Source organism: Triturus cristatus, chromosome 3_1, assembly GCF_964204655.1.
Source record: "Triturus cristatus chromosome 3_1, aTriCri1.1, whole genome shotgun sequence".
Taxonomy (NCBI): domain Eukaryota; kingdom Metazoa; phylum Chordata; class Amphibia; order Caudata; family Salamandridae; genus Triturus; species Triturus cristatus.
Genome location: NC_140583.1, coordinates 4,639,833 through 5,127,419, shown reverse-complemented (window position 1 = coordinate 5,127,419; position 487,587 = coordinate 4,639,833). Strand labels below are relative to the sequence as shown.

Below are 487,587 nucleotides of genomic sequence, written 5' to 3'. Positions count from 1 at the left end.
GGAAACTGTGGCTTTTCATTGGTCAATAGGCTTAGTAGACCCTCATTAGTACCACCTTGTCTCCTTTTGTAACCTCCCATGAGGACACCCCCTTTTACATGTGTTGTTGGTCGGTAGGCTTTAATTTCAGCGTCCAAGCACCATTTTGTTTAATGGTTTTCACGTGCCTGCTGTTGCAGACAGGACACGCTCTCTCGCAACACTTTATTATTATTCTTTTGGACATAGCAAGGCACACCACGCTGATAGTGGAGCCAAGCCTATGCTGTATTTGCTTTGCCAAACTCAGGTGCATGTTTTTGGTGCATGTTTTTTTTTTTTTTTTTTACTATTTATTAAATTCGTTATGTTTAAATTGCCCCATCCCACACTAACACTTTAATGGTGGCCGCACCCCTTTCCCTAAATGAGCCGAGTCTAAGGAAAGGGAAGCGGCCGCCATTAAGGTGAAAGCACAGCATGGGGCACTTTACAAAAAAAGCATTTGTTCGTCAACTTGACAAACAAATGCTTTTTTTTGTAAACGCGCCCCATATCGCGCTTTTACTTTCATGGTGGCCGCGCCCCTTTCTTTAGACTCCGCTCGTCTTAGGAAAGGAGCGCGGTCACCGTTACAGTGCCACATGGCCGTCTTTATAAATAAGCATTTGTAATGCACTAAGTGATTATGAAACTCTCGGAAATGTGAGACCTATTGCATTGCAAATGCTTGTTCTTCCAGAGTTCATTATTCATAATACTCATATTGTATAGAAATACTGGAGAGCATTTTGAGAATCAGCCACTGTCATATATTCCGATTGAATATATAAAACCCAAATACTGTGGACATTGGCAACGTGAATTATTGAAAAACATGCTCTGGAACAAACAATACCTTCATGAAGGAAGAGCAATGGACCAACTGTAATGCAGAGCTGTGACCGTGTGAACTGGGATCTGGGTACATGCTAGTGAATGGAACCTGTTTTGCTGTAGAACGCCTTGGGAGATGCAGAGGGGGTTGATGTTCACATTTAGGACTAGACGTGTCCCACGCCCACTGAGGTGAGGTCACCCAGCAGCTCAATGGCCTCCAAGACCTGTAATGAGCAGCAGTCAACTCGGATTGGGTTTTCCTGACAAAGCATAAAGGCAGTCCCTTCTAAGCTCGCTGTGTATTCACCATCGATAACGGACGCTTACACCAAACTTATGAAAGGTTTTAATTTTTCAAATTTCAAAGTGGAGTTTGTTTTAGAAAAATGTAAAACTAATAGCACTCACACCATGGGGATTTTCACCCATGGTGTCGGGTAATTTGTTTATTTTTACTGTCTCTCGCCACCAGGTTTTCCCTGGCGGTGACGGACAGCAAAATAATTACAAATCCATCCGACTCCCCAGTCTAAATTGGGCAGGAGGTCGGATGGCTTTCCTCTCACAGCCAAACTGTGTTAGGCTGTCAGAGGAGAATGTCGTTGCCTAAGCTGGAGTGGGCTCGATCATCGACAAACTGTCGATCTGCCCAGCCATAAATTGGCAGAGCGGGTACTCCATCACCGCTGCGACGGAGTACCCTCTCTGCCAAACCCTAAATCAGGCCCTAAATATGTAAAGACAATTCTAGTGAGTTAAATGAAACATGTTTAAAAATATAAAGCATAACTATTGTAAACAGATGGGTACAAATTAAACAAGTGTGCCTTGGTCCTTTGTCCCACAATGCCACAGGAGATCTTCCTCGGGTATGCCGGCCATCAGCTCAGGCACGTTTCATGAACTGGAATAAGCTCAGCCTTCAAGTGATGCTATCGCTCATTTCCCTCCACTAACTGCATCGTATAGATTGTATACATTAGGCCGAGATGCATCTTTCATCTCATAGAAAATGTCGACATGTTTTCTGATGCGTATTAAGATTATGCTTTAGACTAAAGCTTTTCCAGCAACCAGTACACTGATATGGCCGCTCGCCCGTATGTATTCGCTGGTGGGCAATGAGCGTTCTCTTTCGAATGAAACTTTTCCCACAGTCGGTGCACTGATAAGGCCTTTGCCCTGTGTGTGTTCGCTGATGCTCAATAAAGTTTTCCTTGTGCTTGAAGGTTTTCTCACATTCAGTACATTGATATGGTCTTTCCACCACAAGCGTTGTCTTGTGTTCAAAAAGGGACGCCTTCCTCGTGAAGCATTTTTCACAGTCAGCACCACTAGACTTCGCAGTATGTGAGCACCGATGTCCAAGAGGGCGCTTCATAGGGAATGTCCTCTCTACCCCATAATGGTTTTGTGAACTCCAGTATTTCTGTGTCTTTGATTGGTATCCAAGAATATTTTCAGTATTCACGTCACTCTTTTGTGCACTATGAGAATTGGAAGCCATTGGAAGCCCCTTGTATACTTGATGACTGGAGCCACTTTCATGCTGGGCGTTTTTCTCCACTTCGAAATCCAGATTTATTTCTGGCCAAATGTAACTTTTAGACTGTGGTCCCATCATGCCTTCTTGTCCGCCTAATGCTTTGAATTCTCCAGGTTTTTCAGCAGATACCACCAAGCATCTCACTTTCATTTCTGTGGTTATGCTTCCATCACCTGTAGGATTTAAACATTCCAAATCAATATGTATCCAGATATTTAAATGTGTACAAAATAGAACTATTAGCATCTATGACATGTTTAAATTGTGCATACGTTGCCCAATACTAACAAAATTGCTCTGGGGCTAAACTATGTTTTAATAGGGCTGTCTGGAAACAATGTAAGGTCTGAGCAAGAATCGCTGCTGTGGCCTCAATATTATGGCTTGAATTTCAGGAGCAGGGGCCAAGCTGTGAATAACCCAGTGAGCCAGAGAACAGTGGCATCTGTGAGAAAAGTAAATAGTCAGCTTCAGATATCCTGCCCATGGAGCGTCACCGCTGTGGCTGCCGTACAAGCCATTCTTTTCACTCCACCTTTTCTTACAGCATTGGGACAGTAGGACCCAGCACAGGTACCGGAGAAACACATGTATGGCAGTTTTTCAGGACAACTATTTAAAAGCTGTTCATTGTACAGCAAATTTGTCTTTTGTCAAGATCCTGAAAATCTGGCCTGGATCAAGCCTTTCTGGAACTACGGTGGACACAGGTGGAAGTGGGTCTCAAACCACCAGCTATGGACACCGGAGGCAGTAGCAGACATAGTGACCAGATTTTAAAAACAGGGACAGACCTCAGACAAGGAAGTAAGACTATAGAGATAACAGGTGACATGTATTAGACATGCATTTTGTGCCAATAACAGAGGCAAAATAAAATTGCATGTTTGCGATCCACTTATCAATCATGTTTCAACACAGAGTCAGGGTTGGGGAAGCGCGCCTGTGTGAGTCCATCTGACCTGCTCTTCCACTGCTATTTTTTCTACCAATATCAAAATAGGTCTACAAGTAAAAACACAATTGATTTTGAAATGTTAAATGAAAAGAAGTGGTATCGTATGACACAGCTTGCCAAACCTTTGCTGCCTCATACGATACCACTTCTTACCAATAAGGGTGAGAGGATGCACCACCTGTGCAGGAGACAGCAGCCCGTTTTTTCATCAGCACGCTCATGGCACGCTCATAGGGTCAAACGGAAGCCTGATTACTTGCAGGGCTCATCCTAAACTGACCCTCCCTTTCACAAATGGAACACATTCACTTAATCTGGAAAAAACTGTCCTCACAAATCCTGGCTATCAATATCACATCCATTTCACACAGGAAGACAATGTAGGGTTGCCAGTGAGAGGGCTTGTGGGGGTGAGGGCTGGTAGCAAGAGGAGCCGGGTTTACTTACAAGATAGCTACAAACGGGCTTGATCAGTTTCCAGAAAGACATCCATTAGTGGGGTGTCAGCAGGGAGTAGGGAACCTTAACATGGTCAATATTTGAGAAACAGCTGCCATCCGAGTTAGATTTTTTGAACTGAAGAGACCGGAGGGTACCCGGGGGGAGCGGGACTGTCCAAGGATGATCAGCAGGTCTAGTTCCTAGGATGCTTTTTTATACAACACACCTTGTGCACGAAGCAAAGGCATCTGAATGTTGATTAGGACTTCCTAGAAAAGTCACTGAAGCTGCCATAAACTGAGCTATGTCTTTGCACTTCCTGGCTCTTGCTAATTTGCTTGGTGTAGCTGGTGTTTCTTGGCAGAACATCCAGGTATGTGACAAGTGTGCAGAGTCTGTTAGAGCCTCAAAAGGGCTGGATGCCCGACTGACACTGAATAGTGATGAACTTATTCTTAATATCTGAGAAGGGTTTTATGGCTTCTGCTTACTGCATCATGAAGAGGCTGAAGGAGAGTAGGATCTGCTTCACATGGGTACCCCCACTTTTGCTGGTGTATCACTGTCTTTCGGCCTTAGTCTGCCTGTGGCCCTGCTAATCAGGACGACAGCCTAGCTGCTTCCTCTCTAAAATGGTTTGCATGTACATATCTAATTGGATTCTGGAGTACCTTATAAGCCCCTAGTATATGGTATACTATGTACCTAGGGCATAGGTACCTCAGAGGCCTAAAGCATGTATTATGCCACCCCTGGGAAGCACTCCAAAATGGCACCACATATCTGCTACTGCAGCCTGCGTAAGGGTGTGCTTGCACCCCTTACAGTGGTATAGGCTACATATATACACCTATATATACAGACATGTATAAACCTATAAGTCAGTCCTATGGCAGGCCTTGACAATCCTGAAGGCAGAGTGCTTGGTTTTGTGTGAGAGGGTGCCGAAGCATGAGCTGAGCCCCTCTGCAGCTTTCGGAAATGCTTCCTTATAGCTGTTCTGTGATACAGCCATACCATATACTCTTAGGTGCATTATAACCTCGCGGTAAATGCTAACTTTGGAATGGCTGCATCAAAACATGTCGTGTTTGGTGTCAAACGCTTTGGAATACCAACCCCCCCCCCGCCAATTCTGGCGGCGGGGGTAGCATTCCACCCTTCTAGAGGGAGAGACATGTACACACAGGCTAAACCCAGTAGGATTTTCCTGAGCCCTGGCATCACAAGCCTCCTGCTGCTGACTGAAACTCCGGCAGGGGAGGCCTGGACAATAGGTTTCCTGTCGAAGGGAGGTGTAACCACCTCCCCAGACAGGCAGATGTGTATTGGGGCTGGGCGGGAGCACTCTCTGGTGCTTTGAAGTCCTGCACTGGGGGCACACTTGGTGTCCCTGTGCATAGTCCAGTTCAAACCAGTTGCAGGGGTTACCTGCCCCTGCTCTGGCGTGAAACTGGACAAAGGAAATGGGTGTAACCACCCCTCTTTCCAAGCCCACCCATAGGTGGGGCCTTAGAGTTAGTCCATTCCCTAAACTTACTATAAGTATAGGAATCCAGTCCCTAGGACTTTAGATTACACTGGACGAAACTCTGCAACATATATCCTGACCTTCGACTTTCTATCCTGACTAGAAGACTAAAGAAATCTCCCTTGGGGTCAAGGAGTGACTCCCCTGCTTGGCAGGCACCAAAGAAGCAACTGACTGGTCTGCATCGCTGAAGCACCCGCCGGACGCGGAAGTCTTTGCATCACCAGAGGTGGATTTTCAGACTTCCCTGAGGCTACCCTGAGTCCACAGCAAAGCTGAGGCCTGTGGCTATCGTGGGTGACGTGGAACCGTAACCCATGGACACCGTGAACTTTTGCAGCAACACTATCTTCCTGGTCCTCCTCGAAGTTGTGCTTTGGGCTCCGAGTAGCCCCAGCCTTGAGCTCCTCCTGCACCGAAGATTGTTGGCCTCCACTCCACGAGTGACCCGTGGGCCAGCTCCAAATGAGACCACTCGAGGCTCCTTCACGATCACTCGCCCGTTGGCTAGGAGGTCCCCACGAAGGCAACTCCTTTTGTGCTTGGGCTTTCCTGGTTGCTCCAGACGTGCCATGACTTGCCCTCGCTGGGTGAGTCCCACAGACCTTGCTGGTCTGCACCGCAGTCCTTGCTCTGAATTCCAGTGACTTGCCGTTGCCAAGACTTCTTGGGTCCATTCTGGTCGCCGACACCGCAGCACTTGACAGACTTCGTGGGACAGCTCGAATCCGGCTCGTGGACTTAGCCGACGCCTCCTGGACCTCGTGGCTGAAGAGTCAAGACACCCGTCAACTCACCTTAAGCACCCGACATCTGTGGGCATTGGTCCATCCTGCCCTCGGTCACTGGCTAGTGACCCAGACTCTGTCCCCTCTGCTTTCAGGTTCCTTCCATCCTAGATCCAGGCTTGGATCTCTTCGGACACTTCTCTTCACAGCAGCAGCAGTTGTTTGCAGGCTCCCATTGAAATCGACGACACGACCCGACACCAAAAGACACCTATGCACCCGGCTTCCCTGGGTGAGGTAACTCGAGTACTCCGGTGCTCCCGTGGGTGCTAGCCCTAGAACTTCTTAAGTCCAAAAGGGTTTGGTCCTGACTCGATTAGAAGTGTCCCTAATCTTTAAATTTCCAACCGCGACATTGCCCATAGAAGATAACGGGAACCCGCGGTTGTGTTTACACACTGCATACAGTCCCCATGGGTCCCCTGTGTCACTACCTTGGGTGGTTCCTTGGGGTCCCAGCGATTCTACAGGCTCTAGGCCTTGTGTCTAGTTCAGTCGTGGTTCTTATACCACTTATTTAGTATATGGTTTGGCACGCCCCTAGAGCCCAAACGTGTATTTGTGCTATTACTGATGATTGCTATCTTGTAACTTAAGTACTTCGAACTCCAGTCTCATAAAGAGACTAGAGGGGTGTGTTCTATCTTAAATACATATATTTTAAATATATACGTGGTGTGGTTAGCTTTTCATTTGATCAATCAAGAAATTATAGACTGGTAAAACAAGCTGCTTTACATTCCTTCATAGACTTAGCCTGAAGGCTGCTCTCCATAGCTACCACTAGGATAGCTTTCAATAAAGGTTGTCTTTAACCTATCACCATAAGGGGTTGTTTGGGCTGATACAAGGTGCCCACTAGAACTAGTGGACAGCATATATCAGGCCACCTTCTCACACAGGCCACAGCAAAGTCTCTGTTCTGACCATATTGCTAGGTAGGATGAAGTGTATCAAAGGCTGATGAAAGGTCAAGTAGAAGGAGAACTGCTATTCAAAAGAAGTCAAGAGCAGTTTTAATGTCATCCCCTGGGGCCATCATAGAAGCTACAATGTCTCAGCAAGAACGGAATCAAGTTTCCATTCTCTAGCAGCACCGGTCGCTGACTCTGGGACAGAAGGTGCGAGTCATCAGAATCCATTTGCATTACTGTTATGCATCTGCTCAAGCAAACTAAGGATAAATCTAGACAAACTAAAGATGTTCGATGGCATTCACCCAGAAGTGGAGATGTCAACATCTAGGATGACTACAGTCGAAGGTCCAGGGGTGGCGCCCACCCAGGGTGGATGCTCCACGACCAGCAATAAGCGCAGACACCCACAGTATTAGGTATGTGAGGGCCACCCAGAAGTAGCATCGTCACGACCCACCATAGGAGGTGCTATTCTCAGACAGTGGCTTTAGGTTTCAATGAGTCGTCTTTTGGGAGAAATTCAGATCGTTTGCAGAAGATAAAGGGGGAGGGCTCTGAAGGCGAAGGAGCGGGGACACCAGCCTGGCTCTAGGCCCTTCCCATGCCATAAGAGGCTCAAATACGGAAGACACCTCCATAATCTTCCCTCTCTCTACCTGGACTCCCCATGAGGAGGCTTTAAGTAGGTGGTGAAGTTGGGCACGTTGAAGTACCAAAGAGAAGCCTAAGAGGTGGTGCAGAGATTCAAAGACAAAGCACTCTCAGTCTCTGCAATCGAGGAGGAGGAAGGGGAGGAGGAGCAGGAGGAAGAGGAGGAGTAAGAGGAGGAAAGGGAGGAGGAGCAGGAGGAAGAGGAGGAAGGGGAGGAGGAGCAGGAGGAAGAGGAGGAGTAAGAGGAGGAAAGGGAGGAGGAGCAGGAGGAAGAGGAGGAGTAAGAGGAGGAAAGGGAGGAGGAGCAGGAGGAAGAGGAGGAAGGGGAGGAGGAGCAGGAGGAAGAGGAGGAGTAAGAGGAGGAAAGGGAGGAGGAGCAGGAGGAAGAGGAGGAAGGGGAGGAGGAGCAGGAGGAAGAGGAGGAGTAAGAGGAGGAAAGGGAGGAGGAGCAGTAGGAAGAGGAGGAGTAAGAGGAGGAAAGGGAGGAGGAGCAGGAGGAAGAGGAGGAAGGGGAGGAGGAGCAGGAGGAAGAGGAGGAGTAAGAGGAGGAAAGGGAGGAGGAGCAGGAGGAAGAGGAGGAGTAAGAGGAGGAAAGGGAGGAGGAGCAGGAGGAAGAGGAGGAGGAAGAGGAGGAAAGGGAGGAGGAGCAGGAGGAAGAGGAGGAAGGGGAGGAGGAGCAGGAGGAAGAGGAGGAAAGGGAGGAGGAGCAGGAGGAGGAAGAGGAGGAGCAGGAGGAAGAGGAGGAAAGGGAGGAGGAGCAGGAGGAAGAGGAGGAGGAAAGGGAGGAGGAGCAGGAGGAAGAGCAGGAGGAAGAGGAGGAGGAAGAGGAGGAAAGGGAGGAGGAGCAGGAGGAAGAGGAGGAGGAAGAGGAGGAAAGGGAGGAGGAGCGGGCATAATGCATCATTCTGTGTCCGTTACTGACACTTTTCCAAGCGATTCCAGGTGCATGGAACAAAAGATGTGAACAGACTGCTGTATCCGAGAATATCGTTATCTAGTGGTAGGATGAAGTGAAGCGCCTCATCTGAGCTGTCGGATGCAGCACTTCGAGGAGAGAGAGAGATGTGCACTATCATTTACTCACGTGGATGTCTGACGTGGTCATTTGCTTTCTTCGAGAGCTGGGGGCCCATGCTATTGGCATCACCCTCTTGTTTAACCAGGAATGATGTCACTAGAACAAAAACACAGGGCGTCTCATAAGTAAATATAAAGTGTTCCACTCCTGCACAAATCTACACAACTTGAGGCATTTGATCACCCCCAGTCCTATTCCCTCATCCTGTCCTCTAGGAGCTGAGCCCACACACTACTACTGCCCTATACACACTCTTGTTTTAGTCCTGTTAGTCTCTCCTCTTTCCTGGTGAAGCTATAATAAAATAAAACACGGAATACATACATCTAAGGCTATTTCATTTATGACACAATCAGATTATTAGGAATACGCTCCGTAAATATGAGTTAAACATATCAGGTAGCCAATTCTGTAAAATATTATCTTATATCCCAAAGAAGGGAGCGGTTGAAGGCATTGAGGTCAGTGTAGTGCAGAGGTCTTCGAAGCGTGGGTGCGACTCCCCTAGTGGCTTTGAGCCTTGACGGGGGTTACAAGATCAGCAGAAAATAAAGACAATCGGTGTGGGCCGCTAGCAGCAGCTCCTGGAGCCTCCTCTTATTCAAGAGGTTCACAAGGGCCAGGGTGGTCCTGAGGAGAGAGGTCACAACTTGCTACTAGACTTAGCGTCCAAACAAGAGAAACTGTGGCCCTCGACCTCACTGCTTCCAAACTGGCAAAGAGATGACATTGATACAAAAGCCGACCACTCACTAAAGGAACTTACAAGAGAATCACAACGTCAGAAGCACAAGAGAAACAGATATTTTACTTTTATTTGTTCCAACAACAGGGACCTATTAGCTAAAAGTCTAAAAGCGTCCAACATAAAATAATGATCGCAGCCTACAGACAAGTACTGAGGCAGAAGATACAACCATGTGTCTTTAGGAGTTTCCTAGACTTCAACAGAGAGGATTCCTCTGGCAGTTGTAGTGGCCTTCTGTTGCACAGTTGGGCTTTATTGGTTTTCGCAAAGCCATAACAACACGAATGCCTACATCCACTGGCCGGCACCAGTTAAATGCGTAAGAGGGGGACACAGCTATGCGCCTACAACCCGGAGGCCGACCGCGAATTTCAACAGAACAGTGCCTGGTGTTCCATAATGCGTACCAGAGGAAAGCAGTCTGCCCTGTTCATGCAATGACTCCTGAAACAGAAAGGAGCATTAGAAAGCAAAGAGCCCGAACAAGAAGAAGGGAAAAAAAAAAGGAAACAAAAAGAAGAGTAACTTAACACCCATCTTTCCCCCACCCTTCTCCCCACCCACATCTCCTCCGCCCCCAATGATGGTCCTGAATCGCACCTGGAGTGTTTAATACAGTCATACTCCAACCTTTCTTTATGTGCTCGTGTCTTGAGTAGTGGAAGGAAGGTATAGAATTTGCAAGAACCTGGGACAAGTCACCTCCCTAAATTCCTCAACTAATAAGGCGCTAAATGGTGCCCAGAGTTCCATGCATGCATCAGCTTTATTATCCACCGTCGTAGACATGTGTTCCATCGCTAATGCAGTCTACAGCCTTCTCAACCATGCCGAGTGATCTGGGACCATCGGAGAACCCCAATGAGCTAGTAGTTCTAATCTTGCGGCGTCAAGAGCTAAAGCTATCTGTCTTCCTCTAAGTGAGCAAGGGGGAGGTCAGGGGATTGGGGAGACCTAGCAAAATATAGGCTGGGAAGCGCGGGATATCAATGTTAAAGGCTATACTCATGTCATTTAAAATCAGTTTCCAGTATCGGACCAGTTTGGGACAATGCCAAAGTAAGTGTACCATTGAACCCGTCTGTCTGCACCCCCTCCAGCAAGTGGCTGAACGATCTTAATTCCAGCAATGTACTCTGGCCGGTGTTGGGTACCAATAAGATGCATCCTTTTATGCTGCCTTTGTGCCCGGGATATCGTGCGCTGTGTGAGAAGTTCTAGAATACATGTCTTGCCATTCCTTATCTAGGAGTGTTCTGCCTATTTCCTCCTCCCACCTCAGCTGACCCTTGGATTTTGTGGATGTGGCGGCTGCTGAAAGCACAGCATAAATCTCGGATATGATGCGCACGTTTTTTTTAGTGACAAGCAACTTTTCGAATTGAGTCAAATGACGGGATGTCCCATTCTCATGTTACCCAGTGAAGAGCCTGGTTGTATATGAAGAAATCAGATGCCGGCATTGAGTAATCTTGCTGAAGCTGATCGAAGGGAATAATCCCATTCTGATCAAATAGTGAACCTACCCTCTTGCAACCGTTCTCACGCCGCCGCTGAAATGATTCTGGCTGACGTCTAGGGGGAAAGTCAGGATCGTCTACTAAAGGGGTCATGAGGGAGGGAAAAGTGGTAAGCCTATGTCGGATCGCTGCTGCGTCCCATACTTTTAAGGTAGTTGCAGTTATCGGGCGGAGTAAAGCCCCCATGCCCTGTGCTTGCGAGGGAGCCAAATCTCTCTTCATATATTTACTCCTGCAATCGCTTGATCCATGAACGACCAGGACTTCTCTGACAGGGGGTGGTTCCATTCTACTATTATTATTATTGATCTTATAAGGCGCATAGCTACCAAAAAGGTTTCCCAGCGCCGCTGTGCAGGAGAAAGTACAAGTAGTCAAGCCGTCACGAACCTATTGATTGAATAACCATGCCTTTAAGTGCCCACAAAAGTTGCTGAAAACAGTTTCTTTCCTAAGAAATAAGGGAAGGGAGTTCCAGAGAAGAGGACCTAAATAAGCAAAGGGTCGACCACCCAGACAGGATCGTTTGATCCTAGGTACTAAAAACTTAGCCTGGGTAGCAGAACGGAGCGACCGCGAAGGAAGATAAGAATGAACAATGGCCCTTAGATATTGAGGGGCACTGCCAGGCTTCGCCTTGAACATATAGCTCGGGGTCTTGAACTTTACACGACTCTCGACCCTGAGCCAATGAAGTTCACAAAGAGAACTATAAAGTGTAATTGTGACGTTTAAAAATATCTCTGAACCACCGGGACCCCCATTCCCCCTCCTGCTGTAGGCTTAGTAATCTGATGAAAGCGGAGTCGTGGTTGCTTCCCACCCCGTATGAAGCATTTGATGGCTCGTTGTAAGTTACGTATGGTAACTGAGGGTGGGGTCAGGGGGATAGTCTGAAATAAAATAATATACGTGGCATGATCGTTATCTTGACTGCAGCAATACGTCCGGCCCAAGAGAGGCCCGCCCGGTTCCACGTGGCCAGAGTTTTATTAGTTTGTTCTGTAAGTGAACCGTAGTTAGCCGCTAGCGTTTTCTCAGGAGTACGTGCCAGCAAAATACCTAAATATGGTATATGATCACCGGCCCAGATGAACGGGAATTGAGAAGTCAATGCGGCCACTGTGTCAGGAGTAGTTGAAAGATTTAGTATTTGTGATTTTGAAATGTTTACCTTAAAACCAGACACCCCGCTAAAGCAACTGAACTCATCTCCCGTAGCAGAGTGAAGATGCGGGATCCTTCAAGGAAAAGACCACATCGGCAGCATATAAGCTTATGATGTGTGTGTCCGCCCCCAGGCGGATCCCCCGAATTATTGGGTTACCTCTATTTCTTTGTGCCATCGGCTACATATAGACGGCGAATAGCAGATGTGTCTGTAGTAGCAAACAGACATCCCCTCCCGAATGCTCTAGAAAAGACAGAATCGCTTTGCGCTTTGCTGGGCTCACTATACGGATGGTATGCATCATATATCTTCGGGGCACCCAGCTACAGCTAGATTGATTGCTAGGATTCTGTCTTCCCAAAGGGGAAGCGAGGGGGAGCATTGGCCGACGACCCTCAATGTCTTTGCTATCCACATAATATCTCAGTTGGTGCGGAGGAGAGAGAAAGATTCCCACAACAAAAATAAAGGATACAACAAGGGTAACAATAAGTGACCAGAGTCCATCAAGTCCAGTGTCTCGGGGTGAGATGTGGCCATCCATTGGACAGCTATTCCAACATGGAAACTCCTGTGGAAGCATGCATACGTCCAGCAGGCAAACGGCGGGCGAGGCATACTTGGATTCCCCCCGGTCCCACCATTACCCACCCAGGGCACTGCCGCCGCTAGATCAGGTGCCGCCGATAGGGTGGACTCCGCCAAAAGGACCCGAAGAACTGCCTGCCTTTCCTTGTCGATGGTGGCCGGGTCAGGTTTTCACCGGCGGTAATTGCTCGTCACCCTCTGCCATGTTGATCGCTGTCTTTTGGGAGAGGTAGGCTCTTCCTCAGTGAACTCCTGGGCGTCGATGTGTACAAAGGCACAGACCTCTTTGCTTTGAAGGATCTGATTTGGTGGAGCGCTCCCTCGTGTCAAAAAATGATGCGAAAGGGATGACCCCATGCATAAGATATGTTAGCTTTCCTCAAGTGCGCTGCGACAGGGCTGAAGTCTTTAGGTTTCTGCAAAATGATCCATGAGAGATCCTGGTAGAAGGTCGGGGAGTGACCTTTAAACTGAGGTGAGAGTCTCAAGCTTTTCTAATTATGTCCTCTTTAATTTGGAAGTCATGCACCCATACCAGTATGTCTGCCGGGGACCCTTCCAGGATCTTTCAGGTCCCACCCTGTGGACCCGATCCATCTGAATGGTGGAGTCCTCTGCGAGGCCCAGTACATGGCGGAGGAGGGCCATGACATATTCACGCAAGTTGGAACCTTCTGCTTTGGATGGCACACCTCTGATTCGTATGTTATTTCTCAGGGATCGGTCTTCTAAATCCTCATTGTGCGTCTGCAGGTCTAACTGTTGTTCTTTGAGCCTGAGGACCTCTTGTTGTAGCCAAGTGACCTCCTCTTCCCGGACGGATTCGCTTTCTTCCTTCTTGGCCACTCTCTCACCCATCTAGTCCACGTCACGGCGCATCTCCCAAATTTCTGTCGCGATTTCTGTCTTCATCGCCTGCAAATCCACACACATGGAGGTGAATAATGTTTCCAGTATCGACTTGGATACCGGACCCTCCCCATCATCAGTGTCTGATCTGGCGTCTCCCCCTACATTTACGTTTTTATCATCCGCACTGGTGCTTCCTGCCTCGCCGAATAATTCTTTAAGGGAGTGCTCTTTCTTTGTTCCATTCCCCGCCATACTGTCATGTCTAAGCGTTGCAAAAGCCACAGGATAGCCCGCTTACTTATACCCTGCGTCCCAGACAGGCCCTTTGTATCTTGACGGCTAATGGTGACCAACGCACTGTTCCAACGGTCCTGGTCTGAAGAATTTCAGGGGTGGGCCCCCGTTGCAGAGACCCTCCCCACTCCGGTATTAGTAGATCCTGGAAACAAGAGCTTTCTTTATAGCCAAAGGGCTCCAGGCATCCCACTGGGGAGCTTTAGTTCGACCACCATCAAAGCAAGGCCTATTGATTTTTAGTTCTCCTAACTCTGCGCATCCAAATCCTGTTCCCTTCTTTGGCTATGAGAAGGGAATGCGGGGGGATGTAGCTGAAACAGTGGGACCAACACAGAAGGACCCGGGCAGGAGGATACTACTCTATGGGGGCCAGGCGATGGTGCCGTCAGCTCCCTGGGTCCTATCGAGGTTCTGCCCTCCTTAGTCTTCTTTTAGGTGTGTCCCAGGAATTGGTACAAAACCAAGGCAACCTCCACTACTTTCTTTGCTGTACCAAGGCAGCCCGGCCGACAGTCTCTTTTATGCCCAGGAGCCCTGCTCTCAGTGAGCCCTGCTCACCCCCCCTCTCCAGCGCCAGTCATGCGATGCAAGCCCCCTCCTCGTGTGAGGGCAGAGGGAAGTGGGAGCCCCACCAACTCCGATGACCGCCGCTCACCTCCGTATTCAGATAGTGGTAGTTGAGGCCTACCTTCGTCCTGCACTCTTCAGCGGCCACAGCCGCACCCTCTTGCACCCCCCATCTGCGTCCCAGAGTCTGCTCAAGTGTCCATGCTGAGGCTGTATCGTCTACCACCCAGGGAGCGCCGCTGTCCGTAGGCCGTAATCACCGCCGTGGCCAGCCACGCCTCTTGTACGAACCAGGGCCCCGAACTCAGGGGTCCACTTGATCTCTACGGGCCTCCAACAGTGTCTCCCGCTCTCCACAGCTCGTACTCACTCCCAGGGGTCTCAGAAAGGAGCCAGCGGGCTCATTTTAATGCTTTTTGTGGAAGCCGCCTAACATCTTGGCCACACCCCTCAGTTAGGCTTTAGATCTAACCCCCAAAACCACTAAACCGAACCTGGCAATGGTCAAACGATTGGTCTTTTCAAATCTACGCCTACATCTATGTTTATGAATGAAAATCTGTTAAAGGATTAGGGAGTGGCTCATGAAGCGCTTTATACATCAGGCAGAACGCTCTATACAACAAGCAGAACGCTCAGGCAGAAGAGCTTTATACAACAGCGAGAGCTTTTTATACACCAGGAAGAAGCGCTTAATACACCAGGTAGAAGAGCTCTATACACCATATAGAATTGCTCTATACACCAGGCAGAAGTGCTTTACACCCCAGGCAGAAGTGCTTTACACCCCGGCAGAAGTGCTTTACGCACCAGGCAGAACGCTTTATGCACCTGACAGAACGCTTTATACATCAAGCAAAACGCTTTATACACCAGGCAGAACGCTTTATACACCAGGCAGAACGCTTTATACACCAGGCAGAACGCTTTATACACCAGGTAGAACGCTTTATACACCAGGTAGAACGCTTTATACACCAGGCAGAACGCTTTATACACCAGGCAGAAGTGCTTTATACAACAGGCAGAACGCTCAGGCAGAATGCTTTATGCACCAGGCAGAAGTGATTTATGCACCAGGCAGAAGTGATTTATGCACCAGGCAGAAGTGCTTCATACACCAGGCAGAACGCTTTATATACCAGGAAGAAGCGCTTTATACACCAGGCAGAAGAGCTCTATACACCATATACAATTGCTCTATACACCAGGCAGAAGTGCTTTACACCCCAGGCACAAGTGCTTTATACACAAGGCAGAAGTGCTTTATACATCAGGCAGAAAGCTTTATACACCAGGCAGAACACTTTATGCACCAGGCAGAACGGTTTATACATCAAGCAGAACACTTTATGCACCAGGCAGAACGCTTTATGCACCAGGCAGAACGCTTTATGCACCAGGCAGAACGCTTTATGCACCAGGCAGAACGCTTTATGCACCAGGCAGAACGCTTTATGCACCAGGCAGAACGCTTTATGCACCAGGCAGAATGCTTTATGCACCAGGCAGAATGCTTTATGCACCAGGCATAAGTGCTTTATACACCAGGCAGAAGAGCTTTATACACCAGGCAGAACGCTTTATGCACCAGGCAGAACGCTTTATGCACCAGGCAGAACGCTTTATACACCAGGCAGACCGCTTTATACACCAGGCAGAACGCTTTTTGCACCAGGCAGAGCGCTTTATACATCAGGCAGAACGCTTTATGCACCAGGCAGAACGCTTTATGCACCAAGCAGAAGTACTTTATACAACAGGAAGAACGCGTTATACATCAGGCAGAATGCTTTATGCACCAGGCAGAAGAGCTCTATACACCATATAGAATTGCTCTATACACCAGGCAGAAGTGCCTTAAACCCCGGGCAGAAGTGCTTTATACACAAGGCAGAAGTGCTTTATACATCAGGAAGAAAGCTTTATACACCAGGCAGAACACTTTATGCACCAGGCAGAACACTTTATGCACCAGGCAGAACGCTTTATGCAACAAGCAGAAGTGCTTTATGCACCAGACAAAAGTGCTTTATGCACCAGACAAAAGTGCTTTATACACCAGGCAAAACGCTTTATACATCAGGCTGAAGCGCTTTATGCACTATTCAGAAGAGCTTTATACAACAGCCAGAAGCACTTCATACGCCAGGCAGAGCGCTTTATACACCAGGTAGAACGCTTTATACACCAGGCAGAACGCTTTATACACCAGGCAGAATGCTTTATACACCAGGCAGAACACTTTATGCACCAGGCAGAACACTTTGGCAGAACGCTTTATACATCAGGCAGAACGCTTTATGCATCAGGCAGAAGCACTTTATACATCAGGCAGAAGCACTTTATGCACCAGGCAGAACACTTTATGCACCAGGCAGAACACTTTATGCACCAGGCAGAACACTTTATGCACCAGGCAGAACACTTTATGCACCAGGCAGAAGCTCTTTATACATCAGGCAGAAGCTCTTTATACATCAGGCAGAAGCACTTTATGCACCAGGCAGAACGCTTTATGCACCAGGCAGAACGCTTTATGCACCAGGCAGAACGCTTTATGCACCAGGCAGAACACTTTATGCACCAGGCAGAACGCTTTATGCACCAGGCAGAACGCTTTATGCACCAGGCAGAACGCTTTATGCACCAGGCAGAACGCTTTATGCACCAGGCAGAAGTGCTTTATACACTAGTCAGAAGAGCTTTATATACCAGGCAGAAGAGCTTTATATACCAGGCAGAAGCACTTCATACACCAGGCAGAACGCTTTATAAACCAGGCAGAATGCTTTTTACACCAGGCAGAACGCTTTTTACACAAGGCAGAACGCTTTTTACACCAGGCAGAACACTTTATACACCAGGCAGAACACTTTATACACCAGGCAGAGCACTTTATACACAAGGGAGAAGAGCTTTATACATCATGGTAGAAGAGCTTTATACACCAAGGCACAAGCGTTTTATACACGAGGCAGAGCGAATTATACACCAGGCAGAAGAGCTTTATACAACAGCCAGAAGCACTTCATACACCAGGCAGACGCACTTAATATACCAGGCAGAGTGTTTTATATACCAGGCAGAAGAGCTTTATGCACTATTCAGAAGAGCTTTATACAACAGCCAGAAGAACAAGTTACTAACCTTCGGTAACGATGTATCTGTAAGAAACATTAGTTAGTTAGATTCCTCACCTTAGAATATCCCCAGGCGTCAGACTGGATCCGGAAGATTTTTCGTCAGCAATACCCCTTGCGCGTCGCTAGGCGTCGTCTGCGGCTCCGCGTCCGTCGTCGGCGTCGTGCGCCGGGATGACGTCGGAGTACTTAGACGCCGCCCTCGCGCGCTGACGTCAGTTCTTGTACATAGCCTTCCGCGCCAGGAACGCAGAGCCATGCAAAGACCGACACTGGTGCCAAAAATAAAATCTAGGGGCCTGAAAGGACAACCTTAACCCTAGATGTCAGTTCGCAGAACGGGGAGGATGGGAGGGTCGGTGAGGAATCTAACTAACTAATGTTTCTTACAGATACATCGTTACCGAAGGTTAGTAACTTGTTCATCTGAAAGAAACACGTTAGTTAGATTCCTCACCTTAGAATAGATACCCAAGCAATACCATCCCCGGTGGTGGGTCTGCGAACCAAGATCACACCAGAAAGTCCTGGAGGACAGAACGGCCAAAGAAGCCATCCCTCCGGACTTGGCTGTCAAGGCAATAATGCCTGGCAAACGTGTGTAGCGAAGCCCACGTCGCCGCCTGACAGATGTCCTGCAAAGGGACTCCCCGTCCCAAGGCAGTAGTAGCCGCTGTGGCCCGAGTAGAATGGGCGCGCAGCCCAACAGGAGGGTCCTTTTTAGCCAAGGAATAGCAGATTTTGATACACAAAACGACCCACCGAGAGATGGTTCGTTTGTGCACAGCTTTCCCCTTCTTAGCGCCCACGTACCCAACAAAAAGCTGGTCGTCCACCCGGAACTGTTTTGTGCGGTCCAGATAGAAGGAGAGCGCACGTTTTGGGTCCAGACGGTGGAGCCTCTCTTCCTCTTTGGAAGGATGCGGAGGCGGAAAGAAGGTGGGCAAGGTGACAGACTGCCCAAGGTGAAATGGAGTCACCACTTTAGGAAGAAAGGAGGGACGAGGCCGAAGGACAACCTTGTCCGGATGAACAGATAGAAAAGGAGGCTTTGAAGATAAAGCCTGGAGCTCACTCACCCGTCTAGCCGAGGTGATGGCTACCAGAAAAGCAGTCTTTAGAGTTAGAAGACGAAGAGGGCAATTGTGAAGAGGCTCAAAGGGAGCGCACATCAGGAATGTCAAAACCAGATTCAAGTCCCACTGAGGCATTACAAAAGGGACAGGAGGAAACGTGTGTGTAATGCCTTTGAGAAAGCGTGTAACCACAGGGGACTTGAAAAGAGAAGGCTGATCAGGAAGCCGCAAGAAGGCGGAGATGGCAGCAAGATAACCTTTCAGGGTGCCCAGGGCAGAGCCCTGCCGGGCCAGAGAAAGAAGGAAGAGGAGAACCTCAGAAAGAGGGGCGGAAAGGGGATCCACAGCCTTTGCTGTGCACCATGCCACAAATTTGTTCCACCGGCAGGCGTATACCGACTTTGTGGAGGGACGCCTGGCTGCCAGAATGATATCACAGACTTCAGGAGGCAAGTCAAATGGCATCAACTGCCGCCGCTCAATCTCCACGCATGGAGGTGGAGGCTGGACAGGTTCGGGTGGAGGACCGTCCCCTGCTGCTGCGACAGAAGATCCTCCCGAAGGGGCAGACGTATCGGGGGATCGGTCAACAGACTGAGTAGCTCGGGATACCAGTATCTTCGTGCCCAATCCGGAGCCACCAAGATGACTTGGGCCCGGTCGTGCCTGATTTTCTTCAGCACTCTGGGCAGAAGTGGTATAGGCGGAAAGGCGTACAACAGACCGCAACTCCACTCGTGACGAAAAGCGTCGCCGAGCGAGTGCCGCCTTGGAAATTCCAACGCGCAGAACTGCTGACATTGCGCGTTCTCTTCGGTGGCGAATAGATCTAACCAAGGCTCTCCCCACTGCTGAAAGAGGCCTTGCACCACTTCGGAGTTCAGACGCCATTCGTGATCCATCATGCACCGGCGGCTGAGTTCGTCTGCTCTGGCGTTCAGAGAGCCCGCCAGATGTTGAACCACCAGGGTGACGCCCTGGTGTTCCAGCCATGTCCAGAGGCGCAGAGCCTCCTGACAAAGGGTCCACGACCCCACCCCGCCCTGTTTGTTGCAGTACCACATGGCGGTGGTGTTGTCCGTGAACACCTGCACGACACTTCCCCTGACAGAGGGAAGGAAGGCTTTCAGTGCAAGCCGGATCGCTCTCAACTCCAACAGGTTGATGTGGAGACGAGACTCCGCCGGAGACCAGAGGCCTCTGATCTCCGCCTCTCCCATATGGCCACCCCATCCCAAGAGGGACGCATCCGTCACTACGACATGCTCCGGTTGGGGAAGGGAGAGGCTCTTGCCCTTGACCCACTCGCGGTCCGTGAGCCACCACTGCAACTGCTGTGCAGTACCCTCCGAGATCAAGACATGGTCGGACAGGTTGCCGTGATGCTGGGCCCACTGAAACTTCAGGTCCCACTGCAGAGCCCGCATGCGCCGCCTGGCGTGATGCACTAGTAGGATGCAGGAGGCCATCAGCCCCAGAAGCCGCAACACTAGCCTGACCGAAACCCGGGATAGAGGCCGAAAGATGGGAATCAGGGCCTGTATATCCCGGACCCGCTGTTCCGGTGGATGGACCCGGAACTGCGCCGAATCGAGAACCGCTCCGATGAAGAGGAGCTTCTGAGAGGGACTCAAGTGTGACTTCGGCACGTTGATGGAAAACCCCAGCAAATGCAGGAGATCCGCCGTAGTCTGGAGGTGGGAGACGACTGCCTGGGGCGAGCCCGCCTTCAACAACCAGTCGTCGAGATAAGGGAAGACTGGGACCCCTGATCTGCGCAGATGAGCTGCGACCACCGCCATCACTTTCGTGAACACCCGAGGGGCACTGGTGAGGCCGAAGGGGAGCACGGTAAACTGAAAGTGCTCTTGGCCCACCGTGAACCGCAGGTAACGCCGGTGGGCCGGCAGGACGGGGATATGGAAATATGCGTCCTGCAAGTCCAACGCTACCATCCAGTCTCCAGGGTCTAGGGCAGCTAAAACCTGAGCCAACGTTAGCATCTTGAACCTTTCCTTTCGGAGGAAGGCATTGACGTTCCGGAGGTCCAAGATAGGGCGCAGGCCCCCCTTGCCCTTCTTGGGAACCAGAAAGTAGTGGGAATAACAACCACGACCTACTTCTGGACTCGGAACGCGCTCGACGGCCCCCTTGGCCAAGAGAGCCGAAACTTCCTCGCGGAGAAGATCCAAATGATCCCCCGAGATACGGTGGTGCTGCGGTGGCATGGCTGGAGGGGTCGTCTCGAAGGGGAGGGAGTAGCCCCTTCGGACGATTTGCAGCACCCACCTGTCCGATGTTATGGACCGCCAGTGGAGCAGGTGATGGCGAACTCTGCCGCCCACTGGCGTGGTATGGGCCTGAAAGCTCGGACTAGGAAGGCTTTGAGGCGGATGCTGCCGGGGTGGATGTGGGCTGACCACGTCGGCCTCCATTTCCGCCACGGCGGAAGCCACGTCCACGACCGCGCGCAGGTTGGTTCTGCGGCTGGTGGCTTTGCGAACGGGAGGAGGCGCCCCTTCCTTGGCCACGAAAGGGGCGAAAAGCGGAGGTGTGCGCCCGCGGAGCCGAGAGGCCCAAGGACTTGGCCGTAGCCCGGGAGTCCTTAAAGCGGTTCAGCGCACTGTCCGCCTTCTCACCAAACAGGCGAGTGCCATCAAAGGGCATGTCCATGAGGGTGTTCTGGACATCCCCGGAAAATGACGTGGACCGCATCCAGGCGTGGCGGCGGAGCGCCACCGTGGTGGAAATCGCCCGACCTAGCGAGTCCGTGGTGTCAAGCCCACATCTTATGGCGTGCCGTGCTGCATCCCTCCCATCGGCCAGAGCCTGGGTAAGACGCGTCCGGACCTCCTCCGGACACAGGGGCAGCACGTCCTCCACCGTACCCCACAGGGAATGGGAATAACGGTCCAAGAGACAGGCGGTATTTAAGGACCGCAGGCCCAAACTAAGGGACGAGAACAGTTTCTTGCCAAACTGCTCGAGTCTCTTGGAATCCCGGTCCGGCGGAGCGGTCGGGAAGGAGGATTGGGAAGTAGAGGCCTGGATAACCAGACTCTCGGGGGTGGGGTGTTGGGACAGGAAACTGGGGTCGCCCGGAGCAGGGCGGTGGCGCCTGGCAACGTTCCTATCCACAGGAGGAACTGTGGAGGGCTTGGACCAGGTGCCCTGCAGAACGTCAGTGAGGGCCTCGTTAAACGGCAGCAGAGGCTCAGTGGAGCTTGCTGAGGTTTGAAGCACCTCAGTGAGGATGTTGGTCCTCACAGCCACGGCAGGCAACTCGAGCCCAAGGGCCTCAGCCGCCTTGCGCAGCACCACAGAAAATGCTGCACCCTCCTCCGAAGCCACGGTCGGAGGAGAAGTGAATCCAGCGTCTGGCGAGGTGTCCAGCCCGCTGGCCTCCCCCAGTTCATCTGCCCAGTCCTGAGAAAGCTGTGACTGAACAGCCAGAGGGTCCTCGAACCCCTCCCAGTCGCCCCCTTCTTCCGATTCCTGATAAACAGGAGGAATGATCGGAACCGGACTGTAGAGATGGTAGGTCTCTAGCGGCGTCGGATGCGGCGTCGGCGGACGCCGTGCCGGCGTCGGGTCCGGATGAGGGCTAAACTGGGGCGTCGGCGTCACAGGCGTCGGCGTCGGCGGCGACGGCGTCGGTGGTTCAGGCGTCGGCGCCGGTGGAGGAGTGACAAGGTCAACCGGCGTCGACTGGGGCCCAGGCATGGGCCCCGCGGGGACCTGCGGCGTCGAGACCGGAGTCGTCGACGGCGCCGGGGCCGGAGCCGCCGGCACGCGAGGTCGCCCAGGCGAGCCCGCGGGGCCCGAAGGCGCGCCAGCGGGCGTCGACGGCGGGGCCAGGCTCCTCATGGCCGAAAGGAAGGCACTGATCTCCGCCGGCGCCGCGTCAGCCCCAGGGACCGGAAGGTATGGGGGCGGACGCGGCACCTGCGGCTCCGCCGGAGCCGCGGGGGTGGAACCACTTGGACCCTCGGCCGAGTCGCGCGACCGGCGAGGGGAGTCCGAAGAGCGATGTCGCCTCTTGGACTTCTTTGAGTGTTTGGACTTACCCGACGACTTGGAGCCCGACGATCGATGGTGGCGTCGGCTCGGGCTCCGCGAGCGATCCTTGGACCTCCTCCTGGACCGGGATCGCGCACGACGCGGAGCCGAGTGGCGAAGCTCGAGAAGCTTGCGGGACCGCTCCCGCCTAGCCTTCGAAGTCAAGGCCTGACAGTCGTTGCACGACTCCGCGTCGTGGTCGAGGCCTAAGCAGTAGAGGCACCGGCGGTGGTGATCGGTCACCGACATCAGTCGATGACAATCTTCACAAGCCTTGAACCCAGGCATCCTACCGGCACCAGATGTCGACAGACAAGGATCAAAAATGATCAAAAAGATTTAGTCAAAAAAGACTAAAAGGGGTAGCTCTCCCGGATCTGCGCTTACTGGCGCGGAAAAAAGAAGAACTGACGTCAGCGCGCGAGGGCGGCGTCTAAGTACTCCGACGACGTCATCCCGGCGCACGACGCCGACGACGGACGCGGAGCCGCAGACGACGCCTAGCGACGCGCAAGGGGTATTGCTGACGAAAAATCTTCCGGATCCAGTCTGACGCCTGGGGATATTCTAAGGTGAGGAATCTAACTAACGTGTTTCTTTCAGATGCATTTCATACACAAGGCAGAGTGTTTTATACACCAGGCAGAACGCTTTATACATCAGGCAGAACGCTTTATGCACCAGGCAGAAGTGCTTTATACAACAGGCAGAACATTTTATACAACAGGCAGAACACTCAGGCAGAACGATTTATACATCAGGCAGAACGCTTTATACAACAGGCAGAACGCTCAGGCAGAACGCTTTATACAACAGGCAGAAGCGCTTTATACAACAGGCAGAACGCTTTATACAACAGCCAGAGCATTTTCTACACCAGGCAGAAGAGCTCTATACACCATATAGAATTGCTCTATCCACCAGGCAGAAGTGCTTTATACATCAGGCAGAAATCTTTATGCACCAGGCAGAACACTTTTCACCAGGCAGAACACTTTATACATCAGGCAGAACACTTTATACCTCAGGCAGAACGCTTTATGCACCAGGCAGAAGTGCTTTATACAACAGGCAGAACGCTTTATACAACAGGCAGAACGCTCAGGCAGAACGCTTTATACATCAGGCAGAACGCTTTATACATCAGGCAGAACGCTCAGGCAGAACGCTTTATACAACAGGCAGAAGCGCTTTATACAACAGCCAGAGCATTTTCTACACCAGGCAGAAGAGCTCTATACACCATATAGAATTGCTCTATCCACCAGGCAGAAGTGCTTTATACATCAGGCAGAAATCTTTATGCACCAGGCAGAACACTTTTCACCAGGCAGAACACTTTATACATCAGGCAGAACACTTTATACATCAGGCAGAACGCTTTATGCACCAGGCAGAAGTGCTTTATACAACAGGCAGAACGCTTTATACAACAGGCAGAACGCTCAGGCAGAACGCTTTATACATCAGGCAGAACGCTTTATACATCAGGCAGAACGCTCAGGCAGAACGCTTTATACAACAGGCAGAAGCGCTTTATACAACAGCCAGAGCATTTTCTACACCAGGCAGAAGAGCTCTATACACCATATAGAATTGCTCTATCCACCAGGCAGAAGTGCTTTATACATCAGGCAGAAATCTTTATGCACCAGGCAGAACACTTTATACACCAAGCAGAACACTTTATACATCAGGCAGAACGCTTTATGCACCAGACAGAAGTGCTTTATACAACAGGCAGAACGCTTTATACAACAGGCAGAACGCTCAGGCAGAACGCTTTATATATCAGGCAGAACGCTTTATACATCAGGCAGAACGCTTTATACAACAGGCAGAACGCTTTATGCACCAGGGAGAAGTGCTTTATACACCAGGCAGAAGAGCTCTATACACCATCTAGAATTGCTCTATACACCAGGCAGAAGTGCCTTAAACCCCAGGCAGAAGTGCTTTATACACAAGGCAGAAGTGCTTTATACATCAGGAAGAAAGCTTTATACACCAGGCAGAACGCTTTATGCACCAGGCAGAATGCTTTATACATCAAGCAGAACACTTTATGCACCAGGCAGAACGCTTTATACATCAGGCAGAACGCTTTATGCACCAGGCAGAAGTGCTTTATACACCAGGCAGAACGCTTTTTACACCAGGCAGAACGCTCAGGCAGAACGCTTTATACAACAGGCAGAACGCTTTATACCACAGGCAGAACGCTCAGGCAGAACGCTTTATACATCAGGCAGAACGCTTTATGCACCATGCAGAAGTGTTTTATACACCAGGCAAAACGCTTTATACATCAGGCAGAAGCGCTTTATGCACTATTTAGAAGAGCTTTATACAACAGCCAGAAGCACTTCATACACCAGGCAGAGTGTTTTATACACAAGGCAGAACTCTTCATACACCAGGCAGAACGCGTTATGCACTAGGCAGAATCGCTTTATACATCAGGCAGAAGCACTTTATACATCAGGCAGAAGCACTTTATACATCAGGCAGAAGCACTTTATACATCAGGCAGAACGCTTTATACACCAGGCAGAACGCTTTATGCACCAGGCAGAACGCTTTATGCACCAGGCAGAACGCTTTATGCACCAGGCAGAACGCTTTATGCACCAGGCAGAATCGCTTTATACACCAGGCAGAGCACTTTATACACCAGGTAGAATGCTTTATACATCAGGCAGAACGCTTTATGCACCAGGCAGAACGCTTTATGCACCAGGCAGAACGCTTTATGCACCAGGCAGAACACTTTATACATCAGGCAGAACGCTCAGGCAGAACGCTTTATACATCAGGCAGAAGCACTTTATACATCAGGCAGAACACTTTATGCACCAAGCAGAACACTTTATGCACCAGGCAGAAGCACTTTATACACCAGGCAGAAGCACTTTATACACCAGGCAGAATCGCTTTATACACCAGGCAGAGCACTTTATACACCAGGTAGAACGCTTTATACACCAGGCAGACCGCTTTATACAGCAGGCAGAACGCTTTATGCACCAGGCAGAACACTTTATGCATCAGTCAGAACGCTCAGGCAGAACGCTTTATACATCAGGCAAAAGCGCTTTATGCACCAGGCAGAACCTCTTTATACATCAGGCAGAAGCACTTTATACATCAGGCAGAAGCACTTTATACATCAGGCAGAAGCACTTTATACATCAGGCAGAAGCGCTTCATGCACCAGGCAGAAGCACTTTATACATCAGGCAGAAGCACTTTATACATCAGGCAGAAGCACTTTATACATCAGGCAGAAGCGCTATATGCACCAGGCAGAACGCTTTATGCACCAGGCAGAACGCTTTATGCACCAGGCAGAAGCGCTTTATATACTAGTCAGAAGAGCTTTATATACCAGGCAGAAGCACTTCATACACCAGGCAGAACGCTTTATAAACCAGGCAGAACACTTTTTACACCAGGCAGAACGCTTTTTACACCAGACAGAACGCTTTTTACACCAGACAGAACACTTTATACACCAAGCAGAACGCTTTATACACCAGGCAGAACGCTTTATAAACCAGGCAGAACGCTTTATAAACCAGGCAGAACGCTTTATAAACCAGGCAGAACTCTTTTTACACCAGGCAGAACACTTTATGCACCAGGCAGAACACTTTATGCACCAGGCAGAACACTTTATACATCAGGCAGAACGCTCAGCCAGAACGCTTTATACATCAGGCAGAAGCACTTTATACATCAGGCAGAAGCACTTTATGCACCAGGCAGAACACTTTATGCACCAGGCAGAACACTTTATGCACCAGGCAGAACACTTTATGCACCAGGCAGAACACTTTATGCACCAGGCAGAACACTTTATGCACCAGGCAGAATGCTTTATGCATCAGGCAGAAGCTCTTTATACATCAGGCAGAAGCACTTTATACATCAGGCAGAAGCGCTTTATGCACCAGGCAGAACGCTTTATGCACCAGGCAGAAGCGCTTTATACACTAGTCAGAAGAGCTTTATATACCAGGCAGAAGCACTTCATACACCAGGCAGAACGCTTTTTACACCAGGCAGAACGCTTTTTACACCAGGCAGAACGCTTTTTACACCAGGCAGAACGCTTTTTACACCAGGCAGAACACTTTATACACCAGGCAGAGCACTTTATACACCAGGGAGAAGAGCTTTATACATCATGGTAGAAGAGCTTTATACACCAAGGCACAAGTGTTTTATACACGAGGCAGAGCGTATTATACACCAGGCAGAAGAGCTTTATACAACAGCCAGAAGCACTTCATACACCATCCAGACACACTTAATATACCAGGCAGAGTGTTTTATATACCAGGCAGAAGAGCTTTATGCACTATTCAGAAGAGCTTTCTACAACAGCCAGAAGCATTTCATACACAAGGCAGAGTGTTTTATACACCAGGCAGAACGCTTTATACATCAGGCAGAACGCTTTATGCACCAGGCAGAAAGCTCAGGCAGAACGCTTTATACATCAGGCAGAAGCGCTTTATACAACAGGCAGAACGTTTTATACAACAGGCAGAACGCTCAGGCAGAACGCTTTATACATCAGGCAGAACGCTTTATACAACAGGCAGAACGCTCAGGCAGAACGCTTTATACATCAGGCAGAAGCGCTTTATTCAACAGGCAGAACGCTTTATGCACTATTCAGAAGAGCTTTATACAACAGCCAGAGCATTTTCTACACCAGGCAGAAGAGCTCTATACACCATATAGAATTGCTCTATCCACCAGGCAGAAGTGCTTTATACATCACGCAGAACGCTTTATGCACCAGGCAGAAGTGCTATATACAACAGGCAGAACGCTTTATACAACAGACAGAACGCTCAGGCAGAACGCTTTATACATCAGGCAGAACGCTTTATACATCAGGCAGAACGCTTTATACAACAGGCAGAACACTTTATACAACAGGCAGACGCTTTATGCACCAGGGAGAAGTGCTTTATACACCAGGCAGAAGAGCTCTATACACCATATAGAATTGCTCTATACAATCAATCAATCAATCAGTGACACTTGTAAAGCGCGCTACATACCCGTAGGGTCTCAAGGCGCTGGGGGGGGGGGGGGGGTGCCGCTACTGCTCGAACAGCCAGGTCTTCAGCTTCTTCCTGAAGGAGAGGTGGTCCTGGGTCAGGCGCAGGTCGGGAGGGAGGGAGTTCCAGGTCTTGGCGGCCAGGTAGGAGAAGGACCTTCCTCCTGTAGTCGCTCTTCGGATGCGGGGGACGGTGGCGAGGGCGTGGTTGGCTGATCGGAGGTGGCGTTTGGGAGCGTAGAAGTTGACTCGGCTGTTGAGGTAGCTCGGGCCTTGGTCGTGTAGGGCTTTGTGTGCGTGGGTGAGGAGGCGGAAGGTGATTCTTTTGTTGACGGGGAGCCAGTGAAGGTCTCTCAGATGTCCGGAGATGTGGCTGGTTCGTGGGATGTCGAGGATGAGTCTGGCTGAGGCGTTCTGGATCCGCTGGAGTCTCTTCTGGAGCTTGGCGGTGGTACCGGCGTAGAGGGCGTTGCCGTAGTCCAGTCGGCTGGTGACGAGGGCCTGGGTGACGGTCTTCCTGGTCTCGGTGGGGATCCACCAGAAGATCTTCCGTAGCATGCGTAGGATGTTGAAGCACGCCGAGGAGACGTTGTTGACTTGCCTGGTCATGGAGAGGGAGGAGTCCAGGATGAAGCCCAGGTTTCGTGCATGGTCTGTCGGTTTGGGTGCGGTGCCCAGGGCGGGAGGCCACCAGGAGTCGTCCCAGGCGGAGGGTGAGGAGCCCAGGATGAGGACCTCCGTCTTGTCAGAGTTCAGTTTCAGGCGGCTGGTCGTCATCCACTCGGCTACCTCTTTCATCCCTTCGTGCAGGTTGGCTCTGGCGGCGGCGGGGTCGTTGGTCAGGGAGAGGATCAGCTGGGTGTCGTCGGCGTAGGAGATTATGCTGAGGTTGTGTTTGCGTACGATGGCCGCGAGGGGGCTCATGTAGACGTTGAAGAGGGTGGGGCTCAGAGATGATCCTTGGGGGACGCCGCAGATGACTTCGGAGGCCTCTGACTTGTACGGTGGTAGGCGGACTCTCTGTGTTCTTCCGTCGAGGAAGGAGATGATCCATTCCAGCGCCTTGTCCTGGATTCCGATGTTGCTGAGGCGCCGTACTAGGGTGCGGTGGCAGACCGTGTCGAATGCCGCGGAGAGGTCTAGGAGGATGAGGGCAGCTGTTTCTCCATTGTCCATCAGGGCTCGGATGTCATCGGTGGCGGCGATGAGGGCGGTCTCGGTGCTGTGGTTGGCTCGGAAGCCGGACTGTGAGGGGTCGAGGGATCCGTTCGTCTCGAGGAAGGCGGCCATCTGCTTGTTGACGGTCTTCTCGATGACTTTGGCTGGAAACGGGAGGAGCGAGATGGGGCGGTAGTTCTTGAGTTCGGTGGGGTCCGCTGTGGGTTTCTTGAGTAGAGCGCTGAGTTCGGCGTGCTTCCAGCTCTCAGGGACGGTGGCGGTGTCGAAGGATGTGTTGATGATGTCTCGCAGGTGGGGTGCGATGACGGCGTCGGCCTTGTTGAAGACGTGGTGGGGGCAGGGGTCGGTCGGTGATCCGGAGTGGATGGAGTTCATCGTGCGGATGGTGTCTTCGGTGCTGATCGGGGTCCAGGCGTGGAGGGTGGTGGTGGGGGGTGGTTGTTCGGTCATGGTGTGCGTTGGTTGGTTGTTGAAGCTGTTGTGTATGTCCGCGATCTTGTTGTGGAAGTATGAAGCGAGGGAGTTGCAGAGGTCTTGCGATGGGGTGATGTCGTTGTTTCCTGCGCTGGGGTTGGAAAGCTCTTTCACGATGTTGAAGAGTTCCTTGCAGTTGTGTGCGTTGTTGTCCAACCGGTCCTTGAATGCGGTTTTCTTGGCGGCGCGGATCAGCTGGTGGTGTTTCCGGGTGGCAAGTTTGAAGGAGGTCCTGTTGTCCGGTGTCGGTTCCCTTCTCCAGACTTTCTCGAGGGCTCGGCAGTTCTTCTTGGAGCTCTTGAGTTCATCGGTGAACCATGGGGCCTTCTTGCTGCCGGGTCTGCTAGGCGGGGTCCTCAGTGGGGCGAGTTCGTCCGCGCAGTTGCTGATCCACTTCGTGAGGTTGACGGCGGCCTGGCTGGGGTTCGCTGAGCTGGCAGGAGGGTGCTGGCTCAGGGAGGTGGCGAGCTGGTCTGCTGTGATCTTGTTCCAGCTTCTGCGGGCGGCCTGTTGCTGGTGGTGGTGGGTCGTCGTTCTCTTGAAGGTGAAGTGGACGCAGCTGTGGTCCGTCCATTGGAGCTCAGTGGCGTGGCTGAAGTCGATGTCTGTGCTGGAAGAGAAGACTGCGTCGAGTGTGTGTCCGGCGAGGTGGGTGGGGGTGGACACCAGTTGCTTGAGTCCCAGGTTGGCGAGGTTGTCGAGCAGGGTGCTGGTGTTGCGGTCGTTGTTGTTCTCCAGATGGAAGTTGAGGTCTCCCAGGAGGATGTAGTCAGCGGAGGGGAGGGCATGCGGGCTGACGAAGTCGGCGATGTCCTCGCTGAATTGTGTGCGTGGTCCAGGGGGTCGGTAGATCAGGGTGCCTCCGAGGGTGGTGTTCGGGTTGGTGTGGATCTGGAAATGCAGGTGTTCGGCGCTGGTCAGGGTGTTGTCGGTGCTGGTCGTGAGACTGATGGTGCTCCTGTGGACGATGGCGATGCCTCCTCCCATCTGGTTGGCGTTTCGGTCCCTCCGGACGATCTTGTAGCCCTCTGGGATAGCGATGGCGATGTCGGGAGCTGAAGAGGTGTTCATCCAGGTCTCCGTGAGGAAGGCAACGTCAGGGGCTGTGGCGTCTAGGAGGTTCCAGAGTTCGATGGCGTGTCTGTGGACGGAGCGGGTGTTGAGCAGGATGCACTTGAGGTGGGTGCTGCTGGTGTTCGACTTGGCGGGTGCTGGTGCGAGGCTGGTCCGGATGCAGGTGAACTTGCAGGCGTGGCAGCTGAAGGGTCCGTGGGTAAGTCGTGGAGTGGCTTGATGGCATTCTGGGAGTCGGCCGGTGTTGAGAGCGGTGAGGGTGGCGGCGGAGTACGTCAGGCGGGTCGGTCGGGGTCTTCGAGGTCCAGGGGTCCTGGCACTGGTCGCGATCCGGTCGCGGACGGGCGCAGACGGGCTTACCTTTGGCGCACCTTCGGCGCACAATCGGCGCGCCCGCTGCGTGTGACCGCTGCGCGTTCGCACGGTCGCCATTTAAGGCGAAGTGCGCGGGTGGGCGGAGCAGCTGGGAGGCGGGAGCGGGGAGGGTTACAGAAGAGAAAAAAGGGGCGGGGACAAGCGGCGGTGGCGGGAAGGGAGGGCGGAGGGCGGCGGGGTAGGCGGACACGGGGAAGGAGAGCTAAAACACGGGCAAAAAGAAATTAAGCTAAACGGGCACAAATATTCGACAAAACAAGGGAAAAATGAAGTTAAACAAAAACAGGCACAAATAATAGACAAAAACAGGCAAAAACAATCCCCGCAGCGGAGGCAGCCGGCAACCGGCTAACGAGGCAGCAGCGAGGCAGGGGCAGGCAAGGGGCACACGCAGCAGCTGGTGGCCGTGCGGCGCGGGGGTGTCCCACAAGTGGGTCACCAGGCAGAGGTGCCTTAAACCCCAGGCAGAAGTGCTTTATACACAAGGCAGAAGTGCTTTATACATCAGGAAGAAAGCTTTATACATCAGGCAGAACGCTTTATGCACCAGGCAGAATGCTTTATACGTCAAGCAGAAAACTTTATGCACCAGGCAGAACGCTTTATACATCAGGCAGAACGCTATATGCACCAGGCAGAAGTGCTTTATACACCAGGCAGAACTCATTATGCACCAGGCAGAACTCATTATGCACCAGGCAGAACGCATTATGCAGCAGGCAGAAGTGCTTTATACAACAGGCAGAACGCTTTATACAACAGGCAGAACGCTTTATACAACAGGCAGAACGCTCAGGCAGAACGCTTTATACATCAGGCAGAACGCTTTATGCACCAGGCAGAAGTGCTTTATACACCAGGCAGAAGCACTTTATACACCAGGCAGAAGCACTTTATACACCAGGTAGAACGCTTTATACACCAGGCAGAACTCTTTATACACCAGGCAGAACGCTTTATACACCAGGCAGAACGCTTTATACACCAGGCAGAACGCTTTATGCACCAGGCAGAACGCTTTATGCACCAGGCAGAACGCTTTATACATCAGTCAGAACGCTCAGGCAGAATGCTTTATACATCAGGCAGAACGCTTTATGCATCAGCAGAAGCACTTTATACATCAGGCAGAAGCGCTTTATGCACCAGGCAGAACACTTTATGCACCAGGCAGAACACTTTATGCACCAGGCAGAACACTTTATGCACCAGGCAGAACACTTTATGCACCAGGCAGAAGCACTTTATACATCAGGCAGAAGCACTTTATACATCAGGCAAAAACACTTTATACATCAGGCAGAAGCACTTTATACACGAGGCAGAATCGCTTTATACACCAGGCAGAATGCTTTTTACACCAGGCAGAACGCTTTTTACACCAGGCAGAACGCTTTTTACACCAGGCAGAACACTTTATACACCAGGCAGAACACTTTATACACCAGGCAGAACACTTTATACACCAGGCAGAGCACTTTATACACCAGGGAGAAGAGCTTTATACATCATGGTAGAAGAGCTTTATACACCAAGGAACAAGCGTTTTATACACGAGGCAGAGCGAATTATACACCAGGCAGAAGAGCTTTATACAACAGCCAGAAGCACTTCATACACCAGGCAGACGCACTTAATATACCAGGCAGAGTGTTTTATATACCAGGCAGAAGAGCTTTATGCACTATTCAGAAGAGCTTTATACAACAGCCAGAAGCATTTCATACACAAGGCAGAGTGTTTTATACACCAGGCAGAACGCTTTATACATCAGGCAGAACGCTTTATGCACCAGGCAGAAGTGCTTTATACAACAGGCAGAACATTTTATACAACAGGCAGAACGCAAAGGCAGAACGCTTTATACATCAGGCAGAACGCTTTATACAAAAGGCAGAACGCTCAGGCAGAACGCTTTATACAACAGGCAGAAGCGCTTTATACAACAGGCAGAACGCTTTATACAACAGCCAGAGCATTTTCTACACCAGGCAGAAGAGCTCTATACACCATATAGAATTGCTCTATCCACCAGGCAGAAGTGCTTTATACATCAGGCAGAAATTTTTATGCACCAGGCAGAACACTTTATACACCAGGCAGAACACTTTATACATCAGGCAGAACACTTTATACATCAGGCAGAACACTTTATACATCACGCAGAACGCTTTATGCACCAGCCAAAAGTGCTTTATACAACAGGCAGAACGCTCAGGCAGAACGCTTTATACATCAGGCAGAACGCTTTATACAACAGGCAGAACGCTTTATGCACCAGGGAGAAGTGCTTTATACACCAGGCAGAAGAGCTCTATACACCATATAGAATTGCTCTATACACAGGCAGAAGTGCCTTAAACCCCAGGCAGAAGTGCTTTATACACAAGGCAGAAGTGCTTTATACATCAGGAAGAAAGCTTTATACACCAGGCAGAACGCTTTATGCACCAGGCAGAATGCTTTATACATCAAGCAGAACACTTTATGCACCAGGCAGAACGCTTTATACATCAGGCAGAACGCTTTATGCACCAGGCAGAAGTGCTTTTTACACCAGGCAGAACGCATTATGCACCAGGCAGAAGTGCTTTATACAACAGGCAGAACGCTTTATACAACAGGCAGAACGCTTTATACAACAGGCAGAACGCTTTATACATCAGGCAGAACGCTTTATGCACCAGGCAGAAGTGTTTTATACACCAGGCAAAACGCTTTATACATCAGGCAGAAGCGCTTTATACATCAGGCAGAACGCTTTATACACCAGGCAGAATGCTTTATACATCAGGCAGAAGCGCTTTATGCACTATTTAGAAGAGCTTTATACAACAGCCAGAAGCACTTTATACACCAGGCAGAGTGTTTTATACACAAGGCAGAACTCTTCATACACCAGGCAGAACGCATTATGCACTAGGCAGAATCGCTTTATACATCAGGCAGAAGCACTTTATACATCAGGCAGAAGCACTTTATACATCAGGCAGAACGCTTTATACACCAGGCAGAACACTTTATGCATCAGGCAGAACGCTTTATGCACCAGGCAGAACGCTTTATGCACCAGGCAGAACGCTTTATGCACCAGGCAGAAGCACTTTACACATCAGGCAGAAGCACTTTATACACCAGGCAGAATCGCTTTATACACCAGGCAGAGCACTTTATACACCAGGCAGAGCACTTTATACACCAGGCAGAGCACTTTATACACCAGGTAGAACGCTTTATGCACCAGGCAGAACGCTTTATGCACCAGGCAGAACGCTCAGGCAGAACGCTTTATACATCAGGCAGAACGCTTTATGCATCAGCAGAAGCGCTTTATGCACCAGGCAGAAGCTCTTTATGCACCAGGCAGAAGCACTTTATACATCAGGCAGAAGCACTTTATACATCAGGCAGAAGCGCTTCATGCACCAGGCAGAAGCACTTTATACATCAGGCAGAAGCACTTTATACATCAGGCAGAAGCACTTTATACATCAGGCAGAAGCGCTATATGCACCAGGCAGAACGCTTTATACACTAGTCAGAAGAGCTTTATATACCAGGCAGAAGCACTTCATACACCAAGCAGAAGGCTTTATAAACTAGGCAGAACACTTTTTACACCAGGCAGAACGCTTTTTACACCAGGCAGAACGCTTTTTACACCAGGCAGAACGCTTTTTACACCAGGCAGAACGCTTTTTACACCAGGCAGAACGCTTTTTACACCAGGCAGAACGCTTTTTACACCAGGCAGAACGCTTTTTACACCAGGCAGAACACTTTATACACCAGGCAGAACACTTTATACACCAGGCAGAACGCTTTATAAACCAGGCAGAACGCTTTATAAACCAGGCAGAACGCTTTATAAACCAGGCAGAACTCTTTTTACACCAGGCAGAATGCTTTATACACCAGGCAGAACGCTTTATACACCAGGCAGAACGCTTTATACACCAGGCAGAACACTTTATGCATCAGGAAAAACGCTCAGCCAGAACGCTTTCTACATCAGGCAGAAGCACTTTATACATCAGGCAGAAGCACTTTATGCACCAGGCAGAACACTTTATGCACCAGGCAGAACACTTTATGCACCAGGCAGAACACTTTATGCACCAGGCAGAATGCTTTATGCATCAGGCAGAAGCTCTTTATACATCAGGCAGAAGCACTTTATACATCAGGCAGAAGCGCTTTATGCACCAGGCAGAACGCTTTATGCACCAGGCAGAAGCGCTTTATACACTAGTCAGAAGAGCTTTATATACCAGGCAGAAGCACTTCATACACCAGGCAGAACGCTTTTTACACCAGGCAGAACGCTTTTTACACCAGGCAGAACGCTTTTTACACCAGGCAGAACGCTTTTTACACCAGGCAGAACACTTTATACACCAGGTAGAACGCTTTATACACCAGGCAGAACGCTTTATACAGCAGGCAGAACACTTTATACACCAGGCAGAATGCTTTATACATGAGTCAGAACGCTCAAGCAGAACGCTTTATACATCAGGCAGAACGCTTTATGCATCGGCAGAAGCACTTTATACATCAGGCAGAAGCGCTTCATGCACCAGGCAGAAGCACTTTATACATCAGGCAGAAGCGCTATATGCATCAGGCAGAACGCTTTATGCACCAGGCAGAAGCGCTTTATGCACCAGGCAGAAGCGCTTTATATACCAGGCAGAAGCACTTCATACACCAGGCAGAACGCTTTATAAACCAGGCAGAACACTTTTTACACCAGGCAGAACGCTTTTTACACCAGGCAGAACGCTTTTTACACCAGGCAGAACACTTTATACACCAGGCAGTACGCTTTATAAACCAGGCAGAATGCTTTATAAACCAGGCAGAACTCTTTTTACACCAGGCAGAACGCTTTATACACCAGGCAGAACGCTTTACACACCAGGCAGAACACTTTACGCACCAGGCAGAACACTTTATGCACCAGGCAGAACACTTTATACATCAGGCAGAACGCTCAGCCAGAACGCACTTTATACATCACCAAGGACCCCATCACAGTCAAAGCCAACCTCCACGAAGGAATGAAGGCCGTCGCCGACTGGATGAGGGCCAGCCGCCTGAAGCTGAACTCAGACAAGTCGGAGATCCTCATCCTCGGCTCCAACCCCTCAGCCTGGGACGACTCCTGGTGGACGACGGCACTGGGGACAGCCCCGACACCCACAGACCACGCACGCAACCTGGGAATCATCCTAGACTCAACGCTCTCAATGACCAAGCAAGTCAATGCAGTCTCCTCCTCCTGCTTCAACACCCTCCGCAAGCTCCGCAAGATCTACAAATGGATCCCAACAGATACAAGAAAGACAGCCACCCAGGCCCTCGTCAGCAGCAGACTCGACTACGGAAACGCCCTCTACGCGGGAGCCCTGACCAAGCTCATCAAACGACTGCAACGCATCCAAAACGCCTCGGCACGACTGATCCTCGACGTACCACGCCATGGCCACATCACCCTACACCTGAGGAACCTGCACTGGCTTCCCGTCAACAAGAGGATATCCTTCAAGCTCCTCATCCATGCACACAAGGCACTCCACAAGACCGGCCCAGCATACCTCAACAGACGACTTTCCTTCTACATCCCCAACCGCCAGCTACGCTCCACCGACCTCTCACTCTCCACTGCATCCGAAGAACAACCACCGGTGGGAGATCCTTCTTCCACCTCGCTGTCAAGACCTGGAACACCCTCCCACTGAGCCTACGACAGACCCAAGACCTACTGACCTTCAGGAGAACACTCAATACCTGGCTGTTCGATCAGTAGCAGCCCCCCCATACCCCTCAGCGCCTTGAGACCCTCGCAGGTATGTAGTGCGCTTTACAAATATCTGATTGATTGATTGATGTACCTAGGGCATAGGTACCTCAGAGGACTACCAGGGGCTAATGCATGTATTATGCCACCCCTGGGAAGCACTACAAAATGCCACCACAGGTCTGCTACTGCAGCCTGCGTAAGGGTGTGCTTGCACCCCTTACAGTGGTATAGGCTACCTATATCCACATATATATACAGACACATATATACCTATAAGTCACTGCTATGGCAGGCCTTGACAATCCTGAAGGCAGAGTGCTTGGTTTTGTCTGAGAGGGTGCCCCGAGCATGAGCTGAGCCCCTCTGCAGCTTTTGGAAATCCTTCCTTATGGCTGTTCTGTGATACAGCCATACCATATACTCTTAAGTGCATTATAACCTCGCGGTAAATGCTAACTTTGGAATGGCTGCATCAAAACATGTCGTGTTTGGTGTCAAACGCTTTGGAATACTACCCCCACCCCCACCCCCCCACCCCCCGCCAGCTCTGGCACCGGGGGTAGCATTCCACCCTTCTAGAGGGGGGAGACAGGTTCACACTGGCTAAACCCGGTAGGACTTTCCTGAGCCCTGGCATCAGAAAATGGATGCTTCTGCCACAGACACGGGTCTGGCCTCCTGCTGCTGACCGTAACTCCGGCAGGGGAGGCCTGGACAATAGGTTTCCTGTCCCAGGGAGGTGTAACCACCTCCCCAGACAGGCAGATGTGTATTGGGGCTGAGCGGGAAGTCCTGCACTGGGGGCACACTTGGTGTCCCTGTGCATAGTCCAGTTCAAACCGGTTGCAGGGGCTACCTGCCCCTGCTCTGGCGCGAAACTGGACAAAGGAAATGGGTGTAACCACCCCTCTTTCCATGCCCACCCATAGGTGGGGCCTTAGAGTTAGTCCATCCCCTAAACGAACTCACCGCTGTTTAGCGGGTCCGGGCTCACGGGGCTGCTTCGTTTCTATGAGCGCCATCTTGGAGCGGGAAGGGACGCTCTTGCCACCATTCCCGAGCGCTCTAGTGCTCGATTGTGGGCTTAGCCTATATTAGACGCCTGTACTCGCCGGGTCAGCCTGGAAAAGGTGACCACTGGACGAGCACCATGGCGCTTGCAGCGTGCTTCAGCAGTAGCCTGAAGCCTTACTCTTGGAATTTTAAAACATCCGCGTGTTGCATTTTGTTTGTTTTATTTAATTTCCCCTGGTTTTAACTGTTCCTATTCTCCTCCCGGCCCATACTTGCACTGTAAAAGTTAACAAACTCACCACTGTTTAGCGGGTCCGGGCTCACGGGGCTGCTTCGTTTCTATGAGCGCCATCTTGGAGCGGGAAGGGACGCTCTTGCCACCATTCCCGAGCGCTCAAGTGCTCGATTGTGGGTTTAGCCTATATTAGACGCTCATTCCTAGCGCAGCGGTGATGCGCAGCGGAAGCGCCCTCTCTGCGCCTGAGTCGCGCCAGAGTCCTGCCCGTCTACTCTCGTCAGCGCTAAGGCAGGGCTAGGGCAGGACTCTCGGGAGGTTGGCTATGCTTGCGGCTAATTACCTACTTATTTATTTATTTATTTTTTTTTGAATTTTATTTACAAAATTTGTGCATACAACATCCAAAAGTAAGGCTACGACAATGCAAAGCACGACATATCGTACATAGTGCGTAAGGACGGTTGGGAGCAGAAAATCAAAGGAGACCAAGTGGAAACATTATTAGCAACGCAGACAGGTGAATCAACCCAATGAAGTGACACAGGTAATTGTACAGCTGTGGAGGGCATTCCAGGGGTTGCATGCTATACGAAACCCCCCACCCGTCAGCCATCCATCCCCATCAACGGTACTCCCATACATACGGAAAACGCAGTGCGCGGGGGGGGGGGAAGGAGAGGGGGGGGGACCCGGTAAGCCCCCGCACTCAGTGGCCCCAGCCGGCCTAACCTCCAGTACATGGGGGGGGGGGCCCGTACCCTACACTACTCTGGCACTGCAGTGCATTCAGCAGGTACTACAGCTGCGAGGTAGCGCCACAACGGAGCCCATATGTCCGCAGGACGGGACGTTGTCGGCAATAGCTCAGAGTATGTGCCAATCTGCTCCTGACAATAAGTGAGATCGTGAATCCATTCCTTAAACTTGGGGGCCCTGCCTCTACCCCATCGACAGGCAACCCGTCTTTTAGCAAGCAGGAAGGCAAGCGCAATAAATTTGCGGTGCACCGCACGGATGGGCTCTACGTACCCCAGCAGGGCCATAAGGGGGGTGGGCTCTACCATGGAATTGATCATTTTAGAGAGTGCCTCGCACACTTGACACCAAAAGCGGTGTATTGCGTCGCAATCCCACGCCAGGTGCAAGAAATCTGCTCCCGGAGCTCTGCATCTCTCACAGCGGTCGTCATCTCTAAGCTGGAACCGGTTCAACCTCACTGGGGTGTAATACAATCTATGGACGTATTTATAATGGATTATCCTAAATCTACTGCTAGCAGATATGCGTTCCGTCTGAAGCAAACAGAATTCCCATTGCTTATCCGTTAGCGGGGCCGGCAGATCTTGGTCCCATTTAGTTCGAGCAGCCAAAGATGGCGCAACCACGGAGGAGTGCACCGAACGGTATATTGTAGAAACGAGTTTGTACGGGCTATCGTCCCGTAGGACGCGTTGTAACGGTTCCAGAATCGGGGGCTCATGTGGAAAGTCTGGGAGGAGCGCTCGCAGCCCCTGTCGGAGCCGGAGATACAGGAAAACGTCAAGGGGAGAGGGCTGTATGCCCGCATACAAATGATCCATGGACCGGAAGAGGCCGTTATGGAACAAATCTCCCCACGTCGAAACTTGGATGGTAGGTAATAGTTTCCGAAAACCCGCCTCTTGCAATAGGGGCATGCTAGGGTGATAAGCCAAGGGCAGGAGAGGCGCGTACAGCATGCCCAGGCCCATTTTAGCAGTCAACCGATTCCACGCAGTAACCGTGCCAAGCAATGCCGACGGCGGCTTATCTCTACCCGTCACCGGGATGAACAATGCACCTTCAATAGGGATCGGGTGTGCGAGCCAGTGCTCAGCAGCAAGCTGGGGCATATACCGAGGCTGTCTCATCCAAAAAAAAGCGTAATGCGCCTGGGCTGCATGGTAATATAATTCAAAGTCGGGGATGCCAAATCCGCCCTGACTGAACGGCTTAATGAGGATCTCCCACTTGAGGCGAGGCGCCTTACCGCCCCAAACAAGCCGTATAAGCTCTGTACGCAACTGCCGGAACAAAAAAAAACCCCGGGGTGAAAGGGAATATTCAGGAAGAGATACAGCAATTGCGGCAATATCACCATTTTGATCAGTGACGATCTGCCTGCCATGGAGAGAGGCAGGGTATTCCAGCGCGTCACGCGCTCCGTAATGCGCATAATCGCTGTGCCATAATTAGCCCGCATGAGCTCCTCCCTATTTTTCTCCACCTGGATGCCTAGGTATTTAAAGTCGCCTTCACACCAGGCAAGAGGGAAGTCCAGGTCGAAACGTCCGGTAGAGGACGTTAAGGGGAGTAGCCGAGACTTGCTCCAATTTATCTGGACCCCAGAAAGCTGCCCAAATCGGATAAATTCCCTGAGGATCGGATTGAGATTAACCTCTGGATTCCGCACGTAAAGAGTGATATCGTCCGCATACATAGATACCAAGATCTGTCTCTGAAAACATCGCAACGCTTTGTCGTTATGATGTTGACGCAATTTCGCCGCCAGGGGCTCCATGGCAAGAGCAAATAGCAGCGGCGATAGAGGGCACCCCTGTCTGGTGCCCCTAGATATTGAAAATGGAGCGGACAGCCGGCCATTCACCAACACTTTGGCAGACGGGTCAATGTATAAAAGCTTAATCCATGAAATGAATATGCTGGGGAAACCCATACGCTCAAGGATTTGGAACACATAATCCCATTCAAGGGAATCGAAGGCCTTCGTGGCATCGAGGAAAACCGCGGCCATTGGCAGGTCATCATGCACCGAATTTAAGATGGAAAAGAACGTGCGCAAATTGTGGGATGTTGCTCGCCCGGGCACAAACCCAGCCTGGTCAGGCAAGATCAAGTTGGGAAGTAGGAGGTTGATGCGAGTTGCCATCAGCTTAGCGAGAATTTTCACGTCGCAATTGAGTAGAGAGAGCGGCCGGTAAGAATCGCAGAGATTAGCCTCTTTGCCCGGTTTAAGTAGGGACGTGATAAGGGCCATACGCATGGATGCAGGCAGAATGCCTACCTCCAGGGCATCCTCATACACCTCCCTCAAGACAGGCGCCATGAAATCAATATATGTCTTATAAAATTCAACGGGTATCCCGTCCAACCCAGCAGCCCTGCCAGAGCGCATGTGCATAATGGCTTCCCGCACCTCGTCCAGTTGGAAAGGGGTGCTAAGAAACTCCCTTTGCGCAGCACTAAGCCAACCAAGCGAGACATCCTTAAGATATTCATGCAAGTTCAGCGCTCCAACCCTGGTCGATGAATAGAGACTGTGATAATGCCCAACAAACCTATTAAGGATCTGTGCGGTGTCTCTATACAGTGTGCCATCTTCCCCTAAGAGCTCCACCACAGTACCAGATGGACGCATCAGCCGTACCGTTGCAGCCAGAGCTTTGCCAGGCCTTTCGCCTTCGCCATAGCGGCGAGCGATCCAGTGTTTGCTTCTAAAGTTTGACTCTCTAGCGGCTTCCGCTGTGTATTCAGTAATTTTCTCGCGAATGCTCGCCAGTATAGCATCGTCAGGCCTGGCCGCCAGTGAAGCTTCAAGTGTCCTCAGGTCCACCTCCAACAGGCGCAGCCGCGCCAGTATGCTTTTCAGCACCCCCGACCCCTTAGAAATGCATATGCCCCGCAACGTTACCTTAAACGCATCCCATATAGTCGCAACATCTTTTACTGAGTCTTTGTTGCGGCGAAAGAAGTCCAGACACTCGTCGCGTAGCTCTTCCTGAAACAGCTCATCGATCAGCATCTTGGGCTGAAGACGCCAGGCCGATCGAGGAGGGCTAAGGTCAGGAGCTCGCAGGGTAACCTTAACCGGCGAGTGGTCAGAGAAGGTACGGGGGAGAGGGCTCGCCTGAGTAAGCGCCGCAAGAAAGCAAGGGGCTAAGAAAACGTAGTCGAGTCGAGCCCATGACTTCGCCTGCGCCGTGCTGTGCGTACCCTCCCGCGAAGTAGCGTGGAGGTGTCTCCATGTGTCAATCAAGTGGTGCTCTTCGAGTATTTCTAAGAGCGCTCTTCGGGACCTAGTAAAGTGATGGGGAGCAGGGTGGGACCTATCTATCTGCGGATCCAGCGTGGTATTGAAATCACCCCCCCATATTAGATGTTGTGGGCCAGCCCCTATTATGGATGCTTCAAGGTCTGTGAAAAACTGCGGGACATCTATGTTGGGGGCGTAGCAGCAGACTAGGGTAACTGCCACATGGCCAAGCCTGCCCCACATCAGGCAATATCTGCCCTGGGTATCACTCCTACAGCCAGCCAGAACAAAGGGGGTATCTTTCTTAACCAATATCGCCACACCCCTCGAATATGAAGAGTAAGAGGAAAAAACAGTGCACTTCGCCCATCTACCCGCAAAGGCCGGAACCGCCTGCGCCCCAAAGTGAGTCTCCTGTAAGAAGGCTATGTGTATGGCGTGGCGGTCTAAATAAGAAAGGATCTGTCTCCGTTTCCGTGGGTCTCCCAACCCTCTAACGTTCCAAGACAATATGTTCAGATCAGTGTCTCCCATACTCAGTTTGTTAAGAGGAGAGAAACAAGGCAATTCGGTCGAGGACCCATAGTTTGGAACCCCACCCATGGGCCTCCCAACAGCTGTCCTCCGCCCTGCACGTAGCAAGAAAAGTGATGCATCTCATGTCGTACTAACGGTTCTTTATGTATTGCACGAAGGTAATAGCCCAACGGCTCAGAGGCTAACAACCTCATAGCATTATTTGCGCACAACAATACAACAATCAAACCAACGAAAACAGTGCCCGCCCCCCTCTCCACCCACGCCCCAGCCACGTATTTCGATTCTTGTGCAATAGTGGTCTGAACCAGCAACATGTGAATACATAGCATGTGGAAGAACAATAAAGCAGTGGCAATGAAAGGAGCGGGGCCGCCATGTAACGACGTGGGCATATATCCCACGTTCCCTCCCCCCCCCCACTGAAGCACCCCCAACTTGCCAGAAAATACATCCCACCCTCCACCCAGAGTTACCACTAAACAGCTCAACAGGAGCAAAGAAGTCACATCGTCCATTGGGGAACACCCATAGAGGGACATCTTAAGGGCGCACCTACCCACCCTCTGCACCAACCCCCAGCTCAGCTAGAGGGATAGGGGGAGGGTGTTGCCTGGAATATCTTACCAACCGCCCGCCCGCAACTGACCAGTACCACTCCATACAGCCAGGGCGTCAACACTAGGGTATACTCGTTGGAAGGGTCCTCAGACGATCCATCTGGCCTCCACCCTTAAACCTCGCAACACACATCAGTAAGCAGTTGAGTGAAGGTTATTGTTCGTCGTCTTGGTCCAGCTCCTCCCCAGCTTTACGCCCAGCGCGTGCAGTTTTCAGGGATTTCAAAAAGTCATCCACTTGTAGCGGGCTGGTGAAGAAATGTTGTTTCGCCTGATGAGTAACTCTCAGCTTTGCAGGATACAGCAGAGCATAGTCAATTTGGAGGGCTCTCAGTTTCTTTTTAACATCCATGAATTTACGACGCTGTTCCTGTACAACAGGCGTGAAATCCGGGTAAATGGTGAAACTTATGCCATCATAGGTGAGTTGTTGGTTTTGGCGGGCGGCTCTTAGCGCCGCGTCTCGGTCTCTATAGTTTAGAAGCCTCGCAATAATGGGCCGAGGCGTAGCCCCAGGCTTGGGTCGTGGCCCGAGCGACCGGTGTGCCCTCTCGACTATGAACTGCCGGGAGAACGCATCAGCACCCACAGCGGCAAGGAGCAGTTTCTCCACATACTCCTCCATGCGGCCCGTGTTGGTGGACTCCGGGACCCCCACCACGCGGATGTTATTGCGCCGGCTGCGGGCCTCCAACTCCTCGTTCTTCGCAGCGATAACTCTCAGCACGTTATCCATTCTCGAGAGTTGCGAAGTATGGGAAGCAGTGAGATCGTCGCTGTCAGAGATCCGCCTTTCAGCCTCTGTTATGCGGCCTTCATGAACATCTAGCTTTTGTGCGAAAGCATCCATGCGTGAGGAGATGCGATCAACTTTATCAACAACAGTAGCGAAGCCCTGTCTCATCTCCTGCATCAGCTGCAGCATATCTGGCGGCGCCGAGCTCGGCCCAGCGACCGCCGCAGGGGGGCCGACAGGGCCGTCCGAGTCCGGCGCGCTCCGCGATCCCTTCTTGGACATAGGGGCCTCGAATGAGAGCTTCGGCTGACGACTATCCTGCTTCCCCATGACGTGACCCCCGAGTGAGCCGACAAATTGCAAAGATGGGGTGGGGGGGTCACAAATTCCACAGGCAGGCCCCGATCCGACCGCACCAATGGTCAGGCGTAGCCGAGATCCGTACTTCAAAGGGCCAAGCCAGTCCTCAAATAGATGTCCGGTGGGGAGACGGCCACCCAAGACCACCACAATATAAAGCGAACGTCCCCCAGTCCAGCAATAGCAAGGAAGAGAACACCACTGTGGGACGCCTCACTGGGTGCAACACCACCGCACGTGCAAATAGCAGCGGAGGGGGCACGCAGGCATGGAAGCAGGCACCCGTCTCACAGGTCTCCACAATGCTGCGCCGTCCGGGGCCCACACATCTGCGCTACACCGCGTTCCACAGTAACGAGCAGGGCCCCCGGGTCGAACCTGCCAGGTAAATCAGCGCTCTCCCTCACTCACCAGGGGCATCTCTTCGTCGCCTGCGGCCGATATTCCTCTCATCTGTTCGGGTTCCACGCTCGATACAGCCTCAAGGAGGCACGGAGGGGTGCCCTCAAGACAGCCGGCGTTACTCCAGCCGGACACCTTCCAAGTCGGCAGGTCAGGATCCGCAGGGGGGGGGGGGGGGGGGGGGCACCCCACCACCTCCCGGCACCGGAACAATCACAGGCGAAAGTCGCCTCCAAGCGCTGGCAGCTCCGATCTCCTCTGGTCCCAGCTAGTCACGAATGTGCACACCTCCGGGGGGGGGGGGGGGGGAGGGGGCCCGCACACCCCCACCGGCGCCGCTGCAGTCTCACGTCACCCTCGGCGATCAGGCCTACGGCAGAAGAGAGCCAGACACCGCAAAGCTCGCTTCGGGGCCTTCCGTCCTCGTGGCAGGCAGCGGTATTGCGTAGAACAGTCGTCCAGCCGGAGCCGCTCGTGATCACCTCTCAGGTCTCCGTCATTCTGCCTCCGCCTCTATCTCCGTGACGCCAGGCGTTGCAGTCACCAAACTCGGACCGAAGGTGCCGAGGACCAGCAGGACCCTAGCCCTACAGTCTCGTTCGGGCAGGCGGTCCGGAACATAGGATAAATGAAGGATCTGTGATCCAGGCTGCAGGAGCCTCACGGGAGTGCGGCCATTCTGCGTGCGCGCCCTCTAGCGCCCCCGGCTAATTACCTACTTAGCTTCCGGAACAGGGAGAGTGGATGTGCGCATGGGGCCCTTGATCCTCTCTCCGGCCCTGTTCAGTGCTCTCGGTGTAGGTTTGAGCTCCCACTGTCTCTGCCGATTAGGGCCTTACAGCCCCTACCAAGTGTTTTTAATATAGCAGACCGTTCTGCGGTCTCTCACCGGCAAATTACTTTTAAAATATTTAATCTGAATGTGAGATCGTTGGTCTGCCATTATTTAGATGTCTTTACTCTACTTACAGATGATAGACCAGATATATTTTTCTTAACGGAAACTTGGCTACATGACAACGCCACGGCGGCGATAAATCTTGCCTTACCTACGGATTATACTATGTACACCTTACATCGTAATTCGAGAGGTGGCGGGATTGCGGCCGTGGTTAAGACATGTTATCCTTGCTCATGGAATGCCATAGGTATAGCGGGTTGCGAAAGCGCCCACTTCGCAATCTCGATGACCCCTCAATTTACCTTCTCTGGTCTGGTTATCTACAGACCCCCCGGTCCTGATGATGCCTTTCGAACTGCTCTTCCAGAGGTGGTCTCTCTAGCCCTTAGATCAGCAAACTTTAGTATACTAGGTGATCTTAATCTCCACATAGATGTTCCTCAATCCTCTGTGGTGAGTAGTTTTCTTGCAGATCTTGAGGCGTTACGCTTATATCAGCAAATTAATTGTCAGACCCACGTAGGGGGTCACATTCTGGACCCCTTTCTGACGAATCTGGATAATGTGAAAGTACTGCCGCCTAAACCTATGGTTTGGACAGACCACTACCTGGTCGAAATTCGGATCACTCCGAATGTCTCCCCTTTTAAAAGTACTACACCCGCCATTTTTAAACGTCGTTGGAGGAATATGAATCTGGAAGATTTCCACCAGCTTCTGTTACAACATCCTCCAGAACACCCTACAGATGTCGCCTCTGGGTATGACCACTTTTGCGAGTGGTTGACCCAAGCATTAGACACCTTAATACCAGCGGGTTGGAGTAAGATCCGGCCGGGCCATTCAAGCCCATGGTATGACGACTCCCTTAGGCTCCTTAAGGTCGCCTGTAAAAGGGCAGAAAGAGCTTGGCGCAAGGCATACGATCCCATCCTTAAACAGGAATATCAGGCCAGCATTAAGCTGATCTGTAAAGCACGAGCCTCATTTTATTCCCTAGAATTTAAGAACAGTGCTAACCCAACTAAACTAATCTTTAAGGTTTTTAAAGATTTGACCAATATGAAAACCGCAGTGATGGGGAATGGCTCTCTTGCCCACTGTGAAGAGTTAGCATCTTTTTTTGTGGAGAAAGTGGATGCGATCTACAGATCTTTTCCCTCTCCTATCACATCTAATAACAATGTAGGATCTATGCATGTCATTCCCAGTCCATTGTTAGTGCTTCCTGGGCCATCTCAGGAAGAGTTTGAATCCTTAGTTGTGAAAGTTAAATCGGGTACTCCGGCGGACCCTTTGAGACCTGCACAATTTAGGGAATCTGCCGAGATCTGTTTGCCGCTTCTTCATAATCTCATCAGGTTATCTTTTACATCTGGGACGGTACCCATAAAATGGAAGCAAGCCATGGTTATGCCGATATTAAAAAAGTCTACTCTAGATCCAACAAAACCAGAACATTATCGGCCCATTTCTCTGCTTCCATGGATTTCTAAGATTGCGGAGGCTCATGCCAATAATATTTTATCTGGTCATCTTCTAAATACAGGCATTCTTCATCCCTCCCAGAATAGCTTTCGAGCAGGCCATAGCACAGAGACAGCTCTGTTGGCTATGGTTGAGCACCTGCGGAGGATGCTAGACTCTGGACAGATATATTGTTGCCCTATGTTGAATATAATCAGAGGAGTTTGTCTTCAACTCATGGAACTCGAAGACCCGAGATCGCTATGAGCCTTAGATGCCTTGTAGTCCCCTTTCTATATCCTTGTCTTCGTTGGCAGCGGGAGGGACCCATGTATAGCGCGAGTATTTAGTTCCGGGTTGGACGCGTCTGGCTCCGTTACTTCGGAACCCGCGTGTGTTTGGATTGGCGTGCCTTTGAGAATTCGAGTTAAAAAACTGCCCGTGTTTGACCTAGTAAGTGCCTCCCCCTCTCCCCGGACAGACCGCCTTAGAGAGGCTTGGTAAAAACGGAGCACACGTAATAGTTGTCTCCATTCTTATTTTAGAATCTGTTGGTGAAACGGTGCTTTGATCATTGTCGAAGGCAAAGTGGCGAAGCGCGATTCAGTCGGTGAAACGGTGTCCCGATCACTGCCGTAGGCAAAATCTTGAAGCGCAATTAAGTCTCTACTAGGTAGGTGCATTTTGATGTTTGTGACGATAGTATGCCCTGTGGACATTATACCTCCTCCCTAGCAGCCCTGCTGACACGTTGTTGCTCCTTTTTGACCTCTATTACAGAACGCTCCCATCGATTGCGAGTGAGCTTATTTTTGGATCTAAATTTGGAAGATACATGTGAGTGTATCTATGTTTTGTATGAGTAGGGATATAAGGTTTCTAATTGGGCACATATATACAGCACGCCAGGATGGTGGCTATATAAGAGATTTTATTGGAAGTTTTGTCTGCACTTTATTAATGCCTGTTCACACTAGGGTTAGGGTTGTTATTAGATATTCCCAGGCACCTTGCGTTGCATGACTAATATTTATCCCTTTCTTCTCTTTATAAATCATGTTGGCACACAGGGTGTCATCTGTTCTTTTGTTGGCTACTGGGCTTGTGCGCACGACTTGGGAACCACCCTTAGTTCCATATCTTTGTAAATATTTTAATGGTAAACCCCCCTCATATATATATATATATATTTACATTTTTTTAGTTGCCATTTAACCCCTGTCCTGAAGAGGCCTGAAGTTCACTGTGGCTGAAACGTGGTCACGTCGACAGATATTGAATGGAGGAGTCACTTGAGTTTCAGTGATTTACAGACTGCCGCTGGGACACATCTAACAAAGTTCGGGTTATATTTGCCCACATTGCTTGTGTTCCCCATTATTCAGTTTGACTACCTCCGAGTGGTCCGCCTGATACCTCTTAAGGGGACACTCTCATAAAAATGTTTTTGTTTGGGTTAATTGTTTGTTGTTATATATTGTATTGATGGTATGTGATATATGTGTCTGTATCTTTCTTTGTATAAACGCCTGTTTCCTTGTGATATACTGTAAATGATGCCAGATGTATGCTATTATTATTTAATAATTTTGAAAGGGTAATTAAATGTGCTCTCTCTATGAATAATTGTACGTATTTTTTCCGTGATACTCCCTTTTCTATATATATATATTGTCCCTTATACCCAGGTATCATAGGGTGATTTGGGTATAGCCCTGTTGTTTTTGACCAGACTCTGGACAGACGGCGGCACTGATCCTTTTGGATCTCAGTGCCGCCTTCGATACTGTCTCCCACCCGATTTTGCTTCAACGGTTAAGAGAAGCCGGAGTGGAGGGTACAGCTCTAGACTGGTTTTGCTAATTTTTGGCTGAGCGCACTTTTAAAGTGTTCACACCTCCCTATGAGTCTACTCCCCGCCACATCTCCCAAGGAGTTCCGCAGGGTTCGGCACTTAGCCCGACCCTGTTTAACTTGTATGTGCAACCACTGACGGTGGTCGCCAATAAATGGGGCCTAACTATGGTGTCCTACGCTGATGACACCCAGTTAGCGGTTGCACTAAACTGGAATACTGCGTTGGATGCCTCCAATTTTCAGAGGGCCCTTAAGGAGGTGGCAAGCTGGATGACGGACAACCGTCTCCAACTTAATGCTACTAAAACTGAAGTTTTAGTCTTGGGCAAAGAGGCTCATCTCTGGGGAGACGGATGGTGGCCATCAGAGCTTGGCCAAGCCCCAATCCCGGTGACACAGGTAAAGAACCTCGGGGTCTGGCTTGATGCCAATCTATCATTTACCCCTCATACAAAAAAGGTCGCTGGTACTTGTTTTGGTGCCCTTCAAAGTCTTAGGCCCATCTTCAAATTTTTCGATGCCCCCACTAGGCGACTCATAGTCCAGGCTATGATTCTTTCCAGATTGGATTACGCCAGTGCACTTCTAGTGGGCACCAACCAAGCAGAGCTTAAACGCCTTCAGCGTGTGCAAAATGCGGCTGCCAGAATGTTGGTCGGTTTGCCCAAGTTCTGTTCAGTTAGGCGTTCCATTTTGGACCTTCATTGGCTGCCCGTTGGGCAGAGGATAAAGTTTAAAGCATTGTGCCTGGTTTTTAAAATTTTGAAGTTTGCCTCTCCTCCTATTTTAGCTCAGACCATCTCTTATTACACCCCTGCAAGAGCATTACGATCAACGGGTCAATTTCTGGCTAATGTCCCTCGTTTCAAAAAAGCTAGAGTGGGCGGCCGCTCATTTGGTGTTTTGGCAGCAAGCCTCTGGAACACACTGCCTGTTAGTATTCTATTCCTGATTTGTTGCCTTTCAGAAAGGCTGTGAAAACATTTTTGTTTCCTTCGTCTTAATGGTTGCAGCTGGTTACCTCGTGTCTGGTGTTATGTTACCCGATCCTCTATAGCGCCGGGACGCCACTTGGCTGTGGCATCTGTGCGCTTTATAAATACAAATAACATAACATAACATAACATAAACTTACTATAAGTATAGGAATCCAGTCCCTAGGACTCTAGATTACCCTGGACGAAACTCTGCTACATATATCCTGGACCTTCGACGTTCTATCCTGACTAGAAGACTGAAGAAATCTCCCTTGGGGTCAAGGAGTGACTCCCCTGCTTGGCAGGCACCAAAGAAGCAACTGACCGGTCTGCATTGCTGAAGCTCCCGCCGGACGCCGAAGTCTTTGCATCACCAGAGGTGGATTACCAGACTTTCCTGACGCTACCCTGAGTCCACAGCAAAGCTGAGGCCCGTGGCTATCGTGGGTGACGTGGAACCGTGACCCCTGGACACCGTGAATTTTTGCAGCAACACTATCTTCCTGGTCCTCCTCGAAGTTGTGCTTTGGGCTCCGAGTAGACCCAGCCTTGAGCACCTCCTGCACCGAAGATTGTTGGCCTCCACTCCACGAGTGACCCGCGGGCCAGCTCCAAGTGCGACCGCTCGAGCCTCCTTCGTGATCACTAGCCCGTTGGCTAGTAGGTCCCCACGAAGGCAACTCCTTTTCTGCTTGGGCTTTCCTGGTTGCTCCAGATGTGCCCTGACTTACCCTCGCTGGGTGAGTCCCTCAGACCTTGCTGGTCTGCACCGCAGTCCTTTCTCTGAATTCCAGTGACTTGCCGTTGCCAAGGCTTGTTGGGTCCATTCTGGTCGCCGACACCGCAGCACTCGTCAGACTTCGTGGGACAGCTCGAATCCGGCACGTGGACTTCGTCGACGCCTCCTGGACCTCGAGGCTGAAGAGTCAAGACACCCGTCAACTCACCTGAAGCACCCGACATCTGTGGGCATTGGACTATTGGCCCCTGGTCACTGGCAAGTGACCCAGACTCTGTCCCCTCTGCTTTCAGGTTCCTTCCATCCTCGATCCGGGCTTGGAGCTCTCCGGACACTTCTCCTCTTCACGGCAGCAGCACTTCTTTGCAGGCTCCCATTGAAATCGACGCAACCCGAAACCAAAAGACACCTATGCACCCGGCTTCCCTGGGTGAGGTAACTCGAGTACTCCGGTGCTCCCGTGGGTGCTAGCCCTAGAACTTCTTAAGTCCAAAAGGGTTTGGTCCTGACTCGATTAGAAGTGTCCCTAATCTTTAAAATTCCAACCGTGACATTGCCCATAGAAGATAACAGGAACCCGCGGTTGTGTTTACACACTGCATACAGTCCCCATGGGTCCCCTGTGTTCCTACCTTGGGTGGTTCCTTGGGGTCCCAGTGATTCTACAGGCTCTAGGTCTTGTGTCTATTCCAGTCGTGGTTCTTATACCACTTTTTTGGTATATGGTTTGGTACGCCCCTAGGGCTCAAACGTGTATTTGTGCTATTACTGATTCTTGCTAACTTGTAAACAAAGTACTTCGAACTCTAATCTCATAAAGAGAGTAGAGGGGTGTGTTTTAACCTAAATACATATATTTTAAATATATACCTGGTGTGGTTGTCCTTACATTTGATAATTCAAGCGATTATAGACTGGTAAAACAAGCTGCTTTACATTCCTTCAAGACTTAGCCTGAAGGCTGCTCTCCATAGCTACCACTAGGATAGCTTTCAATAAAGGTTGTCTTTAACCTATCACCATAAGGGGTTGTTTGGACTGATACAAGGTGCCCACTAGAACTAGTGGACAGCAGATATCAGGCCACCTTCTCACACCTATTACAAAAAAAGGCTGGAGACCCCTGGTTCAAGATTACTGCAAGGGCGCAGTCATGTCCTGGGGAGAAAGTTCTACAGCTGGCCATACAGTGTGTGATACTAAGGTGGGGTGAAAGCATGTCCTGGGGAGGGTGTTCTACAGCTGGCCATACGGTGGGGTGAGATTATATCCTGGGGAGGGGGTTCTACAGCTGGCCTTACAGTGTGTGAGATTTAGGTGGGGTGAGACCATGTCCTGGGGACGGTGTTCTACAGCTGGTCTTACGGTGGGGTGAGACCATGTCCTGAGGAGGGGGTTCTACAGCTGGCCTTACAGTGTGTGAGATTTAGGTGGGGTGAGACCATGTCCTGGGGAGGGTGTTCTACAGCTGGCCTTACGGTGGGGTGAGACCATGTCCTGGGGAGGGGGTTCTACAGCTGGCCTTACGGTGGGGTGAGACCATGTCCTGGGGAGGGGGTTCTACAGCTGGCCTTACAGTGTGTGAGATTTAGGTGGGGTGAGACCATGTCCTGGGGAGGGTGTTCTACAGCTGGCCTTACGGTGGGGTGAGACCATGTCCTGGGGAGGGGGTTCTACAGCTGGCCTTACAGTGTGTGAGTTTAGGTGGGGTGAGACTATGTCCTGGGTAGGCCCCTGTACATTGCCATTATTGTCCGAGATCATTGCTGGGTGAGACCATGTCCTTGGGAGGGTGGCCTACAGTTTACCTTACAGTGTGCGATTACTGTGGGGTGAGACCATATCCTGGGTTGGTGAGTCCTGCATCTTGCTTCAAGGTGTGATAGCTACGAGGAGACATAATCTCACCTTGCAATGCCATCTATATCTGGGCCTAGATGTTCTCACTCCCTAATAATCGCACCTCATGGTGTCTCTTTGGGGTTTCCCACATCTAACAGACAGGGTGAGCGGCGTGCCCAGTGCTGGGCTCACAGTGTGGGATTACCGAGGTACTGGGGCTGCTAGCTTGTGGCCCTAGAGCTAAGCTCACAGCAAGAGACCGTTGCAGAGTGAGATCGTGAGTCCTACTACACAGTCACAGTGCTAGCAAAACACGCTGTCGCAGGTGTGTGCTTGAAATGCTGTTTATTGTGAGTAACAACAGTCGTGAAAGGGAGAGGGAGCAGCCACGGTCCTTGAAGCACTGTGTCGTTCCTCCTGTATCTGGCCTTGTGAGAGGACTGGGGATAAACCTGCCAACTTCACCCCCAGCATCTCATCTGGATCTTTGCAGAAATGTACGAGAGATACATTCCTTCCTCCACCCTTCATCAGCCCAGATGTCTGAGAGAACCCCACTGCTCCCCTTCTGCTTCAAGGGTTGGGGAGCGGCGTCTCATGATCCTTCTTGGCCATAGAGGGGTCTGCAATCCCATCCTCTTGTCCCCCTTCTTTCCTCCCTGGAGCAAATAAGGAAGTTTTCTGGGAGGTGCAATTTATCAGAGATAAGTGCCAAGCAGCGTCTCTTCGGAGTCATGTGTAAGTTGTCAGAGCTGTTAAGAGGCACACACTCACAATTTACATAAACTCACTCACTGTCAGTCACTTGGACTTTATCTGAGCGACAAAGGGATCTACTGCAGTCATGACCGGCTGCGGACTGTCTGCTCCGGGCCACGTGTAATTTACTGGAGCTGCGAAGGAAGCAAACTGTCTGCACTGGGTCACGTGTAATTTACTGGAGCTGCGAAGGAGCTGTGAAGGACGTGTACTGTCTGCTCTGGGTCACGTGTAATTTATTGGAGCTGCGAAGGAAGCAAACTGTCTGCTCTGGGTCACGTGTAATTTACTGGAGCTGTGAAGGACGTGCACTGTCTGCTCTGGGTTACATGTAATTTACTGGAGCTGTGATGGACATGCACTGTCTGCTCTGGGTCACGTGTAATTTACTGGAGCTGTGAAGGAAGCAAACTGTCTGCTCTGGGTCGCGTGTAATTTACTGGAGCTGCGAAGGAAGCACACTGTCTGCTCTGGGTCACGTGTAATTTACTGGAGCTGTGAAGGAAGCAAACTGTCTGCTCTGGGTCACGTGTAATTTACTGGAGCTGTGAAGGACGTGCACTGTCTGCTCTGGGTTACGTGTAATTTACTGGAGCTGTGAAGGACATGCACTGTCTGCTCTGGGTCACGTGTAATTTACTGGAGCTGTGAAGGAAGCAAACTGTCTGCTCTGGGTCACGTGTAATTTACTGGAGCTGTGAAGGAAGCAAACTGTCTGCTCTGGGTCGCGTGTAATTTACTGGAGCTGCGAAGGAAGCAAACTGTCTGCTCTGGGTCACGTGTAATTTACTGGAGCTGTGAAGGACGTGCACTGTCTGCTCTGGGTTACGTGTAATTTACTGGAGCTGTGAAGGACGTGCACTGTCTGCTCTGGGTCACGTGTAATTTACTGGAGCTGTGAAGGAAGCAAACTGTCTGCTCTGGGTCGCGTGTAATTTACTGGAGCTGTGAAGGACGTGCACTGTCTGCTCTGGGTCGCGTGTAATTTACTGGAGCTGTGAAGGACGTGTACTGTCTGCTCTGGGTCACATGTAATGCTCTGGGCCACGTGTAATTTACTGGAGCTGTGAGGACGTGCATTGTCTGCTCTGGGTCACGCGTAATGCTCTGGGCCACATGTAATTTACTGGAGCTTTGAAGGACGTGCACTGTCTGCTCTGGGTCACGTGTAATGCTCTGGGCCACGTGTAATTTACTGGAGCTGTGAAGGACATGCACTGTCTGCTCTGGGTCACGTGTAATGCTCTGGGCCACGTGTAATTTCCTGGAGCTGTGAAGGACGTGCATGGTCTGCTCTGGGTCACGTGTAATGCTCTGGGCCACGTGTAATTTCCTGGAGCTATGAAGGACATGCATGGTCTGCTCTGGGTCACGTGTAATTTCCTGGAGCTGTGAAGGACGTGCACTGTTTGCTCTGGGTCATATGTAATTTACTGGAGCTCTGTGTGCACTGTGTGCTCTGGGTCGTGTGTATTTTACTGGAGCTGTAAAGGACATGCACTGTTTGCTCTGGGTCACGTGTGATTTACTGGAGCTGTGAAGGACGTGCACTGTCTGATCTGGGTCATGTGTAATTTACTGGAGCTGTAAAGGACATGCAATGTCTGCTCTGGGTCACGTGTAATTTACTGGAAATGTGAAGGATGTGCACTGTGTGCTCTGGGTCACATGTAATTTACTGGAGCTGTGAAGGACGCGCACTGGCTGCTCTGGGTCACGTGTAATTTACTGGAGCTGTAAAGGACGTGCACTGTGTGCTCTGGGTCATATGTAATTTACTGGAGCTCTGTGTGCTCTGGGTTGTGTGTAATTTACTGAAGCTGTGAAGGACAGGCAGTGTCTACTCTGGGTCGTGTGTAATTTACTAGAGCAGTGAGGGACGCGCACTGTCTGCTCAGGGTCATCTGTAATTTACTGGGGCTGTGAAGGAAATGCAGTGTCTGCTCTGGGTCATGTGTAACTGTGAAGGACGTGCACTGTCAGCCCTGGGTCACGTGTAATTTACTGGAGCTGTAAAGGACATGCACTGTTTGCTCTGGGTCATCTGTAATTTACTGGAGCTCTGTGTGCACGGTTTGCTCTGGGTCACGTGTAATTGACTGGAGCTGTGAAGGACATGCACTGTGTGATCTGGGTTACGTGTAATTTACTTCAGCTCTGAAGAACGTGCAAGGTCTGCTCTGGGTCACGTGTAATTGACTGGAGCTGCGAAGTTGAAACAGCCACAGCTTCTTTGTTGACAGGTCATGGGTGCTTTACCTGAGCTGGCGCCAGTGTTTCTTTTATCTGATTCTGCACCGACGTAATCCAGCGAAACGGTCCTTTGCTCTCCTTCCTTCCTTGAAGAGTCACCAGGAGGAAAAGATGGGAGTTCTGTCAAAGGAGTCAACATGATTACACAACTAATACAAGAAAATCAGATGGTTTACAGGTTTAATTTCAAATGTGAACCAACACCAATCTTCACGAGCAGAAATATGTTGATCTCTGTGATGCAGATAAAAACGAGCACTTCATACCCTCCTTCTCAGCTGCTCGGATGGATCATTTCCTCTGCAGAGGACAAGGCTTTAACCAGCTCAGGATCAGGTAAAAACAATACATTTGTAGCTCTAACCACTGGGCAAACAATGAAAACACAATATACACACGCATCCTAATGAGGCAGGAGGTTTGCAACTCCATCTGAACACCTGCAAGCGCAACGGCCGAGGCCTGGAGGGACAGACCTCCGTCCCTGCATCCTCCTACCCCGAATGGCAACATTGTTAGGTCTGGTCTACCAGTGCACGTGTTTTCAGATTTCTTCCTCGTGTGCTTCTCTCCCTCCTTCCATTCCGTGTTGCCCCTTGTCGGACAGGAATGTCCGCTGCATGATATTAAGTGTGCTCTCCCCTGCACTGCGTGCACTAACTGCATATCTGTGGTCTTGTTTTTTTAGATGTTTGGTCCTGCCACACATGAATCCCGTGTTCATGCACTGATGCAGTCCCAGTGAGCAGGCAGGGGTGTTTCAAGCATCTCCCTCATAGAGGCAGGAGACTATGGTCCGGTCATGGGTTCCACGCATGGAAATGATGGTGGTAACAGACCGTGTTGGTGAATTCCAGTGACAAGTTTTTACCTGTGAGACATTAATGCATGCTTACAGCCCATTCACGATGAAGCCAGAATACTAAATGCAACATCCTGTGCGTTGTACACGTGCGTGTGGTAGACATGATAGTGTGCCATGCACAAGTGACACAGGCCTGTGGGTTCCATAATTACCCTGCTGCAAACACAGCACCATACACCGATGAGATATCTGGGAGGCTGAGCTAGGAAGGGTATTGCATGACAAGGAGTGGTCCAGGGCTCCTGAACACCCACACATCATTCCGCACAACACCAGATTTAAACGAACCCAGTTGTTTACTCTGCACCAGCCCTACCAATGCCCTGGCGAAATAAACAGCCTCATCTCTGAAGCCAGCGCTTCTTGTCCATATTATGCTCCATCAGCTGCAGATGTTGAACATATGTATGGAGTTGCCCATCTCTCTTTCCCTATGGGACTTGCATCTGCTGGACCCTGGCCGCCTGCAACGGTATACCCTCGTTATCCATCGCCCGATACAATGTGTGATGTTGCATCCCGCATCTTGGATCTGGGCCTCCTTGTACCAACGAGGGCGATTACTAGTAGATGGAAGTCATTGTTGGCTCCTCCTGTGGGTACCTGGCGATCGGAGGTCCAGCACTGGCCTTGGCGGAAAGGAAGGCTTTACGCAGAGAGGAAAACAGAGACCTTCAGACATGTCCACCAGCCAAGGTGTGGAATGGATCAATGAGTGCCCTGGGGAGGAGTTTGGAGACGATAGGCTCCCCACTGAGCCGATAACGACGCAACTGCGATGATCACTCGCGACTCCAGCAAGGATAGTTTGAAATGTGGGGACCCACCCTCCTTAGTAGCAACGCCCCCACCCCCTGCAACTTCCTGACGCATTCTTCCTGCTTATCAAGGAAAATAAAATATTGATAAAATGATTGAACAAAAAAGAAAGGAGGAAGAGAGTTGCTTTCTCCGTGTACTGCCAACATCTCCTAAAAGGGAGGCGGGAGCACCAGACCCGATGGGGAGAAAAAAGGAGACGGGCTTTCCTTAGAAGTGCCAGAGCCCTTCCTGAAACGATGGACTGTAAAGGACTCTGATGGCAGCTGGTCTTAGTGTATGTTGAGGGGTACAGGGCGAGGCCACCAGTATCTGTTGTTAGGGTCCTTAGTCCTTTGAAGGGGCACCGATTCCTGCCTCTCTTCCTGAGCTCTGTGAAGGTGTCGTTAATCGTGCTCGCAGCTGCTCTCACCTCTTTGTACCTCTGTGGACACTCCATCTGGAGACTTGTCCTGCTGGTCAGAGCAGCCTCGCAGACAAAGGCCATGCCTGGAAGGTGGCCTGGCCCAAACACAGAACAAGCATTGAAAATGCAATAGGTCTCGCCTTTGATCAAGTCCAAGCCATTTACTTTGCAGTTGTATCGCAAAGCAAATGGCTTTGACTTAATTAAAGGCGAGACCTATTGCATTTTTTAACATTTACATGTAAGGTCTTTTTGCCTGGAATCACACGGCTTTCCACCTCTGGGATTTAGCTGTTTCACACCAACAAATAGCAGGGTTGGTACTATGTGAAGGTGATACTAGGCAGTAGGCAGGCGCCTTAGGGTACCGACATAAGGGGGTGCCAGAGTCCAAATAAAGACCTCAAACTTTTTGTTAGAGAAAATGGCAAAATAATATTTTGTTTTCTGCTCTACATGAGACAAGTAGACATGTGCAGAGGCACTGGCACTCAGTACAAAGAATGAAGGGCTGTGGAAAGATCCATTTTCCATCAGGCTGCCCTGATGGGGCTCCGTCTCCCTCCCAAGCCGACAAACCACCATCATTTGTCCAATACTTGTATCATGCCATTTCGGAATCATCAATAACGAGGATGTGACATATGTGAGTGAACTTCGGATACCTACACCATGTATCAGAGAAGTGCTGTGGGGTCCACCCAATACAACGCCACAAAAGGTAGGTGTATTGAAGCATCATTTATTACGCCACTGAGGGGAGGTTATTGACTTGCAACGTATCCCAACTGCTCACGAAGGACAAGCAGCATCTGTAAACAAAGTTTCTGCGGATTCCTTTTTACCCTTGAATATTAAATAAATGCATTTTCAAAGAAGGAAAATGCTACTTACCAGTATGTCGAGCTGCAGATCCACACACTGTGCAATAGATCGCCATCTGGTGTTGGGCCCGGATGTTTGCAGTTGTTTTTGTCTTGGAAAAGTCTTTGGAAGTCACAAGATAGGTGACTCGTCCTTTGGATCATACTGCGCATGGGCATCGGCTCCATCGTCAGATTGTTTTTTCGCCAGGGGGGAAATGATGGAGTTTTTGTGACAAACAGAAAAGATGCCCTTGTATGCTGTTTCTAAATAAAATTATACTGGAACAGATAAATTCAGCCGGGGAGGTGGGTGGGCGTGTGTGGATCTGCAGCTCTCCATGCCAAGAACAGATGCATACTGGTAAGTAGCATTATCTGTTCGAGGCATATGAGCTGCAGATCACACACTGAGCATAGATTGCATAGCAGTTCTCTTCCTTAGCGGCGACCACCAGTATCTGTTGCAGTAGTTTGAAATAGTGTTTTGAGTACAGCCTGGTCCACACTAGCTTGTTGTTTTGTTTGCACATCTACACAATAATGTTTTGTGAATGTGTGCGGTGTAGCCCATGTAGCTGCTTTGCAGATGTCATCTAAGGGAATGTTCCCTAAAAATGCCATTGAAGCCGCTATCTTTCGGGTACAGTGGGCTTTAGGGGGAATAGATAATGTACGTTTTGCTTTGTGATAGCACGTTTGTATGCATTCGACAATCCACCTTGCAATTCCAGATTTTGATATAGGGTTGCCTTTATGTGGTGGTGAGAAGGACACGAAAAGTTGTTTTGTCTTGCGAAAAGGTTTGGTTCTCTCTATGTAATAAAGCAGCGCTCTTTTTACATCTAGAGTATGAAGAGCACTTTCTATGACTGTTTGTGGTTGCGAGAAGAATACTGGCAACTCCGCGGACTGGTTGATGTGGAAGGGAGAAATAACCTTAAGGAGGAATTTTGGATTGATTCTGAGAACCACTTTGTTATGATGGAGTTGTAAAAATGGTTCTTGAATAGTCAGTGCCCTTAGCTCACTGACTCTCCTAAGGGAAGTAATGGCCAACAGGAAAGCGACTTAACTTGTTAGAAATTGTAACTCGCATTTGTGCAGAGGTTCGAATGGAGGGCCCATTAGTCTAGTGAGAACAATGTTTAAATTCCACACAGGTGACAGTGGTACCCGGGGAGGAATTATTCTTTTGAGGCCTTCCATAAATGCTTTGATGGCCGGTACCCTGAATAGCGACAAGTGTTGTCTATTTTGTAAGTAGGCTGCTATGGTTGCGAGGTGTAACCTAATAGATGTGTATGTTAAGTTACACCTATGGAGATGTAGTAGATAACCTATGATGTGTTGAATAGACACATCTAAAGGGTTGATGATATTGTTGTAACAATATATCACAAATCGTTTCCACTTGGCTGCATAGCAGGCTCTAGTGCTGGGGCGTCTAGCTTCTCTGATAACAGTCATACAGTCAGGGGGAAGGTTAAGGTATCCAAATTCTAGGACCTCAGAAGCCAGATCGCTAGGTTGAACTGTGCTGGGTCTGGGTGTCTGATATCTCCACGGTTCTGGGTTAAAAGACGTGGGGAGATGTGTCGTTTTTGGTGCAGGACTACAGATAGTTCCAGTAATGTGGTGTACCACGGTTGTCTGGCCCAAGTTGGAGCAACTAGGATGAGAGTCGGTGAGTGTTGCTGCAGTTTGCGCACCACCAGTGGAATGAGTGAGAGAGGCGGAAAAGCGTACGCAAATCTGCCTGACCAATTCATCCATATCGCATTGCCTTTGGACAATGGGTGTGGATATCTGGCGGCGAAGCTTGGGCATTAGTCGTTTTCGTGTGTGGCGAAGAGATCTATCTCTGGTTGCCCCCACATTTGGAAAAATGGCTGAAGAACTTGTGGGTGAAGTTCCCACTCGTGAATGTGTTGCGTCAAACGACTTAACAGATCTGCCATGTTGTTCTGGACTCCCGGAACGTGTTGGGCTAGGAGAAAAATGTTCTGGGGAATAGCCCTTCTCCATATGCTTTGTGCTAGTTGAGAGAGCTGTAGGGAGTGTGTCCTGCCTTGTTTCTGTATGTAGTACATTGCTGTCATGTTGTCTGTACGGACTATGACAGCTTTGCCTGATATTTGTTTCTGGAATGAATTTAATGCCAGAAATATTACTAGTAACTCCAGGTGATTGATTTGGAGTAATTTTTGTTGAGGCGTCCACCTGCCCTGCATGGTGTGATGTAATAGATGAGCTTCCCAGCCAGAGAGCCATGCGTCCGCTGTTAGCACAATCTGTGGAACCGGCTCGATGAACGGTCACCCCTTGGAAAGGTTTTGGGTGTTCCACCACTGCAGAGAGCGATGCGTGCGGCCGTCCACCAACACCAGATCTGTCAGCTGACCTTGAGCCTGGTTCCACTGATGTGCTAAACATTCCTGTAGGGGACGCATCTGGCGTCTTTCGTGAGGTACTATAAAGATGCAAGAGGCCATCATCCCTATCAACTGCATGAACACTTGAGCTGGAAGAGAGTGTTTTGGCTGAAATTTTGTTATGAGGCTTTGTATGCTTGCTATCCTGGGTGGACTGGGATATGCAAGTGCTTTTGAGGTGTTTATTGTGGCACCGAGCTACTGTTGTATGTGGGACGGTTGTAGGTGACACTTTGCGCGGTTTATGGTAAACCCTAAGTCGTGGAGTAGTTGGATTGTGGCGTGAGTGTGGTGAACACACCGGTTGTGTGACTTGGCTTTTATGAGCCAGTCGTCTAGGTATGGGAAGACGTGAATTTGCTGTCTTCTTAGGTGAGCCGCAACCACCACTAGACATTTTGTGAAGACTACGGGAGCTGTGGTGACTCCGAATGGGAGTACCTTGAATTGATAATGCTGACCGTCCACTACAAACCGGAGATATTTCCTGTAAGAGGTGTGAATGGGAATATGGAAGTAGGCATCCTTGAGATCTAGAGTGGCAAGGAAATCGCCTTGTGCGAGAAGAGGAAGGACCTGTTGAAGTGTGACCATGTGAAAATGGTCTTATTGTATGTACAGGTTTAGGGGTCTGAGGTCCAATATGGGTCTGAGAGAGACGTCCTTTTTCGGAATGAGGAAGTACAGGGAGTAAACCCCTGTGTTTTGCTGATGCAGGGGAACTGGTTCTATTGCATGTTTTTGTAGAAGGGAAAGTACCTCTTGTTTTAGCAGCGATAAATGTTCTGGTGACATTGGGCGCTGTCTGGGTGGTATGTTTGGGGGGGTAGAGGTGAGTTCTAGACAATAACCTGATTGAACGATTTGTGTCACCCACCTGTCTGTCGTGATGTTGTTTAAGACAGGTAGGAATTGTAGCAATCTTCCCCCGACCGGTGTGGAATGGTCCGGAGGGAGTGGAGGGAAGTCATTGGGTAGGGGTGGAGGCGGAGCGAGTATTGTTGGTTTTGCTTCTACCCTTGTTATTATTGCCTCTGTAGCCCCCTCTTTGATAACCTCTGGTGAATGAGGTCTGGGTGGGATTTTTATAGGACGAGGAGGGGTTGTCAGAGAAATAGCCTCTGGAGGTGCCCTTGCAAGAGGAGCAACGAAAAGAACGTCTGGGAGCTTGCAATTGCAAGGCTCCCATTGATTTAGCCGTGTCGGTGTCTTTTTAGGTCTCGCTGAGTCAGCGCACATGCGCTGCTTGGAGAGACTTTAGTAGGTGAGCTTTCAAAGTGCTACCCACGTGGTTTTGCTGGCTACAAACTTGAGTGCACGATGGCGTGCGCATGCACAGCAGCTCCACTCATTCCCCCCTCCCTTCTCGCCCAGTCCTTTGATGCTCTGCTCGCATCTCCCTTTCTCCCTTTTTGTCAGTTTCATTGTGGCTCCTCTGCTCCTCGCATTCACCCCTCCCTTTTCGCCCAGCCCTTTGATGCTCCGCTCGCATCTCCCTCCTCCCTTTTCGTCACTTTCATTCTGGCTCCTTTTTGTCAGTTTCATTCTGGCTCCTCTGCTCCTCGCATACCCCTCTGAACCTCGCATTCCCCCCTCCCTTCTCGGCCAGCCCTTTGATGCTTATAACATTGTGTTTCATTTAGGGCATTAAACATAAAGGAGCATTGGCAAAGTTGATAAAATGGATTTCATTTTGAGTAGTGACTAAAACTTTAACCACACACACACACACACACACACACACACAACCACACACACACACAACCACAGCCACACACACAACCACAGACACACAACCACACACACAACCACAAGCACACACCCACAATCACACACAAACCACAACCACACACAACCAGAACCACACACACACCACCCCACACACACAGCCACACACACACTCCCACACACACACACACAACCACACACACCCACAACCACACACCTATACCGACACCCACACAACCACACATACACAACCACACACACACCCACAACCACACCACCACACAATGACGCACAACTACACACACAACCACAACTACACACACACAACCACAAGCACCCACACACACAAGCCCACACATAACTACAATCACACACAACCACACACAACCAGAACCACACACACAACCACACCCTCCACACACACACACACACACCCACAACCACACACCTACACCGACACCCACACAACCACACATACACACCCACACACACCCACAACCACACACACACACACGACCACAACCACACACACACCCACAAGCACACACAACCACAAGCACACAATCACACAATCACACACACACAACCACAATCACACACACAACCACACACATAACTACAATCACACACAACCAGAACCACACACAACCAAAAACCCCCACACACACCCCCACAACCACACACACACACTCCCACACACACCACACACACACACACAACCACACACCTACACCGACACCCACACAACCACACACACATACCCACAACCACACACACAACCACAAGCACACACACAACCACAAGCACACACACAACCACACAGACAGTCACACACACCTCACACAATCACAAACACACACAAAACCACAACCACAGCCACACACACAACCACACCCACAACCACACCCACAACCACCCACACAACTGCACACACAACACACCCCACACACCCCCACACACAAACAACCACAACCACACACAACCACAACTACATACACACAACCACACACACACACAAAACCACAAACACAACCACAACCACTCACACCCACAACCACACACAACCACACACACACACACCACACAACTGCAACTACACACACAACCACAACACACACAACCACACACACACAACCACACACACATACAGAACCACACACACAACCACACACACACACAACCACACACACCAACAACCACAAGCACACACAACCACAACTACACACACAACCACAAACACCCACAACCACACACACAACCACAACCACAAGCACACACAACCACACAATAACACACACTCAACCACACAATAACACACACACAACCACACACACAACCACAACCAACCCCCCACACGCACAACCACAACCACACACACACCCACAACCACCCACAACCACACACCCACCCACAACCACAACCACACCCAATCACACACAACCACACAATCTGGAGTGGATTTATGTGCTTTTGACTTGGAAGCGTGAGATTTTTTATAACCTTGGGCGTAGTAGCGCTACACATAGCTACGTGAAGTGCACTTCGCACTACGCGAGATACGCGTAGCGCTACGCGAACTGCGTAGTGCGCTGTTTGGGGTGATTGCACAGTGCCGGATGCTTGTCCGCACTGTGCAATCATTGAAAACGGCTCTCGCACAGTGCGAGCTGTTTTCTGCCGCTAGAGTAGATTTTTACTCGAGCGGCAGCTTTCTCAGCGCGGACTGGTAGTTTCTCATCGCGAGCATACGCGACCACTCGCAATGAGAAACCTGACCTCCCCGCGTTGAGAATCTCGCCGGGAGGTTCATTTTGAACGCTCGCGATCGCCAACTTGATGTTGCTGAACGGCAACGAGGAAAAAGGCTCGCCAGGATGTCTTTCTGCTCGCTCACGGTCGCCAAGTTGACGTTGAGGACCGCGAGCGAGCAAAAAATGCCACCTACGCCACGCGTTTTTGCACTGTGCTACGTGCAATTCGCGTAGCGCGAAGTAGCACAAACTACGCGAGCGTAGCGTAGTTGGCCGCCCAGGGTTTATTTTTTAGTCTCTGAAGGAGCCTGCAGAGCCGGTTGTTTTTTCGGTTCCGAGGGTTTTTACGGCTCCGAAGGTTGAGCATCCGTACTCTATGGAAGTGGCTTTTTACTCGGTTTTGATGACTTTTTCGGAGTCGAGGAGTCGGTACCAGTAGGTTTGGGTGCCGAGTGCGCTGATGTGGAACCAGTGGTCGGCACGGAGGAGGAGGACGGTCTCTTTTTGGCTGCCGGGGTTTGGGTTTCGGCACCGATGGCAGGCTGACTGAAGGCTTGACGACTTCTTTACCGGGCCCGAAGGCGGGGCGTGAGAAGTATTGTCGCGGTGTGCACCTAGGCCCGAAGGTGAAGGTGTTACCGAAGTCTTTTTCGGGGTTGGGAGGAGGTGTGAGAAGGTGGCCTGATATATGCTGTCCACTACTTCTAGTGTGCACCTTGTATCAGTCCAAACAACCCCTTATGGTGATAGGTTAAAGACAACCTTTATTGAAAGCTATCCTAATGGTAGCTATGCAGAGCAGCCTTCAGGCTAAGTCTTGAAGGACTGTAAAGCAGCTTGTTTTACCAGTCTATAACCTCTTGAATGATCAAATGAAAAGACAACCACACCAGGTATATATTTAAAATATATGTCTTTAAGATAAAAACACTCCCCTCTAGTTTCTTTATGAGACTGGAGTTCGAAGTACTTAAGTTACAAGTGAGCAATCATCAGTAATAGCACAAATACACGTTTGGGCCCTATGGGTGTACCAAACCATATACCAAAAAAGTGGTACAAGAACCACGACTGAACTAGACACAAGGCCTAGAGTCTGTAGAATCGCTGGGACCCCAAGGAACCACCCAAGGTAGTGACACAGGGGACCCACGGGGACTGTAAGCAGTGTGAGAACACAACCGCGGGTTCCCGTTATCTTCTATGGGCAATGTCGCGGTTGGAAATTTAAAGATTAGGAACACTTCTAATCGAGTCAGGACCAAACCCTTTTGGACTTAAGAAGTTCTAGGGATAGCACCCACAGGAGCACTGGAATACTCGAGTTACCTCACCCAGGGAAGCCGGGTGCATAGGTGTCTTTTGGTGTCGGGTAGCGTCGATTACAATGGAAGCCGGCGAAGAACTGCTGCTGCCGTGAAGAGAAGTGTCCGAAGAGATCCAAGTCTGGACCTAGGATGGAAGGAACCTGAAAGCCGAGGGGACAGCGTCTGGGTCACTAGCCAGTGACCGAGGGCAGGATGGACCAACGCCCACAGATGTCGGGTGCTTCAGGTGAGTTGACGGGTGTCTTGACTCTTCAGCCACGAGGTCCAGGAGGCGTCGACGAAGTCCACGAGCCAGATTCGAGCTGTCCCACAAACTCTGTCGAGTGCTGCGGTGTCGGCGACCAGAATAGACCCAACAAGCCTTGGCAACAGCAAGTCACTGGAATTCAGAGAAAGGACTGCAGTGCAGATCAGCAAGGTCTAAGGGACTCACCCAGCGAGGATAAGTCAGGGCACGTCTGGAGCAACCAGGAAAGCTCAAGCAGAAAAGGAGTTGCCTTCGTGGGGACCTGCTAGCCAACGGGCTAGTGATCGCGAAGGACCCTCGAGCGGTCACACGGGTCACTTGTGGAGTGGAGGCCAGCAATCTTCGGTGCAGGAGGTGCTCAAGGCTGGGGCTACTCGGAGCCCAAAGCACAAATTGGAGGAAGCCCAGGAAGATGCTGTTGCTGCAAAAGATCACGGTGTCCAGGGGTCACGGTTCCACATCACCCACGATAGCCACGGGCCTCAGCTTTGCTGTGGACTCAGGGTAGCCTCGGGGAAGTCTGGAAATTCACCTCTGGTGATGCAAAGACTTCGGCGTCCGGAGGGAGCTTCAGCGATGCAGACCAGTCAGTTGCTTCTTTGGTGCCGGCCAAGCAGGGGAGTCACTCCTTGACCCCAAGGGAGATTTCTTCCGTCTTCTAGTCGTGATAGAAAGTTGAAGGTTCCAGGATATATGATACAGAGTTTCGTCCAGGGTAATCTAAAGTCACAAGGACTGGGTTCCCATACTTATACTAAGCTTGGGGGTTGGACATATTCTAGGGACCCACCTATGGGAGGGTTTGGAAAGAGGGGGGGTTGCACCCATTTCCTTTGTCCAGTTTTGCGCCAGAGGGGCAGGTAGCCCCTGCAACCGGTTTGAACTGGACTATGCACAGGGACACCAAGTGTGCCCCCAGTGCAGGACTTCAAAGCACCAGAGAGTGCTCCCGCCCAGCTCCAATACACATCTGCCTGTCTGGGGACAGGCAGATGTGGATTGATGTGTATTTCCCCTCGACAGGAAACCTATTGTTCAGGCCTCCCCTGCCGGAGTTTCGGTCAGCAGCAGGAGGCCAGACCTGTGTCTGTGGCAGAGGCATCCATTTTGTAATGACAGGGCTCAGGAAAGTCCTACCGGGTTAGACCAGTGTGAACATGTCTCTCCCTTTAGAAGGGTGGAATTCTATCCCCGCTGCCAGAACTGGCGAGGGGGGGGGGGGGGGGTAGTATTCCAAAGCATTTGACACCAAACACGGCATGTTTTGATGCAGCCATCCCAAAGTAAGCATTTACCGCGAGCTTATAATGCACTTAAGAGTATATGGTATGGCTGTATCACAGAACAGCTATAAGGAAGTATTTCCGAAAGCTGCAGAGTGGCTCAGCTCATGCTTGGGCACGCTCTCACACAAAACCAAGCACTCTGCCTTCAGGATTGTCAAGGCCTGCCATAGGAGTGACTTATAGGTTTATATGTGTCTGTATATATATATATATATATATATATATGTGGATATAGGTAGCCTATACCACGATAAGGGGTGCAAGCACACCCTTACTCAGGATGCAGTAGCAGATCTGTGGTGCCATTTTGGAGTGTTTCTCAGGGGTGGCATAATACATGATTCAGCCCCTGGTAGGCCTTTGAGGTACCTATGCCCTAGGTACATAGTATACCATATACTAGGGGCGTATAGGCCCTCCGGAATCCAATTAGATATGTACCTAATGTACATGCAAACCATTTTAGAGAGGAAGCAGCTAGGCTGTGGTCCTGATTAGCAGGGCCACAGCCAGGCTAAGGTTGAAAAACAGTAAAACACCAGCAAAAAGTGGGGGTACCCATGTGAAGCAGATCCTACTCTCCTACAGGAGGGGGTCAGGGTTGACGTCACTACTTACGACCCACTGCCCAGGAGTGATGTTTTCGACGTCGGAGTCATCTTTGGAGGCGCTGACGAGGCCTTCTTCGACTTGCTCCTGCTCTGGTACATCGACGCCCTCCTGGAAGATGTCGTCGGGAATGGATGTCGATGAACGAGCCATTCTTCTTCGAGCTCGACGATCCCAAATGGTTTTCTCGGAGCGGAAAGAGGCACAAGCTGGACAGTCTCTGGCCTCGTGCTCCTGTGAAAGGCAGAGGTTACACACCTCATGAAGATCTGTGTGTGGAAACTTTGATCCACATTGAGGACACTTCCATGAGCTACATGTAATGGCCTAGGGAGGCCCAAAGGCCTTCGTCGACGACCAGAATCGAGGACCTCGACTTGAAGAGATGTGCGACGACTAGGGATCGCGAACGGAGAAAGGGTGAATGACTGAGCGTCAAAAGTTGGATCGGTAACGGCACCGAACTGGAGCGCGATAAACACATCTGGGCCCGATGGTGGAAAAAAACAATCTGACGATGGAGCCGATGCCCATGCGCACTATGGTCCAAAGGAGGAGTCACCTATCTCATGACTTCCAAAGACTTTTCCAATACAAAAACAAGTGCAAACATCCGGGCCCAACACCAGATGGCGATCTATTGCACAGTGTGTGATCTGCAGTTCATATGACTCGAACATTGTATTTCTCAAGAATATTCTGCTCGGCGGAAAATATATTCAGTAGAACGGCAGCCTTTCTAATGGGCCAAAACAAAATACATAGGAATCAGTTAAATTTATTAACATAAAGTGCAAAATCCCGTAACACTCTCTTGCACACGCCCATTAAAATGCCATTTACTGAATCCCTTTCTAAGTAGAGCACAGCGAGGAAGGAGATAGAATGCACCCCCGGCAGGCTCTGCATATCCGGCAGGCTCTGCACCCCCGGCAGGCTCTGCACCCCCGGCAGGCTCTGAATATCAGGAAGCATGCGCAATAATACATTTGACACCAGTTATTATAATAAATTAATGACCGGTGAATGGCTGGCTCAGTGATCCGTCACGTCTTTAACACTAAGAGTAAGGCAAAGAAATACTTTCGCCTCCTGTCTGAAATATGACGGTAGTATAAAAATATACTGGAAATTGTGTGTGTGGCATTCACGCACATTTGTGTGTGAGCGCGTGCATGGCTGTGAACGTATTGCTGTGTAAACACAAGTTGTGTATTGTTGGCCCTTACTTCAGTGTTCATGGGTTTTGTGCTGTGAACTTGCAAAAGATTTAACATATATCATTTGAAACCAAACTGAATGTTGACCCAAATGACAAAATATCACAATCTTCAAGCGAACAATTCAACATTTTGGGGACCCTGCATTGGTATGCCTGTTTTCATACATCCTGTTCGTGCTCTTTAGTACCATCTTACACATACTCACGTTGAACCTTGAGATGTGAACCGGAAAGACTCACCCGGAAGTCATACACGTCTCCCGTAGTGCGGTTGTGGCCGGGCGGAGTGCAGCGCAGCATTCTTTAACGCGTATTCATTTCAAGCGCAGCTTTCCACTGACTCCAGTCACACAACACTACACTCCGGTGCTTTTCCCGCCATGCGATAGGCTTACGAGATCAAGATTATGAGCAACGGTGCCTGCCAAATCCAATTACCAATAAAATTGGTTTACTCACCGATGGTTCCTGAAGATTATTCAGGGCCCTCCTCGTCACGGAGGCGCCAACTGTACTGCATGCCAACAGGCTGTCATCTTGCCTGCCTTGCATCTCTGCTGGCTGATTTAATTTCTAAGTCCTCAGCACACGTAAGTAGTAAAAAATTATTTTCAGTCTATATTCTGTAAGGAAACATCAATACAATGAGAACAGAACACGAATTCTATATAGAATCTTCTTCTTGTCTTCTTTATTTATGAAGTGTTCAAGTGAAACATCATAGTCACAGCCAACACGTGTTTCGTCGTATTGGGAAAGTAGTCCCACAACTTTATCAAGGCTGTATGGATGAAAAATTGTAGATCACCTAATGACATGAACTGTGAATGATAGGGGTTGTACATCAACAATAAGCAGCAGATACTTTTTGAAAGAAAGAGAACAAACCACAAAGTCAGGTGTTCCGAAGTTGAAATGTTATAAGTCTATGTAGAATGTGAAGGGGAACTAAAAGGGAAGTGTTAAATTAGAATCTTGTAATAAAGGACCCAAAAGAATGGAGAGAGAAGAAGACATAACCGTGAATCTTGTGTGTGATGTCTACGCGATTATCGAAGTCAAATGAAATAAAACCTATGGTCAAAGTCATTGTGAAAGAGCGAACTTTAAAACAGCATGCCAACCGGTGCAGATTCACAACACAAATCTAGGCACCATGGCCTGATATTTACCTATCTTCTCATTAGAAATATTCTGTCATGTGGAAAAGGAGAAGAAATAACACAATCGCGTATTAGACCTTGGACTGTAAATTATCTATGCTACCGTCACAAATCCAGGCGAGAAAACCTACTTGAAATGTGGTTGCACCGGTTGGCATGCGGTTTTAAAGTTCACTCTTTCACAATGACTTTGACCATAGGTTTTATTTCATTTGACTTCGATAATCGCGTAGACATCACACACAAGATTATGTCTTCTTCTCTCTCCATTCTTTTGGGTCCTTTATTACAAGATTCTAATTTAACACTTCCCTTTTAGTTCCCCTTCACATTCTACATAGACTTATAACATTTCAACTTCGGAACACCTGACTTTGTGGTTTGTTCTCTTTCTTTCAAAAAGTATCTGCTGCTTATTGTTGATGTACAACCCCTATCATTCACAGTTCATGTCATTAGGTGATATACAATTTTTCATCCATACAGCCTTGAGAAAGTCGTGGGGCTACTTTCCCAATACGACGAAACACGTGTTGGCTGTGACTATGATGTTTCACTTGAACACTTCATAAATAAAGAAGACAAGAAGAAGATTCTATATAGAATTCGTGTTCTTTTCTCATTGTATTGATGTTTCCTTACAGAATATAGACTGAAAATAATTTTTTACTACTTACGTGTGCTGAGGACTTAGAAATTAATGTTGCCAAGCTTTTGCTTACCATTGTAGAGTGTGTGCTTTCTCTACACCTAACAGCACCGTCATATAAGTGAAATATGAGAATTTATGTGTACTTTCTCTGAGGCGCCATTACACCTATAACCCATACCACAGATCTGTTCAAGAATTCTCTGCTGGCTGAACCCGAGTGTTAAATATTTTACAAGTATTCTTGTGTAAACAGTGAATGGATGTCACTTAACTTTCCACTCTCAGGGGTGGTAGGTGCTGCCAGGTACAGTCCATTTGAAAGGTCTTGGGCTGCGCCTCATTTGCGTAGCGTTCTTCGACACTGGAAAGGGCAAGAGAGGCGGGAACGTGAGGGATCCAGTTCCAGAGTTCACAAAGAAACTCACCAGGCTCTTTAGAGCAGCTGTGGAAGCTAACACACGTGTGTGTATAAAGGCCCCCTCGTACTGTTCAATGGATTAACCTATGCTTGCGGCTGGCTCTATAGTGCCGAGGGTACATTTACATCAGCGTTGACTCTTTCTATTACATCCAGAAGCAGGCGCACAACGCCCATTGGGCTCAAAGGGCTTCAGAACTCGCTCTTCCCACCCCCGCCAGCTGTGTGTGGCAGCCCAGGCTGAGACAGCTTCCCGGGCACACACACAGCCGCACCAAAGTATTTCACAGGTCTTTAAAAGACCATACACGTGTTAATAAGGCTTTGTTTCTTTTCACCCCTTTTTAGAGCCTCTGCATCTCCACTCTGCATATCACTGGAAATTTTTCGTAGCCCCCCCTACATTTTTCGTAGCCCCTCCTGAAATTAAGCTCTAGTTGCGCCTCTGTCCAGAAGGGCTTTGTGTTTCTGTGATTGCATATACAGAGTTCATAGAGTGCCCACCCGTCTGCCGCTTCTCCTGCAAAGCTTGTGGGAGGGAACAGTACTACATCTATGCATGCTTGCCTTTGACCTGGAGGCCCCTTGTCACGGGTGTCTCTCTGTTCTGCTCATGATGGTGCCGGCCTCAAATTGTTCTGCTTGTGAGGTACACCGGGAGGGCTCCCCATGGCTAAGACTGAGCCTGGTGTGTCCGTGAATTACTTCCCTTTGTAGGTAACCATTTCTGCTGTGCTGCGAGGGCGATCATGGGATAGATTAATATGTGACGCAGGCAGAACTGCCAACTTTCCCAGTCCAGGATTTTCCTTTTAATTCTGGAACTTGTAGTCTTGTTTATTCTATTCTACAACAGACTACAAGTCCCAAAATTCAAAGCGAAAACCTGCACCGGAGCAGCACACCACGGATGGACTTAGGAAACTTGCCAGCTGTCCTCATTTGGGGTTGCGTGCTCAATGAGCAGTTTCCGGCTTGACTGAGAAGGCTTGCAAATCCTCTTACAGCACGGGGTGGGAGTTATAAGGAAATCCTCACCGAGATGACGAGTGGATTTCTACCAGTCACTGTTCGGCTCACAGCTGAATGAGGTTTCCCTTTGCGCGTGGATTCGCATCACTACAATGGAACTACACATGGAATCTCTGCGAGGGTGGCTTGGCCAAGTCAGAGGATTAAGAAGCATCGATCTCTTATCTTTATGGGGCCATGTGTTTCTAATTAGCGTGGAGGCGGGCACTGCCCCCGACCTCTCAAAAGAAAAAAATCTTGACGAAACCAAGATTTTTTTCCTTTGACAGTGCGCTCCTCCACACTAATTATAAACACATGGCCCAATAAAGATAAGAAAGTGCTTTGCAACAGCCGCACAGCAGACAAGCCAGTCCGGATCGAAAGGCGAAAGGGCGTCACCAAACACCCCTCATTTCCAATGGCAGGCCACCATTTAGCATAAACAGTGATGCCAGCCAATTAAAATGAGGGGCGGGGCTTCAAGTCTCCTTCTCAAATCTACTTTCCTACAAAATCTCTCGCCCAGCGAGCAGCGCTTTGCACTGCAACGCCAGGCGAGACCTAAAAAGGGAACCGACCCAAACCGGTTCCAGGGAGGCAGACCTGGGATATACATTCTCTATCGGCAAAATCAGTGTAAAAGATGGGAGCTCACAACCAATGTTCCCTCTAATTATTTTCCTCTGTGTGCGGCAGTGTAGGGTCTCTGTGCGCTGCAGTCATGGCTATGTGCGCCAGAAACCACACCGCACGTGTGTGAAGCGCAAAATATCACTACAAACGTTTGCTTAAAACCCTAGCAGCCCAGCTCTGTTAAGAAGAGACATTTTATTCCTCTGTCTGATGTGACATTTCCTATACATGGATTTACACACTATGATTCAGTGTCTCTGTGTAATGTGTATTCGATGTAAAGTGCTTAACACCTTACACTGGTATGAGTGGCGCTATTAAACAAAATAAATATGAAAGAGAGAGGGGTTATGGAGACCTGAGGGTCACTGTTAAAGGTTGGTAATGAGAGTATCCGTGGCTGGGGTGGTCATTGGGGCGCCAACAAACATTGTCACAGCAGGCGCCACCAGCACTAAAGCCGGCCCTGTTCAAATGGCACTAATAATGACAGTGAAATTATGAAAACGTCCCACATTGCAATTTAAAACCTTGGCAGCATTTCCTTTCTTAATACGGTTGGGCTGCGGGGGGATTGTGTGCATTTGTTAAGGTTTTCGTGTTAATTGCAGCTCATGATGGGTGCTGCGATTAACATGAAAACTTTACCAATTGCACAGGGACATCTTAAGGATTTTGAGTGCCCAGGGCCAAACTTATTTCCGGGGCCCCTGATTAGAACAGCTTTGGATTTTTGATTCAATTTCAGCTTTTTCATGTCCTTTTTGGCCAGGTCACCCACACTGCAGAGGCACACTGGTCCAAATTCTAAATGTGCTTCCATGTAATATTCAGGGATAGTGGTATGTGTTTTCAAAATTGTAACATAGCCTGAAGGAAAAGGAGAGGAGAATAGTGAGAAATAGGATTTAGTGGCGGAGAAAGGGGGAGAGGAACAAAGTAAAAAAAAAAGTCAGGGCGCAAAGGCGAGAAATGGGGAAGTGGTAATGGAGAAATTGGTAAGAGAGGGACAGAAAGAGAAAGGCAGCCAGAGGCTTTGGAGAACTGGGAGGGAGAAAGGAGAATGGAAAACCGGTAAGAGAGAAAGCAAAGAACAGGCAGTGAGAGGGAAGAGGAGACAAGAATGGGATGGGGAGAAGGGGAAAGTGGATAAACGTGGAGCGGGACTGATATGAGCAAGAAGGAAGAGAAGGAGACGGCGAGAGCAGCTGGGGAGTGGAAGAAAAAAGGACAAAAGATATATTAGAGAAGACAGCGAGTGTGGTATGGCAATGCTTCAGAAGTAGCGTCTCTGCATATCGGCGTCAGAGAAGACAGCGAGTGTGGTATGGCAAGGCTTAGGAAGTAGCGTCTCTGCATAACGACGTCAGAGAAGACAGCGAGTGTGGTATGGCAATGCTTCAGAAGTAGCGTCTCTGCATAACGACGTCAGAGAAGACAGCGAGTGTGGTATGGCAATGCTTCAGAAGTAGCGTCTCTGCATATCGACGCCAGAGACGACAGCGAGTGTGGTATGGCAATGCTTCAGAAGTAGCGTCTCTGCATATCGACGCCAGAGAAGACAGCGAGTGTGGTATGGCAATGCTTCAGAAGTAGCGTCTCTGCATATCGACGCCAGAGAAGACAGCGAGTGTGGTATGGCAATGCTTCAGAAACAGCGTCTCTGCATATCGACGCCAGAGAAGACAGCGAGTGTGGTATGGCAATGCTTCAGAAGCAGCGTCTCTGCATATCGACGCCAGAGAAGACAGCGAGTGTGGTATGGCAAGGCTTCAGAAATAGCGTCTCTGCATATCGACGTCAGAGAAGACAGCGAGTGTGGTATGACAATGCTTCAGAAGCAGCGTCTCTGCATATCGACGCCAGAGAAGACAGCGAGTGTGGTATGGCAATGCTTCAGAAGCAGCGTCTCTGCATATCGATGTCAGAGAGTACAGCGAGTGTGGTATGGCAATGCTTCAGAAGCAGCGTCTCTGCATATCGATGTCAGAGAGTACAGCGAGTGTGGTATGGCAAGGCTTCAGAAGCAGCGTCTCTGCATATCGATGTCAGAGAAGACAGCGAGTGTGGTATGGCAAGGCTTCAGAAGTAGCGTCTCTGCATATCGACGCCAGAGAAGACAGCGAGTGTGATATGGCAATGCTTCAGAAGCAGCGTCTCTGCATATCGACGCCAGAGAAGACAGCGAGTGTGGTATGGCAAGGCTTCAGAAGTAGCGTCTCTGCATATCGACGTCAGAGAAGACAGCGAGTGTGGTATGGCAAGGCTTCGGAAGTAGCGTCTCTGCATATCGACGTCAGAGAAGACAGCGAGTGTGGTATGGCAAGGCTTCGGAAGTAGCGTCTCTGCATATCGACGTCAGAGAAGACAGCGAGTGTGGTATGGCAAGGCTTCAGAAATAGCGTCTCTGCATATCGACGTCAGAGAAGACAGCGAGTGTGATATGGCAAGGCTTCAGAAGTAGCGTCTCTGCATATCGGCGTCAGAGAAGACAGCGAGTGTGGTATGGCAAGGCTTCAGAAGTAGCGTCTCTGCATATCGGCGTCAGAGAAGACAGCGAGTGTGGTATGGCAATGCTTCGGAAGTAGCGTCTCTGCATATCGACGTCAGAGAAGACAGCGAGTGTGGTATGGCAAGGCTTCAGAAATAGCGTCTCTGCATATCGGCGTCAGAGAAGACAGCGAGTGTGGTATGGCAATGCTTCGGAAGTAGCGTCTCTGCATATCGACATTGAGGGGTTCTATAAGGAGCCTTTTTCACCATCTTGTCATTTCTAAACGCTTGCTCTATTTAACCGTGCTCACCTGAACGAACTAAGAAGGGTGGAAGGTTGGTTAGGCCTTGCCAAGATTTTTAATCTTAACAAGATGCAGGTCTGAGCAGATGGCAGCTGCAAGTCTGTTAATGACAGATCCATTTGTCGGGAGTATTCTCTTCACTAACACTTGCTTCCCTTCTCTTTTTGAAACTCAGGGGCAGCAACATTGTCGTGGTGTCATCAGGTCTTTAAGTGGAAGCTTTTTCAATATTATATGAAAGCCATAGTTGCTGCTTAATTATCTCATTCAACTGACAAAGCCAATAGTCCGACTTGTTGTAGGTATGATGTTGCTTGTTGTAGCATATATCTGGAGGCAATGACAGAAACAGGAAAATACAAGTTGGGGGGCACACTATGCCAAGCACAGAAACGTTTAAAAAGTCACACAATCACCCCGCAGCCCAGCACTATTAAGAAGAGAAATACAGCAAGTCTACAAACACGGTGTGTGCTTTACACGCCAGGTTTGTAGAGTTGCTGCATTCCTTTTCTTAATAGAGCGCAGATGCAGGGTGATTGTGTGCCTTTGTTAAAGTTTTCAGGTTAATCGCAGCGCCCGTCTGCAGCTGCAACGAACAGGAAAACTTTCAGATGAAGTGAAACGGGATGACTAGGAGGGGGCAGTGCGCTTAGAGGCTTTAATAGGTGAGAAAATTGATCACTGAACTGCTATGCAACTTTCAAATCCTTGAAAAAATACAAACTTAGACCAACATTACAACGCTGACAAGAGATATGTGGAAACCAGCACCATCACTGCACTGGTACATCACCTAGTCCAGTGGAACGCTCAGGTCACAGCTCATCATGCATAAAAAACACACTCTCTCTACATGTTAGTTTCTCAAGACAATAATTGAACAATAAATAAGACCCTAAAAAGACTCTGCTCCTCCACTGCTCGAGACCACTGTTACCATCATCAGCGTCTCACTGGGTCACGGTTCGTCTCGTCTATTCTTCAGACTTGCCATAACGAGCACCTACATTAAACAAATAGAGAAATACCACAAACATTTCCCCTTTCTTCCTTCATCTGACCCCATTAAACCTGGAAAGAATAATCACCCTACAATTTGAACAATATTTAGAAGCAAGCCAACCGTTGAATTCCCATCAGTCACTTTTCTGTCCCAACCACAGTACGGAAGCTGCGCTAGTAGATGTATGGCAAGCTCCTATCACAAGACAGTCTGCCTAACCTGATGAACTTCAGAGCTGAGTTTTGTACAGAAGATCACCCCCTTTCACCCTAATATATGCAAGTACAAAAAATCGAATCTCATGAACAGTCAAACTGCTTCTTGTTAAAATGTCACATGTCTATCCACTTTGTTTCATGGGTTTCCACAATCGAACCCCTGCCATGGGTGGGCTCTATGGAGTTTTTATCAATGAGCTTCTGACATCACGGTCTCTATGCAGTGCGCGCTCCATGGCGCCTGGGTGGGCTCTCTGGATCACTTGACATGAGCTGCTGGGTGAACTCTACAGAGCGTTTACCAGTGCTGGCATGGGTGGCTGTCCTGCTGCTTCCTGGTCGACCCTATGAAGCATTGGCCGTAGAGAAAAATACTTACATCCCTCTGGTACTGCTATTTTTAGGGATGACTATCTGAATATGACTTGCAGGACAGAGGTATTAGGCCACAGCCTCTTCTATGTGCTATTTGCTGCATTCATTCTCTCTTTCCTTTGCAGACTGTCTAGCTTTCCTTTGCTGCCTGCATGCCTGTTTGTGACCTTACGTTCTCACTGCCTCCAGCCACAACATATATGTGGGCTGCTCCAAGGTCACTCCTAGGTTGACCCTGTAGAGCATTTCCCATGGCTGCCTGTAAACAGTGCATTCCTAGAGGTGGCCCCTACACTGCCGTTTGATGAACTCCCTACAGCATTCTCTTTGGTAGCCTGTAATCTGTGCATGCCTGTGGGTTTCTCCTATGCCGTGCAACCCATCCAAGACGCGGACCTCCTCACTGCCAAGAACGGCAGGTATGACCCAATCACAATTATATGTCAATCTAATTCCTTCCACTCCAGGCATAAACACAAGTACACGGTCCCCTACTCATTGTGCAGGACGCCAGAACACTTCCCACAGAGGCCAGTCTCGTACACCACTCCTTTCCAACCAGAATACATATCTGTAAAGCACATGCCTTCTGTCCCTCACTGTTATTCACAGCGCTACTTGGTAGGGTGCAGCCATTGATGTTAGGATCAGAGCCTCAGTTTGCTCAGTCATAGATGACACCAAAATCCTTCCCATGTAAGTCACGCTACAGCTCAACACTCTTCCAATCCGCTCCATAAGGTGGAGGCTGCCACCCATCCATTAATGCGCTTCGGAGCCTCATCAGCTTTATGAAGCACTATATAAATGCAGGTAACTTCCGATACTATCACTATGTCAAGTGCGCCATCATTAGCTCCTATACAGCATCACTACATTAAATACACCATCATTAGATCCAGCGCACCATTGGTTGCTCCAGTCAATCTTCACTATCTTAAGTGCACCATGATTAGCTCCAGTGCCTTATCCCTGCTTTAAGTGCACCTTCATTACTTTCAGTGCACCCTCAGCCATGATGTTGCTTGTTGTATCATACAGCTGGATGCAATGACAGAAACAGGAAGATACAAGTAGGGTGGCACACTATGCCAAGCACAGAAAAGTGTAAATCACCCCACAGCTGCGCTCTATTAAGAGAGATTCAGCAAGTCTACCAGCTCGACGCGCGCTTTTCACGCCGTGTTTGTAGAGTTGCTGCATTTCTTTTCGTAACAGACCATCGGCTGCGGGTGATCGTGGGCCTTTGTTAAATATTTCAGGTTAATCACAGCGCCCGTCTGGAGCTGCAATGAACCTGAAAACTTTAACAAAGTCACACAATCACCCCGCAGCCCAGCTCTGTTAAGAAGAGAAATTCAGCAAGTCTACAAACATGACGTGTGCTTTTCAGACCGTGTTTGTAGACTTGCTGAGTTTCTTTTCATAATAGAGCGCAGCTGGAGGGTGATGGGCAGATTGTGTGCTTTTGTTAAAGTTTTAATGTTAATTGCACCTCGTGACGGCGCTGCAATTAACATAAATACTTAAACAAAAGCACACTGTATGCACCGCAGCCGGGCTCTACATGGAAGAAACACCCGGTTTTCGCGCCGCTCGCTTTTTAACAGCAGAGGCGCAAATGTTCTTCTTTGATGTGCTGTGTGTGCTCCACACACAGCACTGCTCGCTTTTGTAACGGAGGTGCGCGCGCGCCCAGGCGCGCACGTTATTGGGAACAGTGCTCACAACCCATCCTTGGTCGTTGTTGTGGTCTCTTCTACTGAAGAGGTGGTTCTCCGCAAAGTCCTCAGGGACTACTATACAGCCAAGGGTTGGTGTTGCATTGACAACTAACTCCCCAGAGGTGAGGGAACACTGCCTGGAGTCCGATTTGAAGGAGGAATTACTGGACTGCCCTGGGTGCCAAGATGTCCTGCCTGTGAACAAGAAAAGCAAGTGCGAACCCTGAAGAAGAAGCGGATACTGGAAGGGACAGCTGCCATTGATCTTCACTCAGGGACCCTATAACCGAGACAAGCTAAGCCAGTGCCCCGAAAGACTTGTGGTCCTGTTGGTTTGTGCAGTATGACCAAGGCCATTTATCCACGTCGTAGTTGCCAAACACTTGGGGCGGTGTGCCCGTGTTGTAGGCTTAACTGTAGCCGACTGGTAGCCCGTTTGTCCCACAAGTGGGCTCTGTGACTGTGATACTGCCAAGTATGTTATAGGGTCGGAACCAGCCCTGAATATTGAGTGACTGAGAGGTCCTATCAGGGTGCCTCTAGTAAAATCAAGGCGGACCCCTCAAGGCACTGTGTGCCGAAGAATCTTCACCTGCAGGTGTAGGACTATCACTTGCAAGACGAAGCACCAAAACGTATCGGAGTATTAAAGTGAGCTAAACCATTAATAAAATACTCACCGAAGAGCAGGAGTGAGCTGCAGCTTGTATCCAGAGACGGCCAGACCAGAAGCCTCTGCTCCTGCCACGAGCCACTACACGACACACTGCAGCGGCACAACCCCAACGCAGACTATCACATGCCACCTAGAGGCCTCCGTATACCGATGATATCTGCGACCATTGGAGGCCGAGCCTGGCCCAGTGCTGCTGCTACTAACATGGTGTGAGACTGAATAGGCCCTGGCCCTTGAGGCAGAGTGTTGGGGGGATGTTATTGATCCTTAAGTAAACCTCTCTGAGACTGCTTGCCACCCTGTCACTGAGTCTAGTGCATAAAGGGTTGATATTGGCCCCGTTTGTAGAGCCATAGTGAGGCATCCCCAGGCCAAAAGTGGCAAAAGACCACAACCTCCAAAGTTGTGGTTCAGCAGCCCCTGCCTACCCATTCGTCTCCTGAACAGGGTCTACAACCCTCTCCCTCCCATGTGCCTCTTTGCACCCAGTTGTTCTCTTTTGCTCGTGTGCGTCTTTCCCCCAGCTACAAACTGCTCTCTCATGCCCAGGGTCTTCTTCCTCAGCCCTCTTTATTGTTTTCCCCATTATGCATGTTGCTTCTCCACCCGTGCTCTCTGTGCTGCTTCTCCCACCCATGCGCTCTGTTGCTTCTCTCATCCTTGCTCTGTGTTGTTTGCTTCCCGCACCCGTACTCTGTGTTGCTTGCTTCCTCAACCGTTATCTGTGTTGCTTCCCTCACCCGTGCTCTGTATTGCTTGATTCTCCCACCTGTGCTCTCTGTATTGCTTGCTTCCCTCACCCGTGCTCTGTGTTGCTTGCTTCTCCCACATCTTTGCTCTCTGTATTGCTTGCTTCCCTCACCCGTGCTCCGTGCTCTGTGCGGCTTGCTTCCCTCACCTGTGCTGCTTGCTTCCCTCACCTGTGCTCTGTGTTGCTTGCTTCCCTCACCTGTGCTCTGTGCTGCTTGCTTCCCTCACCTGTGCTGCTTGCTTCCCTCACCTGTGCTCTGTGTTGCTTGCTTCCCTCACCTGTGCTCTCTGTATTGCTTGCTTCCCTCACCCGTGCTCCGTGCTGCTTGCTTCCCTCACCTGTGCTGCTTGCTTCCCTCACCTGTGCTCTGTGCTGCTTGCTTCCCTCACCTGTGCTGCTTGCTTCCCTCCCCTGTGCTCTGTGTTGCTTGCTTCCCTCACCTGTGCTCTCTGTATTGCTTGCTTCCCTCACCCATGCTCCGTGCTCTGTGCTGCTTGCTTCCCTCACCTGTGCTGCTTGCTTTCTTCACCTGTGCTCTGTGCTGCTTGCTTCCCTCACCTGTGCTGCTTGCTTCCCTCCCCTGTGCTCTGTGTTGCTTGCTTCCCTCACCTGTGCTCTCTGTATTGCTTGCTTCCCTCACCCGTGCTCCGTGCTCTGTGCTGCTTGCTTCCCTCACCTGTGTTGCTTGCTTCCCTCACCTGTGCTCTCTATATTTTTTGCTTTTCCCACCCGTGCTGTGTTGCTTCTCCCAAATATGCTCAGTGTTGCTTGCTTCCCTCACCCGTGCTCAGTATTGCTTCCTTCCCTCACCTGTGCTCTGTGTTGCTTCCTTCCCTCACCTGTGCTCTGTGTTGTTTGCTTCCCTCACCCGTGCTCAGTGTTGCTTCCTTCCCTCACCTGTGCTCTGTGTTGCTTGCTTCCCTCACCCGTGCTCTCTGTATTGCTTGCTTCCCGCACCCATGCTCAGTGTTGCTTGCTTCCCTCACCCGTGCTCTCTGTATTGCTTGCTTCCCTCACCCATGCTCTGTATTGCTTGCTTCCCTCACCCGTGCTCAGTGTTGCTTCCTTCCCTCACCCGTGCTCTGTATTGCTTGCTTCCCTCACCCATGCTCAGTGTTGCTTGCTTCCCTCACCCGTGCTCTCTGTATTGCTTGCTTCCCTCACCCATGCTCCGTGTTGCTTGCTTCCCTCACCCGTGCTCTGTATTGCTTGCTTCCCTCACCCATGCTCAGTGTTGCTTCCTTCCCTCACCTGTGCTCAGTGTTGCTTGCTTCCCTCACCCGTGCTCAGTGTTGCTTCCTTCCCTCACCCGTGCTCTCTGTATTGCTTGCTTCCCTCACCCATGCTCCGTGTTGCTTGCTTCCCTCACCCATGCTCAGTGTTGCTTGCTTCCCTCACCCGTGCTCTCTGTATTGCATGCTTCCCTCACCCATACTCAGTGTTGCTTGCTTCCCTCACCCGTGCTCTCTGTATTGCATGCTTCCCTCACCCATACTCAGTGTTGCTTGCTTCCCTCACCCATGCTCAGTGTTGCTTGCTTCCCTCACCCGTGCTCTCTGTATTGCTTGCTTCCCTCACCCGTGCTCAGTGTTGCTTGCTTCCCTCACCCGTGCTCTCTGTATTGCTTGCTTCCCTCACCCATACTCAGTGTTGCTTGCTTCCCTCACCCGTGCTCTCTGTATTGCTTGCTTCCCTCACCCGCATCTTCCGTGCAGCTTCCTCCATCCACATTTGAAAAAAAAATAGAAACGTTTTTGCGTCTTTATTTATTTTTTTAACAACTCCCTCTCTGATCAGTAAATATAAAGAAAAACACTTGTCTGCATCATTTTGTAGATGTGCGCTTGAGTGGGTACGCATGTGCACGAATACAACACGACATGGCCGCGTTGCATCACAGATCCTCTGTTAGCCATGCTGCTCAGCAATGAGAACACAGCATCACCAAAAACCTACTGGTAAAACCAATAATACCCAAAGGCGAGACCTATTGGCCTTACCAGTCCTTGTTTAAAGCAGTCCCTTAAAGTGACAGGGTCAACTTTCAAAACAAAATGTTAACATTCAATGAATGATACTGGGGAGCCTGCGGCGGTCCAGGGGCTAGTGGCCGACATCCAGATAGTGTAGGGGGACTCGCATGGAGAGACAACAGCCGCCTTTGACAAGTCAGTGTTTCATCAATGATTTGGAACTGCGGTTACAAACCTGTGACACGTCATTGCGAATTATGTAGGAGGGGGTGCACCTTTAATACCCCCTGCTTCTACCCAATTACAACGGGTCGCAAGGTACACTTTGCATATCGCAACTCATTGTTTTGCAGGTGCAAAGTCTGAGATTTTAATAATCACATGTATGGCAACCACAAAATAGTTTAGTATTTAAGACCCATAGTTTTTACAGATGGGAAAACCACAACAAAAGAGGAAAAATTGAGGACCAGGAGGGAGTGGGAAAATAATATAATTTTCAAAACGGGTGAAGAAGGGGTTTGGAGGCGTCGTTTTCCTAAAACAAAGCAAAGGAGAAGGAAGGATCAAGAGGGGGAAGCTACAAGTAACGAGGGCAGCGGGAAGATGGCAGCTGGGCTGGTGGACTAATGCCCTGGATACCAAATTAAAGTTTGAACAGGAAAGGGATGGACAGTGAAAGGATGCATCCACACCTTGTCGGAAACCAACAGAAAGGAACAATTGAAAGATCCCGTGCATTTCCACAAGAAGGCAACTGAAAACCTCATTCTATGAACTGGTTTCCATGACTTGGTAAATGACATTCCTCACGGAAATGCCTATGAACAGTTTAGCCGAGTGGTTTGAATGAGTCTTCATGAAATAAGACACTAGCGGTGTGAGGCAGGTACAATATTTGCAATTTACCTGAGTTTACGTTAGTTCTGCGCTTGCCTCCTCCATCGGTGTGACTCATAACCCGCACTTCAGGTTTAGACAGGCGGAAAGGTAATCCTGGTGAAGAATCACAATGGGTCACAGTTAAATAAAACCGTGTTTACAGGACAAGAAGATCGGGCTTTACTCCTTTCCTTGGAATACGCCACTTACACGTTTCTTCTTTAGCACAGAAATTCACACAAAGGGCCTGATTTAGACTTTGACAGGTGCCCCTCCTTTCATCAGTGACAGAGGTATCCCCTCTGCTACCCTGGCTAGGCACCTTAACTACCACCCACCATATGAAGAGACCTCCATGGGCCCTGTGCGTATAGAGCAGCCATGGTCACGGTGGCGCTTCTGAAGGCGCTAAAAGCTTGTGCAACAGCCACCTTGTTTCTGGTGGTCGCTTATCAAACTCTTTTGTTTTTCAGAATCAAACTTCAAAAAATTTGACGCAGATACCATAGAAGTTTTCTCCTAGAATGTGGGGATCATTTAGCTGATGGTCCCCAACTCTGTTGGGCCATTGGCATAGGCATGCTGATGGCATAGCCAACAGGGGCACTTCTGTTGGAGACATACACGGCGCCAGACTCACAACAGAGCGGACGGACCCTCAGTCTGGCGCACAGGGTGGGTGCTCTCTGCCTCGTTTGTGGCAGAGTTTTATGTCCGCAAACTCTAAATCCAGTCCTAAGACTCCTTTTTCAGCAGCTCAGTCCATTAAAGACACACACAAAGACTTCCATCGAGATGTTCCTGTAGAATTGAGGAGCAAACATCGGATCATGTTTACCGGCGAATTCAAGGAGTGCTCTGGGGAAACTGAACAGTCTCAACGTATCGGATGTAGTTCTGGAATTCTTCTGTGATTTCCACAATACTGATATGTACAAACATGCGTACATGTACAATGCGTACCTTTATGTGTTTCTTAATGTTTTTCTCTGATGAGACATTCCTGCGGCAACGCCCATCCCCACACAGCCTCGCCAGGGTCTGGCTGTGTCCTTCCAGACTGTGCACATGCACCGTATCCATGCTGGGAATGGACCTGGTAGGTGAACACCACAATCCTGCATGTTTGCCACCTCAGGCCCACAGCCATGTCCTACAAGTTCTTCAACACAACAATGGATGCAAACCTGCTCGTCATAATAGGACAACAAGTCCATGAACAGATGGGTATTCACAGTTATGTTAAGACAAAGTGGATTTACACTTATAAACTTGAGTGTCTGCACAGCGGAGTCCAAACCATACGCAAATCGGACCCAAAGAGCCTTAGGTAGATGCGACTGATAGCAGAAGATCAGTGATTGGTGAAGGAAGAGGCAATCACACTCCTTGGAGGGCTATCCGCTGGCGAAGAAGGCTCTGGTGGAACGAACATGCCATGTTACCCGTCTGGCAGGTTAACTTCTGCATGATGATGCGATGCCAATGGATACCCGTGCCGCAGAGGAGTCAGCAGCTTCACACGAACTGGAGGATTTCCATTAGTGCCCAACTCTGATGCCAGCCCCACAACCCCTGGAGCCAGGCCAGAGACCAGACGGAAGGAAGTGAGGATGATTACCAGGAGAAGGCAGAAGAACAGCTGGCAACACGGACAAGAGGTCACATCATTCCGGAAGTAATTTGCCTTCTTACCTGTGAAACAGCCGGAGCTCTGAGTGTCCAGACAGCTCGTGCGGTGGGCCTCGGCTTCATCTTTAATGCTGGCTGGTGATGTCACTACTCCGGTGTTCTTGTGTCCTGCATGAAACAGAAACGTCACTGTGTGATCCCATCTATAATGGGATTACCCTGTGTTCCTAAGAACCAGGGCCCAAAATGTCGTCTCATATAAAGTGCTTTTTTTGGATTCACTTAATATGTATGAAAAGAACAGTTTGAAAACCCACATTACAAAACACACACGAGTTGGAACCGCATCGATAGTAGTTTATGAACACTTTGCACCAATCAATTCTACAATGGTTTCTGCTGAGGGGCTCCGTGATAAGTGCAGGAAGTCCTTCTGCAGGGCAAAGGTTTGCGTAAAAAGATTCAAACAAAAACGGGCATAAAAACAACATTCATGTTCATTCAATATGTGAGTCAGTTCCAAACACATAATTTATGAAGTCTCTAAAGAAAGGATCTGCGGCAAAGAGGCCCTTGGGGGTGCCCGTCGGGCATTGCTGCACCAGCCCGGCGAGGAGCATGCGCAAATGATGAAGCAGGACACCTTTTGGGGTGTGTGAGGGCACGTGCTCCTATTGGAACCTACTGCCTTTTAAATTGTCCACAAGAAGACCCGCTATGATGTTCAACTAACAACTTCTCAGGGGGTTGAAACGTCAACGAGTCCACGCCTCTTGCCTGTATCTATAGGACTTGAGTTGGGCCAATGTTAAAACTATTTTTTCTAAAGCAATACCGTCTAAGGCCGAGATAGCGAGTGGAGGCTGGCAGTATTAATCTCTGTGTCTGCACCCCTGACCCTGAAGAAATCCTATACAAATTCACAGCACTTCCAGGTCTTAGTTTTTACTGTCAAAGGAAAGCAGAATATTGTACTTAATAAGTTCTACAACAATATTGTTGACAAGACAAGAGATAACTATAAACTGGAGGTAAAGTTGGACACATTTCTGAATGAATTGGGGGGTGAAAATATATTAATCTGGGCAGGGGATTTTAATAGTGAATTATGTGAATATATTATAAGGGACCAGTGTGGCTATGAAGACGCATCTGGAGATCATATTCCCCATTTCCCTCACAATCTCTATGGTGAAACAATCAATTATGCTATGCATAAACGTAACTTAGAATTCACGGAGGTTCTTATGAGGGGGCTCATGTTAAACATACATAGGAGGGGGCTAGGTCATCTTCATGTAATGACCACTTTTTAATATATAGGAACTGTAGGTTCCTGGTTGATAAATGTTTTATACAACCTAGTCTGCTTAGTGACCATCACCCCCTTTTATTAATATTAAACTCCCTTTTGTTAATATTAAACTCCAAAGACAACTGCCCCTGCAACTAACATCAAAACACAAGGTGAAAATGGAATATCGATAAAGTGGACGGGTGTCGACCCGACAGTTTCTGTGGAAAATGCAACACAAAAAAATCACCATCGCATAAAAACATGCACGGACAAATCATCTAGTAACATTGACATTTTTTTCGGCCTTCCAAAATATCTCTGATGACATTTCTAAGGATTTGAAAGTTAAAAATAAGAAAAACAGCGATGATGGTCCACGTTGGTTTAACTATCACTGCTCTAGATTAAATAGAGACTTGAAGGAAGAACTAAAAAGCAAACCTAGGAATAGAGAAAAAATCTGTAGTCTTCGGAAGAGCTATAAGCACGCTCTAAAGCTGAGAAAAACTGAAATTAGGGACAATGCTTGGGATAACCTGATCCAAGCAGCAGAGACTAAGAACTCTATCCTCTTCTGGCAAACTATAGACCAACCTTTGTTTAAAGAGGTCTCATCTGCAAAGGTCGATACGTTAGTTATGCCAGAAGAATGGCTAACCCATTTTGAGATTATCTTTAATCCCTCACAACAGTCTGCAAAAATAGATGAAAATCGCTCTATCACCATCATATATACTCCAAAGATATAAACCATTACCATAGAAGAGGTAAAAACAGCTTTAAAAAATAGCGCAAGTGGAAAGGCTGCAGGAGTGGAGGGGGTCCCCATTGATGTTTTTAAGCATAATGTAGATTTCTGGTCTCCTATTCTAGTTAACCTGTTTAATGCTATTAATAATGGGGTGTTACCAGTAACTTGGGTTGAAAGTGTGATTGTCCCTATTTTCGAAAAAGGCGACAGAGGTAGCGCATAATGCTACCGACCAATATCCCTTCTTGATTCCTCCTCTAAACTAATGGGCAGAGTTTTACTAGCCAGGTTGGAATGTTGGGCAAAAGACAAAAACACCTTAACCGATGCCCAGTACGGCTTTAGAAGGGGTATTGGAACAGTTGAGCAAGAAGGTTAACTCCATCTCTGTTTTGTAGACCACTCCAGTGCGTTCGACCTGGTAAACCACTCTAAGTTATGGCAAACATTAGCAGAGATGGGCGCCATCTGCGATATTATAAATTTCCTATCTCAGATATATGCCCATTTAACCTCGAAAATACGCTATGAACAGAAGGGGGATTGCACAATGCACTTTAGAGTAACTAGAGGAATTAGACAAAGCTGCATCCTTGCCCCCCTTTTATTTTCTCTTTATATTAATGGTATTGACTTTTTATTACAGAGTTTGAAAGCTGATGCCCCTGTTGTTGGTAAACGTGTCACCCCGGTTGAGCAAAACACTTGTCATGACCTGTGGGAAAATGAAAACTAAGAGTCGAACCCATCGAAAGAACATCTACTTTTTCCTATTTGGGGTTACTTTTTTAAAAGCAAAGGACCATGGTCCGTACATGTAAATTCTTGTAAAGTAAAGTTTGTGAGATCAAGCGAGGCTATCTTTAGATTCTCTCAGAAAATAGGCAATAAGCCGATACGGGAGATCTTAAAGTTATATGGGAGCAGGTACATCACAGGGGTTTGCTATTGGGCGTGGCAGATATCTCCCCGTTACAAACCCTTGACAATACATTTTTAAGACGGGTATTATCGGTCCCAAACTCAACCGCTATTTATATAGCCCATAAGGAGTTAGATGCACCATATATGAGCAATTTGATCAGCGTGGCTGCCCTCACACTGTGGCATCGAATATGGACATAAGACGAAGCACACTTTACCAAAGAGATAATCCTGGATTGCCTTAAAGTAGATTATCATAGGAATATACCATGGTTACATTATTTCGGTAGATTATTAACTGAGTGTAAGATGGAAACTAACTTTAAAGATCCCGAGAGCATCCAGATCTATAGCAAAGCGGAGCAGAAGAGGAGATTCCTGAAATCTAGAGAACACATGAGGGCAGCTAAAGTCAGCACAAAACTAGGTGTCAGATCTTACTGTGAAGGACCGATCCCCTCTGGGCACACAACCGTATCTTATTTTTACAAGAAATGTACAACATAGAATCTTTTTACCAAGAAATGAAATACCAGTGTTTGTAAAGCGCACAGCTACCTCCGAAGTGGTGTCCCGGCGCTGGGGGCCGTCGGGAAGATTAAGCGAGCTATTGCCCAGAGTCACATGGTGCTGGGCTAACCTGCCGCCGGCACCGGGGATCGAACCGTGCACCCTGTAGTCCGGAGTCATTCACCCTGGCCGCTGTGCCACACCTCTTCCACAGATTACGGTTGAGTACGTTCCACTTCCAAGGTGCTTTCCCAGAGATGGGTAAGTGGAGCCCTAACTTACTCAAAGGTCCGTGCGATGGTGAAACCCCGCAGAGCACTCTGCACTTTTCTGCACATTTTACAGGGACAACAGAAAACAAATTCTACGACCACTTTTTATTGTCAATAAGTTGTATTCTTATAAATCTGCCTTCTATCATTCTTATAATCTGGAAAATGCATCGATATGTAATGCGGTTATCCTTTTCATTCAGATGCCTATTAAACGGAGAGAGAATCTTGCATATATGGCAATGCTGAATTATGAAATCGAATAGATTGCATTTTATCATATACATTTAAATATTATACATCCTGCCACAAAGTTTTTAACGATGACAAGCTGCTATTTGAGGTTTTTATTATTTTGTATGAATCAATGTATGACTTTCCTGTCGATCTTTAGACCATACTGGAAAGACTTGCAAACATAGGACGATATCCTTTACTTATGCTTGTGAGGAAATGTGCTTTTGTGAAAATTTACAATATGAAAATGTATTTTTAAAATTTAGGATGAAACGTTTTTATTGTAGAATGCTTTTATGGCTATATTTCTATACACCGAATAAAGCTTGTTTGAACCTTGAGTGAACATGAATGTTGGTTTTATGCCCGTTTTTTGTTTGTATTTCTTTGCACCAACCTTTGCCCTACACATGGAGTTTCCGCACACATCATCGAGCAGCTCAGCAGAAACCCCTGTATCATTGATTGATGTAATGTGTTCATACACTAATATTGAAGCGGTCAGAACTCGTGTGTGTTTTGCAATATGTGTTTTCAAAACCATGACATGACAGTCATGCAGGACAGTCGGAGATGCAGATTCTGTGCTCTGCACATACTTTCTCACCTGCTACCCCTCCAGAAAACCAAACTTTTAATGGGAGAGTATGGTGAGTCCAGGGAGCGACTGTGTGCAGCCACTCTCTGCATGTTATATGTCTTTATAGCGCGCACTATCACCCGCAGGGGTATCCTGGCCTATCGGATGCACCCAGACATACAATATTAGGTTAATCATTCACAACCACCACTGGGCACTGGGAGGAAATGGCTACGTGCAATCCCAAAGTACAAAGGTGGCACACCTGATCACTCAGGCCATGGCATGACAATTACTAAGATGAGACAACCAATCTCTCAAGACTCGGTGACACCGGTTCAGAGATGAGGCGCTCCTCAATGAGGGGGTGACGGGAGCTTCGCGCCCACTCTTCTAGGAAAATCAAGATGGCAATTGGACCCTGGGTCACGAACTTGGCACAACCCTCGACATGACAAATCAATGTTACAACGTGTTAAATAACAAACAGAAGAAGTGCCTAGGAATAAAACAGCGCAAATCGGATAGGAGGACAATTGCTCCTTTGATAGGGGATATGTTGCACTAAAGCAAACAACAAGCAATTCTACCAAAACAACAAAACCAAGTGAAGTGAGATGTCGGTGCACAGACTGATCAACACCTGGCACATAGAAGGCACTGAGCACCAGGTACAGTAGTAGATTCTGGCTTCTGAAGAGCCGTCCGAGCTTCGAAGGCTGCCGAAGAGCAAGGGAAACACGATCTCGAGGGGATGCCAGATATCACTCCAGGAGGCTGGGCAGGTAGACCTTGGCTGAATGTGGAATGAACTCCCCGTCTCTACAGAGTTCTGAAAGTAGATAAAGACCCCGCAAGCACCTGGATACCCTCACTGGGGGTCAGCTGCGCCCTGCAAATCAACGGATTGATTGAAGAGTGATAGTGACGGCCACGCGGCACAGGGACAGTCATGGGGACTGGCATGGCCCCCAGTGCAGTGGTAGAGCCCAGCTTTACCATGTCTCTGTCTCATACTTCATCAGAGAGTTTTTGAATGCATTTGTTCTATTTAACAGTTTTATATCGCACTCTTGCACTAACAACAGTTTGTGTATTTTGTGTCAAAACAACAAATACAATTCTCTTGTTAAAATAGAGTAGTTGAAAAGGGCAAAGGTCACACGCAGAGTTACCTCAGTTTAGGATAGAGGGGCAGGACACATGGAGCTTCAGAAATGTTTAATAAAGATTTGGCAGAAGGAAGTGCGTGGGTTTAGTTGGGAGGAAGCTGCAGTGAGTGAACGAAGCCCCGCCTTTCTCAGTCAATCAATGAATCCGTAATCTTATAAAGCGCGAACTACTCACCCGTGAGGGCCTCAGGAGCATTAAGAGCATCTGAACCCCCAAGCTTTTCACTTTACCTCTGGGACCGAGGATAGGACGGGGAAGGGAAAAGTGAAAGCAGATTACCAGTAAGCAATGCACACTCTACCCCTTGGTTACCCCAGTCCTTACTCAAGCGGGCGGCCTTAGTTGCCATCCATCACAAAAGAAGAATATGGAACAAGTCCCATCATATGTAATGCAAGGGGTGCCGTTCACTATCGCGTGCCACTAACTGGTGCAATATCACGTGCCACTTATTGTTGCACTATCACGTGCCACTTACTGGTGCGCTATCATGTGCCACTTATTGGTGCACTATCACGTGCCACTTATTGGTGCACTATCGCGTGCCACTTATTGGTGAGCTATCGCGTGCCACTTACTGGTGCGCTATCGCGTGCCACTTACTGGTGCGCTATCGCGTGCCACTTACTGGTGCGCTATCGCGTGCCACTAACTGGTGCGCTATCACGTGCCACTAACTGGTGCGCTATCACGTGCCACTAACTGGTGCACTATCACGTGCCACTAACTGGTGCACTATCACGTGCCACTTACTGGTGCACTATCACGTGCCACTTACTGGTGCACTATCGCGTGCCACTTACTGGTGCGCTATCGCGTGCCACTTACTGGTGGACTATCGCGTGCCACTTACTGGTGCGCTATCGCGTGCCACTTACTGGTGGACTATCGCGTGCCACTTACTGGTGCGCTATCGCGTGCCACTTACTGGTGCGCTATCGCGTGCCACTTACTGGTGCGCTATCACGTGCCACTTACTGGTGCGCTATCGCGTGCCACTTACTGGTGCACTATCGCGTGCCACTTACTGGTGCACTATGCCGTGCCGTTCACTCATGCCTATCACGTGCCACTTACTGGTGCGCTATCACGGCCCGTTCACTCATGCCTATCATGTGCCACTTACTGGTGCATTATTGCGTGCCACTTACTGGTGCACTATCACGTGCCACTTACTGGTGCCCTATCACGTGCCACTTACTGGTGCGCTATCGAGTGCCACTTACTAGTGCACTAACAAGAAGACAAACACAAAAAACCAAAGCAAATTCGACGAACCCACCCACAAGGACACTGCTACTGAACACAGGTTCAGAGTCCAGTGCACACAGGTGCGGACTCCGGTGCGGCGCGCACAGGCTCAGAGTCCAGCGCGCACAGGCTCAGAGTCCTGCGCTCACAGGTTCAGAGTCCAGCGCTCACAGGTTCAGAGTCCAGCGCTCACAGGTTCAGAGTCCTGCGCGCACAGGTTCAGAGTCCTGCGCGCACAGGTTCAGAGTCCTGCGCGCACAGGTTCAGAGTCCTGCGCGCACAGGTTCAGAGTCCTGCGCGCACAGGTTCAGAGTCCTGCGCGCACAGGTTCAGAGTCCGGCGCGCACAGGTTCAGAGTCCGGCGCGCACAGGTTCAGAGTCCGGCGCGCACAGGTTCAGAGTCCGTCGCGCACAGGTTCAGAGTCCTGCGCGCACAGGTTCAGAGTCCTGCGCGCACAGGTTCAGAGTCCAGCGCGCACAGGTTCAGAGTCCAGCGCGCACAGGTTCAGAGTCCAGCGCGCACAGGTTCAGAGTCCAGCGCGCACAGGTTCAGAGTCCTGCGCGCACAGGTTCAGAGTCCGTCACGCACAGGTTCAGAGTCCGTCACGCACAGGTTCAGAGTCCTGCGCGCACAGGTTCAGAGTCCGGCGCGCACAGGTTCAGAGTCCGGCGCGCACAGGTTCAGAGTCCGGCGCGCACAGGTTCAGAGTCCGTCGCGCACAGGTTCAGAGTCCGTCGCGCACAGGTTAAGAGTCCGTCGCGCACAGGTTAAGAGTCCGTCGCGCACAGGTTAAGAGTCCGTCGCGCACAGGTTAAGAGTCCGTCGCGCTCAGGTTCAGAGTCCAGCGCGCACAGGTTCAGAGTCCGTCGCGCACAGGTTCAGAGTCCGTCGCGCACAGGTTCAGAGTCCGTCGCGCACAGGTTAAGAGTCCGGCGCGCACAGGTTAAGAGTCCGTCGCGCACAGGTTAAGAGTCCGTCGCGCACAGGTTAAGAGTCCGTCGCGCACAGGTTAAGAGTCCGTCGCGCACAGGTTCAGAGTCCAGCGCGCACAGGTTAAGAGTCCGTCGCGCACAGGTTCAGAGTCCAGCGCGCACAGGTTCAGAGTCCGTCGCGCACAGGTTCAGAGTCCGTCGCGCACAGGTTAAGAGTCCGGCGCGCACAGGTTCAGAGTCCGTCGCGCACAGGTTCAGAGTCCGTCGCGCACAGGTTCAGAGTCCGTCGCGCACAGGTTCAGAGTCCTGCGCGCACAGGTTCAGAGTCCTGCGCGCACAGGTTCAGAGTCCAGCGCGCACAGGTTCAGAGTCCTGCGCGCACAGGTTCAGAGTCCTGCGCGCACAGGTTCAGAGTCCTGCGCGCACAGGTTCAGAGTCCGTCACGCACAGGTTCAGAGTCCGTCACGCACAGGTTCAGAGTCCGTCACGCACAGGTTCAGAGTCCTGCGTGCACAGGTTCAGAGTCCGTCGCGCACAGGTTCAGAGTACGGCACGCACAGGTTCAGAGTCCTGCGTGCACAGGTTCAGAGTCCGTCGCGCACAGGTTCAGAGTACGGCGCGCACAGGTTCAGAGTCCGGCGCGCACAGGTTCAGAGTCCGTCACGCACAGGTTCAGAGTCCGTCACGCACAGGTTCAGAGTCCGTCGCGCACAGGTTCAGAGTCCGTCGCGCACAGGTTCAGAGTCCGTCGCGCACAGGTTAAGAGTCCGTCGCGCTCAGGTTCAGAGTCCAGCGCGCACAGGTTCAGAGTCCGTCGCGCTCAGGTTCAGAGTCCGTCGCGCTCAGGTTCAGAGTCCGTCGCGCACAGGTTAAGAGTCCAGCGCGCACAGGTTCAGAGTCCAGCGCGCACAGGTTCAGAGTCCAGCGCGCACAGGTTCAGAGTCCGTCGCGCACAGGTTCAGAGTCCGTCGCGCACAGGTTCAGAGTCCGTCGCGCTCAGGTTCAGAGTCCGTCGCGCTCAGGTTCAGAGTCCGGCGCGCACAGGTTCAGAGTCCGGCGCGCACAGGTTCAGAGTCCTGCGCGCACAGGTTCAGAGTCCTGCGCGCACAGGTTCAGAGTCCTGCGCGCACAGGTTCAGAGTCCTGCGCGCACAGGTTCAGAGTCCTGCGCGCACAGGTTCAGAGTCCTGCGCGCACAGGTTCAGAGTCATACGCGCACAGGTTCAGAGTCATACGCGCACAGGTTCAGAGTCCTGCGTGCACAGGTTCAGAGTCCGTCGCGCACAGGTTCAGAGTCCGTCGCGCACAGGTTCAGAGTCCGTCGCGCACAGGTTCAGAGTCCGGCGCGCACAGGTTCAGAGTCCGGCGCGCACAGGTTCAGAGTCCGGCGCGCACAGGTTCAGAGTCCGGCGCGCACAGGTTCAGAGTCCGTCACGCACAGGTTCAGAGTCCGTCGCGCACAGGTTCAGAGTCCGTCGCGCACAGGTTCAGAGTCCGTCGCGCACAGGTTCAGAGTCCGTCGCGCACAGGTTAAGAGTCCAGCGCGCTCAGGTTCAGAGTCCAGCGCGCACAGGTTCAGAGTCCTGCGCGCACAGGTTCAGAGTCCGTCGTGCACAGGTTAAGAGTCCGTCGCGCTCAGGTTCAGAGTCCGTCGCGCTCAGGTTCAGAGTCCGTCGCGCACAGGTTAAGAGTCCAGCGCGCACAGGTTCAGAGTGCAGCGCGCACAGGTTCAGAGTCCGTCGCGCACAGGTTAAGAGTCAGTCGCGCACAGGTTAAGAGTCCTGCGCGCACAGGTTCAGAGTCCTGCGCGCACAGGTTCAGAGTCCTGCGCGCACAGGTTCAGAGTCCAGCGCGCACAGGTTCAGAGTCATACGCGCACAGGTTCAGAGTCCTGCGCGCACAGGTTAAGAGTCCTGCGCGCACAGGTTCAGAGTCCGGCGCGCACAGGTTCAGAGTCCGGCGCGCACAGGTTCAGAGTCCGGCGCGCACAGGTTCAGAGTCCTGCGCGCACAGGTTCAGAGTCCGTCGCGCACAGGTTCAGAGTCCGTCACGCACAGGTTCAGAGTCCGTCGCGCACAGGTTCAGAGTCCGTCGCGCACAGGTTCAGAGTCCGTCGCGCACAGGTTCAGAGTCCGTCGCGCACAGGTTCAGAGTCCGTCGCGCACAGGTTCAGAGTCCGTCGCGCACAGGTTAAGAGTCCGTCGCGCACAGGTTAAGAGTCCGTCGCGCACAGGTTCAGAGTCCTGCGCGCACAGGTTCAGAGTCCTGCGCGCACAGGTTCAGAGTCCTGCGCGCACAGGTTCAGAGTTCTGCGCGCACAGGTTCAGAGTCCGGTACGGTCCAACATGTAGCCTGCAGTGAGGAACAAAGATAAGAGGTGCAGCCCAAGTGGCCACAGTGCAAATGCCTTAAATTCAGCCTTCCAACCTCTGAGCAGGATTCCGCCTTGCACCTTGTTGAACAATCCTGAGCCTATCAGACGGGCAGCGGTGGTTGGCCAAATGAAAGGAAAATCGCTGACCACCCATAGTAACCCAGATTAGCTGCGGAGGACCAAAAACCAAGCTGTACCACACCAAATTTAACAAGAATTGTCACACTTCCTACAGTCAGCCAACACACGGAGCACACTTCAGACAGCCCTTTGCAGATTGAGAAAATGCAGCCAAGCTTTCCCATCAGATAAAGGGTGTGGCTAACCAGAGGCAAGAGCACCAAGGACACTGCCACTAGGATTTCTGACCTTCAAGAGTCGGAAATAAGGCACTGAAGGGAACCAACTCACCAACCTGCAAACAGATGCAACTGTCACAAGAAGACCACATTTAACTATTACTGAGTGTTCCAAGACTTCCTCCAAAGGCTCAAATAAAGGGATCCAAAGACCTGAATGACATGGACAAGATACCTCAGTGGATGGGAGACCACCATATAGTTCTCAAAAAGCCCAGATGGTGGGCCCTTCCTAGTTCTAGAAAAGCTCCGATAGTGGACCCTTCCTGGTTCTAGAAAAGCTCCGATAGTGGACCCTTCCTGGTTCTAGAAAAGCTCCGAAAGTGGACCCTTCCTAGTTCTAGAAAAGCTCAGATGGTGGACCCTTCCTGGTTCTAGAAAAGCTCTGGTGGTGGATGCTTCCTGGTTGTAAAAAAGCTCTGGTGGTGGACCCTTCCTGGTTCTAGAAAAGCTCAGATGGTGGACCCTTTCTGGTTCTAGAAAAGCTCAGATGGTGGACCCTTCCTGGTTCTAAAAAAGCTCAGATGGTGGACTCTTCCTGGTTCTAGAAAAGCTCCAATGGTGGACCCTTCATGGTTCTAGAAAAGGTCTGATGGTGAACAGAGAGGCCTAAATCAAATCCTTCCTGTAGTTCCAGGGCACATTATAGAAGAAACAGGCCTCTGATGAGACACTAAAGATGAAAAGAGCCCAGAGGAGATCAGGTGGATGATGTGTCAATGGCCTACGAGATGCCGGACTAGAAAAGGACACTGGCAGGGAAAGACACTGATGGCTCAGCCTTTCATCCTCCACACCAACTGCTTCAGACGTAAAAAGGAGGCAGAGACCAGATGTGGATGGCACATCGGATACAGGGTCACTGGAAGAACCTATTCTGGGTCCATCAACATCAGATGAAGAAGGAAAACCTAGGGCCTATTGGACCAAAAGAAAGGCCCATAATCATGACAGTCACCTCCTGCTGCACCCTCACCAGGAATCAGAGAATAAATGAGAGGGGCAGGAAAGGATACACCAGTCCTGGTGGCCATGGGTTTGGTACAGCATATATTCCCAAGGTCACTGCATAGAGAAACATCAAAAACTGTGATAAGAAGGCATTGTGCTGGTCTGCAAACAAATCTACCCCTGGTGCGCTGAACCATCCGCAGATCGTCTGTAAGATAGACCGGGCCAGAGTACACTCCTGTTGGTCGGCAAACAAATCCACCACTGGTGCGCTGAACCATCCGCAGATCTCCTGCAAGATAGACCGGGCCAGAGTACACTCCTGCCGGTCTGCAAACAAATCCATCACTGGTGCGCTGAACCATCCGCAGATCTTCGGCAAGATACCATGGTCCAGAGTACACCTCTGTCGTTCTGCAAACAAATCTACCACTGGTGCTCTGAACCATCTGCAGATATCCTGCAAAATAGACCAGGCCAGAGTACACTCCTGCCAGTCTGCAAACAAATCCACCACTGGTGCGCTGAACCATCTTCAGATCTCCTGCAAGATAGACCAGGCCTGAGTACACTCCGGGAAAAAGAGAAACACTGACTCAAGGCGTCCACCTTGGCATTGTCCACTCCTTGTATGTCAACTGTCTCAACGGAAACCACCACTTGCTCTGGCTATGAATGGGGTCAAGAACCTAACCGGTTCAGTTTTTCCACTGCCAAGTACAATGGGTCTCTCCTTCAACTCATGGGCAAAACTGAGAAGAGCTCTCTGCATGACCAATCATTCCCTTCGGAAATCACTGGATGTTCTCTGGCCCGAGCCGAAGGGAGAGGGGGATGCCCACAAATCAGACTAAAGGGTAACAACCACCACAGACGATGTCAGCAGAAGTGCTTTAATGAAAGGAGGGAGCTTTGAAGTCCTCCAATCCAGACCTCAAACGCAGCAGAATACTCTTGCCCATTGCATGTTCTGGTGCAGACGTGGGTCCTGTCTTTCGCAGCTCACAGTGCACCACTAAGGCGCTGCTTGTCTTCTGTGTGATGGGTGTTCCAGAAACATGATCTGCTGTCAGATTATGATTTTTGTCCCTTCTTGCGTTCTGGTTTAATATATCTGACACATTTTAGATATAGTCCATTTTTAATTGCTATTTTTGCACACTCGTGCATAAGATATAACATCACAAACTGAACTGCATGCATAACTATGTCTCTTGGAAGGGGCTATTCACTTCAGACCTACTTTCCTATTTTTTCAATTTTTGTTACTTATGTTAGAGTGTCAACGAACTACTATATATTGTAAATCCATTCATTATATTCCTTTCAAAACTTGGGTGATTTCGATCCTGCATCGTCCTGAGAAGGCCAAACGGAGGCCGAAAAGTGTCAACCCTTACCATCTAGGACCCACACCATCCAGCATTAAGAAAAAAAAACATTGGGGCTGGACCACAAAATCAACGTTGCAGCCAAACGTTTGTCAAAGTACTAGATGGTCTACTTGGAATCCATTGTTGGTGCCCATAGATGGTTCACCTCCGGCTGCCCGCAGAAGGGCTCATTATCCTCATTTACGGACACCTATTGTGTTCTATGTGTTGTATCATATTTTTTGTTATCATTTTGTGCATAATATTAATGTATGGATTGTGATTTACTACCTTTGGCTTTATGAAGTAAAAACTCTGAAGAATGTCATCTTGAAGTTTGAGACCCTCTTGATACAGCACAATAATTCCTTAACAAATGGCATTAAGTTAATGTCATATGTCTTTTTAAAAAATAATTTAAATAATTACAGCAGGCGAGTTAGTCTGCCAGAGACCACAAATAAAACGTGGGCCTCTAGTTTTGTTCTTTATCTTTCCCGCTAGCGCTATTTTTCTATTTTATATAATACTCTGGCCCAGGCAGCCATGTGCACACAGGCAGTCTGCAGATGTCAAACAGACAAGCTGGTCAGGACAGAAAATACATACAAAGAAGGAACAACAATTCCTCGAGTACTAAGCTGCCGGCACCTGGAGGTACTCAATGGCGGTCACCCAGTCCTTCATCAAGGGGTGCAACGCTTGCAACCCCGCTCTATGCAAGGGCTGGAGACAAAAAGGCCATCTCCAATCTGGTCTAAAACCAAACACTGAGGTACAGCTCAGCTGAAGGTGACATTTAAGATGGTTGAGGAGAAAGCGATGAAACTGAACTCTGCCAGAGATCCTGAAAAGCTCAGTCCTGGGAAGAGCGTCCAAATACGGGTGGACAATCGCTCTCTCTTTGTTGAAAACTACCACGATGGGGCCAGAGTTTGGCGAACATATGGAGGTAGACAGCAGTTTGAAGAACGAGATTGAGAACTGCCAGTCCTCAGGGCTGTCACCGCGATGTTCACTGCATCAGAAAAGTCACGAGTCATATCATCAAAGATATCATTCAATAGGTCATGAGTGATGTCAAATGTAAAGTCATCATTACTGCTAAATGGGGACACGACTTATGGTGCTAGAAAAGAAGTTGTGATGTGGTCTGATGCTGCTGTACAGTGAAAAGACTGTGAAGCAACTTGAGCCACTTTCACCAGAGAGTAAGGCCTTTGCTACCTCGTGCCATATGCCTGAAATCGGCCTGGGTGTGGCTGCACCAACCTGTACCGATCGGTCATTGTGGGGTGGCATCGAGCACCTGCTTATCCAGCCCGTGTGTGATCCAGAGTGTCCCTGGGCATCTGTCCCCATCTGCCAGGAGCTGCCCACTCACCAGAAGATACGTAGTAGGTACCAATGGTAACTGTCAAACTGCGTGCTCCCAGAAGTGGGAATGTGGGCGCATGAAGGAGGAGCAGATTGGCGGCTCTAGTACCTCCAACTCTAATGGATTCACAGACCTCGGCTTGAGAGATAAAGTGAACTGCAAGAAAGACCATGCATACAGAGAGTAAAAGGGGTCAGCTGCACCTGAGCCTCATCACGCTGACATCGCCCCTAGGAGGGGCGCACCTGGGCCATAGTGGGAGAACTGGCACAAGCAACCTTAATTACCCAGGACACAAGCTGCACCTTGATCATGCCCTGTACCATTTAGCTGTAGAGAACATTAAAGTACTTTTCTTGAAAGTCCAGCTCTGGGGTGCTGTGAGAAGTTGGCCTGGCATATGCTGGTCACTAGTTATAGTGGACACCTGCACCAGTCCAATTCGACTCTTATGGTAGTAGGTTTAAGACAACCTTTTAAAGAAAGCTATCCTAGTGGTAGCTGTGGAGAGCAGCCTTCAGGCTAAGTCTCTGAGTAATGTAAAGCAGCTTATTTTACCTTATAATCTCTTGAATTACCAAATGAAAGGACACCACACAGGTATATATATATATAAAATATATATGTATTTGTTTCTAGACACACTCTACTAATCTCTTTATGAGATTAGAAGTCAGGAACATATGCACAAATCAGTGTTTCACAACAAATTGAGCCCTTATATGGCTGGAGCCCAAGGGGCGTACCAGACCATATACTAAAAAAAGAGGTATAAGGATATCGACTTGAGAAGGGAGAAGGCCTAAGGTCTTCAGAAGCGCTGGGGCCTCACTAATCCACCCAAGGCAGGTAAGTAAAGGACCCACGGGAGACGCATTCAGTGTGAGAACACAGCCGCGGATCCCAATAGACTTCAATGGAGCAAGTCGCGGTTGGAATTTTAAAGTTCGAGGGTACTTTGGGAGAGTCTACAAGCAAGTCACTTACAGGGTAAGTAGTTCTAGAGCCAACACCCACAGGAGCACCGTAGTGCACGAGTAACCTCACCCAGGGAAGCCGGGTGCATAGGTGTCTTTTGGTGTCGGGTCGTGGCGTCATTTTCAATGGGAGCCAAAGAAGACCTGCTGCTTGTGAAGACAGGAGAAGTGTCCGGTGGAATCCAAGGATGGATTCAGGAGAAAGAAGACCTGAAAGCAGAGGAGACAGTGTTCAAAGTCACTTGCCAGTGACCCGGGCCCAGGAATATGGATGCCCACAGTAGTCGGGTGATTTCAGGTGATCACGGGTGTCTTGACTTCAGCCACGAGGTCCAGGAGGCGTCGACAACAACCAGGAGCTGGATTCGGAGTGTCCCATGATGTCTGCAGCTTACTGAGTTGTCAGCAACCGGATTGGAGCCAACAAGGGACGAGGTAGGCCTCTGATCTTCGGTGGCAATCCTGCTGGAGGCTTGGACCACACGTGGTCCAATGCACAAGTTCGCAGAACGTCGTGAAGGGATTGCACTCGAAAATAGTGCACGGTACCCGGGTATTGCTGTTCCTCGTCACTCGTGGGGTCCACTCGCCTCAGCTCTGCTGGGGATTCACGATGGCCGTCGAGAAGTCAGGAAATCCACTTCCGGGGCTGCAGGGACTTCGGACTCCGGCGGGAAAGTTTGCGACCGTTGACACAAAGTTTTGGTGCCTGCCAAGCAGGAGAGTCACTCCTGGACACCAAGGGAGATTCTTCAGCCTTCCAAAGGTAGTGGAACGTCGAAGGTGCAGGATTCTTCTTGTAGAGCGTCGTCTAGGGATATCTGACTTGCAAGGGTTCCCTAACTTATACTAAAGGAAAGGGAGGGACTAGCTCTATGACCACTCCTATGGGAGGGTCAGGGGAGTGGGTGGTTACACCCACTTCCCTTTGTCCAGTTTCGTGCCAGAGCAGTGGCAGGTAGCCCCTGAACCGGTTTGAGCTGGCATATGCACAGAGGAGCCTACTGCTCCCCCAGTGCAGGACTTCAAAGCACTCTAGGAGTGCACCCACCCAGCCCCAATACACTAAATCCTGTCTGGAAGGTGGCGACACCTCCCTGTGACAGGATGCCTATTGTTGGGCCTCCTCCACTGTGAGTTTCGGTCAGCAGCAGGAGGGCAGCCAGTGTCTGTGCTGGTGGCATCCATTTTGTGATGCCAGGCCTCTTTCAGGAATCTACAGTGTTTCCACAGTAGGTACATGTGAGAAGTTGGCCTGGTATATGATGTTCACTAGTTAAAGTGACCACCTTGTACCATGCCAAGCAACCCTTATGGTGTGGTTGTAAGTCAACCTTTTCGGACCAGCTGCCCTAGTGGTAGCGTAGGCTAAGCAGTCTTTCAGGCTAAACTCGTTTAGGCATGTGAAGCAAGCTGTTTTACCATATGTAACCCCCCTTTATACCAATGAAAGGACACCACACAGATATATATTCAAAATATATATGTATTTATTACTCAAAGTATCCCCTAGACTCTTTATGAGCACAGGAGCACAAATCGTTAAACAAGAAAGTATTACAATATACAGAAGTTGCACTTTATATGGATAGGCCCTGGTGGCCGATCAAACCATATACTAAAATAGTGGTATAAGTACCACGAATAGGAAAGGGAAAATGCCTAGAGCCTCTAGAATCGCTGGGCCTACAAGGAGCTAACTTCAGTTAGTGACCAGGAGGTCCACGGGTCGCGTGTGCAGTGAGGAAAGTTACACGCGGGCTCCCATAGGTTTTCAATGGGTGCGTAAAAGTTCAAATGTTACTGCTAGAAGGGTCTTCTGGATGGACTACGAACTCAAGACTTAAAACCTAGACATTAGAGATGTTACTCTACACTTGTGCACCGGAGTGCCAGCTTTACCTCACCCACAGGAAGCGGGTGCATAGGTCTCGAAGTGCGTCGGGTTTCGTCTATCTGTTCAATGGAGCCTGATGACAAAGATGCTGCAGTCAGTTGGTCCAGAAGAGATGCGGTGGATCCAAGGGTGGATCGGAGTTGTAGAAGACCTGAAAGCAGAGGGGACAGTATTCACAGTCACTAGCCAGTGACCGGCGTGGCACCAGGTAGGTACCAGGCGATGTCGGGTGCAAACAGATGAAGAGGTGTAGCTTGTCTCTGCAGCCACGTGGTCCCTGAAGGTCGACGACGTCCAGGAGTCGGTTCACGAGCTGTCCCACGCAGGCTCTCGCTGTCGGCGACTCAAAGGAAGCAAACAAGCCTTGGCAAAAGCAGGAGTCGCAGGAATTGAAGAAAGCTGATAGCTCTGACCAGCAAGGTCAGAGGGGCTGCTCCTTTGGAGGGAAGCAGGGGCCAGTCTGGAGCAACCAGACCAGCGTCGTAGTTTTCAAAGATGGTCGCCAAGATGGCCACTAGCCAACGGGCCAGGGTCCGGTTAGGCTCGTCGAGTTGCAAAGTGCAGAGGGGCCCCACGCAGATCGTGGAGATGCTGGAGGGCTCACCTTTGGTGCAGATGCTGCTCGGGTGTTGGGCTTCTCAGGTCCCAAAGCACAACTTGGAGGGAGCCTCTGTTGTCGCGCTTGCAGCTTGTCGAGTGTCTTCCAAGATGGCTGGCTCCACGGGTCTCGGTGCCTCCACGGGTTCCTTCTTTGCAGGGACTGTGGATCGGGCGGTGAGAGGGCTGGAGGTCCAGTTCTTGTCAGTCTCTGGGCTCGGGCTCCGGCAAAGCAGACGTCGATTTGCTGGATGGTGCTTGCGTTAGCAAGATGGTCACTCCCTGACCATAGGGGAGATTTCCTTCTGTCTTCTGTGCAGCAAAACGTCGAAGTTCCCGTCTTCTTCTTAGTTTCAAGTTGATTCCAGGATGTCTGAAGTCTTAGGACACAGCTCCTACCTTTAAGCGGATTCTAGGGGCCGGACTACCTGCTAGGTCCCTCCCTAAGGGTGGGACCAGGAAGGGGGGTGGTTACACCCCCAATCCTTTGTCCAGCTCGCCCCAGGTCTGGGGCTGGTGTGCCCCAAGACCGGTTTGAACTGGCATATGCACCGAGGCTCCTTGTGCGCCTCAGGTATGTCTGATTCTATTCAAGCCCTACCTGACCAATACACAAAATCCTGTCTGGGGTGGTGCACGCACCTCCCCTGGCAGGAAACCCTTTGTCCACGTCTCCCAAGCTGGAAGGACTCCCAGCAGCAGGAGGGCAGACTTGTGTCGGTGGTGGCAGCGTCCATTTTGTGGAGCTGAGGCTATGTCTGATTTTACCCGGGTTTCAGGTGCTGTACATGTCGTGTCCCTCTAGAAGGGTGGAATGCTAACCCCGTCGCCAGAATTGGCGAGGGGTTAGTATTCCAATTCGTATGACACCTTACTCGACATGTTTTGATAAAGCCAAACCAAAGCTAGCATTTAACCGCGAGGTTCATAATGCACTTAAGAGTATATGGCGATATCTGGAAACGGTAGAAAGAAGTTGTTCCGACCACTGCAGACAGGCTCAGCTCATGCCAGAGCACCATCTCACATGGAACCAAGCACTCTGCCTTCAGGATTGTCAAGGCCTGCCATAGGAGTGACTTATAGGTTAACATGTGTCCCATTTAAAGTTAGGTATAGGTATACTACACCTAAGTAAGAGGTGGTTACACCAACTTACCCCAGCTGAGTGATCAGCCAGTTGTGTCAAATTGTTAGGCCAGGCCAGGGGTGGCACAATACATGCTTCAGCCCCTGGTAGGCCTTAGATACACCAATGCCCTGGGTACCTAGTGTACACTGGTACAGGGGCTCACAGGGTGATCCAATTCCAATTGGTTATGTACCTAGGGTACATGGAGTCCATTTTAAGGAGAGAGCAGATAGGCTGAGATCCTGAATGGCAGGATCTCAGGCCAACTAAGTCGAAAAACCAGCTAGACACTAGGCAAAAAGTTGGGGGTAGCCATAGTCAGATATCCACGTTCCTACAGTACATGTCTATCTCTCTAGAAGAGTGGGATCACACTCCCACACCAGTTACTGGTGTGGGGGTATGATTCCAAAGCGTTTGACACCAAACACAACATCTTTTGATGCAGCCATCCCAGAGTTAGCATTTAACGCAAGGTTATAATGCACTTAAGAGTATATGGTTTAACCGCATCCACAAACAGCCACAGAGAATAGACTGAGGGTTGCAGAGGGGCCCTGCTCATGCAGAGGCCCCCCCTCACATGTAAACCAAGCACCCTGCCCTCAGGATTGATAGGGCCTGCCTTAGGGGTGACTGATAGGCTTATATGTGTGTGTAAGGTGAGATATAGGGAACCTATATCTCAGTGAGGAGTGCTAACACTACCTCACCCAGGCTGCAGTAGCAGGCCTGTGGTGTCAGATTTAGTCTGCTTCCCAGGGGTGGCATAATACATGCTTCAACCCCTGGTAGGCATGTGAAGTACCTATGCCCTTGGTACCTAATGTACCATATACTGGGGGCTCATAAGGTAACACAGTATCCAATCACTAGTGCATCTAATATGCACTCCATGTCATTTAAGGGAGTAAGCAGATAGGCTGGGGTCCAGGATAGCAGGAGCCCAGTAGCCCTGCTTGCCCCGTGAGTCCTCAAAAGGAAGTACTCAACTGTAGCATTTACAGTCAGAATGTCATCAGGAACGTCAGCCTGTCAGATTCATCTAGCCCTTCAGGTACTCCAATAAGGCACGCATTATCTCACCGACATCTGTGCTCCAGATCTAGTCGCTTTCCTTGAACATTTTACAGCTCTTGCCCACAGTCAGGGTCTCTGGTAATAAGATCCAGTTGTTGTTCTCGAGCCTGAAGTCTTAGGTCTGGTCTGCTAGTATCAACTGGAACAAGCCTATATTTCACCCCTATCAATTTCACCTCAGCAGTCCCTTCTACAGACACTGTCCCTTTCTGATCAAATAGCTGCTTCTATGAAGGTGATTTTGATAACTGATTAGGTCTCTTCTGGGACCCTGCTACAGCTTCCAAAGTCTTGCTAAGAATCGGGGTGTGCCCTGTTAATCCTACCGCATCCGGGCACAGAAACCATTGTAAATGCAAACAGCAATGCGAAGGAATAAATAAACTATTTTCTGAAGGAAAAAACAAATTGATCCCTCACGTTGAGCGTAAATTCTGTACACTTATTTGATTTGACTCGAATACCAACACTCGAAAGTGTAGTCAAAATGTATATTTATCTTTTAAATAACACCCAAATTATGTACACAAATACTTAAATATATATTCACTGAAAAAAACATAGGTTTCAGGGACGTTATAGTTAGTTGGAGATTTCACTCATACAAAACCAAAGAAATTCGGCCGTTATAGATAGTAGACCTAACTATAACTCGCACCCCCGCAATGCACTGCTGATGACATCACATATTACATCACTCATGACATGCTCAGTGACATCACTGATGACATCTCAAATGACATCATCCACGTGATCATATGATGCACCTCCTCATACCCTAATAAAACCTTTCATACACCCACTCTAAAATACAGACCACCAATATCGAAATCATAGACAGACCAATAGCAGTTAGTACATACCTGCTCAGTGATTCATGTCTACACACACATCCACCCCCTAACCCATACAGTCACTCATACACACAGTCATTCATCTATACAGCCACTGATATATCCACTCATACACCCATAGAGACACTCACACACTGCCACTCATCCAAAGAGTTACTCATACACCTGGTCAGTCATGCAAAGAAACTATCACACATCAATTTCCTTGCTTAAACAGTCATATACGCTCAGCCACCAATACAGCTGTTTCTATATGCATTCTTGAACCCATACAGCCAGTGAAACTACCACTCACATATCTATGCACAGAGTCACACCCCCCACCCACCCACAAACACACTCAGGCACCCATACAGATACTCAGACAACCAATAAATAACCCATATAGACACTCATGTAGCTACTCACCAAGCCATGCAGCCGCTTACACACCAACTAACAGACTAATAAAGACATTCACACAGTTTAGACACTAACCCATGCATTCAGTAAGACAATTTAATCACTCACTTATACAGTCAGTCACACACCTACTAAATCATCCATTCAGACACTCGTACACCCACTCATACTTCAATACACCTTGGCATATATATTAATAAAACATATGTTCATACTTTACAGAAACACACATTCACTGAATGATGTCATGAGTGATGTCATTTGAGATGCCATCAGTGTCACTGAGCATGTCACGAGTGATGTAATATGTGACATCACCATAGGTTTCAGGGACGTTATAGTTAGTTGGACATTTCACTCGTACAAAACCATAGAAATCCCCCCGTTATAGTTAGTTCAGCTAACTATAACTCGCGCCTCCGCAATGCACTGCTGATGACGTCACATATTACATCATTCATGACATGGTCAGTGAAATCACTGATGACATCTCAAAGGACATCACTGATGACATCATCCAGTGACTGTGTGTTTCTGTAAACGTTAAATATGTTTTATATATATATATGCCAAGGTGTATTGAAGAATAAGTGGGTGTATAAGTGTCTAGATGAAGGGTTTAGTAGGTGCGTGACTGACTGACTATAAGTGAGTGATTAAATGTGACTTACTGAATGCATGGGTTAGTGTCTGAATGTCTGTATCAGTATGTCTGTTGTTGTGTAAGCTGTTGCATGTGTTGATCACGAGCTACAGGAGTGTCTATATGGGTTATTGATTGATTGCATGAGTATTTGTATGGGAGACTGTGTGTGTGGGTGGGTGGGTGGGAGGTGTGTGACTGTGCATAGATATGTGAGTGGTTGATTCACTGGGTGCATGGGTTCAAGAGTACATGTGAAAACAGCTGTATGGGCCGGTAAGTGTGTGTATTGGTGTGTTGGTGAGAGATTGGATGCCTCAGTGGCACATGTCCAAGTAACTACATATGTAAAAGGCAGTGTATGTGAGAGTTGGAGTATATAAATGACTATAAGTGAAAGTCAGTGATTGTGAGAGTGGCTGTATGGATGAGTGTGTACTTGCATCAGTGATTGTATAAGAGAGTAAGTATGTGTTAGTATATGATTGAATAAGTGAGGTGGTGTGTGTGTATAACTGTATAGGTGAGGAAATGGGAGTGTGATTGATTCTTTGCATGACTGACTAGGTGTGTAACTCCATGGATGAATGATAGTGTGCGAGTGTCTGTATAGATGTATGAGTGCATAGGATACCGTGGAGAAGTGTGGCTCAATGATTAAAGCGGCAGACCCTGATGCGGAGGTCTAGCCCGGGACCAGGGTTCAATTCCCCGCCTTGGCGGGTCTTGGGCTCAAAAATTCCACGGACATGATAATTCTCGCCTCGGTGCCTATCCCAATCATGGAGTCCCACTCTGCAACTCTGGGCAATAGCTTGCTTAATCTCCACAACGGCCCCCACAACGCTAATGATGCCTGGCCTCCACCTTGGGGGTGCCCAGGAGTGGACGCCTCACAGGGAAAGCCAGGATGGGTTCCACAGCGGTATTCGTACAAGCGCCTTGAGACCCTTGCGGGTGAGTAGTGCGCTATACAAGTATCAATTTTAATGTTGTATTGATGAGTGACTATGTATGAGTGATTGTATGGGTGAATGAGTAGATGTGTGTGTAGACCTAGGAATCAGTGAGTGCGTATGTAGTAACTGGTATTGGTGTGTCGATGGTTTCGAAAATGGTAGTCTGTATTTTACAGTGGGTGTATCAAAGGTTATATTAGACTGTGAAGAGGTGCATCAGATTTTCACGTGGATGATGTCATCATTGATGTCATCAGTGATGTCACTGACCATGTCATGAATGATGTAATATGTGACATCATCAGAGGTGCATTGCGGGGGTGCCAGTTATAGTTAGCTGAACTAACTATAATGGGGGAATTTCTATGGTTTTGTACGAGTGAAATGTCCAACTAACTAGAACGTCCCTGAAACCTATGTTTTTTTCCGTGAATTTCTAAGGTTTTTTAACTGCTAATTTCCAACTATAACGTGCCTGAAACCTATGTTTTTTTCAGTGAATTTCAATGTTTTTTTAAATGCTAATTTCTAACTATAACGTGTCTGAAACCTATGGTTTTTTCAGTGAATTTCAATGGTTTTTTTAAATGCTAATTTCTAACTATGCCTACAAAGTTGGGACATGTGAAGAGAGAGGAAGAAAAAGCTCAGGAAGAAGCAAGACAAATGCAGAAAGAGGCAACAGAAGTCCAGAAAGACGAAGAAAATTGCTGTGTAGTAGCTTGCCACTGGAGGAGTGTCGTCGACTGATCTCCCATTAAGGGCCCTGAGATTAAGATGTTCTAATTCTTCCAAGAGGAATCTGTTTGCCCTGTTAGGCCTCCCATGTGTGAAGATACCTTGTGTTGGTATGTCCCCTGATAGTATAAGGTTTGGAATTTCGGCGCTGCCTACGTAAGTAGTTATTTTATCTGTTAACTTCGCCAAGTCGCTTACTATCCGTTTTGGATGAATATATACGTTGAAAAATGTTACTTCATTTTGAACCCATGCCAGGTAAACAGTAAGTTTGGCCGCTAGAGCTACATCTGTTTCCGGGCCGGCTTCCACAGCTGTTGGTATGGAGGTTGTTGAGATGTAGGTTGCCAGCCGCCCTGAGGAATTACCTGTTTTACTACCTCTAGCGGCTAGGCGATCAAAGCAAAGAAACCTGTGTATGTTTTGTGGTTCCATCAGCCATGTTTACTGTAACAATCATATCAAACTTGTTAAGATATTGCAGGAATTCTGGATCAGAAATTTTTTAGGCTAGGCCATTAATATATATATATTTCACTTAAAAAAACCATAGGTTTCACACAGGTTATAGTTAGTTTTGAAAATGTCGCGAGGATTCGTAAACCGGCGCCAAAGTTATTCAAAATAGAATATATATATATATATATATATATAAATAATCTACTGGCGGTCGCCAGTAGATAGTTATAGTTAGGACCCAGTTTCCATAGGAAATCTGAAAATTCTATTTTGAATAACTTTGGCGCCGGTTGACGAATCCTCGCGAAATTTTCAAAACTAATGGGGCGCTCCGTTCAGCTCCTACCCTGAAAGTCTGGGGGTGATTCGTCAAGCGGGGGCCGAGAAAAAAGGGGGGTCCCAAAACGCGTTTTCCCCATGCATTTTTCCATAGGACCTTTAGTCGAAGGTACAGCCCGAACGGCTGAACAGAATTGCTTGAAATTTAGCAGAGAGGTAGTCCTAAGGTCAGGGAAGTGCCTTTTGCAGGTCTGGTGTCAATCTGTTCAGTATTTCCTGAGAAGATATAATTTAAAAGCATATACATATCTATAAGCGCGCACCGTGCGAGCACCCTAACGTGCGCGAGCGTAATTCTGATTGGTGGTTACATGTTAGTCAACGTTCGAATCGGTCGACCTCCACTCTATCACAAGGATGATGTCATCAGTGATGTCATGAGTGATGCCACTGACCATGTCATGAGTGATGTAATATGGGACGTCATGAGCAGTGTATTGCGGGCGCGTGAGTTATAGTTATCTGAACTAACTATAACGGGGGAACTTCATTGGTTTTTTACGAGTGAAATATCCACCTAACTATAACGTGTGTGAAACCTATGGTTTTTTAAGTGAATTTGCAAGGTTTTTTAAATGCTAATTCCTAACTATAACGTGTGTGAAACCTATGGTTTTTTCAGTGAATATATATATATACATACATATACACATACACACAATTACCTCCTACCCGTTCTCGTGTTGCGGATGCTAAACAAACAAACAATACAATTCAAATAGCAATCCGAAAGGATGGAAAATAGTCCAATACACACTCAAGGGGATACTTCAACCCTCTACTTAAAAAAAGAGTGTGTAGCAATTTCTTATGCATATCATTTGTAATCTGTCGGACTCCACCAAATTGTGGGGTCGATGCGTTTCAGCCCATTCATTTGGGCCTCATCACTCATCAGGACAAGGGCAAAAGGAATGCAACACCTATAACTAAACACGTGGCTGCCCGTCTTAAATGGAAATGTGGGTGCCTTGAAAAAGTCGTTTGGAGTATGAGCAATTGAAATTCAAAAGTACAAGTAAACGCAGAGGGGTTATGATTCATCCTCCATCGCAATTTAGAAAGGCTTCACAGAGTGGTAAAAGAACTAGTCTTCACGGTGTACGGAAATCAAGTTCTTGTTTTTCTACTGTAAATCAAGTATACACTCGGACACCCTCCGGTGCAGCGTCTTCAGTCCAGGCTTGCTGCGAGACGGCAGCGCTCTCTGTGTCAGAAAGGATCTCGTGACCAAAGTCAGCAATTGTCTATGGGACTTATGCCAAGTAAACCTCAAGCTTCAGGAAAGCAGTCCCGATGGTTGTAGAACCACCAGAGTCAATTACAAAATAGTAATACCTTTAATATAGCACAATAAGTGACAGTTATCAAATTAAAAGGACTTTAGGCCAAAAACAATGGCAGGCAGTTCACACAACACAAGACTAAAGCGTTATCAGAACTGAATCTTAGCCAAGTCTTTGTGGGGAGGGAGATGGAATGCATAGAAGGTCCATTACCCACCACTTGGTACAGTGAAGAGTTGCAGGGGCCCCAAGACCACAGCCCCATCTTCTGGTATTTGATCTCCTACCTCAAAGGTAGCTGCGCTCTGGGGATGTGTTAGTAGCTGGTCACTCTTGGGTAATATTCACTGATTTTGGAGTAAAGTGGTAAAAAGCGAAAAGACAATAACAACCACATTGCCTGTGCAACTGTGAGGATGTCTTCATATCCTCAACAAATAGTATATTAACCTACCAAAGACTCAAAGGACGCCCATCTTGACAAGGCACCCATATCCTTCATAATAAGAAAGGTTTAATCCACCACTTTGTCCCTAAGACTTCAATAGAATCGTCCATCCTGCTGCACCCCCCATCAAGCCTTCAATCGACAGATGCATTCTTTTCTCTAACCAGAGACGTCGCATGGCAGCCTTTCTCCAGTTACCCTTGTGACACCATCCCTTGCCCTCGCTGCACTCGCTTTCAGAGGGTGGGCCCTGAACCTTTCTTGTTCTCGGCCTTACATTTGAGCAGTTTCCATGTAACAATGTGCTCAGCCCCACTTCTGTGAAGGCAGTATATTCCTTTGCTTGAACCTTCTGATCTCGTGTATCTAGTTGATCTTAGAAGTCAGTTCACCTCCTCTGGTTGCCACCTTTTTTGGGAAATAACCAGGGTGTGAGGGTGGCTCGCTTCTTTATGAACACATACACCTTGGGAAGCTGCCGCCTCCATTCAATATCTGCTGCACAGAGAGCATCTGAGGTCGCCAGTGAATGGAATGAGAGCATGCAGGTACCAGCCAGGGAGCACGCAGGTACCAGCCAGGGAGCACGCAGGTACCAGCCAGGGAGCACGCAGGTACAGCAGGGCGCAGGAACTCAGCTCGAAGTGAGGGGCTATCACAGAGAAAGAGGCAAAGTAGTGGCATGGCCAGGATGTAGGGCCTCAGAGCTATGATGATGTCAGGCTGATGTGACGAATGTTTGTGTCAGGGCTTGCGCCTGTAGGCACAGTATTTGGGAGTGAAGGTAAATTAATGTGTCTGAGAGGAGAACACGTCTTTCCTGGTGAGATCACTGGTGCAGACGCTGCGCCTTTCACTGACCTGGGGAATCCATCTCACTGCATCTTCTCTCGGAGTCTGGATTGTTCACTGGGTACAGCGCTTCCTTTTCTGTGGCTCTTAATGAAAAGACCGAGGTGGCAATCGCAGGACCTGTATAAAAGGAAGCAAGAAAGATGCAAGTAACCTGCAGCTCCAATGTGTAGGCGAAGTATGCCCAGCACAGCAGCATGGCACTAAAGGAGGCATTCCAAAAATAAGGCCACGCCAGCACTTTCTGTGCAGTGATAGCTACCACCAAGAGCTCCCCTGGAGAGTCAGAATATGAGATGTGACAAGACTTCTACGAAGGGTTTATTAAGACAATCTGAAACCCAGAGGCAGTCGGACCTGAGCCCACTGCACCCACTGCATCAAGAGGAGGAAGACACTGGCTACACACGATGGAAGTGCTGGCACGTGGAACACTGCACTGGCAGGACAAAGACGCTGAATGTCTACTAAAGGACACACTATGGAAGTGCTGGCACGTGGAACACTGCACTTGCAGGACAAAGACGCTGAATGTCTACTGTGGGACACACTATGGAAGTGCTGGCACGTGGAACACTGCACTGGCAGGACAAAGACGCTGAATGTCTACTGTGGGACACACTATGGAAGTGCCGGCACGTGGAACACTGCAGTGGCAGGACGGAGAGAGCCATTGAATGTCTACTGAGGGACACACTATGGAAGTGCTGGCACTTGGAACGCTGCACTGGCAGGACAAAGAGACGCTGACTATCTACTGTGGGACACACTATGGAAGTGCTGGCACGTGGAACACTGCACTGGCATGACGGAGAGAGACACTGAATGTCTACTGAGGGACACACTGAAAGTGCTGGCACGTGGAACACTGCGCTGGCAGGACAAAGACGCTGAATGTCTACTGTGGGACACACTATGGAAGTGCCGGCACGTGGAACACTGCAGTGGCAGGACAGAGACGCTGAATGTCTACTAAAGGACACACTATGGAAGGGCTGGTACGTGGAGCACTGCACTGGCAGCACAAAGACGCTGAATCTCTACTGTGGGACACACTATGGAAGTGCTGGTACATGGAACACTGCACTGGCAGGACAAAGACGCTGAATGTCTACTGTGGGACACACTATGGAAGTGCTGGCACGTGAAACACTGCACTGGCAGGACAAAAACGCTGAATGTCTACTAAAGGACACACTATGGAAGTGCCGGCACGTGAAACACTGCACTGGTAGGACGGAGAGAGCCACTGAATGTCTACTAAAGGACACACTATGGAAGTGGTAGCACTTGGAACACTGCACTGGCAGGACAAAGACGCTGAATGTCTACTGTGGGACACACTATGGAAGTGCTGGTACATGGAACACTGCACTGGCAGGACAAAGACGCTGAATGTCCACTGTGGGACACACTATGGAAGTGCTGGCACGTGAAACACTGCACTGGCAGGACAAAGAGAGCTGTTGCATGTCTATCAAGGGATGTTCACTGCCAAACATTTTAATAAGCTACAATCCCCACACAAAAATAGTAGCACCACCTAGCACTATGACGTAGCTGACATGTTTTAGTTCTATACAAAACAACAAAAATGTATAAATGAATAACTAAAGCAAATTGCAATAATCAATTTGAGAACTCACCAAGAACACTGCAGCTGCACCACAGTCTTTTCCTGAGAAAGTAGGTGCAAAGTTTTACAAGATTCGGAGTTACTGGAAACAACAGGTTGCTAATAACTTGTGGGTCTTGGCAAGTAAGGTGGGGCAGAGAAGACCCTGCAGCCACCAACCTGGCCACTTCTGTACCAACATATTTAAACTGTTTACTGTGCTTGTGTTTACGTCCACAAAGTACTTCCTGTTTCGATGGCAGGAGCTGCTCCAATAAATAAAAACAGACTAGCAACAGGTCTGCCACAACACTGCAGCATACAGGAATTGTCACAGCTTTTTTAGGTCTCGCGTGACCCAGCGCATGCGCTGGTTTGGTGAGACTTTTTGTGAGGGCTCCAAAAAAAATGCTACCATGGCCAGCCTAGAGCTACAGTGCATGTGCGCGGGCGCGCGTCGCGCTTGATCGCGATTGCGATCACTTTCACTGCCGCACGGCCGCTTTGATGTTTGCTGGCGATCACTTTCACTGCCGCACGGCCGCTTTGATGTTTGCTGGCGATCACTTTCACGGACGCACGGCCGTTTTGATGTTTGCTGGCGATCACTTTCACTTTCTCTGCCGCACGGCCGCTTTGATGTTTGCTGGCGATCACTTTCACTGCCGCACGGCCGCTTTGATGTTTGCTGGCGATCACTTTCACTTTCGCGGACGCACGTCCGCTTTGATGTTTGCTGGCGATCACTTTCACTGCCGCTTTGATGTTTGCTGGCGATCACTTTCACTTTCTCTGCCGCACGGCCGCTTTGATGTTTGCTGGCGATCACTTTCACTTTCGCTTTGATGTTTGCTGGCGATCACTTTCACTGCCGCACGGCCGCTTTGATGTTTGCTGGCGATCACTTTCACTGCCGCACGGCCGCTTTGATGTTTGCTGGCGATCACTTTCACTTTCGCGGCCGCACGGCCGCTCTGATGTTCTCCGTGAGCCAATGCTTGTTATCCTTGATTCATGGCTAGCTTACCGGTTTAATGCTGAAAACGCATTTTTCTTGTACAGCAATTGAGGCAAAATTGCTGATGCGCTTTTTTTAATCACGCCTGTTCAGCAGAGGACCGATGCACCATTCCCAGCCGACCATTATTAGAAGTGTTTCTCAAACCATAAAATGACTCTTAACCCTTACACCCTTGGCAGAGAGACTGGATGTGTATTTTGCAGTACTAGGCATGACTTTTTTTTATAGGATAATTACGATATTACGATCTATGCTGGTCCCCTCTGCTGAAAATGGTATCTAGAGTGTCACCTGTAGTGGTCTGCCGACTAGAAAATGCGTGTGAAATTTCCCTTTAGAATTTCTTGCTAGACGAGTTGCAAAGCATGGACTTACTCCTTTTCTGGAAGCATGCCAGTCTGGAGGGGGCAGAGGGTCACTGTTCAGAAAGTCATGCTTTGTTCGCATCCTTTATGAACTGTTGTGATAGTGCTCGCCACGAACCACTGAAGTCTCCACCAGAAGCTGAAGCATTCTGTGCTTTATTGCTGGGACTTTTAATTTACCCAATTTACCAATAGTGCTCCTGGTAGTACCTGCTTTGCTTGATGTCCCTGCGGTTACAGGGTGCGCTCTCCTCCAAAACGTGGCTGGAAGAGTTGGGATCCAAGGGGCTATCCTGGGCCAGAGAACATGTGGTACTTTAATAGAATAAACGCGGCTTCAAGCATGAATTGCAGGTTTCGAAATAAACATGTGCAAATACCAGCCGAATATGTGCGTGTGGCTTTCATATTGTCACATACGCACTAGGGTGCAAGTCCAGAGTTAAAATATGCGGCTACAGTGAAAACCTGTTCAGCAAGCACAGCAACGAAGCCTCAAGAAAAAGATGGAGGGCATCGTCGAGGGAAGGGCGAGAGGGGCAAGGTGCGATGCTTCCAGTCATATATCCTTATACTATCCCCACTCCGTCCGCACAGTGCACGTTTAAACCCAAGGGAACCGAAACTGAAAGAGCCTGTGGAAGTCTGCGCAGCAGTCTGTAGCAGGCCTCTCTGAACTGGGAATGCAATGCATTTACATCTTGCCTGAGACAGGGCATGTGCTGTCTCTTGCGAGACATACCGCTTCCTAACCGTGGGCTTAGATGACCCTCTTTATTGTTGGTTGCCTTCAAGGTCACTCGGTTACTTGCTTGTAATTCTCAGCTGTCTTAAGCTTCCTTTCTTCATGCGTTTGTCCCTCCCCTGAACATGGGTGCATGGTTTGTGCTCTTTTGGCTGCTCAGTTTTTTTAGGGTGCTACTTTTTCTGTACATTTAAGCCCTCGCGTAGTAGTGCTTTTCACCCACTCTCTGCATTGTCCATTTTTCCCCTCCACATGCCCCCTCTTCCAGTCAGCAATTTGGAAAAAAAACTGCTATGACGTGGCCAGCCTTGGCAGTTATGTCCCTTTAAATAAAACAACAAAAATCTTTCAGCCATGCTGCACAGCAGCCACAATGCTGCACAGCAGCCACAATGCTGCACAGCAGCCACAGTGCTGCACAGCAGCCACAATGCTGCACAGCAGCCACAATGCTGTACAACCTGACTGAATACATCATAAAAACCAATACCACGTTCAGGCAAAGCCTATTGCCTTTGGCAATGCTACTTAATAACAAGCATTGGCATAGCCACTTGGTCTTGCCTTTGGGACCTTATAAGCCATGCAACATTTGATGTTGTTGCACCAAGGATATTGTGCTGGATAACTAAACACTTATAAGGTCCCAAAGGCGAGACCTATTGGCTATGCCGATGCTGGTTTCTGTTTACGGTATGATTGAACCGCCAAAGTGGGGGTCTGCCTTCGGGAAAAAATTCCCCTTCTGCACTGGGAGGTTTCTTCCAAGGTGTGTGCACACATTTTTTGCTGTCTAGTACCACAATGGTGCCGGACAGGAAAAGTGCTGCAGATATGGCGTGCCTTCTAACACCAGGTTCACCAACCTTTGCTCCTCGGCGAATAAAAATCATACATCACCCCTAAATGAAGTGGGAGATGCCCTTGTTTAGAGAAACTTAGTCTGCATCCCCAAAGATAGATCTCAATAAAATCCATCCTTAGATCTTAATGTGAAAGGGAAACCACACAGGCATCAAATCTTAAATGCACAGTAAAGGTAGAATCTGTCTGGCCTTCCAAGTAAGCGCATCACCCTTCATGTCAAGAGTCACATGCCTCGCGTCTACTGCCCTTCCAAGTAAGCGCATCACCTATCAAGACAAGAGTCACATGCCTCGTGCTTGCGGCCCTTCCAGGTATAAATATCACCCTTCATGTCAAGAGTCACATGCCTCGCGTCTCCTGCCCTTCCAGGTATAAACATCACCCTTCATGTCAAGAGTCACATGCCTCGCGTCTACTGCCCTTCCAGGTATAAATATCACCCTTCATGTCAAGAGTCACATGCCTCGCGTCTCCTGCCCTTCCAGGTATAAATATCACCCTTCATGTCAAGAGTCACATGCCTCGCGTCTCCTGCCCTTCCAGGTATAAATATCACCCTTCATGTCAAGAGTCACATGCCTCGCGTCTCCTGCCCTTCCAGGTATAAATATCACCCTTCATGTCAAGAGTCACATGCCTCGTGTCTCCTGCCCTTCCAGGTATAAATATCACCCTTCATGTCAAGAGTCACATGCCTCGCGTCTCCTGCCCTTCCAGGTATAAATATCACCCTTCATGTCAAGAGTCACATGCCTCGCGTCTCCTGCCCTTCCAGGTATAAATATCACCCTTCATGTCAAGAGTCACATGCCTCGTGTCTGCTGCCCTTCCAGGTATGCACATCACCCATCATATCAAGAGTCACATGCCACGCGTCTGCTGCCTTTCAAGGTATGCACATCACCCTTCATATCAAGTCACATGCCTCGTGTCTGCTGCCCTTCCAGGTATGCACATCGCCCATCATGTCAAGAGTCCCATGGCTTGCGTCTGCTGCCCTTCCAGGTAAGCACATCACCTATCAAGACAAGAGTCACATGCCACGTGTCTGCTGCCGTTCCATGTAAGCGCACCACCCTTCATGTCAAGAGTCACATGACTCGCGTCTGCTGCCCTTCCAGGTATAAACATCACCCTTCATGTCAAGAGTCACATGACTCGCGTCTGCTGCCCTTCCAGGTATAACAAGCATTTAGAATGCAATAGGTCTCGCAGTGACATTGTTTAAAGCTTTTAGCATTGTAGACGATATTGTTTTTATATATTTATTTTTCTAAAAAGTATACAGTATATATTATCAATTATGCACCATTAGACTGGAGATGTGTCAATTATGCCCTTTTTGCTATTTTTATGTTTAAAGCAGGCTTCAAGTATTCCGTATCGGGCTCTATTTTCGTCCTCAGTCTGAGAATAGAAAAAATCTTAACTCTGCAGCAGTTCACTATTTTTGATGTAACATTTTTTTTGCAGTTCTGTACTGCTAAACTGAACGACGACATCTTCATTTGATTTTTGGTAGCCACGGAGGCTTAAGTGATTTGCCCAGAAACTTCATTTTATTTTTGGTAGGCACGGACGAGTTATACTCTTATTTGAGCGTTTTTAGACATGTTGGGCATATTCCTGAAGTACAGCCAGTCATTAAGCAGGGCCGCTAAAGTTGAAATCATTATTCATGGCAACGTTATTACCCGAGCTGATGCACATATAGCGCCCCGTGCAGCCCAGAGAGCTACGCTATTGTGCGCTCTCATCAAGTCTGTGTGACATCACATTATTAATGCCCCATATGTAGCCATATATGTAGCCAGGTCTGGTAGTTCATTGGCTGAATGCAGCCACTTCCGGAAAATGTGTTAGACCTCGCCGTCTCAGGTTCGAATCCCGGCAGGTTCAATCAGCCGTTCATCCATCTCAGGGTGATAAAATGCGCACCACTGCGTTGGGTAACAATAAATACCTTCTAGCCTATCGATAGCGCCAAGAGGCCTGCTTCCACAAATATGCACGTTATTACCCAATCTGAAGCACATCTAGCGCCTCGTGCAGCCCATAGAGCTATTATCACCTAATTAGGCATCCTTAATTGGGGCCACTAGCCAGTGATTTACAACAGCCTTGTCAGCAGCTAAACAGAAAACTCAAGGAGCTATTAACAAGTAGTAATTTGTATGCTCGAATCACTGCTATGTAGAGAAGTAAAATGGCACCTCAGCCGGCGCGCAACCCAATGAGCTATCTTATCAGCAATATATGCATTCCAGTGTTTACGGACTGCCTATATCAGTGACGGAACGTTATAGTATATTCAGCTGGCAGGTGCCCTACTCATTACACCATCACCCAGTATGCATCTTTATTCTCAAGGCCACCGCTGTGTAGAAAGGAGTAACATTACTCCATTCATGCTTTTAGTGTATTGATCGATTGTGTAAAGTGGAGGGGTCCTGCGAGCATTGTGGGAGCGAAGAGAGCTGTGCTACTCCCGGCTTACCTCCTCCCATATAAAGGAGCCAACGGTGTCTCTGCTCCTTGTCCCGGGATTTTAAACACGCTGTTGCCGGTGCGCCCCACACAGCACTTGAGGAAGGGGGAGGAACAGCAGAGAGAGTGGGGTGGGGTTGGAGGAGGGAGGGGAGGGAAAGGGAAGACATGCGTGACGGCCTGGAAAGCAGATGCCTTGGTGAACTCTGCCTGAACCTTAATTTAGCACGCCAAAGGAGTGTACAAAAAAGCCACAGGGTGGTAACCAAAAACCCTGCAGAGCAATGAGAACACAGGGTTTTAAATAAATATTGACATTGCCCAATAGAAAGCATGGGCGGGATTACAAGTCACTCTCCTAAAATACTTTTACCCCAATATGTCTCGCTACGCGAGTGTTACGCGAGCTGCGCATGCGCGCTGCAACGCTAGGCGAGACCTAAAAATCACCCTTCATGACAAGAGTCACATGCCTCGCGTCTGCTGCCCTTCCAGGTAAGCGCATCACACTTCATGTCAAAAGTCACATGCCTCGCGTCTGCTGCCCTTCCAGGTATGCACATCGCCCTTCATGTCAACAGTCAAATGCCTCGCGTCTGCTGCCCTTCCAGGTATGCACATCACCCATCAAGACAAGTGTCACATGGCTGAGGATGAAGCTCTACGGCTGAGGATGAATCGCTACAGATGAAGCGCTGAGGATGAATCGGTACGGCTGAGGATGAAGCACAACAGCTGAGGATGAATCGCTACGGCTGAGGATGAATCGCTACGGCTGAGGATGAATCGCTACGGCTGAGGATGAATCGCTACGGCTGAGGATGAATCGGTACGGCTGAGGATGAATCGGTACGGTTGAGGATGAATCGGTACGGCTGAGGATGAAGCACTACGGCTGAGGATGAAGGACTACGGCTGAGGATGAAGGACTACGGCTGAGGATGAAGGACTACGGCTGAGGATGAAGGGCTACGGCTGAGGATGAAGCGCTACGGCTGAAGAGGAAGCGCTACGGCCGAAGAGGAAGCGCTACGGCCGAAGAGGAAGCGCTACGGCCGAAGAGGAAGCGCTACGGCCGAAGAGGAAGCGCTACGGCCGAAGAGGAAGCGCTACGGCCGAAGAGGAAGCGCTACGGCCGAAGAGGAAGCGCTACGGCTGAACAGGAAGCGCTACGGCTGAAGAGGAAGCGCTACGGCTGAAGAGGAAGGCTAAGGATGAAGCACTAGAGCGGAGGATGAAGCGCTAAGGCTGAGGATGAAGCACTCCGGCTCTGCTAACGGATGAAGCACTCTGACTGGAGACTGATGCCCTCTGATTGGAGACTGGTGTACTCTGCTTGAGGATGAAGTGCTCTCCTGGAGGACAAAGCATTATGCTCCTGGAAGACAAAGTGCTCGGATTGGAGACTGATGCACTCTGCTCATGGATAAAGCACTCTAATTGGAGACAGATGCACTCTGCTCGTGGATGAAGCACTCTCATTGAAGACTGATGAGTTCTGCTCGCGGATGAAGCACTCCGACTGGAGGCTGATGCACTCTGATTGGAGACCGATGCACTCTGATTGGAGACCGATGCACTCTGATTGGAGACCGATGCACTCTGCTCATGGATGAAGCACTCCGAATGGAGACTGATGCGCTCTGATTTGAGACTGATGCACTCTGCTCATGGATAAAGCACTCTGATTGGAGGCTGATGCGCTCTGCTCATGGATGAAGCACTCTGATTGGAGACTGATGCGCTCTGCTCATGGATGAAGCACTCTGATTGGAGACTGATGCGCTCTGCTCATGGATGAAGTACTCCGTCTGGAGACTGATGCACTCTGCTCATGGATAAAGCACTCTTATTGGAGATTGGTGTAACCAGGTTTTGGACTCCAATCTAGCATTGCAAGATTGATGAGGGTCACTTCACCTGTCCCCTTGTCCTGAGGAAGATCCGCATGGCTGAGGTATTAAAGTCCCCCGGTTGCCGATAAGCCGGATCGAAACGTCGACGCTATCCCCCACCGCACCTGGACCAATGTCCCCTTCACCATTACCCCTGTTTACAGCCTTAAGGAAACTCTCCTAACAACTTTAGAAAATATAATTCAAATTAATAATTTGCATGTGGCCAGGTTGCATCTAACTGTTTATTGGATATCAGTTCTGTACAGTCTTGTAAATATATGCCCTTTACTTTTTTACACACTTTGAACTCTATTGACTCCTTTATATACACTTGAGCACTCTTTCTTACACGTTCCCTAGAACATTCTCCTACCTTCTTGACCCCCTAGTGATTGTTCCTTTAAATGACTAAATAAATATATTGTAATAATACCTAGTGGTTTTGCTGCACATTTGTTTTAATTATTTTCACGATTTACAGACGTTAGTGAGCTGATTAATGTATGCTCAAATAAGTTGATAATTCTGCTAAACTAACTCTTCCTTGAATAACTGGTCCAGGACCATTGTTTCTTTATAATAACTGCTTGTGGATGAAGCACTCTGATTGGAGACCGGTGCATTCGGATTGGAGACCGGTGCACTCTGATTGGAGACCGGTGCACTCTGATTGGAGACCGGTGCACTCTGATTGGAGACCGGTGCACTCTGATTGGAGACCGGTGCACTCTGATTGGAGACCGGTGCACTCTGATTGGAGACCGGTGCACTCTGATTGGAGACCGGTGCACTCTGATTGGAGACCGGTGCACTCTGATTGGAGACCGGTGCACTCTGATTGGAGACCGGTGCACTCTGATTGGAGACCGGTGCACTCTGATTGGAGACCGGTGCACTCTGATTGGAGACCGGTGCACTCTGCTCATGGATGAAGCACCCTGATTGGAGACTGACGCGCTCTGCTCGTGGATGAAGCTCTCTGATTGGAGACTGACGCGCTCTGCTCGTGGATGAAGCTCTCTGATTGGAGACTGACGCGCTCTGCTCGTGGATGAAGCTCTCTGATTGGAGACTGACGCGCTCTGCTTGTTGATGAACCACCCTGACTGGAGACTGACGCGCTCTGCTCGTGGATGAAGCTCTCTGATAGGAGACTGACGCGCTCTGCTTGTGGATGAAGCGCACTGCTTGTGGATGAAGCAGTCCGATTGGAGACTGGCGCACTCTGATTGGACACCGACGCACTCCGATTGGAGACTGGTGCACTCCGATTGGAGACTGGTGCACTCCGATTGGAGACTGGTGCACTCTGCTCATGGATGAAGCATTGATTGGAGACTGATGCACTCTGCTCGTGGTGAAGCACTCTGATTGGAGACTGGTGCACTCTGCTCATGGATGAAGCTCTGATTGGAGACCGATGCACTCTGATTGGAGACCGATGCACTCTGATTGGAGACTGGTGCGCTCCGGTTGGAGACCGATGCGCTCCGGTTGGAGACCGATGCGCTGCGATTGGAGACCGGTGCACTCTGATTGGAGACCGGTGCACTCTGATTGGAGACCGGTGCACTCTGATTGGAGACCGGTGCACTCTGATTGGAGACCGGTGCACTCTGATTGGAGACCGGTGCACTCTGATTGGAGACCGGTGCACTCTGATTGGAGACCGGTGCACTCTGATTGGAGACCGGTGCACTCTGCTCATGGATGAAGCACCCTGATTGGAGACTGACGCGCTCTGCTCGTGGATGAAGCTCTCTGATTGGAGACTGACGCGCTCTGCTCGTGGATGAAGCTCTCTGATTGGAGACTGACGCGCTCTGCTCGTGGATGAAGCTCTCTGATTGGAGACTGACGCGCTCTGCTTGTTGATGAACCACCCTGACTGGAGACTGACGCGCTCTGCTCGTGGATGAAGCTCTCTGATAGGAGACTGACGCGCTCTGCTTGTGGATGAAGCGCACTGCTTGTGGATGAAGCAGTCCGATTGGAGACTGGCGCACTCTGATTGGACACCGACGCACTCCGATTGGAGACTGGTGCACTCCGATTGGAGACTGGTGCACTCCGATTGGAGACTGGTGCACTCTGCTCATGGATGAAGCATTGATTGGAGACTGATGCACTCTGCTCGTGGTGAAGCACTCTGATTGGAGACTGGTGCACTCTGCTCATGGATGAAGCTCTGATTGGAGACCGATGCACTCTGATTGGAGACCGATGCACTCTGATTGGAGACTGGTGCGCTCCGGTTGGAGACCGATGCGCTCCGGTTGGAGACCGATGCGCTGCGGTTGGAGACCGATGCGCTCCGGTTGGAGACCGATGCGCTCCGGTTGGAGACCGATTGTTAGAAATCGGGGGTCTCTGGTTGGCGCAGGTATGCACTTGCGACAGGCAGGGACCCTCTCCTCTAAGTCAGGGCAAAGGATTGCTCTCAGCAAATAACCCCTGCTCACCCTCTAGGTAGTGTGGCGCGAGCAGTCAGGCTAATCTCTAGAGCACATATGGGTAAGCACCTGTAATGTCCCACAATAAATCACCAACCCCCCCACACAGAGGCACCAGACTGTATTTGTAAAAATAAAGCTCTTTATATAGATTCTTTAAGCAGGCTTCAGTTACAGTCTTTAGGCTTTAAACACGGTTCCAGTTACTTGTTATAATGTTCCAATTTGGTCTTAGGAGGCCACAGTTCTTCAAAATTCAAGGCTGGGTGATGTCTGCACCTCTTTGGGGTCTGTGCGCGTCGTAGTGCTCTTGGTACGCGTCGTACCGCTCTAGGTACACGTCGTACCGCTCTAGGTACGCGTCGTACCGCTCTTGGTATGCGTCGTACCGCTCTTCGGGACGATCCCCACGATAGCTCACGCTTCCCGCGTGAGCAAGCGTACGGGGCCCGACGATCTTAAGGCAGTACGGGCCGTGCGGTTGGCCTACGATGACGCGTACAGTTCTCTGTGATGCAGCCATACGCTGCAGGTACGCTGATGTTTTCGAAAGCGCACAGTACCTTGTTTCTTCTTGGGGGGGGTCGAGGCGACGCAGCAGTCGTAGAGGGGGCATCCCACGTCGCGGTGCGGTCCTGCTTCACAGAGGGCAGCGATGCGTTGTGGGGCGCCTCTTGACTTTGACGTCCGTCGCGATGCTGAAGAAGGCGGGGGCGGCGGCTTGAGGTGAATCCAGCGGCGAGGCGCTGCCAACAGGGTGTCGTCCAGGATAGGCGAACTCAGGTGCAGGCGGTCTTTACGGTAGGCTCTACGACTCGGGGGCCACAGATGCTCGCTGCATGGACCGGACGGTCCTTTCTTGCGGTGCGAGCTCCGGCTCGAGGGGGCAGCAGTTCGCGATGCTCAGGCCAGGCGGGGCAGGCCGTTATGGTGCTCACTGCGACACAGTCGGGCAGAGGTCACTTTGCTCGGCGGGATGGGGCACACAGGCTCTCAGAGTGCGGGACAGATTACCAGTCGCACTCAGGTCTCCGGAGTCAGCGCTGAAGGGGGGAATTCACCAGCAGAACCTTCCTTCTGCAACGGAGGGGTAGCGCCCACTCTTCCTGGGGCGCAGTTCAAGTTCACAAGCAAGCCCTTGGAGATGGTCTAAGATGCACAAGTGAATTGAAAGTCTTTCAGTCTTTTCTTCTTCTCTCCTTCTTGCAGCAAGGCACCCACCACAGGCCAGTCTCTCAGGCTAGAGACAGTAGTCCTCCATGGAGCTTTCCCAGGTCCTTCTCTTCAGGCAGAGTTTCTTCTTGGCGTCGACAGGATCTAATCCCTTAGGAGCAGGGCTCCTTCTTTTATACACAGTTTCTTTTGTTCTTGGTGGCCAGGGGGCCTGCGCCTGGCTCAGTCCGGTTTTGGAGCACTTTGTTGTGGTGACTCTGCTCTTTCCTTTCAGTGCACAGGGCAGAGGGCAGAGACATCAGCCGCTCCACAGGGGGCGGAGCCAGCATTGTGGTGGCAGAGCACAGCCCTATTCAGAGTCAAGGTGTACTCCTCCCACCCATCCTGGGGTAATCTCTCTATTTGCCTCCTGGCAGCCAGCCTGTCTCCTGGAATTCCCCAGCCCTGGCCCTCACTGACACTAGGCAGCACACACACAAAGCAGAGGCGGAGTGAAATGGCTAAGCAAGTAAATACGAACTTTCTAAAAGTAGTATTTACAAACACAGGATATTAAAATAAACTTTACTAAAAGAAGTATTTTATTATTCTGAGTTCAGGCATACTAAACTTGACTTTCTACCATGCTCTCCGAGTCCGCTGGGATTATAGAGTGTAATAATTCCAGCAGCCCATTCTGACCTATGGAGAGTAGGTAGCCTTTCAATAGTGAAAAACGAAAATGGCTGTAATTCACTATTAGGACATGCCACACACATCAGGGCATGTCCTACCTTATGCTTACAATGCACCCTGCCCTACCAGAGGGGTGACTAATATGTAGTTAAGGGAAGGTTTAGGGACTGGCAAGTGGGTGCACTTGCGCAGTCAGCATGACAGCACCAGACTGCACGCAGGTTCTACAGTGGCAGACCCTAGACACATTTTACACGGCCGCTTCTGTGGGTGGCACAACCAGTGCTGCAAGCCCACCAGCAGCATTTGTATTTACAAGCCCTGGCACTCCTGGTGCACTTTAATAGGGGCTTGTTAGAAATGGGATTTCTGGTTGGCTAGGGCTTGCGCCAAAGCCAGACAGAAACCACCACTCTAGTCAGGGCTGGGGAGTTACACGCCAAAGATAACCCCTGCTCACCCCCTTGGTAGCTTGGCACGAGCAGTCAGGCTTATCCCTGAGGCGATGTGTAAGGCGTTTGCGCGCGCACCCAGCAACAACACCCAAGGCCCACCACAAAGGAAACTCCACACAAGGTATTCTATAAAAATAGCCTTTGTATTATACACAACACATTAGATAAAAACACACACTCTACAATGTGCCAACAGGCACGGGCAGAATTTACAAGGGATTATATATACAGGGGACAGGGCCACATGGACCACTGTCAGGAATTAGCACTTTGTAGGAATAGCAATTAGAACGTAGGAATAATATTTTAGAACATAGCACATACAATCACTGTAGCACTAAAAATAGAACATATAGCACACAACCAGTACCTACTGGCGCAATAATGACCTCAGCGTCATCACACTAGCATCAGGTAAGTACCACCTACGCAACCCTAACCACCTTTAGAAAAACATTGCGCAGGGAATCAGGACCTCACTAGCACCACCTGTGTTAGGGAGAAAACAACCACCTAAGTATCACAATACCTGTAGGGGTCTAAGCACATAAACACATGATGCATAACATTCAGAGGTGTAAAGCAAAGCACATGACGCATAACCACATTCAGAGGTGCAGGAAAGGTACAATGGCGCAAAAACTCACATTAGCCACTATCTGTGGCAGTCCCTGGGCCAGCTGGCCTAGTAGGGGCAAGGACGCCCTGCGTCCAGAAAAGTCAGGGCACGCCGGCGCAGGCTGCGCAAGCCAGAACACCGAGGCCACAACCTAAACGTTGCAGTTGCCCACTAAGTGCTGGGCAACTGGGGAAATGCTGGGGCCAACGTTGGAGCCTCCCAGGGCTCTGAAACGAATGAAATGCCCCCTAGAGCCTTTGTGGCTCTAAACAAATATGCCCCCAATGATGGAGTCTCGTGGGCTCGAGACAAGAAATGCCCCAACGTTGGAGCGACTCGCGCTCAAGAAATAATGCCCCCGCATGTGGTGGAGCCTCGTGGGCTCTCAAAGGATGCCTTTGCAACGTTGGAGCGACTCGCGCTCAAGGAATAATGCCCCCGCATGTGGTGGAGCCTCGTGGGCTCTCAAAGGATGCCTTTGCAACGTTGGAGCCCTCACGGCTCTTTATCCACGAAGAACAATGCCCCCAAACGTTTAGAGCCTCCAAGCGCTCTACAGTAGAGACTGCCGACACCACGGAGCCCCCAGGGCCCTCCCCTACTCACCGGGCTGCTCGCAGGGGGACTCCGTTCTTCTCGCTGCCGGTCTGCTTCGTGTAGGGAGCCTCCGGCGCTCCCGTCACACCGGACTCTTTCACCGGGGCAGTGCGAGACGGCACCAGAGAGCTCCCGCTCCTCGGGGCTCTCTCGCTCTCTCTCGGGTTCTTCCTGCTTTGCCCGGGACAGCGCGGGGTAGGCTCCCGGCTGCTTCCGGGTCAAGTCCCGCCCACGTCGCAGCGAAGGCTGCCTGACTTCCGGGATTTCGGCCCGGGCTGCAGCGGTGATTACCTCTACGGCGATAATGAGGGGTGGGCTCCCTCAATAAAAACGGCCATAAGCGGGGTGGGCACCCGCGCCAGAAATACTTGATTATGCGGGGTGGGCACCCGCCGATGTCCACGGCAATGTCCCTGGCAGGGTGGGCACCTGCCAGGAGACCCTAGAATCGGCAGAAACGGGGCAAACGCCGGGTGGGCACCGGCTTTTTAGAAATAAAAGCGCTCCTGAGCGCTAAAGGAAAAGGAAAGCGCTTCCAGGCGCTAGAGGTGAAAAATAAAGCGCTCCCAGCGCTTCAGGGCACACAATCAGCAAAAAGTCCAGGCAAGTTCTCCCCTGCATGCAGCAGGGCAGGGGTGGGGGCAAGGCTGGACCCAGAGCCAGCTCACTGGGCCTCCAGGCAGGGAGGTGGTCCCGGTGGCGGTCCTCTGGTCCAGCAGCAACAGCAGCAGCCCCCCTCAGGCAGGATCCTGGCAAAGAACCGTTTCTGTGGGGACACAGCCCCATTTTTATACAGGCAAACCCTTTGTTCTGGGTTCAGGGTGAGGGGGAAAACCAGTCGCAGCTGGTTGGGGAGCACCCTTGATGTGCTCAGCCCCTCATCCTATTCACTGGAAGGGCTAGGGTCGTCAGTCGCACCACAGGGGGCGGGGCCAGCATTGTGTTTGGAAAACCCTGTCCTATTCAGGACCCAGGTGGACTCCTCCCACCCATCTAGCTGCTGATCTCCCCATTCACCACTGGGTGACTCATCCTGACACTGGGGAATCCCTAGCCCGTCACATGACACGACCAGCCAATCACGCGACAGACACACTGCACACAGAAGTGCCCACTTCTAGAAGTGGCACTTCCACACTAGGTACATGCACGCCGCACACATCATCGCGCAGCATTCACTCCCACGAGTCCGCACATACCAAACTCGGGCCTGCACACCCCACGCATCAGGAACTACTAGGGACACATACATTCCCCATGCATTCCTATGGGAGGGCAGGCCTATCTCACCACATGCACTCAGAGCACGCACGCACTTTACCCTGGGACACAGGGAAAGTGCGCAGAGACCAAACAATCACCATACCAAGTCACCAATAAAAAGCCAAAAAGTCCAGGGGTGAACCTGCCAGAAGGGCCAAGTCCAACACAACCCCCTTCCAGCCAAAACGCAGGGCAGACCAATCACCACCGTGATGGACTTCCCTGCTTGGGGCGATAGAACACGGACGCGGGCCCGCAACTGCATGGACACCCTCCGGTTCTACGCCACGGTGAACCCATGGAATTCTTTTTAACACCACTGTCTGGACCAACTGGGCTACCCCACTGGTACTCCCAAGCTGTCCGCGGCCAAGACCAGGCCCTAGGCCACCCAGGTGCCACCGGTCTTTGCCTAATCACAGAGTGGGGGGTAGTAACCCCTGGCACATAGCGGCCATTCTCCACTCTTCCTCTCTGAAAGACAGGACTAGACTGCCACTGGTTCTCCAGCCTAGGGTCTACACCCTCAGGCGGACCAGGAGTCTCAGGGAAGGCTCTCCTCCCCCTACCTCTTCTCCTAGGGTTCCTCCTCCTCTGGCGAGGGGTACACCTAGAACGCCATCCCAACCCAGGTTTTAACCCCTCAGGTTGTACCGGGGGCAGAGGTGGGCTCTCCCACCCTCTGCACCCCCTTCCAGAACCCTGCTCCCTACCAACTGGGGCGGTACCTCTGGAAGAAGAACTGGTCGGGACGCTGGTTACAGACGTCCCACCCCTCAGGTCAGGCTGATCCTGAACCTGGCCTCCCAACCTCCGGCCTAGAGCCTTTGGTGGAATAATTGCCTGGCACTCCAGGACTTCTGGGGATTTCCACTCCATCCCCCTGAGGCTATCAAAGGACACATACGTCAAGCGACTGTCTGTCTGGCGCTGATCTCCCGTCCCCTGTCCACCTGACAGTGCGCGGAGATCCCCCAGAACAGAAGTGGTGCCACCCTGGTCACTACACGGGATCCTAGCCCAACTGGGTAGTCCCTGACCCACAGGCTCTTCCACTGGGAAACTCATCCCCCAATCACTCCTCACACTGGACTCCTGTACCCTCCCTACCGGAGCGGTACTGCCAGACTCTAGAACCACAGGAGCCCTGGTTACAGGTGCTCCAGGTCCTCTACTCACCAGGAGATCTCCCTCAAATGGGCTAACAGGACAGCCTAGGTCCCCAACTTGGTGTTCCCTCATGGAACCATCCAAGTCCTGAGGCAGGGTTTCGTACGTCCGGGGACCCTCGGTCACCCTCTCACTCCTGCTCCACTGAGCCAGGCAGTGAGCCCCTACACCCTCCTCGCTATCCTGGGACCTAGCTGGGCTACACTGAGCCTCTTCCACCACGCTGGGCTGGAAGATACCTGACCCACTACTTTTGGAGTCACTCCCTAACGACTCTAGAGAACCTCTAGCCCTTTCCCAGCGCTCTGCTTCCTCCGCAAGCTCAAGTGGCTCAGACAATCCACACCCCAACAGGTGTTGGCGCAGCCCCGGCACACAACAACTGAGCAGGTGTTCTTTGAGAACCAGATTACACAGAATATCAAAATCACTTGCTGTGGAAATCCAATCAAACATTGCATCCTCACATCCATCCACAAACTCCTCCCAAGTCTGGTGAGACAGTTTCCTACTGCCCCTGAATTTCAACCTTAACTCCTCCTCCTGGGGAACAGGTACCAGACTGGGGGAACTGGGACTGGGATTTCCTACACTGGAATCTACATCGCTACTACCACTGGACTCAACCCTCCCTGGGGAGCCCAGAAAATTAAAACTGCGCGCAGGGGGTAGTCTACCCTCCAGAGCTACTTTGCCTCTGGTGGAGGCCCTCTCAGCCTCCTCTACCCTCTCCCGCGCCAAGACCCACTCAGTCTCTCGCTGTTGCTTCCTGGCCTCCAGCTGCGCCATAGCCTGAGCATGCTCTAACCTGAGCTTCTCTAACGCCAGCTGGTGCTCCCTTTCTTTCCTCCTATCTTCCCACTCCTCTGGGGACAGGGAAAGGGATGAGGCGCTGCCTCCTACGCTGGACCCAGCAAGGGACGCCCTACCTATGGGGTCCTCACTCTCTACTGGCGTCCAGGTATTGTCATCCTCTACCTCCTCTTCTGACTCTTCCTCTGTACAGTACCTTTCTAACTCCTGCCTCTGGCGCCAAGCTAGCTCATAGGGATCACAAGCAGGCTCCATTCTGGCGGACGTTATGGTAACAATTATACAGGGAACCTAGGGGTCTGAGTTTCACACAGGAGCACACAATTCACAAAAACATTCAGCAAGCTCTCTAACCCAGAGAACTCACACTCACTTGCCTAGTGCCACACACCCTTCATCCACACACAACCCTCCCCTCGGACTGGTAAGGCAGTTTCTACCACCCCTGATTCCTCAACCTGACCACCACGTGACACAGGTACCAACTCTGGGCGCAGGGCGGGGGACAAATGTACTGGACACTATTACGCTGCCACCACTGGATCCCACCCTCTGGTGAATCCAGAAACACAATGCACTAAGGGCGATGATCTACCCTCCCGAGCTAGGGACACCTAACTCACAGTGCACAAAAACACATTTCCAAAGAAATGACAATTAAAAACAATTTTAAAACAATAATCCCTATACCATGTGATTTATCTAAATGCAGAGTTTTGTAGTGCGGCCAGTTGCTGCTGCGGTACAGCGCAAACGCAAGTCCAAATCCCACCGCTGATCACCAATGTTAGAAATGGGATTTCTGGTTGGCTAGGGCTTGCGCCAAAGCCAGACAGAAACCACCACTCTAGTCAGGGCTGGGGAGTTACACGCCAAAGATAACCCCTGCTCACCCCCTTGGTAGCTTGGCACGAGCAGTCAGGCTTATCCCTGAGGCGATGTGTAAGGCGTTTGCGCGCGCACCCAGCAACAACACCCAAGGCCCACCACAAAGGAAACTCCACACAAGGTATTCTATAAAAATAGCCTTTGTATTATACACAACACATTAGATAAAAACACACACTCTACAATGTGCCAACAGGCACGGGCAGAATTTACAAGGGATTATATATACAGGGGACAGGGCCACATGGACCACTGTCAGGAATTAGCACTTTGTAGGAATAGCAATTAGAACGTAGGAATAATATTTTAGAACATAGCACATACAATCACTGTAGCACTAAAAATAGAACATATAGCACACAACCAGTACCTACTGGCGCAATAATGACCTCAGCGTCATCACACTAGCATCAGGTAAGTACCACCTACGCAACCCTAACCACCTTTAGAAAAACATTGCGCAGGGAATCAGGACCTCACTAGCACCACCTGTGTTAGGGAGAAAACAACCACCTAAGTATCACAATACCTGTAGGGGTCTAAGCACATAAACACATGATGCATAACATTCAGAGGTGTAAAGCAAAGCACATGACGCATAACCACATTCAGAGGTGCAGGAAAGGTACAATGGCGCAAAAACTCACATTAGCCACTATCTGTGGCAGTCCCTGGGCCAGCTGGCCTAGTAGGGGCAAGGACGCCCTGCGTCCAGAAAAGTCAGGGCACGCCGGCGCAGGCTGCGCAAGCCAGAACACCGAGGCCACAACCTAAACGTTGCAGTTGCCCACTAAGTGCTGGGCAACTGGGGAAATGCTGGGGCCAACGTTGGAGCCTCCCAGGGCTCTGAAACGAATGAAATGCCCCCTAGAGCCTTTGTGGCTCTAAACAAATATGCCCCCAATGATGGAGTCTCGTGGGCTCGAGACAAGAAATGCCCCAACGTTGGAGCGACTCGCGCTCAAGAAATAATGCCCCCGCATGTGGTGGAGCCTCGTGGGCTCTCAAAGGATGCCTTTGCAACGTTGGAGCGACTCGCGCTCAAGGAATAATGCCCCCGCATGTGGTGGAGCCTCGTGGGCTCTCAAAGGATGCCTTTGCAACGTTGGAGCCCTCACGGCTCTTTATCCACGAAGAACAATGCCCCCAAACGTTTAGAGCCTCCAAGCGCTCTACAGTAGAGACTGCCGACACCACGGAGCCCCCAGGGCCCTCCCCTACTCACCGGGCTGCTCGCAGGGGGACTCCGTTCTTCTCGCTGCCGGTCTGCTTCGTGTAGGGAGCCTCCGGCGCTCCCGTCACACCGGACTCTTTCACCGGGGCAGTGCGAGACGGCACCAGAGAGCTCCCGCTCCTCGGGGCTCTCTCGCTCTCTCTCGGGTTCTTCCTGCTTTGCCCGGGACAGCGCGGGGTAGGCTCCCGGCTGCTTCCGGGTCAAGTCCCGCCCACGTCGCAGCGAAGGCTGCCTGACTTCCGGGATTTCGGCCCGGGCTGCAGCGGTGATTACCTCTACGGCGATAATGAGGGGTGGGCTCCCTCAATAAAAACGGCCATAAGCGGGGTGGGCACCCGCGCCAGAAATACTTGATTATGCGGGGTGGGCACCCGCCGATGTCCACGGCAATGTCCCTGGCAGGGTGGGCACCTGCCAGGAGACCCTAGAATCGGCAGAAACGGGGCAAACGCCGGGTGGGCACCGGCTTTTTAGAAATAAAAGCGCTCCTGAGCGCTAAAGGAAAAGGAAAGCGCTTCCAGGCGCTAGAGGTGAAAAATAAAGCGCTCCCAGCGCTTCAGGGCACACAATCAGCAAAAAGTCCAGGCAAGTTCTCCCCTGCATGCAGCAGGGCAGGGGTGGGGGCAAGGCTGGACCCAGAGCCAGCTCACTGGGCCTCCAGGCAGGGAGGTGGTCCCGGTGGCGGTCCTCTGGTCCAGCAGCAACAGCAGCAGCCCCCCTCAGGCAGGATCCTGGCAAAGAACCGTTTCTGTGGGGACACAGCCCCATTTTTATACAGGCAAACCCTTTGTTCTGGGTTCAGGGTGAGGGGGAAAACCAGTCGCAGCTGGTTGGGGAGCACCCTTGATGTGCTCAGCCCCTCATCCTATTCACTGGAAGGGCTAGGGTCGTCAGTCGCACCACAGGGGGCGGGGCCAGCATTGTGTTTGGAAAACCCTGTCCTATTCAGGACCCAGGTGGACTCCTCCCACCCATCTAGCTGCTGATCTCCCCATTCACCACTGGGTGACTCATCCTGACACTGGGGAATCCCTAGCCCGTCACATGACACGACCAGCCAATCACGCGACAGACACACTGCACACAGAAGTGCCCACTTCTAGAAGTGGCACTTCCACACTAGGTACATGCACGCCGCACACATCATCGCGCAGCATTCACTCCCACGAGTCCGCACATACCAAACTCGGGCCTGCACACCCCACGCATCAGGAACTACTAGGGACACATACATTCCCCATGCATTCCTATGGGAGGGCAGGCCTATCTCACCACATGCACTCAGAGCACGCACGCACTTTACCCTGGGACACAGGGAAAGTGCGCAGAGACCAAACAATCACCATACCAAGTCACCAATAAAAAGCCAAAAAGTCCAGGGGTGAACCTGCCAGAAGGGCCAAGTCCAACAGGGCTGATAGAAAACCAAATAAGCCACACATGGAAACCAATCAATGTATACACTTTTCCTAGGGAGAACTTGCACTGTGGCACTGATTGGCAGTGGCACAGTGCCCTGAGCAGCTAACACCAACAAAACACATGAGGCACATCAGCAAAAAGTGGAAGGGAGACTCACGCCAAGGTGCCAGGTCTAACACGTGTCCCCTCCAGCTGAAATAGGGGGGGAGGGGGGGGAAACTACCCTACCCCAGGGAGTTCCTCTTCACTAAGGCGGAAAAACCTGGACAGACCGTCAGCATTGGCGTGATCTGTGCCAGGGCGATGTTCCACCGTAAAGTCCATACCCTGTAGGGAGATGGACCACCTCAACAGTTTTGGGTTCTCACCCCTCATTTGCATCAACCATCTGAGGGGCCTGTGGTCTGTCTGAACCCAGAAGTGAGACCCAAACAAGTAGCGTCTTAGCTTCTTCAGCGCCCAGACCACAGCAAATGCTTCTCGCTCGATTGCACTCCACCTTTGTACCCGTGGAAGTAACCTCCTACTAATGAAGGCTACCGGTTGGTCCCAGCCCTCCGCAGTCATCTGTGAGAGAACAGCCCCTACACCATGCTCTGATGCGTCTGTCTGCACTAGGAATTCTTTGGAGAAGTCAGGAGCCAAGAGCACGGGCGCCGTGCACATGGCAGTCTTCAGGGTGCCAAAAGCTTTCTGACAGGTGTCAGTCCAGATCAATTTCCTGGGCTGCTTCTTAGAAGTCAGCTCTGTCAAGGGAGCAACAATGCTGCCATACCCCTTGACAAACCTCCTGTAGTACCCTGTGAGTCCTAAAAAGGCCCTCACCTCTGTCTGGGTCTTTGGGGGCTCCCAAGCCAGAATGGTTTCAATCTTGGGTTGGAGAGGCGCCACCTGGCCGCTCCCCACTTGGTGTCCCATGTACACCACGGAACCCTGCCCGATCTGACACTTGCTTGCCTTGATCGTGAGGCCTGCCTTACGCAGTGCCATCAACACTTCCCAGAGGTGGTGCAGGTGTTCTTCCCATGTGCCACTGAACACTGCGATGTCATCCAGGTAGGCGGCACTGAACTCGGTCAGCCCAGCCAACACCTGGTTGACCAACCTCTGGAAGGTGGCAGGGGCATTCTTCATCCCAAATGGCATAACCCGGAACTGGAAATGCCCATCTGGTGTGGAGAATGCTGACCTCTCTTTGGCCCCATCAGTCAAGGCGATCTGCCAGTACCCAGACGTCAAATCAAACGTGCTGAGGTACTGTGCAGCCCCTAACCGATCGATGAGCTCATCAGCTCCGGGGATGGAGTGCGCGTCAGTCTTGGTGACTGAATTGAGTCCTCTGTAGTCCACACAGAACCGGAGTTCGGGTGTGGCACCCGGCGCTGCAGCCTTTGGGACCAAGACCACTGGGCTGGCCCAAGAACTGCTGGAGGACTCAACCACCCCGAGAGCAAGCATCTTTGAGACCTACTCTTTGATGCAGGCTCTGACCCGGTCAGTCACTCTGTAAGCTTTGTGCTGCACAGGCAGGCTGTCTCCTGTGTTCACATCATGGACGCACCAATCTGTGACACCAGGAAGAACAGGTCAAGAAACTGCCCCAGCAGCTGGCGGCAGTCATCCTGTTGCTCAGGGGTCAGGGTGGGTGAGAGGTTAATTCCAGCCACTGACCCATCTCGCTCTGAGGCTACCAGGAGGTCAGGAAGAGGCTCGGACTCCTCTTCCGCCCCATCATCTGTGGCCAAGAGCATGCCCACTTCGGACCTCTCCAAGTGGGGCTTTAGTCGATTGACATGTAGGACCCTCAAGGGGTTCCTGGGAGACTGCAAGTTCACCAAATAGGTGACAGGACTCTTGCGCTCCACAATCTCAAAGGGTCCGGTCCACTTGTTTCGGAGTGCACAAGGCTCCACAGGGGCCAGGGGACACACCTTTTGTCCAGGTTGAAGCTCAACCAGAGTGGCATTCTGGTCGTACCACCGCTTCATTTCCTCCTGGCTGGCTTCCAGATTTGCCTCAGCAAGTTGCCTGAAACGCCTAGTCTGGTTCCTGAAGGCCAGCATGTAACTGTATACATTCTGGGGAGGTTTCCTGGGAGATTGTTCCCAGCCTTCCTTGACCAGACTGAGAGGTCCTCGTACTGGCTGGCCATACAGAAGCTCAAAGGGACTGAACCCTAGAGACTTCTGTGGCACCTCACGGTACGCAAAGAGAAGGCATGGTAAGAGGACGTCCCACTTACGCCTCATGGGTTCCTCAAGACCCATAATCATGCCCTTTAGGGTTCGGTTGAATCTCTCAACCAACCCGTTTCCTTGGGGGTGGTAAGGGGTGGTGAACTTGTAGGTTACACCACACTCTTGCCAAAGGGATTTATATATTTTGATATGAAATTGGTGCCCCTGTCAGACACCACCTCTCGAGGGAATCCCACTCGGGAGAAAATTCCCATCAGTGCCCGTCCCACCACGGGGGCCGTCACTGTCCTCAGAGGGATGGCTTCAGGGTACCGGGTGGCATGATCCACCAAGACCAGGATGAACCTGTTGCCCATGGCTGGCTTGGGGTCCAGTGGCCCCACAATGTCAATTCCCACTCGCTGGAATGGGGTACTGACCACAGGGAAAGGTTAGAGTGGAGCCTTTTGCTTCCTTCCACTCTTACCACTTGCCTGGCAAGTCTGGCAGGTCCTACAATGAGCATCTGAGCTTCTGTGCATTTGAGGCCAATAAAAGTGGGAGACAAGCCTCTCATAGGTCTTGTCCTGCCCCAAATGCCCTGCTAATGGCACATCGTGAGCCAGCCCCAGTAGGAAGGCTCTGAACTTCTGGGCTACCACCAGCGCACGGACTGGCCCAGGTTCAGCAACCTTAGGCTCCGAATACAGGAGGTCATTCTCCCAGTAAATGAAATGTGTACCGGACTGATCACCATTGGCCTGGGCTGCAGCCTGCTGCCGCATACCCATGAGAGAGGGGCATTCTCTCTGCTCCCTGCAGAATTCCTCCCTGGAGGGGCCTCCTTCTTGCTGCCAATGGGTCAGCTCAGGCAGGTCCCCCAGTTCGGCTATCTGTTCCCCGGTAGGCTCCAGGGCATCCCCCTCAAGGTCTGCTTCCTCCTGGGCCGTGGGAACTTTAGGGGCCGCCTCCTGCGCCCTCTCCCTAAGGCCGGTTCCTGGGCCTCTCCCTCAGGCTCCAGGATCTCTTGAACACCCCTACTGGCTGCCATTGACCGGGTGGTCACACACGCCCAGTCGGGTAAACCCACCATCCGCAGTTGAGCTGTCTCCTCCACCTTTTCCCAACGGGAGCTCTCCAAATCATTCCCTAGGAGACAGTCTACAGGCATGGCAGTTCTCACAGCGACTTGCAGAGTACCAAAGACCCCCCCACTCAAAGGGAACTTGAGCCATTGGACGACTCCTCTCTGTGTTGTCAGCAATGACAACCCGACAATAGGCATGGGGTACAACCTGCTCTTGAGATACCAGGTGCTGCCGGACTGCAGTCACACTGGCGCCTGTGTCTCGAAGAGCCTCTACCTTCCTCCCATTGACGGTCACCACTTGCCCATATTTCTTAGTGTTAGAGGGCAGGTAGGTTTCAGGGACCATTTCACTGTCTCCTAGTGAGACTAGGGTCATCTGAACGGGGTCCCACCCACCTTGGACTTCTACCTCCTCCCTAAAGGCTACTGTAGCCATCTGCTTGGGTAGAGCACCAGTGGGTGCTGGTTTTACATACTGGCGACACTTGGGATCACTGGCAAAGTGAGCCATCTCACCACATTTATAACATTGTGGGGGCCCCTTGGGAACAGGTTTAACTGTCGGGCCCCTGCCTGCTTCGGGGGTGGGGGAGGCTGAGAACCTTTCTGCTGGTTCCCTTGGGTATTACTTTGGGGGTCAATTGGGAACCCTTTCTGTTTTCCCCTGTCCCCCCCACTCTTCTGCTGGGGACCCTGCCCACCCTTGGCGGAGTCTCCACCGTGACCCTTGTGGACCCTGGTGCTGACCCAGCGGTCCGCCTCCTCAGCAAGCTTCCTAGGGTTAGTCAGCTTGCTATCAATTAGGTGTTGGCGTAGCTCAGGAAAACAATTAAGGGACAAGTGCTCCCATGCAATTAAATCAAAGAGACCTTGGAAATCATTCACTTTGCTACCCTTCACCCAGACATCCAGTGCTCTGCAGAAAAAGGTTACATACTCCACATAGGTACTCCCAACAATCTTGGTACACCCCCTGAACCTCTGTCTATATAATTCAGGAGTTAGCCCATATCTGGTCATTAAAGCTTCCTACATGTGGGGGTAAGAGTTCTAGGCGTCAGAGGGCAAATCTAAGAGTGTGTCCCGCCCCTCACTGAGGTATCGCCCCCACAACCCCGCTCCCCAATCTTTCTCAGGGACCCGGTGGGAGGACATGGCTACCTCATAGGCCTTGAACCACTGCCCTATGTCATCATTCTTAAAATACTCTTTTACTACATCTTTTGGCATGTACACCCTTCACTCTACCTGCACCGGCGTTGCGCTGCCACCAGAGGGAGGGTTTTCCAAACTTTTGGCTTTTAGCTCCAGCTCCCTCATTTTCATTTCATGCTCCATCTGAATTTTCCTTTCTTCCAGAGCCATCTTCTTGCTTTCCAGCTCCAATTGGCCATTTAATTTCAGCTCTGCCAATTTCATTTCATGATCCCTGGTGGCCTGTCTGTCTGCCAGCTCCTCTGGCGACAAGCCTCTGCAAAAACTATGAACGCTCTCTGCTGGTTCCACTGGTACAACTTCCTCAGGTGCATTCCTTGATTCAATCCAGGCTTTCAGCGCCTTATAGAGATCTGGTTTGACCTTGCATCCTACATGTGGAACCTTGAACTTCCTGCAGAAGTACTTGAGTTCGGATTTCTTGTAGCTGTTCAGTTTAGACTCATCCCATTCTACCTCTCCTACTTCAGAGGCAACAGATGTTGTTTTCTCTATGCTGTTTGAGCCAGGCATGACTTCAAACACAAGAGATCTTCTTTCTTGACAAGCAAAAATTAAAGGTCTGTGGCTCAAGCTACTGGACTGTACTCACTGTGCAATGGTTAATAATCACTGCGCAGCCACCACAAATGCAAATCCGTAATCCTCACCGCTGCCACCAATGTTAGAATCGGGGGTCTCTGGTTGGCGCAGGTATGCACTTGCGACAGGCAGGGGCCCTGTCCTCTAAGTCAGGGCAAAGGATTGCTCTCAGCAAATAACCCCTGCTCACCCTCTAGGTAGTGTGGCGCGAGCAGTGCACTCTGATTGGGGACCGATGCACTCTGCTCGTGGATGGAGTACTCTGATTGGATCTCTATGTGCTCTGCTTGTGGATGAAACACTCTGGAGACTGATGTGCTGTACGCAAGGATAATGTGCTGTGATTGGATGTGACTGAATGTTTGCATTGTCCAGAATTCCGTCCATCAATTGTTTCTTTTGCATCTGTCGCCCTGAGTGGGAAGGGTATGCCCAGACGTGGGTCCCGTGCTCACTACACCACTGGAATCAAGCTTGTCTGGCTGATGAAGGGCGATGCCCTGAAACCAGACCCAGGATGCTGGTTTCCGGTCCAGAGAGGATCTGGCTTGGCAGCGTGGGCTGGGCTATTCCGAAAAGGAACAGGGTCAAGACTGATTTGCATATGGCCGGGTCCAAACTGAGCAAAAGAATGATGGATTAAACCCAGATCCTTGTGACTCGGGGTGAATGTTTGCATTGTCCAGCATTCCGTCCATCAATTGTTTCTTTATCAAGTGATTGGAGGGTAAGCACTCTGCTTTAAGAAGAAACTCTCTGCATTTGAGGAGGACGCACTCTGCTCCATGGTGAAGCCAGTTCTTGCAGGTGACATGCTCTGCTTTCACTCGCACTCTCTTTGGTGATCAAGTATTTCATTGTAAGATGAAGGGTTGTACTCACTGAGGAGGACTCTCCTATGAGGAAATATACAAGAGCCTCTTGCTGTAACGCCCTGAACGTCTCAGGATCGTTTAACAGACACGATAATGAGGACGCAACCACTTGTGAAGGGTTAGTTATTTTAATGAAGGCAAAAACAATACAACGAATAAACAAAAGTTATAGTCACTGGAATCCTCCAGGCTAAGTACGTTACCAGCCCACAGCACGGATGGTCCTAACCGTCCTCTGCATATACGCCGATCCCGGCGTATGCCAACAGAGGGCAGAAATGAAATGGCCGACAATGCCAATCGGTAGGCTGTGAGGGGCACGAAGAGTGTTGGGGAGAATCGAGGAGTCAGGGAAACACCCAGCCGGGGTCTCTACCTGAAGGGAGCAGCCGCTCAACCTCTTCCTCAGACTGCACCGGGACGCGGAGTCACCTCCTGGTGATGCGTCACCGATACCCCAATCAAAAGCAAGAAGACTGAACCGAGAGCAGCCGCTCGATCGATCCTGTGGACTTCCGAGTCTGTAACGCGGCAAACACCTCCTGGTGTGCGTTACAGCTGGCAGTCCCTGTATCTCTGGTCGGGCTGGGAGTTACGACTCCAACCAGCAAAAGCGCCACTGCGCTTTGACTCCGCCGAGTCAAAAAGCGAAGCTCAATGGTTGACCGATAGAGCTTCCGGGTCCTTCATAGGTGACGATGGGGCAAGACACGGCCCAGGGAGTAACGACTCGACCTACCTCCGTTCTTGCCTTACTGGAGCACCACTCCGGAACACTGCTCTTCACGAAGCAGGTATGTCGGTGTAAACACAATATCCGACAGCGTTGTACCTCCCGGTTCCTCCCTTTATAGGGCGGGTTTTCCTTGAGTTATGTAACAGCTCTCCTGTTTACATAAGGGCGTGTTTTCCTTGAGTTATGTAACAGCTCTCCTGTTTACATAACCTCTCAACCGCTAAGCATCCTGGGAGATGTAGTCCGTTTACGCTGGTTACCGTTTTCCTCCCCTCGCATGACAGGAATTCTTGACAGTACATCCTCCCTCTCAGCGGCTCCCCACGGGTCCAGCGCTGGCAGGAAAACGCCGATGGAACAAGGAGACCAAGCGCGGAGCATGAACCCCTTCAGCCGGTTCCCATGATTGCTCCTCCGGGCCATAGCCTTTCCACGCAACCAGGTACCACAGCTTCCCCCTGCGCCATTTGGACGCCCGTATGCCGGACACTTCATACTCCACCTCCGACTCCACGCATACCGGCCTAGGTGTCCCAGACGGCTTGGAGGGTGCTGGTTTGAGCAATGATACATGAAAGACAGGGTGTATCCGCAATGACTGGGGCAAGCACACCTTCACGTTCACGGGACCCATACACTTGGTAATTCGATAGGGGCCCATGTACTTGGGATGGAACACACTGTTCTTTCGAAACCTCATGTTTCTTGTGGATATCCAGACGTAGTCTCCAGTGCGGTACAGTGGCCCGGGCCTTCTCTTCCTGTCGGCCGCAGCCTTGTATCTTCTCTTGGCCTCTATTAGGACAGCCCTTGAGCGCATCAACGTGTCTTTTATGTGTGCCACCCTGTCCGCTGTGGCGGGAATCCTGTCCTCTCTGAACGGATGTAGAAATGGCAAGAACCTGGGATGTTGGCCATAGTTGCTATAGAACGGAGATGACTGTGTGGAGCTGTGAGTGGCGTTGTTATAGGCTATCTCTGCAACCCATAGCAAGTCGACCCATTCTTCACTGCCCTGGTCCACAAAACATCGCAGATACTGTTTGAGCGTTTGGTTCAGGCGCTCGGTTTGGCCGTCCGTTTGAGGGTGGTAGCTGGTGGACAGAGCGGTCTTAACATGCAGCGCAGTGCACCAAGTCTTCCAGAATTGCGCAGTAAACTGCGACCCCCGGTCCGACACGATCACCCCAGGTAATCCATGCAGTCGTACCACATTCTTTAGGAGTAGTGACGCCAATTCCCCGGCCGTAGGGACTCTTGCAGGGGATGAAGTGCCCCATTTTCGTCAAGTAATCCACCACCACCAGTATTGCCGTCATCCCCTGGTCTACCGGTAGGCCCACCACGAAGTCCAGTGATATGCTATCCCATGGTCTATCCGGGGTCGGAAGTGGATGTAAGAGCCCTTGGGTTCGGCCATGGTCGGCCTTCATGGTAGCACACGTAGGACACTCCTGTCCCCACCTCCTGACATCCACTCTCATGGTTGGCCACCAGAAATGCCGTCCCATGCTAGCCACCGTTTTTTCAAAGCCCAAATGACCTGCGCATGGAGAGTCATGGCACCAGATGAATGCTTGTTTCCTTAGCCTAGGCGTGGGTATCAATAGGCACCTGCCCTTCAGGGGTATCCCGTCCTTCAGCTGCCATTCTCTGTGACTGAGGAGCCACCTCCGCCATGCGAATGACCTGATCCCTCTCTTTATTCCCCTCAGGAAAGTATCCGGTTGGATAACCCCCAATACCATCCTCGGGGAAATGATGGAACGCTCGGTCGCAGGCAATGGTTCCTTAACTGCAGATTGACGGGACAGGGCGTCCGCCTTCCGGTTTTCCGTCCCCGGCCGATATGTGATGCGGAAGTTGAACCCCGCAAAGAAGATCATCCACCGCAGCTGCCTGGGAGAAAGGTGTCTTGTGGCCGTCATAACCTGTAGGTTCCGATGGTCCGTGTACACCGATACCACATGTCTTGCCCCCATCAACCAATGCCTCCATTCGGTGAAGGCGTCCTTGATTGCGAGAAGCTCCTTCTCCGCAATATGGTAGTTGCGTTCGGCGTCGTTGAGTTTGCGGGACATGTACGCAACGGGATGAAGCACCCCTGTGTCGTGGTTGCGTTGGGACAAGATAGCCCCCAGCGCCACATCCGATGCGTCCGCTTCCACCACGTAGGGGAGATCCGGATCGGGGTGAGCCAACACCGGCGCCTTACCAAAGGCGCTTTTCAGGGCCTCAAAGGCGTTGTTCGCTTCAGGGGACCAGACAAACTCCTTGGACTTCCTCAGTAGCTGTGTGATTGGGGCCACCAATCCTGAAAATCCATCTATAAACCGCCTGTAAAAGTTGGCGAAGCCAATGAAACTTTGGACGTCCTTCACGCTTTGGGGCACCGGCCATTCTTTCACCGCCTTGATCTTTCGTTCTGCCATCTCCTGTCCCTCTGGACTCAGCATCACTCCGAGGAATTCCACGGATGTGACGTGGAAGTCACACTTGCTGAGTTTACAAAACAGCATGTTTTCCCTCAGCTTTTGGAGCACAGCTTTGACGTGGTGTACGTGCTCCTCCACACTGGACGAATAGATGAGGATGTCGTCGATATATACGACCACGTAGATATCCAACTCCTCTCTGAATACCTCATTCAAAAAGTACTGAAAGGCTGCCGGGGCGTTGCACAGACCGAACGGCATGACGAGGTACTCAAAAAGGCCGAACCTGGTCTTAAAGGCGGTCTTCCACTCGTCTCCGTCCCTCATGCGCACCAGATGGTATGCCCCTTTCAAATCCAACTTGGTGTAGATACGAGCTTTCTTGACCTGTTCCAGAAGTACACTGATGAGAGGCAAGGGGTACCGATTTTTTATGGTTATCGCATTCAATGCCCTAAAGTCCACACAGGCTCTCAGCTCCCCATTAGCCTTCGGGATGAAGAAGAGTGGCGAGGCGGCCGGAGACTTGGACGGGCGGATGAATCCTAGCTTGAGGAGTTTATCCAGGTACCCCCGGAGATGCACGTTTTCAGGCTCCGTCAGGGCATACAGCCTGCCGCTGGGAACGCTGGCCCCAGGTCGATCTGGCAGTCAAACTGTCTATGTGGTGGTAGCACTTCCGCCTTCACCTCATCAAATACATCCTCAAAACTGTGATAAGCCTGGGGGAGAGCCACATCTTTTTCTGCCGCTGTAGCCACCGTCTGACTCCCGCTCTCATCTGCGTCAAGGGATTCCGTTCTTATTCCACAATGCAGGATGCAATACGGTGACGTCATTTCGATGCGATGTGTTGGCCAATCCACAGAGGGGTTGTGTTTCTGTAGCCACGGCAATCCCAATATGACGCCATATTGGGGCGCTCGGATGATGTTAAAATCGATTTGTTCCAAATGGTCCCTCCCATATCTCATCGGAAGGACCCCCGTGTGCTGTCCGATGGGCCCCGTCACCAATCGCCTTCCGTCTACAGCATAGACGTCTTCGGGTACAGCTTTGGGAAGAAGCACTAGCCCTAGCCTGCATGCCTCGTTGTGGTCCATAAACATGCCAGTGGCCCCTGAATCCACCATGGCCACAACGGGTATCCACTGGTCATGCACTCCCACGTGCACCGTGATAAACAGGTGTCGTTGTCCCTTAGTGACCGAGTTGGAAAGTGAAGGGATGGATGAGTGACTCCGAGATGCCCCTTCTTTGGTCTGGGAGTCCTCTAGTTTTCCGCCGGTATGTCCACCACGGCTGTTACCGACCGGTTGGCCCGATAACGTGACGTCTTCGGTTTGGCAGGGCATTCACGTACGTAGTGGCCTTTTTTGCCACAATATAGGCACAATCCTTGTTTACGGCGTGACACTTTCTCCGTGGCTGTGAGGCTCGCTCGTATTGCGCCGATGTCCATGGGTTCTCCCTTGGATGTGGTGGAAGTTTCAGGACTTCCCACCGTCACATAGGATGGAAGGGATTTTCCTTTTCTCCCATGATCCCCCTTTCTTTCACTTAGCCTATGTTCCAGCCGTAATACCAGGTTGATAAGGCCCTCACATGTCTTGGGTTGAGGGTCAATATGAGCCACGGCGTCCTTGAGCTCATCGCACAGCCCGTGATGGAAGAGCGCCGTCTGTTTAGCAACAGGCCACTTGGTTTCCGCAACCAGCCTTCGGAACGCGTTGAGATACTGCACCAGGTCGTTGGATCCCTGTCTCAACTCAAGCATTTCACGGTCCGCCGTGTACGAGTCAGCCCTTCTGTCGAATACCTTCAGGAATTCCTCGCGAAAAGCACCCCAATCACATAAGATGGGGTCGTCTCTGCTCACCAGAGGTACGGCCCATTGTGCCGCGTTTCCAGCCAAATAGGAAATAAGGAAAGCCACACGAGCCTGACTCGTGGGGGAACGCCTTTGGTTTGCACGATAAATGTAGCGCCACTTGTGTGAGGAATACCTGCACTGTGTTAGGATCCCCACTGTACCTCTCTGGTGTTGCCAAGGGGATGGCTACCGGCATTTCCACTACTACCGCAGGGGTCTGGTTCGTGAGGGAGGTGCTGGGCGTGAGCGGGTCCAATTGGATAGTGTTAGACGGACCGGGAGGGTCGGCCGAGGACAAGGGGAGAGGTCTCCGGGGAGAGCCGTCTCCAGCGATCGTACAGACAAGTAACTTCCCCCCCACAGATGTACACCACACAAGGATAGGATTTAACGTTCTTTATAAGCGATTTCTTAAGGTACGAAGGAATGGTACAAGGAGGTCTGGACTCAGGGGTCCCCTCGATTCTAGTCTCTTGGTTTGGGAAAGGGGGTAGCGGGACAGTCTGGTTACCAATCTGGTAGATGCGATGATGGATAACTCACAATCCTCGAGCTCGGTGTTCTAGCTGGGATGGGCCGCGGCAGCGCCAGCAGGTCCCGATAAAGGTGGTCGGTACACGGTCCGCGATAGCGCCAGCAGGTCCCGATGAAGGTGGTCGGTACACGGTCCGCGGCAGCAGGTCCCGATGAAGGTGGTAGTTACAACGGGCCGCGGCAGCGCCAGCAGGTCCCAACGAGGATGGAGGATGTAGAAGGCCGCGGCAGCGCCAGCAGGCAGGACGACAGTTCACAAGGCAGGGCTACGGCAGCGCCGGTAGTCCGTCAAGGATGAGTTCTTCTCGGTGTCTCTCGACTCCAGGATACAACTGCCTTCCTGCTCTGGAGCTGCCCTAGTTATAGGTCTGGCGCCCTTTGATGTCCGGACCCTCGCACTTGGGGGTCGGGAGGTCCGGGATGAGGGAGTCCAGACACCCAGCAGGGGGGTGGAGCCAGCGCCCGGGGGAGCTGGAGGGCGATCGGCACCTGGCGGGGGAGAGCCATCGACACTTCTTTCTCCCATCGACCTGCCAAGTGGTCCGTTCACCTCCTGGGTGGATGGTGGTGCCGGGATGTCGGGGCCTGGCCAGGCCCAGGGTTAGGGTCGAGCTGAGGCCATGCGGCCTCGTGGTGCAGTGTCCAAGATGGCGGCTGGTCCGGCCGGGGGAGCCGGTAGTGGTTCGGCCCCATGATACATAGAGGCCCGGGGGCAGGAGTTCCGTCGGGAGACGGGGTGCGGGTGATTTCTGTGGGTAACGCCTGGAGGGCCGGGGCTCGGGCCCTGTCATGCGGGGAGGGAGCAAGCCCTTCATGTGGCCTGTCCAACATGCGTCCCCCCCAGCTGAAGGCGGGGAGAGTCACCCATCCTCTTGGGGACTCTCCTCGTCGAGGCGGAAAAAGCGTGACAGGCCATCTGCGTTGGCGTGGTCTTGGCCCGGTCGATGTTCCACAGTGAAGTCCATCCCCTGCAGGGAGATGGACCAGCGCAATAGTTTGGGGTTTTCCCCCCGCATCTGCATTAGCCACTGCAGGGGTCGATGATCTGTTTGCACCCGGAAGTGGGTACCGAAGAGATAGGGCCGGAGCTTTTTGAGTGCCCACACCACGGCGAAGGCCTCCCTCTCGATTGTGCTCCAGCGCTGTTCTCGGGCCAGGAGGCGTCTGCTGATGAAGGCCACCGGTTGGTCAAGGCCCTCGGAGTTCAGCTGGGAGAGGACCGCCCCGATGCCATGGTCGGAGGCATCTGTTTGCAGAATGAATTCTCGACTGTAATCGGGGGCCTGGAGCACAGGGGCCGTGCACAGGGCGGCCTTCAGCTTCTCGAAGGCCGCTTGACAGTCTGGTGTCCAGTTAATCTTTTTCGGGTGGTTTTTGGATGTGAGTCCCGTGAGGGGCCCCACAATGCTGCCATAGTCCCTCACGAACCGCCGGTAGTAGCCGGTGAGCCCCAAGAAGGCTCGGACCTCGGTCTGCGTGACTGGGGGCTGCCAGGACTGGATGGCAGCGATTTTGAGTTACAGAGGGGCCACCAGGCCGCTTCCCACCTGGCGTCCGAGGTAGGTCACCGAACCCTGACCAATTTGGCATTTGCCGGCCTTGATTGTGAGGCCGGCCCGCTGGAGGGCCTGCAGGACCTCTCGGAGGTGGTGGAGGTGGTCGGACCAGTGGCGGCTGTATACAGCAATATCGTCCAGGTAGGCGGCGCTGAACTCCTCGAGCCCCGCCAAGACCTGGTTCACTAGTCGCTGAAAAGTAGCGGGGGCGTTCTTCATGCCGAAGGGCATGACCTTGAAGTGGTAGTGGCCATCGGGGGTAGAGAAGGCGGACCGTTCTTGGGCTCGGGGTGTGAGACCGATCTGCCAGTAGCCCGCTGTCAGGTCGAAGATGCTGAGGTAGCGGGCAGCCCCCATGCGGTCGATCAGTTCATCCGCTCGGGGGATGGGGTGAGCGTCGGTCCTAGTGACAGCATTCAAACCCCGATAGTCAACGCAGAATCGGAGTTCAGGAGTGGTGCCGGGGGCAGCAGCCTTGGGGACCAGCACGACCGGGCTGGCCCAGGGGCTATCCGAAGGCTCGATGACCCCGAGCGTGAGCATCTTGGATACTTCTTCTTGGATACAGGCCCGCACCCGATCTGGTACGCGGTATGCCCGGTGTCTGATAGGGGGACTGTCCCCAGTGTCCACGTCGTGCAAGCACCAGGGGGTGACCCCTGGGGTGAGGGAGAACAAGGTAGCAAACTGCAGCAGGAGGTCCCGGCAGCCTTGGCGCTGCTCTGGGGTGAGGGCATCGGAGAGCCGGACCCCGTCCACGGAACCATCTTTCTCCTGAGTCCTTAGGAGATCAGGGAGAGGCTCGGAGTCTTCTTCCGCCCCACTGTCCGTAGCCATCAGGAGGCTGAGCTCCGAGCGCACAAAGTGGGGCTTGAGTCTGTTAGCGTGGAGGACCCGGAGGGGGTTCCGGGGAGATTCCATATCGATGAGATAGGTGACGGGGCTCTTGCGTTCGACCACTTTGAAGGGCCCCGTCCACTTGTCCTGCAAGGCACATGGTTCGGTGGGGGACATCACCCACACTTGTTGACCAGGTTCGAATTCGACGGAGGAGGCATTTTGATCGTACCATTTTTTCATGTCCTCCTGACTGGCCTCAAGATTCGCTTTTGCCATTTCCCTGAACCGCCGGGTCTGGCTGCGTAGTGTCAGGAGGTACTTGAAGACGTCTGGAGGGGTTTTGAGGGGGGCCATCTCCCAACCTTCTTTGACTAGGCTGAGGGGTCCTCGCACAGGGTGCCCGTACAAGAGTTCGAAAGGGCTAAAGCCTAGGGACTTCTGGGGAACTTCTCGATAGGCGAAGAGGAGACACGGAAGTAGTACATCCCACTGGCGACGGAGGGGCTCTTCCAATCCCCCAATCATTCCCTTGAGCGTGCGGTTGAATCGTTCAACTAGTCCGTTTCCTTGAGGGTGATAGGGGGTCGTGAATCGGTAGGTGACCCCGCACTGTTGCCAGAGGGACTTCATATATTTCGAAATAAAGTTTGTGCCTCTATCGCTGACGACTTCTCGGGGGAAGCCCACCCGGGAGAAGATCCCCATTAAGGCCCGGCCGACCACCGGGGCTGTTACAGTTCGCAGGGGTACAGCCTCGGGGTAGCGGGTGGCGTGGTCCACCAGTACCAGGATGAACCGATGTCCTTGTGCTGTACGGGGGTCAGGGGCCCCACAAGGTCTATTCCCACCCTCTCGAACGGGATGGTGACAACTGGGAAGGGTTGCAGAGGTGCTTTGAGTTTGCGGCCGCTCTTCCCGCTGGCCTGGCACGTGGGGCAGGACCGGCAGTGGTGGAGGACGTCGTTCCTCATCTTCGGCCAGAAAAAGTGGGTCACCAGGCGACTGTAGGTTTTGTCCTGGCCCAGGTGTCCAGCCAGAGGGACATCGTGGGCCAAATTTAGCAGGAAGTCTCTAAAACGGAGGGGCACCACCAGCACTCGACTGGCCCCTAACTCCGCGATTCTCTGTTCACTGTATAACAGGTCGTTGTCCCAATAGATCCAGTGAGCACCGGTGGTGTCCCCTGCGCTCTGGGCGAGGGCTTGCTGGCGGAGTCCCTCGAGGGAGGGACAGGTCTTCTGCTCTTGGCGAAACTGTTCCTGGGTGGGCCCCCCTTCTTGACGCCACTGAGCCAGGTCGGGAAGGACCGGGGGCTGGGCTACCCCTTCGGGGGGCTTGCTCTGGGGGGTCGGTATAGTCGGCGTCCTCTACGGGAGCGATCGGGGGAGGAGGTGCAGGCCATTCGGGTTCTTCGGGTCGGGGGATGGCACGGGCGGCCATGGACCGGGTGGTTACACACGCCCAGTCTGGGAGGCCCAACATCCCCAGGTGTTCTCTTCTCTCAACGGCGGCCCACGGGGAACTCTCAAGATCATTCCCCAGGAGACAGTCCACGGGGGCATCATCCCGGACCGTCACCTTCAACATGCCGGAGACTCCTCCCCATTCGAAGGGGACGCAGGCCATCCGACATAGACTCTCCGAGTTGTCGGCTGAACGGACGGGGCAGAGAATGTTCGGCAGGATCTGCTCTGGTTTTACCAGGTGACAGCGGACGGCCGTCACACTGGCCCCCGTGTCCCGTAGTGCTTTGGCCTGGCGTCCATTAATGTTCACCCACTGACTGTATTTTCTGGTGTTGGCGGGTAGGGGGGCCCGCGGGACCATGTCTCTTCCCCCTAGGCACGCTAGTACCATGGCGGCCGGTTCCCACTCTTGTTGTGCCTGCTCGTATTCTTCTTGTTCTTCAGAGATTTGTTCTCCCCCCAGGGCGGCGGCAGCTACCTGGCGGGGTTTTGGAGTTTGGTTCTGTGGACAGTTCGGGTCATTGGCGTAGTGGCCGACTCGCTGGCATCGGTGACACGTGACGTTGGCTCGGAACCCCGGGCGCATCGGGGGGTTGCCCCGGCTGGCCGGGAGCGGGGTGCTGGCAGCGGGAGCGGCCGGGACGGTGTCTCTTCCTCGTCCCTGGCCTCCTCCTCGGGGACGGTGCTGACCTTGGTTGTTCCGGTTCTGTTCGTGCGGCCCTCTCCGGCCCACTCGGGTGCTTTCCCACCGGTCAGTTTCGGCGGCGAGTTGCCGTGGGTCAGTCAATTTACTGTCGAGGAGGTGCTGCCTGAGCTCGACGAAGCAGTTGTTAGAGAGGTGCTCCCACACCATGAGATTAAAAAGTTGCTCGTAGGTCGTTACGTGGCTTCCCTTGATCCAACCCTCGAAGGCTCGGCTGAAATAGTTGACATATTCCACCCAAGTTGTACCCGGGATCCGGGTGCAGTCTCGGAACCTCTGGCGGTACATTTCGGGTGTGAGCCCATACCGGGTGAGTAGGGCAGCCTTCATGTGGTCATAGGATGACATCTGATGGTCTGGGAGCTGTAGCAGGGCATCGCGGCCTTCGTTGACGAACCTCCCCCACAGGCCGGCTCCCCAGTCACTTCGATCGATCCGGTGGGAGGTCATGGCGATCTCGTAGGCCTTGAACCACTGTTGTATGTCGTCCTCTCGGACATATTCTCGAACGACATCCTTGGGGATGTGGACTTTCTTTTCTGTTGCTCCCGGGGTGCGCGGTCGCTCGGGCACCTCTGGTTCTTTGTTCTGCTTCCGTAGGTCTATTTCTGCCAGTTTGCGCTCGTGTTCGTATGCTAACCTCTTTTCTTCGAGCTCTCTCTGTCTCTGTTTCTCTTCCCGTTCCTCTCGGAGCCGCAGATGTTCTAGGTTCAGTTTTTGCTCGGCTAATTTTAGTTCACCGTCCATTTTGAGCCGTGCCATTTCTAACTCATGTAGTCTGTTTTTTTCTCTTTCTTGGATCTCTTCCTGCGAGAGGCTCGTTCCTCGCTCCTCGGGAGCCGTGGCGTTCCTCTCTGATGCGGCCATGTTTCGGTCTGGGGATCTGGCGACCCCGGTTTCTGCCCACGACTCAATGGCGTGCTTAAAATCGTCCTTGGTACTCAGGCCGGTGGTAGCAATGCCTAGTTCCATGCAGAATGGTTTCAGTTCACGATGGCTGTACTCTTCCAATTTCTCCATCTGGAATTTCTCGGTGGATCCGCTCTCTTTGGTTGACATTGTGGTTTTGTCGTGGGGTGAGCTACTCTCTATACGATTACGCGTTGATTCGGATCGCGCCGCTGGCCACCAATGTTATACGGACCGGGAGGGTCGGCCGAGGACAAGGGGAGAGGTCTCCGGGGAGAGCCGTCTCCAGCGATCGTACAGACAAGTAACTTCCCCCCCACAGATGTACACCACACAAGGATAGGATTTAACGTTCTTTATAAGCGATTTCTTAAGGTACGAAGGAATGGTACAAGGAGGTCTGGACTCAGGGGTCCCCTCGATTCTAGTCTCTTGGTTTGGGAAAGGGGGTAGCGGGACAGTCTGGTTACCAATCTGGTAGATGCGATGATGGATAGCTCACAATCCTCGAGCTCGGTGTTCTAGCTGGGATGGGCCGTGGCAGCGCCAGCAGGTCCCGGTGAAGGTGGTCGGTACACGGTCCGCGGCAGCGCCAGCAGGTCCCGATAAAGGTGGTCGGTACACGGTCCGCGGCAGCGCCAGCAGGTCCCGATAAAGGTGGTTGGTACACGGTCCGCGGCAGCGCCAGCAGGTCCCGATGAAGGTGGTAGTTACAACGGGCCGCATGATACATAGAGGCCCGGGGGCAGGAGTTCCGTCGGGAGACGGGGTGCGGGTGATTTCTGTGGGTAACGCCTGGAGGGCCGGGGCTCGGGCCCTGTCATGCGGGGAGGGAGCAAGCCCTTCATGTGGCCTGTCCAACAGATAGCATCCAGTCTGGCTTTTACATCGGCTGTTTCTTGCCTAGAGGCAGCCACTTCAACTTGCACGGTCGCTAAAGCAGCCAGCACATCATCAAGTGTTGCCATGTCTGTTATCGACCGGGAGACAGTTAGTGTTATTACGGTCGGATATTTTGTAACGCCCTGAACGTCTCAGGATCGTTTAACAGACACGATAATGAGGACGCAACCACTTGTGAAGGGTTAGTTATTTTAATGAAGGCAAAAACAATACAACGAATAAACAAAAGTTATAGTCACTGGAATCCTCCAGGCTAAGTACGTTACCAGCCCACAGCACGGATGGTCCTAACCGTCCTCTGCATATACGCCGATCCCGGCGTATGCCAACAGAGGGCAGAAATGAAATGGCCGACAATGCCAATCGGTAGGCTGTGAGGGGCACGAAGAGTGTTGGGGAGAATCGAGGAGTCAGGGAAACACCCAGCCGGGGTCTCTACCTGAAGGGAGCAGCCGCTCAACCTCTTCCTCAGACTGCACCGGGACGCGGAGTCACCTCCTGGTGATGCGTCACCGATACCCCAATCAAAAGCAAGAAGACTGAACCGAGAGCAGCCGCTCGATCGATCGATCCTGTGGACTTCTGAGTCTGTAACGCGGCAAACACCTCCTGGTGTGCGTTACAGCTGGCAGTCCCTGTATCTCTGGTCGGGCTGGGAGTTACGACTCCAACCAGCAAAAGCGCCACTGCGCTTTGACTCCGCCGAGTCAAAAAGCGAAGCTCAATGGTTGACCGGTAGAGCTTCCGGGTCCTTCATAGGTGACGATGGGGCAAGACACGGTCCAGGGAGTAACGACTCGACCTACCTCCGTTCTTGCCTTACTGGAGCACCACTCCGGAACACTGCTCTTCACGAAGCAGGTACGTCGGTGTAAACACAATATCCGACAGCGTTGTACCTCCCGGTTCCTCCCTTTATAGGGCGTGTTTTCCTTGAGTTATGTAACAGCTCTCCTGTTTACATAAGGGCGTGTTTTCCTTGAGTTATGTAACAGCTCTCCTGTTTACATAAGGGCGTGTTTTCCTTAAGTTATGTAACAGCTCTCCTGTTTACATAACCTCTCAACCGCTAAGCATCCTGGGAGATGTAGTCCGTTTACGCTGGTTACCGTTTTCCTCCCCTCGCATGACAGGAATTCTTGACACTTGCACACGCCTGCAGTGGAAAATCAAAATTGTAACAAGATGGTCATAAAAAAGAATCCGCTGTTTGATGTTTCACTTGGATTTAATGCTTTTCTGCTTTTCTTTTAATGCTTAGTCGCTATTGTGTTCCAATGGGACTGTTCATAGCCTTAGCAAACACGTGTTTCATTGCAAATCTCAGGACAGTGCTCCGAGACTTCAAGGCTAAGAAAATATACAAATGTACACTTAGTCAACAGCGGGTATGACACAGTTACACTAATTGACAACATCCCACTGTGACATGGTGTCAAAAAAGTAGCCATTCCTACATTCGTGTTAAAACGGTGGAAACCCATGCTTAGGAGAGTACAGCATCGTCATGGTCTGATGTGCTCTGCTCGAGGGTGAAGCGATCTGATTGGAGACTGATGCGCTCTGCTCGAGGGTGAAGCGCTCTGATTGGAGACGGATGCGCTCTGCTCGAGGGTGAAGCGCTCTGATTGGAGACTGATGCGCTCTGCTCGAGGGTGAAGCACTCTAAATAAGGATGAAATAATCTAATGAAGGGCGATGCACTCTGCTCTCGTCACAGATGAAGCTCTTGCTAAAAGAAGAGCTCTGATGCTCGACTGAAGTACCGGGTTTTTAGAACCCAGCGGTGCAGGGGAACACACCCTAAGACTTCGGATTCTTCCAGTTTCAGACCCACAGAAACACAGAGTCTTCTAGGTGAATTCAAAGAACGTCTTTATTGGCTGCAGACCAATCACAGGTATCCGAGAAGTACAACACGATGTATGTTCTCAGGAGACTGCTCCCGTTACAAAACCAGTCTTCTCCTTATATACAAAATATCATGCTTCAGGCACACATTCCTCGTTTTACGATATGGTCATTCATATGTATTCATTACAAACGAAAAGGCAGAGTCATGATGACCATCCCACATTTCAGTTCAGCCAGACCACAATTGTTTACCCAGCAAGGCTCAGATCCCTCATCAGATATCGGCAGACCCCAATAAACACGGGCACCTCCTGCTCGTAAAACAAGCCATAAAGTAGGAAACAGAGTCAGGTGTGGAAAACAGCTTAGTCAGGGATCGTGTGCGAACAGGGGCTTTATGATGGGTCGAGCCCTGATGCAAATCACATTAGGCCGCGAGAAAGGAACCGGCCGGACAGGATTGACCTCGGGCAGCGGAGTCGGCTTGCACAGGTCAGAGAGAAGTCACCGAAGGTGTACGTGTCCTTTAAGCCTAGGCATGGCCTTAGTGCGCAGCCTATGTGAGGGCAACCACAAAAATGGCTACTACTGTAAAATGGAACCCATGGATAGTATCGTATACACGGTGAATGCATCAGTGGAACATGATGAAAACACTCATACATACCGCGTTGCTCATTTGCGGTTCGCTGATACCAAACTTGGCATGGTGGGACCATGCCACCTACATGGTTCCGATTTTTACAGTACCACACGATGAAGATGTACTCTGATTAAACGTGGCTGAGGAGCGTGCTCTTCCTCCTTGGTGACCCGCAGTTAAGATATTTATGGGCTATCCCACCATCGACTCAAAGCGTGGAGCCCTGGATTTGGGTTTCTCAGTGATTGGGATGATGCTTACGAGGACTACAGCCCAGTGCAGAAGGTCACCTTCAGCAAAGGGGCCGCGTCAGATCAGAGTCAGTGCAGCTGGACCAAGATCTCAGAGATGATCATTCATGACTGGAAGTTTACAAAGGGTTACAAAGAGTAAGGTCTACTACAGATATATCTGCAAAGGCAGGTGCTAGCAGGATCAAACACACTGTGCTGGCAATAGGGCATCCACCTTGAGGAAAGAGGGATAACCTCAAGCAGAAATGTATAGATGGATGTTGCCCCAAATTCTCAGGGGGGGCCACGTCAAAGCTCATGATGAACAAAGTTAGTTTTAAGGTTTCTATTTCAAAGGAGAAATGCAGAAAGAATATGACTTCCTTCAAGGGATGTCTCACGACATCTATATGCGGGAACCCAAAGGTTCAAGAGACTGCCTGCTCAGAGCCTTGAAGATGCTCCACCACTCCCAGGGACCGGGGGTGCGGGACAGTCTGGTATGTGGTGGCAAAATCACCAGCTCGGTAATCTAGACCTCGCATGTGGTCCACAAGCTCACCAGGGCAGCAGAACCCCTTAACATACCCCCTGTGCTTTTCACAGTGTTCCACCCGTGTGGAGATAAGGGGGGGAACACTTAGGACTAATGACCATACCAGGGTTGCCTGGTATATCAGTTTGGTGAGTGCATGGAATAAGGGATTAGCACATTTTACCTTCCATCAATAGGAAATAACAGTGGCCATCTACATGTAACTTCCCTGTTTTGGCAAAATACAAACCAATGCAACACAGGAGTATCACTGATGGAGGGGTGGGGAGAGCTATGTGTGTTTGTGTGCGCACATAGGTATCTGTCTAGTTTGACAGGGAGAGGAAGGAGCCCCGTGGCCTCTCATTGCATTGATGTACAAGAGAAGTTTCGTCTGCGCTACAACCATGGAGCGCATCTAATACTGATCATCCTGAATCATCGATCCTATACTCCAATATCCACAACCATCTTCCTATCCATATTATATCCTTAATATCAACAATGTTTTATCACTTGCAAACATTGGGTAGCAGTTTACTATATATATATATATATTCACTGAAAAAAACATAGGTTTCAGGCATGTTATAGTTAGGAATTGGCATTTAAAAAACCTTAGAAATTCACTGAAAAAACCATAGGTTTCAGGGGCGTTCTAGTTAGCTGGACATTTCCCATGTACAAAACCCTAGAAATTCCCCTGTTATAGTTAGTTCAGCTAACTATAACTCGAGCCCCCGCAATGCACTGCTGATGACGTCACATATTACATCACTCATGACATGGTCAGTGACATCACTGATGACATCACTGATGACATCTCAAATGACATCACTGATGACATCACTGATGACATCATCCATTGAGTATGTGTTTCTGAACAGTTTTAATATGTTTAATATATATAGGGAAAGGCCTGTTGAAAAATAAGTGGGTGTACAAGTGTGTAAATGGATGATTTTCTGTGGTGCGTAACTGACTCTATAAGTGAGTCATTAAATGTATCTTACTGCAGACACTAGACTAAACTGTGTGAATGTCTGTATGTGTCTGTGTGTTGGTGTATAAGTGGCTGCATGGTTCTGTGAATAGCTATATGAGTGTCTATATGGGTTATTGATTGGTTGTCTGAGTATCTGTATGGGTGCCTGAGTGTTTGTGTGGGTAGGGTGTGTGTGACTGTGACTAGATGTGTGAGTGGGCGATTCAGTGGGTGCATGGTTTTAAGAGTGCATCTGTGATGCACTGTATGGTTGGGTGAGTGTATGCATGGGGGTGTTAGTGATTGAATGTATATCTCAGTTGTACATGTGTCAGTAACTACATATGTCAAACGCAGTGTATATGTGTGTAAGAGTATATAACTATCTATATGTGAGAGTGTGTGATTTTGGGAGTGGCTGTATGCGCCATAGTGCAAGGATATCTGTGTCATGTGCTGTTTGTTTTTTCTGCAGGAAGACACAGAATTTGTTAGTATTTTTATGAGTAAGTGAACTTGAGTGTTTGTAACTGTGTAGGTGAGTAAATTTTACTGTGATTAATTATTTGCATGACTGACTAGATGGGTCAGTACCTCAATGGATGATTGGCGGTGTGTGTGTGTCTATATAGGTGTATAAAGGCACAGAGTGACTGTAAGTATGAGTGACTGTAGAGGTGAGTGAGTGGACATGTATGTAGACCTAAAAGTCAATGAGTGGGTGAGTAGTTATTGGCATTGGAGTATCTATGGTTGTCAAAATGGCCGTCTGAAATTTTGAGTCGGTATATCAAAGGTTATATTAGGGTGTGAGAAGATGCACTAATTTATCACATGGATGACGTCATCAGTGATGTCATCAGTGATGTCATCAGTGATGTCATCAGTGATGTCATCAGTGATGTCACTGACCATGTCATGAGTGATGTAATATGTGACGTCATCAGCAGTGCATTGCGGGGGCGCGAGTTATAGTTAGCTAAACTAACTATAACAGGGGAATTTCTAGGGTTTTGTACGAGGAAAATGTCCAGCTAACTATAACGCCCCTGAAACCTATGGTTTTTTCAGTGAATTTCTAAGGTTTTTTAAATGCCAATTCCTAACTATAACGTGCCTGAAACCTATGGTTTTTTCAGTGAATTTCAAAGGTTTTTTAAATGCTAATTCCTATCTTTAACTTATCTCTGAAGATGTCATGTTTAATGATTTTGATTGGATTTGTATATTTTTCAAATTCAGTGTGTCAAATTCATTCATTTTGTTTTTTTTATAGACTTTATCACCATTTTTTAAACTTATTTTTTCTATTAATTCTTTTAAAAATTATTATTTGAAGTTAATTGCTTTTTCAAACATATTTTTTTATATTTTTCAAAATATTATTTGAACTATATGTGCAAAACTTTATTTTGTATATATTTTTTAAAATGTTTTTGGATCCGCGCACCCTGAGCGCACCGTTCACGATTCCTACGCGACAGCGTCCGCGCATGGTATGCGTCGGGTACGTGGTTAGTGCGCGATCGCTATGCGACCGGTACGTGACTCCCAGCCTATACGCGACACGTTCGATGTACGTAACGCGACGTTTACGCGCTTCCGCGATGCGTCATCTGCGTCTATGACGCGGTAGGTGCGCGGATCCCGCGAAGTATTTAACATTTAAAAAAACATATATATGTATTTCATGTGAATATTAATTGAAGACAAACTCTAAACTAATCTTAAAACTAATATATTTTTACATCTAATCCTATAATTTTTTTTAATTCAATTTCGCGGATGTGCGCTGGCTGCGTGCTGCGTAAGCGCGCGGTGCGCGGATCCCATGTGACCTCCAAAAAAAGAGATTTGATTGGTTCATTACACTTCCTCTTCTAACTACTGAAAGACCCCACCCATTTCAATCATTCTTCTTTGAGCTTCTTTAGAGGAACATCTCATCTAGAAGAAACTTTTGGGGGAAGATTTCCACAGCTGCAATTTTTCTCAAAACAATGGCTTCTGCACAACAACCAACATCTGAATCAGACCTTTCGTCCGATGAGGAATTTGTTGTGGAACCTCCACGCCAAGAAAGATACACCTCTGTTTCTGATTTTCTCCGAGACTACAGAATGGGGTCCATTTACAATAACAATCTGCGCTTTCATATGCAAGAGATGTATAGGAGAGATGGAGTACACTTTACTGATGAAGGAAACAGAGTCTTCCTCAACAACTTTAGACTCTGTATAGGTACTTACTTATAAGTACCAAAAACTCTGAATGAACACAACGGCTCTTTTTAGAGCCACTCAAGAACAAAACACTTAAGGTTAATCTTTATCTCCCAACAATTTCATTTTTTTTCCCTTGGATCCGCGAACCCACCGCGAGAGGATCCGTGCATCCAACGCGATAGGATGCGCGCACCGTGCGCGCATTTCGCCGTATTTTCTTTTTTTTTTTAAAAGGGGCCCCAGGGAGTCCTTCTGGGACCCCCTAAGCACCTCTAGAGGGTTAGAGTATTTCCACTCTGCCCCCTTTGTATGTTTTACACACTTTTTCCCCTTGCTTCTTCAGCCTCGCTTCTACCGAGGCAGAAAATGGCCGCCAACAGTTCCTGATTTCGAATGTAGAGAGACACTCGACAGCCAATTAGCATTCAGCGCGCAATCGGGAGGGTGCGCGCTTGGTTCGGGGAGGGTGCGCTTACGGTGCGGGTAGGGTGCGCGGATCCTCTGAGGCCATAGATATATATGTACTTTTAACTCTAATTTTCTCAGGAACTACTGAACGGATTCACACCATATATGCAAAAGGCACGAGTCCGAACTGGGGACTACCTCTTTGTCAAATTTGGTGTCATTCCGTTCAGCGGTTCGGGCTGTAGCTGCGACAACAGATCCTATGGGAAATTGCATGGGGAAAACGCGTTTTGGGACCCCCCCTTTTTTCTCGGCCCCCGCTTGACGGATCACCGCAAAACTTTCAGGGTAGGAGCGGAGCAGACCAAAAGTTTGGAAAATTTCGCGAGGATTCGTCAACCGGCGCCTGACTTATTGGGAATAGAATGTTGCGGATTTCCTATGGAAAATATGTCCTAACTATAACTACCTACTGGCGACTGCCAGTGGTAATATATATATATATATATATATATATATATATCCAGAACATGGAACTATTCCTTTGAAGGCGCTATGCATACAGGGTTGCACATAGAAAGCAAGTCTAAGTTCTGCCAAAATCTGCATTGAATAACCGAGTGGGTGAAAAGCAGCAGAAAAAGTGCATTATGGACATTGTAGGAGGAGTGACTACATAAAGTAATGAAAAACGAATTTTGCAGAGATGAATAACAGTGATTACTAAAATACTTGATTTGAGGCATTTAACCTGAATCTAAACAACGGAAAAGGTGTACTTTTCATCCCTGAGTAAATGAAAGTTGTCGAATTTAAACACTAACTGCTGCTTTAATCCAACTTGAGTCCGTTTTCAATGTCTTAAGTTACGTATTTTAAAAGCTGGCGATTCCACCGTTTGAATGCCTGCATATGATTAAAACTCGTTGGAGTTGAAACGCGTCATGCCTGCCTTGCCTCGAATAAATGAATGAAACAAGCACATTTGGTGTGGCCTGTCTCACGTTGCGGAGAGATACGGGTGTCCTGCGGAATATATATATATATATATATATATATAAAATGAGGGAGGCACTTGGAGCGCATACAGTTCCAGCATACATGCTCCGATTAGCTAATACCCCCCCTACCGGGGTATGCAGTTCCTAGTAAGTACAGATTTGTCTGCTCAGGTCAGTTACGTTCCACAGAGTCTGCAGGGAGCATTACGCTGTAGGAACAAATGCCCTCACATACTTGGATAGGTGTCATGCTTCATCATTGGGCTTTTTCAAAACGTCGGACCAGCGCTGCAATGCCCGACAGGCACCCTCAATGGGGCTCTTTACCGGAGATCGCTTTATAAACCGTACGGTGAAGTGTGGGTAAAGTAGTAGATTGGCGCATTTTAAGTAAATATGTAAAAGAGTGGGATAAAAATAGGAGAGAGCTCTTCAGAAATATTTTAATGATGGGAGTCCTACTGCCTATGTTAAAATATGTGGTGCCACCTGCTAGAAGTGATTAGCTAAGGTCGCTGAATGTCGACATGCTTCAAGCCTAACTCATGCGGCTTTTCTTCAGGACCATAAAAACCTAATCTATACAGTGACTGGGGTTTCAATAGATGAGCTCATTTGTGTTACTCCCAGCCACGTATATTTCTCTACGGATTAATGCAAGTAAATCAATTTTTGAGAAGACCCACTGAGGGTATAAATCAGGGCTCTGAGTATTTTGCCTGGCGACACGCTCATTAGCGTGGAACTCCTGTACATCAACACACTGGCAGCCCTGCTCACACCGGCACCCTTGGCATTTCACTCTGCCAGTGGTACCCAACCCGGACCATGGGAAGCCAGGTAGAATGTTTGGTCGCCAAGTATCCTTTATGCGTTTGCCAGAGGCTGGCTCCAGACCGTCCTCTCCGGAGGAACGCACTGGTCCATGCTTTAAAACAATGAGGCACTTCTAAGGTTCCTGGGCAGGATCATGATAAAGCTAACAATGGAGACAAACCCCACTAGGTTAGAGGTTTTCCTCCAGTTGGTAATAAATGATGTGTTTTATGCTGTATGCACATCTCGCCTAAACACATTAATTGTGGTTCGGCCAATAAGTTGTACTGAAGATGTCGGACTGTATCAGTAAAAGGAAATTCAGATTGGGTGCAGGTAGTAATGCAAGAGTAAGATAGACAATTAAAGGCTGACAGCAGGCTGGCTCAACAAGGGTCTAACAGATGGCCTGAGGGCTGAAAAAAGACCTTCCCTCCTTTTGGATGAGACAATCATCTCCTCTATTCCAGAAGAAGACCTAGCTACAGCGCCATTGGGTCTCCTGGAGATTGCATGGCTATATTGTACGAGGCAATCTGATTAATACCATGAGTAAGGTTTCCAAAATGAATAGCAAAAATACTTTTATGTAGCAGACAGAGACGAACAGACCTCAAGACAAGAATTATTCTATTAATTGTGATGAACATTGGTCGCCCAACTCAGTGACACAAGTTACTCAGTTGCAATGGGTAGCGTCCTTCTTGAAATGTCTAAATTTTTCATTTTATATCAAAAGTAACATCACAAACCTGATCTGAGGGGCCTGCCGTCTCCTGGTCTATCAGCTGGCATGAATGTCTCACCGTACCCGCTTCCATGCCTTACCCACAGCCATGCTGCCATGCCTTACCCACTGCCTTGTCTTACCCATTACCGTGCCTTACCCGCTCCCATGCCTTACCCACAGCCATGCCTACCCACTGCCTTGCCTTACCTTGCTTTACCCACTACCATGCATTACCCACAGCCATGCCTCATCCTCTCCCTTGCCTTACCCACTGCTGTGCTTTACCCACTGCTGTGCTCTACCCACTGCCGTGCTCTACCCACTGCCGTGCTCTACCCACTGCCGTGCTCTACCCACTGCCGTGCTCTACCCACTGCCGTGCTCTACCCACTGCCGTGCTCTATCCATTGCTGTGCTTTATCCATTGCTGTGCTTTATCCATTGCTGTGCTTTATCCATTGCTGTGCTTTATCCATTGCTGTGCCTTACCCATTACCGTGCCTTACCCACTGCTGTGCTTTACCCACTACCATGCCCTACCCACTGCCGGACCTTACAAACTCCCTTGCCTTACCCAGTGCTGTGCTTTACCCACAAACGTGCCTTACCCACTGCCATGCCCCACCCACTGCCGTGCCTTACGTACTTGCATTATCACCTTCATCTGCTCCTATTTATTGGATTTAGGGCCCAAGAACCTACTTTTATTGTTCTATTGCGCTAAGGCAGATGCAGTTGCATACATGCATTGACAAATATATATAAAAACATTATTCCATTTTCATTTTTAGATTAGATCAAGGCAAAGTTCCACATTTTGAATGAATCCTAAAATGAAACTGCAGATCAGAAGAAAAACATGCAGAATCATCACATGATTGGAAAGGAAAGTTTAAAGGATAAACGTGAAGTGGCTGGTTTACTTTATCAATGCAACTTTACCTAATGAGTCCAGGACTTGGTAAATCTCTCTCATCACAGCCTCATACAGACTCTTCTGCCACTTGTGCAGGAGTTCCCATTCCTCCTCGGAGAAGCCGGCTGCAACATCGTGGAACGAAACGCGCACCTGTAGGAATTGAGGCATACTTACGTCAAATTAAGAGACATTATATACTGCATGTACGGTATACAGGTTGTCATGTGAAGGAGCACATTCTCTGCTCTTGGGCCCCACAAGTTTTACAGAGCAATCCAACAATTCAGTGAAGCCAGAGAAGGCACAACTTTTTACCCATCGCAGGTGAAGCACTGCGTGATTTCTCTGCACGATTTAGGTCTGGTCAGGAGACAACCTCATGAGCCAAAATGGAGTGGGCACAATACTCCTAGCTGACGAGGGTCCAAAACTTAGCAATCTATTTTAGTTTGTGTGTTGTTCATTTTAATAGTTAGGTCAACAGTAAATTACCCAACAGTGAACTACAGCTTTGTAAAACAGCATTACGTAATTTCAGAATGAGGTGCCTATCAATTATTTTTATAAAGAAGGGCAATCTCCAATCTCCAACTTGGTGCTGGATAAAGACCTTTCCTCCTTTTGGATGAGGCAATCGTCTCCTCTAGTCCTGAAGAAGACCCAGCAACAGCACCATCCACCGAAACACTTGGGTCTCCTGAAGCCGACATGACTTGGTGTCAGACTCTGTCTTCCAACCAGGAACACGTAGGGGGAAGGGAACGTTCAAGTGAAGGGAGGTGGGGTACTCAACAGAAGAGACCTTAACGTACGCAGCATGACAGCACACTTTCGATAGCTAAGAAAGACTAAAAGAGCTCCTGTACAAGAACATGAGATAACCATGACAACTTTCTGCGGATGGGAGTAGAATCCCTCCATTCATGGATCCACGTCCGCCGGACAAGGAACATTGGGGAAGGATTGTTGCTGAGAACTCTTCTAATCATTCACTGATGTGAATCTGTTCCTGACGAAGCGCCTTGTGGGGACTTAACGGGTGGGATGGGCTGACAAGATGTGTTTTTAGTCAAGAAGACTCAAGAATAAACACAGATTTAATGTTAATAACCAATTGTGCTGAAGTCTGTTGAATGGATACAATATTGTTTTCATGATAATACAACACCACAGACACTTAGGAACATAATACTATGTTCGAGGCATATGAGCTGCAGATTATACACTGTGCATAGATCGCCATCTGGTGTTGGGCCCGGATGTTTGCAGTTTGTTTTTCCTCCTGGAAAGTCTTTGGAAGTCACGAGGTCGGTGACTCCTCCTTTGGTTCGTATTGCGCATGGGCTTCAGCTCCATCCTCAGATTGTTTTTTTCCGCTATCGGGCTCGGATGTAATACTTCGCGCTCCGGTTCCGAACTTTTCCATTTCAACGATCGACGCAAAATCCTCGCTCATCGAGATCCTTCAGATAATAAATCATCTTAATCACCTTCTCTTCGGCACTTCTTCGATTCCGGTTGTCGACGGCGGCCTTCGGGCCTATTCCGGCTCCGGTCTCGGCTGATGGAAAGAACTCCCTTCAAGAAGTGCCTTTGATGTGGGTCCAAGTTTCCCCACACCGATCTTCATGAGGTGTGCAACCTCTGCCTCTCCCCTGAGCACGAGGCCCGAGACTGTCCCGCCTGCAAGTCTTTTCGCTCTAAAAAGACTATTCGAGATAGACGGGCTAGACGCAACATGGCGCACTCCTCGACCTCCAATCCAGTCGACATCTTCGGGGACGACGTCGAAGCTCCGGGACAGCAGAACGTCGAAGAAGAGGACGACGACCTCGTCAGTGCTTCCGAGGCAGACGACTCAGATGTGGAGGACATCACCCCGGCGCAGAGGGTTGTGAGTACAATACCACCTCCCACACCCACGCCGATACCCAAAAAGGCTTCGGTCACACCTTCGCGCCTAGGCAAGACCAAGGATACTGCTTCTCACACCCCACCTTCGGACCTGGTAAAGAAGCCTGTTAAGCCTTCCGGCAGCTCGGGCTCGAGCCAGCCGACCAGCGGTACCGAAAAACACCCTTCGGCACCGAAGAAAAGATCGGCCTCCACCTCCACACAGAACCCAGCACCAAAGCCTTTGGTGTCGAAACCTGCCCTTCTGGTGCCGATCAAACATCACAAGGCCCTCGGCACCGACACTCCCGTGCCGAAGCCTTCTTCGGCAACGACCACAAAAAAAATCGGAGGTCCCAAAGAAGCACGGCTTAGACAAACCTAAAAAGCCGTCGGCCCCGAAAACTTCGGCACCGACCGAACAACCAGTGTCGCAAGAACTTTTTACACCGGATCCTCTGCAAAAGACACTCACCAAGGATCCAAAAACTGGACATTTGACATTGTCTTAAAAAAAGAGACACTAGGACAAACCAGCTCCACCTCCACCTCCAAAGAGGAAAGACACTGCTACCTCCCCTTTCAGAGTGCCTTCCCCACCTCCTCCACCCTCTCCACCCCTGCCTCATCGTTCCCCAACCTTGTCTCCTGTCCCAGATGACTTAGGAGACCCTTATTATGATCCAGCAAATGTGCCACAAGACCCCACCCCTACTGGATCTCCAGACCCATGGGACGACTATAACAATCCGGACATCCCAGATGTCTCACAGGATGACCTTTACCCATCTAGGCCATCCCCACCTGAAGATTCGTTAGGCTTTCACCACCTACTACAAAGGGCGGCACACTACCACGGGGTGGAGTTACATACTGACCCAGTGGAGGAAGATTTTCTCCTAGACACCTTCGATGATGCACATAGGTCTACTGCCATTCTACCTATGTTAAAGGGAGTAATTAAACATGCACCGGAGGTTTTTAAAGACCCAGTCAGGGCCAGGGTCCTAAACCCCCGTATAGAGAAAAAATACAAAGCCGCCCCCACAGACCCTTCATACATTAAAGGCCCTGCACCACTGGATTCCCTAGTGGTATCTACAGCTAGGAAGTGCTCAAATTCTCAGGCGTCAGGCGAAGCACCACCACCTGACAAAGAGTCCAAGCTCCTAGACGCGTCAGGGAAGCGCACTGTGTCACAAGCCGCCAATATAAGGCGCATCGCCAACACGCAAGCGCTATTGGCCAGATACGACAGGGCGCATTATGATGAGTTAGAGACCATCATGCACCATCTCCCTGAGAAATACAGGAATAGGGCTAATGAATTGATCCAAGAGGGAAAAACAATAATTAATACCTCTATACGCTGTGCCCTAGATGCAGCAGATACAGCCTCCAGGGCCATAAACACCAGTGTCCTTCTCCGTCGCCATGCCTGGCTCAGAGTTTCAGGTTTTAAACCTGAGGTACAAGCCTCTATACTGAACCACCCATTCGACCAAGATCATCTATTTGGCTCAAAAGTTGATGAAGCCCTCGAAAAGATGAAAAAAGATACTGATACGGCAAAATCCATGGGAGCCCTACAGTCACACACTCCTAGGCGCTCTTTTAGCCGCTCTTCCTTTCGGGGCAGAGGCAGGGGCTACTCCTCGGATAGTGCATCCACGTCATACAAATCCCCTCCCCAATCTACCTTCACAAAGGGTTATCAAAGAGGCGGATACAGAGGCAATAATAACAAGGGCATGGGCAAGACAAATACCGCCCGCTCTGTCACACCTAATACCCAATGACTTTCCCCCGCTCCCTCCAGACCATTCCACTCCGGTCGGGGGCAGAATACAACATTTCCTTCACGTCTGGGAGACAATCACCTCAGACAAATGGGTGACCCAAATTATTCATTCAGGGTATTGCCTAGAATTAACATCTACCCCCCCCAAACATTCCACCCAGGCAACACCCAATGTCTCAAGAACATGCCACATTACTAAAACAGGAGGTAATCTCAAGCCATAGAGCAGGTCCCCATCAATCAACAAAATTTAGGGGTCTACTCCCTGTACTTTCTGATTCCAAAGAGAGACGAGACTCTACGACCGATCCTAGATCTCAGACCTCTAAATACTTACATACATTCAGACCATTTTCACATGATAACCCTTCAACAGGTTCTTCCACTCCTCTCCCAGAACGACTTTCTCACCACTTTGGACTTGAAAGACGCATACTTTCACATCCCAGTACACCATGGTCACAGTAAGTACCTCAGATTTGTAGTGGACGGGCAACACTACCAGTTCAAGGTGCTCCCGTTCGGGGTAGCAACAGCACCAAGGGTATTCACCAAGTGCCTAGCAGTAGTTGCGGCACACCTCAGAAGACAGCACATTCACGTCTCCCTACGAAAAATGTGTGCAACACACCGCCGCTACAATCCAACTACTTCACCAGCTAGGTTTCACGGTGAACCACCAAAAGTCCCACCTGGTACCATCACACACAAAACAATACCTCGGTGCCACCATAGACACCTCCAAAGCCATAGCCTATCCCAATCCTGCCAGGATTGCAAATATACAGACTCTGAGTCAAAAATTCATATTTCAACACTCTCTCCCAGCAAGGGTGTTTATGTAACTGATAGGGATGATGGCCTCTTGCATTTTCATAGTGCCCCATGCAAGACTCCAGATGCGTCCACTCCAAGGGTGTTTAGCGCGCCAGTGGAACCAGACCCAGGGACAACTGACAGATTTGGTGTTGGTGGACGGTCGCACCCATCGCTCTCTGCAGTGGTGGAACACACAAAACCTTTCCAGAGAGCGGCCGTTCCTAGAGCCGGTTCCACAAATAATCCTAACAACAGACGCATCGCTCTCTGGCTGGGGAGCTCATCTGTTATATCTCACAGTGCAGGGCACATGGACGCCGCAACAGAAGTTACTCCACATCAACCATCTGGAGTTACTGGCAATCTTCCTCGCCCTAAAATCCTTCCAGACGCAGATTTCAGGCAAGGCAGTCCTCATTCGCACAGACAACATAACTGCCATGTACTACATTCAAAAACAGGGGGGCACACACTCTCCACAGCTCCCTCAATTAGCACAGAGCATATGCAGATGGGCAATTCCACAGAAAATCTTTCTCCTGACCAAACACGTCCCAGGAGTCCAAAACACCATGGCAGATCTGCTCAGCAGACAAACGCAACAGATTCACGATTGGGAACTTCACCCACAGGTTCTTCACCCGTTCTTTCAGAAGTGGGGGCATCCACACATTGACCTATTCGCCACCCACGAAAACACAAAATGCCCAAGCTTCGCCGCCAGATACCCACACCCATTGTCCAAAGGCAATGCGATATGGATGAACTGGTCAAACAAATTTGCATACGCTTTTCCACCTCTCCCACTAATTCCATTAGTGGAGCGAAAGCTAAAACAGCATTCCCTAACACTGATCCTAGTAGCTCCAACATGGGCCAGACAATCGTGGTACACCACACAGCTGGAACTCTCGGTAGTACCACACCAAAAGCTACACCTCTCACCATGCCTCCTAACCCAGAACCATGGAGAGATCAGGCACCCGGACCCAGCTCAGCTCAACCTTGCCATCTGGCTCCTGAGGTCCTAGAATTCGGATACCTTAACCTTCCCCCTGATTGCATGAATATTATCAGGGAAGCTAGACGCCCTACTACTAGGGCATGCTATGCTGCAAAGTGGAAAAGATTTGTTATTTACTGCCACAACAACACAATCAACCCTCTAAATGTGTCCATACAGCACATCATATGTTACTTGCTCCATCTACAAAGGTGTAACCTAGCATATACATCCATTCGGTTACACCTCGCAGCAATTGCTGCTTACTTACAAAACAGGCAGCACCTATCACTTTTCAGGGTGCCTGCCATCAAGGCCTTTATGGAAGGCCTCAAAAGAGTAATTCCACCCAGAGTACCACCCTCACCTGTCTGGAATTTGAATATAGTTCTCACAAGGCTAATGGGACTCCCTTTCGAACCATTACATAAAGGTGAGCTGCAATTTCTCACATGGAAAACAGCATTTCTAGTGGCAATCACTTCCCTTAGAAGGGTTAGTGAAATACAAGCACTCACTATACAGGAACCTTTTCTCCAAATGCATCAGAAGAAGGTTGTACTCCGCACCAACCCAAAATTTCTACCCAAAATCATTTCTCCCTTCCATCTAAACCAGTCGGTAGAATTACCAGTCTTTTTCTCACAACCTCAAACCGTTGCGGAAAGGGCTTTACACACACTGGATGTTAAAAGGGCCTTACTTTACTACATCCAAAGAACACAACCTTTCAGAAAAACCAAACAGCTATTTGTCTCTTTCTCTCCACCACATAAAGGCAACCCTATTTCTAAATCAGGGATAGCTAGGTGGATTGTAAAATGCATACAGATTTGCTACCACAAAGCAAAACGAACGCTATCTGTTCCCCCTAAAGCCCACTCTACAAGGAAGATAGGGGCTTCTATGGCTTTTCTAGGAAACATACCACTAGATGACATCTGCAAAGCAGCAACATGGTCAACACCGCACACTTTCACAAAACATTACTGTGTAGATGTGCAAACCAAGCAACAAGCTAGTGTGGGCCAGGCTGTACTAAAAACACTGTTCCAAACAACTGCAATGGATACCGGTGGTCGCCGCTAGGGTTGGGTACTGCTATATAGTCTATATCTGCAGCTCATATGCCTCGAACGGAATATGCTACTTACCAGTATGCATCTGTTCTTGGCATGTAGAGCTGCAGATCTATACACGCCCACCCGCCTCCCCGGCTACCTGTATCCGTTCCAGTCTATCTTATTTAGATACAACACACATGGGTTTCTTTACTGTTATTACTACGCTCCATTTTTCCCTGCTGGCGAAAAACAATCTGAGGATGGAGCCGAAGCCCATGCGCAATACGAACCAAAGGAGGAGACACCGACCTCGTGACTTCCAAAGACTTTCCAAGAGGAAAAACAAACTGCAAACATCCGGGTCCAACACCAGATGGCGATCTATGCACAGTGTATAGATTTGCAGCTCTACATGCCAAGAACAGATGCATACTGGTAAGTAGCATATTCTTTCCAAATGACAACAACACATTTGTACTGTATTAACGTTTGAAGTGCCTTCCCTTTGTGTATATTTACATCCCACGCACACACAGTAACAGATCACAAGGAGAGCAGTTCTCTTACATCGCTCCTAAAGCTGGGAACGACCTCCCACTCCACATCCGAGCCTCCTGCCCTCTTCCTGAATGCCGCAAGAAGCTGAAGACCTGTTTTTTCAATTAGCCAACCTACCCTCGGCAGGGCCAAGCACACACACCTGCTCAGCCCCAGGAAACCCTTGCGGGTTACACTGCTTTACAAACACACATACCATCACATGACAAGTCATCATAGACAATCTAGTTTCCTCCGGGGTTTACATTATTCAGAACAGACAAGGATAATGCCTCAGGAGGAAGATTCACAGTAATTCACTGGAATTCTCTCTCATGTAAAAGAAAAAAACAAGCTTATACAATTTTTTTGTATCAATAAAACTGGTGTGGATGTCCCCCCATAGCGAGATTTACGGGTCCTTCACATGATCTACAAGTAACCAACAAAGGATAAACAGTTTCTTATTGGATTCTCAGAAAACTAACAAGATCTATTGGACAAAAAACTGCCTGGGTGACTTGAAGGGTGACAGAGAACTCCAAATATGCACACTTCCATTCACTCCGCAGCTTCTTTTTCCAAACCTTGAGCTTTCTGAACTTACTGCCAATAAAAAAGGCAAGATATCTGACCTAGAATTTACACACAACATAAGTGGAAGAGGGTGCAAACCAAAAGAAGTGTATTAGTCTGAACATGCTATTATACCAATGACATCACACGTACAATCCAACCAAAACCTTACACCTCTCTTCAGAAGCCTTCCCAACAGGATTCCTCAGACTTGTGTCTAGGCGCCCTTGTACTTGGTTATATTCACAGCTACAGCAAACATCCAAAGAAGGAATCTAACAAAGTCCTTTTTCCCTTTATTGATAAAGTCATCACTCAAACATTTGACAAAATAGCACTTTAAAATAACAAGAAAACCTCTTCCAACTCTGGCAACCCCTAGTTTTCAGAGTTACTTCTAAAAAGAAAAACACTGAGGAAAATTAGAAAGAAAATGGAGACCTGGCAAAACTCCACAATCTCTCTTTCCTTAAGGCTACCAGGACAAAAATGCTAACAAGACATTGTAAACTTCACAGCCTTGTATCTCCAAAACAAAATTCACAAGTCACTTCACGAATCTAAAGAAATCTTCCAAATAGTTACAAACAACCAGCATTCTCAAACAAAATCTTATCCATTTCAAACCAACTTGAAATGTGAAAAAATCCAACAATTCCTTCTTCAAGGAAGTAGAACCCTTCAGTTACTCAAGTCAGACTACTTTGATCACAATGATTTTAAAAATACTATAAAATGATCAATATATATAGAACAAACATACACTCAGTTTAAATCAAATAGTGGGGAGAGAGCATGATCTTATGGCCCACATCCTACTCAGGTACTTCGCTACCGCTATTGCAATGCAAGGAAGAGTGTCATTACGCAATATTCTCAACGCAATACTGCATATTCTAGTGCCCAGCAATCTGCAGATTGGAGCTAGCCACGCTTTGCGCGGTGCAGTGTATGCTGGGCACACAAAATGAACGTGGGCATAGGGCTCTTCACACGTCTCACAAAAAGGGCGTTTACTATCGCCCTGGCTTGCCCATTTAGCCGCAAAAGATCTCAAGGGCAGTGCCCGACTCTAAATTGGAAGTACAGCTTCCGATCGTGGGGTTTGAATATAATGTCCCAGTACTTCTCCAAGTTAGGGTTCACTGCCAAGTAAGTCCCTATTAGGGATGAGCCATCACATTTGTTGTGACTATTGTGATACACCATATCCCAGTATCTTCCTTTTACACTCTCCTTTGATGGGAATGGGATGTTCGTTGGGTTTTCCCATAAATTTAGCAGACCCATGTTTGTCAATACTGCTCTTATTTCACATAGCCATCTGATCTTGTGGAAAGAACCTGCTTCAATTATATCCCTAAGGCCTTCAGCGTATGGTAACAATTCTGGTGTACTCCAGATTCTGCGACAATGCAGAATAGGACCCAACCTGGCAAAATCAACCAGAGCTTTACGGCCAAGGTCAAGCAGCAATGGCAAAATCGGGGTGCTTTGTGGGAGAGGGGCGATGTTACGTAGAAAGCGATTTTTAACAGTAGTAAGCTGGGGCAGATTCTCAAGACCCCAGAGTTCTGCTCCATATACCACTGAGCCCACCACTTTCATTTCGTATATTTGTAAAACAGGGTTAATTGGCTTAGTCAGGGAAGCATTGAACTCTTTTTGGAGGATACCCGTCAGCTGTTGATGCTTCAGGGTGGCAGCGTCTATTTGGCAACCCCATTGCATATCTTTTTGCACAGTCACACCCAACTATGGAAAGGTGTGGACTTATTCCAATGGTCGGTTGTCTAATAGTATACCTCCTTTAAAGGTTCTATGTGGATTGAACGCCATGAACGTAGTTTTCCAAGCCCCGAATGATGCAGAACTTTTCAAAAAGGTGTAATGCTCGCTGTAAACCACTCATGTTTTGGAAATTATTAACGTATCATCGGCGAACATCAAAATGGGAATTTTAATACCTGCAAGGACCGGGGCATCAGTGGGGATGGATGTTAGATGCTTAGCGATGCCATTTATAGAAAGCTAAAATAATGTAGGGGCCAGGACACAGCCTTGGCGTACACCCTTCGCAACAAGGAAGGGCGTGATAACATTTCCCTGCATTCCCCAGCGTATTTGTCGTAAGTTGTCCACATGAAGTCGAGCTATGAGGGATAGCAGTTCAGGCGGCATCCCTAACTCCTGGAGCACGGCCCAGAGTTTGCTCCGAGAGACCAGATCAAATGCTGACTTGAGGTCAACAAAGGCAGCATACATGCTGCCCTTGCCTAGGACCACAGTCCCCAGCGTATTAGTCTAAACCTAAATACCTGGTCCATCGTGCGAAAATGCTCTCGAAAGCCCGCCTGTAAGGGAGTGAGAATGTCCTGGTCCTTGATCCATTCCTGAACCTTTCCTAACACCAGTCGTGCAATAATTTTTTGTATCAAGTCAATTAAACGTATAGACTACTTCCAGAACAACCATGGGAATAAACTCTCCCTCAAATCATGCAGCCAATTGTCTGAATTTGAAAGAAACTCAAAGAAAACACAAAAAATAAACACTACCTCATACGATGATGACCCCATCCCAACCTCCATCAAAAAGAACCTTCTTCTCTGACAAACACATTCTTAAATGAGGGCATCTTCCCTCACATACTAAAAACTGACCAAATAGCCCTGCTAATGAAAAAAACCTGAGTTACACCCAAACAATCTCTCAATCTACCGACCAGTCTCTAACCTTCCACTAACGGGCAAACCCACAGAGAAATACATGACAGCACCACTACCTTCACACATCGCAAAAGAAGAGCTCTTTTACCCGCACTAGTCTGACTTCCATAATGGGTGCAGCACGGAACCCTCTGCCCTAACAACTGTGATATTATACACAGTATTTTAGATAAAAGTGGTGCCGGACTCCTCAATTTATCTGTGCCTTTGCACCCTCAACCATCACTGACTCCTGAAGGTTCCAGTGGCATGCATGGAACTTGGTGCCAAAGTACTCAAACGCCTCTCCTCCTCCCTCGCTAACTGTGAACAGCGAGTCAGAATGGGTCCCGCCACCTCCAACCCAACTGCGACCACTTGCAGTGTTACTCAGGGCTCTACAGTGGCATCTGTGCTGCTCAGCCGTTACGTAAACTGCTGAAGACGTTCATGCAGAGCTCGGCGTAAAGATACGCCAATAATAAAAAAGGAACAAGATCTATCTGGAAACAAACTCGACCAAGATATTCAAACCCTAAAAGCATGGCTCATGAGACTGAGTTTTAGGAAATTTGTGCCATCCACTCTCGATCCCGAGAAAACCAAATTCATTCTTCTTCAAAGAAACCAAGAGAACAAATTCAACAAACAATTGCTTAATGAACTTCAACTGGGCAGCATCAACCCTAAAGCTAAAAAGTGAAGTATAATCCCTTGGAATATGAATAGAGCCCTCATCTGAAAAGTGAAGCATAATCCCTTGCAATCTGGATAGAGCCCTCAGCTGAAAAGTGAAGCATAATCCTTTGCAATCTGGATAGAGCCCTCAGCTGATGAGTGAAGTATAATCCCTAAGAATCTGGATAGAACCGTCAGATGATAAATTAAGTATAATCCCTTGGAATCTGGATAGAGCCGTCAGATGAAAAGTGAAGTATAATCCCTAAGAATCTGGATAAAACCCTCAGCTGAAAAGTGAAGTATAATCCCTTGGAATCTGGGTAGAACCAGCATCTGAAAAGTGAAGTATAATCCCTTGGAATATGGATAGAGACCTCGGCTGGAAAGTGAAGTATAATTGCTTGGAATCTGGGTAGAACCATCAGCTGAAAAGTGAAGTATATTCCCTTGGAATCTGAATAAAACCTGTGGCTGAAAAGTGAAGTATAATCCTTTGGAATCTAGATAAAACAAGCGGCTGAAAAGTGAATTATAATCCCTTGGAATCTGGATAGAGCCCTCAACTGATGAGTGAAGTATAATCCCTACGAATCTGGATAGAACCGTCAGCTGAAAATTGAAGTATAATCCCTTGGAATATGGATAGAGCCCTCAGCTAAAAAGTGAAGTATAATCCCTTGGAATATGGATAGAGCCCTCAGTTAAAAAGTGAAGTATAATCCCTTGGAATATGGATACAGCCCTCAGCTAAAAAGTGAAGTATAATCCCTTGGAATCTAGATAGAATTGTCAGTTTAAAGGTGAAGTATAATCCCTTGGAATCCGGATAGAGCCCTCAGATGAAAAGTGAAGTATAATCCCTTGCAACCTGGATAGAGCCCCCAGTTGATGAGTGAAGTATAATCCCTAAAAATCTGGATGGAACCATCAGCTGAAAAGAGAAGTATAATCCCTTGGAATTTGGATAGAGCCGTCCGCTAAAAAGTGAAGTATGATCCCTTGGAATCTGGATAGAACCCTCGGCTGAAAAGTGAAGTATAATCCCTTGGAATCTGGATAGAGCCCTCAGCTGAAAAGTGAAGTATAATCCATTGGAGTTTTGATAGAGCCGTCAACTGAAAAGTGAAGCATAATCCCTTGCAATCTGGATAGAGCCCTCAGCTGATGAGTGAAGTATAATCCCTAAGAATCTGGATAGAACCGTCATCTGATAAATTAAGTATAATCCCTTGGAATCTGAATAGAGCCCTCGTCTGAAAATTGAAGTATTATCCCTAGGAATCTGGATAGAGCCGTCAGTTGAAAAGTGAAGTATAATCCCTTGGAACCTGGATAGAACCATCAGGTGAAAAAAAGAAGTATAATCCATTGGAATTTGGATAGAGCCCTCAGATGAAAAGTGAAGTATAATCCCTTGGAACCTGGATAAAACCCTCGGCTGAAAATTGAAGTATAATCCCTTGGAACCTGGATAAAACCCTCGGCTGAAAATTGAAGTATAATCCCTTGGAATCTGGATAGAGCCGTCAGCTGAAAAGTGAAGTATAATCCCTTGCAATCTGGATAAAACCCTCGGCTGAAAATTGAAGTATAATCCCTTGGAATCTGGATAGAGCCGTCAGCTGAAAAGTGAAGTATAATTCCTTGCAATCTGGATAGAGCCCTCAGATGATGAGGGAAGTATAATCTCTAAGAATCTAGATAAAACCCTCGGCTGAAAAGTGAAGTATAATCCCTTGGAATCTGCAAAAAGCCCTTGGCTGAAAAGTGAAGAATAATCCCGTGCAATCTGGAAAGACCCTCAGCTGATGAGCGAAGTATAATCCCTAACAATCTGGATAGAACCGTCAGCTGAAAAGTGAAGTATAATCCCTTGGAATCTGGCTAGAACCGTCAGTTGATAAGTGAAGAATAATCTCTAAGAATCTGGATAGAACTGTCGGCTGAAAAGTGAAGTATATTCCCTTGGAATCTGGATAGAGCCCTCAGATATAAAGTGAAGTATAATCCCTTGGAATCTGGATAGAGCCCTCAGTTGAAAAGGAAGTATAATCCCTTGGAATCTGGATAGAACCGTCAGTTGAAAAGTGAAGTGTAATCCCTTGGAATCTGGATAGAGCCCTCAGATGAAAAGTGAAGTATAATCCCTTGGAATCTGGATAGAGATGCCTCAGATGAAAAGTGAAGTATAATCCCTTGGAATCTGGATAGAGCCCTCAGTTGAAAAGGAAGTATAATCCCTTGGAATCTGGATAGAACCGTCATCTGAAAAGTGAAGTATATTCCCTTGGAATCTGGATAAAACCCTCAGCTGAAAAGTGAAGTATAATCCCTTGGAATCTGGATAGAGCCCTCGACTGAAAAGTGAAGTATGATCCCTTGGATTCTGGATAGAGCCCATGACTGAAAAGTGAAGTATAATCCCGTGGAATATGGATAGCGCCGTCAGATGGAAAGTGAAGTATAATCCCTTGGAATCTGGATAGAGCCCTCAGATGAAAAGTGAAGTATAATCCCTTGGACTCTGGATAGAACCGTCATCTGAAAAGTGATGTATATTCCCTTGGAATCTGGATAAAACCCTCAGCTGAAAAGGGAAGTATAATCCCTTGGAATCTGGATAGAGTCCTCGACTGAAAAGTGAAGTATGATCCCTTGGATTCTGGATAGAGCCCACGACTGAAAAGTGAAGTATAATCCCTTGGAATCTGGATAGAGCCCTCGACTGAAAAGTGAAGTATGATCCCTTGGATTCTGGATAGATCCCATGACTGAAAAGTGAAGTATAATCCCGTGGAATATGGATAGCGCCGTCAGATGGAAAGTGAAGTATAATCCCTTGGAATCTGGATAGAGCCCTCAGATGAAAAGTGAAGTATAATCCCTTGGACTCTGGATAGAACCGTCAACTGAAAAGTGATGTATATTCCCTTGGAATCTGGATAAAACCCTCAGCTGAAAAGGGAAGTATAATCCCTTGGAATCTGGATAGAGTCCTCGACTGAAAAGTGAAGTATAATCCCTTGGAATCTGGATAGAACCGTCATCTGAAAAGTGAAGTATAATCCCTTGGAATCTGGATAGAGCCCTCGGCTGAAAAGTGAAGTATAATCCCTAGGAATCTGGATAGGTCCGTCATCTGAAAAGTGAAGTATAATCCCTTGGAATCTGGATAGAGTCTTCAGATGAAAAGTGAAGTATAATCCCTTGGAATATGGATAGAACCGTCATCTGAAAAGTGAAGTATATTCCATTGGAATATGGATAAAACCCTCAGCTGAAAAGTGAAGTATAATCCCTTGGAATCTGGATAGAGCCCATGACTGAAAAGTGAAGTATAAACCTTAGGAATCTGGATAGATCCGTCAGCTGAAAAGTGAAGTATAATCCCTTGGAACCTGGATAGAGTCCTCAGATGAAAAGTGAAGTATAATCCCTCGGAATCTGGATAGAGCAGTCAGCTGAAAAGTGAAGTATAATCCCTTGGAATATGGATAGAGCCCTCAGTTGGAAAGTGAAGTATAATCCCTTCAAATATGGATAGAGTCCTCAGCTAAAAAGTAAAGTATAATCCCTTAGAATATGGATAGAGCCCTCAGATGAAAAGTGAAGTATGATCCCTTGGAATCTGGATAGAGTCCTCAGTTGATGAGTGAAGTATAAATCCCTTGGAATCTGGATAGAGCCCTCGACTGAAAAGTGAAGTATGATCCCTTGGAATCTGGATAGAGCCCTCGACTGAAAAGTGAAGTATAATACCTTGGAATATGGATAGAGCCCTCAGCTGGAAAGTGAAGTATAATCCCTAAGAATCTGGATAGAACCCTCAGCTGGAAAGTGAAGTATAATACCTTGGAATCTAGATAGAGCCCTCAGCTGGAAAGTGAAGTATAATCTCTTGCAATCTAGATAGAGCCCTCAGCTGGAAAGTGAAGTATAATCTCTTGCAATCTAGATAGAGCCCTCAGATGGAAAGTGAAGTATAATCCCTTGGAATCTAGATAAACCCCTCGTCTGAAAAGTAAAGCATAATCCCTTGGAATCTGGATAGACCAGTCAGATGAAAAGTGAAGTATTATCCCTTAGAATCTAGATCAAACCCTCAGCTGAAAAGTGAAATGTAATCCCTTGGAATATGGATAGCTGACTCTCTATATCCTCACAGGTCCACCACACTTCACAATGAGCTAGGGCAACACTACTCTCCCTAACAACACTCACACCCTGACTTTAGACTAGCTGTACAAGCCCTAGTTATCTCTTGATTAAACTAAGGAAACACCACCCTTATAGAAACCCCCTAATCTACACTCTCCCCTCTCACAACTACATTCAGTACCTGGACTCATAACTGGAAGGGGAAAATGTGACCATATCGCTCTCGTACTAAAACAGCTACAGTGACTTCCACTAGAGGCCATAATCCAATGCAAAGCGGCCTGTAAAACATACAAAGCCATTCACAACATGCAGCCAGGTTACTTATGATCCTCCTTAAAAATCTCTAGAGGAAACAATCCATTAGGAAGCAAAGACATTCTCCGACTTGAAACGCGTTTGGACAGCTTCCAATCCTACTCTATCAGCCTTTTTTCTTCAGGACTCACTCTCAGCTGAAATACGATGCCAAGATGACCTACTGACAATTTACAAGAAACTGAAAATGTTGGACCCAGACTTTTCTTTTCTTCAGCTTCCTCACCTAAAATATATCTGATGCTCTGTATTTGAATATCTCATTTGCCTCTCCCTCAAATGTATTCTAGCTGCCCTTCCACTCTCCTCCGCATCAGACCTCCTTCCTCCAAATGCCTGCATCTTCCTTCACCTTACTACTCCACACCTTGTGTTCTTGCTCCTCTACATCTCTTTCCCTGCCACTACCTCTTCTTCTCTTTGTCAACTGAAATATATTCTGATGGTCCCACCCACAAACCTCTCCACTCCACTATTTCACCCTACCTCTTCTTACTAATATGCCCAAAAGGTTATTGCTACTAGTCAGACGTTCATTCATACCGCTCCAAGGTAACAGGAGTCGTCCATCAATAGAGCTGTTTACATGTACAGCATGACTCTAGAGGAACGTAACACTGCTATAGAAAAGTAACCTGAGACATTCCGTCTCCACAGTTTCGTCTTAATATAAAGCAAGATGATAAAAGGGAAGCAAGCTAGGATTATTTTTATAACTATTTAAACTCATTAGGCTTTTAAATATTTACCCATGACGTGTATCATATGATTGCAAATAATTCAATATGTGTTGGAATTTTGTTAGGATGATCGTGTTGACTGGGTAAGGTAGCCAAGGGAGGATTTTATGTGCATAGATATGAATGCACTCCTACCTTTTGGGTGTTTGAATCTTGGCATGCCATTAATATTTATTCTTTTAGTTTGAAGGACCTTTCAGATCAGAATATATTTTGTTGCAGACTTATGCTTCCATTAATAATATGTTTGTGTTAAAGCACATTACTATAGGGATACGAACAATAAAGATGTAGGAAACATTTTAGATAAATAATTACCATTTTAAGATAAAAGCATGACCATCACAGCGGTGGCTTGGGGCAAAGATCACAGATGTGCGATACTTGTCTTTACAAGGAATGCAGAAGGCGTTTCTTTAAAATTGTGGAAGAATTGTCCAATCCTGATAGAGTTCCTCATACAATGACTCCCACTCAGAACGGATGTGAGGCCCTTAACTCATTTGTTATCGATACGATTTCCAACATTAAAGCCAGTATCCCCTCCAGTCCTGCTAATTTAGATACATCTTTGACAGACTGCAACTGAACCATGATGTGTGCTCTGCCCACCATTAGCAAGGCGCGTATTAAGGACGGGGCTTACTGATTAAAGTGAAATCTGGTTTCCTCGCTGATACCTGCCCCACTGAGCAGGGCTCGAAAGATCCACTCGCATTGTCGACCAAGATTTAATCAGGACAAGCTACTTTTAGGGACTACTCACCCTTTCTGGCGAGTTGAAAATCCTCTTAATTTCAGTCACAGAATAAACAGTAAATGTAGGAAGACAAACTATTGACCTCTGTCTCTGACAGCAGAGTTAATATGAAAAGATAACAAGATTTAAAGGCATCTTTATTGCTCACAAAGTGAAAGAGCAATAAAAACTGAATTAATTTAAATCTTGTTATATTGTCACAATTGCTGGCTTGCAGAGACAAATGTCACTTTGTCTTGAAACTTCCTACATTTAGTTTTCTTTCTGTGACCAAAGTTAGCGGATTTTGTAAAGTGAAATGTGTGACAACTAAACAGGGCAAAGCATGTTCAATGAAAGGCTGTAAGATGCCAGGCTTTTTTTTAACACAACACTGAAATAGCTAAGTGAACTGCTCAAACCTTTCAAATACATTTCACTAGGTATGAAGACCAATTTTTGTAATTCTGTGGTGGAAAAAATATTTTTATAGGATCAAAACAAATTAGAACACTTTAGTTGGTAATGTGAAAATTTGAGATATTTTTGCTGAAACCCAATTTCCAAACATTGATTATGCGCGATTATCAGTAAAACTACATTTTAGTAGGGAGGTTTTGTGGCCATTTCAATAGAAAATATGCTATCTGTAAATGGCAATGCACTACCACATCATGCTTTGGTGATATATTTATGAAAAGTGAGTTTTTAAACATGAAGTGGGAATTATTACTGCTCCTGCCCAGATGACAATGCTATTAGTGAACTAAGAGGCAAGCAAGGGATCGTGTGTACCCTATATATGGACTCGATTCTTGTTATACATGGAGCAAACATTTAGTCTAGACAAAAAAAAGAGTTTTTATACAGCAGAAATAGTGAACTGGCATTTTGCAGGTACTCTCTTATGTGATAATAAAGAAAAACGTGGCTATTTGCCTAGGATCACACAATTTGAGACCAGTTCACGGGTCAAGTACATTACAGTTAGGTCGAGTAGATTATTAAAGTTACTAGACCTACAGGTCTAGTAAACTTTTTATGATTTTTCGAGCCCTGATGAAGTCCTAAAAATTGCCTTTTCTCGCTTTCCTGATCCAGCCCTATCTCTCCTTAACAAGTCTTTGAGCTGTGGCTAGGTTCCCTGTTCTCTTAAGGAAGCGACTGTGGTCCCTCTACTGAAGAAAGTTGATGATGATCCATCTATTTAAAAAACTACCGCCCTATATCTTTGCTTCCGTACCTGGCAAAGGTACTTGAGGCTCAAGTTGCTGAATGCATTTGCTCTTTTGTGGAGAAAACCAATTTTCTTGACCCTCACCAAGAGAGCTACCAACCCCCGCCCCCAACCACCGAGTCGGCCATTCTCTCAGTGGCCGACCATACAGGCGTTGGTGCTTCTCGAACTCTCTGAGGCTTTTGATACGGTCAACCATGATATTCTGGTGGATCGTGTTGAGGTCACAGGCTTCCAGGGACCTCCGTGGGACTGGGCAACTTCATCTCTTAAGGACCACGCCCAGGGGGTCTGGCTCTCCGCCTTCTGCTCCGCTAAGGTCAGGCTGACTTGCAGTGTTCCTCAAGGATCTTCTTTGTCACCCTACCTCTTCAATCTATACATTTGTCCACTGGTGCATGCCTCGAACCAAATGAAGGTCAAAGTTTATAATTACGCAGATGATCTGCAACTGATCTTCACAATGGACAACTCCCGGGCACGCAAAACTTCTTTCCAAAACACAATGTTATTTATCTGTGATTGGATGAAGGACAATCAACTTAAACTGAATTCCGATAAGACAGAGATTGTCATTACCAGAACCAAACATGTCTCATGGAGATCCATATTTTGACCACTTTGAGCTCTCTGCCTCTGCCCAAGAAATCAGTTAAGAGCCTCGGAATACCGGTCGATGCTAACCTGTCTATGAAATCTCAATTCGGGGCTGTCATTTCTTCCTGTTTTTTACAACTCCATAAAATTAGAAAGTTCAGTAAACTCTGTTCCTTCGAGGCTCTCACTCCGGTTATTATTGCATTGGTCATTTCAAGTTTGGATTATGCAACTCTCTCTACTTGGGCCTTCCGAAGGGTCTGAACCGGAGAATCCAACAGGTACAAAATCAGGCAGCCAGGCTCCTGGACCATAAACCTTGGAACTGTCCTATTGCCCCCCTGCTGAGGAAACTGCACTCATTTATTATTGTCGAATGCTTTTGAGTAACAGCTCTGTTTACTGTAATGACTTAACATAAAACATTCAATAACAAAGGCTAGAACTAGGGTTCCTTATATCTACTTGGGGGCAAATGTGATTACAGCATTATAAATATTTTGCATTTTTTAACTTTCATCAAAATAGTCCAGGACTAAAGTTAGAGCAGCAGATAAGTTGCTTTAATGCCCACAAAACCCACTCTTGTGATAAGGAATCATCGACTTTGATCAGCTGCACGTCCCATGTGTTACCCAATAATAAATAATGGAAACCTGAAATCCTTAGACAAATGTGTCCCTAATGTTCCTGTTAAGTCGGGCTGCGACGTCACAAGCTGCCTGCAATACCAAGATGGCATGGCTGCTCAACAACTTTCACCAGCTGAGCTGCTCTGTTACCAGCAGACAGCATGAAAGGCAGATTACGAAGCAGAAAGAACTTCGCCTGTGGTTTAAATAGTAAACATCCAAAAATAGCTTTCAAGCACTCCTGAACTGTTTGCCTGAAAAAACAGGCATGTGCAGAAAGAAGCCATTACAGGACAACAGGAAAGCTTGCTGCACACATTAAAAACCAAAATTAACTTTTGAAAGTGCTGCATGAAATATGTTTTACAACAAACAATTGATGGACGGAATGCTGACAATGCAGACATTCTCCCCCAGTCAAGAGATCTGGGTTAAATCCATCGTTCTTTTGCCCACTACACCACCCCAGTTTAGACATGGCCATATGCAAATCAGTCTTGACCCTGTTCCTCATGGGAACAGTCCAGCCCGAACTGCCAAGCCATGTCTTCCCTGGACCGGAATCAAGCATCCTAGGACCGGTTTCTGGCTATCAGCCGTCATCAGCCAGGATAGCTTGACTCCAGTGGCGTAGTGAGCACGGGTCCCACGTCTGGGAATACCCATCCCACTTAGGGCGAAAAGCGTTACAACAAACAATTGATGGACGGAATGCTGACAATGAAGACATTCTCCCCCAGTCAAGAGATCTGGGTTAAATCCATCGTTCTTTTGCCCACTACACCACCGCATTCCGTCCATCATTTGTTTGTTGTAACGCTTTTCGCCCTAAGTGGGATGGGTATTCCCAGACGTGGGACCCGTGCTCACTGCGCCACTGGAGTCAAGCTATCCTGGCTGATGACGGCTGATAGCCAGAAACCGGTCCTAGAATGCTTGATTCCGGTCCAGGGAAGACATGGCTTGGCAGTTCGGGCTGGACTGTTCCCATGAGGCACAGGGTCAAGACTGATTTGCATATGGCCATGTCTAAACTGGGGTGGTGTAGTGGGCAAAAGAACGATGGATTTAACCCAGATCTCTTGACTGGGGGAGAATGTATGCATTGTCAGCATTCCGTCCATCATTTGTTTGTTGTAACGCTTTTCGCCCTAAGTGGGATGGGTATTCCCAGACGTGGGACCCGTGCTCACTGCGCCACTGGAGTCAAGCTATCCTGGCTGATGACGGCTGATAGCCAGAAACCGGTCCTAGAATGCTTGATTCCGGTCCAGGGAAGACATGGCTTGGCAGTTCGGGCTGGACTGTTCCCATGAGGCACAGGGTCAAGACTGATTTGCATATGGCCATGTCTAAACTGGGGTGGTGTAGTGGGCAAAAGAACGATGGATTTAACCCAGATCTCTTGACTGGGGGAGAATGTATGCATTGTCAGCATTCCGTCCATCATTTGTTTGTTGTAACGCATGAAATATGTTTGGCAACACATTTCTAGTTATTCATTTATGTGTTTAATTTCAAACTCCAGATTCCACATTTATTTTAGATATATGCACAATGTCTTGTTCATATGAATCTGCAAAAGACCAAGAAAGCTTTGTGGGAAAAAGTAATGGTGTGATCATGTATTATATGGAATAAAATACCCCCTGTCAAACCTCAAAATGATACAGCAAGCCCTTGAAGTTCAGTGAATTATGAAGGAACACTGCCTTCGGGCTCAATCCTCGGGGTGGTCTCTCGGCTCCTTGGTGACTTGTAGTATCCTTACAATGTATACAGAATGTACTTTATCCCATGCATACTCTACGGTTTTAATACATGGTACAGTGTTGCCACCATGCAAACGGACATCATGACTTACCTTGCTTGACTCCAGGCGGTACATCTCGATTCCACTATTTTTATAGTTTTTCAGGTCTGAGTTGTACCTCCAATGAGGCCGAGGGGGAACAGAGCCAGCCCTTTCGATGGAAAAGCCTCTGATAAAGTCAGCGCTGTGAGGCGGGCACAGCTCCTTCCTTCAATTAAAACAATGGAAAATAATTCTGTTCATTTAACTCCAAGAGGATGTACACAGACTTTCTTTTGAAGAACCCTGCTGCTGTGCTCTCACAGCGCCTAGAAGCCTCACCCCTCAATAAGAGCCCTGCTGCTACTCTCACATCTCCTAGAAGCACACACCCCTCAATAAGAGCCCTGCTGCTGTGCTCTCACAGCGCCTAGAAGCACACACCCCTCAATAAGAGTCCTGCTGTTGTGCGCTCACATCTCCTAGAAGCACACAACACTCAATAAGAGCCCAGCTGCTGTGCGCTCACATCTCCTAGAAGCACACACCCCTCAATAAGAGCCCTGCTGCTGCTCTCACAGCCCATAGAAGCACACACCCCTTAATAAGAGCCCTTCTGTGCTTTCACATCTTCTAGAAACACACAGCACTCAATAAGAGCCCTGCTGTGCTCCCACAGCGCCTAGAAGCAACACCCACTCCTCAATAAGAGCCCTGCTGCTTTCACAGCGCCTAGAAGCACACACCCCCCAATAAGAGCCCTGCTGTGCTCTCACAGCGCCTAGAAACACACCCCTCAATAAGAGCCCTGCTGCTGCTCTCACAGCACCTAGAAGCATACACCCCTCAAGAGCCCTGCTGCTGCTCTCACAGCGCCTAGAAGCACACACCCCTCAATAACAGCCCTGCTGCTGTTCGCTCACATCTTCTAGAAGCACAGAACACTCATTAAGAGCCCTGTTGCTGTGCTCCCACAGCGCCTAGAGGCAACACCCACCCCTCCACTCAATAAGAGCCCTGCTGCTGCTCTCACAGCTCCTAGAAGCCACACCCCTCAATAAGAGCCCTACTGCTGCTCTCACAGCTCCTAGAAGCCACACCCCTCAATAAGAGCCCTACTGCTGCTCTCACAGCTCCTAGAAGCCACACTCCTCAATAAGATCCCGGCTGCTGTGCGCTCACATCTCCTAGAAGCACACACCACTCAATTAGAGCCCTGCTGCTGCCGCTCTCACGGCGCCTAGAAGCACACACCCCTCAATAAGAGGCCTGCTGTGTTCTCACAGTGCCTAGAAGCACACACCCCTCAATAAGAGGCCTGCTGTGCTCTCACAGCACACACCCCTCAATAAGAGGCCTGCTGTGCTCTCAGTGCCTAGAAGCACACATCCCTCAATAAGAGGCCTGTTGTGCTCTCAGTGCCTAGAAGCACACATCCCACAATAAGAGCCCTGATGTGCTCTCACACCGCCTAGAAGCATACAACACTCAATAAGAGCCTTGCTGCTGCTCTCACAGCGCCTAGAAGCACACGCCCCTCAATAAGACCCCTGCTATGCTCTCACAGCGCCTAAAAGCACACACCCCTCAATAAGAGCCCTGCTGCTGCTCTCACATCTCCTAGAAGCACACACCCCTCAATAAGAGCCCTGCTATGCTCTCACAGCGCCTAAAAGCACACACCCCTCAATAAGAGCCCTGCTGCTGCTCTCACATCTCCTAGAAGCACACACCCCTCAATAAGAGCCCTGTTGCTGCTCTCACGGTGCCTAGGAACAATTACCCCTCAATAAGAGCCCTGCTGCTGTGCGCTCACATCTCCTAGAAGCACACAACACTCAATAAGAACCCTGCTGCTGTTCTCACAGCGCCTAGAAGCACACACCCCTCAAAAAGAGTCCTGCTGCTCTCACAGTGCCTAGCACACACCCCTCAATAAGAGCCCTGCTGCTGTCGCTCACATCTCTTTTACAAGCACACACCCTTCAATAAGAGCCCTGCTGCTGCTCTCACTGCGCCTAGAAGCACACACCCCTCAATAAGAGCCCTGCTGCTGCTGCTCTCACAGCCCCTAGAAGCACAAACCCCTCAATAAGAGCCCTGCTGCTGCTCTCACATCTCCTAGAAGCACACACCCCTCAATAAGAGCCCTGCCGCTGCTGCTCTCACATCTCCTAGAAGCACACAACACTGAATAAGAGCCCTGCTGCTGCTCTCACAGTACCTAGAAGCACACACCCCTCAATAAGAGCCCTGCTGCTGCTCTAACAGTGCCTAGAAGCCACACCCCTCAATAAGAGCCCTGCTGTACTCTCACATCTCCTAGAAGCACACAACAGTACCTAGAAGCACACAGCCCTCAATAAGAGCCCTGCTGCTGCTCTAACAGTGCCTAGAAGCCACACCCCTCAATAAGAGCCCTGCTGCTGCTCTCACAGCACCTAGAAGTATACACCCCTCAATAAGAGCCCTGCTGTGCTCTCACATCTCCTAGAAGCACACAACACTCAATAAGTGCCCTGATGTCCTCTCACCGCGCCTAGAAGCACGCACCCCTCAATAAGAGCCCTGCTGCTGCTCTCACAGCGCCTAGAAGCACACGCCCCTCAATAAGACCCCTGCTATGCTCTCACAGCGCCTAGAAGCACACAACACTCAATAAGAGCCTTGCTGCTGCTCTCACAGCGCCTAGAAGCACACACCCCTCAATAAGACCCCTGCTATGCTCTCACAGCGCCTAAAAGCACACACCCCTCAATAAGAGCCCTGCTGCTGCTCTCACATCTCCTAGAAGCACACACCCCTCAATAAGAGCCCTGCTGTGCTCTCATAGCTCCTAGAAGCCACACCCCTCATTAAGAGCCCTGGTGCTGTGCTCTCACAGCGCCTAGAAGCACACACCCCTCAATAAAAGCCCTGCTGCTACCTGTGCATGAACCGAGAGTCTCTGTAAAGGGACCCCTGGCCCTTGCGGTACACACAGCGCCTAGAGGTCAGACTCGGCGCCTCCTGAGATAAAAGCTCCTAGCACACGCAGCCGTGACGTAAACAATTCTCCTTGTTTGATTCGCATTGCGCATGCGTACCCGAGCCCTACGTGTCCTTTCGGGCACTACTGACGCATGCGCAGCCGAGCTCTGCAGCTCCTTGGAGAGACACAGCTCTCTGGCGCATGCGCACCAGGGACACACAGCTCACTCACTGACTCACCCTTACAGCGACATCTCACTCACATCAACTCACGCTTAGAGACATCTCACTCACATTGACTCATGCTAACAGACATCTCACTCACACTTAGAGACATCTCACTCACACTGACTCATCCTTACCGAGACATCTCACTCACACTGACTCATGCTTGCAGAGATAGCTCACTCACACTAACTCATGCCTGCAGAAACATTTCACTCACTCACACATTCCTGTCCTGGTTTCCTGATGCACCTTCCCGGCCCCACAGCAACTCCTACTTTCAGCACAATGCACTGCACACACCTCTGCTAATGCACTGCATCGCTGTCCTGATGCACCTCATCCTGCCCCACAGCAACTCCTGATATTAGCACAATGCACTGCACCCACCTCTGGTAATGCAGTGTAAGACACACAGCCTGCTCTCCTGATGCACCTCACCAGCTCTGCAGCAACTCCTGTTACCAGCATAATGCACTGCACACACCTCTGCTAACGCCCTGCCCTGCAGCAACTCCTGCTATCAGCATAATGTGTCACTCTGAGTGTCACACACTTGGTCACTGAATGTCACTCATACGTACACAGAAACAATGGAAATGTCACACATAATCAATCAGTCGTTTGTTAAGCGTGACTACTCACCAGTAAGAGTTAGCAGGCTCCAGTCCATCAAGGGGAGGGTCTGTCGAAGAGCCAGGTTTTGAGGTTTCTTGCGAAGATGGGGAGCGATGTTGTCTGTCTGAGGTGGAGCGGAAGGGCGTTCCAGACTTGGGTCGCGAGGAAGGAGAAGGAGCGTCCTCCTGATCTGGTCTTTTTGGTGCGGGAAACCATGGCGTAGGAGAGCTGGGCTGATCGTATGGTCCTCTGGGGTGCGTGGAATTTGAGTCGGCTGTTCGGGTATGCTGGTCCGGTGTCGTGGAGGGCCTTGTGGGCGTGGGTGAGGATCCTGAAGGTGACTCTAGCTTCGATGGGGAGCCAGTGGAGTGTGCGCAGGTGCCGGGAGATGTGGCAGTGTCTTGGCAGGTCAAGGACCAGTCCTGCAGAGGCGTTCTGGAAGTTCTGTAGCTTGTGGGTGAGGTTTTTGTTTATTCCGGCGTAGAGTGCGTTGCCGTAGTCGAGTCTGCTGGTGACCAGGGCATGAGTGACGGTCTTTCTGTGTTCGAGGGGGATCCATTTGAAGGTCCTACGTAGGAGGCAGAGGGTGTGGAAGCAGGAGGACGAGACGGAGTTGATCTGGTGGTCCATTTTGAGCTCGGAGTCCAGGATGATTCCCAGGTTGCGTGTGTTCGTCCGTGGGGGTGGGCGGGCTTCCAAGGGCGGGGGGCCACCAGGTGTCGTTCCAGGCGTTGGGGTTTGGGCCCATGATGAGTACTTCTGTTTTGTTGGTGTTTAGTTGTAGGCAGCTGTTTTTCATCCATTTGGCGACGGCTTCCATGCCTTCTCGAAAATTGTGTCTGGCGGTATTGGTTTCGTTGGATAGGGAAAGGATGAGTTGGGCGTCGTCTGCATATGACACAATGTTAAGTCCGTAGGTTCTGACGATAGGGGAGAGCGGAGCCATGTAGCCGTTGAAGAGTGTAGGGCTGAGGGAGGACCCCTGGGGGACTCCGCAGGTGGTAGGTGTAGGGTCTGAGAGGAAAGGGGGGGGTCTGACCCGCTGCGTTCTGCCGGAGAGGAAGGAGTGGATCCAGTTGAGGGCCTAGTCTTGGATCCCTGCGTCATGGAGTCCGTGTATTAGGGGGCGGTGAGAGACTGTGTCGAACGCCGCTGAGAGGTCGAGGAGGATGAGGGTTGCTGTTTCTCCTTTGTCCAGTATGATGCGGATGTCGACTGTTGCAGCTAGGAGGGCAGTTTCCGTACTGTGTTTTTTATGAAGCCGGATTGGGAGTAGTCGATTATGTTGTGCTCTTCGATGAATGTGGCGAGTTGGCTGTTGATGGCTTTCTCGATGACTTTCGCTGGGAACGGGAGCAGGGAGATGGGTCTGTAGTTTTTGAGGTCGGTGGGGTCCGCCGAGGGTTTCTTCAGGAGGGGTTTGACCTCGGCATGTTTCCAGTCGTCGGAGAATGTGGCGGGAGCCAGGGAGCGGTTAATGGTGTGGCAGAGCATGGGTGCGATGGTGTCGGTGGCTCTGTTGAAAATGTGGTGAGGGCAGGGGTCCGCAGGGGCCCCAGAGTGGATTGACTTCATCGTCTTCAGTGTGTCTTCGGTGGTGAGGGCTGTCCAGTTGTCGATCGCTGGCTTCAGGGTGTCCGGGGTGGTTGGTGAGGCTTCAGTGTGTTGGTTGTCTTTGTCGAAGTTGTCATAGATGCTCTTGATTTTGTGGTGGAAAAAGGTGCTGAGTTTGTCGCAGAGGTCTTATGAGGGAGGGATGTTGGTGGACTCGCTGGTGGGTTGGGCAAACTCCTCGATGATGTTGAAGAGTTCAACAATCTGAAAACTTGGCAGCTATGTTATTTTCAGGCAAAAACATATAATACCACTGAATCTTTTTTAAAGTATAATATGTTCTGTAGACAACAGGAATATCGACTGCTAGTAATGTGTTGATTTGTTCGATGCCACTTTCATCTTCTCAGCTGAGAGCAGGATGACAGCATTGCTTAGGAAACATGTTAGATACATTAGGCCCTGATTACGATTGTTTCGGTGGAGGAACCGTCCGACCATAGGTGGGCGGTTCCACGCAGCCAATTACGATTCAACTGCAACCGCCCGCAGCCCAAGCGCCTGTTGAGAAATGGGAGTTTGTGAAAATCCCTGCACTGTGTGGCAGGCATCTACCTCAAGGTGCCTGCCACACGGTGCAGGGATTTTCAGGGGGGCACCATAGGTGCCACCCAGATGCAGAGGGCCAGGCGGGAAAGGGGGCCAGCTAGGGGCTCCCAGTGTCGGTTTCCAACAGCCTTTCCATGTTAGAAAGGCCGACATGGAAAGGCTGTTGGAAACCAACATCACAATACCGACAGCCTAAACGCCGTCCTTGAGGGATTATAAGGAGTTTCCAATCGAGCCTTCCATGAGTCCGTCGGAAGGCGTCAGTTGGTGACTCCGACTGCTGCCTCCGACCACACGCATCCTAATGCGTCGGTTGGACTGCAGCAGTAGATGCGGATCGAACCGCAACCAACAAACTGTCAGTTGTGGTTCAAACCACATCGTAATGGGACCCTTAGTTTCAATTCTGTAAAGTTGCTATTTGCACTGTGTGGTTGCAGGTTACCCCCAAGGATGTGCAGGAGACTTGCCAGATATGTTTATATGCCTTTATTAGATATTATGCTTATAACCACCGAGAGAGCGCCGGGCAACAAGCTCCGATCGCTTCCCTCGCGCCGCGCTGACTCGCGCATGCGCAGTAGCGTCCAATATGGCCGCTACGCGCATTCCTGCCCTGATGTAGTGCGCGTCAACTAGACCGCGACACTACATATCTCCCCCTTTTATACCATACAACACAATGTACCTCAACCGGATGGTCAGTCCATTTCGTAGTCTCTAAACTTGGATGGTCTCACCACTGCTCGCCCAACCCGGGTGTGTCTTACCGGGGTGGTATTTCCTTCTTGGCTTCCTTCTGCGACAGGGCTTCCTCTCCTTCCTTCCAGAGTCCCCTGGCTCTCTCTCTCTCCATTCTCACCGTCTTCCCGGGTCCTTTCCTCCGTGGCCCATCCTTCCGGTATGTCTCTCTCTCACCGTTTTGTTCTTCACCCATGTTCTCTCCACACTCTCCCTTAGGAGCTCCTGCTTCCCTTGTCGCCCCTTCTATTGGTGTTGCCCCTTCCGTGTCCTCCCGGGGCCATTGTAAGATTTTGTTGCACTTGGCCATGCGATCGTGGGACCACACGTTTCCATCACTGAGCAACGCTGCTCGGTCGTACACTTCTTCCACTCTTAGGGGTGGGGAGTACTTGCTTTCTCCCTTTCGCTTTAGAACTGCCAGCTTCACTCTGACCCACTCCCCTTTTTCCAATACTGTCTCCTTCACCTTCCTGTTGCGGTTGTACCTTCTCCAGGTTGTGTTGTACCACCGCTGGAGACCACTTGCTGGTGATTGTCTTCTCTTGCCAAGCAACATTGTCTCTGGTGAAGGGTTGCCTTCCTCGTAGGATTTGGAAGGGGCTGTACCCTGTACCGGTGGGGGTGATGCGATATGCCCAGATTGTACTTTGTACTTCTTTTTCCCAGTCTTTGCCCCTCGTGATGGCAGCCTGTATGGAGCCCATGAGCACCCTATTGAACCTTTCTACTTGTCCGTTACTGGCCGGATGATATATCGACGTGTGTCTGAGTAGAATGCCGTTCCTTTCTGCGAATTTGGACCATTTGTCCGAGGTGAATTGGGGACCATTGTCACTGATTATGGTTCTGGGGATGCCTTCCCTGAGGAATACTGCCTTGAGGAAGCGCAGTATTGCGTCTGTGTCCATGACCTCTTGGATGTGTACCTCTGGCCACTTTGAGTACTTGTCCACTAACACGCATAGGTATTTGGGTATCCCCTGATCATCCAGTATAGGTCCTAAGATGTCCACTGCCACCTCTTCCCATGGGTTACTGGGATTCGTGAACTTCCCTAGAGCCGGCCTCATTGGTTTTAGTATCTTGTCCGCTCCTTGGCACTGCGCACAGTCTCTTACGTGCCTCTCTACTTGCATATCCATTCCCGGCCACCAATACGTTTGTTTGGTCCTGGCTTTCGTCTTCACGATTCCCAGGTGTCCTTCGTGTATTATGGATAGCAGATCCGGTATTATGTTCTCCGGTGGTACCACTCTGTTTCCTCTGTATACGAACACCCCGTCGTTCCCCACCGACAGCTCCTCTCTAACCTCGTAGAACTGCCGGACCTTGGGCCTCTGTCGTCTCCTCTCCGGCCACCCTTGTACGATGTACTTCTTGATGTCGTCCAGATCTCCATCTGCTGCATACGCGTCTTTCCACTCCTGTCTACTGATGGCCTTTTCTGGGTCGTCCGTCAGGGCTACCATCTCGTCTTCTTCCTCAGTGCCGCTGGTGGCGCTTTCCATTGCTGACGCCCTGCTGAGGTAATCTGCTATCTTGTTTCTTGAGCCCGGTATGTACTCTACGTCGTACTGATACTCCAGGAGTTTCAGCGTCATTTTCGTAATCCGGGGTGTGGCGCTAGCATGGCCGCAGGACGTCAAAACCTTCACTAGAGGTTTGTGGTCCGTTTTCACTTGAAATCGTGTGCTCCACAGGAACTGGCGGTACTTTCCCATGGCCCATACCACGGCTAGCATCTCTTTTTCGATCACACTGAACTTTTGTTCAGGTGACGTCAATGTCCTGGACGCGAAGCTGATCGTCTCCGTCCCGCCTTCTGGTCTTTCTTGCATGAGCACCGCTCCTAACCCTTTTTCGCTTGCGTTCGTCATCAATATGGATCTCCCCAGGGGATCGTACCCATGCAGCGGGATCGCCAGGCTGATTTCACGTTTCACCGTGTCAAACTCTTCTTGCGCCTCTTCCGTCCATGCAAACGCAGTCTTGTCCCTCGTGAGTTGTCTCATGTTGTGTGTTTTCGCGGCGAAATGGTGGACAAACTTGCTGTAGTATTCCGCCATCCCTAGAAATGACCTTACTTCTTCCTTGGATGTGGGCGGGGGTGCATCGCAGATGGCCTTCACGTTCCCTTTCTTCGGTGTTATCCCGTGTTCTCCTATCTCGTGCCCCAGGTATGTGACTGATGTCATTCCGAAATGACACTTCTCCTACTCAGCCGTCAGGCCGTTTTCCTCCAAGATCTTCAATACCGCTTCCAGCTTCTCGTCGTGGTCTTCTAGCTCCTTCCCCATTACTAGGATATCATCCTGGAAGTATTGCACTCCCTCTATACCCTTGAATAGGCGGGCCATCAGCTTTTGGAACACTGCCGCTGCAGATGCTAGTCCGAAGGGCATGCGGCAGAACTGATAGCATCCAAACGGCGTTATGAATGACGTCAGTTTCTTGCTCGTAGGATGCAGCACCACCTGGTGGTATGCCGATTGTAGGTCGATGGTGGAGAACTATTTCACGCCTTTCGTGCGGGCCAACATTTCCTCTATGCGTGGTAATGGGAATTTTTCTACCACGATGCACTTGTTTAATTCTCGGAGATCCACACATAAGCGCACCTTGCCTGACGGTTTCATGGCCACTACCAGTGGCGCCAACCACTCCGTGCTGTTGATCGGTTCGATGATTCCCCCGTCCTCCAGTCGGTGTAGTCCCTGTTGCACTGCCTCTCTCACTGCGATCGGTATGTTCTTTACTCTGTGCGCAACAGGGCTGACGTTCTCCTTGAGGACGATCTTGTGGGTAAACTTCTCAAGTTTACCGATTTTGCCGCCAAATACTTTCGGGTGTCCGCACCGCCATTTCGCTGCCGTCGACTCTTCTCCGTCCAAAGTCACCAGCACTTGGGTGTCCCCTCCTGGATTCAGCTGTACGCCCAACTCTCCTTGGTCCATCCACCCAAGGACTGATGGTCCCTTCTCCGCGACGTACAGTTTACAGTGGGCGCTACGTTCTTTGAACTGGAACAGTAGTCTCCTGAATCCTACCATCGGAATGGGTTCCCCCGTGTAGGTGACCGGTCGTATGTCGGGTGGTTCTAGACGTGTGCCAAGTGTGGGTTTGAACCTCTCGTTCCACACCGATCTTTGGACGATCGTGTAAGGAGACCCCTAATCCGCCACTATGGTGATTCCTACTCCTCCAATGAGCATGTCGCACTGGGGCTTGCGCGCTCTCCTCCCATCGATGCCCAGTACCTGGTCTTCCACGCACAGGACTTCGTCGTCTTCCTCCTGGCCGTCTTCTTCTTCTCCTATGTCCTGCGCCACGAATTTCACCGCACGTTGTTTCCCTTTCCTTCGACACACCTTCTCATAGTGGCCGACCAGGCCGCAGAACGCACACTTGGCTCTGAAGGCGGGGCACCGTTTGTTTTGCGCCGCGTGGCTCGGGCTTCCACATCTGTAGCACCTTGCCGTTTCTCCCTTTTCTTGCTTCCACGGTTGTCCCGGTTTTCCTTTCCCCTTGTATGCTCCTTTGTATTCTCCAGGCGCTGTTTTTCCTCGTCCATACTGGTCCGCGTCGTCCACCTTATTTACCGTGAGTCTCGGGGCTTGGTCTCTCTTTGCTGCCTCTGCGCAGCGCTTGGTCAGTTCTGCCCTTTTCACTATGGCAATCACGTCTTTCAGCGTCGCATCTCCACTCGCCCACAGTTTATCTTGCACTGTCTTGCTTGCCGTATGCATTACGATTTGGTCCTTAATCAATTCATCCTGTAATGCCCCATATTTGCATGTTATCGCAAGTTTCCTCAGCGCCGCCACGTAGTCGTCTATCGTTTCCCCCGCTTCTTGCTTCCTCTGCTGGAATTGTAGTGGTCGATGGAGGTGAACACTGCGAGACGATAGTGGTTGTCCAAATCTTCAATGGCGTGTTTGAACACGTCGGTGTCCGCTGCCTGTCGGGTGACTGGTGTTAGGTTTTGGAATACCCGTATGCCTTCTGGTCCCAGATTGTGTAAGAGTATCCTCTTCCTCCTGGCACTGGAGAACGCTTCCTCGTTCTCGTCTTCCCGCGCTTCTAGGTAATTTTTTGAATTACTCCCTCCAGCCTTCCCATTTCATTTGGGGTTCTCCTGGTCTTGGAAGGAACGGGACTGGCGTCGTTAATGCTGATCGGTACAAAAGGGGGTGGTGATGGACGGAGCATCAGAACCTATCAAACACTCACACCCAGTCAACAGATCTGGGTTTGATCCATCACCGTTTTTTAGCCCACTCTGCCACCCCAGTTCAGACATGGCCATATGCAAATCAGTCTGACCCTGTGCCTCATGAGAACAGTCCAGCCCGAACTGCCAAGCCATGCCTTCCCTGGACCGGAAACAAGCTTCCTAGGACCGGTTTCTGGCATTTCAGCCGTCTTCAGCCAGGCTTGCTTGAATCCAGTGGCAAAGTGAGCAAGGGACTCACGTCTGAGCATACCCTGCCAACTTATGGCGAACAAAGCGGTTCAAAAGGGGGTGGTGATGGACGGAGCATCAGAACCAATCAAACACTCACACCCAGTCAACAGATCTGGGTTTGATCCATCACCGTTTTTTAGCCCACTCTGCCACCCCAGTTCAGACATGGCCATATGCAAATCAGTCTGACCCTGTGCCTCATGGGAACAGTCCAGCCCGAACTGCCAAGCCATGCCTTCCCTGGGCCGGAAACAAGCTTTCTAGGACCGGTTTCTGGCATTTCAGCCGTCTTCAGCCAGGCTTGCTTGAATCCAGTGGCAAAGTGAGCAAGGGACTCACGTCTGAGCATACCCTGCCAACTTATGGCGAACAAAGCGGTTCAAAAGGGGGTGGTGATGGACGGAGCATCAGAACCAATCAAACACTCACACCCAGTCAACAGATCTGGGTTTGATCCATCACCGTTTTTTAGCCCACTCTGCCACCCCAGTTCAGACATGGCCGTATGCAAACTAGTCTGACCCTGTGCCTCATGGGAACAGTCCAGCCCAAACTGCCAAGCCATGCCTTCCCTGGACCGGAAACAAGCTTCCTAGGACCGGTTTCTGGCATTTCAGCCGTCTTCAGCCAGGCTTGCTTGAATCCAGTGGCAAAGTGAGCAAGGGACTCACGTCTGAGCATACCCTGCCAACTTATGGCGAACAAAGCGGTACAAAAGGGGGTGGTGATGGACGGAGCATCAGAACCAATCAAACACTCACACCCAGTCAACAGATCTGGGTTTGATCCATCACCGTTTTTTAGCCCACTCTGCCACCCCAGTTCAGACATGGCCATATGCAAATCAGTCTGACCCTGTGCCTCATGGGAACAGTCCAGCCCGAACTGCCAAGCCATGCCTTCCCTGGACCGGAAACAAGCTTCCTAGGACCGGTTTCTGGCATTTCAAATGTCTTCAGCCAGGCTTGCTTGAATCCAGTGGCAAAGTGAGCAAGGGACTCACGTCTGAGCATACCCTGCCAACTTATGGCGAACAAAGCGGTACAAAAGGGGGTGGTGATGGACGGAGCATCAGAACCAATCAAACACTCACACCCAGTCAACAGATCTGGGTTTGATCCATCACCGTTTTTTAGCCCACTCTGCCACCCCAGTTCAGACATGGCCATATGCAAATCAGTCTGACCCTGTGCCTCATGGGAACAGTCCAGCCCGAACTGCCAAGCCATGCCTTTCCTGGACCGGAAACAAGCTTCCTAGGACCGGTATCTGGCATTTCAGCCGTCTTCAGCCAGGCTTGCTTGAATCCAGTGGCAAAGTGAGCAAGGGACTCACGTCTGAACATACCCTGCCAACTTATGGCGAACAAAGCGGTACAAAAGGGGGTGGTGATGGACGGAGCATCAGAACCAATCAAACACTCACACCCAGTCAACAGATCTGGGTTTGATCCATCACCGTTTTTTAGCCCACTCTGCCACCCCAGTTCAGACATGGCCATATGCAAATCAGTCTGACCCTGTGCCTCATGGGAACAGTCCAGCCCGAACTGCCAAGCCATGCCTTCCCTGGACCGGAAACAAGCTTCCTAGGACCGGTTTCTGGCATTTCAGCCTTCAGCCAGGCTTGCTTGAATCCAGTGGCAAAGTGAGCAAGGGACTCACGTCTGAGCATACCCTGCCAACTTATGGCGAACAAAGCGGTACAAAAGGGGGTGGTGATGGACGGAGCATCAGAACCAATCAAACACTCACACCCAGTCAACAGATCTGGGTTTGATCCATCACCGTTTTTTAGCCCACTCTGCCACCCCAGTTCAGACATGGCCATATGCAAATCAGTCTGACCCTGTGCCTCATGGGAACAGTCCAGCCCGAACTGCCAAGCCATGCCTTCCCTGGACCGGAAACAAGCTTCCTAGGACCGGTATCTGGCATTTCAGCCGTCTTCAGCCAGGCTTGCTTGAATCCAGTGGCAAAGTGAGCAAGGGACTCACGTCTGAGCATACCCTGCCAACTTATGGCGAACAAAGCGGTACAAAAGGGGGTGGTGATGGACGGAGCATCAGAACGTTAATGCTGATGCCTGCGCACTCATCTTGGCTTCCGCCTGTTTCCTCGGGCTACCTGGCGCTTCTGTCCTCTCCCCCCTTCTTCGGGTCACCTGGATCTCGTCGGAGCTGCCTGCGCCGTCTCCACCCGATTCCGCCAGGGTCTCTGCTGCCTCACTACGGTTCGCCTTTGACGTTCCTCTACCTCGTGGCCGGCACACTTACTGCTCACGTGCCTCCCTCTGGTGTCCGTCTGCCACTGCCGCGCTCTCCCGGTGCTTTGGCGTCTGTCCTTGACCTCCCCGGTCTGCTTACCACGTGGGATGTCGTCCACCTGTGTAGGTCTTCCTCCTATGTGCAGGTTGGGGGCACCTCCCTCCTGGGTATCACAGGGTCCTCTCTGTCCGAGCCTCGTCGCCACTGTAAAGTTGCTATTTGCACTGTGTGGTTGCAGGTTACCCCCAAGGATGTGCAGGAGATTTACCAGATATGTTTATATGCCTTTATTAGCTATTATGCTTATAACCACCGAGAGAGCGCCGGGCAACAAGCTCCGATCGCTTCCCTCGCGCCGCGCTGACTCGCGCATGCGCAGTAGCGTCCAATATGGCCGCTACGCGCATTCCTGCCCTGACGTAGTGCGCGTCAACTAGACCGCGACACTAAAAATTCCTCTATTATTGTTGATTCTGGTAATGTTATGTTAGCGATCAAATTAATCAGTCAGTCAGTTTCCTGATTTTAGATCTATTATCAGATATATTTGTGAGCATTACTTTAACTTTATCAGCAGAGGTCATAAACTTGACACTATCGCTATAATATTTGTAAATTATGTGTTAACAAAAGTATTTGATTCCACTTTTGATAAGAAATTGGCTTTTGTAAGACTAAAAGCTTGCTTCAACGCCTCGTCAGGGTAGCAAGGGCGATATAAATGATATTTTAATTTTTATCTAACCTTCTGGGCAGGCGTCACAGGCCAAAGGTCATGTCAGGTCTGCTCTCACCTTCCAGTTTGGTTTGTGAAGGGGGAGAGGTCTGTCCTGGGCCAGTCTCCTTGGATCTTGTTGACATAGTAAACAGCAACAGACTTAAAAATGAAAAAACAAACATTTATTCTTGAAAATGAGCGTCACCGTTGAAATGAGTCTTGTATGACAGATGCCATGGACGAGTTGCTGACCCCTCCTGCCTGGCACGGGTGGTGCCAGCTCTTGCCCCCCCGCACAGAGCGAGGGTTTGAGCCGCTCTTGGGGGCTGTGACTCGCGCCTCTCGTCGTTTCAGAACCAGAGACGAATGAATGAATGAATGCATGAAGGGCCCACACTATCCGAGGCGATGGATGGAGCGGAGCAGATCCTGCTCTCCTCCAGCAGGTGGCGCTGCGCGCTCACCGTTGACGCCACTTCCAGAGCTCCCCGGCAGAACTGGAGCACGGGTTTCCGCTTCCGGGTTACTCCCAGCAATTCCGGCTGCTGCAGTGGAGGAGGAGGGAGCCCTGTCTGTCTGTCGGAGGCGTGGGGAGGAGCCGCTGTCTGTCTGTGGAGGAAGGAGGGGCCCGGTCTGTCTGTCTATCTGTCTGCAGAGGAGGAGGAGCTCTGTCTGTCTGTGCAGTTATCTCCAGACCCTCACAGACCTGCCCCTGACCCCCTCCCCCCAGCCCCCCCAACCCCAGAAGGAGGGGGAGAGCGCCTGGAAGTGTCTGCACAGGTCTCTGCTCAGGTAGGAGATTGTCAGCACCTTCTGCTGTGTTTGTAGAAATTGACTGGATAATCCTGGAGGGAATCTCTGCAGGAGCCGGGCTGAGCTGGGCTCTTCTATCCAAGGGCCACTGGGGGCCTTTCCTTTCGGCCCTGGGGGTGTTTGTGGGCATCATTGGTGTTAAAGAGGGGATCACTGCACCTCACATGGCTGCACTGTGAGGAGTCTACATGCTGCACCGAAGAATCTGTGCTCACTGCCCTGCATCTTACTGCACTATGAGAAATCTCTGCCAGGAGCCGGGCTGGGCTTTTCTATCTGGGGGCCACTGGGGCTGAGCTGGGCTCCTCTATCCGGGGGCCACTGGGGCTGAGCTGGGCTCTTCTCTCTGGGGGCCTCTGGGGCTGAGCTGGGCTCCTCTATCCGGGGGCCACTGGGGCTGAGCTGGGCTCTTCTATCCGGGGGCCACTGGTGCTGGGCTCTTCTAACCGGGGGCCACTGGGGCTGAGCTGGGCTCCGCCATCCCGGGGCCACTGGGGCTGAGCTGGGCTCTTCTCTCTCGGGGCCTCTGGGGCTGAGCTGGGCTCCTCTATCCGAGGGCCACTGGGGCTGGGCTCTTCTATCTGGGGGCCACTGGGGCTGAGCTGGGCTCCGCCATCCCGGGGCCACTGGGGCTGGGCTCTTCTATCTGGGGGCCACTGGGGCTGAGCTGGGCTCTTCTATCCGGGGGCCACTGGGGCTGAGCTCTTCTATCTGGGGGCCACTGGGGCTGAGCTGGACTCTTCTATCCAGGGGCCGCTGGGGCTGAGCTGGGCTCTTCTATTCAGGGCCACTGGGGCTGAGCTGGGCTCTTATATCCAGGGGTGCTCTGTGGCTGAGCTGGGCTCTTCTATCCGGGGACCACTGGGCTGGGCTCTTCTATCTGGGGGCCACTGGGGCTGAGTTGGGCTCTTCTATCCGGGGGCCACTAGGGCTGAGCTGGGCTCTTCTATCCGGGGGCCACTGGCGCTGAGCTGGGCTCTTCTATCCGGGGACCACTGGGGCTGAGCTGGACTCTTCTATCCGGGGGCCACTGGGGCTGAGCTGGACTCTTCTATCCGGGGGCCACTGGGGCTGAGCTGGGCTCTTCTATCCGGGGGCCACTGGGGCTGAGCTGGGCTCTTCTATCCGGGGGCCACTGGGGCTGAGCTGGGCTCTTCTATCCGGGGGCCACTGGGGCTGAGCTGGGCTCTTCTATCCGGGGGCCACTGGGGCTGAGCTGGACTCTTCTATCCGCGGGCCTCTGGGGCTGAGCTGAGCTCTTCTATCCTGGGGCCTCTGGGACTCAGCTGGGCTCCTCTATCCGAGGGCCTCTGGAGCTGAGCTGGGCTCTTCTATCCAGGGGCCACTGGGGGCCTTTCCTTCCGGCTCTGGGGGTGTTTGTGGGCATCATTGGTGTTAAAGATCACTGCACCTCATATGACTGCACGGTGAGGAGTCTACATACTGCACTGAGGAATCTGTGCTCATTGTCCTGCATCTTACTGCACTGTGAGAAATCTCTGCCAAGAGCCGGGTTGAGCTGGGCTCTTCTATCTGGGGGCCACTGGGGCTGAGCTAGGCTCTTCTATCCGGGGGCCTCTCAGGGCTGAGCTGGGCTCTTCTATCCGGGGGGCCTCTGGGACTGAGCTAGGCTCTTCTATCCGGGGGCCTCTGGGGCTGAGCTGGGCTCTTCTCCCCGGGGGGCCTCTGGGGCTGAGCTGGGCTCTTCTCTCCGGGGGGCTCTGGGGCTGAGCTGGGATGTTCTAACCGGGGGCCTCTGGGGCTGAGCTGGGCTCCTCTATCCGGGGCATCTGGGACTGAGCTGGGCTCCTCTATCCGGGGCATCTGGGACTGAGCTGGGCTCCTGTATCCGGGGGCATCTGGGACTGAGCTGGGCCCCTGTATCCGGGGGCCTCAGGGGCTGAGCTGGGCTCCTCTATCCAGGGGCCTCTGGGGCTGAGCTGGGCTCTTCTATCTGGGGGCCTCTGGGGCTGAGCTGGGCTCCTCTATCCGGGGGCCTCTGGTGCTGAGCTGGGCTCTTCTATCCGGGGGCACATCTGGGGCTGAGCTGGGCTCCTCTATCCGGGGGCCTCTGGGGCTGAGCTGGGCTCTTCTATCCGGGGGCCTCTGGGGCTGAGCTGGGCTCTTCTATCCTGGGGCCTCTGGGGCTGAGCTGGGCTCTTCTATCTAGGGGCCTCTGGGGCTGAGCTGGGCTCTTCTATCCAGGGGCCTGTGGGGCTGAGCTGGGCTCTTCTATCCGGGGGCCTCTGGGGCTGAGCGGGGCTCTTCTATCCGGGGGCCTCTGGGGCTGAGCTGGGTCTTCTATCTGGGGCCACTGGGGCTGAGCTGGGCATTTATCCGGGGGCCTCTGGGGCTGGGCTGGGCTCTTTTATCCGGTGGCCTCTGGGGCTGAGCTGGGCTCTTCTATCCGGGGGCCTCTGGGGCTGAGCTGGGCTCTTCTATCCGGGGGGCTCTGGGCCTGAGCTGGGCTCTTGTCTCTGGGGGCCACTGGGGCTGAGCTGGACTCTTCTATCCAGGGGCCGCTGGGGCTGAGCTGGGCTCTTCTATTCAGGGCCACTGGGGCTGAGCTGGGCTCTTATATCCAGGGGCGCTCTGTGGCTGAGCTGGGCTCTTCTATCCGGGGACCACTGGGCTGGGCTCTTCTATCTGGGGGCCACTGGGGCTGAGTTGGGCTCTTCTATCCGGGGGCCACTAGGGCTGAGCTGGGCTCTTCTATCCGGGGGCCACTGGCGCTGAGCTGGGCTCTTCTATCCGGGGACCACTGGGGCTGAGCTGGACTCTTCTATCCGGGGGCCACTGGGGCTGAGCTGGGCTCTTCTATCCGGGGGCCACTGGGGCTGAGCTGGGCTCTTCTATCCGGGGGCCACTGGGGCTGAGCTGGGCTCTTCTATCCGGGGGCCACTGGGGCTGAGCTGGGCTCTTCTATCCGGGGGCCACTGGGGCTGAGCTGGGCTCTTCTATCCGGGGGCCACTGGGGCTGAGCTGGACTCTTCTATCCGCGGGCCTCTGGGGCTGAGCTGGGCTCTTCTATCCTGGGGCCTCTGGGACTCAGCTGGGCTCCTCTATCCGAGGGCCTCTGGAGCTGAGCTGGGCTCTTCTATCCAGGGGCCACTGGGGGCCTTTCCTTCCGGCTCTGGGGGTGTTTGTGGGCATCATTGGTGTTAAAGATCACTGCACCTCATATGACTGCACGGTGAGGAGTCTACATACTGCACTGAGGAATCTGTGCTCATTGTCCTGCATCTTACTGCACTGTGAGAAATCTCTGCCAAGAGCCGGGTTGAGCTGGGCTCTTCTATCTGGGGGCCACTGGGGCTGAGCTAGGCTCTTCTATCCGGGGGCCTCTCAGGGCTGAGCTGGGCTCTTCTATCCGGGGGGCCTCTGGGACTGAGCTAGGCTCTTCTATCCGGGGGCCTCTGGGGCTGAGCTGGGCTCTTCTCCCCGGGGGGCCTCTGGGGCTGAGCTGGGCTCTTCTCTCCGGGGGGCTCTGGGGCTGAGCTGGGATGTTCTAACCGGGGGCCTCTGGGGCTGAGCTGGGCTCCTCTATCCGGGGCATCTGGGACTGAGCTGGGCTCCTCTATCCGGGGCATCTGGGACTGAGCTGGGCTCCTGTATCCGGGGGCATCTGGGACTGAGCTGGGCTCCTGTATCCGGGGGCCTCAGGGGCTGAGCTGGGCTCCTCTATCCAGGGGTCTCTGGGGCTGAGCTGGGCTCTTCTATCTGGGGGCCTCTGGGGCTGAGCTGGGCTCCTCTATCCGGGGGCCTCTGGTGCTGAGCTGGGCTCTTCTATCCGGGGGCACATCTGGGGCTGAGCTGGGCTCCTCTATCCGGGGGCCTCTGGGGCTGAGCTGGGCTCTTCTATCCGGGGGCCTCTGGGGCTGAGCTGGGCTCTTCTATCCTGGGGCCTCTGGGGCTGAGCTGGGCTCTTCTATCTAGGGGCCTCTGGGGCTGAGCTGGGCTCTTCTATCCAGGGGCCTGTGGGGCTGAGCTGGGCTCTTCTATCCGGGGGCCTCTGGGGCTGAGCGGGGCTCTTCTATCCGGGGGCCTCTGGGGCTGAGCTGGGTCTTCTATCTGGGGCCACTGGGGCTGAGCTGGGCATTTATCCGGGGGCCTCTGGGGCTGGGCTGGGCTCTTTTATCCGGTGGCCTCTGGGGCTGAGCTGGGCTCTTCTATCCGGGGGCCTCTGGGGCTGAGCTGGGCTCTTCTATCCGGGGGGCTCTGGGCCTGAGCTGGGCTCTTGTCTCTGGGGGCCACTGGGGCTGAGCTGGGCTCTTCTATTCGGGGGCCACTGGGGCTGAGCTGGGCTCTTCTATCCGGGGGCCTCTGGGGCTGAGCTGGGATCTTCTATCCGGGGGCCTCTGGGGCTGAGCGGGGCTCTTCTATCCGCGGGCCTCTGGGGCTGAGCTGGGCTCTTCTATCCGGGGGCCTCTGGGGCTGAGCTGGGCTCTTCTATCCGGGGGCCTCTGGGGCTGAGCTGGGCTCTTCTATCCGGGGGCCTCTGGGGCTGAGCGGGGCTCTTCTATCCGGGGGCCTCTGGGGCTGAGCTGGGCTCTTCTATCCGGGGGCCTCTGGGGCTGAGCTGGGCTCTTCTATCCGGGGGCCTCTGGGGCTGAGCTGGGCTCTTCTATCCGAGGACCACTGGCCTGGGCTCTTCTATCTGGGGGCCACTGGGGCTGAGCTGGGCTCTTCTATCTGGGGGCCTCTGGGGCTGAGCTGGGCTCCTCTATCCGAGGGCCTCTGGGGCTGAGCTGGGCTCCTCTATGCGGGGGCATCTGGGGCTGAGCTGGGCTCCTCTATCCGGGGGCCTCTGGGGCTGAGCTGGGCTCTTCTATCCGGGGGTCTCTGGGGCTGAGCTGGGTTCTTCTATCCGGGGGGCCTCTGGGGGTGAGCTGGGCTCTTCTATCCAGGGGCCTGTGGGGCTGAGCTGGGCTCTTCTATCCGAGGACCACTGGCCTGGGCTCTTCTATCTGTGGGCCACTGGGGCTGAGCTGGGCTCTTCTATCTGGGGGCCTCTGGGGCTGAGCTGGGCTCCTGTATCCGGGGGCATCTGGGACTGAGCTGGGCTCCTGTATCCGGGGGCCTCAGGGGCTGAGCTGGGCTCCTCTATCCAGGGGTCTCTGGGGCTGAGCTGGGCTCTTCTATCTGGGGGCCTCTGTGGCTGAGCTGGGCTCCTCTATCCGGGGGCCTCTGGTGCTGAGCTGGGCTCTTCTATCCGGGGGCACATCTGGGGCTGAGCTGGGCTCCTCTATCCGGGGGCCTCTGGGGCTGAGCTGGGCTCTTCTATCCGGGGGCCTCTGGGGCTGAGCTGGGCTCTTCTATCCTGGGGCCTCTGGGGCTGAGCTGGGCTCTTCTATCTAGGGGCCTCTGGGGCTGAGCTGGGCTCTTCTATCCAGGGGCCTGTGGGGCTGAGCTGGGCTCTTCTATCCGGGGGCCTCTGGGGCTGAGCGGGGCTCTTCTATCCGGGGGCCTCTGGGGCTGAGCTGGGTCTTCTATCTGGGGCCACTGGGGCTGAGCTGGGCATTTATCCGGGGGCCTCTGGGGCTGGGCTGGGCTCTTTTATCCGGTGGCCTCTGGGGCTGAGCTGGGCTCTTCTATCCGGGGGCCTCTGGGGCTGAGCTGGGCTCTTCTATCCGGGGGGCTCTGGGCCTGAGCTGGGCTCTTGTCTCTGGGGGCCACTGGGGCTGAGCTGGGCTCTTCTATTCGGGGGCCACTGGGGCTGAGCTGGGCTCTTCTATCCGGGGGCCTCTGGGGCTGAGCTGGGCTCTTCTATCCGGGGGCCTCTGGGGCTGAGCGGGGCTCTTCTATCCGGGGGCCTCTGGGGCTGAGCTGGGCTCTTCTATCCGGGGGCCTCTGGGGCTGAGCTGGGCTCTTCTATCCGGGGGCCTCTGGGGCTGAGCTGGGCTCTTCTATCCGGGGGCCTCTGGGGCTGAGCTGGGCTCTTCTATCCGGGGGCCTCTGGGGCTGAGCGGGGCTCTTCTATCCGGGGGCCTCTGGGGCTGAGCTGGGCTCTTCTATCCGGGGGCCTCTGGGGCTGAGCTGGGCTCTTCTATCCGGGGGCCTCTGGGGCTGAGCTGGGCTCTTCTATCCAAGGACCACTGGCCTGGGCTCTTCTATCTGGGGGCCACTGGGGCTGAGCTGGGCTCTTCTATCTGGGGGCCTCTGGGGCTGAGCTGGGCTCCTCTATCCGAGGGCCTCTGGGGCTGAGCTGGGCTCCTCTATGCGGGGGCATCTGGGGCTGAGCTGGGCTCCTCTATCCGGGGGCCTCTGGGGCTGAGCTGGGCTCTTCTATCCGGGGGTCTCTGGGGCTGAGCTGGGTTCTTCTATCCGGGGGGCCTCTGGGGGTGAGCTGGGCTCTTCTATCCAGGGGCCTGTGGGGCTGAGCTGGGCTCTTCTATCCGAGGACCACTGGCCTGGGCTCTTCTATCTGGGGGCCACTGGGGCTGAGCTGGGCTCTTCTATCTGGGGGCCTCTGGGGCTGAGCTGGGCTCCTCTATCCGAGGGCCTCTGGGGCTGAGCTGGGCTCCTCTATGCGGGGGCATCTGGGGCTGAGCTGGGCTCCTCTATCCGGGGGCCTCTGGGGCTGAGCTGGGCTCTTCTATCCGGGGGTCTCTGGGGCTGAGCTGGGTTCTTCTATCCGGGGGGCCTCTGGGGGTGAGCTGGGCTCTTCTATCCAGGGGCCTGTGGGGCTGAGCTGGGCTCTTCTATCCGAGGGCCTCTGGGGCTGAGCTGGGCTCCTCTATGCGGGGGCATCTGGGGCTGAGCTGGGCTCCTCTATCCGGGGGCCTCTGGGGCTGAGCTGGGCTCTTCTATCCGGGGGTCTCTGGGGCTGAGCTGGGTTCTTCTATCCGGGGGGCCTCTGGGGGTGAGCTGGGCTCTTCTATCCAGGGGCCTGTGGGGCTGAGCAGGGCTCTTCTATCCGGGGGTGTTTGTGGGCATCATTTGTGTTAAAGAAGGGATCTGTGCACTGCATCTTACTGCACTATGAGGAATTTGTGCACTGCCCTGTACTTTACTGCGCTCTGAGAAATCTGCACACACTGCACCTTACTGCTCTCTGAAAAATCTGTGCGCAGTGCACTGCACCTTGCTGCGCTCTGAGAAATCTGCGCGCACAAATGATGATAATGATAATAAATGTTTATTGTTTAGTTACTTAAAACCTTAACAATTTTTTGCATGAGTAAAAGTAAGCGATACAATTTCTGCATTTTAAAAACTTAAAAGCTTTACATTCTTAGTTGTTATAATAGTGGGGTTTGTAGCGTGCGGTAAGCACTTGCTAAATCGTAAAGTGTCAGTGTTCCGCCACTCAGTTAAGAGTTACTTTTCAGGCCTAATTGTAAGGTTACAAGCATTCTCCCGTTAGTTATCATGAATAATAAAGTTTCGTAACATATTGTAGATTTCTCTCTCTGCTTTGTAGCTAGAGATTCTGTTTTCAGTGCGAGATCATGACGGGTAAGACGTTTTATCCGTTGACCGTACATTTGAGGATCAGACGGGCCCAGACTTGCTATTATGCCCGCTCTGCATGTCCTTATTCTTCTGGTGTTTGGCGCTTTTCTTAATAAAGTGACTCGTGCTGTGCAAAGTTTTGTACATGTGCAGATTAGATGAATAAAGCCTTCTTTGTTACTGCCGCAGAGTCTGCATGGTGTCGGCCCTTTGTGGACCCTGGTTGGCTGGTCTGCGATTGATGGTAGTTTTCCGAAGCGAAGAGCCATCAGTTGTCTTATAATGTTTGATCACCATCCAGGCGTGTGTTGTCTCGCTGAAGATGTTTTTATCAACGGGCAAGGACTGAAATGTTGCAGTTTTGTTTATGACTTGCTTGAAGGTTGAATAAGTCAAGCTGTTGTTCCAAAGCTCGCCCTTGCAAGTTGTTATTGGAGCTTTTTGGAGGTATTGATTGTATGGTGACTGCGCTCTGAGAAATCTGCACACACTGCACCTTACAGCCCTCTGAGAAATCTGTGCGCACTGCACTTTTCTGCACACACTGCACCTTACTGCGCCCTGAGAAATCTGTGCGCACTGCATCTTACTGCCCTCTGAGAAATCTCCACACACTGCACTGCACCTTACTGCACTCTGAGAAATCTGCACACAATGCATTGCACCTTACTGCATGCCGAGAAATCTGCACACACCACACTGCATCTTACTGCGCTATGAGAAATATGTGCGCACTGCACTGCATCTTACTGCACTCTGAGAAATCTGCACACACTGCACCTTACTGCGCCCTGAGAAATCTGTGCGCACTGCACTACATCTTACTGCCCTCTGAGAAATCTGCACACACTGCACAGTACCTTACTGCGTGCTGAGAAATCTGCACACACTGCACTGCATCTTACTGCGCTATGAGACCTGTGCGCACTGCACTGCATCTTACTGCACTATGAGAAATCTGTGCATGCTGAACTGCATCTTACTGCACTGTGAGGAACCTGTGCACACTGCCCTGCATCTTGCTGCACTGTGAGGAATATGTACACTGCCCTGCATCTTACTGCATTACCAGGGGTATTTATAGAGGAAATCTGTGCACACTGCTCAATGCTTACTACACAATGTGGGGTGCTTACAAAAGAGGTCATCTGTGATCACTACACTGATATTTACTACCCTGTGATGGGTGTTTACAGCAAAAGAGAAAATCTGTGCACACTGCACTGCTGTTTACTACTTTGGGAAGGGTGTCTATATATGAAATCTTCATAGTTGAAATCTGCACACTGCACTGCTATTTACTACAATCTATTGTTAAATGAGGAACTCTATCCCCACTGCATTTCTGCTCACTACAGTCTGTGAGGTGTTTATTGAGAAAATCTGTGCACACTGAGGGTTGACCATAAATAAAATCTACACACTACTCTGTGTTTACTGCACTGTGAAGAATCTGTGCATACTGCATTGCTGTTAGCTGCACCAAAAAGGTTGTTTCCAGAGGAAATCTGTGCCTGGACCCGAGCTGAGCTAGCAGCCTACACAGGGCTTTCCTTCCTGCCCTGGGGCAGTTTGTGTTAACCCAACTGGCCATATCTCTAGTCCTTAACCAGTAGTCCAGCTGAGACCAGACATGACGATGCTCCGAAAATCACGTACCTTCCTTAGTCAGTGGATTCTGTAGTCGCCATATATCCACCATATCCCCATCATAGAAGAGCGTTGAGAACTTTACTTGCCGCTGGGTGATGAGTTCGCGCTGCACCCTGTCTATCTAGTTTGTCATGAAGAATGGCATTAAAGTCTCCCCCCCCCCCAAAGGGTCGTGGTGCAACCGGAAGCCCGCACCATGGCCCACACTTCTTGAAAAAATTCAAGTGCGTCCACATTTGGGCCATATAACGCCACCAGTGTTACCAGAGTGCCACCCAGGTATCCCAATAGAACAATGTATCGTCCCTCTGGGTCTGTATAGACTTCGCGCTCTCTCCAGTTTAGTCCCCTTCTTACCAACACAGCCACCCCCCTTGAATAGTTGCAGTAGACTGAGACATAAGATGATCCCTATCTATTATGTCTTAAGTTTCACAGAGGTTAGGGAGCGGAGGTGGGTCTCCTGCAACATACATATATCAATATTGTCGTGCAAGATATGCATGCACCATACAGGCTTTTCTGCTGTCATTGAGTCCGCGTATGTTCCAGGTTAAACAATTTATTATAATCTCATGCATGTCAAGGCCTTTCCACACATCTCAATTCGTGTCCCACCCATAACTACAAATATCTCCCTGTCCCGCACATCATACCAATCACAGCAAGGCCACTCACTACCAACCCAGTACGAACCTTCCCCAAGACCCCCCCCCCCCTCCCACCCATAACAACCCCCCAATTAGGTTGAAGTATATCCCCACCCATGCAAAACAACAACAAATATATATCTGGGAAATCTCCCATGGGGACGTGTGAATACCGAACGACATCCCCTACCGAAGTGGGGTGGCCAAGAAACTGCAAGGACAAGAATTTGCATCCAGTCATGAATAGAGCAATCCCGTGGCCCAAGCAGCATTTTCTCCTCCCTCCATCTCTTGCTATTGCGATCGAGTACCTCCCACCGTGTGGCAGATCAGCAATAGACGACTTACATGTGCAATGACGTAGCTACAGAATACTTCAATATTGCATTTGGCTAACCATATCCAGCAGGAGCCATATAATGCTATATATCTAACAGCGTACATAACAGTCCAGAGTCCCATGCCCACCATCAGAGCTAAACAATATATTCTCGGTATCATACAAATATAGGTGGAACATAGCAAATGGAGTGTCATAGCATACACATCAGTCATTATCACTTAGCTGATTTTCAGTGGCATCTTCAGAGCGAGGGCCAGGTTTCTTCTGCTTGCCTCCTATATGTTTGGCGAATTTCAGAGCCGATTTGGCGTCTGTGAAAAAGTGAGCGGAGCCGTCATAGAATACTTTAAGTTTGGCTGGGTATAGCAGGGAATAGGAAATTAGTGCTTGCAGTAGGATTTGTTTCGCTGCCAAAAATTCCCTCCTGGCCGCCTGTACTGCCGGAGTGAAGCCTGGATAGAAGGCAATCTGATTTCCTTGGTGTGTCGTAGTCCCCTTAATTCGAGCTTGACGTAGCACCACAACCCGGTCCTGATAATTTAAAATCCTCGCCATAATAGGACGCGGCGGAGCCCCAAGCGGTGGCCGAGCTCTCAAGGTACGATGTGCTCTTTCAACAGCAAACATAGGTGATAAGTGTTCAGCGAATAAGTCCTTCAGAAGGTCCGCAACATAATTTTCCTTCTTAGTGATGCGTATGGTTCCGTCGCGATCTGGCCTCCAAATCCTCGTTCTTCGCTTGGATCACACCTAAGAGCCTATCCATTTGCGACAGTTGGTCCTTGGTCTCGACTTGGAATTCGTGGAAGTCAGATTGTTTATTTTCAAGAACGTCCAACCTGTGCTCGTGTACCCCAATCTGGGTTTTCACTGACTCCATCTGCGTTGTCAGCGTGTCTAGTTTTGCGTCAATAGTGCGCAAGCTGGAGCGCATTTCTAGCATAAGGGTGCGCATGTCTTCGCCATGATCTTCTTGCTGCGCCCCCCCCGCCCCCCTCCCTATCCACCTCCACTGCCCCTCCAGATGCTGACTCCGCGTCCCGCTCCATTTGCCTAGTCGACCGTCGCTGCTCGAAGCTAATCTTGGGCTGCTTGGCATCCTGTTTCCCCATGACTGTGCAATAACACTGGTGCCCCCAGGTCGCAGCGGTCTGGACCTCCGCTCCGCAAACGTCGCGATTTAATTCACCCCAGTGAAGGCGTCCTCCTGCGCTTGCTTAACTTAGTCCATTCGGCCTCCCAGGATGTCCGGGGTGTCACCTTCTACTCTCTCCGCCACCCGTGCTCCAGGGGTCATTAAACAGACTGCACATGCTCATGGCGGTGAGCCACCAACTGCTGCAGGTACGGACATGCAGCCCCCAATATCCCATCTATTTCACTGGGAGCCTGATTGACAGTGTCCCGCTACTGCACCGCATTGATCAAAAGCAGAATTGTATAAAAGCACAATGCAGGGGAAGCTCCACTTCGTGTAGCCCCAGGGCCTATCTCTTCTGCCCGTCAGTAAAATGGCGGCCGGGCAGCATCATGCTTTCAGGTCAGCCTGCCCATCTCCAAAATCCACTGGCAGGCACTACGGAGCCACTGGGCCCACCTCCCTGAACTACATATTAGTCATGCAGGTTGCCCCCACAATCCGACTGCTTCATCCACTGGGCGCCGTCACGATGCCCCTAACAGCCGGTCTTCCCCTACGGGCGAAATGGCGGCTGCTACCACGCTACCACTGCTGCTGCACGCCCCCCTGCAGCACTGAGGCACCTCCTCACCTCTTAGCAGGCGGCAGCAGCCCTCTTCAGCCGCGCCATACCTCCGAGCCGGCGTCTCCGACGTTCCGCTGCGGCAAACTGCAGGTCTCCACAGGCCCGACTCGCAGCCACAGCCTCAGGTCATTTGCGCGGTCGCAACTCGGGTCCACAGCCAATTCTACCGCAACTCGCTCTCCACCTCGCGGGCCACAGGAGTGATCGTGCCAGCTCCGGATTCGCCCCAAACTTGCCATGCCTGTCGCCACGGTTTCCCTAATGCTCAGAGGGCATCAGGAATCGAAGTTCAGTCCTGGATCATGTGCGGATCTATGTCGGATGCTGTCTCGGCCGGCGGAGCACACTCAAGGAGCAGCCATTCCGCTGCCAGGCAAGCCACGCCCCCATGGTGGCCGGACTTAAGTCCACCCGCCACCCTAGCTGTAACGCGACCGCCTGCATGCCATGCAGCGGTCCCGCCAGCCCAATTATGATGCATCCGCAGGCATTTTAACATTGCCGCGGGTGCTGCTGGCTGCTGCACCCGCCCCAATAATAAAATGCTATGTTGTGTATTGCCATGCACAACGTGGCAGGCACCGCACGTTGCCTGCCACCTTGTGCATGGCAATGTAGGGGGTACCATAGGTACCCCCCCCGTGCAGCCCCCACCTTCCTACCCCCCAGGGGCCTGCAACAGCCCCCTAAGCAAATCCCGCCAGCCTTTCCATAGCGCCATTGCCACCATGGAAAGGCCTTCAATGCCACACATTCTAATATGGATGGCGGTGCCTGCTAGGCACCGCCACCATATATGTCCCCAGCTCGGACCGCAGCGGAAAAGCAGGGGTCCGACTTTCCGTCCGCCGCGTTACCCGCCGCCATTGTAATCTGGCGGTGCGTAAATCAGGTTACGATGGTGATAATCCTTGGTGCCGCACTCCCTCAGTACGCGCTTTCTTAATACGCATGCAGGGGGGAGGATTCCCACTGCTGATACTCCTTGGTGCCGCACTCCCTCAGTATGCCCTCCCTTAATACGCATGCAGGGGGAGGATACCTACTGGTGATACTCCTTGGTGCCGCACTCCCTCAGTACGCTCTCTCTTAATACGCATGCAGGGGGGAGGATACCAACTGTTGATACTCCTTGGTACTTCACTCCCTCGGTGCGCGCTCTCTTAATACCCATGCAGGAGGGAGGATACCCACTAGTGATACTCCTTGGTACTATACTCCCTCAGTACGCATTCTCTCAATATGCATGCAGGGGAGAGGATCCCCACTGTTGATACTCCTTTGTGCCAGAGTCCCTCTGTACACGCTCCCTTAATACGCATGCGGGGGGGAGGATCCCCACTGGAGATACTCCCTGGGGCCGCAGTCCCTCAGTACGCACTCCCTTAATACGCATGCAGGGGGGAGGATCCCCACTGGTGATATTCCATGGTGCCGCACTCCCTCAGTACGCACTCTCTTAATACGCATGCAGGGGGGAGGATACCGATTGGTGATACTCCTTGGTGCCGCGCTCACTTGATACGCATGCAGGGGGGAGGATACACACGGGTGATACTCTTTGGTGCCTCACTCCCTCAGTACGTGCTCTTTTAATACGCATGCAGGGGGAGGATACCCACTTGTGATACTCCTTGGTGCTGCACTCCCTCAGTATGTGCTCCATAATACGCATGCAGGGGGGAGGATCCCCACTGGTGATACTCCCTGGTACTACACTCCATCAGTACGCTCTCTCTTAATGCGCATGCAAGGGGGAGGATACCCACTGGTGATACTCCTTGGTGCTGCACTCCCTCAGTACGCACTCTCTTAATACGCATGCAGGGGAGAGGAACCCCACTGGTGATACTCCTTTGTGCCACACTCCCTCAATACGCGCTCCCTTAATACGCATGCAGGGGGGAGGATTCCCACTGGTGATATTCCTTGGTGCCGCAATCCCTCAGTACGCTCTCCCTTAATACGCATGCAAGGGGGAGGATACCCACTAGTGATACTCCTTTGTGCCGAACTCCCTCAGTACGCGCTTTCTTAATATGCATGCAGGGGGGAGGATCCCCACTGGTGAAACTCCCTGGTGCCACACTCCCTGATTATGCAAACCCTTAATATGCTTGCAGTGTGGAGGATGCCCACTGTTGATACTCCTTGTTACTGCACTCCCTCAGTACGCAATCCCTTAATATGCTTGCAGGGGGGAGGAACCCGACTGGTGAAACTCCTGGTTACCACACTCCCTCAGTACGTGCTCTCCTAATACGCAAGCTGGGGGGAGGATCCCCAGTGGTGGCACTCTTTGGTACTACTGTCCCTCAGTATGCGATCTTTTAATACGCATGGAGGGGGGAGGATACCCACTGGTGATACTCCTTGGTGCCGCAATCCCTCAGTAGGAGCTCTCTAAATAAGCATGCAGGGGGGAGGATACCCACTGGTGATACTCCATGGTGCTGCACGCCCTCAGTACACGGTCTCTTAATACACATGCAGCGGGGGGATCCCCACTTGTGATACCCCTTGGTGCTATAGTCCCTCAGTACGCGCTCTTAATACGCATGCATGGGGAGAATCGCCACTGTTAATGCTCCTTGGTGGCGCACTCCCTCAGTATGCGCTCTCTTAAAAAGCATGCAGGGGAACGGATCCCCACTGGTGATACTTCTTGGTACTACATTCCCTCAGTAGGCGCTCTCTTAATACGCATGCAGGGTGGAGTATCCCCACTGGTTATACTCCGTGGTACCGCAGTCCCTCAGTACACACTCTCTTAATACTCATGCAGGGGGAGGATACCCACTGGTGATACTCCTTGGTGCCGCACTCCCTCAGTACGCGCTCTCTTAATACGCATGCAGGGGGGAGGATACCCACTGGTGATACTCCTTGGTGCCGCATGCCCTCAGTAGGCGCTCTCTTAATCCACATACAGGGGGAGCATCTCCACTGATGATACTTCTTGGTACCGCACTCCCTCAGAACGCGCTCCCTTAATACGCATGCAGGGGCAGGATCCCCACTGGTGATACTCCTTGGTGCCGCACTCCCTGATTAGGCGCTCTCATAATCCGTGTGCAGAGGGAGGATACCCACTGGTGATACTCCTTGGTGCTGTACTCCCTCAGTAGGCGCTCTCTTAATCCGCATGCAGGGGGAGGATATCCACTGGTGATACTCCTTGGTGCCGCACTCCTTCAGTACGCGCCCCCTTAATATGCATGCAGGGGGGAGGATACACACTGGTGATACTCCTTGGTGCCGCACTCCCTCTGTACACTCTCTCCTAATACGCATGCAGGGGGGAGGATCCCCACTGGTGATACTCCTTGGTGCCGCACTCCCTCAGTACGCAATTCCTTAAAACGCTTGCAGTGGGGAGGATCCCCACTGGTGATACTCCTTGGTGCCGCACTCCCTCAGTACGCGCCCCCTTTAATACGCATGCAGGGGGGAGGATATCCACTGGTGATACTCCTTGGTGCCGCACTCCCTCTGTACGTGCTCCCTTAGTACACATGCAGGGGGGAGGATTCCTACTGGTGATACTCCTTGGTGCCGCTCTCCCTCAGTACGTGCTCTCTTAATCCGCATGCAGGGGGGAGGATCCCCATTGGTGATAATCCTTGGTGCCGCACTCCCTCACTATGCGCTCCCTTAATACGCATGCATGGGGGAGGATCCCCACTGGTGATACTCCTTGGTGCCACACTCCCTCTGTATGCTCCCTCCTAATACGCATGAAGGGTGAGGATCCCCAGTGGTGATACTCCTTGGTGCCGCACTCCCTCAGTACGCGCTCCCTTAATACACATGTAGGGGGGGGTACCCACTGGTGATACTTTTCGGTGCCGCACTCCCTCAGTATGCGATTTTGTTTTTAATACGCATGCAGGGAGGAGGATCCCCACTGGTGATACTCCGTGGTGCCGCACTCCCTCAGTACGCGCTCCCTTAATACTCATGTAGGGGGAGTATCCCTACTGGTGATACTCCTTGGTGCCGCACTCCCTCAGTACGCGCTCACTTAGTACGTATGCAGGGGGAGGATCCCTACTGGTGATACTCCCTGGTGCCACACTCCCTCAGTACGCGCTCCCTTAATACTCATGTAGGGGGGAGGATCCCTACTGGTGATACTCCTTGGTGCCGCACTCCCTCAGTACGCGCTCACTTAGTACGCATGCAGGGGGAGGATACCCACTGATGATACTCCTTGGTGCCGCACTCCCTCAGTACGCGCTCCCTTAATATGCATGCAGGGGGGAAGATACCCACTGGTGATACTCCTTGGTGCCGGACTCCCTCAGTACGCGCTCCCTTAATACGCATGCAGGGGGGAGGATTCCCACTGATGATACACCTTGGTGCCGCAGTCCCTCAGTACACGCTCCCGTAATACTCATGCAGGGGAGAGGATTCCCACTGATGATACGCCTTGGTGCCGCACTCCCTCAGTACACGCTCCCTTAATACACATGCAGGGGGAAGGATCCCCACTGGTGATACTCCTTGGTGCTGCTCTCCCTTAGTATGCGCACTCTTAATATGCATACAGAGGGGAGGATGCCCACTGGTGATACTCCTTGGTGCCGCACTCCTTCAGTATGCACCCTCTTAATATGCATGCAGGGGGAGGATATCCACTGGTGATACTCCTTGGTGCCGCACTCCCTCAGTACCCAATTCCTTAATACGCTTGCAGTGGGGAGGATCCCCACTGGTGATACTCCTTGGTGCCGCACTCCCTCAGTACGCGCCCCCTTTAATACGCATGCAGGGGGGAGGATATCCACTGGTGATACTCCTTTGTGCCGAACTCCTTCTGTACGCGCTCCCTTAGTACGCATGCAGGAGGGAGGATCCCTACTGGTGATACTCCATCAGTACGCTCTTTCTTAATACGCATGCAGGGGTGAGGATCCCTACTGGTGATAATCCTTTGTGCCGCACTCCCTCACTATGCACTCCCTTAATACGCATGCATGGGGGAGGATCCCTACTGGTGATACTCCTTGGTGCAGCACTCCCTCTGTATGCTCTCTCCTAATACGCATGAAGGGTGAGGATCCCCAGTGGTGATACTCCTTGGTGCCGCACTCCCCCCAGTACGCGCTCCCTTAATACGCATGCAGGGGGAGGATCCCCACTGGTGATACTCTGTGGTGCCGCATTCCCTCAGTACGCGCTCCCTTAATACTCATGTAGGGGGGAGGATCCCTCTGGTGATACTCCTTGGTGCCGCACTCCCTCAGTACGCGCTCTCTTAATACGCATGCAGGGGGGAAGATACCCACTGGTGATACTCCTTGGTGCCGGACTCCCTCAGTACGCGCTCCCTTAATACGCATGCAGGGTGGAAGATACCCACTGGTGATACTCCTTGGTGCCGGACTCCCTCAGTACACGCTCCCTTAATACGCATGCAGGGGGGAGGATTCCCACTTTTGATATGCCTTGGTGCCGCAGTCCCTCAGTACACGCTCCCGTAACACTCATGTAGTGGAGAGGATTCCCACTGATGATACGCCTTGGTGCCGCACTCCCTCAGTAAACGCTACCTTAATATGCATGCAGGGGGGAGGATCCCCACTAGTGATACGGTGCTGCTCTCCCTTAGTATGCGCTCTCTTAATATGCATACAGGGGGGAGGATCCCCTCTGGTGATACTCCGACCTTGGTGCCGCACTCCTTCAGTACGCCCTCTTAATATACATGCAGGGGGGAGGATACCCACTGTTGATACTCCTTGATGCCACACTCCCTCAGTACGCAGTCTTTTAATAGGAATGCAGGGGGAGGATATCCACTGGTGATACTCCTCGGTGCCTCACTCCCTCAGTACACGCTCCCTTAATACGCATGCAGGGGGGAGGATACCCACTGGTGATGCTTTTCGGTTCCGCACTTCCTTAATACGCGATTTTTTAATACGAAGGCAGGCGGGAGGATCCCAACTGATGATACTCCGTGGTGCCCCACTCCCTCAGTACGCGCTTGTGAGAAAGTGGCTCTGTATATACTGTTCCTTAATAGGTACAGGGTGTACAGAGTCCACAGTCCCCAAGGGTTTGACAGAGGCTAAAGTTAGATATAGCCTTACTCTCTAAAGTGGTAGCTTGGTCGAGCAGTAAGGCAGTATCAGAGGACAGTGTAAAGCATTTGTTGTACACACTCACTCAGCAAATGGTCTCACACACTCAATAACTGAACTCTAGGCCAATGGTTTATATATAAAAAAATATATGCTTGTTTTATTTTAGAACCAACACTTGGCATTAAAACATACTTTCTCAGAATGAGAGGCTTTATATAAATACTTTTGCAATATGCAATTGACTTTTGTAAACAGTTACAAGTGGTTACAATAGGCAACACTATTTTAAACACAACAATGCATTGAGCTCAATGGAAATTTCAAGTTATTTGCAACAGATTACTTTTAGGATTACTTTTGGAATTCCAGGACTGGATCCTAGATTCAGTCCTGGGTCAGTACTTCGAATCAAGTGATGAAAGTCGACTTAATTACTGTGATGATTTTTAAACAATATTTAGCTATTTTAACAGATGACACTGAGAAAATATTTCAAAGAAAACAGTCAATGATTCCCTATGGAAACAAATTCAAGTTGCAGGTACAGTATGTTCTCGTTACTTTTGTAATCCAGTACTGGGTACCTAGACTCAGTACTGGGACCTTTAGCCAAAACAGGTAAGTAATTATGTTTTCAGATATTATACGATTTTTAAAGAATATTTAAAGATTGCAGAAATTGACACTTAGAAGTAATTTCACAGAAAAACAGTCAATGATTTCCTATGGGAGAAAATTGGGTTACTGGTAAGTACAGTTGTAAGTATTTCTCAGTCAGTGCTGGGCACCAAGATCCAGCAATGGGAGCTCACCTAAGAGCAGGTGAGTTTTTTCGTTACACGGCTGATTTTTAGTGAATATTTTAAGATTTGAAAAGTCCACACTTAAAAGAAATTTCTGGAAAAAGCCAGTCAATGTTACCCTATGAAGAAAATAGAGTTATCGGTTTAAAGGTAAGTACTCGACTGGCAGAGTTGAGGTTCTGGGCATAGACTCGGGGGTCCCCCAGGGTCAGGTAGGTACAGTTGGTTCACCCTCAGCGACTCTAGGGCGGCCGGGTGCAGAGAGAGTTGGGCCCAATGTTATCCCATGAGGGATAGGGGGGCCTTGGTTGGTGGCTGCTGACTAGCAAGCCACGCGGCTGTGGGAGCTGAGCTCCTGGTCACTTACTCAGGGCAAGTGGGGAAGTAGGTAGGTGTAGAGGTTGCACTGCCAGGGCCACTCGGGCGGCTGGCTGCAGGGTGCTTTGAGCCTTCGGGCGCTCAATTGATTTCAATGGGAAATCTCCAGTTTAGAAAAAGACTGCAAGCTCGGGGACGAGGATTCTTCAGGTGCCACCACCACTTTGAGAGGTAAGTTGGGTAGTTGGAGGATAGGTAGGTACCCCGGGATTGGGCACAGGGGGCCGCGGGGCACCGCGTGCAGGGGTGCTTTTGATGTCGGGAAATCTTACCCTCTGTTGATCGCGGTAAGGGGGGCACCTTGTTCTGAGGCTGCAGGCTTCTTCAGAGGTGTCGAGGGAGGTCCTTGGGTGCCGGACTCGGGGTCACAGTCGCCGGGGGGTCGTCCTTGTGGTCTTTGTTCACTCCGGCACTGGCCAGGCTTGGCTGGTGCAGAGTGTGCTGGGTTCGCGGTTCCGGGCTGCTGCCAGGGGTTAGAGATAGGTTTTGAGTAGAGCCTCTACTCATGGGAGTCCCAGGGGCTTAGAGCCAAAAGGTAGCCAGGTCCTCCGGGGTTTGTGAGGTTGCTGGCCACAAGAGATGCCGGGTTGGAGCAGGAGCAGGTTCGAAGGTCAACAGGCCGGTAGGGCTGGGGCCGAAGCAGTTGGTGTCTTCCTTTTCTTAGCAGCTGCAGGACAGGTCTTCTTTCTTCTTGCTCTTCTTTGTATTTTGGAATCTGGAATCTGGTGAAGGAAGGTTCAGGGTGCCCCTAAATACTAGATTTAGGGGCGTTACAGGTAGGTGAAGGGCAGGGACCAATGGGTCCCTGTCCTGGAGTGGGTACACCCCCTATCCTGTCTCTCTCCTGTGGGAGAGGGGCAGTAGCCTAGTCCTGATAGGGTAGGGCTTCCCATCTTCAAGATGGCGAGAGCCAGGAGATGTGCTTCACCTAGCCTCCCCCACCTGAGGGGTGGGGTTGGCAGGCTGGCACATCCCCTGTCCTTATTTGGGGTTTCCGGCCAAGCTTCCCACCAGAGTGGGGGGTTGCAGTGGCCTGGGGAAGCTCACAGAGGCGGCATGCCTTTGAAGCTTCCCCCTCCTCATCCTGGGGGAGGAGATTTAGCACCTCGCCCAGGATGTGCATTGTTGCAGGCCCAGGAGAGCAGGGGCTCTCCCACCCAGGGGTCCAGCAACATGTCTGCTGTGTGGCAGCCTAGGCAGCCTCAGAGCAGATGTAGATTGTAGGTTAGGTTTAAGGGGGCATCTCTAAGATTCCCTCTGGTGTGCTTGGTACATTAAATCCCACACTGGCATCAGTGTGGGTTTAATGTGCTGAGAAGTTTTATACCAAACTTCTCAGTCTTCAGTGTTGCCGTTATGGTGCTGTGGAGTTCGTGTTTGACGAGCTCCCAGCACCATGTACTCTTAAATGGCAGCACTGCACTTACAGTGCTCAGGAATGGACCTGGGTACTGTAGGGGCACAGGGCTCCTGCGCCCACACCATTGGCATAAGGCACCCAGCTAGAGGGGTGGCTGATGTATGCCATGGCAGTGTAGGTGATGGGCATGGCACACAGGGATGTGTGCCATGTCGACTTTGTTTTGTCTTGCACCCAGACACCCAGCCTGCAAAGGCAGTGTGTGTGTGTAAGGGTACAGGGCCTCTAAGGGTGGCACAATGAGTGCTGCAGCCCTTAGAGGCCTTCCCTGGTCACAAGGCCCTGGGTACCTAGGGTACCATTTACAAGGGGCTGACATGTGGCCAGGGTTTGCCAATTTGGGTTTTGTGGGTTTTAGGGAAGGAACATAGGCCCTGGGCACCTGATTGGCAGGAGTCCAGGGCAAACTCAGTCAAAGTACATTCAGCAATTCAGCAAAAAGTGGGGGCATACCATGCAAGAAAGATGGCACTTTCTCACAGAGCTCCCTTAATACGCATGCAGGCGGGAGGATACCCACTGGTGATACTCCTTGGTACCGCACTCCCTCAGTACGCGCTTTCTTAATATGCATGCAGGGGGGAGGATCCCCACTGGTGATACTCCCTGGTGCAGCACTCTCTCAGTACGCAATTCCTTAATATGCTTGCAGTGGGGAGGATCCCCACTGGTGATACTCCTTGGTGCCGCACTCCCTCAGTACGCGCCACCTTATTACTCATGCAGCGGGGAGAATCCCCACTGGTGATACTCCTTGGTGCTGCACTCCCTCTGTACGCGCTCCCTAATTATGCATGCAGGGGGTAGGATCCCTACTGGTGATACTCCCTGGTGCCGCACTCCCTTAGTACGCGCTCTCTTAAACCGCATGCAGGGGGAGGGTCCCCACTGGTGATACTCTCTGGTGCCGCACTCCCTCACTATGTACTCCCTTAATACGCATGAGGGGGGGGGATCCCCACTGGTGATACTCCTTGGTGCCGCACTCCCTCTGTACGCTCTCTCCTAATACGCACGAAGGGGGAGGATCCCAAGTTGTGATACTCCTTGGTACTACAGTCCCTCACTGTGCGCTCTCTGAATCCGCATGCAGGGGGGAGGATCATCACTGGTGATAATGCTTGGTGCCACTCTCCCTCAGTACGCTCCCCCTTTAATACGCATGCAGGAGGGAAGATCCCAACTGGTGATACTCCTTGGTGCCACACTCCCTCAGTACGCTCTCCCTTAATATGCATGCAGGGGGGATGATACCCACAGGTGATACTGCTTGGTGACGCACTTCCTCAGTACGAGCTTTCTTAATACGCATTTAGTGGAGAGGATCCCCACTGGTGATACTCCCTGGTGCTGCTCTCCCTCAGTACGCGCTCTCTTAATACGTACGCAGGGGGAGGATACCCACTGGTGATAATTCTTGCTGCTGCATTCCCTCACTATGTGCTCCCTTAATACGCCTGCAGTGGAGAGGATACCCACTGGTGATACTCCTTGGTACTAGAGTCCCTCAGTACGCTCTCTCTTAATTCGCATGCAGGGGGAGGGTCCCCACTGGTGATAGTCCTTGGTGCCGCACTCCCTCAGTACACACTCTCCTAACACGAATGCAGGGGGGAGGATCCCCACTGGTGGTACTCCTTGGTTCCGCAGTCCCTCAGTAGGCGCTCTCTTAATACGCATGTGGGGGGAGGATACCCACTGGTGATAATTCTTGCTGCTGCATTCCCTCACTATGTGCTCCCTTAATACGCCTGCAGTGGAGAGGATACCCTCTGATGACACTCCTTGGTGCCACACTCCCTCAGTACGCTCTCTCTTAATACGCATGCAGGGGGAGGGTCCCCACTGGTGATACTCCTTGGTGCCGCACTCCCTCAGTACACACTCTCCTAATACGAATGCAGGGGGGAGGATCCCCACTGGTGGTACTCCTTGGTTCCGCAGTCCCTCAGTAGGCGCTCTCGTAATACGCATGTGGGGGGAGGATACCCACTGGTGATACTCCTTGTTGACGCACTTCCTCTGTGCGCGCTTCCTTAATACGCAACAGGGGGCAGGATCCCCACTGGTGATACTCCCTGGTGCCGCACTCCCTTAATATGCTTGCAGTGTGGAGGATCCCCACTGGTGATACTCCTTGGTGCTGCACTCCCTCAGTACGCGATCCCTTAATACGCATGCAGGTGGGAGGATACCCACTGGGGATACTTTTTGGCGCTGCACTCGCTCAGTACGTGATTTCTTAATATGCATGCAGGGGGGAGGATCCCCACTGGTGATACTCCGTGGTTCTGTACTCCCTCAGTCTGCGCTCCCTTAATATGCTTGCAGGGGGGAGGATACCCACTTGTGATACTCCTTGGTGCCGCACTCCCGCAGTACGCGCTTTCTTAATATGCATGCAGGGGGGAGGATCCCCACTGGTGATACTCCGTGGTGCCGCACTCCCTCAGTATGCGCTCCCTTAATATGCATGCAGGGCGAGGATACCCACTGGTGATACTCCATGGTGCTGCACTCCCTCAGTACGCAATTCCTTAATATGCTTGCAGTGGAGAGGATCGCCCATGGTGATACTCCTTGGTGCCGCACTCCCTCAGTACGCGCTCCCTTAATAAGCATGCATGGGGGAAGATACCCACTGGTGATACTTCTTGGTACTAGAGTCCCTGAGTACGCTCTCTCTTAATACGCATGCAGAGGGGAGATTACCCTCTGGTGATACTCCTTGGTGCCACACTCCCTCAGTACGCTCTCTCTTAATACGCATGCAGAGGGGAGATTACCCTCTGGTGATACTCCTTGGTGCCACACTCCCTCAGTACGCTCTCTCTTAATACGCATGCAGGGGGGAGGATCCCCACTGGTGATACTCCGGGGTAGCGCACTCCCTCAGTATGCGCTCCCTTAATATGCATGCCAGGGGAGGATACCCACTGGTGATACTTCTTGGTGCCGCACTCCTTCAGTACGCGCTTTTTTAATACGCATGCAGGAGGGAGGATCCCCACTGGTGATACTCCTTGATGCCACACTCCCTCAGTACGCGGTCCCTTAATACGCATGCAGGTAGGGGGATCCCCACTGGTGATACTCCTTGGTACTACAGTCCAACAGTACGCGCTCTCTTAGTACGCATGCAGGGGGAGGATCCCCACTGGTGATACTACTTGGTGCCGCACTCCCTCAGTACGCGCTCTCTTAATACTCATGCAGGAGGAGGATACCCACTGTTGATACTCCTTGGTGCCGCACTCCCTCAATACGTGCTTTCTTAATACGCTTGCAGGGGGGAGGATCCCCTCTGGTGATACTCCTGGGTGCTGCACTCTCTCAATACGCACTCTTAATACGCATGCAGGGGAAGGATACCCACTGTTGATACTCCTCGGTGCCGCACTCCCTCAGTACACGCTCCCTTAATACGCATGCAGGGGGGAAGATACCCACTGTTGATACTCCTTAGTGCCGCACTCCCTCAGTACGCCCTTTCTTAATATGCATGCAGGGGGGAGGATCCCCACTGGTGGTACTCCTTGGTGCCGCACTCCCTCAGTAGGCGCTCTCTTAATACACATGTGGGGGGGAGGATACTCACTGGTGATACTCCTTGGTGCCACACTACCTCAGTACGCTTTCTTTTAATAAGCATGCAGGGGGAGGATCCCCACTGGTGATACTCCTTGGTGCTACACTCCCTCAGTACGCACTCTCTTAATACTGTCGTGTTCACGGCGCTTGCCGCCCCCCCGCCCCCCCCGCTCACGCGCACACAGACCCGATCGGGAGACTCACTTCCGGGTGGAGGTCGAGTCCCGGTCTAGTCGCTTTAAGAGCGTGTTTTCCCGCCGGCTCCATGCTTCGAATTCCACTGGAAGTCCCCGAGTCAAGGAGAGCAGTTCATAGGAGCCGAGACGCGTGGAATACAAGCAGAAGGACTCTCGCTGTGCCTATGCTGAGGGTTTCACCACTATGGAAGAAGACGAGTGAAGGTACTGATCTGACTCTGAGCATTGCGGGCCTCGCTTTCTGGTTTTGCCGCGCATAGCGCTTTCTGATGATTTTGGTCTTACCGCGCAACTGCGCTTTCTGATGATTTTGGTTTTGCCACACGATAGTGTTTTCTGATGATTTTGAATGTACCGCGCAGGAGCGCTTCTGATGATTTTGTGTTTGCCGCGCAGGAGCGCTTATGGTGAATTGAGTCTCCTTTGGTTGTCAGCGCTGGAGCACTATTCCAGGGCTGCTTAGACTCTCGGTTGCGGTACCCTTGTATCGCAGGCACACACAAGAGGTACTGGGTGTTATATTACTTCTCCATCACGTATAGGAGCATTTTCTTTTGGGTACTGAGGAGCGGACATATCGATACCCTGGACAACGTTTCCACTGATCTGCACTACGATGTCCCTTGGTCTACCACGCACTGGTGAGTCTCCATAATCGGGGACCAGGGTATTCTGTGTGTGCAGTACTGGTTGCATCACAAGTGGGAATTTGGGTCCTCACTGACCTGGATCTTTTCCTGTTTCCTAGTTGGTTCCGAGACACCCTACACCGCAACCCCTTGTTTTCTGGCTCCCTTCCCTGCGTCCATCTCATCCCTGCTGGGTTCTACTGTCCACGAGGGTCAGGTGGGTACAGGGGCGGGTGCTCTTGTCGTCTCTGCGGAATCGCTTCGCAAGACCGAGGTAAGTCTTGTGGAGCACCTGACAAATACGATGCAGGGGGATGATCCCCACTGGTGATTCTCCTTGGGGCTGCACTCCCTCAGTACGCCTTTCTTGATACGCATGCAGGGGGGAGGATATCCACTGGTGATACTCCTCGGTGCCCCACTCCCTCAGTATGCGGTCTCTTAATAGGAATGCAGGGGGAGGATATCCACTGGTGATTCTCCTCGGTGTCTCACTCCCGCAGTACGCGATCCCTCGAATACACATGCAGGGAGGAGGATACCCACTGGTGATACTTTTTGGCACTGCACTCCCTCAGTACGTGATTTCTTAATACGCATGCAGGGGGGAAGATCCCCACTGGTGATATTCCGTGGTTCTGTACTCCCTCAGTATGCGCTCCCTGTATATGCTTGCAGGGGGGAGGATACCCACTTGTGATACTACTTGGTGCCGCACTCCCTCAGTATGCGCATTCTTAATATGCATGCAGGGGGGAGGATCCCCACTGGTGATACTCCGTGGTGCCGCACTCCCTCAGTATGCGCTCCCTTAATATGCATACAGGGGGGAGGATACCCACTGGTGATAGTCCCTGGTGCTGCACTCCCTCATTATGCAATTCCTTAATAAGCTTGCAGTGGGGAGGATCCCCAATGGTGATACTCCTTGGTGCCGCACTCCCTCAGTACGCGCTCCCTTAATACGCATGCAGGGGGGAAGATACCCACTGGTGATACTTCTTGGTACTAGAGTCCCTCAGTACGCTCTCTCTTCATGCACATGCAGAGGGGATATTACCCTCTGGTGATACTCCTTGGTGCCACACTCCCTCAGAACGCTCTCTCTTAATACGCATGCAGTGGGGAGATTACCATCTGGTGATACTCCTTGGTGCCACACTCCCTCAGTACGCTCTCTCTTAATACGCATGCAGGAGAGAGGATCCCCACTGGTGCGGGACTACAGTCCGTGGTTCATGCTCGGATATTATGCACTCACGGGATAGTACTTTCCATGTTGTTGGATGCTACAGAGAATGGCTACATGATCTCATAATAAGGTTGTAGAAGAGAGGTCCTGTTAACTAATTGCTGCCATATTGCAGGGAAGTGAGGCCACGCCCACCACCCTTAGGCCACGCCCCCCTGGAGACTATATAAGACGCGCTGAGTAAACAAGCCACATTAGCCTGACACAAACACTCCTGAGGCGGAAGCCGGGAGGTACGATCGCCGTTTCTTTTAAAAAGCACTGAATTGAATAGCTGTTTTTTAAAATATTCACCTGCTGTTGCACATTTTCCTTGAGCACTCGCCCCTCCTTAGAGCTGCTCTCATACCGCGCAGCCGATCTAAACGCTGCCGCGGTCCTGTTAACTAATTGCCGCCATATTGCAGGGAAGTGAGGCCACGCCCACCGCCCTTAGGCCACGCCCCCCCCTGGAGACTATATAAGACGCGCTGAGTAAACAAGCCGCATTAGCCTGACACAAACACTCCTGAGGCGGAAGCCGGGAGGTACGATCGCCGTTTCTTTTAAAAAGCACTGAATTGAATAGCTGTTTTTTAAAATATTCACCTGCTGTTGCACATTTTCCTTGAGCACTCGCCCCTCCTTAGAGCTGCTCTCATACCGCGCAGCCGATCTAAACGCTGCCGCGGTCCTGTTAACTAATTGCCGCCATATTACCCAGGAGGCTCAGACAGTGGCTCAACACAAGCTAGGCAGGATATATGACCAGGGCGATAAAGCCGGGAAATTGATAGCCTGGCTGGAGAAAAAACAACAGGCCAGTAAGGTGGTGCCTGAAATACGTACCGAGTCTGGGAATGTAGTGACAGAACCCCGGGAAATATTTATTTATTTCTAAATTTGTAAAGCGCATGGTTACACTTACAGTGTGTCCCCGCGCTGTCAGAAGAGCCATCTACTCCGTCAGTCAGACAAGACGGGTTAGTCTTTAGGGAAGAGGAATGTTTTGAGCTTTCTCCGGAAGATGAGCTCCGAAGTTTACACTCTTAAGCTCAGGGGGAGAGAGTTCCATTTATGTGCCGCCAAAATACGAAAGGATTTACCTCCCATTCTGGCTTTCTTGTGTCTGGGGACAGCGAGGAGGCCTGCTCCTAACGAGCGGAGTTGTCGAGTGGGCGTATAGGGGCAAAGAAGGTTCCGAAGGAAGGCCGGGCCCTTGCCATGTACGATCCTGTGACCAATGCAAAGGACTTTGAAATCAATTCTCTCATTGATCGGCAGCCAATGCAGAGTTCGTAGGGATTTTTTTGAAGGGGCTCTTCTGGGCAGCCGGAGGACCAGGCGAGCGGCAGCATTCTGAATTGTCTGCAGTCGCCGCCGGCTAGTGGCATTGGCTCCCAGATAAAGGGCATTGCCGTAGTCCAGTCTTGACGTGACAAGGGCGTGGACCAGGGTCTTCCTAGATGATTCTGGGAGCAGGTCGATGGTTTTGCGGAGTTTCCGTAGAATCGAGAAGCACGAACCGGCTACCCGTCTAGTATGGTAGTCGAAGTCCATCTTTGAGTCCACCCATACTCCCAGATTCTTGACCTGATCACTAGGGGTAGGAAGGGGCCCCAGGGTCTGCGGCCACCAAGCAGATGACCAGACTGAGGGGGGTTTTCCAACAATCAGCACCTCAGTCTTGTCACCATTAAGACGGAGGCAATTCTTCGCCATCCATCCCGCCATATCCTGGAGGCATGCTGAGAAGTTAGCGGCGGCTTGTTCAGCAGGTTGGGTCAGAGCGACCACCAACTGTGTGTCGTCTGCGTATGTCACTACTTCCACCCCGTATCGTTCCGCAGTGGTAGCCACGGGGGTGACATATAAATTAAAAAGGGTTGGACTGAGGCTTGAGCCCTGCGGCACTCCTTGACCAAGGTCAAAGGTATCGGAGCGTGCTCCTTCTTGCTCTACCGAGAAGCTACGGTTGGTGAGAAAAGATTCCAACCATAACCAGGCCATGCCTGTCACCCCTCCTTTCTTCAGACACTGCAGCAGCGTATGATGTGCTACAGTGTCGAAGGCTGCACTGAGGTCCAGGAGCACTAGAGCTGCCACATGTCCTGCATCTACGTGCTTCCTCAGTGCCTCAGTCGAAAAAAGGAGGGCTGATTCCGTGGAGTGGCGTGCTCGGAATCCCGATTGGTTGGTATGCAGGAGGCCTCTGGACTCTATGTGCGCGGATAGTTGTTGGTTCACCAGCTTTTCCGCCAGTTTAGAGAAGAAGGGTAAAAGCGAAATGGGGCGGAGATTGCTAAGCTGGGACGCACTGATGTTGGGTTTTTTTTTCAGAGGCAGTACGACTGCCTGTTTCCACCGGCGAGGGACTTTGCCAGTGTTGAAAGAGGTAGATAGTATGTGGCCAACATAAGGTGCCAGATGACTCATGGCACTGGCCAGGAATTTGGCAGGGGCAGGATCGTGCGGGGAGCCTGATTTAATGCCTTTAGCAGTGGCTATCAGGAGTGCTTCTGACGGAACTTGATATACTGTGAGGCAGTCTTCGATCTTTGCCTCCCAGGTTGCTTCTTCATGAGGAGGAAGAAGGTTAGAGCCAGTTCTTGCATCATCCGGGAAACTGTTGTAAATGTCGCGTACTTTTTTGTGGAAAAATTCCGCGATAGCGTTACATGATTGAGCTGATGTGTCGGCCTGCTCTAAAGCAGGGGGAGGTGAAGTAATCTCTTTATAAATCCTGAAGAGTTCCTTGGATGAGCAGTTAGCACTATCTATTCGATCCGCATAGAAGGTCGCTTTGGCTTTCCTAATTTGGAGGTGGTATTCTTTAATGCTAGCTCTGTATACATCTCTTGCCTCTAGTGAATAGTTCTTCCTCCAGGCTCGTTCAAGTCTCTTACAGGCTGCCTTGGTTTCTCTAAGAGTTGTGCTGAACCAAGGTGCAGTTTTAGTTAGTCGCTCTGGGCCCTTATTGGCCCAAGGGGCAGTGATGTCCAGGGCCTTAGTGATGTGTCCGTCCAGGGCTATGCAAGCTCTGTCCACGTCCACTCCTAAGTCTGCTGGGGAACCGTTTAGTCGGAAGTGATGCTCAAAAGAGTCCATGGAAAACCGGGCCCATTTCCTTTGTAGTTTATTGGCGCAATGGTGAGTTTTTATGTGATGAGTCATGACTAGGAAGTGGAAAGGGACTAGGAAGTGATCTGTCCACAGCAAAGGAATGGGAGTATCCTGTGTCAGATCCTCTAAGTTATTAAAAATGGGGTCAAGAAGGTGCCCCTGACGATGAGTCGGGAGGTGGGAGGCAGTGACTAATTGTAAGGTTAGCAGCTCTTGGCATAATTCTTGAGCAGCTGAGTTGTTAAGGTCTTCAATGTGGAGATTAAGATCCCCTAATACAAGGAACTTCCTGTATCTCATAGCCAATGGGGTGACGTTCTGGATAAGACTTTCCGTAAAGTTTCTACTACCTCCAGGGGGTCTATAGATCAGTAGACCTTTGATGACCGTATTTTTGTCGATGCCGATGGAGAAAGCTCCAGTTTCGCTATCTGTTATAGTAACAGGTTCGAGGGAGCATGTCATATTCATTCTATAGATTATGGCAATGCCACCTCCCCTTCCCTTAGGTCTATCCTGCTTGCAAATTGCATATCCAGGGGGCAGGGCCTCCCTGACTTCAGGGTCTGAGTCTTCATCCAGCCAAGTTTCAGTAAGGCATAGTAAGTCCCATTTGTTGTCGATTATAAGGTCGAATACTTCGAGTTTATGCTTTTTGAGGGAGCGACAGTTAAGTAGAGCGCCACTGATTTTTCTACTGTGCTCTGGTTGGACATTGCCGTTTGGCGTGCTAGCTTTGGGATGTTTATTGAGGGTGAAGCCACAGTTATCGCAGGAATTAGTAGGTCTACTGAGATCCATACTGTGCTCACATACCTTTAGGGAGTTGGTGCGAAGGGTGAGGAGTTCCTCTTTGTCGTAGCGGTTATCTGGGAGGTGAGGACCAGGGGGTCTAGCCCCGTGCCCCGGTCTGCCGCGGACGGGCGCAGACGGGCTTGCCTTAGGCGCGCCTTCGGCGCGCAGACGGCGCTCCCGCTGCGCTCGTCCGCTGCGCTTCCGCTGGCAACACATGATATGGGCGGGGGAGGGCGTGGCCTCGAAAGTGGGCGTGGCCTGTGCGTCGCCGGGGAGGCGAGCTGGGGGTCGTTGCAGTCGTCGCAAGGGCGCTGTTGGGATTTCAAACTGAGGGAAAGTGAAGCAACAGGCTTCTGGTAAGTTTTACACAGCTAAAATCACTTTATACAATTTTTAAGAACACGAGTCTCCCGGCGTCTGCCAGCGGAGCTCTGACACTTCTGGCGGCGTCAACACAAAGCGCGCGCTCTTATAAGTGATCCCGAAGTGGGCGTGGCCTCGAAAGTGGGCGTGGCCTGTGCGTCGCCGGGGAGGCGAGCTGGGGGTCGTTGCAGTCGTCGCAAGGGCGCTGTTTGGATTTCAAACTGAGGGAAAGTGAAGCAACAGGCTTCTGGTAAGTTTTACACAGCTAAAATCACTTTATACAATTTTTAAGAACACGAGTCTCCCGGCGTCTGCCAGCGGAGCTCTGACACTTCTGGCGGCGTCAACACAAAGCGCGCGCTCTTATAAGTGATCCCGAAGTGGGCGTGGCCTCGAAAGTGGGCGTGGCCTGTGCGTCGCCGGGGAGGCGAGCTGGGGGTCGTTGCAGTCGTCGCAAGGGCGCTGTTGGGATTTCAAACTGAGGGAAAGTGAAGCAACAGGCTTCTGGTAAGTTTTACACAGCTAAAATCACTTTATACAATTTTTAAGAACACGAGTCTCCCGGCGTCTGCCAGCGGAGCTCTGACACTTCTGGCCTGTAAGGAGTGCCGCACCTGCAGGTATCTAAAGTATTCAGTGTGTGCCAGCTCATATGTGTCTTGCAGTTGGGCGAACGTGCGGAAATAGTTGACCAATTTGCGAGACACTTCCAGCGGGTCTATCGGAGTGAGTCGGACCGGCCGGAGGAGGACTCCAGGGTCCTCTTAACTGATATTCGCTTGCCCTCCCTCTCGGAAGAAGATCGGGAGGCTATGGATAGCCCGATCACCGAGGCCGAACTGCAGCGTGCAATAGGGGAACTTCGCCCTGGAAAGGCTCTCGGACCCAATGGCCTCCCGATAGAGCTCTACAAACTCCGTCCAGACGTCACTAGCAAATACTTGAAACTCATGTTCGATCGAAGCAAGGAGATGGGGGTCCTGCCCCGTGACCAGCGCATTGCGACTATAGTGGCACTCCCTAAAGAAGGGAGACCCAAAGCCTCCTGTGCCTCCTACAGGCCAATCTCGCTCCTCAACGCGGAGCCCAAAATACTGGCAAAGACGCTGGCCAACAGGCTCAAGGCAGTGCTTCCTTCGTTGGTCCATCCGGACCAATCAGGTTTCATCGTAACACGGCCCTTAACATTAGACGGTTGCACGGCGTTCTGGGGCAGCGCCACAGACTGCAGGAAGACACAGTGGTGGTCTCCCTAGACGCCACAATGGCCTTCGACACCTTAGAGTGGCCATACATGTTCGCAGTCCTGCATAAATTCGGATTTGGACCTCAATTCATAGCTTGGGTGCGTCTATTATACACCGAACCCCTCGCGCAGGTACTGGTTAACAACAAGTTGTCCGAGGTGTTCACGCTTGCAAGAGGGACTAGGCAGGGCTGCCCCCTCTCTCCTCTTCTCTTCGCCCTCTCCCTGGAGCCGCTCGCGGCCTGGATAAGGCAGGACGTAGATCTAAAAGGTATAGCATGGACGGAGGGGTGGGAGGACAGAATATCCCTCTACGCCGATGACATTCTCTTGTACCTTTGCAGGCCGCGCAGGTCGCTCATTGTGGCACTCGACATATTTGCTAGTTTCGGGCGTAACTCTGGCTTCCGGATCAACTGGGCCAAATCATATCTCTACGTCTTGCGGGGCGACCCCCCGAAGCTCCCTGATGCGTGCCCTATCAGGGTGGCGGAAGACGGGTTCCGGTACTTGGGAATATTCATCACGACTGACAAGACCCTGTTGTACGAGCGCAACCTCAGGCCACCGTTGGTTCGGCTGCAGAGGGAGGCCAAGGCCTGGCAGCGCCTGCCATTGTCTTTGTTGGGCCGGGCAGCCTTATTCAAGATGCTGGGGTTGCCACGGTTCCTCTATGCGCTACAAAACTATCCCGACTTAGTCCCCAACGCCTACTTTGCGGCGATAGAGGCAGCGCTGCGGGACCTCCTCTGGGCGGGGTCGCCCCGAATCTCGTTGACTAAACTCACATTGGGGTGGTACGACGGCGGTATAGCCCTCCCTGACATTCGTAAATATTACTGGGCGGCTCATCTCACAGCGATCAATCACGGGACATACGGCGACGGGAACGACCCAGCTTTCGGTATGGATAGGTGGCTGCTTCCCGGAGGGAACTATGAGAGAGCACTCTACTCCAAACGAGGTACACATAATCTCACGGGCCCTACACTTCACTCGGTACAGGTCTGGCACATTGCCCAGAGGAAGCTCGGATGGGCGGGAGTCCTAACGCTAGCCACGCCACTCTGGGCGTCTGCAAAACTGGGAAATCTTGGACGCACAAAGGGCTTCCGAAACTGGGACTTGATCGGCATCTCCCAAATCAGAGACATCTGGGGCCCCACGGGGATCCGCACGTTCGCCCAACTGCAAGACACATATGAGCTGGCACACACTGAATACTTTAGATACCTGCAGGTGCGGCACTCCTTACAGGCCAATATTCCACCGGAAACTAAGCCACCGCAAGCCTCCCCGCTGGAAGATAGGTTACTGGATGGGTATCTCCCAGAACACGCCATATCCCTCACATACAAAAAACTAATTAACAACCCCCCTGATCTGCTTCTGCCCCTTAGAGAAAAGTGGGTCGCTGACGGGCTGGAGATAGACGACGAGGAATGGCTCTATGCGTTAGCCTCCCCCAGGGAGGTCGCGATATCTGCCCGACTGCGCCTGATCCAACTCAAGCTTTTACATAGAATCTATATCTCCTGTACTAGGCTACACAAAATGGGTAGGGCGGACACAGTACTTTGTAGGAGGGGATGTGGGGGTACGGGTACCTTCTTCCACGTGTTGTGGGACTGCCCTCAGATTCAACGTTATTGGAGAAGGGTGGTACAGTGTATGGAGGAGGTATGGGAGGTGGAAATTCGCCCGGAGGCCAAGAGGTGTCTCCTTAACATATGGGAGCCAACGGACCTGCCACCGAAGGGAAGGCTCTGGGTGACGCTTGGTCAAATGGTGGCGAAAAGGAACATTGCCAGACTCTGGGGAAGCCCTACTCCACCAAAACTCTCGGACTGGCACGGCGACATGGACTGGTGCATGCTGCGAGAAAAGACTGTATATATAGCAAGAGGGTGCCCCCGGAAGTGGGGGGAAGTATGGTCCAAATGGAATGACTTTAGGGGTGGCATTTGCGAGCCGCCTGCCGTCGAGCAGGACGACGCAGGGGCTATATAGGACTCCCACGATTTTGTTGCTCCTGGGGCTGTAAGTGGGTGCCGCGGTCGCCCATGGGTACGGAGTATTTATGCTGTTCGAGTGGTGACTGGTTTTAGGGGAGTTTGGGGGGGGGGGGAGTAGTTGACCGTTAGGCGCCCGGCGCCATTGTGGTGTTCTCCGCTTGTTTATGGCTGTACACAGAGAAAATGAGTCCTGCATTATCCTTCTCTAACCTGTGGTACGCTTGCACCTTCTATCGCCGCCGTACCCCCGGGTTGACGGCACTGGGCTGTGTTAGATACGACAAAGTGCATGTATACAACTATGCGGCCGGCCCGAGGGGTTGTAGGCCAAAGTTGTGTATTGGGAAACATAACAATAGAGGTCTTTCAAAAAAAAAAAAAAAAAAAAACATTCACTTTGACGATCCAGGGAACAAAATAGCGGAAGACCTCAAGGAATATCTCTCAGCAATCAGCCTTTCCTTGAAAAACCTCCTGCCCACTCATAAAAAGGGCCACCTTTTGGACCCCATCTTTTCAAATATTCAAGAACTTTTCACCTCCTCTCCTCTTCCTATTCCCTGGATTGATCACCACATTATCTTCCTCAGTATCCCTACCACCAGTCAGACCATCCCCAGCCTTCCACCCCAAGCGCTGTCGCGCCCGTGGAATAAACTAAATACGGATGCCTGGACCCACCAGCTCATAGCTTCCACCCCTACCTTGAGCCAAGATCCCTCGCTCGCAGACATCCAATTCCGAGACTGGATAGAATCATCTTTGGACGCAGTTCTCCCCGCTAAACTGCTCCCTAGTAAGAGGAACTCATACAAATCCCCCTGGTTCATCTCGGAACTACGAGATCTCCGCAAAAAATGCAAAAAACTGGAACTTATCTGGAGAAAAGATTGGTCCCCTAACAACAAAGAAACCTATAAATCGGCTATGAAACAATACAAACTTCTTATCAAAAAGACACAAGCCTCCTATTACGAAGAGAAAATCATGGCTGCCTCCAACTCCTCCAGGGAGACCTATCGCGTAGTAAAAAGTCTCTTGAAAGTCCCTGAACCTCAACCAGCCGCCGATCCCACCGGTGCCACGTGTACCCAACTCGCTGAGTTTTTCTCTGCTAAAATCTTAAAAATCCCAATGACTTTCCCCAACACCGATCCCTCAACCGACCTCCCAGCTGGGCCCATCGACCCAGACGCACCAACACTAAAAGCCTTCCTTCCCGTCTCCACCGAGAGGCTGCGGGACACTCTCAACCGTGTGAAGAGTGGATCCCCAGATGACCCAGTTCCCATGAGCAAACTTAAATTAGTAGCCCCCACGATAGCTCCCCATCTCACGAGGCTGATAAATACCTCTTTCTCCTGCGGCACAGTCCCCGCCAGCTGGAAAAATGCGGTAGTTCGCGCACTCATAAAAAAACCTCACCTAGACCCATTGGACCCCTCTAATTTCAGACCCATCTCCCTCCTGCCAGGCATTAGCAAAGTGGCAGAGAGAATCGTAAATGAACAACTCTCAACTTTTTTAGAGTCTAACAACCTCCTTCGCCACTCACAGACAGGGTTCAGACCTGGACAGGGGACTGATACCGCCCTTCTGGCAGTGACTGAGGAGACAAGGTCCATTCTAGACGCAGGAGGATCAGTGGCAGTGATCCTCCTGGACTTGAGTGCTGCCTTCGACACGGTGGATCACACCATTCTTCTACACCGCCTCCAAAAAACGGGCATTTCAGAGACCGCTTTGGCACGGTTAAAATCTTACTTGGAATACAGGTCCTTCCAAGTAGCCGATAGCCACGGCCACTCTAAATCTCTCCCGCTGAACTGTGGAGTCCCTTAGGGCTCCTCCCTGAGTCCCACACTTTTTAATGTTTACATGGCCCCTCTGGATGACATTGTCTCTCCATTCGGCATAAAGGTGGTCATGTACGCTGACGACACACAACTAGTCGTCTCCGTCAACCAGGCCGATCAATCAATGGATAATCTAGTCTCCTGCTTGCACAACATATCTGTATGGATGGGCGACTCCAGGCTCAAACTCAACAGAGAGAATTCCGAAATTATGCTTCTGGGCAACCCAAACAAACTCCCCAAAACCCTTGCCTGGCCAGCTAGCATGGGCTCCCCCCCCCATACCAAAACAAGAAATCAAAAGCCTTGGCTTCTGGCTAGACCAGGATCTCCGCTTCAGAGCCCAAGCAAGAAAGACAGCCGGAACTTGCTTTGGGCTCATGCGAGCAGCCCGTAAGATCCTTCCGCTCATTCCCCCCCAGTCTAGGAAAATTCTGATTCAGGGCCTCATTATATCAAGACTGGACTACGGAAACGCCCTATACCTGGGTGCACCTATAGCTGCCATAAAAAAACTGCAGCATACCCAGAACGTCGCAGCAAGACTACTGACTGGAACAAAATCTAGATGCTCAGCTAGACCCTCCCTCAAAGCTCTTCACTGGCTTCCCATCCAAGAACGCATTTCCTTCAAAGCCTTGTGCATCTCCCACAAAATCCTACAAGGCAAGGGCCCACCAATACTGAGACCCCTATTCAAGCCACACAAATCATCCCGACAGCTCAGCTCGGACACCCTGTTCCTAGCAAACGTTCCCAGAATAAGGAAAGCTCGTGCTGGCGGTCGCCGCTTTTCTTATAACGCTTCTAAGCTCTGGAACAGTCTCCCCCCTTAACATCCGAAAAGAAAATAATCTTCTCTCATTCCGCAGACTGCTGAAAACCTGGTTGTTCCCCCAATAATCCACCCCCAGGAGTACTGTCAAGCTTTTACGTTAGCGCTGGGACGCCCGAGGGTAGCTACGCGCTCTAGAAATCCTAAATCAAATCAAATCAGTACACTCAGTGCTAGATACTTCAGTCCCAGTACACACACTTATAAAATGATTGCAGGTAAGAGGATACCCCCGGAAGTTTTACGGGCCACAAACAATCTCTAATTATTTTCAAACTATTTCGACACTTGACCCTGTCAACAGTTCACTGGCAAAATCCATTTCAATTCCGACATTAGGCCATACAAAGACACATGTACAACTCTACACAGGTTCCTCAGTCCCAGAGTGCAGAGATACCTGCAGTCCTAAAACTGAGGAGACACAGCTCTATCAATGCATCGCTATCTAACCCACAATGCTCCATGCTGTTTCAGTGCTGACCCCCATGCACAGTTCTACTAATGCTCTACTGTTCCAGTCCCACAGATAGCCACCTTCATTGAGTCTCCCCGCTTTATATTACCAATCGATGGGCCGTTTGCAACCGGTAAAATGCGTCGTACATCTGGCCCTGAATAACAATAATAACATGTGCTGCCTACTTCTAAAATAAAATAGTAGCACATAAATAAATATCTTGCGTGTAGCCGTGCAAAGCAAATGAGGCCTTTAATGTATAGTTAGGCTAAAATAAGGGAAAACTACAGTGGTTGTAACTAGGAACTCACTACACCCCCTCCTGGATCAGGAAAGGAACTTAGTGACTAAATATAAAAGTAAAAAATGTATCTTTGTATGCTTGAGATGTTCCTTGTGGGGGAGTTGGACAATGTTCCTATTGTATATAATTAAAAAGTAGGCATTAAACACTTGCTCGATGCAAATAGTGATGTCCATAATTATGGTAACAGAAAATGTCACCATAATTAGTAGAATTAAGGTGCAGATCCTCTGAATCGAAAACAGTATAGTATTCCAGCTCCGAGAGCATGGAGTTCAGTTTCAACATCCTAATCATCAGAATGTAACCCAGGTACAATCACATCTCCCAGAGAATCCCTAAACACATATGATATCGGTAGGATCTCTGTAGGTCCAAATATATCATATGGAACTTTATCCCAAACAATTCCATCAGTTACTGGAATAGCTGAAATGTTCACAAGGAAGAAGTCTCTTTTTAGCTTATGTGAAAATGAATGAGGCTTCAACAGCTCGTCACCCAGTTCTGTGGGAAAGCGTTCTGGAAGGTAATTGCCATGAATCAGCAAGAAGAAAACAGTCACAAATCCAATCCACAGGGATAGAAAAACCAAGAAAAGTGTTATTAAAATATATATCCGAGCAGGGGCCAGATAAGTGTGTTTCAGCCATGAAAAGAAAATACAAACCCGCTAAGGTGGAGTGTCCACAACAGAGGAAGTGTCAAAAGAGTCTAATAAAAATGAATCTGTTCCCACAAAATAACCAGAAGCCATTTGTCGAAAGACCAGAGCCACAGGTACATTTAAGTAACCAGTAAAATCCAAAAGAGGTGGATCTGTATAAACGCCTTCAGCCACAGGAGACTCCTTAGTAAGTATATCACTCACTTTAGTCGTGTTGCTGGTTTGTGTAGCTGATGCAAACATTAACTGTGGCTCATTCTCCGCCCCCCTCCCCCTTGTATGGGGTCCGGCCACCCAGAGATCTTTTAGGGAGATTATTAAGTGCTTTTGAACCCTATATAGGCGGTGGTTCCTACTATGACATGTACCTAATACTCTAACTATTAAGGACTGATTTAAGTCACCGTTCATCCTTTTTACAACAGAATTACCCTTTGCCGATAGGGAGGAGAATAATGCACCTCTACACCCAGGGAAGCAATAGTATCCCGATACACTTTTGAAGCGAAAGCCGTACCCTTGTCCTAGTGGAATTCAGTGCATGCATATACTCCGATAAAGACTTTCATATCTTTAATAACAGTGCAAGCGTCAACCGAACACTGTGGCCAAACCCATGGGAACCATGAGAAAGAATCAACTGCAACTAGAATAAACTTAAACACAGTATCTGAAATAAGAGGACTACAGTGGTGCAAATAAATGCAGCCAAATGGTTTGTTAGAAATTTAACAGGTGTGTCTACGGTGGACGAACCACGGTGGAAGCTTTAATTAGCTGACAAATGTCACAACAAAGGACATATTTCTTGGCCTGTTGATATAAGCCATGCCAATAATAACGCTGCAGTAGCAACTTAATTGTGGCCGCCACACCTGCAATTGCAGAAAGAACACCTTCCTGCGCAGCTATCACTAAACCTTGTCTGCAATCATGGTTGGGAATCAAACAGTCACCAACCCCTGAAATTGATACAAAAGGTCTATGTTGTTCTCTTAAATGATATATGGATTTAGCTGGAAAGCCTTTAGGTGAAGGGGTGCCATCTCCATTAGTATTAACGGCAGCCAAAATGTCAGTATCAATTCTAGTTTTAGAAAAAATAATCGCACCAACAGTAGCAGTCGCAACTGTAGATTTGGCCGCCTCATCAGCCAGCAAATTCCCTACAAGGTATGCTCCTAATCACTGATGGTTCAAAGTATGAATAACGTGAGCCTGTTGCAGCCTATCTTAAATCTGCCACTTTAACCCAAAGCGTCTTATGCTTGATTGTGTTGCCTTTAGAAACTGTGAATCCTTTGAGACGCCAATAATGCAAATTATCATTAAAGGACTGGTCACAGTAATACGAATCGCACACTGTATGCGTGGGGAATTCAGGATCCGTATGTTCTAGAGCAAGAAGCAAATCTTTTAGTTCGGCCAACTGCGCAGTGCAGTCCCCTAAGGACGGAGTGGGAGTTTTTTGTGGTTGGAATTTACTATCCAACATCACGCCAAGAACAGGGGTGCATGCCGCTGAATATTGGCGCTTGGTACCTGTAGCAGGCTGGGCTGAACCATCAGTATAAACAATATATTTATACTGTCCAAGAATTAAAACAGTGCTGGTCATGGGATAGGCATGCTCATATTGTATACATTCTTGTGTCTGTCAAGACAGGTCAAAGACTAAGTCTGCATCAACAGCTGTTAAGTATGTTGCCCACTGTATCTATCTAGGATGGAGGGCTTTAGTGTTAGGAATGCTACCCTATGGGACAGCAGCTAAGGCTGGCATGGGAGCAATTACAATAATGCTTTTTTGTTGTGAAAGCGGTTGCTCTTTAAGAATAGCTATCAGCTCTGCAGTCAGTATTTTCTTAGTGGATGCAAAACGCATCTCCGTGGTGGAATATAAGTGCGACTTATATTCCATCAACACTGTCTTACCTTCGTTAAAGGTGATATAGTTATATCCAATTGCACCCGCTATGATACGGGTGACTGAGTTTGTGGTATTTACACATGTATGTAAGTGACGTGTCGCAAGTAAGTCAGATTATAAAGATCTGAGTGTATCTGTGTGTGTTGATGTCCAAAGTGAACTGGAAAAATCAGGATGTATTAATTCATAAAGTATTTTGATGCATTGTGCATAATCAGGTATATATGCTCTGCCAAAATTAAGAAATCCTAATAAGGATGGCAATATTTTTATGTGTTTGGAGGTTGCACATTCCTCCAAAAAGATGGGGGCCTGACATTCCCCCTCATGTGTAAATTCATATCCCCAAAAAAGGACACTTAAAATGTTATATTGGGGGTCAGTGTGTGGCTTGATGCCTACGGAGATGGATGTAGCTAGAGAAGCTCTGTGCAGTCCGGGAGGGGTGTTGGCCTCCTTGAGGGCTGAGCACTGCATATTTCTTCAAAGTGGAGTCGTGCAAGTGAAGGACTCCGGATTCCAGGCATGTCATTTTTGTGGCGCTGGTGAGCGCCGGTACTTGTTTATTTTTGTTTACTCTGCGTACACGTTTTTCCTCAAGGACTCGCGTCTGCCAATTTGTTTTCCTGCTGCTCCATTTTTTCTCTGTAAACTGAGCAGCGTTTCCTCACCGTTATTGCCCACATTTTCGTCATTATACACTGCAATATTTTTGTATATGAACCGTTTCTAATTCAAACAATGCTTGGCTTATATTAATATTTTTCTTGTGGATTACTGCCTGATTTGACTGTTTTCCCCCTCAAGACCTCCTTGGTGAACAGTAACTTCAGGTACTTTTAGCCTTTGGCTTATTTTCAGAACTCTTTCATAATATATTTTGCCTATTGAGAAGTGTGCCCCCTTTGTGCAGCATTTTAGCTCCTTCTTGAGTGACGTCTTTGGATTCATTGGCCATCATATTGCAATAGATTTGACTGTGTTTTGTTGTGGCTATAACTTTTCACTTTATAAGGGGCCTTGGTTGACGTGGCTTATTTGTTTGTTTATGGGGAGAGCAAAACGTATACGTCGCACTTCCACTACCTTTCCTCCCTCATCACCTATGGAAGATTATAATCCTTTTACTAACCTTTAAACATAAATGGAGGAATCGGATTGCAACACGTTATCAACCTCAGTGGGATCTATGCCATTGTCATCAAATATTCCCATTTTAACTGCCAAACATGCTTCAAAAGTAATTGCTTCCTCTGCACTTCCTTCTGACAAACATATTAAAAAAGACCCTCCATCGCCTGTCGCACCTCCTCCGTCTATATCCATGAAATTACTTCTTGAGGAGATTTGAGCTCTTAGACACTATATGGAAGAAACTAATAAACGTCTTCAAAATTTAGATGATAAATGGTCATGCATGGATAACAAAGTGGTACAAATGGAACAATGTGTAGAATCTTTTCGAGCTATGGTGAACAAGGTTCCTCCTATGCAATTGGAAATTGCTTCTCTCAAAAAATAGGTGGACAATCTTGAAAATTGTAACAGGCATAACAGTTTACACATATGTGGCCTGGCAAAAGGCTTCGAAGGTTTGAATCCCATCTCATTTTCAAGTCTTTTCTTCCAAAGATTCTTGATCACCCAGACGCTCTAGTTCTAAATATTCAAAGAGCTCATCGCCTGGGTCGTGGTCCACATTCCGTAGCCTCCTCTACTAAACCCAGAGGTGTTATCATTTACTTCTTAGAATATATTGATTTATTGAAAGTTCTTAAAAAGGCCAACTTAAGGGTCGAATTTCCTGGCAGGCATCTTCTCTTTTCTTTCCCGAAAACTATGCTAAAGAAACGGAGGAAAATAATTTGGACTTGAGACCCGCGCTTTGAAAAATCAATACTCCGTTTATAAAAATAGAACTATGACTTTTGAGGATCCTGCTTTATTATAACATTTTTGGACAATTGCAGAGAAGAAGATATGGATATTACCAGGCTTTCAAATGTTTGATCCTGGTGTAGCATACTTTAATTGCTTTTTTCTTGTTTGCATATTCTGGTTGTTGATACTATGTGTTACTTACCCTTCATGTTTCTTCTTTTTGTTAGGTGCACTTTTCATATTTGATCATTGTGCTTCCCGATCCGCTTGGATGGTGTGTCCCTCCCTAACGCTCCGCTCTGGTTTATCTGGTTGGTTGTATCATCTTCCTTATGTGGCTTCACCTCCTTCAGTTTCTCTATGTCATTTTTGGTATGTTAGTTTGCCTCGTTATTTATACGGTTCTTGTTTTCTAATTTCTTTAATATATATTTTTCTCTTGTTTCATACCTTCTATACTCTTTCTCTCTTTTATCTAGCTTTCAATTGGCTTTCCATTTTTCTTCATTTATGAATGTGTATTTCTTCTAATATGCTAATCAGTTTTGCTGTTTCATTTATGCTTGTTGTTTGATAATTTTTATAGAATTTTGTTATATTTTGACTGCTGTCATGTGCATCAACGTTGTACATTTTGTATTATGTTATAGATGGCTTTAAGCGTTATCCCTTGGAATGTTAAGGGTGCATCAATGTTGTACATTTGTTATTACGTTATAGATAGCTCTAAGAGTTATCTCTTAGAATGTTAAGGGTGCATCAACGTAGTACATTTTTATATTACGTTATAGATGGCTTTAAGAGTTCTCTCTTGTAATGTTAAAGGTTTAGGTTCTCCTATAAAACGTCAGACAGTACTAACGCATATTTCTAATTTAAAATGTGATATTGCTTCACTACAAGAAATTCATATTCTGAACAAATAAATATCTAAGCTTAAACATCACTGCGCTGGCCATAGTTTTTCTTCTTTTGGCACCCAGAAACGTAATCGTGTAGCCATTTTATGTGACAAATGTTTGAATGTACAAGTGCTCACACAAGACACTGATGTGATAGGTAGATGGGTTCTTGTTTCTCTGTTGGTTGATGAAATCCCTATGACTATCTTTAACCTTTATGCACCCACTTCCCCAGACAACTCCTTGTGACCCGGAATCCTTTCTACATTACTTACTTACAAGGCTGCTTATTAGTAGGTGATGATTGTAACATGGTCTTTGATCCCATTATTGATCACAATTCTAAATCTAAATTAGTTCCTTCCTACATGCATTCTCAGTTAACATCTACTATTCAACAAAGGTCGCTAGTGGATGCTTGGAGACTCTGTAATCCCACGCTTTTAGAATATACGTTCTTCTCTCCTGTACATTCCTTCCAATCTCGTTTAGATTATTTGTTCCTCTCTAAATCACTTACCCAACACATTACTTATTCTAATACAGGCTCCATATTTTTGGGGGATCATGCCTCGGTTACTTTGAATTTGGATCTTTTTCCACCTATTACAGGTACCAGAAGGTGGAGACTTAAATATTCAAATTTTACTTAAAGTTTCAAAGTTTTTGTCAATACCTTTTTTCATGAAAATGAGATTCCAAAAACTTCTCCACAGATTATATGGGATACCTTTAAAGCTGCCTCTAGAGATTTCATTATTTCTCTTGTAGCTCATAAAAAGAAATCCTTGTTGAAATCATTGAACTTCGCTATCCCCTTGTTTTAGTTTTTCTGGTCTTTTAATATATCGTCCTCCGGGCTGCGATGCGGCATTTAGGGCCGCTCTCCCGGACGTTATCAGCTTAGAAGCGCTCGGCTGCGCGAATTTCAATGTGGTTGGTGACCTTAATTTGCATTTCGATTGTCCCTCCCAAGCCTCGATTAGGAGTTGTCTAGCAGATTTGGAAGCTTTGCAGCTTACACAGAGAGTGATGTCCCCCTCACATTCCGGGGGTCACATACTGGACCCGTTCTTCACTTCCTTAGAGGAGATTACTTTAGGCCACCCTGTCCAGCTGGCCTGGACAGATCATATGTTGGTGAAAGCAGTTCTCCCGGTGGCAGACCCTCTGCATGTGACTCAGAATAAAACATCCTGGTCTCGCCAGTGGTGCAAACTAAAGCTAGATGACTTTTATAGTTTTCTAGGCAACACTCCTTTACCCCTCTTCGCTGATGTGGACAGTGGGTATGACGCATTGTGCATTTGGATTGAGTCTGCTCTGGATTCTCTTATTCCCCGTGTACGCTCCAATTGCCGGACCAAGGCTCATAGCCCGTGGTACGACGAGACACTGGCGTCTCTTAAGAGAGAATGCAGACAAGCGGAAAGGCGTTGGAGGAAAGCCTACGACCCCGCGCTCAAGATCAGTTACCTTACTGCCTCCAAGGCATACCATAGAGCGGTGTGTCGTACACGCGCTGCTTTTTATGCGCAGGAGTTCCGGAATAGTCCGAACCCCTCCAAATTAATTTTTAAGGTCCTAAAAGACCTCATAAATAAGAGGACCCCTGCGGCCGATATATGCACTGATTCCCATTGTGAGCGCTTGGCCTTGTTCTTTGTGCAGAAGGTGCAAGCTATTTATCAAACCTTCCCTATTATCATGCACAGCTCTATACCAGCTGATTGTCTTGAGTCTCAGGATGTGATCCTGGACTGTCTCGCCCCCTTATCAGAGGAGGATTTTGATTCCTTGAGCAAGAAAATCAAATCTGGCTCTCCGATAGATCCCCTTAAACCGGCCCTATTTAGAAACCTGTTGGACACGTGTCGTACTCCCTTGCTTTCCCTGATTAATTTGTCCTTGGGGTCAGCGACTGTTCCTACTAAGTGGAAGGAAGCGGTAGTCACTCCCATCCTGAAAAAGCCTACCCTTGACCCCACTAAACCTGAGAATTACCGCCCCATTTCCTTGTTGCCGTGGGTCGCCAAAGTCACTGAAACTCATGTGAATGGGATCCTGGCGGATCACCTGGATAAAGCGAACATTCTGGATCCCACGCAAAATGGTTTCCGTAAAGCTCATAGCACGGAGACCGCCCTACTGTATATGGTTGAACATCTGCGCTCCGTGCTGGACACCGGTCATACTGCGGCACTCCTTTTGTTAGACCTGAGTGCCGCCTTTGACACGGTGTCCCATGACATTCTGCTGCGGCGGCTAGAGGAAGCTGGGGTTAGGGGTTTGGCGTTAGGATGGTTCCGCTCCTTTCTCTCCAACAGATCCTTTCGGGTAGCTATCCCGCCCGGTAAGTCCACCTCCCATCAGCTCACAACGGGGGTCCCGCAGGGCTCATCTCTGAGCCCCACTCTTTTTAATCTTTATGTGAGGCCGCTGGCTGCTATTGTCAAAAGTTGGGGTTTGACAATGGTCTCCTATGCGGATGACACGCAGCTGGCGGTCACACTAAGTGGGGACTCAGCTATTGATGCCCGCAACTTCTGTGAGGGGCTGCGTTCGGTGGCCAATTGGATGAATCAGAACTGTCTCCAATTGAACACCAAAAAGACTGAGGTGATGGTGTTTGGCACGCGTCCTGACTGTTGGAAGGAAAGTTGGTGGCCTTCTGAGTTAGGTGGGATCCCCTCTCCGGTTGTGGAGCTAAAGAACCTTGGGGTATGGCTTGACCCATCACTTAGCTTCACCTGTCATACGAAGAAGGTAGCTGCTGCTTGTTTTGGCATCATCAGGAGCATTAGACCGGTGCTCAAATTCTTTGATGCCAGTACGAGACAGCTGGTGGTCCAGGCCTCGGTTCTATCTAGAATAGATTATGCTAGTGCGTTGCTCGCTGGCACGAACAAGGCTGAACATGCGCGGCTGCAAAGAGTTCAGAACGCCGCTGCTAGAGCAATTTTTGGGCTGCCCAAACGCTGCTCAGTGTCTGGAGTATTATATACTCTTCACTGGCTACCTGTGGTGCGGCGTATTGAGTTTAAGGTGTTGTGCCTGGCCTTCAAAATTCTGAAGGGCTCGGCCCCTCCTATCCTAACGAATCTCCTTACTCCGTACATTCCTTCTCGCCCGCTGAGATCTCTGGGCCAGAATTTGGCGGTTGTTCCTCGCTTTCGGCTGACCAGGACGGGTGGCCGCTCCTTCCGAGTGGTAGCTGCCCAGCTCTGGAACGCTCTTCCTGCTGAAATCCGTGCTATGGATAATCTAACCAGGTTTAGAGGGGCTATTAAAACGTTTCTTTTTAATAAATCAAAGTAATCCCACTGCATACTGTGTTGTTGTGTTCACCTTTGGCGCCAGGACGCCCCTTTGCTGGGGCAGCTGTGCGCGGTATAAAACCCAGTAACATAACATAACATAACATAACTTACTTACAGCACGTATTAAACCATTGGAAAACTCTTATTACCATACCAATTCTAAAACTTGTTTAGAGCAACTCAATAAATCCAAATTTGCTTACAGAAAATTCATTTTTACTTAGAGCTTCTGCCAAATATTCTGGTGGTCAGAAAAAAGCTTGAAAACTTTTAGTAAACTACCTCAAAGTTAAAAAGGAACGCACCAAGATTGACTCTGTCCTCACCTTTCACTAATCGCATGGTTTATAAAAATGAAGAGATATCAGAATTTACACATTTCTTTCAGAATCGTTATACTCTGGATTCTCTTACACTTCAAGAAGATATTCTCCATTATTTATCTTCCATTAATCCTCCTTCTCGTTTGAATATAGATTTTTCAATACTAGATGATGACGTTCGCATTCAAGATATTTCTAATGCCATACTTACTATTAAAAGCGGTAAGGCGCCAGGTACTGATGGATTCACCGATGAGTTTTATTTTCATTTCTCTGAACTTCTTCTTCCCAAATTACATCAACTATTTCTCTTTTTTAACGATCCTTAAAAATCTAGATGTTATTTTCAGGATGCTTTAATATGTCTTCTTCCCAAGGATAATAAGGATCACACTGTGTAAAATTATAGGCCCGTTTCTTTAATTAATGTAGATTATAAAATGTTTTTGAAACTTTTGTCTATTCACTTAGAATCCTTATTACCTCAATTGATTGGGCAAGAACAATGTGGTTTTATTAAGGGTATACATCTTTCAGATAACACTAGATTATTTTGTAATGTCCTTAGCAAATCCAAACCTTATAAATATTCATTGTTAGCTGGTACAGATGACCGTGCACACGTTATCATGAAATGCAGAACTAGTGCTGCGTAGTTTAAGTTCACAAGCTTAAATCAAAACACACTTATCAATAAGCGAAAAAAAGAATACAATCGCAGAACACTCCGGGTATCTCGAGTCCTTCGTGTTTATTGGACATTGAAATGCCCAACCAACACGTGTTTCGTCAGGGTGTGAACCCACGACTTCTTCAGGCCTCCAGGGCTAATACTCGCAATAAATCGATCGCTCTGCCGGTTATACTTCCATCCCGGCTGATGTGGGAATGTAATATATTCCCAGGGTCAAATCCAGTGTACAAGGACTTTGGAATAAACAGTCCGAAGTTATTCAGAGTAGTAAACTGTAGAGTTACACCACACGAAAAAAAATAAGGCAATTTAGGCTCGGTCCAGGTTGAGTTATTCTCCTGGATCTCCGTAAGCAAGCAGCCGAGTATGCTGCTCAATCTTGCGACTCACGGCGGAAAAGTGGAGCCCTGAAGAAGTCGTGGGTTCACACCCTGACGAAACACATGTTGGCCGGGCATTTCGATCTCCAATAAACACGAAGGACACGAGATACCCGGAGTGTTCTGCGATTGTATTATTGTTTGCGCTTGTTGATAAGTCTTTTGCTTTAAGCTTGTGAACTTAAACTGCGCAGCACTAGTTCTGCATTTTATGAATTGACATGCATTAGTATTTGAATTGGGGGTACATTAGTCATTGATTGAGATTTCCTGAAATTTAACAGTGGAATCATTTGGATTTATTAAGGTATATTACCAATGTCAACATAATTTTGAAGCGATGTAACTTTATTGAAAGGATCTTGCACGATTATCATATGAGCAATCATTACGCAACCAGAGTTTTATCATACAAAATGTTCGTGTATGGATTGTGCTAATGCTTTTTGTACTGGTTACATTAGCGGCAGATTGGTGCTCAAAAGAAAACAGTGACGCTAATAGGCGACTTGTACGATGATCGTTTCAATGATGGCTAACGCTATAGAGTTATCTTGAAATTAAGTGTGAAATGGGGGAAATAGACATTATTGTGCTCTGCAAATAATTACACAGTTCCCCGTATTTATGAAGAGATATTATTGTACCCTGGATGAAATGGTAACATCATAATGTTTATTTAAAACTTTATTGAATTTCATGAAGTGTATTGTAACACATGATATGAAATAGTTAGTATGTTGTCTGTTTCTATGCACCACGACCTCTATTTTTACGGAGAGTTGGGCACAGGTCACCAAACTTGAAAAAGGCATCGCCGAAACGCGTTGTTTTGGGCACAATAAATCATAATTGTGCTATCCTCTGGTGTGTCGCCTGGTATCTTTTCGGAGTTCCGAAGGTGCAACGTATTTGGAAAGAAGTAACGCGGTTGTCGTCACCGCTGCTGGCACCGGCGTCGTTAGGAGGAGGATCGGCTAAGCACGATGCAGAATGTTGTATTTGAATTCAGCCATTCCCGCTGCTCTACGAAAACAAGATCTCTACGAAGTGGGTAAGCACGCTGTGGTGGGGGGTTGATGCGAGTTTACCTAATTGCATGCCGGAGGGCGGGTGGTTAGGATTACGCTCAACTCTTTCCTTACCTACGCGGTAGCAACCCGGATACGGAGGTATTGGAGCAGACGCATCACCCGTTCTGTTATACAGTGAAGGGTGTCGGAGGATTGTTTTTGGTGTAAGGAGGAAACATTAGGAATGAATGGGAGACCTCCAGGAAGGCTGAAGCGCTTACATTATTTGATGAAGGACTGGATTCACAGACGAATGTGCCGCAATCAGGGAAAGTTACAAATATTGGTGATTCATCAATTAAGCAAAAGCTGGCACTTTTGGAAAAACTAACCCAGAGAGAAATCAATAAATAGTGGGAGGTAACTTCATTGACAAATTATATTGAAGTAAATAGAGTACCAAGGGGACTCAGAATTACCATTATTCAAACCTTTGAGAACCCAAACCCCGATTTGTTGAATGAATGGTCTGAATATATGGCAAAAACATGTTGGGGTATGTTGGTAAAATATGCCTTAATTGATTGGGAGAACACCCGCAAGGAATTGGCAGACAAGAACTGGACATAGTGAAAACTGACAAGGCAGTAGTAGACTTCGGTAAAGGTTTGGAAAGTAAACTGAAGAACTACGAAGATTCGATCAAAGCAAAGAAACAACGGAAGTTCCTGCGTGATAAAAAAGATTACGCGGCAGGGCGGATTCTAACGTATGCAAAAAGGTTTGATTGGGTCCAAAGGAATTTCCGCCAACCGCAGAAGCAAAGACAACAGGACCCAATTTCAACGGGGTCCAGCTCTGACATAAGCTCTGAGGGGGAATCAATAAGTGCCCCTTCAGGGACACGACCTCTGACATTCCTTCCCGAATTTCAGATTTTAAAGCAAAAGAAGGAACAAGAGGAAAAAGCACAAGTACAAACCAGAGGGAGAGGAAAAGGAAGAGGGGCCAAAAAAGGAAGAGGCGCCGCAACCCACAAAGATTAAGACTGAAAAACAGACACGGTGGGAGAACAGAAGCCTACGTGTTACCCTTGCTCCCAAGAGAATCTGACAGCACGTGCAATAGTAAATCAGTTATTAACTTGTCCTCACGATCGATATCTGAAGAAGACGAGTCTCTTCTGAAATTGGGTCTGTCATTCTGCCCAACGGATAATTTGAACTTTGTGACCTCTAGGATCGATCTTTTTCTATATATCCAGAAACTTAAGTTGCTAAAAATTCATAAGATTCACAAAATGTCCAAAATAACAAGTGACAATAGACCGAACCATCCAGTCTCAATAGATATGCCCGATTTGAACATCGTTGATGTAAATTTGCTACTTGAATTACAGGGGATGAAGGAAAACATGGCAGAATTGAAAATTCAGGATTAATGGGATTTACTTATAGAGATTGGCTTTAGACCAGACATGACCTGTCACTGCGGTTTGAAACCCCGTTCTCTCTTCAATCCTAATTTTCCTCACGATAACATAGAGGCTTTTAATAACATCATGATTCATGAACTGAACAAATTGAAGGAACTCCCATCCAAACCATGGCAAGACAACCTAACAAAAACACAGAGAACCGCCCTTATCAATTTTTCATCTGATTGAACTATTATTATAAATCCATCGGATAAGGGGAGTAACGTTGTTATAATGGACATTGAACAGTATAACCAGGAAGCCCTAAGACAATTAGGTGATGTCAATTGCTACGAGGAAATTGGATGGACGACTTACAGGGATTCCTTAAAAAAGTATCATGGCCTATTGATGAATTGGCGAATGGAAGGAATGTTAGATAAAGATGAATACTCATTTTTGAAGACAGAAAATCCAAGACTACCATGTTTTTATCTCCTACCAAAGGTGCATAAACATCCCACTAGAACACCAGGGAGACCGATTGTATTTTCTAGTGGCGGTCTTCTGGAAAGCACTTCAATTTTTCTTGATCTATTTTTGACACCATTTGTGGTAAAATTGCGATCTTACTGTAAAGACAGTGGTGACTTTCTGCGACGAATTCATGACATCAAATGGGAGAATAGCTATCATATGATAGCTTTAGATGTGTGCTCCCTGTACACATGTATTAACCAACAACAAGGATTAGATGCTTGTATGTACTTCTTCCGGGAACGGCATATCTCACTATGGGAACATACACAAATGTTAAAGACTATGATGATGTATTGCCTAGAAGAGAACATCTTCATTTTTGACAAAACATTATATCGGGAACGTTCATTATATGGGCACCTGTTTCGCCCCCAGCCTGGCAAATCTTTTCCTGGGCTGGTGGGAGAACAGGTGATATGGGTGGAATCCAATGACCGGTTCACCGAGCGTGTCCCTATCTGGATCAGGTACATTGATGACCTGTTCCTGATATGGGACGGGCCGGTGAACCTGGCACAGGAGTTTATTGCTGAGTTGGGTAGAAACAACTTAAATTTCACCCATTCTATTTGCTCCTCTTATTGTGAATTCTTGGATGTGGCAATAAGAATAGAGGATGGACAAATTGTCACAAGTCTTTTCCGTAAAGAAACTGCAGGGAATACCCTGCTACAAGTAATCATCCGGACCCCTTAAAAAACAGTATTCCGTTTGGGGAGTTTCTCCGGGCTCGGAGAAACTGTAGCACAGAGCAGGGCTATCAGAAGGAACAGAATCTTATGAGAAACAGGTTCCAAATGTGTGGATACAATGAAAAATTTCTTTCTACAGCTATAATGAAAGTAACCAAGGTTTCCCTTAATGATGCACTGTTCGGTAGTAGAAAGAGAGACAATCATGGCATTCTAGTTCCCAGATTGATCACCACCTATAATACCAAATCCAACATTCTGAGACATGTCATGAAACGGCACTGGAATCTGTTAATTACAGACCCAGTTATAGGTACTGTTGTTGGTAAAGCACCATCAATAACCTATAGGAAATCTAGATCCCTAACGGACCAACTAGTTCACAGCTATAATAATCCAACTGAGACTACCACCTGGCTAGGTGGTATTTTTGGTTTTAAGAGGTGTAATTCCCGCAAGGCATGTAGACTCAGTCCAAGTAGAGACAATTACAGGGTGGAGGGTGGCAGTCTCCAAAAAACTAAGAAAACTAAAAAGATCAATAAATTGATCACCTGTACTAGTGATTTTGTAGTATACATGCTGGAGTGCCCCTGTGGTCTTCGATACATAGGGAGCACGAAATTGCTCCTTAAAACCCGGATTTTACAACATATGTGGGCAATAAATAACAGGGATTGTAATTATCCTGTGGCGAGACATTTCGAGGTACAGCACCAAAGTGACAGCAAGATACTCACATTTTGGGGTATCGATAGGATCCTGCCACACCCTAGGGGAGGAGACCGTGAAAAAGCCTTGAGGATATCTTAATCAAGATACATCATCAAATTAAACACTAAAGCACCGAATGGATTACATTCGAGTGAAGCGCTGACCACACATATAGGATGCCGATAAAGGCCCTACATGTGATAACATCGTTAGCCTGGAAGTCCATGTATGATAAGAATCACAGTGACATTGTATTTCTTTTTTAGAAAGATTTCACATATTTTAAATAAATAGGAGGTGAGCGTGATAAGATTATGTAGGGGAAGATATAATGGGATACACTGTTGTGATCCATTTCCCCAGTTTTTCGGGCATACTGAAGTAACTAGAACAGATCCCGTATTTTTGTCACGCCCCTTCCGAACAAAGTATTAACATTACCTCCTTTTTGCTGTGCACTTTTCTTTACTTTATTTCTCTCAATAGACTTTATTCATATCACTTTTATCACCATACTTTTTTGACCACTAACACGGATGTACCTGTTCCCACACTTCGATGATAAGAGTTGCATATATCAGGTATTTATTTAACGTTATTTGTTGGGGATTTGTTTAAAATAAGGGTACATTCCCCTTACCACAATTATTTCGGATAACTCTGTGAATTACATAATGCTTTTGACGCATTTTTATGAATTGACATGCAATTACTATTTGAATTCGGGTACATTACCCATTGATTGAGATTTCCTGAAATTTAACAGTGGAATCGTTTGGATTTATTAAGGTATATTACCAATGTCAACATAATTTTGAAGCGATGTAACTTTATTGAAAGGATCTTGCACGGTTATCATATGAGCATTAATTACGCAACCAGAGTTTTATCATACAAAATGTTCGTGTATGGATTGTGCTAATGCTTTTTCTACTGGTTACATTAGCGGCAGATTGGTGATCAATAGAAAACAGTGACGCTAATAGGCGACTTGTTCGATGATCGTATCAATGATGGCTAACGCTATAGAGTTATCGTGAAATTAAGTGTCAAATGGTGGAAATAGGCATTATTTGCTCTGCGAATAATTACACAATTCCCCGTATTTATGAAGAGATATTATCGTACCCTGGATGAAATGGTAACATCATAATGTTTATTTAAAACTTTATTGAATTTCATGAAGTGTATTGTAACACATGATATGAAATAGTTAGTATGTTGTCTTTTTCTATGCACCCCGACCTCTGTTTTTACAGAGAGTTGGGCACAGGTCACCAAACTTGAAAAAGGTATCGCCTAAACGCGCTGTTGTGGGCACAATAAAGCATAATTGTGCTATCCTCTGGTGTGTCGCCTGTTATCTTTTCGGAGTTCCGAAGGTGTAACGTATTTGGAAATAAGTAACGCGGTTGTCGTCACCGCTGCTGGCACCGGCGTCGTTAGAAGGAGGATCGGCTAAGCACGATGCAGAGTGTTGTGTATATGTATGTGTATATATATATATATTCACAGAAAAAAACATAGGTTTCAGGCACGTTATAGTTAGGAATTAGCATTTAAAAAACCTCAGAAATTCACTGAAAAAACCATAGGTCTCAGGTGTGTTATAGTTAGCTGGACTTTTCACTTGTACAAAACCATTGAAATTCCCCCGTTATAGTTAGTTCAGCTAACTATAACTCGCGCGCCCGCAATGCACTGCTGATGACGTCACATATTACATCACTCATGACCTGGTCAGTGACATCACTCATGACATCACTGATGACATCTCAAATGACATCACTGATGACATCATCCAGTGAATGTGTGTTTTTCTGAAAATTAAATATGTTTTATATATGTATATCTCAAGGTCGATGGAAGAATAAATGGGTATATAAGTGTCTAAATGGATGATTTGTTTTTGAAAAATTGATTGTGTAACTGACTGATTAAGTGTATCATAGTGAATACATGGCTTAGTGAGTAATGTTTAAATATGTAAATATCTGTATCAGTCTCTCACTTTGTGTATAAGTGGCTGCATGGGTTGGTGAGTAGCTACATGGGTGTCTATGTAGGTTATTAGTTGGTTTTTTGAGTATCAGTCTTAGTGTCTGCATGGTTCGGTGGGGGGTATTACGTAGTGCATAGTTGCATGAATGAGTGACTCACTGTTTGTATGTGTTGAAGACAGCATGTGTGCAGGACTGTATGGGTGGATGAGTGTGTGTATGGGTGTGTTAGTGAGTGAATGACTGTCTCAATAGTGTCTTTATGAGTAACTACATATGTTTTAAACTAGTATATGTGACTATTGGTGTATATAAGTGAGTATATGTGAGAGTGAGAGATTGAAAGAGTTCCTGTATGAATAAGTATGTGTTTCTATAAGTGATTGTTTAAAATACTAAGTATGTGTAAGTTTCCGTAGAAGTAAGTGTGGTGGTGTGTGTATAACTGTATATGCTAGTAAATGTATGTTTGATTCTTTATTAGCATGAGTGACTGTGTGTGAGTAACCCTATGGATGAGTGGCATTGTGTAACAGGATGTATAGGTGTATGAGTACATATGATGAGTGAGTACATGTATGAGTGACTGTATAGGACTGTTGGTGAATGAGTGGATGTGTATGTAGATCTTAGAATTACTGAAGAGGTTGTTGTAACTGGTATTGGTATGTCCATTGTTTTGGAAAATTTTAGTCTCTATTTTTGAATGTGTGTATCAAAGGTATATTAGGGTGAGAGGAGGTCTGCCACTCTATCACAAGGATGATGTCATCAGTGATGTCATCAGTGATGTCATTTGAGATGTCATCAGTGATGTCATGAGTGATGTCACTGACCATGTCATGAGTGATGTAATATGTGACGTCATCAGCAGTGCATTGCGGGCGCGCGAGTTATAGTTAGCTGAACTAACTATAACGGGGGAATTTCAATGGTTTTGTACAAGTGAAAAGTCCAGCTAACTATAACACCCCTGAAACCTATGGTTTTTTCAGTCAATTTCTGAGGTTTTTTAAATGCTAATTCCTAACTATAACGTGCCTGAAACCTATGGTTTTTTCTGTGAATTTCAAAGGTTTTTTAAATGCTAATTTATAACTATGCCTACAGAGATAGGACATGTGATGAAAGAAGAAAAAATGCACAGAAAGAAATAAAAGAAGTGCAGAAAGAAGCAACAGAAGTCCTCAAAGACGAAGAAAAGTGCAGGAAGAAGGATACCATGCAGAAAGAACAAAAAGAAGAGCAGAAAGAAGCCTTGTTGCAAAATCATCCTGTACCCTCAACTTTTTCAGACGGATACTGGTGGTAACTGAGTCTGACTAACCAGTCCTAGAGCCAGTGCTATGTTAAAAGACACTTAGAATACAGTGAAAACACCTACATACACTAGGGAACATTATGCGTTGGGGTCCCCCTGTGATTAGCATGACCTCCTCTGTAAGCCCCTAGTATATAATAGGGCAGGGGGATTAAAACTACCTCTTAAAACAGGCCACAGGGCGTTTTTGCACACGTTAACTCAGGCCCCGTCCCCTCCCTTCACCACTGTGTAAACACGCCCTGTGTCCATTTTTAGTTGGGAGATTAAGTTCATTTGAATCCTGAGGGTCCCTAGGGTCCAACTAGCCCACTAGGTACCTCCAGTAAGTGCCACAAAGCTGCGTTGCAGGGAGGTGTAAAAAGTGGCACGGCCTGGACCACCTCTCTGCAATGCAGCTCAGTGGCGCTTACTGGAAGCACTTGGTGGGCTAGTTAGCCCCCAGGGGCCCTCAGTATTGAAGGGAAATTATATCCCCAATTTAAAAGGTGCCATAGTGCGTGTTTGCACACGTCACCTCATGCCCCGTCCCCTCCCTTCACCACTGTGGCTGTTCTAAGTTGAGAGATTAAGTCCCCTTGAATCCTAAGGGTCCCTAGGGTCAAACTAGACCACTAGGTACCTCCACTAAGCGCCACATAGCTGCGTTGCAGAGAGGTGTAAAAAGGGGCTTGGCCTCAGAACACCTGTCTGCAGCGCAGCTTCCTGGCGCATACTGGAGATGCCTGTTGGGCTAGTTGGCCCACAGGGACCCTCAGTATGGAAGAGGAATTAATTCCCCAACTTACAACTCGCCAGGGGGCGCGTTTGCAGAGTGCTGCAAGGAGGGGGCGTGGCCTCCGGCACGATGCCAGTTTTTTATTTATTTTTATTTTTTAAGAAGGGGGGCTGTGTGGTTCCCCTTCTTATTCTAATTTATTGGCCCTGATGACCCCATCCCCCAGGGCCTGCCTCCTAATTATATTTTTTTGACCCCAATTCCCAGGGCCGGCCACTGTTTTTTATTATTTTTAAAAAATATATCTTTATAGACACACCTAGGACATGCTGGACAAACCGTACGTACCTATCACCATGACGATTTGCGTGATATTCATTAAAAGGCGACTATGCATACAATGAATCCACGTGGAATGTATTTACACCACTAGTGAAGCTCTGACATGTCTGATGCCCTACCGTGCCTAATCCCGGTAGACACCCTTGTCGTTTATTTATACAAACATGGGTAGCTATTGACGGGCACATTTAATACACATGCACACCAAGCCATTCAAATGGGATTCGACAACAATTCGACCAAAACTATGCAAGAAACCCCCCTCACGGTTAATAAAACACACATCCACTGCCGGATGTGTAATACTTTTTATTTTACTCTCTGGAAAGGGGACGAACATCACTTGAGAGTCACAGCGCGCTCCTGGCAGAGCCCAATGCTGTGTTACATCCACCATTGCCTGCTGAGTGCCACACACCTCTGTGTTGTATTCCACTAGCTAGTGCATATGCTATGACACTCTCTAGCCCATGTGCACTGTAACACCACCCCATGAATATGTCACGCCACACTTGTCTTCGCACGGGTTATATTGCCCCATCTAACGTGCCTTCCTCGATGCCTATGTTATAACGCACAGTGCTATGCCATACATATTACAATCTGGGATCCATATCTTTGTCACAGTGCATATGCAACGTTACACTCCCCAGCACATATTTTATATTACAACTTTAGAGACTAGTTAGAATACACAACACTGCCCTGTGCATATTACACTCCAAGGCGCATATCGCATAGCACGCGCTAGTGCCTGTGCTATCTCGCGCTCTCCAATGAATCTGTCATTGCGCACAATGTATTGCATATTATATTTCACGCCCGGTTCATCTTATATCACACTTTTTGGTGCATAGTTTATACCATACACTATATCTAGTTTTCATTTTCAATCGTGCTCTCAGGACTATGTTCTATATAACACTGTGTTCACCTACCCTTTTCACGGGCATTACATTTTGCGATAGGGGGTGGAGGGTCAGGGGGTGTTTCTGCCAAGTGAGCCCGGAGTCACAGTCACAAACGTCCTCTTCTTCCTGAATAAAAGTGAGATTATGCTGCATACTTGTTCATATTTTAAGTAGTTTGCACAGACACACGTTTTAAAAACAATAAAGTTCCTAATATCCGCCTTCTCTGAACAGTTAGCTTGCTGCCCCATCCCCCTCCTCCCTATCCTCTGTTGTGTGAATCCATGGACTAGCCTCCTCCCTCCTGCCATGCATGGTCTGATGTGCTGCCACTGCCCTCAATTTAGTATGATGTACCAGTCCACTCCTCCTGCCCTCCATTGCCCAATTCTATGACCCATCATTGACCTCCTGCTTAAACTCTGTGCTTAGCTTGCTGCCCCTATTCTCCTTCCCCCTGCCCTCCGATGCCTTTGTGCATGCCCCTGCTCCATCCTTTTTGCCCACCATGTTCCATGGACCTGCCACTCCTATCTACTCTGAGTGTTCTGTTGAGCTGCCACACCCCTCCCACCTGCCTAGAATTGTCAGATGACTGTAACCTGTCCCTGCCACCTCCACCCTGCCTGTCCACATGCCATGCCCCTATCCTCTTCCTCCTGTCCTACATGGTCCATTGTACTTCCACACCCTTCTGCCCTCCCTGGTCTGTTGTGCTGCAACTGCTCCTCCTGCCTGCCCCGTGCGGTCTGTTGTGAGGCCCCTTCCCCTGAACTTTCTTGTCTGTGCACCGGTCCTGACCCTCCGTTCTATCCTCCATCGTACTTTGTGCATGCCTCTGCACCCTCCTTCTTGCCCATCATAGCCATTGTGCTGCCACTAACCCTCCCACTTGCCATGCATGGTCTTCTGTGCTGCCATGGCCCCTCCCACCTTCCCTGTGTGGTCAGTTAGCTGCCCCTGACCAACCTCCCACCTTCCCTCCATGGTCTGTGTGTATGCCATCACAGTCTCACTGTTGCTCTTCATGGTGTGTCTTGCTTCTAGTGCCCATCCTGCCTGACCTCCATGGCTATCTTGCTGCTCCTGCCCTGCCCCCTTGCCCCCAGCCCTCTGTTTACATGTGCAGACCCCTACTCCCGGCTTGTCTGTTCCATTGTAATGCCCCTGATCCGTCCCTCCTGCCCTTTATGGTCTGTTATGCTGCAGCTTTCTCTCCTGTCTGTCCATTATGGTCAGCTAGCTACCATTGCCTCTTGCCCCTCTGTTCTCTGTTGTCCATGTGCATGGTCCTGTCCCCTCCCTCTTGCTTTCTATGGATTGTTGTGCTGCACTCCCGTCCTGCATGCCCTGTGTGGTGTATTGTGCTGCTGCAAACCCTGATGCCTGCCCTGCAGGGTCAGTTTGGTGCACCTCTCCATGTCCCTCCTGTCCTCTGTTATCCAAGTCCATGTCCCTATCCCATTTCCTTCCATGGTCCAATGTACCATACTTGCGAACATTTTGAACTTGGTAAGAGGGAGATTTTGAAAAAAAACTGGGGTATTGATTTTCCCCTTTGAGTTACATTGAAAAAGAGGAGATTGTAGACAGGAGACAGATCAAATAAAGCCCATTTGAGCTTAAAAACATTGGACGTTTCCTGGCTGAATCGGGTCTGTTGGCATGTATGGTTGTACTACCATTGCCTTTTCCTTCTGCCCACAATGGTCTATTACATTGCCACAGCCTCTCTTGCAAGTCCTGTATTGTTGGTTTGTTGCCCCTGCCCCCCTTTCCACTACCCTCCATTGTCTGTTGTGCTGCCACGGCCCTTCCTGCCTGCTCAGTGTGGTTAAATTGTTGCCTTTGCACCCTCCTACCTGCCTTCAATTTTCAGAGTCCGTGCCCCTGGCCTCTGCCTCTCAACAGTATCCTAATGAACAACTAGATTGCTAACATTCTATATTTATTACAAAAGTGTGGAACGCCTGACGTCATCTTGATGTAATCAAAACTGTAATACCTAGAGCATTTCCTTTAGAAATTACATATATGAGAGGGTCTTATTGGCATCAAAATTATGGTTAGTGCTCTAAAAGACTAAAATAAGGACATATTTTCTGAGTTTTCAAATAGCGACAAAGCACTTTTAAATTATTTGTTATCTTTATGTTTTTTTATCCAGTTGACCACTTGATTAAATGTTGCACTTAGGGGAGAGGATGTGGTGTTACTTCCAGAACTGCAGACTTTGCAACTGGGGAACCAGGTTGGAGTTTCTGCTTCAGCTCGACATTCTGTGATTCTGGTCAAATCACTTAGTCTCCCCATGTCTACAACCAAAATGAATTTGTTCTTGTGTGATGTAACCAATGCTCATGTAAAGCACTCCAATACCTGACAAGTCTGCACTATATAACACTGCAAAAACACAAAATAATAAGTGTTTTGCACACTTCTGTCATTGGGCTATATTTGGGCTACATCTGGGTGATTTTGGGCTACATTTGGGCTCTTTTGTCTCCTGTGGCCATCTTGGGAGATTTATTTGTTCTGAAGTTTCCTAATTTCCTCATGTACTGCAGTCTCCTCAGTAGGAAATGCTTTCAGTTTTTTACTTTGATTCCATCATGAAGGTATTCAGATATGTCACACATTTGCCATAAATTCTGAATGTTAGCACTCTAGTTGCTCATTAGATCACTGTAGTAAAACTACTGTTCACCATGGAAGTCTGCTCCTGGTATTAAAAGTGCATGTTTCAGTCTGCATGTCAGAATTTTTTAATGAAATAGAAGAGGATTTGAGAAGTCACTCAAAATGTGCCCTCATTTTCTTTCTTCAGCATTAATCATAATTTCTATGGCAAAATGAACCCCCTCATTGTGTTCCTTTTTAAATTAAATGTTTTCAAGTGTTACCAGTTTATTCTAATCAAGATGGCTTCAGGTGTGCCATACTTTTGTCATAATGAAGACAGTAAGCGCTCTAGTTATTAGGTCTCGGCTGCGAAGGCTGCGCTTGCGCAGTCTCGCTCCGAGATTTAATGACTTTGAGAAGAGGGGCTTGCACCCGCCCCTCTTCTCTCCTGTTCTCCATTGGCTGGCCTCTAAAATGCTGGCCAGCCACTGGAGAAGAGGTCCAGTCACTCCGTTGAAGCCCCGTCCTTTTCGGATCGGGGGGCGTGTTTTTTGCGAGAAGTCTCAGGGAGGAGACAACAGCAAAACACGCCCCCAAATCCGAAAAGGACGTGGCGTTTCTCCGAGGCATTTTCTGCTGTGCCTCGGAGAAAGGCGGTGGTGTCCCGGCGTTGCTCCCTCACCTGATCTCCTCGTTCCCTCTCTCGCTGCTTCTCCCTCTTTCCCTTCTCTCGCTGCTTCTCCCTCGTTTGGGCTTGCGTTGGCGCAAAAAGTCTCTCTGAGTGTCAAGTCTGAACACGGCGAGGACTCGGATGAGAGCTGTTTATGTATTTCCTCGTTTTGCTGTCCAACAAAAGCTCTATTGATAGACATTGATCTGATAGGATAATAGGTGGAAACTTGGACCAATCAGAGGTTGAAAGTTTTAGGCCAATCAGATTATCAAACGCATCCTGCAGTGCCTGGGGGGGGGGGGGGTATCCCATCCTTGTGCTTTCGTTTCCTTGCGCCATTGTATAACCCGTCCTCACCGTTCAAAACTTCCGGGTTGTTTTACGTGCGATGGCACTCGCTTTGAAACTAAGAACACCGGTAGCAACTAGATGGTAGAAACCAGGAAGTGAGAACGACGGCGAAGAGATTTAACAGGATAGCAGAGACCACCAATGAGTAAGGGGTTAAAACCGAGTGAATCCGAAGACAACAGTCATGGGTCAATACGGAGGTGAGGGCTGCAGTGAGGGAGAAGGATAACTCTAAAGGAAGGAGGCAGAAGTTGGGTATAGATGAAGCACTGAAGCGAGTAATAATGGACTAGTGCCGAGGCCATTACGCACTGAATGGCAGCAGTAGGGTGCAAAAAGAATGAGGAAGGTTGACCGCTGGTGTAACCAGGGTTTCTGTACAGTGATCCGGAATGCGTCCTATGCAAGGACCCCCTTCAGCCCGAGGAGCCAGTAATCTCTGGTCCCCTTATCTGACTCTTGGGGATCTATCGGCTAAGGATCCTCCTACTGCCTCCGAAGTCTGCAGCACTTTCACCCTGCCACAGGGTCCAGTGGTCCATTCTATCATCCTCCAGAGCCCGCAAGCACTGACCTCTCGGGCCATGTAACACAAGAGTTCCCTTGATACAGGAAGAAGGATCTCGAACTTCCTCACAAAGTTCCCTGAGACAGGGTGTCCGTCCTTCACTTGTATTTGTTTTAATTAGGACTCTACGCCCGTCACTTTTTGGATAAGCAACTTAATTCAGAAGGCTTATTTTGTTATCAAGATTGGACATTCTTCACTTTAAGTCTGGGTGCCCTTAACCCATGTCCTGGAAACTGGACTTCTATAGCGTAGTATATTATGAGCATTTACCACACGGACTGAAGAAGTTACGTCGCAGTTAGTCATTCTGTCGTACCCAGCACTTGATTTATTGTACAAATGAGATGTGTTATGACCAATTCGAATGCAATTTATACTTCACTGGTAGCCAAAGGGCTCGTGATGACTGACAACTGGCTTTACCGATGGATACGGTGCTTCACAGGAATTCTCGCACATCTGGTGGCTGTGGGCTTCACCATCTTTCTCCTAGTACTGTCTCGCCCAGGAACCAGTAAGTATGTAGACTGTTGAATCAAAGTCTACAGAAAGCTTAATTATATGTAAGGCGCCCAGTTTTCCTTTTTTACTGATTTATACAGATAGAAAACAACGTGTTTCTAGTCTATGTTTATTTTTTAAAGCGGAGAAATACTGAAAATTGTGCTTTTTGTGAAAGACTCACCATACTGTCTTTCATGAATTCCAGGCAAAAACTGAACTGATAAACACTAGGGAGTTACAAAACAGGATCAGATTTCCTTAAATACAGGCACATGTTAACATGTATCTGTAGTATAAAGCTAATATGCTCCTAAGGGTGTAGTGTTATGTTATTTGTGGCTGCTTAATTTTCTAAAACACGACGGGCTTCCACCAATGAGCGCATGTGTAAGGGTTAAATACATGTAGAAATATACAATTTTATGACTTTATTTATTCTAAAAACACAAAATAAATCTGGATAAATACGGACGGAAATGTTAAAAATATAAATATAAAACCAGGAGCCCTAATTATATGCCATCTATGAGGTCATTCTAAATTTAGAGTGTGCTCTTTTTAAATGCCAGTACCGTGACATATGCCTGTATCTTTGGTGTAATCTCCTTCAGAACCTCCATCCAGTCTAACAGCATGCTAATGACAACCACATTCTTTCCTTAATGCAGTTTATTATTTACACCAAACCGTTGTCCTGCAGCTGATTATATATAATTCATAACTTTCAGTCCTGTTTCATGGTTCCCTTAAAAGTCACACGTTTCATTAGGCACAAACGTTCCAATTTTCTGTGGACATGTATTGCCCTGCCCCCAGTCCATAAATCCTCGTGTCAGTAATTAAAGTAAGCATGATCCTAGTTTAAACAGGAACAGCTTTATTTTCAGAAGGTAGGTTCCGCCTCCCCAGCAGCATTCTTCATGGACATCCACTACTGTCCTGCTGCCTTGCTCTTTGTTCTACCCTACAACCTCATCCACTAAAATTCCTCAATGTTCCACACTATAACCAGATAACAGCACTTCATACTCTTTCTGCTTATTGTTCTCATATGTTTCACTGTTCCTTAATTCACTGACCTCTTACACTTTTATCCGAATGTCTATCATTCCTACATCACTTTTCTTCTGTATGCCAATGGTCTTCTACTAATTTTCAGTTTTACTGACCTCCAATACTTCACATCTATTTATTAAGATGATGTTGCATATACTTGAAGCTCAGTTTATTCTGTAATGGTTAGAAAAAAGTGAGATGATATAGAACCAGGGTTATGCAAAAAGGACCGTATAAAACGCAGTTATCAGAAATGGATAGCATTCAGATTTGCATATACTGTGACTAAGGAGTGTATTCATATTTGATTCAGTTATTGATAAAGACTTGGTTGGATCCCTCAAAGCCGTCCTCGTGCATGGATGAAACTTAATCTAATATGATAAAATGTTTGCCCTCACGCTCCGACCCTGATAAGATAATGTAATCTGTCTTCTACATTGCCCAATGTGCGTTCCATTGTCGTTCAGCTATTTCACAGCCTCAGCTCTCGGGTATATTTTCCATGCTCCTGCCAAAAAACATCCCACCATTCTTGTGACAGAGGTCCCATGATCAGTTAGCAGGAAGAGCCTCACTGTGGTTCTTATCCCATTCTTCTCAGACAAAGTGCAATTGTCCTTCCCCAAGTGGGCCAAGCAGTAGTTCCACTTTTCTGAAGCAGGTCTCTTCTCTTGATCTTCAGAGGGCTATATTTCCCTTTCTTTAGCCAAAGAACTAGATCTGAGGCTGTCTGGTGTGAAAGACAATGGATTATTTTTCGGGACATCACAGCTCTTTTCTCAGTCACCCCTCCAATATGTCCCATTGTGATGGTCTCAGAATATTCCCTGTTATTACAACATTCTATTTTGTTAGCAGGTTGCTGTCGCACTTCAACTTTCCATGACAATTGGAGGGTGAGCATTCTGGCAAGGTATTCAGTGCTTTGCCTCCTACAGTGTTTATAACGCTCAAATTGGCGACTAATGCTCTCAGTGGTTTCTTATGAGATATGTTCATTGCTGAAGGGGCAACAGAAATTCCGGTTACAGACTATGGGGTGCAGTTTACACGTGAACGTATACTAAAGTTTCTTCATGTTATGGTCCTAGTGTGTGACACCCAACAGTAGGATTGTAGTCTCACTCTTCTTATTTCCTAAAAGCAGGCAACCGGGCATCAAGTTTGTAGGATGTTGGTAGCACTATCAAAGTGGATAGGATTAGTCTTCATCAGCAAAAATACAAATCATCAATATGTCCGGATGCATTGTATTGAAAACCAAAAAGCAGAAGGTTGGGGAGTGTGTTCAAATTAAGAAACCATAGCTGAACAAATATAAGGGCTTTCCTTTTTCTCCACCTCTAAAAACTGATCAGACTGAGGAGTAATATTTTGGAGTCAGAGAAATGACAAACATGGAGCATGGGCAGACTAGTAAAGGCACGTGTGCTATTAAGGTCTGAGAGTGTTGTGCCAAGGGTTCAGACTTAAGAGATTTAAACAAGAAATATAATCGAAAGAAACATAAGGCCAAAAATATTTCCAGGTGGCACAGAGATTACATGACTGGAAATTCATGTCTCGTTTTCCCGACAAGGGATATGTGTTGTAATTTTACTCAGGGTCTAGAAGAGTCTCTTTAACTCTTCTGGCAATTCCATACTTTTCCCATTCTCCTCTTCTCCGCCCCGTGTCCTATTGGTATGGTCAAGTAATAGTCTCTGTTATTGAAACATTTTATTATATGAAAAGTTTCTCTTGCTCTCCAGTGTTCCACGGTAGTTGCAGGGTTAGCATCTATTCAAGGTGTTTGGTGTTGGTTATCTGAAAAAATAACCCACATTATTAATTAACCTATTGTACATTCCGGAGTGCTAGTAACACTCGGGCATTCAAGATCACGTCACTAGCGTTGTAATCCAAGTACCTTTGTAGTACCTAGGCAGGACTCACCAGTTCACTTAGGATAGTTCTTTACTATGTAAAGTTCCACACACACTGCAGGGAAAATAAGTAAGTAAGCTCTAGGCAGAACACTCCACCAGGACAAGGACTTATGTGCTCACCCTCCAGACCTAACTCACTCTCTCAGCCCACATTCCACACTCACCACTTACAAAATTCATCACTCAAATAGTCTGAATAGAAACATACAACATAGGGCATAAATAAAACTCATCCGGTTGCTTTATGATGAAAAAAAAACCAAGGTGTATATGTAATAGACTTTGAGTGAACTTGTGCTTTAGAATTCACGGTGCAATCCAAATGAGTGAGACTTGTTTCCTGAGCTTATGTGCGTCCTTTTCTGGATATTATCTATTTCCATTGTTTGTCAGCATGCAAACGCTGCATTTAAGGAACTTGGGGGCATATCAACAAGGGCTTTATCTCTGCTTTTTTGGATTTAAAGGCCAAAAAAGCAGAGCGAAAACTAGCACCCTATCAACAACAGGGTGCTAACATGCAAATTCGCATGTTAGCACACTTTTACTCTACGCTTCCCCTTGCATCTCTAATGAGATGCAAAGGGGGCGTTCCAGAGTAAAATAATAGGAGAAATGTCGCTAAGCCACATTTCTCCTATTATCAAGAATATCGCTAACCCTGTTAGAGACAAAAAAAGCAGCGCTAACCGCGGTTAACGCTGCTTTTTTACGTCTGGTATTTTTCTGACTTAGCCATGATATCCTATGGAAGGAGGATATCATGGCTAAGTTTGTCTGTCCCTATCAACAAGCTTACATGAGATTATCGCTGGGTTTCCAGCGATAATCTCACGTTAGCCACTTAGCGTGAGGATTTTTATCGCTATTGAGATAAGCGTTGCTAATAGCACGCTATCTCAGCGATAAAAATCAACGCTAGCCGGCGATAATTATCCTAGCGCTAAGTGCGCTTAGCGATAATTATCGCCGGTTGTTGTTGATATGCCCCTATGTTCGCTGAGGATAAGTTGAAGCTTGGGCCAATCAGAAACCGGGACGTTATAAGCCAATTGCATTTTTGAGGGAAAGCAGCTGTGGGGAGGGTGTCTCACTTTTTGTGCTTTCCTTTCCTTGTGCCATTGTGTAACAAATCACTTTGTACTGTAAACACATTTGGAGAAAGTGTTGTAGGTGTTCAGGGTGCTTTAAATGACAGTTGCGTATGCTCTTCTCTGCTAATTTCTGTCTTGACAAATTCCTTGTCAATGGGAGCCCATTACTCCCTCCCCCACTGCAAATAGGGCTGTTGTTAGTTGTCCATCATTTACATGCAATCCCATACGAGGTGTTCATGTTTGGCAGCTGTACCTGTTGGGAATTATTTCGTTGAAGTAGTTAACTCTTCAGGGGACACAAAGTCACTTTGTTCTCAAATAAACGTACCTCTGATTGCAAAAGATTCTTCATGTTTAAGGCAAAAAGGCGCTGTTTGAGAGCTTTTAACCACTTTGAGGATTCTTCTAACTTTAAACATTCAGCCCAGGCTTTGTCGAACAAATGTTGAGTCATCTGCTTGATTTCATAAGGAGAATGACAATCTCTTCAAGGTCTACTTTGAGAACAACAGAAGGAAAGCTTTTTGAGGACCAACAATTCTTCACCATAGCTCTCTTTCACTGAATCGGTTCTAGAAGGTATTATTCCGAGCCTATCAGTGGCTGGTCTTTGCAAGGGTAAAGTTGTATTTCTTCTCTTGGTTCCAAGGCATGGCCCACCACTCTTCTCATTTGTTCCTTGCTCCAGAATGAAACGTTGACACTCAATCAGGAGAGCGAGAGGAATGCAGAATTGCGAAAAACTCCAGTTTTCAAACGGGGAATTGCGAGCAGAAAAAAACTATGAAAGTTCAGGCAAGCAAACCAAGACAGGCAAAAGAAACCAGATGTAGCATGAACAAGAAGTATCAGACGAATCATGAGCTAGCAACCAACAAGGAACAATGTTGCAACACATTGAATTACGTCCCAAAACTGCTTAAATAGGAAGAGTTAAAAGATGAGAGGAGATCTCATATAAAGTAAGTATAGCCATGTAAGTTTGGGCTTTGGAAAGGTTTCCTAGGACTACTACGGTGAAATAGCTCTAATCTAGTTACATGTAGAATTTCAAGGATCAAACTCACAGGATCAAAAGCCAAAGTACCAATACCGAACAGCCAAAGAAAGGCAGGAGAATGCCCAATTGTACCCAATGCCAACCGACTTGCGGCATCAAGTCGGTTGGCATTGGGTAGAAACATGGGTAGAAACATGCCCTTCGTCGGCATTTTGACTCGCAGACAAGCAATCTATATCCAACACCTCTGGCCAAGAGAAAAATGTCCTGCATGAACAGGATGCACACCAGAAACCTACCTGTTAATTGCGGGAATAAACCCCTCCTGACATTGGGCCAGACTGCACATGTACACCACTGCTTAGTCCTCAGCTGATTGGCAATCAGGAGACGCTCACAGCATACAAGGTTTGGTAAGCCCAAAAACTATCACTAGTTTGTGTTGTATGGCAATGTACCTGATATTTCTTAACACAGCCCAGATGCCTTATGTAGCTGATAATGTTTTGTCAATCCAAGGCAACAAATTGTTGTCATGCTTACAGAAAAACCTAATTTGTAGCTGCCTTTGCTATTCTGCCTGGATATGCAGTTTCCAATTTATGGTTTATTTGTTGAATATGAACTACCATCAGATGTATATTCTCGAGCTTATACTTCGGTATCCGCCTCTGTTACTGGTAGAGATTATACCCCATCACTTTTGATTTAGTAATGTTTACTCTCAGATTGTTGACTATCTAGTAAGCCTCTAGTGCCTTCAGTTAGGCTAGAATAACTTTTGAGCTGTGCTATTAAAACCCATGTTGAATTCAAATAGATTTGAATTCATACTTTTTTTGTACTAGAGTCCGGCTTTTTCTCCAGACCATGAAGCAGTCAGAGAGTACTACTGATGGGCCATCAGTGGTGTACTCTGCCATTTACTACTGGGGTCAAAGGACCATTGGTAGGATGGTCAATGCCTTTGCTGTGAAGCCCCACCGGCCACCTTTCTTGGAATCAGCCTGACGTTGCATGTTATTGGCCCACTATCCACACTAAGGTAGCCGGGATTACTGGTTATGTAGACTTTGATAGCGGCTCTGTAGGGATAGGTGCAGGAAATTCCCCCTGGGCCTTGGGGCCATACTGCAATGCTGCTCTTGCTGGCTAGGCAGAGGGGGGCTGAGCACTGGGGGCGGCAGCCTGCTCCCAAGGAGGATGATTGGCTGCGGGATGCCATATACTGCCAGGAACAGTTGCCTGATTACTGGGTACTCATGCCGATTCAGCATCTGAGATTGTGTGATGTGGCTGATGCCTTGGACGATATGAAAACCCTGCCTCCTTCGGCGGCTGGCCCTGGCTTGTGAGAGGAATCAGTCTGTTGTAGGGAAAGTTAAGATAAAGAAAAAGACAAGACTTCTTGGCAAGGCAAACACACCTTTTAAGTGTCCCGGCAAGGAAAGTAGCTATCACCAAAAAGGTATACAGCTTGTCTCAATTTGCTGCTTCACAGGCAGCCACTTATATAGCAACATGAGCAATGCTTATTACAAAGGGTCATATAATTAGTTACTTAACAGTTACATATTGGTTACAGAAAACATCTCATCACCTGTGTCCCTAACCTCTTAACCTATTTCCTACACGTTCTTCATTGTAAATCTAACAATGCTTAACTCGCCACATATTAACCTCTTTTTGAATGCATGTGTATTTGCATGTGTGTTTTATCACTCTACTCCCAAGACTTCTTATCAGATTCTGAGTACTCTTGGTTAATTCAATCTCCTGCTCCTCTTCAATCTTGAATTCAGCTCACTGGGACAACAGAATACTTGTGTGTACTGAGACCATAAATTCCTTCAAGCTTACAAACGTGGGTTTTCCTTTAACTGAGACCTTGCGTGTCACGCATTCTATTTCTAGTGAACTCTTCACCTCTCTGGCATCAACATGAGTGTTGGCCTTCCACTGCTCATTTGCCACGTATAATTGTATATTGCTTTCTACTGCTCTGCTGTAACATTATTTCTTTACACTTCATTTCCTCTTCAACACGTCTGGGACCGGCCCTGCTCAATAGAGTGCCCTTTTGCATGACCCTTTGCTTTATCACACTGTATGCTGGTGCTGACGCCCTGTCCATTGTGCCTTCCATCTATAAATGACTACCTGTTCCTATTTCATGATGTATTGCTTTCTATAAGGTATAGTCCTACTCCTCTCTGCCCCTTTCACACCACCTTCATTCTGCTCCATGTTTGTTGTTTGAAAATCAATAAATATATATAAAAAAGGGCCATTGGTGCTAGAGACAGAATTGTATTTACAAGACTCATTCAGAAGGTCTTTTCTTGGATTCCTGGGGAAGGCAATAGGTAGGAGGCTGTAGCCTATGTGGTCAGTATAATTTATCACTTCTGTCCCACATCCACCAATATTATTTCACTTCACTTGGATTACCAACATGCTCCCTTTGTTGATCATTCTGATTATTCTAGGGGTGGCAAAGTTCAGAAACTCAAAGCATGCCCATCAACAAAGTTCAATGTTCAGCCAGTTTTGTATCTTAAAAGCAGAGTAGAACATTAATTTACAGGTAAGTAAAAAATAACAGCTGAAAATGTGATACACAAAGAAAGCCAGAAGGATCAAATGCTTTAGTGAGTTGACATACCCCGGCGCACTCCCCCCCCCCCCCCCCCCCCCTCCCAATATTTTTACAGTATTTGCGTCCAGGTGCTTGATTGGTACAACATTACCTCTGTGTCCATCGTTATCCAGCAGGGCTATGCTTGGGCTGACTTGGTGTACAGCGGGAATCTCCAGGTGTTCTGTTGTGTTTACTGTCAGATCTTTTTTGTAGGGGACAGCGTTTCTGGGTGTAGCACAGACAGTTCATGGGCACACACCCCACCTGCTGGGTTCTCTTTAGAAAATAAACAACATGCTAACATTGCTCCCCATGCATGCATATGCAATGATGGAGTTTTAGGGTGCTAAAAATCCGTGTTCCCAGTCCATTGATTACAAAGGATCTGGTAACCAATATAGAATAATGTTAGGACACATTTCGGTTTTTAAGACCAATTAATACCAAACTGGTTACATAATTATTTTTTTTAAGGGGATAGATGTAGCATTATGTCAGTGCCTACTCTAACCAATAGGGAGTATCACACTTCTTCACCAGCTTGTAGTGGTTAAGATATTCCAGCTTTGGTTTGCAAATCATTGCTCCCCAAAACGTAATAGTTCCCATATAGGACTTGGTTTTTAGGGCTAGGGACCAAACACAACTTAGATGACAATATCTCCAGAATCATAATGGTTTAGAGTTGGCTCAAATGCTTCAAGTATCAGCATAGGTGGCTCCATTCAACAATGCCAGACACCACATTGGGTGTATAGTTTTAGAACCTCTAGGCACCTCTGGGACTGGCAAAGGGCAAATAACAACATGGTAAAGATATGGGGCGAAGGAGAAATGGTGCATGTTCAACAATGATGGTGCCAGAAATAGCCTCTACAGCTCCCTGGCCCAGGGTAGTGATAGTGAGAAAGAATGCTGGCCTCTTTTTTTAGGTCTCGGCTCGAAGGCTGCGCTTGCGCAGTCTCGATCCGAGATTTAATGACTTGGAGAAGAGGGGCTTGAACCCGCCCCTCTTCTCCCCTGTTCTCCATTGGCTGGCCTCTTGAATGCTGGCCAGCCATTGGAGAAGAGGTCCGTCACTCTGAACAGGCCCTTCCTTTTCGGATTCGGGGGCGTGTTTTTTTCAAGAAGTCTAATTATCTCCTCCTGCCAATGGCAAGAGGAGAACACGCCCCGAATCCGAAAGCGCCACTGCCTTTCTCCGAGGCATTTCTGCTTTGCCTCGGAGAAAGGCGGCAGTGTGGCCACCCTCTCCTCTCGTGATAATGGTCCACTCCATTTATGATTATCGCCCCCTCGACTCTGCAAGATATGTAATGTAAAATGCTTCCAGCCAGGTTCACTTTCCCAATGTCTGCACTTTACATTGCATTTTTTTACCGTATAGAATTCCGTGCACTTCTGTTTTTAAACAACTACGCTGAATGGAGACTCACCTTCCAGGCTTTCGCACTGCACAAGGTAATATTCCACTCTTGAATCCACGAACTAGACCCTCGATACCCGCTATCCACGTTGAAATAGCGGCGGTTATTTACAGCAAGAAGACTCCCTTACACCGGCCGCAGAACCAGGCTTGCTCCGCTGCCCTTCCGTACATCAGCTGACGACACGTCACGTGCCACATGACCTGCTGCGTCAGGACTTCTCGTGATCTTTTTCGTCTGCTGAATTCTTCACACAATGGCGTGCCATGGAGCCACTTCCACTAATGTGAGGTTGTGTGTTGTTGGCTCAGGGTGCGAGTTGCATTTGGAGGCTTTGTTGTCAAGTAAATAACTCGGCCTTTCGGGAGCTGACTGGCAACGGATACCTGGCCAACATGGCGGCCATATTCCCAAATTCCAACTGTAGTAAACGGCATAGACGTAGGCGTAGGGAAAGCAGAAACCAACACTCGTACTCAGGCACCTGGCATTGGTGGAAATGGTAGATATTGAGGCAGCTGAAAGGCGTGACAGTCTCCGCCCAGGCTACGGAGGGGTAAATGCTCTGCGGGCCCGTGCTTCATTTCAGAGAATAATTAAAAGAAAGGCTACAGCTGGGTGCTTTTCCACATCTGTTTGCTGTCAGTGGAAGTGATGCCTTCTTCCATGTATGTACTGAACAAGTGTCGGTATGGTTCACGTCATTATTCAGGCTACATGTTTAATGGTCATGAGGATACATAGGCTGCTAGAACGTGTAAATGCAACTATTGTTACCTATAAACAGGCTTTTCTCCTCGTTTCCTTGCTCCGCACTGCCCTTCCGCAATCTACTGTCTACCCATGCACTGACGTGCTCCGTGTCTCGGAGTTACACCCTTCCTCTTTCCTCGCACCCTCTGTCTTCCCCGGGCCTCCTGTTCACCGGCTGCACGCCTTCCAGGGCTCTGCGCTCCTCTGCAGCCAAGAACCTCACATGCCAAAGGTCACACGGTCTTCCTGGGGCGACGGGAGCTTCACAACCTGCACCGCCCACTTCCAAGGGCGGCAGCTCTGACCCTTGGACCACATATAGCCACCTTTATCGCCCTTGGCTGCCTGACGAGGGCTCACGGGGGTTACCTCCGTGCCTCACCTCGGCATGCAATAACTTACACATGACACGAACGCCTCTAAGTGTGAAGAACATTATTTACTACGTGCTTCGGCTCCTGCGTGTGACATACCGGAACCACCCCTGTTCGTCACGCGAGATCACCGTGTCAGAGGCGCGTGCTCGGTGTAACCGTTTTCCGTCACCGCAGATTAATTTACTTTAATCCTGCTGCTTCTGTGCGCACCTTTTCATGTTGGCTGTGATGGCGCTCGCTGTGGAATAATATTTGCTCGAGTCTCTCTTTGATGTGCATAAATATTAGCTCCACAGAAGTCTGCGCAAGGTCCATAAAGCGCGCAGAATGCGCTGGTTTACGGGCTGCTGCTGTATTTGATGAATGGAGGAATCAGCCTCCCAGAGGGCCGGTGATTATGAGTCCAGCGTGTATTATCAAAGCGGGCGGCTGACCACAAGTGTCAGCCATGTTGTTTTCTTTGATGCCGCCGCGGGAGCCGAACCAGCATTAATCTTGGGGACGCGACAGGTTCGAAGTCAACCAGGGAAGTTAGCGACCCCCTCCTCTGACCCCAGACATCATAATCATTTTCATTAGTCTGTCGCCCGCAAAGAATTTCACAATGGTTATAACCGTTGTTTTCATAAATGTTCAAATAAGCGAAGTACGCCACAGGAACGTGAACAAGCATTTACAATGCAACGGTCTCGGCATTGTTAAAGTTAGAGCTATTTGCATTGCTCATGACATTATTTTTGTTTATGTTTTTGTTTTTAAAACATGTAGAGAAACGGCATTGTTATTTACAATGTCAATAGCTTAATCAGTGTGTGTGTAGGTGGCTCTGTGTGTGTGTGCAAATGCAATAGGTCTCGCATTTGAGAGTGATTAAGCTATTGACATTGTAAATAACAATGCCGTTTCTTTAAATGTTTTATAAACAAAAATAATGTCATGAGCAATGCCAATAGCTCTAACTTTACCAATGCCGAGACCATTGCATTGTAAATGCTTGTTTTTAAGAACACTCTGGGACATTCTGTCATTGGGCTATACTTGGGCTACATCTGGGTGATATTTGGGCTACATTTGGGCTCTTTTGTCTCTGGTGGCCATCTTGGGAGACTTATTTGTTATGAAGTTTCCTAATTTCCTCATTTACTGCAGTCTCCTCAGTAGGAAATACTTTCAGTTTTTTACTTTGATTCCATCAAGAAGGCATTCAGATGTGTCACACATTTGCCATAAATTCAGAATGTTAGCACTCTTTTTGCTCTTTAGATCACTGTAGTAAAGCTACTGCTCACCAGGGAAAACTGCTGCTGGTATTGAAAGTGCATGTTTCAGTCTGCATGTCAGAATTTTTTAATGAAATAGAAGAGGATTTGAGAAGTCACTCAAAATGTGCCCTAATTTTTCTTTCTGCAGCACTAATCATACTTTTTATGGAAAAATGAACCCCCTCATTTTGTTCCTTTTTAAATTAAATGTTTTTTAAGAGTTACCACTTTAATCCAAGCAAGATGGCTTCAGGTGTGCCATACGTTTATCATAAGTAGGACTGTTAGCGCTCTAGTTGTTCTTTGGAACACTCTGGGAAGCTGCAGTAGAACACAAAGGAATCAACTGACAGTCTCTGCCCTTGTTGGATGTACATGTTTTACTGAGAATGTCAGACTTCATTCTCACATGACTGAGAAAGATAATGTGAATTTACAGAAAATAAGCTCTCAGTTTAGCTTATAGATCACCTTCCAAACCTCTGTGGGAAAAGCATGAGAAAATATTTTTCTCTCAATCATGATATCCCAGCAGAAGGCTTTTTCACATGGTGAAATCACCTTAGAACATACCACAATTCCTAAAATGAGTATGTTACCAACAAATGATTTATAATGTAACTAAAGTCTTAAAACCTTCTATTAACTGCAAAGCTTTCTAATGAGGTGCTATCATGTATATTGGTCCCAGGATGGCTGCCAACACTTCGTGGATGAAGTGCTGACAGCCAATCAGATCTCAGGATGAGATGTGTGGTTAGGCTCCGCCCACATATATATATGATTTTACTTTTGATTTTCTCAGGATCTACTGAACAGATTGACACCAGACCTGCAAAAGGCACTTCCCTGACCTGAGGACTACCTCTCTGCCAAATTTCAAGTAATTATGTTCAGCCGTTCGGGCTGTACCTTGGACTAAAGGTCCCTATGGAAAATTGCATGGGGAAAACGCGTTTTGGGACCCCCCTTTTTTCTCAACCCCCGCTTGACGAATCCCCCCGAGACTTTCAGGGTAGGAACGGAGCGGAGCGCCCCACCTATTTTGAAAATTTCGCGAGGATTCGTCAACCGACGCCAAAGTTATTCCAAATAGAATGTTGCGGATTTCCTATGGAAACACGGTCCTAACTATAACTATCTACTGGCAACCGCCAGTAGATAATATATATATATATATATATATTCACTTAAAAAACCATAGGTTTCACACACGTTATAGTTAGGAATTAGCATTTAAAAAACCTTGCAAATTCACTTAAAAAACCATAGGTTTCACACAGGTTATAGTTAGGTGGATATTTCACTCGTAAAAAACCAATGAAATTCCCCCGTTATAGTTAGTTCAGATAACTATAACTTGCGCGCCCGCAATCCACTGCTCATGACGTCACATATTACATCACTCATGACATGGTCAGTGGCATCACTCATGACATCACTGATGACATCATCCTTGTGATAGAGTGGCGGTCGCGCGAGTTATAGTTATAGTCAAAAACCATTAAAAAAAAATGTTTAATACGTAGTTTATTGTAAAATAATAAATATAATAATAAATACATAACTTAGCATTTAAAAAACCGTACAAATTCACTGAAAAAAACATAGGTTTCACACACGTTATAGTTAGGAATTAGCATTTAAAAAACTTTGCAAATTCACTTAAAAAAACCATAGGTTTCACACGTTATAGTTAGGTGGACATTTCACTTGTAAAAAACCAATGAAATTCCCCCGTTATAGTTAGTTCAGATAACTATAACTCGCGCGACCGCCACTCTATCAAAAGGATGATGTCATCAGTGATGTCATGAGTGATGCCACTGACCATGTCATGAGTGATGTAATATGTGACGTCATGAGCAGTGGATTGCGGGCGCGCGAGTTTTAGTTATCTGAACTAACTATAACGGGGGAATTTCATTGGTTTTTTACGAGTGAAATGTCCAACTAACCATAACATGTGTGAAACCTATGGTTTTTTAAGTGTGTGTGTGTATATATATATATATATATATATACATATATTACCTACTGGCGGTCGCCAGTAGGTAGTTATAGTTAGGACCACGTTTCCATAGGAAATCCGCAACATTCTATTTTGAATAACTTTGGCGCCGGTCGACGAATCCTCGCGAATTTCTCAAAATAGGTGGGGCGCTACGCTCCGCTCCTACCCTGAAAGTCTCGGGGGGATCCGTCAAGCGGGGGCTGAGATAAAAGGGGGGTCCCAAAACGCGTTTTTCCCATGCATTTTTCCATAGGACCTTTAGAACGAGCTACAGCCCGAACGGCTGAACAGAATTACTCAAAATTTGGCAGAGAGGTAGTCCCTAGGTCAAGGAAGTGCCTTTTGTAGGTTTGGTGTAAATCTGTTCAGTAGATTCTGAGAAAATAGCCTTTAAATCAATATATATATCTGAGCCCGCTTACGGTACGCTTACCGTACGCTTACGGTAAGCGTACGGTGGCGTGCGCGAGCGCGATTCTGATTGGCTCTTAGATCTTAGTAAACATTCGAATCGGCCGAAACCAGGAAGCGGCGGCCGCCATTTTGTGTATTTCACTCTGAAAAAAAAGAGTGAAAACAAGGAAAGGTGAAAACAAGGAAAGGGGGCAATGAGGAGAGTTACAGACCCCCTAACAATTGTAAGGGGGTCAAAGAAGGACAGAAAAGTACAAAAAAACATTTATTGATTTTAAAAAAAATCACGGGGTACGCGTACGGTAAGCTTACGGTAAGCGTACGGTAAAAAAAATAAAAATAAATAAATGAAAAGCAGATTTAAGAGTTTAGAAATTAGGGAGCTCTAAAAAGAGCTGTTGTGTTTATGGAGTCATTTTTTTAGTGGTACCTACAAGTAAGTACCGATGCAGAGTCTAAGGTTCAAGAGGAAGACTCTGTTCCCTTCATCATTGAAGTGCACACCATCTCCTCTATAAATGTCTTGCATGTCGTAACGCAAGTTGTTGTGGTAAATGGCACCCATACCATAGTCACGGAGGAAAGCAGAAACAGATTTGTTGACGTGCTTTCTTGCTTTGTCAATCTGTGGACAGAAATGATTGGACCAGTTCCATTTTTGCCTTTGGCATATGTTGGAAAACACAAAGGCAGTTTTAGGGAAAAGTGTAAACAGTTGTGCAAAGGTGTCCTTCATAAGCATTTCCAGACCTACCCCAGTCAAAGTGCCTAGGTCATTGCCACCACAGTGCACTATTATGAGGTCAGGGTGTTGGATTTGAATGAAGGATTTCACCAATGGCATCAATTGGTGCCACTTTAACCCTCTCTGACCAATCCATTTAATGTCTACATTTGGCAAAGCAAGGTCTCTCACCATATCTGTTTTCTCTGCAAACTTTTCACTCCAGAAGACATAGCTGTGCCCTACAATCCACACTGTGAACATCTTCAAAGGAGAACTGGATGCACTCAGGAGGTGTCTTTCAGTAGAATGGCAATATGAAAAGAAAGACAGTTTGGAAATGGAGGCATACATATTTTTTACAAAACAAAAAGAACTGATTGGCTGTTTCATACCATTCTAGAAAAAAAACTAGGCTGTATGTGAAAATTAATAGAAGCATGTTTTGTATTGGTACAAAAAAATGTGTAACCAAAGAACAGTACTATGGATTTGCTGTTAGGTTTGAAAAGTCAAGCACTCTTGCTCTGTGGAATTGAAACATTGTGTGTCGAACTTCTGACCTAACTGCACACAGCAGTGTTCCATGAGCTGTTGCTATGGTAGCAGGCAGAAGTCAAGTTGGGGGAAGGGTACTAGGCAGAAGTCAAGTTGGGGGCAGGGTACTTTTGGAAAAGGGTTGGTTTTCAACCAATAGAAATGTGTCATTACATTTGAAAAAAAGGGGGAAGCACTGAGATTTGAAACTTACATGTATATGTGTGGAAAAATAGAGGGAAAGTTTGCCATTATCTGGTTCTGCTGAGAGGAGAGAGGTGAACACAACAGAGATCCTGGCTCTGATAATCTGCTGTTTGAGTGTCACATTTCTTTCACAACTAACTAATTTTAAAGGTGAGTTTACAGTTTGAGAGGGGATGTATGTGGTAACTTAAGAAATGAATAATAGAAATGGGAATTGTTTTTGTTGTAGTTACACATGGTGGTTTCATAATGTGTCAGTCTGTAAAAGTGATTTTCACTTGGCCCGAAAAAAAAAGAGCAGTAAGTGTGCTTTCAAATTGGCAAAGAAATTTCGTTTTGGCACTAATGTGAAAACATGACTCTGTGTGCATAGAAGAATTATAGGCAGAGATTTATTGCGTCTTGCTCTGGTGATTTCACAGTTGCAGTAGATGGAAAAGAGGAGCGAATTTTTGGGGGAAGAAGCAGAGGCTTAGCACACACCCATGTGCTTGCCATGTATAGTCATGCACAGTAATTAGAAGCGAGTGGGGTTTTCAGGTTTAAGTCTGTAATGCAAATACATTCAGCATCACTAAGGCTGGTTGCCCCTGCTGGAGTGTAGGCAGTCACAGAGAATACACACGGTGGTGGTCTGAAAAAAAAACAGCTTGGACATGTGCATTTAAATAAATTTAAAAAAAAGGTTTCAGAATGTGTCAGTCTGTAAAAGTGATTTCAAATTGTAAAAAGAGATTTTCACTTGGCCCGAAAAAAAAAGAGCAGTAAGTGTGCTTTCAAATTGGCAAAGAAATTTCGTTTTGGCACTAATGTGAAAACATGACTCTGTGTGCATAGAAGAATTATAGGCAGAGATTTATTGCGTCTTGCTCTGGTGATTTCACAGTTGCAGTAGATGGAAATGGGGAGCGAATTTTTGGGGGAAGAAGCAGAGGCTTAGCACACACCCATGTGCTTGCCATGTATAGTCATGCACAGTAATTAGAAGCGAGTGGGGTTTTCAGGTTTAAGTCTGTAATGCAAATACATTCAGCATCACTAAGGCTGGTTGCCCCTGCTGGAGTGTAGGCAGTCACAGAGAATACACACGGTGGTGGTCTGAAAAAAAACCAGCTTGGACATGTGCATTTAAATAAAATAAAAAAAAAGGTTTCAGAATGTGTCAGTCTGTAAAAGTGATTTCAAATTGTAAAAAGAGATTTTCACTTGGCCCGAAAAAAAAAGAGCAGTAAGTGTGCTTTCAAATTGGCAAAGAAATTTCGTTTTGGCACTAATGTGAAAACATGACTCTGTGTGCATGGAAGAATTATAGGCAGAGATTTATTGCGTCTTGCTCTGGTGATTTCACAGTTGCAGTAGATGGAAAGGGGGAGCGAATTTTTGGGGGAAGAAGCAGAGGCTTAGCACACACCCATGTGCTTGCCATGTATAGTCATGCACAGTAATTAGAAGCGAGTGGGGTTTTCAGGTTTAAGTCTGTAATGCAAATACATTCAGCATCACTAAGGCTGGTTGCCCCTGCTGGAGTGTAGGCAGTCACAGAGAATACACACGGTGGTGGTCTGAAAAAAAAACAGCTTGGACATGTGCATTTAAATAAATTTAAAAAAAAGGTTTCAGAATGTGTCAGTCTGTAAAAGTGATTTCAAATTGTAAAAAGAGATTTTCACTTGGCCCGAAAAAAAAAGAGCAGTAAGTGTGCTTTCAAATTGGCAAAGAAATTTCGTTTTGGCACTAATGTGAAAACATGACTCTGTGTGCATAGAAGAATTATAGGCAGAGATTTATTGCGTCTTGCTCTGGTGATTTCACAGTTGCAGTAGATGGAAAAGAGGAGCGAATTTTTGAGGGAAGAAGCAGAGGCTTAGCACACACCCATGTGCTTGCCATGTATAGTCATGCACAGTAATTAGAAGCGAGTGGGGTTTTCAGGTTTAAGTCTGTAATGCAAATACATTCAGCATCACTAAGGCTGGTTGCCCCTGCTGGAGTGTAGGCAGTCACAGAGAATACACACGGTGGTGGTCTGAAAAAAAAACAGCTTGGACATGTGCATTTAAATAAATTTAAAAAAAAGGTTTCAGAATGTGTCAGTCTGTAAAAGTGATTTCAAATTGTAAAAAGAGATTTTCACTTGGCCCGAAAAAAAAAGAGCAGTAAGTGTGCTTTCAAATTGGCAAAGAAATTTCGTTTTGGCACTAATGTGAAAACATGACTGTGTGCATAGAAGAATTATAGGCAGAGATTTATTGCGTCTTGCTCTGGTGATTTCACAGTTGCAGTAGATGGAAAGGGGGAGCGAATTTTTGGGGGAAGAAGCAGAGGCTTAGCACACACCCATGTCCTTGCCGTGTATAGTCATGCACAGTATTTACAAGCCAGTGGGGTTTTCAGGTTTAAGTCTGTAATGCAAATACATTCAGCATCACTAAGGCTGGTTGCCCCTGCTGGAGTGTAGGCAGTCACAGAGAATACACACGGTGGTGGTCTGAAAAAAAAACAGCTTGGACATGTGCATTTAAATAAATTTAAAAAAAAGGTTTCAGAATGTGTCAGTCTGTAAAAGTGATTTCAAATTGTAAAAAGAGATTTTCACTTGGCCCGAAAAAAAAAGAGCAGTAAGTGTGCTTTCAAATTGGCAAAGAAATTTCGTTTTGGCACTAATGTGAAAACATGACTCTGTGTGCATAGAAGAATTATAGGCAGAGATTTATTGCGTCTTGCTCTGGTGATTTCACAGTTGCAGTAGATGGAAAAGAGGAGCGAATTTTTGGGGGAAGAAGCAGAGGCTTAGCACACACCCATGTGCTTGCCATGTATAGTCATGCACAGTAATTAGAAGCGAGTGGGGTTTTCAGGTTTAAGTCTGTAATGCAAATACATTCAGCATCACTAAGGCTGGTTGCCCCTGCTGGAGTGTAGGCAGTCACAGAGAATACACACGGTGGTGGTCTGAAAAAAAAACAGCTTGGACATGTGCATTTAAATAAATTTAAAAAAAAGGTTTCAGAATGTGTCAGTCTGTAAAAGTGATTTCAAATTGTAAAAAGAGATTTTCATTTTAAAAACTATTTTTTAAAAAAACAAATGAATAAATATTTTTTTGAGTGAGTATGGTAAGTCAATAATAATAATTGTAGTCTCTCAAGGACCTTCTAATGTGATAAATGATTTTTAGTGTTTTTTTAAAAAAATAAAAAAAAAGGTACGCTTACCGTACGCGTACGGTAAAAAAAAATAAAAAAAAGTTTTTAAAAACATATGTAAAAAAAAGATGAAAGATAAGGTTGGCTCTTAAAAGAACCGTTGTGTTCATGCAGGGACAGAGGAAAGAAAGATTGGGAATATTAGACGGTACGACAAGTGTGCTGATCTATTTTACTGTTCACCAGGGAAACACTGGTCTCCCTATAAGTAATTAGATCGTGACAAGTGGCGCACCGTACTTCAACCCTCGCAAACCGAGGGTTAATTTCCAGAGGGCCAGCAAAAGGAGATTCTCCCCCCACAGATGAAGGGCTCACCTGACCTGCAGAAGAAGGAGTCTGCCCTGCAGGTGATGGTCCAGGCTGAGCTGCTGTGGATGTACTGGCTCGTCTTTCTGAAGAGTTACCTCCAAAAAGATGACCATGTGTCCTTCTGTGTACATCCTGGAGGTGTCTCTTCATGGTGTGATTCCCAAAGGAATACTTCCTGTTATGATTACCTCTAGAAAGTACACGCTTACACAGCTTGCAAGTAACTAAGGGTGCATTCACCTTTTGCTGGCCTTCTGGAAAAGTAAAATAATCCCAAACATAAGAAGGCTTTACTTTCCTCGCTCTCTGCCTCAAGACAGTGCTGCTGGTGCTAGCCTCACTCTCAGAAGAGCTCTGCTGTTCTGCCATCGTATCCCAAAGACAAACCAGCTCCTTCTCCCAAGGGATCACAAGCAGAAATGAGGGGAATGGGTGTGGTGTAGGAGAGTTCTAGAACTGAAAGTAGTTTCAACCAATCAAAAGTTGTGTTTCATGATCACATGACCAACCGTACGCTTACGGTACGCTTACGGTGCGCTTACGGCAAAAAGTACGCGTGCGCGTAAAAAAGACACGCGCTTGCGCGCATGCGCATAACAGTCACTCCCCGGCACTTCCGCGTAACGTGCGCGTGTTGCGTAAGCGCGCACGCGTCCCACGCGCAGTACGCGCGGCTACGCAAAGTACGTAACTATACGCAAGCAGCGTAGATAGATTACGGACGTTGCGTAAACCGTACGCTTACCGTGAGCTTACGGTACGCGTACTATAAAAAAAAAAAATAAAAAAAAATCTGGAAATAAATTTTACATGTTTATTTTAAAAAATATATATACAAAAAATATTTAAGGATTTTAAAAATTTAAGCATAGTCTTTATAAAAGATAAGAAAATTAAATTAAAAATATGTTTGAAAAAAATGAAGAATAAAAAAAAAAAAATAGCATTTAAAAAACCTTGCAAATTCACTGAAAAAACCATGGGTTTCACACACGTTATAGTTAGGAATTAGCATTTAAAAAACCTTGCAAATTCACTGAAAAAACCATGGGTTTCACACACGTTATAGTTAGGAATTAGCATTTAAAAAACCTTAGAAATTCACTGAAAAAACCATAGGTTTCACACACGTTATAGTTAGGAATTAGCATTTAAAAAACCTTAGAAATTCAGTGAAAAAACCATAGGTTTCACACATGTTATAGTTAGCTGGACATTTTACTCGTAAAAAACCAATGAAATTGCCCCGTTATAGTTAGTTCAGCTAACTATAACTCGCGCGCCCGCAATGCACTGCTGATGACGTCACATATTACATCACTCATGACATGGTCAGTGACATCACTCATGACATCACTGATGACATCTCAAATGACATCACTGATGACATCACTGATGACATCATCCTTGTGATAGAGTGGCAGACCTCCTCTCACCTTAATATAAGCTTTGATACACACATTCAAAAATAGAGACTAAAAATTTCAAAACAATGGACATACCAATACCAGTTACAACAACCTCTTCAGTAATTCTAAGATCCACATACACATCCACTCATTCACCAACAGTCCTATACAGTCACTCATACATGTACTCACTCATCATATGTACTCATACATCTATACATCCTGTTACACAATGCCACTCATCCATAGAGTTACTCACACACATAGTCACTCATGCTAATAAAGAATAAAACATACATTTACTTGCATATACAGTAATACACACACCACCATACTTACTTCTACGGAAACTTACACATACTTAGTCTTTTAAACAATCACTTATAGAAACACATACTTATTCATACAGGAACTCTTTCAATCTCTCCCTCTCACATATACTCACATATATACACCAATAGTCACATATACTAGTTTAAAACATATGTAGTTACTCCTGAAGACACTATTGAGACAGTCATTCACTCACTAACACACCCATACACACACTCATCCACCCATACAGTCCTGCACACATGCTGTCTTCAACACATACAAACAGTGAGTCACTCATTCATGCATCTATGCACTACGTAATACCCCCCACCGTACCATACAGACACTCAGACTGATACTCAAAAAAACAACTAATAACCTATATAGACACCCATGTAGCTACTCACCAACCCATGCAGCCACTTATACACAAAGTGAGAGATACACTTAATCAGTCAGTTACACAATCAATTTTTCAAAAACAAATCATCCATTTAGACACTTATATACCCATTTATTCTTCCATCGACCTTGAGATATACATATATAAAACATATTTACTTTTCAGAAAAACACACATTCACTGGATGATGTCATCAGTGATGTCATCAGTGATGTCATTTGAGATGTCATCAGTGATGTCATGAGTGATGTCACTGACCATGTCATGAGTGATGTAATATGTGACGTCATCAGCAGTGCATTGCGGGCGCGCGAGTTATAGTTAGCTGAACTAACTATAACGGGGCAATTTCATTGGTTTTTTACGAGTAAAATGTCCAGCTAACTATAACATGTGTGAAACCTATGGTTTTTTCACTGAATTTCTAAGGTTTTTTAAATGCTAATTCCTAACTATAACGTGTGTGAAACCTATGGTTTTTTCAGTGAATATATATATATATATATACTTTATTCGATCAAAAATATGATCATTTACATAAGAAAACAATTCATAGGCATAAAAACAGTTAAAAGATATACAATACAAAACAGTTAAAAGATATACAATACAATGTTTCATAAAAAACATATGACAACATCTAAAAAAGTATAAAATACATGGTTCCTAAATATCGAACCCAAATTGTTTGGGAAAGTCTTGGCCGACCGCCGTAGGGGTGCATTACCGATTTGATCCATCCGGATCAGTCGGGATTCATGCCGCAGAGGGCTACTAGACATAACATCAGGAGAGTCCATAATGCCATTGCTGTGGCCCCCGCTCTAGGCCGACCAGCTGCCCTCCTGTTAGCTGACATCGACAAAGCATTCGACTCACTAAGCTGTGTCTATCTTTTTCAGCTGCTCGTGGCAATTAACTTTGGACCCCGTTTCTTGACATATATATGCCTGTTATACACGGAGCTGACAGCATTGGTCTGAATTGCGGGACACCGCTCTCGCCCCTTTCCGATCCGGAGGGGTACCCGTCAGGGCTGCCCACTATCTCCATTGTTGTTCGCCCTGGCGGTCGAGCCTCTGCTGCCTGGGTCAGAAGTGACCCGGTGCTCAGGGGATTCGATTGGTCCCGCTCAAGATCTGATCGCATAGCATTATATGCGGATGACATTCTCTTTTTTGATGGACCCGTGGTATTTTGGACCCCGGATATTGGAAATTCTTAGAGTATTTGGTGGCACCACCGGACTCCACACCAATCCAGCCAAATCTATCCTGTTCCCAGTGTGCGGGCATCAAGGTCGTGAATCGTGGGCCGCACTGCTGTCCCGGGCCACAGATGGTTTCAAATATCTGGGGATCTTCATTTCCCCATGCCCCAAGGTTTCATGGACACACTATCACCCCACTGTTGATCAGTCTCAAAAACGAAACGGCAATATGGTCTGCTCTCCCTTTATGGGAGCTTAGCCATTTTTAAAATGGTTTCCCTGCCTCGGATTTTATATCGCCTCCAAAATTTCCCTTATCCTATCCCTCGTGCGTGGTTTGCTCCAGTAAACGCAATATAAAATAAGTTCCTCTGGGGTGGTGGATCTGTTCACGTGGCGCTTCGCACCTGCGCACAATCCACGTATTGTGGGGGAATCGCGGCTGCAGACATTTTTTCCTATTATGTTGCGTCTCACATCCTTGTAATCAACGAACTATGGTATAATTCCCCCACTGATCCGGCTTATGCTGTTGAACACGCCACGATGGAACACGTGTCACCCTTCTCCACTTATTATACAGCTACACAAGGCTAGTCCATTTATCACCAGCTGGCAGGCAAGTCATACAGTTATGGAGGGCAACGACCAGAAAAATGGGATGGAAAGGGTGACTAACTCGACAGACCTCCCGTGGCAAGGTACATACCTCAGGACTGTTAACACACTGAGCGGGTTCCGGGGGTGGGACTTGGTGGGGATTTCAACCCTTGGAGATGTGTTGAGAGGCGCTACTTTAAAATCATTTCAGCAATTACAGACTGAATTCAGCCTTCATAAATCACAATTCTATAGATTTTTACAGCTCCGACATGCACTCTCCCCCCAGATCCGAAACATGGGGACTCTCCCTGAGTTTCAGCCGTTAGAGGGTCGCCTGTTGATGGGAGACCTTGGACTAGACAAAATTATGCAAATATACCAAACTGACAACACACACTCCCACCACTCTAGACAAGACCCGACTGGCCTGGCAGGCCGATATTCGAAAATTGACTGATGATGATTGGGCTGAGGCGATTGCCAGCCCCAGCGGCGCGGCAGTCTCCACGCGTTATCAGCTCATCCAATTTAAATATTTGCATAGAGTTTATTGCACGAGAGTACGACTGTGGCGAATGGGAGTTTATCAATCCCCAGTATGTCTGCGGTGTGGCAGAGAAGACGGGTCCTTTTTTCATACGATATGGACTTGCACTGCCTTACAGCCCTTTTGGAATAGTTAGGTCATGTCTCAGTGAGGTGCTGGGGTGGGTGCTCCCATTGGACCCACAATTGTTTTTGTTGCATTCTACTGACGACATTGGGGGGAACCGATACAAACAACATCTATTGTTCCTCGCCCTTACTATTGCCAAATGTGACATAGCACAGGGATGGAAGGCATCATCTCCAGCAACTATAGGCAAATGGAAGACCGAATTAGGTAGGTGTATGGGAGCCGAGATTGCCGTGTTCGAGGCTAGGGGCTTCCCACTGAAACATCGCAAGATATGGTCGCGGTGGGCGACATATCGTGCAATCGACCTTCCCCCTCTACCTGAGGAGGACCCCTGAGCGGGATCCGCCGCCCTCTGCCATGTGTCCCCTAAGTTCTTATCGCTTGCCTGTTTTAGTATCTCACTGGGATGTGTATTTTGTATCTGCTGAATCATGTGCTGTACCTCGAAATTTGATCACTGTCTGCATATTGTTTAGATTCTTATTTTGCCTGCGTGTTCAGCGGGGATTGTTTATTTTTATGGAAATGGTTATTGATGCATGTATTGTCCGAATGAGTCAACGTGCTAGTGCAGGGCTGCTGCCTGTTGTATCGCAAAATGACCAAATAAAATCTGTTGTATAAAAAAAAATACATGGTTCCATTCCCTGAGGCCAAATTGTTTTGTATTATCCGATCATGTTCTCGGGAGCAATTTCAGTCATTTTTTTACCTCTTCCACCAGGCAAAGAGCAAAAATCTCGATGTTGCAAATACGAGCCACCTAGTGGTATCAGACCTAAAGATACGTAAAGCGTCACTGGGGCGTGTGAACGATAGTAAGCGACAGGCAGGAATTATCCAAGTTTTCCTAAGGTCAGCATAGGAGGGACAAAAAAAAGAAAATGATCAAGGGTCTCGGGAAAAGTGTGACTTGTGAGGCACAAAGGTGTTACAGCTGCATTTTCCCAGGCACTTCTTCTTGAGTTTAAAGGGAGAGCTCCATATCTAAATTGAATAAACAGGGCTCTTGCCTGGGGGGGGGGTTCGATGTCATCCAAGAACGTTTCAAAGCCAAACCCTCCTTTAAAGTTTAAAAAACTAGTGGTTAAAGTGCCATGTGCAATGCCTTCTACATTTTGTGAGTCCATAGTCCATATACTCCCAGAACCTTTTTTTAAGAAGAGAAACCATCGATTTTACTATGGACCCTGGATCCTCCCAGATACACCCCAGCCCTAGTTTTAAAACCCAATCCTTGATCTTGTTGAATCACTTGATGCGACCTGATTGTTTGTGCAGAGCAATCAACTCTTCTAGGCCCTCCTTCAATGGGACCTGTGTGTTACTAGTCCAGATTCTAATCCAAAACAGGAGTGCCCTAGGAATAGTAAAGTGGTCTATAGGTTTTAAACCAAGATCAAGTCTTAACGGCAGAAGGGGGGTGTTCACAGGTAAGTTCAGGAACGCCCTAATGAATTTATTTTCAGCAAGGGCTAGGTCCTTCAGGTTTTCCAGCCCCCATTGCTCAGCCCCTTAGAGGGCTGCTCCTAGACCTTTAGCCCTATGAAGTTCCAAAATGGGCGAGACCGGGCGGTATGGAGACGCCCTAGCCCTCCGAACTATTGCACAATCAGTGTGTTGGAGGGTCAGAGTACTCTTCTCGATTTGTGGTGTCCAGACCAACATATCGCTAATATGTACTCCCAGGTAGTCAAAAGACTTGACCTGCTCCAGGGTTTGCGTGCCCAGCGTAAGTTTACCCTTCTGGGATTTTTAGGCGTTGAATGTTATGTATTTTGTCTTGGAGCAGTTTATTTCTAGCTCCCTCTCCTTACATACTTTGTCGAATTTATTCAAAAGATTCTGAATCCCTTTGGGAGTTCTAGCAATAAGTAATGTGTCGTCTGCGAAAAGCAGACCAGGCACTACAGTGCCTGCTAATTTTGGGGGGTCGCCACCACAATTATACAACTTTTCTATTAGACAATTAATGTAGAGGGTGAATAGTGTTGAAGCAAGGACGCAACCTTGGCGTACACCTTTCCAGACTGAAATAGCTTATGAAAGACTTCCATCAGAGTTCCACCTGACCTTTGCGTATGTATCATGATGTAAACGGATCAGGATATTAAGTATATATGATGGAAGTCCTAGTTCACTCAAGGCTAGCCAAAGTTGGGTGTGATCTATTGAGTCAAAGGCTGTTTTTAAGTCCAAAAATAGAACATACAAGTGGCCTCCTTCCTTCCAGATTAACAGGAGAAATCTAAAAACGTGGTCAGTGGTACTTGTGAAGGCCCTAAATCCCACCTGTAGATCTGACAGGAAGTTATTTTCCTTGATCCAGTTTTGGAACCTAGTTAAAATAATTTAGCAAAGGGTTTTTTGGGAGACATCTATAAGGCTGATAGGCCTGTAGTTACCGGGAGACCCTTTATCTCCCTTTTTATGGATAGCGATAATCTTGGCGCCCCTCCAGGTCCCTGGGATTTCGCCACCAGACATGATGGCATTAAAAACCACTTGGAGTAAAGGTCCCCATATTATGGATTCAGCCTTGTACATGTCTCCCGGGAGCTTGTCTAAGCCCTGGGCTTTTCCACTCTGTAATTAATTTATGGCTAGAATGGTTTCGTCTAGGGCATGGGTACTCATAAACTTTCTCTCGGGGGCCAAATTTACAGTGTGGTTTTTGGCCGAGGGCCGCACCGGTGGGGGCGGGGTCAGAGGTGGAGGGGCGGGGCTAAAGCAAAAAAAAAATTGTGACCATGAGGTTGACCACAGGTCCCTGCAGCAGACGCCTTCGTCCACTGAGCCACCAGACCCGGCATACACACATCTTTCTATCCCTCCCTCCCCCTCTCCCTCCCTCTCTCCTCCTCCCTCCCTCCCCCACCCTCTCCCTCCCTCCCCCTCCCCCTCTCCCTCCCTCTCCCTTCCTCCCTCCCCCACCCTCTCCCTCCCTCTCCCTCCCTCCCTCCCCCACCCTCTCCCTCCCTCTCCCTCCCTCTCTCTCTCCCTGTCTCTCTCCCTGTCTCTCTCCCTGTCTCTCTTCCCGTCTCTCTCCTCGTCTCTCTCCCCGTCTCTCTTCCCGTCTCTCTCCCTGTGTCCCTCCCTCCGTCGCCATCCCTCCGTCGCCCTCCTCCCTCTGTCTCCCTCCTCCCTCTGTCTCCCTCCTCCCTCTGTCTCCCTCCTCCCTCTGTCTCCCTCCTCCCTCTCTCTCCCTCCTCCCTCTGTCTCCCTCCTCCCTCTGTCTCCCTCCTCCCTCTGTCTCCCCCTCTGTCTCCCCCTCTGTCTCCCCCTCTGTCTCCCCCTCTGTCTCCCCCTCTGTCTCCCCCTCTGTCTCCCCCTCTGTCTCCCCCTCTGTCTCCCCCTCTGTCTCCCCCTCTGTCTCCCCCTCTGTCTCCCCCTCTGTCTCCCTCCCTCTGTCTCCCTCCCTCTGTCTCCCTCCCTCTGTCTCCCTCCCTCTGTCGCCCTCCTCCCTCTGTCGCCCTCCTCCCTCTGTCGCCCTCCTCCCTCTGTCGCCCTCCTCCCTCTGTCGCCCTCCTCCCTCTGTCTCCCTCCTCCCTCTGTCTCCCTCCTCCCTCTGTCTCCCTCCTCCCTCTGTCTCCCTCCTCCCTGTCTCTCTCCCTCCCTGTCTCTCTCCCTCCCTCTGTCTCCCTCCTCCCCCTCTGTCTCCCCCTCCCTCTGTCTCCCCCCTCCCTCTGTCTCCCCCCTCCCTCTGTCGCCCTCCTCCCTCTCTCCCCCTCTGTCTCCCCCTCTGTCTCCCCCTCTGTCTCCCCCTCTGTCTCCCCCTCTGTCTCCCCCTCTGTCTCCCCCTCTGTCTCCCCCTCTGTCTCCCCCTCTGTCTCGACCTCCCTCTGTCGCCCTCCCTCTGTCGCCCTCCCTCTGTCTGTCTCCCTCCCTGTCTCTCACCCTCCCTCTGTCTCCCTCCCTTTCCCTCCCTCCCTCTGTCTCCCTCCCTCTGTCTCCCTCCCTCTCCCTCCCTCCCTCTGTCTCCCTCCCTCTCCCTCCCTCCCTCTCCCTCCCTCCCTCCGTCCGTCTCTCTGTCTCCCTCCCTGTCTTCCTCCGTCTCCCTCCCTCCCTCTGTCTCCCTCTGTCTCCCTCCCTCCCTCTGTCTCCCTCTGTCTCCCTCCCTCCCTCTGTCTCCCTCTGTCTCCCTCCCTCCCTGTCTCCCTCCCTGTCTTCCTCCGTCTCCCTCCCTCCCTCTCCCTCCCTCCCTCTGTCTCCCTCCGTCTCCCTCCCTCCCTCCATCTCCCTCTCTCCGTCTCTCTCCCTCCCTCTGTCTCCCTCTGTCTCCCTCCCTCTCCCTCCGTCTCCCTCCCTCCCTGTCTCTCTCCCTCCCTCTGCCTCCCTCTGTGTCTCTCCCTCCCTCCCTCTGTCTCCCTCCCTCCCTCTGTCTCCCTCCGTCTCTCTCCCTCCCTGTCTCCCTCCCTGTCTTGCTCCGTCTCCCTCCCTCCCTCTCCCTCCCTCCCTCTGTCTCCCTCCGTCTCCCTCCCTCCCTCTGTCTCCCTCTCTCCATCTCTCTCCCTCCCTCTGTCTCCCTCCCTCCGTCTCTTTCTCTGTCTCCCTCTCTCTATCTCTCCCTGTCTCTCTCCCTCCCTCTGTCTCCCTCCCTCTCCCCTTGTCTCTCTCCCTCTGTCTCCCTCCCTCCCTGTCTCCCTCCATCCCTCCCTCTGTCACCCTCCGTCTCCCTCTCCCTCTGTCTCTCTCCCTCTGTCTCCCTCTCCCTCCTTCTCCCTCTGTCTCCCTCCCGCTGTCTCCCTCCGTCTCCCTCCCTCTCCCTCCATCCCTTTCCCTCCATCTCCCTCCCTCCGTCTCTCTCTCTCTGTCTCCCTCCCTCTATCTCTCCCTGTCTCTCTCTCCCTCTGTCTCCCTTTCCCCCCCTCTGTCTCCCCCTCTGTCTCCCCCTCTGTCTCCCTCCCTCTGTCTCCCTCCCTCTGTCGCCCTCCTCCCTCTGTCGCCCTCCTCCCTCTGTCGCCCTCCTCCCTCTGTCTCCCTCCTCCCTCTGTCTCCCTCTGTCTCCCTCCTCCCTGTCTCTCTCCCTCCCTGTCTCTCTCCCTCCCTCTGTCTCCCTCCTCCCCCTCTGTCTCCCCCTCTGTCTCCCCCCTCCCTCTGTCGCCCTCCTCCCTCTGTCGCCCTCCTCCCTCTGTCGCCCTCCTCCCTCGGTCGCCCTCCTCCCTCTGTCGCCCTCCTCCCTCGGTCGCCCTCCTCCCTCTGTCGCCCTCCTCCCTCTGTCGCCCTCCTCCCTCTGTCGCCCTCCTCCCTCTGTCGCCCTCCTCCCTCGGTCGCCCTCCTCCCTCGGTCGCCCTCCTCCCTCTGTCGCCCTCCTCCCTCTGTCGCCCTCCTCCCTCTGTCTCCCTCCCTCCCTCTGTCTCCCCCTCTGTCTCCCCCTCTGTCGACCTTCCTCTGTCGACCTCCCTCTGTCGCCCTCCTCTCTCTGTCTCCCTCCCTCTCCCTCCCTCCCTCTGGCTCCCTCCCTCTGTCTCCCTCCCTCTCCCTCCCTCCCTCCCTCCCTCCGTCTCTCTGTCTCCCTCCCTCCCTGTCTCCCTCCATCTCCCTCCCTGTCTTCCTCCGTCTCCCTCCCTCCCTCTGTCTCCCTCCGTCTCCCTCCCTCCCTCTGTCTCCCTCCGTCTCCCTCCCTCCCTGTCTCCCTCCCTGTCTTCCTCCATCTCCCTCCCTCCCTCTCCCTCCCTCCCTCTGTCTCCCTCCGTCTCCCTCCCTCCCTCCATCTCCCTCTCTCCGTCTCTCTCCCTCCCTTTGTCTCCCTCCCTCTCCCTCCGTCTCCCTCCCTCCCTGTCTCTCTCCCTCCCTCTGCCTCCCTCTGTGTCTCTCCCTCCCTCCCTCCGTCTCCCTCCCTCCCTCTGTCTCCCTCTCTCCATCTCTCTCCCTCCCTCTGTCTCCCTCCCTCCGTCTCTTTCTCTGTCTCCCTCTCTCTATCTCTCCCTGTCTCTCTCCCTCCCTCTGTCTCCCTCCCTCTCCCCTTGTCTCTCTCCCTCTGTCTCCCTCCCTCCCTGTCTCCCTCCATCCCTCCCTCTGTCACCCTCCGTCTCCCTCTCCCTCTGTCTCTCTCCCTCTCTCTCCCTCTGTCTCCCTCTCCCTCCTTCTCCCTCTGTCTCCCTCCCGCTGTCTCCCTCCGTCTCCCTCCATCCCTTTCCCTCCATCTCCCTCCCTCCGTCTCTCTCTCTCTGTCTCCCTCCCTCTATCTCTCCCTGTCTCTCTCTCCCTCTGTCTCCCTTTCCCTCCCTCTGTCTCCCTTTCCCTCCCTCTGTCTCCCTCCCTCACTCTGTCACCCTCCATCTCCCTCCCTCCGTCTCCCTCCCTCTGTCACCCACTCTGCCTCACTCTCTCTGTCTCTCTCTGTCTCCCTTCCTCTCCCTCCCTCCCTCTGCCTCCCTCCCTCTCCCTCTGTCTCCCTCCCTCTCCCTCTGTCTCCCTCCCTCTTATTTCTAGCTCCCTCTCCTTACATGCTTTGTCGAATTTATTCAAAAGATTCTGAATCCCTTTGGGAGTTCTAGCAATAAGTAATGTGTCGTCTGCGAAAAGCAGACAAGGCACTACAGTGCCTGCTAATTTTGGGGGGTCGCCACCACAATTATACAACTTTTCTATTAGACAATTAATGTAGAGGGTGAATAGTGTTGAAGCAAGGACGCAACCTTGGCGTACACCTTTCCAGACTGAAATAGCTTTTGAAAGACTTCCATCAGAGTTCCACCTGACCTTTGCGTATGTATCATGATGTAAACGGATCAGGATATTAAGTATATATGATGGAAGTCCTAGTTCACTCAAGGCTAGCCAAAGTTGGGTGTGATCTATTGAGTCAAAGGCTGTTTTTAAGTCCAAAAATAGAACATACAAGTGGCCTCCTTCCTTCCAGATTAACAGGAGAAATCTAAAAACGTGGTCAGTGGTACTTGTGAAGGCCCTAAATCCCACCTGTAGATCTGACAGGAAGTTATTTTCCTTGATCCAGTTTTGGATCCTAGTTAAAATAATTTAGCAAAGGGTTTTTTGGGAGACATCTATAAGGCTGATAGGCCTGTAGTTACCGGGAGACCCTTTATCTCCCTTTTTATGGATAGCGATAATCTTGGCGCCCCTCCAGGTCCCTGGGATTTCGCCACCAGACATGATGGCATTAAAAACCACTTGGAGTAAAGGTCCCCATATTATGGATTCAGCCTTGTACATGTCTCCCGGGAGCTTGTCTAAGCCCTGGGCTTTTCCACTCTGTAATTAATTTATGGCTAGAATGGTTTCGTCTAGGGCATGGGTACTCACAAACTTTCTCTCGGGGGCCAAATTTACAGTGTGGTTTTTGGCCGAGGGCCGCACCGGTGGGGGCGGGGTCAGAGGTGAAGGGGCGGGGCTAAAGCAAAAAAAAATTGTGACCATGAGGTTGACCACAGGTCCCTGCAGCAGACGCCTTCGTCCACTGAGCCACCAGACCCGGCATACACACATCTTTCTATCCCTCCGTCCCCCTCTCCCTCCCTCTCTCCTCCTCCCTCCCTCCCTCCTCCTCCCTCCCTCCCTCCCCCACCCTCTCCCTCCCTCTCCCTCCCTCTACCTCCCTCTCTCTCTCCCCGTCTCTCTCCCTGTGTCCCTCCCTCCGTCGCCCTCCTCCCTCTGTCTCCCTCCTCCCTCTGTCTCCCTCCTCCCTCTGTCTCCCTCCTCCCTCTGTCTCCCTCCTCCCTCTGTCTCCCTCCTCCCTCTGTCTCCCCCTCTGTCTCCCCCTCTGTCTCCCCCTCTGTCTCCCCCTCTTTCTCCCCCTCTGTCTCCCCCTCTGTCTCCCCCTCTGTCTCCCCCTCTGTCTCCCCCTCTGTCTCCCCCTCTGTCTCCCCCTCTGTCTCCCCCTCTGTCTCCCCCTCTGTCTCCCCCTCTGTCTCCCCCTCTGTCTCCCCCTCTCTGTCTCCCCCTCTCTGTCTCCCCCTCTCTGTCTCCCCCTCTCTGTCTCCCCCTCTCTGTCTCCCCCTCTCTGTCTCCCCCTCTCTGTCGCCCTCCTCCCTCTGTCGCCCTCCTCCCTCTGTCGCCCTCCTCCCTCTGTCGCCCTCCTCCCTCTGTCGCCCTCCTCCCTCTGTTGCCCTCCTCCCTCTGTCTCCCTCCCTGTCTCCCTCCCTCTGTCTCCCTCCCTGTCTCTCTCCCTCCCTCTGTCTCCCTCCTCCCCCTCTGTCTCCCCCTCTGTCTCCCCCTCTGTCTCCCCCCTCCCTCTGTCTCCCTCCGTCTCTCTCCCTCTGTCTCCCTCCCTCCATCTGTCTCCCTCCGTCTCTCTCCCTCTGTCTCCCTCCCTCCATCTGTCTCCCTCCGTCTCTCTCCCTCTGTCTCCCTCCCTCCATCTGTCTCCCTCCGTCTCTCTCCCTCTGTCTCCCTCCCTCCATCTGTCTCCCTCTGTCTCCCTCCCTCCATCTGTCTCCCTCTGTCTCCCTCCCTCCATCTGTCTCCCTCTGTCTCCCTCCCTCCATCTGTCTCCCTCTGTCTCCCTCCCTCCATCTGTCTCCCTCCGTCTCTCTCCCTCTGTCTCCCTCCCTCCATCTGTCTCCCTCTATCTCCCTCCCTCCATCTGTCTCCCTCCCTCCCTCTGTCTCCCTCTCTCCATCTCTCTCCCTCTGTCTCCCTCTCTCCATCTCTCTCCCTCCCTCTGTCTCCCTCCCTCCGTCTCTTTCTCTGTCTCCCTCTCTCTATCTCTCCCTGTCTCTCTCCCTCCCTCTGTCTCCCTCCCTCTCCCCTTGTCTCTCTCCCTCTGTCTCCCTCCCTCCCTGTCTCCCTCCATCCCTCCCTCTGTCACCCTCCGTCTCCCTCTCCCTCTGTCTCTCTCCCTCCCCCTCTGTCTCCCTCTCCCTCCTTCTCCCTCTGTCTCCCTCCCGCTGTCTCCCTCCGTCTCCCTCCCTCCCTCTCCCTCCATCCCTTTCCCTCCATCTCCCTCCATCTCCCTCCCTCCGTCTCTCTCTGTCTCCCTCCCTCTATCTCTCCCTGTCTCTCTCTCCCTCTGTCTCCCTTTCCCTCCCTCTGTCTCCCTCCCTCACTCTGTCACCCTCCACCTCCCTCCCTCCGTCTCCCTCCCTCTGTCACCCACTCTGCCTCACTCTCTCTGTCTCTCTCTGTCTCCCTTCCTCTCCCTCCCTCTGCCTCCCTCCCTCCCCCTCTGTCTCCCTCTCCCTCTGTCATCTCACCCCGTGTGTGTGTCAGCACTCAGCCCGTGCTGAGACAGCTTCCCAGCGCACACATACAGCCGCACTGAGACAGCTTCCCAGTGCGCACACACCGCCGCACCCGAGTACTTCACAGGTCTTTAAAAGACCATTTACATGTTAATAAAGCTTTGTTGTATTTAATCTCTTAGGCCCCTGCATCTCCACTTTGACAATCACTGGAATCCCCCGGCCCCCACAGAGCAGAGTCTGGGCTGCTGCAACCGGCAGTGTTGCTAACACTATTTTTTTTTTTTTTAATCACAGGTAGGATGTCTGCAAGGTCCGCACACCGCCAAGGAAGGCTTGCCGGGCCGCTGGCGGCCCGCGGGCCGTACTATGAGTAACCGTGGTCTAGGGTATTGACAGTCTCCTCGGTTAGTACTATATCTAAAGATCTCGTTTGTGAGCCTGGATCGCATGAAACCCCTTGTACTGTTCAAAGTACTCCTCCCACACATGTGGCTGTATATGGAAGTCGGTTTCTGTTTTCAAGTTGGGAGACCCTTTAGACAAAAGGTGCCAGAACAGTTGGCTATTCTTTTGCTTTGATGCCTCTACAAGCGTACACCAGCTTGCTGACTCCCATTCCCTTTTTGCCTTGGCTTGTGCCAGTTTATACAACTTCCTACAATTTTTAATCTCTATCGGAAGTTTCAACTTTACCGCCACGATTAGGTTTTCTGCAGGTCATATTAAACCAAGGAGCTGTTTTCTGTTTAAATTGTTTTTCATTACATTGTTAATAAAATAATGACCTTATTGTGGTGGTCAGTTGCTGGAATATGGTCATGATATCGTCTGTACTGATAACAGTGGTACTCAGATCAGCAAGAGTCTGCTCAACCTCAGAATATATTTTAGGAAGAGCAGTCGGATCAGCCTGTATCATGGGCCGTTTAACTCTTTTGTAATTATTACTAGTGATTAATGGGGCGCTCTTGGGGCTAGGATGTCCACATAGTAAAGCTGTGCCAGGCAGCGTGAGAGCCAGGGCATTGTGGTCGCCATCTTCCCGAGTTAATTCGTCCATGTCTTTAACACTAGTCCAGAGTTCAAGATCGAGGAGGATGTAATCGATCCTGGTTTTGATTACCCCCTCTTGAACGTATGGCATGCTTCTCTATCAGAATCAGTCCGTCCGTTGCAGGCTCAAACCCCATGAGTAATAGTGAATGATAGAACCTGTCGCCCCATCCTAGTGAATTTCTTAATGGGTGGTATCTGGAGCTGTGCAATCCCTCTAGCTTTGTCTCCATCTGGTATTAGGTCTTGTATATAGTCTACAGGTACAAACGTTGTGTTAAAGTCGCCTGCAACTATGAGTCGGTGATTCCCTTGGGAGTGTCAAGGTAAATATTTAATGTTGTTATGGTGCTAGATAACTTATGGAGACTATTAAAACGATTATAGATGTTGAATAACCTAACTTGGATGTTCCCTTTGAGAGAGGATAGTCCCAGCCCAAGTATTTCCTCAGAGCCGAGGTCTAAGACCTTGATTTTGCATGCTAGTGTGTTTTTGACCCAAATTAAGAGACCACCAGCTGGACGGCCAACGTTTGACTGCTTCGCTTCGATGCTGTATGTGGTGAAACCCACCCTATGGACACGTCCTACTGCCCAGGTTTCCTGCAGTAGGCACAGATGGAAATCATCCACTAGCTTGCACCAGTCGGGGTCAGCTTGGACTTTATGCCTGCAACATTCCAGGATATGAGTTTCAGTTCCTGGAGTTCTATTGTAATTTCCTGAGTGAGTCCTCTGATGTTAGTTCCTCCCTCGGGCTCTGATTTTTGATGGTGGGACAATTCTTGATTACTTGGTCGCTTGGGGCAATATCGTTATTATATAGCTCCGGTATTTCTCCAGACTGTGTGGCGGGTGGTTCCTCGGGGATGCTTATTGGGGAGAGTATACTATGGGTAGTCAATCTTGGGAATCTAGACTACTCAATAATTGGTATCTGTTTCTTCTTTCCAGAGGGGTAGCCTCCTGGTGCATAAAGGGCATCTTACTAGGTAGCTTGGTAACCAATGTGTTCCCCCCTCTGCATTCAAAATGCCTATAAAAGAACCCAAGCGGTAGAATATCAATCCCTTGGCCCAACCTCTGATTTGTTAGGTGTGGCCCCTACCAAGCAGCCGAATAGCTAGGATTGGGGATCTACAATTTATCACAATGCAGGCTCCAGTAAAAGACTTGCATAGTGGGCCAACCCAGCTTACCCGCCTTAGGAACAAGATGTCGTGAAAATTTGTGTTTGAAAAACTTGTGTTCTATATTAGCCAGTTACATACTTTGTTCTTCAGCTGGGTCTGCGATTCATTTTGATTTTCTTGCAGAGGGGGAAAATTAGTGAGAATTGCTATGTAAGGGCTGCACTCAGGTGGAAGGTGGAGGATCGCCTTATCATCTCGGTTAACTAGTCCATTTTTGCGCAGCATTGTTGGGATCTTTTGTTGATTGAGCCCTACCCTGTTCCCAGTAGTGGTAATGGATGAGGGGCTGGACCTGGTCTTGCTAGGGAGCGAGCATGGTTTACCCGATTGTCTGGTACACAAGGGCCCTGGAGATGAAACAACTAGACCTCTATTAGATGCATGATTGTTTTGACTAGTGTCATTCATTTGGGCAGCCTGTGCAACAGCCACAACAGGTGGCTTGCCCCCTCCCACAGATAGCCGTCGCTCCACAACATGGATTTCCTTATCAATAGCCGTTGCGGCCCGAAGAAGAAAACAATCTAGTGTAGAGTTGGTCAGAGTTTTAGGAGTAGCCACCTCCCCCCCCAGAGATTTCCTGCCGCTGACGGGGGCAGACGGGGGCCCAAGGATGGCTTTAAGCGCCTTCGGTGCAGCGTTGGTGACACGGCTGGCGAACGCCTCTTGGCGCGAGCGTCACTGGGAGATGGAGTCCCCCACCAAGCGGGTAAGTGGTGATGCGCAAGTTCAGTCGGGCGCCCCGCGCTGCGGGGACCTAAGGATGGCTTTAAGCGCCTCCGGCGCAGCGTTGGTGACGTGGCTGGTGAGCACCTCGTGGCGTGAGCGTCACTGGGAGATGGAGTCCCCCACCAAGCGGGTAAGTGGTGATGCACAAGTTCAGTCGGGTGTCCCGCGCTGCGGGGACCTAAGGATGGCTTTAAGCGCCTCCGGCGCAGCGTTGGTGACGCGGCTGGTGAGCAACTCGTGGCGCGAGCGTCACTGGGAGATGGAGTCCCCCACCAAGCGGGTAAGTGGTGATGCACAAGTTCAGTCGGGCGTCCAGCGCTGCGGGGACCCAAGGATGGCTTTAAGCGCCTCCGGCGCAGCGTTGGTGACGCGGCTGGTGAGCACCTCGTGGCGCGAGCGTCACTGGGAGATGGAGTCCCCCACCAAGCGGGTAAGTGGTGATGCGGCAAGTTCAGTCGGGCATTTTATTAATTAAGTCTTTGTTGTATTCCTCTCCTACCGCTTTTTAGTGAATGGTCTCCTCTTTCCCTTCTTTTTAGGTCTCCGCTGCGAAGGCTGCGCTTGCGCAGTCTCGCTCCGAGATTTAATGACTTGGAGAAGAGGGGCTTGAACCCGCCCCTCTTCTCCCCTGTTCTCCATTGGCTGGCCTCTTGAATGCTGGCCAGCCATTGGAGAAAGAGGTCAGTCATTCAGATTAGGCCCCGTCCTTTTCGGATCGGGGGGCGTGTTTTTTGCGAGAAGTCTCAGGGAGGAGACAACAGCAAAACACGCCCCCGAATCCGAAAACGACGCTGCCTTTCTCCGAGGCATTTCTGCTCTGCCTCGGAGAAAGGCGGTGGTGTCTTCCGGTGCCCTCGTTTTTTTTAGGACTCGCACTGGTCTTGGCTCCGGTGCGCGGCTTGTTTCGGATCCTCACTTCAATGATTTGAATCTATGGTAAACTGTTTTGCTCTCCACACGCATATACAAATTAGTTTACACGGTTCCCAGATGGGTTGATATTTCTAACATGCTTCAACGCTGCATCTTCCTCCCCAGTCAAACAGGCATCAACATGTCGACCCGATTGTTTACCAGTGAGCTTTGTAATGAAAAGAACAGAACTGCTTGTACCTTCAGCTCTGTAATCCTACAACATAATACAATAGGAAAATACACACATAACCCTCCTCTTTTTTTAAATCAGTAGGAGAGAGACTACATCTTGCAGCTGGTGAAATTCACTACTCCGCATTTTACTCCAGCCTTCCACCGTGTGCGGTAACATCCGGCGGGAATGTACCAGGGCAGCCCTTCACCTCTAACATGAAATAAATATCAAAACCAAAACTTGGCAATTGCAACACTTTGGGGGAAAAATGGCTCTGCCTCGAGGGAACAGTAAACATTTCACCGCTTTGACCCTACAGGATTGTCTCTTCATGAATCTTCCAAAAAGTGCTTGGAAAAAGCTGCGTTTTCTAGTTCCCGGGTATAAGGTCGGAGCTGAAGACACGGGGAGAGCCTTTTTTCTGGCCTCATTTTGAACAAGTTAGGACTATTGGCTTTGTCAATGGTTGTTAGTTAGCTGCCACGAGCACAAGTGTGCAGACCAAGAGGCAGAGGACGCGAGGCGCGCCGAGATTTCCCACACAAGCACAGCCGCATATTAACACACGCCGCAGGACGGCTCTTCTCAGAAATGGCAGCACCGAGGCATTCTGAGAATACACGTCTGAGACGGGAGGGCGGGGGGCGCACACGGGGGAGCGGGTGAAGGGAGGGTGCGAGCCCGCGATGCTCTCTTACAGACCCCACAGAACTGGTTACGAAACCAATAGCTGAGACTGTGAAGGCACAGCATTAAAAGTAACTGGGTAGGCTGAGGCTGTTTTTGCTGTGGGTGGCATGGGGAGGGCGGTGTGGCGAGGGTTCTTCCTGTGGGTGGCATGGGGAGGGCGGTGTGGCAGGGTAGGGAGGGCTTTGGTGGGCCACAGGGGAAGGAGAACTCATCTTGGAACAGGGCAGAGGCAGCATACGAGGGTAGGGCTGGCAGTCGCCAACTGCCCCTAGGATGAGAAGTAAAACTGCATACTTGACCACATTGATTGTGCATATTAAGAGGGCATTTCAATCGAAATTGGGACAGTGTGAGAAGCATCACCGGACGCCTATTATTACCCTACCGTTCTCCTGCTGAATGAACGTGGTTCTTTTACTACACCTCCCCTTCATGCAGCATTTTGTTTTTACCACAAACCATGTAATTTCAATAAATAATTCATTTGTGGATTTATATAGTGCGGCTTGTCACCCGTGAGGGTATCCATGCACCGTCAATGGGCTTGGGGAGATTAAATGATTTACCCAGATTGACATAACATTGATGACAGCACAGGCACTCTGAAGATTATTCCAGCACCACTGTCCCCACCCCGCCACCCCCTTCACATGGTGTCCATCAGCCACTTCCGTTCTGGTACACAACTGCACCAACGCATGCTTCTTTGTAATGCCTGAAGTGAAAAGCGCGGGATGGCTGAAAGTCACACACTGGACATGGGGCCAGCGGGAAAGATGTGGAAATTAAGGATACCGAGCGACTGGGTATATTCAAGGGCGTGCTGCTGCAGTCCAGGGCTTTTCTTTTACAAATCACAGTTTCCAAGTTTGTGCAGTCACTTGTATCCAGTGAACTGATCTAGGACTACAACTCCCAGAATGCAATTCAAAGGTTTTTAAATGCAAACCCAGGACAACAGCCTTGCACCCTTAATGACAGTTCATAGCAGAGGACATGACACGCATAAAAACCATGTTACAGTTTTGTAAATACAGGGATTATGTGTACACAGAAACTGCCCAAATCACTGGTACAGAACAGGGTCAATTCCCTCTGCCCTGCCAAGCTTCCCATGCATGCATGATGAACTGTTCCAACCCAAGTTTTTTTCTCTGCATTGTGGGGATCATTATAACAAGCATTTACAATGCAACGGTCTCTGCATTGTTAAAGTTAGAGCTATTGGAATTGCTCATGACATTATTTTTGTTTATGTTTTTAAAACATGTAAAGAAACGGCATTGTTATTTACAATGTCAATAGCTTAATCTGTGTGTGGGTGCAAATGCAATAGGTCTCGCATTGGAGAGTGATTAAGCTATTGACATTGTAAATAACAATGCCGTTTCTTTAAATGTTTTAAAAACAAAAACATAAACAAAAATAATGTCATGAGCAATGCCAATAGCTCTAACTTTACCAATGCCGAGACCATTGCATTGTAAATGCTTGTTTGCTATATCGAGGTGTTATACAAGGTTGCCCTCTTTCTCCTCTTTCACCTCTGTTTCTTCTTGCCCTTGAACCTTTTCTGATAAAAATTTGTCTCAACTCCCAAATTAAAGGCTTTCAATATGGTGATAATCAATTAAAACTTCCAGTTTATGCTGATGTTATTTTACTTTTTATCTCGTATCCACAAACGTCATTACCAGCCTTTTTATCAGAGTTAAATCATTTGCCTCTGTGTCAGGATATAAATTAAATGCTGACAAATGTGAAATCCTTCCTTTAAATAAGTTTTGTTTTCATGCAGATTTTACTTCTTTTAATTCTATTTGGAATCCGGATAAAATCAAATATCTTGGTTTATGGTTTAAATCTTCTATCAAAGCAACTGTATCCCTTAACTTCAAATAACTACAAACGACATTGAAATCTCTTACGTCCAGCTGGAATCCTTTATTTTTATCCTGGTGGGCTGCCTTGACACGATAAAGATGATGCTAGTCCTTATAATACTTTTTTATGTTTCTAATTTTCCTATTAATATTCCTAATTCTCAATATAAGATAATTTATTCAATGTGATCTAATTTCTTATGGAAATACAAAAAAGCTTGTACGTCTCTTCATAAACTCAAAAGAACCAAACATTTAGTGTGACTTAATTTTCAAGATTTTCTCTCCTATCATATGGCATTTTCCCTCAAACAGTCTTCTTTGTTACTATCTTACACACAGGCCTCTGTCACTATCCCTTCCTATTTTTAATAATACTTGTAAAATCCTCCTTCCTCTTTGTATTTCTTATCACAATGCACAATGCTAAGTCATTCCTGAGCAACCGGACCCAGGCAGTTAAACTTGGGAACTTTACAGCGCCCAAATTGTCTACCACCTGTGGTGTCCCGCAAGGTTCGTCATTGTCCCCCCTCGTATTTAACCTATATCTCAAACCCCTTTTACATTCCTTAAAAAACAGGAGGGTTACGATTTACAACTATGCTGACGACCTGCAGCTAATTTTCCCACTGGACTCAACTGACTCCGCCGTGGAATTCCAGGCAACCATGTTACTCATCCAACGGTGGATGGAGTTGAACCATTTAAAACTTAATCCCGGGAAGACCGAGCTGGTACTCCAGGGCAAAAGCTCGATCAGCCGGGGCCCTCATTTCTGGCCGTCAACAATGGGATCCCCTCCTTCCCCCTCTCCCTCGGTGAAAAGCCTCGGGATTACCATTAACTCTGATCTCTCCCTGAATAGCCAGGTAGGAGCGGTGATCTCGTCCAGCTTCCATCAATTGCGCAAAATTAGAAAAATTGCTCATCTACTCACTCACTCTGCCCTCATTCATGTGGTACTCGCCTTGGTCCTGTCCCGATTAGACTTTTCAAATTCTATTTATTTAGGCCTCCCCCTGTTCTTGTTTAAACGCTTGCAAACTGTGCAAAATCAAGCGGCCAGATTAATTTTCAAGAACTGTGGTGGGAGTTCGGCGAAACCACTGCTGGCCACTCTTCACTGGCAACCCATAGCCCAACGGGTAATATTTAAAGTAGGATGTTTGGCCTTTAAGGCTCTTCACGGGAAAAGTCCCATGTTCATTAACAACCTAATAATCAAACATGAGCCTACCCGCAATCTTCGCTCTGCTCCTCAGTCCCTTCTCACTTTACCCTCCTTCAAACGGATGCGTCAAGGCGGGTGTCGATTCGCTTTTCTTGCCCCAAAGTTGTGGAATTCTTTCCCCCTGTCGCTCAGGAAATGTACCAAGCTTATGGAGTTCCGGGGAGCCTTGAAGACCTGGCTATTCAAGCAAGCTTCGGGATAGGTTAACTGTTTTTCATTCTTTCCTCATTATCAGCGCCATGAAACCTCTGGGTGCCCGTGCGCTTAATAAATTCAGAATAACATAACATAACATAAGGATCAATGTCTGCAATCCTCAGTATGGTACAACAAATGTCTTAAAATTAATAACTAATTTATATTCTGGAAGGATTGGCCTGCTAAAGGAATTCGTTGGGTTAATCAACATTTTCATGATGATATTTGTATACCTTTCAAAACTGCTCAAACACGTTTTTCCTTACCATCTTCATTTTAATCTAAATACATTTTTTTTAATCTCAGTAATTCAAACAACTTATAATCAACTTTCCTCTACTCCTATTTCTACCTCTTCCAACCCTAAAATACTTTCAATTTTAGCTATTTCTCCTTCTGCATCTCAATTATATAAACATTTAACTTCTTTTCCAGATACTCGAAATAAAACAGAGGTGGAACTCTCTTGGGAATCTGATTTCCAAACTTCCTTTTCCATCTCAGTTTGGAATAACATTCGGACTATAATAAGGAAATCTTCTAGAGAATCTAATACCATTCAAACATTTTTCATTTACAATAGGCTTATGTATACTCCTGTTTCATTATATAAAAAAATTCTGCACTTTCTTCTTCTTCTTGGTCGTGTAATGCTAATTCAGCAGATCTCAAACACATGCCATTTGAATGTCCCCATATTTATAATTTTTTTGTTGTCAGTCTGGCAACAAATCAATTACATTTTTTACACACAAATCCCTTTTCGTTTTGTAAATATTTTTCTAGGTAGTGTTTCCGAAGATTGGGCTTCTCATTCTACTAACTTTCACATCATAGATTTACTTCTCGATGTTGCTTTTCAGTAGATAACCAGAGCTTGGAAGGATTGTACTAAGGTGTCTTACCAAGCCACGTGGTATGGTATCTGTTATAATCACATATTAGATAGTCAATAATGGAGAAGGCTTGTCCCCCGCATCTGGTCTTCTCAATGCAAGGAGGGCATGCGGTAGCCTGGTAGGCCGACCAAAGGTGTCTGGTGGGTTGGTAGACATTGAGGCAAATACTTGTGTTTGTTCACTTGCTCTTCCATATACTCGGAACGTATGACTGTTCCCAGTCATGCGCCTCTCGATCTTGTGCATAAATCTGGATATTATCCTGGAAACCGAGGACACCTAGGATACCCTTGAACAGAACCTCCATAAGATGTTGGAAGACAGCGGACTCTGATGCCAATCCTAAGAGCATCGGTTTGGAATAGAATGCCCCTTCCAAGGTAACAAAGAAAGTCACATAATGTGGCACTATATAACATGGCACTCCGATACCACTTCAAGCACGGTGAAAAACCCTTGCTTCCTTTACAATTTTAAATATGTTATATTAATATGAGAAATAATGTTTGGCAGAGGACGCCGGTTTACTCAGTCTAGCATTTATATCCTTGAGATTTATACACACACCAAGTTACCCATTAGTCTAACCCCTCCAGTCCTTGAAGCCACTCATTACCATCTTGTTCACGTACCTTTTCTTGCTCTTGTTGGCTCAATTCAAAGATCTCCAACAGTTTCATTCCCAACTTCAATTGACTTTTGTGTGAAGAACCCATAAGTTTTCCCAATTTCTCATTCATCACATTTGTAAATTTACCACTCTGTATGTCCCAAGAAATATACATTCAAATACTTTCCTCTTATTAAAACGTTTCCCTGATTGATAGGACCAAGAATTATCTCAAAATTCTTTGCTTCAGTTATGCCAAGTGCCATGACCAGACCTTAGCTCCGTACACCATGCCAGGACGGCTCCAACTCTCCCCGCACCTCAATCTAAGAGGATGGCATTGGATTGCCTTAAAGTCACATTCTGGAACCAGGCCCACTCTTTCACTCAAATCAGGGTAAACAATGACCCCAAATGAGCCATCATTTGAACATTCAAACCACACACATAGATCTTACAAAATGGTCTTCGAATGACGTTTAGAACAACATGTAGTACTGGATCACTACCAGATCCCTAATGAAACATCCCGGCCGCGTCACTTAATCTCCCCTTCTATCTCCCCCGCCCCTCCCACAACACTATGTATTTTGTTATAACAATTTTTATTAAACAAGCACAAAATCATCGTTACAGTATCACAGTGAAATCCAAGGATCACATAATACAGTACAAAGGCGTTGGCATATTGTAAGCATTAATGAATTAAAGGGTCAATGAGCCGATTTCTCTCCATTGCCAGATCCTCTGTCGGAGAAGTACAAATTTCGCCTCTAAAGGCATTCCACCCTCCCCATTTCTTGTCCCACTTCCTGGGGCAGCCTCTTTGTTTATAGACCTCTTTCTCTGCAATCATGCATCTGTCCATCTCTGCCACCCACCCAATCGTTAATGGCCGCGTGCTGGATCCCCAATGCATCACAATAGCCCGCTTCACTAGCAAGTATCCCAGTGCCACCCATTGCTGCTCTATTTCTTTCAGATCCGTGGCCTCCCATATGTTCAGGATCCCCAGCCGCGACGATAGTTGAATATGTTTACCCAGTGTGTCAGTCATTTTTTTGGTTGCCCTGTCCCATAGGGGCCGTATTTGGGGACATTCCCACAAGGCCTGATTAAAAGTGCCAGTTTGGCCGCAGCCTCTTAGGCACAACGCATCTGTGCGTCTACCGATTTTGGCTAGGAGCACTCCGGAAAAATAGGATCTATGGAGTATTTTTGATTGTATCAGGCGGAAGCGATGATTTATCGCTGTTTCCCTGGGGGACATCAGTGCAGTCTGCCAGTCTTTGTCATCCAATAGCCGTATGTCGGTTTGCAAATGATCTCGTAGAGTCTGAAAAGTGTCAGTTAAGTTATTGCATAATTTACGATAGGTGCATGAGATGGCTTTTGTCAAGAGTGGCTCAGGAAGCCAGCGGTCCTCTAGGTGGGAAGAGTCTGGCAAGGAAGGAAGGTCCGGAACTTGTGTAAGAATAGCATGTCGGATCTGTAGGTATCAGAAGACCTCTCCCTGTGCGAGAGCATATCTATTTTGCAATTCCTGAAAGGTGAGAAGTTTTCCCTTGCTGATTAAATCCCCGAGAGTAGTGATGCCAATAGTGTCCCACTTGTCGAACCCTGTGTGGAAGCAAAGTCAGCCTATCCGCTGAGATGACCACAACGGTGTGGCTTTTGTGAATTTGTCTGCCCGCCCCAGGCGTTTGTTGGCTCTCTGCCATATGGCCACAGTTTGTCCCATCGGCCCTACATAGCGGTCTTTTCGGGCCGTGCTGTACAGCGCACCCAAGTAGCCCTCGCGACCTGTCTGGTAGTGTTCTAAGTGGAAGGTCGGGTTCCTAGGGGATCCGTAGAGCCATTGGTTAATGACCACCAGCTGTGAGGCCCCGTCGTACCACCCCTTTATAAGCTTTCGAAGGGCGATACGAGGCGCCTTCCCATCCCAGAGCAAGATACGGAGCTCCCTTTCTATTGTGTTGAAATAAGTGTCTGCTTTTGGGAATGGGCAGTTTTGAAGTACATATAAAAATCTGGGGAGCACTAGCATTTTAAATAAGGCCGCCCTACCCAGGAGGGATAGGGGCAGTGACCTCAGTGCTTAACATCTTCCAGTAGCCGCTTAAGGGGTCCCAGAAGATTGTGCTCATAGAACAATTTGGGGTCCGGTGTGATGAAAATGCCCAGATATTTGAAGCCGTCAAAGGCCAGTTTTATTGTGTATCCGCGGGGTAGGCGAGGTGGGGGCCATGCAATACGTACAATATCGATTTGGACCAATTAATAGAGTACCCTGCATATTTACCAAAGTTGGTGATAACGTTAAGCAAGCTATTAATGGAGGCTCGGGAGGATGCTAAGTATATAAGAATGTTGTCGGCATACAGTGATATTTTGTACTCTTTGTCTTCGCTCCAACGCAGTCCCCTTATAGAGGCATCACGCCTTATCCAGTGAGCCAGCGGTTCGAGAGTCAACGCAAACAGTATGGGGGACAAGGGACAACCTTGCCTGGTCCCTCTCTGTAGAGCGAACGTGCGTGACGTGTGATTGTTCACTCTGACCTGTCCCAACAAATCAGTGTATAGCAGTACCACCCATTGTTGAAATTGTGGGCCAAACCTCGCCAACACTTCGAAAAGATAGGGCCACTCAATCGAGTCGAACACCATGGTGGCTTCTAGAGACAATACAACCGCATCTTCTCGCAGATAGGGCTTTCTGCCCAAAACATTGTGGACACGATGAATATTCAGGGCGGTATTCTGACCCGGTACAAATCCCGTTTGATCTTCATGGACCAAAGATGGGAGGAGTGCAATTAACCAGGTTACAAGAAGTTTGGCCAATACCTTGGCCTCCACACTAATCAATGAGATAGGTCTATATGAACCACAGTCGGTCGCCGGTTTACCCGGTTTGCGGAGGACTACTATCGAGGCCAGTCTTAGGTCTAAGGGAAGAAGACCTCACTCCCAACTTTCGTCGAACATATTTTTCAGATGAGGAGCTATTTTAAGGGCCATCTCCTTAAGGAATTCCAAGGGGATCACATTAGGTCCCATGGCCTTCCCGGAGTTAATGGCAAATATTGCTTTGCAAATTTCTTCTGCCGTTATATCCGCGTCTAGGGCTGCTCTATCGGAATCTGAGAGTGTGGGCAGAGTCATTTCTACCAGGAGCTGACGAGAGTCTTTCGGGGTGGATTCAGTCCTAGAGGTATATACGGCCTCCAGGTGATCTGCAAATGTTTCTGCTACCTCCCGGGGGTCTGTTACCCGCCTACCATCAGCCAGTGAGAGTACCGGGACCCATCTAGCTGCCTGATCCTGCCTTTCCAGCCATGCCAGCATCTTGCCGGCGCATTCCCCAAGCTCGTAAACTCTGTGACGAGTCTGAAGCAGTCTCGCTTGGGCCTTTTCTCGTGCCCTGGCTTTGTATTCTAATTGTTTATTCCGGAGTTTATGAGCTGTGGCATTGGTGGGAGAGGTATTATGTTCCGACTCAAGGAAGAGCAAATCACTCTCATCTGAGTCAGCTGTTCATTGTGATTTCAGAGGTATCCAACCTTTAAAGCCAGGGCCCTTCCCTTGATTACCACCTTATAAGCCTCCCATACTGTGTTGGCCGAGTCAACTGATCCAACATTTTCGGCGAAGTAGTAGTCTGTGTGTTCTGCCAGGTCTTCTTTGATGTCTGGAATTGTAAGAAGCCAGGGGTTGATGACTATGGGGCCTCGGGTGACTCGTCGGTGAAAGGTGAGCTCGAGCCTGAGTTGGGAATGGTCAGAGATACCTCTTGGGAGTCCCTTGAGATGTTGAAAGCGACCTGTGTCTGCGAGGGATGTGAGGAAGTAGTCAATGCGGGACATACTGTTATGTGCATTCGAGTAGTGTGTGAAATGAGTAATGCCTGGATTCAACATACGCCATATGTCAACAAGTCCCATTGCTTGGGCGAATTCAGCCATACCGGTCTTATGGTGGGAAAACAGTCTGTCTAGCGTGTCGTCCATCGTCATATTGAAGTCACCCCCCAGTATAAGAGTGCCCAGGGGGAAATCTATTAGCACCTTGCCCAGGTCCTGTAAGGCTAACTTTCCCAACACTGGTGGGAGATAGGCCAAAATTATATTCAGTGATTTGCCCTCCCAGGTCGCCTCCAAAACGGCAAATCTCCCTTGGGGGTCGGCCCAAGTATTAGTAGGTGTAAGGGCTAGGTTCTTACAAATGAGAATACCCGTACCCTAGATCCAGAAGTGAATCCAGCATGGACCACGAGTTTATAGCCCCATCGATGGAGAGCTTTACAGCTGTTACCCACCAGGTGAGTTTCTTGCAGTAGGATCAGGTCTGGCGAGTGTCTTTTAAGATACTGCAGGACAACCCCTCTCTTTATTTTCCTACCTAAACCATTCACATTCTACGTCATGATCGACAGGTTCCTTTCCGTAGAGTCTGTCATAGTTAGGATTTAGGAGAAGTAATTATGGATAGCCGTGCCTGAATTGATAGCACAGATACGGGGGTCCCTCGTGGGAGAGTGGCATGCGTGCACAATGTTGCTGGGAGCTACTCCCGACTCATCTCCCTTAGTAATTAGCAAACACCATGTTGTTAGCCTTGAGATTGGCGGAATCATGCATACTGGGATGTGCTGTGTAAAGAAAACTCTAACTTTCGAAACCCCAACTACCCTCCCTCCCCCCCTCAAAACCCCCCTCCCTGCCCCCCAGCCAGTGGAATCTGAACTGTCCACTCCCCAACAAGGCAGAGTGCCTCTCGCCCACCCATCCATTTGCGGGGTGCTTGACTAACTACCTTCATCCCTCGCCTTACCAACGTAGTATTTTCATAGTACAGTTAAACACTGCTCTTGTTAGTCCAGTCCTCCTGTGTGCTTCATAGTAGATTCACAGCTTTGGTGTGCATGCACGGTTTGTCAGGTGCACATCAGATACGTGGATAGTAGCCACCCAGAGAGTCGGCTTAAGGAGAACAAGAGCCCCGGAGCCGGCAGAGTCACCTTATATTAAGATATGTGGAGTAGAACCCCAAGGACCTACAGGCAAAAGTCAATGTGCTCCATCTGAGTCACCCTCTGGACGTTGCTCCTTCGTTGCCGGAGGGGCCCTCTGGTTGTTGTATGGGCCTCCAGTTTTGCGGCCCTCACTTGGCGCCACCCTTCCATCCAGTCCCGGGCTTCCTCCGGGGACAGGAAAAATCAAGTCTTACCATCTGATTCCACCCGCAGTTTGGCCAGGAATAGCATGGAGTGTTTGATGTTTTTGTCCCTGAGGGCCTTTTTAACCTCTGTAAAGCTACGCCGCTGTCCCTGAACTTTGACAGTGACGTCCGGAAAAAATGTGATGTGCGCGTCTTCAATTTTCGTCGGGGAACCATCTCGTGCAGTTTGTAAAATAACGTCTCTGTCTCGAAAATTAAAAACCCTTGCGATTATGGGCCTTGGAGGAGCCCCAGGTTTGGGGCGACCCCCGGGGACTCTGTGGGCCCGTTCGATAGAGAAGTAGCTGGAAAGACGCTTGGGTTGGAGTTTATTGAGTACCAAGTCTTCCACAAAGAGGTCGACTGCCGGCCCTTCCATTCGTTCCGGCACCCCAAGAATACGGATGTTATTCCGTCTTGCCCTCCCTTCATAATCATCCAGGAGCTCTCCCATTTTCTTCTGTTGGTTCTGGAGCTGAGCAACTTGTAGTTGAAGAGTAGAGGTGTCTGATATGAGGGCTGTCGTTTTGGTTTCAACTTCTTTGACTTAAGAGTCCATCTTCCTCAGGTCTGCTCGCAGGAGGGTGACCTCAATATTTGCTGAATCTATACGTGTTTCTAAGGATGTCCTTACACCAGCTATGGCCTCCATAACATCCTCCAGGTTGAGAGGTTTAGACGGGGGGCAAGGTTGTGAGGATTTGGGGTCTCCGCCAGATGCCATCCCGCTATCTTCTCCCTGCTTAATCCAAGCAAATTTTGCCAGTTGCTTTTGGGCGTTAGATTTGAGTCCTTTGTTGGTAGCCATCAGCAATTAATCAGAGACAATTGCGTGGAGAAACACACCTGTAGTGGCCGTCGCCTGCGTAGGGGAAAGGACCCGTCCCCCACCGGCCTGTCGGTGTTCCAGGTAGTTTCACTGGGCCAGAGAAAGTGAGTCTGCTTCTCCGGCGGATCAAAGCCCCCGAAGTCCGGGACCAACAATGCAACGCTCGTGAATGGGGACCCCGACGATCCCAACACCAAGGCACCTCCGTGTACTTTGCCGCCGGGGACCAGATGAGGCCGCGTATGTCAAAGATTGCCTCTTGCAAGCAGAAGTTGGGGGCTCACCCACCCCTGTTGTCATACTTTAGAATTTGGGACCGCGTAGGAGGCAGGGCCCTACCCCTGTCTATCCCGGTATTAGTGAAGCGCGAATGGTTAATGCGGTATGTACAAGTGCTTTGTGTAACGTTTTAGCTATGAATGCACTGTGTATACGCTATTATACATCACTACGTGGGTTCCATTTTAGATCGGTGGCCATCTTATGGTTGCCCTCACATAGGCTACATAGCATGAAGCGAATACGGGCCTTTTAGAGCACATGTGCCTTTCTTTGACTTTTCTGTGACCTGGGCAGCTTGGCTCCGCTGCCCCAGGTCAAACTGGTCTCACAAGCTCCCCATCCTCTGGCCACCTGTGATTAGCATCAGGGCTTGACACACCATAAAGTCTTTTCATCCTACACTAGCCTCCAGCTAATCTCTTTCGCACCTGACTGTTCCTGCTTTATGGCTTGTTTTCCAAACAGGAGATGCTCATGTTTATTGGGGCCTATCGATATCTGATGTGGGATCTGAGCCTTGCTGGGTAAATAATTGCGGGCTGGCTTAACTGGAATGTGGGATGGTCATCATGACTCTGCCTTTCCGTTTGAAATGTATACATCTAAATGACCATGCCATAAACTAAGGAATGTATGCCTGAAGCAGGATATTCTGTATTTGAGAAGAAGCCCGTTTCTGTGATTTTCAGCAGTCTCCTGAGAACATACACGCTGTTGTACTTCTAGGACACCTGTAATTGGTCTGCAGCCAATAAACTGATCTTTGACTTCACCCAGAAGACTCTGTGTTTCTGTAGGTCTGAAACAGGAAGAACCCCGAAGTCATAGGGTGTGTTCCCCTGCACCGCTGGGCTTAAAATACCCAGTACTTCAGTTGGCGCCCAACTCGGCGCAATTTCAGCTGTACCGGTCCAAGCCAGAGGTTCGTGAGGAGCTTCGTGTGGAAATTCTGGAGGAAGGCCGCCACTTCATCGACCCCTGCATGTCGACGTGGTCCGAATGTCTTTTCTGCGAGGTTCTCCGCGTCCCGACGGCTACGAAGGACTGCTGCCCTGATTAATCGCCCTGTTTTGGACCCTTGACGATATTTTGGTAGAGCGAAACAATCGAGAGAGTCTTCTGGTGACGCCATCGGTCATCAATATTCAGTTAAGTATAAGTGGAGCGTCTCCCAGTTTGAATTTGGTATCCTTCGGGATCATTTTGATTTGGTGCTTGCAAGTCCCAAAGCCAGAGGACTCGTGTATTCACGAGACTATCGTATTCGATAATCCTTTGACGTTTGAAACTAGACTAGTGAGCGAAGATGCCTGGTTCTAGTGTATTTTGTAGATTGTTTTGTTAGGGTTGTGGAAGGGATTTCCAGTTAGAGGATTCATGTCCGGTTCCTCCAATTGGAACTCCAACTTATGAGCTTTATGTAAAACATGGCGTGGGCCCTATTGCATATAATGAAATATGGATCCGATACACCAGAAAGGACGGTGTTTTAAAATGGCCCCAAAATGGTAGTTTCGATACAGATATCTTAGATAATTTGGAGGTTAAATTGTTTAAAAAGAAAGCCCGGCCGGCGATGTTTGATTCTTTCCGCCTATGGCGAAAGGAAGCCAAACAGAAGGAAATTAAGCTAGCGAAAAGAAATAAGAAAGAAAGAGGTATGTCAGTGATGCAAGCAGCTGTGCAATTTAAAGATAATGAGGAGGAACAAATGAAGGAACAATTGCACAGACAGCGCAAACTAGGGATTGATAAATGTTACCCTGTTTTGTCACCCCTTGTGCAAGATGAGACAAAAGAGAAAGAGAAAGATTCCCTAATGTCCCATTTGTTAAGTTCGCCACCCCCATATGCGCAAAATGCCACCGCACCTCCACAGCTTGTAAATGCGCAGCCTCCAGTAAATATGCCGCAAGCCTTCCCACAGCCGCCAGCTCCTCCTCAGCTGGCTCCTATCCCTGCAGTGCAGCCCTCTCAAGGGCCGCCAGTTTTGCTACCTGTTACCCCCGCGCTTCCTGCGACTTTGCCTAGCACGCCAGCGGCTCCTCCTGGCGCTCCTTCTTGCACTACCCAGGTACCTGTATCTGAATCTGTTTTTCTTCCGTCTGTCTATCCCCCCGTTGTCGCTTCAACTTCTTCTTCAGCACGACAACGACTAGCTAATGTAGTCACTAGTCTAATGTCGCCTCTCTTTGGGTCATCTAGTGCGACCCCTGGTTTACAACGTAAGCAATTGCGCAGTCAGCTGCCTGATCCTGAAGAGAAAAAGACATTAGATCATATGGCGCGTAGGTGGATTATTTTTTCATCAATCTATGATGTGGAATCAGTTGTTGACGTGTTTCATCAATGGGATGCACCGAAACAGAGGTATGTGTTCGAGAAAATGTGTGAAATCCTCTGTGAGGAATTGGATGATCATGGTAGAGATCCAAACCCGCAAGAGTTATGTCGAGTGAGATTTGATTTTGGAAAAGGCACGATTGTGGGCCCCGATGTGAATAAAGCAGTTGCGACCTTATTATCTTTGAGGAATGATGATTGTCAACAGTCGTTGTTTGCACAAGATTTCCCTGTGGGGAGAAAGGGAAAAGCGCGACAATTCCCTATGAGAGAAGTCCCCATTTTCAGCGTGTTTGGGTGCATGTCCCTTGGAAACGATCTGAAGTAATAGCGCTTAAACAGACATTGCCTGATCCCCGTAAAAACCCTGCAGGATATTATAAGGAGTTGTCACAAACTGCAGAATCTTGTGTAATGAATCTGTCTGACATAGATATGCTGTTTGGGAATGTGGTTCCACAGCCTTTATGGGGATCCATTCGTAATGTAGATCACGCTGCAGAATTGGGTGATACATGGGCTAATATCGTTGCTGCAGACGCTAGACAAGTTGGTGGCGCAAAGCCTGACCCTTTAGTGGCAGAACTCCCTGGTCGAATTATTACATACATGAAGACCATAATGCCCGCGATGCGCGTAAATTGGGACAAACTATCCGCATGCAAGCAGAAGAAAGATGAGACAGTGTCCGATTTCTTCACCAGGTTTGAAGAAACGTTTATCGACCACAGTGGTCAAGACATGAGCACTGAAGGTGGCCAACGGTTATTTGTTGATAATTTTGTGCAGAATCTACTTCCCGAGTTGTGTAAGAAATTAAAAGACTCAGAAAGTTCTTGGGCTGTTTCCTCTTCAGCGCAAATACTGGCTACTGCACAGTATTATGAGAATAGAGACAAAGATGAGAAGGATAGAACAGATAAGAAAACGAAAGAACTGAAGACAAAGGTCCTTTTGCAGCAGGCTTATCCACCACGTGGAGGACAGAGTAATTATAGGCAAACACAAGGTATCTATCAGCAACCCCAACAGTTTCAGAATAGTCAGCAAATGAATGGGTATTATCAACCACGAATCCCTGTAGGTCCCAACCAATGTTCATATTGCAAAGAGGAAGGTCATTTTAAATATAGTTGCCCTAAATTAATGCAGCGTAACAGTAATGCGTACGGCACAAGAGGTAGAGGTGGTCAGCAAGCTCCTAGAGGCAGAGGGCGTGGAAATGTTCTCCAGAACGCGCGTCTTCTTCCGCCACAAAATACCATAAATAGCTTTGATCAGCAAGCCAACGCGACTGGTAATACAGCTCAGAACTACAATAACGATTATTATGCGGAAGACGACCATGTAGAAGATGATGATTACTAGGACAGCCGTAGACAGAGAGAGGGAGTTGTTTCAGTGCCAGTGGATCAGAGCGGACCTTATGTTAAAGTAACTACAGCAAATGTAACGGAGCCCTTTCTGCTGGATACTGGTGCTGCAAAGAGTTCAATCATGCATTCAAAACTCCCTGGCGCGCCTTTGTCTGGCGAAATGAATGTCTCAGTAGGTTTTTCTGGCGCCCCAGTTAGGAACCCGATTTCTAGTCCTATGTCACTTTCTGTTGGACCATGCGAGCTAAAAGCACCTCTCATCCTAACAACAGGTTGTGGTGAAAATTTGCTAGGCTTAGATTTGCTAAAAAGATTGCATGCAACGCTATATTGTTCTCCCTCAGGAGTACAACTTACATTAGGCAAGAAAGTGATTTCCCCAATGTATTTGTCTAAAAATGCTATGCCACCTGAATTGTCATCCCTTCCGGATGTCCTTTGGGCTACTGGGCCCAATGATGTGGGTCTCTTGGAAATACCGCCATATGTGGTAACTTTAAAGGCCAATGTCAGATTGCCACGTATTCCCCAGTATAAGATGTCCAATGAAGGTCAGAGAGCGTTGTTAGAAATTGTCAGCGATTTGATTAAAAAGGGTGTGATTGAAGAGACAAGAGGCAACGTTTGCAATAGTCCTGTTTTACCTGTCTTAAAACGAACGGACCCTTCACAGCCACCTCTTTACAGATTTGTGATTGATCTTAGAGAGGTTAATAAGATTGTTGTACCACAGTTTCCAGTTGTCCCTGATATAACTACCTTGTTAACCATGATTCCAGCCTCCGCTGCATGGTTCTCAGTGATCGATTTAAAGAATGCTTTCTTTAGCATCCCAATTGCAGAGGAGAGCAGAGACATTTTTGGCTTCAGTTTAGGAGGTCGAAGCTTCCGCTTTAAACGCGCTCCCCAGGGCTACTGTGAGAGCCCATCAATATACAGCCAAGCTTTAAAAGCGCAGCTTGATGCACTGGTTTTACCTAGTGGCGCTATCCTCATTCAGTACGTCGACGATTTACTAATCGCCGCGGATACTGAAAAGATTTGCAAAGAAGCTACATTGTCATTGTTGCGTCATTTGTCTGCCTTTCATCACAAAGTGTCTTTCTCAAAGCTGCAATATTGTCGACAAGAAGTGACCTACTTAGGTCATCTCTTATCGAAGGAGGGAAGGAAACTGACCCCAGAAAGAATTCAAGCCATTGCACAGTTGAGTGTGCCAAGAACACAGAGAGAAGTGCGTGCTTTCTTGGGCATTACTTCATACTGTAGGCATTGGATTCCTAATTTTTCCTTGTTGGCAAAACCTTTGTTAGCATTAACATGCAAAGACACACCGAATCCTATCCCATGATCTGAAGAGTGTCAGAAGAGTTTTTTGGAATTGCGTAAAGCATTGTGTTCAGCTCCTGTGTTGGGTAACCCTGACTACAGCAAGCCTTTTACATTGTATGTTCATGAGAAAGATGGTTGCGCATTATCAGTGTTAACACAGCCTTTTGGCGACAGACCGCGTCCATGCGCATACTTTTCATCAACCTTGGACCCTGTAGCGAGGGCATTGCCAAGTTGTCAGAGAGCCACAGCTGCCGCAGCTATGTCTATTCGACAGTCTGCTGGCCTAGTAATGGATAATACATTGATTGTCATGGTTCCACATGCTGTGGACACATTGTTTTTTTTTTTTTTTTTTTTTTTTGAAAAACCTTTATTACAATTTCAGAGACATACAAATATGGGCCTACAACCAACAGGCCGGCCGCTAATGCACACTATAAGCATAGACACATCTTAACAGCCACATCGGTGAAGCAATAGGAGAGCTACTGGAGTGCTAATCACCTCAGCCAGCCGCATCCGCAGTCCATAGACAAACAAAGAAAGGTTTCATATTTTTAAGGAAAACGAAAAACATCACACACACAAGGCAGAGGAGGTCAATAGTAGTAACATGTGCTCCCCGTATCGAAGGGGTAAACAAACCCAGGGAGAAAGAGGGGGGGGGGCAGGAAGAAGAAACCAAATGCACATGTCGCAGGAGCGTAGAGGAATGCGCGGGCTAGGGAGACAGAGCAGCATCCATCTCTCGCGTCTGGGGCGGGGAGCAAATACCTCCACGATAGGAGTTCCAGGGGCCCCACACCTTAATCCACTTCCCAGGCTTGCCTCTCGCCACATACACCGTTTTCTCTCTGAACATACACCAGTCCATGTGTTTCTTCCACGCTGAGACCGTTGGTGGCCTCTGGGAGCCCCACAGTTGTGCAATGTCACGCTTCGCTACCATATAGCCCAGAGTCACCCACTGCGTCTGCATCACATTGTAATCAGTCGGCTCCCAGACATTCAGCAAACATCTCCGTGCCTCCGGCAACAAGGCAACATGCGTGACTTCTTCTAACACCGCATGCACTCTACACCAAAACCGAGTCACTTCCGGACATTCCCACAGGATATGGAGGAAAGTCCCCAGTAGTCCACAGCCTCGCTTACACAGACCATCCACCGAATACCCCATACGCATCAAACCAGGCCTCGTGACGTACACTCTATGAAGTATCTTAAGCTGGACGAAACGCAAACGGGCCGGGATAGCCACCTCTTTCGGGGAGGCCACCGCTGACACCCAATCCTCGTCGTCAAGTTCCAAGCCGTCGGCAGTCCAAGTCTCTCGCAATGAGGTCAGCAAACCCATTCGATCATTGATAAGCTTCTTATAAATCAGCGAAATGGTACTATCCGGCACATAGCCGTCCAATACTCTATCTTCCAACGGGGAGGACTCCGGAATAGCCGCAGCATCCGGGAATACGGAACACAAAGCGTGATGAACCTGAGCGTACCGAAAGTATTCCCTATCGTTCAACTGATATTCGGTTTTCAGCATGTCGAACGTCTTAAATTTCCCTTTCGTCCAGAGATCCCCTACCTTGCTGATACCAATCAGATCCCATTTCTCAAAGCCTTTCGTATTACACAGATCACCCAAACGCCGGGAAGCATACAATGGCGTTGCCCGAGTCAAGCGATCCCTCCACCCCATCGCCGCATTGGCTGCATGCCAAACCAGGACCGCGGCCCGCGTCGGGCCTGTCAATCGCGCATCAAGGGACCCCGAGTATAGTGCTCGATTATAATCCCCGCTTGGCAATAACAATTTGTCCATCTCAAAAGCCGGGTTCAAAGCAGGCCCATACATCCCGTGATTGACAGCAGCCAACTGGGAGGCCCAATAATATCGTTTAATATCAGGGAGAGCGACCCCCCCATCGTACCACGGTAGGGTTAGTTTGGCGAGAGCGATCCGCGGCCGCCCGTCCCAAAACAATCGACGCTGAAGACACTCCACCTCCCGAAAATAGCGGGCCGGCACTACGTCCATAGTGTTCTGTAGGGCGTACAAAAAGCGTGGCAGCGACATCATTTTGAACAGCGCCGCCCGGCCGAGCGGCGAGAGCGGCAGCCGCCGCCAACCCACCACATCCGCCCTTAGGTGCTGAAGGGGGGGGAGAAGATTCCGCTCATACCGGGCCACCGGGTCTAGGGTTATAAAGATTCCCAAATACTTAAACCCCGACTGCACAACCTGGATAGGGCACCCCCGCGGAAGGGGGGGGGCCTCCCCGGAGAGAACGTACACACAAGACTTAGCCCAGTTAATGACCAATCCGGAGTTGCGACCAAAGGAGCTCAACACATCCACCAATACAATGAGCGATTTGCGTGGAGATGCAAGATACAAGAGGATATCGTCCGCATATAGGGAGACACGATCCTCGTACTCCGGCGTCCATCTAAGGCCACGCATCGAAGGGTGCCACCGCAGCCACTCCGCAAGGGGCTCCAAAGAGAGCGCAAAGAGAAGAGGCGACAACGGACATCCCTGTCGCGTGCCCCTACCCAAAGCAAAAGGAGCCGACACCCGTCCGTTGACCACCACCTGTGCCAGTGGGTTATCATAAAGCAATTTCACCCAACCGATGAACCCCGGGCCGAACCCAAACTTCGCCAATGCTGCCCAAATATACGGCCATTCCAAGGTGTCAAACGCCATGGTAGCGTCCAGGGACGCCAAAATGGCCGGCTCACGCATGAATGGCGCCCTAGCGAGGACGCCATGCAGTCGCCGCAGGTTCAAAGCGGTATTGCGGTGGGGTATAAAACCGGATTGATCCTGATGGATCAGGTCGCCCACGACCCGGACCAGGCGATTGGCCAGTACCTTGGCAAGGATTTTGGGCTCCGCGTTCAACAAAGAGATAGGCCTGTAAGAAGTACACCGATCCCGCGGCTTCCCTTTCTTATGGATAACAACAATAGTAGCAAGACGTTGGTCAGGGGGGAGGGAGCCCGCCGCCTGTGCCTCGAGGAACATGTCCCGGAGATACGGCGCAATCTTATCTGGGCGCAACTTATATAATTCGATGGGAAGGCCATTAGGACCCATGGCCTTGCCAGAAGCAATAGAGCGAATGGCCAAAGCAATCTCATCCGGCGACGGGGCAGCGTCCATCAGTAATTTATCCTCATCAGATAGAAATGGCAAAGCGATGTCTTTAAGCAGGAGACGAGAGTCTTCCTCCGATCGTTCAGAGACCGGAGAGTAAACCCCGTGAAAATACTCCGCAAAGCAATCAACAATATCACCGGGGTCCGTCACACACACACCATCCACCCTCTCAACAACCGGCACCACTTGACTCGCTCTCTCCTTCTTATCCAACCAGGCAATCAACTTCCCCGCCTTATCACCCATATCGTACAAACGCCCCTGTTGCTCCCTGCTCATATCTTGGCAGATTCAGTAACCAGCGCCTTGTATTCGGCCTGTTTAAGCCCCAGCACATGCAGTCTGTCATCCGTAACACCTTGCTCCAAATCGATCTCTAACTCGGTGATCTCATCTTCTAGTCGAACCACCTCTTTCGCCTCGCATTTTTTGGTATGGGTGATGAGAGACAGGGCCTGGCCCCGGAGCACCGTCTTAAAGGCCTCCCAAAGGGAGACGGCGGAAGACACTGACCCCACGTTGTCGTTAAAATAGTGTTCCAGGGACCTAACCAGGTCCGCACGGATCGTGGGGTTTCGTAGGTACCAGGGGTTGATCGGCGCCACCCTCCCCACCGCCCCCATGGCGATATCTAAGTGTAGCAAAAGAGGGGAGTGATCAGAAACACCACGGGCCAAGTGTCGCACCTCCCCAATCATCCCAGCTTGGGCCGCAGGCACTAGCATATAGTCAAGCCTCGAAAGACTACCGTGGGCCCCGGAGTGGAAAGTGTATTGTGCTTGTCCAGGGTGTTTTAACCGCCAACAATCTATCAGTCCCAGGGTATGCAGAAAGCCCCCCAGCCAGTTCTGGGCCCGAGGGAGGTCTCTAGGGGGGTGTCGATCTTCAACTCCGGAAACCACTGCGTTAAAATCCCCCCCCCCCCCCCCAAGACCAAAACCCCCCCCGGAAGCCCAAGTAGCAGGCGCCCCAAATCAGCAAAGGTGGCCGTCTGCAGGCCCGGCGGCACGTAGACAGCAACCAGCGAAATCAACTTACCCTCCCATCTCCCCACCAGAGCAGTGTAGCGCCCTCTGTCGTCGTGGAGAACCTCATCCACCTCCAACGGGAGAGAGGTCCTAACTAAAATGCCCACTCCCCTCGAGCCAGAGGTGAAACCAGAATGGGCCAGAAGGCGATATCCTCGCCTGTTCATGGCATGGAAAGAGTTCCCTATAAGGTGCGTCTCCTGCAGAAACACGATGTCAGGTGAAATACGTTTCAAGAACTGCAGGACCACCCCCCGCTTTATCCTGTCCCCCAGCCCATTCACATTCCATGATAGAAGTCTCAACCCCTTACCCCCCATCCCCCCCAGCACAAAATATCCCCCTCCCGGAGAGCACAGTCATAATAACACAACAGAAAACATTACCCCGCCTTGTGATGCAAACAAACAAACCCCAACCCCACCCCATCAACCCCAACAAAACTCCCCCCTCCCTGCACCCCTGCGTGAGCCCAAACAGCCCCCCCAACGTGCAGTGTGCCTGTTGCCCCAATATGAAACTCACTACAAAGAAGACAGAGAAAAAACCCCCAAAAGGAGGAAAGGGCCCCAGCAAGCCCCCCGCAACCTCCAAATACCAAAGGGCAAAGTGTTACAAACTGGAGTCCAGTGCAGCCACAGGTGCAAAACGTTACCAGTCCGGTCCATAGCCAGGATCCCAGTTCTATTCCTACTCCGTCGAGCACTCTCCGTTTTCTGCCATCCGACCTTCCCGACCTCGACCCCTAGGTAGGGCATCCAGCCACTCTCCAACCGCCTCCGGCCGGTCGAAAAAATGCGAGCGACCCTCTAACTCAACCCGCAGCCTAGCCGGGAATAGCATCGCATATTTCAGCTCCATGTCCCTCAAGCGCCGTTTGATGGCCAAAAAACCCGACCGTTGCTTTTGAACCGCTTGCGTGAAGTCTGGGTAAAAGCTAACATTAGAGTTCTCAAACTTTAATGGCCCAGCCACCCTCGATGCCTGAAGGATAGCATCTCTATCCCGAAAGTTAAAAAGTCGGGCAATGGTAGGCCGCGGGGGAGCACCCACCTTGGGCGCACCACCCGGAATCCTGTGGGCCCGTTCCACAGCGAAGAACTTGCTCAGTCCCTTGGGTGCTAGATGAGTCACCACTAGATCCTCCACAAAAAGATCCGCAGCAGACTCCTCCGATCGTTCGGGCACCCCAATAATACGGACATTATTCCGCCTGGCCCTGCTTTCGGAATCCTCAAGGCGACGATCAGTCAGGTCACTGGCGAGCCGCAACCTTCGAACCTCCGTCTGCAATGCGGCCACATCCACGGTTAGGCTCGACGCCGCTTGAGTCAATGAGTCAACCCGGTCATTTGTTTTGGACAGGTCCGCTCTGACCAAATTCACATCAATCAACACCGAGTCCAATTTATTAGCCAGGGTATCAAATTGCTGGTTCACAGTCGCCTTCATCTCCTCAATGGCCCCCATGACATCCAGCAGAGTCAATTCGGACGATGCGCCCGAGGCCTCCTTGGGCAGCTCAGGCGATTTATGTGATCCACTAGGGGATCCCTTTGGCTGCGCATAGCGGTCCATGTTGTTGGCCTGGGTATAAGCTCCCCTCCGGGTAGACTTGGGTTTCAGCTTGTCGCCGTCCACTCTCGCCGCCATCATCAGCGACCACCAAGGTCAGCACCCTCCAGCACCCGGAGGAATGCCAGGCGACCACTGCAGGAGATCCGGGCCACCCACTGAAATAGGCCCGTTGACAGTTCGAGAATCAGGCCATGCACTCCGTCCCGGGCACTGCTTACCCGAAGTCCCGACATCAGTTTCCGCAGATCAACTCGAAACCGAAAGTGAAAGCACGGGGTCCGGGGCAGGCCCAGACTGGCATGCCGCTGTTGTTCACTTCGCGCCTGGGCACCTCACCAACTCGAGTACGGGACCAAGGCCGGAGAAGGCCGCAAACTTCAGATCGCCACCAGTCCGGTTCCCGGAGTCCAATTTCGACTTGGAAAACGAGTGGCACCCTAGCGCAAGATCATAGACAAAAGCCCGTCTAGAAAACCAGGATTATGACAGGATAGACGTGGGAGGTTGCGGAGGCCCCCGGGAGCCACAAGCCTACGCGGCCATCTTGGTTGCGCGCTAGGCTCCTCCTTGAGGACACATTGTTAAACAGGACCAAGACGCAGCACTTAACTAGTGCACGATTATCTGGTTATGAGCTGACACTGTTAGCAAATCATATACACATAAAGAGATGCAACACGTTGAATCCAGCTACACTATTGCCAATTCCAGCAGACCTAGATGAGATTGAGCAACATGATTGTCTGTTCAGAACAGAAGAAGAGACGAAAGGGAGAGTAGATCTTAAAGATACTCCCCTGACTGAGTGTGATGGTACTTTATGGGTGGATGGTTCGTGTTTTAAGCTTCCAAATGGTGATACGACTGCTGCATATGCTATCACGACTTTGCACACGATTGTGGAAACTGCACGTGTGCCACAAAATTCGGCTCAAGCAGCAGAATTGATTGCCCTTACGAGAGCATGCGTGTTGTCTGAAGGAATGAAAGTGAACATATATACGGATAGCCAATACGCCTTTGGCGTGGCTCATAGTTTTGGGCGATTGTGGAAGGAACGTGGGTTCCTGACTTCGCATGGAGCTAAGATTCAGAATGGCAAGTTGGTGAATGATCTCCTTGAGTCGCTGACCCTACCGTTGCAAGTTGCGATTATGAAATGCAGTGCGCACAAGAAAATCACTGATGATGTTGGTCGTGGTAATGCGTTTGCTGATGAAGTCGCGAAAGAAACAGCAAAAGATGTAAAGACTCAAATGTATGTTGCAGGCCCTGCCAGATGGGTTGGTGATGTTGGAATGTGTGAAAACACAATAGAGAGTGTGAAGTCCCTTCAAGCTGAAGCCACAGAGAAAGAGTTAAGCAAGTGGAGAGAAAGTATGGGTAAGTTGGATGAGAATGGTTGTTGGATTGATTTGTCAGAACATAGGAGATGGTTGTTACCTGATGCATATGTGCTTCCAGTGGTTACTATGGCACATATCAGTACGAAAGGAATCTGTAAGTTGTTGGCTCCAGTATGGCAGAATGCTGGAATTCCTAAGTGTGCAGAGAATGTGGTCAAGAATTGTATGGTATGCTTGAAGTACAACCCTGGTAGGGGAACCCCAACTCCAGCTGGTCATTTTGCGCCTCCATCATATCCATTTGAAGTTTTGCAGCTAGATTTTCTCCACATGGAAAGATGCAACCACCTGAAATATGTATTGGTGGTTGTTTGCGCTTTCTCAAAATGGATAGAGGCCTATCCTCTAAAGGATAACACTGCTCTGTCCACAGCCAAAGCCCTTGTGAAGGAATTTTTCCCTAGGTTTGGAATGCCAAGAATGGTGTGGAGTGATAATGGGAGTGAGTTTGTGGGCCAAGTGATGAAGAATGTGTGTGAGGGACTAGGTATAAAGCAAAAGTTCCACGCTGCAAATCACCCCCAATCAGCTGGATTAGTAGAGCGCTACAATGGCGCTCTAAAACTCAAACTGGCCAAAATCCAAGCGAGCTCAGGTCTTAAATGGCCTGACGCTCTGCCTTTAGCACTCCTATCCACAAGAATGACCGTGCACTCACGAGTGGGACTTAGTCCTTATGAGGTTGTTTTTAGCCGCCCGGCCAATGTATGGGGTGTGCCAAGACCGACGAAATTCAGTGAAATCGAACATCCAGTACTGCTTGATTACTTGTATGATTTGACGGTTAAACTGTGTGTTTTACACCAACAGGTGCATGATACTCTCCCCCCGGCCTCTGAGGCTCCAGGACACCCCATTGACCCTGGCACGTGGGTGCTCATCAAAAACTTCCAGCGGAAAAGCAACGATGAGCCCCGCTGGATTGGCCCTCACCTCGTACTACTGTCTACAAGATCAGCTGTTCGAGTGAAGGGGAAGAAGAACTGGATCCACGGCGCCCACGTGAAGAGGATCCCTTTGCCTCTGCCGTATGACCAGTGGGTCCAGGAGGGTATCGCTGACTCTGAAACAGACACTGTACCTTGTTTTGTGCCGTTCAGTGATGCACGCATAAAAGGCACAACTTCAGCACAGGAAAGTGACGATATTTTGCAAGAAGCTGTGCCACCGTCAATTCGATTGGACACCACAGAGCCTGAACTTTTGTTTCAAGATCAAACAGTACCTGGCCGTCTCCATTACAATCTAAGACCAAGGCCTATGGACAAATAAATATTCTTTTTCTTTTACCTTTTTATTTTTTGATAACCAGAGCTTTCCCATCTGAAGGACTTTCTTGATTTTTGTTTTTCGAACCACCATCCGGGTTCAGCCGCAGGGTCACGGTGCCAAGACTTTGGGGTACAGGCCGAAGACGTTAGGTCGACGGTTCTGGTTGGTCTAGGGCGTTCCCTGGACTGACAGGCGTACTCCTTAGCAGAAGATACTCACCCGCCGCGAGCGGCACGATTAGAGGATGGAGTTTTTTAAGATGGAGAGACTCACTGAGGAAATGAACTTTAAAGCAAGAATATGTAAAATAATGAAGAGCAAACGTTTTGTATTTTTATGCCTGTTCGTATTATGTAGTATGGTAGTGTTTACTGTAGGATTTGTATTCTTCTCCTCTCAAGAGCCCATTGCACCCACTATACAGCCTATACCTCCTCCTACTGTCTCCTCACACTCTTTTCACCCTCTGCCTGAACATGAACAAGCTAGACGATCAGAGTTTGTGAATAACTCGTTTATTCAGCTCCTGCACCAGCACCAACTAGTCAAGAATACAACCAATTGTTGGGTGTGTGGTTTAATGCCACATACCATTAATAAGGGTATTCCCTATCTAGTGCTGCCGTATATCGATATCGACGCATACTCATCTATTCCCAAAGAAGAGTTGAGAGCTTATGTAGGGTGGAACGCGACGGGGTATAGTATTAGTCTGGGTGAAAGACAGCGAAAAATCTCATCCCCAATCTGGGTCGTACCCCACATAGGTTGGTTCTGTTTACAAGGTAATGGTCAGAATCCTAGAGTTCAACTGGGAAGAAGTGACTGTACTGAAACGTACACTTTTCCGTCACAGTTTTCCCCTGCGTTTTTGGCTGCCAAGGGTACATATTTTATCTGCAATGACCGAGCATATACATGGTTGCCCCCTGATTTCTCGGGCACATGTTAAATTGCAAATCTGCTACCGCCAACATTTACTGCCGCCTCTGACTATCACAAGACCAGAGTTGTGAGAGGCGTGATTAGTAAGGAGGATACTGCCGGTCAGGAAGCGGGAGATTTCTTTTTGGGTTTCCTGCCGTTTTGGGGACCTATGGTTAATAGTAGGAACCTGAGACAACTGACTCGTGTGGTTGAATCCACTGTTAATGTTACGGCTGGTGCCCTTGGTAATTTGACAGCTGAGCTCCAAGCGGATCGCCTCATGACTTTGCAGAACCGCATGGTTCTAGACGTCATACTTGCAGACCGCGGTGGGGTATGTAAGGTTATCCAATCCAGTTGTTGCATTTTCATACCAGACAATGCTCCAACAGTTTATCAAGCCATCTCCAAACTACATAAAATATCTGAGTCCATACACGTGGATAAAGGAGATTGGTCACTGGTGGGGTGGTTCTGGGAACTGATATCTGCCTGGGGTTGGAAAGTTCTGATGGTCATTGGAGTGATCTTAGCCATCCTTTTCCTGTTCTGTCTGTGCATACAGTGTGCTCCTGCGATATGTGGCCTCTGTGCTACATTATGTGTAAGGAAACCTGTATCGAGGGACGAGCTAAGTAATAGGATGATGCTACAGCAACATCTCCATGACTTCATGAATATTGACCTAGACTCGGATTGAAATGAGTATAGTTATTGCCTATGTAAGGGCAAAAGGAGGGTCTGTCGTACTTTAGAATTTGGGACCGCGTAGGAGGCAGGGCCCTACCCCTGTCTATCCCGGTATTAGTGAAGCGCGAATGGTTAATGCGGTATGTACAAGTGCTTTGTGTAACGTTTTAGCTATGAATGCACTGTGTATACGCTATTATACATCACTACGTGGGTTCCATTTTAGATCGGTGGCCATCTTATGGTTGCCTTCACATAGGCTACATAGCATGAAGCGAATACGGGCCTTTTAGAGCACTTGTGCCTTTCTTTGACTTTTCTGTGACCTGGGCAGCTTGGCTCCGCTGCCCCAGGTCAAACTGGTCTAACGAGCTCCCCGTCCTCTGGCCACCTGTGATTAGCATCAGGGCTTGACACACCATAAAGTCTTTTCATCCTACACTAGCCTCCAGCTAATCTCTTTCGCACCTGACTGTTCCTGCTTTATGGCTTGTTTCCCAAACAGGAGATGCTCATGTTTATTGGGGCCTATCGATATCTGATGTGGGATCTGAGCCTTGCTGGGTAAATAATTGCGGGCTGGCTTAACTGGAATGTGGGATGGTCATCATGACTCTGCCTTTCCGTTTGAAATGTATACATCTAAATGACCATGCCATAAACTAAGGAATGTATGCCTGAAGCAGGATATTCTGTATTTAAGAAGAAGCCCGTTTCTGTGATTTTCAGCAGTCTCCTGAGAACATACACTCTGTTGTACTTCTAGGATACCTGTAATTGGTCTGCAGCCAATAAACTGATCTTTGACTTCACCCAGAAGACTCTGTGTTTCTGTAGGTCTGAAACAGGAAGAACCCCAAAGTCATAGGGTGTGTTCCCCTGCACCGCTGGGCTTAAAATACCCAGTACTTCACTGTAGCTCGTGCGGTGAGTGAGGGCCCACTGCACTCTATCGTGGTACGAGTGTCTGCAAAAAGGCTCTCAGCTTTGGCCTTATATGGGTCTGATCCAGATTTGCCACTGCGTGCCTCTCGTTTAGAGATTCCTCGGAAAAACATGGGTGCTGGTGCTCATGGGGTAGGCCGCGCGTCCGGGGCCTCACTTAAATGGAGGCTGCCTCTCTCACCCCCGCTCTGCGTGATCGCCGGTGGGTCCGTGAGTGCCGATACACCCCTCACGGCTCCCAAGCAGCTCCTCCTCACCTCTGTCCCCCGACGGCCGCTGGGGGATGTAGTCATGAAGTATCTTGTGGGGCTCAGAGGCCCGACGGGTAGGCCCCGGAGCCGGGGATCTCAATTAGGCTGCCCCCCGATCCGGCCTCCGTCTCAGATGGGTCACAGCTGCGGTGCCTCACGTCACGCACTCACAACTGCTCCCGGTCGTCGCTGCGATTATGCTGCATCTCGGGGGCTCCCAGGGGGTGTAGTGGCACCCCGTAGTAGATGTTTCTTCACCTGGGGCCTAGTGGCTGTAGTCTGTGAGTCCTTCTCGGGGCTAGGTGCTCTGCTTTTGCCCAGCTGCCATTTTGGGCGTCTCTGGGCGTTTCGGTACGGTCGCTTTCACCGGCTCTAGGTGGGACGATCAACCCCCACGGGTCGCTCCGCAGTGCTGGACCAGATTAGGGAGAGTTCCCCGATGTCGTGGGGAAGTCTCCAAAGTGGGAAACAGAGATTTTTGACGGATAGTCGGCGAGGGCTACGGAGCCGCTTTAGAAAGCAACCATTCCCGCCAGCCGCTAGCCACGCCCTCCCCTCCCCCACAACACTATGTAAATGATTTGTTTGACTTACTTATTGACATTTCTCATTTTATTTCATGTCGCCGTTGTTTTGGTGACAATCCGCATGTATTTACATTCTGGGTTTTTAAGATACAGTTTTACAAACCCGGTCCCCCAGTTCCAAAGTCTGCGGATCTGGAGGGTACACCTCAGCCTCTCGCCTGCTGGGCATCGCCTGCCTCCCCAGGGCTGTCCTTGACATTTTGTTTGTATTTATCTCCCTCTAACATCGGCATCTACAGCACAGTTTCGGTGATCAAATTGTCACAAGCATTGGCATAGCCAATAGGTCTCGCCTTTGGGACCTTATAAGTGTTTAGCCATGCAACACTTGATGTTGTTGCACCAAGGATATTGTGCTGGATAACAAAACACTTATGAGGTGCCAAAGGCGATACCTATTGGCTATGCCAATGCTTGTTTTTTTTTGCCATGCACAGAGACTTGGCTGTGTTCACTTATCAGAGGAGTAGAGGATAAGTGGACATTAAGAAGAGAGTGGAAAGAGATGAAAGAACAGGGAAGAGGGCAGGAAAAAGTGACAGAATAGGAGAAGCAAACCAGATTGAGCAAAGAGCAGAAGAGAAAGGAACCAGATATAAGAGGATTGGAATGAGTGAGTGGCAGAAGAGGGGGAAAAAAGGGGGGGGCGGAGAGATCATTAAAGTAATCAAGCAGATGTGAGGGGGGCAGGGTGGAGGTAGGGAAGAGCAGTAGAATGAGGAACTTGCAGAGACCTGTAGTAAATGACATTACGTGTAGCAGGTGAAGAGACACTGGAGTTTGTGGATGTGATGGACGCACTGCACCTCATTTATTACAGTCTTATTATCAAATGGGGGGGGGCTAGTTTAATGGCTCGCACTAGGGCCCCATGACCCAGATCCGCCACCCACGCCAATATATCAAACTCCACTCAACTCCACTCAACGGCAGAAAGTAATTCACACAAGAGTCCTTGGTTTTACAGCACTTCCCAAATGAAAAACATGTATACTTGAAATTCACAGCAAATCGAAAAAACAATTGTAAAGAAAGCCACGCTTGTCTCCAAATACCCTCCCATCCTTCCGGGTGACACGTCCTCTAACATGCATATTTACATTCCAAGCTGTATACTCACCACACATGCAGACAAGGCCTGGCTGCACTGCGCAGCGTAGAAAAGGGAGTCCACGCTGTTTGGGTTGACATTTGCTTTGATAAATTCACAGGCAGCCTGAGTGGAAAGAGAACACAAAAAGTCTCAAAACACTGCGGGAAAATCTACTTTAACCTTGATAGTGTGTGACCCCCTAAGAGGTGGGTTTACGGCAGAGGAAGTGTTAAACTTCTGATTTTATCGGTGGATTGGGGGCGGGGGGGGGGGGGCAAGTGGGAACTGAAGACTCATTTCAATTCACATGTGCTTAGCAAATTCACAGTGACCTCTGGCTGATATCCCTCCGCCATCTATTGGGAACATGGACTTTCAGAATATTTCAACTGACAGCACAAAAACAAATAAAGATTCCTTAGGAAACAGTGCCGTAACCTATCAATCATAACACAATCCCTGTTAATTGTTCAAACGATAGTCTGGTGTGCACACACTGTAAAGTGGCGGTGACAGTGTGCAGAAATAAAGAAAGGGTCCTTGAAGTTTATTCAAACACTTTTATAAAGAAAGTAGCGCACATCACTGGAGGGCGTCTCTCCCCATCGAAGTACAGAGTGCCACTGACTGTTACCAGCATTCGTACTTCGTTGAGGAAAGTACAAAGCACGAGCATGACCTTTTAAACATATATATATATATATATATGTTTATTCCAGCGTGTGCCTCTCTGGAATCAAAGTACGTACATGCCCTGTGCAACAGAGCATGAACATGAATGAGATAGAAAGAGAAGGACTTCAGAAGCACCATTACACCCACGTTTATGTGGAGAAATAAAACACGTCAGCGCTGTTTTCTGGGAAGGAGCAACTTGCAAGTGACTATAACCTTGTGAAATTGAACGGTCGCCATCTAGTGGCAAATTTAAGAGATCTAACACAATACTCGAAGAGATGGTGTTAAGCGCGTTGTTGATTGTACCACCCTCACTACGCACTAAATTAAAGACCTAAACTCACATGGTATGCAGGGTAACTCAAGTTATGATTGAAAGTGGTGTGTAATCCTGTGATAAAAGTGTATACAACTAGGCAAATATATTATCCGTAGCCAAACACAGTAATCAACAAGCACGAAAGTGAAAGCTCATTGAGGCACGCAAGGCTTAATGAGCCTTGACAGAAACCCACATGGCGCCTGCACGCATGCACGCTCGCGGAACGCAAGCGCTAGGCCACCAAAAGCCTGTGGCAGCACTTTGAAAACCCACACACTAAATTTCTCGCAGAGCAGCACATGCGCTGACTCAACTAGACCTAAAAATGGCATGACCAGGAAAGAAGGGAGTCTGAATTCGCACCCAAGATTTTAGTGAGAGAGCAGAATTCGCTAGAAATGTCACTCTCAGTTGTTGTTTTTTGACGTTGCTACACAACTAGTGAGCATTTGACAGCTGGAAACGTTGTTGTAAGCATCGCCCCTGTGGAGGAGCTGCAGTGCGGGATACGTCGACGCTAGATGCTGCAGTTTTTGTCTACAGCAGCCAGCTTTTCTGTCTCTACAAAATGTGCACTGTCAGTCCATTTGGATTTGTTTTAAATTTGAGCGTAATGTCTGCATTTTCAGCATAACAGCTTAACACATTGAACACTTTCAGAAAACACAAATAGAATGAGGGGATGGACTTTCGTGTGAGCTTTTTGGTTGATGTGCCTCACCTTATTTATTAGTACTATTTCCCATGTAAAAGTATCTAGCTGCTGCGAGCTTGCCCAAATAGAATGTTGGCGCTTTATAAACAATCAATTCTTATCAAATTATTAGAAGTATATTTTATGTGTGACATTCACAGACTACAGGAGTGTTTAATTCACAACATGCATGGTGCAACCATAGCAGATGAAGTTGTCTTTCCATAACTATTCCTCAAATGTCATTGTTTGACCTCCTTAAAACACCGTGAAAATATAGTGATTGACTGTTGTGAAATTGAAATAACGTCTGAATCCTTGTGAGTTCCACTCCATCGTTCATCCTTCTGAGACTGCTAAAAAGCATATTGCTGAGTTTAGATATCTGCGTCCAGGCATGTTGTGATGATCGTGTGTTCGATGCTTTATATCCCCCATTGATGGCAACAAGGAACACCCTACACCCACTGCTTACATGCAAGTGCAATATAAACGAGATACCCATGCTCTAGGCTCAGCCACCACCCAGGCCTGTAACCGGCTGGGCAGGTGAGTTGCCCTCAGTCCGCGTGTGGGCGTTTTCATGAATATCACGTTTGACATTTGAAGCAAACGCACTGGCATTCTACCAGTTCACCCAATAAACGAGCATTCTATTCTTCCGCTCCACCCAATGGCATGCTAAGATAACACCTGTGCTCTGAGAGGTACAAATCTTAACAAGTGTGTTCATGAGGCCGTTGTCCCCACACCACAACAGAAAATATATAACAAACAAGCATTACAACACGCACGCAAAAAATCCCACTATTTCAAGGACAGTAAATATGTTTTACCATAAGGTCGTTCAGTTGTACACAATGTCATCTTGGTGATATAGAAAATAACAAAATTGAAACACTTTTATATTAAAAATTATCCACACACTGCACAGCAGTCACAATACTCTACAACATAGCTAACAAATATCGGCCAAACCAATAGCTCAAGCTAAACACCTATAAGATCTCAAAGGCGAGACCTATTGGCTATGCTAATGCATGTTTGCATTTGTTGCAGTTTCAATCCCCTGTAGGACAACACAAGGAATTGCCTAAGTGATTTTGCTACCACTCTTGTAACAATCTAAGCCTTTGAATGTTCTGCCTGTGATCAACTCTCCGTCTTGTTGGCTCTACTGACGATATCCACTCTCTGGGCACATGGTGAATGCGGCATTAAAGACCTTCCGCCAAGTACGTTTGCGTATTCTCATTGCAGAGGCAACTTTACTGACTTTGTCCACTATTACCTTTGGACGAAGCCATTGAGTCAATAATGCCTCTTGGATTTTCCTTGTTGTTTTATTCCACCATCTGATCCCTTGCCGTCTCCTCTTCTTATGCTTTGTGCGTGCATCGAGCAGCAAGAACGCTCAGCGCACCCACAATACTCTGGATGGTTTCCCCAGGTGGTTGATGACATCTATAAAATGTGAGACTCTCAAAAATCACACTTTGTGAGGGTAGAAACGAGAACCCGACATTTTCATGGCTGAGGCATATTCATCAGCTACATCGTCCTCTTCCAGTAATATTTCCTTTAGAAAAGGGTTCATTACGTTTGTGTCCTCTTGTCCCAGGCAATGCTTCAACAAGGAGTACTCTTTCTTTTTGGTAAAGGCATCTCCCAGTGGCGGTGCCTCCATAAGGGCAAAGGAGCGTCACCACGCCATTGAAAGTGAAGAAACATGAAAAATATAAGGGTAATAAAATACATTTATTACCATTTTATTTTTCATTCTGGCAAGCAGCCAAGTCCGATTCGACGGGGCAGGCAGCAAGGAGGGGCCGTGGGCTCAGTGCACTTCAGTTTAAAGTGTGCATGACACTTTGGCCAGCTGTCTTGCAAAGGCCAGCCTGACGAGCGCAGTTTAAACACTCTTACCTGAGCAGTCTTAGACAGCTGGGCGGAGAACATTCACAGGCCTCCAGGGCCTGGAGGAGCGTCGCACCAGGGTGCTCCAGCCAATCATGGTGCTGCTGAGCAGCATGAGAGCAGCGCCAGGATTGGTAGAGGGGAGTTGGAAGAGGCTCTGGGAGGCTGCTGCCTGTGCTGGAAGAGCCCCCGAGTGCCGAGACGAAGAGGAGCAGTGGGTAAGTAAATCTTTTTTTCTTTATTTTAATTTAAATGAGCTCACTGACAGGCACTGCGAGAATCTTCAGAGCACTCAATCGTGGCCCGTAATAAACACTGTTTAAAATGGGCCACGATTGAGAGCTTTGGTAGCGAGCACTACTGGGTTTTTTCAACAGGGCCTGTCAGTGGGTTGAATATTCGCCACACCAGTTTTGTTTGCCGCTGGCCGCCTCTGGCATCTCCGTCAATAGCATCTAAATATGTCTCAACACCTTCTTTTCATTATTCCCAGTCAATATCGGGTACACCAGGATTGGGAAGGAAATATGGAAAGGAACCGTGTAGTGCTGCATGCTGGGAATGCTAACACACTCACAAAATGAAGCCATGCCACACCACACTGACGCACTTTAACTTTACACTTTAGACACTCAGCATGCTGCTTCCTCAATCATACTCGTACACATAAAGTTATTAATATGTATCACATGCATCCCTAATCACTTAATCCCGTGCCTAACAAAAAAAAAAAAATGAATGTGTACATCTGTAACGAAACCGGTGCTCATGTAAAGCGCTCTGATATCCGATGTCTCGGGTCTACTTTGCGCTATATAAAACAAAAAAGAAGTTCCTTACAAGATGCAGACAGAAAGTCTGGATAAACGCAATGTAGTCACCAGGATGGCAACACAGAAGTGCATGGTGTGGGCATCACCGATAGGTTGACCTGCTCCACACACACACCGATATATTATAAACAAGTAATATCTGTAGGTTGAGCCTCTCCATTCTGAATGCACAAAGGAACTCAAAGAGTGACCCCAGATGCTGCATGTCTACATTAGGAGTTAGTGCTCACAGTTAAACGTGGTGTGTGCATCACCAGAATGAGTGCACCATAGAACTACAGAAAGGTGCCAGTATGGCTTGGTATGCGGTGCAAGCTGTGCGCCACGTGACTGCAGACAGTTACCCTCGATCCCCCATACAAAGGGGCGCCACCCCAAGACATGTGGGCGCACCACATGTGGATAGTAAAGAGTGCCCTAGACTCCACCAAGCGACTGGACGACGATGGATGTGCAAAGTCGGCACATGACATAAAGTTAAATGTGCTGACCTCACACCGTGTTCACATGCTCATCTGACAACAACAATGGAACACACAAAGCGTTCCGGTAGTGAGACCTCTGCAGTGGGACCCAGCTTCCTCCCCTCCCAGGGATCCATGCAGGAACAGATCCGCACATCAGCAGAGACGCAGCCGCACACAGACCACTGCAGTGGGACCCAGCTTCCTCCCCTCCCAGGGATCCATGCAGGAACAGATCAGCACATCAGCAGAGACGTAGCCGCACACAGACCACTGCAGTGGGACCCAGCTTCCTCCCCTCCTAGGGATCCATGCAGGAACATATCAGCACATCAGCAGAGACGTAGCAGCACACAGACCACTGCAGTGGGACCCAGCTTCCTCCCCTCCCAGGGATCCATGCAGGAACAGATCAGCACATCAGCAGAGACGTAGCCGCACACAGACCACTGCAGTGGGACCCACCTTCCTCCCCTCCCAGGGATCCATGCAGGAACATATCAGCACATCAGCAGAGACGCAGCAGCACACAGAACACTGCAGTGGGACCCAGCTTCCTCCCCTCCCAGGGATCCATGCAGGAACAGATCAGCACATCAGCAGAGACGTAGCCGCACACAGACCACTGCAGTGGGACCCAGCTTCCTCCCCTCCTAGGGATCCATGCAGGAACATATCAGCACATCAGCAGAGACGCAGCAGCACACAGACCACTGCAGTGGGACCCGGCTTCCTCCCCTCCCAGGGATCCATGCAGGAACAGATCAGCACATCAGCAGAGACGCAGCAGCACACAGACCACTGCAGTGGGACCCACCTTCCTCCCCTCCCAGGGATCCATGCAGGAACAGATCAGCACATCAGCAGAGACGCAGCAGCACACAGACCACTGCAGTGGGACCCAGCTTCCTCCCCTCCCAGGGATCCATGCAGGAACAGATCAGCACATCAGCAGAGATGCAGCAGCACACAGACCACTGCAGTGGGACCCACCTTCCTCCCCTCCCAGGGATCCATGCAGGAACAGATCAGCACATCAGCAGAGACACAGCCGCACACAGACCACTGCAGTGGGACCCAGCTTCCTCCCCTCCCAGGGATCCATGCAGGAACAGATCAGCACATCAGCAGAGACGCAGCCGCACACAGACCACTGCAGTGGGACCCAGCTTCCTCCCCTCCCAGGGATCCATGCAGGAACAGATCAGCACATCAGCAGAGACGCAGCAGCACACAGACCACTGCAGGCTGGCACTGTTGCCTCAACAGAATGACTATCACTCATCTGTGGGATCAGAAACCCCGCAGGTCACTCATTATCAATATAAAGATGCCAGGGAACACTACTCACTAGGCCCTCATGGGCACACCACTCACCTTGCATTCACACAGGCACACCCCTCACTCTGCATTAACACAAGCACACCAGTAACCCTACATTCACTCAAGCACACAAATCACCATGCATCACTACTCATAAGGGTACAACTCAACCTGCACTCACAAAGGCATACCACTCACCTTGCACTCCAATACTGCTCACCCTACACTCATGTGAGAAGTTGGCCTGGTATATGCTGTCCACTAGTTATAGTGGGCACCTTGCACCAGTCCAAACAACCCCTTATTGATGATAGGTTTAAAGACAACCTTTATTGAAAGCTATCCTAGTTGTAGCTGTGGAGAGCAGCCTTTAGGCTAAGTCTTGAAGGAATGTAAAGCAGCTTGGTTTACCAGATCAGTACCTCCTGAGTAATCAAATGAATGGAGAACCACACAAGTGTTTATAAAATATATGTATGTATTACTTAGCACACTCTACTAATATCTATATGAGATTAGAGCACAAAGCAAGAAATAGTTAATCAATAGAACGACAGTAAATAGCCCAACACACAGCGGACTCCAGGGTGAGACCGAACCATATACTAAAAAAATTGTATAACAACAACACCTTCAATTGACACAGTGCCTAAAGCACGTAGAATCGCTGGGACCCCAAGGAACCACCCAAAGGAATGACACAGGGAGCCCACTGAGGACAGGTGCAGTGTGGGAACACAGACGCGTGCTCCGTACAACTCTATGAGAAAGTCGTGGTTGGAAAATTACAGTTTAAGGACACTTAGGAGAAGACTTCAAGCAAACCCTTTGGAACATAGAAGGTTCTAAGGCCAGCACCCTTGAGAGTACCGAGATACCCGTGTTACCTATCCCAGAGGAGCCGGGTGCATAGGGGTCAAGTGATGTCGGGAACCTTCGTCGTTTTCGATGGCGTGATGTGGAAAAGTGTCCGGTGGAATCCAATCCTGTATCCGAGGTGAAAAGAACCTGAAAGTAGAGGGGACAGAGTCTGGGTCTCTTCAAAGTGATCAGGGGCACGATAGACGGATGCCCACCGATGTCGGGTGCATCAGGTGAGAAGATGCAATGCTTGACTCTGCAGCCATGGGGACCAGGACACGACGACCAAAGTCCAGAGGTGAGCTGTCCCACGAAGGATGTTGAGTGCTGAGGGGGTCAGTGTCCGGATTGAACACCGACAAGCCTTGGAAACTGCAACCCAAGCCGGCAGAGGAAATACGCTTCGGTGAGGACCAGCAAGGTCCTGGGGACTCTCCAAGCTATGGAGAGTCAGGGCACGTCTAGAGCAACTAGGGAAGCCCAAGTAAAGTCAAAGTTACCTTCACAGGGACCCACAGGCCAACGGACCAGGGATCGTGAAGGGACCTCAAGCTGCATCACGAAATACTAGCCCACGGAACACTCGTGGAGTGTAGGCCGGGAACCTTCGGTGGAAATACTGCACAGGGTCAGGACTACAAGCAGCCCAAGTAGCCCAAAGCACAGCCCAGAGCGACCCTTGACCTTGTTGATAGGTCGCTTCCCCACCACACAGCTCCGCCTGTGTGTCCTGACCCTGCCCGAGCTGGCACTGCTGTAGAAGTCGAGGCCCTCCTCCACCCGCAGGCTACCACCTGTGCCTCATCCCTGGTGGCCAGTGTAGGCCTTAGGTTTGTATCACTGTCGCTGTCTGTCTTTCCCTGTACTGCCCATACTGTCTTCTTGTGTCTGTGACCGCTGTTGCCTGTCTCCCCCCGTGCATGCATTCTTATCTGTGCCAGTTTTTCTTGCCTTCTGTTCCCCTCATTGCCCCTTCATTCTGTGCCCTCTTTTGCCTTCTGTTCCCCCTCGCTGCCCCTGATTTGTGCCCGTTGTTCTTGCCTTCTGTTCCCCTCGTTGCCCCTTCATTCTGTGCCCTCTTTTGCCTTCTGTTCCCCCTCGCTGCCCCTGATTTGTGCCCGTTTTCTTGCCTTCTGTTCCCCTCGTTGCCCCTTCATTCTGGGCCCTGTTTTGCCTTCTGTTCCCCCTCGCTGCCCCTGATTGTGCCTGGTTGTGTTTGGTGCCCTCGTCCACCTGTTCCCGCTGCTGCGTCCACTGCGACCCCACCCCCTTAATGCCCATTGGCTGCCCTGCCTCCCAGCTGCTCCACCCTCCCACATCCCAATTTATGGCGGCCGCTGCGCGGTGAGGAGAGCGACCCTTGACCTTTTGGTAGGTCGCTTCCCCACCCTACAGCTCCGCCTGTGTGTTCTGACCCTGCCCCAGCTGCCGCTGCTGTAGAAGTTGAGGCCCTCCTCCACCCGCAGGCTACCACCTGTGCCTCCTCCCTGGTGGCCACTGGTAGGCCTTAGGTTTGTATCACTGTCGCTGTCTGTCTGTCTTTCCCTGTACTGCCCATACTGTCTTCTGGTGTCTGTGACCGCTGTTGCCTGTCTCCCCCTGTGCCTGCATTCTTATCTGTGTCCGTTTTTCTTGCCTTCTTTCCCCCTCGTTGCCCCTTCATTCTGTGCTCTCTTTTGCCTTCTGTTCCCCCTCGCTGCCCCTGATTTGTGCCCGTTTTCTTGCCTTCTGTTCCCCTCATTGCCCCTTCATTCTGTGCCCTCTTTTGCCTTCCGTTCCCCCTCGCTGCCCCTGATTGTGCCTGGTTGCCTTCGGTGCCCTCGCCGCTCCCGTTCCCGCCGCTGCGTCCCCTGTGGCCCACCCCCTCACTGCCCATTCGCAGCCCCTGCCTCCCAGCTGCTCCTCCCTCCCACATCCCCATATATGGCGGATGGTGCGTGGCCGCGAAGCGGGCACGCCGCTGGCGTGCCGAAGGCGCACCTAAGGCAAGCCTGTCTGCGCCCGTCTGTGTCCGGACCACGCCCAGCACCAGAACCCCTGGTCCCTGCACCCGCCACGACGACCACCACTGCTACAATGGCAGCAGACCACGCTTTCAACCCCGGACGGATCCATACCTGCTTCAAGGCTGCCCCGAAACGCATACACAGTCCCTTCAACTGGCGGAACTGCAGCTACACCATCCTCAGAGCCGCCGAACAACCCGCGAAGAAAGACCTCAACCACCTCCGATGCATCCTACTGAACACCCGCTCCGCACGCAAACACGCCGTTGAGCTCTGGGACCTGCTCAACACATCATCCTCGGACGTTGCCTTCCTGACAGAGACCTGGATGAACGACTCCTCCGCACCCGACATCGCCATAACGATCCCAGACGGCTACAAACTCACCCGCAGAGACCGCACCAATGGAGTCGGAGGAGGAATCGCCATCGTCCACAAGAACAGCATCAGGGTCTCGACCAGCACCGACGATACTCTCAGCACCGCCGAACACATGCATTTCCAGATCAGCACAGACCCCAACTCCCCCCTCAGAGGCACCCTCGTCTACAGACCCCTCAGACCCCGACCCCAGTTCAGCGACTCCATCGCCGACTTCATCAGCACGCACACGCACACTCTGACCTCCACCGACTACATCCTCCTCGGAGACCTGAACTTTCACCTTGAGAACAACAACGACAGCAGCTCGACAACCCTGATCGATAACCTCGCCAACCTCGGACGAAGGCATCTCGTCACAACGCCTACCCACTCCGCCGGCCATACACTTAACCCCATCTTCTCCGCAAGCCCCCACGTCTCCTTCAGCCACACCACCGAACTCCTCTGGACCGACCACCGCTGCATCCACTTCTCCTTCCAGAAACCCACCACACACCACCGCACCAAACAGATCCCTCGCTGCTGCTGGAGAAAAATCACCGAAGACCAACTACACTCAAACCTCGCTCTCAGACCACCCACCGAACCCTCCAACACCGACGACGCTGCCCACAGCCCCAGACGCTGGATCCACGACTGCGCCAACAGCCTCACCACGCTGAAGAAACCCCCCCAAAGAGACACCAGAACTCCTAGCCTCCAAGCGAGCCTGCCGGAAACTAGAGAAGAAATGGCACAGTGAACAGTCTCCGGACAGCCACGCAGCCCACAAGCACGCCACCCGTAACCACCATAGCCTCATCAGGACTGCCAAGAGGACCTACTTCAAAGACCGCCTCGACAACAACGCACACAATAGCAAGGAGCTCTTCAACATTGTGAAGGAACTCTCCAACCCCAGCTCCAACACCGACATCCCGCCGTCGCAAGCCCTATGTGACTCCCTCGCCACTTTTTTCCACCGGAGGATAGCAGACATCCACGACAGCTTCAACTCCCAGACAGCCCCAACAGACAGCAACACAACAGACTCTCCGCACACCATCGACCACGACCCCCTGCTAGCCTGGACCAGCGTGAGCATCGATGACACCACCAAGACCACATCTTCAACAAAGCAAGCAGCTCCATCGCACCCCACCTGCGCAACGTTATCAATCTCTCCCTCGAGACCGCGACCTTCCCAGAGAGCTGGAAACACGCCGAGATCAACTCCCTACTCAAAAAACCCAAGGCAGACCCAAGAGACCTCAAGAACTTCCGACCCATCCCTCTGCTCGCGTTCCCGGCCCAGGTCATCGAGAAGATAGTCAACAGACAGCTAACCCGATACCTCGAAGAAAACAGAATCCTGGACCCTTCCCAGTCAGGGTTCCGCAGCAACCACAGCACCGAGACCGCCCTCATCGCCGCCACCGACGACATCAAGACCCTGCTGGACAATGGTGAGACCACAGCCCTCATCCTCCTGGACCTCTCAGACCTCTCGACACCGTCTGCCACCGCACACTACGCTCACGCCTCCATGCCGTAGGGATGCGAGACAAAGCCCTGGAATGGGCCACCTCCTTCCTCTCCGGTAGAACCCAGAGCGTCCACCTCCCCCATTCCGATCCGAAGCCTCCAAGATCATCTGCGGCGTATCCCAGGGATCCTCCCTCAGCCCGACACTGTTCAACATTTACATGGCCCTGCTCGCACACGTTGCCCGATAGCATGACCTCAACATAATCTTCTTCGCCGACGACACTCAACTGATCCTCTCCCTCACCAAGGACCCCATCACCGCCAAAGCCAACCTCCACAAAGGAATGAAGGCTGTCGCCAACTGGATGAAGATCAGCCGACTGAAGCTGAACACAGACAAGACGAAGGTCCTCATCCTCTACTCCAAACCTTCAGCCTGGGACGACTCCTGGTGTCCGACGGCACTGGGGGCAGCCGCGACACCCACCGACCACACACGCAACCTGGGAATCATTCTCGACTCAACGTTCTCCATGACCAAGCATGTCAACGCCGTCTCCTCCTCCTGCTTCAACACCCTCCGCATGCTCCGCAAGATCTACAGGTGGATCCCGACAGATACAAGAAGAACAGTCACACAGGCCCTCGTCAGCTCTACTACGGAAACGCCCTCTATGCGGGAGCCCCGACCAAGCTCATCAAACGACTGCAACGCATCCAAAACGCCTCGGCACGACTGATCCTCGACGTACCACGCCACGGCCACATCACCCCCCACCTGAGAAACCTGCACTGGCTGCCCGTCAACAAGAGGATATCCTTCAAGCTCCTCATCCACGCACACAAGGCCCTCCACAAGACCGGCCCAGCATACCTCAACAGACGACTTTCCTTCTACATCCCCAACCGCCAGCTCTGCCGACCTCGCACTCGCCATAGCCCCACGTATCCGAAGAACAACCACCGGTGGGAGATCCTTCTTCCACCTCGCCGCCAAGACCTGGAACACCCTCCCACTGAGCCTACGACAGACCCAAGACCTGCTGACCTTCAGGAGGCTACTCAAGACCTGGCTGTTCGATCAGTAGCGCCCCCCCCCCCTCCCAGTGCTTCGAGACCCTCACAGGTATGTAGTGCTCTTTACAAATGTCTGATTGATTGATTGAGCCTCATGGATCGCTGAAAAGCATATGCTGATGCAGAAGTACACGGTGCACTGGGGTTGGGGTTGCACGGTCCCCTCGAGGGATACTGGTCTCAGAACTGCTGAGAGAGCAGACCAACCTCAGAGACCTCGGGAACCCACCTCCTGTGTTGCAGAAATGTTCAGAGTCCTCAGGAGCTTGGAAGATGCAAACCGGTCTGATGCGTTTAGGTGCCTGCCTTGCAGGGGAGTATCTCCTTTACTCCAATGGAGATTCTTCAGTCGTCCAGCGTCGTGCAGATTGTCTAAGTACTTGGTTTCTGTAGCAGAGTTTAGTCCAGGTAAAATCTAAAGTCCTGTAGTCTGGATTCCTACTTTATACCCAAGAAAGGGGTGGGACAAACTCTGGGGACCCACCTATGGGAGGGTCAGGACAGAGGGGTGGCTACACCCATGTCCTTTGTCCAGTTTCATGCCATAGCAGGAGAACATGGCTCCTGCAACCGGTTTGAGCTGGACTATGCACAGGGACACCAAATGTGCCCCCAGTGCAGACTTCAAAGCACTCTTGGAGTGCATCTACATAGCTCCAATACACTAAAGCCTTACATTGTGCGTTCAAGGACCCGAAGTTCTCACTTTTGGAGTCCGTTGTTTCATTTGTTATATTCACATTACAGTCTGTTTTCTCAATTTTTTTTTCCTTCATAGGATTGTACGATTAGTTCAGTTGTTCTACATTGCACGTTTGCTATGGGTTTTAGTCCGTTTAGCACATTTATGCGTAAATCAGAATATTTTTGCATTTGTTAACCATTTCTTTCCTAGTGTTTAGTCATGGGTTCACACCCATATTATCCAGTTAAGATTCTATGGGTCCTGACCCATATACTGTCATGACATTGACTAACTTGCTCTTTGTTATAGTCATTTGTTCCCTTGTCCTTCTTTTCTCTTTGTAGAAGGTAGGATGGGTTGTGCCTATCCGTTGTTTTTCCTGTTGTTTTTCCATCTTTCTTGTTCTCTTGAACTTCTATCAGTTTTCTTTTCTTATCTTCTTGTTGTTTCTTCTCTTCATTCTTTTCTTTACTTTGGTATGTTCAATTCTCTCTCGACCTCCACTTCTCCTCTTTCGTTTTCTTTTCATTTTGCTTTTCCGTATAAGAAAGGGGGATATGTTATTCACAGTACTTCGATCCCCTTACACTTGCAGTACACACTGATCTCCTAACACTCTGTTATATCCTGATTTTAGTAAATGCAGTGCTATTTACCACCAATGGAATGTTACTTTGATGATGCTGTTTAGAATATTATGATTCAGTCTGAGAAGACACAGTTGAGTGGGCTGAGCAGCTTGTTGGCTGCTCCTGGTGGGGTCTCTTTATCATCTTGTAACTATCCTGAATAAAACTTCTCTGAACTACTACTACCTGCGTGACTTGATCACTACACACTCCAAATATACACCTTACACTAACAATATACACTGCTCTCCTTTCACTAACAATGCATATCGCACACCTTACACTCACAATGCACACTGCTCGCCTTACACTCAAAATACACACTGCCTTCCTTACACTCACAATAAATACTGCCTTCTTTACACTCAAAATACACACTACTCTCCTTTCAATAGCAATATACACTGCTTTCCTTACACTAACAGTACACACCACTTCACTTACACTCAAAATACACACTGTCTTCTTACACTCATAATACACACCTCTCTCCTTACACTAATGATTCACTTACACTCACAATACACACCGCTAGCTTTATACTCACAATACACACCACTTCCTAACAATAACAATACACACTGATCTCCTTACACTCACAATACACACTGCTCTCCTTACACTAACAATACACAGTGCTTCCCTTACACTTGACAATGCACACCGGTCTCCTTACACTCACAATAAAAACAGCTTGCCTTATACTCACAATACACACTGCTCGCCTTACACTCTGAGTACACAGTGGTCTCCTTACTCACAATACACTCTGCTCTACTTACACTGACAATACACACTACTCAACTTACAATCACAATACACACTGCTCGCCTTATACTCACAATACACACTGCTCTCCTTACACTCACAATACACACTGCTCTCCTTACACTCACTATACACATTGACTTCCTTACACTCACCACACAAACCGTTCACCCAACACGGATAGCTTATGACACTGACCCTGGACCCACAATACACACCATCTATTCTGCAATCAGAATAATCACTGCACTTCTTGCACTTACCGTACACACTCCTCTCTCATTTGCACCCACACACTTCTCACCATGCACTCACACACCTCTCACCATGCACTCACACACCTCTCACCTTACATCCAACTGAGATGTAAAGAGTGAGGCAGACTGCAAGTGTGTCCCTGGTACTACCATGCAGGTCGTGTGTCCCAAATCTTGGAAGAAGGGTTTTTGGTTTTCAGTTAAAACTGATTATAGACAATAAATAAAATATTTGCTTTTCAGTAGAAAGCAGAACCCACTGGATTTTGCCCCTTATTTCTCATCATAGGTGTTCATGAAAGAAGGAGAAAGAGTGGCCCCTCACCCTCCCATCTCACCTAAGTTTTGCTGACCTTGCCCTGAGTACATCCTCGGTTTCACTAGGATAGGTGAGGACAGTGCCTACTGTCCTCACCTATCCTAATATTATTGTAAAGTATAAAACGGTGAAACGTCTGCATTCTTGTCTAAGAATTAAGAGAATCAAATTTGTTGTAATAAACTTCTTGGATTTTCTTAATTGTAATAAATATAGGCTGTATCCTTCAGTAGTGCAATCTTGTGTTTATATCATCAAGGTGACGGCTGTGCACAGCAGAGAGCCCTGAGTATAATGTGGCCACACCAGTCTGCAACACATAGGTAGGGACAGCGCCAGGTGGCAGCCAAAACAAGGCTTGACATTTGGCAGTATCACGCGTACAAAACCCTTTAACCTCGTTTAATGGACACATATTGAGAGGTGCTCAATAACAATGCACTGCCCAGAATACAAAGGTAAAGTGCCTTGTGCAAGTGTCACAAATGCCTGGCAGGATCACAATCCGTGCACTGCTTTAAACTAAACAAATCTGTATATCAAACAAGCAGCGCCTCTACTATGGATTAGTACTCTCAATAGTTTGTCCACATGATATTTATGCAAATCTACACAATTTTATTTTATCCTGCATCTTTTTCATTCTTTATACAACAATGCTAGACTTCATTGCTTTCACATCAATACTCCTCGACATGAAGTACTAATGCTTAATTTTTATTTAAAAAAATCATATGAACACTAGGGGTGGGCGGAACTCGATGAATTTCAATCCACAGAATTACGTGAAGTTAATTGAAAACTGCAGAGTTCTGCCAATAGGTGCAAAAAAGTCATGCCCTGCTGCGATTTAGCACTGGGTGGTGCATTCTGTGTTGAAAAATCAGCACAAACTGCACCACATCGTGCGTAAGAGCGCGCGTCCATTCGAGTTGATTTTGCCGTCACTCGAGTAGAAAACATACTCTAGAAGCAGCCGTCTAACCCCAAGCACTCCTGGGATCGCTTGTGTTGGAAAATCATGCCAGCAGGCTTCCTAGCAAACAGAAATTGTACTGGAGGATGCCAAATCTTGCTTGCGCTCACCAGCTCGCTTGCTGGAGGCTCGTGTTACTCCCGTTGTCATTGCAATGCTCGGAAACAAATGATCACACGGCGATTGGCGCAACTTTGTCAGTACTCTGTGTTAAAAAAGTAACGCAGAGTTGCAAATTCCTCCAATTCCACAAGTGGAATAAAAAATTCCGGCTGGGTCTAATGAACACATCCTATTGTTATGATGCAATTAAAAAATTAAGGGTAACTCGTGAAATAAATGAGACACTCTATCAACATTTTGTGATTTTTAGCGTGCTCACGCAGAAATCTGACGTGTACTGAACTTGTATGTCTACAGAGTTCTCCTCAGGATTGGGAACTGGTGATGCAGATTTTGTGACTACTTTTCTGGATGGACACCAGTTCATCAGGGGAAGTAAAGGGGCCACTCTCGATTTGTCTCTGGGAAATAAATGCTGTAGAATATTTTGAGTATTTTGCAACCCATGTTCTGTTGGAATATAATAGAGAGTCACGAAAAAAGGTCACTTACTGCTTTCATATACTACAGTTGGCTTTTTTTTAATCATGTTTACACACCGAGGAAGGAGACTTATTAGTGAAAATATATTAATTAGCGTCCTCCTGTTAAGCGGAGAAAGTTTTTTGGGTGACAGAGTATGCAGGGACAGCTGACTATATATACTGAGAGAGAGATCACGTGCCAAGAAACAGATTTGTTTATAATTACACAACCCACCTCATCTTTGACATGCACTACATGGAGCACATCATATGGATATTTCACTACCTAGTTACATGTTTGTTTGCTTGAAAGATCTAATGTTTTAAAATGACATGCTTTAGATTTTATTTAAAGATATTGTCACATTTACCTCATTTTATACTTCACACTGTAGACAGTCTAAATGATTTTAAATGTATTTTTTTAATCTCTTTTCACACAGCTAAAGGTGCACCCATGAAGAATGAAGAAATTAAAAAATAAAATATTATCTCCAATAAGACTTCTAATAAATGTCTTCAGTGTTGGGAGCTAGAAGAATCCAGTAAGAGATGGAAATGCACACATGAACAGATACATCACTTCCGAGAAATATCGATGAAGCGGATCTCAGAATCTGAGCGGAGTGCACAGTGAATACAATGCATTGATTGCACCAACAAATGTAAAAAGTGTACAAAATCCAATTGTTCTGGAACGCGCACAGTAATTATACATTTTTATAGATAAACTCTTGCCTTGGTGTTGGAACATAGCAAATCCATTGTAAGTCAGTCCACAGCAGCCAGAAAAAGAGTTCAACGGTAAAGCCAATGCTAATGTTGAACTAGACAACTGAAAATTGAAAAAATGATCAGTGACCATTTAGTGCTAATGTTAAATTGGTAAACTTGTGAGAAAAATACCATATCAATGCAGTAACATGGAAATATCTTTCAAATTTGATTAAATGTGATGGCTCGTTGGTGAAGAAATCCATTCCAGTATATACAGAAAGCATTCCTACCTTACAACCATGCTCTCAAATGTCCACTATCATACCTAAATCGGGAACCTGGCAAACTGAAGGTTTGAAGTGCTCTGAAAACCCATGTCATCTGCACTGTCTGTTGATGCTGTTGGGTATCTAAAAGTACTTAATGTACGTTGCTTCTTTAATTTGACCCTTTGTGCTTCGGTGCTATAAAGGTCAGTACAGAAATATAAAAACTGGATATTCTAATGCCACAAGAAATTTCTTACATTTACAGTGTGTAGTAATCACTTCAGTTAATTTTCACACTCAGGAACCCATCACAAAACATTAGAAAATCCATGTGCAGTGAATGTGGGATGAGTTTTAGTAACTTACATAGGTAATAAATCAAGCATAGTGAATATGAGACGATGTTTAAACAATCATTGAACCCAAAGCACATTTGGTTAGTGCAAACGAAAAAAAAACTGAACACATGCAGTGAATGTGGTATGACCTGTAATGGACCATCTCATCTAAAGATTCATCAGCAAACGCACAGAGTAGAAAAAACACACATATGTAAGGACTGTGGGAAGCATTTCAGTCGCTCTTCAGGTCTTAGACTCCATCAACGGACACACTCAGGAATAAAACCACACATATGTCCTGAATGCGGTAAGAGTTTCAGATACCCCTGTAACATTAAGGCCCATCAGAGGACACACACTGGGGAAAAACCATACACGTGCTGTGAATGTGGAAAGAGTTTCAGTACCTCATCAATACTTACCACCCATCAACTCAGACACACAGGTGTAATGCCATACAAGTGCAGTGAATGTGAGATGAGCTTTAATCGGTTAGGAAACCTAAAGAGGCATCAACAAATGCACACAGGAGACAAACCACATATATGTAGTGAATGTGGGAAGAGCTTTATTCACTTATCACAGCTAATAATTCATCAGCGAACACATACAGGAGAAAAACCATATGTGTGCATTGAGTGTGGTAAAGGGTTTAATCAGTCATCCCACCTAAATCGCCATTACCGAACACACATTGGAGAAAAGCCACATACCTGCAGTGAATGTGGCAAGAGTTTCACTCACTTATCCAGCCTTAGCGATCATCGGTGGTTGCATATTGGAGAAAAGCAATACAAGTGTGAAGAATGTGATATGGGTTTTAATCGGTTGCTAAGTCTACAGCGCCATAAGCGATCACATAGAGGAGTAAAACCATACACATGCAGTGAATGTGGTAGGGGTTTTAATCGGTCAGAACACTTACAGCGCCACCACTATATACACACTGGAGAAAAACCATACACATGTAGTGAATGTGGAAAGAGCTTTACTCAGTTAACAAACCTTAGATGTCATAGTCGAGGACACACTGGAGAAAAACCATACACATGCAGTGAATGTTGTATGAGGTTTAATCGGTTGATACACCTGCAGCGTCATTACCGAACACACACAGGAGAAAAACCATACAAATGCAATGAATGTGGGAAAAGCTTTATGCAATCATCAAACCTAAAGTACCATCTGCAAACACACAAGGCAAAACCATAAAAATATCATTATCCCTAAAAGGTCATTAGAAAACACACCCACATACACAGGATAAAACCCACACTATGAATGTGAAAAGAGTTGCAGTGATTTATCAAGCCTTTGAACCCATCAACACCCATACAGTAAAAAAACTTTAATTTTAAGTGATTGTGCCAGGGGTTTTCATCAGTTAGTTTGCCTACGGCACCAGTAGTGAACACTCACTGTAGAAAACGCATACACTCAGTGAATGTGGGAAAATATTTACTCTGTCTGTATTTATAACATTCCATAAGCAATCCCACAAAGGTGAAATATATTCATGTATGATATGTGGGATCCATTTCAGTGACTTAGAAGAGCTATGGAGTCATCAGAGAACACATGTCAATATCATACATGGAGTGAATGTGGGAAAGGTTTTAATCAGTTCTCAAACCTAAAGATCTATCTGCAAATGCACAAGACAAACCTTATGTGCAGTGAATATAAGAAGAATGTCTTTATTCATGGACTCGAAGGAGCCATCCAAGAAAATACAAGAGGAGGGAGAGTTTATGCAATGAATATGAGAAACGCGTCAACAGCCTGGTAATCATGGAAAGGCCATCAAACAAAACGCGAAGAGAGGAACTTGGGACCTTTATTAAATGTGTGAAACAGACCCAACTTTAAATCTCTAAGTAATAACGTGCAGTAAATGTGAGAGGAGCAAAGAGCCCTATCTCACACAGCGGAGAGACTGCAAGACTGAGAACTTTGCACTGGATATGGGTTAAAGGAACCAAAGCCAAAAGTGGCAGCCCTAATCCTGGGAGCAAATATTATATAACCTTTTTTTTAAAAAAAAATTTTTTTTTATTTGCAGTTTGTACAGTTAACATAAAGTTACATCATTGCGTCAGTGCAAGAGTTCATAGAAAATAATAATACCGTAATGAAACATCCTTTACCCATACAAAACCTAACATAATCAGGGTGAGAAGCCACATTTTCTTTGTTTAGAGCTTTTTAACAATCGTTACTCTTCGTGTTTCCCTCCTCCTCTCACATTCCGGCCCCCCTCCAGATTGAGATAGGAGCCCAGATACTTTCTCCAAAATCTCTTGATTTCTTTCCCTTCTGAGCATACAAAGAGATCTCAATATTATGCAAACCGAGTAATCTCGAGAGCCACATTTGGAATGAGGGAGCTGCTATATCCTTCCACCCAGCGGAAATTAAAATCCGAAGTACTGCGACGAAGATGAAAACCAAAGCTTCCTCCGCTTTCCCCAGTTTCAACATATCATCGCAACCTAATACCATAAGGGTAGGGGATATATCGATTGTTTGACCTGTCAACTCCTCCCAGAATTTTTCTATCTCCCTCTGAATACCGGCCAGAGACCCACAGTAAAAAAACATATGAAGCAGATCTGCCTGACCCTCCTTACATCTGGGGCAGCTATCATCCTCCCTTACCCCCCAGGCATATAACTTAGCTGGCGTGTGATATAAATTGAACAAGATTTTGTAATGCTGTGCCCTCAAGCTGGTGGAACGGAATATTTTCTTGCTCGATAGGAGGGCCAAATCCAGATCAACGTCGGGATTTCCCAGTTTTATAGCCAAAGCGGATTCGGTTTTTTCTATATCGTCTTGAATTTCTCTGTTGAGTAGACTATACATTTCCTTTATCTTATTACACCCTTTCACCAATAAATCTACAATAGGGAATTCCGCTAGTGATGTAATCCTCGGTCTTAATGCCTTCAGCCTACAGACTAATTTGACGTACAACAGCCAGTGTTTTGAGGGAATACCAACGCTATTCTGCAACTCATCAAACCCCAAAATCTCGTCTCCCCTCATTACATCCCCTAATGTCTTAATTCCTAGTTCTTCCCATACCTGCAGATTCCTATTGGCTGCCATTTGTGGGAATAAGCTAGAATTGTTTAAATGAAGGTATATATTTACCTTGGGGATTCCACAAAACTTTGATATTGCCCTCCAAACCCCCCATGCACCACCCAATACCTTGAAGCGGACTTTTCTATAGTATCTACGATCAACTTCACGCATTAAGAGACCAAGGGCTTTTCTCCCTACTAATAGCTCAAAAATTGAGGGGAGCACCTGAGTTTCTTGATTTTCTCGACTAGATTGTGGCTCTGACTGAAACAGAATGGACATATGCATCAGTAAACACGACCAATGATACAGCCTCAGATTTGGTAAGGCCAGACCACCCCTATCCCTAGGGAGAGACATAAGATTGGTAGATCGCCTTATCCTCCCGTACTGCCAGATAAACTTTATAAAGATAGATTCCAAGCTTTTAATCACTTTTTCTTCAATTAAGAGAGGTATGGCCCGGAACAGATAAAGAATTTTGGGGAACATCGTCATTTTCAATACATTGACCCTCCCTATCAACGATAGATGTAATACATTGATTCTTTTTAGGTCTGCATCTATAGATTTACTCAGGGGGCCAAAGTTCTCAGCTACTATTCTATCTATCGAGGCGTTAATTCTGACCCCCAGATAACTCGCTGAGTCCACAAATCTTGCATCCGTTTTGACAATATTCTTTGTGCATATTATTAATGTTTTAGATTCATTTAGTAGATATCCTGAATGTTTGCCAAAATCCTTTGCCATTTGTGTCAAAACCAAAGGTGCCTGCTGCGGATCTGGGGTGACTTCAGCCAGATCGTCCGCATACGCTAAAATCTTTGTTTCGTACCCCTTGCAAACCACAGGTCTGATTGTTGGACAACCCAGTATCTTTCGAATGAACGGATCAATGTACAGAGAGAAGAGGATTGGAGAGCAGGGGCAGCCCTGGCGCGTGCCTCTATTTATAGTAATTTTATCGTAGCTCTCGCCCATGACCACCACTCTTGCAACCGGGTTGACATACATTGCCCTAAGTGCTCTTATAAATTTCTCTCCAAATCCCCTCCCCTCTAGGATCCCCCAGAGAAAGCTCCAAACCACTCGGTCAAAAGCCTTCTCTGCATCGAGCAGGATCATGGCCATCCCGTCTCCCTCGATGGACTGGGCATCGAACAGGGCTATTGCTCTTCTAGTGTGGTCTGTAGTACCATGCCCAGCTACGAACCTATGTTGCCAAGGGGAGACAAGGCCGCCTATGATCCCGCTCAGCCTTTTAGCCCAGATTCTGGAATAGAGTTTGGTGTCCGCGTTAATCAACGAAATGGGGCGGTACGATCCCGGTTTCTCACTAGGTTTCCCCTTTTTATGGAAAACAACTATGTTTGTTTCCCTCCATGAGTCTGGGGCCACCCCTGTACATACTATGCCATTAAATAGATCTATAAGGAGCGGGGTAATCTCTGTCTCAAAGCATTTATATATCTCCAAAGGAATCCCATCAGGGCCCGCGGCCTTGCCCGTGGATAATTCCTGCAAGGCTGCTATAACCTCACCCTCGCAAATCTCCATCTCTAGCTTTTCCCTGACTATGTTATCAAGTCGAGGGCCATTCTCCATATATTCCTCACTTTGGAGACCTCCTGTATTTTCCTCGGTATAAAGGCCTTGATAGAAATTTTTAAAGACCCGCAGGATATCTTTGGCTTCTGTATATACTTTGTCATTTTCTTCCATCCTAGTGATCGTGTTTTTAACTCTTTCCTGCTTGATTTGCAATGCCAACAACCTGCCTGCTTGTTCACCTGTTTCATATCGTTTCACCCTTGAGTTTTGATATTCACCTTTCACCTTCTGCGTTACCATCTTTTGTAAATCAGCTTTAACTGCCAACAGTTTCCTTTGGCTCTCCGTACTGTCCCCGTCTTGTGCTATATCTATAGTGTGTTGTTCCTCTGCCATTGCTAATTCCATCATTAATCTTTCGAGCTCGCTTCTGTCCTCTCTTCTCAGTCTGGCCGCGCAGCTTATTATTTCACCTCTTAAGGCCGCCTTAAACGTCTCCCAGACCGCGTTTCGTGAGGTACTATATCTATTAGCTGCAAAAAATTCCCCCACCCACTTTCTAATATGTTCTACGAATCTTTCATCCAACAGTAGTCCCCTTTCAAAAGTCCATCTATTTCTTACTCTTTCTAATCTATCCAGTTCGTATGTTAATACCAATGGGTTGTGGTCCGATAATACCTTTGGGAGCTTAGATATTGCTACCCTATTTATTTCTGAAGCTGACACGAAAAAGTAATCCAACTTGGTATATCTCTGAGATGGGTATGAAAAATATGTGTAGCCTGGGTTTTTAGGTTCCTTAATTCCCCATACGTCTAACAGCCCGTGAGAACAGATAAGGGATTTAACAGCCCTAAACACCCTTGGCTTTCGTCCTAAATATGCTACATCTGGGCCCCAGTCTGCTGAAATGTTGAGATCACCACACAATATTATTGGAGTTGACCAAGTGGCTAGCTCTGTTTCAAGAAAATCATAAATTTCGGGATCGTCATAATTAGATCCATAAACTATACACAGCGTTACACCTTTTACCAGCTCGACTAAGACCCATCTCCCATTACTATCCGCTTTGGTCCGTCTAGCCCCTCCAAGGAAAGTTCTAGCCAGAACTGCCACTCCCCTGTTTATCGAGGATTGTGTTGAACAGGCGACTAACTCGTAACCTCTCACAGTCATTAGATTCCTTTTAGCCCAAGAGAGATGACTTTCTTGTAGACATAAAACGTCCACTCTATTGTGTTTCAGAAAGAGGGCTACTTTTTGACGTTTCTTCCAATCATTCAGCCCTCCAATGTTGATTGAACACACCCTAATGCTTGCCATCCTGAAAATCTATTTGAACAACAAAAAATACCTGAAACCTTAACTGATTGTCGAATACTACATCCTTGCGCTGACTATTAACACATTCATAATATTCCAAACTGCCCCTTTTCCCACCATTTTCCAGTTTGACCCCCCCTCCGCCACCTCCCACCCCTTCCACCCTCTGTCCAACCCCCTCGGTCCCCTCCCCCCCCACACCACCCCAATACAACCCCCTTTGTGAGGCACTCAGACCTAGTCTGTGCACGTGATGGTCTGGCGGTGCTTAGCAGTGAGGGCAGACATTTTCTTGTTTATAAGAAACAACCAATGAACACCCTTAGATCAATATCAAATCGATACGTGCACCGAAAACATATCTACTAAGCATTCTGCTACACCATCCCCTGAAGAGAATATAGACACATTAATGCCATCCTTAAAAATACATAGCTCAAAGTCTAATTGCTTAAAGAGTCCAGATACTCCTTAGCTTTGATTTCTGAAGCGAAAAATAATATCTTGCCATCAATGATCACTTTCAAGTGGGCTGGATTGATCAAGAAGGCTTGGATCTTCTTATCCTGGAAAGGCTTAATCATCTCCCTAAGTCTCCACCTCTTCTCTACAGTCGAATGACAGTAGTCAGGGCGGACAAAGAAAGAGGTCCCTTCGCCGACTCTCCGCGCATCTGGTCTCGCTTTTTCTGTAATAGACTGTCTCAAAATGAAATTTCCGAAAAAGACCAAGACCGCTCTTGGTTTATCACTTTCTCTTACGTTCTTACGGATTTTGAAGGGGGTACGATGTACCCGCTGGATCTCAGTAGCCCAGTTCCAACTAGAGAGCTCTGGGAACGCTTGCTCAAAGAGCCTGATGATATAAGCCTTTATGTCGGAGCCCTCAGCCCCCTCCGCAATTCCCAATACCCTCATATTATTCCGACGTAGCCTATTTTCCATCTCTTCCATTTTCCATTGAAGATCAATCACCTGGGTGCAGTGGGCGTTGACTTTGAGAGAAGCCTCAGCTGCCTCGGCCTCGGTTGCTACCAGCCGTTCTTCCAGGTTTGAGACTCTGTCTCCAGTATTGGCACAAGCCTTAGAGAGTTTCCTGACCACGCCCTGCATCTTCCTCATTGCGGCCTGAGCTTTTCGGTTGTCCTGGTGGGTCTCTTCTCTGTGTGCTATTATCTCTTGGTGGATTGTCTCCAGAAGTGACAGTTGGATATTGTCAGTGCCCGGACTTCCCTGGAGAGACAAGCCGGTAAGTTGATCCTGACTTAGATCCAGGTGCTTATGGCTCTGAGCCTGGCTCCTTGGCGCCATTGGCGGTCTTACAGCTGTTGCTGGAACCTCTAGTTCTGGATTGCTCCCTGTATCACCCTCTGATTCAGAGTTGAAACTACCCTCATCATCCTCAGACCAACCTGCCCCTTCAGACGTAGAAAAGAAGCACTCACTGGGGTCCTTCTCCTTTTCACTGCTTGCACCTAACAGATCTAGGTCCGACTCTCCTCTTGGGAGCCCCATGTCTGATAAAGCCCCTAGTGGTATTAATATCGGTGGCCCAACATTAGTCGTCGTAAAGTCTATCCCTGGTTTATCTACGCCCTCCAATGTCGTGTTATGGGGCGATAGCGTATTACCAGCTTTAGTTTGGGACAAGGGGTCGATAGTTACTATTGTGGGGGGTGACACCCGATCCGAAGATACATTGCCACAGGATAAGGGGCTCTCATCAATATTATGCCCAAGTTTAGAATCTTCCTCTTTGCTTCTTATTGCCGGTGTAATACCGCCCTCTGCTTCCATCTCGTTAACTACCTCCTTCCCCTTCTCCTTACCAGCTTTGGGAAAGATGTCCGCGATTGAAGTGGGCCCCTGGCGAGTCCTCCCAGTGTTTTGCTGGCCCTTTTTTGCTTTCTCAATAGATGTAGATCCTGGCACTAGGGCCTCGCTCCTCTCTGTCATGCCCCCAGCGTCCTCTCGTAATGCTTTCCTCCTTTGGGATGCAGGTTTAGATCCAGCCGCTATCTTAGGTGCCATCTTTCTTTTCCGCCTGAAATCCAAGCCGCTGTCACCCCCTCTCACCAGGAGAGGATCTGCTCTGCTCGTCCGGGGTCCAACACTACTCCGTCTCCGTCTTCTCCGAAACCGCGCTGTTCCGCGCTGTTCCACCTAGGCTCCGCCCTGTGTTTCCGCGAAGTCTGTGTCCAGACGGAGATGCCGAGAGCGCCACAGCGACTGCCCCAATTACGAAGCAAACACTACTTTTTAGATTGGGTGCAGACAGCAGCAACAGCATCCTTACAGGGGGCACAATCCACTCAGAGAACCTATTCGGCACGTATCGATCTCTCCGCCGGTCCCGTCTCCTCTGCCCTCACTGCCTCACAGCGCCTACGGCTGCTACGGAGCCGCCATCTTGCCTCGATTACATGTATTATATAACCTGGTGTTAGTCATGAAAAAGAATAGCTGACGGAATAACCACATGAAATCTATGTACTTGAGATAAGGAGATTTGAAAGAGATGTTTATTGTATACTCACGTTTATGCTAAAACGATCTCACTTAGAAAAGGCCCCACATAAAGAAGGACGTTACAATCGCATGAAATGTAAAAGAAAAGAGCTCTATGGAAAAGAACCTTGAGCACGTGTAGTTCTATACCCTAATGTTTATTTCTTTTGGGAGTGAATAAATGGTCTGTTTTGTGTAGCCGATCATCAGCAGCTCACCTGCTGGCATTGCTACTCTTGGCCTCATTGAAAAAAAAATTTCAATGAGGCCAAGAGTATCTACACATCGAATACAAAAAAGAGACTATAGACTTTCTGGTGTAGCCAACTAATGGTGGCTTCACTTATAAAAGATACACATAGATGTTCTCTGACCCCAACATTACCTGGACCGACCAATATATTAGTACCGAGGATAAATAGGATAAAATATCACGTTACATGATATCAAAGCAGTAGGACTGTTTAGATACACAATATGCTTGTTTATGTAATGTTTGAAAAGGCTGTTTATGTATTTTTTCATTTTTGTATTGCACAAAGAATTTTTAATGTATCTCAATCGGGTATCATTTTGTAAAATACAGTATCAATGAAAAATTCTGTTTGTGTGAACAAAAGAAACAATAAGGAAAAAGAAAAACAAAAGTATGAAGTAAATACGTATTGATGAAATATAAAACATTTTGTATGAATTACTTTTGAATATTTTGAATAATGTTTGCTTGTTGACTCACTAGTTAAAATAGAACTGAGATAACCCTAGTTCTTTTTTTGAACAGACACGAAGGTAAATAGTGTAGACCTACGTGTTCAATAGGATATATGAATTGATGGTCCGAGAGGCATTCTCTCATTGCATTGTTGTTCTCATGTTAGGCTCATCGTTTCTCTGGCGAGATTCCTAGGTTGCAGGGCTTGTGGGAGTGAATCATGGTGTATCCATCGAGAGGACCTTCAGATGGGCATCTGGTGAATCTTCTGTCTCAACAGTAGCACCTCAGTGTTTTGATACTCAAATGGGGCTAAAGCTATCTGTGTGGACACTCTGATTGCATTGTATGTTACGCCGTTAAACTCATTTATTATTGATTTGGAAGTTGTTCTATTCAAATGTGATTGAGATTTCACCGGCCTGACCTCCCCCCCCCCCACCCTGCAGGTCATAACATTGCAACTGGAGGAGCAGTGACCCCCACCTCCTCCCCCACAGGGGAACAACCCGGATCAAGTGCGTAAGGCTTCCTTACAAGACTGAAAGCCTTGAGGCGGGCAGGACCTGGGCGAAATCATCTGAGCTTCTCACCGGGGACTGCAACCCCCTCGCATTATAACAAAAGTGGAAAATGACTACAGCCAAGGGGAGAAAGTCGTTATCAGGTGGGTCTATTGTGAGTACAATTGACCAATTCTTAACCAGGGCATCTTCTGTGCTGGAACACGAAATTGAAATGACTGAAAAGAGACTATCTATGGAACCGATTTTTGATAAGCGGTCATCTATGGGCAGGCTGGTCCTGGTGTCCTCACCAGTGCCTCAGATAGCAGTTGATACTGTGCCCTTTGGTCACACAGGTGAGGGCAACCAGCCATCAAAAGTAGTTGGCAGCTTGTCAGGTCCCCTAGCATCTGTGGACTTGGTAGTAGCTGGTTCAGCCATCCTCCCACTAAATCACGAGCTTCCAGGAGCAACTAGAACGAGCTTGCTAACTCGGTCCGCATCTAGTTCTAAACAGGGGACTATTCATCAGGTACCAGACCTAGCAGTCAAAAGAAAGCGTGGTGGAGCCACACTGAAGAATAAAAAAGCAAAAATCCAGAAATGTGGCAATTTGGGGACAAACCCGATAATAGGAACAGTAGTTGAACTTGATACACCCCAGTTAACTGCACATGGGTCTTCGACTTTATTACGTTCTGGCGACATCTTCTCCTCTGAGTCCAGGGAAGACTTTTGGGCTAAACTGGAACACATATTTACTGAGACCTGTCTTCCTATTTATGATAGACTGAACTCTATAGAACATAGACTTCTACACCTTGAATCATTGCTTAAACCCGCACAGGCACAGGCAGAGGGTGGTATGCGGGCTGAAGTTGGTAACAGTTATATAGAGGGGTTGCCTAGGACAACGAATGCAGCTCGCCACCATGTAACCCCGGCGGCCACAAATGTTTTAGCGGATTTATCTGCCCCAACTGTTTTACCCGATGAACACCCAAATCAACCTAGTGATATTGTTGTGCTTAATAATCCAGCAAATCCTAGAAATGCGGAGGGTGGAGGGGACACAGGGACAGTAAGATATGATCGACTAGCAAACATGGCTAAGACCTCTGATGTACTGAAGAGTGTGTTGCCATGTATAGATCTCCCTCCTGAATCTATACCTTATGTGGTGGTTCTAGTAGGGGTTCATGTCCTAAGCCAGGGAAAAAAGGAGGACTACAGTGAGCTTACAAATAAGTGTATTCACTGGCTAAACTACAACAGGCCTCTCCCAAACCAGGTTTCTAGTGAAATTCTCTTTGCTAGACGTGTGGACTGGGTGGGGCTCCGGACAAAAAATATTCAGGGTGACTGTGTTGTAATTAATTTCAGGAATAGAAGGGCCGTCAAGCACATCTGCAATTGGGTGGCAGATAGCTCAGCAACACAAATAAAATCTTTTCCCCTAACTTACTTCTATCCGGCTACATCTACCAACCTACACACTGATTCTACTAGAAGAAGGCAGCCCTGGGGAGTTAGGGAAAATCCAGGATTTAACTTTCAGCCAGGATATCCTAATTGGAAGGGATCCCAAAATTGTCCTCCGACACCGGCTATGTTCCATCACAATAATAGATTTAGCATTTTGGATCAAGTAGATTGACGTTCGAGGTGTAGTCCACCCCCACTTGCCAAAGTTGATGATATGAGTTTTTTAGCAGCTAGAGAGGGTCCTGTAATGAAATGTAGTATTTTTCAATATGGTCCTTTGGGGGGAGAGAGCACTTTTGCGGTACCCAGATGTAACGGCAGGGCGGGTAATACTAGCAAGCATATTGGTGCCCCGTCCCCAGTAACACAGAAGGGTGTAAGTACCATAGCTACGAGAGGGGCTCGAGACGGAGCACCGAGGGAGAAGGGGCCCGACTTGGCGATAGGGGGGTTGCACATGGATGATTTACTACCTGGGGCAGTTAGCTGTAGTAGGACATACAAGAATTTTAAAGCAGGGGAGGTAAACAGTAACATCAAAATTCTCTCATGGAATTTGGCAGGGATCAAGAACAAATTATTATGTCCAGATTGGGGTCTGTTTGTACAAAAACATGATATTTGTGTAATGCAGGAGACGTGGGCCCTGGAAAATAACCAATGGAGAGGTTTTGCCACTTTTAATATACCAGCCACAACGAGGGGTAGGGGCAGACCATCAGGGGGGCTAAGCATCTGGGTGGGCACGCACCTGGGTGCTAAAGCAGAGCAGCTGCCAACAAATTCCCATGATATACAATGTGTCCTCCTATCCCTCCCAGCCAACAAACAAACAAATTGCCCTAATTAATATCTATTCAAGGTCAATTCAGAGTGGGCAAGAGTCTAGAGTTATTGAACAATTGAGAGACTACATACTGACTCTTGACCCAGAAAACATTTTAATAATAGGGGGCGATTTTAATTGCCAGTTTGAGCCTCTTAGTAATGTGAGCCTAGATGACTCAGATAGTGAGAACCAGTACTGGAACATCCCGGAACCCCTGATCCCACCTGTTAGAGCGTGGACGCCGTTGGTCGTAGTAGTAGTAGTAGTATAAGCTTTATTCGATATTAAAATATCATAAAAGCAGTGCATTTTCGAATAAAAAGAGAAACATATTTACAGAGTTAATTTTAAAACACAATTAGACCATCACCTAAAACAGCTTATACGAATACAGTTTCCAAAACATATTTTGTTCATAATTTGTTTAAAAAAACCATAAAAAGTCTAGAACTAAAAATATTAACTAAAGCCCTATATAAAAAAGGGGAGACCCAGTTCTGTAACCCTAGATAGGTGGACGCTGATCACAATTAGTATCTACACTAATTAGGCAATTAGGCTTCCTAGCCAAAATCTTGCTTCTTGTTAACCAGGCAGAGCCCAAGAATTTGGCCACCCCGCATATCAAAATAAGTGAGGAGGTATCTGTACATAAAATGCGGAGAGTGTTACGATGACTCATTGGGCCCAGTAATTGGCAAACCAGCTTTAGCCACCTCTTCCTGGGGAGCCTATACGCCGGACAGGCAAACAGGAGATGTGCAATGGACTCATTGTGATGGGCACAGCCCGGACAGGGTATGGGTATCTTATTTGGCCCTTTCCAGCATGCAACTAAGCTGTTGGTAGGGAGAGTCCCGAATCTCATCTTCATATATAGTGCCCTGTCTCTTGGTCCTCTTTTTCCCTGAGGGCTTGTAATGGGAGATTAAAATCGGATAGACCTGGCTTACCAACATTCAACAGAGAAGGGCAAACCTCGACCATAGATTACATCTTGGTGGAATCCAGATTTTGGGATAGGGTCCAGGACTTTCAGATTTACCAGCGGAAAGACAGTGACCACAATACTCTGGTTATGACACTTAAGCCAGGGAGTTGGGTCCTGTCTAACTACTCAGTAGCGCCCACTCTAGTTCAGCAACCTCTCCTGCTACATAACAACAGGCGGAGAGTAAAATGGCCCTACATATTGGGTTCCCCAAATAAGTTAGCACACATATACCAGCAGGTTGTGCCGTATCTTAGGGAAATGGCTGGGGTTGGACCATTGGGCACTCAAGTAGGGCTGGATGCTAGGCCGGTGGAAATACACAACCATCTGACTTCTAAGATGCTTGGGGTGTTATATCCGAAAGTAAGCATTAAAGAAAAACCGGTCCTATCTCATCCCTGGTACAATCCTCCTGCCGCAAAACGAAAAGGGATTTATTAGAAGCTATAAAGGTCAAGAACAAGCCGAGGATAAAGGAACTTCGTTTGCAGTACAATCAGGCTATTCAATTTGAGAAGAAGGCCTGGGAATCAAATAAATGGGAAGACCTGAGAACTGCTCTCCAGCATAAGGATTTGAAATCCTTCTGGGCAATAGTTAGTGAAGGTGGGAGGGATGGTGGATTAGCGATAGTACCAAATATAGCACCAGCAGTATGGGAAGCTCATTTTGGAACCTTGTATGCTCAGTCGGGCATTGACGATTTAGCACCTTCAACTTTTGGTACAGGAGATCACTATTGTTGAAGTTGAATCTGCTATCGCCAAGCTTTTACCCAACAAAGCGCCCGGTCTTGACAAGCTCCCAGGGGACCTATTTCGGTCAGAACCAAAAATATGGGCCCCTTATCTCTGTGTTTTGTTTAATTCCATCTTAATGGGAACGGATCCGCCAGATTCCTGGCGAGGCGCAGAGATAGTTCCTATTCACAAGAAAGGCTGCCCCCTACTACCGTCCAACTACAGGCCCATTAGCCTGATAGATATCACCCAGAAGCTGATGGGACGAATAATCCTGGAAAGAGTCCAGGCCTGGGTAGAGGAAAATAAGATCTTGAGTACTCTTCAGGCCGGCTTTAGGATGAGCACGTCAACTATTGACCAGATCTTCAGACTCCAGGTCCTGTATTGGAAAACAGTGAGTGTGGAGGGTGGCAGCCTCTACCTCATTTTTGTGGACCTGAGGTCTGCATTTGATCTGGTCCCTAGGGGAAAATTGTGGAGTATACTTTTAGACCTTGGCATCCCAATATACCTCCTGGATATTTTAATAAGGCTCCACACAGAAACCTATGCCCAAGTCAGATGCGGGAAGCAGGGAGAATTGTCTGCTCGCTTCCCGGTAAAAAAGGGGGTGCGCCAGGGGTGCGTCCTGGCCCCTACCCTTTTTAGTTTATATATAAATGGCCTTATAGACCATTTATTAGGTACAAAGGATATTGATGCTCCAAGGTTAGTTACAGGCTGGGTACCCGCATTGATGTTCGCGGACGACACTTTGTTGTTGTCCAAGACGTCAATGGGTATCCAACGTACCTTGGATGGCTTCGCCGATTTCTGTGCATCAAGAGGTCTGGAGATAAATCTATCTAAAACTAAATTTATGATTTTTAACCCACCCAGGCAGACCGCCCAAATCCAGTATTGGACGGCATACCTTTGGAACGAGTAAAAACCTTCGAGTATTTGGGCATCATCCTTGCGGAACATCTGGAATGGGATGCCCAAGTAGCAAAGGCTGCTTTAAAATTGACACAAATGGTGGGTGGGATTTCGAAAATCCACAGAGTATCTGTGTACAAGCCTGCAGCTCCAGTTATAGAAATTTATAAAGTACAGGCTAGAGCGGCTTCTATGTACGGGGCGGAGCTTTGGGGGCATTTTAGGCCCACAAGCCTTACAAGGGTGGAGCACCCATTTATGAGGAATTTGTTGGGATTGCCAGTTAGCACCCCGTTAGTACCTCTTCGGCTGGACCTAGGGCTTCTCCCTATTGAGGAGGATGTGGCCCTAAGGCCACTTATGTATTGGAGAAGAATATGGTCAGTTCCTGAATTAGCTCCCTTTAGAAATGAGTTCAGGGATGTGTGGGCTGAAATTAGAACCATGAAAATCCCGTGGTTAATTCAAATTAAGGAACTCTGTAATAGGATTGGCATACCTGAGTTATGGAGCACACCAGAAGTAGTGTGCCCGGCAATATCTAGGGCCGATTTGGTATACCATTACAGGCACCACAATTTATTGTCTCTTCACGCGAGCTCTACAGTTGGTAGACTGACATCTCAGTTCCTCCAAGTAAAAGAGGATTACAAAAAGGAGGATTTCCTTGACCTGATTAATCCAGCTTCGGCAAGGAAACTGTACATGCAATTTAGGATGGGTAGTCTGCTGCTCATGATATTGACTAGTAAATGGGACTTAAATAAAAATACTGAGTGCCCAGCGTGCAAATGCCATCTTGAAAATGAGATCCACGTCCTGTTTTTTTGTCTCAAATATCAGACTGTACGCAATCGTTGGGTGAAACCTATTTGTAGGAACCTTGGCTTCAGAGAATATTATAAGGCCTTGAGAGTATTAAAATATGATACGCACCCTCCTATCGTTTTCGCCGTCTCGCGCTTTTTAAATGGGATGTGGAATAAGCGCAGGAATTTTTTAATGGAATAAATTGTTGACTTGCATATTTATAGAAAATTTAATGTATACCTCCGATAACTACTTTCAATGGTTTAATTTGATTTTAATATATGTCGGTTTTAATAGGTGTATATATGTGATTGTTTCTGATTAGGTGCATGTTATTTATTTTCTGTAATATAGTGTTTGTGCGTATTTTACCCTGTACTTTTATGGTCCGTTTTGACCGAAATAAAGTTATCGAAAGAAAGATTCTTTACATGTAGCCCAGAATAGGCCCTATCAAGTTTGATTATCAATCAACTTTAATTTTGTTTGTGCCATTGAACTTAAAGATTTGATTTAGGACTAATTTTTAAATGTTCAACCCACATCAGTTCTTAAGCAAATGCAAATAAATGTAATGGATTTAGTTCCGCTTAATAACTTTGCATGTTTAATGACTTTTTTTCCTTTGCTCCCTTGTGTTTTGTTCTGTGGCTGATCATTGGGTACTGTGAATGGAGAGTTTGGCGTGCCATCCATCCCTTTGATAGTAGAGAAGGGCTGCAGATACTTGTATGGCCCCCGGTGCAGATATAGCACCTGCCTTAATATGCAGGTGCAGAGGTAAAGAGGCCCTCTGGGGGTACGTTAACAGTGCGCCCCAAGGGGTTGTGCTATCTTTGTGCCACAGGGTGATGGAGCACAGTGTGCACACCCTCTGAAGGTGCACCTTGAAAGGGGGCGGGGGAAGGGAGACATATACTCTGCAGTTGTCCCTTCTGCAGGCGGGTACAGACACTCACCACACTCACCTGCAGGGGAATCTCTACCCCCTTTTGCATTGCAGGCCATATTGCCAGCTATAAAGGGAAGACCGACCAGCTGCTTTAAACATTGGTTCCGCCTTTCACTAATACACTGCCCCAGAGCAAATGTCAGTTCCCAGCTGACCTGGGGGCAGCACATTATCTGTTAATGGGCACACTGCCCTGGTCTGTGCCCAGTACACCCAACTAAAGGTGCTATACAGTGCTACACAGTGCAGACTAGGGCAGAGCACCCTTTAAATAATATGCCCCTTGGTGATTGATAATGGTTTGGAAAATGGAGACAGCAGCACATTCTATTGTGTACTCCGAATTCAACTACCTCACATTTTGATATGATCCTATCCTGTGGTGAGCTATTGAGACCAAAGAGAATTTGCTGTAGAAATTCAGGCTTAATATAAAGAAATTGACTTACTGGGGCCATCACAATATTTATTCGATTCAGCAATGGGTAAAGTTTCAAATAGATGACATGAGGTTACCAGTAAATAAACCAGACGACCAATGAGGTTCATACCTGGCTACAGAATTCAAAGTAAGTTAAGTATTGATGAAAAATGGGCGATTCTACATGAATAGTCTAATTTGTAGAAGTCTATTATAGGGAAGTCAGATTTCACCTTCAGGCACCTGCCAGAATGTAGTCGACATTGAATGAAGGAGTTCTCAATCCCACTCCCTAGGACTTTTTATGCCACCACCAACCATTTAGAGGGCCTCTTTAGCTGAGGAATGTGTTTTAGCTGAGATAAAGTTTGTAAAGGAGCTTGCTAACCCAAATGTAGAACTGAAAATTCTTTAACAGCTTAATCTCCAAGAGGCATTATTGGTGTGTATCATTGTCCATGTAACCTGCTATACACTGGCACTACCATATGAAGATTAAAAACAAGTGGGCACTCTTATGTTTGTGGGTATATGTAAACTAAGTCAATACCAGCGTTCGGACAGAAGGAATGAAACTGAGCCAGTTCGGGCCAATGGCTGCCATACATTTATGTACCAAAATCTCAGGGGGCCCCACCAAGAAGGCTATATCCGCTTTGCGGCTTACAAATTATTTTTAAGATATTAGAAAACATGCATGTTGAATCACAATGCAACTTATAAGTTACATCTTACTACGATTCCAGGTTTTTATCTTTATCTTTTGGGATGTATAGATTTTGTGAAAGAAGAGATGGCTCTTGAGCACCTGTGTGTGCTCTGGAAACAAAACAAAATATTAATGTTGCATTACTGAGCAACGGCCTTTCCTGCTAAAGCAAGTGAGCAAATCAATGCCGGCCCTTCCCAAGTTTCCCGAACATTACACACGGGCAGCCAGAATGGAATACACGTCACTGAGAGAGAGGTGTAAGAGGTGACGGGCTTTCTCATGAGAAGAGTGCAGAAAGACCTTGAAAAAGAGATAGAACATGAAAAAGAGCCTTTACTATTGGTGAACCCTAGAATGCAAACTTGCATGAGAATGTAAATGAATTGCAGAAGTATCATTGTGGCAAGTGTTATTTCAAATATTTTCATTTGCCCGACTAACGATACTCCTCAGCCAGGGCCAGATGCTGCTTCCATCGAGGCTAAACCCTTTATTGAACTAGTGCAGCTCATTAACACCATCCCTGGTATGATCTCTTTGCTCATGAACACTGAATGTAGTGTTGGGAAAATATGTACAACATTTCACTCCCCTATGGCATAGACATCACCTTTGGCAGGCCGTACAAAATCCGGAGCCATTCTGCTGAGTGACAGTTTTGTTGAGTTTTTAATTGATCTGCTTTAAGTGGGAGTATTGGGTTAGTGGTACTCTGTAACAGGGTGATTAAAGATAAGGTTCAGTTATTGCATGCAAATAGTTTGGCTTGGACACAGAATTGAAGAACCATCTGTGGGACATTCTGACCACTCTAAATGGTGACACATAGCTATCTCCTTTTGTTTTGTTGATGGGCTGGTGCCATGCTCCAAAATTAACAGACCTCGGACAGAGAGAACGGGGCTGTACTTGTGGAGAAAGTATGTGAAGAGCCCCACAGTAGATGAGATGCCCAGATGAAGTTTGAGAATGAGCATGGTCACAGGGTGCATGCTGGTATGGGGAATTTGGTAAGAGTCAAGCTTCCGTGACATCGCCTCAATGGCCGTGCTCGCTTCTTGTCTCCCACAAGAGTTTTAGTTGTGAAAGACTGTGTGATTAAATTAGAAGACTGGAAGTGGTGGAGCAAAGAGAAGCTGTCTGTAGTTTCTCCTGTGCTGCACGTGCCGCAAGAAGTGAATGACCGTCCTAGAAGTATTGAATGACTTTGATATTCTAATCTAGGCAACCTCGACTCCTTGTCTAAAGGATGTTACTTAAAAAAGTCAGAAAGAACATGTGTATCACTGGAAAATAGCTACAATGGCTTCCACTAAAGGAATAAGGTTTCCAGTATTAGAGGCATACTGTCTAGATCGGGCACACTCGACAGGACATAGTGATAAAGTCTGCTGGGGGCTTACTGATTAAAAATCCTCAAACGAACCAGGAGAATATACTTGCGTAACCCCCACTGACAAGCTCGTTCATGGGGGAGCTTTTCTGGGGACTTCTCAGCATTGCACAAGAAAGTTAAATGTGACATTTAAACCCTCACGCACAACATGAAAGAAATTGGCAAATAGGATCCTGGCGCTGAAGGAAGCCAGAGATGTGCTTGAAGAGGAGATAGTGGTACTATGGCCGGAGGTTCTTCTGTTGCTGGACTGCACAGACATTCTACACATATATCTGGAGGACAACAAGAAACATTCTAGGGGACAGTACATCAGAATCAAAGGGATACCACACTCTGCAGAAGGGGACAACATAGAACAGTTTGTGACAAGACTTTTTAAACATGCGCAACCGAGATAGTACACTGGACCACACACACCGAGTAGTTTTACAAGCCACAAGCACAAATCAGACCCTGGATATCCTAACATGTCTCCACTGTTTTCGTCAGGAAGAAAGCATCGGGGAGGTTGTGTGAAACATGAAACAAATCATCTTTGAGGGTCTTAAATTTGCTCTGTACCAGGATCTCTCTGCTATAATACTGTAGAAATGCCAGTGAATTTCAAGTATTCTCGATGTTTCTCTCCAGCAACAGAGTCAGATTTAGATGGGGCAATCGCTTGAGGTATAAAAGTGTTCATCAGCGCACTTCCCTAAATTATCTACGTAACTCAAAAGTAATGGTTGTGTGCCCATGGAATATTGCTCACTGATCCTCAGTGTCTTCAATTATGCCCACTGTTGCACTGCACAAGACAAGTGAAGTGTCCCCCTGGCACTCCTTTGTGTCCCCAACAGGGGTTCAGTAGTTCCTCAATTCGATAAGCAATGAATTTCCAACTGTTTTTTACTTGAAAATTATCTTTATTGACGCCTTAATCGATGAATTTCATATTTATCCATTTCAATCTTTTCATTGAATGTTCAATCTTTGAATCCTCAATGCATTTCAGACATCACTGTCCTTCATCAGGAGGTTAAATTTATGCTACAGAACAAAAGAAAAACTATTTAACAATGTTTGTTCAATAAAAATATATCAACGTCGTACATTTCATTATCATAACATCACTGTTAGATAATCACTTGCTTTCCTCTGAGATAACCTAACTCATTTAGTTGTGTAGTGTACGCCTCTTCTGTATGTCTTATATCATTATATTTCTTTTCAACAATATAAAAACCAATATGTGGAACATGTTTTTTTCTGTAGCATAAATTTCACCTCCTAATGAAGGATAGTGATGTCCAAAATGCATTGAGGATTCAAAGAACGAACATTCAATGAAAAGATTGAAAAGGATAAATATGAAATTCATTGATAAAGGATTCAATAAACTTGATTTTCAAGTGAAAGCAGTTTTGAAGATTCATTGATTATTGAATTGAATAAAATGTGAGAACTATTGAACCCCTGTTGGGAACACAAAGGAGTGCCAGGGGGACTCTGCACTTGTCTTGTGTAGTGCAACTGTGGGTCATACCTTAAGGCTCATCTTCACGAGAGACCCTATATCAACTTAAAATCTTTCAGAGAAGCTTGTTGGATATTGTGGGTAGAGGAGCAGCCGGGCCATTCTTTTTGTTTGTAGGAGCACCCCTGACTGCATAGGCTAGATTGCAGAGTGCAGGCCGATGGAAGAAGTTGCAAAGTACCAAGTAACCAATAAAGCCCTCCACAGATATAATGGCAGCAGGGAGTCAAACGTTCCTCAAAAAACTCAAGGGCTCTACCAACAAAGCTGATCAGTGACCCAGGGGGCTGTGCTCCACTATCACTGTTTTACACTTATCACACTAAAGGTAAAGATAAGACCTGGGGAACTTTAAGAAGCAGCAAGGAAAGCAGTACACGGGAGGCCACGAGTGTTAGAGAGGCTCAACTGACTCGAAGTTGGATATCTTTGATATGTCATCAAAGTGACATGGCCCTCTGGGCTGTTGGTGTCTTAGAGGGGGGAAGGATATGGTTGACACCTTGTTTGGAGTTTATTCCTTGCATTGGTTGGTTCAGAGGGGAGTTTTAGGATAGCAAAGGAGCCATTCTTTCATACTAGTAACGAAACACAGAGAGCAGATGGATGATAGAGAATGACCTAAATTCTTGGGAAGAGGACCGGTAAGGTTTCGAAATATGTCACGGATAACTCAGGGGCGAGACAACCCGTGTGGAGGGCAACAACATTTGAAGTTTAAACATTAGAACATTAGGGGCTTAATAACCCGGTGAAAAGGGGGGCCCTCTTGTTTTTTTGTGCTATATGCCTACTGCATCCAAGCCTCTTGTTTAAAAAAGATTAGCACTGTATGAGCTTGAGGTGCTTCCAGCAGAAGTGTTTCTTCCCTGACCCCAACAAAAGGGCTGTGGTGGCTGTACTGTTGAGATGCTCACTTCACAGCGAAATTTTAGGTGATGTAAGTGGATGACACTTAATGTTGAGAGCAGGGTTTTATGTGTACGCCCCAAAGACAGGACACGAAAATTCTTCAGGGTGGCCATAACACAAACTCTTCCCACCCCAGACAGGGATGGTGTAATTGGAAGGTAACAGCACATTGTTTTGTGCAATGAGAAAGATCAACAGACCCAGTTGTACAGACAGGAGCGGTGTCTGAGAAGGGCAGGAAGTGCAGACAAGACCTGAGTTTAGTAGTATGTGTTGAAGGATGCATCCGAATGAGAGAGACTTCATTCACTATACTGCTGTGCATCAAACGTACACTAGGCTTGATCCCTTCTTGGGGTCCCATTACAGTGAAGAATAACGCAAACAGAATGGAAACAGGGACATGGACATTGCCTCATCATGCTCAAGGATGGGCCACCAAACAAATACCAAAGGACCAAAACAGGTTAATAACCGGTGTCTGAGAAATAATACCTTTTTTAGCAAACAGAAATAGTGAAAAAATCAAAGCTGCCACTACACATTATCTTAGTGAAAATTAGCAAAGATAGGGCAAATACATGCTAGAATTGAGAGGGTGAAGTCTGAGCGCTGGAGGAGAGAGGAAACTGGAGAGGACTGGGAAACAAAAGGTACAGTGCAACTCTGCTGGTGGTCAGAGCACAACTTAACTTTGGATACAGATGGAACAGAATACGCTATGCTCCGGTTGAAACAGAATACTGTAAAGAAGGGAACAAAGCAAGGGTGATCTTAGCGTGTAAGCTAAAAACCCAAAACGTCGAAGATCCCCATCTCCACCATTAAGATGGAGGCGATACCACCCATCCGGGATCGGCAGGCCTTTTATGCATTTTACACATATTTATGTCAAGAGTGAGAGGTCCAGGATTGCTAAAGAGTCCTTTTTTGAATCGGTCCCACTTCTTAAACTCATGGATTTGCAATCTCAAGTTTGGTGAAACCAATCTCGATCAAGGAGGTTATAACAACAATTTCCAGACTCAAACAGCAAAATTCCCGAGGCCCGAAGACTGCACATCTTGGCTCCCATATTTGCATGCTTATTTAATGAGGTGGGCAAGGCACGGATGATTACATAAACAAGGCAAGGATCCACAATAATGAGCATTCTACAGCCTATATGATTGCTTAAGATGCAACATATGCCAGCCTTGATTATGGCCTGCATTGCCATAGGGAGGGGACATGCAATGTAGGGCCTGAAAACCCCCTTCCCTGGAGAAGAGACCAAAAAGGATTCCCCCCTGGCAGGCTCCCATCTCTACACAGTGTTGTAGGTTGGCTGCATTGGGGGACTAGGGCAAAACCATGGGGCTGTTCATAATCCCGCCCTCTCTTGGACTGATACCTCTACTACTCCGTCCTATGACGTTGCCGGTTGTGGGAGGGACTGGTGACTATGGCTGGAGTGGCTGATGCTGCAGGGGTCTTGCCTGCCTACCTATGGCCTCCTCAACCACTGTTGTGCCGCCCACCCTTGTCGTGCCACTGCACTCTGATTATCACACCACTTTCCTGGCAGACCTACCTCCGTTCTCCTTCCTCATACTCTCCAAAAATTGGTTTGTTGCAGGTGGACCTTAGTCTATTGAGAGATGATCACCGGAAAAGAGCTGATTGGGTGCGTACAGTGGCAACTGCTGTGTCATATATAGCTTCAGTCACGAAAGAGCAAGCATCCACACTCTCTGCCGTGTACGGCCACATTAAAGTCCTCAAGACCAGAAATGAGGACCAGGAGGGCAGAGCCAGACGCAACAACATAAGACGTGTTGGACTACCAGAGAACATTGAAAAAGGCTCTGTTTTTCATTTCCTTGAGGACTGGGCCTGTCCAAGTTCTACACCCTTGAAAGCGTACATAGGGTACCCGCCTCCTTCATTTCCTACACCTGGATTTCCTGCTTCGACGAGCGCGCAATGCTGGGTCTTTGCTGGTGGTGAATGTGAGGGTCTCGATTTTCCCCAACTATACGATGGCTGTGTAGCAACAGAGGACGTCTTTCCTCACAGCGAAAAAGTGGCTTCACGAACTAGCTATCCCTTATACGTTCCTGCTTCCAGCCAGACTTTGGGTGCAGCTTGATGGCAAGTCCTGGCTTGACCACTAAAATGCCAATGACCACATGGAGCAGCTACAGAAATCTTCTCTGTCCATTAGCCGCAAACGCACTTGATCAAAGAGATGCAGGGGCACTTGCCCCACACAGTGACAGGTCCAGGCTGGCAAGGATCAGGCCCTGGCTGCGGCTTCACTGGTAAGACATGCCAGTGAAGGTAGAGGCACGGAGAGCGTCCCAGGCTCTGACTATAGGGCTCCTTAAAATTATTCCTGGAACTGCTATTGACATTATGTAGACTTGGTCCATCTTGCAGGTAGAAGTGTTTAATGCGTTTGATTGGAGACTCTCAGGTGGGAGGGCTCATTCTGAGTATCGAGTGTTTTTCGTCACCCCCTATTTCCCCCCCCCACTCACGAACCTTGAGTGATCGGGCCACTGTGACCTTACTAAAGATGTGATTCCATTAGGATTCAACATGGTTTGGGTGGAGCATCATTATGCGACTGTCCTGTTGGGGTAGTGTTTGTGGTGTATTCCTGTTGATTGTCTACCAAAGTAGGTTGCTGGTTATGTTTTCCACTGTGGTGTACCTTTTCTTTGTACTCGGTGCACTTGGTTGGGTATGCTGGGTGGGGATGGCGGGGCCCCATGGACCGGATTCTATCTTTTTTTCTGATGGCTGGCACTGCCTCTACCCTGAGGGTAGTAACTTGGAATGTGTGAGGCCTTAATTCCCTGAGCAAAAGACTCGAAGTATAAACATTTCTGTAAAAAAACTCACCTTACTAAACTGGAAAGCGAGACGCTCCAGAAGTGCTGATGGGAAAAAAATTATACTACTATTTATTCAGCCTAGGTAGCAAGCTGGACGGTGAAGATATAGCTTTCATTGATGTCTACGTCCCAAACACTGACCAACCAACCATGGTTCCACACATCATACTATCTACTACTCAGGTGTATAGCTGATATCAATCTCAATACCTCACACCACCCTTCCCTACCTCTCTGATAAATAAGAGTGCTTGTCTCTATCACCGTCGGATAGCACAGTGGGGTTTCGTTGATTCCTGCAGAGCCCATAACCCTAAGTGCACTACATACTCCTACTGTTCTGGTAAGCATGGTCTATCTGCCCGTCTCAGTACATTCCTATGTACTGCAAAAATGCATGACCGTGTGACTCGCACTGAATGCCTTGTAAAAACCCCCTGCAACTATAATCCACTGCTGCTGACATGCACTTGGGATATTGCTAGGCCCTGTATCTCAACCTGGAAGCGAAATGATGCTGCCCTGACTGACCCGGTCTTTAAGTGGGACACAATCTGAAACTATTTTATAGAGAACAAGGGTATGATTTTCTCCCCTTTAGTTGAGGGGGAGGCATTCATTCTTATTATGCAGAGACATTTAATTGCCAAAATGACGGGAGTCAGGGCCCAATAGCATGCTGAGGTAAACCGACAAGAGGACCTCTTAACGGAGCTTGAACTGCATAGCACTGGCGCCCCAGCTCTGAGGATAGAGAGGGAAAAACTCCTTTCATTGATAGAGTGGTTCAAAATGTATGATTACTGTGCCTACCTTGTCAAGGCTCTTGATGAGTGTGACACGTTGGGGAGGTTACTGGCTTGGCTGGCCAACCCTGACAGACTGAGTTCCCAAATCCTCTAGATGTGTAACACCAGCGACCAGTTAGTGTATACACAGACTGATATGAGATTTTGTTTTTGGCTTACTGTGCCCAATTCTACGCTTCACCCTCAGGCCTGCCATGACTATGTCATTGCTATCGAGACAAATAAGCTACCTGCTGCAGTGGCAGAGAGAATGATCCGAGAAGGGAGGGGAACCGTCAAGTGTTACCCAAGGGTAAGACACCTCCCCTGGGAGGAGAGAGAATGATCCAAGAAGGGAGGGGAACCGTCAAGTGTTACCCAAGGGTAAGACACCTCCCCTGGGAGGAGAGAGAATGATCCTAGGAGGGAGGAGAACCGTCAAGGGGTTACCCAGGGGCAAGACACCACCCTCTGGAGGGGAGAGAATGATCAGAGAAGGGAGGGGGACCGTCAAGGTGTTACCCAGGGGTAAGGCACCTCCCCTGGCAGGAGAGGGAATGATCTGAGAAGGGACTGGAACCGTCAAGGGTTACCCAGGGGTAAGACACCTCTCCCTGGAGGAAAGAGAATGATATGAGAAGGGAGGGGATCTGTCAAGGGTTACCCAGGGGGTAAGACACCTCCTCTGGGAGGAGAGGAAATGAGCCGAGAAGGGGCTGGAAACGTTAAAGGGTTACCCAGGGGTAAGACACCTCCCCCGGAAGGAGAGAGAATGATGCAAGAAGAGAGGGGAACCGTCAATGTGTTACCCAGGGGTAAGGCACCTCCCCCGGTAAGAGAGGGAATGATCCAAGAAGGGAGGGGAACCGTCAAGGTGTTACCCAGGTGTAAGACACCTCCCCTGGGAGGAGGGCGAATGATCCGAGAAGGGAGGGGAATCGTCAAGGTGTTACCCAGAGGTAAGACAATTCCCCGGGGATGAAGAGGGAATAATCTGAGAAGGGACTGGAACCGGCAAGGGTTTCCCAGGGGAAAGACAGCTCTCCTGGGAGGAGGGAGAATGATCCGAGAAGGGAGGGGAACCGTCAAGGTGTTACCCAGGGGTAAGACACCTCCCCTGGGAGGAGAGAGTATGATCCGAGAAGGGAGGGGAACCATCAAGGATTACCCAGGGGTAAGACACCTCCCCTGGGAGGAGAGAGTATGATCCGAGAAGGGAGGGGAACCATCAAGGATTACCCAGGGGTAAGACACCTCCCCATGGGAGGAGAGAGTATGATCCGAGGAGGGAGGGGAACCGTCAAGATGTTACCCAGGGGTAAGACACCTCCCCTGGGAGGAGAGAGTATGATCCGAGAAGGGAGGGGAACCGTCAAGGTGTTACCCAGGTGTAAGACACCTCCCCCGGGAGGAGAGAGTATCATACGAGAAGGGAGGGGAACCATCAAGGTGTTACCCAGGTGTAAGACGCCTCCCCCGGGAGGAGAGGGAATGATCCAAGAAGGGTGGGGAACCGTCAAGATGTTACCCAGGGGTAAGACACCTCCCCCGGGAGGAGAGAGTATGATCCGAGGAGGGAGGGGAACCGTCAAGGTGTTACCCAGGGGTAAGACACCTCCCCATGGGAGGAGAGAGTATGATCCGAGGAGGGAGGGGAACCGTCAAGGTGTTACCCAGGGGTAAGACACCTCCCCATGGGAGGAGAGAGTATGATCCGAGGAGGGAGGGGAACCGTCAAGGTGTTACCCAGGGGTAAGACACCTCCCCTGGGAGGAGAGAGTATGATCCGAGAAGGGAGGGGAACCGTCAAGGTGTTACCCAGGGGTAAGACACCTCCCCATGGGAGGAGAGAGTATGATCGGAGGAGGGAGGGGAACCGTCAAGGTGTTACCCAGGGGTAAGACACCTCCCCATGGGAGGAGAGAGTATGATCCGAGGAGGGAGGGGAACCGTCAAGGTGTTACCCAGGGGTAAGACACCTCCCCTGGGAAGAGAGAGTATGATCCGAGAAGGGAGGGGAACCGTCAAGGTGTTACCCAGGTGTAAGACACATCCCCGAGAGGAGAGAGTATCATACGAGAAGGGAGGGGAACCATCAAGGTGTTACCCAGGTGTAAGATGCCTCCCCTGGGAGGAGAGGGAATGATCCACGAAGGGACTGGAACCATCAAGGGTTACCCAGATGTAAGACACCTCCCCCGGGAGGAAGAGAATGATCCGAGAAGGGGGGAACCGTCAAGGTGTTACCCAGGAGTAAGACAAATCCCCGGGGATGAAGAGAATGATCCAAGAAGGGTGGGGAACCGTCAAGATGTTACCCAGGGGTAAGACACTTCCCCCTTGGAGGAGAGAGTATGATCCAAGGAGGGAGGGGAACCGTCAAGGTGTTACCCAGGGGTAAGACACCTCCCCATGGGAGGAGAGAGTATGATCCGAGGAGGGAGGGGAACCGTCAAGGTGTTACCCAGGTGTAAGACACATCCCCCGGGAGGAGAGAGTATCATACGAGAAGGGAGGGGAACCATCAAGGTGTTACCTAGGTGTAAGACGCCTCCCCCGGGAGGAGAGGGAATGATCCGCGAAGGGACTGGAACCGTCAAGAGTTACCCAGGGGTAAGACAGCTCCCCCGGGAGGAGAGAAAATGGAACCGCCAAGGGTTACCCAGGGGTAAGACACCTGATATGCATCATCTGCCCAGCTAATTCTACTAACCTATGTTTAGTCTCTGGTCCCCATCTTAGCCCAATAATTCAGTGTGGCTAAGATCGCTGGCTGTCGGCCTTCGACACTACGAGAAGCCTTACTTGTTCTTTTTTTGAAGAAGGATAAGGTCGGTGATTGATCTGCCTTTATATCTAAACACAGCAGGGTGCGTAACAGCCGGCATCTGGTTCACGTACCTCACGTCCCACTGGTTGACTATCCGAAGGCCCTTGCGATCTTTGTAGATATTGAGAAGGCTTTCAGTTCTTTGATATGAGCCTTTTTATATGTCACGATGGCCAATATGGGGCTAGGAAGTGGATTCCTGGACTGGGGGTGCCTGATGTACACAGCCCCACTGGCTTGTGTAAAGACCGGTGCTATCATCTCTGCCCAGTGGTATGACATAGGCCCCTGCAGCCCCCGCATTGCGGGGGTCCAGAGCTCCAGGGGGCCCCCTCAGCACAGTACCCTGGCCTGAGAGCTTTTACTGAGTCTGGAGGGGGGCCCCTCCATGTACTTTGCAGGGAGGGTCCTCAATGTACTTTGCATGGAGGACCCCTCCATGTACATTTCAGGGAGGGCCCCTCCATGTACTTTGGAGGGAGGGCCCCTCCATGTACTATGCAGGTAGGGCCCTTCCATGTACTTTGCAGGGGGCCCCCTCAGCACAATACCCTGTCCTGAGAGCCCTTGACTGAGTCCGGAGGGGGGCCCTCCATGTACTTTGCAGGGGCCTCCTCTAGCAATGTGCTGGGCCCCTGGCCTGAGAGCTCTTGAGTGAGTCCGGAGGGGGCCCCTCCATCTGCTTTGCAAGGAGGCCCCTCCATGTACTTTGCAGGGAGGGCCCCTCAGCACAATACCTTGGCCTGAGAGCCCTTGACTGAGTCCGGAGGAGGGACCCTCCATGTACTTTGCAGGATGGCCCCTCAGCACAATACCTTGGCCTGAGAGCTCTTGACTGATTCCGGAGGGGGGTCCCTCCATCTACTCCTCCATCTACTTTGCAGGGAGGCCCGTCCTTGTAATTTGTAGGGAGGGCCCCTCATTTTTTTTTTTTTTTTTTTTTTTTTATTAATGGCATTTGTTAAGCGCATGGTTGCACACGAAACAGTGCGTCCCCGCGCTGACAGTTCCACTAACATCACACAAGCAACACTCATGGCGGTGGAATGAAGAGCAGGAGAACTATATTAACTTAGGTTTTGGGAAAAAGACGGGTTTTCAATCTTTGTCTAAACCTCGTTTCAGACGGTTCCATTCTCAGTTCGATGGGAAGGTCCCTTAGAATCGGAACGCGTCTCAGAATCGTGGAAACAATAGATAAGTTTCACTCAGTCAATCGTGCATACTTCGTTTCTCTAGAGTTACACAGAAATAGATAGACGGGCGTTTCAATAAAAGGGTTTATTGAACAGTCTTGTTTCTCGTGTAAGAGATATGTGCTGTTACAATCATTAGACAGCAAGCAAGATATAATACGCACAGCGTAAGCAGTAAGAAGAAATAATACTGCAATAGCATTGTCTTTTAGCTATGACATATATTCATATATACATACATAAATAACACAGGCTTAAAAGTGTATACTCGTCTGATGCTTCTAAATAGTCCTACCCCAGTGTACCTAACCTAAGTGTAGTATGAGGTAATAAGTAGGTGCTGTTTCCTATAGTATGGTATATACTAAGTTTATATGCCAAGAGTCCCTCTAGGTTCTAGTCAGCTCCATACCTTAGAATGAGCGAGGTAGGAATCTCTATCCGGGTCTCAAACTCTAACACCCCGCGAAGGGAGTCAGAACACTGGAAGCTGGATTCTCTGCGAGCAGGGATGACAGCATCTGGTCAGTGCGTCATGCCAGGATATGGTCTCTTCCGAACTTGCAGTGGCGAACCGTGCATTCAAGTCGTGCTGAGTCGTGCCGTGGTTTGCCATGGTAAGGGAAGCATATTTATACCTGGAAGGTGCTTAGGAATGCTAGCATTGACGTAAAGTCGGGCAGAGGAAGACGTCATGGATGAACCCCTAAGGAATAGTAGTTCATGCATAATAGATGAATTCTTGGAGAAATCAATAATCCTAGCTAGGGAAAGTCCCATTCGGCTTAAGGGTCTGGTTTCTAAGAACTCGTTGTGATGTGGGATGGACAGATGTAGGTGACCATGCCTGTATTTGTTTGGCATGGCTAGTGCCTAAATAAGGACTGGGATTCTATGCCTAAATAAGGGCAATGCGAATTGTGCCTATATAAGGACATGATTCAGGGAAACCTATATACGGGTATCTAAATCAAAACACAACACCCACTCCATTGACGAATGATCAATATTACTAAGTGCTAAACATGCTAAACACATAAAATTGAGTATCACATGCTTACTAAAAACATTTGTAAAAGAATACTAAAATTATTTGTTGTTAAAAGTTTGCTTCTCTTGAAATGCAAAGGTGTTGTACATAACAAAGCAAAGTTGTATTCTAAGCATATATTTACTGTGAATGCTAAGTGAATGAACAGAAATATATATATAAACATATGTAATGAAATGGACCAGTGTTACAGAAAGGAAAAAGAAACATTTCACAACGTGATTACATAAATGTGGAAAAAGGTGACAATGTGTCCCTGGAAGTGTTTCAAAGAAGTCTGTTCTCTATGGATAGTTCTACTGTAAGCAGAGGTTCTTAGCCAAAAAAGAAAAAGTCAATATTCACAATAGGAATCTCAGGAAAGTTCCAAATTTATTCTTTTGTTTTGAAAAAATGAAGGCCAAATTCATAGATTAGATGGTACACGTTGAGCCAAATTAAAAGTAATTTGAAGATGCTGGGGAAAACATGAAATCTTCCAATCCTGTAGACAAAAAGTCGTCTACCGTTGTCGGTGACAGGTCGATTACCTCGTTTAGAAGACTGCACATAGATGTGATGCATCGTCAGTGGCAGTGTTTGTTGATACCTGTGTGCCCGTTGATCCATCTCGTACCTCAGCAGTAGCATGTTGCGTCTGTGAGATCTCAATGAATGCCGTCATCAGGATCCTTAGCCTCTGGGGACAACACAGAGCATGGGCAGTTATCGGGTCCAGCAGAGTATCGTTATCCGTTGGCATGATTGATGGGAGTGTTAAACAGATGTCTAGCACGCATACTTCACCGCAAAGCAGGCAGCGTAGAACAGGTAAGATACAATCTTGCCAGATTGGTCTGAACGACAAAAAACATGTAGTATTTAGTTCTCGTAGACGAGGTAAACCCAATAGTTGCACTATGCGCTCACGACACTTCCTTTCCAGGAGAGCATTCCCCAAGGTGCTTGGTGTGACGCTGGTGGATTGGCTTGCCATAGCGGAGCAGAAGGAATAAAAACAGGATTCCTGCAACGAGTGCTAGAATTAGCGGCAGACCACCAAACACAGAGTGCATGAAGTTTGGAATGATTCTGAGGACTGCCTGAAAAGGTGTTAACAGTCCTGAACATACGATCTTAAATACATGCACAATACAGCTTGTATAAGACATGTTTAAGATACGTCCCAACATTTCTATGAAATGTGTAGGGCAATTTGTCCTTAACAGAGCCTGTATCACAGCCGAAGTCCTTGCGACTTGTAGATCATAGGTTTCTTTGGCCGAGGTCAAAGGCACGGTTTGTTGTAAAAGAATGGCTTTTATTCTGCTTAAAATATCAATTCGTATAGAAGAGATATTCAGTGAAGGCCATAAAAGCGACTCCCTGACTTTGTCTATTTGGGGGAACAAGACTTATTATTATTATTTATTTTTATAAAGCGCGATAGTCACCCGGAGGTATCCCAGCGCTGAGGAACCCTGAATTCACCAAACAGCGGGGCAAGAAGCTAAGAAAGGAAGGAAGGGAGGATAAAAGATCAGAGACAGGGGGGGGGGAGCACAGGTTAGGGAAAGAGATGGGTTTTTAACAGCTTCCTGAAGCGCAGGTATTGAGGTTCAAGTCGTAGGTTGCGAGGAAGAGAATTCCAAAGGCGGGAGGCTTGTACCGAGAAACGTCTTCCTCCTGTTCGGGTTTTCCTGAATCTTGGGGTGTTGATAAGGTTTTCTGCATTGGAACGGAGGGATCTGGAATTTCTGTAGGGGGTGACAAAATTACTGAGAACAGGAGGACCTTGGTTATGCAGAGTTTTGTGGACGAGACATAGGGCCTTAAATTTGACTCTCTCCCTTATGGGGAGCCAGTGGAGGAGTTTGAGAGCGGGTTTAGCAGATGATCTGGCCGGGGTGTTAGTGATGATCCGGGCGGCCGTATTCTGAATTGTCTGCAGTTTAGTAAGGGTCGCTTCGGGAGCGCCCAAGTAAATCACATTACTATAGTCCAGCCTAGATATTATGAGACCTTGGACTAATAGTTGTTGGGATTTAGGGGGGAGAAGGGGTAGGACTTTCCTCAGAGATTTTAAGAGACCAAAGCAGGTCCCCGCCACCTTCTTCGCTTGTGAAGTGAAAGAGAGATCGGAATCGATCCACACACCCAGACTTTTTACCTCTGTTTTTGGGTCAGGGGGCGGACCCAAGCAAGCTGGCCAGCTGTCCAGGGGGAGTGGGGTTCCTTTCGGGCCGAGTATGAGGACCTCGGTTTTTGTCCCATTAAGCTTTAGGGCTGATCTGTTCATCCAACGATGGACCTGCGTAAGGCAGTTGAAGAGATCAGCTTTCTGTTGCTTGGGATGGGACAGAGACACCACTAGTTGTGTGTCGTCGGCGTAGCTGACGACGCTCACTCCGAAAGGGGTGATAACCTCCTCCAATGTGGACATATAGATATTAAATAAAGTAGGGCTCAGGGAAGAGCCCTGAGGAACACCACATTGGAGGGGCATTTCGGAGGAGCGGGCGTTCTTTTCCCAGATCTGGTAAGATCGTTGGGCCAGGAAAGAAGAAAGCCAGGATAGGGCTGTACCTTCCACTCCAACTCTAGCTAATCTTTCGATGAGGAGTTGGTGGTCTACGGTATCGAAGGCTGCGCTAAGGTCGAGGAGGATCACTGCCACTGATCCTCCCCCATCCAATAGCGCTCTGGCCTCTTCTACCGCAGCCAGGAGGGCGATGTCCGTGCCCTGTCCAGGTCGGAAGCCCGTCTGGGAGCTTTTTAATTTGTTATTGTCCTCCAGGAACTGCGAGAGTTTCCTGTTGACCAGTTTTTCTGCGACCTTGCTCACTCCAGGCAGTAGGGAGATGGGCCTGTAATTAGCCAGGTTCTCGGGGTCAAGCGTAGGTTTCTTCAGTAGGGCTTTTACCACCGCCTTCTTCCAGCTTGAGGGTACAACTCCCTGTTGGAGTGAGGTATTAATTAGGTGGGTAAGGGAGGGGTTGATGGTAGGGGCTACCTCTTTAAGGATGCGGAGAGGAGCAGGGTCGCTGGGGGAACCGCTCTTCATGGAGTTGAGCGTATTTTTCACCTCGTCTACCGTGACCTGGCCCCACGTGGACAGACAGGTGGAGGTGTGTGGGAGAGCGATTTCTTCCTCAGGACTGGAGGGGGGGAGAGATTCCAGAATTCGCCGGATTTTGTCGTGGAAGAAGTTGGCCAGTTGCTGGCATTTCTCCAGGTCGGCTTTAGGATCGGAAGTGGGTCCTAGTCCTTGTCCTTGGGGTTTTGACAGCTCTTTAAGAATGGCGTACGCTTCCTTACTGGAGCTTCCTGCTTTCTCTATTCTCTCCTGAAAAAACATGCTTTTGGTTTTATGAATAGTAGTTTTATAGGTCAGAAGAGAAATAGAGTAGATGTTCTTATTGGCTGTTGTTTTGTCGCGCCTCCAGGAGCGTTCGGTTTTTTTACACTCTTGACGCAGAACTTTGAGCTCTGGGGTGTACCACAAAGCAGGGGGTATTCTTTTTGGTTGTTTGAGGCTGGTAGTTTTCGGAAGCAGCGTATCCAGGGAGGAAGTGATCCAATCGCTGAATTGTTTGTCAGCTGTATCGGGGTTAGAAGAGAGCGCAGGGATGGACTCTGCAAGAGAGTCTTACTCAATCCCTAAAACCCAAGTGACCGACCGACAATGGCGCAAACTATCACCTGAGATATTGTACCCACTTGTGCGCCCCCCCTGCTTCCCGCCGCTGCTCCGTCAAGGCCCAGCCCCCTTTCCCTTCTGTTACCCCATTGGCCGCCCCGCTCCCGCCTCCCAGCTGCTCCTCCCTCCCACTTGGCCTCATATGGAGCCCGCGCGGCGTGAGCGAGTGTGACCTGTTCCCAGGACACCCCCATGCCGCACGGCCCTCCTGCTGTAGGCGCGGTCTCTGCCCCAGCACCACAGGTCCGTCCCTGACCTCGGTGCCCCCTCGCTAACGCTCGCTCTACCTCCTCCGTTGTTCTCCGCATTTTCGTCATTTTGTTTTAATTGTTTTATTGTACTCCCTCTGTATTATCTCAGTTTTGTGCCTATTTGTTTAGGATTGTACCCACTTGTGCGCCTCCCCGCTTCCCGCCGCTGCTCCCTCACGGCCCCGCCTCCTTTTCCTTCTGTTACCCCATTTGCCGCCCCGCTCCCTCCTCCCAGCTGCTCCTCCCTCCCACTTCGCCTCAAATGGAGCCCGCGCGCACGCGCAGCGGCCACGCGCAGCGGGTGCGGCGATTGTGCGCCGAAGGCGTGCCAAAGGCAAGCCCGTCTACGCCCGTCCACGCCTGGATCGCGCCCAGCGCCAGGACCCCTGGACCTCGACAATGCCAGCGCACCCGACGAACTTACAATGCCGCCACCCTCCACGCACTCAACGCCGGCCGGAACCACACCTGCTACCGAGCCGCCCCGAGACGCACCCACGGACCCTTCACCTGCCTAGCCTGCAAATTCACCTGCCACAGGACCTGCACCGCACCCGCCAAGCCGAGCACCAGCCACAACCACCTCAAGTGCATCCTGCTCAACACCCGCTCCATCCACAGGCACGCCGTTGAACTCTGGAACCTCCTCGACACAACATCACCAGATGTCGCCTTCCTCACTGAAACCTGGATGAACACCTCCTCAGCCCCCGACATCGCCATAGCCATCCCGGAGGGCTACAAGATCACCCGGAGGGACCGCATCAACCAAACCGGAGGAGGCATCGCCATCGTCCACAGAAACACCATCCGCATCACGACCAACTCCGACGACACCCTCACCGCCTCCGAACACCTTCACTTCCAGATCCACACCGACCCCAAGACCACCCTCATCTACCGACCCCCGGGACCCCGCACACAATTCAGCGAAACCATCGCAGATTTCGTCAGCCCACACGCCCTCACCTCCACAGACTACATCCTCCTGGGGGACCTCAACTTCCACCTGGAGAACAACAAGGACTGCAACACCTCTGCCCTGCTGGACAACCTCGCCAACCTCGGACTCAAGCAACTAGTGGACACCCCCACCCACTACGCCGGACACACGCTTGACCCCATCTTCTCCTCCAGCAAGCACATCTCCTTCAGCCACTCCACCGGACTGCACTGGACAGATCACAGCTGCGTCCACTTCAACTTCAGGAGAACCACGACCCACCACCTCCCGCAACAGGCTCCCCGCAGAAGCTGGTGCAAGATCACCGTCGACCAGTTCGCCACCACCCTCAGCCAGAACCCGCCCACCAACACGACAGACCCCGACGAAGCAGCCCGCAACCTCACACAGTGGCTCACTGACTGCGCCGACGAACTCGCACCACTGAAGAATCCTCCCAGCAAACCCGGAAGCAGGAAAGCCTCGTGGTTTACCAACGACCTCAAAAACTCCAAGAAAACCTGCCGCACCCTTGAGAAAGCCTGGCCCTCGACCAGACAGCAAAGAACATGTCAGCCCTCAAGAACGCCACCCGCAAACACCACCAGCTGATCCGCACCACCAAGAAGACAACATTCAAAGAACGACTGGACAACAACACCCACAACAGTAAGGAACTCTTCATCATCGTCAAAGAGCTCTCCAACCCCAGCGCCAGCAACAACGACATCACACCCTCGCAAGACCTCTGCGACTCTCTCGCCTCGTTCTTTCACAGCAAAATCGCCGACATACACAACAGCTTTGGCGCACTGACCACGCACCCTACCACCGAACCATCGCCCCCCACCACCACCCTCTGCACCTGGACCCCTGTAAGCACCGAAGACACCACCCGCATGATGAACACCATCCACTCCGGCTCCCCCACCGACCCCTGCCCACACCACATCTTTAACAAAGCCGACTCCATCATCGCACCCCATCTCCGGAACATCATCAACAGCTCGTTCGCATCCGCCACCTTCCCGGAGAGCTGGAAACATGCCGAGCTGAGCGCCCTCCTGAAGAAACCCACCGCGGACCACACGGACCTGAAGAACTTCCGCCCCATCTCGCTCCACCCCTTTCCGGCCAAAGTCATCGAGAAGACCGTCAACAGACAACTCTCCGCCTTCCTCGAGACCAACGGATCCCTCGACCCCTCGCAGTCCGGCTTCCGAGCTAACCACAGCACCGAGACAGCTCTCATCGCAGCCACCATCGACATCAGGTCCCTGCTCGACAACGGGGAAACTGCCGCCCTCATCCTCCTAGACCTCTCAGCAGCCTTCGACATGAGGAAATATGAATTTTGTGATCAGTTATGTCCCCTATCTTAGACCCCAATGGCTCCATGTATATGCTATAAGTACATGTATGTTCCCTCCAGTTCCAGTTATGAAGACGCAAACACATGTGCGTCCACCGTCAACATGTCCTCTCTCTGATCCACCATGAATGGGCCGGATATTCCATTCCTAAGTATGAAAGGCCACCGACTTTATATGGTTCATTTACTCCATTTTGCAGTTCAGGCGAGTAGGCCCTGAATTCTGCCATCAAGCCTTTTCCTGCTTTCTACCTCTGACAGCTTCAGTCTGAGCTCGCATCTGTGTCCATGAACTTTGTCCTACTCCCTGCGCGACTAACGGTGCCTGACTCGGCCTGTCTGCCTGCCAAAAACTGTATTTCACCTTCAAGATTATCTGCTCCGCTCCTCATCCAATGCATTCCTGTCTAGTAGTTTAGGTAAACATCCTTCCAGCTACCGAGCAAAAGGCCCGGCTTCTATGTCTTCATGCAAGTAATTCATAGCCCCTGTTACCATGGAAGATTCCTGCCCCCTCTCATCTCATGTAGACATTTAGACGCTTGTACACGCACTAACAGTCAGTATAGGATAGATTTAGTCCGAGAGACCTTTCCTTTTGGATAACACAGTTCTTTAAACATAGGATGTTAGATATGATTTGGGATTAGGTTGACTTGACCCCCCAGACTTCTGTCTCCACATGTAGAGCTAAATGTCAAGTCCCCTTCACCCTCTAGTTGCACGTCAATCACACGTCATGCGGCTGCGCGCGCATCTCTGCCAAGCATTTCTGCTGATATTGCAGGATTCTCTTATGGATCCACCCACTTGTGACATCATGTATAATGACGTTTTCTAGTTACGCCTATATGTCCGCCTATTTTAGTGACGCATGCATATTTTTATCTGTCTTATCAGCTGTTACGCCTCCTGCATCTGTTTCACTGTAATGCCTTTTCTATAAAAATGATTACCTGTCAATAATGTATTGCCTTCCCTTCCTGAACCCCCGTGGTGATGGAATATGATGCCTGCAGTTCGAACTGTAAAGGAATAAAGCCCTTTCAGAACCTCTAATACCACGGATTCTGCCTCTTATTTTACTGAGTTATTCTTACTAGATTTACCGCATCAAAAATAGTACAGGTAATTAAAATATTTACCACATAATTGGCGCCCGAACAGGGACACTTTCTCATCTCACGCGCCGGAGGTGCGTTGCAGGCCCGGTCTCCTGCCACAGCTGGACGGACAACAACGCGTACCCGCAGGATTTCCTGTATCTCCCTCCTGCCAAGCGGGGGTGACTGAGGCTGCGATCAACACCCAGACGAGGCGGTGAGAAGTGCGAAGTATCCCGACCAGAGCCTAGCTGAGAGAGCAAGATCCGAGGTATACAGAGGCCCACCAGGTTCCGAAGTTCCGCGTCGAGTCCAGTCCAGTCCGGTCCAGTCCAGTTCAGTTCAGTTCCGAGGCCTTCCGTTCCGAGCTACCCGGTGAGTACCATTGCCGGGGAGGCATTTACACGTGCACATAGTCTGTGCCGGTCAAGACGGGTTTGGGTACACAAATCCGGTCTGCACTGTTTCAGCAGTGTATCTGTACTGTTTAGCAGTATATCTAGTATGTCTTGTATATAATTCAGTATTATCTAGCGTTAGTATCATGCTAGTAACTAGTTCCCTATAGTCATCATTGTTCGTTAATTGTTAAATGTTAAATGTTTAATACGTTCTACATATTGTGGTGTGAATGACTGTTCATTATTGTGTTTATTGTATTAAGTGTATTCAAGACTAAGTAACCAGATCTCAAAATGCCGCTCTTTTCGAAATTAAGACAGATCAAAACTAGAAAAGGGGTACTCGAAGAAGCTGTTCCCATTCCTCCTAGGGACACTCCAGGGTACTTCATGTATCATAAACATGGCCTAGACGCCGTATTATTTCTTGATTTATGGGTGGACTACACAAAGGAATTACCAGAAAGTCAGAGGTGGCCCGCAGCTGGGACCTGGGATGCAGATTGCATCATGAGAGTAGAAGAAGAATTATGGAAAAAGAAAGCCAGACAGTCACAGAAGGATGCCATTGAATTATGGCGTAAAGAATCATATAGACGTACAGAAAAAGCACTCAGACAGGAAGAGAAAAGTAAGGAGAATTCAAATAAAGCCCGAGAAAATCTCTTAATTGAGGAAGGTACCCGAGTAAAATCAGAACAAGTAGACAGACAAAGAAACGCCCTTATGAATGGTATGTATCCACTTCTGGCCGAAGGGTTACCTAAGGCTACCCCGAAGATACCAAAAGACTTGCCACCTCCATTGCTCCCGATAAAAGCACATCCCAAAGGGCATCCCAAAACCGCAGAAGATGTTTTCCTTTCCTCCTATTTAGACGACGTAGCTCCCGAGTATGTTAATACCGCACCACACAGACCGCCTGCCGATGATGTTCAACGCCAAGATCATCCAACTGTAGTCCCGCAACAACAAACTCCTACGCCCATTTCCGCAGGCCCATCTGTTTCTACCGTTTTTCCCGCATCTACAGTTTCTATCTTACATCCAACAAATCCGTTCGCGTCCAGCACCTCAGACGGTGCTACAGGAGGTACGACAGACATTTTTTCTACGCCACCCAGAGGAAATAAATTTTCCCTTAGAGATTTAGCACACCAACGTACACCCAAACTAGCAACTCCCGACATGTTTAAAGAACTTCTAGTAGATTGTAGATATGATCCTGTGCCCGGTAAACGGGACGAAATGCTGCTGTCATCATTACGTATCCGACGAGCTACAATGTATTTAACGATGCTACCAGGAATGACGACACATTTAGAAAAGATATATCACTTTGTCCAATCAGGGCGAGGTCCTGAAAGTATTAACAGAGCCATGGAATACCAAAAAGCGGAAGTACAGGGGCAACTGTTGCGCTTCTTCATAAACTGTGTGATCAGAAATCAAGACCGGCCTGGGGTAGATCCGGAAGAAATGCAAAAACTTACCACATGGGGTCGGAATATATCAGAAGGGAAACATGATAAACAGTTATGTATAGTAGCCATGAACCGAAAGATCCGCAAAGAAATAGAACAAATACATAAAGAAAGATTAGAGACAGACGAACCTGAACCAGAGGAGGAGGAGGACGAATCAGAAATAGCCGCAGGACAATTAGAAACGATGGCTTATGTAGGTAGAGGAAGACCTCATAATAATACCAGATGTTTTAATGACCCAATACGTCCGATACGTTCAGAAAGTAACAGAAATTTCCAAACACCTATAATAAATATAAGGTCTCCCGAACACTTATTCCAAGCCGCTGATAATTTACTCCGAGAACGAAGGGGGTATCATACGCTCGATTCTATGGACGAACAAGAATTAGCCAGGTCAGCAGTCCTATTGTCTGACAGTCCCGGAAAATATAGTGATGATGCACTAGCACACACGTTTTTGAACCTTACCCCAGACGAACAGCGTTTAGCTGGTATATACATGATTCAACAACTCCTTATATTATATAAAAGCCAACACTCCGATCCTGGTCCCTTACCCGATATATTGACTGAATTACTCACGAATAGATGGAGAGGTTCAGGTACTGATTTAATTAGAGAAATACTAGAATTCAGGAACCAGTATATTCTTTTTGTATGCCCAGAACATGTCTCACTTCCCATCAAGGAAAGAACGACGTATTACATGGATAGACAGAATCCCTTACGCGAAGTACACCCTATCAAACTGGATGATGACAATTTCAAACGCGTGTTTGTGTACACGCCTATATCTAAAATGGAATTATTAGAAATGAAGAAAGTAGTACCTAGCCATGACAAAGACCCAGCGGGTTTCCACCGTGAGATCAAAGACATGTTACTTATGGGAGAATATACCTACCCCGACATTATGAAAATATTGAAAGTATTAATGCCTGCTGGCATTTACGAAAAACTCAAAGAAAAAGATTGGGAGGTGGGAGACCAAAAGATAGATTGGACAGCGTTAGAAACCGAAGAGAAGGCCCGAGCTCCAGGTTCGGGGCTTGGGGAAAAGACTAAAACACTACCAGGTTTACTAGTACAGGTACTGCCACGTTTATTAAGTACGAAAAAGGAAGACTGGGGTGCAATCTCAGCCTGTAAACAAAAGCAAGATGAAGACACTAGTGACTTCTATTCCCGATTCGAAAAATGTTTTGGTATAAATAGTGGCATAAAAGCAAGTAGCGAGTCATATCCACATTTGTTTGTGACAAAATTAGTTGAAAATTCCCTGCCCCAAGTTAAGAATAGAGTATTAAAATTCGAGAGTACCTGGCAAGGTAACACCCCGTCACAAATGTTACAAATGCTGCAGTATCACCACAATAGAATTAGAGAGGAACAAGAACATGAACAAAGACGTATGAAAGACACAAAAATGAAAATGCTTGTGGCACAGTCAGTTCCAGCTGACAGTCATAAAAAGGGTGATACCACAGGTCCTGCTAAAGGGACATGCAACTATTGTAAACAACCAGGTCATTTTATTCACGATTGTGCAGTCTTGAAACATAATATCGCCACAGGTAGAACCCAGGAAAGACCACGTCCACCTAGACAGGATCAGAACCAACAACAAATCCCTCAGCATGCAAAGTCTATGCCAGTCCCACAAACTATGCCAGCTCCACCACAGATCGTGGTTACAACACAGCAGCAGCCTATCGCTGCCACACAAGCAACAACGCAACAGATGTATCAGTATGCACAAACAGATTATCCCGATTATCAACGATACACATGAAACAGCCTAGAGAGGGAAGTTGGCTTACCCCTTATCGAGGTCCCTGTAGATCAAGAGGGACCTTATGTACATAGTGAACTATTAGGCCAAGACAGAAAGTTTTTACTTGATACAGGGGCAAGCAGAACAACAATACGACGCAGTGAAGTTCCAGGGGCACCCCTCTCAGGCTCACAGAATGTTTCCCTTGGATTCTCAGGAAAGCCTATCATTAATGAAGTATCACAAACCCTCCCACTCACGGTTGGTCCATTGACACGAACTACAGATCTATTGCTTACTAAATCATGTCCCGAAAACCTGTTAGGTATAAAAACTTTGAAGGCTCTAGGAGCTATAATATGTTGTTCTCCGGAAGGAGTAAGATTATTTTTACGTGACTTCAAAGGTCACTACGTGTCCAGAGACATGGATCACCGACTACAGAATTTACCTACACATTTATGGGCACAAGGCCCCACTGATGTTGGTTGCATGAACATTACACCATATCGAGTCACATTAAAAGCAGGAGTGGTACTACCACGAATGCGACAATACAAATTACCACCAGATGCTGTAGTGGCTTTACTGCAAATCATTGACGAGCTCATTGCACAAGGAGTGGTTGTGGAAACCGACTCAAATGTATGTAATTCCCCGATAATTCCGATTCTCAAAAGAACGGACCCAAAAGCTCCGCCAGTATATCGATTAGTTATTGATCAGCGCGAATAAATAAATGCATTGTACCGCAATACCCTGTGGTCCCAGATATCTCTTCATTACTAACAGCTATTGATTCAGGAGCAACGTTCTTTACTGTAATTGACCTCAAGAATGCTTTCTTTAGCGTCCCAATTGATCCGGAAAGCCAATATTTATTCGGATTCAGTTTAAATGGACGAAGCTTTAAATTCACACGCGCACCTCAAGGATTCACAGAAAGCCCCAGCATCTATAGCCAAGCACTCAAACGAGAACTTGACAGTATCCACATGCCAGTCAACACTGCCCTGCTTCAATATGTCGATGATCTGCTGATCACCGCCCGAAGCGAGCCTGAATGTGAAAAAGCATCACTGACGGTTTTACAGTTTCTGGCCGAAAAGGGGCACAAGGTGTCCCCTTCTAAGCTGCAATTCTGTGTCCAGCAAGTTGTTTATCTTGGGCACTCGCTGTCCAAGGAGGGAAGACAGCTTACACCCGATCGCATCCAGTTAATAGCTAACATGTCACCACCTAAGACACAAAAGGAGGTGCGGGCTTTTATAGGCCTCACTTCATACTGTAGGCAGTGGATCCCTCAATATGCATTTCTAGCAAAACCACTCATTCAGTTGACAACACAGGAGGCAGCCACACCGACTGTCCTCCCTTGGACTCAAGAACATACACAAGCCTTTGAAAGCTTAAAGAAAGCTTTATGTCAAGCACCTGTTTTAGCAACACCATGTTATAGCAAACGTTTTACACTTTTTGTTACAGAACGCGAAGGTACTGCTTTGTCAGTACTCACTCAGGAACAAGCAGGCTCACACAAACCATGTGCTTATTTTTCCAGTACATTAGATCCCGTAGCTCAGGCTCTGCCTGCGTGCCTGAAATCAGTGGCAGCGACAGCCTTAGCAATCAGACAAAGTGATGCCATAGTGTTAGGACATCCATTGACAGTACAAGTACCACATGCAGTAGAGGTTCTCTTGAACCGAACGCAAACACAACACTTGACTATAGCAAGACTTACCGGTTATGAATTGACATTGTTTCAGCCACACATAGAAATCAGACGTTGTAATACATTGAATCCTGCCACACTTTTGCCAGTAAACGGAACAGACACACTAGCACATGATTGTATAGAAGTCATTACTATTACGACGAAACCCAGACAAGACTTGACAGACGTCCCATTGTTAGAACCAGACCTGACGTTGTATGTAGACGGTTCATGCATGAGAACAAGTACAGGAGAGTTAGTGGCCGCGTATGCAGTCACAACAGACACTGAAGTCATTGAAACAAATTGTATTAACACTTTGTCAGCTCAAGCAGCAGAGCTCACCGCTCTGACACAAGCCTGTATTCAAGCCACAAATAAGAAAGTCAACATATACACAGATTCACGTTATGCATTCGGAGTTGTACATGACTTCGGCGTGCTGTGGCGAGAGAGAGGTTATTTAACTTCTCACGGTGCCCACATTCAACACGGACCCCTCATTCATGCTCTATTAGACGCAATTCATCTGCCCACTGCAATATCGATTATGAAATGCAAAGCCCATACGAAAGTTACCGATATCATTTCTCAGGGTAACGACCTAGCTGACAGAACAGCTAAACAGACTGCTCAAACTCACACAGCTGACGCGACAAAGACAATAGCTCCGACACCAACACATTGCATGACAGTTAAGGATCCCGCTCTTGATGTAATTGACATACAGACACATGCTACACCAGATGAAATAAAGAAATGGACTGAATTAGGAGGGATCCAAACGGATCAAGGATGGATGACGAAGGAAAAATCTATATGGTTTCTTCCTGACTCTATGGTTCAAGTCATCATTAACACAATACATAGTCCAGCACACCTAGGAGAAAAAGCTATGCTAGACAGCATTCAACACATTTGGTTCAACAAACATTTACGAGCAGCTGCTAAACAAAAAGTTCGTACCTGTATGATATGTTGTCAGTTTAACCCAGGTAAAAGCATCCCCGTAGAACAGGGTGGATTCCAGCCTCCTGATCACCCTTTTGAAGTCCTCCAGATGGATTATATCCAGATGGAACGATGTCCAGGATTCAAATATGTTCTCGTAGTTGTCTGTGCTCTTTCCCGTTGGACAGAAGCATACCTGGTTTCAGATTACACTGCCCCGACTACTGCCAAACAGTTAGTTCGAGAATTCTTCCCACGGTATGGTTTACCACGTGTTGTCTACTCAGATAACGGCCAGCCGTTCTCATCCGAACTAATGAAACACGTTTCACTTCTGTTAGGTTACCAATGGAAATTCCACTGTGTCCGACACCCCGAGGCAGCAGGTCTCGTGGAACGCCATAATCAAACTTTGAAAATTAGATTGTCTAAAATATGTAGAGAGAAAGGTGTCGATTGGGCAGTAGCCTTACCAGTTGCACTCTTTTACATGAGAATGGTAGCACATTCTCGAACAGGGCTATCCCCGTACGAGGTGATCTTCGGTAGACCACCAAATATGTGGGGGACGCCTATACCCCGTAAAATAACCGATGTTGACTGTAATATGCTGACAGATTACCTGGCTTCCTTGATGTCTGCACTACAATCTTGTCGTTCACAGGTAGCTGCAGCTTTTCCCGATAACACTGAGGTGAAGCCCCATGACGTGGTTCCAGGGGATCTTGTGCTAGTGAAGATCGAGGGACGTAAAGGGTGGTTACACTCGAGTCATATCAAGAAATTTTATGGACTACCGCCCGATGTAAACATTCAGCCTTGCATTCCTTCACAGACTGATTCAAAGCTCCCCTTGGTTGAACTTACAGAACCTGAACTTTACAAACTAAAATTAAGGTCTAGCAAGTCAGACAATTTGATTGTTTAAGTCCTCTCCAAGGTGAATCGGTTGAATTTGTCTCTGACATGTATCCTCTAGACCTGAATAGAGAAAGAAATCGACAGATGCAGCTTAAAAAGCATGCGTATTGTAAATCACTGCGTAGTCATTGCACAGTAACATTATTAATTTTGTTTTTTTTAAGTCTTCTGATAATTGCTGCAAGTATACTGTTGCACATGTATTACCCTACTTCTAAACGTGCTTACAATGTTACTGCTGAACATTCTTTTAGCGAATTACCCCCGCATGAGTTATCATATAGATTTGCGCTGCGCAATAACACTTTCATTAGTATGTTACATCATTCCCATCAGACCAGCAATGCTACCAATTGTTGGATATGTGGCCGACTTCCTCCCTATCAGAACTATAAGGGAGTTCTGCCTCTCTTTCCGTATCCGTTCACACACAATGGCTCCTGTGGAGCATGGTTTAGTTTGATTAATTCCTTAGATTCAAATTCAGTAATTTACCAAGACAATTGGGTATGGGGAAACCTGAACCTAGTTTTGCTTAAAGTCTGCTACCCTAACAAGGAGGGACTTCCCAAAAGAACAGGAACTGATTTAGAAAATGAAGTATATGGATTAGGTAATTTTACGCTTAACCTCATGATCCTGAATGTTGAATCCGAAGCTGCACCAGTTTTGCCCGCTATGTCAGTATTTCCAGTTAAAGGTGAATTATGTGTAAGAAAGAATGGTTCAATACATATGGGCCATAGTAAATGCACTACTGTAATAGAATTCGGTGATCAAGGCAAGTCTACATTTAGAGCTTCCCGTCATTCCTACTTCGTATGTGGTCAGACTGCATATATACGTTTGCCTCTAGATTGGGATGGTACCTGTTACATCGCATTCCTTTTACCACCCGTTTTCTTAGCCCCTCCTGATTATCACAGAAATACCCATTTAGTACACAATAGAGAACGGAGAGATCTCCCAATTGTCGATTACACTGAAACGGCATGGGAAAAATATACAGATTTCAATAAAGGTTTATTTCCCTATATAGGTACAGTCACTAATAGTAAGCTGATACGTAGATTAACTAGAACCCTTGAAGCAGTAGTAAATGAAACTACTTCCGCCTTAGGCAACTTAACAGAGGAGCAGTCTGCGATGCGGATTGTTGTTCTTCAAAATCGTCTTGTCCTTGACGTCATCCTGGCCGATAGGGGCGGAGCTTGTAGGGTCATCGGATCAAGTTGCTGCGTATTCATCCCAGAAAACTCGCCATCTGTATATAAAGCCATAACTCGTCTCCACAAGATTGTAAGCCAGATACACCAGAATCCAGGCACCTGGACTTGGTCCGGTTGGTTCTGGAGTGTGTTGTCAGCCTGGGGATGGAGGATCCTATCCTTCCTAGGTATTGGCTTTCTCATACTATTCAGTTGCTGCTTATGTCTACAATGTGGGCCAGCGATTTGTGGTTTGTGTGCCACATCGTGTATTCCACATCCAAGTTTTCGCTCAAGATCCCGGATGAAGAAAGAAGAACAAATGATGCTATATGAACAGATTGATGGATTGATGAAGATTGATATCTCCTGAGGGTCCGTAGGGGACAAGGAGGGAATGAGGAAATATGAATTTTGTGATCAGTTATGTCCCCTATCTTAGACCCCAATGGCTCCATGTATATGCTATAAGTACATGTATGTTCCCTCCAGTTCCAGTTATGAAGACGCAAACACATGTGCGTCCACCGTCAACATGTCCTCTCTCTGATCCACCATGAATGGGCCGGATATTCCATTCCTAAGTATGAAAGGCCACCGACTTTATATGGTTCATTTACTCCATTTTGCAGTTCAGGCGAGTAGGCCCTGAATTCGGCCATCAAGCCTTTTCCTGCTTTCTACCTCTGACAGCTTCAGTCTGAGCTCGCATCTGTGTCCATGAACTTTGTCCTACTCCCTGCGCGACTAACGGTGCCTGACTCGGCCTGTCTGCCTGCCAAAAACTGTATTTCACCTTCAAGATTATCTGCTCCGCTCCTCATCCAATGCATTCCTGTCTAGTAGTTTAGGTAAACATCCTTCCAGCTACCGAGCAAAAGACCCGGCTTCTATGTCTTCATGCAAGTAATTCATAGCCCCTGTTACCATGGAAGATTCCTGCCCCCTCGCATCTCATGTAGACATTTAGACGCTTGTACACGCACTAACAGTCAGTATAGGATAGATTTCGTCCGAGAGACCTTTCCTTTTGGATAACACAGTTCTTTAAACATAGGATGTTAGATATGATTTGGGATTAGGTTGACTTGACCCCCCAGACTTCTGTCTCCACATGTAGAGCTAAATGTCAAGTCCCCTTCACCCTCTAGTTGCACGTCAATCACACGTCATGCGGCTGCGCGCGCATCTCTGCCAAGCATTTCTGCTGATATTGCAGGATTCTCTTATGGATCCACCCACTTGTGACATCATGTATAATGACGTTTTCTAGTTACGCCTATATGTCCGCCTATTTTAGTTACGCATGCATATTTTTATCTGTCTTATCAGCTGTTACGCCTCCTGCATCTGTTTCACTGTAATGCCTTTTCTATAAAAATGATTACCTGTCAATAATGTATTGCCTTCCCTTCCTGAACCCCCGTGGAATATGATGCCTGCAGTTCGAACTGTAAAGGAATAAAGCCCTTTCAGAACCTCTAATACCACGGATTCTGCCTCTTATTTTACTGAGTTATTCTTACTAGATTTACCGCATCAAAAATAGTACAGGTAATTAAAATATTTACCACAGACACCATATGCCACCACACCCTGACACAGCGCCTCAGCAACACCGGAATCCAAGGAGCGGCACTGCAGTGGATCAACTCGTTCCTCGCAGGAAGAACCCAGAGAGTCCGCCTCCCCCCGTTCCGTTCCGCGGCCACCGAAGTCATCTGCGACGTCCCACAAGGATCCTCACTCAGCCCCACCCTCTTCAACATCTACATGAGCCCCTTCGCAGACATCGCCCGCCAACACAACCTCAACATCATCTCCTACGCTGACGACACCCAACTGATCCTCTCCCTCACCAACGACCCCGCCACCGCCAGAGCCAACCTCCAGGAAAGTATGAAAGACGTCGCAGAATGGATGAAGATCAGCCATCTGAAACTGAACTCAGACAAGACAGAAGTCCTCATACTCGGACCATCTCCCTCCGCCTGGGACGACTCCTGGTGGCCCCCTGCCCTGGGCAGCGCACCCAAGCCAACGGACCACACACGCAACCTAGGCTTCATCCTGGACTCCTCCCTCACGATGACCAAGCAAGTCAACGCCGTCTCATCATCCTGTTTCAACACCCTGCGCATGCTCCGAAAGATCTTCCAATGGATCCCCACCGGAACCAGGAAGACGGTCACCCAGGCCCTTGTCACCAGCCGTCTGGACTACGGGAACACCCTCTACGCTGGAACCACAGCCAAACTACAAAAAAGACTCCAGCGCATCCAGAACGCCTCAGCACGACTCATCCTGGACATCCCTCGCCGCAGCCACATCTCGGCCCACCTGAAAGACCTTCACTGGCTCCCCGTCAACAAGAGAATCACGTTCAGACTCCTCACCCACGCACACAAGGCTCTCCACGACATGGGCCCGGAGTACATCAACAACCGCCTCACATTCTACACACCCACCCGCCAGCTCCGATCCGCCAGCCTCGCCCTCGCCTCCGTCCCACGCTTTCGGAAATCCACCGTCGGAGGAAGATCCTTCTCCTACCTGGCAGCGAAGACATGGAACTCCCTCCCCCCTCACCTACGTCTGACCCGGGACCATCTCTCCTTCAGGAAACAACTCAAGACCTGGCTATTCGAGCAGTAGCGCCCCCCCCCGCGCCTTGAGACCCTCACGGGTGAGTGGCGCGCTATACAAATTATGCTGATTGATTGATTGATTGATAGCGTGGGTCTGGTTTATTGATTGTTAGACCTTGTGTTTTGTTAAGGAATCTTTCCTGACAGATGTTTGTGTCTGTGGGCCAGAGCAACCATTTTTTTCCATTCGGAATCTGATCTGTTGTCTTGTAAAATAGTATGTACGTCGACCACCCCCTATTTAGTGCTATTACTTGCAGGCGTTGGTATGGATGGTGTGTTCATGTCTTTTATCTTGCCTAACCCAAGGCAAGACGTTTGTTGGACAGTGTCATTCAAAAACATTATCTGCTGTGGGATGATGCAGGCTCTAAACAAAGCTTCTATCCCCTGCACTTGCCAATCTTTTGTTCCCCAGACAGATTTTGAGTCAATTGTGTCTTTCCAGAAGTCGAATCCTTGTCTAGACAGTTGGGCAATAAAGACTGCATAATAAATCTGTTTGGTATTTGTTAACATATTTTTCGTTCCTGTTTTGTTCACATTTTTAAAGTAGAACGATTCTGTATAGGATGTATTGTACCCTGAAAAATATGGAAACTTCCTTGTAAAATGTTTTTGAGCTACCCATTGGTGGTGTAAGACAATGTTCCCATTGGTTATACATAAATACATTTCTAGGTGTTGCAGATTTAAGCAAGAAATGATGACCATAGTGGTTGTAACAAAAAAGCTGTTCATAGTCTTATGAACCCTCTAAGTATTCGTGGTTAGAGAATGCAGCAGATCTTTCTAGATTATACATCATGTTATTAACAGTCTCAAAGACACAATCATCAGAATAGGTACTAGAGGTAATAAAGTCACTTAATGATTACTTGAATAAGTGTGGAATCTTCAAAAGTTCAGATGAACCAAATATATCATAATCCGTTTTGTTCCAAACTATACCATCTTGTATAGAAACGGCTGTGATGTTCACTGCTGACAAGTCTCTTGCTTCACGATGGGATGATTTGTGTGGTTTCAAAAGTAAGTTCCCATTTTTACTTCCTGTGTCCAAATGAATATATCTTCCATCCATCAACATGCTCAGAGTTATTACTAAAGCTAGCCAAAGTAGAAAGAAAAATATTCCAGAAATAATCCATAGTTCAATCCATGGGGAAACCAGATAAGTCTTTTTCACGTGTTGAAAAAATCTTGTGCTTGTTCTTTTCGCTGGCGTCGTTTCAGGCTCGCTGGGATCCTCAGAAAACATATCAAAGTTAATGAAATAGCCAGAGGCAGTTCTGTCAATGGTTGAAATTGCATCAGGATTCGTTGAAATCGCTGGAACCAGTGGATCACTTGCTACGTTGGTGTAGACCGGTATATCAGGACGAACTGTTATTTGGGTTTCAAGAGGAATGAGTTCCATAGCATTGTTGCTTAGTCCTTCATTTCTTACTGTTGGATTCTCAATGGTGATGAGTCTTTCAGTTTGAACCTCTTGGATAGTAGCTAGAGGAGTGCGTCTGCTATTTGGCCGGAGTCCACATGCTCTACTGCATAGTATTGGCCACATAGTGTGGTTTGATGAGGTCGATGGACACAAATCTTTTCTCCTTTTTACCAGCAAGGGGCTGCAGAGGTACTGTTCTTGATCTGTGGATTGCTAGGACAGGTACTAGTTATCTGTAAGAAGGCCCAAATTCCTTCTTGTCCGCGATCTTCTCTCTGACTAGATCCCAGAGCTTTGGGATCCAGACAGGCCTTGCTGGGACGGCTGGATTATCCCCACTGGTGGTTGGCTTCAGGAACACGTTGCTCTGTTTCAATCTTCGTTCATTTAAGTCCTGTAAAACAGCCAAACGATCTTTGATATCAAATGGTTTATTTTACACCACTGTGCCTTTACATTTGAGATCAGGAACCCACATTCTTGTCCCAAATAGGACCTCATATGGAGTAACCCCCCCAGAGAACTTCTTGGCAAATTGTTTAATGAGCGTTGGACCCCATAAAGATGTTTAACCCACCCATTACCCGAACCAAATACCCTAGCTGTTATAGACCGCTTTATGTCCCGGTTTTTCCGTTCCACAACCGAATTTCCCTCAGGATAGAATGGAGAGGAGTACCGCAGTGCAACGCCCAAACTGGCCATGGCTTGTTTGTAAGCCCGAGAGCTATATGCAGGGCCCTGGTCAGAGTGTAGCGTGCCTATTGCGTATGTGCCGATAAAGACTCGCAAATCTTTAATAACAGTTCGAGCGTCAGCCGAGCGCGAGGCCACATCCATAGGAATCTTGAGCACGCATCTACTGCGACCATGATATATTTATAGTTACCATCCCTTTGCAAGGGACCGCAGTGATCCTGGTAAACACAAGCTAATGGTTTATCTGAGATTAGCAGGGGCGTCTGCGCAGGACGTTTCAATATCTCTGTTTTAATAATGATACTGTGGCGGAAACACCTGCATGGGCAGAGGCTATCCCTTCATGTGCTGCTCGGATTAGTCCTAATCTACGTTCCATGTTTGGAATGACCCTATTCCCCACTCCAGGGATTCAAGCAAACGGAACATTGTTCGCATCAATTACATACGAGTATTTAAATGGAAACTTTTTAGGTAACGCTGCACCACTGCCTTTGCTTGAAGCATTGACAGCCAATAATATCTCACTGTCTATTTTCGTTTTTGAACGAGTTTTTGAACGAGTGATCGCAGCTACGGAAGCAGTTTGCACAGCCCCCTTTGCGGCTTCGTCAGCTAATGAATTCCCTGCAACGTGAACGCCATCACGTTGATGACTCAGAGTGTGTATCACGTGATTCTTTTGTAGTCCGTTTCGCAACTGAACTATCTGTTCCCAAAGCGTCTTATGCTTGATTGTGCCACCTTTTTCATCTTTGAAACCATTTTGAAGCCAATTCTGTAAATATCCATTGTATGATTGTACACAAAAAAAGAATCGCACACTATAAGTGTGGGGAATTCGTGATCTATATTTTCAAGTGCCAATTTGAATGCTTGTAGTTCAGCTCGCTGAGCTGTACAATCTCCTAGAGATTGTGTCTTAGTAACCATCGGTCGGAATTTACCATTGCGCACACTTCCTTTAACGATCACGCAGGCTGCACTGTAAGCTTGCTTACTATTTGTAGTGGGTTGTGCAGATCCATCAGTATAAATCATGAATTCATACTGGTCAAGAGGGAGAATCTCAATAGGCAGAGGGAATTCGTTTTCGTATTGCAGGAATGCTTGTGTTTTTAAATAAGGATCACAAACATATTCAACATCTGTTGCAGCAACAGAATTACCCATTGTATCCATCTTGGATGTAAAGCTTTTGTATTCAGAATGCTCGCTTTTGTAACGACCTCTAAGGCTGGTATCGGAGTCACGACAATAATGCGTTTCCCCTGAGCTAGAGCTCTCTCTTTTGCTACAGCGGTTTGAACTGCTGTCAGGATTTTTTCTGTTGAAGTGAAGCGCATTTCCGCTTGTGTGTACAAATGTGATTTGTATGCAATTGGTACTTTTTCACCTTCATTAAAAGTTAAGTAGATGAATCCGCATTGACCCGAAATTATCCTGAACACTAAAACACGTGTATTTACGCATGTTTGTAAGTGATTTGTTGCTAACAAGTCAGCTTGTAGTGAACGCAGGATTTCTGTGTGTCCTTGTGTCCAATCTTTGTTTTTGAAATCTGGTTTGATTCATTCGTAGAGAGGTTTAACCCTTTCTGCGTAATTTAGAATGTAAGTTCTTCCAAAATTCAGGAAACCTAGAATCAACTGTAAGTTTTTCAGCGTTTTTGAAGGTTGGAGCAGCGCACACTTTTCTAAAAAGTTTGCTGCCAGGCTTTTGCCTTCACTTGAAAGGTCATATCCTAGGAAAAGAACATTGAAATGGGCAATTCTTGATTTCTTAAAATTGAATTTGTAGCCCTCAGAGACGAAGCCCAGTATAATGGTGTTCACCCTGTTCAAGTGCCTATCCAGGTCATTGTCTTTCAGATAGATATAATCGACATATGACAATGCCTCATCATTATAAAATTGTAGTAACTCTGTTACTCTTGCTGAGAATAACCCCGGGTTGTTCTTGAACCCTTGTAGGAGTCGACAGAAGTGACGCTGGATCCCCATTATTGAGAAAGCTGTCAAGTACCTACTTTCAGGTGCAATGTTTTGACAAAACATTTTGGGGAAATATCCAATGTGGTTTTATATTTTTTACGCATAATATTATTCATTAGTGCATTTTGCACAGCAAATGTTTTAGAACAAGTGTTCAGGTGTCTGTAATCCAAAACTAGACGATATGAATTGTCTGGTTTGGAAGCAGGAAACAAATTATTGTTCATTGATGAGGTGCATGTTTCAATCACCCCTTGGTATTCAAGTTGATCTAAGATCTCCCTGACCTGTGTTTTAGCTTCTTGCCTAATTGGGGACTGCCTTAGTGCAGTAGGTTGACATTTTTATCGGATTTTATGGTTGAGTCCTCATCCCATCCTACATGATTTTTGTATAACGCTGGGGCCTGGGCTACTGCCCATTTCCTGGCATAGGTATATCTTAAATGTATTGGAACATGGTTGGAGAAGGCTGGCATAATGATGTCTTCACCATGTGGGCACTCCCTGACAAATTCTGGTGGCCAGTCTTTTTCTGCTAGAAGTATATCATAACCCCTTGAAAACTTTTCCCAAAAGACTGCTTTCACTTTTCTTGGTATGTCTTCCTCCATCCGGAGTGTTATTTCATATAACTTTTGTGGAGAACTAACCTTGGTGTCTACAGTTTCAACTGTTATGTACTCATTCAAGTCCACTATCTCCAGAAGTTCCTTCCGGTTCTGGCGAGCTATTGTTACTTCTGCTGCACTGTCCAGCATTGTCTGAGCCCATTCTCCGTTCTTGAGTTGTGTCCTCAGGATTTTCGGCATGTCTGATCTTCAGACCTGCTACCTTTTTCTTAGAGGATTGAGGTTTTGTTTTGTTTTTCTGAACGTGTTGATCGTCTCTGAACTTCAAGTGTTCTTCTTTGTGATCTGACCGTCCTCTTTTTTCGGATGTCTGTGAAGATATTTGAAAGGTACGAGAGGAACGTGTATTAGTATCTTGATACCTGTCAGGTTTTTTCAAATTATCCCTATTCCTGAGGTTATACCTCCTTTCAGAGGGCTCCTTTTGAGGAGACCTACCTCGGGATTGAAAACGTTTCTCTTTTGAATGTTGTTTTTTGTTTTCCCACTTCTTTTTAGAAGATGTAGGATTGTGTTTAATAGAGTCTTCTTCAGGACCTCCAGACAGTTGTGGTTTAACTGGTTTCCCGCCTAAACTGTCTCTGCCTAATTCTTCATAGGATTTTTCTATTGTTCTGGGTAGTTCATGTTCATGTTGATGTTCTGTTACATCAAATTCCCTTAAGCGTTGGCGGATCGCCACTGATGCTGCCTCCCCTTTAATATTAGATAATATTATTGTTGAGACCTGGTCGAAGTTTTTCAGTAATTTCATACCTAAGTTCAGAGCAGGCTCTGCCCCCTATTCATTTTGAATTTGTTTCAGGACATCCGGTATTACCGCAATAGATGGAACACCATGTGTTTTAGTATAGATGGCAGCAAAGACTGTGCCCCAAGTGGTGGCGTCGTCCAGATGTGGTCTGATTCCCATTGGTAAACAGATTGTTAGGATTCTGTGTTTCTCATAAGGGTTAGTATTAGGAAATACTGCTTCGATCTGAGTAATTTTTAGACTTAGGGGGTTCTAGGGCCAGCACCCACGGGAGCACCGGAGTACTTGAGTTACCTCACCCAGGGAAGCAGGGTGCATAGGTGTCAAATGGTGTCAGGAATCGTCGTTGGTTTCAATTGCGATCTGCTGCAAAGTGCTGCTGCCGGGAAGGAGAAAAGTGTCTGGTGTGATCCAAGCCTGGATCGAAGATCAGAAGAACCTGAAAGCAGAGGGGACAGAGTCTGGGTCACTTGCCAGTGACCAGGGGCACGATAGATGAATGCCCACCGATGTCGGGTGATTCAGGTGCGAAGAGGTGAAGTTTGACTCTGCAGCCACGAGGACCAGGAGGCGTCGACGATAACCAGGAGCTGGACTCGAGCTGTCCCACGAAGGATGTCGAGTGCTGCAGTGTCGGTGCTCAGATTGAACACAACCAGCCTTGGCAACAGCAACCCACGCAGGAAGAGAAAAGATGCTTCGGTGCGGACCAGCAAGGTCCTGGGGACTCCCCAAATGATGGAGAGTCAGGGCACGTCTGGAGCAACAAGGTAAGCCCAATTAGTAGTAGAGTTGCCTTTACAGGGACCCACCAGTCGACGGACTATGGATCGCGAAGAGACCTCGAGAGAAAACACAAAGGGCCAGCTCACAGAACACTTGTGGAGTGTAGGCGGGCAATCTTCAGTGCAAATGCTGCTCGGGTCAGGGCTGCAAGTAACTCAAAGCTCAGCTGCAGGAGTCATTGGAAAGCTGATGCTTCTGCAAAGTGACGCAGTGTCCAGGGGTTCGGGTTGCACGGTCGCCACGAGGGATACGGTCTCAGACTTGCTGTGGGCACTGATCGACCTCTAAGACCACAGAAACCCACCTCCTGTGTTGCAAACATTTTTCAGAGTCAGGTGGGAGCTTCGGAGATGAAAACCAGTCAGATGCATCTTTGGTGCCTGCCTTGCAAGGAAGTAACTCCTTTACTCCAAGGGAGATTCTTCAGTCATCTAGTTCAATATAGATCGTCTAAGTTCCAGGATTCAGTATCAGAGTTTCGTCCAGGTGTAATCTAAAGTCCTGTAGCCAGGGATTCCTTTCTTATACCCAAGGAAGGGGTGAGACAAACACTAGGGACCCACCTATGGGAGGGTCAGGAAAGAGGGGTGGCTACACCCATTTCCTTTGTCCAGTTTCGCACCAGAGCAGGGGCTGGTAACACGTGCAACCGGTTTGAGCTGGATTATGCACAGGGACACCTAATGTGCCCCCAGTGCTGAACTTCAAAGCACTCTTGGAGTGCACCCACCCAGCCACAATACACCAATGCCTGTCTGGGAGGTAGTGACACCTTCCTGTGACAGGAAACCTATTGTCCAGGCCTCCCCTGCCGGAGTTTCGTCTAGCAGCAAGAGGCCAGACTTGTGTCTGTGGCTGGCAGCATCCATTTTGGGATGCCAGGGCTCTGTTAGCTGGTACTGGGTATACTGGTGCTGTCATGTCTCTCCCTATAGAAGGGTGGGATCATACTCCCACACCGGTTACTGGCGTGGGGGTATGATTCCAAGGTGTTTGACACCAAACACAACATGTTTCCGTGCAGCCATCCCAAAGTTAGCATTTACCGTTTGGTTATAATGCACTTAAGAGTATATGGTTTTGCTGCATCACAAACAACCCGGGAATAAAGGTTCCGCAGGCTGCAGAGGGGCTCTGCTCATGCATGGGCACCCTCTTACATAAAACCCAGCACCCTGCCTTGAGGATTAGTAAGGCTTGCCATAGGGTTGACTGATACGTTTATATGTGCAGTGATATGGAGAGATATAGTGAACCTATATCTCAGTATGGGGTGCATGCACTACCTTACCCAGGCTGCAGTAGCAGTCCTGTGGCTTCATTTTGGAAGGCTTCCCAGGGGTGGCATAATGCGTGCTGCAGCCCCTGGTAGGCCTCTGGAGTACCTATGCCTTCGGTACATAGTATACCATATACTAGGGATTTATAAGGGTACCCCAGAATCTAATCTGGAGTGCACCTAAAGTACTGGTAATCAATTTAAGGGAGAAAGCAGATAGGCTGGGTGTTAGACCTGGCACCTTGGCGTGAGTTTCCCTTCCACTTTTTGCTGATGTGCCTCATTGTGTTTTGTTGGTGTTAGCTGCTCAGGGCACTGTGCCACTTCCAATCAGTGCCTGTTGGACTTGGCCCTTCTGGCAGGTTCACCCCTGAACTTTTTGCTTTTACTGGTGACCTGGTGGTAGTGATTTTTGGTTTCTGCGCACTTTTCCTGTGTCCCAGAGTAAAGTGCGTGCGCACTCTGAGTGCATGTGGTGAGATAGGCCTGCCCTCCCAGAGGAATGCATGGGGAATGTATGTGTCCCTGGTAGTTCCTGATGCGTGGGGTGTGCAGGCTCGAGTTTGGTATGTGCGGTATCGCGTGATCGAATGCTTCGCAATGATGTATAATGCGTGATTATTTCATGTGCGGAAGTGCCACTTCTAGGAGTTGGCATATTAGTGTAAAATGTGTCTGGCGTGTGATTGGCTGGAGCTGGCTGGTGAGCCTGGCTCCAGGAGTCTGGGTGGGTCTGCCCCAGTGGTAAGTGTGAGATTAGCATGCTGATGGCTGGGGAGGAGTGCACCTTGGTCCTGAATAGGGCAGGGCTTTCCCCACACAATGCTGGCTCCGCCCCCTGTGGTGCGACTGATGACCCTAGCCCTGCCAGTGAATAGAGTGAGGGGCTGAGCACATCAAAGGTGCTCCCCAACCAGCTGCGACTGGTTTTCCCCCTCACCCTGAGCCAAGAACAAAGGGAAAAGGTGTATAAGAAGGGGCTGTGTCCCCTTACAATTTGTTCTCTTCCAGGATCCTATCTTAGGGGGGCTGCTGCTGCTGGAGGCCAGGAGGAACCGCCACTTAGGACTGCCTTCCTGCCTGGAGGGCCCAGTGAGCTGGCCCCTGGCCCAGCCTTGCCCCCCTGCCTACCTTCCTAAAACTTTGCCAGGACTTTTGTTGCTGGACTTGCTCAAAGCGCCTGGAAGCGCTTTTATTTGCCTTATAGCGCTAGGAGCGCTTTATTTGGACCTCAGCGTAGAGAAGCGCTTTTTTCTGAGAAAAGCCTGCAGTGTGACCAGCGGCGCGGCGCTACGATGGTCTGCGAGGGAACCCCGACGTAGGGATTCCCCCGCTCTTGCCATATTCAAAGCGGGTGCCCACCCCGCATTGTGGTGCCCGAGCGGGAGCATACCCCGCTATATTGGAGAAGTAATATTTCTAGCGGGTGCCCACCCCGCCAGGGACTTTGCCGTTCTGGTTGCACCCCCCCTTTGCGTATTTACTAGCGGGTGCCCACCCCGCGAAGGAATCACCGCCGCCCGGAGTCTCGGCGACGTCATCTCTCCCCCGCGCTGGGATTGGCCCTGCCGGAGGGAGTGTACCCATGTGATCGGGGGATCGGAGAGGCAGCCGCGCTCTGATGGAGGGAAGTGGACGGGAGCCTACCCCGCGCTTCCCCGAGAGAAGGAGAGCGAGCAAGTAAAGACGGAGAGCGAGCAAGTCTGCAGTCCGCCGGAGGGCTACCGACCACAGCGAAGAGCGGATACGACGCTGGAGTCCCCGGAGAGCAGCCCGGTAAGTGTCAAGGGCTGGGGGACTCCGGGCGTGTGCTGTGGGTGCCGGTCCCGGACCGGCTTACTCCTTGAGCGGCCCCCCGCGCCCCAACGTACAGGGACATTGTTGTTTAGAGCCTCGCCCGGCTCTCCAGCGTTGGGGGCAAATTATTTGTGTAAAAAGCCCCGAGAAGGCTCCAACGTCGGGGGCATAAGTATTTAGAGCGCTAGGTGCTCCAACCAAGGGGCACACTGTTTCAAGAGCCTGCGAGGCTCGCGAGTTCCCCGAAGCGGGACTCCCACGCTGGGGGCATTATTTCTCGAGCCTAGAGGGCTCCAACGACGGGGCACATTGTTTGTTTAGAGCCCACGAGGCTCCACCATTGCCCCAGGGCATATTTGCATACCAGAGCCCAGAGAGGGCTCCAGAGGCACGCCGGTGCCCAAGTTCAGTTCCACAACTGCCCAGCACTTAGTGGGCAGCTGCAACGTTTAGGTTGTGCCTAGTGCTACTTTGCGCATTGGCTGGCGCAGCTTGCGCAGTCTTGCCCTAACTCTGCTGGACATAGGGCGTCCTAGCCCCGACAAGGCCAGTTGGCCTAGGGACTGCCACAGGTGGTGGCTTATGTGAGTTTTGCGCTATTGTTCCTAACCTTCACCTCTGAATGTGTTTTATGCATCATGTGTTCTCCTTACCTACACCTCTGAATGTGTTGTGATGCATCATGTGTAATGTGCTTAGACCCCTACCGGTATTGTGATACTTAGGTGGTTGCTTTTCTCCTAGTACAGGTGGTGCTAGTGAGGTCCTGGTTCCCTGCGCAATATTTTCCTAAGGTGGTTAGGGTTGCGTAGGTGGTACTTACCTGTTACCAGTGGTTACTGGTTGTGCGCTACATGTTCTAATTGGTGCTACAGTGATTGTATGTGCTATGTTCTAAAAGTGTTATTCCTACCAAGTGCTAATTCTAAAAGTGCTAATTCCTGACAGTGGTCCATGTGGCCCTGTCCCCTGTACATATAATCCCTTGTAAATTCTGCCCGTGCCTGTTGGCACATTGTAGAGTGTGTGTTTTTATCTAATGTGTTTTGGTATAATACAAAGGCTATTGTTATATAATACCTTGTGTGGAGTTTCTTTTGTGGTGGGCCTTGGGTGTTGTTGCTGGGTGCGCGCGCAAACGCTTTACACATCGCCTCCGGGATAAGCCTGACTGCTCGTGCCAAGCTACCAAGGGGGTGAGCAGGGGTTATCTTTGGTGTGTAACTCCCCAGCCCTGACTAGAGTGGTGGTTTCTGCCTGGCTTTGGCGCAAGCCCTAGCCAACCAGAAATCGCCATTTCTAACATTGGTGATCAGCGGTGGGATTAGGACTTGCGTTTGCGCTGTACCGCAGCAGGAGCTGGCTGCACCACAAAACTCTGCATTTAGATAATCACATGGTATAGGGATTATTGTGATAAGTTTGTCCCTAAGTGCAGTGTGTTTTCTGGATTCACCAGTAAGGGTGGGATCCAGTGGTGGCAGCATAATAGTGTCCAGTACATTTGTTCCCCGCTCTGCGCCCAGAGTTGGTACCTGTGTCACTTGTGGTCAGGTTGAGGAATCAGGGGTGGTAGAAACTGCCTTACCAGTCCGAGGGGAGGGTGGTGTGTGGATGAATGGTGTGTGGCACTAGACAAGTGAATGTGAGTTCTCTGGGATAGAGAGCTTGCTGAATCCTTTGCGAATTGTGTACTCCTGTGTTAAGCTCAGACCCCTAGGTTCCCTGGGTAATCTTTCACCAGAACGTCCACCAGAATGGAGCCTGCTTTTGATCTCAGTGATCTAGTTTGGTACAATATGCAGGAGTTGGAAAGGTTCTGTAGACAGAGAGACATAGGGGTGGATGAGTCAGACACTGAGTCCAAACTTAGAAGCAACCTGACCTGGTGGGTTAGGACTCAAAGGGATCTTGAGCGCAGTAGGGAAAGGGCCCGGGCCTCACACCAGGAGGGTGGTGGGTCTGTGGGGAGCCCTGAAGATTCAGAAGAGGAGGAAGAAGATGACAGTACCTGGACGCCAGTAGAGAGTGAAGACCCCATAGGTAGGGAGTCCCTTGCTGGGTCCAGCGTAGGAGGCAGTGCCTCATCCCTTTCCCTGTCCCCAGAGGAGTGGGAAGATAGGAGGAAAGAAAGGGAGCACCAGCTGACGTTAGAAAAGCTCAGGTTAGAGTATGCCCAGGCTAAGGCGCAGCTGGAGGTCAAGAAGCAACAGCTAGAGACTGAGTGGGTCTTGGCACAGGAGAGGATAGAGGATGCTGAGAGGGCCTCCACCAGAGGCAAAGTAGCTCTGGAGGGAAGACTATCCCCTGCGCGCAGTTTTAACTTGCTGGGCTCCCCAGGGAGGGTTGAGTCCAGTGGTGGCAGTTATATCCAGTCCCGTGCGAGACGTCCCACTCCCAGTTCCCCGAGTCTGGTACCTGTTCCCCAAGAAGAGGAGTATAGGTTGAAATTCAGGGGCAGTAGGAAGCTGTCTCACCAGTCTTGGGAGGAGTTTGTGGATGAATGTGACGATTGGGTGGGTCTTAGCCCAGAACGCAGTTATTCCGCCATGTATGATCTGGTTATCAAAGAGCAAATGCTCAGTAGTTGTTCTCCAGGGTTGCGCCAACACCTGTTGAGGTATGGCTCTTTTTGTCCTTGGGAACTTGCAGATGAAGCAGAGCGCTGGGAAAGTGCTAGAGGTTCTCTAGAGTCATTAGGGAGTGACTCCAAAAGTAGTGGTTCAGGTATCTTCCAGCCCAGCGTGGTGATAGAGGCTCAGTGTAGCCCAGCTAGGTCCCAGGATAGCGAGGAGGGTGTAGGGGCTTACTGCCTGGCTCAGTGGAGCAGCAGTGAGGGGGTGACCGTGGGTCCCCAGACGCACGAAGCCCTGCCTCAGGACTTGGATGGTTTCATGAGGGAACACCAAGTTGGGGACCTAGGCTGTCCTGTTACTCCACTTGAGGAAGATCTCTTAGTGAGTAGAGGACCTGGAGCACCTGTAAACAGGGCTCCTGTGGTTCTAGAGTCTGGCAGTACAGCTCCGGTAGGGAGGGTACAGGAGTCCAGCGTGAGGAGTGATTGGGGGATGAGTTCCCCAGTGGAAGAGCCAGTGGGTCAGGGACTACCCAGTTGGGCTAGGATCCCGTGTAGTGACCATGGTGACACAACTTCTGTTCTGGGGGGTCTCTGCACACTGTCAGGTGGACAGGGGACCGGAGATCCGCGCCAGACAGACAGTCACACGACGTATGTGTCGTTTGTTAGCCTCAGGGGGATGGAGTGTAAATCCCCAGAAGTCCTGGAGTGCCTGGAGAATGGCGTTCTAGGTGTACCCCTCGCCAGAGGAGGAGGATCACTAGGAGAAGAGGTAGGGGGAGGAGAGCCTTCCCTGAGACTCCTGGTCCGCCTGAGGTTGTAGACCCTAGGCTGGAGAACCAGTGGCAGTCTAGTCCTGTCTTGCAGACAGGAAGAGTGGAGAATGGCCGCTATGTGCCAGGGGTTACTACCCCCCACTCTGTGATTAGGCAAGGACCGGTGGCACCTGGGTGGCCTAGGGCCTGGTCTTGGCCGTGGACAGCTTGGGAGTACCAGTGGGGTAGCCCAGTTGGTCCGGACAGTGGTTTCAGAAGGAATCCCATGGGTTCACCGTGGCGTAGAACAGGAGGGTGTCCCTGCAGTTGCGGGCCCGCATCCGTGTTCTATCGCCCAAAGCAGGGAAGTCCATGACGGTGGTGATTGGTCTGCCCTGCGTTTTTGGCTGGAAGGGGGTTGTGTTAGACTTGGCCCTTCTGGCAGGTTCACCCCTGAACTTTTTACTTTTACTGGTGACCTGGTGGTAGTGATTTTTGGTTTCTGCGCACTTTTCCTGTGTCCCAGAGTAAAGTGCGTGCGCACTCTGAGTGCATGTGGTGAGATAGGCCTGCCCTCCCATAGGAATGCATGGGGAATGTATGTGTCCCTGGTAGTTCCTGATGCGTGGGGTGTGCAGGCTCGAGTTTGGTATGTGCGGACTCGTGTGATTGAATGCTGCGCGATGATGTGTGCGGCGTGCATGTACCTAGTGTGGAAGTGCCACTTCTAGAAGTGGGCACTTCTGTGTGCAGTGTGTCTGGCGTGTGATTGGCTGGAGCTGGCTGGTGAGCCTGGCTCCAGGAGTCTGGGTGGGTCTGCCCCAGTGGTGAGTGTGAGATTAGCATGCTGATGGCTGGGGAGGAGTGCACCTTGGTCCTGAATAGGGCAGGGCTTTCCCCACACAATGCTGGCTCCGCTCCCTGTGGTGCGACTGATGACCCTAGCCCTGCCAGTGAATAGAGTGAGGGGCTGAGCACATCAAGGGTGCTCCCCAACCAGCTGCGACTGGTTTTCCCCCTCACCCTGAGCCAAGAACAAAGGGAAAAGGTGTATAAGAAGGGGCTGTGTCCCCTTACAATTTGTTCTCTTCCAGGATCCTATCTGAGGGGGGCTGCTGCTGCTGGAGGCCAGGAGGAACCGCCACTTAGGACTGCCTTCCTGCCTGGAGGGCCCAGTGAGCTGGCCCCTGGCCCAGCCTTGCCCCCCTGCCTACCTTCCTAAAACTTTGCCAGGACTTTTGTTGCTGGACTTGCTCAAAGCGCCTGGAAGCGCTTTTATTTGCCTTATAGCGCTAGAAGCGCTTTATTTGGACCCCAGCGTAGAGAGGCGCTTTTTTCTGAGAAGCGCCTGCAGTGTGACCAGCGGCGCGGCGCTACGACGGTCTGCGAGGGAACCCCGACGTAGGGATTCCCCCGCTCTTGCCATATTTAAAGCGGTTGCCCACCCTGCATTGTCGTGCCCGAGCGGGAGCCTACCCCGCTTTATTGGAGAAGTAATATCCCTAGCGGGTGCCCACCCCGCCAGGGACTTTGCCACTCTGGTTGCACCCCCCCCCTTTGCGTATTTACTAGCAGGTGCCCACCCCGCGAAGGAATCACCGTCGCAGGCCCGGAGTCTCGGCGACGTCATCTCTCCCCCGCGCTGGGATTGGTCCAGCCGTAGGGAGTGTACCCACGTGATCGGGGGATCGGAGAGGCAGCCGCGCTCTGATGGAGGGAAGCGGACGGGAGCCTACCCCGCGCTTCCCCGAGAGAAGGAGAGCGAGCAAGTAAAGACGGAGAGCGAGCAAGTCTGCAGTCCGCCTGAGGGCTACCGGCCACAGCGAAGAGCGGAGACGACGCTGGAGTCCCCGGAGAGCAGCCCGGTAAGTGTGAAGGGCTGGGGGACTCCGGGCGTGTGCTGTGGGTGCCGGTCCCAGACAGGCTTACTCCTTGAGCGGCCCCCCCCGCGCCCCAACGTGCAGGTACATTGTTGTTTAGAGCCTCGCCCGGCTCTCCAGCGTTGGGGGCAAATTATTTGTGTTAAAAGCCCCGAGAAGGCTCCAACGTCGGGGGCATAAGTATTTAGAGCGCTAGGCGCTCCAATCAAGGGGCACACTGTTTCAAGAGCCTGTGAGGCTCGCGAGTTCCCCGAAGAGGGACTCCCACGCTGGGGGCATTATTTCTCGAGCCTAGAGGGCTCCAACGACGGGGCACATTGTTTGTTTAGAGCCCACGAGGCTCCACTATTGCCCCAGGGCATATTTGCATACCAGAGCCCAGAGAGGGCTCCAGAGGCACGCCGGTGCCCAAGTTCAGTTCCACAGCTGCCCAGCACTTAGTGGGCAGCTGCAACGTTTAGGTTGTGCCCAGTGCTACATTGCGCATTGGCTGGCGCAGCTTGCGCAGTCTTGCCCTAACTCTGCTGGACATAGGGCGTCCTAGGCCCGACAAGGCCAGTTGGCCTAGGGACTCCCACAGGTGGTGGCTTATGTGAGTTTTGCGCTATTGTTCCTAACCTGCACCTCTGAATGTGTTTTATGCATCATGTGTTCTCCTTACCTACACCTCTGAATGTGTTGTGATGCATCATGTGTAATGTGCTTAGACCCCTACCGGTATTGTGATACTTAGGTGGTTGCTTTTCTCCTAGTACAGGTGGTGCTAGTGAGGTCCTGGTTCCCTGCGCAATATTTTCCTAAGGTGGTTAGGGTTGCGTAGGTGGTACTTACCTGTTACCAGTGGTTACTGGTTGTGCGCTACATGTTCTAATTGGTGCTACAGTGATTGTATGTGCTATGTTCTAAAAGTGTTATTCCTACCAAGTGCTAATTCTAAAAGTGCTAATTCCTGACAGTGGTCCATGTGGCCCTGTCCCCTGTACATATAATCCCTTGTAAATTCTGCCCGTGCCTGTTGGCACATTGTAGAGTGTGTGTTTTTATCTAATGTGTTTTGGTATAATACAAAGGCTATTTTTATATAATACCTTGTGTGGAGTTTCTTTTGTGGTGGGCCTTGGGTGTTGTTGCTGGGTGCGCGCGCAAACGCTTTACACATCGCCTCCGGGATAAGCCTGACTGCTCGTGCCAAGCTACCAAGGGGGTGAGCAGGGGTTATCTTTGGCGTGTATCTCCCCAGCCCTGACTAGAGTGGTGGTTTCTGCCTGGCTTTGGCGCAAGCCCTAGCCAACCAGAAATCGCCATTTCTAACAGTGCCACAGTGCAAGTGCTCCCTTTTTGAAAAATGTATACATTGATTGGTTTCCATGTTTGGCTTATTTGGTTTACTATCAGCCCCTAGTAAAGTGCACCAGGAGTGCCAGGGCTTGTAAATACAAATGCTGCTGGTGGGCTTGCAGCACTGGTTGTGCCCCCCACAGAGGCGGCCTAGTAAAATGTGTCTAAGGTCTGCCACTGCAGAACCTGCGTGCAGTCTGGTACTGTCGCGCTGACTGCGCAAGTGCACCCACTTGCCAGTCCCTAAACCTTCCCTTAACTACATATTAGTCACCCCTCTGGTAGGCCCAAGGGCAGGGTGCATTGTAGGCATAATGTAGGACATGCCCTGATGTGTGTGGCATGTCTTAATAGTGAATTACAGCCATTTTCGTTTTTCACTATTGAAGGCTACCTGCTCTCCATAGGCCAGAATGGGCTGCTGGAATTACTACACGCTGTAATCCCAGTGGACTCAGAGAGCATGGTAGAAAGTCAAGTTTAGTATGCCTGAACTCAGAATAATAAAATACTTCTTTTAGTAAAGTTTATTTTAATATCCTGTGTTTGTAAATACTACTTTTAGAAAGTTAGTATTTACTGACCTGGCCATTTCAGTCCGCCTCTGCTGTGTGTGTGTGTTCTGCCTAGTAACAGTGAGGAGCAGGGCTGGGTAATTCCAGGAGACAGGCTGGCTGCCAGGTGGTGGGTAGAGAGATTACACCAGGATGGGTGGAAGGAGTACACCTTGACTCTAAATAGACCTATGCTCTGCCACCACAATGCCGGCTCCGCCCCCTGTGGAGTGGCTGATGTCTCTGCCCTGCTGCTGAAAGGAAAGAGCAGAGTCACCACAACAGAGTGCTCCAAAACTGGACGGAGCCAGGCCCAGGCCCCCTGGCGACAAAGAACAAAAGAATTGTGCTATAAAAGAAGGAGCCCTGCTCCTAAGAAATCAGATCCTGTTTGCGCTAAGAAGAACCTCTGCCCGAAGAGAAGGACCTGGGAAAGCTGCATGTAGGAGTACTGTCTCTAAGCCTGAGACTGGCCTGTGGTGGGTGCCTTGCTGCTGAAGGAGAGGAGGAAAAGACTGAAAGACTTTGAAATTCACCTTGTGCTTACAAACAATCTCCAAGGGCTTGCTTGTGAACTTGCCCCCTGAACTGCACCCCAGGAACAGTGGGCGCTACCTTTCCCCAAGAAGAAGAGAAGCTGCTGGAGGCGTCCCTGTAACGCTGACCCCAGAGGACCTATGTGCCCCTCATCTGAGCACCGCGACGTCCGCCACCGGGGCTACTGTAAGCACCGCAAAGGCCTGCCTGACTGGCCCGAGCACCGCAAGCAACTGCCCCCGAGCCGTAGCTCGCACCGCAAAGAAGAGACTGATCAGGCTCCAAGCGCCGAGCCTCTGCGACCCTGCGCCGCCGAGATCACTGCAAGGACCTGTGCACCGTTCATCCCCTGAGTAAAGCCGACAGCGCGACGCGCTGAAGAAATTGCCCCCGAGCTGCCCCTCCTGCTTCTGAACTTGGTCGTGTGCCTGGGACCATCCAGAAGCGCCCCACGAAGCATCGCCGCCCGTTGACCAGGAGGGACGACAACGCGATGTGGGACGCCCCTCTACGGACCCCTGAGGCTGCTGCGACCATCCTTGCCCAAGAACAAAGGTACTGTGAGCTGCGTGCTGGAGTACGACCCGTCTGTTGCTTTTGTCGGGCCGTACTGGCGCTTTCGTCCCGCTACGCTGTTCCCGCGTAAAGCGTGAACTTTGGCAACCTTCGTAGCGGCTGTACGAGGCGACCCGTGAAGGTACGGTCCGTACTCCATTTAAAGTATAGGACGTTGCTCACGCGAGAAGCGTGAGGTTTGGACAGAGGCGTACCACCTACGAGGGTACGGTCCGTACGATTCACATCCCGAGTACGAGTGCTCACGCGAGAAGTGTGAGAAACGGCAAGACACGTTAAAAACCTCGTACGAAGCGCACCGAAGGCGCTACGAAGCGCACAGACACAGAAGGAAGCCTATTTTTAATAGAAAAGTGCCATTTTAAGAACTGTGGACTGCCTAAAAGCATTGAAAGTAACTGGAACCTTATTTAAAGAGAGAAGATTGTATTTGAAGCCTGCAAAAGAGATTTATATAAAGAACTTCATTTTCCTAAATTGTGTCTCTGTGTGGTAGGGTGGTGATTATTGTGTGGGATATCTTGAACGCTTAACCTAATGCCCTCTGGAATCTAGCCTGACTGCTCGCGCCACGTTACCTAGAGGGTGAGCAGGGGTTATTAGGTCTCGACCTTGCTATCGCGTAAGCGATCGCAAAGCGAGACTATTGTAAAAGGGCTTTTCCAAGTGCTCCCAAAAGCGGATTGCATGGCTAGCACGCGCAGAATCACGCGCATCGTGCCACCATGCACTCCGCTTTTGGGAGCACTTCAAAGGGTCCGCTTTCCCCCCTGGAATGCGCTCCCCCGCCCCGCCAAGAACGCGCGCCACGCTCCTCCGGGCTTGTTTACCTTATTCTGCAGCCTTGCACCCCTCTTAACCCAGCTTTAGCGCCTAAAACCCATTTTGAATGCTAAAGTGCCATTCGTAATAACCCAAGGACAAAGGATGCGTACAGTGAACTTACAGTATACGTAAAGCTGTCAACCCGTTCAATGTGTTTGGTTTTTTTTAGCTAACAGCTGCAAGCATAATTCATATTTTCAGTTTCATTTTCACCTTTCCTAATATGTACATACAAGTCACTTTTCGTCGTCATTTGAGGGGGGTCATTTTTGTAGTACGCTCTAACCAGACAGGATTCTGCTCTCCCTTTCACCCATTTGCCTCCGCTCATAATTAACTGAACTCGTCCATGGGCAATTTGCTTCAAAGCCTAGTAAATGAAGCGCGCATTAGTCTACCTTTTGGGAGTTGGAGATCGCGACCCCCTCTTCATTAATGGATTCGTCGTGGGGACTGCCTGCCTTCCTGCCTGGCTGATTAATGGCCGTGCTGACGCGTTGCGAAGACGCGAGAGCGCTGCATTTCATTCTCCTGTTTGTTTCTCTGAGCCAATTACTCGCATACTCAGGTGATTACCGAAACCCCCGCGGGAGGCCTTACACTGGATGAGCTCTGATGAAAGCAGCTTTCATTTCTTAATATGACGAGTCACTCTGCCACATCAATGCCGGCGCGGACGAGGGCCCGCACTAGGGCCCAGGTTTCAGAGGGCAAATAAACACAAAACGTACCCTAGGCCTCATAGCCAAACACAACGGAGTTGATTAGAACTTTTACCGGACAACTGATTGCGCGGCAAGCGGTGCTGTTTTCAAAGACATTCTTCTTAAGCCTGCCATTTTAAAATAAATCATCTTTTAGGCTCTGAAGCGGGCCCTGGGGTTACAGTAACTACACTTGAGAGCAGCAATGTTAAGGCCTATTTCTAAAAGTACATCTAATTACAGTCAAATAGCAGCTGGTCTGTTTTCTCACGTATTGCAAAAAAATATCCAGTCTTCTAAACGTGAAAGTTTGTTTTCTAGTTCCATGGACACAAGCAAGTGCTCAGCCATACTTCAGAATCTATAGTGGTATGCTTCAACGCGGCCCACTGATTAAGGAAAAGACACACAGATGATGGGCTGTTCCTTTGTGTATTCTAATGTAAATAGAAGGCTTCCGTCCTTGTTTTGGGGATTTTTCCACGTTCCCCACATAGCAGTTGCTAGAGTGTTCCATACTTGTCACGTGCTGTTAGCATCTATTAAGATGCATACTCATCGATCTGCTTCACTCAAAATGTAAAGTGTTACATTAAATTGACTTCATGACATAAACGTTAATTTGACCCACCTTCTACCTCTAACCACAAGATGAAGACAGATACTCTAGTCTCTGACTGTGCTCTCAGTATCATTTCAATATAATCCATATCACCATATCATAACAATTTACAAATTCTTTACTTGCTCCACCATCATCAACAGTTCAGGCCTATTGTATATGAAAGGACCTATGGAGCAGATACAGGATATATAGGCCTGCTTAAATAAGTCCTCAGTCCTAACCAGATCTGCCGAGACTAAAGAGACCTGCCACAACCTACCGATCACTGAAGGACTTTACCATAGTCCACGTTGCAGGTTCCAAATAGTCACTTAGTCTGAGAACTGAACTCCGATAATAAATAACAAAAGGATGACACTAATGCAGTCCATTTTGGCTAATCTCTTCCATTGACATCCCGTAAAGGCAATCATTTGAAAAAGGAGGACAGGCATAGTCTGTCCCAGCAGATCTTGGGTTCCCCCTCTAGCAGATCCGGAGCATCAGTGGATTATACCGTACCATAGCCATCATAGGTAATCTGATTGAGAACATAGGATAAAATACCAACACTGTAATGGGACCAGTAAAACTAATCAGAACTGCCAGCATAACACATTTTAAAATTGAGCGTCTGTCTCACACTATTCCATCAGACGCATCACTGAGGGCAGCTTCTCCTAACATAGTAACCCCTTTTTGGTGGTCATCATGCGCAACATGGAGCCACTTCCCATATAAGATCAAGGCAAAGACAACACTTTTAGAACTACTCACCCACACAGTGAAGTGTGCTACCTGCCTTGACTTCCGCTTCATTGCTTCCCACATAGGGGGTAGTAAGTCCTTTACAAATACCATAATACAATACATTATGCTTTGCACTTCCTGTCCCTTTGTCTTGGAATCCTTGCATTATTCTGGTCTTAAGATTGACCAGAGTGATTCTACTATCGAAGGGGTTGCCTTGACTATGGGAAGTAATTGTATTGAGACTTGTGTTTGATAGCCACTGTTATGATGATGTTTTTATGCTGTCATATCCTTTTGCTGCCAATGATGTTATAAGGTTTCTCCTCAAGGGTCTTTTTATAGAAATCTATTTAGTGTTCCACACTTTACTCAAAGTTGACTGCAATACAGAAACAAGCATTTGCAATGCAATAGGTCTCGCATTTACGCGAGTTTGAGCTATTGACATTGCAAATGACAATGCATTTATCTGTTTTTAAAACTTAAATAAAAGGTAGTCATTTGCAATGTCAATAGCTCAAACTCGCGTAAATGCGAGACCTATTGCATTGCAAATGCTTGTTTTTAAAGAGGTAATCCTACGCTCTGACTTAGATGAAAAGGGTCCCTGCTTGTCGCAAGTGCATACCTGCGCCAACCAGAGATTCCGGATTCTAACATTGGTGGCAGCGGTGGGATTTACGGATTTGTGTTCTTGGTGTCTGCGCAGTGATTACTAGCCACTGCACAGTGAGGACAGTCCAGTAGCTTGAGCCACAGAACTTTCAAATTAATTTTCGCTTGCCAAGTAAAAAAGATCCCTTGCGGTTGAAGCCATGCCGGGCTCAAACAGCACAGAGAATACAGCATCTGGAACCTCTGAGAGAGAGGAACTGGAATGGGATGAGTCGAAACTGGATAAATACACGAGAGACCAACTCAAGCATTTCTGCAAGAAGTTCAAGGTTCCACGCAAAGGATGCACAAACAAAGCACACTTCTACACGGCGCTGAAAGCCTGGATGGAATCAAGGGGTGCAGCTGAGGATGTTGTACCTGAGGTTGACCTAGTGGAACCAGCGGAGAGCATCCGTAGTCTTGGCAGAGGCCTGTCGCCAGAGGAGCTGGCAGACCGACAGGCCGCAAGAGAGCAAGAGGTCACGTTGGCAAAGCTGAAATTAATTGGCCAATTGGAGCTAGAGAGCAAGAAAATGGCTCTTGAAGAAAGAAGAATGGAATATGACCTGAAAATGAGGGAGCTGGAGTTAAAGGCCAAAAGTTTGGACAACCCTCCCTCTGGTGGCAGCGCAACGCCGGCGCAGGTAGAGTCAAGGGTGTACATGCCTAAAGATGTAGTTAAGGAATACTTTAAGAATGACGACATAGGGCAATGGTTCAAGGCCGATGAGGTAGCCATGTCTTCCCACCGGGTCCCTGAGAGAGATTGGGGAGCGGGGTTGTGGGGGCGGTTCCTCAGTGAGGGGCGGGACACACTTTTAGATTTGCCCTCTGATGTCTACAATTCTTACCCCCACATGAAGGAAGCGTTAATGAATAGATATGGGCTCACTCCTGAATTATATAGACAGAGGTTCAGGGGGTGTACCAAGATTGCGGGGAGTACGTATGAGGAGTATGTGACTTTTTTCTGCAGAGCACTGGATGGCTGGGTGAAGGGTAGCAAAGTTGATGATTACCAAGGTCTCTTTGATTTAATTGCATGGGAGCACTTGTCGCTTAATTGTTTTCCTGAGCTACGCCAACACCTGATAAATAGCAAGCTGACTAACCCTAGGAAGCTTGCTGAAGAGGCAGACCGCTGGGTCAGCACCAGGGTCCACAAGGGTCAAGTGGGAGACTCCGCCAAGGGTGGGCAGGGTCCCCAGCAGAAGAGTGGGGGGGACAGGGGAAAACAGAAATGGTTTCCAAAAGGCCCCCAAAGTAATACCCAAGGGAACCAGCAGAAAGGTTCTCAGCCTCCCCCACCCCTGAAGCCGACAGGGGCCCCGATAGGTAAACCTGTTCCCAAGGGGCCCCCTCAATGTTATAAATGTGGTGAACTAGGTCACCGTGAAGGTACGGTCCGTACTCCATTTAAAGTATAGGACGTTGCTCACGCGAGAAGCGTGAGGTTTGGACAGAGGCGTACCACCTACGAGGGTACGGTCCGTACGATTCACATCCCGAGTACGAGTGCTCACGCGAGAAGTGTGAGAAACGGCAAGACACGTTAAAAACCTCGTACGAAGCGCACCGAAGGCGCTACGAAGCGCACAGACACAGAAGGAAGCCTATTTTTAATAGAAAAGTGCCATTTTAAGAACTGTGGACTGCCTAAAAGCATTGAAAGTAACTGGAACCTTATTTAAAGAGAGAAGATTGTATTTGAAGCCTGCAAAAGAGATTTATATAAAGAACTTCATTTTCCTAAATTGTGTCTCTGTGTGGTAGGGTGGTGATTATTGTGTGGGATATCTTGAACGCTTAACCTAATGCCCTCTGGAATCTAGCCTGACTGCTCGCGCCACGTTACCTAGAGGGTGAGCAGGGGTTATTAGGTCTCGACCTTGCTATCGCGTAAGCGATCGCAAAGCGAGACTATTGTAAAAGGGCTTTTCCAAGTGCTCCCAAAAGCGGATTGCATGGCTAGCACGCGCAGAATCACGCGCATCGTGCCACCATGCACTCCGCTTTTGGGAGCACTTCAAAGGGTCCGCTTTCCCCCCTGGAATGCGCTCCCCCGCCCCGCCAAGAACGCGCGCCACGCTCCTCCGGGCTTGTTTACCTTATTCTGCAGCCTTGCACCCCTCTTAACCCAGCTTTAGCGCCTAAAACCCATTTTGAATGCTAAAGTGCCATTCGTAATAACCCAAGGACAAAGGATGCGTACAGTGAACTTACAGTATACGTAAAGCTGTCAACCCGTTCAATGTGTTTGGTTTTTTTTAGCTAACAGCTGCAAGCATAATTCATATTTTCAGTTTCATTTTCACCTTTCCTAATATGTACATACAAGTCACTTTTCGTCGTCATTTGAGGGGGGTCATTTTTGTAGTACGCTCTAACCAGACAGGATTCTGCTCTCCCTTTCACCCATTTGCCTCCGCTCATAATTAACTGAACTCGTCCATGGGCAATTTGCTTCAAAGCCTAGTAAATGAAGCGCGCATTAGTCTACCTTTTGGGAGTTGGAGATCGCGACCCCCTCTTCATTAATGGATTCGTCGTGGGGACTGCCTGCCTTCCTGCCTGGCTGATTAATGGCCGTGCTGACGCGTTGCGAAGACGCGAGAGCGCTGCATTTCATTCTCCTGTTTGTTTCTCTGAGCCAATTACTCGCATACTCAGGTGATTACCGAAACCCCCGCGGGAGGCCTTACACTGGATGAGCTCTGATGAAAGCAGCTTTCATTTCTTAATATGACGAGTCACTCTGCCACATCAATGCCGGCGCGGACGAGGGCCCGCACTAGGGCCCAGGTTTCAGAGGGCAAATAAACACAAAACGTACCCTAGGCCTCATAGCCAAACACAACGGAGTTGATTAGAACTTTTACCGGACAACTGATTGCGCGGCAAGCGGTGCTGTTTTCAAAGACATTCTTCTTAAGCCTGCCATTTTAAAATAAATCATCTTTTAGGCTCTGAAGCGGGCCCTGGGGTTACAGTAACTACACTTGAGAGCAGCAATGTTAAGGCCTATTTCTAAAAGTACATCTAATTACAGTCAAATAGCAGCTGGTCTGTTTTCTCACGTATTGCAAAAAAATATCCAGTCTTCTAAACGTGAAAGTTTGTTTTCTAGTTCCATGGACACAAGCAAGTGCTCAGCCATACTTCAGAATCTATAGTGGTATGCTTCAACGCGGCCCACTGATTAAGGAAAAGACACACAGATGATGGGCTGTTCCTTTGTGTATTCTAATGTAAATAGAAGGCTTCCGTCCTTGTTTTGGGGATTTTTCCACGTTCCCCACATAGCAGTTGCTAGAGTGTTCCATACTTGTCACGTGCTGTTAGCATCTATTAAGATGCATACTCATCGATCTGCTTCACTCAAAATGTAAAGTGTTACATTAAATTGACTTCATGACATAAACGTTAATTTGACCCACCTTCTACCTCTAACCACAAGATGAAGACAGATACTCTAGTCTCTGACTGTGCTCTCAGTATCATTTCAATATAATCCATATCACCATATCATAACAATTTACAAATTCTTTACTTGCTCCACCATCATCAACAGTTCAGGCCTATTGTATATGAAAGGACCTATGGAGCAGATACAGGATATATAGGCCTGCTTAAATAAGTCCTCAGTCCTAACCAGATCTGCCGAGACTAAAGAGACCTGCCACAACCTACCGATCACTGAAGGACTTTACCATAGTCCACGTTGCAGGTTCCAAATAGTCACTTAGTCTGAGAACTGAACTCCGATAATAAATAACAAAAGGATGACACTAATGCAGTTTATTTTGGCTAATCTCTTCCATTGACATCCCGTAAAGGCAATCATTTGAAAAAGGAGGACAGGCATAGTCTGTCCCAGCAGATCTTGGGTTCCCCCTCTAGCAGATCCGGAGCATCAGTGGATTATACCGTACCATAGCCATCATAGGTAATCTGATTGAGAACATAGGATAAAATACCAACACTGTAATGGGACCAGTAAAACTAATCAGAACTGCCAGCATAACACATTTTAAAATTGAGCGTCTGTCTCACACTATTCCATCAGACGCATCACTGAGGGCAGCTTCTCCTAACATAGTAACCCCTTTTTGGTGGTCATCATGCGCAACATGGAGCCACTTCCCATATAAGATCAAGGCAAAGACAACACTTTTAGAACTACTCACCCACACAGTGAAGTGTGCTACCTGCCTTGACTTCCGCTTCATTGCTTCCCACATAGGGGGTAGTAAGTCCTTTACAAATACCATAATACAATACATTATGCTTTGCACTTCCTGTCCCTTTGTCTTGGAATCCTTGCATTATTCTGGTCTTAAGATTGACCAGAGTGATTCTACTATCGAAGGGGTTGCCTTGACTATGGGAAGTAATTGTATTGAGACTTGTGTTTGATAGCCACTGTTATGATGATGTTTTTATGCTGTCATATCCTTTTGCTGCCAATGATGTTATAAGGTTTCTCCTCAAGGGTCTTTTTATAGAAATCTATTTAGTGTTCCACACTTTACTCTAAGTTGACTGCAATACAGAAACAAGCATTTGCAATGCAATAGGTCTCGCATTTACTCGAGTTTGAGCTATTGACATTGCAAATGACAATGCATTTATCTGTTTTTAAAACTTAAATAAAAGGTAGTCATTTGCAATGTCAATAGCTCAAACTCGCGTAAATGCGAGACCTATTGCATTGCAAATGCTTGTTTTTAAAGAGGTAATCCTACGCTCTGACTTAGATGAAAAGGGTCCCTGCTTGTCGCAAGTGCATACCTGCGCCAACCAGAGATTCCGGATTCTAACATTGGTGGCAGCGGTGGGATGTACGGATTTGTGTTCTTGGTGTCTGCGCAGTGATTACTAGCCACTGCACAGTGAGGACAGTCCAGTAGCTTGAGCCACAGAACTTTCAAATTAATTTTCGCTTGCCAAGTAAAAAAGATCCCTTGCGGTTGAAGCCATGCCGGGCTCAAACAGCACAGAGAATACAGCATCTGGAACCTCTGAGAGAGAGGAACTGGAATGGGATGAGTCGAAACTGGATAAATACACGAGAGACCAACTCAAGCATTTCTGCAAGAAGTTCAAGGTTCCACGCAAAGGATGCACAAACAAAGCACACTTCTACACGGCGCTGAAAGCCTGGATGGAATCAAGGGGTGCAGCTGAGGATGTTGTACCTGAGGTTGACCTAGTGGAACCAGCGGAGAGCATCCGTAGTCTTGGCAGAGGCCTGTCGCCAGAGGAGCTGGCAGACCGACAGGCCGCAAGAGAGCAAGAGGTCACGTTGGCAAAGCTGAAATTAATTGGCCAATTGGAGCTAGAGAGCAAGAAAATGGCTCTTGAAGAAAGAAGAATGGAATATGACCTGAAAATGAGGGAGCTGGAGTTAAAGGCCAAAAGTTTGGACAACCCTCCCTCTGGTGGCAGCGCAACGCCGGCGCAGGTAGAGTCAAGGGTGTACATGCCTAAAGATGTAGTTAAGGAATACTTTAAGAATGACGACATAGGGCAATGGTTCAAGGCCGATGAGGTAGCCATGTCTTCCCACCGGGTCCCTGAGAGAGATTGGGGAGCGGGGTTGTGGGGGCGGTTCCTCAGTGAGGGGCGGGACACACTTTTAGATTTGCCCTCTGATGTCTACAATTCTTACCCCCACATGAAGGAAGCGTTAATGAATAGATATGGGCTCACTCCTGAATTATATAGACAGAGGTTCAGGGGGTGTACCAAGATTGCGGGGAGTACGTATGAGGAGTATGTGACTTTTTTCTGCAGAGCACTGGATGGCTGGGTGAAGGGTAGCAAAGTTGATGATTACCAAGGTCTCTTTGATTTAATTGCATGGGAGCACTTGTCGCTTAATTGTTTTCCTGAGCTACGCCAACACCTGATAAATAGCAAGCTGACTAACCCTAGGAAGCTTGCTGAAGAGGCAGACCGCTGGGTCAGCACCAGGGTCCACAAGGGTCAAGTGGGAGACTCCGCCAAGGGTGGGCAGGGTCCCCAGCAGAAGAGTGGGGGGGACAGGGGAAAACAGAAATGGTTTCCAAAAGGCCCCCAAAGTAATACCCAAGGGAACCAGCAGAAAGGTTCTCAGCCTCCCCCACCCCTGAAGCCGACAGGGGCCCCGATAGGTAAACCTGTTCCCAAGGGGCCCCCTCAATGTTATAAATGTGGTGAACTAGGTCACTTTGCCAGTGATCCCAAGTGTTGCCAGTATGTGAAACCAGCACCCACTGGTGCTCTACCGAAGCAAGTGGCTACAGTAGCCTTTGGGGAGGAGGTAGAAGTCCTCGGTGGGTGGGACCCCGTCCAGCTGACCTTAGTCTCACTAGGAGACAGTGAGATGGTCCCTAACGCCGACTTGCCCTCTAACACTAAGAAATATGGGCAAGTGGTGACCGTCAATGGGGAAAAAGGTAGAGGCTCCTCGAGACACAGGCGCCAGTGTGACTGCAGTGCGGCAGCACCTGGTATCTCAAGAGCAGGTTGTACCCCATGCCTATTGTCGGGTTGTCAATGCTGACAACACAGAGAGTCATTGTCCAGTGGCTCAAGTTCCCTTTGAGTGGGGGGGGGTCTCTGGTACTCTGCAAGTCGCTGTGAGAACTGCCATGCCTGTAGACTGTCTCCTAGGGAATGATTTGGAGAGCTCCCCTTGGGAAAAGGTGGAGAAGACAGCTCACCTGCGGATGGTGGGTTTACCTGATTGGGCGTGCGTGACCACCCGGTCGATGGCAGCCAGTAGGGGTGTTGAAGGGACCCTGGAGCCTGAGGGAGAGGCCCAGGAACCTTCTTTAGGGAGAGGGCGCAGGAGGCACGGGAAACCGGCTCCTAAAGTTCCCACGGCCCAGGAGGAAGCAGACCTTGAGGGGGATGCCCTGGAGCCTACTGGGGAACAGATAGCCGAACTGGGGGACCTGCCTGAGCTGACCCATTGGCAGCAAGAAGGAGGCCCCACCAGGGAGGAATGCTGCAGGGAGCAGAAAGAGTGCCCCTCTCTAGTGGGTATGCGGCAGCAGGCTGCAGCCCAAGCCAATGGTGATCAGTCCGGTACTCACTTAATCTACTGGGAGAACGACCTCCTATACTCAGAGCCTAAGGTTGCTGAAGCTGGGTCAGCCCGTGCGCTGGTGGTACCCCAGAAGTTCAGAGCCTTCCTACTGGGGCTGGCTCACGACGTTCCGTTAGCAGGGCATTTGGGGCAGGACAAGACCTTCGAAAGGCTTGTCACCCACTTTTATTGGCCTCAAATGCGCAGGAGTTCTGACACTCACTGCAGGACATGCCAGACTTGCCAGGCAAGTGGCAAGAGTGGAAGGAAGCTGAAGGCTCCACTCCAACCTTTCCCTGTGGTCAGTACCCCATTCCAGCGAGTGGGGATTGACATTGTGGGGCCACTGGACCCCAAGACAGCCATGGGCAACAGGTTTATCCTGGTCTTGGTGGACCATGCCACCCGGTACCCTGAAGCCATCCCTCTGAGGACAGTGACGGCCCCCGTGGTAGGACGGGCACTGATGGGAATTTTCTCACAAGTGGGATTCCCTCTAGAGGTGGTGTCCGACAAGGGAACCAATTTCATATCGAAATATATGAAATCCCTTTGGCAAGAGTGTGGTGTGACATACAAGTTCACCACCCCTTACCATCCCCAAGGAAACGGGTTGGTTGAGAGATTCAACCGAACCCTAAAGGGCATGATTATGGGTCTTGAGGAACCCATGAGGTGTAAGTGGGACGTCCTCTTACCATGCCTTCTCTTTGCGTACCGTGAGGTGCCACAGAAGTCTCTGGGGTTCAGTCCCTTTGAGCTTCTGTATGGCCACCCAGTACGAGGACCTCTTAGTCTGGTCAAGGAAGGCTGGGAGCAATCTCCCAGGAAACCTCCCCAGAATGTATATAGTTACATGCTGGCCTTTCAGAACCAGACTAGGCGTTTCAGGCAACTTGCTGAGGCAAATCTGGAAGCCAGCCAGGAGGAAATGAAGCGTTGGTACGACCAGAATGCCACTCTGGTTGAGCTTCAACTTGGTCAAAAGGTATGGGTCCTGGCCCCGGTGGAGCCTTGTGCACTCCAGGACAGGACCCTTTGAGATTGTGGAGCGCAAGAGTTCTGTCACCTACTTGGTGGACTTGCATTCTCCTAGGAACCCCTTGAGGGTCCTCCATGTCAATCGACTGAAGCCCCACTTGGAGAGGTCCGAAGTGGGCATGCTCTTAGCCACAGATGATGGGACGGAGGAGGAGTCTGAGCCTCTTCCTGACCTCCTGGTAGCCTCAGAGCGAGACGGGTCAGTGGATGGAGTTAACCTCTGGGGCAGTTTCCTGACCTGTTCTCCCTGGTTCCTGGTGTCACAGATTGGTGCGTCCATGATGTGGACACAGGAGACAGCTTGCCTGTAAAGCACAAGGCTTACAGAGTAACTGACAGGGTCAGAGCCTGCATCAAAGAGGAAGTCTCAAAGATGCTTGCTCTAAGGGTGGTTGAGTCCTCCAGCAGTCCTTGGGCCAGCCCAGTGGTCTTGGTCCCAAAGGCTGCAGCGCCGGGTGCCACACCCGAACTCCGGTTCTGTGTGGACTACAGAGGACTCAATTCAGTCACGAAGACTGACGCGCACCCCATCCCCAGAGCTGATGAGCTCATCGATCGGTTAGGGGCTGCACGGTACCTCAGCACGTTTGATTTAACTTCTGGGTACTGGCAGATCGCCTTGACTGATGGGGCCAAAGAGAGGTCCGCATTCTCCACACCAGATGGGCATTTCCAGTTCCGGGTTATGCCATTTGGGATGAAGAATGCCCCTGCCAACTTCCAGAGGGTGGTCAACCAGGTGTTTGCCGGGCTGACCGAGTTCAGCGCCACATACCTGGATGACATCGCAGTGTTCAGTGGCACATGGAAAGAACACTTGCAACATCTCTGGGAAGTGTTGATGGCACTGCGCAAGGCAGGCCTCACAATCAAGGCAAGCAAGTGTCAGATCGGGCAGGGTTCCGTGGTGTACTTGGGACACCAAGTAGGGAGCGGCCAGGTGGTGCCCCTACAACCCAAGATCGGAACCATCCTGGCTTGGGAGCCCCCAAAGACCCAGACGGAGGTGAGGGCCTTCTTAGGACTCACAGGGTACTACAGGAGGTTTGTCAAGGGGTATGGCAGCATCGTTGCCCCCTTGACAGAGCTGACTTCGAAGAAGCAGCCCAGAAAAGTGATATGGACTGACACCTGTCAGAAGGCCTTTGACACCCTGAAGACTGCCATGTGCACGGCGCCCGTGCTCTTGGCTCCTGACTTCTCCAAAGAATTCCTAGTGCAGACAGACGCATCAGAGCATGGTGTAGGGGCTGTTATCTCACAGATGACTGAGGAGGGCTGGGACCAACCTGTAGCCTTCTTTAGTAGGAGGTTACTTCCACGGGAACAAAGGTGGAGTGCAATCGAGCGAGAAGCATTTGCTGTGGTCTGGGCGCTGAAGAAGCTAAGACCCTACTTGTTTGGGTCTCACTTCCGGGTTCAGACCGACCACAGGCTCCTCAGATGGTTGATGTAAATGAGGGGTGAGAACCCAAAACTGTTGAGGTAGTCCATCTCCCTACAGGGTATGGACTTTACGGTGGAGCATCGCCCTGGCACAGATCACGCCAATGCTGACGGTCTGTCCAGGTTTTTCCGCCTTAGTGAAGAGGAACTCCCTGGGGTAGGGTAGTTCCCCCCACATTTCAGCTGGAGGGGACACGTGTTAGACCTGGCACCTTGGCGTGAGTTTCCCTTCCACTTTTTGCTGATGTGCCTCATTGTGTTTTGTTGGTGTTAGCTGCTCAGGGCACTGTGCCACTGCCAATCAGTGCCACAGTGCAAGTGCTCCCTTTTTGAAAAATGTATACATTGATTGGTTTCCATGTTTGGCTTATTTGGTTTACTATCAGCCCCTAGTAAAGTGCACCAGGAGTGCCAGGGCTTGTAAATACAAATGCTGCTGGTGGGCTTGCAGCACTGGTTGTGCCACCCACAGAAGCGGCCTAGTAAAATGTGTCTAAGGTCTGCCACTGCAGAACCTGCGTGCAGTCTGGTACTGTCGCGCTGACTGCGCAAGTGCACCCACTTGCCAGTCCCTAAACCTTCCCTTAACTACATATTAGTCACCCCTCTGGTAGGCCAAAGGGCAGGGTGCATTGTAGGCATAAGGTAGGACATGCCCTGATGTGTGTGGCATGTCTTAATAGTGAATTACAGCCATTTTCGTTTTTCACTATTGAAGGCTACCTGCTCTCCATAGGCCAGAATGGGCTGCTGGAATTACTACACGCTGTAATCCCAGTGGACTCAGAGAGCATGGTAGAAAGTCAAGTTTAGTATGCCTGAACTCAGAATAATAAAATACTTCTTTTAGTAAAGTTTATTTTAATATCCTGTGTTTGTAAATACTACTTTTAGAAAGTTAGTATTTACTGACCTGGCCATTTCAGTCCGCCTCTGCTGTGTGTGTGTGTTCTGCCTAGTAACAGTGAGGAGCAGGGCTGGGGAATTCCAGGAGACAGGCTGGCTGCCAGGTGGTGGGTAGAGAGATTACACCAGGATGGGTGGGAGGAGTACACCTTGACTCTGAATAGACCTGTGCTCTGCCACCACAATGCCGGCTCCGCCCCCTGTGGAGAGGCTGATGTCTCTGCCCTGCTGCTGAAAGGAAAGAGCAGAGTCACCACAACAGAGTGCTCCAAAACTGGACGGAGCCAGGCCCAGGCCCCCTGGCGACAAAGAACAAAAGAATTGTGCTATAAAAGAAGGAGCCCTGCTCCTAAGAAATCAGATCCTGTTTGCGCTAAGAAGAACCTCTGCCCGAAGAGAAGGACCTGGGAAAGCTGCATGGAGGAGTACTGTCTCTAAGCCTGAGAGACTGGCCTGTGATGGGTGCCTTGCTGCTGAAGGAGAGGAGGAAAAGACTCAAAGACTTTGAAATTCACCTTGTGCTTACAAACAATCTCCAAGGGCTTGCTTCTGAACTTGCCCCCTGAACTGCACCCCAGGAACAGTGGGCGCTACCTTTCCCCAAGAAGAAGAGAAGCTGCTGGAGGCGACCCTGTAACGCTGACCCCAGAGGAGCTGTGTGCCCCTCATCTGAGCACCGCGACGTCCGCCACCGGGGCTACTGTAAGCACCGCAAAGGCCTGCCTGCCTGGCTCGAGCACCGCAAGCAACTGCCCCCGAGCCGTAGCTCGCACCGCAAAGAAGAGACTGATCAGGCTCCAAGCGCCGAGCCTCTGCGACCCTGCGCCGCCGAGATCACTGCAAGGACCTGTGCACCGTTCATCCCCTGAGTAAAGCCGACAGCGCGACGCGCTGAAGAAATTGCCCCCGAGCTGCCCCTCCTGCTTCTGAACTTAGTCGTGTGCCTGGGACCATCCAGAAGCGCCCCACGAAGCATCGCCGCCCGCTGACCAGGAGGGACGACAACGTGACGTGGGACGCCCCTCTACGGACCCCTGAGGCTGCTGCGACCATCCTTGCCCAAGAACAAAGGTACTGTGAGCTGCGCGCTGGAGTACGACCCGTCCGTTGCTTTGGTCGGGCCGTACTGGCGCTTTCGTCCCGCTACGCTGTTCCCGCGTAAAGCGTGAACTTTGGCAACCTTCGTAGCAGCTGTGCGAGGCGACCCGTGAAGGTACGGTCCGTACTCCATTTTAAGTATAGGACGTTGCTCACGCGAGAAGCTTGAGGTTTGGACAGAGGCGTACCGAACGTGTACGACACGTACCTACGAGGTTACGGTCCGTACGGTTCATGTCCCGAGTACGCGTGCCATTTTAAGAACTGTGGACTGCCTAAAAGCATTGAAAGTAACTGGAACCTTATTTAAAGAGAGAAGACTGTATTTGAAGCCTGCATAAGAGATTTATATAAAGAACTTTATTTTCCTAAATACAGCCTTGTGTCTCTGTGTGGTAGGATGGTGATTATTGTGTGGGATATCTTGAACGCTTAACCTAATGCCCTCTGGAATCTAGCCTGACTGCTCGCGCCACGTTACCTAGAGGGTGAGCAGGGGTTATTTTTAAAGAGGTAATCCTACGCCCTGACTTAGATGAAAAGGGTCCCTGCTTGTCGCAAGTGCATACCTGCGCCAACCAGAGACCCCGGATTCTAACACTGGGGTCCTGAATAGCAGGATCCCAGCCAGACTAAGTCAAAAACCAGCAAAACATCAGGAAAAAAGTGGGGGCAACCATGCAGTCATATTCCACCTTCCTACAGGGGGCCCTCCGTGTACTTTGCAGGGAGGGCCCCTCAGCAAAATACCTTGGCCTGAGAGCTCTTGACTGAGTGCGGAGTGGGACCCCCTCCATGTATTTTGCAGGGCCCCCCTCTGGCACTGTGCTGGCGCCCCAGGCCTGAAAGCTCTTGACTGAGTCCGGAGGAGGGACCCTCCATGTACTTTGCAGGGAGGGCCCCTCAGCACAATACCTTGGCCTGAGAGCTCTTGACTGAGTGTAGAGGGGGACCCGCTCCATGTACTTTGCAGTTCCCCTGTAGGAGAGTAGGGTCTGCTATCCTATGGTCACCCCAAATTTTTGCTTTTTGCTTCACTGGTTTTTGACATATTGAGGCTGTGGGCCTGCTAATCAGACCCCCAGCCTGCTGTTCTCTCTACTAAATTGACACTATGCACTATAGGTGCATAACCAATTGGAATTGGATCACCCTGTGAGCCCCTGTACCAGTGTACACTAGGTACCCAGGGCATTGGTGTATCTAAGGCCTACCAGGGGCTGAAGCATGTATTGTGCCACCCCTGGCCTGGCCTAGCAATTTGACACAACTGGCTGATCACTCAGCTGGGGTAAGTTGGTGTAACCACCTCTTACTTAGGTGTAGTATACCTATACCTAACCTTAAATGGGACAAATGTCAACCTATAAGTCACTCCTATGGCAGGCCTTGACAATCCTGAAGGCAGAGTGCTTGGTACCATGTGAGATGGTGCTCTGGCATGAGCTGAGCCTGTCTGCAGTGGTCGGAACAACTTCCTTCTACCGTTTCCAGATATCGTCATACCATATACTCTTAAGTGCATTATGAACCTCGCGGTTAAATGCTATCTTTGGTTTGGCTTTATCAAAACATGTCGAGTAAGGTGTCATACGAATTGGAATACTAACCCCTCGCCAGTTCTGGCGACGGGGTTAGCATTCCACCCTTCTAGAGGGACACGACATGTACAGTACCTGAAACCCGGGTAAAATCAGACATAGCCTCAGCTCCACAAAATGGATGCTGCCACCACAGACACAAGTCTGCCCTCCTACTGCTGGGAGTCCTTCCAGCTTGGGAGACGTGGACAAAGGGTTTCCTGCCAGGGGAGGTGCGTGCACCACCCCAGACAGGATTTTGTGTATTGGTCAGGTAGGGCTTGAATGGAATCAGACATGCCTGAGGCTCACAAGGAGCCTCGGTGCATATGCCAGTTCAAACCGGTCCTGGGGCACACCAGCCCCGGACCTGGGGCGAGCTGGACAAAGGATTGGGTGTGTAACCACCCCCCTTCCTGGTCCCACCCTTAGGGAGGGACCTAGCAGGTAGTCCGGCCCCTAGAATCTGCTTAAAGGTAGGAGCTGTGTCCTAAGACTTCAGACATCCTGGAATCAACTTACTACAAAGAAGAAGACGGGAACTTCGACGCTCTGCTGCACAGAGGACAGAAGGAAATCTCCCCTATGGTCAGGGAGTGACCATCTTGCTAACGCAAGCACCAACCAGCTACTCGACGTCTGCTTTGCCGCAGCCTCCCGCCGGAGCCCGAGCCCAGAGCTCGACAAGACCTGGACCACCAGACCTCTCACCGCCCGATCCACAGTCCCTGAAAAGAAGGAACCCGTGGAGGCACCGAGACACGTGGAGCCAGCCATCTTGAAAGACCCACGACAAGCTGCAAGCGCGACAACAGAGGCTCCCTCCAAGTTGTGCTTTGGGTCCTGAGAAGCCCAACATCCGAGCAGCATCTGCACCAAAGGTGAGCCCTCCAGCATCTCCACGATCTGCGTGGGGCCCCTCTGCACTTTGCATCTCGACGCGCCTGCCCGGTCCCTGGCCCGTTGGCTAGTGGCCATTTTGGCGACGAACCTTGAAAACTACAACGCTGGTCTGGTTGCTCCAGACTGGCCCCTGCTTCCCTCCAAAGGAGCAGCCCCTCTGACCTTGCTGGTCAGAGTAATCAGCTTTCTCCATTCTTCACAACTTCTACTTTTGCCAAGGCTTGTTTGCTTCCTTCGAGTCGCCGACACCGCCGACAGCGAGAGCCTGCGTGGGACAGCTCGTGAACCGACTCCTGGACGTCGTTGACCTTCAGGGACCATGTGGCTGCGGAGACAAGCTACACCTCATCACCTGTTTGCACCCGACATCGCCTGGTACCTACCTGGTGCCACGCCGGTCACTGGCTAGTGACTGTGAACACTGTCCCCTCTGCTTTCAGGTCTTCTACAACTCCGATCCACTCTTGGATCCACCGCATCTCTTCTGGACCGGTCGCCTGCAGCATCTTTGTCATCAGGCTCCATTGAACAGATAGACGAAACCCGACGCACTTCGAGACCTATGCACCCGCTTCCTGTGGGTGAGGTAAAGCTGGCACTCCGGTGCCCAAGTGTAGAGAAACATCTCTAGTGTCTGTGTTTTAAGTCCCAAGTTCGTAGTCCATCCAGGAGACCCTTCTAGCAGTAACTTTTGAACTTTTACGCACCCATTGAAAACCTATGGGAGCCCGCGTGTAACTTTCCTCACTGCACACGCGACCCGTGGACCACCTGGTCACTAACTGAAGTTAGCTCCTTGTAGGCCCAGCGATTCTAGAGGCCCTAGGCCTTTTCCCTTTCCTGTTCGTGGTACTTATACCACTATTTTAGTATATGGTTTGATCGGCCACCAGGGCCTATCCATATAAAGTGCAACTTCTGTATATTGTAATACTTTCTTGTTTAACGATTTGTGCTCCTGTGCTCATAAAGAGTCTAGGGGATACTTTGAGTAATAAATACATATATATTTTGAATATATATCTGTGTGGTGTCCTTTCATTGGTATAAAGGGGGGTTACATATGGTAAAACAGCTTGCTTAACACGCTTTAACGAGTTTAGCCTCAAAGACTGCTTAGCCTACGCTACCACTAGGGCAGCTAGTCCGAAAAGGTTGACTTACAACCACACCATAAGGGTTGCTTGGCATGGTACAAGGTGGTCACTTTAACTAGTGAACATCATATACCAGGCCAACTTCTCACATCCCCCCTCTGGCACTGTACTGGGGCCCCAGGCCTGAGAGCTCTTGACTGAGTCTGGAGGGGGGGCCCCTCTATGTACTTTGCAGGGAGGGCCCCTCAGCACAGTATCCTGGCCCAAGAACTCTTGACTGGGTCCAGAGGGGGGCCCCTCCATGTACTTTGCAGGGAGGGCCCCTCAGCACAGTATCCTGGCCCGATAGCTCTTGACTGAGTCGGGGGGGGCCCTCCATGTACTTTGCAGTTCCCCCCTCTGGCACTGTACTGGGGCCCCAGGCCTGAGAGCTCTTGACTGAGTCTGGAGGGGGGCCCCTCTATGTACTTTGCAGGGAGGGCCCCTCAGCACAGTATCCTGGCCCGATAGCTCTTGACTGAGTCGGGGGGGCCCTCCATGTACTTTGCAGGGTCCCCCTCTGGCACTGTGCTGAAGCCCCTAGCCTGAGAGCTCTTGACTGAGTCCAGAGGGGGGGGGGGGGCACTCCATGTACGTTGCAGGTGGGCCCTATCGGGTTTCATTACACCACTGTCTCTGCCCAATGCCAGATAGAGAGGCGCACAAGACAGGGGTTCCCTCTCCTGCTGGTACTTTTCACCATGGCTATAGAGCCGCTGGCCCTCACGCTTCGTGTGGGGCAACGTTTTTGTGGATTTCATATTGATGGCTGCACCCTTTATTCTTGCTCTATGCAGATTACTCCTACGCTACCTGCAGGGGGAGCATGCTGATGTGGTGTCAGATTGAGTCTGCTTCCCAGGGGTGGCATAATGCATGCTTCAGCCCCTGGTAGGCCTGTGAAGTACCAATGCCCTAGGTACCTAAGGTACCATATACTAGGGGCTCACATGGTACCACAATATCCAATCACTAGTGCATCGAATATGCACACTAAGTCGTTTAGAGAGAACAGAGAGACTGGGGCCCTGATTAGCAGGGACCCAGCCAGACTATAGCCAGAAACCAGTGTATACATCAGAAAAAAAGTGGGGGCAACATAAGTGCAGATCCTACTCTCCCCCCCCCCCCAAACGCAGGGACATTAAACTAACCTTGACTAGTTGATTCATGTTGGGTCCCAGGTCTATGTTCTACTGTATAGTCCATCCCCTGTGGGGAAATGGACCACCTGAGCAATTTAGGATTTTCACCTTTCATCTGTTTGAGCCACAGGAGGGGCTTGTGGTCAGTCTGAACTATGAAGTGAGTGCCAAACAAGTATGCCCTCAGCTTCTTCAGGGCCCACACCACAGCAAAGGCCTCCCTCTCTATAGCTGACCAACGTTTCTCTCTAGGGATCAGCCTTCTGCTTATGAAAGCTACTGGCTGGTCTTGACCTTCATCATTTAGTTGAGACAGTACAGCTCCCACACCCAGCTCTGAAGCATCTGTTTGAACAATTAACTTCTTTTTGTAATCTGGACTCTGTAAGATGGGGGCAGTGCACATTGCCTGCTTGAGGTCATCAAATGCCTTTTGACAGCTAGCTGTCCACTGAACCTTTTTTGGCCTTTTCTTAGAGGTCAGATCATTTAAGGGTGTCACTATAGATCCATATTCCTTAACAAACCTCCTATAGCACCCAGTCAGGTCTAAAAAGGCTCTCACCTGTGTCTGGGTGGTTGGAGCTACCCAATCCTTTATGGTTTGGATCTTGCTCTGCAATGGTTGAACCTGGCCCCCACCTACAAGGTGGCCCAGGTACACAACCTGACTCTGCCCTATCTGGCACTTAGTGGCCTTGATAGTGAGGCCTGCTTTCTGCAGGGCCTCCAGTACATTCTTGAGGTGGACCAGGTGATCCTGCCAGGTAGAACTAAAGACAGCAATATCATCTAGATATGCTGAGCAGTAAGTTTCCATACCAGTCAGAACTTTATTCACCAACCTCTGGAATGTGGCAGGTGCATTCTTCAAACCAAAGGGCATTACCACAAAGTGATAGTGCCCACCAGGGGTCGAAAATGCAGTTTTGGCCTTGGCTTCATCAGCTAACTTGATCTGCCAATAGCCTGCTGTAAGGTCAAATGTACTTAGATATTTGGCTGAGGCCAAAGTATCTATTAGTTCATCTGCCCTTGGTATTGGGTAGGCATCAGTCCTTGTGACTGCATTGAGGCCTCTGTAGTCAACACAAAACCTCATCTCTTTCTTACCGCCCTGGGTGTGAGGTTTTGGGACAAGGACTACTGGGCTAGCCCAAGGGCTATCTGAGGGCTCAATAACACCTAGCTCCAACATTTTCTGGACTTCAGTCCTGATACAGTCCCTGACATGGTCCGGTTGCCTGTAGATTTTACTCTTTACAGGCAGACTGTCTCCAGTGTCCACCTCATGGGTGCACCAGGAAGTCTGACTTGGGGTCAGACTGAACATATGTCTAAACTGCTGTAGCACTTGTCTACATTCAGTTTGTTGATGTTCAGTGAGGCTGCCTGCCAAAGCAACGCCATCCACTGATCCATCATCAGGGTTCTGAGAGAGGAGGTCAGGGAGAGGGTCACTCTCCTCCTCCTGGTCCTCATCAGTTGCCATGAGCAAGCTCATGTCAGCCCTGTCCACATATGCTTTAAGTCTGTTGACATGGAGCACTCTAAGAGGGCTCCTGGGAGTACCAAGGTCTACCAGGTAGGTGACCTCTCCCTTCTTTTCAACAATTGTATGGGGGCCACTCCATTTGTCCTGGAGAGCTGCTGGGGCCACTGGCTCCAACACCCACACTTTCTGGCCTGGCTGGTAAACAGTCAGTACAGCCTTTTGGTCATGCCAAGCTTTTTGTAGTTCTTGGCTTGCCTCAAGGTTTTTTGTGGCCTTCTTCATGTACTCAGCCATCCTGGAGCGGAGACCAAGTACATAGTCCACTACATCCTGTTTGGGAGGTTTGAGAGGTAACTCCCATCCCTCCTTCACTAGACATAATGGTCCTCTCACAGGGTGCCCAAACAGAAGTTCAAAGGGGCTGTAGCCAACCCCCTTCTGAGGAACCTCCCTGTATGCAAATAGAAGGCAAGGAAGTAAAAGGTCCCATTTTCGCCTAAGCTTTTCTGGGAGGCCCTTAATCATTCCTTTCAGGGTTTTGTTGAATCTCTCAACTAACCCATTGCATTGTGGGTGATAGGGAGTGGTGAATTTGTAGTTTACACCACACTCCTTCCACAGTGCAGTCAAATATCCTGACATAAAGTTGGACCCTCTGTCAGAGATAACCTCCTTAGGAAAGCCCACTCTGGAGAATACTCCAATGAGGGCTCTGGCTACCACAGGGGCTGTAGTAGTCCTGAGGGGAATAGCTTCTGGATACCTGGTGGCATGGTCCACTATCACCAGTATGAATCTGTGCCCAGATGCTGTTGGAGGGTCAAGGGGACCGACTATATCAATCCCTACCCTTTCAAAGGGGACCCCCACCACAGGTAGTGGTATCAGGGGGGCCTTTGTAGTGCCACCTGTCTTGCCACTGGCCTGACAGGTGACACAGGAGCGACAAAACTCCTTTGTGTCTTCAGACATGTGTGGCCAATGAAAATGTGGAACAAGCCTGTCCCAGGTCTTGTTTTGGCCCAAGTGACCTGCCAATGGGATATCATGTGCTAGGGTCAAGAGGAACCCCCTAAACTTCTGAGGAATCACCAGCCTCCTGGTGGCGCCAGGAGTTGGTTCCCTAGCCTCAGAATAAAGGAGCCCCTCATCCCAATAAATCTTATGGGACCCACTAGCACTCCCAGCAGCCTCAGCAGCAGCTTGCTGTCTAAGGGGTTCAAGAGTGGGGCAGCACTGTTACTCTTTGCTCAGATCTTCCCTGGAAGGGCCCCCTGCCCCCAAGAACTCAACCTGTCCAGGCTCAAGTCCCTCTGGGGCAGTTCCTTCTTCAGGCTCTGCGTCTCCTCCCTCTGGAGGGGAATCTGTGATCTGAGACAGAGGGGAAGGCCCAGCCTTAACCCTACTGCTCCTCCTCTTGGGTAGCACCTGGTCCATAGTTTCAGGATCCAGAGCTGGTTCAGCTTTATGCATCTTGGCTTGTGACCTGGTCACAGCAAATACCTCTGCAGGTATGCCCAACATCTCAGCATGAGTCCATAATTCTACTTCAGACCAGGCTGAAGTCTCCAGATCATTGCCCAACAGACATTCGACAGGGAGGTCTGCACTGACTACAACCTTTTTAAGGCCAGTTACCCCTCCCCAGGAGAAATTAACAACTGCCAGGCTATGGGTGGTCCTGGTGTTGCTAGCATTGGTTACCTGGTACATTTCCCCCAGGATGATCTGTGTAGGATCCACTAGGTCCTCTGCCACCATGGTGACACTAGCACCTGTGTCCCTAAATGCCAAAGCCTGTTTGCCATTTATTATAGGCTGCTGTTTGTATTTGCCCAGGTTACTGGGGCTCACTAGGAATGACATATCAAGGTCTCCCTCACAAACAAGCAATGCCTGTGTTGGTACTCTGACTAGGCCAGAGTCCACAGCAGAACCCAGGGTCAACCCTACTACACCCTTATTCTGTGCATTACCTCCACCACTGGCTGTACTAGGGGGAACAGGTGCCTTAGGGGCTGAAGTGGTGGTGGCTTGGTCTTTGGACTTGGTACAATCAGAAGTCCAGTGCCCTTTCTGTTTACAGAACTTGCACCAGGGCTTCTTTTGGCCTTTTTTCTTGTTAGATTGTGACTCCCCACCAGATGCAGATTTTTGGGGCCCTTGTGAAGACTTCTGGTCTTTAGACTTATCCCCACCTTTCTCTGAGCCTTTAGGATCTTGCTTCTTAGTGTCACCGCCCTGGTTCTGGTTTTTCTGCTTCACCCTGGTTCTGACCCATTTGTCTGCCTTCTTTCCCAATTCTTGGGGAGAGGTCAGATCAGAGTCCACCAGGTACTGATGCAACAACTGGTTCTGGCAATTATTAAGGATCTGTTCTCTCATTATAAGATTATACAATCCCTTAAAGTCAGTTACTCTACTACCAACCAGCCAACCTTCTAGAGCCTTGGTTGCACAATCAACAAAGTCAGTCCAATCCTGAGTCTGTGTTTTCTGGGTATCCCTGAACTTCAACCTGTACTGTTCAGTGGTTAAGCCAAACCCATCTATCAAAACACTCTTCAGGGCTTCATAGTCATTAGCATCCTCTTCTCTAACAGTGAGGAGCTTGTCTCTACCTTTATCTGAAAAGGAGAGCCACAAGATTGCTGCCCACTGTTTCTGGGGGACCTGTTGCACTTTACAGGCCCTCTCCATAGCAGTTATCCATTTGTGGATATCATCCCCACTCTGGTAGGGAGGAACAACCTTGGACAGGTTCCTATGGTCAGGAGTATAATCTCTGTTTCTAGGGACACTGTTGCTGCCACCAGGGGCATCTAACCCCTCCTTCTTTGAAGCTCTCTGGAGCTCGAAGGCTTCCCTATCTAAGGCCAGTTGCTTGGCTCTGAGAGCAAGCTTAGCTTCCTCATACTGTAGCAACTTGTACCTTCTCTCAGAAGAGGTCTCCCTGGGAAAGTTGGAGTTCTTCTGTGGGACAGATTCTCTTCCAGAGTGGTACGAATGGTCAGATTCCCTTGAGAGGGACCTAGGCCTCTCTCCCACTCTGTCAGTTCTCTTAGAGAGAATTCCTCTGTTCCTTTCAGACTCTTCTAAGTCTGGCCCTTCAATCACAGACTCCAGGTCATCTGGATTTTCATCATCAGACCCAGAGACTATGTTTGACCCACCCCCTGATCCAGACCCATTTGCTCCTAGAGCTTGTTTCAGGTCATCTGCTACTAGCAGATCTATCAGGTGCTGTGATGAGGGACTCCTGCCCACCCTCAGTCCTCTTTCAAAGCATAAGGCCTTCAGGTCAGTGTAGGCCAGGTCTTTGTACTGAGCTGGGATGGACCCACTGGCTCCATCCTGGTGAGGCATACTAGTGTTGTGCAGTGTTGTACTACCTACACTAGTTGTGGCCTACTAAACCTAGCTTGAGCTGTAGCAAGGGTGTGCTTATCCCTTTACACACAGCTCTAAGTTCAGTAGAACTTATTGATACTAGCTTGACTTTATATGTACCTTGAGTACCTTAAGTGGTTTTCAGTTAGTAATTCAAATTGAGATTTTCTGGTAAAACAATGGCAAGCTGTAATCCCAAACGCTGCCCACCAATGTGAGAAGTTGGCCTGGCATATGCTGGTCACTAGTTCTAGTGGCCACCTTGCACCAGTCCAATTCGACTCTTGGTAGATAGGTTTAAAGACAACCTTTTAAAAGAAAGCTATCCTAGTGGTAGCTGTGGAGAGCAGCCTTCAGGCTAAGTCTCTGAGGAATGTAAAGCAGCTTGTTTTACCTTATAATCTCTTGAATTACCAAATGAAAAGACACCACATAGGTATATATATGAAATATATATGTATTTATTACTAAATATACTCTACTAATCTCTTTATGAGATTAGTCCCAGGTAAACATTTAAAAGATCAACATTTCTCAACAAATTAAGCACATAAATCACTGTAGCCCTAGGGGCGTACCAGACCATATACTAAGTAAATGGTATAACAAAGTCGACAAGCAAAATGAAGAGGCCTAGGGCCTTGGGAATCGCTGGGGCTTCACTGCTGTAGTGTTTTCAGGTAAGTAATCAGCCCACAGGAGGCGTGTGCAGTGTCTAAACACGCACGCGAGTTTCTCATAGACTTCAATGCAAAAATGTCGCGATTTGTATTTTAAAGTTCTAGGGCACTTCTGAGTGGACAACAAGCACACAACTTACAGGGTAAGTATTTCGATAGCCAATGCACACTTGGGCACCGTAATGCCAGAGTTACCTCACCCAGGGAGTCCGGGTGCACAGGTGTCCTTTGGTGTCGGGTCGCGATGCTGATTTCAATGGGAATCGAGGTGTTCTTGCTGCTTGTGTCGTCAAGAGAGGTGTCCGTTCGGTTCCAACGATGGATTGGAGTTGCAGGCGACCTGGAAATTGAGGGGACAGAGTTCAGAGTCACTTGCCAGTGACCGGTGGCCTTCAGGATAGATGACCACAACTGTCGCGTCGCTTTCGTCGCTGATGGTATTTTGTCTCTTCGCCCACGTCGTCCAGGAAGGATCGATGACGATCAGCAGCTGGAGTTGGAGGGTCCCACAACGTCTGCAGCTGTTGGCGGTGTCGGCACTCGGATTGGAGCCAACAAACCTTGGCAACTGCAAGTCTCGTGTAGAGTGAAGATTGTGGATGGCTCAGACCAGCAAGGTCCGAGAGACTTACCCAGCAAGGGTAAGTGAGGGTAGGCCCAGAGCAACCAGGCCAGCCCTTGGAATAGTCAAGGATGTCTTCAGGAGGGCTACTGGCCAACAGGCAAGCAACCGCGAAGACACCTTGGCAGGAAAATTTCAGCAACAGCCCACGGTCACTCGGGACGGGGTAGGCCGCTGATCTTCGGTTCAGTACCTGCTCAGGACTTGGACAGTAAGTGGTCCAAAGCACAGGTTTGTAGTTCGTCGTTCAGGGCTTGCACTCGAAATCAGTGCACGGTTCCCTGGTATTGTCGTTCCTCGTCACTCGTGGGATCCAAACGCCACAGCTTCGCTGGGGACTCAAAATGGCCGTAGAGAGGTCAGGAAATCGACTTCAGGGGACGCAGGGACTTCGGGCTCCGGCGGGAGCGGTAAAGTTTGCAACCGTTGTTCAGTCCTTAAGGTGCCTGCAAAGCAGGGGAGCCACTCCTTGGCTCCAAGGGAGATCCTTCGGTCTTCTAAAGGTAGTAGAACGTTGAAGGGGCCGGATTCTTCTTCGTAGAGCGTCGTCCAGGTGTAATCTGAATTGCATTGGCAATATTTGGTATCTTATACTGTAAAGATGGGAGGGACTAGCTCTATGGCCACTCCTCTAGGAGGGCCAGGGTAGGGGTGGTTACACCCACTTCCCTTTGTCCAGTTTCGCGCCAGGACAGGGGCAGAGGCCCCTGAACCGGTTTGAGCTGGCATGTGCACAGAGGAGCCTACTGCTCCCCCAGTGCAGGACTTCAAAGGCACTCTAAGAGTGCACCCACCCAGCTCCAATACACTAAATCCTGTCTGGAAGGTTGTGACACCTCCCTGTGACAGGAAACCCTTTGTTGAGCTCCCTCCACTGCGAGTTTCGGTCAGCAGCAGGAGGGCAGCCCGGTGTCTGTGCTGGTGGCATCCATTTTGTGATGCCAGGGCTCTAGAAGATTTCTACCGTTTGGTACAGTGGGTACATGTCGTCCCCTCTAGTAGGGTGGGATCATACTCCCACACCAGTTACTGGTGTGGGGGTATGATTCCAAAACGTTTGACACCAAACACGACATGTTTTGATGCAGTCATTCCAAAGTTAGCATTAACCGGGAGGTTATAATGCACTTAAGAGTATATGGTTTAACCGCATCCACAAACAGCAGCAGAGAATAGACTCTGCCAGCTGCAGAGGGGTCCTGCTCAGGCAGAAGCACCCCCTCACATAGTAAACCACGCACCCTGCCCTTGGGATTGATAGGGCCTACCATAGGGGTGACTGATAGGTTCATATGTGTGTGTATGGTGAGATATAGAAACCTATACCTCAGTGAGGAGTGCTAACACTACCTCACACAGGCTGCAGTAGCAGGCCTGTGGTGTCAGATTGAGAATGCTTCCCAGGGGTGGCATAATACATGCTGCAGCCCCTGGTAGGCCTGTGAAGTACCAATGCCCTAGGTACCTAAGGTACCATATACTAGGGGCCCACAAGGTACCACAGTATCCAATCACTAGTGCATCTAGTATGCACATCAAGTTGTTTAGAGAGATCAGGTAGACTGGGGCCCTGATTAGCAGGGACCCAGCCAGACTATAGCCAGAAACCAGTGTATACATCAGAAAAAAAAGTGGGGGCAACACAAGTGCAGATCCTACTCTCCTACAGGGACAAAGCCAATGAGTTCCGTCTTTTCACTCCAATGATGTGGGCACCTCCCCCTGAAATAAGTTGTATCTCTGCTGGGAACCGGTCTCGTTCCGGTCTTATGGAATGAATGTATACTACACTGAGACAGGGTTGTTGGAGGTAATATCAGGGCGGCGTTCGCTAACTTGAACCAGTCTGCACATTTTATGCTGACCCCCCACTTTCTGTGATGGATAGGGTCGCATTATGAAAAACTATTTCCCTGCCACATCCCCTTTACTATTCTGCCACCATCCTAATTCCTTATCCAAATACCTCTGTATTAAGATGCATAATATATTTGTCCATTTTATTTTGGGGTTGAAATGTTGTCTGATTGCTCCGATCAAGCTATGGCTCCCCACCGACGAAGGTGGGTTAGCGGTACTGGATAAGGAGCTTAACTATCTCACTTCACAGCTGAAGTGGGCAGCCCATTGGAGGGATTCATTACCAACCATGCCACCGTACTGGCCTTACTACTGAAACCAGGACTCCAACAGCGTGAGAGTGCGACACAGCTCCTACTCTGCCCTCTCCGATGGGCATGGGTCCACGGGTGTCAACGCACAGGGATTAAACTCCCCTATGGGCCCACGGGCGTCAACACACAGGGACAAAACTCTCCTACGGGCCCATGGGTGTCAACGCATAGGGACGAAACTCTCCTATGGGCCCACGGGTGTCAATGCACAGGGACAAAACTCCCCTTTGGGCCCAGGGGCGTCCACGCACAGGGATGAAACTCCCCTATGGGCCCACGGGTGTCAACGCATAGGGACGAAACTCCCCTATGGGTCCACGGGCGTCAACGCACAGGGACAAAACTCCCCTATGGGCCCGGGGCGTCCACGCACAGGGATGAAACTCCCCTATGGGCCCACGGGCGTCAATGCACAGGGATGAAACTCCCCTATGGACCCATGGGCATCAACACATGGGCAAAACTCCCCTACGTGAAAGACCTCCCTCTGATAGCCCTATTGTACCTTCCATGCAAAGGCGACTGGTCTGGCTTGGAAGATTGGAAGCGGAGGGGCATGACCCCATTGGGAGACTGGCATACAAACGTGTAGTTAGGGAGTTTCATGACCTGACAGAAGAGTGTGCTCTACCCCCATGGCATTTCTTGCTATACAGATCAGTGTCAGCTGCTGTTCGACAAGTGTTCAGTTCACAAAACTTTATTCGGATAAACATAGTATCCATAAAAGTGCGGCAATGGTTAAAAATGACAGGGAAAAAAGTAACAATACATAATAGTTAGAATTACAGTTGTATAAACAGAATATCATAAAATTCGGATGACAGAATAAAACAAGAGTCCTCAATAATAAATAAATCACTAATATATAAAACCAATCCAATCGATGGCTAAGAACTGTCCGTACGTGAATAAAACTCAGTGATTAGACATTGTCTTACGCGCCCTGGTGGCAATTCTCAAAAATGTGCTTAGACGAAAAACCAGGTCTTCATCAGCCAAGGCAAGAATACATGAATAAGCAGAAACCAAACTAATAGGCCTGCTCTTATTAAAAAATGGGAAAAGAAGCCACTTGATATATTTCATGTAATATTTGCAGAAAAACAGAGAGTGTTGAATTGATTGGCCACTCACCCCGTCACATGGGCAGGGCAGTGAATCGAGTTTCGGATGATAACCCAATGGGAAACACAAAGCAAATGTAACTGTCCCAGCCCTCAGGCGGAATAAGAGGCTCCTTTCCCACCGACTCATAGGTCAGGTGAGATAATTTGGTAGGGGGTAGCAGTGCCGTTCGTAGGCCATATAACTGGAAACAGTAGGTTTATTTGATTCCGACACAGTTCTTACAGTGTTATATAATGAATAAAGAGCGCTTCTAAGTTCTCTTTTATTTACAGTTTCTGCTTCACTAGGATTCAAGAAAATGCAGCCCTTATTGACGCTGCATAAGCTTTGATACACTCCAGATAGCCAAGGAATATCCATCCCCTTCTCACACTTCAAACAGTCTGTTATGATGTTTTTAGTTAAGGTAGCTGCCTGATTCTTCCAGACTGATAGCCAGAAGAGAGCTGGGTGAGCGCGTATAAAATCAGATATATAATTTAAGTTCAATTCCTTGTGGCAAATGTAATGTGGGGTCGAGATTGGAATACTCAACAGCTTTCTACAAAACCGTTTTTCTTCCTGCTGAATGCAGGAACTATCTGCGGTGCCCCAAATCTCAGCTCCGTACGTGGCCACAGGGACACATTGTAATTTAAAAAAAATTTAAATAGCTAAAATAGCACCTGTGTTCTTTGGGCGGGGAAAACTAAAAATAGAATTAATAGTCTTTGAGAACTTGCTCCTGGAGTGAGTAAGATGCTCAGTCCAGGAGCCGTTCGCAGCAAAGAATACTCCAAGATAAGGAAATTTACAGGTACTTGTCAATTTTTGATTGCCGGCAACAATAGAACTAAGCTGGCGTTTTCTAGGGCCACAGGACATTAAAAATGATTTTTTTAAATTAACGCACAAGTCCAAACTATCCATGAATTTAACAAAGGACTGTACTAGGATACGTAGAGAATTAGGAGTGCGGCCTATAAGAACCGCATCATCTGCGTAAAGTAGTACAGGAAGAGGTCTCTCGAGAATCATGGGGACATCTTGGGTCATAGGTACCAAAGACTTATTTTGACCATTAATATAAATAATAAAAAGGAGGGGGGCTAGGACACATCCCTGTCTGACTCCCCTTCCGACCTTAATGACTCCCGAGACCTCTCCCCCACTGCCTATCCTCACCTGAGCCTCGAGGTCTTTATGGAGATATGCCAGAACATGTACCAGTGGCTCCTCCAGCCCATAGGCCAGTAGAATAGCCCACAGCCTTGACCTGTTCACAAGGTCAAATGCGGAGGACAAATCCATGAAGGCCAAATAGACCGGGGTGGTCCGAGCGATAGTATACTTCCCAATTACAAGGTTGAGATTAAGGCATTGTTCATTAGTACCAACCTTGCTACGGAAACCTAACTGGCAAGGCTCTAGAATACTACACTCCTCTTTCCATTCCAGGATCTTTTTGTGTAAAACTCTGCCCAAAATTTTAAGGGTATTATCAATCAATGAGATCGGCCTATAATTGCTAAGCTGAGACCGATCTCCCTTTTTAAATATTGGGACAATAATGCTCTTTGCCCAAGTGCTAGGTAGCGGGGCGTGCATTAAATTGTTAAAAACGTTCAAAAGGAGCAGGGCCCAGAAATCCAGGTTCCATTTAATTAAATCTATCAGTAACCCATCTGTGCCGGGGGCCTTATTCCCGATGCTGTGATGAATTGCTTCCTCTATTTCGGGGCGTGTTATCTGGATGCCAGCGGATGGGCCAAATTCGTACAGGTCCATCTCCGATGAAGAAGTGGCGTAAATATTAGAAAAGTGGTTTATCCAAGATTCACTGGAAATGGTGCAGCTGATGGGGGTTAGTAACTGTTCTTTGGATCGGAGATCCCATACAGCAGACCAAAACATATTACCCTTTTTATTTATGGCTGCCTGAGATAAGGTTTCCCAGCGATCGTTTAAGAGTACTCCCTTCCTGATGCTAACCGCTGCATTATAATTCTGCCTTGCCAATTTCACATCTGGGACACACCTGGGTTTGGCTGAAAGGGCCCTACGTAGGTTCCTATTCGCCAATGAACATTTGTCATCAAACCATCTAGGGCCCTGTTTCCTCAAAGAAGCGGGCTTCGACAGTAAGGTTTTGATGACCGTACAAAGTTTAGAGAAATCATTGACTATCTCTAGGTGCGGAGTTTTGAATAACAGACATGAGTTAATAAGGGGCAGATTATCCTTCACTAGTAACTTAAACAGTTCGTCACTATCAACACCCCTCCATATTAGTCTTAAATTATCAGTGGATGGCGTTAAGTCTTTAGCCCCACATTCAACTGGAAACACGGGTCGAGGTGCCAATTTCAATGCTAATTTTATGGGGTTGTGATCCCCATGAATCATAGCAATAACCTCAGCGCCCGTTAAGTAATCCACAAACACAGAAGAAATAAAAACAAAATCTATTGTATAGGAATGACCCCTACCTCTGAATGTCGGGGGTTGATAGTTAATGGAGTGTGCTGGACCCATCTGGTCCATAACGTTAACCAAGTCATGTGAACTTAGGAACTATTAGTTGGTAAGACCTTAAAGCTCCCTCCAGCTGCTACATTAAGCCCAATGAAAAGTCCCCCGAGGGGCGGCCCGGTTTGTGACGGGATGCCGCTACGCTGATGCAATGGAACCCCTCAATATGTAAGTCATGAGTGGCCCAAGTCTCCTGGAACATAACTACATCCTGTTCCTTAACTAGGCACAACCAATCCTGGTCACCAAGCTTAGACTGCAACCCTGCCACATTCCAACTTAAGATATTCAAGTCTGCTCCAATACTGCTTTTAATTAAGGATGGCTTATCATTGTCGTTATAAGTCAATGCCAGAGTAACTGGAGAAACCATCTTAATTCGGAGTGACTTATCATTATCATTATGGGTTGGTACTATGGTAGCAGGAAGATCTGCCAAATAGGGCAGATGGCGCTGTTGGTCAGTCGTTAATGGTGGTTGTCAATCCTGTGCGTCAAAGCTGGAAAGTGCATTTAACCTATTATTTAGCAAAGGGAGGACGTCAATGTCCCTAACTGGTTTAAAAGGTGGCTTGTAAAAATAGCCCAAGGGGAGCGCGCTAATACAGGTATTTAGTGCGGAGTGATGCTCAAAAATATTCAGTAGGCAGTGAACCATATGAGGTCTGCGAAAATTCAAAACAATGCAGTCACAGTTTATATTCTTGGCAGACTGACCAACCCACGCTACTCTTCTGGCCATAAGAATGTCATTCATGTTAGAAGGGTGAAAACCCTTATATTTACAAAGCCAGTCTATGGACTTATTACGCAGGTCTACCCAAGACTCCCTTTGGTCCTCCACTAAATTAGGAACCCCAGCCAACACCAGCACATAGGGACAAGAGGCGGGAGGTAAGCTTAACACATCAGAATTTGGCCTCAAACGGGCCTTTCCAAGACTACTAGAAATATCCTTTCTTACGCTCTGGTCGCTTACGGAAGCACTAGTCTGTGGCTGGGTAAAATTACTGCTACCTAGAGCATTGACTGTGTTAGATTGGGCAGCGTCCTGTCTTCCCCTCTGTCTTCCCCTCTGCTCGCTAATAAATTGTGGCGCTGGGAATACATTTAAATTACTGCAATTAGTGACATCGTTGTTCGGGACAAGACTGGATTGTGGCTCATACCCGAGTGTACCGCCCAGGGGAATTGAGGAAATTCCTCCCCCACCATCGTTAAGAGCAGAATCCACCTTCCTCCCCCTCAGGTTGGCCAATTCAGAGTCCGGATGCTCCTGTTTCCCCCAAAGTGCATCAAAATTCGATTTAATTAAATCCTTGAGGTTTGCCAGGGAATTTCCGATAGATTCTACTGCAAGTTTGGTATCAGCAGCAGCTACCATGGTGTCTATATTAAGATCTATATTAAGATCATTGCAGGCAAAGTTGGGGAAAACATCAGTCTGTATGCCCACAGAGACAGTAGGAATCACCACCCGATTTAATACATTATTAACAGGTTGGCGGACTTTAGTAGGTTTGGTCTTGGTCTTTGTTTTTGCAGTTTTGACGATTTGTGATTTCACTTTGGGATTCCTTTCTGGGCATGCCACCCGTGCTCTGGTGTTAAAACTAGGTACGTCCGGGACATCCTTACTAGAAGCTCCCAAATCCGGTGTAGATAGACTTGTGGGAGCAATGCGTTAGTGGGAGTTGTGCAAGTTATACTATCTGTTGTCAAACCACCAAATGATAAACGAGATTGTAAGGATACAGGGTCGATGGACAGACGACGCTCTGTAAGTCCAATTTCATGGGTTAACAAGGACTCAGCCCTCACAAGAAAAGCGTCCAGTGTCCCAGCTGCTCCCCTGCGTTTGCTCATCTTCCAGAAAACCAAAGCAGATCCAGCAAACCTAAGCAGACCACTTCTTCCGGCAGATGCAAAGCTGCTCTATTACTACATAGAGCGATCAAGAGATACAGGAGGGGAATGCAGTCTCAGGAGCTACAATGTATCCGCAGTCCACGCGGTTTAGGGCAACAACATAGTGAAAAAAAAGAGCAGTTTGTTAGCTTGCACAAAGATCTGCACTCAGAGCGTTTTGATGCTTATCCATAAAATGTACTGTTTCTGCCTGAGCTGACCCAATCCCACAGGGCCAGCTCTGGAGAACGAACCACGGCTCGGCGCGACTCTCCTAGTGCTCCAGCTGCCCTAAGGAGCTCAAATGATGAACTGCCGCACATCCAGGCAGTGGGAGCCTGAAACAGAGATCACCGGGAAGATCAAAACTTCCGAGCACTCAGAGCTCGGAGCCTCAAACACTGCCCCAGGCTAAACCAGCTCTCCTCCTGGCCGCAGGTGGCTCCAGCCCGTGTTCGTGCTCCACAGCTCCCCCGCTGGTCCCTCGATTGGCTCGCGGCCCCGCAGGTCTACCTTGAGGGTGTAGAGCCGCGAGAAGGGGGAGCGTACACAATGCGCTACTCTCCACCCCTGCAGGCTCCCTCACTGCCCTGCCGCGGTGAAATGTGGAAGAAATACGGGAGAGTCAGCGGCCCAGGATACAGTCAAGAAGGGGGCTCACCGTTCGACAAGTGTAGGGAGGTGATGGTCTGTAACTAGCTGAACACAACTGCCTAAAAGACATCTGCACTACCACGTGACAAATGCGGGTGAACAGTCTCCTTTATAGTGTGGAAATATGGATTTTTCTGGTCAGTTATGTCCCCTATCTTGGACCCCAACGGTTCCATGTGCATGTCACAAGTACATGTATGTTCCCTCCAGTTCCAGTTATGAAGACGCAAATACATGTGCGTCCACCGTCAACATGTCCTTTGACAGATCCGCCATGAATAGGCCGGATATCCCATTCCTAAATATGAAAGGCCATCGGCTTTATATGGTTCACTTATGCCACTTTACAGTCCAGGCAAGTAGGCCCTGATTCTGTCATCAAAACTCCTCTTGCCTTCTGCCTCTGAAAGCTCCAGTCCGAGCCTGCATCTGTGACCATGAACTTTGTCTCATTCTCTGCGCGGCTCACGAAGCCTGACATCAGCCTATTCTCTGCCAAGAACTGTATTTCACCTTCGAATTATCTGCTTCCCCCTCAGCCGATGCATTCCTGCCTAGTAGTTTAAGTAAACATTCTTCCAGTTACCAAGCAAAAAAGGCCCATCTTCTCTGTCCTCATGCAAGTAATTCATAGCCCTGTTACCATGGAATATTCCTACCCCCTCGCATTCAGTGTAGACACTTAGACGCTTGTACACGCACGCACAGTCAGTATAGAATAGATTCTGTCCGAGAGTCCTTCTTTTGTGGATAACATAGTTCTTTAAACATAGGATGTTAGATATGATTTGGGATTAGGTTGACTTGACCCCCCAGACTTCTCGTCTCCACATATAGAGCTAAATGTCAAATCCCCGTCACCCCCTAGTTACACGTCAATTACACGTCATACTGCTGCGCGCGCATCTATGCCAAGTATTATCTTATAGATCCACCTATGTATTACATCATAACCAATCATGTTCCTTTTTACTCATTATTACACCCATTTTCGGTTACGCAGACCAAACGTCAATGTCCTTATCAATTGTTACGCCTACTGTATTCACTTCATTATAATGTATGTACTATAAAAGTTACCTCTTGTCAATAAAGTATGTACTTCACTTCCTGAACCCCCGTGGTGATGGAACTTGAAGCATCCGATTATAATCGATTATTGGAATAAAGCCCATTCCGAAACTCTAATATCACGGATTCTGCCTCTCATTTTACTGAGCTATTTTATAATGTTTCTGTATCAAATTCAGTCCCGGTAAAGGAATTTTTATTTACCACAATAGCACACTCCTCTGCCAAGCCAAGGGCGAGCTGTCTGATCTTCATGAATATTGGGCCTCTGATATGGGCCTGGATGTCACTGTTGTTGACTAGGTAAATGTCTCAACCTACACTCCTTGCATGTCCTGCAATGCCCATTTCAAGTTGATTCAATATCATGACCTCCACTGGGTGTACCTGACCCCTAAATGGATTAGTAAGATGTTCCCAGGAGTATGAGGAGCCTGTCCACAATGCCAACTGGAAGGAGTGGACTTCTATCATACGGTATAGGACTGCCATATCTTCACACCCTACAGGGATATGGTACTGAACCATATTGGCGTGTCTATATGACAGAACCTGGATAGTATCCTCGACATCCATCTCTCCGGTCCCTTTCTTGATATTCGGCTCCTCTTCTTGCGCTACAACTAATGATGCCAAAGCAATACTTTGAATCCTGGCTGCTCCCCCTCCGTGAACCACTCCTTGCTTGCCTCTTTGATCAAATCTTTACCGATGCGGATCACGGCCATTGCTTGACGTGAGAACAGTATTATATCTCTTCTGGCCGCCAGCTTTGGATTTGAGGATCCCATACTATTAAAGCCCTACCAAAGCGTTGGATTCCCCCTCCATAATAGTATCATCTACCCAGTTTGAAATTTCAATCCACTCCCAGGGATACACTTGCCGTAATCCCGCGAGGTTTCAGTTATATTCTACATGGCTTCCTGATGAAGGCACATAGCCGAAACACGCGTAGGACACAGATTTTCAAGAGCCATGCCAGAAATGATTGGCCTCTGTATTCACTAAATATGATGTTTTTGTGCATATGTTTTCTGATATCAACTGTATCATGCTAAATAGTATTTCATATATCAATGATTGACAACTGATGACACCTTTAGCGCGAGTGATGTGTGTTGAAGGCTGTTCACTGTAGCTGCTCGTTCTGTGTGTTTTTAGCGATACTGCGGCTCCCTCCCATCTCCTAATACGAGGGAAGGTATTTTGCAGGCATTATTTGTTTGTGCACTACTTTATTTTTATGCTCCTCAGCTGTTTTAAAGAAAACTTATTTACCCATCCGCTTACCTGCACATAACATTGGCTACACTCCTCGCTATTTAGAGAGTCTCTTTGGTTTTCCCAGGGGGATTGTGCCACTTTTGGCCGCCATCTTTGTTAGCGCTTTAGCGCTTCTGCAGTTGGGGCTCTTTCAGGCAGGATCATGCAAGCGCGCAGCGGGCGCGCCAGTCTGCCGCCAGCAGCCAGGATCTCTGGTAGGTTACCACCTTCTATGGCACCTACCTCTAACTCACTGCGCAGATACTCGCGTGATTGTTTAATGGATCTCAAACCTGCGCGCTGTAAATCTCCTCCTTATCTCTATCGTATCTTGGAGGGCCCCTTTTCATGTCGAGTTTGCAGATTTCAGTGTATGGAATGCCTTCACCCCTCCTTGCCTTCTGTATCACAGCTTGATTTTAAAGATCCATCTCAATCTTTGAAGGACATTTCTTCTAATCATTCATCTCCCCTAGAGAAAAATCTTGAGTGGAACTGCTTTTGGCTAATTTCGGATAAGACACAAGTTTTCGAAAAGCGTCCCAGTGTTCTCACAGTCCCGCCGGGACTGTGAGAACACTGGGACGCTTTTCGAAAACTTACATGGTGGAACTTATCAAGGCACCAACAAACATGAGATATTAAGGAATGGACTACATTAAAAGTTGCACGAAACTAACAAAATATAAAAGCTTGAAGCGGTCCTAGTGGCCTGACACACTTGTGTCACTGAAACAAATGCTAAATGAATACTGATGGTCAGATCTGGACCAACGGTTTTTCGATTACTGTGCCTTGAGAAAGCCCTGTTTAGGGCGAAACGCGCGTCGGCTGGCTGCTATTTGTCCAGAAAGAATAATTAAAACATCGTCTGAATGATCTACAACGACCAATCGGAAATTTCTTTTCATGTAAAATAATGAAATTATATTGTGATATACATTGAATCTTGGTGACATACATGGTGTGCCTTTGTGTCTTATCCAAAATTGTTTGTTCTGGTGCAGGGCAAATTATCGTTAGTTTTCTCTGTTTATCCAGATTGTGACACTGCAGGTGGATGAGTGTCTGACACGAAGATTGCACCCAAAACTTAATTGATTGATTGTGAAGTTTTCTCAATGTTTGGAGACACAATGATGTGCAGGTTGTCTATAGCAAATCCACCACGGTTTATTTTAAAAATCTGCTTTTGGCTAAAGTTAGGTCTTTAAATTGGACCTCTCCGCACGTTGTAGCTGGAAAGGTGCTTTGGTCTATAGATCGCCTGGCTCAGTATTGGACTTTACCAGCCAATTGCAAGACTTCATTTCTCCTTATATAATTGCCTCTCGTAAATTTCTTCTGCTTGGAGATTTTAATATCCATAGCGAAGATGTTTCTAATCTGGATGCAAGACTATGTCTGCAAGATCTGGCGGCCTGTGGATTGGTTAAAATCAATTCTGCTCCTACCCATATAGCGGGTCATACTTTGGATCTTATCTTCACCAATTCACAGGATATTAAATGTGGTGAGACTTATCCGATCATTCATTAATAAACTTCCAACTCTTCAGTCCTATTAACCATATTCCTGTTGCAACTATTGCTCCGGCCACTCGGCAGTATAGACCTTGGCACAAACTGACTCCTAATCGTTTTTCCTTGCTCTTTTCGACGTGGGATAGGGATACTATGTTTTATAATGTCAATCAGCAACTTGGCCTTTTTAATTCCATTCTGTTTAATTTGCTTGATAAAATAGTCCCCATGAAACCTCTCGCTCACCCTCCTAAAAACACCTCTACTGGTTGGTATTCATCTGTTTTACGAGAGGAGAAAAACTCTTGCAAGAAGCTAGAACGTGTATGGCGACGTTCGCATAATGAGCAAGCTAAATCCAACTATAAGGCTGTATTATCTAATTATCATAATAATATTAAAAAGGCTCGTAAAATGCATATTGCGTCTGTATTAGAGCACGCAGGCAATAATTCCAGAATGCTTTTCCAAATTGTAAGAGATTTCACTAATCCTAAATCCTGCGAGACCAGGGATATTTCCTCTCAAACATTATGTGAAAATGTCTCCTCCTTTTTCATACAAAAGGTAGAAAATATTTATCAAAAAATTATTTTATCCAATTCTTCTTTTCTGGTCTCGATTGCAGCCTCATCAGATTTCACCAGTGAAAACTTTAAATTACTTGCTTTTCCCAATATTACCATCACAGAAGTATTATCTCTACTGGAATGTACTAAATCTGGATCCCCGCTTGACATCATTCCAGCTAAAATTGCTTCTAAACTTTCGGTTCAGTTTGCTCCTCCCATATGCTCTATCATTAATAGTTCTTTGAAATCTGGTAGTTTCCCGCAAAGTTGAAAACATGCCCAAATTATTCCCATCCGTAAAAATTCAAAAATCCCTCCCTCTGAATTGACCAACTATCGTCCGATCTCTTTGCTCCCTCTACAGAATAAGCTTATTGAAAAACACATTAATAAGCACTTATCGGCATTTATTGAGTCCACTTGTGCACTCGATATTTCCCAATCAAGCTTTCGTGCTAAGCATAGCACAGAGACTGCTTTAGTGGAAGTAACGGACAACATTAGGATGGCTCTGGATAAAGGTCAAGCGGCACTTTTGGTGCTGCTTGACCTTTCAGCAGCATTCGACACTATCTCTCATCGAGTTCTGTTGTCCAGATTACAGGGGCTTGGGGTTAAAGGACTTGCATTGAAGTGGTTGTCAGATTTTCTGACTAACAGAACTCAGGCTGTGACATTAGGTTCTTTTACTCCCGCTCCCTCACAAGTCACCAGGGGTGTCCCCCAGGGCTCATGTTTGAGCCCTACTTTGTTTAACATCTACGTGACCCCCCTGGCTAAACTTATGAGGAACTTGGGGTTTAACCCTATTTCTTACGCAGATGATACCCAACTCCTCCTCACCTTTGACAAAAAAGATCAGACCCACAACATATTTTCTCCCAGGGTATGATGGCCATAGCCTCTTGGATGAAAATAAATTATCTCCAATTAAACTCTGAAAAATCTGAGATTATGTTGTTTCGGGGTGCTGCTATTAGCTGGTCGCCCAATTGGTGGCCTGAGGAGTTGGGTAAACATCCTACTCCTAAGGAGGAGGTAAAAAATGTGGGCATTAAGCTCGATCTAAAACTTACTTTTGATACCCACATTAATATAACTGTTGGCACCTGTTACCATATTCTGAGTCTCCTTAGGAGAATTTTTCCATCGCTCCCCATTTCCACCAGGAAGACCCTGAGGCCCTGATTATGAGCAGAATTGACTATTGTGATGCTCTGCTGCTCTCTACGCACGTAGCCTCATTGGGTAAATTGCAGGTCATACAAAATACGGCAGCACGTCTGGTGACTGGCTTACCTTCTAGGACCCCCTCTTTGCCTTTGTTATCCAAGCTCCACTGGTTACCAGTAAAAAAAAGAGCGGAATTTAAGATTGGTTGTATGATCTTTAAGGCCTTAAACAAGCTCAGTCCCTCCTATCTTGCCAGGAAACTTAATATCTACACTCCTGGATGCTCACTCCGTATAACGACTCAGATCGGGTGCTAAAAGACTCCTCTCAATTCCGAGAATCAATAAGGCCCGTACTGGTGGCAAAGCCTTTTCTTATCTGGCTCCGAGTTTTTGGAATAGCCTTCCTCAATACCTTCGCGCTGAAATGACCCTTCCTCAGTTTGGAAAGTTGAGGAAAACCTATCTTTTCTAAACTTAGTGCTGGGATAGTTATCTGTTACAAGCGCAGAGATACCCCTTGGGGTGATACAGCGCTATATAAAATTATAAAATAATAAATAAAATCTGGTGTCTGTCCTTTATGATTTTTGCCCTAAGCCCAAAGCCAACCGAGACTCAGCACTAGATTAGCTGACTTGGCTCTTGTACTGACTCAGAGACAATTATCCATGTTTTGAAAGTCCCCCTCGGCCCCACACTACATGGGTGGAGACTTGAATTGTCCAAATAGTCTGAAGGTGCAGGAGCTCTGCTAAAACTAGAAGCCCAGTAAGGTCGGCGGACCATGGCCTGGGGGCCTCAGCTGCAAGGCGATCCTGCCCCAATATCACACTGCTGGACTAGGGACGCAGTCTATGTGCCCAGGGGCTTGGGTTGCGCTCTCACCCCCACTAAGCACTGGTACAACATCCTTATTTGGAGTGACCCCTCAGTGATAGTTGGTTTGTGTTTATGGTATGACTGCTTTATTTCTCCCCACGCCCAGCTCTGGTGCTTTGTCATACCTAGCTCACATCCTTTGTTTGCACAACTGGGCGCTGCAGCACTGTACTCTTGATCGCAGATTGCTCTTATTGAAACGCCTAAAGGATGCTTAAGTATGCACTGTACTGTATCAGTGCTGCCTATGTCACCTTTCCTATTGTGGGACTTCATATGCAAGACATTAATCTATGATATTGGTGTGTGGTACACCTGAAACCTTAATAAAATATGTTTTAAACTATATACAATACAGAACATATAAAAAACCACTTAATTTTTATCAATAACATATTGAAAGCCCCCTGGAACATTACAGAATCGCAACTGTGTGGCATGGCACTGAAATAAACCAAACTTAGTGTGGTCTGTGCTCTTTCTGTCATCAACGTTCTGGACTCTGACAGACTCTTTTAAAGTAAGGCTTAGTAAACTGATTTTTTTAATTTGTGTCAGTTACTCTTCTTGTGAAACCCTATGACCTCCCCCAATGCTCAAACGAAAGTTACATTTGTTTTCTTATATTTAAGTGAGAATCTGGCAAACTGGAACACGTCATTAGTGTAGAGAAATGATCCTTTGCTATATTATTCTTTTGCCTTCTGAGAACATATATGTATATTGTTTTACAGGAAATTACACGTTCTTTCTTTTGATAATGAGTTTTTAATCTTGAAACAGGCCCATATAACCAAATTCGTTCACTTGCTCAGTGAGACTGATTGGCTAAAGATTATGTTGTGTAAACTGAATTTCTGGCTCTACAAGTTTGCTATCCCACCCACGGGTGAAACAAGTGAACTTAGTTTAGTTCACCAGTGCTGAATATGAAATAAAGATTTTTGTAGCCACGCAAAACTCCACCCAATACATAGATGAAGTGGCGTCAGTGCTTTTGGGCTACTAACAGTTCCTAAACAGGCATCCAGGTACACCATAATGAATAGAAACAAACCCTTTTGGTTTCTTTTCAATCACACACACACTAAGTGTTAAGAAAAGACACTTTAATTAATAAATAGGTTTATTTCAACAGGTTCACCCTGTTGCTCAACGCATCTAAAATAACCACACAGAATATGATTAAAACAGCACAAATGCATTTTAAGAACAAGAATAAAATTAACACTTCTACCATGGTTAAAATGTCATCTAAAAAAACTAACAACCGAAAACCAACTTCTCTGCGCTACACTGTGAGAGCACGGAGTAGAATAACTTGCATTTAGATTTCTTAGGGAGACTCCGCACACTGCGTACCTGTTTGCAGCAAGGACCTGTAATTATCAGGAGTCAGGGAGGCCGTGCTCCCTGCCAAAGGCAAACATGCGTTCATCTACAGCATCTGCTCTTCCCGGACTGTAAGAGGGCCGACGGGGACACCGAGACGCAACCCCTACCGTTATGTCCTCCGGGGCCCGCACGGAATACTGAATGTGCCAGAATGCCGGGGAAGCAAGAGTTACCTCAGCCTGCCGCCTCTTGCGTGCAGGAACGTGTGGCCCAGCTGGGAGACCTCAACCAATGGGAAACTGCAAGGGCGGGGCCTCAGCTCCTAAAGGAGATCCAGAGAACCCGGAAGGCGGGCTGAGTCCGGAAGAGAAGGAGCAGGAGAGCAGAGACGCCGTGCTACGAGAGCCAAGACCCGAGATTCCAGAAGGCCTCGACCCTCAAGACCCTGACAAAGGCGGAGGACCGGAAGTCTGGTCGGACGAGTGGTGGACATCCCCGGAGGATGCTGGAAAGCCGCCTCAGCTCAGGAGAGTTGTGGCTGACGCGGCAGGTGACTTGGGTGGGAGAGAAGGGAGGGAGTAAAGGGAGGGGAACGAGGGGAATTCACTAAGGGATCACTGTGGGCACCGCTGTTTACGCCGTATTTTTTGCACTGTGCACGACCCTTACATCCGGCCACCAACCTGCCCAACACAGAACCCTACACTAAACCCCCCCTCACCAACGCAGGAAGCGTTTCAATAAACCTTGATAGGAAGGCTCATTACCCCTTTCTTTGGTTTATTTTTCTTATCATTTCTTTCTTACTTGGAGACTGCATGCCTACCAACCAGAAAGAAAGGTGAAGGGCTCTATCCTGCCTGAGTAACTAAGGATCAGAGTGACTAACGCTCCTTTTTGTTTTATTCTCTCCTCTCATCCGTGAGCCTCCCGGGACACCCACCAGAGAGAGAAGAACGGCCCAAGGAGGAGAGTGACAACAGCTACGGCCAAAAGGAGACAAAGACAACCCAATCCCCCTCTTATTGTTCTTCTGTATCGGACATCCAAATAAATGTTAACATCATTGAGCCCGACTTCGGCCTCCTTGTTTTTTCTTCCGCCTGTCCCTCTCACACCTGGTGTCAGAAGTGTAATCAGGGAAGATAGAGGCCGCAATGCAGAAGATGGCAGAGGGGCAGGAAAGACTGGGTCGCGTTATGGAGAAATTCCTGACTGTTGCCGAGGAAGACAGAGAGAAGCTCCATAAAACCCTATTGTAACAAAGTCAGACACAAGAGACCATGTTCCGTCGATTGGCTGACACCCTGGGTCAACAGAGGGGCTACACCACCCTGCCATCCGTGGTTCTCCAGAAGTACGTCAGCGGGGAGGACCCCGATTTCTTTTTCTCCAACTGTGAAAGGATGGCAAGGGCTGCCGGTTGGCCTGGAGACAAGTGGGGACAATATCTAGGTCCCCTGTTGTCTGGTGACAAGCAAGCGGCCTATCAAGCAGCCAATCCCCTCGGCCTCACCCCCTATGAGGAAGTAAACCAGAACATACTAGGGAGGCTAGGCATAGATGAAGAAACCTATCGGATTCGTCTACGACAAGTGAAGGAGGGCCCTTTAGAGACCCCACACATTCGTTCCTATCATGTCCAAGACCTGGCCGACCGATGGTTAAAACCCCAGACGTCCTCCAAAGAGGAGACCATGGAAAGGATCTATTTGGAGCAATTCCTTCCCTCCCTGTATCCCCCTGTACAGAAATGGGTTAGGCAACACACCCAATTGACTTTTGAACGGGCTATAGAGATCGCCGGCGCCTACAACAGAGCCCAAGAGCTCCAACGGGGCAAGGATGGACATCACTGGAAACCGACAAGCGGGGGCCCTCTCAGAGCAATCAAAATCCCCCTGCCCCGCCGACAGGACACAGTGACTGTTCTACCGCATCCCGTGCCTACTCCCGTCCGACCCCCAACTTCACCCCGGACCCCAGTGTTTTGCCTGTGGTGCTTATGGCCACATCGCTCGAGTATGTCCACAGAAAGAGGAGCCGATGGAAGTTGGGCTCATTCGTTCGTACTATTGTAACCCCATGGGCAGGAAGCCCTCCTATAACAGGACTGTCAAAGTAAATGGGGAGAATAGACAAGCTCTGATGGACACCGGCTGCCTCCCTAGCGTAATACAGCCTTCTTCCATTCCAGGGGGGGGTCATCCAAACCACGGGAGTAGTAAATATACAATGTGTGCACGGTGACAACAAGCGGTATCCTACCACCGATGTGCAGGTACAGCACGGACCCTCCTTTAAGCCTGTGTCGTTACGGGTGGGTACCCCGTTTACCCGAACCATTGGTCCTGGGGTCTGACTACCCGTATCTGTCCGCACTGGTGCCAGAGACCGGTGTTGACCAGGATGAATGGTGTCAATCCGCTCCCTTCTCACAAGAACCGTACCTAGCCTGTCCTCCAAAGAAGGCCCTGAAAAGCGGGAAACAGAAAAAAAGAGAAAAAAGAGATTGAGCCAGGATAGCCTTAACCCAGACAAGAGAAGAGCCACTATGGCAGTATGACAGGGGATTTTTTTGCAGCTCATAGAGAAGACACCACTTTGAGAGAAGTCTGGAACCGGGCCACCGACTTTGAAGACCCTGACCACGTGGGTCCCCAGTTCATTACCAAGGGAGGGTTAGTATACAGATAGGGGGGGGAAGAACAAGCCTCTTCAGCTATTAGTGCCCCAATCCTACCGAGAAAAGGTGATGTTCCTTGCCCACAGCCATCTGTTGGGGGGACACTTCGGGGAGGAAAAGACAGAAAAGGCTGTTTTAGGACGATTCTTTTGGCCGGGGATATATCAGCAGATCCGACGGTAATGTAGGGAGTGCCCGATCTGCCAAAAAAACAGTCGGTCCTTACCCCATAAAGTCCCCTTACGTCCCCTGCCCATTATAGATGAGCCGTTTTTCCAGGTTGGGATGTATATCATAGGTCCCTTGCTTTCCTCCCGCAGTGGTTGCAGATATGTGTTGGTCGTGGTTGATTATGCCCCCCGTTTCCCTGAAGCGGTGGCTCGCCGACATCCCAATGCTCTACAGATAGCCAAAGCGAACATATTTTCCAGGGTGGGGTTTCCCCGGGAGATTATAACAGACCAGGGAACACCTTTCGTCTCTAGGCTTATGAAGCAGGTGTGCTTACAGCTGGGTATAAAGCAAATACACACGGCGGCCTACCACCCCCAAACAGATGGGCTGGTAGAGAGATATAACGCCACCTTCAAGACCACATTGAAAAAGATGCTAGACCTCCAAGCCCGCTGTTGGGAAGACATGTTGCCTCTCGCCCTTTTTACTATACAGGGAAAGACACAGAAAAGTACAGGGTATTCTCCGTTTGAGTTGTTATACGGTAGGCAGCCTCACACCCTACTAGATATGGCCCAGGAGGAGTGGGAAGAGAAGCCAGAGGGGACCAAACCTCTTCTTGAATACGTCCTAGGCCTTAAAACCCATCTCCAGGAGATACGCAGCATATGTAGAGCGCATATGGAAGACGCCCAAGAAAACCAAAGACAACAATACGACAAGAAAACCAAAAAACGTATGTTAAGTGTGGGCGACTACGCTCTACTCATGATGTCTACCTCTGATCACAAACTCTTAGGGCAGTGGCAGGGCCCCTTCCGAGTTATCTAGGTAGTCACAGCAGTAACCTACCGTCTTGAGATGGATCCCACAAGAAGAGACAACACACAGATATATCATATAAATCTGTTGAAGAAATGGGAGGGGGGTTCCTATCCCTGTGTCTTTGGCCAAGGATAATTCCCCGTTATACCACCAAAGCATAGACCCCGATCTAACTGAAGAACAGTGGAACACCCTGGATTCCTACTTAAAGCCCCTACAAGCAGTGTTCTCCCTCACCCCGGGTAGAACAACCCTGATCGAACATGCTATCAAGACGCACCCAGGTAAAAGAGTGAAACTACGTCCATACCATCTCCCCGAGTCCCGTAGGCAGGCCGTGAGCCAGGAGGTACAACAGATGCTCCATATGGGGGTGATAGAACCATCAAAAAGTGAGTGGAAATCACCCATGGTATTGGTACCAAAACCTGAAGGGTCCATCAGGTTTTGTATTGATTTCCGTGAGGTCAATAAAATCTCGCAATTCGACTCCTACCCACTACCACGGGGAGACAAAATGGTGGAGAGGTTGGGAAAGGCCCAGTATATCAGTACCCTAGACCTATGCAAAGGGTACTGGCAGGTTCCCTTGAAAGAAGCAGACAGGGAGAAAACCATATTCTCAACCCCTGGGGGGCTGTATCATTTTACCGTGCTGACCTTTGGGTTGCACGGAGCTCCTGCGACCTTCCAGAGGCTGATGAACAACCTGCTGAGACCCTGTGCTGAGTATGCAGCGGCATACATTGATGACATTGTGATACACAGTGCCACGTGGGAACAGCATTTAGAACATCTTACCTCAGTCATTCAGACTTTAGGAGAAGGGAGCCTCACTATTAATCCCGCCAAAAGAAGGCTGGCTGCCCGGTCAGTGAAGTACCTTGGATATCTGCTTGGGGAAGGGCTCATTAAACCCCAGAACGAGAAGGTTAAAGCTATTGCCAATGTCCCCTTCCCACGGACAAAGAAAGAGCTATGGGTCTTCTTGTGCCTCCTGGGGTATTATAGACAGTTCATTCCAGATTTCTCACAAAAAGCGGCCCCCTTGACAGACCTCCTGCAGAAACGTGTAAACACGGAGAAGAAGTTAAGTCAGCCTTCCCCTATACTCCAGTTAGCCAAAAGCTCTTCATCTTCCAAACGGATGCGTCAGAACAAGGACTAGGTGCGGTATTGTCCCAAAACGATTCACAAGGACTGTAACGACCCATACTATATATTAGCCGAAAACTCTTTCCCCGGGAGAAGAGGTATTCGGTGATAGAGAAAGAGGCCTTAGCCATCAAGTGGGCGATCGAAACCCTCTGATATTATTTAGAAGGGAGGGAATTCACTCTGTATACAGTTCACGCCCCCTTGGAATGGCTTTCCCGCAACAAGGGACATAATGACAGGGTCATGAGATGGTTCTTGGCACTTCAGCCCTTCTGTTTTTTCACTCTACACCGGAAGGGGAAGGAACAAACCAATGCGGATTATTTGTCCCGGTACCCCCTTGACTCTTTTCTTGCTGGCAAGAAAGTAAGGGTAGAGGGATGTGAGAGGGCCGACGGGGACACCCAGATCCAACCCCTACCTTTATGTCCTCCGGGGCCCGTACAAAATACTGAATGTGCCAGAATGCCGGGAAAGCAAGAGTTAACTCTGCCTGCCACCTCTTGCGTGCAGGGACGTGTGGCCCAGCTGGGAGACCTCGACCAATTAGAAACTGAAAGGGCGGGGCCTCAGGTCCTAAAGGAGATCCCCGAGAACCCGGAAGGCACGCTGAGCCTGAAAGAGAAGGAGCAAAAGAGCAGAGACGCCATGCTACGAGAGCAAAGACCCGCGACCGGAGAAGAGCTGGAGATTCCAGAAGGCCTCGACCCTCAAGACCCTGACGAAGGCGGAGGACCGGAAGTCTGGTCAGACAAGTGGTGGACACCCCCGGAGGACGCTGGAGAGCTGCCGCAGCTCAGGAGAGTTGCAGCTGACGCGGTAGGTGACTTGGGTGGGAGAGAAGGGAGGGAGTAAAGGGAGGGGAACAAGGGGAATCCACTAAGGGATCACTGTGGGCACCGTTGCTTACGCCGTTTTTCTTGCACTGTGCACGACCCTCAAGTCCGGCCACCGACCTGCCCTACACAGAACCCTACACTAAACTCCCCCTCACCAACGCAGGAAGCGTTTCAAGAGACCTTGATAGGAAGAGGTCAGATGACCCGAACTTTGGCTCTTTACCCCTTTCTTTGGTTTCTTTTGCTTATCATTTCTTTCTTACTTGTAGATTGCATGCATACCAACCCGAGAGAAAGGTGAAGGGCTCTATCCTGCCTGAGTAACTGAGGTTCAGAGTGACTTATCACTCCCTTTTGTTTTGTTCTCTCCTCCCATCCGTGAGCCTCCCGGGACACCCACCAGAGAGAACGGCCTGAGGAGGAGAGTGACAACAGCTAAGGCCACAAGCAGACGAAGACAACCCAATCCCCCTCTTATTTTTCTTCTGTGTCGGACATCCAAATAAATCTTAACATCACTCAGCCCCGACTTCGGACTCCTCGTTTTTTGTTCCGCCCGTCCCTCTCAACCAGACTCAGGCTCGATATCAGCTTTCAAACAGAAAGTGCGTTACAGCAGCAGCGTTACAGCAGCATCTCTGGCAGCCATGATCGTCTCTGGCAGAATCTAATGACAAGTGGTCGACTGGCAGTCCTTTATACTGTTTCTTATGTGAGATGGAATTTCCACCATCACCTTGGGAATGTTTGAAATAGCCAATGAACGTCAAGATGCAAGTCTGGGATGCATTCCTTTATACAAATAGGGTAAAAATACACTAATTCAGATTGAAATTGAGATAACAAGGCACTTGTTCCAGACTGATGTCGCATAAGATGTCTTGTTGATGTCTATATCTGCATGGCTTGACACTAGCATGGTTCTTGGAACTGCACCACATGGCACCCAATGTGGTCTAATGGCACCCAACCGTTTGGTTTGGTACATATTTAACAGTAGAATCCGAGTAGCTCAGTCGTGCTTATTCTCAGAGACCCTGCGTGCAAAACCCAAAGACGTCTGGATTGAGTGGGAAGAAACTCTGCCACAGCTGAGTAGGCGAGATAGCCTATGTATTGGCTGTTGGTTATTCAAGCTTGAAGGAAATATTCCCAAAATTGTGCATAAAACCTTTGCATAAAAACCTTTACATAACTTCCTTAAAAACGGTAATTCCGTGTTCTAAACACAATGGTTGAACAAGGGGGAGATTTAAACCATCAAACCCCGGGACTGAATCAGTCTGGTAAACAAGATGTAGATGCAATACATATTGCACCAAAAGTAAGACAAACTCTGACAGTTAAACATGTCAAACATGGCTGCCACCCAGAGGAGGTGTAGTAATATTCGTGATAGAGGCACACGAAGATTTCAAAACAGAGGTATTCTACTCTTGGGTTACATTCCCAGCAGCAGATGTTGTAACACAAACTTTTCATTATTACACACATGAAGAAGTTCCAGCGGCTTACACTCCGTTTGAGGAGACTGAAATTCTGCTTACTTACCAGGAACGTATTTTCTGGTTTAATGGCACCCTACCCCACACAAGAACAAGTGCAGGGCTTGGTCCTTTAGGAAGACCAGGAGCAACATGGCCGAAATTAGCAACCCATGCACCACATCCAGACATTGACACAACGCCAGATGATGAACTACTTGTTCAACGCAAAGAGTTGATAAAACTCTACAGAAACATATCACACTTTGTCTTAAGGACACTAGCGGTCCAACCAACAGTAATTACATCAAATCCAGCTCCTACACAGAGCTCAGGTACTAAAATTACTCCACAAACATTACACGCAGTGCCCACAAAACGTGAACAAATTCCTTCCTGGGTAGCTCAGAAAATAACCCAGTTAGAAACAGTATTTCCAAATACCACACCATTTGAAAAACACAGAATATTAACAACCTGTTTGCCCGTGAGGATAACACCACAGTTAGAGGATTGCACCTTTTGGGGTACAGTCTTTGCTGCCATATATACCAGAACTCATGGTATTACTTCTCTAGCAGTAGTTCCAGATGTATTAAGACAAATACAAAATGACTACATAGCAGAACCTGCCCTAAACTTAGGGATGAAGTTATTAAATAACTATGACCAGGTATCGGCCATAATACTCGCTAACATTAAAGGGGAAGCAGCATCAGTCGCAATCTGCCAACGTCTAAGGGAGGTCGGCCCATTATTACAGGGGGCTGAACTACCCAAAATAATTGAAACTGCGTATGCAGAGTTAGGCAGGGATAGTTTGGGGGAAAAGCTTTAAAACCTCAACTACAGGGCAGTCCTGAAAAGGACACTTCTATGCAGACATCTACTTCTTCTAAAAAGAAGTATGATAATAAAAAAGAAAGCTTTAAAGGCAAGAGATCTCAGTCCCAAGGTAGGTCACCTCCACAGGAGCCCTCTGAAAAGAGGTACAACCTTCGGAATAGGGATAATATTAGGAAACCTGACAGGTATCAGGATACTGATACACGTTCCTCTTGTTCCTTTCAGGGCTCGAAGAAAAGCTCAGAAAGAGAAGAACAGTCAGAAAATAGAGAGGAGCGCACACAGTCCAGAGACAAGCAACCCCTCAAGACTTTACTTCTAAAAAAGAAGATAAGTAAAATCCAAAACCTCAATTTAAAAAAAAGAAAGTTGCTGGTCTGAAAATCAGACATGCTCAGAATTCTGAGGACACAACTTCTGAACGAGGAATGGGCTCTGACGATGCTAGACAGTGCGGCAGAAGTAACAATAGCTCGCCTGAACCTTAAGGAATTTCTGGTGACAGCGGAGTTGAATGATTACATCGCAGTGGAAACACCAGTCACCAGGGTGAGCGTTCCACATAAGTTATATGAAGTAACACTCAGGATGGAGGGGGACAAGCCCAGGAAAGTAAAAGGTCTTTTTTGGAAGAACTTATCATCTGGTTATGACATCCTGTTAGCAGAACAAGATTGGCCGCCTGCATTCGTAATAGAGAGCCCCAGGGGAGAACGTGTAATTTTTCCTGCATTTTCCAACCACGGTCCTGTTCACCTTAAATATACATATGCACAGGAGTGGGCAGTAGCCCAAGCCCCTCCACTGTACAAAAGTCACGCAGGATGGGATGAGAAATCAACCTACCATGTGATCCCATTAAAAGTGTCACCTAATGCTCAAAGGCAATATCCAATAAAGCAAGAAGCTAAACAACAGGTCAGGGAGATCTTAGATCAACTTGAATACCAGGGGGTCATTGAAAAATGTACTTCTCCAATGAACAATCCTTTGTTTCCTGTCTCTAAACCTGAAAATACATATAGTCTAGTTTTAGATTACAGACATTTAAACTCATGCACAAAGACATTTGCTGTCCAAAATGCACATAGTGCCGCATTAATGAATAACATTGTGCGCAAAATATACAAAACCACACTTGATATCTCAAACTGATTTTTCTGTCACAATATAGCACCTGAAAGCAGGTATCTGACGGCATTCAGTGTGTTAGGGTCTCAACGACAATTTTGTTGACTTGCCCAATGGTACAAAAATAGCCCCGGGATATTTTCAGCAACAGTAAGAGAGTTACTTCAAAATTTTTATGAAGAAGCGTTGTCCTATGTGGATGATATTTATCTGACAGACAATGACTTAAAGAGGCACTTGACCAGGGTAAGCACCATAATTGTGGGATTTGCCAAAGAGGGCTACAAATTTAAATTTAAAAAAATAAAAATAGCCCACCTCAATGTACTATTTTTGGGATGTGAGTTGTCAAGTGAAGGCAAAAGTCTGACAGCTAACCTTTTAGAAAAGTGTGCGCTTCTCCAGCCTCCAAAATCATTAAAAAATTTACAATCAGGGGGCTTGGCTTGGAGAGCCAACATGGCGGTCATGTTCTAGGCCGGCTCCGTCAGCCCAACACATATCCGACGTATATCCTGGCATCCCAGTGTTGAAGGAGGCACCGAACGGTGTGGCGGAGGTGCGGAGCTCGGTCCCCCCTTCTGGTGCAAGCTGAGAGCCCGGGGCCGAGGCAGAGCCGCGATCCGGCCGCAGCGTGGGAGCGGCCTAGCAGCGAGCCGGAAGCCTCGGGGGTGGCGTGCCGCGTCCCCGCGGCGGGAAGAGGAGCAGACGGAGCAGCTAGCCCGGTCCGGAGGACGAGCCAGGTGGCCGGGGGCGGCTGGATCGGCGGCGGGAGGCTTGTCCTCCGATCGTGATATGGGGATCCATTGGTTGGGGAAGTCTACACCCCTCCGTTGGGGGGTGGGGGCCAGCCCCGCCGCGACAGATACTTCAAGAGTTCTATTGAGGTATGGGGTGGGAGGTTTGTTGGGGAAGGGTTGTTGTTGTTGGGGTCAGGTCGTACGTCCACTGCTGGTCCACTACAAGTGGTACACACGCCCCCGAGGCTCCCTGGTTATGAGGGATAGCGACACAGTCCCTCATGGCTGACATATCCGGGGGGAGGGAGATGCAGGGAGGTCTTTGTGTCCTGAGTTGGAACGTGCGAGGGGTCTTGGATAAGGTGAAGCGGGGGGCCGTACTCAATCATGCGAAGCGGATGAAGGCGGATATCCTGCTGCTGCAGGAGACTCATCTCCAGGGCACGAAGGCCCTCTGTTTGCAGCGGTATGGGTACCAACAGGTCTTTCACGCAGGCTTTGTGAGAGGGTCTCGGGGGGTAGCTATCCTAATCCATTGCAGGGTCCCTTACACGCACGAACAGCAGTGGGTTTGATGGGCAGGGTCGTTACCTAATTCTCCGGGGCAGGGTCGGTGGGGAATCATTGATCATTGGTAGTGTGTACGCCCCTCCCCCGTTGCAGTGGAATCTCATTGAGCGGCTACAAACGTTGTGGGCAGATATGCTGGATGTAATGTCCGTGGTGGGTGGGGACTGGAACGATGTTATGAGCACTAGGGTGGACAGGTCAGGGGGGGAGGGTCGTGGGAGAGATCTTCCAACCAAACTACACTCTGGTGACGGGCATGGATTGGGTGGACACATGGCGGAGGGCTCATGGCGCGGCTAGGGAGTATACGTATGTATCGGCTGTTCACCATTCCTTCTCCAGATTGGATTATATCTTTCTTTCCCGGGGCATGGCTGGGAGGGTGGTGGTGGCTGAGATTCTGCCGCGAGGGCTCTCGGATCACTCCCCAGTGCTCGTGCGTTTGGAGGCAGGCGGGGGACGGCAGCCGTTTCGCTGGCGCCTGGCAGTGTGGAATCTTCAGAAAGTGGAAGACGCAGCGCACATGGGAGAGGCCATTGCACAGTATTTGCAGGCAAATGAGGGATCTGTGTCGAGTGCGGCCTCTCTGTGGGAGGCGCTGAAGCCCACGCTGAGAGGGGTGGATATTTTGTGGTGTGCGGCGGCTCGCAGGCAATATAGGGAGAAGTTGATCCGTGCTGAGGCGAGCATAGAAATTCTAGAGAGACAAAGCCGAGAATCGGGGAGCGCCCTGGCAGTGCGCCGGCTATTATGGGCGCAACAGGAGTGTGCAGCCTTGCAGATGGATGAGGCGCGGCAGGTATGGCTGGCGACGCGCAGCAGAGTGTATCAATGGGGGGATAAATCCAATAGGATGTTGCATCGCTTGTGTCAGGGCACTTTTCACGCGCAAACATTACCGGGCGTACTGGATGGAGAGGGTAGCCCGATTACGGATCCGGCTTCAATTGCCGAGAGCTTTGCCACATACTTTGCAGACCTTTATGCCCCCAGGGAATGTCTGTCGGCAGCCACGGTGGAGAAATGTATTGCCGATCTGCCCCCTAGGGCGCTATCGTATGAGCAATGGGATGGGTTGGAGGCCCCTTTGACGGATGAGGAATTGGGGACGACCCTGGGGGAGCTTAACCCTGGGAAGGCGCCCGCCCTAACGGGTTCCCGAGCGAATTCTTCCATCGATACCAGGTGCAGTTGGCCCAACATTACCGTGCGGTGGTGGAGGAGGCTCGGGACAGTGGCAGTCTCCCACTGGATTGGAGACATGCAGAGGTGGTGGTATTTCACAAGCCTGGCCGTCCCCCGGAGCATCACGCCTCCTACCGTCCCATATCTCTCTTAAATGTGGAAGCTAAGGTTCTGGCGAAGGCCTTGGCCAATCGTTTACTGCCTCATATCACAGCACTAGTGCATCCGGATCAGGCGGGGTTCATGCCTCAGCGGGCCACCCGGCATAATATTAGAAGGGCTCAGGTGGCGATTGCGGCGATCCAGAGGTTGGGGGAACCGGCGGCAATACTATTGGCCGACATGGACAGGGCATTTGATTCCCTGAGTTGGGTCTACCTATTTGCTTTGCTCCCTAGGCTTAATCTCCGGCCACGCTTTCTTTCCTATGTGAAACTTCTATATACGGGGTTGACGGCGTCAGTGCGGGTGGCGGGGGCTACCTCCTCTACCTTTGCTATACAGAGGGGAACGCGGCAGGGGTGCCCCCTTTCGCCCTATCTATTTGCCCTTGCCATGGAGCCTCTGGCTACCTGGGTGCGGGTAGACGCCAAGGTGAGGGGGTTTCAGATAGAATAGCGTTGTACGCTGACGACGTCCTCTTTTTTCTGACGGCGCTTGACAGGACGGGGCCACGGCTTCTGCAGATTATGCGTATCTTCGGAGAATCGTCGGGTCTCTATATGAATCCCCGCAAATCCACGCTGTGGGTGTTGGGAAGTCGGTCGAAGGTGGGCTCGTGGGCGACCGAGGTCCAGTCGGCGGCAGGAGGCTTGAAATACTTGGGGGTGGTGCTCTCGGGCGTGCCGGCGGTGGCCTGGGAGCGCAACGTGACACCGGAATGGGATCGTGTTCGGGCGGACATTCAGATCTGGTCCCGCATGCCACTGACGCTGTTTGGTCGATCGGCCATCTTTAAGATGGTCGCGCTCCCCCGACTCCTTTACCAGTTACACAATCACCCCTATCCGATTCCGCCCAAATGGTTCCGGGTGGTAAATTCTGTGTTGGGACAGTTTCTGTGGGGAGGGGGGATGGTGCGACATGTTTCCTATCTACCTATAGCGGGGGTCTGGCGTCTCCAGATCTACTTTCATATTACCAGGCCTCGCACCTGCTGGTTCTCAACGAGTGGTGGTATGGGGACAGGGGGGCTCCGGCGTACGCCCTGGAACGCTATCTCATGGGGAACCATACGCTGCACACGATACTATACTCGGCGAAGCTGAGGTGTAGGCTGCCACCAGTCACTCGAGTGGTGTTCGCGGTTTAGAGGCAGGCGCTGCGGCGCATGGGGTGGTGGAACGTCCTGACCCAGGAGACTCCCTTGTGGTACAATGGTCGGTTGCCCCAAGTGGCGGCACTTCAGGGGTTTCGGGGGTGAGACGCCATCAGCATTTCCACCCTGGGTGATGTCCTGAGGGGCATGACTCTGAAGTCCTTTAGGGATCTTCAGGAGGAGTTCCATATGCCACAGGCACAGTTCTATCGGTACCTACAGCTGTGTCATGCGCTGCTTTCTAGCCTGCAGGGCCTGGAGTCCGTACCTGAGTTCAGTCCGGTTGAGGCGAAAGTCTTTATGGGGGACCTACATGACAAAAAGATCTCGCGCATTTATAGGTCGCTGGTTATACACTGTTCCCCTACTTTGCGTAAACTTCGGGGGGATTGGGAGGCAGATGTTGATGGTTTGGAGGAGGAAGTTTGGACGGAGGCCCTGGCGGCCAGCGGGGGGCAGCCATAGCAATTCGCCTGCGCCTTGTCCAGTTCAAATACCTACACAGAGTATATTTCACTAGGACACGTTTGTGGCGGGCAGGCATGATTTCCTCTCCAGACTGTCTTCGCTGCAGAAGGGAGGAAGGCACGTTTATACACACCGCATGGCATTGTGCAGCTTTGGACCGTTTCTGGGGGGGTGTCTTCGCCTGTCTGTCAGAGGTGCTGGGGTGGGAGCTGATCCGGGTACCAAAACTGGCGCTGCTGCATGTTATGGAGGGGGTGGAGGGGAAATATATATAAACGACATCTTCTTCTCCTGGGTCTAACGGTGGCAAAACGTGACATTGCCAGGACATGGAAGGCGATGAGGGCTCCCTCTGTGGTGGCCTGGAAAAATGGTTTAGACTACTGCATGGGACTGGAACAGCCCATCTTTGTGGCCAGGGGGTGCCCAAGCAAACACTATCGCATATGGAAGAGATGGGCGGAGTACAGGGGCCTCTGGCTGGACCCTCCGGGGGTGGAAGAACCTTTGCCGTTAGATTGAGACCGGAGATGGGCCTATGGGGGGGGAGTGTACAGGAGCAGGGGGGGTGGGCCGAGACAGGAGGAGTGCTCCTTCGATGCTGTAGTGGGGGGGGGGTACAGATGTGTGCAACCTTGGGGGAGTGAAGGGGGGCAAGGCAAGATCGTTAAATATTAGGGTGTTGTACTTGGTTGTTTTTGAGGGAGGGGGGGGAAACTCGTTTGCTGTAAGATATGTCTTATGTTTGATTTGGCAGGTGTCTCTGGAGTGCAGAGCGCTGCAACCTATGTGCAATTTGATCAATAAAATCTGTTTTAAAAAAAATAAAATTTACAATCAATACTAGGATTCCTAAATTTCGGCAGGACAAACATTTTAAATTATGCACAGAGGGTAAAGCCTTTCTATAACTTAATAAAACCTGACTTTTCAGCCAGAGATTGGACACAAGAACATACTAATATTTTCCAGGAAGACATGATTGCTCCCAAACACTTCCAAATACGCGTAAACGTACGCCCCTTGGCAATACGAATAATTGCGGGTCAATGCAGGTACAATTATTTGACTTTCAATGAAGGCGAAACTTTACCAATCGCATACAAATCACACCTGTACACAAATGCAGAAATTCGTTTCACTTCAACAGAAAAAATACTGACAGCCGTTCAGACTGCCGTAGCAAGAGAAAGAGCACTGGCTCAGGGGAAACACATTATTGTCGTAACTCCGGTACCGGCTTTAGAAGCGAATGTGAAAGCGTTACATCCAAGATGGATACAATGGGCTAATTCTCTTACTGCAACAGATGTTGAATACAGATTTGATCCAAGTTTAAAAACACAGGCATTCCTGCAATACGAACAAGAATATCCTGTCCAAATGAAATCTTGCCTCTAGATCAGTATGAATATATTATTTATACTGACGGATCTGCTCAACCGGCGATAGGGAGTAGGCAGCAATATTTTTCGGCATGTGCTATCTTTAAAGGTCGCATGCATGATGGCAAGTTCCATCCGAGCTGCACAAAGACGCAATCTCTAGGAGACTGCACGGCTCAGTTGGCAGAATTAAAAGCACTGATACTGGCACTTGTAAATACGGATCGCGAATTCCCCACACTAATCGTGTGCGATTCTTTTTACTGTGTACAGTCGTACAATGAGTACTTGCAGCATTGGGAACAAAACGGGTTTAAGGATGCAAAAGGTGGCACAATTAAACACAAAATGCTATGGGAACAGGTAGCGGAGCTGAAATCCGAGCTACCGAGGACTCATGTGATCCATACACTTAGTCACCAACGTGATGTCGTTCACGTTGAAGGGAATTCATTGGCTGATGAAGCCACAAAGGGGGCTGTTCACATGGCTTCCATAGCTGCGCTGACTCATTGAAAAACGAGAATAGACGGAGATATAATGGTAGCTGTCATCGCATCACGCAAAGACAGCACAGCAGTACCTAAGAAAATTCCACTCAAATACTCCTACAAGTTAGATGCACAAAACATTCAATATGCTCAGATTCCTGGAGTGGGGGATAGAGTAATACCAAATATGGATCGTAGGCAAGGTTTAATACTAGCTGCACACGAGGGTTTGGGCTCTGCACACACAGGCGTTACAGCCACTATTTCTTTACTGAAACAGCGCTATTGGTGGCCAGGGTTAACTAAGCAAACTAAAAACTATGTCTTGAAATGCGACATCTGCCAGCAGATGAAGGGCTCCACCGGTGCACGCCTGGCACAGACGCCATTACTAAAGTCAGACAAACCTCTCGCATGTGTGTACTTGGACCACTGCGGCCCCTTACAAACGGACGGGGCTTACAGGTATATCTTGGTTGCAGTGGATTCATGCATAAGATTCCTATGGGTATGGCCTCAGCGTTCTGCTGATGCTCGAACTGTTATAAAAGATTTGCGAGTCTTTATCGGTACATACGCAGTTAGCACGTTACACTCTGAATGCGGCCCTGCGTTACGCTCTCAGGCTTACAAAGAGGCCATGGAAGGAATGGGCATAGCATTGTGGTTCTCATCTCCGTACCATCCTGCGGGAAATTTGGTTGTGGAGATAAAAAAACGGGACTTAAAGCAATCTTTAACAGCTAGGATATTAGGCAAGGGCGGTAGTTGGGTCACACACCTTTATGGGGTACAGCGGGCATTAAACAACCAGCCAAGAAGCTCTCAAGGGGGTGTCACTCCATATGAGGTCCTCTTTGGGACACAAATGTGGGTACCTGATCTTGATTGTGAAGGCACAGTGGCGGATGAAAAACCTTTTGATATCCATGATCGTTTGGCTGTTTTACAGGATCTACATGAATCCAGGACAAAACAAAGCAATGTCAGTCTAAAGCAGACCGCCACTGAAGAAGTTAAGGTAGTCACAGCAAGAGCTGTCTGGATCCCAAAAGTTTGGTAACCGGTCAGAGAGAAAATTGCGGACAAAAAGGAATTTGGACCCTCTTACAGAAAACTTGTACCAATCCTTGCAGTACATGGAACAAGAACTGTGCTGCTCCCACCTATTGCCGGAAAAAAGGAGAAAAGATTTGTTTCAATTGACTTAATCAAACCACACTTGGTGGCCGATACTAAACAGTAGGCCTCGTGGACTCCACAGTAGCAGACCCCCTCCTCCAGCTACAATCCAAGAAGTTCAAACAGAAAGACTCATCACGTTTGAAGATCCATCTGTAAGGAAAGAAGGACTAAGCAACAATGCTATGGAACTTGTACCACTTGAACCAGGCATTCAAATTCAAAATAAAAATCAGACTATTTCACAAGTTGCAATTAGACCTAATACAGACGTGCCTCGTCGAGAGGAGAATAACACTTCAACTAATCCCGATGCAATTCCAACAATTGATCGAACTGCTTCTGGCTATTTCATTAACTTTGATATGATTTCTCTGGATCCAAGTGAGCTGGAGATGACGCCAGCCAAAACAACGTTCAAGCAACAAGCAAAGAACTTTCTTCTCTTTCTTCAAAAGACATACCTGGTATCACCTTGGATTGAACCCTGGGTAATTTCTGGGATATTGTTTTTTCTCTTCTGGTTAGGCTTAGTATTGACTTTTAGTGTGCTTTTCAATGGACACCATCTTCTACAAGGTTCCACCGCCCAAAAGGTCAACATCCTACTGAAGCCACATCCATCATCACACCGTGAACATAGAGACTTGTCATCAGTGAACATTACAGCAGCTCCTGTACCCGATGGGATAGTATGGAACAAGTTTGATTTCAAAATTTTGGGCCCGACCGAACTTTAAAAAATTAATCCTGTATTTAAAATATCTTTGCGTGATATCATTACCTCTAGTACATTTTCTGATGATTGGGACACTGAAACAGTAAGTAACATGTTGTCTGATTTAGAGAAAACTGCTGCATTTTCTAATAATGAAATGTTAGAGGGTTCTTCAGACTATTACAAATTGTACTGCTTTTAAAATTGCTGCTTTTTAAAATTGTGACTGTGTATTGTTTATGAACTGCATGGGACAAATTCCAATTTTAGAAGCGTAATAGCGTATTTTGGTGAACGCTTACCTGGGCACTGAACTGAACTTTGTTCCTCCTGTTCTCGCCCCGCGAACCCTGCCCGCCCCATCGCAGCCGACCAGGCGCTGCCGGGGACTCGAACGGAAGCCACCATCTTGGGTGAGGAGTAGGCGAGCGGCACAGTGCTCGGCCCCTCCCACCCCTAATAGTTTAAAATCGCCGACTTAGAGCGCGTGCTCCGATTGAGAGTGTGCACGTGATTGCTGTGGTCCTGAGGCGGAAGCCGGGACTGTTGCTGGTGTGTGACAAAGAAATTTTAATCTTTTTTAACTGCTTTTAAAATTGCTGCTTTTTAAAATTGTGACTGTGTATTATTTATGAACTGCATGGGACAAATTCCAATTTTAGAAGCGTAATAGCGTATTTTGGTGAACGCTTACCTGGGCACTGAACTGAACTTTGTTCCTCCTGTTCTCGCCCCACGAACCCTGCCCGCCCCATCGCAGCCGACCAGGCGCTGCCGGGGACTCGAACGGAAGCCACCATCTTGGGTGAGGAGTAGGCGAGCGGCACAGTGCTCGGCCCCTCCCACCCCTAATCGTTTAAAATCTCCGACTTAGAGCGCGTGCTCCGATTGAGAGTGTGCACGTGATTGCTGTGGTCCTGAGGCGGAAGCCGGGACTGTTGCTGGTGTGTGACAAAGAAATTTTAATCTTTTTTAACTGCTTTTAAAATTGCTGCTTTTTAAAATTGTGACTATGTATTGTTTATGAACTGCATGGGACAAATTCCAATTTTAGAAGCGTAATAGCGTATTTTGGTGAACGCTTACCTGGGCACTGAACTGAACTTTGTTCCTCCTGTTCTCGCCCCACGAACCCTGCCCGCCCCATCGCAGCCGACCAGGCGCTGCCGGGGACTCGAACGGAAGCCACCATCTTGGGTGAGGAGTAGGCGAGCGGCACAGTGCTCGGCCCCTCCCACCCCTAATCGTTTAAAATCGCCGACTTAGAGCGCGTGCTCCGATTGAGAGTGTGCACGTGATTGCTGTGGTCCTGAGGCGGAAGCCGGGACTGTTGCTGGTGTGTGACAAAGAAATTTTAATCTTTTTTAACTGCTTTTAAAATTGCTGCTTTTTAAAATTGTGACTGTGTATTGTTTATGAACTGCATGGGACAAATTCCAATTTTAGAAGCGTAATAGCGTATTTTGGTGAACGCTTACCTGGGCACTGAACTGAACTTTGTTCCTCCTGTTCTCGCCCCACGAACCCTGCCCGCCCCATCGCAGCCGACCAGGCGCTGCCGGGGACTCGAACAAAAGCCACCATCTTGGGTGAGGAGTAGGCGAGCGGCACAGTGCTCGGCCCCTCCCACCTCTACGGCTATAAATGAACTCCCCTTACAGGAAGCGCAGCGGACGAGCGCAGCGGGCGCGTCGGCGGCGCGTCGAAGACGCGCCAAAGACAAGCCCGTCTGCGCCCGTCCGCGCCTGTACGGGCCTAGGGGCTATAAACTCTGTCACACAGACTAGTGACAGGCTAGATACATTGCGACTAACTTATTCGAAAGATTATCTCATGTCACTTAATGCTAAATCCCTACAGAGCCACTTTCAATGTGCCAAAATGGAGCCCACTAAGACCATGGGCCCATTTGGCTGCCGGATATGTAGATGGGACTCCAAACCTAAAAACGACCTAAATTCGAGAAATTCTTCTAACCTCGAAATATCCTGTATTTATCTGAACACAAGATCTCTTCCTAAACATTCTATTGAACTTTGGGACACATTACATCAAATACAACCGGATTTGGTGTTCATTACAGAGACTTGGCTCGACATTCACAGTACTCCCGACATTGCAATGGCGCTCCCTATAGGTTATAAAATTCTAAACCTCAATAGACCCAAAAAGAAGGGCGGAGGGGTAGCCTTGCTATATAAAGAGAAGTTTACCTGCACCCAAGAAGTGCCCACACAGGATAGCAAACATGAAGTAATGATTTACTCAGTCTTTTTAGGTACCTATCTACTGATGGGAGGAGCTATTATCTATAACCCTCCTGGAAGCACAGTAGAATTTAGTACGCAGCTTCTCTCCCAGATACTTCCTGCCTGTCTAAAACATAAAAATATTTTAGTATTAGGTGACTTTAACGTACATTTTGAGTCACATACCAATTCCCTCACTAAGCATCTTGCAGATAACATGGGAATTCTGCAATTAACACAAATAGTCAACCAGGAAACTCACAAAGCAGGACACAGATTGGACCTGATATTTACGAACATTGAGACCACAATTATTAACAACATTGTGCCTCTCACATGGACGGATCATTTCAGGATAGATTTCAATATTAGCCTTCCTATAAAAAATATAAGACCAACAATACAGACCCCATTTACAGCAAGAAATTGGAAAAAATTCTCATTGGAGAAATTCCAGCAACACTTTCATTTTAATATTAATCTGGCCTCCACAACTGAACAAGAAATTCTTTGCTTATATAAAAGTATAGGGGATGCACTTGATCACTGCTCAACGAAAACTATTAAAATTAAATCCAGACGAATGGTGTCGGAAAAGTGGTATGGCCCAGATCTCAAAACTCTTAAAAGAAAATGCACTATGTTGGAACATAAATGGAGATTAATTAAAACCATGAATGACAGATCCATTTATAAAAAGGAACTGAAAGCTTATACTGCAGCCATACGAAAAGCAAAAAAAGACTACTTTTCACAGCAAATTTTTGAATATAAACATTCCTCTAAGGAACTTTTCAAAATCGTTAGAGAACTCTGCAATCCACCTAGCCTTACAACTAACCTGTCACCTTCACAAGAGGAATGTAATAAAATTAGCAATTTCTTTTTCGACAAAATAGACAAAATTTATTCATCTTTTTCCAGTAATGACCAGATAACGACAGAGCATCATAGTGATGCTGAGCCTTGTTTATTAGCCAGCTGTCCTGTCTTTGGCCCTTTCTCAGAGGAAGAAGTAACCAAAGTCATGTCTGAAATTAAATCGGGCTCTCCACTGGACCCCTGCCCACACCACATATTCCTACAACTAATTCCGTTAATTGGTCCAATAGTGACGCACATTTTGAATCAGTCACTAAACCAGGCGGAATTTCCAACTATTTGGAAAACAGCAGTAGTGATTCCCTTATAAACAATCCAGCTAACTACAGGCCCATCTCGCAGTTGCCATACCTCTCAAAAGTGTTGGAGAAATTGGTGAACAAGCAATTGTCAAATTTTTTGGAAATTAATAACTTGCTTGATGTTTCACAGACGGGCTTCAGATCTAACAACAGTACCGAGACAACCCTTCTGGCAGTACTTGATGACATCAGAAACCAGGTTGATATGGGTAAAACAGTGGCCCTGATATTGTTAGATTCATCAGCGGCATTTGATACCGTATCCCATAACCTGTTATCAAGAATGTTAGCTGCAAAAGGAATACAGGGAAAAGCCCTGACTTGGTTGAATTCTTTTCTATTCGACAGATCGCAATCTGTCCAATTAGGCAGATATTCTTCCACTCCTCGAAAAATCAAGTATGGTGTACCACAGGGGGCATCATTAAGCCCAACACTATTTAATGTTTATGTTTCTTCATTAGCCACCATTGGGAAGAAATGGGGCGTTAACATCTGCTCATATGCAGATGATACGCAACTAATGATTGCATTGAATGGTGAAGATGGCTCTAAAAACAGACTGCTTAACTGCCTCACTGAACTATCCGGTTGGATGCATAATCATTGTCTGAAATTGAATGCCGACAAATCGGAGATTCTTTTGTTCGGCGGTTCCCAACAGCTTTGGGACGATACTTGGTGGCCCAACAGTCTTGGTACACCCCCTAAACCAACTCAGATGGCAAGGAATTTGGGAGTCCACATTGACAATGCATTGTCAATGAAAGACCACGTAACAATCATCTGTGGCAAAGGCTTTGCACTACTGAAAATGCTACGAAGAGTGTTTCCCTGGATTCCTTTGGAATGTAGAAAGATCCTAGTTCAGTCGTTACTAATTAGTAGACTCGATTACGGGAATTCCCTATTCGTTGGCATGGCGGACTACCTATTCTCAAAGTTACAGCTTGTTCAGAATGCGGCAGCTAAAGCCGTATGTAATAAAAGGAAATATGATTCAGCTGCCAGCTGCCTGAGAGCCCTACACTGGCTACCAATGAGAGAAAGAGCCTCCTTCAAAATGCTGTGCATAACTCACAGAGTACTGCATAACTCTGGCCCGTCCATCCTAAAAAATAGAATTAATTTCTATGTTCCAAATAGAAATCTTAGATCTCAATCCACCGCTAGAGCGGTAACTACCCGTATAAAGAAGGCTAGGATGGGAGGCCGTGCCTTCTCATATTTAGCTGCAAATTTGTGGAACAAACTATCAACAGACTTAAGACTTACCGATGTCTACCTTACCTTTAGAAAAAAACTTAAAACTATGTTGTTCCCTAACACTCATTAAAATTTTAGTGACCCTTGTCAGCTTTCTGTGCATTGTTCAATCTTAGCGCCATGATATCCTTTGGGATGAATGTTAGCGCTTTAGAAATAATTTTACCATTACCATTACCATTACTGTTATGAACATTATGGTCATCATTTCCTGCACAAATCCATTTCATCTAGGAATGTTCCATAATCACCAAAAAAGTAGTTCACGAGTGTTTGCACAGAAATATGCATACTTTTCAGGATTTAACACAACAGATCCAGCCTCATTGTATTATTAGGTTGCACCAACATCTGCACTGAAAATTATGTTGACAAACACCAAACAGATTTACTCTGCTTCCTTTTTGGCTCAATTGTCTGAACAGGGTTTCCACCTATGGGAAGACAAAATTGACTTAAAATCAATTTGGGGTTCGAGGTACTGACAAGTCCAGGGTACAGAGGCACTATTTAGAGCATGCCTCATTCCACAGCAGATGATCTTTGTAAATGCTACTGTGCAACAGACATCTTGTCTTGGAAAAGTCAAGATAAAGGACCTGAACACACCAAGGATACCGACATCAACACAGGGGTGGCAGAATTATTCTACAAAGGAAGGGGCAACAGTTGAAGACATACTAAAATACAATAGATCAGACCCAAATCGGAAGGAGTTGGTGGTTTGGCCCTTAGACACAAACACATGTCATAAACGGTTCCTGCACATCACCAAGGGACTCAGCATGCATAGGCCAGACCCACAATATGTACAGAGAGTACATCCAGGGGTAATGACATCCTATAGTGTTGGGAAGTTTTGCATAGATTGGCTAGAAACCTCAACACTTGCAGAAGTGAAACAATACTTACCTTTACTCTCACAAGACATGGATCTTAGGGACTTTTTACTAGGACCTAGGAAACAACGTCAAAAACGTTTCATATATGCAGGCGTTTATGCTGCCTATAATGAAATCTGGAAGATTTCCCAACAAGAAGCCGCAGAGAGAATACGGGAAATAGACCGTGTAAACTTAGAAAAAGCTGTTGCTGTGGTAGATAATGGGTTAACAACTTTGACCTCCAGAGTATATTCATTGGGCAACACTGTATCTTCTGCTATTGACATACTGGAACAGGGTTTAGCCGTATTACAACACGGCCAATCACAGTTACGTTCTATTATGTTAATAAGCTGGACGCTGCAATCTTTGCGTGCAGGAATTGTGCCTTGGCGTTTTATAAACAGTACGTCTCTGTTTTCAGAATACAATCTAACTGATACACAGATAGAAATGGCACAAAGGGGAGCTAAATAATCAATGCTGCAAATTGAAAAACTGGAACGATTACCATTCACAGTAGCTGAATTACCATTAATAGATTGGCTACTTCATGGCCAAATCACTCTCCCAGTCACGTCCTTTCAGTTTCACTATTGCCTTGAGCAAAGGCATATAGACAGATATGAAAAATTGGGTTAAGAATACATTAAGAAATCCTTGCATTTACTATATAGATTTCAATGCCGGAGTGGGGATTGAGAGGTGTTTCTTAGTGGTACAAACTGCAAGAACGCTTTAAGCGGTTATCTCATGTGCCAAGATATTATTTTGCACGGAGCTTGTAATGGTTCAATTTCGAATCTGTCTTGCCACATGAAAGGAACTCCAGCTGCCGTGCTCACGTCAGCGTTTGAGCTACTTTCGAATGAGAGTTACTTAATGTTGAGCGATCAAGGTTGTTGTGGGATGCTCATGGTGACCAGAAATGCGATGCCCGGGAACACCAGGGTTACTTGTTGTATGCAAGTATTGTTTCCTCCGCAAAGTACAGTCAGGGAGGCGCCGATATGACCTTCACAGAATTTTTTCATTATACAGTTTGATGCTTTGAGTGGATTGAAAGCCATGCTTTTACAGCAAACTGTGCCGTTAACCTCTGCTCGAGAAACCTTTGAACTCCAAGTCGCAAGGACCTCGACAGAGATACAGGCACTAATCCGTACCAACTGCCCTCTACATATCGTAGAAATGGTGGAACGTATCTTTAATATGTCAAATACGAGTGGTATTGTACACCTATTTAAGACCATAGGGTCAGGATTCCTTAACACCTTCCAGACAATCCTCGGGAGTTATTCCTAACTTTATACACCCCGTATTTGGAAGCATTTTCAGGGGTCTACCTCTGATCCTGCTCGCTGTAGCTGGAATCCTGATTATCGTCTACCTGCTGCGCAATGGACGGACCATCTGCCAGCGAGATTGCAAAAGCTCTCCTGGAGAGATATTACCGTGAGCGCATGGTATAGCATCTGGGTGTACCTCGCCTAGGAGAACTGAGTGCTTCTTGGTTCTTATCCTTCAGACCAGTCTTTGATGACTGCATCATACCTGTCTTCCGATGCCTGTTCTGCGGAGGAGAATGCGAGTTAGACATCTGTCTGCCACCTGACACGGAGTCGCCAGAGGACTTAGATCCTAGGCTGGAACCCTTGTGGTCTCATGCACAATTCTGTCCCCAGCGTATTCCCATCTTGATGCATGCCTTCCTTGAGGAACCGCAGGTGCCTTTCACGAGTGAATTTCAGCTCCAGCATTGGCACCGAGGTATCGAATTCATTACCGGCTACCTCCACAACAGCTGTTGGCAGCGAGGAGTTTCATCTAAGCACACTTGACGTGCTATGCGAGGTATTGCAGTGTTTGTCCCCTGATGTAGCAGGCAGCGATAATGTTATGTCTCCCAGCCAGGACTTCTAATCTAAATCTGGATCACCGTGTGCTGGGAACAACTTCTGAAATTTTCTTTCCCCTTTTCAAAATAACCTTTTTCAAATTGACACTTTCAATAAGCATGGCCTTCTAAGTACTCTTACAGTAGTTCAACTTGTGTGATCGAACTCATTTAGAACTCTGACTTATGGAACTTTACAACGAAATGTCAAACTATTACCAAAGAACATTTAGTGACTTGTTTTCAAATTGTTTTTAAATGATTTTAACGTTAGAAACATTGTAAATGACTCGATAATATTATGCACTGACACCGTTATAAATGTGTATTTCGAAATGTTTATTATTATTGTTAAGTATAAGGAGGAGTGGGTGTTATATTTCATATTGGTACCCTAAAATAGATTTAGAGAACATCGTACTCTTTCCCTACATCATATCCGCTTCATTTCATATGAACGAGCCTTATAAGGACATAACTCCAAATAAGGACAGAATGCCTTATAGGGACTGAACGCCTTTTAAGGACTGACGCCTTTTAAGGATTAAACCTTTCACCTAGTTCTATGACGAGGGTGGGTTCTGCCCGATCGATAGTGCTAAGACGTCATCCTTAGCACATATGAATAATTTATGAGTACACTCTCCAGGGGAGCATACTTCACCTCTCCTATCAACGCACAAAGATTTAATCCCCAACGTCATCCTCATACTGAACAATGGGTAACATATGCACATAGACTGTATAAATACAGCACCTCTTGCTATCAGTAGTCAGGAGGGAACCAAGACTTCAAGGCCGACACACTGACCAGAGACGCTGCGGCTCCGGCATGCCATCGCTCCAGCTGACAGTGGTCTAACTATCCCTGACGGGGTGTCCAACTCAAGTCCAGGATGAAGTCCCACACTCTCACTATTCAGGTATGGAGGTTCGACTAAATCCTAGCAGGATTCTTGGCTCTTAGATTCTAGGCTCTTAGATTCTAGGCTCTTAGGCTTAGTAGCTCTTTCGCACCTACTTATATGCTAGGTACACTCAGGTACATCTAGACAGGCATCTTAGGAGTACGCACTTTATTTTATAAATATATTTTATATTCATGTATGTGTTCATGACTATTGCAAAATGGTAGAAAAATACTATTCCTTTTTATTCACTGTACTGCTGGTTCTATATGTCTGCTACTGTATTACAGTTGTAGCAGCACATTTGTTTTACATGCGAAGAACAGTACAATAAATTCTTATTGTAAACACGCCCGAATGTTTCTTCTGTGTATCTCTCTGAGAGCAAAACAAGCAAGCACGAGTGACTGGGTGAAAAGTAGTATATTGTCTCCATGAGTCTGAAGTTATTGTGTTCTGAGGTTGCAAAAACGAATCTCTCTGATAACAGGAGATTCTAGTAGCACTACGAGCTAGCTAATGCGAAAACAGGCTAACATATTTGGCGGGGGTGTACAGAGTCAGTCTGCCACCAGACCCACAGTTTATGTTATCCGCAAATGCGTAGGTCCTGCATGAAGGGTACTATTGGAACTACACTTCAGGGGTTGTCTGTATTGGTGAGCCCCTGGTAGCCGGGGGGCTGGTCTGGATTGGTGAGTCCCTGGTAGCTGGGGGGTTGGTCTGGATTGGTGAGCCCCTGGTAACTGGGGTGTTGGTCTGGATTGGTGAGCCCCTGGTAGTAGGGGGTTGGTCTGGATTGGTGAGCCCCTGGTAGCTGGGGATTGGTCTGGATTGGTGAGCCCCTAGTAGCCGGGGGGCTGGTCTGGATTGGTGAGCCCCTGGTAGCCAGGGGTTGGTCTGGATTGGTGAGCCCCTGGTTGTAGGGGGTTGGTCTGGATTGTTGAGCCCCTGGTAGCTGGGGGGTTGGTCTGGATTGGTGAGCCCCTGGTAGCCAGGGTCTGGTCTGGATTGGTAAGCCCCTGGTAGCCAGGGGTTGGTCTGGATTGGTGAGACCCTGGTAGTAGGGGGTTGGTCTGGATTGGTGAGCCCCTGGTAGCTGGGGTGTTGGTCTGGATTGTTGAGCCCCTGGTAGCTGGGGGGTTGGTCTGGATTGGTGAGCCCCTGGTAGCTGGGGGTTGGTCTGGATTGGTGAGCCCCTGGTAGCCTGGGGGTGGTCTGGATTGGTGGGCCTCTCCCATCCTGATCCCTCTCTTGCCACGCCACAAGTCTTTCTGAGTTGTTTCAAGATTAAACAGGTGGTGAATCTCGTTACTCTGTGAGTGAAATTGTATTATTTTATGAAAACTCGATATTTCACGTGTCATGGTTGAAACCTAGTTCTTCAAAGACATGCCTTGTTCCCATCATATTCCGGTCCCGGTAAAGGCTGAAAGTGAATATGAGGGTAGGAGGTGCCTAGAATGCAGTGTCTGATGAGTTGAGGCGCTTTGGCTCTAAAATCAAACATGGGAACTGGGGTCTAATCTTAGCCTTCCATGATTTTCAGGTGAATTGTATGCAAGGCATCCTGACAAGCCTGGAGGTCTGTCGCCGAGAGAGCGGAAATGAGGTGTGAGACTCCAAACCCGCGTGTGCAAGGTCCCTTTTCAGACAAGGAAGGGATAGCACCGTCATAGGGTGCCAGGGCTGTCTGCTGTCACTACATTTCACAGCAGCACATGCTATAGCTTCCTTGTGTTTCAGAGCATCCTAGCTAAGGCAATCGTGACACAGTGTTGCTGCAGCCAGGTTCACAGCATCCTAGCTAGGCAATCGTGACACAGTGTTGCTGCAGCCAGGTTCACAGCATCCTAGCTAGGCAATCATGACACAGTGTTGCTATAGACAGGTTCACAGCATCCTAGCTAGGCAATCATGACACAGTGTTGCTGAAGCCAGGGTCACAGCATCATAGCTAGGCAATCATGACACAGTGTTGCTGCAGCCAGGTTCACAGCATCCTAGCTAGGCAATCGTGACACAGTGTTGCTGCAGCCAGGTTCACAGCATCCTAGCTAGGCAATCATGACACAGTGTTGCTGCAGCCAGGTTCACAGCATCCTAGCTAGGCAATCGTGACACAGTGCTGCTGCAGCCAGGTTCACAGCATCCTAGCTAGGCAATCATGACACAGTGTTGCTATAGACAGGTTCACAGCATCCTAGATAGGCAATCATGACACAGTGTTGCTGAAGCCAGGGTCACAGCATCATAGCTAGGCAATCATGACACAGTGTTGCTGCAGCCAGGTTCACAGCATCCTAGCTAGGCAATCATGACAAGTGTTGCTGCACCCAGGTTCACAGTATCCTAGCTAGGCAATCATGACACAGTGTTGTTGCAGCCAGGTTCACAGTGTAGGAAAGTAGTATCTGCTTCTTATGGTTTCCCCCACTTTTTGCTGATGGTTCACTGTTTTTGGACTAGTCTGGCTGGGATCCTGCTATCCAGGACCCCAGTCTATCTGCTTTCTCCCTTAAATTGATATGCATGTAATTTAGGTACACTCCAGATTGGATTCTGGGGTACCTTTGTCAGTCCCTAGTATATGGTACACATGTACCCAGGGCATAGGTACCCCAGAGGCCTCCCAGGGGCTGAAGCATGTATTATGCCACCCCTGAGAGGCCATTCAAATTGACACGACAAGCCTGCTACAGCAGACTGTGTAAGCTGGTGCTTGCACCACTTACTTAAGATATAGGTTCACTATATCTATCTAATTGACAGCACTTAAAATACCTATCAGTCACCCCTATGGCAGGCCTTAACAATCCTGAAGGCAGGGTGCTGGGTTTTATGTGAGAGGGTGCCCTTGCATGAGCATAGCCCCTCTGCAGCCTTCGGAGACCATTCTCTGGGGTTGTCTGTGAAGCAGCCAGACATATATGTTTAAGTGCATTATAACCTCATGGTAAATGCTAACTTTAAAACGGTTGCTTAGAAACATGTTGTGTTTGGTGTCAACACCTTGGAATCATACCACCCTGCCAGTAACTGATGTGGGAGGTATGATTCCACCCTCCCAAAGGGACATATGTGGGTCACCGGTCTACCCGATACCAGCTTTCTCGACTTGGGCAGCACAAAATGGACGCTGCCAGCCACAGACACGGTTCTTCTCTCCTGCTGCTTAGCCAAGCCTGAACAGAGGAAGGCATGATAATAGGCATCCTGACACAGGGAGGTGTGATCACCTCCCAGATAGGGTTTAGTGTATTGGGACTGGGTGGGTGCACTCTGAGAGTGCCAGAAAGTCTGCACTGGGGGACACATTTGGTGTCCCTGTGCATAGTCCAGCTCAAACCAGTTGTGGGTGCCATTTGCTCCTGCTCTTGTGCAAAACTGGACAAAGGACATGGGTGTAGCCACCCCTCTGTCCTGCCCCTCCCCTAGGAGGGGCCACAGAATCTTTCCAACCCCTTCCCATGGGTATAAAGTGGGTTACCTGACAACAGTACTTTACCTGGGCAAGATTCTGCTAAGAAGAAACCAAGTACTTTGACTGCCTGCAAGACGCTGGACGACTGAAGAATCTCCCTTGAAGTAAAGCAGTTACTTCCCGGCAAAAGCAGGCACCTAAACGCATCTGACCAGTTTGCTTCCCCCAAACTTCTGAGGACTCTGAAGATTTCAGCAACACAGGAGGTGGGTTCTCGCAGGTCCCTGAGATCGATTTGCCCTCTCAGCGATTCTGAGACCAGTATCCCTCGTGGGGACCGTGCAACCTGAACCCCTGTGCACCGCGTACATTTGCAGTTGCATATGCTTGGTGATGATTCCTGAGCTTATGCATTGGACTCCGTGTAGTCCTGACCCCAAGCAGTATTTGCACCAAAGGTTTCCGGCCTCCACTCCACGAGTGTCCTGTGGGCTGGTACTTTACAAACTTGCTTGAGGTCTCCTTGCGATCCCTGGTCCGTTGGCCTGTGGGTCCTGGCGAGGGTCACCTTGTTTGTTCTTGGGCTTACCTGGTTGCTCCAGCTGTGCTCTGGCTCTGCATTGCTTGGAGAGTACCCTGGATCTTGCTGGTCCACACCATAACCTGTTTCCTCTGACCGTGTGGGTTGCATTTGCCAAGACATATTGGTGCTGAAGCCGGACAGCGACCCCTCAGCACTCGATATCTTTCGTGGGACAGCTTACCTTCAGATCCTGGTCATCCTCAACATCTCCTGGTCCCCGTCACTGCAGAGTCAAGCAACCCTTCTTCACTCCTGAAACACTCGGCATCTGTGGGCATTCGACTACCGAGCCCCTGGTCACCTGAAGTGACCCAGACTCTGTCCCCTCTGCTTTCAGGTTCTTCTCACCTCGAATACAGGCTTGGATTCCACCGGACCCTCTTCCCCCTCCTGGCAGCAGTACTTCTTTGCAACTCTCCATTGAAAAAGACTAAGGTTTCCTACACCATTTGACCCCTATGCACCAGGCTCTTCTGGGATAGGTAACACAGGTACTTTGGTACTCACTGGTGGGTTGGCCTTAGAACCTTTTATGTTCCAAAGGGTTTGCTCGAAGTCCTCTTAGAAGTGTACTTAACTTGTAAATTTGCAACCGCGACTTTCCCATTGAGTTGTACATAGCACGAGTCCCTGTTTCCTCACTGCACCCGTCCTCCGTGGGCTCCATGTGTCACTCCTCTGTGTGGTTTCTTGGGGTCCCAGCAATTCTACGTGCTCTAGGCACTGTGTCTAGTCAAGTCGTTGTTGTTATACCATTTTTTTAGTATATAGTTAGGTCTCCCCCTGGAGCTCGCTGTGTATTGTGCTATTTACAAATGTTCTATTGATTCAGTATTGTGTGTTTTGTGCCCTAGTCCCGTATAGAGTTTTGTAGAGAGTGTTATATTAATAAATACATATTTTTATACAAACAATGTGTGGTTCTCCTTTCATTTAGTCATTTAGGCGGTTATATTCTGGTAAAACAAGCTGCTTTACATTCCTTCAAGATTAAGCCCGAAGGCTGCTCTACACAGCTGCCACTAGGATAGCTTTCTAAAGGTCATCTCTGACCTCATACATCATAAAGGTTGTGTGGCCTGGTGCAGGGTGCCCACTTTAATTAGTGGACCGCATATACCAGGCCACCATCTCACACACAGCATCCTAGCTAGGCAATCATGACACAGTGTTGCTGCAGCCATGACTTTGCTATGCGGATTCAGGATTTGCTATCGCAAAGATCTGATAGCTCCCTTGAGAGTTTGTCAATCAATCAATCAATCATAGCATTTGTAGAGCGAGCTACTCACCCGGAGGGTCTCAAGGCGCTGGGGGAGAGGGGTCCGTTACTGCTCGAAAAGCCAGGTCTTGAGTTGCTCCCTGAAGGAGAGATGGTCCTTGGTCAGCCGGAGGTGGATGGGGAGGGAGTTCCAGGTCTTGGCTGCCAGGTAGGAGAAGGACCTTCTTCCGGTGGTGGCTCTGCGGATGCCTGGTACGGCGGCGAGGGCGAAGCTGGTCGATCGTAGCTGGCGGGTGGGCGTGTAGAAGGTCAGGCGGTTGTTGAGGTACTTGGAGCCCAGGTCGTGGAGAGCCTTGTGTGTGTGGGTGAGGAGTCTGAACGTGATCCTCTTGCTGACAGGGAGCCAGTGCAGGTCTCTCAGGTGACCGGAGATGTGGCTGTGTCGGGGGATGTCCAGGACGAGTCGTGCGGAGGCGTTCTGGATGCGTTGGAGTCTTTTCTGAAGTTTGGCTGTGGTTCTGGCGTAGAGGGCGTTCCCGTAGTCCAGTCGGGTGTTGACGAGTGCCTGGGTGACTGTCTTCCTGGTTTCGGTGGGGATCCATCGGAAGATCTTACGGAGCATGCGTAGGGTGTTGAAGCATGATGATGAGACGCCGTTGACTTGCCTGGTCATCGAGAGGGAGGAGTCCAGGATGAAGCCCAGGTTGCGTGTGTGGTCCGTTGGCTTGGGAGTGGCACCCAGGGCAGGGGCCACCAGGAGTCATCCCAGGCGGAGGGCGATGATCCCAGGATGAGGACTTCCGTCTTGTCTGAGTTCAGTTTCAGGTGGCTGTTCTTCATCCATTCGGTGACGTCTTTCATCCCCTCCTGGAGGCTGGTTCTGGCGGTGGCGGGGTCGTTGGTGAGGGAGAGGATCAGCTGGGTGTCGTCTGCATAGGAGATGATGTTGAGGTTGTGTTAGCGTGTGATGGCTGCTAGGGGGCTCATGTAGACGTTGAAGAGGGTCGGGCTGAGGGATGATCCCTGTGGTACGCCGCAGATGACTTCGGTGGCCTCGGATCTGAATGGGGGAGGCGGACTCTCTGAGTTCTTCCGGCGAGGAACGAGATGATCCACTTCAGTGCCTTCTCTTGGATCCCGATGTCGCTGAGGCGCTGTACTAGGGTGCGGTGGCAGACAGTGTCGAACGCTGCAGAGAGGTCCAGGAGGATGAGGGCCGCTGTTTCCCCGTTGTCGAGCAGGGATCTGATGTCATCGGTGGCTGCGATCAGTGCGGTCTCGTGCTGTGGTTGGCTCGAAAACTGGACTGCGAGGGGTCGAGGGATCCGTTTGTCTCGAAGAAGGCGGCGAGCTGTCTGTTGACGGTCTTCTCGATGACTTTGGCAGGAAATGGGAGGAGCGAGACGGGGCGAAAGTTCTTGAGGTCGGTGGGGTCGGCTGTTGGTTTCTTCAGGAGGGCGCTGAGCTCGGCGTGCTTCCAGCTCTCCGGGAAGGTGGCGGTGTGGAAGGAGGTGTTGATGATGTCCCGCAGTTGGGGTGCGATGATGGAGTCGGTCTTGTTGAAGACGTGGTGGGGGCAGGGGTCGGCAGGTGATCCGGAGTGGATGGTGTTCATCGTGCGGGTGGTGTCTTCGGTGCTGACCAGGGTCCAGGCGCAGAGGGTGGTGGTGGGGGGCGTTGGTTCGGCGGTTGGGGGCGTGGTTGGTGCGCAGAAGCTGTTGTGTATGTCGGCGATCTTGCGGTGGAAGAACGAGGCGAGTGAGTCGCAGAGGTCTTGTGAAGGAGTGATGTCGTTGTTTCCGGCGCTGGGGGTGGAGAGCTCTTTGACGATGCTGAATAGTTCCTTGCTGTTGTGGGCGTTATTGTCCAGTCTTTCTTTGTATGCTGTCTTCTTGGTGGTGCGGATCAGCTGGTGGTGCCTGCGGGTGGCGTGGTTGAGGGCGGTCATGTTGTCTGTGGTCTGGTCGTGGCACCAGGCTTTCTCGAGGGTGCGGCAGTTCTTCTTGGAGTCCTTAAATTCGTCGGTGAACCAGGGGGTTTTCTTGCTGCCAGGTCCACTGGGAGGGTTCTTTAGTGGTGCGAGGTCGTCGGCGCAGGCAGTCAGCCACTGTGCGAGGTTGCTGGCTGCTTCGTTAGGGTCTGTTGTGCTGGCGGGAAGACATTCTGGAATAGAGAGAAGTGTTGTGAAATCAAGTCATGTTGAGCAAACAACCATTTACCTTTGAGCATTGCTGAAGACTTTAAAGATTGTTGAAATTAAACTAAGGTCGGTCCTGTTCTCACGTCTGGAGAATTCTCATGCCAAGATAATGGTACATATATGAAAATAGGGTTATGCATGAAGGGTCCTGACTTCTTAGCAAGAGATGCATGGATTGCCAATGACCGGAATCAGACATGAGTCACAGTGGCAGAAAGGATCAGGGGGAGTGAAGTTTATCAGCAGAGAGCGATGTTTGTAAAACCTCATGGACTATTACTAATAGGCAGAGTTGACGCATATATACAGATATATATAAAATACTCCTCTCTGGTAAGTTTTAGTGTCGGGATCGTCCGCATTCGGTTTGATACATAAGCCTTGTGTGTCCGAATGATGGGTCTTGCTATGGTAATCTGAGCAGTCTTTATTTAGAATAAAATGAACATTTGATATCAGGCGTCCCTACAACCTGTAGCCAATGAGTGGAATCCGCACACAGCACCTACATATATGTGTGAACGGCGTCATGGTTGTTGTATTGCAGGGCACAAGTCTTAAACAAGCATTGGCATAGACAATAGGTCTCGCCTTTGGGACCTTATAAGTGTTTAGCCATGCGACAGTTGCATAACTACTTATAAGGTCCCAAAGCGAGACCTATTGGCTATGCCAATGCTTGTTACAGTATACAACTATACAAGTCATATGTGCAAGGTCACATATGTAACAGGCATTAAAGAGGCTACCAACTGGCTCAGGCGAGACCTAAAAACATAAGTGGGGCGACTAACCTAGTTAATCAGTATGCAAGTGACAGTACAGCAAGTGACTTCACAGCGCGTGACATCACACGAAGTGGCATCATAAGAAGTGACATCAGCTCTTTAAGCCCTCACATACATGTTTACCAGGTCTCTCAGGAGTACATTGGAGCACATTTCGAGTAAACATGCAAACCCTCCTGATTTAGGCAGAAGATTCACACTTTTCTAAGCTACACATAAACCAATGTTGCCTTTTGTCAGCGTAAACTTCCTCTACCCATAGTGCTTTGCAAGAAAAAATAGTGATATTTAGATTATAACAATGCCTTCTCTGGGGTAGTCAGCTCTATATCAATGCTATTTATTTTATGTAAATACTGGGAAAGACCAACACATCCGAGATTCTTACAGTGCAGGCATATCTCCTAAACTGGGACTTAACAAAGTGAAAAGCTGTCTCTTAGGTATGTGTGAAGTGCTAACAAGGTGTGAGCCTTTGTTTCCCCTCTGCTGCATTTGCATGTAGGTGTGAGGCTCCGGACTGTTCCCAGCCAGGAGACTGGAACAAAAGGAGGTCTGATGCGGCCTTTGTTATGGGCCTTGCAGGAGTCAGAACTAAGGAAGCCCCCTCCCCACCTGCACGTTGTTGTGGATTGAAAGCAGACAACAACGTGCAGGCGCTGCTGAATGTGTCCCAGTGTTTGCAAATGACACTGGCACACATAAAGCATATTTTTCTGTGGGGCCCAACGTCTTCAAATAGTGAAAATAGTGGGTGAATGCTGTCCACCCGCGTGTACCCCGACTCGTGCCCTGTTGTATTGGCTGAATGGTAGGATTTCCATCACAGAGTTAAGCCAAGTCTCAGAGGAAGCAGTTGCAGGAGGACGCACCAGCATTTCCCCTCAAGCAATCAGTCTCTAGCCCTCTTAAAATCTTGGGGCAGATTTACAAGAAATTGACAGTGCGGAACGCAAGCCATTTGGCTGCGCCGCACTGAGTCATTTTCAAAGACCAGGGATGCAACATATTTACAACAATATTTCTCATCTCTGTGCTTCCCCCTGCGCAGGCGCACGAACTGCTGCCATGCGCCGGCGGGCACCCTTGCACCATGGTGAAGGATGCCTGCGTCGTGGGAGGATTATTTTTGTTCAGAAAGGGTTCCCT

The 487,587-nt window shown here is 48.8% G+C and overlaps 2 protein-coding genes across 10 annotated transcripts; one reads left to right on the top strand and one right to left on the bottom strand.

Moving 5' to 3' along the window:
• Positions 1-1,188: 1,188 nt before the first annotated feature.
• Positions 1,189-186,356, bottom strand: LOC146859576 (uncharacterized). Of its 9 annotated transcripts, XM_085646485.1 has the most exons (9): positions 186,212-186,354; positions 183,358-183,514; positions 162,014-162,140; positions 111,997-112,107; positions 85,026-85,130; positions 83,358-83,444; positions 55,495-55,608; positions 8,775-8,864; positions 1,189-2,577 (listed from the first exon to the last, which is right to left on the bottom strand). In XM_085646485.1, exons 1-9 carry the CDS (start codon positions 186,217-186,219, stop codon positions 1,862-1,864), a joined length of 1,515 nt encoding a protein of 504 aa, XP_085502611.1. In that variant the 5' UTR covers positions 186,220-186,354; the 3' UTR covers positions 1,189-1,861. The 9 variants fall into 9 exon arrangements, with proteins under 9 accessions (XP_085502611.1, XP_085502612.1, XP_085502613.1 ...); XM_085646486.1 differs by lacking the exon at positions 83,358-83,444 and having other exon boundaries at positions 186,212-186,356; XM_085646487.1 differs by lacking the exon at positions 8,775-8,864.
• An 11,622-nt stretch (positions 186,357-197,978) lies between these two features.
• Positions 197,979-348,684, top strand: LOC146859575 (uncharacterized). The gene is made up of 3 exons (XM_085646509.1): positions 197,979-198,246; positions 240,181-240,325; positions 343,295-348,684. Exon 3 carries the CDS (start codon positions 344,239-344,241, stop codon positions 345,388-345,390), a length of 1,152 nt encoding a protein of 383 aa, XP_085502635.1. The 5' UTR covers positions 197,979-198,246; positions 240,181-240,325; positions 343,295-344,238; the 3' UTR covers positions 345,391-348,684.
• The last annotated feature ends 138,903 nt before the right edge of the window (positions 348,685-487,587 follow it).

Bases quoted from the DNA above. Each gene is read 5' to 3' on its own strand.
- LOC146859576 (XM_085646485.1), bottom strand. The intron at 112,108-162,013 runs GTAAAGTTGCAT...CCTTTTATACAG, and splicing joins CCAAGTCCTGGACTCATTAG to GTCCTGCGATTGCCACCTCG. The intron at 85,131-111,996 runs GTCAGTGAAAGG...TGTTTCATGCAG, and splicing joins CAGTGAGATGGATTCCCCAG to GACACAAGAACACCGGAGTA.
- LOC146859575 (XM_085646509.1), top strand. From the start codon at position 344,239: ATGTTTAAACAATCATTGAACCCAAAGCACATTTGGTTAGTGCAAACG.